General features: G+C 36.6%; 10 protein-coding genes and 1 long non-coding RNA gene across 12 annotated transcripts; 4 read left to right on the top strand and 7 right to left on the bottom strand.

Annotated features, from left to right (window-relative positions):
- Positions 1-53,194: 53,194 nt before the first annotated feature.
- LOC140154427 (MORC family CW-type zinc finger protein 3-like) lies at positions 53,195-86,334 on the bottom strand. Its single transcript, XM_072176996.1, has 17 exons — positions 85,979-86,334; positions 85,829-85,901; positions 78,528-78,660; positions 76,043-76,266; positions 74,594-74,783; positions 70,522-70,669; positions 69,719-69,850; positions 67,414-67,539; positions 66,499-66,596; positions 66,239-66,349; positions 65,514-65,648; positions 63,907-63,984; positions 63,041-63,104; positions 61,302-61,415; positions 60,267-60,539; positions 56,662-56,741; positions 53,195-53,727 (listed from the first exon to the last, which is right to left on the bottom strand). The coding sequence occupies exons 1-17, from the start codon at positions 86,015-86,017 to the stop codon at positions 53,295-53,297; spliced, it is 2,451 nt and encodes an 816-aa protein (XP_072033097.1). The 5' UTR covers positions 86,018-86,334; the 3' UTR covers positions 53,195-53,294.
- Positions 86,335-125,853: 39,519 nt separating this feature from the next.
- On the bottom strand, positions 125,854-129,148 carry LOC140154420 (beta-2 adrenergic receptor-like). Its single transcript, XM_072176989.1, has one exon. The coding sequence runs from the start codon at positions 128,866-128,868 to the stop codon at positions 127,759-127,761; it is 1,110 nt and encodes a 369-aa protein (XP_072033090.1). The 5' UTR covers positions 128,869-129,148; the 3' UTR covers positions 125,854-127,758.
- A 22,286-nt stretch (positions 129,149-151,434) lies between these two features.
- Positions 151,435-157,819, bottom strand: LOC140154413 (uncharacterized). The gene is made up of 2 exons (XR_011859311.1): positions 155,253-157,819; positions 151,435-154,933 (listed from the first exon to the last, which is right to left on the bottom strand). It is a non-coding gene; the product is annotated as an uncharacterized lncRNA (long non-coding RNA).
- A 1,177-nt stretch (positions 157,820-158,996) lies between these two features.
- On the bottom strand, positions 158,997-215,442 carry LOC140154403 (transmembrane protein 132D-like). The gene is made up of 11 exons (XM_072176974.1): positions 215,225-215,442; positions 207,758-208,598; positions 194,896-195,042; positions 194,490-194,525; positions 181,400-181,574; positions 180,876-181,019; positions 175,085-175,290; positions 167,045-167,178; positions 165,739-165,905; positions 163,890-164,084; positions 158,997-163,056 (listed from the first exon to the last, which is right to left on the bottom strand). The coding sequence occupies exons 1-11, from the start codon at positions 215,280-215,282 to the stop codon at positions 161,620-161,622; spliced, it is 3,540 nt and encodes a 1,179-aa protein (XP_072033075.1). The 5' UTR covers positions 215,283-215,442; the 3' UTR covers positions 158,997-161,619.
- A 3,111-nt stretch (positions 215,443-218,553) lies between these two features.
- On the bottom strand, positions 218,554-248,405 carry LOC140154393 (acetoacetyl-CoA synthetase-like). Its single transcript, XM_072176963.1, has 18 exons — positions 248,242-248,405; positions 245,301-245,404; positions 244,024-244,141; positions 242,731-242,844; positions 242,053-242,150; positions 241,261-241,457; positions 240,150-240,303; positions 238,177-238,257; positions 237,007-237,131; positions 235,466-235,530; positions 234,885-235,007; positions 232,326-232,439; positions 231,274-231,399; positions 230,647-230,716; positions 229,778-229,836; positions 229,091-229,293; positions 228,130-228,259; positions 218,554-223,231 (listed from the first exon to the last, which is right to left on the bottom strand). Exons 1-18 carry the CDS (start codon positions 248,357-248,359, stop codon positions 223,110-223,112), a joined length of 2,121 nt encoding a protein of 706 aa, XP_072033064.1. The 5' UTR covers positions 248,360-248,405; the 3' UTR covers positions 218,554-223,109.
- Positions 248,406-253,009: 4,604 nt separating this feature from the next.
- Positions 253,010-257,390, bottom strand: LOC140167213 (uncharacterized). Its single transcript, XM_072190565.1, has 3 exons — positions 257,155-257,390; positions 254,921-255,153; positions 253,010-253,684 (listed from the first exon to the last, which is right to left on the bottom strand). The coding sequence occupies exons 1-3, from the start codon at positions 257,237-257,239 to the stop codon at positions 253,187-253,189; spliced, it is 816 nt and encodes a 271-aa protein (XP_072046666.1). The 5' UTR covers positions 257,240-257,390; the 3' UTR covers positions 253,010-253,186.
- A 12,752-nt stretch (positions 257,391-270,142) lies between these two features.
- LOC140154383 (disintegrin and metalloproteinase domain-containing protein 10-like) lies at positions 270,143-306,454 on the top strand. The gene is given in 16 exon segments (XM_072176953.1): positions 270,143-270,404; positions 278,894-279,047; positions 283,867-283,985; positions 288,929-289,182; positions 290,218-290,330; positions 291,786-291,909; positions 294,613-294,796; positions 295,470-295,630; positions 296,367-296,547; positions 297,911-298,076; positions 298,583-298,684; positions 299,417-299,501; positions 301,589-301,688; positions 302,480-302,706; positions 303,452-303,580; positions 303,583-306,454. Coding segments are annotated over 16 exon segments (2,304 nt in total). The 5' UTR covers positions 270,143-270,334; the 3' UTR covers positions 303,718-306,454.
- A 14,992-nt stretch (positions 306,455-321,446) lies between these two features.
- Positions 321,447-367,605, bottom strand: LOC140154376 (disintegrin and metalloproteinase domain-containing protein 10-like). Its single transcript, XM_072176945.1, has 14 exons — positions 367,437-367,605; positions 359,612-359,756; positions 339,377-339,495; positions 337,550-337,800; positions 336,334-336,645; positions 334,895-335,075; positions 334,147-334,310; positions 332,952-333,126; positions 331,369-331,546; positions 328,056-328,163; positions 326,291-326,375; positions 325,148-325,265; positions 323,972-324,234; positions 321,447-322,780 (listed from the first exon to the last, which is right to left on the bottom strand). Exons 1-14 carry the CDS (start codon positions 367,483-367,485, stop codon positions 322,595-322,597), a joined length of 2,334 nt encoding a protein of 777 aa, XP_072033046.1. The 5' UTR covers positions 367,486-367,605; the 3' UTR covers positions 321,447-322,594.
- A 1,644-nt stretch (positions 367,606-369,249) lies between these two features.
- Positions 369,250-400,129, top strand: LOC140154360 (alkylglycerol monooxygenase-like). The gene is made up of 13 exons (XM_072176928.1): positions 369,250-369,386; positions 381,723-381,848; positions 385,283-385,416; positions 386,951-387,102; positions 387,281-387,384; positions 388,085-388,180; positions 388,923-388,989; positions 389,694-389,759; positions 390,239-390,321; positions 397,226-397,360; positions 398,306-398,422; positions 399,174-399,256; positions 399,890-400,129. The coding sequence occupies exons 2-13, from the start codon at positions 381,732-381,734 to the stop codon at positions 400,080-400,082; spliced, it is 1,347 nt and encodes a 448-aa protein (XP_072033029.1). The 5' UTR covers positions 369,250-369,386; positions 381,723-381,731; the 3' UTR covers positions 400,083-400,129.
- A 4,422-nt stretch (positions 400,130-404,551) lies between these two features.
- On the top strand, positions 404,552-424,028 carry LOC140167201 (ras-related protein Rab-8B-like). The gene is made up of 7 exons (XM_072190557.1): positions 404,552-404,599; positions 411,297-411,357; positions 416,489-416,549; positions 417,481-417,558; positions 419,026-419,115; positions 421,647-421,760; positions 423,854-424,028. The coding sequence occupies exons 2-7, from the start codon at positions 411,350-411,352 to the stop codon at positions 423,947-423,949; spliced, it is 447 nt and encodes a 148-aa protein (XP_072046658.1). The 5' UTR covers positions 404,552-404,599; positions 411,297-411,349; the 3' UTR covers positions 423,950-424,028.
- Positions 424,029-442,352: 18,324 nt separating this feature from the next.
- Positions 442,353-465,534, top strand: LOC140167181 (uncharacterized). 2 transcript variants are annotated; one of them, XM_072190550.1, is made up of 5 exons: positions 442,353-442,455; positions 445,292-446,289; positions 460,225-460,473; positions 463,620-463,748; positions 465,389-465,534. In XM_072190550.1, exons 2-5 carry the CDS (start codon positions 445,519-445,521, stop codon positions 465,530-465,532), a joined length of 1,293 nt encoding a protein of 430 aa, XP_072046651.1. In that variant the 5' UTR covers positions 442,353-442,455; positions 445,292-445,518; the 3' UTR covers positions 465,533-465,534. The 2 variants fall into 2 exon arrangements, with proteins under 2 accessions (XP_072046651.1, XP_072046647.1); XM_072190546.1 differs by having other exon boundaries at positions 463,617-463,748.
- The last annotated feature ends 109,308 nt before the right edge of the window (positions 465,535-574,842 follow it).

Raw genomic sequence — 574,842 nt, 5'->3', positions numbered from 1 at the left:
GTTTAAATTGGAACCCTGATTTGATACAGTAACATATTCGATACACTTTTGATATAAATTATGTATGAAATGTGTATGAAATGAAAGGATAAAAATTTCAATGCTAATTTGATACAGTTTAAATTGGAACCCTGATTTGATACAGTAACATATTCGATACACTTTTGATATAAATTATGTATGAAATGTGTATGAAATGAAAGGATAAAAATTTCAATGCTAATTTGATACAGTTTAAATTGGAACCCTCATTTGATACAGTAACATATTCGATACACTTTTGATATAAATTATGTATGAAATGTGTATGAAATGAAAGGATAAAAATTTCAATGCTAATTTGATACAGTTTAAATTGGAACCCTCATTTGATACAGTAACATATTCGATACACTTTTGATATAAATTATGTATGAAATGTGTATGAAATGAAAGGATAAAAATTTCAATGCTAATTTGATACAGTTTAAATTGGAACCCTCATTTGATACAGTAACATATTCGATACACTTTTGATATAAATTATGTATGAAATGTGTATGAAATGAAAGGATAAAAATTTCAATGCTAATTTGATACAGTTTAAATTGGAACCCTGATTTGATACAGTAACATATTCGATACACTTTTGATATAAATTATGTATGAAATGTGTATGAAATGAAAGGATAAAAATTTGAATGCTAATTTGATACAGTTTAAATTGGAACCCTGATTTGATACAGTTACTTATTTGATACACTTTTGATATAATTATGTATCAAATATGTATGAAATGAAAGGATACATTTCATTTGATACTTTTTTGATACATTATCTTGGCATTTGATACACTTTTGATATGTATAAAATGTGTATGCAATGTTAATTTGATACAGTTTTGATACATAAAAGTGTATGATATGAGGGTTCCAATTCAAAGCCTTTTATTTCATACATTTTTCATACATTATCAAAAGTGGTGTATCAAAAGTGTATCAAATTTCAGCCGGGGCAATTTCTACAATTTTTATAACAATATGCATGGATTCTATTTTTGTGAAATTGGGATATTTTTTTTTAATCTAGAGAAGTGGGCCATTGTTATACTAGAGGTTTGAAATTGAGACCCATTATACTTGTGGCCTATATTTGAGTCACCCATACAACCAAAAAAACAAGGAAAAGGGGGTGTTTTTTTAGGCAAGGCAAGTTACGCGAGTGACGCATTTAGGGTCTACAAAACACTGATTTTCAAGAATAAGGGTAGTTTTCTGAAGCTGAACAACTTGTTTAGGGTACCTTTTCACATTATTGGTAAATTACGAGTCCAAAAAGGGTCAATTTTTTCATTTTTACTGGCCAAAAAACTCATTTGGGGGTAAATTTTGTATTAAATTACCTTATTAAGGGCCTAAATTTGCTGGTAGGGTAAAACTCGTTTAGGGGTGTTTAAAGAAAATTTGGTCACGCATGTCGTACACTTTTTATACTTGAGTGGCCCCGGGATTAAGGCCATCATGTCTTCCATTGCCAGTGTGTATGGCTTTCAACTGGAATAGCACATTTAAACTTGCGGAAGGAAGGGCAGATATATTAAAAAACGAGAATGCATCTGTGATACGAGTTCTCTGTAAACAGTAACTAAGCTTTTATGTCTATATACATGGGTTATTGATTTAGCCGATTTTGAAACTTTCATAAACCAAAGTTTGCAAAGCAGTCTATCTGCCTGTAAAAGGAATTTGCCAAAGCTCACATAGTAAATATGTTGTTATTACACTCTCATGCATAGGGATCAAAGTTACTTCTATAATGTATTTGGTATGCACTCTCATGCATAGGGATCAAAGTTACTATATCTTGTTTGAAAGTTCTACAATGTATTTGATATGCACTCTCATGCATAAGGATCAAAGTTCACTATTTTGCGTATTTGTCATATGTATATGCCATTGCTCACTCTACTTCTAAAGGTATGAGAATATCAAGTAATAAATCTTGCATATATAGTGCCTAACATCTTGATTCTATTTTAACAATCTTTTTGGCCAAGATTTACATACATCTATAATATTACTGTGTATCATATATTGTCTAAGCTCAATTCTATATTTAAATATCAGCTAAATTCAAAGCTTCATAACAGTAACTTTCTAACATTTGTTTCAAGAATAATCTTAATCCACATTATGAAATTTATCTACAATACCAGCTATTTTGAACCTTTATTGTGTTTAAACAGCAGACAATCAGGACAATGTCACATTATTCCTTGGTCTTATACAAAACAAATTACAATAAAACATGTATTATTGCGGAAATACATAATATTATGTATGCATATTATTGGCAAAAGAGTAACATGAATTGATGTTACATAATTCAAGTTTTTCTTTTATCTTTTTACTTGGGGGAGGGGGTACAGAGAATTTCAGAGGTGCTACAGAGAATTTCAGAGGTGCTAAATCTGAAACAAAATGCCTACAATTTGGCAATTTCAAATTTGTTTTGTTGTGGTGGGGTGCTTTTGGGGGCAGCTGGGAAGGCAAAGTGTTTAGGTCACCTACCACTTCCCCCTGGGGCCATTAAGGCTCAGATACCATTTCTTAACACGACAAGTGGCAAAACCCATCAGCTTCCAGAGGACGTTGCCCTGGACCCCCACCAGGTGCCCTAAGGCGGGCCCTGGACCCACCCGTTCGCAGTGCAAAGTTGGTCGATACAATTTTTAGTGTCCCTTCATTCTGACTTTCTGGGATTGGTATAGATCTGTGACACACACTGGCCACATGTGTGACTCACATGAAGAAGAATGGATATGACTTTACTTTTGTACTTCTGTAGGCCAATATAATATGGTTATAGTTTGGCTGTAAATTAATCATCACAATAGCCAATTACTAGATCTACTTGTAAATTAACACATTGTGGATTAACGAAAACACTCAATTGTGCTTGTGGGCCGTAAGCGCCATGAGCTGCCATGCGTAGACATTTAAATTCAGGATAGAACCGTTATGCAATTGCGCTCGCCGAAATCTGTTTACCGTACTTCTGGTTTACAGGAAGAAAATGCAGTGCTTTGTGCGAGACACAGCTTTCTGGTCTCAGTAGAAACAAGCTGGGTAATCGGTGGTCAGATTATGATCGGTATTTTGTACTCAGAAAATAACGGGTCAAAAGGCCGTATGCTCTAGTATAAACACAATTGCAACATGCTTCTTTAGTTTGCACTTTTGCAATGGCCTATAGAAAAAGCTGGGCCAGTAAATTTATTGCAAGGCCAGTAGAAAACTGAAAACTAATTCTGACCCTGTTTGTGACTCTATTATTTCAAACATTTGTGTTTATGTGCCCATATTATATTCCTTGCAAAGTTACTGTATTTTTGTGTGAATATGGAATATTGAATGCCTTTCCTATAGTTATATATAAAATATATAGCTATTAGGAGTTGTAGAGAGATATTTGGCAGCTTTTAAAACTGCAACCCAAACCCAAACGTACAGTTTAATAATAGCGTGTTAAAGTTGAATGGCCCTCCAACTGTGAACCTCTCTCTCTCTCTCTGGGTCAGAAGGCACAGGATTGCGCTGATGTGGTCTTCACAAGAGTATAGTACGCCATCTACTTTTATCAAAAGCCAAACGTGTTGCACCATACATTCCGTGTGATGAAACATTCTTCACATCATTTGTCCAAGATGTTGATGGACATCCCCTTCCACGGCTCCCTGAAGAATCTGCTTCTCAACTCCACCATCCTTTCTTACAATGTGGCCAAAGTAGAGCAATTTCCTCTCAATGATGGACTTTCTGATCTGTGCCAATCTTATTCAGGATCAAGGTGTTTGTCTTCTTTCAAGATTGCCTTTCAACAAGGCTTTGCCTGGAGCACCATAGTGGGAGCGCCATCTAAGTTATTCTACTCCAAATAACTCTACCCCACTTCAAAGTACAAACATCCACAAGACGTCAACATAACCTGGGCCTCAAGGATGAACAGATGATTAATTGTGTTTTCAACTGATTGAGTGCATGTCCCAAGAAGAAATAAAACAAAAACACTCAAACAACACCCAATAACACTTTTCACCTGGGTCACTAAATGGTCCAACAGTATATAAGGCTGTCAGCTATTATTCACTTGTGATTTCAATATTTTTCAGAGCTTGGATATCAAGAATCAACTCTAAAAGGCCTTGGGGATATCAGTTTGCAGACTTTTTCTCAAGTTCAATCTGCTGTGATTGACCAGAATGGAGGAAACATAGAGGTTTATGGTGCTGCCATTAAAATTCCAAAAGGTGCAATTTCTGTGGGAGAATCAGTTGACATATCAGTGTCAGTTCACTGGGATAAGGAATACCTCCCTCCACTTTCAGCCAATGACTTTGTCATTGGTCCTGCAATTTGTTGCAAGCCAGATGGTCTCCAATTCAAGAAACCAGTACAAATCACTTTTCCACATTCAGGACAGAACATTTCTGCTAAACACTTGTCAATCTGGACAAGACCAACTCATGGTAAGAATCACCGTGTTCATATTATATACCACAGAATTAAAACCAGAGAACCCGGACCCCCTTTCCCGTCAGGTACAATAGCAATGTCAGCTAGTATGGGGAGAAAATTGGGGGTATTCGGCCCCTTGCCGACGGTGGGTGGAAATGAACGAAAACAATTCTGCATCTTATCCGAAGCATTTTTGTTAAAAGTATCGCGTGCAGGTCACATCAAATGTGTCTCAAATGCATCTAATGTGCAATGTTGCACTCACATGACAAGGATTGCCTTGAGTGCATTCCGAGCAAAATTTGGTACCCCCAATTGTTGTGTGTATCAAGATGGCGGTTTAGTCCTGGTTCTCTGGTTTCAATTCTGTGAATTATACTTATGTGAGGTGCCATTTTCAAACAGTCTGGTAAATGTGACATTATCATGGCCATGCTTCATTTCAGTAGCTGTACATGCAATGCTGTGAATGGAAAGTTGACCATGCAAAACATGAGTGGTCACTGTATTCTGTGGTACAAGCAGCTATATAGGCAAGGCCTAGGTGACATCACATTGGACTTATAGATTTTTAACCCATTAGTGGCCATGTTTAATTTAAACACTTATGTACATGCCAATTTGTAACATATTTGTAACACAAGTTTATGACGAGAACAAAAAAATAGTTCCTATACATTTCAACCCCAAAAGTAAGTGAATTTGTTGATGGAAAGGTTGTGAGGGCATAATTTACATAATGTAGCATTGCTAGGAACATATATGAAGGGGTTAGGCAGGGGCTATTTTAATGTGCCTCTTGCCACATTAGTGCATAGATATTAAAGATTTGTGCAGTTAGAATTAAAAATCTGTGCTTAAAATATTTCTGTTTCGACTGTCAAATGACCAGGAAATGCAGTTTTTCCGCTAAGTAAGTTCGAGTCGCAAATCCTATGTAAAAATGATATTTAGTAGTTTTCCTCTCATAAACAATACTTTTTTTTATTCAACCAAAAATGGCCTTACATGGCCTTACAAGGCCTTACAAGGCATACCAAAGGGGGGGGGGCAGGGGTACAAGTTGTCCTCGGCTCTAAACTAAAATACCGGGCAAAATTGACAAACGGTTGTTATGTGCATCATGGGCGGGGGGAAGGGCATGTGTCCCCCTAAAATTCCTTTTAGTTACCATTTTGGAAAAGGACAGCAGGAATGACACAAGAAAATCCATGAAGCGATCCACATTAGGAGAGACCCACAGCCCAAAATCAACACCTCGCAGGGGTACAAACTTTTTCCAGTGTACAAGTATACTGAAATCAGCGAAACAAACTGGCAACTCTAGTAGAAGACCTTCTAGAAACACTGATCTCAGCAACATCTCACACACCATTACCCACTGAGGAAGGAACCAGTTGGTTCCGAAATATTTGGGAAAATAACCTAGTAGTAAGTGCAGTTGAATGTTTGAATTTTTCTACTTCATATTTTGTTCTGATGTTACTAGGACTTTAGCGCAGCAATTTCAGATTATTGTAGCCCCAGATCAACATGAATTATTTGAATGCGTGTTATTGGGGTTAAATGCATAGGGCAATTTTGGGGCCCTGGACCCGGGCCCCCATCTGGCCCAATGGTAAATTCGGCCCTGCTCTCCATTATCAGCCCTTATTTAATTTTCGCTTTTGTGCTTGGGCCCTTGTGCCCTGAACCCCGGGCTCATGGATTTCGTCCATTCTGTCCCCCCCGCTTCCTACATCCCTGACAAAAACATCAACTATAATTTGTTACTCTCATTGCATATACATGTAGGCAGCAAGTGGACAATGACCTGGCCAAAACAATCAGATTCTGAAAGTGATGAGAATACTAGCCTAATTGTGGACGGAAAGAAGGTGAAGTTACGAGTGTTTCACTTCAGTGTATATGCACTGATACATAGAGCCATGTTCGGAAACAGTTCTCCAAGTCCAGCTGTGAAACTGGTAATGCTGCCATTCATGCATCCTCCAGACTTGAAGCAGCATGAAACCGTCTTCATTAAGGTCTATGCTGTTCGAGAAGATGAAGTGGAGGTAAGTCTCTGGGAATGATAAAAAAAAAAAAAAAAGCGCAGTGATTTATAGTGTGCTACGCACAGGCACAACGCCTAGACGTTGATCCACAAGCCTCAGCACACTTTACAGGTTGTCGCTGACCACTACAGCCCCACATCATTCCATAAACTATTAACAACAATTCAGGGACTTTGCTGCTTCAAGAGCGCACACCCTAGACATTCCACAAATAACCTTCGCAACCAGGATCAGCTCCCGAGTTTAAGATGCGGGTTACAACGAGACAAATTAGCAGTAAGTTCCTTGTCCAGGGGAATTTCAAGGTAACTCAATTTTTCCACGAGAGCGTACTAGGCACCGCCAGGGGAGTAAATGTATTTCTATCATTGACTTTGTAGTTATAGTTGTAATTGTAGTCACAATTTTATAATCATTTATAATTGTAGTTGGATTATAGTTGCATTTATAGTTGTAGTTAGAATTATAGCTGGATTTAGAGTTATAATTATAGAGTTATAGTTGAGTTTAGAGGTATAGTTGAGTTTATAGTTGTAGTTATAATACTTGGTAGTTAAAGGGGGGTAACCCTATTGGTTTTGGATATGGATTGTCTTTAAAATTACATAATAATATCAAATATCGCCTCCTTTATGCTGCTTTGTGAAAAACGAGAGCATTTTCAGCGTAAATGTGAATAAATAGCCAAATTTGCAATCCAATACCTTGGTATACGTGAATTGCATTCTGGGCAGGCAATGACGAATGCTGACATGCTGTACAATGCCCGGCCCGTATTGAACGGAAAATGTTTTTTTTTTCGTACCGTTTCAGAAAAAAGGAAACAAAATATATTTCCCTTGCAATATGTACATTTCAAATGAATGTAAAAAAGTTTGGGTAAAATGGAGAGGAAAAAAACCCTTCCGAGACCGGGTTTTGAACCGGTACCTCTCGGGTAAAAACAAACGCGCTAGTCAATTGAGCTATTTAGCACACCACGCTTACCGTTGCCGTTTTCATAACTATATACGGCGCACCGTCTTGCGGTGACTGATATTTTGTTCATAATTCCCTCCCAGAATTCCAAAGTATTTACCATTGTTTACAAACTGGTATACCTGTAAAACCGCTGTGATTCATGATTTCTCGGAAATACATCGACTTGGAGCGTCAAATTTCAGGATAGTAATGAGAAAAATAGTATCTATTATGTGATACCAAAACCTCATCAACAATGAAAAAAATCGGGGGATGATGCTGTCGATCGGGTTACGGACCTTTAAGAGTTAATAGCTAGAGTTTAGATTTAGGGTTGAATATCCTACTTACACTACATGTGATCACCGAAGTAAGACATCTTCCATCAGATATAAACCTAGCAATTTCAAAACCTATAGGCCTAGATTCAAATCTTCCTGGGACCCTGCCCTTGACTAGGCCTACTACAGAGAGTTCATTTACTCCACATTAATGCTATTCCAACATCATCTACTCTTCTTTTCTGGGAGACCTGTTTAAATTACTGGAGGGTATAATGAAGAAGGGTATTCGTTTTATCATAGATTTTAAATAGGGCATTATTTGTTGTCACTGTGGGAGACTATTAGCATAATTAATAGCTGTGACTGGAGGCTCTGGTCACCTTATGCCTACTGCCAAGTTTCACAATAAAAAATAGTAAACTTTGAAATTGGTAGACTTTCACCATTTTAGAATTAAATGTTGCAGACAAGATTGAATAAGAGATTGAATCACTAGTTTATCTCTCGCTATAGCAACATTGTTATTTGATTGTTGGGAGTCATTTTTCTTTTGCTTTTTAGCTATGAAGGCCGGACCAGCATATGCCAGGGATCATCACATCCCTGCATATACATGTGCGCTGCTGATGCCTGTCTGTCTTCTGTCTTTTAGGTCTATAATTCTTGGAACTGATGAGGGTATTCCCTCAAACTTTGTGGGTATGGGTGTCTTGGTCCGAGCTAAGGCAAGTTTGTGTTTGTTAATAGTGGATGACTATGGAATTTGCAGGTGCATCACATGCCATCAAAGTTGGAGGCCCGATTGGTGGGTGTGGGGTGGGTGTAACAACATGGTTCTTGAAAACAATGGTGACATTTAGCGCCATTTAGGCCCGGGGTGCACTCCCTAAAAATATGTGACGGGGATGTGCGGCCACATTGACCCCCCATTTTAAAACCGCCTGTCACTGAATGACCCCCTTTTAATTTTGCTCATTTTGCTCTCACGTAATGACCCTCATGTTTAAAATGCTTTCTCACTGATTGACCCCCATTTTTAGAAATAAACGCTCTCACTGAATGACAACCAGGTTCACAAATAAATGCCCGGGTTAAATGCTTGAGCACTAAATAAACCCCATTTTCAGGACAAAATGCTCTCACTGAATGACCCCATTTTCAAAAATATATGCTCTCACTGAAAGACCCTATTTTTAAGAATAAATGCTCTCACTAAATGCCCAAATTTTTAAAAATGAATGCTCTCACTGAATGACCCCCTATTCCCGCCCTATTTTATCATCCTCACCAAATGAGCCCCAATTTTTTTTGTGCTCTCACTGAAAGACCCCCTTTTTCTTTATTTAGTCTGTCACCGAGAGACCCCTACTTTTGGAGTTGTGTCCGCACATCCCCGTCGCTTCCATATTCGAGTGCCCTCCTCGTGCGTTTAGGGTAACATAAAAGGCGAATTACGCTTACGCCAGGGGGAATGGAGAATTTGAGAGGGGAACACACACACAAAAAAAAATCTCTAAAGACAGAGGAAACATGAATTTTTATTTTTGTCATACACCCCTTGATAAATTTGTGACTAGTTTTGCATTTTTCTCAAAAAATAGTAACACACTGGTAACAAAAGTTATGTATATTATATATTATAGGGCAAGGAATCCAGTTACTACACTGGAATTTCAGTGACTCAAGACAAGCTATACGTTATTTATGATTTAGAAAAGAGGTACCGCTAGAATGCACCTCATTTCTTAACATAATGATCTACTTGTCTTGAATCACTGAAATGATTGGATTCCTTGCCCCTATACATAATATATAGGCCTACAAAAACTTTTGTTACCAGTGAGTGTGTAGTTATTTTTTTGAGAAAAATGCAAAAGTAGTCACAAAATTTATCAGGGGTGTAGTACCGCCTTAACTGAAGGAGGGAACATGAATGTTCTTTTTCACCAAAGACCCCTGTTCCTGATTTTTAACATAAAATTTCCAAATTTTCTTGCGCTTTGATTGAGGTTATTACAAATTATTAAAATTGTTTGGGTATTTTACAGGGTGGTCCAAAACCAACTTTACCCAATTTCAAAGGTTAATATCTCAAAGTTGAAAAGTCTGTTCCAAATCGTTGTTACACATTCTTAATGACCAATTTCTTAATGAGTATATGGTGAAAATATGAATGAAAAGGAATTTAAATTCAGTTTTAAGTCAAATGGTTAAAATCAAGTTTGTCCACACGTAAACTCATTGCTGCTGCATCACATCATTTGCATTAGAATGTGTTTGTCCCACAGACGTTGATGGTGCGCAGGTACATTGGAATTCTTGCATGGAATTCAGCAACGGGATGCGTGGAAATGTACGTTAGAAGCCTGGGGTCACTCCCATCTGTCCATTGTAGCCTAGTGTACACCATCCACGATAATAAAAAATGTGGAAAAAGGGTAGTTTTTCGTGGGCAGGCACTACGCGTATCGTGTTTAGGGTGTCAAAAACATGAAAAATTGGAAAAAAGGTAGCAAAATTGCACAGTGCTAATATGTGGAAAGGGTATGTAAATTGGACAGATGGAGAAATAAATATGAAAGGGGAAATGATCTTCAAAAAGCATGTGGTTTTACAAAAATATCCTTCTTTAGGGTATGAAATTTGATGCAAGGAATAAAATTCCTGGGGTTAGAAGTGCTGTAAATAACTAGAGCTAGAGAGAAATGCATAATGCATTATATAATTCTAAATTAAAAATTGCAGAAGAGAAAGAAATTGTTACATTATGGGATGTTCCAATACAGGGTACAGCAATGCATTATGGGAAGTCATTCCACTACAGAGTACTGGTGTTTACCATGACTCCATGACCATGACTATAGCATAAATTAAAAAATGCATTATGGGAAGCTACGGTATAGCATAGTTTCAACAATGCATTTTGGAAAGTCATTCCTATAAAAGGTCTTGCGCCATGAGTTGGGACCCCTTTCGGTAATCACATGGAAATTTTGAAAATTACAATGGCTTTCATCTTGCAGCTAAGTAACATCTTACTTGATGAGGCTTGTTTTCCTGAGCATTTTGACACCATTTTAATGAAAATCGACCAAGAAATGAGCTGATGCTGGCCAAAATACCATTTTCAGGAAGGGGGGGGGGTCTCGAAAAATAAATATTTGTAATAAAATGATGTTAATTTCTTATTTTAAAGCTTTTTATTTCATTTTGGTGTCTCTTTATATATATTTGGGATCTGTTAATCCAGAAATTGTGTTTTTATGACACATGGACCTTCCCGTTTCTTTAAAACTAACTTTTTAAAAGTGTGAAAATGGCTCCCTAGCCACCGGCTCCCAAGCCGCCACCGCAATCACCAATTCATTAATTAATCCTAATTAAAACTGAAACAATATGAACCAGTTTTATTTATTGCTATGGAAAGAGTTTAGATTACTCTTTAAAATGACACCAAATATATTATTGTATGACAAGTTTTATGGAAAATATGACATCATAAACATCATTTAAAGTGGAAAAGTGTTACTCCACCGCCAAATTAGGTATCCCCACTCATGACGCAGGACCAAAAGGAACCGACAGCAATGCATTACAGAGTACAGCTATATCATAGTTTCAACAATGTATCATGGAAAGTTATGACATAATTTCATTAAAATACATTATTGGAATCAGGGTACAGCCAATGCAATATGGGAAGTCATTCCACTACAGAATAGAGGTACTTACTATTACTATAACCTAGTTTCAACAATGCATTGTGGGAAGCTATAGCATAATTTCAACAATGCATGACTGAGGAACAGAGAATGTCTGCAGTTTTATCTAATTCCTACCCCAACTCTAAATCAAGTAACTCTAACTCTACTCTAACTCTAACTCCAAAACCAACTATAATTATAATAATTTCAAATACTAGTGCACCTGCAGCTGTAATGACCCTGCAGCTATTAGGGTACCACCTGCATGATAGAGATACTGCTTGACCCCTGATGACCCTTTTTGACTTTATGACATGTTCCTGACATATCAATGATTCTTTTTACCATTGGGCATACTCTAACTTTGACCCCATACGACCTTTGACCTTGAGTGACCTCGGTTTGATTTTGTTCATGCTCCTGTGATATGGAGAATACTTTTAGCCAAATTGAGCGAAGTTTGAAATTTTGACCCCAGATGACCTTTGACCTCAGATGACCTCGATGTAATTTTTTTCATGCTCCCCTCATACAAAGGATTCCACCCACCAAGTTCAAGCCTAATAGGGCAAAGTTTAAATTTAGCCCCTAGATGACCTTTGACCTCGGTTGACCTCAATTTTGTTTTGCACATATATTCCCCTCATATCAAGGATTCCACCCACCAAGTTTGGGCCCGATCGGACAAAGTTTGAAATTTTGAACTTTGACCTCGGATGACCTTTAAACCCACCCGGTGATCCATATCTGAAATATCGCATCAATGCGGCGAAGCACGGCGGAACGCATAGCCGGACACAGACACCGCTTATTATTTTATTAGTACTAGTGCACCTGCAGCTGTAATGGCCCTGTAGCTATTAGGGCACCATCTGCATGATAGACACACTATTTGACCCCAGATGACCTTTGAACTCAGATGACCTCGATGTAATTTTTCATGCTCCCTCATAACAAGTTTAAGCACAATAGGGCAAAGTTTAAATTTAGCCCCGAGATGACCTTTGACCTCGGTTGACCTCAATTTTGTTTCGCACATATATTCCCCCATATCAAGGATTCCACCCACCAAGTTTGAGCCTGATAGGACAAAGTTTGAAATCCATGACCTTTGACCTTTGAACTCAGATGACCTCCATATAATGTTTTTCATGCTTCTCTCATACGAAGGATTCCACCCACCAAGTTTGAGCCCGATAGGACAAAGTTTGAAATCCATGACCTTTGACCTTTGAACTCGGATGACCTCCATATGTTTTTCATGCTTCTCTCATACGAAGGATTCCATCCACCAAGTTTGAGCCCGATCGGACAAAGTTTGCAATTTGACCCCTCCGTAATGACCTTTGACCTCGGTTGACCTCGATTTTATTTTGGGCATATATTCCCCTTGTATAAAGGATCCCACCCACCAAGTTTGAGCCCGATCGTACAAAGTTTGAAATTTTGACCTTTGACCTCCAATGACCTTTAAACCCACCCGGTCAACATGCTTTTCCAGTTACCGATCTATATCCGAAATATCGCATCGATGCGTCGAAGCACGGCGAAACGCATAGCCGGACAGACACACAGACAACGGCTATTATTTTAGTAGTACCGGTACTAGTTCACCCGTAGCTGTGAGAGTATACAAATATCGACAAATATTAATTGTCTATGAGTGTAATGGTCGAAATATAATCACGAGGTGAAAGATGGATTGTTCCATTCCACGAGCCGGAACGGCGAGTGGGATGGAACAATACATCTTTCACCAGTGATTATATTCGACCATTACACCTAATTTAAGACAGTTAATATTTGTTTTATATCACTCATGCATAAATTATATTACTAAAATACTATTTAAGGTAGGAAATACATTTGTTCATCAACATAACACCATGATTTGCGGTGATATACTTCACATTTTGGGGTCCACCCCATAACTAAATCGGCGAGTCCAAGAGTCAGCGAACGGCTTGGCGCAGGCGCACTCTGGCAAAGCACATGATGGTAAAGACTATCACACGGAGTGGGTGATGGTAAAAATGGCAAATGGTAGCAAATGGTAATCAACCAATGAACTGTCTAGAATTTATGTATGAGTGATATAATAACTGATGGCGATGCTGTTTGACCCCTGATAACCTTTTTGACATGTTCCTGTCCTATTGAGGATTCTTTTTACCACTTTTAAGCCCCATTGGGCATATTCTAACATTTGGCCCCCATATGACCTTTGACCTTGAGTGACCTCGGTTTGATTTTGTTTATGCTCCCTTGATATGGAGAATTACTTTCACCAAGTTTAAGCCAAGTCTGGCAAAGTTTAAAATTTAGACCCTGGATGACCTTTGACCTCAGATGACCTTGACTAATTTATTTTTGTGCTCCCCTCATATGAAGGATTCCAGCCACCAAGTTTAAGCCCAATGGAGCGAAGTTTAAATTTAGCCCATCAATGACCTTTGACCTCGGTTGACCTCAATTTTGTTTTGCGCGTATATTCCCCTCGTATCAAGGACTCCACCCACCAAGTTTAAGCCTGATCGGACAAAGTTTGAAATTCAAAAAGAATTTGCAGCAATGAATTCTGGGTAGACATTGCGGTGTTCACTGATCACAGGTGTTGTGAAATTTTCTGACAGCTTGGACAGGTGGACTTCTTTTTATGCATTTAACTTATGCACTTGACTGCTTCATGCTATCCATTTGAGGGAATCATTTACATTTCCCCCTAGATGACCTTTGACCATCTTGGGGGGTCCTTCGAAAACCACCCGGTCAACAGGCTTTTCCCGATACCTATCCATATCCGAAATATCGCATCGATGCGTCGCAGTGCGGGGAAACGCATAGCCGGACAGACAGATACACAGACAGACAGACTTCGCTCATTATTTTAGTATAGTAGATAGATAGATAACTACAAACCCAATTATAATTACATAACTATAAACTCAACTATAACTCAACTACAACTATAACTAAATTATAAACTCAACTATAATTACAACTACAATTACAACTACAATTATAAACTCAACTATAATTCCAACTATAACTACAACTATAATTACAACTATAAACTAGGCTATAAACTATAAAAAGTTTAAACTCCCACCAGGGTTCAAACCCGCAACCTCTCGCACCATAGTCGAACGCCTTATCGATTGAGCTAACCTGACTGCTAATGATAATGTGTAATGCTTTGTTTAGTCTTACAAAATAGTCCTCTCCAAATTCTGGCTAGCTTAAAGGCCCATGCTGAAAGTTACTAATTCCCATCATGGAAATAGAATGGCATGTAACAACTGTAACAGTGTAACGATTTGGCATGTAACAATTAACAAAAGAATGTGCATGTGTATCTTTAATTTGTACAATATGAGGCTAATAATGTGTTATTTCCATTTTCACACAACTTGTGTTCATCTTAATTTACCAAGTTACAGTCACTTGTAATAAATAAACCAGTGTTTTACAGGCTTTTTTTAGTTATCAGGAAAAAATGCAGCCCAAAGAGGAAAAAGTAGGCTAGTAGGCTAAAAACACCCGCACAAAAAAAAGACACTCAGCATTTCACAAAGCTTATCTTAAAAAAAGCATATAGCACATAGCTATTTCGCAAAATATTTGAGAGACCAACCTTTTTTTGCAAAATGTTTGAACAAACTTGTTTTTTTTGGTTTTTTTGCCTTGCAGTCGCTAAACATACTGTCAAAATATATACTTTGTTCGGCTTATAATTGGCAGCAAAAAATGAGACGCATAACGAGGATTTATTGATATAGAATGGCCTGCACATAGTTTTGAGAGTAAAATGAAACTTTAGTGATGGGCGCAGTAACGAAAACCAAACAATTCTTGCCAATTATTAACTGAACAAAGTTTAGCATGTTTACAAGCATATTTGATACCCCAACCATAACCTTTTAATCCTAATCCCAATACCAACTCCAATCCAAACCAAAAGCATGATCCTTGCCTTAAAACCAAGTCCTACTCTTAATCTGTCACCCATTTTATAATGTTACAGAATATACTTGAAGAAGAAAAACAACACCATTGTCAACAATGTGGCACAAAGTTTCCATTCAATATCAGCTTAGTTGAGAATAGTTCAGATGACAGAGACTTGCACTTCACAGCAGAGCTGCTAGAGCCTTCATCCACTGAATGGAAGCAAAAAACTTCAGACACGGTCAGTGGATAAAGCATACAATTTTCTTGTCATACCTACCCAGTGATAGAAATAAGCAAAATTAATTTTTTGTGGGCTTGAATAAGTTTTTTTCTAAATGGTTAACATATAATTGTGTATGCACGTGTTTTGGGAGGCCGGGCATGAGACAGGATCTATTAACCATGTATATTGCAGTCAGTTTTATTAAAAAGTTGTCACATTTGCAGGGATTTTGAAGTGGATGTGAAGATTACAATTACATGTCGGTGGTGGCCGACTGGCCGCCCAATATTGATAGATATCATAGAATACATCTCGCTGACTTGTTTGTCAGACATGGTTGCGTAGTGGGCAGGCATTTTGGGATCACCGGTGAGTCCGATCATGGTTAATATGTTTATGGAATGGTTTGAAAATCAGCTAGGCCATTCACACAGCCCCTTAGATTGTAGACCACGCACATATCGATATGTTGATGACATTCTCGAAATAGTGAAGGAGTGCATGACGGACAGTCTTACCGAGCATCTAAACAAAGTAGATGCTACAGCGAGCATAAAGTTTACTTATGAAACCAAGAAGGATGGAAAAATTCCATTCATTGACACCTTAATCATCAGATTCAGAAAACCAGACAATACTGTGAAATTGCTCGTCTATAGGAAACAAACGCACACAGATCAATATCTGTCTTCTCTCTTCTCATCACCCCCTACACCACAAATTAGGTGTCATATACACATTGCTAGACAGAGGTGAAAAGATCATCACCGAGGATGAGGACAAAATTGCAGAAGAGAATCAAATCAAGAACGTGTCATACGTTAGAAAGGTGCGGTTACCCTAGTGGAGAATGGAAAAAGTTAGAGCCAACAAAGTAAAAAATAAACCAAACAAAAGTGACAATCCAAACGTGAAAAAGAACAAAGGATGCGTAGTGATCCCATACATAGCCGGCGTCTCGGAAAAGATATGCTGTGTTATGAAAAAACACAACATCTCGACGGACATGAAACCCCATACTACCATCAAAAAGATGCTTGTTCATCCCAAGGACAAACAAGAAAAAGAAAGCAAATGCCAATTTTGTTTATGAAATCCCTTGCAAAAGTTGCCCCCAAACATACATCAGTGAGACAATTTGGCATCAACGGGAGGCAGAGAAAGCTGGCCAGCTTAAATACACATGCTCCAAAAGAACAGAATCTCTTACAGAAATAAATAAATCCGCAATTACTGATCATGTGTCAAGAGAAAACCATATCATAGACTGGGACAGTTCATCAATCATTGACAGAGAAGAAAAACGCAGGGCAAGATGGATAAAGGAAGCGATCTGGATTATGGGGGATAAGACCATGAATTGAGACCAGGGCACGTTCTTCCTCAGTCACATTTTTATCCACTGCTCAAGACCACCGCTGGAGACAGGAATACCACTTCCGGGAAAATCAAAACATCCGGTCATGCAAGGTTCCCGCTCCAAGCAGATGGATCAATAAACATCATCAATCTTTGAGAAAGCCTGAAGGTTTCTGGTGAAACTGTCAGCAGAAAAACATAACATCCTGAGTGGCTGAGATTTTGGATAATTTTACAAAAACACATGGGGTGAGGTGGGGGCATCCAAGGCCATTCCTGGATGTACTTACCACTGCAGATGATGATGGTGACTGATCGACATTAGTTTTTGATAATTGATTGTTAAAGTGTTATTCTTTTCATATTTAATGTCATTTTATGAATTTCAGATGATAGCATTTTCAAAACTACAGACTGGAACCCCGGCATCTCGATGTACTATGATTTTTCAGAAACAGAAGCAGACAAATACCATCATGGGAATACTCAAAGCTGAATACAATGGACAAGAAATCTGTTCTGATCCATTTGCTAGCACTATGTGTCCAACAAGCGGAAGGTCTGGAGTTAAAGTCCCCACACATGCAGGTATGTCTGGAGGGTTTCCTCTGGTTTATCTGCCTATGCATGTTATGTTTTCTATGCATGTTATCCCCGGGATGTTATCCATTGTAATTTCATGTTATTAATTTGCTTGTGTGCGATGCATGGTTCTTATTTCCCCTGTACATTGATATATTAAGAATTACCATTAAGCATCATTAATTTGATCGTGCGCTAGTTGGTAATGTTTGAAAGTTTCTATGTTCCAGTGTACGATGCGTAAGCTACTTCCCTTTCACTATGTGTCCTTCATGTTCACAAATTCCAGGTATGTTGAAATCTTAATGCATAAAAGTATAATTTGGGCAAAAAGTGAGGACCTCCAGTTGGTAACTATACCCAGAGAAAATGCACCAGTAAAACTGATTAAAGAGGCGTGGTCCAATTTTTCATGTTCTGTTTTTCTATCTTGTTGAATTGATGTCTACCATTAAAACATTTTTAAATTTTGAGTTGCATTGCTGCAGCGGTTTTGATATGAGAAGCAGAAACACGTCTAACAATGCCCCATGGATAGTACATACACTACCGGTGTACTGTGATAACCACAAATCACTACATGTTTTTGTTCACACCATTTAAAGAAAACATATCTAGGGCATTAAATTTCACTGGGGTAATGAGAAAAATATGAGCTTTCTTTTGATAAAGTCCATTCCCTCTAAGAGTGAAGGTTATGACTGGATGTGTTTACTAGGTTAATAATTTACCTCATGATTTCTCTAACACAAGTTCCAAAGCATTGCAAAGTGATACTCAAGAAGTCATAACAATGATAAGAGACTGTATACATTTTTACTATTTTAATCTAAAATATATTATGTCAATTTATCAGTTGTTGATAGCAAACCTCTCAAGTGTGCAGTAGAGTGTGGTTTGGTTTATGGGCTATTTCACTTTAAGTGTGCACTTTTCAAAATGGTGCTTCAGCATTTCTGGTTACCTGAATTTGGAACATTATATAATGTGGGTGATTTCATTAGATGGGTGTTATGGAGGAGAAGCTACAGGAGCATTTTCATTAAATACTGACAACATTTTATATCAGATTTTTGCATTTACATGCATTTTTAACACATTTCTGGAGTCCCACTTCATATTTTGAATGTCTTGTGAATAATTTCTTAGGAATATAAATTAGCCTCCTTTGTAGCTATTGCTTTGGTAACAAAGTATGAAGCATACACAATACAATGCAAGTTATTTGGCATAAATTGGTCCAGTATTGCAAAAATTATGACCATTTTTATAATTAGGTAGATTCTATGTTTAAAAAAAAGCGATGTCCTCTCCAAAACAAGTACTATCAAAATTGAAACTAAATTGGTAGTTCCTGCCAAAACTTGCATCTGTAGAATCTTCAGGGTGTTCCTCAATCATAAAACAGGACAATTAGTTCTGAGGATATTTGTATAATATATCACAACCTGCCAGTTTTGGCATCTTAATTTCGTGTTAAAACTGTGTCCTCTCCAGAAAAGGGGTAAATCGGCAATTGACACAAAACCAAGGGTAAATGTTTCACTTTATTTTACCAAAATTAACCTTCTCCTTCCCTCTAACAAGACAAAGCATTAGTTTTTAATCACAATACTCAAAGTAGCCAATATCTGATGATATCATGTTGTTAAACAGAATGTCCTCTCCAGAACAACCCAAATCTGTGGTCCGTAAAAGCATGTACTTTTATTTCAAGTGAATATTTTATCTAGATATTGACAACACATCTAAAATGAACATTTAGTGTAGTCAGAAACATCTATTTTCAAGATATGTTTTCATGGTGAAAGTGTGGATTTCATGCCTCGCCAAATAGCTGTGACATGTGTCTGGATTTACAGGAGCCTTCATTAAAAGTAAAATACAATAGAAGGTATGCTTTTTTAGCAGTATTTATGTGTAATAAAATCTGTAGGAAACTTTTAGACTGATGGAGATAAGTGTGCTGCTTGAATATCAGTGAAAAAAAGTGAAAAACTGATTGTTAAACAAAATGCCCTCTCCAGACACCCATATGTTAGAAAGCTCAGAAAACACAAGTTCTACTGCAAAATATGGGCATTTGACAATATTTAACTAAAACACATCAGAACTTATATTTATGATAAGAAAAATGATACACAAGTGGATATACTGTTATAAAGTAAGAGTTTATTGTTTTTTCAACAATCATTTAACTTGCTTCTGGATTTACAGAAGTCTGCACTGTAATTTTTAAACAAAAAATGTCATGTAGAATGATTAAAAAATGTGTATTATCAACTGATGAACAATGTAAACAATAATCATTTTGACCCATACATTATTGAACTACATAGCACTGAAGTGGGATTATGTTATTTTGTTAAACAAAATGTCCTCTCTAGAAGCTTCTAGACGCCATGCATTTTCCCATTGAAGCTTTAGTGATGAATTTAACAATGTTATTGATGATCCCACGCTCTGATATTTTGGAATTGAATTTTGTACATCATGAAGTTCTAAAAATCATAGAATTTTTATGAATTTAAGGACTTCTAATTTTGAACCTCTGTGGGACTGTAAGTGTACACTTAAGGCCCCGTATCCATAGGCTGCGGTTCCCTTGCGGTGTGTGCCCTTGTTCCGTGTTCACTTGTTCCCATGTGACCTGTCACACAGACAACCTATGGATACGGCCACTAAGCAAAACAAAGGTTCGTTTTCTGTGTGGCAGGTCACATGAGAACAAGTGAACACAGAACAAGGGCACACACCACAAGGAACAGCCTATGGATACGGGGCCTAACATGAAATAGCCCTTATATCAATATTGGGAATTGTCAACTCTCAAATACCTTCACAGTTAGAGCAAATGAAGTATACCAAAATCTCAGTTTTAATGAAGAAAGCCTGTCGATTGGGTCACGGGTCTTTAAGCAGTGGGGTATATCGATAATTGCCTAACCTCACTTTCAAACAAATTGAGCTTTTCACCTAAATCATGTCTCTATTAGAATGTGCACTTGTTGTAATAATACCATTGACATTGACCAATCATAAAGGCGATTTTGGGGTGATTTGTTGACAGGTAACAAATGGCATTAGGTTCCAAAGTGAGTTGCAAATTTTAGTTCCAGTATTTGATTTAATTTACAAATAAGGCATTAGGTTCCGTTGCCTGAAAAGAATTGATCAGAACTTGAGTTCCCTCCTGAGGTTAGTATTTTCAATGAGTTGACCAGATCACCAGGCTGACATTATAGCTTGAGGCATTATATGACACAGCTGGGTCAATTAGTTACTCATGACCTTGTGTGGTGTTTACAGTTCCCAGGTAGTGAGTTTTCCATGAGACAATCTGTGGGTAAATGTTGGTAGCTTACTACAAGAGTTATTACCATCGATTTGGTTGAAAAAGGAGGTGACACATGATCAATTCTATTCAGGCAGTGACACCTAATGATGAGAATTTATGCCTAAATCAGCTATATGTCTGAAGATTTTGCAAGTCACAGGCCAAAGTCACTGAAAGTCACATGTATCAGTTTTGTAATCATCCTAATCGTTTCTGATCATTCCTTTTAATTCGTCATCATTTGTTCTTGTTGAAAGGTTGGTGAATAAAATATGTTTATATGGATGCTTGAGCCATGTTTTGTACTTTTTCTCAAAACTTCAAAAAATGAGTTGGGCAATTATCGTAGCAGTCTGTTACTGGTGTGCTGGTGGAGGGGCTGTGAAGTCACTTATATACATACACAACAGTTTACATCCAAATGGACTACGGGATCACTCTGAGTGATTTGCCAAGCAGCCGGTATTTTACAAGTTGGAATTCAAATGACCTTTGACCTTGGTATGTGACCTTTAACACCACCAATACATGCAGGATCTCATAGTTCAACTATGGCCCAAGTTTGATTGTACTATAGGATTTGAACCATTCATATGAGACAAAATTGTAACCAAAATTCTTATAATAATGAAAATTGAGTCATTCATGAAAATGTATTTCTTTATCGGTCCAGGTTCGAGTGGCAATACTCTCTCTGATGGTGATTTCTATAGCGTAAGCTCTCATCTTGACCCTGATGATTTAACCAGACTTTACACAGAACTGGGTTTAAATGAAGCAGACATTAAACATGCAAGCACCAGTAAGGATTCAAAAACCAATGCAAAGGCAGTATTAAGACTCTGGCGACAAAGAGAAGGCCAAAGAGCAACAAGAACGGCCATACTTGGAGCACTTGAAGAATGTGAGAATAGAAACGCGAGAGAAGAGCTTGAGGAATTGTGGGACATGAGGTTATAATCATACATCGCATTATCATATTGTAATCGGATGTGTATGTGTAGTACCACTCACTGTGTGTAATCAAGTTTTAGTTTTTTGTTTGTTTTTGTAATTTTTATATATCATTTACAAAAGCTTGTGATATATATTTTACTGAGAGACAGGTTGAATCTGTTATGCAAGAAATATACATAGTACAAACGCATATCTAATTATAAAGGTAAAGATTCTGTTTTGAGTTGAATTTTAGGTTTGGAACTTTGGATAGTGTTTGGAAGTTATCTCTGCTTGAAGGTTGTTTTTCTGTTGTGTAAAAATAACAGAATTACCAATTCAATTAAAGAAACGATGTCGTAAATGATTTGAAATAAGTCAGAAAAATTTGGTGATCAATGAAATACAAAGCCCAGATTAAAGATACAAACAAATATGCTGCTGGGAGATGTCTCTTCATTTTTCTGACTTAGGAACAGTAATTTAATTTTTTATCAATTTATCAATCAGTTTTATTTCACCAATAAACAACTTCTACAAATGTAAAGCAAAATCATGGTGGGAGGCCAAACAGAGCAGAGCTAGTTTTGGCCACCCTTTAATAAAATATTTGGGATGATTGCAATCAAAAGGCGTATTAGGACAATTATGTACAGACATAATATTTGCCCTTTGCACGGATCCACCATTTTGCTACCAAAATAAAGTTCTTTCTGCTAATCATGCTAATGCATCTTGCGCAAAATGTGCATTTTTGTTTCTCATGCTTTTCTAGCAAAGCACCAGAAGGCTTTTGCAAAGCGTACGCGGTGATTAGAGCATGTGTTTGACAGGCATATACACAGTCACACAGCACACACTTTGCGGGTATAACCTCGTTTTAAGATGAATATGCGATTTGCGAATAGCTTGTTTATATTACTTTAAGGGAAGGGGTATGAACGTTTGGACAGTATTTATTGTGGGACATTAGAGTATTGAAGATATGGATTTTTTTTCCCAAAACACCAAAAAAAAATCCCTATCTTCAATATAAAAGGTCAAAATTTTCAATTGATCGTCGGCTTTTCCTCCCAGCTACATACACTTTAAGAATATATCATTAGATTTATAAAATTTATTTCGAGGACTGTTATATATCAAAAATTTGAAAAATATCAATTTGTATTATATCGTGAATTTCAAAAAATGAAAATTATTTGATATCAGAAAGACATGCTTCGTATTCAGAATGCAATTCGATACGTCTGAGGTGCTCTCATGTCCCACAAAAAAATACTGTCTAAACGCCATAAATGCTCATTCTAGATCCCTTTAGGTTTATATTCTTTTAAGTATCCTCTTTGTAATGAATATGTTGCATGTAATGAATATGTTGTGCATAGTAGACACTCAGGAGATTGTATGCACACAGCGTGTCTTGAATGGAATAGTGCCTTCATCATGTTCACAAATTCTGTTAAGACTTCATGTATGCCAATCATGTATGTATTGGGCTATTCCACAAATTAACAGTACGTACCCTAAAGAAGACATGAGAAACTCAATGCAGTAAAAAATGTTGCTCTTCATGCTATATTTCTCTGCGCATATTGTGGCCAAACTTTTTCATATGGACTGATCATGAACTCCTTATGCAGGATACTCTTTGCATTGCTGCACCAAAGTGGAATACAAATGTGACATGTCATGTCAAAAGGAGACACTTTTGGGCAGGTTATCAATTTTAAGGTGTTTATATAATTAAATAAAGAGATATTTTGCTCCACAACGCCGCTTACCCCAATGAAATAGGACATTCCTAAGCGAAGATATTGAGTTCGTAAGTTATGGTATTATAAAATTGGAAACTGAGATATCGACATTTAAAAATATTATTGACAATGTTGAGAGTAGGAATTACCTTGAAAAATGTCTCAAAAAATAAAAGATGCCAGTTATATTCCAGTCTGAAACTATCAGACAATATTTTAAACATTAGTAACATCACAAATTCGCCACAAACCCAAATTGTGAAAAAATTACCCCGGGCAGATTTTTGGCTATTTCTCCATTTACGATCATGCCCAAAAGTGTCTCCTTTTGACATGACACATCACAAATATGTTATTCTATTTGTATTCCATCTGTATTCCTGGCCTAATTTTGCTGGATTGAGGGTGTAGGAATGTATTCCTTCATGAGGAATACACTAATTGGAAACTGCAATCCTTGAAAAATGTCTTGAATATATGCAAGGCAGGAAACTAATTGACCCATTACATAAAGAAATTTCATCTGATCAAGACCAGTCAAAACGTATGTTTTTCTGGACGTTTCATCAACCATTAGTTGACTTCATCAGTAGTGTTGCTGTTTTGAAGGATCTGTACGATCGTGTGTTGCATAAGAACTTTGACACAGGGGTTGATGAATTTATTCAAGGACTAATTGACCCATTACTCAGAATAGCAATTTTGCAAAAATATCAAGGTATCATTTACAAAAATATCGATATCGATCCATATCTTGAAAAGTATTGATGATAATATTGGTATCATTTTACAGCTTATTGTTTAGTGCTTACATATGTATTAAAATCGCAAAATGTCAAAAATGGGACTTGTTCCTGGTTTTGTCAGAGCAGGTCACATTTTGTATTCCTCATGGGACAGCTTTAATTGACAAAAGGTGCATGATGGGAATATATTTCTAACAGCCATTTTCAATTTGGCATGACTGCAGAGAAGATGTGCACTCCTTGTTTTTGGGGTATTTCACCATTTTCCAGCTGTATTACAGGCCTTGTTTTTCACTATTATTGGGATGTTACTTATGTAAACCATAAAACTAATTTAAATTCTTGTGTGAAAGTTTTACATTTGAAATACAAGGGTAACATGATAATGTAAGGTAAACTTAAAAATATGATTGCATGATGCAAATGAAGGTATTTTAAGGTTATTATGTATAGGCATGTACATATGTAGGGGATGGTCTAGCACAAGGGGAGGAAAGAGTACATTGATGATTGGCATTACATCATATGCAGCGACAATGTATATAATGTCTTATTTTGTGTATATTTTTATACTGCAGTTAACAATTTGATGCAGTATAGAAGCTACTAAAAGTGCCTTGTCATGCTCATTGCTGGTATATGATTTGTATCCCTGGAATGGAATGTATTCCTGACCTGGTGTGTATTTATATCATTTAAATATTTAGGCTCTGATCAGGATTTGTATTTTTGTGTATTCTCGTTTAAATAACTAGGCTCTCAGGAATGCATTCGGAATACAGAATTGTATTCCTTGGTTGTATTCATGCCTATACATTTCGTCGGGTGCATTACATAGTGACGGATCTGCACTTTACGGTAAAATCCATAGTGACAGATGTTGAGCTCTCAAAATAGTTGCGCAAGACATAGTGACGGATAACTTTGGCAATCTATTACATATGTGAGATGTAGAACTTTCCTACATTTTAACATTTTAAATATCTTTCAAGGGTCGACTATAAATAGACACATGAATTGCTGAAGTAATGTTAAGTTTATAATCTATATCCAATACAATTTACCTACTCAACGTTTTCCCGATGCCCATTTTTTGACAAATCCGTCACTATGTAATACACCCTTGTTAAGAACTATGCTGTATTCCTCTATTTTGTGTATTCCTCATTTGTATTCCTGCATGTCCAGGAATATATGGATATGTTTTTTTTTCTTGTTTTTTTTTCTTATTATTTTATTTGTCTTTATGATTTACGAGGTCAGAAGTGTCATATCTGTCTTTAGGGGAGGGCCAAAAATTTCTGGAAGCGCCCATTGAGTGTTGTAAATCGTATTGTTATTATTATTATATTGTAAATAGCAATTGTCTAGCAAAGCAAACAAAACCTTTTACAGAAAACGTTTAAATGTTGGATAATATAAAGGTTATATAAACTATTTTAATAACATTTCAAAAACATTTTTGAAACATTGATGCGTAACATTCAAAACAGAATGAAATTTTTTGCAAAAATGTTTGGTCAAAAATTTTTACAATGTTTCAAAATCGTTTTTATGACCTTTACACAACCTGCCAACATTTAAATGTTATTAAAATGTTTTAAATAAATGTTTTAAAGAACATTTTGTGTTTGTTGGGTGAGCTGAAATATTCAATGTATGCTTTCAATTTTGATTTTTTTTTTATCAGGTACTTGCCTTGAGCGGCTTCTTCACTAATATGGTACAGATAATAAACTTACTAAATTGTGATATTATGCACACTCAATACAATGATTCCTATAACAAAATTACTTTAAACCACATGCCTTTCTCTATGAACATTGGCGCTACAGCATCATTGGTGCTCTTGTGATTTCTTTGAAGTTAAGGGAGTGTTCATAAATACTCTGGTGGGGGGGCTGGAAAATATGTAGGGGGGTCAAAAATTTTTAGGAGTTCTGAATAGGGGGAGTTAAAAAAGTTTTGGGTGTATGAACAGGGGGGGTTACAAAAGTTTTTCGGCACATGGGGGGGGGGGGATAAAAAATTTTTGCGCCCTGCGCGCGCAAATGTTCCCACATTGAACCAGAACAAAAGTACATATGATCCAGTGTTAAAAATTGTCATATATAACTTAATTTTGAGGTTTGTGTCAGTTCTTTCTGGTCAGCTCTTTAAATCACTAAAAGCTGCAATATCTTTGCTCTTCTTTAGTGTTGACAATTGTTACAATAATGTTTCATGTAGTACAGATTATTCATCTATTATCACTAATATATACAACTAAATCATGTTGCATTACAATTATAGGTGGAGGAGGCTTGGAGAACCGGGGGACACGTCTTCCCCTCTATTTTTTTTCCATGGGGGGACATCCCCTAAAAATCCTTAAAGAAGAAAAAATAAAGCAATAATTGCCATGTGCAACTTTTTTTAGCACATCGAAAAGCACCATGTTTTGGGCCCAAATAGGGTAAAATTGCACAATTTTGCGCTATGCTGAACAGGCCCATCAATTTAAAACAAAACACACCATTTGGCAGTAGTCTAGACAGGGGCGGAAGGGCCCTGACAAAAATGAAAGAGAAAAGTGCCCTCTGACAAAAAAATGAAAGAGAAAATCTGGAGGGCAAAGAAAAGGAGAAAGGAGATGGACCCTTTTGCATATAAATTCAACCCGATCATGGGCCAAAATAGTGTAAAATACAAAATGTTTACATGCTGTGTGCCCACATTGTCACAATAAAGGCATTTTCATCCCATCATGGGCGAAATACACAATTTTTGCATGCGTTTTGTCCCAATAAAGCCTTTTTTTGAAGCTCAAATACATGTACAGTCTCTCTAAAAAACAAAACCGGTATATGTATTTGCAACTGCAATTTTTTTTCTCGTCTGTGTCCCCGAAATTTTATTCACCCCCCGACCAAGAAAACTCGTAATACATAGGCATAGTAAACATAGGCGTAGATCCCGGGGGGATGGCACATTCAACCATCTCCCCAATGTTGACGCTTGTATGTGTGTTTCTGACCAAATTAAGCTCATATTTGGCCATTTTAGCCCCCTAAGCACAAATTTTTGCGCGCTTCGCGCGTATGTTATCCACTTTTACATCAAATTTTATTCGTTTAGCTTCCAAATGGCAAAAGTTTAGTGTGCTACTAAAACATTTCCACAATTCCACATCAATGACATGCGTACAATTTCATGCACTTGAATACAAATTTTAGTACCATTAATGCCATTTGAATGTTAGTAGAATTGAATTAGTAGAATGGTATATTATGATGGTGGGGGGGGGTCAAAATAGTTTTGAACCTATATATGAGGGGGGGTCAAAAAAGTTTTAGGTCCATTAAGAGGGGGGTCAAAAAAATATTTTCCAGCCCCCCCCCCCACCAAAGTATTTATGAACACTCCCTAATGAAAAAATAATGAGAATATATAAGCAGATGTATTGGGCTATTCCAGTTGAAATCCATACACCCCCTATGGAAGACATGACCATAATCTCCCACACAGGGAGTGTGAATTTCAAATGGGGTTACCTGAATGGGTGAATCCATTTGAAATCTGCACCCCCTGTATGGGAGATTAAGGTCATCTGGTTGTGTCTTCCATAGAGGATTTCAATTTCAACTGGAATAACCCAATTCTTTTCGTAACTCCAGTTATGTAGCAAATACATGTATCTTGTATATCGTAAAATTTATGTTCAATCATAAAAATGCAAACTGTTGTGGAGGATTGTAAACACACATATCTCAAAAAGTAAAAACCGACTTCCCTCTAATTCATGCCCTCAGGATTTTGCATTTTCGAAAATTGAGGGGGTATTAGAGGGTTTTTTTACAACCAGACGATGGTGGACTACATTATTCAATGTGGCAACAGCCAAAAGCGTAAACAAAACAGACAATATGACGGCAACACTGCCTGCACAATGGACGCCATAATTATTTTTTCCCGGAGCCAAGATCCGTTTTTTAGCTCTATTATTGGCGGGTGGCCCCATTACAGAAAAAAAATGCACAAAATATATTTCCCAGTGCAATATATACATTTTCACATGAAAATAAATAATTTTAAATTCAAAGAAAAAGAAGAAGAAAATTTTTTATCCATCGCCGGGGATGGGAATCGATCTCGGGACCCTTCGCGTGGGTGGCGAGATCCTTAACCACTACACCACGTAAACTCATTGACACACCGTAGGGGAAATTTTCAGTATAGGCCTATATCGTAACATATCGTATGCGTTATTCATACAAAAAAATCAAAAAAACAGTACTTACAATGAGGTTCACTGGCGAACCTCAACGGATTTAGACTGATAAAATAGTGCTTAATAACATACGTACAGTTTTTGTGTTTACGTGTAAAACCAATGACGACGTCAAAATTGAGCCAATCTTGGCCGGCCCCCCCTGTTTACAACAATCATTTTCATTAAAAACATTCCTAATACCATTCGGCATCAGTGCTGCGGTGCTCCACAAACAACATGGAATTTTTACAAATTTTGTAACCACTGTCGATAACAATGGCCGCCACCATTTTAACTATTTCAAACGTTATAAACATATTGTGAAATTGGCAATCGATTTTCGAAGGTACAGGTACTGTTTGGTATTTTAATAGCATTTATGGAACAGTTTGGTTGAAGGGGGGCTTTAATTAGAGAGAATATGGTACCACAAAACTTTTTCAAATATTATAAACATGTTTTGGTTTTGGTCAAAACAGTTTAAAAATATCATTTAAATGTCAGGTTGCATAAATGTAAATGTTGTGAACACATTTTATGAAAAAACACTTCAACAACATTAAAAATGTTGCCAAAATATTTTTGTAAACTAGATTTTTGACAAAAGTTTGGACATTTTTTTGTCAATGCTTAAATGACATTGTCAGAATGTTTTGCAGCAGGTTTTCAAAAATGGTTTTAAATGTTATTAAAAAAAAGATTTAAATGTGACCAGATCTGCTCCAATCAGGCTAAAGTCAGCAATAATGAAACTGAGATATAGGCAAAAAGTGAGGAGAAAAACATAGGAAAATCAATAAGGTTCATAACTTTGCAACCAAGTATTCAAGAGACCCGGGGATTCACCATCAGTAAGTGTAGGTACTGAGCAAGTTAGTAATGGTAGTAACTAAATTTTCAACATTTCTGACTTTGGCCTGAGTAGATCTGAGATATGGGTCATATATATCCTTATATGGTTTGTCTTTAGGATCAAATGTTCAAACTTATGCCCAGTTTCATAATACCTGTCAATATGTTGTACATGGAGAGCTGGTCTCTACTTTTTTTGTCCTAGAAAAGGAAAAGTGTTTTTGTCTTTTCAAAACATCGGGCTTTTAACTTTGTGTATACCTTTTGTGTTATTCTCCCATTAGATGATGTGTCACACTGTGCGGCAGTTACCATGTTTTTATCCTTTGCTAGTGTGACACTGTTGTATCATCTTGGATCCATCCACGATCCATCGGAGACAATGCCTTCTGTTCGGCTGGCCCACGCCACTGGAACGCACTTCTTGGCCAACTTCGAGACTCACCTTCTGTCAACGTGTTTAAGAAGCACCTAAAAACGTACCTCTTCCCAACTAAATAGGGATTTGCTTCTTAAACATGTTGACAGAAGGGGTTTGCCTCATTTTCCCAGGTTTCATAATTATTTGTTTTTCTTGCCATACTCATTAGTTCTATGGTTTTACATAAATTTTAATGTATATTTTTCATGTGATTTTTTTAATATGTATATCATGTATTTTTCTTAATAATTATGTACTTTTTAAGATATATTTTGATGTATATTCTTGTATTTGCATTTTAATGTTTTTTATTGTAAAAAAAAACCTTTTCAGGATGTCAAAAATGTTGAAAGAAAAAAACACCTTTTTTCTGGAATTTCCAAAATTAAGGTTGGTATTCATTTGTACAGTAAAACAAAAAAAAACCTTTTTTTCCAGATTAGGGTCGGTCGGTGGAGGACAAGCAAACAATCTTTTTTCTTTTTTTTGGCCTTATTATGGTCATCTTAATTTTTGAAATCGACTCACACTTTGGCTAGTATCACTATAAGGATAATAAGGTCATGATAAATTTATGAACTGCTACCTACTAGGCCTGTGTGTATGTGAAAAATGCACTTTCAGGAAGTTTCCAAGAGGTTCAAATACTGTAAAGTTCAACTTGAATTTGTGTTCCAATCGGCTACTGTCAAAATATTACTTTGTGTATAAAAGGAAAGATGATTAGAATCTCAAATTTGAAGACAAGGAAAACAGTTCAAAATTTTGTCAAAGCTTGAAAAATTAATCGCACAAAACATCCACATTTTGCAACTCACTTTTAAAGCAATAATGTGTGATTTGCATAAAGAATAGATTCTTATTTAAATGTTTGTTTCCACTGATCACATTATCCCTTTAAATTTCGAGCCAAACAAATGAAGTATGGTATAACGAAGAAAATTGCGATTCATTCCAACGCCTATAATGTGTGTACTACGCTCGCCGATCATATTACATGTAACTGCATGGAGCATCACGCTCGACGTGTGTACATACAAGCTGACATCCACGGTACATGTTTAGCAAGTACTCGATCGTTGAACTCTGAATCCGGGTCAAGTCAAATTTTACTGTTATTAAAGCACTTCAGGCTTAGTCTTTTATGTGGTATTTTAGTATACCACTTGGCATTATAATTATGCAAAAAGTAGAAATCCGAGTAAAATTGAGGGCGTCGCTGTGAAGCAAATCACACATTATGGCTTTAATGTGGATGAACAGCGGCAAATTAAAATTTGCCGCTGTTCATCCACATTTACCAACACCTATTTATAAGATCTACTTACAGTTCTTTGATAGCTCTTTGCACTCTTGCGACATTTAATTGCATTTTTGCGACATTCATCTGTATGAATAATCTTTACAGAAGAAAATATTTTGGTGTCAGTGTTTGGAAATAAGGTTGATCCCAAGGGCCAGAAGCCTTTGAATATGACTGTGGATCCGCTGATACACTATGCTGCACAGCACTGATGTTCTACAATTAAACTCAAAATTTGCCATTTCTTAAGAAAAACAAAGTTACATTTAACAACTTACATTTAATGTTAGTTGTTATGATGAAGTTAGAAATGTGCTGTATTTTTCATTTTCATTCAATTTTTGGGTGAAATTATTAATAAAATTTACTAAAATACAACCAATTTAAGTTATGTTGTTTTGCCTTTGTTATTCTACAAAAATGTTATTGTGCCTCAAAGGCAAATTAACATGTATCTCTTAACTTTCCTCGTATTGTTTCCGAGAGATGTGTTCATTTGCCAAAACATATGCTAAGTGCACCACAAAAGTAACTTGAGATACATTGTTTTGCTGTTTAAATATTATTGGTAAGCTGCAAAAGAAGGCCAAGATACATCAAGCTACCTTTGAAACGGTACACTTTTGTAAGCTTAGTCCTTCAGAAATGAAGAGTGTCCCCAATTGTCCCAAAAATGACCCGTAACTAAAAAAGTCAAAATTTTGGTTATGTTGCTGCCATATCAGGGCCATTGCAGGCCTGTGAAATATTGAATACTGACTTCAAAATTAATCCTATAACTGCTATATGCCATGCATAGAGTTTTAGCCTTCCAAAGTGTCACTTATGCTTATATGTGTAACATTAACATCTTTAACTCTCTCCACGGGTGTCGACTGCAGACGACAAGTTTCAAAACATTTTTAAAATAAAAAAATGTCAGAATTTCAAGTTGATTTGTTATTCTGTGTTTTTGCACAGAGGACCCCTTGTGTAAAGCAGTGCCTTGTTCACTGAGCTATACAGTACACTCTTTAAATAATGTCTGAAATGAATCATTGTATTTTTGATAAAAATGTGTGATACTGGCTGATTTGTTTGTATATTTGTACAGAGTGCCCTTGTTTAAAGCAGTGCCTAGTTCACTGATCTTGGCTACCTTCTTAAAAATACATCTGAAATAAATAAATTTACCTGTATATTGTATTTGTGATAATTTTAGTGTGGTACCAGCTGATTTGTATTCTGTATTTGTAGTACAGAGTGCCCTTGTGTAGAGCAGTGCCTAGTTCACTGATCTTGGCTACCCTCTTTAAATATATCTGAAATAAATAAATTTAACTATATTGTATTTGTGATATATTTAGTGTGATACCAGCTGACTTGTATTCTGTATTTGTAGTACAGAGGACCCTTGTGTAGAGCAGTGCCTAGTTCACTCAGTGATCTTGGCTACCCTCTTAAAATACATCTGAAATAAATAAATTTAACTGTATATTGTATTTGTGATAATTTTAGTGTGGTACCAGCTGATTTGTATTCTGTATTTGTAGTACAGAGGACCCTTGTGTAGAGCAGTGCCTAGTTCACTGATCTTGGCTACCCTCTTTAAATATATCTGAAATAAATAAATTTAACTGTATATTGTATTTGTGATATATTTAGTGTGATACCAGCTGACTTGTATTCTGTATTTGTAGTACAGAGGACCCTTGTGTAGAGCAGTGCCTAGTTCACTCAGTGATCTTGGCTACCCTCTTTAAATATATCTGAAATAAATGATTTTAACTGTATATTGTATTTTGATAATTTTAGTATGATACTAGCTGTATTTTGTTATTCTGTATTTGTACAGAGGGTCAGTGCCTAGTTCACTCAGTGGTCTTGGCTACCCACTTTAAATATATCTGAAATAAATGATTTTAACTGTATTTTTGATAATTTTGTACAGAGGACCCTCATGTAAACCAGTGCCTTTTCACTGAGCTATACACTCTTTTAATGTCTGAAATAAATAAATATTTCTTTGCACATAATAAGTCTTGCCACATTTGTATGCTCTTTAAAGTGATAATATTTCAGTGTCATTGTTAGCAATAAGAAGCGTTCTGCATAAAACTTCTGGTGTGCCTACTGATCAGTCCTGTACAATGATTTTATAAAGTCGATAATATATTATCGACTTACATCACATGGGCGCAGCCATAGTAGCAGTTGGCGCCAGGATGTCTGGCTTGAGGCTCCGCGGGCGGTCTTGTAGTTTTCAATGGGAAGATGTGACCGTCATTCTGCTTACAAATTGTATTTTTTGCTAATTTAAAACAATTTTACAGAAAATCCTCTCGATAACTTTTAAAATCTCTCAACAAAGTTTTACCAAATATTGTTTTGTGCATTGTATGTGAAACTTCGAATCACCCAATGGCCCAATGCTCAGAATTTTTGCAGTAAGCCGTTAATCAAAATGTCATGATTCATTTTCAAAATTCTCCTATTCATTTGTGTGTGTAGCTGAAAATCATCCAGACATCTGACAATGGGTGTCCATGAGATGTACTCGATAATATTGAAATGCCCTGAGCCTACGGGTGTCTCCCTATCTTTTTCAGGCTTTACCTTTTTCTTGTGTATGAAACTTTCATCAAATATAATGACTTTGGCGATGTAATTTTGCGTCGCGCCGACTGACAAAACGGACATTGACCCAGGAGAGTTTGTTGACTTGTTTACTTGCTGTATTTGCACAAAGGCGCACATTCCTGATTGTTTTGCGTATTTTCGGACTTTCATAAATGAAACCCAAATTATTCCTTTTGTTAATTAATTGGCGCTAATTGCATATTAATTGTCCCATTACTTCTCTTCCTCGTCATTGTGGATGCGTCTGCATTTGTGGTATGCATTATGCAGCGGAAGGTAGACGCATTTCTGCAATGGGGACGGAAAGATGCGGCGACTATGTCGGCGCACTTTTGTCGTCGCCCTTTTTACGCCGCCGTTCCCTGATTGGTTGGTGCTGTTGCTGGGTCGACTGGCATGTGAGAGGAGCGTGCCATGAGCGTGCTTGGCGTGGGCCAGTCATCCGATGCACCTTCACTTATGATTTGGAGCTTGTTGAGTTAACACGTGCATTTGTTTCTGTGCAAAGACGGCTTGACCATTTGTTTAGAGACATGACTTTCAATATAAGCAGCAGTCTCTGTATGGTTAGGATTCGTGTTTTATTAATAAATCGTGTTATTTTGTGATTGTACTTCCATTGTCGTTTGGCTCCATGTTTTCCGTTCTCTGAGTTATTTATCAGGAAATCACGCATCATCCATATACCACACCCTGAGTAAATCATTACATTGGTGAGCAGCGGTGCGATTTCGATATGACTTCTGAAATCGTTAGTGAACCCACTGGTATAACCAGAGGGCAAGGTAAGGATGAATTAAATATGCGTGATTTTCTGGAACAGACCAAAGTCCGGCTGCAAGAAATAAAAAGCCGTAACAGTGTCTCGTATACGAGCGACTACGCTTGTGGTAGTAGGCCTACTAGACCTACAAGGACACCTTATTTTGATTTTGACTTTGAGTCTGAAAGTGAACCGGCGAAACTGCCGTCCCTCTCTGATTCAGAATATCAGTGGCCCACAGTGATTTTTACAGGGCTTTAGCCTTGGACTTGCAGCATAGGGTATCAGACAAGAGAAGAGATCGATTCAGACCGTTCAGATACTCCATCTTTGAGGTCCTGAACGAGAGGGTAAACATGGGTCTTGTATCAGACTATCAGTATCTCACCGTGATTTTTACAGGGCTTTTAGCCCTAGACCTGCAGCATAGTGTATTAGTGGGATTAGTGGCCCACCGTAATTTTTATGGGGCTATTTTTACAGGGCTTTTAGGCCTAAACCGGCAGTATAGGGTATCAGCAGGCCTGTACAATGATTTTATAAAGTCGATAATATATTGTAATGATTTACTCAGGGTGTGGTATATGGATGATGCGTGATTTCCTGATAAATAACTCAGAGAACGGAAAACATGGAGCAAAACGACAATGGAAGTACAATCACAAAATAACACGATTTATTAATAAAACACGAATCCTAACCATACAGAGACTGCCGCTTATATTGAAAGTCATGTCTCTAAACAAATGGTCAAGCCGTCTTTGCACAGAAACAAATGCACGTGTTAACTCAACAAGCTCCAAATCATATGATAAGTGAAGGTGCATCGGATGACTGGCCCACGCGCACGCTCATGGCACGCTCCTCTCACATGCCAGTCGACCCAGCAACAGCACCAACCAATCAGGAACGGCGACGTAAAGGGCGACGCAAAAGTGCGTCGACATAGTCGCCGCATCTTTCCGTCCCCATTGCAGAAATGCGTCTACCTTCCGCTGCATAATGCATACCACAAATGCAGACGCATCCACAATGACGAGGAAGAGAAGTAATGGGACAATTAATATGCAATTAGCGTCAATTAATTAACAAAAGGAATAATTTGGGTTTCATTTATGAAAGTCCGAAAATACGCAAACAATCAGGAATGTGCGCCTTGTGCAAATACAGCAAGTAAACAAGTCAACAAACTCTCCTGGGTCAATGTCCGTTCGTCAGTCGAAGGCGACGCAAAATTACATCGCCAAAGTCATTATATTTGATGAAAGTTTCATACACAAGAAAAAGGTAAAGCCTGAAAAAGATAGGGAGACACCCGTAGGCTCAGGGCATTTCACTCTCCCCACCTATAAAAAAAGATTTGTACTCAAATCTTGTACAATAAATCGAATTTCAAAGATGCATTTAAAAATTAATTTTTCCACAGAAACAAGTATTTACATTAAAAGCAATAATTTTGGTAGCTCACACAGTGGCCAAAATGTAATTCAATATTTCATTTTTTAATCAAAAATACAGCGGCGGCAAAGCCCCGCAAATTTGCGTCTACTGATACTAAATTTGTTACTGTCATTCATTCAGCATGTTCAAAGAAAGTGCATATAAAAACAACATAGTGCCGAAAACATTGCAACTTGAGGAAAACCGTAACGGGCCTAAATTTGGGTGCCTACAAATTTGGAATTTTCAATTAAAAATCTTATCAACTACGCCCTAAACTCAACCTAAAGGCCTAACGTTGAGTTGTGTCAAGTCAGCGGTGCCTAAAGATTTGGATAGGTGTAACTCGCTAGCTGTTGTTCACGGGTATTTAAAAAAACCAGATGAGACTTTGGATACAATTTCACGAACATGACAAAATTTGAAAAGGGGTATAATCCTTCTTGTCTTCCATGAGCAACCGCGTCACATCGGGTATAATCTTCCTTCCAGGAGCAACCACTGTGCATGATTGACGGGTTATTCCATTGCTCGTAATAGGGTAGTGTATTTTAGCGGGACAATGCTGGATGGTGCACGCGCGCGTGCACGATGTGCAAGGTAGACTTTCGCCCAGACTTGGCATGTGGTTGTTGTGTAGGGGGTGTGGGGGTGTGTGTATTGGGGGGGGGGGCGTGTTGTCCGAGATGTTAGGAATTATTTAATAATAGTTATTAATATTGGAAGAACGTTTTAAACTTTAATTTAAGGCATCATATACGATTTTATACTATTTTAGATTTTCAATTAATAACAAAATAATAAAATAGCATTTAAAAATTATATTAATAGGCCTATTTATTATCGCACGCCATGGTAACAAAAAAAAAAAATGGCACACTTTCCGATAAAAATTTGGGAAACAAATTGATTTAAAAAAATAAAATAAAAACAATCTTTCTTGAACCAAATTGAAATTGAGGGCCATCAATAAACCAAAATGCACCCCAAATCTGTCGCACATCCCCGTAGTAGGCCTACCCTCCTTTCCACCCCGTTGCCCTAAACCGCCACGAGTATTTTTTTTTTACCTGTAGGCAAGCTCACCCCTACAGTCGCAATAGTCCTAGTCCAGATAGCTATCAACACACGCCTACTAATAACGTACTTTCATCAAGTGATGGCGCTATAAGGTTTACCGCGGAAGCTGTTTGGTTTACCGTGGAAGAAGATTATAGGCCTACCCTATATGCAAAATTTTACGTGGACGCATAAATGCGTCTACTCGGGGAATGAAAACAACAACAGCCGGGCCTAAGGGGGAAAATACAACAATAATTAATTCAAAAAGGGGAGCGAGTTACACTTACCCTACATACAACTTACACTACACGTCATAAATTAATTTCAATCTGGTAAAATCCAGTCCGAAGAGTTCAAAAACATATAATAATCGGCGATCGTTGTCGTTGAACGTGGCATGGCGATGCTAGCCTAGGGCTTCGACAGTCATGACAGTCAATGTTCGTTGCATGCATCGTGCATGCACATGTGCAGGCAAATTCACAACTTCAAGTTCATCGGTAGAAATACAAATCATTGTCCAAAGGCGGTGAAAGGTACTCAGCTTCAGGATATTATGTAAAAATTCCACGGCAAGCTACAAACAAGCTCACGCCAGTAAGCTTGTATAAAAGTTCCCAGTCATGCAAGTTCAATGGCAATTTTGCGTCTCCATTCATGTCCATGATGTAAATGAATAGCAAATGTTCAAAATCCAATTCAAGTCGCAGAAACCATCATCACAGCAGCGTCAGCATTTACCATAGTCATTCGGGGTCTTGTAGCCTCGGTGTCCGCACTTTTGCGTCGACATTTGCGTCAAATTCTTCATCACAAGTTGTTGTTTTCCACGGCGACATGCAGCTGTTGTCATCAATGTTGCAAACTTGCTCTGTATCGCCAAATTTCGCGGTACATGAGCTGTTCGCTTCCGGGTTGACATTACTGAAAATGCGTAATTTCGCATGTAGACAGCTTTTGGTGCCTTTTTCTATAAATTTCATAGAAAACTTCAAAACTTCTTGTGCGTTTTGTTTATGCATGTAGGTTATTAAAACATCTTGATTTGGCTTCAACTTTTCAATTTCAAATTCACATCTCCTCGCTTGAATATACAACCAAACTTGCATTATCAATCAATTAGATTTCTTTTAAGTTCTCTTATAAAACTCGACCAGCAAGTTCAGAACTTTTTTTTAAATCAAATTGTACTGCATGATGCATGATGAGCATAAACTGCATGACATAAAGAACATTTTTGGCCATTCGTCCTAGATGTCAATTTCAGCAAGTACCTGCGCAGGCTTTCTAAGTTCATCATAACAATCATATAGGCCACAACCCATATCAATACAAGTTTGGTGTCATCTTCAATCGTTTTCATTCAATCAAGCAACTTTATGCGTTAAAGCCAACATCAATTTTCATATATAATTATACATGCATAGGCCTACAGGCCTACAAATTATATTCCGACTTGTTTTCACGGAATAATCAAACATCCACGCACATGAAGGGTCTTCAAAGACTTCAATTCAACCCCACAAAATGGGTAGGCCCTAATGGAGAAATTTTTATCTCCATTCTTCATGTTCTACAGCTGTCTTTCTTTATTTCTCACGGGTGGCCTATTTTTAGGCCTTTTTTGTCAAACCCGGTTTCTTGTAATTTTCATGAGATCGACTTTTTGGCGATCAATTTGTGCCATTATTTTAAACTTATTAAGATAATCTTTTTATATAGGCCTACTTTTGTAACGTGCAGGCTACTGTATAATGACACGATTTTTGCTATATTAATTTATATGCGACAACTTCCTCTTCCTGTTCTGGAAGGGCATGGTCCACTGAAGGATCCATTTTTGATTCATTGTCACAATCAGGCAAAAGTGGCATAATGGCATCAATTATAAATTGACGTTCAAGCGGTAGTTCATCATTGTGATATCTACTTGTGGGTTTTCTGGCATTTAACTCGCACTTTTTACTGATGCGTTTCACATCTGCAAGCCATTTCACCCACCAATACCGCTTGCCAATAATTTTCATTATTTTCTGGGTACCTTCAGAGTGTTCTTGGTGTTTATTTGTATCTTCAAACACCTTCATACGCAAATGATGTGGAACTACAAGTTTCATTGAAACTTTGTCTCCACAGTCTGCATGGTCTGAGTCGCGGCGTTTGTAAAGAACACCATTGGCAATTTCCAATTGGTCCCAAAATGACCAATATGTTTTCAGAGTTAGATTTTCTTGTGAAATGTCTTCCCATTTCGGGCGATCACAATCTAACTCTTTCCAAGACATAATTTGGTTCAGGACTTGGTCTGCCATCTGTTCCTTCCTCAGGTCTTTATCAGACCATTGATATAATTTTTTACTGGTATCTTTGTCCTGGTCTTGACAATTTTGACTGTTGCACATGAATTCATCATGTTTCACATGATTTACATAAATGGATTTTTCAGTGTCATCCATTTCTTTTGGTTCCTCTGCACTTGTCAGTTCATCAAGGCCATTGCAACTGAACTGCCAAAAATCTATAAGATTTTCAGGATCATTTTCACTCAGTTCTACTGGTTGCTTAGTCCCGTGAACATCGTGCATCAAGTTGTCATCATGACTGTATTGTAAGCCTACAGTCTTCATTTCTTCCACGTCCGTGTTTTCCTTGACCACGTTATTAGGCATCACCATTTTCACGTTTGACACTCGTTTTGAGTTGTCATCATGATCATGTTCATCGGACGTGTTTGACAAAGTTGGAGATGTCGTCGAGTTTATAGGCCTACTCACTTTGCAGTGTCTTTGGAAGTGACCAACTTCTCCACATTTAAAACAGATCAGATCTTTTCTGTGTCTTTTGTTGTCATAGTTACCATGGTTACGGCGTTGGTTTTCGTAACTTTGGTCTTTATTTTGCACAGACTCGATCTTCTGGAGAATTACCCTGAGAATTTCCAGCAGGGACTGTAAGACTATTTGGTCCTTCGACATGAGCGAGTCAACTTGTTCAGATGACTCCAATTTGTCCGACTGTAGGTCTAGGCCTACTTCAAGATTGCTCACAGATCTGACGTATTGACATGACCTCTGATTTTCGGCCAATTTGAAGGCCTCGCACTCGATAGCAACATCAAGTGCTTCATCCAGGGTCTTAGGCCTGGTTTGAAATATACTCCATCTCATATCAGAGTCTAATGCGTCTAAGAATTGATCTTTAGCCAGAATGTCTTGCATACTCCTGGGTGCATTTGGGTATGCATATTTGGTTAATCTACGCAAATTTTGTGCCAGCTCTGGAAGTGACTCGCCCTTTTCACGGGTTCTGTTCTTTAATAGCATCTTATTCAACTCTGCTTTATTTTCAGAGTTGAAACGCCTGTCCAGTGCGTTTATCAACGCTGGATAGTGATACCTGGAATGTTCTTCCAAATCACTAAGAACCGCAAGAGCAGCCCCTCTAAGGCTGGTAGCCAAAAATGCTGCTTTGACATCATCAGGCCAAGCATTTAATTCACACACAATTTCAAAGTGTGCCAAATAATCCTGTAGCGGTGTTGAGCCGTCATATTCTGATGGCTTCATCAATGGTTTTGTCATTGATGTGCACCTCGTCTCATCAGGACTTACAGGCAACATCGTACATGTTTTGTACGGGTACGGCCTCCTCGTTTTACACAAGGGACTTTGTTGTGTGCTCCCTTAATGATACCCTATGCTGCAGGTCAATGAAATATTGAATGCTGACTATTATTACTATTTGTCATACCTGCCTGGTGTAGCTGGTTTGGTTTCATACTGCCGTGTGCACTTTTCTGCAAGCGGAGCGACACGCTGTGCAGACTCAGCGGCATGACCGTGAAAGCTAATGTTGCTGCTCAGCATTGACAAATATTGTATCATGTTCTCATACGTCAGAGCGGCACCACATCCAAGTTGACTTGAATTGAACTCCTAGCGATGCTGCCACTTGGACAAAGCAGCGGAGTGATTCATATATTGGCTTACTGCTGATCACCGCTAGCATTTCTGGTGCGGCTGCTCAGTGAAGTAAAAACGTCGGCAAAGTGGCAGGAAAGTATGAAACCAGCATAAGCGCAGCCCCAGCCTTATAAAAGTGTCACGTAGATGTGGACCGGTGTAACATTAAAATCTTTAAAACTGATGTAGGCCTATAATTTCGGGAGCCAACTCCCATATCTGGACAGCGTGTGACATGTTGAGTAATAAAAGGTTGGCCTATATCTAGGTGTTTAATATGGGTCATGGGCAATAGGTCTCTAAATCAATCTTGGGTCCCAGCATGGGGTCAAAGGTTATACGGGGTCAAATTTTAACTACATTTACGTTTAAATGCAAAAATGACCCTTGGCCACTTGTCTGGGCTCAAGATGAACTACGAGGGCGTACAAATTCAGCCATCTTAACTAATTTTGGGATTTTACACTAAGCTTGGTGAATTTTGGTTTAAAACCCCCAAAATAATGGTCTTAGGAACTGTCATGGGTGCCATATAGGGCTAGATTCTATCCAGTGACACCAAAATAAGTACAAGCATTCCCCACATGCTATCGCTATGGCGTAATAATGTGAGTGTGCCCTAGTGAATTGGGAAATCCGAGGAAAATTAAACGCAAAATATAGGCCAATATCTGCTTTAAAATCCTGTAATTTTTGTCTTGTTGTCAAGACCGGTGATCAGCCAATCAGCGTGATTGTTTCAAACTTCTGCGTTTACGCTCGTATATGCTTGGCGCACAGCACAGAACTAATAAAAAATTAACTTAAGTCGTAGTGTCAGTGCTGCAGGTAGCTAGAAATTGAGGTTTGCCCAGTCATATAAACTCCTCAAAAAAAGTTTGGAAACTTACCAAAACGGCTTTATATCAGAAAAATTTGAAATCTATTTCCATATTATTTTATATCAATACAAGCATTGTTCTTTCCTGTCAAAAATGACACCAAATTTGTGACCATAACTTATTTCATTGTTGAGTAACTGTCTTTGAAAGACAAGGCGGTCTCAAACAAAATGTGCCAAATCTGTCATTGTCTGCGCCATTTGCAGCAGTAAACATGAATAAGGAATACCACACTGTTTCATTAAAAACGGTTTCAAAGTACTGCCAGTCTCACGTACCGGTCTTCTGCAGTCTTCTTGGATGGCCACTTCTGGGTCTGTCTTTGACATCTCCGTCTGTGAAACTTGACTTTTAGCTTGGAGATCATACTGCAGGAAATCCAATAGTTGCCGCAACGTGATTCTGAGGTATGCCAGCCTCAAGCTGACCAATAGCACGAGCCTTATCCAGGTCTGGTAATCGAACCATGTTTGATTAGAACTTTCTTGCAAATGACCACTATGAAGAAATGACCAGCAAGATAGGTTGACTTGCGTTGATCTGTTTGAATCCACATGTAGTAGAACTGCTAATCCCATACTAGCACTTTTCATTCAACATGATGTACCGGTACTGCAAACAACGTTTCGTTTCATTCATTCTTTTATTCATGCATTAAACCACTCGTTCATTCATTCAGAGCAATAAGATGAGCGCAGATAATGGTCAGTTTCGCACATTTTCTTTGCGACCTCTCTGTCTTTCAAAGAGAGTTACTCAGCCGTGGAATAAGCTATCGTCACAAATGACTGAGGTGTCATTGTTGAAAGGAAAGAACAATGTTTTCGCTGGTATGAAACAATATGGAGATAGATTTTAAAATTTTCTGATATACAACCGTTTTTGAAAGTTTCCAAACTAAATGCGACATTAGCGAAAGTTCTATAGACTATCAAAGTCTGCTAATACAAAAACTATTTATGGCACAGGAATTCTCAAGTTTTTCAAGTGTAATACTTTATTGTCAAAGTACACTAGCCACACACACAAATTAAATGTGTCATTCATTAATTTGTTATTACAAGTTGAATTGTTTATACTACATCATATTTTAACACACTTAAAAAGGCAAAGGGATTCTAAACATATGAATACATAAGAATCAAAATAGATCCAGAATGCTCACAAGCTCAGCTACACCAATTTGCAAAGCCTTTCGCACTGCACAATTTGACACTGCACTGGTTATGGTGTAAACATGATTCGGTCGGGTTCTGATTAGCTAATTGAATCACGTCATATCAGCACCTCATTCCCCGAACAACATTCTGCGTAGCATTGTATGACGCAGATGTAACCCAGATCGGTCGGCTAGTGCAAAAGGTCTTTGCAAAATAGTGTATAATAATTTGCATAACATGGTACCTGAATACACTGTTTCCTCAGTTCCGAAGGCAAACATTGCAAGAAATTATGCAGTTTTAGAAATAAACCAAAATTTGCAACAGCCCTCGGGCCCTTGGCTTTGATATCTATGGGCCTACATCAATTTTACGGGCCTAAACATTATTGTAAAATTAACAAATACACATGTTTATCAGTTAAAATACTGTATAGTGGCACATTTTTGCTGGATTAATTTTTCATGATTTTATCCATTCTGGACAGTTACATGTAGTGGGTGTTTAACTCGCATTCCAAATATATTCACATTACGTACTGTGTGTAATAAATATTTTTGCAGGGTTAAAAATTCACGGCTGCCTTTTCGGCCATGAAAATTAAACCCCTGCAAAAATTTCCCACTATACAGTATGTTAATGTCAAACTGGTCCACATTATGTGACACTTTTATTAAACTGGGGATAAGACTACAGATTCATAACTCAACATAAAATAATATGCATGGCAAATTAGACTGGGGATAAGACTACAGATTCATAACTCAACATGAATATGTATGGTAATTAGACTGAGGATAAGACTACAGATTCATAATGACTCAACATGAATATGCATGTAAAATTAGACTGGGGATAAGACTACAGATTCATAACTCAACATGAATATGCATGGTAATTAGACTGGGGATAAGACTACAGATTTATAACTCAACAACAGGTAAATTAGTCCAATAGAATCCCGTAACCATCATGCAAATCATGTTAAATTTGCAGTATTTGGCAGAGATATTGCACTTATAGCACTGATTATTATAGACCTTATTCTCAGATGTCACCAATCAATCGATATTGGGTCCAGCATTTGAGTCATCCGCACCCAAACGCAAATATCGCGCTGGCGCATGCGTTAAACTTTGCGTGACGCTAGGCGTTTTGCGCAAGATTGCCAGATCGCAGTACGCATTTAGTTCATCACGCCATAAAAAGTAAACAAAATTGTGAAACAAAACAAAGATTGATTTTATATAGCATCACGATTTTTCTGTATCTTTTGTATTTTGTAGCATGTAAACAAGCTGAAACAAAGGTAGCAAGTAATCAGTTCCTGTTTTAACAATTATTTTATGGAAGCTGAAGTGAAAGATGACAAAACCGAGGAGAAAATAGTATTTGGTGTTTTGACATTGCGTGGGGAACGCACATCTTGTTTGTTTACATCTGAGACCCCAATATCAATTAAGTGACGTCATCAGAAAAAGGTCTATAGGCTATGGAGGCATTTCAACTTCGCCCTTATTTGGTGGTTAAAGGTCGTTGAGCTTTTACCCAGGGGTCAAGTTCAAAATTGCTTGGACTAGGTTAAAAACAATTATATTTATGTGTTCTCTAGTTGTAAGGATTTAGAAAAAGTACAAGTTTCATCTATCTACAATGTACAGTTATGTAGATATGCGTAAAGAGGTAACATTGTGATGTTACATGTCTAATTTGGCTCCACAGGGAGTGAAAATGAAAATTGCTCTGATTCTGTTGAAAATGGTGTCAACTGTCAAATTATTTGTCTTTCTATGATATATCAAAAAAAGAATAGTTTGCGTTATAGGATGGTTAGTTACATTGGAAACACATCAAAATAGGACAATACCCTTTTAAGTTCTACTGAGTCCCTTGACAATTGTGGAGTTATCTGGTTACCACAGCACCCTAGGTAGTTAAAACTATTCTTTTTTAAATTTTTTTCAACAAGACAAATACTTTGAGATTATTTTCATCAAAATCAGAGCAAATTTTGTTTTCACCCCCTTTGGTGGAAACATTTAGACTTATGGCGTCATGTTATTCTTTTGCCCATAACTTCATAACCGGACATTTTTTATTTAATTTATTTATTTATTTGATCATTTCAATCTTTATTGCAATCATTAAAAAACATACAAACTTTAAGCACAATGATTGAAAAGAAAACACATAAACCAGACTAGAGAATGGAGAAGACAAAATGCCATCCCCATATCTCCACAGGTGCCTAAATACCAATACATACAAAACATTCAACACTGTACAATAAAATATACCTTCAGTAAAATTCATTTTTTTAAAAAGGAATAAAAGACATTTTAAAAGGGGGGATCCAGAAAGTCAAAAAGCCAAAGCATTATTCGACAGACCAATCGTGGTCGTATTTTGAATAAAAAATTGTATAGATATGTCAAAGTATACCGGTACTTTTTCTGAATCCTCATTACCGATGATGTGGGTTTTGAACAATTCTGAACTTGACCTCTGTACTAAGTTCAATGACCTTTTCCCACTAAATGGGGGAGCTGATGAAAGGCTTAGATTACCTCAAAGACTTTTAGAATTAGCAGACAAAATTGAATTGGATCAAACAATATTCACTGTCGAAGTGATGTAATAATTGGATTAGCTAACATAGCAATAGGTTCAAACAATTTTTGAATAGATCGCGCTGCACTACAAGCAGGTTGCACTCATCACCTGTGTATGCTTGCAATCATAGATTGAATACAATACAGCTCTTTTTAAAGATACTAATCTTACAGGTGCGAGTGATCAGCATGATATGAATATTCTATTGAATTATGATCCAGGTCTTTGTCCCTGCTCTTGGACATCTATGGTTCAATGCAGAGGTACCGCATGAACGTACTAGTGCAGGGCAATATATTCCAAAATTGTTTTAACCTATTGCTATGGTTGATGGTAGTTAATCTGATTATTACCATCACTTCGACAGCAAATAGATTCAAGATTCAAGATTTATTTATTTGATATTCATCTTACAATAAGATATAATCAAACAACGGATACAAAAAAGTTATAGTAAACAATAGTTTAACTACAACAAGATGATTAAATATCATGTACAGTGCGTTTATCAAAAGATGAGTTTACAAACTGAATAACCTGCTGAATGGTATCATTGTCCTGTACACTCATAACAAGAATAAAGATATCTCTAATATCAGATAGACTGTCAAAGTCATAGATGCTTCTAAAATTATCAAGCAATCTTATCCGCAAGTCATTGTAAAAAGAACACTTCATAACAAAGTGAAACTCATCTTTTTAAAACATCTTTTCTATCGCATAACTTACAAATCCTGTCTTCAGGCTTAATATTTAAAATATATATTAATATTTACAAAATGAGACACGAGAGGAGCGGTTCACCATCATGACATAATTTTCTTACGAAAAAGGTTTTTTTAAAAGACAAAAAGTCCTAAGTTTAGCCTGGAAACACTGAAGTGATTTGTTTTACCCATAAATCACTATAAACATCTTTAATGCACAATATCATCAAAATTCGAATATTAATTCATAAACTATATATATATTTGAAATGTACATAATTTTACATTAAACAGGTTGCCATGGCAACAATTTTATGGATATTGATACAAATAAGATATTATTATATAAAATTGAACAAATCTGTTCCAACTGACCAGCAGGGAAAAAGGAATGGATCCAAGATGATACAACAGTGTCACACTAGCAACGGATGAAATTAAGTAGAAACAAGGTAACTGTGACACACACACTATGGACCACAATGGCCTCATACCAATGGCATAAACAATCATAGTGCAAAATTTGACCTCAAGTTGCAGAATATGAGTTTTAGTGCCCAAATTCTCAAAGGTCATTCAATGAATGTACAAATGTATTGGGGTTAAGGAACTGTGCCTTGATAGATTAGCATGTTGTGGATCCTAGTGACAATGGGGAATAATACGAAAGGTATAAACAAAGTTAAAAACCACACGTTTCAAAAAGATAAAGCTTTTCTTTTCCAGTGATAAAAAGAAGAGACCTGCTCTCAGTGTACAACAGACTGGCAGGTAGGCCTATTATTAAAAACTGGACACACACATCATTTTATTTAAGTGTGAACATTTGATGAACTACCCGGTATTGGTAAACTCAAAACATTTAAAAATGAGTTTACCAATGGAATGTCAGGCTATACCGATTGCAGGGTAAAAATGTTTTAATAACATTGAGCTATTCTATATTTTAAATCCACACTACCCCTGTGGAAGATTAAGTTTATGGACGAAGGCAAACAATTCAAATTAAAGACCCATTCAGTGATCCCAGCGAAAGTGTAAAAAAAATTAAAAATTGTTTATAAATTGCTTAAAAGTGAAGGATAAGTCATTCAAATTGTCATTTGGTATTTTTTAAATGAAAACTTTGGCAAAAAACGAAGAAAACAACAGTATTGACGAAGTTGAAGCCCCATTCAAATACATGTAGCTAATTTAGATACTGTCAGTATCTAAATTACAGATCCATATAAATTCCTTATTTTTGTCTTAAATACACAGCTTTCGGCTGAACCACTAACAGGCTATGTTAACACATTTATGACAATGACAAAAGTACCAAAATCTGAATTTTGATGATTTTTACAATCGTCCGGATCACCAAATCACTGAATGGGCCTTTAATTGTGTTATTGGCATCATTGCATATTGCAGGTGAATAATATCACAATTTTCTGAGTTAATTATTAGTACTGTATCCAACATTAATGTTCAGTGGACTAGGCACTTATCAAAGGCAAGTACCTGATGAAATGAAAAAATTACAAATATCAATATTGAAAGCATACATTTAATATTTAAATTTTTACAATAATTTACAATAAAAATAATAACAGATTTCTAAAACACATCAAATAACCTCTGTACAAAAAACAGTTTAGATGCAATACATTCATCACAAAGTGCACATGCTAAAAAGAATCAGCTTTAATTAACAAACAACCGATCTATACAATAAATAATTATATTACTATTCCTTAATCATATTTTGTCAATTTGAAAGAGGGCAGTGAAATCTTCCACAGGGGTGTGTGGATTTAACTGGATTAGCCCATTATATAATACATGGGCTATTCTGGTTGCAATCCATCACCCCTATGGAAGACAGACATGGAATACCTTCCACACAGGGAGTGTGAATTTAAGATGGGGTTAAAAAAGTCAACTTTCCACATCATAAAAGCGTACATTTCAGACTTCTGAGAAAACTAAAAAATCCAAAATTGACTAAAATCGGAAATCTCACAGGTGTGGTAGATTTTGGACACCATTTGTTACAACCAATATGGCAGACTACCAGAGCATTATGCACCTAGCTATTAAGAGTCAGTTCACTTTGGGTCTAATCTTAATCTTTGCCAAACCCTGAAATTCCTGGCACCAGACCAGACTGAAATCATGTTTTGTTAGGATATTATACACACCTAAGGAAATAACAGATCTGACCTATGGACTGGGTCCATTTCCTATTTGGGTCTGGAACAAATCTCCAAAACAATGGTTCTAAGCTTAAACCATTTCATATGTATTTCATTCACTAAAATGAACACCATAGTATATGTGCCAACATTTTGCTTGTATTTGTTTGCTAATAATATCGATCAGAAAATTGCTAGCATGCTCCAGCGTCAAATCGCATCCAGTTGACTTCAAGAGAAAACTCTGGTGATATCGCTAGCCGTGACTGAAACGCTGGTACAAACAATCCCAACTGGAATTTTTCTGTCATTTGCTGTGACTGTTAATTAGTATGGTCATTATACAAACTTTTGCAGACTATCTCTGTAAGTCATGTTTCACTCTTAATAATGGAATGCTACCATGGTTCCTCTAAAATCAAACTCACTCTTAAAGCTCTGCGTGCTAGCCATAGGCTTCAACATAAAAAGTCGCATGTTGTGAGATTTTTTATCTAAATATCAAGAGCTATCTAAAGAACCACTGATCCAATACTAGGTTTGTTTGTGCTCATTTTAATGCATTTTTCATGCTGATGAAAAATTACAATTCTGAAATTTTTGAAATTTTGATTTTTTTTAAAAATTTGTCGTCTGCAGTCGACACCCGCATGGAGAGAGTTAACTGTTATCATCCAGAACTCTCTGAACAAGATTATCTACTTGGGCGCTTCTTGGATCGTTAATATCAAGGTTATCCAAGGTTTCCTCATCGATCAGAGTTCTGAGTAAATTTAACACATTGACACGCAGACTCTCCAACACATTTTGACCGTTTCCTTGATTTTGATGTCGGAGTGATTGCAGTGCTTGATTTAGATCCTTGGCCTTCTTTTCTGACTCTTCCTTCTTCTTCTGTGCATCACTGGCTGCCTGTTGAGCAACAGCAAGTTTTCTGGACAAACGTTGCTGATTTTCTTCATGTTGTTCCTGCGCATTGCTGGCCTCCTGTTGAGCTGCAACAAGTTTTCTGGTGTTCTCTTGCTCCTTTTGTTCGTATTGTTGTTTGATATCTTTTTCCGTCACCTGATGGAAAATATTAAAAACATTAGTAATTATGGTGTTCACATCTTCAAATCACACTTCATCAGCACACTCCAAACATTCGTTTAATTCCCTATTTGATAAGGCAAAAAAAAAAAGGTTTGTCTCAAAGCTCACGAGTGGTTTGAAAACAAATGCAAAATGCATTTTTTTCCTGACTTTTTTATGCCAAAACCCGGAAGAAGACTGTTCATATTACGTTTTTCGATTTGGCTGATGCCTTCGGCAGTGTAAGCCATGATCTCATTACTCACTCCATGGAACGCTGTCAGCTCCCCGACAATGTCCAGTCCTATGTTACTAATCTCTATTCCAACCTTAACGGCCACGCCCAAGGCCCCAACTGGAATTCTTTACCATTTAAATTCAAGAGGGGACATTCCAAAGGCGATCCTTTGTCCCCGTTATTTTTCTCATGTGTTTCAACCCATTGCTCGAATACCTGGAAACCATGCGTGAGAAGACCGGCTTTTGTTTGGACACAACCAAAATCATCACTACCCCATATGCCGACGATTTCAATCTCATCACCAATAACAAAATTCAACACCAAAAATAATGAACGAACTTCATACGAAGGCTACCAGCATGGGTCTCACATTAAAACCATCCAAATGTCGTTCACTCTCTTTATGTGGTGGCAAACCAACTCTGATTGATTTCCATATCGGTGAAAATGTCGTGAAAACCGTTAATGAGGACCCACAAAAATTCCTCGGTCGCTGATAACGTTTCATGGAAAGTAACAAGAAATTTATGATTATGTCTATGCACAGCTCTATAGTAAATTAAATAATATTGACTCCACTTTAATTCGCAATGAGTACAAACTGGCAATATATATCCGTTACTGCCTCCCCTCCATGAGATTCTGTCTTACGGTGCATGACCTGACTCATTCTAATCTTGTGCTTTTAGACCGTATGTCCGGGCAGTATGTTAAGAAATGGCTTGGGATTCCAAAACATGGTGCAAATACTGCCCTGGTCCATATGTCCCGAGGGCTTAACATCCAGCGCATTTCTGATGTTTATCGCCAGGCTCATTCCGCATCATATAGTAGATCTAGGTGCAAAGCTGATGAAGTTACTAACCTGGCTCTTGACCTCAAGCTCAACAGAGAATCTACGTGGTCTCGTAAAATTTCCATAACCAACCAGTGTGAAAACGTTCATGCACTTGCTATTGGAGCCCGGGTCAACCCCCTTGGAATAAGGTCCAACCTGATGTTAAAAAGATCCTGAAGGAAGAGACGGATAACCACTGGAAATCTGTAGTTGAGCCCCTCTTGAGCCAGGGGAGTTTCGAAACTGCTTGAAACATGTAATTCCGATCTGTCTTGGAAATCCATTATGTTTTCATTACCAAAGGGTGTGCTTAAATTTGCAATCAATGCCTCCATAGATTCCTTGCCATCATTCACCAATTTGAAAAGATGGGGAAAAAGGCTTACGGACAGCTGTCCCCTTTGTCAGGGGAAAGGTACTCTCCTGCACATTTTAAATAATTGCCAAAATATGCTGGACAGGTATCTATGGAGACACAACAACCTCATCCGTATTTTTCTTTCCACATTTCAACAGTCGGAGGCATTTCGTAATTCTCATATTAAAATCTATGCCGATCTGGAAAATTATACCATAGGAGGGGGACCATACCACCCAATATCATTTCCACGTCTCAAAAACCGGACATTGTGTTATACTGGCCTTCTGACAAGCGAGTCATTCTCTTTGAGTTGTCGGTACCATTTGAACCAAACATCAGTAAAGCTCATTACACCAAACTTGATCGCTATTCTTCCCTGGTTGCCGACATCACTAACGCCGGGTACTGTTGCTAACTTGTTGCTGTTGAAGTAGGCTCAAGAGGCTTCATTGACGCCGACAACAAGAATAGTCTGACTCGTCTGTCAAAAGATCTCAATCTTCCCACAAAGTATTCTGATCTCAAGACCCAGTTGATTAAATCGGCGCTAATGTCATCTTATTCCATTTTCATCGCCAGATATGAAACATCTTGGAATGTAAATGAAATTATTTAACTTTTTCTTCCCGCCATGAGTATTTCCAACTTTGTTTATTTATTTAAATGTTTGTATTTTTGTCCTGCCTTGCCTGCAACCGGAATGGGTTGCAGTAGATCTGGGCTTTATATGTGTTTTTCTTTATGTTGAATAAAGATGATTTATATATATTCCCAAAATGCATGCATTTTCCCAAAAAACTTCAAATTTGTATATTAAAGGGGCATTTCGTGATCCACAGCCTCATCCCCCAGTTTTCCAAAAAAAGTTGAGATTTTTACACCACTGGATACCTCTGGCTACATAATGTTTATGTACCAAATATTTCTTGCAGATTAATTCGTTTAGCAAAAATATCGCCAAATCTGACTTTCGTTCTGGTGCACCAGAACGAAATTACAACACATTGTCTATGGAGCAGTGTAATACACATAATCATGCAAAATCGGAATCAACTGAAATTTTGGAAATGAGCTTTTTTCGTGGATATCTACTGAAAAATGTCATAAAAAGAGGATGCTAGGATCACGAAATACTCCTTTAAGTATTAAATTACACGGCGCAGAGATTAATTTCTTAATAAGTCTTACAGTCTATTTTCTATACTTTTTCTGCATGGATTGTATAGCAGATCGCCATGGATTCTTTTAATTTTAGTGAAACCTTGTGTTTTTTGGAAAAAGAACACTTTAAAAATGGATATCTTGGAAAAATCTTAAAATTTGCGGCCGAACCTAAAATTCGTGAATTTCTGCGTTTTTTGCACATCACAAATTCTCCCGGTACTTACTTATTGGGTCAGTCCATGTCAAATCAACGGGGGTCCCCAGGTGACCCTCTCAGATTTTGATGAAATTCCATCAGAATAATCTTTTGTGGCCACAATGAACCCATACAAAAAATTGGCCAAAATCTGAGAGGGTCACCTGGGAACTTTTCAGAAAATTGGTTGATTTGACATGGACTGACCCTATAGTAGTGATGCAACAGGATTAATAAATCAGTGAACGAAATGGTATGCTGAGGATGACGGCATGGTCGCATTAATTTTCTTGCCTGTATGTTCTTGCTCTGTTGGAACGGTGCGAGTTTCTATTAGCATTCGCCGATAAATGGTCCCAATAGAAACATGCTAAAAGACTCCGTAACTAAAGGTCGCAGACAGGGCAAACAAAACCTTTTTGGATTCCTTGACCAGGCGAGTAATTTGGTACATGTATATACTTTTTAAAATTGGGATAATAAACAATTTTGACCCCTGGGACCGGGACCAAAAATGCCTGACACTTTGACAACCCAAACCAAATTTCAGTACGGTTCAGGCATGCCATAAACACTTTCAAACTGTTGTTCCAAAGATTTAGTCATGGAAAATTAGCATTCTTCTCTTAATAGTATATAATATACTTCAATAAGCTTGCCAAATTTTGCTCCAGTAACTCACCTGTAATTGTGTCAGTTGACTCTTATGTTGTTGTTTCACCTCTGCCAACACCTTCGTAGCTTTCAATTCATTCTCTTTCACCTCCTTCTCCAATACTTCTTGTTTCTTCACCAACTCCTGGTATTTCCTTTCAACCTGTGCTAAATCTTCCTCAGACTTCTTGGCTTTCTCGACCTCTTTTGCATGTAGCGTGACCTCCGCAAGTTTAGCTTTCCACATATTTTCTTTTCTTCAAAAACTTTAGTGCTGACACTCATGCTCGTCTGTAGACTGTTCAGCTTGCCCTTCAGATTATTTACATCTGATGTCTCTTTATCCAATTGGCTCTGCAAATCTTCAATTTTCTCCCAACAATCTTCTAATTTTACAGTCAACTCATTCACGGATGGTCCTTCGTTTTGTTCAGCTTGCTCCTGTGGTGGCTGTGATGGAGACTGGGGATTTACCAATGGTGTGGGAGGGGATGAAGTAGGCATAGAGGGGCGATTACAAGCAGATGGTGTGATCCGTGGTTGCTTTGCTGGTGTTACCCGGGGTGTTACCGGTTGAGGCATCTGTCTCTTAGCTCGACTACTATTGTAATGAATATAAAATCACAAAATATGAAAATGTAAATACATAGCAAGTTACTTTCAGTGAAGGAAATTTTGTTCACACAGAAAAATTTCAGATTTTCAACAACAAAAAGGACCACGAATTGATGATAATTAAAAACATGAAGAGCAATAAAAGTTTTCAACAAGTAGATTACTCTGCCAAATTTAATGATCAGAAAAGGCAAGTTTGTGAAAAATGAACTTGTAAAGGTCCAGATACTTGTATACGAATCAATTGCAGTTGCTGCACTTCCAATGTTTGGTTTTTAACCCTAACTCTTGAAGTGCTCTTTGGCAATTAGAAAGGAAAGAAGGAATGAGAAAGAAAATGAACAAAGAAGTTGTTTGTTTGGGGTGGAATTCAAACCCAAGACCCCTCCCATGCCAAGCACTAGGTCGCCCACCAGTCTTAGCTAGAAATTGAGGGTTGCCCGTCATTTGAATAAAATTGCCTGTCCTAATTTGACCTTTAAAACATTTATCAGACATCTATAGCCCATTGGGGGGTTCAAATAGTTCAAATATGTGCTGATATGGCCTTCTCCTACAAATTTGGTCTACTTAAAAGGTCAATTAGCTTCTCAAAATATACAATTTATAATATATACCATCTGTCAAAGGCATTAATTTTGCCCGTCCCAGGAGCAAGCTCCCCGTTTGAAATGACGGCCAGGCGGGTGGCTAGCTAAGACCCTGCCACCAGTAGCTATTGGTGTTTTGCTGGCCCGGCCAATGAATTTGTGAGTATATATATGACTTAGGATGATTGCATCATCACATCTTGTCGGATGCATTGTCGAATGCTATTCAGTTGTAACATTTTGTAGTATGTGGTGTAGTTAGGGTTAATGAAGCTTCCAATCATATTGGCCAGTGATCCCGGCGCGAGTATTAGTGTTTACTTCTGAGCGGAACGTGGAGAATTGAAGAAAAGCCTTCATTTATATATTTATGACGCTTTTATCAAAACAAATATTCAAACAATGATAATGTGTAATATAATAAACGTGAAATTTTAGTATTTTAAGAGTTTTTGTATATTTTAGATGTTCTATGACTTTTGTTTGCTGTGTAGAGGCTGAATTGCACATGCGTACTCTGACCATTGAGGCCAGTGACCCTAGACTAATTCCAATCAGCCGTCTACACTTCGCATGTACTGTGTATGCTTCGTAGTGACGACTGATTATCTTACAGCCAATATCATGACGGATCGTAGTTTTACACACCATTGATGACATCATATGTTTTGACCTGTAATAAATTACAGGTCAAAGGTTATCTTTGCCAGTTGAAAGATCGTTCCAGTTGTTATATTGTTATATTGTATATAGGTTATATCAAGGTTCTGTCAGTGAGGAGATTGGTGAAGAATAAGGCATTATCAATTAAAAATGTTTGTTTGCATTTTACATTGTTTAATTGTGTGTAAATCAATGGTGTGGATTTAACGTAGGTTTACAAAAACTTCTGAAAACTATTCAATGCGACTTTGATTGTGCGCTGTAGCGCGACTGACTAGCGGCGCCCGTGTACCGCGTCGCTGTACCGCGCCACTGTGACAAGATCGCGCTCTGAACTTCTAAAAACAACAAACTCGGTCAAAAGGTCAATTTGGACACACTGCGCATGCTCTATGCCACAGGAATCCTGTTGCAAAATCCGTCACTTTTTTTCCACATAGTTTTCTCAGTCGTCAATCCAGACGGATGACGACTGAGGGCAGCAGTCTACAGTCACCCGTCAGTGATAGTCATGGGCAAATTGATATTGACATTTTTCTTACTGCTGATTGGTTATACACATTTTGGACTCTTCGATTAATTTAGGTAATAAGGGTGTTTGAGGTTAATACGGTGTAACATTAGGGACATGCACACTTAAACATTAACCAATGATCCTAGAGAGCCATGTGTAGTATGAGATATAGTCACTTTTTTCTACTTTGTGCATTTTACCCTCTATCTTGTTAACCAAATATACCACAGAGTCGCATGCGATATGTCAAACTTTTCCTCTGGTCATAAGGAACAAAAAAGTCAGTGGTCGATATCTGTAGGATCATTGGTTAATGAGATATAGTCACTTTTTTTCTACTTTGTGCATTTAACCCTCTATCTTGTTAACCAAATACACCACAGAGTCGTGCAATATGTCAAACTATTCATCTGGTCATAAGGAACAAAAAAGTCAGTGGTCGCGCATCTGTACGATCATTGGTAAAAATAGTGCAATGTTATTTCTTTATCAATATAAACAAATACCATTGAATAAAATATTTAGAACAACAGATGAGCAACTGTTTTCAAACTTTATCTACTTTTACCATATTTTAAAATCCGATATATTGTGTACATTCTTGAACGATATGCCCGTTCAAGTATTTTGTCTGTAATAAACTCATCTTTTAGTTGCTCCATCCAAAATGTGAAGGTGGATTGCAAATTGTAGAGCTTAGTCGCTGAGGATGATAATACAAAATATCGGAACCCTCAGGCAGGTATGACCTGCCACTGTAAACATGCAGGAAATTGCATTCTACTATGTTTCTTTTATAGCATCAGTTTTTCAGATGAAAAGTTCCATGACATTTTTGAAAAAATGATATAAAAACACTTTTTTCAACAAAATGAAAAAAAAAAAAAAAAAAACTATGGTTGGGACTGTCAAGATGGTCGTTTGGACGAGGACAAGCAAACAACTTTTTGTGGCCTTACAAATTTTTACTACTTTGGTGGGGGATTAGCAAAAATGAGGGGATCACACAAAAGGTGCAGGTTTTCGAGTCCGCTCAATTTAAATGTCCTCATTTGGGAGCCTATATACATTATGCAGTCACACACATACAAACTAAATATCATTCTACCTCCCTTCCCCCTTCCTCCTTTAGCCTGAGTAAAACAAAACTTACTTGACTTTGGTAATCTTGTTTGGTATTGGTCCCGGTGCAGTAGGCTGTGCATCATCATCATCTTCGCCATCGCTATAGGTCTATAGGAGGAAGGAAAGGACATGAGGAATCTGTAATAATCTATTGCACTAGACTAAGGACAAGGAAAATGCGTGATGCGCAAAAATGCTGAAATGTTTGCTTTTTGGGTATAATTGCACATTTTAGGTCCGACCACAAATTTTAATATTTTCCCAAAATAACCATTTTTAAGTACTCATTCTGAAGTTTTCACTAATAATCAAAGAATCCATAATGTTCTGCAACACAATCCATGTTGAAAAAAAGTATAGAGAATAGGCTGTTGCAAAAAATTGCAAGAAAATATAGAAGAAAAAAAAAAGTAATATTTTTTTAATAGTGCATAATTTGAACTTTTGAGGGAGAAAATCACGCATTTTGGTAAAAAAATGTGCAAATTGCGCAAATCACGAATTATCAAAAACAAGCGCACACATTTTACTCTAGACAGTTTATAATACCAAATTGATAAATTTGTATTAAACAATCACTGATCTCAGCACTGGTGGCATCCATTACTGTTTGTAGACGGGAAGTTGGGAAAAGTCACCTCCATGCTGTGCGTGGTCTTCCTGTACTTTTGAAGGGACAACGGTATAAGCAAGGCCAATTTTTAGAGCAGTTTTTTTCTCTTCCAAGTTTGCGAGTACATAACAAGATTTTCCCATGGATTGATATTTATTTCCATTGCTAAATATTTTTAAATTACGTTTTTCATAGGGGGGGGGTCACTCACATTGTGGCCTGTACACCATCCACGATAATCAACTTTTGAAAAGCACCCTAAACAAGGATTTAACCCTTGGCTAAAACGATACCCTAAACAGGTAACATGTGTCTGTTTTCACACCCTAAACAGGAATTTTATTCCTTGCATCAAACTTCATACCATAAAGAAGAATATTTTTGTAAAATCACATGCTTTTTGAAGATCATTTTCCCCTTTCATATGATCTTCATCTGTCCAATTTACATACCCTTTCCGCAAATAGCACATTGCAATTTTGCTACCCTTTTTTCCGATTTTCATGTTTTTGACACCCCAAACACAATACGCGCGTATCATGCCTACCCACGAAAAACTACCCTATTTACACGGATGGTGTACAGGCCACAATGGAGTGACCCCCCTGGGGTTGTATAATAAATTAGCTAGGAAAGTAACTCTCATGATAAAAGAATAGGCATTATTTTTAGAATTATGTGTGTTTGGTCCATCACCTGTCACTTGGTAGTCTTGTAACAGGTCTAATAGCAGTACCCATGACAACGTGATCAAATGCTCACTCTTATGGAACCAGATCAAGTGAATACAATTTCATTGTTCCTAGGGCAAAAGGTATTGCTTCAAACACATTCTACTACAAAGCCCACACCACTCCACACCATACATAAATTCTCCCAGTCACATTTCCCCAATATGAAATTTAAAAAAGTTAAATTTTAATTTTACTTCTTTTAAAGTTTGGCAGAGGCGGGGTTCGAACTCACGGCGCACCACGCCGCTTTGGATATGCTCTATGAGCCTAGCGCCTTAGACCACTCGGCCACTTGTCTTGATGGAATCCATTTGAAACTTATTTGAAGATATAATCGCAACTTCAATATAGGCCTACCATGTGACAAGCAAAAGCAGAAAACGTACCATATTTTGGAATTTTATTTGCCTAAAAACATTAATGTGTATTAATAGCGCTCAATTGTTGTTAATCCGACAATAAACATTATAAATGCGTGTCTATATGGACAATACATTATATCGATTTTGACATGTGCTCGCACGGCGTCAGTACATTTCCATGGTCAGTAAAATACTATAGAGGAACCTACCATTTTTCTTGTATACACGTTCGATGTTTTTATCAATTACATAAAAAATCCATTTTAGACCCCAAATGTTTTTTCAGAAAATAAAAGATTAGATTACCATAAAAACAAAACAGTAATCTTTTGCCGGGTCTAATGTTATTTATACATAGAATTTTCAACGTTTTTTTCTATCCTTATTCTTGCTCAATTAAAAAAATATTTTGGCGTATATAAAATTGAAATAAAATTCTCTGCCTCATAAACGACATCAAATGTGCCACAATTGGGTATCACGAATCGTTATATATGATGTGCAGTTAATATTCATATTTTCTTTTATACAGAGGATGCTTCAGTTTTGACAGGAAAAATATTTTCTTGAAAACCCTCTCACTCGGTTATTTCAAAACGGTAACCACGCTTCCCTAGAATGTGCAATAATTTAGCATTAAAATTTTTCTTATTCTAACAGCAAGCGTTTCTAGAATGCATTATGGCGAAATGTGGTGTATACAAAGCCATTTTGGACTGGAATGAACTCCCATCAAACAACAAGGGATTGCATATCAAGTCTGCTTTGAACAAAGTGTCAAACAACATCTGGCCAGCAACTCTCTCAGCCAAGAGATGTCTGATTTCACTTTGTAGGCATTTTTTTGTTTCCCTTTTGTTCTCTCATCTTTTCTTGGGACCCCATCAGAAATAAGCTTTACTTTTCTACGGGCTTAATGGGTTATCCCGGCTTGTTATTTTTTCGTCTGTGTGTCCTGATGATCTTAAATGGCTTTGTGGCCGATTTAATTCAGCTTTAATTAATTTGTCCCATTGATGTGTTTTGTAATGATTTTTCTGTTTCTATAATTTGTTTTTGTATTCTAATGATCTTGCCAAATAAAAAACAAACACACATGTTATTTTGTTTGGCTTAATGTTCCTGATGATAGAAATGTTCGTGATGATAGAAAAACATAGCATTCAAAGAAAATATTCAGGTTTTAGTGGAGAAACATATCGTTCCTTTCAATGTATATAACCACATTGTTGTAACAGGATGATGTCCTAAAATATCAAACTTTCGATCAGTGGTGTAGCGTGAGTCATCCTATAGGGGGGCACCGATCATGATGGGGGGCACCGGGCCTGATTGGAAGGGCATAAGTCATTTTTCAGCAATTTTCCTATAAGATTTTCTACATTTTCAAATCGATTGGGGGGTAGGGTGCTCAGATTACACATATGTGACACGATCTGGTCCATGGTGGTCAAAGTAGGCATTTTTGAAAATTGAATTACTGTAATTATTACATCATACATACGATAGCTAGGCTATCATTTACTGAAAACACCAAATGTCTAGCATACTTGGTTCTAAAGTTTTTTGATGTCTATTTTCTTATTGTTTTTACTCCATATTTTTACCTTTATCTCAGTTTCAAATTGGCTGCCTTTGGCCCCCAGCCAGCGTTCGAAATAGGGTCGGTCAGCCGCCATTGGCCTGTAACTTTTGGCCTGGCGGTAACTTTTCTGACTGGCATCACTTTGCCCGGCCCGGCTGGCGGTAACTTTGTAAGGTCAGCCCGGCTGGCCTGTAACTTTTTGAGGCATATTTCGAACACTGCCCCCAGCTTGTTCCACTTTATTTTCCTGTGATCTTCTTTGTTTATACACAGATTTCTCAGGAGGGATGCCTTTGTTTGCCACTGTTGATAAAAACACATACACTCCTATATACTTACGGGGTCAGCTTGGGTGGAAGGTCCTGGAATACCTTGCTGTATTTGCAGCTCCTGTTCTGGGTCAGCTTGAGTGGAAGACCCTGGAATACCTTGCTGTATTTGCAGCTCCTGTTCTGGGTCAGCTTGAGTGGAAGGTCCTGGAATACCTTGCTGTATTTGCAGCTCCTGTTCTGGGTCAGCTTGAGTGGAAGGTCCTGGAATACCTTGCTGTATTTGCAGCTCCTGTTCTCTGAGCTGCTTTTCTTGCAATGCTAACTGCTGACGCAATTTCTCCTAAGAAATCAATTTGGGACACAAAATATATATTATAGAATAAAACTAGTACCTTTCGTCAAATAAATGCCCCGGGGGCGTTACATTTTCCCAAAGGGGGCGTTTATTCAAGGTCAATTTTAAAAACGATAATTCCCGTTAAAATTATTAGTTAAACTTAAAACTCACGCTAAAATGACGAACTATTAACTAGAAACACTGACTTCTGGTTCATTTCCGGGTTTCCAATCCAGATTTTCACCAATTATTGACGCTATTATCGACCATGTGGACAACTTGGTAAGCTTACTACACAAGATAGCATGGAAATATTGGCATGTTTGAAACATCTTGGCGACTATTTGACGAAATACGGTATGTATTAATTTGCAAATCCCACTCAGTGCCACAAATAGAGCCCAGATCACAAATGTCACATGCTTTTGCGTTCTCTATTTTGGGTGTTGTGCCATGTTAGTTTATTATGTTGGACAAAATAAAATTAGATCCACAAACAACTACACCAAATGACCCCTACAATCAAGGAAATTAATGTTGGCACACTCTGGCATACTAAATGTAAATCCAAATCGCCTCTCCCCCAGTTCTAAAGCACTTTTCCCATTCGGCTCTCCAGTCTCCCCAACATTGGTTGAGGGGGAATGGGGGAGAGAAGGGAAAAGGGGAAGGTCTTTACACTTGAAAAAATAATCACAATTTCAAAACTGAGCCAATCCAGGATATTTTTTATCAAAAAAAAAGATACAAGGGATATGGACCTACCATTTCTTTGGCTTGTTTAGCCTGTTGCTCTTGTGTTGCTACCTGCTGCTCCACCACAACAAGCTGAACTTTTTCTTGCTGGAGACGTTTTTTCTCCTCATTTATTTTGGCCCTCTATAACACAAAACAAGTGACGGTGAGAAGGTGGGTACTTTTAAGGATACAAGCAGGATTGTTTTGGCGGAAATTTGAAAACTTTATATGTTCACTTTTAAAGTAACAAAAACAAGTAAATGAAAGTTTACATTTTTGGAAAAGAAAAGATGAAAGGAAAGGAACTGATTCATGATGGGCCGGAAATTTTGGGTGGAAAATCATGTTTTTGGACCTTTTTCAAAAATGGGTAATTATGTCCAAATTTCGAAGATAAAATGGAATTTCTTTCACTTTCCTTTCCATAAATGTACACTCTCATATGTGTGTTTTTGTTAATTTAAAAGATATAGTTGATAAATTTCAAAAATTTCAAACACGATCCTGTGTGCATCCTTAAGCATTTTTACTCCCCATTTCATTTCATTTAAGGGGGTACTACACCCCTCGATAAACTTGTGTCTATTTTTGCATTTTTCTCAAAAACTAATAACACGGTGGTAACAAAAGTTACGTATATTATTGGGGCAAGGAATCCAATTACTACACTGGAATTTCAGGGACCCAAGACAAGCGGTTTGTTATTTATGATAAAAAATAAGGTACCGCTAGGATGTACCTCATTTCCTATCATATATACTGAAATTTCAATGTGGTAATCAGATTCCTTGCCCCAATAATATACATAACTTTTGTTACCAGGGTGTAATTATTTTTGAGAAAAATGCAAAAATAGTCACAATTGACCACAGGGTGTAGTACCCCTTAACTAATTGGTATAAATGTTGTTGCAGATCTGTCGTCTGCATCACAAAAATAAAATGCTGCCTTGTTGGACTTTCTTCAGGGCTTTTTAAAGACTTTTTTTTCATCTAATTGTGATGAAATACACTGTAAAATTATTTTTACATAATTCATTTTGAGTTATTATCACAATATTACAATCTCATGTCCATTTATAAAGGAAAGATGCATGCTGAATTTTTCACTGATTTAAATTTTATATATAAGAAAAATAATAATCAAGCACCAATATGTTTTTTAAAAAACAAGCTCATATCGACCGTAAAAACACCTGTTTGCCAACATATGATATTCAAATTTCCCGGGAGCCGAAATTGTCTATGACATCATGCAATGACGTCCCAGTAAACAATGAAGGCTGGTGACAATTGAGCACAAATAACCATGACATTATTGCACCAGACAGTCGCGCTCGGGAACTTTGAATATACAGCGTGTTGAGAAATGGCTGTTTTTATTTGTTTTGTTATGGTCAATGTTTTTCTAACATATAAGCAGGGCTGTCAACTCTCACGCATTGGCCGTGAGTCTCACTTTCTCACGCCAAGGTAGTAAATCTCACGCAAAAAGCTGGGAAATGAGTAAAATCTCACGCATCGTCATGAATAATTTGTTGCTCCTACCTCCCCCCCGCTTTACACATTCTCGAGCGCCGTGGCTCAAAAAATCATGGTACAAAATGAACGCCTCTGTCTCACGCCAAGCAATTCCATAAAGTTGACAGCCCTGTATAAGGCATAATGTTGTTATTGCTGGAGACTTCCTTTAAAGAGAAACCTTCATAGTAATGCACTCATCTATATAGTACTTTCATGAATAAACCACTTTACAGCTCTGAGTACCTCTTGTCTTTTGCGGGCATCTTCATCTTTTTTGCGTTGGTAATCAGCCACTTGAGCCGCTTGCCTGGGGAGAAAAAAATGTAAAATATGAAATTCATTTTACACACAGAATTATACAAGCTGTATCAAAATGATTGATACCTTTAGTGCATACATCAGTTTTTATTGATAATGGATGAGTCTGACACATCCAAATTCAACATGAGATCCAAATAATTTGTAGATAAATTGCCATAAAAAGTCAAAAACTAAACATTCTGGACAAACAACTTTAGAACCAAGTATGCTACACCTTGGGTGTTTTCAATATATGATGTTTAATAGCCTAATGTTTGTATAAGGTAATAATAATTATAGTAACTCGATTAAAAATGTTTGCATTTGGTAATAATAATTATAGTAACTCAATTTAAAAAAATGCCCCCTTTGGCCCCCATGAAACAGATCGTGTCACATATATACCGTATTTCGTCAAATAGTCGCCCCCCCTCAAATAAACGCCCCCATCACTTTTTTCAACCAAGATGTTTCAAAAATTCCGATATTTCCATGCTATCTTGTGTAGTAAGCTTACTATGTTGCTCACATGGTTGATAATAGCAGCAATAAATGGCGAAAATCTGCATCGGCAACCTGGAAGTGAACCAAAAGTCAGTGTCAAAAGTTCATAGTTCGTCATTTTAGCGTGACTTTTAAGCTTACCTAATGATTTTAATGGGAATTGTCGTGCTAAAAATGACCTCTAATAAACGCCCCCTTGGGAAAATGTAACGCCCCCGGGGGCGTTTATTTGTCGAAATACGGTAAGGTGGAAATGGCATGGGATGACAAAGGACATCATCCTGCTTTTATCTAAACTGACTTACTGTCTTTTCTTGAACGTCTTTTTGTATGAAGATCTTGCATCATCTACGTCTTCTGGTTCTTCTGCTATGTCACAACGGCTGAAAGTTTATACAAGTTATTTTCATGTCAATAGGCAATTCAATTTTCACGATAAGTCATTATGTGAATCGGCAAGATATGGCACTTTGACAAGCATGTGTTAATGTGCTTTTAACACAAACACTGTTATGTATGTGAAACAGTCAATTTGAAATGTAATTTGAATGCTAATCAGTCCGGTCCGACTGCCTGATCAGGAAGTACTGCCGAATCAGGCAGTATGTTGCCGAGTCAGGCAGTATGGTATCCCACAATGCAATGCTCTATTTCAAATAGAGCATCTTTTAATATACCGTTATTTCTTGGTTTAGAGTAAAGAAGTAGGTGAAATATATAAAATTATCAATGAATGTACAATTAGTAGTAATTTTTCATCAATTTTAGTTAAAATAAAGTTAATTTGCATATTTAAATCAAATTTTTTAAAAACCGTTAGAAATTGTTTTGTTATTTAAATTATTTTTCTCCTGGTGGAATTTTTTTTCGCCCGGTGAAAAATTGTCAACTTTCATGTAGCTCATGTGTGTCAGTAAAATTTCCCCCGATCTTTTATAAAATCACCATGAACAATTTAGTCCTTAGTCTGTCGAATTCGGAAGGGTTACCAAAGCCTGTGTTGCCTAACTCGGCAACATGCTGCCTGATTCGGCAGTACCGGACTGCTAATTATCTCACTAACCCTAACAGTCATAGATACCACAAAATATGATGATGAAAACCACTGCCCATGCGTGAATCACAGGGTATGCGATGACGCAATCACCTTAAGTGTTATATGCTCACGTAATCGCTGCCCGGGTAGTGTAACCCGTGTAGCTACCATGCCGTGATCGTGTGATTGGCATGCGGGGGGTCTAAGGTTTGAATGCTGGGGGTGCCAAGTGACTTCTTTCTTCAACTTCTGATAGCAAAAAGCAGGAATGGGTGTTAGGGCTAATGAACCAATATCCACAGCCAGGATTTAAGTTTGAAGAATGTTGTCTACCTTCTTACTCATCTGCGGTTATGTGAAATGGACAATGACATACACTCACACAAGGAAAATGCTAGCAACTTTTAATTTGGACACTGTAGTTGGGTTCTGGTTATAACATGTATCACATTCAATCTACTTACCTATGGTGTGAATCTGGGTTCATCTCACAGAACCACTCTACATCCTCCTGTTCTGGTTCAGGTTCTGGTTATTATATCTATCACATTCATTCAATCTACTTACCTATGGTGTGAATCTGGGTTCATCTCACAGAACCACTCTACATCCTCCTGTTCTGGTTCAGGTTCTGGTTATTATGTCTATCACATTCATTTCATCTACTTACCTATGGTGTGAATCTGGATTCATCTCACAGAACCACTCTACATCCTCCTGTTCTGGTTCAGGTTCTGGTTATTATGTCTATCACATTCATTTCATCTACTTACCTATGGTGTGAATCTGGGTTCATCTCACAGAACCACTCTACATCCTCTTGTTCTGGTTCAGGTTTTGGTTATTATATCTATCACATTCATTTCATCTACTTACCTATGGTGTGAATCTGGGTTCATCTCACAGAACCACTCTACATCCTCTTGTTCCACGACTTCTAAGTTTGCGTTTGGTGGCAGCTTACGCCATTTGTCGCAACGATCACATTGTACCCAATTATCGTCTGGATGACTGTTTGACAGATACATAATTAAAAAGAAAGAAATTGAAGTAAAAACTTATATATATATCACAAATACGGTATACCCCCATGTTCAGAACTTTTTCAAAAGCGTACACATGGGAATGTGTATACCGTTTAAGGGCTATGTACATCAATTATCTTTCTATATTTGCTAAAAAACTAAGCATCTAGCTGAGTGATGCCCCTTGCACATATGCATTAAAATTAGCCAGTGTATAATGGCGTGACCACAGATTTAAGGTTTTACTACAATGAAAAGTTAAGGTAAATTGACACTGTTCTCATGAACACCAAGCATTTTATACACCTGTGCTGACACCCATCACTTAAAACCCGATCAGAGGCAGCCCACTCCCAACTAAGATTCCCATCACCCCACAGAAAGGTATACAATTTTTGTTTTATTTTGGATGTACAATATATCTTAACATGATATTACAGTTGATCTGTTTTAATGCTTCAACATAAAAATAATAGTACCTCTCATGTTCTACAAGGCGAGTGATAGATACATGGCTGTCTCAAAACAATGTTTATTCTCACGTAACTCAAGAATCCTTATTATAAGATTACTTACATGTCCTCTTCTGGGTTTGGACTAACCAAACCCACTATTTCGCCTACTGGATTGCCCATTTTCTCATTCCAATAATCATTCAATTTTTCACCCAATGCCTTTATTAAACAACTGCAATGATATTAAAGAAAATAGAGACAAAAGGTGTTAACTATTTGATGCGAGGAGGAGATGCCAACAGTAATTAGACCTGGTACCTCAGATTTTTCAGAAAGTAGAAATTTGACATGCAATTATCTTATAGCTGCAGAATGACTCACCTATAAACTTTGGAACTCAGGAAGTCTTGTTTATTGTGTGTTGGCTCTATAAAGTTACACTCCACTACACCAAGGACCCCAACACCACGCTGATCAGGCTGGAAAGAAGAAAAGATGAAGCAGGGATCAGAATTACTGCATGTACTAAAACCATCATAGACTGTGAGAGCTGATAATAGCGGTGCAAGTCGTGTTCTGTGCACGAATCATTTTTTACAGACCATTTTATTTAGGTATTAAAGTCATTAATACAATGATCTTACTTAACACACATGTATTTAGGTATGAAAACCTAGATGGTTAAACATGCACTAGGGCTCACCCTTAAAATTGTATCAACTTGCCCTGGCCATATTACCTGGAAAAGGACTGCACTATCACCAGGGTCAAACTATCACTGTCCCTTGTTTTAACCTGCCAGCCCTACCCCTGATAATGCAACTTGAATGTGTGCACCGCCACCGCATCCCACAAATTATGTGACTACCATGCGTAATCACATTATTTGGTGTATCCTTCATATAAGAGAATACCAAACAAATCCCAACTCTAATCCTAACCCTACCTTAACCCTAACCCTTACCCTAACCCTAACTCTAATCCTATTAGTATTTTGTGCTCTCTTACACTAAGGATAACCCCGGGGGATAACCCCATTATTTCGCATTTTAGGATTAAAACTGAAATGTTTATAGGTTTAAACATTGTTCTGTGGAAGCTCGGTTCAAAGAGACAAAACTGAGGTAAAAATATAGCTGAGTGCACCCTGGAAAAACATGTGTTCTTTATATTATTCTGGACCCCAAGTTCATTGATTAAGTGAAGTCACAGACAAAATGTCTATAAGACAGCTATTACAGATAGGGCCTTTTTGCACTTACCCCCAGCACTTACCCCACAATTCTGTTCACTAACCTTCAACTGGTATCCAACTTTTTCGTACGGCTTGATAAGCCTGTTTTTATAATACATCAACATGCCATACTGGTTCTTTTTGGGATTGAAACCAAATGTTATCTTGATTGGTTTGTCTGGAACAAGCTATAAACACAAAATGAAATCATCCCGAGGAAATCATCAGTGTTACAAAGAGAAATATTCTTAATGAATCTCAACCGATGCTTTTATTTATCTTACAGGTCTTTTACGTCATTAAGGTTAGCAACTATCTTAAACTGTTACGATTTGGTAGTTCACAGTATCTTGCAAATGGTAGTGAGCATTGGCAAAAATTGCATTAATCATTTCAAAGCGAGTGTACAGAAGAATTCAACACAGATATACTTTTGTAGGTCCTAGCTGTGGCGCTTGAGTTATGTTGCAAAGAGGGCTGAAACAACAACACTTTTGTAAAACGTACATAACTCAAAAACAACTACAAATCAAGCAAGTTTTCAAATTATATGATTTGTAGAATGAACTTTTGCAAAACATCAAGGTGTTATTTGTTAATATTACATTGATTTAGATAATGAAATTGATTTTTTTTTGCTTTGACCAACAATACATAGTTTACCCTTAAGTTCTCAGCCCTTCAGAGCCAACTCCTATAAGAGCTCCAGGCTGTCTGGTAACATGAAGGTTATAATCCTGGCCCCAACTCCACATAATTGCACCCAATTTTCATGCATAATGCATACATCCCAGGGCTTCTCAGTAGAGAAGGGCTGCTTTTTCAAAATTGTTTTAACAAATCTGCAACTAAAATCATAATTGTTAATAATAGTTGCAATTGGCTTTGAACCATTTATGAGACCAATTTTCAACCAAAAGTTTTACATAATGATATTTTTGCAAGTTGACTCCAAATGACCATTGGACTCAGTATATAGTTCTGGTAAGTTCTGGTAATTTTCACATACGAAATCTGTGGCGTATTCGCCGTTTCATATCACAGGAAGCTTGTCACAATGCTGTCAGAGGGTTGGTACTGTCTCGTCTACACTCTAAATTACAAGGATTTAAAAATAAATCCTTAAGACTGTAGTTAGGGACCAATCAATTTTAGATTTAAAATAAATCTTATAGATTTGAATTTTAAATCTAAAAGATTTAATTTTAAATCTTAAAGATTTAATTTTAAATCTAACACTTGATTGGTCCCTAATCACAGTCCCTTGGGATTTATTTTAAATCCTTGAAATTGAGAGTGTAGATTACGCCTGCCTTTGGGTTCCTCGCTCTTTTAGTAAAACCTGGGGATGCTTCATTTGCCATAGGTGCTCCCAAAATATGGAATGAGCTCCATACTGAGATCAGAGAGGTGGAGTCGGTGTCTGGGTTCAAGCACATGCTCAAAACCCATCTTTATCCAGATTAGTTTTGCTGCTTGTTTTTGTATGTTATTGCTTCAATTGTTGGAATTGCTTTGTATAATTATTTGCTTGAATTGATTTTGTATATGTTTTTTTTGTAAGGTGCTCTGTGCTTTGTGGAGCGCCATATAAATGTTTTACAATAATAATAATAATAATAATAATACTAATGTGACCATCACTTTATAACCAATTTAGATCTTTTTCCCCAAATGTTACCAAAATGGAGGTTTAACACCCACCCCCCCTGGGGGCTTGCATACCTGGACATTTTTTGGTTTGTATGTATCTCTCTCTGTCCGGCTAAGACTCTTCTCAACAAACAAGGTCTGGACCTATTCATACCCTCCCCACCCCTGGGGGCTTGCATACCTGGACATTCTTTGGTTTGTATGTATCTCTCTCTGTGCGGCTAAGACTCCTCTCAACAAACAAGGTCTGGACCTATTCATACCCTCCCCACTCCTGGGGGCTTGCATACCTGGACATTCTTTGGTTTGTCTCTGTGCGGCTAAAACTCTTCTCAACAAACAAGGTCTGGACCTATTCATACCCTCCCCACCCCTGGGGGCTTGCATACCTGGACATTCTTTGGTTTGTATGTATCTCTCTCCGTCCGGCTAAGACTCTTCTCAACAAACAAGGTCTGGACCTTTTCAGACCCTCCCCACCCCTGGGGGCTTGCATACCTGGACATTCTTTGGTTTGTATGTATCTCTCTCCATCCTTCTAAGACTCTTCTCAACAAACAAGGTCTGGACCTTTTCAGACCCTCCCCACCCCTGGGGGCTTGCATACCTGGACATTCTTTGGTTTGTATATCTCTCTCTGTGCGGCTAAGACTCTTCTCAACAAACAAGGTCTGGACCTATTCATACCCTCCCCACCCCTGGGGGCTTGCATACCTGGACATTCTTTGGTTTGTATGTATCTCTCTCAGTTTTACTAAGACTCTTCTCAACAAACAAAGTCTGGACCTTTTTCCCCCGAAGGTAGATATGAAGCTTCGGTTTCATATACAAAATGGAGCAGTAAGCCTGGGAAGAGTAATAAAAATGTGCAAGATTATTTACACTGTTAATAAAGAAATTGATGAAATATTACACAAGGATTTTTTATTTATTCAACCTAATTATTTCCGATCTACATCCGTGAGTATAATGCAAAGTCCCAAATATCATGCAGCAATGTGTGCTGATTTGATCACTAGGACATCCTCAATTTTGTTTAATTTCTACATTTTTCTGTGCTTGCAATGTAATACCCTACAGTGTATACCCTGTGAAAAACTAAGCCAGAAGGGCTTTAATTACAGTCACATTTAATGAGTCCCCAGTTTTATCTACCAATTTCTCCAGAGCTCCACTGTTAAGCGGCTAAGTGGTTTTCTTTCATTTTACCTCATCATTGGCTTAAAATGATCAGAAAACCTCCTTAACAGTCGGTGGCTTGTCCAGGGGAGCGGCTTTGAGGGCTGAAGCCCCACACACTTTGTTAAAAATCATGTAAAATCAGCCGTTTTGGGCGATTTTAGCCATTAAACCTCCCGCATAACTCTAAAAGCCCCTCTGAGCCCTCCGCAGGAACAGATCCTGGACACGCCGGTGACAGTTGTTACTAATATTACGTAATAATTTTTGGCAAAGAATAAAAGTAAAATTTGACTGAAATCATACATTATGTCTTTAACAGATGGACTATAACTTACCCTCAATGAATATGTGTGCTTTGGTATGTCACTCTCATCATCTGGTTCATCCATACTGACCGCTGGGTGCGTCAAGTCATACTCCTCGGCAATGATGATATCATTCACTTCCTTCATGAAGTCAAATTCTAGACGGTTGCTTGCATCCCTGACATAAAATACAAGAAAATAACTTACTTAAATTTGTCACACATCATTCAACACTTATAGTCAATTGTAACGAAATGTACCAAATGGCTTCCATTGGGGATTTAATATTGAAACAATTTCCAACTTCTCAAGGAGGTAGAAGTTAGTTGGGAAGCCTGGATGATCTTACCCCCGGATCTTACCGAACAAGTTCTGCAGAAGCTCCGAATAAGCACGCACTAACGGTCACCCTACATCCACATATGCCATGGAACTTGGATGCTCTTCAAAAGGCAAAACGAGATGTGAGAAGAGAATGGCTAAAATCTGGACTTGAAATTGAACACCAAATCTCTGACCTGTGATGTTACCGACAGACCCAGTATTTCCGGTGAGTTGTTTTGCATACGCATACTGTGCGCCAGGCATACACCTACGATGCTCGACCAGCATGTTCCACGACGGCGTGACCGCACCTGGAACCAACCCCAGCCCCTGCGCTCCATGGGTAGGCATACTTGTCAAAACATTCACAATAAAGTGGGTAAGCCTAACTTTGAGCTACTGTTCGCATTGCAACAACATGAGGGTATTGTCGAAGAGCACGAAAATTCATGAAATTGCTAAAAAAAGGTGTATTTTTGCCTGAAAAATTCATGAAATGAGATGCAAAGGGGTGTTTTCAAAGTTTGCCAGCGAACCCGGGGGGGTCACTCCCATTGTGGCCTGTACACCATCCGCGATAATCAACTTTTGAAAAGCACCCTAAACAAGGATTTAACCCTTGGCTAAAACAATACCCTAAACAGGGATTTTATTCCTTGCATCAAATTTCATACCCTATATTTCATTTCCGCGTATTAGCAATTGCAATTTTGCTACCCTTTTTCCCAATATTTCATGTTTTTGACACCCTAAACGCGTTACGCGCGATCGTGCCTACCCACGAAAAATTACCCTTTTTACGCGTTTTCATTATCGCGGATGGTGTATAGGCCACAATGGGAGTGACCCGGCCAGCGAACCACAGCTACATGGAGTGCAGGGCTGGGAAACAACACCAACAAAGAATTGCCAGTCGATCACTGCCTCGCACTCAACAGAGCTGCAAGCATAGGGTATCAGATAGGACCCTGTGCTCATCATTGGGCAAGCGGTTTATGTCACATGTTCACATATTTATTTATTTATTTATTTATTCTTTCTTTAGGCAGGGTAGCCCTTCAATGCTAAAACACTGATTTCCAAGGAGGCCCTGCATCAAAAAGTACAACATTCTTAAGTTAAAACAAATTTAAAATTACATATAAATACTGTACATACATGTAAATAATATAAATTATTTTACGATACAACTTAAAAATTACATATGAGCACACAAATAGATTATGATGCAGATGGAATAAACAAAATTATGAAGAATGAATCCTATGCTTAAATTGAGAGAGGCTCATGGATTCATAATTGCATTTACTATCAGCAGAAAGACTGTTCCAAATTTTAGCAGCACGTGAATTAAAAGTCCTTTTCCCTGCATTAATATTCCATGACACTTTGTGGAGATTAAAGTTGGTTTGACTCCTTGTGCCTTTAGAATGCATGCTATACATGAAATTAAATTGAGATGATATGTAACTTGGAGCCATATTTGAATATTAGAACCAACATTTGGTTAGACCATCTATCATTTAGTTTGTTCCATTGTATTGATACTCATCATATCATTAACAGGTGTTCTAATATCAGCAGATAGGATAATGCGAGCTAATCTATGTACAAAAACCTATAATCCTGTCTAAATGTATTACACTTCACAGCAGCTGAAAACCGTATCCCATCATGCTTAGCAGTACCATAACTATAATATGACTGCCTATGCCATAGAAAGTACCGTAACCACCCGGGTATAAGCCCACCTTCAGGTATAAGCCCACCCCCTATTTTTCAAAACATTCTGGAAACAAGGGTGCACTCGGCTGTAAGCCCAGTACTAAATTTTGGTCAAGTTCTTTAATCAAATAAATGCTTTTCTCTCACATTTAAGAACAAATATAAAAAAACATCAGTTGATGATTAACATTCCACACTTAGAATTTTTAAGAAATTGACGTACATGTAGATGATAGAAATTACTGGTACATTGGCAGGGCGGATCCAGGAATTTTCAATAGAGGGGGCGCCGAGCCACCGCCACCGCCGCCGCGGCTCGGCGCCCACACAAAGTCAGGCGCCACTCTGCAAAAATACACAGAGTCAGGCGCCGATCTGCACAAAATAGAGGGGGCGCGCGCCGCGTGCGCCCCCCTCTAAATCCGCCACTGATTGGGCATATCCAAATGGGGATTCATTCATTCATTCATTCATATTTATTTGGCAAAAAGCGACATAAAATTGTACAATGAAACATACAAAAAATTAACACACTGAAAAGCTGCACACCAAAAAGACACCAAAATGTCGAATTGCCAGGATGACCCATAAAGTCTAGCTTCCTGTGTAGACTTAATTCCAATGGGGTCCCACAAAAAGAACAAAAAGATGCCTGGGAGCGTGTGAAACATAAGATAAAACAAAGGCGGGGACCTAAAGGAGTAAGCTACACAAATTCAGCAGACTCATGGGTCATAGCAACTCTAGCCAGGTATTTTTTCATAGCATGTTTATAAGTACATTTGTCCAGAATGGATTTGATATGCGAAGGTAGGTTATTCCAATCAAGAGTTGCATGGTAGAAAAAAGATTTTTTGGTATTTTTTGGTACTCTTGGGACATGGAAATTCCAAGAGCTTGACCTATTGGCATGAGAATGAATATCAGAAATTTTGGTAAAAAACTGGGTAAGATAAGAAGGGCCCTGTGAATGGAAAATATTGTACATGTGGTTGAGTCTCAGCTGCCTAGCCCTGTTTTGGGTATCTAGAAGTTTAACTAAGTCAAATTCAACCTGACCAACATGATCTCTGGGAGCTAGGTTCAAAATAAAACGATGACTTTCTAAATGCAGGTACTAGCCCCTCCCCGGTTTTAAGCCCACCCCTATTTTTGAAGTGAAATCTGCCATCTAGGGGTGGGCTTATACCCGAGTGGTTACGGTACATGCAAAATCTTTCACTTCAACTTTCAATTACTTACTTAAATCATTTCTGTTTGAAAAAAAAAGCAAGTATATTGTGAAACTATCCATAGCTCTCACTATTAAAAGGGCATTTCGTGATCCACAGCCTCATCCCCCCCACTTTTCTAAAAAAAATTTGAGATTTTTATATCACTGGAAACCTCAGGCTACATAATGTTTATGTGCAAAAAATTTCTTGCAGATTAATTCGTTTAGCAAAGATATCATGAAATTTGAATTTCGTTCCGGTGCACCAGAACGAAATTACAACACATTGTCTATGGAGCAGTGTAATACACATAATCATGCATAACTTGCAAACGCAAAATCAGAATCAACTGAAATTTTGGGAATAAGCTTTTTTCATGGATATCTGCCTACTGAAAAATGACATAAAAAGAGGATGCTAGGATCACGAAATACCCCTTTAAAGCAGCTCTTACTTGTTTTTTGTTTACATTTGCTATAGAGTAAGTAGATACACTGCAATGCATGATGGGATACTTCGTCGGCAGAGTGCAACACTATCGTAAGTGCAGTAGAATGCAATAGCTGCCATTTGTAACATTTCAATAAATGTACTTACTTTTAAACAAATAACACTAGAAAAACACCCAACTGCATGTGAAGGTGATATCTTGGGGTTAGCTTAGTGGCCTATCAGGAAAGTATACAGAACATCAACATTTTACAATGAGCATAGGGGATTGTGCTGCAAACAATAGGTGTTTTACAAAAGGCAGCTATTACATTCTATAGCACTTTAATATGATAGTGTTGCACTTTATCACTTGATTCAGCAGCTGTGACTACACTTGGAATTCTCACTTCTTCAGATTATAGATGATTATCCTTGTACCTTTGACCCTTTCACTGTTCATCCTTGTTCTCTTGTGCAGGGTCATCTGTTCACTAATCTTTTCAAACTGTTCAAACAGTTCTTTGGTGGTTGTAAAGATAGAATGTTCTAAGATGGCACGCAAACTAGGTTCTGCATCCGCACTGGGAATTATCTGATGTGAGAAACTCACATTAAGGGCAAATAACTTAGAAACTTATATGTGACATGATCAAGGAAGGGGAATGAGTTGCATGTCAAAAATGAGTTTTACATATGATTCTAAAGAGGACATTTAGAGCTTTCAGAAACTGAAAACCCCACTTTTCTTTACCAAGTTATGTCAATTTATCAATCGCTGAAAACAATATAAAACAAAAGCATTTTAACACTTTCTTTGCCAATATCTGTAAATTAATATTAGCGACATCCGACTCATTTTCCTTGATCTTGTCACATATTTACAGGGTGAGTCAAAAAGTGGAATAAGACATAGAAGCCAAATTTATTTCAAAAACGACTTGAATTTTTCAGTTGTTAAAACTTTCTATAAATGCTATGCCCAATAGTCACCTTGTGTGAAAAAGGAAGTGAATCAGCTCATAGTCACAACATTATGCCTTATATGTTAGAATAATTATCAAGCAAGATAGTAACTCCAACTCTAACTGTAACTCTAAATCAAACTCTAAAATGTATAACTCTAACTCCAACTCTAACTCTAACTCATAAAATGCATTTACTCATCAAGCAGCTCTCAACACACGATATTTAATATTCCCACATTGAAATTGTCTAAGTGCAATGACATAATGGTTATTTGTGCTCAATTGTTGCCAGCCTTCATTGTATTACTGGGACGTCATTGCACTCGACAATTATTGTGCCTGGGAATTTTGAATATCACATGTTGAGAGATGCATTTTTTATTCATTTTTATGGTTACTATGAGTTTGTTTTAAATAAAACCATGTGATTCGTGCTTGATAATTATTTTTCTAACATATATGGCATAATGTTGTGATTGCCGTTGACTCCCTTTAAGGCTATATTGATCAACATAGATGAAACATAGCCCAAGTGCCCGGGGGGGCACTCAACTTGAATTTTGGTAGGGGTGTGCGGCGCGGAGCGCCAAACTTTGGGAACTGAGAACTGATTTTCGGGCAAAATAGGGGCTTGAAGAACTGAAATTTGGGCCAAATTATAGGCTGTTGAGCTAAAAATTTCCAATTTTTTTCCAAATTTGAGCTGAAAGAGCTACAATTGTCAGAGTTTGAGGCTCAAAGAACTGGATTAGATTCAAATGTGGGGCTTAAGGAACTGCCGGAGAGCCTGAAAAAGGGACCCTTGACCGCCGCACATACCCGTACCATCTTAACATGTGAGTGCCCCCCCCCCCGGCCAAGTGCATTGTATCGAAAAACAAAAAAGGATATTAGCCAGATTCCATGATACTATAGGAACCACTACAGTGGCAGCTTCTGTGTTTTCCAGGAATGTCTGTGACATGAACCCAATGGTCTTTGTATTGTTCTTGATACTGAAGACAATAGCATCCTGCCTGCCTAGTCTCATGGAGCCAGACTTGAAGCCGTTGCCGTATTGCCCCACGGCAAGATGTTTGGGCACATCAATGTCCTTCTTGTGGCTATAACCAAGACTGCGAAAAAGAGTTAAGTACAGAAATCAATATTTGACATAATTATATTGGACACAATTTTAAATAAAATGTGCTGTAATGTCTGCTTTCATAAAAAAATATCAATAACCAGGATTTTGAAGTTATAAGGTTGGTCTGAACCCTGGAATTATGAAAACTTTCGGGCCTCATTTTCCTGCTAAATTATTAGTCTAAAGAATATAAAAGTATACATTTTTAGAATGGAAATGACTTGATGAATTCATCTGTGAGGTCCAATTTGGGCCAAAATGCTCATTTTGGAGAAAGTCCCAAAAACGGGGTTTTTGGCCCAAATTTTTTCGTGCAACGTAACAAAAAAAATGCAAAATTTTCAAAAAAATCATAAAAAAGCCTGATTATTGCCCAAATTTCAAATATTTTTGGTGAAGTTGGTCAAAATTTAGACTAATAATTTAGCAGTTATGAAGCCCGAAAGTTTCCATAATTCCAGGGTTAAGACCACCCTTAATGGCTTCTTAAAAGGGCATTTTGTGATCCACAGCCTCATCCCCCATTTTTGGCTATCGAACTTTACCTACTTCTAATGCCTACATTTGCTATTTTGTTCCCCCCTCCCCCCGTCAGGGTCTTAGCTATCCACTCGTCTGGCCGTCATTTTAGACGGCCAGTTTGCTCCTGGGACGGGCAAAATTAATGCCTTTGACAGATGCTATATTATAAATTGTATGTTTTGAGAAGCTAATTGCCCTTCTTAGTAGACCCAATTTGTAGGACAAGGCCATATCAGTACATATTTGAACTCTTTGAACCCCCAATGGGCTATAGATGTCTAGTCTGGTAAATGTTTTAAAGGTCAAATTAGGACAGGCAATTTTATTCAAATGACAGGCAACCCTCAATTTCTAGAGTAGCTAAGACCCCCCCCCCGTACCATCTAGTCTGTATTTTACTTATTTTCCCACGTCAAGTTGCAGTTGGTGTACCTTGCTCTTTTTCATTCCAGTTGTTCATATTCAAGGTATCCTCTTATATCATTTATTGCTTGATGTGTTTTGTGTCCTCATCCCATTACCAGCTTTTTTTTAAATAGTTTATTGCACATCCCAGGCCCCTTGCAAAAAAAATACGAAAGGTCCAAAAAGAACTACACACTGGTAACAAAAGTTAAAGCCTTAATGTACGATTTTTTTAATTTTTAGATTTTTCTTTTTTCCTTCTAAAATGATAATATACAATCATTATGAAAGTTCCCAATACATTTGGGATGAAAAACATTGGGAATTTGCAAAGAAACAACATCATAAACTTCACCTCTATCACTCGTAACATCTCGCACTATTTGGATTAGGACAGCGAGTGCGACCTCAGAGTTAGTCTCCTACGCGGACAGTTTGGTTATACGCTCCCTCCACATGTGGAGGGAGCGTAACCAAGCTAGTTTTGTAGGAGACTACGGTTTTGATCGTGGCCGACATAAAGTCATAATCTAAAAAATTATGACTTTATGTCGGACCAACAGAAAATCGTCCCGTTTTACTACAAATAGGGCTTAATTTGACAGTTTGCTCATAGATTTAAGTTAGAACATGTGTAAGTATTACAAATATGCCAAAAAATCGGTTTTGAAAAAAATAAAGGTAAATTCTGAAAAAAGATCGTACATTATGACTTTAAGTATATTATAGGGGCAAGAAATCCAATTACTTCACTGAAATTTCAGTGATTTAAGACAAGTGGTTCATTATAAATGTTAAGAAATGAGGTACATCCTAGCGGTATCTCTTTTCTTATCATAAATAACGTACTGCTTGTCTTGTAAGGTAAAGGTAAAGGTAAAGGAGACGATCCTGTATAAACAGTGATCGGAGTGCCCATCTCTCTTTCATTGGCGATTGGGCCAGACTCCTCCATGTAATGTTGCTATAGGGGATCGCTACACCTCCTCTACAGCGAGTCTGTTACCTTCCCAGCATTTAAGAATGCCGGTACCCATTTAAACACCTGGGTGGAGAGGAGTAATCGAGATAAAGTGCCTTACTCAAGGGCACAACACGATGGCGTCGCCGGGGCTCGAACCCGCAACCTTCCGATTATGAGACAGTGCCTGTTCGGCTAGGCCACCGTGCTCACTTAACACTGAAATTCCAGTGTAGTAACTGGATTCCTTGCCCCTATAATACATAACTTTTGTTACCAGTGTGTTATTATTTTTGAGAAAAATGCAAAAATAGTCACAAATTTATCAAGGGGAGTAGTACCACCTTAATCTACCTAATTACCAAAACATTTTATGCATTCCTTCTGCATCCAGTCCATTGCCGTCATCAGTAAATGTCAGACACGGACCACTACAAAACGATTCGTAATTAATATCCAGGTTTGAGGCACGTGCATCTGGATCATAAGCATTATCTGGAAAAAAAGAGGACATTTTTAATTACAATTTAACAGCGAGTGGTGCTCAAGCAGCGTTTGTAATAAGCACAGTGGTTAATACAACTCGCTTATGAACGGTATTTTAATTGATTGGTTCTACAGTCCCAAAACGGTTCAGGTGAATATTTTTGATAACATAGTCGCTACTTTGTTTGAAAATGGCAAAATTACCAAGTATTCTTACAATATTTTGAAAGCAAAGTACAGCCCTGTAAACACTGAACTATTTTGGATTGATGCCTTGAATCTTGATGATGATATTGAGTGGAGTAAAATTCATGTTAACAACTTTACTTGCAGTATTGAAACTCAGATGAGAGCTTTTTACTTTAAGGTTTTTCATAGAGCTGTTTGTACTAATAAATTTCTTCATAAGATTGGTAGAACCGATTCTCCATTTTGTTGTTTTTGTAAAAAAAATGATGAGACCCTGGTGCATTTGTTTTGTGAATGTGAAAAAATTATTTGTTTGTGGGATAGCTTGAGTGCCTGGATCGAAAGTAAAACCGGTGAGTGTTTTGGATTCTCAAATTTTCAGAAAATGTTTGGTTTGGATGTTGAAGATTCTGCGCACAAAAATGCCATCAACTTTCTTGTTTTATGTTTGAAATATTATATTCATAGATGCAAATTTCAGGATGTCAACCCTAATTTTCAAGCTTACAAGAACATGGTGAAAGTTAAATTTGGCACAGAATATAAAATTGCAGAAAGCAAGGGAAAACTAGGTAATCATTTTAAGAAATTTTCCTTTGATCTTGGTTTTTAATGGGATGTAATTTTCAAAGATCATTGTGTGTTTTTTTTATTTGCACTGTGATATGGGAAAGTTATCTGTGTTTTGTTTTGTCACTTGTCCTGCATGTAGGTGTGTTTGGGGGATGGGTGGGTGGGTGTGTTGACTGTTAAGGGGGTGTTTGGGTGGGATTTTTGTTTTGTGTAGAAAATCCCTGGTCTAGTTTATTGATGTATTTGTAACTAACATAATTTCTTTGTCCATATTATACAAGTACATGTTGTATAGTGCTGATTCTGCCCACCCATAGCAGGGGGACCCAACAGTTACCTTTGTGTTATAACAGAGGTATTGGTTGGGTCCTGTTGTCGTGGAGGGGCAGTATTATTTAAATCTCATACATATTCTGATCTTTGTATCTATCTTGGTTACAGTAATTAAGATGGGGTCTGGTGGACCATGTCTGTATGTTCTTTTTTCCTTTCCACCAGGCCCCAGTACAGGTGAATAAAAATGGAAAAAAAAAAAAAAAAAAAAAAAAATAAGCACAGTGGTTAAAAGTAGTTAAAGAGGAAGTCCCGTCAGAGCAGTTCTTATGGGGTGAACTAAACCAGCCTGGTTATCAAATTAATCAGTGACAAGATATAATTTCCTAATTTGACAGACCTGTGCTAAGTGATGTTTTAATGTTATTGCATCAATTAGGGGTGGTGCAATAATTATGTGTACCCGGGGGTGAATTATAGGGGGGGGCAAAGATTTTTGGCAGGCCAAAGGGGGGCAAGCATTTTTGGCAGGTCGAAAGGGGGGGGCAAGCAAGTTTTGGCACAGTTATTTTGGGCACCGTTTCTATATTACGCCCTAAAAGGCGTAGGAAAACGCTATTCTTAACACGCTCAAATATGCAAAATTTCCTGCTCGCGGCGCTCGCATTATATGTTAAGACAATTTAAGGTTTTAAATTCGGGTTCCCAAAAATCTTGCATGTGTAAGGGGGGGCAAGGGGGGGGGGGGCACAGATTTTTTGGCACGTCGAAAGGGGGGGCAAAGGTTTTTTGGCACGGCCAAAGGGGGGGCAAGCAATTTTTGGCAGACCATTTTGAGAATTCACCCCCCCGGGGTACACATAATTATTGCACCACCCCTTAGCACCTGCCAAATTCAGAGATAACCTTGTAATTGATTAATTTGATAACCAGGCAGGTTTGGTTCACCCCAGAACAACTGCTTTGCTGGGCTTCCTCTTTAAAACATCTGTCTAAGTTGATCTTGATCTTAATAGTATAATTTTCAAATGTTTGTTTGTACTACAAAGGCTTTGTCAACACATCATAAAAATGGGGAAGCCCCTATTGATAGCAATAATATTTTTTCTTATTTCCACAAAGCCCTACTCCTAGCTTGAAGAAAGTGTTCACAATGTGTTTATAAATGATAATGATAACCACAAACTTATTTACATGTTTTTTCATTATAACAATTTTAGAAACAAAGTAAGGGCACAAGCAAATAAGAAAAACAACAAAAATATTTGAAAATCTCCAAAATCGGCGAGGATGGGGAAGATGTACATGTTATTTATTTTACTTGGCCTAATACTCAGAATTTCACCCCCCCCCCCCCAATACTTTTTCACTTCAACTTGCTGCTATTTTCAAACACCAAGTCCGTCCGGTTGTTAGATCCATGGTTAGATTGCATTTTTGAAATGTCATTTCATGCTGATTATTTTGTTTTGTGATTATTTTCAATTTTCTGGCGAATTTTATTTTAAAAGTGGTGACATCATGTTCTTGTACACACTAACACACCCCGGGTAACACACAAGCACAAATTTACTCAATTTTTCAGCCAAAAATGGCTCAATTAAACCACATATTACTGCCAATGTTATAGATTGTTATTTTATTGTGTTTTGACTATGAGCTCATAAAAGAACTGTGTGGATTGCTGGTATAGTTTTCTTGCAAATACCCAAAAATACTCAAAAAATAAATCCCTTCAAAAGTTCGGTGACTTCATCCAATGGATTGTTTACTAGTGGATTTCATCATGAAAACTCCTTCTAAATTCATCTATTGATGCAAAACGTTTGATCATTCTAGTGATAATCAGGTTATATTAGGGCTGTTTAGAATACACAATTTAATTAGCCAAAAAAAGCACCCTGATTTTCCAAAAAACGCAAAAATCAAAGACCCCAAATATTATTATTTTTTTGCGATCTAAAAGTATTGGTTTTGTACACATTCTATAGGCCTATCTTTTAGATTTTGAAGTGACATCTTCACAAGTTACAAATCTGCCCCATTTAAAAAATAAAAAGCCCCCTCTTCCTCCTTTTTTTCAAAAACCCGGACATGAAACATGTTTTTTATTTTACTTGGCCTAACCAGGATATATTTTTGGGGGGGGCTGATTTTGAAAAAGTGGACTTTTTTTTCAAAATTTTGACCTTTATCATTTATGGACTGGGGGGGCAGATTAGCAATGAAATTAGCATTAATTTTTATGCATCAGCCCCCCCCCCTAACAAGTGTTTGTGAACTTTCCCTTACAGTAGAACTATAGGAACCAGCTGAGGATCCTTGAAATTTTAACTGGTTTCAAGTTCTGTTTTATAACCTGGTAGGCAGTACAGAACCCCCGGGGGGGCCACTCAAATATAATGATGTAAGCATGCGTGACCAAAAAAACGCGTGAAAAGGGGTGTTTTTCTTGGTTACACGTTCTGCAGCGTGACGCGTTAAGGGGTAAAAACGCTGATTTTCATGAAAAGGGTAGTTTTAAAATCGTTTGTAACGCATTTAGGGTACCATTTTATTCCGCTTTTCAAATCTGCTGCCACTCCGATCCCGGAAAGTTTATTCACACGCCAAGATTCCCCGTTCGTAGCAATGTTTACAGTATACTCCAAATCTAAAGTGTCACGGTGTTATGCAAATATTTCATGACGTGTTAGATGTGATTTAATCATGGCCTCGTACTTCCATGTAAAATACCGTTTAGAATAAAAAACATGCATATTCATTTATGACGTCATATAAAATTTGATGGGTAGGGCCTATATAGTTCAGTGGACAGACGGATCGACGAAAATATCGTGTGTTGGCCTACTCGCCGACATCATCCGAATTTCAAAAAGATTTTCAGGACTTTATAGATTCCTCATGCATTATTTATTACTACTGTAGTAGATTTTGAGCTTTCTCAACTGAAAAATGTAAACCTTCTCTGGATTACTTAATGAAAATTTGCGGTAGAAAGCACGGAAAGGGCACATGATACCGGGACACGATAATCAACTTTATGTGCCGGAATCAAATACAACGTGAATACTGAGTATTTAAACGTTGCTTCTGTATAAATTACGCTGTATACTGGTATTTTATATTCTCACAAAACTACTTTATACAAGAATCCAGCAGATTCACGAAACAAGCTACTGAATCTGAAGGCCTCATATACACTCTGAATTCATCGTGTCATTATTTAGGCTATGTATTAAAGCTTATTAAAGTGGTATGGTATGGGCCATATCCAAGAGGGGCCTGTTCAATGAAATGTTAAGTCCAAAAATTGTTCTAAAGTTGTCAAAATCCATCAAAGCTTGTAAAGTGGGTCAAATTTATAGGCCTACTCAAACTTGTTCAGGGGGTCAAAATTAGACAAAAACTTGTTTAGGGGGTCAAAATTAGACAAAAACTTGTTTAGGGGGTCAAATTTTGGGGGAAAGCGCGCTAAAAAACTTGCTTAGGGGGTCATTTTGCTCACAGAGGAAAACTTGTTTAGGGGGTGTTCAAAAAAAATTTGGTCACGCATGCGTACACTGTCATATTTGAGTGGCCCCCCCGGGACAGAACCAGAAGGCAATGCTCATCGATTTATTGATGCACTTGTAATGATAGGATAATCAGCTCTTTTTTACCATTCGCCTTAGCTAGGTATAATACAAAAAAAATTGAACTTTTTTTGATTCTCATCAAAGTAATCTCATATTAAAGAGGTAAATGAAAGAAAACTGATGAGGCATAAATGAATGTCATACGACATGTGGTTGCGGAGATATGCTAATTTGAATGTCTCAATTTTTCAGCCAATTTCCTGTACAAACTTTTTGTGCATGCACATATTAAAATGCTTATAGGCCTATAGGCCTACTGTGCATTGTGAGTACACATTTTTAAGAAACAAGCACTTGCTATTTACCGGTACTGAACTGTAAATGTAATCCTAGATTGATTGAATTTGAATTGATGTGAACATAAGGGCCTATCATTTTCTTTGTAAGGGGAGGGTCCCAAATATACAGGGGGGTCAACATTTTTGGAAAGAAAAATAGGGGGTCATAAAATTTTGATGACCAAAATGTAGGAGTCGCAAGATGACCACAGATAGTGTGTTTATCTTATTCAAAAAGACTGAATACAATTTTAGCCTCTTCAGGGGGAACATGACTTGTAAGGTGTATCGGTGGGAGGTGGGGGAGGGGTCATAAAAGTTTGTTGCCGAAATAGGGGGGTCGCAATTTTATTGATACTGACTTTTTGGAAATTTGGGAGCCCTGCAGAAAATGATAGCCAAATGAACATGTATGAGTAACATTTTGTTTTATTTCTGTTTTCTGATGCAGATTCCAGCTTTGACAGAGGATGGAAACCAGGGACTGTCTTTTGGAATTTGCAGGAGAGCATTACATAGCTCTTCTAGAGCCTTCAAGAGCTGTTTAGAACATTTACAATAAAATGTAATGAGAGAATGGTCAACTAAGGAAAGCTAAAAATCACTCTCCGATTTAAGGAGAGCAGAAGAGAGCGATTGCTCTCGCTCTCCTCAAAAGGCAGTCCCTGGGAAACCACAGTGAGGGCCAACAGCATATTATATATGCAAAAATAAAGAAAAACTTATTCAAAAAAATGAAATTTGTGTTGAAGTGTCTTATTATTTTTTTGTCATTGAAAAACTCACAGTTTTGATACTACCCACCCGAGTACACCTTTTCACTGATACAAGGGGGGGGGGTAATTTGTTTGAGGGGGCACCCTTTAAAATGTTAATTATTAATTATTATAAGCACTAGTTGATGCATTCACCCCCTCCCCAGGAAAATGTTTTTGAGCAGGCACCCTTTGGAGCACTGGCTGGCTCCCTATTCCGAAGATCATTGCGGAAACTCGAGGGCCAGTTCACTTGATCATCAGAATGGGGTCACTCCTGCTCAAGTATGAAACCCCTTCCCCCAGCTTAAGTTTTGTCTTTGAGCAGGCACCCTTTGGAGCACTGGCTGGCGCATGCTCCCTATTCAAGATCATTGCGGAAACTCGAGGGCCAGTTCACTTGATCAACAGAATGGGGTCACTCCTGCTCAAGTATGAACCCCCCCCACCCCTTCCCCAGCTTAAGTTTTGTGTTTGAGCAGGCACCCTTTGGAGCATTGGCTGGCGCATGCTCCCTATTCCAAAGATCATTGCGGAAACTCGAGGGCCAGTTCACTTGATCATTAGAATGGGGTCACTCCTGCTCAAGTTCCCCCCCCCCCCATGACGTAGCGTCATAGGACTACGCCCCCCCCATCAATTTGAAAATTTAGAAAATCAAATAGGAAAATGGCCAAAAACGGCCTGTATCCCATAATAATCCCCCGGCCATCATACCCGATGTGCCCAGTCATTCATGCGTCTATCATAGCAAAAATCTGATAGCGCTATGCATGATGGGATAGGAATAGAAAAGGTCCAAATTTGCTTCTTCCCCCAACTCATAGTCGGCACAGAATGAGAATCTATCCCAGCATCCACAGCATGAGCCCATTCAATTAGTATACGCAAACCATGCCGGGTTAAACATGTTCACTCACTGGCAAAAGTCGCCGAATTCGTACTACACAAAGTCCCCAGTTCACTCACTTTTAGCGCAAGGCATCCATCCAATCTCATAAAACCAAACATTTTTATGTACAAAAAACTACCTTTATTCACCGCGTGCTCCATTTAACTTACCGCTCAACTCCGTTATTTAGATATTTGGAGAGTAATTTCCGAAAAAAATAGATCGAAATCGTCACTTTCAAACCCACTAGAAAGTCGCCAAAATTTGCCGCGACCACGTGCGAATCATCTGACCTCTTCCGGGTTATGATCAAGTTCAACCTTTTGACTTGACCTTGTAAGCTTTCGAACTGTTTTTAACTCGATCTAATTCCCCCCAAAATTTTTTTCAAAAACATCGCCGTAAAATTTACTACCGGTAATGAATTTCCAAAATGGCGCCGGATGCGCGATTTCCCTATGCTGAGAGAGGCTGAATATTGCGCATGCTCAGGTAAGGAATGCTCACATACCTACCTTAGCTTAGAATTTATTGACCAAATACAATAAGGCCCATATGGCATCACAGATTAAAGCTTACCTATCAACTCTGCCACCGCACTGAACGGCCATTTATGACTGGTACTATTCGATTGCAGGTAATTCGGATGTGTCTGAAAATGAATAGTACAATGTGAACCAATCATTCAAAATGATCATGTCATGATGTTGGTGTAGCTATCGAAATTACCTGAATCTGCCGAATGCCCTTTAGGCCTTGGCCCTCCATTTTGTTTCCTATTCTCTCGTTTTTCTGCACCCGCAATTCATGAATTCTCGAAAATGTCAGATTCTAACCGGTCACTGATTCTGTTGGTAGCTGTTGCCTAGTACAACAAGGAACTTATACGACGGTCCTCATTCACAAACTGATACTATCTGTCCATCTGTTAATGGCGAGCGGTCCGAATTTTGAGCCATACAAGTTTTACGTGGTGAACCAGCTGTTGCCCGAGCTGTTGGTCATCAGTTCATGCATGATGCATGAAGTCACTTTATTATTGTTTACACAGTTACCAGTATCAGACCTCAGCACAGACTCCATCCGCAAACACAGTGACTGATTGTAAACTCCCCTTAAGGGCGCAGTCACAAGTGTTTCATAGCATAGGTCCTACAGCGATAATCTTTCTGGGTTTGGAATGTCTCCCTCTATATATAATATCCCAGGAACAACCCATGGCGCTGAGTTTATACTTACTGGTCGCTTAAAGGGGGGTAACCCTATCGGTTTAGGATATGGATTCTCTTCAAACTTACATACAATGTCAAATATTGTCCCCTTTATCAATCTATGTGAGAAAACGGAAACAATTTCAGCATAAATGTGAATAATTAGCATATTAGCAAGCCAATACACTGGTACGCGTGAATTGCATTCTGGTCAGGCATCCGAAACAACGGCCGAGCGCATGTCCCGGTGGAAACAGGAAGTGTTCGCCTTGGCACTGAAAAACCGGCTCGCCCTGTACACTTTTATACCCTCTAGGCCTATTCATACTGATTAATCTTAAAAACATTACATATCACTGCGCTCATTATCATTCTTGACAAGATAGCCCATGCTGTATTTACTTCGCTTAATTATTTCTTTATTTTTAGCTATATGATGCACATTTTCACATATTTATGATTTTTCTTTGTTTTATTTTTTAACTAATTTTTTAATGGGGGGGGAGGTGCTCTCGTAATTTTTTTCATATTTCTCTTATCATGCTTGACAATATAGGTCATGTTTCCTTATTTATTTCGCCTCTTATGTATTTCTTTATTTTTGTTTTTTGTTTTATATCATTATAGCGCCATCTATAGTTTGACATTAGGGGCCACAGTTGTGTTTGACCAAACACGAATATCTATGCCCGTGACCACACCTAACCCCCCTGCCCCTAATCCTAAAACGAAAACCTATACCCCTTGGTATAAGCTTTAAATGATATAAGTATCATTATCATAGCACCTAAAATTTAAAAAAACCGCCCAATTGGGCGCCAAATGCAAAAGTTAGTGACCATCATGTGAAAGCCCTTGTTATAAACTTTAATTGATATACGTATCATCCTCATAGCACCTAAAATAAAAAAGCGCCCAATTGGGCGCCAAATCCAAAAGTTGGTGACCACCATGTGGAAGCCATTGTTATAAACTTGAATTGATGTAAGTATTATCCTCAAAGCACCTTAAATAAAAAAGCGCCCAATTGGGCGCCAAATCCAAAAGTTGGTGACCATTATGTGGAAGCCCTTTCATCCTCATAGCACTTAAAATAAAAAAGCGCCCAATTGGGCGCCAAATCTATAAAAAAACTGGTGACCACCCCCTTGGTCACCCCCCTTACAAACCGTGTCAACCCTTAACCCTCCTAACACCTATTAACAAACCACACGCCATGTCCCACATTGACAGCCTTTTGAGGTGGTCCAAGGCACCAATATCAAAATGCCTACACATTCCCTTTTAAGGGAATTTTTGTCAAGTGATCAATTTCCTTGACGTACAATTCGGGCCGTTATCATTGCTAACACATGTAGCTAACAAAACGCTACCTATTGCGCTACACTGTGTTAATAGGTTGTACTTAGTTTGCTTTTTAAAGCCTTTGAACTTTGACCTCTGGGGTTGCGGCTACCACATAATACATCTAGGGTCATGGGCCATCATTGTACCAAGTATGAACCCTGAGAGCGCTGTAGTTCTTGAGCTAGAGCTGTTTGAAATTTTACACATATTGCTCCCTGTAGCCCATGACCTTTGACCCCTGGGGTTGATGTTAATGCAGGAAGTATCTAAGGGTCATGGGCCATCATTGTACCAAGCATGAACCCTGAGGGCGCTATAGTTCTTGAGCTAAAGCGGTTTTAAAAATTTACACATATTGCTCCCTGTAGCCTGTGACCTTTGACCTCTGGGGTCGAGGCTACCATAAGTTACTTTTAGGGATCATGGGCCATCATTATAGTAAGTATGAACCCTGAGGGCGCTATAGTTTTTGAGCTAGAACTGTTTGAAATTTTACACATATTGCCCCCTGTAGCCCATGACCTTTGACCTTTGGGGTCGGGGGTACCCTAGGATGTATCTAGGGGTCATGGGCCATCATTGTACCAAGTATGGGCCCCGAGGCTACTTTGGTTCTTGAGCTAGAGGAGTGCAAAGAAGTGGTCTTGAGGAGGAGGAGGAGGAAAAGGAGAAGACTAAACACAACAAATACAATATCTATGCCCCGTTGCACGGGCATAGATAAAGAAGAACTAGAAACCACAGTTGTGTTTGACCAAACACGAATATCTATGCCCGTGACCCACCCCCCTTCCCTTAAAACGAAAACTTATACCCCTTGGTATAAGCTTTGACAGCCTTTTGAGGTGGTCCAAGGCACCAATATTAAAATGCCTACACATTCCCTTTTAAGGGAATTTTTGTCAAGTGATCAATTTCCTTGACGTACGATTCGGGCCGTTATCATTGCAAACACAGGTAGCTAACAAAACGCTACCTATTGCGCTACACTGTGTTAATAGGTTGTACCTAGTTTGCTTTTTAAAGCCTTTGAACTTTGACCTCTGGGGTTGCGGCTACCACAGAATACATCTAGGGTCATGGACCATCATTGTACCAAGGATGAACCCTGAGGGCGCTGTAGTTCTTGAGCTAGAGCTGTTTGAAATTTTACACATATTGCTCCCTGTAGCCCATGACCTTTGACCTCTGGGGTCGATGTTAATGTAGGAAGTATCTAAGGGTCATGGGCCATCATTGTGCCAAGCATGAACCCTGAGGGCGCTATAGTTCCTGAGCTAAAGCGGTTTTAAAAATTTACACATATTGCTCCCTGTAGCCTGTGACCTTTGACCTCTGGGGTCGCGGCTACCATAAGTTACTTTTAGGGGTCATGGGCCATCATTATACTAAGTATGAACCCTGAGGGCGCTGTAGTTCTTGAGCTAGAGCTGTTTGAAATTTTACACATATTGCCCCCTGTATCCCATGACCTTTGACCTCTGGGGTCGGGGGTACCCTAGGATGTTTCTAGGGGTCATGGGCCATCATTGTACCAAGTATGGGCCCAGGGGCTACTTTAGTTCCTGAGCTAGAGGTGTGCAAAGAAGTGGTCTTGAGGAGGAGGAGGAGGAGGAGGAGAAGGAAAAGGAGAAGACTAAACACAACAAATACAATATCTATGCCCCGTTGCACGGGCATAGATAAGAAGAAGTCGAAGACTAAACACAACAAATACAATATCTATGCCACCGTTCCACGGGCATAGATAAAAAGGAGAAGACTAAACAGAACAAATACAATATCTATGCCACCGTTCCACGGGCATAGATAACCACAGTTGTGTTTGACCAAACACGAATATCTATGCCCGTGACCCCACCCCTTAACCAAGCACCCCCTTGTCCCATCATGAAAACCTTTTGAAGTGGTCCAAGGAACCAAAATCAAAATGCCTACGCATTCCCTTTTAAGGGAATTTTTGTCAAGTGATCAATTTGTTTGACGTACGATTCGGGCAGTTATTATTGCAAACACAGGTTGCTAACAAAATGCTACCTATTGGGCTACACTGTGTTAATAGCTTGTACCTAGTTTGCTTTTTAAAGCCTTTGAACTTTGACCTCTGGGGTTGCGGCTACCACAGAATACATCTAGGGTCATGGGCCATCATTGTACCAAGTATGAACCCTGAGGGCGCTGTAGTTCTTAAGCTAGAGCTGTTTGAAATTTACACATATTGCTCCCTGTAGCCCATGACCTTTGACCTCTAGGGTCGATGTTAATGCAGGAAATATCTAAGGGTCATGGGCCATCATTGTACCAAGCATGAACCCTGAGGGCGCTATAGTTCTTGAGCTAAAGCAGTTTTAAAAATTTACACATATTGCCCTCTGTAGCCTGTGACCTTTGACCTCTGGGGTCGAGGCTACAATAAGTTACTTCTAATGGTCATGGGCCATCATTATACCAAGTATGAACCCTGAGGGCGCTATAGTTCTAGAGCTAGAGCTGTTTGGAATTTTACACATATTACCCCCTGTATCCCATGACCTTTGACCTCTGGGGTCGAGGGTACCCTAGGATGTTTCTAGGGGTCATGGGCCATCATTGTACCAAGTATGGGCTCCAAGACTACTTTAGTTCTTGAGCTAGAGTAGTGCAAAGAACTGGTCTTGAGAAGGAGAAGGAGGAGGAGAAGAACTAGATGGCACAGTTGTGTTTGACCAAACACGAATATCTATGCCCGTGTTTTCCACCCTAACCCCCTTTACCCACCATGACACTCTTAATCGACCTTGACACCCCGTAATATGTTTAATTCTAAAAGGGCTATCAGTATACCGACTAAAAGAATTAAAATTAATTAAGTTATTAAAAATCAAGGAATACCCCTTTAATAACATTTGCTGTTAAAACGCTTGAGGGCGCTCCTCCTTAAAGAATGCAATAAATATGTTCCATGCAAAAAAAATGTTTAAAAGTAAATATCTGATTACCCCTTTAAGCCCAACACGGAGTGTCCCTTTAAGCGGTTAACACCCCCTTAACCCACCATAGCACCCTTAATCCATCACGACACACACAATATGTTTAATGCCAAAGGGGCTATCATTATACTGACTAAAATGTTTAAAAAATATATATTAAAAATCAAGGAATACCCCTTTAATTGCATTTGCTGTGTAAACGCTTGAGGGCGCTCCTCCTTAAATAAATTAATAAACATGTTCCATGCAAAAAAAAATCAAAAAAAAAAAATTAAAAAATCTGAATACCCCTTTAATCCTAAAACGGAGTGTCCCTTTAATGGCTGTTCCATTGAATTTACATACTCCATCTGGAATAGCTTTATAACAATACCTATATACATAAGAATCAATTCTAAAAGGGCTATCAGTATACTGACTAAAATATTAACTTGAAAATCAAGGAATGCACCTTTAATTGCATTTGCTGTGTAAACGCTTGAGGGCGCTCCTCCTTAAATCAATTAATAAACATGTTCCATGCAAAAAAAAAAAAAAAAATTAAAAAAATCTGAATACCCCTTTAATCCTAAAACGGAGTGTCCCTTTAATGGCTGTTCCATTGAATTTACCAACTCCATCTGGAATAGCTTCACAACAATACCTATATACATAAGAATCAATACTTAAAGGGCTATCAGTATACTGACTAAAATATTAACTTGAAAACCAAGGACTGCACCTTTAATTGCATTTGCTGTGTAAACGCTTGAGGGCGCTCCTCCTTAAATAAATTAATAAACATGTTCCATGCAAAAAAAAAAATCAAAAAAAAAAATTTAAAAAATCTGAATACCTCTTTAATCCTAAAACGGAGTGTCCCTTTAATGGCTGTTCCATTGAATTTACATACTCCATCTGGAATAGCTTTATAACAATACCTATATAATTATATAAGAATCAATTCTAAAAGGGCTATCAGTATACTGACTAAAATATTAACTTGAAAATCAAGGAATGCACCTTTAATTGCATTTGCTGTGTAAACGCTTGAGGGCGCTCCTCCTTAAATAAATTAATAAACATGTTCCATGCAAAAAAAAAAAAAAAAAAAAAATTAAAAAAATCTGAATACCCCTTTAATCCTAAAACGGAGTGTCCCTTTAATGGCTGTTCCATTGAATTTACATACTCCATCTGGAATAGCTTTATAACAATACCTATATACATAAGAATCAATTGGACACATGCTAATAAGCTATTGTCACATCCTGATTTAAGTATCCTTGGCAATAGCGCGTGAGCACAAGGCTAACATCCTATATACCTTCAAGGTTGACATCCTATATACCTCTTACGTAGAGATGGTGACATTCCTAAATATACACATATTGCTCCCTGTAGCCTATGACCTTTGACCTCTGGGGTCACTGCTACCATATAATACTTTTAGGGGTCATGGGTCATAATTATACTAAGTATGAACTCTGAGGGCGCTATAGTTCTTGAGCTAGAGAGGTTTCAAATTTTACACATATTGCCCCCTGTTGCCCATGACCTTTGACCTCTGGGGTCGGGGGTACCAAAGGATGTTTCTAGGGGTCATGGGCCATCATTATACCAAGTATGGGCCCCGAAGCTACTTTAGTTCTTGAGCTAGAGGGGTGCAAAGGAAGCGTCTTGAGAAGGAGAAGAAGAAGAAAGAGGAGGAGAAGAACTAGATGGCACAGTTGTGTTTGACCAAACACGAATATCTATGCCCGTGTTTTCCACCCTAACCCCCTTTACCCACCATGACACTCTTAATCGACCTTGACACCCCGTAATATGTTTAATTCTAAAAGGGCTATCAGTATACCGACTAAAAGAATTAAAATTAATTAATTAAAAATCAAGGAATACCCTTTAATAACATTTGCTGTGTAAACGCTTGAGGGCGCTCCTCCTTAAATAATGCAATAAACATGTTCCATGCAAAAAAAAAATGTTTAAAAAAATCTGATTACCCCTTTAATCCCAAAACAGAGTGTCCCTTTAAGAGGTTAACCTCTTAACCCCATTGTACGTCTTGACGTATATTTGAAGCCTTTATCACTGCAAATACAGGTATCTACCAAAAAGCTACCGATGGCACTACACTGTGTTAATTAATAGGTCGTACCTATTTTGTTTTTTAAAGCAGATGAACTTCGACCTCTGGGGTTGCGGCTACCATAAGGTTCATCTGAGGGTCATGGGCCATCATTGTACCAAGTATGACCCATGAGGGCGCTATAGTTCTTGAGCTAGAGCTATTTGAAATTTTGCACATTTTGCCCCCTGCAGCCCATGACCTTTGACCTCTGGGGTCAAGACTACCCCAGGAATTTTCTAGGGTCATGGGCCATCATTATACCAAGTATGGGCCCCGAGGCTACTTTAGTTCTTGAGCTAGAGGAGTGCAAAGGAAGCATCTTGAGAAGGAGAAGAAGAAGGAGAAGGAGAAGAAAAAGGAGAAGAATCAAGAGCATAAGCAGAATATCTATGCCCCGTTAGCACGGGCATAGATAATAAAGAGCACTAGATGGCACAGTTGTGTTTGACCAAACACGAATATCTATGCCCGTGTTTCCCACCCTAACCCACCATGACACTCTTAATCCATCATGACACCCCGTATTCTAAAAGGGCTATCAGTATACCAACGAAAAAATTAAAATTAATTAATTAAAAATCAAATAATACCCCTTTAATTGCATTTGCTGTGTAAACGCTTGAGGGCGCTCCTCCTTAAATAATGCAACAAACATGTTCCAAACAAAAATCCAAAAAAAAAAAAAAAAATCCAAAACAATCTAAATACCCTTTAATTCCAAAACGGATTGTCCCTTTAATGTCGGTTCAATCCCCCCCTCGGCCCTTAACTTACCATGACACCTTTAATCCACCCTGATACTCTGTAATATTTTTGATTCTAAAAGGGCTATCAGTATACTGACTAAAATATTAAAATATCAACTTGAAAATCAAGGAATGCACCTTTAATTGCATTTGCTGTGTAAACGCTTGAGGGCGCTCCTCCTTAAATAAATCATTAAACATGTTCCATGCAAAAAAAAAATCAAAAAAAAAAATCAAAAATCTGAATACCCTTTAATCCTAAAACGGAGTGTCCCTTTAATGGCTGTTCCATTGAATTTACATACTCCATCTGGAAAAGCTTTATAACAATACCTATATACATAAGAATCAATTGGACACATGCTAATAAGCTATTGTCACATCCTGATTTAAGTATCCTTGGCAATAGCGCGATGAGCACAAGGCTAACATCCTATATACCTTCAAGGTTGACATCCTATATACCTCTTACGTAGAGATGGTGACATTCCTAAATATACACATATTGCTCCCTGTAGCCTATGACCTTTGACCTCTGGGGTCACTGCTAACATATAATTACTTTTAGGGATCATGGGCCATCATTAGATTAAGTATGAACCATGAGGGCGCTATAGTTCTTGAGCTAGAGATGTTTCAAATTTTACACATATTGCCCCCTGTAGCCCATGACCTTTGACCTTTGGGGTCGGGGGGTACCCTAGGATGTATCTAGGGTCATGGGCCATCATTATACCAAGTATGGGCCCCGAAGCTACTTTAGTTCTTGAGCTAGAGGAGTGCAAAGGAAGCGTCTTGAGAAGGAGAAGAAGAAGAAGAAGAAAGACTAGATGGCACAGTTGTGTTTGACCAAACACGAATATCTATGCCCGTGTTTCCCACCCTAACCCACCATGACACTCTTAATCCATCATGACACCCCGTATTCTAAAAGGGCTATCAGTATACCAACGAAAAAAATTAAAATTAATTAATTAAAAATCAAATAATACCCCTTTAATTGCATTTGGTGTGTAAATGCTTGAGGGCGCTCCTCCTTAAATAATGCAACAAACATGTTCCAAACAAAAAATCCAAAAAAAAAAAAAAAAATCCAAAAAATCTAAATACCCCTTTAATTCCAAAACGGATTGTCCCTTTAATGGCTGTTCCATCACCCCGTCGGCCCTTAACTTACCATGACACCTTTAATCCACCCTGATACTCTGTAATATTTTTGATTCTAAAAGGGCTATCAGTATACTGACTAAAATATTAAAATATTAACTTGAAAATCAAGGAATGCACCTTTAATTGCATTTGCTGTGTAAACGCTTGAGGGCGCTCCTCCTTAAATAAATCAATAAACATGTTCCATGCAAAAAAAAAATCAAAAAAAAAAATCAAAAAATCTGAATACCCCTTTAATCCTAAAACGGAGTGTCCCTTTAATGGCTGTTCCATTGAATTTACATACTCCATCTGGAATAGCTTTATAACAATACCTATATACATCAGAATCAATTGGACACATGCTAATAAGCTATTGTCACATCCTGATTTAAGTATCCTTGGCAATAGCACGATGAGCACAAGGCTAACATCCTATATACCTTCAAGGTTGACATCCTATATACCTCTTACGTAGAGATGGTGACATTCCTAAATATACACATATTGCTCCCTGTAGCCTATGACCTTTGACCTCTGGGGTCACTGCTAACATATAATACTTTTAGGGGTCATGGGTCATAATTATACTAAGTATAAACCCTGAGGGCGCTATAGTTCTTGAGCTAGAGATGTTTCAAATTTTACACATATTGCCCCCTGTAGCCCATGACCTTTGACCTTTGGGGTCGGGGGTACCCTAGGATGTATCTAGGGGTCATGGGCCATCATTATACCAAGTATGGGCCCTGAAGCTACTTTAGTTCTTGAGCTAGAGGAGTGCAAAGGAAGCGTCTTGAGAAGGAGAAGAAGAAGAAAGAGGAGGAGAAGAATAAAGAGCATAAGCAGAATATCTATGCCCCGTTAACACGGGCATAGATAAGGAGGAGAAGAATAAAGAGCATAAGCAGAATATCTATGCCCCGTTATCACGGGCATAGATAAGAAGAAGTCGAAGACTAGAAACCACAGTTGTGTTTGACCAAACACGAATATCTATGCCCGTGATGACCACACCTAACCAACTTCCCCTATTCACAAACAAAAACTTGGTGAGCACCATGTGAAACCCCTTGTTTTAAACTTTCATTTTGATATACATGTAATGCTCATAACACTAGACTGGCCCATACTCTCTCTAATACCCTACCAAGCCTTCACTCTCGATCTCATTTATACCCCACCAGACCCTCACTCTCTAAAACACCACCAGACTGGACCACACTCTCTGATACCCCACCAGACCCTCACTCTCTCTTATACTCCACCAGAAACTCACTCGCTCTAAAACACCACCAGGCTGACCCATACTCTCTCTAATACCCCACCAAGCCTTCACTCTCTCTTATACTCCACTATACACTCACTCTCTCTAAAACACCACCAGACTGGCACATACTCTCTCTTATACCCTACCAAGCCTTCACTCTCTCTTATATCCCATCATTCCATCAAAACACCACCAGACTGGCGCACACTCTCTCTAATACCTCACCAGAACCTCACTCTCTTATAATCCACCAGACACTCACTCGCTCTAAAACACCCCCAGGCTGGCCCAAACTCTCTCTAATACCCCACCAAGCCACCACTCTCTCTTATACTCCACCAGAAACTCACTCGCTCTAAAACACCACCAGGCTGACCCATACTCTCTCTAATACCCCACCAAGCCTTCACTCTCTTATACTCCACTATACACTCACTCTCTCTAAAACACCACCAGACTGGCACATACTCTCTCTTATACCCTACCAAGCCTTCACTCTCTCTTATATCCCATCAGACCATCAATCTCTCTAAAACACCACCAGACTGGCCCACACTCTCTCTAATACCCCATCAGACCCTTACTCTCTCTTAAACTCCACCAGACCATCACTCTCTAAAACGCCACCAGACTGGACTTCACTCTCTCTAATACCCCACCAGACCCTCACTCTCTCTTATACTCCACCAGACACTCACTCGCTCTAAAACACCACCAGGCTGATCCAAACTCTCTCTAATACCCCACCAGACCCTCACTCTCTCTTATACTCCACCAGACACTCACTCGCTCTAAAACACCAACAGGCTGACCCATACTCTCTCTAATACCCCAGCCCACTCTCTTATACTCCACCAGACACTCACTCGCTCTAAAACACCAACAGGCTGACCCATACTCTCTCTAATACTCCACCAAGCCTTCACTCTCTCTTATACTCCACCAGACACTCACTCGCTCTAAAACACCAACAGGCTGACCCATACTCTCTCTAATACCCCACCCAGCCATCACTCTCTCTTATAATCCACCAGACACTCACTCGCTCTAAAACACCAACAGGCTGACCCATACTCTCTCTAATACCCCACCAGACCCTCACTCTCTCTTATACTCCACCAGACACTCACTAGCTCTAAAACACCACCAGACTGGCGCACACTCTCTCTAATACCTCACCAGAACCTCACTCTCTCTTATAATCCACCAGACACTCACTCGCTCTAAAACACCCCCAGGCTGGCCCAAACTCTCTCTAATACCCCACCAAGCCACCACTCTCTCTTATACTCCATCAGACCCTCACTCTCTCTGAAACACCACCAGACTGGAGAATACCCCTTTCATCCCAAAACATTGTGTCCCTTTAAGTGGTTAACCTCTTAACCCCATTGTACGTCTTGACGTATATTTGAAGCCTTCATCATTGCAAATACAGGTAGCTACCAAAATGCTACATATTGCGATACACTGTGTTAACCGGTCGTACCTATTTTGCTTTTTAAAGCATATGAACTTTGACCTCTGGGGTTGCGGCTAGCATAGCATACTTCTAGGATCATAGGCCATCATTGTTCCAAGTATGAACCCTGAGGGCGCTATAGTAGTTGAGCTAGAGCTGTTTGAAATTTTACACATATTGCCCCCTGTAGCCCATGACCTTTGACCTTTGGGGTCGGGGGGTACCCTAGGATGTATCTAGGGGTCATGGGCCATCATTGTACCAAGTATGGGCCCAGGGGCTACTTTAGTTCCTGAGCTAGAGGGGTGCAAAGGACTGATCTTGAGAAGAAGGAGAAGGAGAACTAGAAACCACAGTTGTGTTTGACCAAACACGAATATCTATGCCCGTGACCACACCCAACGCCCCCTTCCCTATTCACAAAACGAAAACTTATACCCTTGGTATAAGCTTTAAATGATATAAGTATCATTATCATAGCACCTAAAATTAAAAAAACGCCCAATTGGGCGCCAAATGCAAAAATTAGTGACCATCATGTGAAAGCCCTTGTTATAAACTTTATTTGATATAAGTATCATCCTCATAGCACCTAAAATAAAAAAGCGCCCAATTGGGCGCCAAATCCAAAAGTTGGTGACCATTATGTGGAAGCCCTTTTTATAAGCTTTAATTGATATAAGTATCATCCTCATAGCACCTTAAATAAAAAAGCGCCCAATTGGGCGCCAAATCTAAAAAACTGGTGACCACCCCCTTGGTCACCCCTTACAAACCGTGACAACCCTTAACCCTCCTCACACCCATTAACCAACCATACGCCATGTCCCACAATGACAGCCTTTTGAGGTGGTCCAAGGCACCAATATCAAAATGCTTACACATTCCCTTTTAAGGGAATTTTTGTCAAGTGATCAATTTCCATGACGTACGATTCGGGCCGTTACCATTGCAAACACATGTAGCTAACAAAACGCTACCTATTGCGCTACACTGTGTTAATATTTTGTACCTAGTTTGCTTTTAAAGCCTTTGAACTTTGAAATCTGGGGTTGCGGCTACCACAGAATACATCTGGGGTCATGGGCCATCATTGTACCAAGTATGAACCCTGAGGGCGCTGTAGTTCTTGAACTAGAGCTATTTGAAATTTTACACATATTGCTCCATGTAGCCCATGACCTTTGACCTCTGGGGTCGATGTTAATTCAGGAAATATCTAAGGGTCATGGGCCATCATTGTACCAAGCATGAAACCTGAGGGCGCTATAGTTCTTTAGCTAAAGCGGTTTTTAAAAATTTACATATATTGCCCCCTGTAGCCTGTGACCTTTGACCTCTGGGGTCGAGGCTACCATAAGTTACTTCTAGGATCATGGGCCATCATTAAACTAAGTATGAACCCTGAGGGCGCTATAATTCTTGAGCTAGAGCTGTTTGAAATTTTACACATATTGCCCCCTGTAGCCCATGACCTTTGACCTCTGGGGTCGGGAGTACCCTAGGATGATGCTAGGGGTCATGGGTCATCACTATACCAAGTTTGGGCCCCGAGGCTACTGTGGTTCTTGAGCTAGAGGAGTGCAAAAAGTGGTCTTAAGAAGAAGAAGGAGAAGGAGGAGAAGGAAAAGGAGAAGACTAAACAGAACAAATACAATATCTATGCCACCGTTCCACGGGCATAGATAACTAGATGGCACAGTAACTGTGTTTGACCAAACACGAATATCTATGCCCGTGACCACACCTAACTCCCTTCCCCTATTCACAAACGAAAACTTGGTGAGCACCATGTGAAAGCCCTTGTTTAAAGCTTTCATTTGATATACATGTAATGCTCATAACACCGGACTGGCCCACACTCTCTCTAATACCCTACCAAGCCTTCACTCTCTTTTATACCCCCATCAGACCACCACTCTCTCTAAAACACCACCAGACTGAACCACACTCTCTCTTATACCCCATCAGACCCTCACACTCTCTTATACTCCACCAGACCATCACTCTCTCTCAAACACCACCAGACTGGATCATACTCTCTCTAATACCCCACCAAGCCTTCACTCTCTCTTATACCCCACCAGACCATCATTTGCTCTAAACACCACCAGACTGGACCACACTCTCTCTAATACCCCACCAGACCCTCACTCTCTCTTATACTCCACCAGACACTCACTCGCTCTAAAACCCCACAGGCTGACCCATACTCTCTCTAATGCCCCACCAGACCCTCACTCTCTCTTATACACCACCAGACACTCACACGCTCTAAAACATCAACAGGCTGACCCATACTCTCTCTAATACCCCACCAAGCCTTCACTCTCTCTTATACTCCACTATACACTCACTCTCTCTAAAACACCACCAGGCTGACCCATACTCTCTCTAATACCCTACCAAGCCTTCACACTCTCTTATACCTCATCAGACCATCAATCTCTAAAACACCACCAGACTGGACCACACTCTCTCTAATACCCCACCAGACACTCACTCTCTCTTATACTCCACCAGACACTCACTCGCTCTAAAACACCACCAGGCTGACCCAAACTCTCTCTAATACCCCACCCAGCCATCACTCTCTCTTATACTCCACCAGCCACTCACTAGCTCTAAAACACCACCAGACTGACCCACACTCTCTCTAATACCCCACCAGACCCTCACTCTCTCTTATACTCCACCAGACACCCACTCGCTCTAAAACACCAACACGCTGACCCAAACTCTCTCTAATACCCCACCAAGCCTTCACTCTCTCTTATACTCCACCAGACACTCACTCGCTCTAAAACACCACCAGGCTGACCCAAACTCTCTCTAATACCCCACCCAGCCATCACTCTCTCTTATACTCCACCAGACACTCACTAGCTCTAAAACACCACCAGACTGGACCACACTCTCTCTAATACCTCACCAGACCCTCACTCTCTCTTATAATCCACCAGACACTCACTCGCTCTAAAACACCACCATGCAGGCTGACCCATACTCTCTCTAATACCCCACCAAGCCTTAACTCTCTCTTATACTCCACTATACACGCACTCTCTCTAAAACACCACCAGACTGGCCCACACTCTCTCTTATACCCTACCAAGCCTTCACTCTCTCTTATACCCCATTAGACCATCAATCTCTCTAAAACACCACCAGACTGGCCCACACTCTCTCTAATACACTACTAAGCCTTCACTCTCTCTTATACCCCATCAGACCCTCACTCTCTCTTAAACACCACCAGACTTGACCACACTCTCTCTTATACCCCACCCCTTAACCAACCACATTCCTTGTCCCATCATGACAACCTATTGAGGTGGTCCAAGGAACCAAAATCAAAATGCCTACACATTCCCTTTTAAGGGAGTTTTTGTCAAGTGATCAGTTTCCTTGACGTATGATTCAGGCCGTTATCATTGCAAATACAGGTAGCTAACAAAATGCGGCCTATTGCGCTACACTGTGTTAATAGTTCGTACCTAATTTGCAGTCTAAAGCCTTTGAACTTTGACCTCTGGGGTTGCGGCTACCACATAATACATCTACGGTTATGGGCCATCATTGTACCAAGTATGAACCCTGAGGGCGCTGTAGTTCTTGAGCTGGAGATGTTTGAAATTTTACACATATTGCTCCCTGTAGCCCATGACTTTTGACCTCTGGGGTCGATGTTACTGCAAAAAATATCTAAGGGTCATGGGTCATCATTGTACTGGCTAGCATAGCATACTTCTAGGGTCATAGGCCATCATTGTACCAAGTATGAACGCTGAGGGCGCTATAGGTTTTGAGCTAGAGCTGTTTGAAATTTTACACATATTGCCCCCTGTAGCCCATGACCTTTGACCTTTGGGGTCGTGGTACCCTAGGATGTATCTAGGGGTCATGGGCCATCATTGTACCAAGTATGGGCCCCGAGGCTTCTTTGGTTCTTGAGCTAGAGGAGTGCAAAGAAGTGATCTTAAGAAGGAGGAGGAGAAGGAGGAGAAGCCGAAGACTAAACACAACAAATACAATATCTATGCCACCGTTCCACGGGCATAGATAACTAGATGGCACAGTTGTGTTTGACCAAACACGAATATCTATGCCCGTGTTTCCCACCCTAACACTCTTAATCCATCATGACACCCCGTATTCTAAAAGGGCTATCAGTATACCAACAACAAAAAATTAAAATTAATTAATTAAAAATCAAATAATACCCCTTTAATTGCATTTGCTGTGTAAACGCTTGAGGGCGCTCCTCCTTAAATAATGCAACAAACATGTTCCAAACAAAAAATCAAAAAATAAAAAAATTAAAAAAAATCTAAATACTCCTTTAATTCCAAAACGGATTGTCCCTTTAATGGCTGTTCCATCACCCCCTCGGCCCTTAACTTACCATGACACCTTTAATCCACCCTGACACTCTGTAATATTTTTGATTCTAAAAGGGCTATCAGTATACTGACTAAAATATTAAAATATTAACTTGAAAAACAAGGAATGCACCTTTAATTGCATTTGCTGTGTAAACGCTTGAGGGCGCTCCTCCTTAAATAAATCAATAAACATATTCCATGCAAAAAAAAAATCAAAAAAAAATCAAAAATCTGAATACCCCTTTAATCCTAAAACCGAGTGTCCCTTTAATGGCTGTTCCATTGAATTTACATACTCCATCTGGAATAGCTTTATAACAATACCTATTTACATAAGAATCAATTGGACACATGCTAATAAGCTATTGTCACATCCTGATTTAAGTATCCTTGGCAATAGCGCGATGAGCACAAGGCTAACATCCTATATACCTTCAAGGTTGACATCCTATATACCTCTTACGTAGAGATGGTGACATTCCTAAATATACACATATTGCTCCCTGTAGCCTATGACCTTTGACCTCTGGGGTCACTGCTAACATATAATACTTTTAGGGGTCATGGGTCATAATTATACTAAGTATGAACCCTGAGGGCGCTATAGTTCTTGAGCTAGAGATGTTTCAAATTTTACACATATTGCCCCCTGTAGCCCATGACCTTTGACCTTTGGGGTCGGGGGGGGTACCCTAGGATGCATCTAGGGTCATGGGCCATCATTATACAAAGTATGGGCCCTGAGGCTACTTTAGTTCTTGAGCTAGAGGAGTGCAAAGGAAGCGTCTTGAGAAGGAGAAGAAGAAGAAGAAGAAAGAGGAGGAGAAGAATAAAGAGCATAAGCAGAATATCTATGCCCCGTTAGCACGGGCATAGATAACTAGATGGCACAGTTGTGTTTGACCAAACACGAATATCTATGCCCGTGTTTCCCACCCTAACACTCTTAATCCATCATGACACCCCGTATTCTAAAAGGGCTATCAGTATACCAACAACAAAAAATTAAAATTAATTAATTAAAAATCAAATAATACCCCTTTAATTGCATTTGCTGTGTAAACGCTTGAGGGCGCTCCTCCTTAAATAATGCAACAAACATGTTCCAAACAAAAAATCAAAAAAAAAAATCAAAAAAATCTAAATACCCTTTAATTCCAAAACGGATTGTCCCTTTAATGGCTGTTCCATCACCCCCTCAGCCCTTAACTTACCATGACACCTTTAATCCACCCTGACACTCTGTAATATTTTTGATTCTAAAAGGGCTATCAGTATACTGACTAAAATATTAAAATATTAACTTGAAAAACAAGGAATGCACCTTTAATTGCATTTGCTGTGTAAACGCTTGAGGGCGCTCCTCCTTAAATAAATCAATAAACATATTCCATGCAAAAAAAAAATCAAAAAAAAAAAATCAAAAAATCTGAATACCCCTTTAATCCTAAAACGGAGTGTCCTTTAATGGCTGTTCCATTGAATTTACATACTCCATCTGGAATAGCTTTATAACAATACCTATTTACATAAGAATCAATTGGACACATGCTAATAAGCTATTGTCACATCCTGATTTAAGTATCCTTGGCAATAGCGCGATGAGCACAAGGCTAACATCCTATATACCTTCAAGGTTGACATCCTATATACCTCTTACGTAGAGATGGTGACATTCCTAAATATACACATATTGCTCCCTGTAGCCTATGACCTTTGACCTCTGGGGTCACTGCTAACATATAATACTTTTAGGGGTCATGGGTCATAATTATACTAAGTATGAACCCTGAGGGCGCTATAGTTCTTGAGCTAGAGATGTTTCAAATTTTACACATATTGCCCCCTGTAGCCCATGACCTTTGACCTTTGGGGTCTGGGGTACCCTAGGATGCATCTAGGGGTCATGGGCCATCATTATACAAAGTATGGGCCCCGAGGCTACTTTAGTTCTTGAGCTAGAGGAGTGCAAAGGAAGCGTCTTGAGAAGGAGAAGAAGAAGAAGAAGAAAGAGGAGGAGAAGAATAAAGAGCATAAGCAGAATATCTATGCCCCGTTAGCACGGGCATAGATAAGGAGAAGCCGAAGACTAAACACAACAAATACAATATCTATGCCCCGTTACACGGGCATAGATAACTAGAAACCACAGTTGTGTTTGAACAAACACGAATATCTATGCCTGTGGCCCACACTCTCTCTCTAACACCCCACCAGACCATCACTCTCTTATACTCCACCAGACACTCACTCGCTCTAAAACACCACCAGACTGGACCACACTCTCTCTAATACCCCACCAGACCCTCACTCTCTCTTATACTCCACCAGACACTCACTCGCTCTAAAACACCATCAGGCTGACCCATACTCTCTCTAATGCCCCACCAGACCCCCACTCTCTCTTATACTCCACCAGACACTCACACGCTCTAAAACACCAACAGGCTGGACCCACTCTCTCTAATACCCCACCAAGCCTTCACTCTCTGTTATACTCCACTATACACTCACTCTCTCTAAAACACCACCAGGCTGACCCATACTCTCTCTAATACCCTACCAAGCCTTCACTCTCTCTTATACCTCATCAGACCATCAATCTCTCTAAAACACCCCCAGACTGGACCACATTCTCTCTAATACCCCACCAGACCCCCACTCTCTTATACTCCACCAGACACTCACTCGCTCTAAAACACCACCAGGCTGACCCAAACTCTCTCTAATAGCCCACCAAGCCATCACTCTCTCTTATACTCCACCAGACACTCACTAGCTCTAAAACACCACCAGACTGGCACACACTCTTTCTAATACCCCACCAGACCCTCACTCTCTCTTATACGCCACCAGACACTCACTCGCTCTAAAACACCACCAGGCTGACCCAAATTCTCTCTAATACCCCACCCAGCCATCACTCTCTTATACTCCACCAGACACTCACTCGCTCTAAAACACCAACAGGCTGACCCATACTCTCTCTAATACCCCACCAAGCCTTCACTCTCTCTTATACTCCACCAGACACTCACTCGCTCTAAAACACCAACAGGCTAACCCATACTCTCTCTAATACCCACCAAGCCTTCACTCTCTCTTATACTCCACCAGACACTCACTCGCTCTAAAACACCACCAGGCTGACCCCAACTCTCTCTAATACCCCACCCAGCCATCACTCTCTCTTATACTCCACCAGACACTCACTAGCTCTAAAACACCCCCAGATTGGCGCACACTCTCTCTAATACCTCACCAGACCCTCACTCTCTCTTATAATCCACCAGACACTCACTCGCTCTAAAACACCACCAGGCTGGCCCAAACTCTCTCTAATACCCCACCAAGCCATCACTCTCTTATACTCCATCAGACCCTCACTCTCTGAAACACCACCAGACTGGAGAATACCCCTTTAATCCCAAAACATTGTGTCCCTTTAAGCGGTTAACCTCTTAACCCCATTGTACGTCTTGACGTATATTTGAAGCCTTCATCATTGCAAATACAGGTAGCTACCAAAATGCTACCTATTGCGATACACTGTGTTAACCAGTCGTACCTATTTTGCTTTTTAAAGAGAGCGCACCACCAATGATTGCGCCATTGGATTACACAGGGAAATACGCACGTTTGGATGGCGTTTTGTCACTGCAAAAACGTAATATAGATTAAAAGTTTGGTATCAAATTAAAGCTTATCACGTGTAGAATATTATTCTATTAACAGAATATATTGGTGACCATCTACTTTTTTTGCTATTTGGCCGCAAAGAAAAAACGTGCAAATTTAACCCTAAAAAATCACTCAATTTTTGAAACCGGACATTGTCCAAATTCGCGCCAAAACTCCATCTCTGAAATAAAACATTGGGACTTGTTCTCATATTTTGTCATGTAGACACTTGTCGGAAGCAAATGAGCTGAAAATGGGCAAATTTTGACTATACGTTTTGAAAATAAAGCCGCAACAAGCTCAAATAAGCGGTGGACTATTTTAACCGAATTTCACTGGTACATAAATCGTGGAGTGATTTGGTGGTGCGCCCTCTTATAAACGTCATTAGTTATCAAAATCCAATTTTTTACATTTTTAAGTAAACTAGAGACAGTTTCTAGTCATTTCCCAAGATTTCATCACTCTACGACTTTCCGTTCGGAAGAAATGGTGCTCTAAATATCAGTTCCGAATCACCAAAAGACCCAAATTTCAACGTGTTTATCAACATGCAGAAGTTTGAAGAGGTTGGACATAAAATTGAATGTTTTATGCAAAAACATACTCTTTAATTTTAATTTTTTTAATTGTGAAAAGTACTTTATGTGTGTACAAATATTTTTAATACCTTAAATATAGGCCTATTTACATAATTGAGTCAAATTACCCCCCCCCCCCTCTCGTTCTCTGTCTTCAAACTAGTGATTTTGGCATTTTAAGCAAAAATACAAGTTTTATACGTTATTCTGATTTGGTATAAATCTATAGCAAAAGCGCTCATATAAGTAGATTTTTGATGCTTTTCTTAACGTCAGAGACCTGTATTTTTGGATAAATAAAAAAAACATTTTTGCTAAAACTAATCACAAATGTTATTTCAAGCATTTGCGAATGAAATAAAATGATTTATTAAGACTTCTGCCCTTATTCTATGTTTTTTTGTAAAAATGCGCGTACATAGCAAACACACTTTAAAAGCCGCTTATAAGAGAGCGCACCACCAATGATTGCGCCATTGGATTACACAGGAAATACGCACGTTTGGATGGCGTTTTGTCACTGCAAAAACGTAATATAGATTAAAAGTTTGGTATCAAATTAAAGCTTATCACGTGTAGAATATTATTCTATTAACAGAATATATTGGTGACCATCTACTTTTTTTGCTATTTGGCCGCAAAGAAAAAACGTGCAAATTTAACCCTAAAAAATCACTCAATTTTTGAAACCGGACATTGTCCAAATTCGCGCCAAAACTCCATCTCTGAAATAAAACATTGGGACTTTTTCTCATATTTTGTCATGTAGACACTTGTCGGAAGCAAATGAGCTGAAAATGGGCAAATTTTGACTATACGTTTTGAAAATAAAGCCGCAACAAGCTCAAATAAGCGGTGGACTATTTTAACCGAATTTCACTGGTACATAAATCGTGGAGTGATTTGGTGGTGCGCCCTCTTAAAGCATATGAACTTTGACCTCTGGGGTTGCGGCTAGCATAGCATACTTCTAGGGTCATAGGCCATCATTGTTCCAAGTATGAACCCTGAGGGCGCTATAGTAGTTGAGCTAGAGCTGTTTGAAATTTTACACATATTGCCCCCTGTAGCCCATGACCTTTGACCTTTGGGGTCGAGGGTACCCTAGGATGTATCTAGGGGTCATGGGCCATCATTGTACCAAGTATGGGCCCAGGGGCTACTTTAGTTCCTGAGCTAGAGGGGTGCAAAGGACTGATCTTGAGAAGGAGGAGAAGAAGGCGAAGGAGAAGGAGAAGCCGAAGACTAAACACAACAAATACAATATCTATGCCCCGTTACACGGGCATAGATAACTAGATGGCACAGCTGTGTTTGACCAAACACGAATATCTATGCCCGTGATGACTTTCACCCCAACACTCCCTCAGCCCTTAACCTACCATGACACCTTTAATCCACCTGACTCCCTGTAATATGTTTGATTCTAAAAGGGCTATCAGTATACTGACTAAAATATTAAATTGAAAATCAAGGAATGCCCCTTTAATTGCATTTGCTGTGTAAACGCTTGAGGGCGCTCCTCCTTAAATAAATCAACAAACATGTTCCATACAAAAAATAATTTAAAAAAAAATCTAAACACCCTTTAATCTCAAAACGGAGTGTCCCTTTAATGGCTATTCCATCACCCTAACACCCCTCGGCCCTTAACTTATCATGACACCTTTAATCCACCTGATATCCCGTAATATGTTTGATTCTAAAAGGGCTATCAGTATACTGACTAAAATATTAAATTGAAAATCAAGAAATGCCCGTTAACCGCATTTGCTGTGTAAACGCTTGAGGGCGCTCTTCCTTAAATAAATCAACAAACATGTTCCATACAAAAAAATTTAAAAAAATAAAAAATAAAAAAATCTGAATACCCCTTTAATCCCAAAACGGAGTGTCCCTTTAATGGCTATTCCATCACCCTAACACTCCCTCGGCCCTTAACCTATCATGACACCTTTAATCCACCTGACACCCCGTAATATGTTTGATTCTAAAAGGGCTATCAGTATACTGACTAAAATATTAAATTGAAAATCAAGAAATGCCCCTTTAATTGCATTTGCTGTGTAAACGCTTGAGGGCGCTCCTCCTTAAATAAATCAGCAAACATGTTCCCTTCCAAAAAAAAAATCAAAAAATCAAAAAATCAAAAAATCTGAATACCCTTTTAATCTCAAAACGGAGTGTCCCTTTAATGGCTATTCCATCACCCTAACACCCCCTCGGCCCTTAACTTATCATGACACCTTTAATCCACCTGATATCCCGTAATATGTTTGATTCTAAAAGGGCTATCAGTATACTGACTAAAATATTAAATTGAAAATCAAGAAATGCCCCTTTAATTGCATTTGCTGTGTAAACGCTTGAGGGCGCTCTTCCTTAAATAAATCAACAAACATGTTCCATACAAAAAATTTAAAAAATAAAAAATAAAAAATCTGAATACCCCTTTAATCCCAAAACGGAGTGTCCCTTTAATGGCTATTCCATCACATTGAGGGCGCTCCTCCTTAAATAAATCAATAAACATGTTCCATGCAAAAAAAAATCAAAAAAAAAAAAATCTGAATACCCCTTTAATCTCAAAACGGAGTGTCCCTTTAATGGCTGTTCCATTTAATTTGCATACTCCATCTGGAATAGCTCTATAACAATACATATATATACATAAGAATCAATTGGACACATGCTAATAAGCTATTGTCACATCCTGATTTAATTATCCTTGGCAATAGCGTGATGAGCACAAGGCTAACATCCTATATACCTTCAAGGTTGACATCCTATGTACCTAAATTCCTAAATATACACATATTGCTCCCTGTAGCCTATGAACTTTGACCTCTGGGGTCATTGCTAGCATATAATACATTTAGGGGTCATGGGTCATAATTATACTAAGTATGAACCCTGAGGGCGCTATAGTTCTTGAGCTAGAGATGTTTCAAATTTTACACATATTGCCCCCTGTAGCCCATGACCTTTGACCTCTGGGGTCAGGTGTACCAAAGGATGTTTCTAGGGGTCATGGGCCATCATTATACCAAGTATGGGCCCCGAGGCTACTTTAGTTCTTGAGCTAGAGGAGTGCAAAGGACTGATCTTGAGGAGGAGAAGAAGAAGAAGAAAGACTAGATGGCACAGTTGTGTTTGACCAAACACGAATATCTATGCCCGTGCTTCCCACCCTTACCCACCATGACACTCTTAATCCATCATGACACCCCGTATTCTAAAAGGGCTTATTAAATTGAAAATCAAGAAATGCCCCTTTAATTGCATTTGCTGTGTAAACGCTTGAGGGCGCTCCTCCTTAAATAAATCAACAAACATGTTCCATACAAAAAAAATAAAAAAATAAAAAAATCTGAATATCCCTTTAATCCCAAAACGGAGTGTCCCTTTAATGTCTATTCCATCATCCTAACACTCCCACGGCCCTTAACCTACCATGACACCTTTAATCCACCCTGACATCCCGTAATATGTTTGATTCTAAAAGGGCTATCAGTATACTGACTAAAATATTAAATTGAAAATCAAGAAATGCCCCTTTAATTGCATTTGCTGTGTAAACGCTTGAGGGCGCTCACCCTTAAATAAATCAACAAACATGTTCCATACAAAAAAATCAAAAAATCTGAATACCCCTTTAATCCCAAAACGGAGTGTCCCTTTAATGGCTATTCCATCACCCTAACACCCCCTCGGCCCTTAACTTATCATGACACCTTTAATCCACCTGACACCCCGTAATATGTTTGATTCTAAAAGGGCTATCAGTATACTGACTAAAATATTAAATTGAAAATCAAGAAATGCCCTTTAATTGCATTTGCTGTGTAAACGCTTGAGGGCCCTCCTCCTTAAATAAATCAACAAACATGTTCCATACAAAAAAATTTAAAAAAATAAAAAATAAAAAAATCTGAATACCCCTTTAATCCCAAAACGGAGTGTCCCTTTAATGGCTATTCCATCACCCTAACACCCCCTCTGCCCTTAACTTATCATGACACCTTTAATCCACCTGACACCCCGTAATATGTTTGATTCTAAAAGGGCTATCAGTATACTGACTAAAATATTAAATTGAAAATCAAGAAATGCCCCTTTAATTGCATTTGCTGTGTAAACGCTTGAGGGCGCTCCTCCTTAAATAAATCAACAAACATGTTCCATACAAAAAAAATAAAACAATAAAAAAAATTAAAAAATCTTAATACCCCTTTAATCCCAAAACGGAGTGTCCCTTTAATGGCTGTTCCATTTAATTTACATACTCCCTCTGGAATAGCGTTATAACAATACCTATATACATAAGAATTAATTGGACACATGCTAATGAGCTATTGTCACCTCCTGATTTTATTATCCTTGGCAATAGCGCGATGAGCACAAGGCTAACATCCTATATACCTTCAAAGTTGACATCCTATGTACCTCTTACGTAGAGATGGTGACATTCCCCCCGTATTCTAAAAGGGCTTATTAAATTGAAAATCAAGAAATGCCCCTTTAATTGCATTTGCTGTGTAAACGCTTGAGGGCGCTCCTCCTTAAATAAATCAACAAACATGTTCCATACAAAAAAAATAAAAAAATAAAAAAATCTGAATATCCCTTTAATCCCAAAACGGAGTGTCCCTTTAATGTCTATTCCATCATCCTAACACTCCCACGGCCCTTAACCTACCATGACACCTTTAATCCACCCTGACATCCCGTAATATGTTTGATTCTAAAAGGGCTATCAGTATACTGACTAAAATATTAAATTGAAAATCAAGAAATGCCCTTTAATTGCATTTGCTGTGTAAACGCTTGAGGGCGCTCACCCTTAAATAAATCAACAAACATGTTCCATACAAAAAAAATAAAAAAATAAAAAAATCTGAATACCCCTTTAATCCCAAAACGGAGTGTCCCTTTAATGGCTATTCCATCACCCTAACACCCCCTCGGCCCTTAACTTATCATGACACCTTTAATCCACCTGACACCCCGTAATATGTTTGATTCTAAAAGGGCTATCAGTATACTGACTAAAATATTAAATTGAAAATCAAGAAATGCCCCTTTAATTGCATTTGCTGTGTAAACGCTTGAGGGCGCTCCTCCTTAAATAAATCAACAAACATGTTCCATACAAAAAAATTAAAAATAAAAAAATAAAAAATCTGAATACCCCTTTAATCCCAAAACGGAGTGTCCCTTTAATGGCTATTCCATCACCCTAACACCCCTCTGCCCTTAACTTATCATGACACCTTTAATCCACCTGACACCCCGTAATATGTTTGATTCTAAAAGGGCTATCAGTATACTGACTAAAATATTAAATTGAAAATCAAGAAATGCCCCTTTAATTGCATTTGCTGTGTAAACGCTTGAGGGCGCTCCTCCTTAAATAAATCAACAAACATGTTCCATACAAAAAAAATAAAACAATAAAAAAAATTAAAAAATCTTAATACCCCTTTAATCCCAAAACGGAGTGTCCCTTTAATGGCTGTTCCATTTAATTTACATACTCCCTCTGGAATAGCGTTATAACAATACCTATATACATAAGAATTAATTGGACACATGCTAATGAGCTATTGTCACCTCCTGATTTTATTATCCTTGGCAATAGCGCGATGAGCACAAGGCTAACATCCTATATACCTTCAAAGTTGACATCCTATGTACCTCTTACGTAGAGATGGTGACATTCCTAAATATACACATATTGCTCCATGTAGCCTATGACCTTTGACCTCTGGGGTCATTGCTAATATATAATACCTTTAGGGTCATGGGTCATAATTATACTAAGTATGAACCCTGAGGGCGCTATAGTTCTTGAGCTAGAGATGTTTCAAATTTTACACATATTGCCCCCTGTAGCCCATGACCTTTGACCTCTGGGGTCAGGTGTACCAAAGGATGTTTCTAGGGGTCATGGGCCATCATTATACCAAGTATGGGCCCCGAGGCTACTTTAGTTCTTGAGCTAGAGGAGTGCAAAGGACTGATCTTGAGGAAGAGAAGAAGAAGAAGAAAGAGGAGGAGAAGAATAAAGAGCATAAGCAGAATATCTATGCCCCGTTAACACGGGCATAGATAACTAGAAACCACGGTTGTGTTTGACCAAACACGAATATCTATGCCCGTGATGACCACACCTAACCCCCTTCCCCTATTTACAAACGAAAACTTGGTGAGCACCATGTGAAACCCCTTGTTTTAAACTTTCATTTGATATACATGTAATGCTCATAACCCTAGACTGGCCCACACTCTCTCTAATACCCTACCAAGCCTTCACTCTCATTTATACCCCACCAGACACTCACTCGCTCTAAAACACCACCAGGCTGACCCAAACTCTCTCTAATACCCGCCCAGCCATCACTCTCTCTTATACTCCACCAGACACTCACTCGCTCTAAAACACCACCAGGCTGACCCAAACTCTCTCTAATACCCCACCCAGCCATCACTCTCTCTTATACTCCACCAGACACTCACTAGCTGTAAAACACCCCCAGATTGGCGCACACTCTCTCTAATACCTCACCAGACCCTCACTCTCTCTTATAATCCACCAGACACTCACTTGCTCTAAAACACCAACAGGCTGACCCATACTCTTTCTAATACCCCACCAAGCCTTCACTCTCGCTTATACTCCACCAGACACTCACTCGCTCTAAAACACCACCAGGCTGACCCAAACTCTCTCTAATACCCCACCCAGCCATCACTCTCTCTTATACTCCACCAGACACTCACTCGCTCTAAAACACCAACAGGCTGACCCATACTCTCTCTAAAACCCCACCAAGCCTTCACTCTCTCTTATACTCCACCAGACACTCACTCGCTCTAAAACACCATCAGGCTGACCCAAACTCTCTCTAATACCCCACCCAGCCATCACTCTCTCTTACACTCCACCAGACACTCACTAGCTCTAAAACACCCCAGATTGGCGCACACTCTCTCTAATACCTCACCAGACCCTCTCTCTCTTATAATCCACCAGACACTCACTCGCTCTAAAATACCAACAGGCTGACCCATACTCTCTTTAATACCCACCAAGCCTTCACTCTCTCTTATACTCCACCAGACACTCACTCGCTCTAAAACACCACCAGGCTGGCCCAAACTCTCTCTAATACCCCACCAAGCCATCACTCTCTTATACTCCATCAGACCCTCACTCTCTGAAACACCACCAGACTGGAGAATACCCTTTAATCCCAAACTATTGTGTCCCTTTAAGCGGATAACCTCTTAACCCCATTGTACGTCTTGACGTATATTTGAAGCCTTCATCATTGCAAATACAGGTAGCTACCAAAATGCTACCTATTGCGATACACTGTGTTAACCGGTCGTACCTATTTTGCTTTTTAAAGCATATGAACTTTGACCTCTGGGGTTGTGGCTAGCATAGCATACTTCTAGGGTCATAGGCCATCATTGTACCAAGTATGAACCCTGAGGGCGCTAGAGTTTTTGAGCTAGAGCTGTTTGAAATTTTACACATATTGCCCCCTGTAGCCCATGACCTTTGACCTTTGGGGTCGGGGGGTACCCTAGGATGTATCTTGGGGTCATGGGCCATCATTGTACCAAGTATGGGCCCCGAGGCTTCTTTGGTTCTTGAGCTAGAGGAGTGCAAAGAAGTGGTCTTAAGAAGAAGGAGGAGGAGGAGGAGGAGAAGGAGGAGGAGAAGACTAAACACAACAAATACAATATCTATGCCACCGTTCCACGGGCATAGATAAGGAGGAGAAGAATAAAGAGCATAAGCAGAATATCTATGCCCCGTTAACACGGGCATAGATAACTAAACACAACAAATACAATATCTATGCCACCGTTCCACGGGCATAGATAAGGAGGAGGAGGAGGAGAAGCAGAAGACTAAACGCAACAAATACAATATCTATGCCCCGTTAACACGGGCATAGATAACATTCAAGGCCTTAACATAACATTGAACTAACTCATACAACCAAAGAGCAGTAACTCCATGGAATAATCTCCCGGTCCCCATATGACAGGCAAATCAGTCGACGTATTTATAAATGGTGTAGAATCTCAATCACAAATGATCTTGGCATTGACCTGCACTGGATACCCATTAAGCAACGTATTGCTTTCAAAATCGTGGTCCTCGTTTACAAATCTTGTCACCAACAAACTCCTGATTACATTTCTGATATGCTTCATGAACAAACTGGTCGCAGACGTCTTCGCTCCACAACATCATCAACAACACTATTCATTGAACAAAGAAATCAACATTCAACCGGTCTTTTTTCCTGCTATGGACCCCGCATCTGGAACAACCTGCCTAAACACATCAGAAATGCAGAATCCATTGACTTAACGGTACGGGCAATTTTAAATCGATTTGCCAAAAGTTTTTTTGATACGTTCATTGATTTCTCAAAAAGTAAAAATCGCAGTTTAACAAATAACGGTTCAAATGAAAGCCAATATTGGGGGCTAATTGTTGTATCACTATGAAAGGCCTGACACCAATACAAACATTTGTTTAGGTGACCCAAGTTCATGGTCATTTCCGCCCACGCACTACAGATGGCCTGGAATTTCATATTTCGGTTTCAGCGATTGCCCGAATAAAAATCCCTTTAAAAGGGAGAGCTTGGCCTTGGAATACCCAAACTTAATAAAATATATCAAAAAATAAATACCAAGAACATACTACACTACAGGAACTCACATTGCAGTAGGCCTATACTCGGTTATATGAAAGGATCTGATTCAATCTGTCCAAGCATAGGCCTGGTCCAAGTCAGCACTGCACTGGCCCTTTACACACCTGCTCCAACAGCAACTACCATCTAGGCGTACCTGACCTATGCAATGTTTACCTTCCCATCTATAGGCCATATATACCTACCTATAAACATAGACACGTCTGTGCTATTAAAAAAAAACCTTAAACCTATACCTATACAATCTACTACCAACCTACAGCCTAAATACCCAAAAATACCACTACCTATAAAACAGTAGCTAAGCTATCCATTCTACCAAACGCCAAACTGACAAACACCACATTATTAAATCAAGAATTTTGCAGTACCACAGACCATGAAAGTAAAACACATGAATAGACTGTAGTATTGCACTCTCTTATAGTGTGATGTGAAAGTTCATTAACCACCAAAATTATTCTTGGTCAATTGTTCCATGTCCAAGGACATGATAATTATTGGAATTTGGTTAAATTTATCTTGGAAACCAAGCAGTTCAAGATGTTATATTGTACACCTGTCAACAGTCATTAAAACTCATCATCCCCAGGTCAACATGGTCAATAACAATCACTATACTGAGCACTGCTTTATGAGGGAAACGAGGTTACCTGGGAGGTTGCTGTTTCATCCCTGGGTCAACATGGTCAAATCAAAGAGTGCACTGCTGAATATATAGCTAAATGAATTTTGTCATGGGGGAGTGAGGCTACTCTTTAGCCTCCTGTAAACCTACCACTTAAATTTTAAGCATTATCCTACAACATTGTTTTACTGAGGATGAAGCAAATGCATGTTAACAAGACTAGTTTCCTACTTCAGGTCAAAGGTCGAGGTCGCAAACGAATGATAATATTGCTTGGCTTGTAGCCAAGCAAAAAAAAGGTGATGTTTCCGCTTGGAATGTAGATAGTTATTGTTACTATTACTCTTCGCGATTTTAATTTATGCACTCCTTAGCCGGCAATTTTCAATGCATTTTACATATTAGAAAGGTGGCTTGCATAAATACCGATATTTTTAACAGTATCGTTTTTGTTAACCAAAATACCACCCACATTAGTTCCCAAGACTTTGATGAAAACATAGATACCAAATCGGACTGCAGGTGATGAACAGATTTTAAACTAGAATCAAACGAACCAGCGTAGGCCCTCTCAGAATGTACTTTTTTAATATATCGCGTTGTGATAAAAATGACTGCTTTTTCCTTGTTTTTTATAATAAGGAAAAGCTTTACTTACCCCAAAATTCACACGTAGTGTTATCTCAATGTCCGTTGCTGGTTGGTATTATTCCGATTATGCGATTTTCATGATTTAGGGCTACTTAGCCTACATTTGACCATTGATTGATTATTATTGATTGATTGATTGATTGATTGATTGATTGATTGATTGATTGATTGGTTGATTGATTGATTGATTGATAGAATCAGTACTCTCCAAGTAGTATAACAAGTACACATGGGATTGGACCCGACTTTGCTTTACGGACAAGTATAAACATTTTTTGGAGCAGTGTTGAATTCCATAAATGTCTTTAGTATGCTATTCAGTATTCAAGTTCATGTATTTATATTCATATTAGAACACATGCCTGTAAATATGAGACTTATGTTTAAAATGTGATTCATTTAATACTTGAAAACAGTGTTAAAGAACAGCAAAGAGATTCATTTGGTAGGATTGTTGAGATCATAAACTGGTTTATTATGTTAGCCAAATTCAATAAATATTACTCACGGAACTGAGCTTTCGCCATCTTGGCTGATGGCTTGATCACAGATGAACTGGTCCACTGCTTTTCCCGCGAAACTTGGTTGCTATATATTACGCATGTTTTTACAACAGCCATGAAGCCAACAAACACTCTAAAAAGTGTTTTTGTCCACCCGAAAGACAAAAAAGACATCGATCAGACCAGTGAAGTTGTATATGACATCCCGTGCAAAGGGTGTAATAAATCATACATAGGTGAGACTGGTAGACCATTTGGGGTAAGGAAGAAGGAGCATCAGAAAGACACTGAAAAGATCGCCACCAAAAATTTCACCAGAGCCAGCAGAACGCTCTCTACCACCGAACAGCACAAGACCGCAATAACCGACCACGTAGCACAAGAAAATCACGTCATCGACTGGGAGGGGGCCAAATTACTGGATAGAGACTCAAACGCCTTCTCAACAAGAGTCAGGGAGGCCATCCAAATCAGAAAAAAGGGGAAGAACTCACTCAACCGCGACGAGGGTGCGTACTTTCTAGATCATGTATATGACCCACTGGCACTGCTTAAATCAACATCACTTCCGGGTAACGAGGATGCGCAGGCGGCATAGGACACGCAACACGGACGTACGAGGCTGGCGAAGATACAGGGCTGACAGCCCCATTCACAATACACGGTTAGCGATTATAAATGGACAATTAACATACTTGCAGTGGGGTACTTTGCAGAACCCCAACGGTTTTAGAGTAAGATAATTTTGCTTTGACACCACATAACAAATTTAGAATTGTTTGTGAAGATTTCATGATTATGTGTTAATCCAATGGCGACGTCAAAATAGCGATATCGCATCCACCATCATCTGAGGATGCGTCTATAGCAACCAAGTTTCGCGGGAAAAGCAGTGGACCAGTTCACCTGTGATCAGCAATCAGCCAAGATAGGCTAGGAATATTGTGTTTTAAGGTTAAACAAATTGCAATAAAAACTTTTTCACTGCAATGCATTTTAGAAAGGTCCCCAAAATGACATACTAAAAGTCCAAAGAAATCCATGTAGTGGAAGTATGTCTAATTTACATAAATCCAAAATGGCCGCCAATTCTAGGGTTTTCGCACAGATTTGGTCAAAATTTTCAGCATACATACCTTTTATCATACTTTTAGTGTACTTTGAATGTCTATAATGTTATTTCAAAGAATATGTTTGTTTGCACAATGTTTCATATGCCTTAGCTTAAGTGTCTTAATTTCCTTAAATCCAAAATGGCTGCCAAATTAAACATTTTTGTAGAGAACTGATTATAAATAATAATAATGATCAGAATAATTGCGACAACACTTATAGACCTTTCTTATGATAAACTATGTACCTAGATCAACGCTGGAAACGACCTAGAACTAATCAGGTCTAGCTTAGTTCTGCCTCAGTTTCAGTACAGATCGCTGTTTGCGATGTGAATACGCAATTATTAGAATGGTCTATTCATATTGAAAAATTATTTTTGAATTTCAAATGTATCACAATATAGGTTCTTTAATTTGCATAAACACATACATTTTCAAAAAAGTGGGTTAATTTGCATTTTGATTTTGATTCTCACCTTAAGGTTGGTCTGAACCCTGGAATTATGGAAACTTTCGGGCCTCATAACTTCTAAATTGTTGGTCTAAAGTATATAAAAGTATACATATTTAGAATGGCAAAGACTTGATAAGTTCATCTGTGAGGTCAAATTTGGGCCAAAATGGCACTTTTATTTAAAATCTAAAAATAACAGTTTTGGCCCACTTCTTTTTATGCACCGTAACAAAAAAATGCTTGGGCCAAAATTTTTTTAAATTAATTTTTAAAAACTAGATCAAAATATCTAGGACCCGTTTTTTCATTTTTTTGAATTTCGACTAACTTTGAGAAATTTGCGCCAAAAATGGTCAAAAAATGCTAATTTTTCAAAAAAATCATAAAAAAGCCTGATTTTGGCACAAATTTCAAATATTTTTGGTGAAATTGGTCAAAATTCAAAAAAATGAAAAAACGGGTCCCAGATATTTTGATCTAGTTTTTAAAAATTAATTTTTAAAAAAATTTGGCCCAAGAATTTTTTTGTTACGGTGCATAAAAAAGAAGTGGGCCAAAAACCGTTATTTTTGGGATTTTGGGCCAAAAGTGCCATTTTGGCCCAAAATGACCTCACAGATGAACTTATCAAGTCTTTGCCATTCTAAATATGTATACTTTTATATACTTTAGACCAATAATTTAGAAGTTATGAGGCCCGAAAGTTTCCATAATTCCAGGGTTCAGACCAACCTTAATACAGTGCATATGTCTATATTGGTTTACAGTCCCAGTTCAGTTGTTATTACAGGATGCAGATCATGAGGCTAACAATGTGGTATACATATTTTAAGTTGATGAAGAATTGGTAGTGTCCAACAAAGCTAACCAGAACATTAATGTGGCAGTTTGATCAGTAGTAGCATCAAGTTCTTGGTCTGGTGGTGGTGAGTTGGTGCAACTAGTGCCACGACAACCAGTGCAGGCTGTTGAACATTGGAGGCCATACTTCCGGCATGTACATTTCTTGGTTGCACAGTCTTTCTTGCATCCGCATCTGATGACTTTAAGGAATGATGCGGGTGCTGGTAGTTTATCAGTTTGTATTGGAAGATATTTCCCATCCATGACCTTCCAACCCAGTCTCCCGGTGTCAGGTCGCCTGCCATTCCTTTCCATTCTAATATCTGATAGTACACACGCAGACTGTGGAACTTTGCTGCTGCTGAAATTGGTGGCAAAGCCTTTGCTTCTAAGGCAGATGTGATTGATGGTACCTTTACGCAATAGCTTCTGTACCTCAAAGAGTCCAGATCGTCTGTTGAGTCACCACCATACAGGCATACAATTGCCTTCTCTCCAGCTGTAATAATGGTGTCCTTCAGATCTGATGCTGGCTTACTAAATACCATAGGCGTAGATCCGGGGGGATGGGGGGATTTATCCCCCCCCCCCATATTTTGCCAGGGGGGGATGCTCCATACAATCATCCCCCCCAATGTTGACGCCTGAATACCGGTATAGGTTTCTGACCAAATTAACCTCATATTTGCCCATTATAGCCCCAAAAGTGCAAATTTTCGCGCGCTTCGCGCGCATTTATTCCACTTTTGCACCATATTTCATCAGTTTAGCTTCAAAATAGTAAAATTTTTCGCACGCTTCGCGCGCATTTGTAACATCAACTTATTCTGTCGCCAAAAGGGGCTGCATTCACTATTCTTCAAGAATTTTTTTCAACACCATCCCCCCAATGTCAAAAAGAAATCTACGCCACTGCTAAATACCTTGGCAAGCTCACAGAAGTAGTCATTCTTCATGGTTTTCTTCAGTGATACACCTTTCCCTAGTCCAAATATGCGAGAGGTTGTATCGCAGCCCAGAAGCGCATGGGCAAAGAGAATGTCGCCACACACACTACTTCCTAGGGTTTCCTTCAGCTGCTTGATATTCCATGTCTTTGGAGTTTGTCTTGGGCTCAGGTGCAAAAAAGATTCCTTTGTATTCAGATCAGCGTAGAAAATCAGCATGATGAGAAAGTCTGTGTCATCACCGACAAGAACTGTGTCTTTAAACTTAGCTGCTTCTACTGCTGTGGTTACAATTAACAGATCTGCATCTCCTCTTTAATGAAATACAGTGCAACCATGCATTTCGAGCTTGGAACTGAGAAGGTTTATGCGACGTTTAATATCCTCTTCTACTGAGGGCACACTACTACCCAGAAAGACGAAGTTATTTACTAAAATGGCATCTGGTTCAGCATCATATCTCTTGGATCGTCAGATATGATCTTGCATTTTGTTGGGTTAATTTTCATTCCCCAGCTGCTGCATGCTTTCTCCAATTCATTAGCGGAGATTTGCAGGTTCTCAAAGTCCATATCCATGATTGTGGTGTCATCTGCATATCGGATGTCACCCATTTGCACACCTGAGCCTAGATTTTGGACGTCCTTCATGACAAACTCCAGATTTAGATTGAAGAGGCATGATGAGAGATGACATTCCTGTCTAACACCAACGAGGACTTCAAAGCAATCGGTGATCTTTCCATTTACCACGACTGAGCATTTGGATTGCTCATACATTTTTGCAATGAGGTATACTGATCTCAGACATTTCCAAAGGGCTTCCCTCCATCTGTCCATATGGTGTCAAATGCTGCTTGGAAGTCTATAAAATTCCAGTGTATTGGAATGCATCTTTTTTAGCCTTTTCAAAGATTTGGCGTACTGTAAACTGTATCTGAGCTGCCTCTGGAACTCCTGAACCCACACTTTTCCTCTCTCAGATGGTTATCTACAGTCTGTTGTATTCGGTTAAGAAACATCCTACAGAATACTTTTACCGGGATTGACAGGAGGGTAATAGTTCTGTAGTTGGCTGGGTCCAGTCTGTCGCCCTTTTTGTATACAGGGGTTAATAGACTTTTACTCCAGTCTTCGGGGATTTTTCCTTCAACCCAGGCGGTGTTGATGCCCTTCAACAAGATGCCCTTTGTATATAGAAATGATCAGTGAGAGGATGCGTATGGCTGGAATTCATGTCATCCAGGCAGATGCCGATACATTGATTGTGTGCACAGCCCTTACAGTAGCAGAGACAGAATGCAGATGTGGTGGCGGGTACAGACACTGACCTACTTGTGATGTTGGTGTCCAGGGCAAGTTCAACAACAGATACCTTCATGAAATGCTGTAGTAATCCTGAGATAGTGTTCCGAGTAAGTGATATCCAGCAAGCATTTGGAGATACCAGAAACTAGTTGTTGGCAGTTGGCACTTCATGCCATCACAGGATGTGACACAGTCTCAGCCATCTATCGCCGGGGAAAGCGTAACCCTTTCAACATGATACACAAGAAAGGCAAAGATGACTTCCTAGGGACTTTTGCGAACAGTACGAGTACGCATGATGAGGTATAGAAATAAGGTGAAGGCTTCATCCTTCAGCTTTATGAGGCCAGCAAATATGATTCACTTAATGAGTATACGACCACATGGTGTTTTGTGGATGTAATCCTGATGGATGCAACACTAAGACATGTATAGTTGCAAGAAACTAGGTCTTCACTGTACAACAATGTGCAGAAAATGCAGTGGCCATACTTGTTGCAACACAGCACCAATCATCAAAGAGTATAATGAAAATGAAACAACTTTAGAATTAAGGTATTTCATAACTGGAGCAACGTACCTCTTCAACCACAAATTTTCAATCTGTTGCCATTTTTAGCCAATTGAGTTTGGTGGAGGCTTCATCCAAATCGTATGGCTCCAGATGCCCTAGTTTGGTCTCAATCAAATTGACTTCGTGCTTTTTAAATTACAGATCCGGGCTTTGGAAAAGCAGCAACTTTGGGGCGCCATTTTGGATTTCGGATACTTGCAAGGGTTGAATCATCTTAATATGGATTTATAAAAATTCCACATACCTCAAAACATATGTTTAGATACCTTACTTGTGTTTCTAGCTAGTATGGTTTGGAAATTATGAGATAAACATGAAAATGGTGACCATTTTGGACGCCATCTTGGATTTTGGACACTTGCAAGGGTTGAATCATCTTAATGTGGATTTATAAATATTTTTCATACCTCAAAACATATGTTTGGATACCTTATTTGTGTTTCCAGCTAGTATAGTTGGGAATTATGAAAAAATATGAAAATGGCGGCCATTTTGGACGCCATCTTGGATTTTGAAAAACGACTACAGGGGATTTGCGGGGACTTTTTATCAGTGATTCTACACATATTTTTGAACATATTCCAGAAAAAATCAGCTTGTTACAAACAATTTCCAGGTTAAAACTAATACTATTGGCCTAAAATCTGTGTGTTAATCTTAATATCGGCGGCCATTTTGGATTTATGAATACTACGATGCACAATTAAACAAGATATGTCTCTTAATATGATATATAATGCATAGTTCACCCATATAAATGTGAACTTTGTGCTTTTAAGTGCCACAACATCGACCTACGATAAGAAATCTCGGCGAAAATTGTCGAAATAGCGGCCATATTGGATTTATGCAAATTAGGCACACTTCCACTACGTAGATATTTTTGGACTTTTAGGTAGCCATTTAGGGGACCTCACTGAAATGCACTGCAGTGAAAAAAATTTTATTGCAATTTGTTTAACCTTCACCTAAAAAAAGTGATATCTATCCTCGAAAGCTCAGTTCCGTGAGTAATATTTATTGGATTTGGCTAACATAATCAACCAGTTTATAGTGTTAAAGAACGATGCATACACTGATATTGTGATACTCATTTATATTATGATGAAGGGGCAATTACGGGCTGGGGTATGAACGTTTGGACAGTATTTTTGTGGGACATAAGAGCACAAACTTTGTCAATCTAATGATATGCACTTTTGTATGGTGTTTTGGGAAAAAAAATTTGTTTCGAGGACTGTTAAATATCAAAAATTAAAATAAAATATCTAATTTTAATAATTTGTCATAAAATTTGTATTATATCGCAAATTTCATAAAATCCGAAGGACATTCCTCGTATTCAGAATTTAATTCGATATGTCTAATGTGCTCTCATGTCCGACAAAAAATACTGTCGAAACGTTCATACCATACCAGAGCCCTTATCATGCATACATGGTCGCATGTCATAAGTTGGGTACAATTTCCATTACATGGTCAAAAATGACAAAAAATTTTATTTTTTGATATGTTGTATATATTGACAACCTCTAATAATTAACACAATTTTTAACCTTAACACATACTTAATTTTTGAGATAATGCTTAATTACTAATTAATTAATACACAGGTGTCTATGTAAATCTCAATTTTCAAATGCATTTTTCTCAAATCGGACCTCAATTATAAAAATGACTCTAAAATTTTTATTTTATACAAGAATGTCATCAGATTTGGAGGATATGTTCTCAATACATCAATGCTTCAAATGAACTATTTGAAATAATTGTACGTATGTTAATTACATTGTGAAGGTCAATGACCTTTTTACGAGTAAATAGCGAGACGGTTATTCTATTATTGAGGAAATGAATATCAAGAAGAGAAACGTACATTATCATGTTGGTAAAATACTGAAATTCAACTAGGATTTCAATTAAAAATGGAAAAAAAAAATGGAACATAATACCCTTTAAGGTGGTACTACACCCCTTGATAAATTTGTGTCTATTTTTGCATTTTTCTCAAAAAATAACAACACACTGGTAACAAAAGTTATGTATATTATAGGGGCAAGGAATCCAGTTACTGCACTGGAATTTCAGTGACTCAATACAAGCAGTACGTTATTTATGATAAAAAAAGAGGTACCGGTAGAATGTACCTCATTTCTTAACATATTTAGATGAATCACTTGTCTTGAATCACTGAAATTTCAGTGAGGTAATTGGATTCCTGGCCCCTATAATATACATAACTTTTTTTTACCAGTTTATAGTTATTTTTTGAGAAAAATGCAAAATTAGTCTTAAACTATATCATGGGGTGTAGTGCCACCTTAAGTAGTCGGTAATTGTTTTAGTTGTATAAATTCAACATTCAAAGCTGTCAATACATCATTCCCTCACTAGAAAAAAAAAAAGTAACCAGTAGTTTTGACATGCTGACATGTGAATTTTCACATAGGCCCTATGCACACACTCCCGCATCCGCCTGCTCCACATCCGCCTGCTCCTCCACCCCTGGCATTTTTCATTTCAACTGATGTGATTTTTTTACTGAATGATGTATAATTATATGCTTCAGTAGACTGAAAGAGTATGAAATTAGGCTTAAAATGAGGTATCAACCACTGCTGTAGGATATGGGGTTATGACATGCGACCACATGTATATTACTGACATTTAGATACTAATGTTTTACAACTTTGTAATCTAGTGTTATGATACTTAATTTATAAATAGTTGTTAAAGAACGATGCATACAACAATGAGTTTGTGAAAGTCATTGACAATAATTGATTGAAATAATAGTAGAATGAAAATACTGTTAATTTTTGTAAATTCAAGTTCATGTATTTATATTCATATTAGAAAAACTGCCTGTAAATATGAGAATCGTGTTGAAAATGTAACATTGTAATGTACGTACGGAAGGTGAAAGGTAAAACCACTTAAATGTGACCATCACTGGAGTCAATATTGTACAAATGGTCTAATTGTCTAAATATACATTGCTTAAAAACAGTTGGAAGCACTGTTAAAGAACGATGTATGCACTATGATATTGTGATAATTAATAGTTGAAAATACTTAACTTTTCTAAATACGCTGTTTAAAAACAGCTGAAAGCACTGTTGAGGAACGATGCATACACTAAGATATTGTGATAGTCATTGATAATAGTTGATTCAAATAATAATAGTTGAAAATACTTACATTTTCTAAATTCATTGCTTAAAAACAGTTGAAAACACTGTTAAAGAACGACCCCGGAGAACGACGCATACACTCAGGGCCGTTCCGACCATTAGGCCAGGTAAGGCGGTCGTCTAGGGCGGCAAACGTATAGGGCACAAAAAAGGGAGCGCCAAATTGACCAATTCAATATCGATTCTGCGCCCCTCTAAGCGATAAAAGTCAAAATTTTCGCGAATTCCACAAATTCATTTGCAATATCAATTTAAGACCGATATTCAATATCATTATAACGAAAATTAATTAGCGGTAAGTCCTATTTTGTGCACATTTTTGCTCGCTCCGCGCGCAATTGTTTCAAGAATTAGGGGGGGAGGTCATTATGTATCCTTAGCCCAGGGCGCCACAAATCCTAGCTCCGCCACTGGAAAACAACTGATTAGTTTTAAAGGAGGTAACCCCCTTAACACTTTTTTGGTATGCTCTGGTGGGGCGGCAAGGAGAGGCTTTGCCTAGGGCGGCAAAATCCCTAGGAACGGCCCTGCATACACTAAAATATTGTGATAGTCATTGATAATAGTTGATTGAAATAATAGTTGAAAACACTTACATTTTCTAAATATTCATTGTTTAAAAACAGTTCAAGGCATTGTTAAAGAATGATGCATACACTATGATATTGTGATAGGCATTGATAATAGTTGATTGAAATAATAGTTGAAAATCCAGTCAGAAGCTATCTTCGATGGGTAAACACATTTTTCATCGCCAGATGACTGTGATTATTTACAAGGACTGCCCAGTGCGTAAATAACACTCACTGTTGACCGTCATGTTCATATAGTAGTGATGTTTCAACATCTGTTATAGAGTCTGGTCTTTATCTCATGCCTAGAAATCGTGATTCAGGTTAGCAATGATTTGTGGTGTGTGACAATGTGCTTAGACCATCACGTTGAAGCGAATAACAAGTCTCTACGCTCAATGCCAAAGCAGTAACTATCGATTACTGCGATTGGTTGATTTGTCATGAGTTAATGAAATTATTTCTTCTTTAAACATAAATTTTCCATTAAAAGTTATATAAGTTATTATGTATTTTGAATTACTATGCATAGTTCTCTGATCTCAGGACTGAACACACTCATACCAATGAGCCTCTCTACTAACAAGAATGGTTTCTTCAAGATGAATAATATATATCTAAATGTGTCGGCTTTCATCATTGCCTGAGTATTATATTATATGGACCCATGCACGTTGATAGGGAACCCCACCCTTCAACACTATTCAGTATTCAAGTTCATGTAGGCCCTATTTATATTCATATTAGAAAGAAATGCCCGTAAATATGAGAACGTGTTTAAAATGTGATAGTTCATTAAATAATACTCGAAAACACTAGTCCGACGAGTAGGACCTGTTTTTTTCTCTTAGTTACCAACTATACTCTGATCGCTCAAGAAAGATTAACCCATGGGATTAACCACAAAAATCCACTAATCGCCCCTCCCGAAAGGCGGCGCGGTCACTGGACTTTCGCGATTCGTCTTTCTTGCACCATGTGAGATAGTGATCATAGTGCGATGCACAGTGTCATCGCCCCGATATCTTCATGGCAGGTTGAATCCACCGCCACGCATAGCCATTTTATATCGACCTGTTTAATAGTTTTGTGTCGCATAAGAGCCGAAGGACATCTGACTAAGGCTACTGACAATAGCCCTGATTAGCCCGGTTACTGTCCTCGCTGTGTGTTAGTCAAGCATGGTACACCATAGGTCATATGGTTTTAGACTACCTTCACGATTGGCCTATAATACACTGCGCTATATAATTCGGCGCATATAAATCAAAATTATTGTAAGTTTTTGACTCAAGACGCAAGCTAGTATCTCAAAGCGCAAGCCAACGACTATCATATCTGTTAAAAATATATATTCAAGTGCAAGGAACCACATCTGGTTTCTTTATATTAAATCATTTACGGGAGATATTCATCATTTTCAAACCCGGTATCCAAATCGTCTGAATATCAATCGTGCATAGCACATCCACGTGTATCGATCCCGTGTATTCATTTCAGTGTCTTTTGCTGTATAGTGTAATTATTAACCGGACGATGTCGGTGTGTGATGTGTATAGTCGTTAGCTTGAGTATTGAGAAAGAAGCGTGCGTCTTGAGCTCAAAAACTGACCAAAATTCTGATTTTATATGTGCCGAACTATAGCGCAGTGCTGTACTCACTCATGGAGACAGTCTAAAAGCAGATGACCCCATGGCGTATACATGCTCACTCACACACAGAGAGGCCAATTACCAGGCTGTCAGTGGCCTTAAAGTAGTCGGATGTCCCTTGGCTCTTTTCAAAACTATTAAACAGGTCGGAACAAAATCCATGCGTGGCCGTGGATTCAACCTACAATGGCGATTTCTGCCATGAAGATATCGGGGCGATGACACTGTGTGGAGTTTAGCGGAGACACATGAAAGACAAATATCCCCGAGCAAGAGTCTCGGACATCTCGTACATCTCAAAATGAAACTCTATAGTCAGGACGACCTTTCCAATACATGTTGTTCTATACTTTTGAAGACTTCTCGTTAAATTGATCTTGACTCAACTTGAGAATTTGCTGTCAGAATCATACATGTACATCTGCGTTTGTTGACAATCTTGACAATTGACGCACGTCGATCACAGCAGGCGGATAACCAGTAGCATCGTTCCGTGTTGTTTCGATTAGTTTCAATGTTTTTTTCTTAGAAATCCCAAAGAGTTTCCGAGCATACATACGAAACTGTTCACTACGCAAGCTATACACAATTGGGTTGGCTGCACTATTTATAAAAGGAAAATATCTGACGATATTTCGTACATCTTGTCTTACTTCATGTGAAGGGTTGTAAATATCTGTAAGTATCACACTGCAAATGGGTACCCAACCAAAGATACACAGACCCAATAGAATGACCAGTGTTTTGATGGATCTACGTTCTCGCTTGAACCAGATATGTCGCAAATTACCAAGATTGTTGCGCCCCTCTCTGGGCTGCTGTTGAGGTACGATCCTTCTTTCCTTTCGTATCTTTTGAATCACCACGCGAAAGATTTGTCCATATATTATGCAGATTAAACACAGCGGAAACAAAATATTGCCAAAGATAAGAAATTGTAGGTAGACTGGATTGAAAACTGCAGCAAATCTTGGACAGATTAAATCTTCGTGAATTTGATTTGCAATACTAAGTGGCAATCCATATGTCGTTAGTGCTGCATATATGTATATAGACACCACGATCATCATTGCTACTCTTTTAGACATCAAGTCATGATAACGCAGTGGCATTACAATTTTTAGATAACGATCCAGGCTGACAGACAGTAAAGTCAAGCAACTTATGACAGAAGGAAATATAACAGTACACCGAAGCAAGAGACATCCAATTGCTGATATTGGCAACTGAGAATATAAATTGATAGTAATAATGTTTGATATGAGGGTGATCCCGATGGTGAAATCGGCACTTGCCATTCCTATGATAAAATAATTTGTAGCAGTTCTTAGGCGACGGAATTTGATAATAAGTACGAGTACCAGTCCGTTTCCTCCCAAGATAGTCATAATCAAAGCCAAACTAGCAATAAAGATGATGGTCGCTTTCGCATTAGGTTCGGTAACGTCATCTGGGCTGTCTCCAAACACAAGTGAGTCATTAGAATTGTTGTCATGAAGCGACGATGGTAATGCCATGGCGTTTTGATAGCTTTTGATGAAATACCATACCACAAATAGTGAAGTTTAGAGGAATTCAGAGGGAAGCGTGATGACTCTGTGTCCTTACAACTTCACAAAATGGACATTTTGGTGAACACATAAGCACCCAGCTGAGCAGTCCGGTCCAGCACAAACCACTACAAACAGTACAATGCATATCAAACTTATTCAGTACTTGACCATGTCTGACGTTAGTATACATTGTTCGCTATTATTATAAAAAGATGATCGATACACTTGACCAGTTACATAAACATGAGCAGAAATTATTGATAGGTTTAGACTACTTAGTATTAGGGACCGTATTACACCACATTTCGCCATAATTCATTCTAGAAACGCTTGCTGTTAGAATAAGAAAAATTTTAATGCTAAATTATTGCACATTCTAGGGAAGCGTGGTTACTGTTTTGAAATAACCGAGTGAGAGGGTTTTCAAGAAAATATTTTTCCTGTCAAAACTGAAGCATCCTCTGTATAAAAGAAAATATGAATATTAACTGCACATCATATATAACTATTCGTGATACCCAATTGTGGCATATTTGAGGTCGTTTATGAGGCAGAGAATTTTATTTCAATTTTATATACGCCAAAATATTTTTTAATTGAGCAAGAATAAGGATAGAAAAAACGTTAAAAATTCTATGTATAAATAACATTAGACCCGGCAAAAGATTACTGTTTCGTTTTCATGGTATTCTAATCTTTTATTTCCCGAAGAAACATTTGGGGTCTAAAATGGATTTTTTATGTAATTGATAAAAACATCGAACGTGTATACAAGAAAAATGGTAGGTTCCTCTATAGTAGTATTTTACTGACCATGATAATGTACTGACACCGTGCGAGCACATGTCAAAATCGATATAATGTATTGTCCATATAGACGCGCATTTATCATTTATTATTGTCGGATTAACAACAATTGAGCGCTATTAATACACATTAATGTTTTTAGGCAAATAAAATTCCAAAATATGGGACGTTTTCTGCTTTTGCTTGTCACGTGGTAGGCCTATATATATCTTCAAATAAGATTATATCTTCAAATAAGTTTCAAATGGATTCCATCAAGACAAGTGGCCGAGTGGTCTAAGGCGCTAGGCTCATAGAGCATATCCAAAGCGGCGTGGTCCGCCGTGAGTTCGAACCCCGCCTCTGCCAAACTTTAATAGAAGTAATATTAAAATTTAACTTTTTTTAAATTTCATATTGGGGAAATGTGACTGGGAGAATTTATGTATGGCGTGGAGTGGTGTGGGACCGTATATGGCTCAATAGACCTTAAGCTTTTGTATCAAGAACCGTTTAAGGTTAGCAACTATTTAAAACTGTTGCGATTTGATAGTTCGCAGTATTTTGAGAATGGTAGTGAGCTTTGGCAAAAATTACATTGATCATTTCTTAGCGATCGTGTCACAGAATTCAAATATCACAGATATACATTTGTAGGTCCTGTGGTTCTTGTAAAGAGGGTTGAAACAACAACACTTTTGTAAAACGTACATACCGGGTAACTCATTAACAACAATAAATCAAGCAAATTTTCAAAGTATATGATTTGAAGAATGAACTTTTGCAAAACATTCAAGTGCTATTTTCAATAATATATTAATTTAGATAATCCAAAAAGATTTGTTTGGCTGCTTCGACCAACATTAGATCGTGTAGCCTGAAAGTATATTTTGATGTTTCATGTTTGTGTTATGACGAGCATTAATGAGCAAGACTATAATTAGCCTAAAGCGTGTTTATAAAGTATTTTGCTATTTTTATTTCTCGCTATCTACTGAAGATATAAAAAATTCTTATAGCGTTATTTCAATCTCAGGCTTCATCTCTTTCTAACACGTAAGTCACCTTTTACATTTTATTCAACGGTTTAGAAATAATGGCCATTATTTTAAGGGGCAATTACTTTTTGGTAGATGTTTATATAACATTATATTGAAACTATGATTCGGTACAAAAAATGTTTGGTTTCTAATGGTGGGCTAGATTATATAAATTTCCCAAAAGTATCATTTTTTTTCGTCCTCCTCATATGTGAGGAACTTGAATGGGTCTATAACTTTCGAAATAAGATGCTTTCTCACACGTACATTTGTCAGCTTTAACTGTCAACTTTCAGACTTCAACTGCATATAACAAATATTTTAAAATTGCATATTTAAGCTAAAATCAATTCGTAACTCTAATTTTACACGATTTATGATTGCCATTGGCCAACTCCTTACACGTCCGGTACAGAATGCCTACACGGTTAACCGCTTCTGCAAGAACAAATGTTTAGGGCCTATCGATCCCTATAGGCTATAGTGTACGTCGTACGGTACCTATTAGGCTATAAATAATACATGCCCATCTTTTCTGATGACAGGCCTAATCAATACTTGCTATTCGTGTTTATGTAACTTTGTAACCGGTCTTTGTATAAAGGATAGGGTCAAGTGAATTGATCATTCTTGTGTAAATAGTGTAAACTGCATTGGAGTCATGACTTATGAACTAGTACTACTACTAGTACTATCACTGAGTATTGATGCAACTTTGTAATGGTTTGCGCTGGGTCTGGGTCAGGGGCTATTTTAACGTGCCTCCTGGCACGTTCGTGCAGTGAGATTAAAAATCCGGGCAGTGAGAATTCAAAATCCGTGCTTAAAATATATATGCGCCATTAAGATTCAAAACTGCGTTTTTGGCCAAAATAAAGTAAACTTGCTAAATTTTACACGCTTGGCGCACACTGCTGGTCCATCAAATACCAGTCGTCACCTTCATTTTGAGCTAAAATAGTCTGAAATTGAACATTTTTCGCGCGCTTCGCCCAAAAATGTCCCAGTAGAATCGGCATGAATTAAATTATGCTCGTCCTTCCCTCTCCATGTTAATGCTTCAGCATCTTATTATGTTCCGGTTTGAGGCCAGAATCATGACAATTGTCCAAATTTTTAAACCCATTTTAAAGAGCACACCTCTAACTCAACGCGCCATTCGTATAACCCTTGTAAAAATACAAAAACTGTTTTGAGGTATTTTGGGCTGCTCTTTGGACTAATTAACCAGTGAGAGTGGCGTGTTATTGCTTAAATAAAAGTGTAAAGCCCGTGCATGAATTTGAATCGCCATTGCCAAAGTCGCATTTGTACAATTATCGAGAAAATCGGTCCGCGAATTAAAAAGTGGGCACAAACAGGTTTCCAGCCTTGAGTTCAAGCCAAAAACAGTGAGGGTTTTGTTTACGGACTCGTACCGGGAAAACGAGATGAAAGACTACCCATGCACTTTGCAACATAATGTTAAACTTTCATCGATTTGTAATCGACTGGTCATTATCAAATATTGGAGATATTGCCCAAAAGGCTTCAAAACGAGCAAAAATTGGCCTTTTTACGTGTATTTCAATGGGGGCGATTATTTAGTATAGTGCTCCCTTTAGTGTCAAAATTTACCATTTGCGCGTGGTTTGTGGGCATTTGTCCCGGTAAAGTACAGACTTGACATTTAATATGGAATACCTTTTCGCAAAATTCCAAGACTGGTCCGGTAGAGGTCTGCATGAACGGCACGGGCTAAATATTAATTGGGGTGTGTCGGGAGATGTTGTAAACTAATTGTTTGACAGGAATGTGCTTTCCATTATTTTATATTATGGTGCTCATAATGTAGTAAATTAGCCTAAAATGGCGGATTTAAGGAGACTGAATTTGAATTTTGTGGGGGTAAATTTTCTGAATTTGAGTAACATTATTTTGATATTATCAAATTTATTGAGGTTTGAGGCAATTTTATTGAACCTAAATACCAATTAGTGTTCGTCTGAACTGAAATGTACCGGTGACCTACGAGTTTTGAAAGTGGGAGGAGCTTTGAAAAATATGGCTCTATAAATTGGTATGCACTCAGATAATTTGAATGGTCCCCTGAGGTCAAATGTTATAAACTTACTGTACACAAAGAAACAGTGTGAGTTCATTGGACAACCAGGAATCCGCACAGTTGTTTTTGTACCGTAAGTTTATAACATTTGACCTCAGGGGGCCATTCAAACTTTCTGAGTACGTACAGCTTTTAAGATCCCTATTTTAAGCCCCTCCCTGCTCAAAAACTTGGTACATTGTAAGTGTATTTTAGCTGTGATGAATGCCAGTCGCTGACGAACACTAAGAAATATCACTTCAAACCGCTATAAATTTGATAATAACAGAACCATATTGCATAAAGTTCGAAATTGTGTCCCCCACAAAGCTCAAATTCAGCCTCCCTAAATCCGCCATTTTAGGTAAATTCGTTACATTATGAGCACCACAATGTAAACATGTTGAAAGCACATTTTCTATCAAACAATTATTTCACACCATCTCCCGACACACCCCAATTAATATTTAGTCCGTGCGGTCTATGCAGACTCCGTCCAGACCAGTCTTGGAACTTTGCGAAAAATATTCCATATTAAATGTCAAGTCTTTAATTTTAGTCCATGAAGCAGGTCATTGGGTCGACTTGGAAATATTATTGTGCTCCCCTTGGCTCGATGGCCCGACGAAAGTCAAAAAGTGAAGACGCAGCCTGGAATGAGGCAAATTGATAACACCTCCGGCTCAATATCGGGACAAAATCGATAAAACATACAGTACAGTGGATCTGGACCTCTTCTTTTGGGCCCATTTATGACAAACATTCACCATAATTATGGAAAACTTAGTGTGAAAATTTGCCCTCATTATTGCCATATTAAAATTTAATATTATAATGTGGGGACTTTCGAGCGCTAATCGCGTCATGAATTGTAGGGTATGAGTCTTCACCACATTGTAAATGGATTGTAGACATCCCCTGGGCTCCAAATACCAGGACAAAATTAACCAAACCTGTAATGTGCATCTTTCTTTGGTCAGGTTTTAGGCCACAATAATTATCCACATTTGGCTCATTTTAACATTAAAATTGCAAATTTTCTCGCGCTTCGCGCGTATTTGTCTCGATAAACTAATGTTAGTGACGGGTCAATTAGCGGGTCAATTTGAAAACTTGCCGCCTCAACCTGACTGGTCCGACTAAAACTAGAAGTCTACGCGAGATCACATAGGTATGTGGCTGGACTGCCTAAAAGAAGTACGTGATGTTACAAATACACAGTCATCAAAATGATGCGCGTATTTGTCTCGATAAACTAATGATAAACTAATGTTAGTGACGGGTCAATTTGAAAACTTGCCGCCCCAACCTGACTGGTCCGACTAAAACTAGAAGTCTACGCGAGATCACATAGGTATGTGGCTGGACTGCCTAAAAGAAGTACGCGATGTTACAAATACACAGTCATCAAAATGAGAGACTTTATAACGCGTGATTTTTAAAAATCTCGAGCATAGGCAGCGGAAGCGGGGGGAGGGGGACTTCCCCCTAAACATCCTAATAAAAGAAAAATTAAAGCAATATTTGCCCTGTGAATCTTCCCTTTTAGTCCAAAAAATACTGTGTTTTGGTCCAAAATAGGGTAAAATTGTACAATGTTGCGCGTTTCGCACCCATTGGCCCAAAATACCGAATTTCACACCTTCAATGGGGGTTAAAATCAAACCGGCACAAAACATGTTTGCACCTCTAAATTTTAATGCTTCCGCAACCAATGCTTGCCAACGTGCAGTGACTTTTTTCGCCTAAAATAGCCCCTGGTCTGGGTGTACGACAAAATTTTCATCTTTTGTGAATTGTGATCAGCATGACAACAAGATATCATTTTTGCATTCCTCCAAACTTCACTATTTGTGGTATTTCAGCAGAACACCATGCCATTACAATTTCCGTCGCTTCTTGGCAATACAACCAACTTGGTTACATTAGGTAGATAGCAGAATTCAGACAGAGTAGTTCTGTGTATTAGTTACAGTGGCGTAACTACCGAGGGGCAGAGGGGGCAACATGCCCCGGGCGCTACCCTTGGGGGGCACCAAATTGACTAATTCAGCATCGATTCCGCGCAGGCTCCAAGCGATGAAAGTCAAAATTTTCACGCGCTTTGCGCGCATTTCAGCACAAACTCAACTGAGAGAACATTTTAAGACCAATATTCAACATCCAGTAACCAAAATTAATTAGAGGTACGCCTTATTTGTCCAAAATTTCTCGCGCTCCGCGGGCAATTGTTTCAACAAAGGGGGGGGGCATATCCTTAGCCCTGGGCGCCACAACCCCTAGCTACGCCACTGTCCGGGTCTAAGATATTCTCGGGTGGGGGAGGGATCAATTTTGTTTCTTGCCCCGGGCGCTACCAACCCTAGTTACGCCACTGATTAGTTATGAGATTGCAGAATCCAGTCAGTGTTGATTCTGTGTGTTATCTTAGGTAGATAGCAGAATCCAGTCAGTGTTGATTCTGTGTGTTATCTTAGGTAGATAGCAGAATTCAGTCAGTGTTGATTCTGTGTGTTATCTTAGGTAGATAGCAGAATCCAGTCAGTGTTGATTCTGTGTGTTATCTTAGGTAGATAGCAGAATCCAGTCAGTGTTGATTCTGTGTGTTATCTTAGGTAGATAGCAGAATTCAGTCAGTGTTGATTCTGTGTGTTATCTTAGGTAGATAGCATAATTCAGTCAGTGTTGATTCGTGTGTTATCTTAGGTAGATAGCAGAATCAAGTCAGTGTTGATTCTGTGTGTTATCTTAGGTAGATAGCAGAATCCAGTCAGTGTTGATTCTGTGTGTTATCTTAGGTAGATTGCAGAATCCAGTCAGTGTTGATTCTGTGTGTTATCTTAGGTAGATAGCAGAATCCAGTCAGTGTTGATTCTGTGTGTTATCTTAGGTAGATAGCAGAATTCAGTCAGTGTTGATTCTGTGTGTTATCTTAGGTAGATAGCAGAATCCAGTCAGTGTTGATTCTGTGTGTTATCTTAGGTAGATAGCAGAATCCAGTCAGTGTTGATTCTGTGTGTTATCTTAGGTAGATAGCAGAATTCAGTCAGTGTTGATTCTGTGTGTTATCTTTAGGTAGATAGCATAATTCAGTCAGTGTTGATTCGTGTGTTATCTTAGGTAGATAGCAGAATCAAGTCAGTGTTGATTCTGTGTGTTATCTTAGGTAGATAGCAGAATCCAGTCAGTGTTGATTCTGTGTGTTATCTTAGGTAGATAGCAGAATTCAGTCAGTGTTGATTCTGTGTGTTATCTTAGGTAGATAGCAGAATCCAGTCAGTGTTGATTCTGTGTGTTATCTTAGGTAGATAGCATAATTCAGTCAGTGTTGATTCTGTGTGTTATCTTAGGTAGATAGCAGATTCAGTCAGTGTTGATTCTGTGTGTTATCTTAGGTAGATAGCGGAATTCAGTCAGTGTTGATTCTGTGTGTTATCTTAGGTAGATAGCAGAATCCAGTCAGTGTTGATTCTGTGTGTTATCTTAGGTAGATAGCAGAATTCAGTCAGTGTTGATTCTGTGTGTTATCTTAGATAGATAGCAGAATTCAGTCAGTGTTGATTCTGTGTGTTATCTTAGGTAGATAGCAGATTCAGTCAGTGTTGATTCTGTGTGTTATCTTAGGTAGATAGCGGAATTCAGTCAGTGTTGATTCTGTGTGTTATCTTAGGTAGATAGCAGAATCCAGTCAGTGTTGATTCTGTGTGTTATCTTAGGTAGATAGCAGAATTCAGTCAGTGTTGATTCTGTGTGTTATCTTAGGTAGATAGCAGAATTCAGTCAGTGTTGATTCTGTGTGTTATCTTAGGTAGATAGCGGAATTCAGTCAGTGTTGATTCTGTGTGTTATCTTAGGTAGATAGCAGAATTCAGTAAGTGTTGATACTGTGTGTTATCTTAGGTAGAAAGCAGATTCAGTCAGTGTTGATTCTGTGTGTTATCTTAGGTAGATAGCGGAATTCAGTCAGTGTTGATTCTGTGTGTTATCTTAGGTAGATAGCAGAATTCAGTCAGTGTTGATTCTGTGTGTTATCTCAGGTAGATAGCAGAATTCAGTAAGTGTTGATTCTGTGTGTTATCTTAGGTAGATAGCAGAATCCAGTCAGTGTTGATTCTGTGTGTTATCTTAGATAGATAGCTGAATCCAGTCAGTGTTGATTCTGTGTGTTATCTTAGGTAGATAGCGGAATTCAGTCAGTGTTGATTCTGTGTGTTATCTTAGGTAGAAAGCAGATTCAGTAAGTGTTGATACTGTGTGTTATCTTAGGTAGATAGCAGAATTCAGTCAGTGTTGATTCTGTGTGTTATCTTAGGTAGATAGCGGAATTCAGTCAGTGTTGATTCTGTGTGTTATCTTAGGTAGAAAGCAGATTCAGTCAGTGTTGATTCTGTGTGTTATCTTAGGTAGATAGCAGAATTCAGTCAGTGTTGATTCTGTGTGTTATCTTAGGTAGATAGCAGAATCCAGTCAGTGTTGATTCTGTGTGTTATCTTAGGTAGATGGCAGAATTCAGTCAGTGTTGATTCTGTGTGTTATCTTAGGTAGATAGCAGAATTCAGTCAGTGTTGATTCTGTGTGTTATCTTAGGTAGATAGCAGATTCAGTCAGTGTTGATTCTGTGTGTTATCTTAGGTAGATAGCAGAATCCAGTCAGTGTTGATTCTGTGTGTTATCTTAGGTAGATAGCAGATTCAGTCAGTGTTGATTCTGTGTGTTATCTTAGGTAGATAGCAGAATTCAGTCAGTGTTGATTTTGTGTGTTATCTTAGGTAGATAGCAGATTCAGTCAGTGTTGATTCTGTGTGTTATCTTAGGTAGATAGCAGAATTCAGTCAGTGTTGATTCTGTGTGTTATCTTAGGTAGATAGCAGAATCCAGTCAGTGTTGATTCTGTGTGTTATCTTAGGTAGATAGCAGAATCCAGTCAGTGTTGATTCTGTGTGTTATCTTAGGTAGATAGCAGAATCCAGTCAGTGTTGATTCTGTGTGTTATCTTAGGTAGATAGCAGATTCAGTCAGTGTTGATTCTGTGTGTTATCTTAGGTAGATAGCAGAATCCAGTCAGTGTTGATTCTGTGTGTTATCTTAGGTAGATAGCAGAACCCAGTCAGTGTTGATTCTGTGTGTTATCTTAGGTAGATAGCAGAATTCAGTCAGTGTTGATTCTGTGTGTTATCTTAGGTAGATAGCAGAATTCAGTCAGTGTTGATTCTGTGTGTTATCTTAGGTAGATAGCAGAATCCAGTCAGTGTTGATTCTGTGTGTTATCTTAGGTAGATAGCAGAATCCAGTCAGTGTTGATTCTGTGTGTTATCTTAGGTAGATAGCAGAATTCAGTCAGTGTTGATTCTGTGTGTTATCTTAGGTAGATAGCAGAATCCAGTCAGTGTTGATTCTGTGTGTTATCTTAGGTAGATAGCAGAATCCAGTCAGTGTTGATTCTGTGTGTTATCTTAGGTAGATAGCAGAATTCAGTCAGTGTTGATTCTGTGTGTTATCTTAGGTAGATAGCATAATTCAGTCAGTGTTGATTCTGTGTGTTATCTTAGGTAGATAGCAGAATCAAGTCAGTGTTGATTCTGTGTGTTATCTTAGGTAGATAGCAGAATCCAGTCAGTGTTGATTCTGTGTGTTATCTTAGGTAGATAGCAGAATTCAGTCAGTGTTGATTCTGTGTGTTATCTTAGGTAGATAGCAGAATCCAGTCAGTGTTGATTCTGTGTGTTATCTTAGGTAGATAGCATAATTCAGTCAGTGTTGATTCTGTGTGTTATCTTGGGTAGATAGCAGAATTCAGTCAGTGTTGATTCTGTGTGTTATCTTAGGTAGATAGCAGAATTCAGTCAGTGTTGATTCTGTGTGTTATCTTAGGTAGATTGTAGAATTCAGTCAGTGTTGGTTCTGTGTGTTATCTCAGGTAGATTGTAGAATTCAGTCAGTGTTGATTCTGTGTGTTATCTTAGGTAGATAGCAGAATTCAGTCAGTGTTGATTTTGTGTGTTATCTTAGGTAGATAGCAGATTCAGTCAGTGTTGATTCTGTGTGTTATCTTAGGTAGATAGCAGAATTCAGTCAGTGTTGATTCTGTGTGTTATCTTAGGTAGATAGCAGAATCCAGTCAGTGTTGATTCTGTGTGTTATCTTAGGTAGATAGCAGAATTCAGTCAGTGTTGATTCTGTGTGTTATCTTAGGTAGATAGCAGATTCAGTCAGTGTTGATTCTGTGTGTTATATTAGGTAGATAGCAGAATTCAGTCAGTGTTGATTCTGTGTGTTATCTTAGGTAGATAGCAGAATTCAGTCAGTGTTGATTCTGTGTGTTATCTTAGGTAGATAGCAGAATCCAGTCAGTGTTGATTCTGTGTGTTATCTTAGGTAGATAGCATAATTCAGTCAGTGTTGATGCTGTGTGTTATCTTAGGTAGATAGCAGAATTCAGTCAGTGTTGATTCTGTGTGTTATCTTAGGTAGATAGCATAATTAAGTCAGTGTTGATTCTGTGTGTTATCTTAGGTAGATAGCAGAATTCAGTCAGTGTTGATTCTGTGTGTTATCTTAGGTAGATAGCGGAATTCAGTCAGTGTTGATTCTGTGTGTTATCTTAGGTAGATAGCGGAATCCAGTCAGTGTTGATTCTGTGTGTTATCTTAGGTAGATAGCAGAATCCAGTCAGTGTTGATTCTGTGTGTTATCTTAGGTAGATAGCAGAATTCAGTCAGTGTTGATTCTGTGTGTTATCTTAGGTAGATAGCGGAATTCAGTCAGTGTTGATTCTGTGTGTTATCTTAGGTAGATAGCGGAATCCAGTCAGTGTTGATTCTGTGTGTTATCTTAGGTAGATAGCAGAATCCAGTCAGTGTTGATTCTGTGTGTTATCTTAGGTAGATAGCAGAATCCAGTCAGTGTTGATTCTGTGTGTTATCTTAGGTAGATAGCAGAATTCAGTCAGTGTTGATTCTGTGTGTTATCTTAGGTAGATAGCATAATTCAGTCAGTGTTGATTCTGTGTGTTATCTTAGGTAGATAGCAGAATCAAGTCAGTGTTGATTCTGTGTGTCATCTTAGGTAGATAGCAGAATCCAGTCAGTGTTGATTCTGTGTGTTATCTTAGGTAGATAGCAGAATTCAGTCAGTGTTGATTCTGTGTGTTATCTTAGGTAGATAGCAGAATCCAGTCAGTGTTGATTCTGTGTGTTATCTTAGGTAGATAGCATAATTCAGTCAGTGTTGATTCTGTGTGTTATCTTAGGTAGATAGCAGAATCCAGTCAGTGTTGATTCTGTGTGTTATCTTAGGTAGATAGCAGAATTCAGTCAGTGTTGATTCTGTGTGTTATCTTAGATAGATAGCAGAATTCAGTCAGTGTTGATTCTGTGTGTTATCTTAGGTAGATAGCAGAATCCAGTCAGTGTTGATTCTGTGTGTTATCTTAGGTAGATAGCAGAATTCAGTCAGTGTTGATTCTGTGTGTTATCTTAGATAGATAGCAGAATTCAGTCAGTGTTGATTCTGTGTGTTATCTTAGGTAGATAGCAGATTCAGTCAGTGTTGATTCTGTGTGTTATCTTACGAAGATAGCGGAATTCAGTCAGTGTTGATTCTGTGTGTTATCTTAGGTAGATAGCAGAATCCAGTCAGTGTTGATTCTGTGTGTTATCTTAGGTAGATAGCAGAATTCAGTCAGTGTTGATTCTGTGTGTTATCTTAGGTAGATAGCAGAATTCAGTCAGTGTTGATTCTGTGTGTTATCTTAGGTAGATAGCGGAATTCAGTCAGTGTTGATTCTGTGTGTTATCTTAGGTAGATAGCAGAATTCAGTAAGTGTTGATACTGTGTGTTATCTTAGGTAGAAAGCAGATTCAGTCAGTGTTGATTCTGTGTGTTATCTTAGGTAGATAGCATAATTCAGTCAGTGTTGATTCTGTGTGTTATCTTAGGTAGATAGCAGAATTCAGTCAGTGTTGATTCTGTGTGTTATCTTAGGTAGATAGCAGAATCCAGTCAGTGTTGATTCTGTGTGTTATCTTAGGTAGATGGCAGAATTCAGTCAGTGTTGATTCTGTGTGTTATCTTAGGTAGATAGCAGAATTCAGTCAGTGTTGATTCTGTGTGTTATCTTAGGTAGATAGCAGATTCAGTCAGTGTTGATTCTGTGTGTTATCTTAGGTAGATAGCAGAATCCAGTCAGTGTTGATTCTGTGTGTTATCTTAGGTAGATAGCAGATTCAGTCAGTGTTGATTCTGTGTGTTATCTTAGGTAGATAGCAGAATTCAGTCAGTGTTGATTTTGTGTGTTATCTTAGGTAGATAGCAGATTCAGTCAGTGTTGATTCTGTGTGTTATCTTAGGTAGATAGCAGAATTCAGTCAGTGTTGATTCTGTGTGTTATCTTAGGTAGATAGCAGAATCCAGTCAGTGTTGATTCTGTGTGTTATCTTAGGTAGATAGCAGAATCCAGTCAGTGTTGATTCTGTGTGTTATCTTAGGTAGATAGCAGAATCCAGTCAGTGTTGATTCTGTGTGTTATCTTAGGTAGATAGCAGATTCAGTCAGTGTTGATTCTGTGTGTTATCTTAGGTAGATAGCAGAATCCAGTCAGTGTTGATTCTGTGTGTTATCTTAGGTAGATAGCAGAACCCAGTCAGTGTTGATTCTGTGTGTTATCTTAGGTAGATAGCAGAATTCAGTCAGTGTTGATTCTGTGTGTTATCTTAGGTAGATAGCAGATTCAGTCAGTGTTGATTCTGTGTGTTATCTTAGGTAGATAGCAGAATCCAGTCAGTGTTGATTCTGTGTGTTATCTTAGGTAGATAGCGGAATTCAGTCAGTGTTGATTCTGTGTGTTATCTTAGGTAGATAGCGGAATCCAGTCAGTGTTGATTCTGTGTGTTATCTTAGGTAGATAGCAGAATCCAGTCAGTGTTGATTCTGTGTGTTATCTTAGGTAGATAGCAGAATCCAGTCAGTGTTGATTCTGTGTGTTATCTTAGGTAGATAGCAGAATTCAGTCAGTGTTGATTCTGTGTGTTATCTTAGGTAGATAGCATAATTCAGTCAGTGTTGATTCTGTGTGTTATCTTAGGTAGATAGCAGAATCCAGTCAGTGTTGATTCTGTGTGTTATCTTAGGTAGATAGCAGAATCCAGTCAGTGTTGATTCTGTGTGTTATCTTAGGTAGATAGCAGAATTCAGTCAGTGTTGATTCTGTGTGTTATCTTAGGTAGATAGCATAATTCAGTCAGTGTTGATTCTGTGTGTTATCTTAGGTAGATAGCAGAATCAAGTCAGTGTTGATTCTGTGTGTCATCTTGGGTAGATAGCAGAATCCAGTCAGTGTTGATTCTGTGTGTTATCTTAGGTAGATAGCAGAATTCAGTCAGTGTTGATTCTGTGTGTTATCTTAGGTAGATAGCAGAATCCAGTCAGTGTTGATTCTGTGTGTTATCTTAGGTAGATAGCATAATTCAGTCAGTGTTGATTCTGTGTGTTATCTTAGGTAGATAGCAGAATCCAGTCAGTGTTGATTCTGTGTGTTATCTTAGGTAGATAGCAGAATTCAGTCAGTGTTGATTCTGTGTGTTATCTTAGATAGATAGCAGAATTCAGTCAGTGTTGATTCTGTGTGTTATCTTAGGTAGATAGCAGAATCCAGTCAGTGTTGATTCTGTGTGTTATCTTAGGTAGATAGCAGAATTCAGTCAGTGTTGATTCTGTGTGTTATCTTAGATAGATAGCAGAATTCAGTCAGTGTTGATTCTGTGTGTTATCTTAGGTAGATAGCAGATTCAGTCAGTGTTGATTCTGTGTGTTATCTTAGGTAGATAGCGGAATTCAGTCAGTGTTGATTCTGTGTGTTATCTTAGGTAGATAGCAGAATCCAGTCAGTGTTGATTCTGTGTGTTATCTTAGGTAGATAGCAGAATTCAGTCAGTGTTGATTCTGTGTGTTATCTTAGGTAGATAGCAGAATTCAGTCAGTGTTGATTCTGTGTGTTATCTTAGGTAGATAGCGGAATTCAGTCAGTGTTGATTCTGTGTGTTATCTTAGGTAGATAGCAGAATTCAGTAAGTGTTGATACTGTGTGTTATCTTAGGTAGAAAGCAGATTCAGTCAGTGTTGATTCTGTGTGTTATCTTAGGTAGATAGCATAATTCAGTCAGTGTTGATTCTGTGTGTTATCTTAGGTAGATAGCAGAATTCAGTCAGTGTTGATTATGTGTGTTATCTTAGGTAGATAGCAGAATCCAGTCAGTGTTGATTCTGTGTGTTATCTTAGGTAGATGGCAGAATTCAGTCAGTGTTGATTCTGTGTGTTATCTTAGGTAGATAGCAGAATTCAGTCAGTGTTGATTCTGTGTGTTATCTTAGGTAGATAGCAGATTCAGTCAGTGTTGATTCTGTGTGTTATCTTAGGTAGATAGCAGAATCCAGTCAGTGTTGATTCTGTGTGTTATCTTAGGTAGATAGCAGATTCAGTCAGTGTTGATTCTGTGTGTTATCTTAGGTAGATAGCAGAATTCAGTCAGTGTTGATTTTGTGTGTTATCTTAGGTAGATAGCAGATTCAGTCAGTGTTGATTCTGTGTGTTATCTTAGGTAGATAGCAGAATTCAGTCAGTGTTGATTCTGTGTGTTATCTTAGGTAGATAGCAGAATCCAGTCAGTGTTGATTCTGTGTGTTATCTTAGGTAGATAGCAGAATCCAGTCAGTGTTGATTCTGTGTGTTATCTTAGGTAGATAGCAGAATCCAGTCAGTGTTGATTCTGTGTGTTATCTTAGGTAGATAGCAGATTCAGTCAGTGTTGATTCTGTGTGTTATCTTAGGTAGATAGCAGAATCCAGTCAGTGTTGATTCTGTGTGTTATCTTAGGTAGATAGCAGAACCCAGTCAGTGTTGATTCTGTGTGTTATCTTAGGTAGATAGCAGAATTCAGTCAGTGTTGATTCTGTGTGTTATCTTAGGTAGATAGCAGATTCAGTCAGTGTTGATTCTGTGTGTTATCTTAGGTAGATAGCAGAATCCAGTCAGTGTTGATTCTGTGTGTTATCTTAGGTAGATAGCAGATTCAGTCAGTGTTGATTCTGTGTGTTATCTTAGGTAGATAGCAGATTCAGTCAGTGTTGATTCTGTGTGTTATCTTAGGTAGATAGCAGAATTCAGTCAGTGTTGATTCTGTGTGTTATCTTAGGTAGATAGCAGAATCCAGTCAGTGTTGATTCTGTGTGTTATCTTAGGTAGATAGCAGAATCCAGTCAGTGTTGATTCTGTGTGTTATCTTAGGTAGATAGCAGAATCCAGTCAGTGTTGATTCTGTGTGTTATCTTAGGTAGATAGCAGATTCAGTCAGTGTTGATTCTGTGTGTTATCTTAGGTAGATAGCAGAATCCAGTCAGTGTTGATTCTGTGTGTTATCTTAGGTAGATAGCAGAACCCAGTCAGTGTTGATTCTGTGTGTTATCTTAGGTAGATAGCAGAATTCAGTCAGTGTTGATTCTGTGTGTTATCTTAGGTAGATAGCAGATTCAGTCAGTGTTGATTCTGTGTGTTATCTTAGGTAGATAGCAGAATCCAGTCAGTGTTGATTCTGTGTGTTATCTTAGGTAGATAGCAGATTCAGTCAGTGTTGATTCTGTGTGTTATCTTAGGTAGATAGCAGAATTCAGTCAGTGTTGATTCTGTGTGTTATCTTAGGTAGATAGCAGAATTCAGTCAGTGTTGATTCTGTGTGTTATCTTAGGTAGATAGCAGAATCCAGTCAGTGTTGATTCTGTGTGTTATCTTAGGTAGATAGCAGAATTCAGTCAGTGTTGATTCTGTGTGTTATCTTAGGTAGATTGTAGAATTCAGTCAGTGTTGGTTCTGTGTGTTATCTCAGGTAGATTGTAGAATTCAGTCAGTGTTGATTCTGTGTGTTATCTTAGGTAGATAGCAGAATTCAGTCAGTGTTGATTCTGTGTGTTATCTTAGGTAGATAGCAGAATTCAGTCAGTGTTGATTCTGTGTGTTATCTTAGGTAGATAGCAGATTTAGTCAGTGTTGATTCTGTGTGTTATCTTAGGTAGATAGCAGAATCCAGTCAGTGTTGATTCTGTGTGTTATCTTAGGTAGATAGCAGAATTCAGTCAGTGTTGATTCTGTGTGTTATCTTAGGTAGATAGCAGATTCAGTCAGTGTTGATTCTGTGTGTTATCTTAGGTAGATAGCATAATTCAGTCAGTGTTGATTCTGTGTGTTATCTTAGGTAGATAGCAGAATCAAGTCAGTGTTGATTCTGTGTGTTATCTTAGGTAGATAGCAGAATCCAGTCAGTGTTGATTCTGTGTGTTATCTTAGATAGATAGCAGAATTCAGTCAGTGTTGATTCTGTGTGTTATCTTAGGTAGATAGCAGATTCAGTCAGTGTTGATTCTGTGTGTTATCTTAGGTAGATAGCGGAATTCAGTCAGTGTTGATTCTGTGTGTTATCTTAGGTAGATAGCAGAATCCAGTCAGTGTTGATTCTGTGTGTTATCTTAGGTAGATAGCAGAATCCAGTCAGTGTTGATTCTGTGTGTTATCTTAGGTAGATAGCAGAATCCAGTCAGTGTTGATTCTGTGTGTTATCTTAGGTAGATAGCAGAATTCAGTCAGTGTTGATTCTGTGTGTTATCTTAGGTAGATAGCATAATTCAGTCAGTGTTGATTCTGTGTGTTATCTTAGGTAGATAGCAGAATCAAGTCAGTGTTGATTCTGTGTGTCATCTTAGGTAGATAGCAGAATCCAGTCAGTGTTGATTCTGTGTGTTATCTTAGGTAGATAGCAGAATTCAGTCAGTGTTGATTCTGTGTGTTATCTTAGGTAGATAGCAGAATCCAGTCAGTGTTGATTCTGTGTGTTATCTTAGGTAGATAGCATAATTCAGTCAGTGTTGATTCTGTGTGTTATCTTAGGTAGATAGCAGAATCCAGTCAGTGTTGATTCTGTGTGTTATCTTAGGTAGATAGCAGAATTCAGTCAGTGTTGATTCTGTGTGTTATCTTAGATAGATAGCAGAATTCAGTCAGTGTTGATTCTGTGTGTTATCTTAGGTAGATAGCAGATTCAGTCAGTGTTGATTCTGTGTGTTATCTTAGGTAGATAGCAGAATCCAGTCAGTGTTGATTCTGTGTGTTATCTTAGGTAGATGGCAGAATTCAGTCAGTGTTGATTCTGTGTGTTATCTTAGGTAGATAGCAGAATTCAGTCAGTGTTGATTCTGTGTGTTATCTTAGGTAGATAGCAGAATCCAGTCAGTGTTGATTCTGTGTGTTATCTTAGGTAGATAGCAGAATTCAGTCAGTGTTGATTCTGTGTGTTATCTTAGGTAGATTGTAGAATTCAGTCAGTGTTGGTTCTGTGTGTTATCTCAGGTAGATTGTAGAATTCAGTCAGTGTTGATTCTGTGTGTTATCTTAGGTAGATAGCAGAATTCAGTCAGTGTTGATTTTGTGTGTTATCTTAGGTAGATAGCAGATTCAGTCAGTGTTGATTCTGTGTGTTATCTTAGGTAGATAGCAGAATTCAGTCAGTGTTGATTCTGTGTGTTATCTTAGGTAGATAGCAGAATCCAGTCAGTGTTGATTCTGTGTGTTATCTTAGGTAGATAGCAGAATTCAGTCAGTGTTGATTCTGTGTGTTATCTTAGGTAGATAGCAGATTCAGTCAGTGTTGATTCTGTGTGTTATCTTAGGTAGATAGCAGAATCCAGTCAGTGTTGATTCTGTGTGTTATCTTAGGTAGATAGCAGAATTCAGTCAGTGTTGATTCTGTGTGTTATCTTAGATAGATAGCAGAATTCAGTCAGTGTTGATTCTGTGTGTTATCTTAGGTAGATAGCAGATTCAGTCAGTGTTGATTCTGTGTGTTATCTTAGGTAGATAGCAGAATCCAGTCAGTGTTGATTCTGTGTGTTATCTTAGGTAGATGGCAGAATTCAGTCAGTGTTGATTCTGTGTGTTATCTTAGGTAGATAGCAGAATTCAGTCAGTGTTGATTCTGTGTGTTATCTTAGGTAGATAGCAGAATCCAGTCAGTGTTGATTCTGTGTGTTATCTTAGGTAGATAGCAGAATTCAGTCAGTGTTGATTCTGTGTGTTATCTTAGGTAGATTGTAGAATTCAGTCAGTGTTGGTTCTGTGTGTTATCTCAGGTAGATTGTAGAATTCAGTCAGTGTTGATTCTGTGTGTTATCTTAGGTAGATAGCAGAATTCAGTCAGTGTTGATTTTGTGTGTTATCTTAGGTAGATAGCAGATTCAGTCAGTGTTGATTCTGTGTGTTATCTTAGGTAGATAGCAGAATTCAGTCAGTGTTGATTCTGTGTGTTATCTTAGGTAGATAGCAGAATCCAGTCAGTGTTGATTCTGTGTGTTATCTTAGGTAGATAGCAGAATTCAGTCAGTGTTGATTCTGTGTGTTATCTTAGGTAGATAGCAGATTCAGTCAGTGTTGATTCTGTGTGTTATATTAGGTAGATAGCAGAATTCAGTCAGTGTTGATTCTGTGTGTTATCTTAGGTAGATAGCAGAATTCAGTCAGTGTTGATTCTGTGTGTTATCTTAGGTAGATAGCAGAATCCAGTCAGTGTTGATTCTGTGTGTTATCTTAGGTAGATAGCATAATTCAGTCAGTGTTGATGCTGTGTGTTATCTTAGGTAGATAGCAGAATTCAGTCAGTGTTGATTCTGTGTGTTATCTTAGGTAGATAGCAGAATTCAGTCAGTGTTGATTCTGTGTGTTATCTTGGGTAGATAGCAGGATTCAGTCAGTGTTGATTCTGTGTGTTATCTTAGGTAGATAGCGGAATTCAGTCAGTGTTGATTCTGTGTGTTATCTTAGGTAGATAGCGGAATCCAGTCAGTGTTGATTCTGTGTGTTATCTTAGGTAGATAGCAGAATCCAGTCAGTGTTGATTCTGTGTGTTATCTTAGGTAGATAGCAGAATCCAGTCAGTGTTGATTATGTGTGTTATCTTAGGTAGATAGCGGAATTCAGTCAGTGTTGATTCTGTGTGTTATCTTAGGTAGATAGCAGAATTCAGTCAGTGTTGATTCTGTGTGTTATCTTAGGTAGATAGCGGAATTCAGTCAGTGTTGATTCTGTGTGTTATCTTAGGTAGATAGCAGAATCCAGTCAGTGTTGATTCTGTGTGTTATCTTAGGTAGATAGCAGAATTCAGTCAGTGTTGATTCTGTGTCTTATCTTAGGTAGATAGCAGAATTCAGTCAGTGTTGATTCTGTGTGTTATCTTAGGTAGATAGCGGAATTCAGTCAGTGTTGATTCTGTGTGTTATCTTAGGTAGATAGCAGAATTCAGTCAGTGTTGATTCTGTGGTGTTATCTTAGATAGATAGCTGAATCCAGTCAGTGTTGGTTCTGTTTGTTATCTTAGGTAGATAGCAGAATTCAGTAAGTGTTGATACTGTGTGTTATCTTAGGTAGATAGCAGAATTCAGTCAGTGTTGATTCTGTGTGTTATCTTAGGTAGATAGCAGAATTCAGTAAGTGTTGATTCTGTGTGTTATCTCAGGTAGATAGCAGATTCAGTCAGTGTTGGTTCTGTTTGTTATCTCAGGTAGATAGCAGAATTCAGTCAGTGTTGATTCTGTGTGTTATCTTAGGTAGATAGCAGAATTCAGTCAGTGTTGATTCTGTGTGTTATCTTAGGTAGATAGCGGAATTCAGTCAGTGTTGATTCTGTGTGTTATCTTAGGTAGATAGCGGAATCCAGTCAGTGTTGATTCTGTGTGTTATCTTAGGTAGATAGCAGAATCCAGTCAGTGTTGATTATGTGTGTTATCTTAGGTAGATAGCAGAATCCAGTCAGTGTTGATTCTGTGTGTTATCTTAGGTAGATAGCAGAATTCAGTCAGTGTTGATTCTGTGTGTTATCTTAGGTAGATAGCGGAATTCAGTCAGTGTTGATTCTGTGTGTTATCTTAGGTAGATAGCGGAATCCAGTCAGTGTTGATTCTGTGTGTTATCTTAGGTAGATAGCAGAATCCAGTCAGTGTTGATTCTGTGTGTTATCTTAGGTAGATAGCAGAATCCAGTCAGTGTTGATTCTGTGTGTTATCTTAGGTAGATAGCGGAATTCAGTCAGTGTTGATTCTGTGTGTTATCTTAGGTAGATAGCAGAATCCAGTCAGTGTTGATTCTGTGTGTTATCTTAGGTAGATAGCGGAATTCAGTCAGTGTTGATTCTGTGTGTTATCTTAGGTAGATAGCAGAATCCAGTCAGTGTTGATTCTGTGTGTTATCTTAGGTAGATAGCAGAATTCAGTCAGTGTTGATTCTGTGTCTTATCTTAGGTAGATAGCAGAATTCAGTCAGTGTTGATTCTGTGTGTTATCTTAGGTAGATAGCGGAATTCAGTCAGTGTTGATTCTGTGTGTTATCTTAGGTAGATAGCAGAATTCAGTCAGTGTTGATTCTGTGGTGTTATCTTAGATAGATAGCTGAATCCAGTCAGTGTTGGTTCTGTTTGTTATCTTAGGTAGATAGCAGAATTCAGTAAGTGTTGATACTGTGTGTTATCTTAGGTAGATAGCAGAATTCAGTCAGTGTTGATTCTGTGTGTTATCTTAGGTAAATAGCAGAATTCAGTAAGTGTTGATTCTGTGTGTTATCTCAGGTAGATAGCAGATTCAGTCAGTGTTGGTTCTGTTTGTTATCTCAGGTAGATAGCAGAATTCAGTCAGTGTTGATTCTGTGTGTTATCTTAGATAGATAGCAGAATTCAGTCAGTGTTGTGTCTGTGTGTTATCTTAGGTAGATAGCAGAATTCAGTCAGTGTTGATGTGTGTCTTATCTTAGGTAGATAGCAGAATTCAGTCAGTGTTGATTCTGTGTGTTATCTTAGGTAGATAGCGGAATTCAGTCAGTGTTGATTCTGTGTGTTATCTTAGGTAGATAGCAGAATTCAGTCAGTGTTGATTCTGTGGTGTTATCTTAGATAGATAGCTGAATCCAGTCAGTGTTGGTTCTGTTTGTTATCTTAGGTAGATAGCAGAATTCAGTAAGTGTTGATACTGTGTGTTATCTTAGGTAGATAGCAGAATTCAGTCAGTGTTGATTCTGTGTGTTATCTTAGGTAAATAGCAGAATTCAGTAAGTGTTGATTCTGTGTGTTATCTCAGGTAGATAGCAGATTCAGTCAGTGTTGGTTCTGTTTGTTATCTCAGGTAGATAGCAGAATTCAGTCAGTGTTGATTCTGTGTGTTATCTTAGATAGATAGCAGAATTCAGTCAGTGTTGAGTCTGTGTGTTATCTTAGGTAGATAGCAGAATTCAGTCAGTGTTGATGTGTGTTATCTTAGGTAGATAGCAGAATTCAGTCAGTGTTGGTTCTGTTTGTTATCTCAGGTAGATAGCAGAATTCAGTCAGTGTTAGTTCTGTGCGTTATCTTAGGTAGATAGCAGAATTCAGTCAGTGATGATTCTGCATGTTATCGTAGATAGATAGCAGAGTTCAGCCAGCACACAGAGGATGATTTAAGGAAGCCCCATCATGCACTGTAAAAGTGTTATCACTAGAGTTTCAACTGCCACTTAACTTTTCAAATCCCATTGAATTCTGTACAAAAGATGTTGTTTTAGAATTGTGTGTCTGTCATTATTACTTGGTCGATTTCAGATCTAAAGTGATGTATGCATTAAGGATAATTCACACCTTCTGTAGATAACATAAAATGTGAAATCGACCAGCTTTTTGAAGGTGATTTTATTGTAAATATATCTGTCCAAATTCAAATTTAACCATGCACGTCTATGCAGTGGGCGGGCAGTGGTTCACTTACACAGCTGTGCTAACCGCAAGACTTGCTGGGTAGTGCTTAAATCATCCTCTGGCCAGCACAAAACCAACACTAAATTCTATAAAAAAATATATGATACCCCACACCCATCCCTTCCACTTACCCCACTCTACTCCTTACTACACTGTTAACCACACCGTCCCATGTAGGAAGATACACAACTTCTCAACTAACGGATATGCAATAATTAGGCCTATCTGTAATGAGTTCTCTCTGCTGAGTTTTAACCCCTTCCTCCATCCCACAAAGTTGTTTGATATCAAGATCTTCCACAATGTCAACTTCTAATTGGTTTAACTCTATAGCCATCTACATCTGGGAGTAACTGGGGTGGGGTGGGTGGGGCACTTAACACAAATGACCATATAGGTATGTTTCCCTGAAAAGACTACCCTTTTGTGAATTCTCAGCTCCAAAAGACCCCATAAATTTGATCAAAATAGAGCTCCAAAGACGCTTGATTTTGATAATTTCAGCTGTAAAAGACCACTGAATTACTCATTCCTCACAATTCTGTTTTTCTTTTTCAGGCAAAATGTAACCAGAACGCCAAGAAAGACCATTGATTTTGACTGTTCGCAGCTCCAAAAGACCACCTTTTACTTGATCGCAGGCAACTCCAAAAGACCACCTTCTACCGGTACAACATCAGCCCCCAAAGATCTACCACCTCAAATTTCCGGGGGAACATACCCACCAAAAATGTATGTGCCCCCACCCCTGGGTAAACCTGCTTGCAAATGAACCCTTGTTTCACACTCCTTATAAAGACACTTCACAATACTATTTGTTTGTAACATGTTATACATGTACATTTTATTTTTGTTATCATTCTTCTTCTTGATGATGATGCTACAACATTGATATAATAATAAATATGAATTGGATTGACACTTATTACTGTTTCTGATGAGAAGTATTTATGTTAACCCCCTGAGCACTATCTGTAGATCTAACATTGCCTCTGATTGGTCAATTACATGATATCTTTACTCTAATCACCAATCAGAATGGAGCTTTGCAAATACTTCACCCCAATTTTTTTGCGTGGTGAAATAATTCTAACAATGTTGCTGATTGGTCTAATTGATAATGAAAACTTCTTTTGGCCAATCGGCAGGTAGTTCTTATGGGGTTAAAGGAAACGGTAGACTAGTTTTTATTTCCAAGGTTATAGATATAGGAGATTCTACCTGGTGCACATCAATCTGGATTGGACCTCTCTATAAACCTCCATGCATAATGCATCTAGAAATACTGAAAATTTTAGACATGCCTCGAAATGTTTGATCCCAATTTTATCTTCATCATGACACTGGCAAAGTTAAAGTTGTGACATAAAAAGTTAAGGTACATCTAACTTTTTATACACAATTGAAGTCCATAATGTATAACAAGCTGTTCTATACTTTTGTTTCACGGTAGTGGTAACATTGTTGCCGAGTTCATGGTATTGAATGACACATACAATTGGCTAAACACCTAATTTTACCAAAACTTGTCCCAAAAATAGTGATGTTACTGAATGTTTGGAGAGAAAATAAGTCAAGTAAATGACATAATGGGCTATTCCAGTTGAAATCCATATACCTGGAAGACATGATCTTAATCTCCCACACAGGGGATGTTGTTTTCAAATGGAGTCACCCATTCAGGTAATCCCATTTGAAACTCATACTCCCTGTGTGGGGATTAAGGTCATGTCTTCCATAGGGGTATATGGATTTCAACTGGAATAGCCCAATGCATTATGCCTGTCCAATAAATACAACAGATGAATACACATTCTGTCATGTTGGTATGTCTTTGTCTACCATGAAAGGGAAAGTATACCCTTGGATCACTTTATAAACACAGCTTTTTTTTTAGTACAACACATATTTGGTTTAAGCTTCATAAAATCATGTGGTTTTTTTTGTGTGTGTGTGTTACCTTCTGTCCTGTATATGCAAACCCTTACAATACCACTTGTAAGATATAAATTACTGAATATCATAATTTTAGCATATTTGTTGAAAAATGCCAAATGAACACCATTTAGGTCTCCATGTGACAATCCAATAGTATGCATTTCCCATAGCTTCGTGCATAGAGTGGCATGTACTTATTCATTTGAATTATTTGACATCAAGATCTGGATGACATCATATATCTCACAATATAAAGCACCAAATAGAAACCCCTGCAATTCATTCCGAAAGAATCAACACAATTCTGTGTATGTACTGGCGAAAACTTCTCAGAGAATACATCTGAATGGAATCAATCCCTATAATAGCTATAGACTTTCATATTAATGACCAACAGGAGTAGAACCTTTCAACAGTAAGGCTCACCAGCATTTTGGTCAGAAATGTTGCCTACACAGACACAGAAGTCATGATAGAGATTAATTTGGGATATTTAGAATTAAGTATACATTATGAATAGCAAACCTAGCACAAGGGAAGACATGATGGTAAATCTTAGTCTACAGAGACTCAAAAATAGAACTATATACCTAAAATTATACTCAACAAATCCTGGTTTACTCATAACATGGTAATTGTCTGAATTGTGAATTTGTGAGTAAATCTGGATGTGTCTTCAATAATTGGAGTAGGGACTTGACTAGGGTTTGTAAGTTAACTGTCAAGTCTAAAATTGTCCATTATTTCAGACCTATAAATTATATTAGATGCATTCTGAACCTAGGAAGTAGAGAATTGCCAAGAAATACATTTTTATCTGATACTCATTATATTAATTGAATGGACAACCTGAAGGACAACAGAGTGTACATCAGTGGCATATCGTGGCCGCTCCTACGTGGCGCGGGGGCTAAAGAAAATGTTGCCACCCCTTGCAGCAACAGTCCGAAAAGGTTGACCCAATTTTTTTCAGCCAGGATGGCTCTCCCCCCCCCCCCCCCGGATTACCAGCACCGCCTTAGGCTGTAGCCCTGTTGGTAGTCTAAAAGGTATATTACTTTAGTTTTCCATAATTTTCCGCCCTTTTCCATTCATAATTCTTCTTGCTGCCCCTTTTGTCCTACCCTTTTTTCTTTAATAATTCTTCTTGTGCATGTACATCTGGTGTAAATACAAGATTTATGCCATTAAATTATGCATGTTGTGTCCATCTTCAATTTGTCCATTCAATTCACTGTATGAACAGTTGCACACATTACAAACCATGAGCATAATACATATACATGTCTGTCACTGTCACAGATGTGAAATGCAAGATTTATGCCATTATATTATGTATGTTGTGTCTTTCCGAAGATTGTCCATTCAATTCACTGTATGAACAGTGGCCGCACATTACAAACCATGACATGTATACATGTCTGTGACTGTCACATTAAAATTAAACCAAACAGGAGGTTTTGGTGTAGCTCAATTTTGGTTTCCTTTTTATAACCCAAACATTTTTCTTTTAATTGGAATGTGTATTTTCTTGTTCCATATTTGCCAACTGCTAAAAACAAAGAATAATTATTGTTTTAACTTGGGAACTACTAATATAGAACTGCAACTTAACAAGTTACTCGGAACATGTTCAAATACACATGAAACTTCACCAAAATGTTTCAATATTTTGAAGACAAAAACCCAGATGCAAACAACAAAGACTTTCTGAACACATTTTGTGGGACACGGTTGAAATCTACTTCATTGCATCACAGCTAGGTTTGATAGACGCTCAATTACATCGGGGTCTACATAATTATTGGCCATGTACATGTATCACTGATATATTGTGGTATGTGTCGTATCATTCATTTTCTAAATATCAACATTTCTTACAGGTTTACTGTGTTAATTTGATAATGATATTAGAATTACAAATATTTAGAAGACTATGAAAGATAGTTTGGCAGTTACGTAGCTTAGTTTTGATACAATTCATAAGGGATGGGGGAGAGATGAAGGCATAATATACATGAAGTTGGATATCAATGGTGATTACAATAGAGCTCAGACAGGCTTTCAACTCTCATTTCATTTTGGACTCATTCCATTGCATGGCAGGGAATGTTTGAGCATGTAACTGCAATGGGGTGACAAAATACTATACCATATTTCGCCCTGATGTGGCAGTGACGTCAGTGCGCATTTCATTAGACGCAGCTTTAAATAGCCAAAGGATGATCAAATCACTGGCGTGCACAGGCTTAAAGACGCTGCATAGATGCTGTTGCTCACGTGAAACAGCTGCCTCAACACGTCACTGCCACATCAGGGTGAAAAATATTACAGCTTATCAAAGATTGATTTGAGCACCTTCCACATCAATATGCCTGCAGATAGACTAATTCCAATCAGCCGTCTACACTTCGCATGTACTGTGTATGCTTCGTAGTGACAACTGATTATCTTACAGTCCATATCATGACAGACTTCTGAAAACTATTCCATGCGACTTTGGTTGTGCGCCGTAGCGACGTGACAAGATCGCGTTCTGAACTTCTAAAAACAACAAACTCGGTCAAAAGATCAATTTGGACACAACTGCGCACGCTCTATGCCACAGGAATCCTGTTGCAAAATCCATCACTTTTTTTCCACGTAGTTTTCTCAGTCGTCAATCCAGATGGTTGACGACTGCGGGCAGCTAACCTGCAGCTAGGTCCCCATAAATAGGAAGAGGTGAAGACCAAGCTATAATGGATCATGGTTCAGGTATTCATTCCACAAAATGTTGCAAAGCATTGTAAATTGTACCCCATCAGTTACAGAGCTCTACTACTGATGCATCATATGCAATAGATATTTATAAAAAGAGCTGATTGCAAAGTACGAACATAATCATAACTTTAGTAGTTCCATAGATATGATGGTTTATTATAAGCTTTGTGGAATCAATCCCGGGTGATGACATACACTTAACCTCTTCTTTGACCGTTTCCAAAATATTCTACTTAGACATTGAAATCTATTGGTTATCAAAAACATTATACAGAGAATATTCCTATAACAAATAGATTCTTAGTTTGATACCAAGGGCATTTGATTCAGGGTTTTTAAATTGTGTTTTAGTGGCAGTAGCGTAGCAAGGAATTTGTTGAGAGGGGGTAAAGCCAAATTTTCGTCCCCATTTGTCAATTTTTTTGTTCCATTTTTAATCATTTTTAAGGACACTTTACTCTTTGCTGTCCCCAGTGGGGCTATATTGTTATACTACGGTTTTAAACCCAAGTTATTATTTTGTAAAAAGTCTACCCTATCAAAAATTATGTGACCAAAAGTGTGAAATATCATGAAACAAGTTCTCGACTCAAGATGGCTGTGATGTCATTTTAAGGCTTTACCAATTAATTGCATTTTCAAATGTCCAATAAAGAATGCCCTTTGATAATATCTGTTATAATCCTGTTTTACAACAAAAACTCTTTAACCTCCTGAGCACTACCTGTCGATCTAACATTGCCTCTGATCGGTCAATTACATCTTAATCACCAATCAGAATGGAGTTGTGCAAATAATTCATCACAATGTTTTTGTGTGGTGAAATTATTGTAACAATATTGTTGATTGGTCCAATTCATTATGAAAACTTCTTTTTGACCAATAGGCAGGAAGTTCTCATGGGGTTAACATGCTTTTTCTTGTTACATATAGTATTGTATTCATTTAGGTGAATGCTGAAATATTTAGTAATGCTGAATGCTGGAATACAAGGCAAGAGTAGAGTTACTTACATCTTAGAGAGAGTATGTGAAGAATTAAATCTAAAAATATTATCAGATTGAATCAAAAATACACTAATGTTTAGTTCAATTAAAACCATATTGTAACATTTGCTGAGGACGCCCTCAATATTGTTCAAAATTCTGTTTTTTACATGATTGTAATGTACTTTAGTGAACTAACATACCCTGCAAAAATCAAAACTTTAGGTGCTGTAGTTTTGTCAAAATCTGAGATTTTGAATAAACCATTTGAACAAGATGGTTTATTATTACAATGGAAATATTAGTCAAACATGTACGCGATGTTCATAACACAGTACGTACATGGTGTGTAGGATGGTCATACACACATCAAAGGACTGTGCCATACCACGACCGATAGTGTGATACCCATAGATGACATCGGCGATGGTAATAAATTCTAATTTTCTTTGCTATACCTCACATATTTGGCTCAAAATTAAAATGCGACATATCTGACAGTAAAAGCTAACATTTTATGGAAAAGAAATATTAATCTATTTTTATGGATATGTTACAATATGGCTTTAAGACTAGGTGCAAGGTTTCTTCACTTTCAGGGAGGTAGTATATAATCCAAATTGCTACATCTTAATAATTGAATGATTATATCTGAAATTCTAGACAAATCTGTAATAATTTATTGAATACAATTAAAAATTCTAAAAGATGCACCATTAGTGAACATCTTCAAGACGGTACTGTTCACATTACATAGATTTTATGATAATCAAGATAAATAACTGTAAATTGAGTAGAATTTAAAATCGCTGGCAAGTTAATTGACAATTGCTATTAATTACAAACTGGTTGAATCACTGGTTGCCATGCATACAAATTCAGGGTTAATAATCAGATAAATGGACTTCTAGGAATATCTGATGTACTAGATGTAATAATGCCTTTGTAGTTAGGACTAGCTGTACACAGGGTGCAGGTTTGCTACAAACACTCATAGTGGGCTATTCCAGTTGAAATCCACACACACCCTATCTGCCACACAGGGGGTGTATATTTCAAATGGAGTTACCCATTCAGGTGAGCCTATTTGAAATTCACAATCTCTGAGATTAAAAAGATGTCTTCCATAGGGGATGTATGGATTTCAACTGGAATAGCACATTAAATGTAGGAAGAGGGTGTACTTTCTGTAATCACACTTATGCAATCTTAGATAATTTAAGTTACACCACCAAGTCCTTCCATGACCCTGGATTTGAGATACCAGTGCCTCACTCAATCAGATGCACAAGAAGCTTCATATCCAGGCCAATTAGCCTTTTCAAAGTATGGTGCACACAATAGGAGGGCAGTATTCAATCTGGGTAAAACCTGGCAAATTCAAAAGCTTTTACCCAATCTGTGCAGCGCCATCCTATTGTGTGCGCCATATCTTGAAAAGGCTTATGGGGCAATCTGTATGTTGCCCAACTTCATTGCAGACGATACCAATTTTCAGTAGTAGTAGTAATAGCCCGGTACCCCAGGTCAACATAAAAAGTGGTAACCATGTGTGTTCTAAATTTCGCGGAAAAGGGGTATTTTGTTGACTGAAATCGCGGACCGCTTGAAATCGCGAAAAAGGGGGTATTCTGAGCATTGTCTCCGCGAAATTTTAAAAAAAAGGGTATTTCACAGGTTCGATTCGATCGATGTCTTCAGCCCGAGTCTTCAGCCTCCATCCTCTGGCAATTCATTGATTCCGCCTCAATCGTCACAGCGAGAGCGTCAGAAGGCAGCTTTTTACTATTGGCACGGCGGTTTCCCGATATAGTTGTCTAGTGGGTGTTGTTACGTATGCTCCCGCAGACGTTTTGAAGAGAGCTGAATGAGCGACGCGAACATCGATGGTGTCAGATGTAACCGTTTTGGCTGCCGTATACACTTTTCCATGTGGTGAATTGAAAACATTGCGGAAACATTGGCAGTGATTGGAGCGAATTCTACGACCGACCGAAAGTGATATTTTTCCTTGGTTTTAATTCTGTTGAATTCTGATGCATGTAAGTTTTATTTTGTATCGTTGTTTCTCTTCCCTGTTGCACTTGAAGTTTGGCGTGCGCGGTTCGCTCGTGAAGTAAATAAATCAAAGTAAGCTTACGGGGCATTTGACATGTGTCAAACTAACAAAGCTGCCGAATTTGGAACCTATCATGCAATCTGTGAGTTTTTTTCGAAAATTTCAAGCTCAGTTTTAAAGAAACACTCCACCCACGACACCCATAGTGTTGTGCAGCCTGAGGTCTTGTGTCAAAACTTGGGTACCACAATACTTTAAAGGAACCTCTGTACACAAAACTTCGAGGGATTGTTCCTCTTTGGTTCATTTTCAATTAAAATCAGTATACAGGCATTGTAATTACCCCAGTTAATAACACAGGATCATCTGGGAGTACAACAGACACAAAGTAATGTTCATACTTGCACATTTTGTACTTAATATATTAAAATATTTGGAGTCATTGAAAAGGGGTGTCTGGAAATCTTCTCATTGAAAACCTTGAAAAAGGGGTATTTTTTACCCTGATTTTGTCAGTGATTTGGCAAAAAAAGGGGGTAAAATCAATGAAAAATCAGTGAAAAGGGGGGTTTTGAAAAAAGGAAGAACACACATGGTTACCACTTTTTATGTTGACCTGGGGTACCGGGAGTAATAGCAATTAAATCTAGTCTTGAAACCACTGTGCAATCAAGATACAAAATAAAAATAAATCATCAATTGTCTAATTTGTGAATTTCTCCTATTAATTTCAGCACCAGGTCGGTAATCCACCAATAACCATATTATATAAATCTTTCTTTTTTAACTTTGCATTTACTCGCCTAACAATGTCCATTTCTGCATACAGCCTATTTTAGCTGATTATAAATATTTTCAATATAAAAAAACATTATGTCTTTGCAGAAATCTTGATAACATGTGTACTATACCTAATGCTTTTGTCGGGATCTGTGCATTTCTTGAGTGTATCACTTTCATTTGTGTAAACTGTAATTAGTCCAGCCTAAAATAAAATCACAAAACAGCTGATGTTGATGTGTCTGATAACACATCTAAAACCAAGAAATTGATTTCTGGTCTTGTTTCAAACTGCTATATTATTCAATGCACTGTAATGACACCATATCATCCATCCATTTCAAAATACAAAATATAGGATTTTCAGTTCATGTAAACATAAAAAATAAGTATGATAACAAGTTAAATACAGTGAAAAAGTGTAGTTATTTCTACTGATAAAATTTGGTTAATTAATAACACTGGATGATTAAAACAAATCAATCATTATATCTGTGGAATTTGCCTGAAATTCTAATCGATTTCATGTAAGCAGCATGTGAATCTCGGATTAGTTGAAGATGGAAAATGCAATCAAAAATATCAAATTCAAACTGACTTTGGAAGTAATAACTACACTTTTTCAACTTCTCATTTGCAGCCCCAGATGTAGGGATTTAAATAAAAACTATAATAATTCAAAATCAGAAGATGAGAAAAGTCCAGTAAGTATATATCTCTCATCATAATCCATTGAGTTTCTGATGAGTGCGGTCCTATTCACCCTTCACACCGATTCACCATCTTGGTACCAAAACAAGGTTCTCCCTGCAAACGCATGCGTAAAATGTGTGTTTTTGTTTCTCACGCTTTTCTAGCAATGTACCAGAAGGCTTTTGCAATGCATACACAGTAATTAAAGCATCGTTTGACAAGTGTACGTGCACACAGCACACACTTTGCGGGCAGAAACTCCTTTTGAGGCCACCGTGCGATCAGCGAATGAGCCTTACAAAACAGTACTGTCAGAAAACATGTAGCATCAACCAAATTTTTTAAATTTTGTTGTATCTTACCTCTCATCATATCTATAAAACATCAAATTCAATTAAAAGAAATATAAAGCTTTCCATCTTTTGACAAAAGGCCTCAAATCAACTCTCAAACCATGTGATTTTGGAAATGTACGGCCTATATATATTTCCTCTACATCTGAGCTGCAAACAATTAACACACACATGTATTTAGGAGCAGGTTTTCACTTTGCATGGAAAAAAAAGGTTTTATTAATTGCAAGGAAGAACTTTTTTTTTCATCCTTGACCAGGATTTGAACCTGGGACCCCTGGATATCTAGCCAGTGCTCTTACCAACTGAGCTATCAAGGAAGCAAAAAACAATTAAATCATAAGAAGCTTAAAGTTCCAACATCCAATAACAAATATGGGAATCTACCTTGAAATTTGACAAACAACTTAATTTTGTAACAATGACTGCCGGTGGGTATTTCTAAGAATTCCTTCCCATTCCATTTCATGTGATATAAACATGAGAGGACATATAAAAAATTATCGGAATCAAATCAAACACATTCTTTTCCATTCAAAGTGAAAACATCCATTCTAGAAGACTTGTAATGACGACACATCTCGGATGTGGTAATCTATATACATACATACAATAAACTTTCATTTTTTTCTGCTTCTGTCCATTTTTTTACATTTATACAACGGTAGTACAGACTGACTGACATAATGGGAGTCAATCATTGTCAGGGGAAAATGAGATGCATTTTTTTTAACATAATAATAGCATATTGCACAATCACAGTTTATTATATTTCCCATAATTAATGTAGCTATAATCGTAATATTAATATTCTATTGAAAAGCATTTATAAATACTACTATACAGATAGTACCGAAGTTAGCCTTTTATTTGAAATAAATAAATAAAAGGTTCTATGCTAGTATCAGCTATTGTCAACAAGAATGCAAATAAGTTGAGCAAGTCAAACCCAGCAAACAGTATTTTTGGTTTCAAACCTTCAGTGTAAAAAATACTGAATCAAAATTTTGGTATTTTGGTTGTTGGCCAAAATAATGTTTATTTCAAAATTATGTTGGCTTTTATCATCAACATTCTGTCATAAACAATGTAATTTGACAAGAGAGTTTGTATATGATGTGCTTTTATGATGGTCCAATTATCAACCTCATCTTTGCGATGTTCACGTGGAGATAAAGATTTCTATGGTAGTAGACATAGATGGTAGCTAAGGTTATTAAGAGCACAAAATGAGGTTAAATAATGGACCAAAGTGACTAATACAACTTATTTGCACCCCTGATATTTTAGGATTTTTAAATAATTCTGACAAATGATGCATCCAAATATTACCTGTCTGCACAATAGGCTCTATTCATTTAAATACAATATACACACCCACAAAAATGAGGGGATTAATACTTATATATAATATTTGAGACAATAGGCTAAGCACAAGTTTCCTGTAATTCACTTAAATAATCTAATAATTCACTAAACCCAATTTCATCTTGTGGCGTTGCTAAGGAACAGTCCTCCTCATCGCCCGCTGTTGGATTCAGCGTAATCCTTAGCTCTGAACTAGGATCTTCTAAATCTTCCGTTGCTTCTGTTGAAGTACTCGGTTCCTCCGGTGCAATGTCTACTGAAGCTGCATCGAGATCACTTTCGATAAAGTCATTTGATAAATCATTTGTATGTACATCTACCTGTTCATCATTGTCTGTATTGCAACAATCAGCCGCTGGCGTATTTTGTAATTGCATGTTTTCGCGCGACTCAGAGCTGCAGATACTAACGCTCCCTCTGTCATCCTCCTCCTCTACCTCCACCTCGTCTTCTGATTTCACATCATGTAATTCTGTGTCCATCTCACACTCACACACACCTTGACAACAGTCACACATGTCATCAGGGTATATTCTAGTATTACAAGGTACCGTCCCATCGCTACTTTGTCCGTGACTACTATGCATTCCGCATTCTCCATTACTATGTCTTTCTACACTTATTTCACTTTCAGTACATTGGCAATCCTCTGGAATGGCTCCATTCTCCATAGGACAAGCCTGAAGAGGAACCATCTCCTCTGCTGATGCCACTGGTGCTGGCATATGATCCTCGGGACTAAAAAGAACCCAATTTTGTGGGTACGTTGATGTCTCGACGCCAGGCACCCTTTTTGATTTGCGATATCTTGCCATGAATAGTATACAGTTGATCATGAATGCTAGAATAGCAATACAGAATACCGCTAACAGTACGTACATGCCAATTTCAAGCGGCGTAAGCTTTTCTTCCGTTTTATTTAAGAAGTTAAAATCTAGTTTATTTTCCTGATCATAATCTATTTGATCACCCATGTCAGCATCATCTTTTTGATTTGTATACCTAGGGTACAAATCGCTGATATCGATATCAATTGGTATCGATGAGATCACATCTTTCTTGCCATTACGATCTTTGCCCCCACCACCACCCTGTTGATCATCCAAACTATACTCAGGCAGTGTAACCCCAAAGTCCACAGGCCCTACACCAGCTGTTAAACTAAGCCTTCCATTATGTTTCGGTTTTGAACTACTATCTGGAGGCAAGTGATTTACTCCCGAAAAAGAGACGTTAATTTGCATCAGCTCAAACGTCACTACATTGTTATTTTTCCATTTTTGGCATGTGTCCGGTATCTGCACCTCTAACATGACCGACGTGATTCCTTCTCCAGTGGCAATAAGGGTAGGGTGACGGGATGTGCTGTGAGGACTTTCAGATAATATCTCTGGGTCAAGTGTAGTGATGACAGATGTGAAATCTCTATGGCGTACATCTTGCAGATTGGTGTAGGATCCATCACTGAACGTCAGGTAACCATCCAATAGAATTTCCTGTATATCAAATCATACAATATATTTAATGAATGATTAATGATGGATTACTGAACATGTTCATCAGGTCTGTTATTGAAACATAATAGTAGATTATTCTTATTTCTAGTCCCAAAACAGTACTCACTGTGGATGTTTGAGTCTTACAGACGCTCTTTTTACACTATTGTTGTTGTGACAATCTTCTGTTTACCACTGATGCTGGTTGCTCAGCAATGTGGTTGCCAGTTCTTTTTCCAAGAAGATCGTCAAACACATGACTGAGAATGTATTGCCCCTTGTCTTGACACCCACCCACACTACAAACCCACCCACCCCCATACATTCTTTGCCAGTCTTTTGCCCCATTTAAATTTTCCTCTATTTAACAGTATATGTTGTGAGAATTTTCAACCTTTCATTTATTTTCCTGCCAAACTTGGATCCACATCCCCTATCTTCCCCTTTTTTAACATTGGTTTCAATTATTAAGGGAAAATCCCTTGCAAAACTTTTTTCACAAGAATTATAACTTGAGAATGAAGAGCAAGATTAAGTCAAGTTTTTACATACCCATCCATCATGTGCAACATCTTGTTTAATTGATTTTAAAAAGAGTATGTCTCTGTACGAACCCCTGTTGATTTCATAGGGGTATGTCACATACACTACAAGATTCCTATTGTGGTCGCCTGCACAGGTACACCGTCACCAAGGTACCTGACTGGTACACACAGAGTACCTACATATTACCAATGCTGCTACTGCACAGGACCCACCTTAGGAACATCGTACCTGTGCAAATGGCCCCAATGGGAATCATGTACTACATTTACATTAGAAGCTCTACCCACCTGATTTTGCATCAGTATTTCATCACGACTTTTGACCTTTGCTACAAATATGTTTGACCTTTCTGATGGGACAGGATGCATCTTCATTGACATCCCTGTTACCATGGCAACATGCAGATCCTCAACTGAGACTTTATCAGTTCCCACTGTAACAGATGCTTGTCCTAAGTTGTCTATTCCATATGGGGCAGCAACCTGAAATAGTAAAGGAAAATGATAAATCAATTGCCATAGTATATGAGTGGATATCCATACATAGTGGTAGAAATGATTAAAGAGTTAAACCTTCAACACTACACTATTTTTCACTAAACTGGAACGTTTTTGCTAGGTTGACTAGCATCTTCAGCAGATGGTGATGCTGTGATATCTTGTCTACAATCAGGATAGTCCTTTCTGATGACATCATAACATCCTGTGAAGTCATACAACATCGTAACATCCTATGACGTCATACTGTCAATTGCATGACGTCATCAAAAAGGACTATCCCGATTGCAGACAAAATATCCTCACAGCAACACCATCTGCTGAAGACTCTAGTTGACCGTTCCAGGTGAGCGAAAAATAGTGTAGTGTTTAAGGAGGGACAGGTGGAATTGGCACTTTTTCTAGTGGAAACATACTAGGAAACCCTTACTAAGTATATGAAACAAGTATATGCTGAAATACACATTTCATACTTAATTACATATTTTACGCATATTAATTAGCTAATTTGCATAATTAATTAACGTAAATTGGCCAATTTTCAAAAAAATGTGGAGCCACTATGCAATGTCCTATGAAGTTCATTGAGGTGTCAAATTAAAGAGCTCTTTGAAAGATATAGAGCATGGACCTACTTCTGGTTACATACAGGGTTAGGTAGGGTTACCCCATTGGATTTTCCAATTTGAGGTGAATGCAATTTTGAAAATGTACCAAAATCACAATTTCAGGTATTTTGAATTTACTTTAATTTAGGTCCATGCCCTAGATAATTAAATAAGCTTTATTTTGATACCTCAATGGGCCTCATAGGACATTCTATAGCGGCTCCACATTTTTTTAAATTTGATATTTGCTGAAAAAATGAAATGCGTAAAAAATGTCATGCAACGGGTTCGTAAACAAAGAAAATAATAAGATTCTTGTTGTAATTAGCACGCTTTTTATACAATTTGGGGTTTTTTTCCAGATTTTTTTTTATGTTATGAAAACTACATACATTAATGTGTCTAAAAATGACAAAAACTAATTTTTGATGAAATGATGATTTTGGCCTATCTAATTACACCTGTCCCACCTTTTAAGTTAAACTCAAAACTGTTCCCCTCTTGATTTACCTATGCATTGTTTATTTCAAACTACTCTTATCCTTCATTGTCATTATCCCCATCATCATCATCGGCATTGTCATATATATGTTATCATCATTGCTGTCATCATATTCATTGCTATTGCCACCATTGTCATCATCATCAATCATCGCTGTCATTCATCATCAATCATCATCATACACTTTTAGGTGTAAAAGAGCACATAATTTGGTGTATAGTTTACAATGAGAGTTTATAAGTTTTATTTTGTGACCTGTTAATCGTCTCACATTAAGGACACACCCAGATTTAACTTATTCTCATCCTAGTCACCATCCATAGTCGCCAACCTAGTCACCACCACCATAGTCGCCAACCTAGTCACCACCACCATAGTCACCAACCTAGTCACCACCACCATAGTCACCAACCTAGTCACCACCACCATAGTCACCAACCTAGTCACCACCACCATAGTCATCATCCTAGTCTCTCTCACCTATTCACTATTCTTATCCTAGTCACCACCTTGCCATCAATCATCTTACCTTTACAGTTGTTACTCCAGCATTTTTGCCATCGGTATAAACTTGTCCATTTCTCACTACGGCAATACTAGAATCTTCTGTAACTATCTGGTCCAACACAAGGTCTGTAATACGATGCTTCACCTCCTCACCAAATAAATACACTTTTCTACCTGTCTGACCTGGAACTACAAAAAATATCAAATATAGAATGTTTTAATACCTACAGACTTACATTTCAAATTCTCAAGGGTGGAATTTTATAAAAGGTATGTTGTGAACATTTCAGCGTCATTTGTCTTTATACGTTAATTGCTCTAAATCAAAAAGCTTTTGGCTGGTTTCTTAAAATGATGCTTACAACTTCTATTGAGTATTTTTTGCAAGTTGAAATAATTGCTGCACTGCATGAAATCAGTAGAGAGGTGACCACATTTGCCGGAACGGGTTTGGGTTAGGGTTAGGGCTTCCCGCAAATATGGTCATCGTCACTCTCAAATAGGTTAAATTCTGATACAAGTAACACCCAAAAGATACATTGTATTGTAAGCATTAAAAACAAAAGAATTGAACTGGTGTCCCATGATACTACACCACAGTATATTAAATAGAATGTTATTATTAAATAGAACATTGAATCCATCTTATTGACTTTGGTGACAAAATTTTACATGAAAGCATATCACCTCACCGGGCCCAATTTTCCCTGGGTGTTTGGCCCGAGGGCCCACCCTATTTCAAACACCGGTCACCTAATGTTTAAGCTAAATTTAAGTGAAAAATAAATGCATCAAAATAATAGCATAATCTACTTTCTCCTTCACATTCAACTCTCAATGCAAATAAAAATTTGATCATTAAAAACGTTACTTTTTACTTGTCTGAAATTCGGTTTTGTCAATAATTGCAACTAAAAATTGATTTCCAATGGAAATGTAATAATCGATGGCAGGGTAGAAAGAAAACAAAATCTGTTTGATATAATAATGGCACCAGTGATCGGTTAAATGAACCAGACTGATTGTCTATTAATAACATGTGGAAAACTGTCACACCAACCATATTAACATATTTCCACAACACATTTTGATCAATATGAATACAATAGGACTACTGAAGCTGGCACCAAAAGTGAATTTCTGGCAAAGTGAATTTCAGGGTGGGGGAATCAACATATTTTGCGTAAAATTTGCCGCAAATGGTTGAAATTTTTGTAATTTTGGATGTTTAAGGCTGATAAGGCTTTCAAAGTGGGGGGGGGGGGCAAGAAAATATTGGGGGAGGGGATAAAATGCTTCCCCCAATCACTGGGAACCCACCCACTCACCTGTGTTAGCATGTGGAGCATAGAAGCGTGTGTAAACCTCCACACCACTTTGCTGATATCGCAGACGACACTTTCCCTTGCTGTTCTTCCCCTCTTCCTCATTTAAGCCAAGTCGATCTGCTCCACGGGTTACCCTGTGCAACAAATAAACATATACAAGTTTTAATTTTCAATTTGTAACATCTTGGGTATAACCAAAAATAATTTGCTATGCTTTGTAGGAATGATTTAATCCAAAACAATACTATTTTCACATTTTAGCTTTGTGGATTAGATCTTTTTCAGTGATGATACACAAACACAACATCTTTGCCTATGAGTAAAACAAATTCGTTTCAGCAAATTAGACCTCAATTCTAAAGAGGTAGACAGACAAACTTGAAATATAAAACTGGATTTATCATCATTTCACAACCAAAACTTCAATATCCAAAACTAAGATGCCATTAAAATTAGAGCTAATATTACTATTAGTAGCAAGTCTCACTTAGGCCAAAAAAAAAAAAGGTTTGTCTCACGAACCCGCAAGCATAAGTATGTGAAAGCGATACAGCGTGTTTGTCTACTGGCGCTGACCGCCTTTTTAAAGGTTTTTTTTTTCCCCGATTTTTCCGGTTCCCGATAGTTCGACCAACGGAGTAAAAATGAATTCCTCAATGTCAGAAAACCATCGAAAATGTCAGGCAGCAGCGTATGCCATTAGTGTTGCAGATAGCCCGTAACCCACACCGTAGCCTCAGTCTCGCTAGTTTCACGCCATCCTTGCAACGGCACGGAGTGTAAAGCCGACGAAGCAAAGTGGATGCAATATAAAAGGACTTAGCCTACGGATAACTCTGCGATCGAGTGAAGCCATGTTGTTTTCATAAATTTTTGTATTTTTTGTAGCTGTTTTTTAACGAATTTTTTACCGTTTATTTCAACATGATTGTTCGTATTCGTATAGTTAAAACAGGGGGGAGAAGGTGAAAACTGAAGAAACCTCTCGATAGAGTACCGAAAGCTCACTCAGCCCTCTAAATATTCACCTCTATGGAAACATCAAATCTCGCTCATACCAACATTTGTATCGTAACTTTGTATTTTGCACTGATTTTTAATAGTGATCAGCTCTAGGAAGGCAAATAAAACTAGTGGCAAATGGTGGTCATAGACCACAAACCTAGCTGGGGCATGTTGGTGTTTTGGAGGTATCTGACCCCTGCAAAATGTTCCAAAAATGTTCCCCTGGTCATGAGGTTTGTTGTCACCGAGTTTGAGTCCCATACTCCTTACAGATGGCTAGAAAATTAAATTAATAAGATTTGACCCAGATAACCTTTGACCTGACCCCTGCACAGCGCTCCAAAGTGTTCCCCTGGTCAGTAAGTTTGTTGTCACAGAGTTTGAACCATACCCCTTACAGATGTACAGAAAATGCATTTAGAAAATTTGACCTCTGCATGACCTTTGACCTGAGATCTGAAAAGCGTCCGCCAGGGCAAGAGTGTAGATCTCACTGAGCGCCGTACCATTAAACCAAACAGATGTCCAGAAAATGAAATTATAAGATTTGACCCTAGATAACCTTTGACCTGACCCCTGCAAAATGTTCCCATGGTCATTAAGTTTGTTGTCAGTGAGTTTGAACCCCGTACCCCTTACAGATGTCCCGAAAATGCATTTCTAAAATTTGACCTCTGCATGACCTTTGACCTGACTGCAAAATGTTCCATTGGTCATGATATTTGTTGTCACTGAGTTGGAGCCCCATACCCCTTACAAATGTCCAGATAATACAATTGTAAGATTTTACCCCCTTAATGACCTTTGACCCCAATTCTGAGTGTAAGGTATGGGCACTGGGTAAAGCCGATGCACATGTGTAAGTGGCGTCATTGTGCTATGTAATATGTGGCAGAAGAAGCATTTTGAAGATATTTGGTTATATACCGAAAATGCCCCTTTAATGACCTTTGATCCCAATTCTGTTTGCACCATATGGGCACTGGATATAGGCGATACATATGTGCAAGTTACGTAATTGTAGGATGTAACATGTAGGAGGAGAAGCATTTTGAAGTTTGTTGCCAGAAGAAGAAGAAGAAGAAGAAGAAAGAACTAGTGGCAAATGGTGGTCATAGACCACAAACCTAGCTGGGGCGTGTTGGTGTTGTGGAGGTATCTGACCCCTGCAAAATTCACCTGGTCATCAAGTTTGTTGTTACTGAGTTTGAGCCCCGTACCCCTTACAAATATCCAGAAAATACATTTCTAAGATTTGACCTCTGCATGACCTTTGATCTGACCCCTGCAAAATGTTCCCCTGGTCATTAGATTTGTTGTCACTGAGTTTGAGCCCCATATCCCTTACAGATAAACAGAAAATTAAATTGACCCCGATAACCTTTGACCTGACCCCAGCAAAGTGTTCCAAAATGTTCCCCAGATCATTAAGTTTGTTTTCACCAAGTTTGAGCCCAGTACCCCTTACAGATGTCCAGGAAATGCATTGCAAAAATTTGACCTCTGCATGACCTTTGACCTGACCCCTGCAAAATGTTCCTTAGGTCATGAGATTTGTTGTCACCGAGTTTGAGCCCCATACCCCTTACAGATGTCCAGATAATGCAATTGTAAGATATTACCCCCTTAATGACCTTTGACCCCAATTCTGTGTGCAAGGTATGGGCACTGGGTAAAGCCGATGCACATGTGTAAGTAACGTCATTGTGCTATGTAATATGTGGCAGAAGAAGCATTTTGAAGGTATTTGGTTATATACCGGTAATGCCCCCTTAATGACCTTTGGCCCCAATTCTGTTTGCACCATATGGGCACTGGATATAGCGGATACATATGTGCAAGTTACGTAATTGTAGGGTGTAACATGTAGGAGGAGAAGCAATTTGAAGTTATTGCCAGAAGAAGCAGAAAGATCCGATAGCAAAACAGTACCTAGCTCAGGGGGTTGAAAACCCCCCAGCTAGGTAAAGAAGAATCGGATAGCAAAACAGTACCTAGCTCGGGGGGTTGAAAACCCCCCAGCTAGGTAATACAGTTACAGAATATTAACATTGTAAATTTGTTGCTTCTCTTTCATTGTAAGACCACTTGTAGTTTTCCAATACCTGTCTTGTGATTTTCATTTGTCTCAGGCTAAAAAAAAAAAAAAAAAAAAAAACATTAAAATCTAAAAAAAAAAAAAAAAAAAAAAGCATAGCACTTAGCTTTTTTGGCAAATGTTCGTGAGACAAACCTTTTTTTTTTTTTTTTTTTGGCCTTATGCTAAAATATACTCAAGACATGTATGTTGCTGGGACAGTCACATTTTCATCAATACTCGCCACTCAACTCATTTAGTGCATAGGTGCTTTTATCTCTGCAGCCACTTGAAAAATAATCTTGACCGCTCATTGGAGAGGTTGTTGGGCCACTGATAAGGTGTTTTTCGGATGAAATCTCACATATGGTTAAAGTATACTTAAAATTCTTTAAAAAATTAATTGAATATTTTTGCATAACACCATTGGTACATATTAAATGGGAGGATTGGAAACAGCCAATGAAAGCTGATTACTGGAAAACAATACATGATTTAACATATTAGTTTGAATATCTTTTTTTTTTCATTTCTTCTTTGAATTGTCAAATGCAGATGTTAAAATGCCTTTTATTGACAACTACCACTTCCATGGATTTATAAAAATGAAAATTTAACTACATACCTTTAAATTTAAAATGCCAACTACTTTTGATTTATATTAATAAACTTCAATATAAAGGAATGTAAAATCATCTAAGTGATGTGGAACTGTATCACTAAATATGTGTTTGTATATATCTGTATGTATTTTATTTCCAATTGGGGACAGGATGTAGAGCATGACTTAGCCTTGTTCAAGAGTTTATTTCCAACCATTAACTCTGACATTTACAAGTGTAGACAAGGAAACCAGAGAAATTGAATTGAGAGATTCTAGGGAACAAAAATATATAGAGGCAAATAGTAGATCTGTGTAAGTAAATAAATGCCATTGATTTAACAAGCATGTCTATACAGGATTAGAGAGTGAATTTCAAGCATTATTTTAACAGTTATAAGAGAGTAGGCGGATTTCGATCAGATCAGTTCTAAATCGAGATCTGGGAAAGTCCCTTCATTTGCCGATCCGCTGATTTAGAAAACAGACTGATCAGTGATGGGCCAATTCAGATAAAGGGTGGACCCCCAGGGTGGATAGGTGCATTCATACTAGTAATATGTAGAGGTGTGGTTTATTCAACGCCATATTTCATGACATTTGCTGTTGCATGTATGATACTTTTAATTTAAGCTTATGATTTAAGGAAGATGAATTTGGTTTAAAAAATGCAGCGGAGGCTAACAATTTTACCCAGAGAAAGGAGAGAAACATCTTTCCGTGCTGGCCGAGCCATATACTATCTGTACGCATCAGCAGCATCACTGCACACTATATGGAGCATGGTATATAATGAGATATGTAAACACTATTGGATGATACTTAGTCTAGACGCAGGCTAAATGCACTTCACCAATGATTATATCAATACTCTCAAAGGCACATAGATTTATTCCTCATCTGACATTCAACGACGTCATTCTATAGCCCCATCCTACATGACTTGCTACTTAAGACTATGATGCATTTGTTTTACTGGAAGCTAACATAGAGTGTTGGTATATAAACATAGCTGTTAAGAACACATATTTCTGTTTAACTTTATCCCTATAACTATGCAAAAATCAATCCTATATATTATAAATGAAGTCTACATCGCCATTTCAAACCGAAATTAGTTTCAAACCAAAATGTTTTACCGATATGCAATGGAAAAGAATTTGTATCCATTGCAAATCAAATTTAACACTGTGTCAGACTACTAATCATAATCACCATGGGAGGGGTTACTTTGGTTTGGTTTGGGGAGGGGTGTGCCACTGAGAATTTGAAAGTGGATCCATCAATATACCAAGTTTTCAAGAAATTTGGACCCATCGATATACCAAATTTAATGTTTTTTTTAAATTGAGTAATTGTGAAAAAAAGGACCTATCTTTTCAAAATCTCTAACCTCTTTGCAGAGAATTAAGCAAAAATGGGTTCCATGCACATTCACATACAGTAGTTCAAATAATGTGCTTTTTATGCAACTGCTCCAAACATCCAAATATTACACCACTCCACTGCATTTTATCTTCAGTCTTCCCAAATTAGATCTTTGAGCCCCCAAAACAAATTATACTAAAGACGACACTGACAGCACCTTGCACTAACACCCCATCATTTTATACAACGCAAATCCTGTGTTCTAAATACATTGGATAATTAGACACGATGCACACACAGAATATCAAAAGAAGCTGACATTTTACTATACAGTATATCTGTTAACAAACAGGTTGTTTTATCCAAGTACACCAATCAATCCGTCAGCATGAAGACATTCAGTGTGTCTATGTAGATCTACAAGAAAACCAAGGAGGTGCCAAAGCCAGCCTATGGCTCTAGGCTTTCATTAGTAGACTAGCGACAAGGAGCACCTCGCTGCGTTCTGATGCTAAATGAATCTAACATTAAAGTTTATATCTGTATGTTGTCGTCTGCTCAATTAAAATTAACTTTGCTAGAAAAAACATCACACACTTGAGTTAAAAGCTTAAGAGGAAAATAAACTATGAATATAAAATCTAGACTTAACAGTAGGATGTTCCAACCTAATGATAGCCTGTTGTGCTCCATTACATAATAAGTGAAAATGATAATCAAGTTTGTCGGTCGTTGGTTTTAACAGCTATGAAAGTAGTACTTATCGACTTTTTAGAATAAATGTGATGGTTTCTAGTATCTTTTAAAAATTTTAAAAAGATCTCATTACAAGCATCTGAAAACCTTAAACTTACAATCATTGATAATCAAAAGAACATCTTATCTTTTTGAACTAGTTCCGAGATAAATAGTAATGAAGTATGGTTTACATTTAAATTGCCCCATGGCTCTTTATTTGTCTCAATATTTCATACAAAGGTGGCACAATGCAAAAGATATTATTGATGGCAGTTACGCCGCCACTGCCTCTTAATAATTGGATTTACTTCAAGACATAGCTATCATTATAAATGCACCTGTCATGTACGATTGGGAATTGAAAACTAATGGCCTCCATTTCCTCAGACATACAATTGGCAAAAAATAATCCACAGTGGTGCGGGCCTTCCAATCCTACCAACAGTCAGTTTGTTTTAGATTTTATGTGACATATTGCGATCTGTTTCAGCCCACAGTGATGCCGAGTTTTCCCTCGTTTTCTCTATAACACCTCAAGTGTAACTCTACCTTGACAAGGCATCACTTGACATTTCTATAACCTTACACGATCAATTTTTGCTAGATTCATTATGTGATAATTAGCATAAGTCAAAATTATTGTTCAATTTGAAATGATGATTGACCCACTTAATGTTTCAATATTTTACCACACATTCCATGTAATCATGGTAATAATCATTAGGCCACAAATTTACAGTAATTAACAGCTTACGATGTGCTCATAAAATGTTGAACTGATTATTTTAAAATATCAAACACACAGTTGTAAACTTACAAAGTTCTCGTAAAATTTTGGAACCTAACATTTTAAAACAAAAATTTAATGCCATTATTTAGAAATTCTCTCAGAAATTTAGGAATTTGATTCAGTGTATTTCGAAACATAAAGGTACTGAACAATGATTTCCAAATATAAAATGATAACATGCCAAGAAAGATATCAATTTTTAGTATCTTTGCAAAAATTGAGAAAATTCAGCACCAGATACACCGATTAATCCCTCAAACACACACTTGCACCCCACATACACCTATGTAAACACTGGCAACGGAAGACACCAATCCCACCCCATTGAGTTATTACTCCAACTAGGGACACATATGTTTGAGTTACTTTCGCCTTACTGTGGACATGGTTAAGTTTCTACTATTCCAGTGCAGTGCAATATACGGACAATGGTTATAACACATTCTTATGCTAGAAACACATCTAGGGACTGTGCACCCACTGATTTCTCATGTAATGTCCTCATTTACTTGTGTTTACAAACTCACCCCTCCCCACATTCCCCGGCATACACAAAGCAATTGATACTCCCACATACATATGCACACACTCCTACATTCTTCAAATAAAATGTAAGAACCATTTCTGTTCTTCATCTTTTCACAACATGCATTAAGAATCTAATAATGCACAAATGTTAATTCAAAGTTATAGCTCTTCTATTTCAGAGGGTCAAGCAGTTCTTGAATTTAGTAATTGCTATGGTCTCAATAAAAATAACACTTTATAGAATCAATGTGTAAGGGTGTGTAATTTCCTACAAATGCATTTGTAATCATACAGATTATTTCATTATAAACATTTCTTTCTCAAAATGCTTCATCTATTAGGTACACCTTTAACCAAGAAACATTGTGCCCCATTGATCAGTCAGTGTGCACTGATGATACATAGCACATAGAAGGCATACACACACAAGAAGGCAGTGTATTGTGTCATACCACCATTGTATCTCAACTATATGCATGCATCTATGCCGACTAGGGATGTATGTGACTGCAAAGTGGGTTCAACAAAATCCCTTCAACAACGTCGCCAACGTGTTCATTTTGTTGATCAATATTTACGACAGGGAAGAAATGAGAGAGATTTTATGGGAACATCTTTTTTTTCACCTTTTGATGTAAAACAAACAAAAAATTATGAAGAGAAGGAATACTCTTGAATTCTGAAACAGGGACAATGCTATATTTTGGAGAACATGAGGGGCATTTTTTTGAGGTCCCAATCCCACATATAAATATTAACCTGCCCCTTAAAGTCTGATTAAAGCATGAAATAAAATAATAATCAGCCACTTCACAAGGGAAATACCTTGTTTTCCACTGAGATATCTGACTCAAGTACCCGTACTATAAATACTTTTCCCTGACATTTCAGACAACAAATAGGGGTGATAAGAATTAGAGCACACAATCTTACCTATGAGTGGATTTGGACGGGACCTTCCACTTTTTAATCATACTCAGTTCATCATCATCTAATACCACATCTACAGGGACTTCAGGCATCCATACACTTAGGAACTCATAGGTTATTTTGCTCTCATAGGATACTTGGATTTGCACCGATAGTGATCCGCTTGTCTCCGTACCATCGACGTATACCTGTCTGCAGTCTTTGTCAACCTAAGTGATAAAAAAGTAATGAATATCTTGTTAGGTGTGTGATCAGAAATCAATGATAGCATTCAATCACAGTATAGGGTTACATAATGCAATGTTCACTTTAAGATATGCAAGGTTCAAAGAGAAATGTTGGCTTACACATGCACAGATATAACATCTATGCCATTTTTCACTCTGATGTGGCAGTGATGTCAATGCGTTGAGGTAGCTGTTTGGCGCGTGTCTATGCGGCAACTTGAATTGCCAGTGCTTTGTGCAAACGCTAGCGATTTGAAGCTGTACCCAATGAAATGTGCACCGACATTACTGCCATATTAGGGTGAAAAATGGTATAGTCAAAAAATGCAATAAACCGTTTAGCTGGGTTAATATCCATGACATTTGATAACTATTCTATTCAAATGTACTGCCAAACGAGCAAATTAGTCAAGATTACAAGCAGATAAGATGCACAATTACACTTTTACTTTTTACACCTTGAAAAACTACCTTTAACTATAAAATGCAGTCTCTCATCATCATCATCATCATTTTTTACCTTCCTCCTCACCCTACCAAATTATCAGTCAGACTATATTAGCTCGGGGTAAATACCATTACTTACACCTCATTGCATTACAAAACTGATTCCATCACAAAATTAATGAGTCTATTATAATTGAGGAGATATGATAAACAATGTCATTGTTGGTTTAAGTACCATCATTGCACATTGCAGATGAAGCCATGTGTTTACTTTCATAACATTGTGCAAGCAAAACATCACAGGGATATCACTAGTACGTGAAAGCACGTAGATGCCGTGCAACATATCAACTGCTCAGTGCCAGAAGTGGGTAAGTGCAATAGCTGCCATGTGTAGCTGCCATGTTTAGACAAGTACAATATACTGTGTGTAAATTGCCAAATGTTCACAGGGCAGCTATTGCACTTACCCACTTCTGGCACTAAGCAGTCAATATGTGCTAAGGGTGCTCAACATTGTGATGACTAGTTTAATGACAACTTCTGCTTCTGAAATTATCTTTACACAGGTGGTGGGTGCCTGCATTTCTTTACATCTTTCCTTCTCATGAGACAAAGGGGGTGGGGTGGGGGGGGCTGATAAAATATGTAAAAAATAATACTTTCAAGTTCCCTATATTTTCATATTTCTGTGTATGTTTAGGTGTGAGTGTATGTATGGCGGTATGCGTGGGAAGAGGGTAAAATTGGTCTTCAAAATTATACCTACAATCCTGAAAAAAATTGGCTCAGGTTCATTTAGAATTGGGTAAATAAATCATGAAAGTACTCAGTCCTTCGGAAGGGATGTTAAGCCGTTGGTCCAGGGTACAGAGAGCCATACCTGTACATGTATCTCACAGCCAGTTTCGAAAAGAGTAGGTGTTAAACCCCTGACTGTTCTCAATAAGTCCCAGTGTTCAAATGGACCCCAATGGAAATTAGATTCAATAGAGGCTTTCTTGGGTTATCCAGGGTTGTCAAAAACCCGAACAAATCAAATAAAATATAAAAAAGTGACCAAATAGTTACATAAGGATGCCTTTTGAACTGTAAATCATTGCACTTGTTTACTATTTGGTGACAGCATTTTCACTTTTTTGAAATATTGGACAGGTAAATTCTATTCCAAATAAGTTCTTTACAATATGATGGATTGCATGTCCATATTGCCGATTAGGAAAGTAGTAAAAATAAATGAATAGGTTAAAAAAATCTTTTGTTTTCTATTGTTCAGTGAAAAGTTCAATGGACCATAACTCAGAAATAGTGCTGCTGACATTATGGCCATTTTGGATGGTCACATATCATTTTCAATTGATAGGTCAAGTTGTGTACATGTACCTATCGTAAATGTGTGCACATACTGGTAATGATGTTACATAGGTTTGCAACCTTTTGAGATTTTTCGATATGTGATGTTCATTGAACTAACAAAAATTCCTACTGGCTGAATGAATCAAGTCATAGAATGTCAGTATCTAAATAGATGATACATGTAGGGCAAAGTCGCCTCAAGGTGTCTCTGGGCACTCTTTTTAAACAACAATCACTGCGTTCCTGGCCAAGTGTGACACGTTTACCAAGGGGATTTAAGAGAATCGTCTTGGATAGATCAGTTCAAATTTAAATCAAAATTTGGTTGAAAAAGAAAAGTTCTATAAATGTATTCAAAACCTAAAATTTTATCTACAGATATTTTTAATATGTGTGTCTTCAACCTAAGAAAGCACAAATTCCTAGACAATTCTGATACATATCTGTATGTTGAATACTAATACTATTCGATATTATTTCCTAAACTGAAGATGCCTCTACTTGTTTTAATACAAAATCATTGTGGACAGGCAATCGGTTAAGCATTCCTCTTACTCCAAGTCCTATCTGACACGTTGAATAGATAAAATGTCAACTTCCTTTTAATACCAGGCTACGACTGTCACCGAAACCGATATATAATACCTGTCCTAACGAATAATATCAGTTCAAGAACACCAGAACCCCCATGGGCCATAATGTGCACCACCATATTGATATTGCAGTACCATTACCTACTTCGCTGCTAGGGACTGTTCACAAACACTTGTAAAGGGGGGCCTGCTGCAAAATGAAAAATTCACATATTCTTTTCAGGCCCCCCCTTTTGGCCGTGATCAACCCCTTAAAAAATACTGTAAACTCATATTCTACAAGACAAATTATGATGATTTTTTAAAGGCCCCTTTTGAGGGATAAAAATTTGCACGGCCCCCTTGTTGCATCAGCCCCTGCCCCCGCTACAAGTGTTTGTGAACGGTCCCTTAAAGGATCACTTCTAGATCGTATTCATCCTATTGTTCAGAAATGTTGAATTTTTATACTATTTGCACCCAAAATGAAGTGCCGTATGTTTTCATAACCTTTCTTGCAATTGATATAATGCCAGAGGAAATATCAAATTTGTGGCTGTGATTTTTGATTGGGTGATAAAATTACTGAGATTTATAGAGGCTAGGAAAGTCAGCCTGGTGTAATTCATGCATAAGAATGCAAGACATGGTAAAATGAAATTTTGTATACAATTGTATACGATAAAATAAATCTAGAATGTATTGGCAAATGCGGTGTAAAGATGACAAGATAATCCTCCAGAAATCGTGAAAATCATGATGCTTCGGTGAGCAGAATAAAAATGATTATATTTTCCCATCCAGAAGTCAACAGATTATTACTTTTCTCATTTCAGACATGAAAATATCTACTAGTATCTCTGAAACCACTGAAATTGTAAATCCACATACAGTGGGCTATTCCATTTAAAATCCATACTACCCCTGTGGAAGAATTTCGAAATGTCTTCCACAATGGGAGTATGAATTTCAAATGGAATTATAACATTAGGCAGCTCTCTTTTGAAACTCATTCTCCCTCTGTAGAAGATTCGGTTTGAATCTTTTGCAGAGGGTGTATGAAATCCAAATGGAACTGCCTAATGTGTTCATTCCATTTGAAATTCATACTCCCCCTGTGGAAGATATTTCCAAATTCTTCCACAGGGGTAGTGTGGATTTTAAATGGAATAGCCCACTGATTTTAAATACAATGGCGATTTTTTTCCCTGAAAATCAGACTTGTTGACCTCATTTTAGCGGAGCAAAGAAAAAGCCATTTTCTGCAAAACCTTTAGCTATCAAAACACTTGTATTTGTGTTTTACGCAATGCTAGGCACAATGCGTGGGTTGCTTGTTACTGATGATAAGAACTTGGAATATCTAGCACTTTACAAATCTGGGTTTACTAAAGGGTGAAATTGTATTATAGAACTCATCTCTTTGCTTAAATCACTGGAGTCTTGGGAGATGTTATTACTTGGTTGGACAACATACAGAACAAGGGTGACTTATTTTACGCCAAAAAAAAAAGAAAGCTATAAAAATAAACTGTGGAAATGGGATTTAATGCATCTCCACATAAGAGAACCCACATAAAACATGCATTCATATACATGTAACTGCAAATATATCTACAGCACACATTCCCTCATTGTGCTCTGCTTCGTGTGCTCAATTTAGAGTCATACTATTATGGGGCTGATCAAAGCATTATGACATGTTGCATGGCTTGTTCCATCTAATACTGTTGTCTGCATAGGATATGTTTAATCTTGGTCTGTGTACAGACATATTATGGGAGGGAGGGATTAGCTTTCCAAGAGGAGTATCAATGGTAGTGCTGTACACTTCACCTTCCTAAACTACTGACACACAATCATGTGCTATACCTCCACCTGTAGCCAGTGGCACAAAGACATATACCGTAAAAACTTGATAGCTAGCATATGTGCTTACTATCAAGCGCTTTTTAAAACATCATATGAAATTGTACCGAAGTCTGGCGCTTTACCCACTGAGCTAATGGGGTTGAGACACAAGTTTGCAGGTTAACTTGTTTGTGTATCAATGATTTGCTCAAAACCCATTACACTTTTGTGGATGGGGCACTTCATATTTGCATATTTTAAAAGCGCTCAATAGTAAGCACATATGCTAACTATCAAGTTTTTACAGTAATCAATCTGACGTTTGATTACCATATGCACAACCCAGTGGAGGCACCGGGGGTTCAAGACAAGTTTAGGGGGGAACCCAAAAAGTACCTAAAATTTGGCATTTTTTGCCTAAACAGTTGGAATGTTGCCAGTTTCTTGTTTTGACTGGAGGAAAGTGGAAGGGGAGGACAATAAGGGGCAAAGGCAAATTTTAGGAAAATTCTCCTATTCCCCCTCCCTTGGTGCCGCCACTGGTAAAACCCTGTTATTTCAATCATAATATTAATCTTAGTGAAATGGGACATCAAAACTCAGTCCAGACACATGATTTTGGGATTCAGTACACAACTTCTCAATAAGAGCACCAATGCTGCTGCAGCTCACAGCACTCATCTGAATCACTGTGGTACAATAATGTACCGTGATATGTCGCCTGGGCTGTTACGTATACATGGGCAATTCTAAGCGCATCAGTCCGCAACACGAAGTTTGCATATGCAATTGGGTTTCTAATTTCTTAATCATTCACATACCAAAATAGTTTACCATTATGCTATGATTCACCTACATGTTTGGCTGCTGCATTAAAAAGAAATTCATGTGCAAACTTCGCATTGCGGAATGATGCGCTTGGAATTGCCCACTTTATGTAAGATAACAGCTTGGAAGTATATCCTTGCATTCTGGAGTCATTCTACAACATTTACATTTTGAGCAACTTTCGGTTACTCCTTCATGTAATTATACACAAAATTTAGGAGGGTTAGGATAAGGATTAGAGTTAGGATTAGGGTTTGGGTTAGGATTAGCTTAGGCTTTCTTACACAATATATTACATGAAGGATCACCCCAACTTTCCTACAAGAGCACCAATGATTACGTACATTACTGAGTTCTACTGTGGTACCTGTACCATTGAACACTGGCCTGTTACATATATAAACGAATTGCCATGCACAGGATACCCCTCAACTAGGCAGAGTCAATACCACAGATTCTGTGACAACTTTCCAACAAGAGCACCAATGATGCTGTAGCTCAGCATATACTCACCTGTATTACCGTGGTATCGGTACTTTGACATGCCGCCCGGCCTGTTACATCGGATACTTGACCAGCATAGGATGCCGCTAGTACTCTCATTACTTTATTTACTCTCACACCATTCAATACAGCTGTGTTGACAATGTTTCCCTCCTGAAAAACAAAATGAAATTTAAAACATGTTCAAAATAAGTTATTAGTTTTAGTTTCAGTTGAGAATATATATCCACACAATTAAACACATTCACAGATGCAAGTGATGAAATGGATCCCAAATAACTTTCCATTTTGGAAATCAGGAAACATTGAATTCGTGATTTTCCCATCATCCAATTTTTGGCTCTCGCTGAAAAATGCAGGAGGTACACTATTTGCCCTCCATGAGCGATAAACCAAAATGGCAGATTTACAATGGTGTTACACACAGGGGCAATTCTGAGTTGGTACTCTTTGGGTATAATCTTCTTTGTCTGCAACTCAGGTTCTAACCTCAGGTTCCTGAGGTAAATAGTAACTCCCTTCATACAACTTACCTCAGTTATGGATAACAACGAGTGCGTACTATGAGGGCGCACTTCAAGTGTTGTACGCACTTCCATGGTATGCATCACCTCCTCATAATCAATACGCCAGTTGATTGGTCGAAACCCATCAGTGCCATTGAGTACCTCAAATTCCACTGTAAATGCTACTGAGAGACCATTATATCTGTACATAGAAAACAAAAACAAACGTTGGTTCAGTTTATTAGTGCATATAAGTTATGAAGTACGTGTTACATTGCAAGATATTACCTTTAGCATGCATGCATTTCAGAACCAAATCGGCTCTTGGCTTGACTATACTATTCTGGTTTTCTAAAGCTTTATGTATAACCCAAAACACTTGACGATCATATCCATATACTGAGCAGGTCAGTGGTTAAGGTTTCAACTAAAAATCCTAAGATAGCTTCATAATTGACCGCTCTCTTTTGCTGAGATATTGCGCAATAGAGTCAAATGCTTCATTTGGTTGTCTACTCATGTGTTAAGGGAATTCATGATCCAATTTCTCCACACACTTGCATAAATCATTGGGGACCGTAATCACAAAATGGTTCTTTCACTCAGTTTGACTAAGGATTGAAAATTCCTCAGAGACCAGAGCTTGAAGCTAGAACCTCTGTGGACCTGGCTGAAAAAGAACATTTAACTCATACTGGTTGTACTGAGCAATGAGGCTAAAGCACATTTCAAATCATCAGTATTTTGCTCTATTTATAAATTTGAATCTCCAACTTACTCAAATCATCAGTATTTGCTCTATTTATAAATTTGAATATCCAACTTATTCATTTGTTTTATTTCAATGTTCCTTTAAAATCATTTACAAAGAATTGAAACTGTCACATGATCTTATCTTCAAGAAAATACCTGATAATACCTGTTGAAAAGCAAATGCATAACAAATATGACCAGCATTCTAGAGAGACTGAACATAACCAAGATAGAAGATGAATGCATGATAAAATCAATCAATCAATCAATCAAACAATCGATCGATCAATCAAGCAAACAATCAACAAACTTCTTGTAGCAATTTCATGAAAATTTGTCCCACAAAAATTAGCCTGTCTCAGCAAACAGAAACAGCCCATGCAAATATTTCCACAACTTAAAGTCTATTGAAATAGGTTTTCATTACAACTAAATGATAGCGATCAAAATATTTTAATGATCCTGCCCAATTCATGCATTATTTACTTGAATGTGACACACACACACACAGAACCTATTTGACAAACTTAATCCAACAAAGGCTACGCTCATTTGAACTTGGTCCAAGCTACAAAAGAGAACTATACTAGAAACCACATCATTATTTACACAAAACATTTAAAGCAAATAAAAAACATTTTGTTTCTCAAATGATTTCAAGCCCTGTGGCTATTGATGGTTGATTGCTCTCCTAAGTCGTGTTCAGATGGTCACAGAATCCTTGAAGATCAGCGTGCGCGTGCTTGAGAATTGCATTTCATAAGTCAATCCCTGACTGTCAGTGGCGGTGCTACAGGGGAGGGGGGAAAGGGGGAGCATTATCCCCCAAATATTTTTCTTGCCCCCCTCCAGTTTAAGGCAAAAGCCCAAAAGCACACAAATTTCCACTTTTTGCAGCAATTTTGTGCAAAATTGGTTGATTTTACACCCCCCCCCCAAAAAAATTCACTTTTCCCAAAAAAACAATTCTGGTGCCACTACTGGCTACTGCTGACTGTGTGCCATATGACTCCATTGAAGACAGGAATCCTTGAGTTTTGCAATGCTAGACAACAGCTTCGGAATTACAACCCGAATTTTTAATGGCAATCTAATGGAGCACCAAATTGAGCTTCATTTAATATCATAATTAAACCAAGGTTAAGCTCAGCACTGAAATGTACACACGGTGGTAGCACTACCCTAAATTATTGGGATAAATTTGGGGGCAAACTTTGGGATTGTAATCCTCAAGACAATTCACACGGCCAATTCCCTTAAGTTTTTGCTCGAGAACCCGCCATGTGGACGTGCCTAATAGCAACTAAAATCTCCAACGATTCAGCGCCTAGAAAGAGAACTCAATTAGTCAACCATTCCACAATTGCTAGGGAGAGACGCACGTACCGAATAAACCAAGTCACAAAAGAAGCAAAGATTTACTGATAAGATCTACATTTTGTACTGTGGTAAGGAGCGACCCAAATCGGTATCTAGTTTTGTCAGGCCCGCTGTCTCTTATTGCTATCAATAAAATCAATGCTAATGTCCTATATAGGTTGTAATGGATTGCTTTATAGATGCATACTGATGAAATATGGATGAAATTATGCATAAAAAGCTCAAAACATTTACAATCTGTTAAATCCCAAACTGATCCTTTTGGCTTATCATCACAAAAGATACAATAAACTGAAACAAATTTGATGTCATGGAAAAAATTGCACATTCGTAACACCTGGATTTGTTGCCAACGCAACATGGTGCTCATAATGCCTGTCCAATGTCTGGTTTTTACCCCATTATTTAGTACATCAATGTTGCTTTGTCATTATGTTTTTCGTTATCATGGCTATAGCATCTGAAATTCATAAAGAGCAAATTTTTTGCTGCATTCATAGACCCTATAAGGTTTATGCTGCATTTGAATATCTTTTAACTTGACAAAATTTCTAGTTTTAAGTAAATGTGAATGCTGGGGTGACACTAGGTTTCATTATTTATTGAGGTATAGGACTTTTTAGTATTTGGAAAAGAGCAGACAAGATACTATTTGATATCTCTACATGTTAGTACTGATTTCAGGAAAATTACATTTTAAAGAAATTAACCATTGAAGTACTATTAAATGAGGTGGCGACGCCAGGGAATTTTTTTCGGGGGGTTGGGGGGATGGCATGGGGGGAAAGGTAATTTCAGATTTTTGAAGGTTGTTTTTTGGTTTTTTAAGGTTGACAAGGCCTTAAAACTGGAGAAAAAAAAAAAAAAAATCCCCCATAGTGCTGCCACTGTCTAAATGTCATTTATAGCACCCTCAATGGGCATACTCTCCATAGAACTACAAGCAAACACCAATTATAAAAAAACGGAAATGCCTGCTTCCTATTTTGTACCAAAATTTGTGAAAATGATGTAGATTTAACATCAGGAATGTAATGCAAATCAAATGATGCTGTTACTGCTCTTCTAAATTCAATTACAAAATGTCCGCCCGCCCTAGACCAAGGTGCATGGTGACTGTACATGGACCCCAAAATATGATGGAGCATTGAGCAAGTATACATGTACATATAAAAAACAAGTCAACGATATTGCTCCCACTTTATTTTTGATTAACCTCAATGGTTGCACCAGCCATGAAAATAGTTCCTGTAAAACTTTGCATAGTATCTATTTTCATGAAGGGAGGTTCAGAAACACCAACTAGAATAAACTGACTCACATAAACATCATTAATTTTTCCTTTAATGCACAATTGTCCAGCCACTAGCACTTATTATAATACGCGGCTTTTCTCTTTCAATCTAGTAGCACTTTAAATATGGCGGCAGCTATGGAGAAAAATTTGTTATGTCGGCTCACTTAGAAGGTTTATGATGGCGAACCTCATAAGAGGAAAAAGGCCTATACAATTACATGCCTTCGGTTCTAGCGAAGCGTGTTGACTCTGACAAATAATATTATATAATTCAATATTTTGACATTGAAGATTAAACCTAATATTCTCTTGGGTGACACGTCTTAGGATAATGCTACAATTAACGTCACATTCACCATGTTTCACTTGTTTCTAAGCAATAGTCAAGTTCTTCACTGAGCATTTTGTCACAAATCTATTTAAAGTCTGTGTACGATTACTAAAATTAATAAATCCCTCCCAGGTTCTGTCGATTAAAGTGTGCATCGATCACACTCGCTATTATATGAAATATTCTTTAACACCGTCATGGTTATGATACTATTATTAATATTATACATTGGGTTATAAAAATGTGAATCTCCCAGAAATATTGCTCATAATTTTCTTTCAAGAAGACTTTGAAGATTTCCTTTGAATAAGATTTGTCTTTCTTTTATTTTCAAACCCAAAATCTCCCTCCAACACCAAATTTCCCGGAATGAGGCTCTCAAAGTCTGACTCAAATTTTCAAAGCCTGACTATACAAAGTGGATAACAAGAATATGATTTCATGATTAACCCTAATGCTCCAGGTGCTTTTTGGTGAAGGGAAAGGAAAGAAGGAACGAACGAACAAACAAAGGAAGACAGAAAGAAGAAGAAGAGAAAACTTTTTTTCTTGGGTGCAGTTTTGAACCAGGGACCCCTCGAGTGCCAGACAGTCAGACACGTGCACTTGCCATGGGGTCTACCTTAGCCAGCCAAGCTTTTTGTGCCCATGTGACTGTTCGCATGATGATGCAATTGTATCACATGGGATACCCACGCTTGCAGATGATTTGTGAATTCAGCTTTTTGTTGGACCATGAAATGGGAGCAGCCTATATTTTGTTTTGAGGTTCGGTTAGGGTTAATAAGTCTATCATAAACAAACAGGTTCTACCAAAGCTGCCCCCACTGTCGCAGATATTATCATCATCATTGTCATCATCCATCTTTGTAGTCATTATCATCATCATTGCAGTCATCATCAGCAGCAGCAACAGCAACCACAAGCGGCATCATTTTTTGTCTGTTTTCATTCAGTGAATATACCATAAAAATTCGATAATAAGAATATGCGCCTATTAACGAGTTGCTATGACAAGAATGAATGTTTAGAGTAGTTTGCTAAACTTTTTCATTTATTTTTCTTTTAATTTACAAATATCTGTGTTGCAGATATTTGTAAATAAGAAAAAAAACAAAAAAGTGTAACAAACTACTCCAAACCTTTGTCAGAGCAACTCGTTAATAGGCACATATGCTTATTATAGAATTTTTACGTTAGGCCTATTATCCAAACCAGTATTTCTTTTTCAAAAAACATCTTATACTTTTACAGACTGGATAAGATTGTAGGGGAAATTGGTTAATTTGATGAAGTACAGTAACCGGGACAGTTAAACCTGTAGGCATACAGTAGTAACAGTACATACATGCATGCTTGCTACAAAAGTAGGCCTACACTTTGATCTTAACAAATAGTCACTATGTACCATAATGGCCTCATCCCAATGGCATCGTTCAATAACCTAAATTAAACAATCATAGTGCAAAAAGTTGCAGCGTATGAGTTTTTGCACCCAAATTTTCAAAGGTCATTCAATGAATGTACAAATGTATTGAGGTTAAAGAACTGTGCCCTGATAGATGAACATGTTGTGGATCCTAGCGAGTAAGCATCTGACCTATTTTTTACATCAAATTTATTTTGTTTCCACGTTCTTAATAGAATTCTAGCATGGAATTAATCTAGTGATATCATTACTTCTACAGGGCTATGCAATTCATAAATAAGGCCAGTGGGAGCAAAGTACTCAAAGCTGATCCTGAAAACATGATATGCTTGGTGCTCTATGCCGCCATTGTAACCAGCCTGGTGCTGAATACATTGCCAACCTAATTGCATACACTATGCAACATTGCCTCACGTAATCGGTATGATAGACTTGAAGAGAGGAGAATCCCCCTTTGTATTTCACCACCGTTAATATGATACCAAGGGGGAAGTAATGATTGAGATGCACACACAAGCTGTATATAAATAATTTAGATTCCCAACTTCATGTATTTATCTAAATATTCGGTTACCTCATCTCCAAACTATGGAGAATAATAATTGCAATTCAAAACAGACTTTGTTACCCCAGACAAAGCTTAATTAAATTTAACAACAAATGTAGATGATGATGTAGGAAGTTTCATTTCAAAAAGGAATTGAAGGTGCGCCAAGAAATTGTCACTTTATGCAGTTTGCTATAGAGCTCATTATAGTTTATACAAAATTAGGGACCCGTTCAATATTTACGCCAAGGGGGAGGGTGGGAGTTTTGACCAAAAATGTCACATTTCCTCCAGCAAAATTTTCAGCTTCACCCCTTGATTTTCCCTTTCTCCATTTAGAACTTGACATATCCTTCTCATGGTTCAAGTAAAAAATTCAGATTCCACCTCAAGACTCAAAAAAAAAAAAAAAAAATTGGATTCCAATTACCCCCTCCCCACCAGCTTGAATGGTCCCTAACAAAATTGCTTATGAAAATTAGATATTTGGTATGGTTTTCTCCCTGTATGCTATGGATACTGTACATACACATACATGTCTGCAACACATACTACATGATCATGTAGGCCTATCCTTCAACAAAATGGGTTAAATTTGCTTTATTCACCTATTGCATGGTTCCGCTATATGCGAGGAGAGCCTCGATCTGGCAGCATGCACGAATGGGAAAACGTAATACTTCCTTTCATGTCTATTACTATTACCATAGAACCGTGCAATAGGCGAATAGAATTTCAAAATTTGATGATTGAAAAACTATGTTTTCAGGATAAATTCTATGGATTTATTCATCCACAGCCTCATCCCACACTTTTCTCAAAAAAAAAGTTGCAATTTTTATACCACTGGAAACCTCTGGCTACATAATGTTTATGTACAAAAAACTTCTTGCAGATTAATTTGTTTAGCAAAAATATCGTCAAATTTGAATTACATTCCGGTGTACATGTACCAGAATGAATTACACACAGTGGCCTATAAAGCAGTGTAATACACATTATCATGGATAACTTCACAAATGCAGAATCAACTGACATTTTGGGAATAAGCTTTTTTCGTGGATATCTTCTGAAAAATGTCACAAAAAGGATACTACGATCACAAAACGCTCCTTTAGAATAAGACTCATGAGCTTCAGTGGCCTTCAGCATGTTCAGTATGAATCTATTTCTTCAGGTTGACTAACTACTGAATACTACAAATGGGCTAATTAAATGAAGCCGTATTAACTACCACAATTACAGTCAGTCAGCAATAAAAAATAAAATTAAACTGCTGCATACCAAACAAGAAGGATTAAAGGACCTTGCCAATAATTGCCTCTCTCTCAATTTGATTGGCCATGTTTTGTTCCCATTATTTTGTTATTCACAGAATAATTTGAAAGGGAAAAAAGCATTATGATGAAAACCAAAAATATGTCATAAAACTTTTGATTAGGTAATAAACCTGTTTTGATCAGATGGTAGTGATCTGCATAAACCAATATAAGGTGTGTTTAGACGGTAGCCTACATTTGAATGTTACTTACAAGCGAGCCAGCAATTAAATTATGCTACAAGTGAGTGTGTGTCCACACGGGACTTACATGTAAGCCAACTCACTTGTAAGAGTGACCTTCACTGGTAAATTATACCATGATTATGCACAATCAGAATAGGATTGGGTCATCAAGGTCATGCTTACAAGCGAGCTAACATGCAAGTCTTGTTCACACTGGCCTTACTTTTGAATGTTATTCACTACATGTAAGATATCTTACATGTAAAATCGTCACTTGTAACTTGCATGTAGCTACATGCGAGTGCGTTTAGACGGGCACTACATACAAGTTTACATTTGAAAGTAGTTACAAGCGACTTTACAAGCGATCGTCTGAACAAGCCTATTGTTCACATTTTCATTGTTGTGGTCACAATGCAGACCAACACAATGGCTTTTCAGAACATTTTTAAACATGAAGGGGGGGGGGGCTTACAAAACCATATTTTATTGATGACTCATTCTGGGGTGCCCGAGTTAGAGGTTCCCATCCTAGAAGCAAAAAAATTTGGCAAAATGCAAAAAATAAGTCAAAAACTGCCATATTTCTGGTATCTGATTACAGTGTTTTTACTTCACCTGGAATTAGAAGGGGAGGGGGCAGGGGGGTATAGGGTATTCAAGCACCCACAGTCCCATACAGTGCCGAAGCGTGGGTCATCATATTGGGGGCCACCGACCATGATTGGGGGAACCAGGTCTAATGGGGGGGCACAAGCCATTTTTCAACAATTTTCCTGTGGGATTTTCTAAACTTTGCATCGATTGGGGGTGCCCCTATGACGCTATGTCACTGCACCCACACACAAATTATTGGGGCTGATTCCTTGCTAGCCACCCGCCTGTTCCGAAGTCTATGCTACCATGTTTACACATCCCTGATGGTATGGTAGTATCTATGATGGTACAGACCACAGATATTGGTGGCAGACTGATATGCTGGATGGTATTCCATCTGAACATGGATGATCTAAAATACAGATTTCATGTACAGAGCAGGTGTTATTACTATTGCTAAATGTGGGGTAAAAATTGTAATTTCCGTTTTCATGCCAATGATGGCTAGCAAAACCATGACACAACAAAAATAGATTCAATCAATAACCAATTCGGTGAACACAGGTCACATCATATATGTTGTAGACCCCATCAAGAAGCTCCCACTTGAGTCAAAAATAGCATCAATTCTGGTGACAAAGTTCAATAAACCTACAGTAATCAATCATACAATTTGACTTCATGTTTTGAGTTCATTGCCCAATCCCTACATGGTCATACATCATTACTGTAGTGTATATATTAGATATGAAAATATGAACTTCACCTTGGATGAGGGGGATATGCAGGATAACTGGCACAGTCTAGTCTTGGGGACTCCAAGCTAGTCATCAGTTTCCCACTTGACACTCGGCCAGTTGCAGGAAAATGATCAGTCATCACTCTGCTAACATTACCAAGCAGAATAAGTGCTAGTACCTAGGCTAGGATACATCTAAACCTGGTAATGAACTTGCCAAGGGGCCAACCAACCCATGTATAGGTGAGCAGGCACAAACCTATTAAGCTAAGGAGGAAATATGAAGGGGCTCCAGACAGAATCTTTCACCTTGTCCCCCACGGACATTCACAAATTATATTTTGAATACAATTGGTGTTCCATGAAAGATTGCAATGAAGGCAAACAAGGTTTTTTTTCATCTGGGGAAGTGGTTTCCTGATGGAGCATCCCCTTATAGAATCATCAGGTTGCAACTGCAATTGTTTTCCATGATTACATCTACTGAGGTGTAATAATTTATTTGTACCCTCAGGGTGGTGATGAATTATAGGGGTGGGCACAATTTTTTAACCATTCAAAAGGGGGGAAGCAAATTTTGGTTGAGATAGTTTGGCCGCAATCGATATTACGCATTAAAAAGGTGTACAAACATTAAAATGAGCACAATTTCCTGCTCAATGCACTCACATTTGGAACCCTAAAATTTAAATTAAAGGTTTATAATTTTGGGTTCCCAAAAATCTGCCAAGGGGGCAAAGATTTGTTGGCATGTTGAAAGGGGGAGGGGCAACAGAATTTGGCATGGTCAAAGCCAGTCATCAAAGGAGGGGGGGAAGCAATTTTTGGCCGAGCATTGAGAATTCACCACTGACCCATGGGGACTGGGGTACACATAATTATTGCACAGCCCCTGAGAGTATGAGTCGGGGAAAAGAATGTTTTGAACATGAAAAAAACCTTAGGGCCTACATAAAATCTACTTAAATTTCCAAAAATTACGTAAATACTAAAACCAAACAACACTGATCTCAGGTGATTGATCATGTCGATGAGGTGAGGGATCATAAAGAAACCAGATTATGTGGAAAAATGAAAAAGAAAAATCCTACCTGGCAGACATGACCCTGTTATGAACTTCCCATCTAGTAACCATTTAATTGTATCAAAAATAAATCATTTATAAATACATTACTTATAATGTATTCAACATATGCGGGATACACATGCATTGTTATGTTGAAAGCCTAAATAGTATGTTTCATGCCTCTCTAGTGTTGAATTCAACCCCATCCGATCCCCTTAAGCAACACTTAACCTTCCCTAAACCCTCAACATTACTCAGCTATACTACACACCATTTGAAAAGCTATGTTTTACATCAATATCTGCAAAATTTCTTAACAGTGACCAAGAAATGAAGCAAATATGTCATAAAAGTTATAACTTTTGTTGATAACTATGTTAGATTTCAAAATCATGTGACAGTTTAATGCTCTGGTTAAATAATAACACAGATTGTTTGCAAACAAAAGAACAACTTGAATGTTTAGAGCTAACTAGTCGTGACAAGAGTTACATGACCTGATGATGACCCCAGATGTCGCTGGGACAATAATAGCTGTAAATAATATACTGTAACAAGCCGAAATGTGATTCCTCCTGATTAGTAGGTATTCCTTTCAGTGTTCAAGAGCTTTCAAGTACACATTTAAACAGTAATGGCCTTGTTTTGCTTATTACAAATGTTGAGGAATTCACTGCTTCAGTACAGGTTCACATGTTTAGCATTCACAAACAATAGTGTTGCTAATTTGATCCACAGACAAATGAAGAAAAATGTAACATTGAATTAGTCATTGGATTGTTTTGATGAGTACTTGAATGTTTACATTTCATTTATAAGTAGCCTATTGAGCATTATATTAAAATAAGTTAATTTTGATGTGTTTTAATTAGAAATATTACAGACTAAAGTGAAGATGAAAGGTTTACAATCCTACTAAATTTGCTTATGAAAAATAAATAATGAGTTTATCCTTGCCCTGGTCAGTAAACCTTCTTGAATAATTAGTATAATAAGCATGCATTTAACTATCTAATCATCCACAAAGTGATTCTTTCATTTCTGTGAACTTTGTTCAGAACCCCAATAATATATGGCCACCCATAAAGCCTTCCTCTTTAATTTAATTTTGTGGCTAAATTTATGACAAACTTTGGTGAGGTCAAATTCTAAAGATGAACAAAAACATGCCATCCCTGGACAATGACCATCACTGAATGAAAACAACAAAGACTTGCCCTTTCCCCCTCCAGTACTATTTCCCCCTCCAGTACTAGCACCCTCCCCTAATAAGCATGCCATATGAAAATGTTAAGTGACAATGGTAAGTAATTCACTTTACACATTAAGAACATCATAATTATTTAAAATGCCATATTGTAACATTAATCATAAAAAATAGATTTATAGTGTTTCTTTTCAATAAAATGTCGTTTTTATTGTTAGATATGTCCCGTTTTAATTTTGAGGCCAACAACCGAGGTAAAGCAAAGAAAGTTGGAATTTACTACCAGCGCCGATGACGCCAATGCGTGTCACTGTCGGTCATGCTACGGCATGGTCCTCTGATAACCGATGTGTGTATGACCATCCCGCACACCATGTATACATACTGTGTTATGAACATCGGGTACGCGTTCAACTATTTCATCACAGTTTATTTAAAATCTCAGATTTTGACACAAAACTACAGCACCTAGAAAGTCTTGATTTTCGCAGAGTATGTTAGATTACTATAAAAGTACATTACAATCATGTAAAAAAAAAGAATTTTGAAAAATATTGCGGTCGTTCTCTGCAGCAAATGTTACAATATAGCTAATAATGCATGACCCAACAGTCAGTGCCACCTTTAATCAGATACATTTCAGATAAACACAAACTGGCCAAGTGAAATGATGGCTTCAACTGTTATCTGTAATTCCAGAAGATAAAAGTTTTTTTAAGCAGTACTCTCATGTAATCCATTCCAGTTTGTAACCTAAATATCTAGTGCTATAAAAACATATCATAGACTGAATATATAGGGCACAAATGTTAGAAGTGACTGAAGGTTCATTTTCTATCATAGCAGGTCTATACATTTAATTTAAATTCAGGTAGCATTTTGAATTTCAAAGTAAACTAGATTGTCTTTTGCAAAGAAAGAAATTTCAGTAAGAGGACCTCTGATAACAATTATATCACACAAATTACTAACTTTCTTAAAAAGTTGAATTATGTGCAGGAAATATTTAAAATTTTGAGGCATTTGTATAAAATTCTGAGTTTTGAGACAAATCATAATTTATAAACTTGTAATATAAAACAATAACCACCACCGTAGTAAGCTCAAAGTAGCACAGAATGGGGACTGCTTTGATCAGACTTCCATGATGAGAATAAATTGATCTTCCTGTAAAAGTGGTGACCTTATGAGGTCATGGGTAGTGATATGCTGAATTCCATTTCAAATGGGTTTGACCTTGTACTTGCATGTCTACTATCAAACAGTCACTGGGGGACATGTGGTGTATCCATATCACCAACAATAATTTGTTTTGCCTTCTCTGGTAATTTATGACCTCAATTTGAGGTTCTCAAAGGGCATCTACATGATTGTTTCTACATGGTACATGCAAATGCTGGGCCTGTCAAATTTTAATAGCATAATCATGGTATAAAGTCCCATATAAAATGTTATCACAGACCCTGGTTTTATCCATACCATTTAAATGGTCTATGTTTTATCAGACCATGGTTTTATGGGGGGGCACTCCCATATATTGACATATGTCATTTGTCCATGAAATGACCCCGTTATTTTGGGCAAATCCTACACCCAATTACCCCGTTTTTTTCAGTAGCCTACACTGAATGACCCCCTTTTTTGAACAATTGGTCCTCAAAATTGAAATTTCGGAGCGTGATTTTGTACTGTAAAAAGCTATTTTTGATTGTTAATGATGTGAAATTTTGGGCTCTCCCATACAAAATCACCCCATTTTTGACATTTCTACACTGATAGACCCCTAGTTTTGTACGCTGGTGGGCACAGGTTTGACCCCCCCCCCCCAGGTTTTATCAATTTGAAGACTATACATGTAGGCCTATTTATATTAATCCTAAACAAGTTGGTTTAAAAACCAGAGCTTCCACTTGGTATGTTCAATACATGTTGTAGATCCAAATCTATAAAAATGTATTCCCTGAATATCCAGCTGAAACTTCATCTTTCTACAGAAAAGAGCAAATGTGCATAGTAAACCCCAAAATGCTTCTAAGAACGACTTCTGGATATATTGGGTACAAAAACTTATGTTCCCTAACTTGAGGTCAAAATGTGAGCTTCACTTGTTTAATAGGGGTCATTGAGCTATGCCATTGGGAATGAGCATTTTGGCTCTACCCCATTTCAACAACACTTTCTGATAGTACAACCTGGATTTGGATCATGGATTGCTATTATTGAGAGAGCTTGCAAATATATGTAGTCTGTTTCTGAAAATGACTTACCCCACTGTCCCTGCATTGTCAACAGCAGAAGCATACCTGTAAAAATCAAGTTGGGAACATTACTTTTACTGACATTGATGAACATTTATGTAGATCTGAAACACAATGAGTTTGAAGCTAGAAAATTGGTTTTGAGAGAGATCAAGACAAGTAAGCCAATACCTTAATTAGTTTTCTTGTAACAACATTGATAATTTGAAATAAAGAAATGGAATTCTGCGTAACTATGAAACAGTACGCAGTATACAATTTACATTGCACAAGAGACAGAAAGGAAAATTTAAAATTATAACTAAACAAGAAACAGGAAAAAATATTAAGAGAAAGATTAAATAAAACAAAAATGTGATAAAAAAAAAGAACTGAGATATGGCAAATAGGAAACAAAGAGAAACTCGTAACGTACCCATCATAAGAGGCGGTAGCTTCTTCTCTGCGTAACATTGTAACCATGGCGAGGGAGCCTTTTGGGTTCACTCTTGATGATATACTCCAGGCTCTCGTGTCTACAGCATGAACCGCTATTACCTGCAGGCCTTGCCTAGCTTTGGCTCTGTATTATACAAACAAACAAAAACCAAACAATTAGAAAACAATTTCAAAACAATAACATTTTGTAATAATATCATTCGTAATGAACTATGATAATTAATATTCATATGCTTGGATTCCTTTCAATTTACTTTTTCGGTAAATCCCATAACCCTTTGTGAGTACAACTGAGACCTCGTCATTTGATGTCACGCTGATCTGCGCCGATGCGCACATCGTTTATCGAACATCGTTACTGCGCATTGCAAGTCGGCGTGACGTCAAATGACAAATTCTCAGGTGTACTCGCAAAGGCTTATGGGATTTACCGAAATTAAAAGGTGAATTACGGAGATATCTTGAGGAATAGGTATAGCCTACATATTTAAGAAATAGCCTAGGTCTACTTGTTGAGAATTTTGTCCATGTAGAAAAGAGCTGAAAAGGACACAGGATCACAAAAAGTCTGCTGATTTAACATGAATTTTGCATTGGCCTGATTTTACCTATTACCCAAAATATTTTTTAGAGAGAGACAGTCTACCCCATCTGCTGCTAGTCCATCACCACCCTGATTTTTTTTTTTACTGTTAAAGCTGTAAATTGTCTTTGATAAAAGGCCTTGGAACTTTTGTCTCCTTTTTTCGCCAGCCCATTCGGGCTGGTACCTGTTTCAGGTTTGGGGTCAGTTTACTCAAGAGATTATATTTTAGTGGTATTGGAATGATTTTTTTTTTTACTTTTTGTGGTTAAATTTTTTTAAAATATTTTAATTGATTTGTTAGGAAAAGTAAGTATGTTTTGCCGTTTCAACAAACGTAAAAACAGTGAGTATTACCAAAGTTATGTTTGAACTAATTAATTATGACTTTAAAAGTTTAAAGGCCTAAATGTAACAATAATAGTTAATACATATAGCATCATATGGTCAGCAGAAGAAAATCTGACATCACCTATGATGTCCTATCAGTGTCCTTGACCGGGGGGCCTTACTACTTGACCACTGAACAGCGTGATATCATGTTGATAACAGATCTATAGAATCAAAATCTTCATCATATCCCGGATCATATCACAGATTCTCAACAATCTGTGATCATATGGACCATATTGATGTGAAAGTAGTTATCTATCATATCCTGTGTCGTTTTATGGATAAAAATGACTCAAAATGTTATTGATGAAATGGTTGCTATCATAAACATCAGTTTTGTCTTTTCAACGGGAAAAATCCGATGCAAAATAAAGTTTTTAGGGCCTAGCTATAATCATATAATATTATATGATAATATGGGCATAATTTATGCATATAGTATTGAACAATGTACCCCATTTGACATGCACTTATAGATAAATAAATTGTCTTACTTTATTAATTTAATAACTTCTTTATTATAAATAAAATGACACATAACTATTTGATTCATAAAATTACATTCAACAAAATGATTGAAGAGAAAACACACAAGGCACTAGGCAGACTGTTATAGAATGGAGTATGTAAGATGCCATGTCCATAGCTTCAGAGGAGTTTCCGACTAGCAATCAACATGATCAGCACATTCAGAAAAACACAGTTTAAGAGTGAAGATTGTAGTGAGTAACCAGTCCTTTATAAATGTGCTGGCCACTATCTATTATAATATAGTAGGCTTAAACTATACATTGCGAATTAATTAAGTTATTTTAAACAAAAATGTACATGTAAGTTAACTCAAACCGCAGTGTATATATCGAAAGCAGTGAAATCGGACATTCCTAAGCGAAGATATTGAGTTCGTAAGTTCTGGTATTACAAAATTTGAAATTGAGATATCGTGGGTAAAAAGCTGAAAAGACAAAAAAAACCAACGACAACAACAACAACAACAACAACAACAACAACAAAACAAACAGACCAGAACAATTTGGAGTACATGTAATGAATTAAAAGAGTTGACATGAGATTAGGAATTAATGTTTTCTGCTGTTTCAGTGTGCATGTTCTCATCGTTGATGGTTTGGTGGACTGTCATGTAGATGTAAGCGTGATCCTAAAAATGCCTTTCACATTGACCAAAACTAATTACAAGACCTCTTCTACATTGAGGCTGGCTTTCCCTTTTAAAGGGAATTTTTATTAAAATTTAATTTAATTTTTTTTTGCAAAAATAAGTCAGGGTCGGGCCTAATTTTAGGGTCCGTCAGGTTACACCAATCAAACAATTCTTTTTTAGGCTTTATCTATGGTCACCTGCAAGTAAACATTTACATGAACATCATTTATGGAAAGAAAAATTTTTTTCTTATATCCACAGGTATTTCCACCCACAAACTAGTATAATGATGTAAACCACAAAATTGCAAGCTCAGGGACTACACCTTATTATGAAACCTTCCCTAAGGTATGTATTAGAGAAAAATCAGTAATCCAATTAAAGCGAACAAGTGTAGCAATGTTTGAAACTCTTGAAAGTATATGACATCACCGATTATTATCAATATTGGAACTTTTTGAAAAGCCTTTTCTTAGTAATTGTACCCTTTGACCATAATTGATTAAGCAATAAAATTCAATTTAATTCAGTACACAGTGAGTCATAAACATAGCCACACTGAATGTTTGAAATTTCTCAAATGGCTGTGAACAACAAATATTTCCCAAATGAATGGATCCTACCAACATGATTTTACATCGTTGTCACTCACTACTTTTACAATTTTTGAAAGCACTGAAACAACTGCAACATTTTTTTTTTTTTTTTTCAAATCTGAGAAAATTTCTTATTATAGAACATTCTACCACTATGTTCAGTCAATGGGGCTTTTTGGAACAGCACAAACTATAGGCCTCCATCATACCATGACTACCACTTGTATCTCGGGTTGGTTGTTGAAACACTACACAGTCTAATTAAAGACTGAGAGCTTAAAAGTTGTGCATTAACCAATTATTCTGCAATGACCAATACAATATCAGGATCATTTCACTTCGGTAAAGTTAGTAACTATGGCTAGGGCCCCAAACTCCTTCAACCATAATGTTATCCTATACAGCTCCCCTTTACTCAAGGGTGTAGTGAGGCCATAGAAAACATCTTGACATTTTGAATGATGATGCAAACCACGATTTGGCTCTGCCTCAAGTTTGTTATGTTTTCATCTCATTGGTCATTAAATATGGTTCATTATCTAAAACTGAAAGATGAATCCAAGCCTGTAGCCAGGATTCATTTAGGAGGGGCAGGGATCTAAAATTGCACCTTAAAACCATATTGTAACATTTCCATAAAAATAGATTAGTATTTCTTTTCCATAAAATGTTAACTTTTACTGTCAGATAAATGTATGTCCCCTTTTAATTTTGAGCCGAACAAGTGAGGTAAAGCAAAGAAAATTGGAATTTACTACCATCCCAGTGCCAATGTCACCAATGCATGTCACTCCGTCGGTCGTGCTACAGCATGGCACTTTGAAGTGTGAATGATCGTCCCGCATGCCATAGATGTACGTACAGTATTATGAACATCGCGTATGTGTTCCACTAATGTTTCCATCGTAATAATAAAACTACGGACCTGCGCTTTATTTAAAATGTGTTTGCAGGGTATATTAGTTTAATGAAGTACATTACAATCATGTAAAAAAAATTCCAGAAAAAAGCTAACATTTTTCCTGAAAAAAGCAGACCTTCAGTGATTTTTTTCTTCAAAATATGCCTAATTTATAATTTATTTTTTTTACAGAAAAGTGGACTTTTTTGTTATTGGCGGCATGGGGGTATGTTGCACCTCCTCCTGGCTATAGATTTGGAGGAACCATTGGTTCATATGGGTTTAAAGTAGGGCAAACATAAAACATTTATTAATTTAACAGCAGCTCCCATCTCCCAAGCTGGAGCATCATCTTTAAATGATACATAGTACTTCATATCGCAAACATGAATTTGTTTATGTTGTTACTAATAAGCACATGCAGGTATTCCGTCTATTTCAGTCACGCACGACAGCAGCTGCTGAAAAGTGATCCCCAAGTGTGCACATCATTTCATAAGCGTTTCTTTACTTCCTTGATTTTATACAAAACTTGCAAGCATTAATTTGCATTAATTGACACAATTTGTGTTGTATTTTGCATGGTATGGTGCAGTACAACTAGAAGGTAGACATCTTTCTGAAATATACGGGGTTCCCAAATTGGTAACAGTTTTTTGATAATACATTGTATATGATTACACATGCACTAAAAGAGTGCCTGATGGATCAAGGTCTGGAAGGAGGAAGGGGGAATTGGAGGATGGATGGCAATATATGGAAAGGACAATACACTACAGTATGTTTATTTCTGAATAGTAGCCCTATAGTGCACCAAATGACTGATCCTGATTCATTGATTTCAGATTTTCTGACAAAATGTGTAAGCAACTCCTTCATTCCAGATTTGCTAGGAATTTAAAGCTTCAAACTGATGATGGACTTCCCAAATCTGCACCCCCACCCCTAAAAAATCCTAAGTACGGGCCTGATGTGGATACATTGGGAAGCAGAGTGTAAGCAGCCATTCAAGGAAAGATCAATACAATTGTTGCCGATTCCATATTAGAGAATGTTTTAGACTGCAATCTATGGCCAACCTCCAGCATGTCATAAACCATCACTACCAATGTGAAAACTGACAGCCTCCAATTCACATGCCCAGCCTCGCTAATAGATAAATTTGAAAATAGTTTTGAATAACAAATACGCTGAACAAGTCCCATTATCCTGGCTGTTGTGTCTGATTACATTTGCGGCACAATTACGGTTGCACTCCACTCGATAAACCTCCCATTGAAAGATGTGTAACGTAACGTGATGATATTTTCTATTTTCTTGAAACTGAGCAAACTTTACTTCTTCTTCCAAAAGGAAATGACAGAACCAACCTAGGAGAGACCCACTTCTGTACACAAAAAATTGTTGCAGAGAAAGAAAGCCATTTAGCATAATTTTGTTATTTAATTTGATGAAATTTAATTCCAAACAGTCTGCTCTTTTTGTTCTTAGCATAATCAAATCAACACTGGAGCAAAGTGGCAAAAACTTGAAAAGTAACAGCAAGGCATTTCCTAGTTGGCAATTTAGGGCCATTGTTCTCCTCCTCTTTCCCTCAAATTTCCACAAAATGAAGTGTACAGGGGTCCTACATGTTCAGTTCAATTGAGGTCCTGATTTTAACCCCTCAGACTCTGACCTCTCGCCCTATGCATCCACCCCCTCATAATGAAACTTTTAGTGTCATACCACCAGAATACCATTGTTTTTAAAAGTTGCACACTAGCTCACATCATTGCAGCAAACATGGAGAGGGATATGGTGTTGTGTGCCCTTATAATACGTCCGTCCATTACGAATAAGAAAATGTTACTGTATCACAATTCACAAACAAGACTATAGGGTGGGATAATTTGCACGAGACCACACAGAATTGTGTTATTGCTTTACATTGTATGAATGTGGTAAAGCACACTGCGATGATTTAATTTGTATCAGTCAAAGAAAATTATACACTGTTGCACATCTGCTGAAACAGGACACTCCACAAACAGACATCACATGAAATAAGTATTGTTTGTGTACATTGGTCTGCTGAAGTCGGAAAATTTCCTACCTATAGATGCAAAGTTTCTGCCATATACTAGGGCTGCTAGGAAATTAAGAATACATGTTTTGGAAACCAAAAATGCACTTGATTTAAAAAAAAACCCACGAAGACCTACGGAAGGCTTCTGGAGTCGCATAGATCGATATCACAAGATAGATCATGTGACTCCAGTACCGCTAACGTCTACCAGCAGTCACAACAGCTGAAGAAGTGAACTCGGATGAGTCACAAAAATTTCTGAGTGAGTTTTCATTTTGCTTGTGTGAATTAGTTTAAAAGTTTCAAATAATCATGAAAATCTGTATTTCCCGCCAAAAACACAAAATTAACAAACAAATTTTTGCAGTAATTCGCTGTATGTCAAATTGGACCAAAGTCAACTTTAGGCTCTGTGTAAATGGGGTCCTAGTTGACAGACCAAGTGGAGAAAGGAGTATTGTATCAGTTTCGTCACACTAGTAAGATAAATTTGCGAAAATTACTCAATTGAAAATGAAGGTCTGTGCTTCTATGCTTTCAACACCCCCTTGCCATGATTGTACATGCATGTATGCCATTGCCCAAATCAATGACCAATATATACTATTTCATACCCAATTATGAATTTATAGCAGAATGCTGCATAAATATGTTAATTTATATCGTCTCTGATTTTACTAGTGTTTTAAATTTAAACACGTTCTTGCGTTATCAGGTAAAATCCTTACACATAATTAATGCAATTATCTTATTTCTAAGCATGATGATATTCAATGTATGAATTCACTGAATTGATATAAAGTCGAGTTAATATCACCCAGGCCTCTAAATAATTGAAATTCAACTTGTGATGTAAAACTGTTCGCTACAATGAAGTTGAGGTGCAATGTCCTTCTGAGATGGAATATACATTGTATGATAAAGAGCCTAAGAGGCAACAAATTCACATTCACCCAGTACCATGCATAAAGTGCCATACATGTACAGCTAGCTAAATTCAAGTTCTGGCATCACAATCAGGAAATTAAAAAATTTTCTATTATTAAAAATTTGAAAGCAATTTTGTCTCTGTCATTTTGACAAGTGTGTGGGTTTTACTCTTGAATATGACTATAACATTCTTCCAGACACACCATCGAGAGTTTACTTTAGTGTCAACTTTATACTGTGGATTTGAACAAATGAAGATATGGGTACATTTTGTATACACATTTTTCCAATTGTAACATCCAAGACTGGTGAAAATATGATGATATTCAAAGTTCATATAATTTACAACTCGAAATGCACTTTCACAGAAACAAAAAGTAAATAAATAAATAAAAGCAACCAAATGTTATTTTTTACTGGCCGCGACAGGATAAATATTGCTACTCTGAACTTTGTGTAATTTGGGCTCGCTGCTGGAGATAAGCAGCATGGTCCCATCACCTTATGGAGTAGCCAAACGCTTGTATACATGCCCGTTTACAAGCCCGTATGGATGTGTGTGTCCTGTCAAGACACCAGGTGGCACAACGGTAAATGACATTCCGAGCCATCCCCGTACAAACACTTCCAAAGTTGCGGTGTGTGGGTTTGTCTCTTTCTTATGAAAAACAAACTTTTAATTTCCTACTTTCGGGGGTTTCTGTAAAGCACACTTCTTAGCTGTTTCTAATCACTTTTTGGCACTTGAATCATCAAATTAGCTAACAAGTAGGTTAAAAGGGAAAGCTTATATTTCCTGTTCAAGTTTACAGCAAGTCGTTAAAATATCTAGGAAATGTATAACTTTTATGTTACTTGTTGTGCTTTAATGGTTATGCTTTAGAAATATAATGGAATCCCCCTTAATGTAGTCTACAGTGTATCTATACATTGTTGGATGAAGGTGCATTTGAATGCAGAGGTCCATGGAACTTGCAGCTTTTTAAAATGTATTAGATCTTTTTTCCCCTGAAAAGTCTTGTGACCCCAAGTTTTGCTTGTGACTAATCCTGGACTAATTCAATCACACAGCCTGTGCTGACACAAACAGGCACACCCCACACACCCAAAGTTGGACACAAAAACATTGGAAATTATATGGTCCTTCCAAAAGTTACAACTATATTATGTATGCCAATAGGCACTACAAGCTTTCAAAAACACATAGAATGCCAACCCTGTAGCACTGAATTAAAGGAACATTAATTCTAGCATTTGCAATTGATTAATTTTAAATATTTATTTCAAAAAAACAATACACACACAAGGTGTTGCTTTTAAATGTTTTTGTTAATTGTTTAAGCCAGGGTCACTAAAGAAATACACTTACATATGGATGAAATAATAACAACAACAGCTAAATAACTTACAAGTTTAAAATTTAACAAAAATGATCAAAGAAAAAAGATATTTTATCATGCTTAACTTGTTTAGAAGTTGTACATATTTGGCATTTTTTACCCCGATTTTACACTGCTTTCAGCTTTTTAATTTAAGTAATTTTCCTCTTTTTTTGTTTAGTCTGTTTTTTACCACACCCCTTAAAAAAAAGGGTTTCAGCCTACCAGCAAAAAAATCTCTGAACAAGAAAATTTTACCAATTTTACCCCCAAAGCACAGCTGAAAATAAAAGAAAACATCTAAATTTTGGTAACAAAAAAGAGAAACTCTCACATGACTGCACACATCAAAATTAAGCCCCCCCCCCAGTTTACAATGTAGAGCAATGTTTTTATTTGTTTGTTTTTCATCATTACATACAATATAATCTAGTTGGAACTTATTTTGGAATGGAACACTATACTTGGCATCCACGAACACATCTAGCAGACTTCAAACCCAGATATTTTTGACACATATTGTGCAAGCAATAGAACACAATATGCACGAATTGAACAGCAAGCCGCCAAATACCTTTGGGTGTTTTGTCGGCGCTTACACGACACCATTTTCTTTTCCGTCAGGAAGTGGCCACTGCTAGCCACTGGATGAATATTAATGTCAAAGAAAATGGGGAAATCTTGACCTTTTAGCTGATGGCAGCGGTACGTGATTGTATGGAAAAATATAAGATCCGATGTCCATGAGCAAAGATTTTATGTCCACGAGCACCCCTGTTTGCAATTTTATACAAGGCCGCTGATGAGAACTTGAATAGACTTGGAAATATAAAATAATAAGGTACACAAAGAACACTGAATGACTTGATATGACAAATCCTGAACTTACATTACAACAAATTAATCAATATTTGTTTGATAATTGTTTGTTAATAATTACTTTTTTTCTCTCTAAAGGGTTACTTATTACAAAATTTATTGGAAAGTGTGAAGTATTTTGTTCAATATTTGAGAATCTATGTTATTTTCACAATGTTGACGGTTTCCAACCCCTCCTCACACCAGGGAGTTCTTTCCCAAGAGGGGGAACTCACATACAAAGGTGGTATGGGTATGCGACAGTCAAGGGCCCCCTTTTTAGGCTCTCCTGCAGTTCCCTGAGATCCACAATTGGAGATCATGGTCAGTTCTTTAGCCTCAAACCCAGGCAATTGTAGCCCGAGTCAAATTTGGAAAAAAATTTGAATTTGTTAGCTCCACAGCCTATAATTTGGCCCAATTTTTGTTCACTAATCAACTCCTTCCCCCCCCCCAAAAAAAATTAAAATGTTGAAATTTCAGTTCAGCAAGGTCCTATCAGTTCTTAGTTTCCAAAAATTAGTGCTCTGCTGTGCCACACATCCCTACCAAATTTTCAGTTGAGGTCCCCCCTGTGTTTTCACCACTCCCTGCTTTATTATACAGAAACAGGAAGCTCGCATTATCTACCACAAAAACGCTACATGTATCACCAAATGTAATACAAAATTCATGTGCTGTTGATAATGTTGATCAACATACTCCACACAATTTAGTACAAACATTCCCATCCCATTCAAACAGCTTGTATGTAATTATATATCAACATCGGCTTTGTGTTTCCCCATCAAATCGCAGCAATTGAGGCTTATGTACACACCTCTACACAGTGGGTTCCTGCTTGATTATGTTGATCAAGTTGACTTAATCCTTTAGTCAAGGAACTATCCATGGGCTAAATCAACCAACATTGCATAATCAGGTAGATAAGGTGTCCGCTCTTTGTGAGTAATACTATAATGTAAACTATGGTATGTTTTCATTCCCAAAATAAAATATTCTGGATTTAGGATGGGTACATTCTGATTCTCTACAGACATACATGTATGGGGCATAGCTTGTGAATGCTTGATGAACAATAGAAATACATACGATTATCCTCAACTGCCTCCACTAATGATATGTTTTAATAGTTACATATTTAAACTGAGTTTCGATTACTCCTCTCCACCCAGATGTATAAATGGGTACCGGCAATCTTAAATGCTGGGAAGGTAACAGACTCGCTGTGGAGGAGGTGTAGCAACCCCCCGTAGCAACATTACATGGAGGAGTCTGGCCCAATCACCACTGAAAGAGAGATGGGTACTCTGATCACTGTGTATACAGGATCGTCTCCTTTACCTCCTTTGAGTCGACATTAGACATTGTAAAGTTATACTGAACGTTTTACTACAGAAAATATACAAATATGACGAAAAGAAATTTTACATGTAGTGTTTTCAATTCCTTTCCACAAGCATCCAAAAGTTTGTAGACCAATACTGGGACAGTGAATTGCAATATGCCTATATACATTATTTTAGGCGACAAGGCATAAGGGGGCCTAATGAAATGTTACCATAATTATTGCACAACCCTTTTTAATGTAACAAGGCGGTCTCAACTCAAATCACAAGTGTTGCCTTATTTCTTGATTTAACAGCAGTTAGTGATTCAGGGTACAAAATAAATTTTAGTGTTTTTTTTAAATTATTACGAAAACTTTGCAGTACAGTTTTTTCAACAAAACCATAAATCAAGCCTTTTCTGTTTCAGTATTGAAGGATATCAATTATATTCAGAATTAGGTCAAGTTAAAAAAAAAAATTAAAAATTAAAAAAAATGACCTTTATTCAATAGTCATCGATCTCATTTACAATGAACATGTATCTCCCTTTCTCCTAACCTAGATTAATAACAAATCAAAGCAAATAATAAGTTACGAAACACTATGCATCAAAAACTTCCAATTCCATTCATCCCAAACAAATCATCGGCAAATACTAAGCTAACGAACAAAAACTTGTTTCAGTATCAAGTTGAACAGTATGTTTTTACTTCATGGCAATCAATAACGTTGACTTTTCAGTCTGCCCAATTGACCGTACTAAAACCTACTCGGATTCAATGGGATAATATGTGGAAAGGTCACCTAAAGCTACCACCCAGCCAACAAAACGATACAGAAATCGCACCAATGACTCTACCATTTACAGGATAACAATGGGTGCTTCAACCGATGTGTACAGGCGTTTCAAGTTTCAACTATACATTGGTGGTGAACAACGAAGTAAAAATCACTATTCCAGTAATTAAAAGGGTAATTTTCATGTAGGGAATTTTTCACATGTTGATTTCAGACTTTATTCGTTTGCTACTACATTGATTTTAGTTTTCCAAAACCAAAACAGCCCAAAATACATACCATGATACCCACTTTTGTACCGTTTTGTTTACTGTTTACTCTTTATTGGTGTAAAGAGAATTACTTAATTTTCAAAAACCAAATCTGAGTTTAACAAAATAATATTCTAATCAGCGTCAAAATCTTTACTGAAGAATGAAACCATGACTTGTATTTTTCTGTTTTAAATCAAATCCACCATTTTGTCCGTTTGGCTATAGTATAAATCTGTGGAAACTTCACATCCCTGGAATATTGATTAAATTTGGAAGCAAATCTACTTTCTATTAAAATTAAACTGCATACTGCACAGAACAGAAGTTTAGTTCATAAATTTATGAAACAGACCCTTCAAAACAATATTGATAATCAAAAATTCCAACTCAAAAAACATGTTTCTTTTGTTTCTAATTTATGTAGCCTATTGACTAAAATAAGGTTTAACAGGGGTCAGGTACATTTAATGTAATATACCAAACAGATTTTCTAATAACCGGTGGCTGGTTTGCTAATCAGCTAGTAAAACATTGTTCTCATATCACTACGGACCACAATGGCCTCATCCCAATGGCATCGTTCAATAACCTCAATTAAACATTAAGTAGTGCAAAATTTGACCTCAAGTTGCAGAGTATGAGTTTTTGTACCCAAATTTTCAAAGGTCATTCAATGAATGTACAAATGTATTGGGGTTAAAGAAATGTGCCATGATAGATGAGCATGTCGTGAACTGTGGACTGTATTGCCATGAAATTGAAAATATTTGGTAAACTACTCATTGGCTTTATATTGTGTGGGCTGATATATCAATGCAATTGCTGGTGGATTAGCCCTCAGGCAATGGTTTGGTAATGAGCTTGACATAGAGGCCGATGGATCGGGTTGGATTCAGAATCAAACTTGCTATAACATGCAAGTTTAAGATTTTGTTGTTGTTGATGTTGCCATTGTCATCATGATCATTATCACAGGCTTCACAGCAATTAACTTTTGTCAAATTACGATGTTGGCCTCTGAATGGGCCTGCACCATCAATACATACAGTATAACTTCTAGCACCTGCAGGAATGAATAGACAAAAAACCACCAACTCTGTCAGTTCATCCTACTTCATTTTAAAATCACACAAGCATACACAAAAACACACCCCACACATGATGTATGCACATGCACCTGCAACGTCCATTGAAGACAGAATGTATTAAGCACTCTGAAATAGCCATAGTGGGCCGGAATGTGTGATGGCTGTGAGTGCTTGTGATCCAGGGCATCTCGATAAACTATTTAGCAACAATCAGTGATTTTCCGCTAACAAATCCACATCCTATACATACCATAATGAACCATCACAGCCAGGATCAACTCCCAGAGTTCTTGTACAGGTCACAAAGCTAGACAATTAACTATTAGTTCTGTGCGCAAGAGCACAAACAGGGACTACAGTGCACCCAGGTTCGAACTTGCAACACCACACACCAATGCACCAGTCTAAAGCCTTACCGATTGAGCTAACTTACTTGACTCCTATATGCCTATTGCCTACTATTAGCTACTTTGCACTTTTGTAGTACAATGTACCTACCTTATGACACACCCTGTAGCTGTGAAATTATTTAGGATAGAAACTGGAACCTGGACTTTGGCATTGGATCCAAACTGAGCAACAGGAGAATGTATCCAGACATAACTGTCTTCCTTATTGATGCTAAACCCATCATCCAACACACCCAGTTTAACCTCCCCAATAAAATGCTCTGGAGAGGCTGTAGCTGGTTCTTCATCCCTCGGAGGAATCGCATTGTGATTATCCGGTAAACATGGTGCATTCTCCGCTACTTGGAATACAGAATAATACGTTTTTATGGAATCCGTTTCTCCCATTGTTCTCCACCATTCTGCTGGTATGGGTAGTTTAGCAACACACGCTAACACTCCCCCTTGCATTCGACAAGCAGATGATAGTTCTTGCCCATCGTAACTTACAACTAGTTTTGCACAGGGCAAGGGTTCCTGTCCTGTAGTTCCATCAGCTGCTCCATTGCTATAATCCACTTTTTTCTCCCACCTAAACAACACTCTAACGGTGGGATCGTGAATTGGTAAAATAGTTGTTAAAAGCTCCGTTTTAACACTGAACTTATTTATTTCATTTAAATTAGAATCATTAATTGGCGGTGTGATATTCTCAGCTACAATAAAAGGCCCGTATGTAGCCTGTAATGTTGTTGGGTAACTACTTAAGATACCTATAGTTTGGTCTGTATGTAATCCTTTTGTAGAGTTTCTGAATTTGGCATCTTTGTGATGTCCATGATGTGCTAATAAGAATGCAGACTGATCTGTGGGAGTTGTAAATTGAGCTGGGAACCAGGGCATAGAATCAGGCGTCTGTCTTGGATGATGATCTCGACAAGAGGCAATACCTGCATGGAAAAATATAAAAAAGTGTGAAATAATTTTATGTAACAAATTCTCTTTATCAATCAGTCAATAATCGAAGTTAACAGTAGGTCATTATTGAGCCAAGATGAGCACAATATACACAGTGCTGTGAAACACAAATTACACATTTGTAATTGACCTTTGACATTCTTCAATCATATTACGATCTTCAGTGAAATGGAAGCAGAGTAAATCTTTAGCCATCAACCAGCGCATGAATTAGTTGTATCAAGCAACCAGAGCATGAATAAGCTTGCAGGTTACAACTGGTACATGTACAATGTACTTTCGCTTCAAAAATTTGTTCATTCTAGCCCCACCTATTCCACCCCACCCCCAAAAATTATGGAATATGATGTGCTTTTCTTTGATTTTTTTCAATATTGTGAGTAATTTTTGTTTGCATTTCCATATTATTGTGTGTTATTTTTGGCCTGACAGCTAGTCCATCCCTTTAGACAAAAGAGTAAAAGTAAAAATCCGACCAGCCGACCGAGTGATGTTTAATTAAGGGTCCGTTACAGAAACATTTTTACCAGGCATTTTTACACACTTATGTAATTTTGTATTTAGTGCTTAGTTTTGATCAAATTCACAGCTTTACTTCCAGGGCTTGAAATAAGGATTTCAGATCCAGGAGCAATTTTGGGTGTTTTTGTGTAAATATTGCCCCTCGTCTATACAAATACACACAGTTCTGTTTCAGAACCAGGGGCATTTTGCCTTTTAGCAGGAGTAAATTTGCCCTTGCTCCTGCTTATTTCAAGCCCTGTTTACTTCTATTTACCTAATGCTTCAAGTTCAACACACAGTGCTCTAGCTGGAGCCTGTTTTAAAATGCAAGTGTGGACAAGCTTGGTATCAAGACTGGGCCAGTTTACAGCTCCAAGCTTTTACCTTGTTCAGTTTTTATACTAAAAGCTTCAGTCAACTGTTTATGCTAATAAGTTTATCGAATTCTTTTTGCAAGATTGGAGCACATAAACATACCATATACATTAACATTAAACTAAAAGCAAAAGTCAGTCTGAATGTGTTTTCAAGCGCCAAGTGTTAAAATTGTCAACAGAGCATGTTATTTTTAATTGAATTCAATCCATGTATGTTTCTCAAAATGAATTGAACCGAGCTGAATTGACTTGAGGAGTAGCGACACATAGATTATGATGCCTACAGTTCATTATCGAATGTGCATAGTATGTATAGCATCGTAAGGAAGTTGCCACAATATAATGCAGTCACGCTAGCTATAGAGAAACCATGGGCATTGGGCAGACTACTATATATATAGTCGTGTTCACATTTTGAATTACACCCGGCGTAAGCTTACGCCAACATTGATCAAAATTCTACAAATATTTTCTCTACTCCTACAGCTTGTCCACAACCAAGCCTACTCCTAGCACTACACCGACCAGTTCCACCAAGCATTCACTTCTGGTTGGAGTAAACATCGGCTACCACTTCCAGTGTTTCTGTGACCTTTTTCAACCACATGATATGTAATTTCTTAGTTCCGACCAAAAAAAGGTCAAACTTACACCGGGTGCCAGGCATAGCAGCATTCACATTGCAACTTACACCTGGCGGAGATTTTGTCAGGAGTAAATCGTCGGACGTACGCCTGACAGAACTTACACTGACCATCGTTCACACTGCCACTACTCCTGGCAGCGCCTATCACGCACCGCTACTCTTAACAACTTGCACCGACCAAATTCCGCCAGGCCTAAATCCGACAATGTGAACACAGCTTATATAACATCCTTCTCATCCAACCATCTATCACCCTGAGATATAAACCCCCATGGGTAATGCAAGATAGATGCTCGGATGAATCTCCACGCACCAATAACTTGCTTCATCAATGATTTATAATTATTTAAAGAACACGTTTGACCAATGTTCATTTTCCAAAGGGCAATCTCGAGTTCTGCCGGTCTGGGACAAAATGTTGATTTTACTGGCTTAAAGGGATGTAGGTCCTACATGACTGGTGTCTTTACTAAGTGGCGGGACATTGTGATGCGAATGCCACCACCACTCAACCCCCAGTTGGAGTGAACGGCATAGGACTGCATCTGTACTAGACAATAACTCTTTAAATAGCAATTTACAATTACTTCCAAATAAATAATTTAGAAAAAAATATCTATACAACTGATTCATTTTAGGTTAATGACTTAACCAGGGGCTGGGCGGACCCCACATCCCCCCCATGCCAAAATGCCCAAAAAGTCCAATTTGCGAGCGTAGCAAAAAAAAAAAAAATTGGTGTTTCTTATGCTTTTTTGGTCAAAAAAGTCCACTTTTTCAAAATCTGCCTCTCCCTAGTCCAAAAAGGTCCAAATTATGAAAAAAAAAGTCCACTTTTTCAAAATCAGCCCCCCCCCCAATAAATCCTGGTTACAGGCCTGGCTACAGTATGTATCTAGATCAATTAAATAAGGTGAAACCTACGAAACCTTTATTGGGGAACCTTTCCTGGTGGAGGAAATCCTCCTCAAATCCATTACAGCTCAAACAGGTAGGGCCTACACAGATTGCATGTGCAAGTGAATTATTTTTCCAAATTTCGCAGAATCGGAGAGATTACTTCATACTGCCTTAATTTTAATGCAACCAAAGAGCAGGTCTTATTCTAATCTTCCCTGATACAACAGATACTGTCTACACCAGGGCTATTAGGCCCTGTATCCATAGGCTGGTCCCTTGTGGCGTGTGCCCTTGTTCCGTATTCACTTGTTCCCATGTGACCTGCCACACAGACAACGAACCTTTGTTTTGCTTAGGTTTGTTGTCTGTGTGGCAGGTCACATGGGAACAAGTGAACACGGAACAAGGGCACACGCCACAAGGGAACAGCCTATGGATACAGGGCCTTAAATGGTAAGATTTAGAAAAAAATAAATCATGTTTTGTATGAGAAAGTAAAAATGTGCAAATGCAAATCATATTGAGCTTTATACAATCAGATTCGGCTGCAACAAAGTATCCGACTTTTTCACAAAACCAACATAAAATAAATTAATCATTGACATTATTTTCATTCATGTCTTGTTTGTCCTTGAGGGATAACACACCAATTGAATCACCATTGAAAAGACACATTCAACAAAGCATAATGAAAAAGGATCAGTTATACACCAATGAGTGCATTACAAAAGGCTAACAATAACATACATTGATGTGTACTGCAAGTGGGATGCTGTAAACAGGGTTTGAGTAGGTGCTTTAACTCATCATCCAGGATTGTCTAATATTGTATGCCTGATGGTCACTTTATGCATTTGTTTTTAAAATTGGGCCTAGTTTGGCTCAGAATATCTAGATATAAACTGACAATTGTAATACAGAATTATTGCAAATTCTTGTGCGCAATACTGCATCTGAGTTAACACAGTTCCCCCATGATATGATATGATATTGACCTGAACCAGGAGCCAGAACCATAACATTAACCAGCAGTGCAGCTTTAAAGGAGCATCTCCACTGTAATAAAATAAGAAAGTGCCCTATTTTTGAGTTTACTCATCAGCTGCCCCTTGTTTTTGGTCAAATTTATAATGGCTATAAATGGGGAACCCCAACTCCTTAAAGTATCTACATTGTATGAGTAACTTCTAAACACACACACAAAAATGCAATTCATCATAAGGGAACAATCCAAAATATCAATGAAGTCCTAAGAACGAAATAAGTTCAGAGGAGGGGTTAAAAATGTTGACTTGAAGTCTTGATATAATACGGTCTTATAAAACATTGATGATATTTTGAATCCATTTCCGTTGTACATATGGGGAGGGAGGTGGCGAGCTATGGAATGAAACTATACTAGTAACCTCTTCTAGTAACCCAAGGGTCAAAACACAAAATTAAGTGTATCCTTAAACTATCCTACACAAAATGAAATGAAAACAATGTCAGCATGTGTTGGTCTGATCATCAAGGGCAATGCACAGCACACACAGGGTGCGCATTAGTGCTAGGTTTCATCAGGCGCTTGAACATACATGTCATGTATGCATACACCTTTAATGATTTAAAAAAAATTAAATTTAAAAAGAAAACAAACACACAAACAACTGTACATGTACATTTTTGTACACATGCCAGTATACATGTACATGGTATACACCTTTATTTATGTTCAAAAATTGTTTTAAATCTTTAACAGTACTTAAAATTCAAACTCCATCTTATCATAGATCTTTTTTCACTTCAATTGATAGTTGACGTCATTTTAAAGAGGATTGTCTTGACTCCTGGTCAATATAGGATATCCGGACCTGGGTCATACAAACGAACATCAGAGAAGCGTAGTGAATACCTGATGAGAATGCATGTTGATTTTTAAAATGATAGAAGTACCAGCAAATTCTCAAATCATAAGCTATGTTTTCCCATCCATGCATGAGAATATGGGAGAGTAGAATTATGTAATTTATACAATGTACTTCCATTCGTTTTGGATGGAAAAAGACTGTTCCATGATGACAAGAACACATTCTTACTGCACTCATAAACATCAAAACATGCATTATTTTATATTCCGGTACAGAATTAACCCTATCTTGACCTACTCAGCTCAGTACTGTATCAATATCAGCGTGATTATTAGGAGTGCAACATAGCTGTGTTGTTTTCGCTATTGATGATTTAAAGCTAGGCCACTTTGGATATAAACCTGCCCTAGGGCTACAACCGAACCAAGCTAGCTTAGCTACGTCCAACCAGGCTAGCATGGTAAACAACCACATCCATGTAATATATACTGGTATCTGTCAGCATGCCAGAATTCCGAGTCAAGCTTACTTGCATTTATGTATCATAACTTCACATGAACCATAAATAATTATGTTTCATTCATTATCTGTCTAGTCTACCTTTAAAAATCAAATTCCACATAACTTATCTTAGTATGTTACAATACAAGTATGAAACTGACAACACATGAAGTCACATTTTAATAAAAATAATACATCACAGATACATGTATGTATATACGTACATGTCATGTATGTGAATACAATAGGCCTACTATAGCATCCTTTTAAAAATTCAGATTAATTTTAGGGGTCAGTTGGGGTAAGATAGGCCTACTGGATAGATTGTTGCAATTTGATGGGAACAAAATCCAAACCAGGAATTCTTCTGTTTTATGAACCATGAAAGCCGGGTATATTCGCCTCTAGAGTTCAATCATTATTCAAAAGACACAATTTTAAACTATGAATTTTTAATGAATATATACATGCATGTATCAGTTGACTGATTATTTGTGAAATTATTTTGCAGTGAACTATTTATTTTATTCAGTTACACTTGCTGGCTAGCTTTAGAGCAGTATTGTTAAATCTCGATCACTACCGGTGTACTATTTTCTTTTCATTACAATCGCAAATTTCCAATTTTTTTAAACTTGATTTCCAATACGGTAGTCCGGTACTCCGCTTTGCATAAAGATTAACTAAAAGCCAAGACTGAAATGCACTTTAAGGGGGTACTACACCCCTGCCCAATTTTGTGCCTATTTTGCATTTTTCTCAAAAATTATAGCGCATTGGTGACAAGTAAGATATGTATATTATAGGGGCAAGGACTACAACTACTGCACTGGAAATTTTATTTCAACAAAGACAACAGTTGTGGAGTTACAGTCAAAAATTAGGGAAAACCAATATTTGATCAATAAATCACTACTTGCTGTGAGTTGTTGAATTTTCAGCGCAGTAGTTGACCAGGGGTGTAGTACCCCCTTAATGAATTAACATGTATATAATCCAGCACAAATCGAGGCTTTAAATCTGTTTGTGACAAAATCTGAGATTTTTTAAATGACTTTCTACAGTCATTTAATTCATAGGACGTTCATAACACATCAAGCCAATCGACCGCTGTCACAACAGATCATAGACTGCACTGATACGTACACACAAAGGTGCTTAAATTTAGTGATTTTCTTTGTTTCACCTCATTTTTGTCAATTTTGTTGCATGCACTAAGTGCCCGGGACCATATAAGTGCCTAACTAGCTCATTTACACGCCCAAGAATGCAACTTAGTGCTGAGCTGAGCCTGAATGGAGTGGGCAAAATATTAAGTCTTGACATTCATCCCGGGCATTCATCTCATGATTGTGCATGTATAGAGATGATGTTATATCTTCTCCGATACTACCAGGAGACAGAGAAGAGAGGTGACAATCATGCGGTCTAGACTCACAGCCTACACAGGTGAACAGGATAATAAAATAAATAAAAAATAAATAACTTATAGCTAAGCTTAGTTCAAGTTACATTTTATTTTAGAGGTAATAATTTAAGTAGCACTTGGTAATTGGTATTACAACTAAAAAGTAGCACTTTAATTTAGTAGTACGCATGGAGGCCTAGTATTTGTAAAAACTATGCCCTAACTGTTGGCTAACTTAATGAAAAATACATTGTCTCATCTAATTTATATGTGCCACGGGCGACTATCTCAGATCATGCACCAGCCGGAGACAGGTCACCGAGCACTGCAGTGCGGTCCCCGTGTGCCGTGCCCTGTCTGAGTATCAGTATGTGAAAAGATCGGGACAACAAACACATCAAAATCAACTCACCTAACACGCCAAAGACAACAACAAGTAGCGCAAAAGATCGCCTTTTTCTTTCCATCATGATATTTTCAGTTAAATTTCCAATGAATAGCAAATCGCGGTGTCAATATAATCTTGATTTCATGGCTTTATTTTCATCAATAATGTGTTTCGTTCATTCACAACATCGCTGGTACAACAGCATCCATATGCACCTGTTCTGATGTGCAGCAGCTACGGACGAGTGCCGATCGCCGTACTAATGGGCGACGCGCGGTCGTTACCGAATCATGCTCAAATTATTTTTACTGGGCTTTAAATTTCACGACACAAAGTTTTTGTCATTTTTAGTGCTATCTTGCTTGCTAGCTTAATTTTATCACTTCATTAGTGGACATTAAAATATTGATTTGACCATTAAAATAATCTGAATTCCTCTGCATAATTATTTATTAAATAAACAACGAATAAATAAATAAATAAAAATATTAATATTAACTTTATTTAATTTGTTTTATCTGCGGCTTTATCTGTTTAGGGACTGTGCAATTATTATGAACCCCTGTGTATGAACCCTGAGGAGGCAAAAATTGGGGGGGGGGGGCAAGATTTTTTTGGCCACCAAAAAAGGGGAACCAAGCAATTTTTGGCAAGTCGAGAGGGTGAGCGGAGCAATTTTTTCACAAACTTGTGAATGTAACAACAGAAATATTTTTTGCCAACTGAAATTGTGAATTGTTGACCCCCGGTACACAGTGTCATCGCCCCGATATCTTCATGGCAGAAATCGCCATGGTAGACTGAATCCACCGCCACGCATGGCCATTATACATATCGACCTGTTTAATAGTTCAGTCGCATAATAGGCTGAAGGACATCTGACTAAGGCTACTGACAATAGCCCGATTAGCTCGGTGACTAACCTCGCTGTGTGTCAGTCAAGCATGGTATGCCATAGGTCATATTCTTTTAGACAACCTTCATGATTGGCCTATACACTGCGCTATATAATTCGGCACATATAAATCAGAATTATTGCGGAATTATTGTCAGTTTTTGACTCAAGACGCAAGCTACTGTCTCAAAGCGCACGCCAACGACTATCATATCTGTTCAAAATATATATTCATGTGCAAGGAACCACATCTGGTTTCTTTATACAAAATCATTTACGGGAGATATTCATCACACCGGTATCCAAAGATTTTCTCATATCAAACTTGTGCATAGCAAATTCACGTGTATCGATCCCGGGTATTTAGTTTAGTATCCCTGCTGTACCAAGTAATTATTAGCCAGGCGATGTCGGTGTGCGGTATTGACCTTTTTTTTTTTTGGCCCAGGGTGTTCAAAAATCAACCCACATTAACACTAATAATTAGTACTTCAATGTGGCACATTTGCAAAAGGGAAGTAGCAACATTGCAGATTTTGCCAATATCAGTATTCAGTATGGTCCCCCCAGACAACCAATTTCACAAAATTGTGAATTGCTGACCCCAATTTTTTTTTTACCAGAGAACCCTTGGGTTTAAACAACTTGTACTTGTGATCGGGGTGCCTGAAGTAAACTTCATCTGATGGGGGATGGGGCTAGTATGTGTACAATGTTTACTGTTTACATTCTTGGAGTGCCCCCTCCCCAGCAAACATCAAAATTTAATGTTTTAGGCTAAAAAAAATAATGCTACGTCTCAAAGCCCATGGCAGTTTCAAAAATGCTGAATGTTTTTTTAAAGATTTTTTAAAAACTTTATTTTGAATTTTAGATGTCATTTTCGAGTGTTGAAAAGTACACTGCAGCATAAAATTGTGGTTAATTTACACCCTGTAGGCGCACTAGACTGGAAGTGTGGCAGTTCGAAACTAGGGGTCTTTCCAAGAGACTGGGAAAAATCTTACCAAAAAAGGGGGTCTTTCCATGAGACTGGGTAAAATTTTTGGTCAATTATAAAAGTTGATACAAAATTTTCAAAAAGGGATCAAATTTTATATTGTTTGAAAAATATGAGGAAAAATAATGAAAAAGTGGGTCATTTGGTAAGATTATCAGAAATTTGTCCAAAATTCTTGAAAAAAGGGGGTCTTTTGGTGACAGAAAAACAAAAAAGCGGTTCATTGTGTGAGAGTGAGTTCAGTCAAACAAAAGAAGGGGTCATTGGGTGAGACGTAAGTTGTAAAATAGGGGTCAATGTGGCTGCAGATCCCTGTCACCCATTTTTTGTGAGTGCCCTCCCCGGGATTTACACATTTAAAGAACAAATATCAATTGTTTTATACCTAAACAATGCGAGTATCGTTATCAAACATGTCTCAGTATTATTTTCATGATTTTGCGGCAAAAAAATATTTTAAAAAAAAGAATCAAAAAATGAATTTGTTGTTTCAGCTGATGATATGGAAATGCTAAGAAAAACAAACACGCAAAATATTTTTGAAAACTTGTTGCAAAATAATTATGTTAAAATGTTGACAAAATATTTTGCAAAAATGTTGGCAAAATATTTTAAATAACATTTTTTAAATGTTATGTTTTTTTCACATAGAACTTTCATTTATAACACATTTTAAAACATTTATATCACCTTTGATAACTTTTTGACCAAAACAAAGACAAGTTTAAAAGCATTTATGCCTTTGCTGAGATGTGTGCCAGGTGTGCTATTATTACAAGTATCCAATAGAGGGCAGTCTCCAACATTATATGCCAGCCCCTGTGGTGAGATCCAGCCTGATGAGATGCACTTCATGCAGGTCAAATAATATGTGACGTGTCAAAAACAAACACTTTTGGACAGGTTTTTTTTAATCAATTCTGAGGTTTTTACATATCTTAAATATAGAAATATCTTGCTCCACAACATAAGTTATGGAATTATAAAATTGGAAATTGAGATATCGGCCTTTAAAAATATTATTGACTAAAATGACAATGTTGAGAGTAGGAATTACCCTGAAAAATGTCTCAAAAAATACAAGAATCCTGACCAAAAGTGTCTGCTTTCGATATACCACATCACATATGAGGGAATTCCAAATTTAAAATCAGTTTCCCACACAAAATCAACATTTTCACTTTCTCATACTTTTATAGTATAACAGCTGAGTATACTTTTAATGTTTTCAGTATTTTTCGGTAATTTGTAGGAAATACTGGAAACAATTTCCAGTTGGCACCTTTGTATACGGTGTGCTATTAAAGGTAAAAAAAAGAAACACACTTGTTTCTACTGGCCCGTATGCACTGTGCTCAAAAATCATTAAAATCAGAAAAGAAACAAGCTAGAAACAGCCAGCTAGCAATAATTACATGATTAGAATGACAATGAAAATGTTTATAATCACGGGTTAACTAACATGGCAGAGACAAACAAACAAATTGTGAAGTGGTTCCTGTTGCGCAACTGCAGTTTTTTATATTTAAATAAAAATTTAAAACCGTATTGCACACTGCTCTTTTTAGACTTGCTACTAGCCGGGGCTACTAGGAACAAACTTTTTTTTTTTGGCCTAATACCCCAAAGCAAAATTAAAACATAAAATAACACATTCACATTATGGTTAAGATACAATCATTTATTTCCTTGTTCATTTATGAAAATACATTCATATTTCCCCCAAAGTTGTAACTAATCAAATTAACAGTCTTCCTGAGCAACCCATCTGTTAATTATGTGGATAATTGTTTAATTGTTAATTTCTTTACACTCATGCAAGTCGTTTGAATCAACAGATCATTCTTTTTAAAACAGTAACTTCTATTTCTTTATTCTTTGATGCACCTCTAGCTCAGTAGTGACATTAATGCCTTTTGCAATTGTGCTGCAAGCGTGCCGATAAACCGCCCTTATAAGCTCTGCTTGATTTGCATAATGAGCATGATTCGATACTGCGACCCCCTGCGACCACCGAACTATACATCTACGCCACTACCAAACTTGAGGCGAACCAATGTATAGCAACCTTTTTGTGCCTGCTGTAAACTTTTCCTGCCTTGGTACATGTTTGAGCATGAAACTGGTGATGGTGACATAAATAAAATCACAGGAAAATAATTTGGGTGTTGACTGTTGAGCTACATTGGCTGTTGTGCAGTTCCCTTTTTATTACAGGCATGCACCCCTAATATAAGTTTTCAGCCTAAGATGATCCTTGACAACCTGGGCTTATTTTGATAATTGCATTTGGTGTGTATAGCTTTCAAGTCAACAATCAGCTGCATTCATTTGGTACGCATTCTGTAACACTCCCCTCTCTTATCTCACACACTCTCTATATCCCTCCCTCCCTCTTGCTCTCCCGTCCCCCTCTCTCTCTATAGTATACCCAATACATTAACATATCATATACACAATTATTGCTATTATTATGTTTTCATTTTGATAACAAACATTTGAATACAATTTTCCAAATTACCATTCGAGTCCAAGTAATATTTACATAATACGAAAACATATTTTTGCAAACCATAAACCATATACAATGTAATAGTTGTTGCCAAGTTACATAATCCTGGCATATTTCAGGCATCTGACTGAACCCTGAAAAAAGATAACACATTGCAGAAAACATGGGACATTGCAGAAAACATGGGCAAAATTATCACTAATACATAAACCTTATGCAAAGTACCATATTGTTTGTAATAAACAACCCAGGGGTGTTGCATTTTTCCAAAAGGGGGCGTTTATTGATGGTGAATTGTCAGTGAAAAAGATCGGGTTAACTTTCCCGATGGTGCTCCTGTATAAAGGAGGAATTTATGACTGTACTAATACTACTACAATGGCGGCGCTCACGGAAAATGATATTTTCGTGGTAAATACAAAAAAATTACACCTGTAGGTGCATCATCAAGCAAGAATCTGGTGAAATTCTACCATAATAAGGCAATGAAATGAAGTTTGAGTCATAATAGGTTTTGTCCATGCAATTTAGCAATCCTCACTGACAAGACTGATGCAAGCTTTAAAGATGTAGCATGGAAATGTTTGCATTTTTGTCAATTTTTCACAGAAAACTTGGAGGGGGCGTTTATTAGAGGGGGAGCGTATATTACAGACAATATGGTATAGTTTTTGCAACCATTAGAATGACACTTAGACTATCCAATGCGACATGATATGATTCAGTTTCACTTACAGCTTGTTGGTCAGACTGATGACCTCAGCCATTGATTTTGATACCAAGCACACAATGTTAATTGTTAGAAACACATCATTACATCATCACCAGTTAAAAGAGTATTTTGTGAGCCTAGCATCCTCTTTTTATTACATGTTTCGGTAGATATCCATGAAAAAGCTTATTCCCAAAATTTCAGTTAATTCTGATTTTGCGTTTGCGATTTATGCATAATGATGCATAATTTATAACACTGCTCCATAGGTCACTGTGTTGTAATTTCATTCAGAACAAAATACAATTTTGACGATATATTTGCTAAACGATAATTTATCCGCAATAATTGTTTTGTACATAAACATTATATAGCCAGAGGTTTCCCGTGTGGTATAAAAATCTCAACTTTTTTGTGAGAAGTGGGGGATGAGGCTGTGAATTACAAACTGTCCCTTTAACTACAATTACAGTTAAAATGCAATGAGATTTTGAAAGAGAAATGGTCCGGCAAGGTCCGCAGAGCTGGCATAGTATTTGTTCGCGGGCAACTCAACCCAAACCTCCACATGGTGTCGGATGGGTAACGCAAACTTGAATTATTCATGTATTGGTCTATTCCAGTTAAAATCCATATACCCACTATGGAAGACATGACCTTAATCTTCCACACAGGGGGTGTAGATTTTAAATGGAGTCACCCATTCAGGTAAGCCCATTTAAGGGTTTCAACTGGAATACCCCATTGCAACCACTATGTATGGTGCAGTTGATACCTCCAGCAAATAAGACCTTCAAATTATCTAAGACTAGTAAACCACCTAGCCTCAGTTACAAAATTGCACGACTTCTCATAGATAGGTATGCCCACATTGCTTATTACAGAGGGCCTCATTCAACTCCTACTTGTGACCACAGAAATGGCTTAACTGTGTAATCCCCATAGGAAAATACAAAAATGTGAAATTTAGACGCCAGAAACCTTACGTAGAAAGATAAAAAGTGTCAACTGGTATACTTTGATACAGAAGTTATCATACAGTGATAGTAATTTTTTTTCAAATAAAATAGCTTTTCTGTAAAATGGATCGCCATACTGAAAAATGTTGCATGTACTTGCTTGTTTGTACAGTAATTCATTGTAAGGTACCGTCAATGATGGTCACAGAACTTGGAAAATTACATTTGCCCATAACTTCGCTAATTTTTGTCCTACAGACATGGTTGACCCCTCATTTTTTAAGTTAAATAATCACCTTTCTAAATAAATCAATTTCAATGTGAAATATCATACTTGAAAATTTGATGATCATACCTATCATAGAACTGTCAGTTTTTCAGTTTTGTAGCTTGCTTCAGTAAGGAGAACTTAACCCCAAACTAACTAAAAATAACATTTATAAATTTGGCAATATTACTCATTTATCAGGCATGAGAATACATTTCAATGAAAAAAAAAGGGAAAAGCGCATAAAATATGGCAAAAATGCTCACAACAGGCTAAAAAGAAATAAAAACAAAGAAATTTGGGGGGAAAAAGAATTCCTTTTAAAAAAGGAACACTCTCATGCCCGATTTATACAAAGAAACCAAGATTATAAAATGTTTGAGTATGGAAACTAGAAAATGTTTAATGTATTAATTTACTTTACAAAATTCATTATACAAATAAATGAAGCTTTTCAATTTGAGACATAATTCTTCAGTTGAAGGGAAGGTTGTATTAAATTGAAATCTTTTGTGAAATGGGCTCTGTAGCGCAGTTTAAGTTCACATTTTGAGCTGTATCATATATCTAGGTCTTTAACAGATTGTACCAAAACAATTGGTACCTATCATTTTCTTTCTTCACCCAATGAACCATAGTTCCGATTTAATACATGTCACAAGAATCAAATAGCTTAAAAAGTTCAACTCCTTGGGGCTGTGCAATAATTGTGTTTCCTGCAGGAGGCAAAATGCAACATTTTCATATTACTTGCATTGCTTATCTGGATCATTCCGGTTTGAAACAAAACAATTTGACTTGCGAAAATGTGGAGGGCAAAGATTTTTGGCACATCGTGGGAAATCATTTTGTCATGCTGTTTTGAGCAATCACCTTCCCATATGGCAGAAAACTATTGCACAGTCCCCAATTTCAACTACTTTTGAGGTATCTTGGGTCCTGCCCAAGATCTTCAGTAATTTCTAATCCACCATTAGTGTGTAAGCATTATATACATGTTTCATCATCCAATCCTAATCCTAATGGGTTATTACTGTTGAAATCCATACACCCCCTATGGAAGACAAGTCCTTAATCTTCCACACAAGGAGTGTAAATTTCAAATGGGGTTACCTGAATGGGTGACTCCATTTGAAATTCACACTCCCTGTGTTGGAGATTAGGTCATGTCTTCCAAAGGGGATGTATGGATTTCAACAGTAATAGCCATCATGACCTGATACAATCAACTAATCAAGACCTTAGTTTTTATACTTCATAAACTATTTCTCATTTTGGTGAATCAGGGACATCTTGCATCAGTGTACATTTCATTAGGCCCAGCTTCAAATCACAAGCGTTTGCAAAGTGATGTCTCACACACACCCACCCATCAGTGATGCCAATGCCACGCCTTAGGCGCCTACTTGGCACTGAAAGGTTTTGGCAACACTGACACACACATGCAACACAGCTGCCTCAGCACATTGATGTACCATCTCACAAAGATGAAAAATAGTATAACACTGTCATAGATGAAATCAGTATAACTTTACTGAAAGACTTTGCCATCTGGTAGCAATATCAATTCTTCTGCCCATCATCAGAAGCTGTATTTGATGCACCGGAGTCTAGTTTCTGCTTCTTGAATGGTTGTACAGTTACAGCTGCTGGACTTCCGGGTGCTTTACCACTTTTCCAGTGACCTGAACAGAAGGAGGAACAGAATGAGAGTGAGAGATATGATTAGAACACCTCTTGAAGTAGCAAGACCTGACACTCAATTTGTAGTAACATGAGAGAAATAATTGATAAGATAAGATTTCTGTTGACATACACTGCACCATGATATCAATTCTATATTATGATCAGCTTGTAATAGGTGGGACATAACATCATGGATTGATAAATGGCATGATACATAGAGCTGGGCACAGCACCTACAGTATGAAAACTGTCCTTTGCGTATTGCGGACTTTATTGATGCATGCAGTTACAAAAACCAAATAATTCTCGCTTATTATGAGCTGACCATTGTATATTCAAAGCATATTCAAATTTATTGTGCTACAAAGTTGTGGAAGACATCTGAGATAGAAACTAACTGGTAGATTTACTGAATACAAGATGAATAGAGTCAGAAAATACAGAAAGCCGCTTTAGTTTTATAGTGTAAATATAGTGCATCATATTTTTCTTCTTATTTTACAAGGTGAGGTGGTATTTTTATGAGTAAATAAATTGTAGCCTGAAAAACTAGTTACAGATAGATATGAGACATGACTGGCAACCATGATGAAACGAATGAAAGTGTACACAAAGGAGGTGGTGATAAACATATCACAAGATACTTGAGAGTGATATGAGATGACGTGATATTATGTAAGGGCTGTATCTCAACATTTTGGGCACTAGCCAGTTGTTACCTGCATCATGATTCTTGATATTACACAGTCTGACAACAAAGTAAGGCCAACAAATGAAATTGTTTGATTGTCCAATGAATACATCCCCTCCAAGGGGCAGGGTCGGTCGGTCACCTGGAATTCTATTTTTAATAATATTTTTTAAAGGTCATAGGAACAAAACATGTATAGGCCTAATTAGCATAATACATAGTCCAAAAAGGTGTGAATTGGGAGATTTCTCAACAGTTGCCATGATGCACTCTTGAAATATTACAAACTGCAGTGCTGCCTTGCCTTTTTAGTGAAAGTCCAACTTGCCCTAAAAAAGTTGCTGTGCCCTTCAGATCCGTAATTCGAGGGCTGCACTTCATTCATTTTATAAACAATTTAGTAGCGTGAAGAAACTGTTTAAATAAACTTTCTGGGTGTCTAAATTTAAAAAAAAAAAACATTTTTCTGGAGTTCTTTTGTACAGTATAACAAAACAAAATAACAACTTTTTCAAGATTTTCCAGATTAGGGTCAGTCAAATGAGCACAATCAAACAATTTCTTTTTGTTGGCCTAATCGGGCATGGCCTAATCTGGCATGGCCTAATCTGGCATGCCAAAACAGATGTATGTTAAGGTACAACATGGAACAGGTGGCAAAGAGAAAAATTAGGAAGAGGAGAAGAAATACATATTTAAACAAATTTTGTATGGTAAATTATAAATATGTAATGTAGTGTTACAAAAGATGCAGTACAGACAATGTATATTTATGAAAATGTTTTAATGTTTTGTTGTTATTTGTCCGTACCTGTACTCACCATATTAATTATCTCAGTGCCATTAGCAAAGGCGTGCATGCAACGAGTATAATATGCAAACAAAATATATAATAATGAAATTAAATTGTGTTAATCAGAATTATTGGAAAGTTGATTTAGATACGTAACTTGACTTATAGTCAATAGTAATAAATTCAATAAAAATATTATCATCAGCCTCTTAGCATAGTTTTATAGTTACATTACTGCAACAGTTACATTCAAAGACAACTTTTATTAGACAAGAATATTATATTTGACCCAAAATATACAAACAAAATATTATTATAAATACAACCACACTTCTGTCCACCTTCAAATATTAATTCATGTAATTATCATCACATTTCAAAAAGATTACACTTTACCCAAAATACACACACAAAATAATGCTAGAAAAAATTAACGTAATTGTAAAATCAAAATCATTGTAATTTTGTCATCTATCATGTCTTATAAACCATTACCATGTTTTGGTTGTAGTTATAGGATACAATATAATGGGCTATTCCAGTTGAAATCCACACTACCCCAGTGGAAGATTTTGGAAATATATTCCACAGGGGGAGTATGTTTTTCAAATTAAATTGTTCAGAGTTAATCATTTTAACAAACTCCCCCTGTATTATGGCTTAACTTATATCTTCCACAACTGGAGTGAGTATTTCAAATGGAAGTTACCCAATTGCCTATTCTATTCAAAATGTATACTCCCTCTGTGGAAGACTATAGCTGAATCTTCCACAGGGGTAGTGTGGATTTTAAATGGAATAGCCCGATTTTGTGTCAGAATTAATAATTGCAAATTATAAGTATTCAGCATGCAGTAAATATATTAATCAACTTTTTAATTGTTTTGAAGTTCCTAACCTTAAATAAGTCAGTAAGACATAAGTTGCATGTATATGTGACTGGACACGGCGAATCAGCCGTAAAGTCGGCCCCGGTCAATTTTGTTTTATTTCATGTTTAGAAAATATATACCATAAGCTTTAAAATGGTATATTATTTGACTTCAAACGATATCCAAAAGCGGGGTTATGATTTGTTGAACTCTGTTCCTTCGACAAAATTGTATTTTTTATCGGTTCTACATGTGTCTCTTTTTCTACATTTCTGGTAATAAATATCCAACAGTCATAATTGGCGGTCATTTCAAATCATCCCCAAGTCAACGAGGTTCAGAAATATCCTCTCATTGTTCATTGTTGATTATACATACCTAGACAAAATACAATGCTTTGTTATCTACCACTTGAACAGGATTTATCCAAAGCAAACAAAGACAAGAACTATTCTATAGAAATAGGTAGAAGCTTATTATCCTCTTCAGCAGTAGTAGTATTGATTGATTTAAACAGCGTTTGATAAGATACTTATGCATAGCAATTGATACACCTATGAATCGACCTTCACATACATTTTACACTTTAAAGCAGTATTCAGACTTTTTATTATGCGTACAATATTGTATGCAACATATCTCGTTGTTTAATCTATTGCCATTCTATTTCCAGTAATGTTTAAGTTCTAACGAATGTTTGATGACCTAAAATCGATAATATATTTCTACTAGATATTACATGTAACATATTATCGATTTTTTTCATCAAACATTCGTTAGAACTTAAACATTACTGGAAATAGAATGGCAATAGATTAAATAACGTAGATATGTTGCATACAATATTGTACGTACAATACTCGGAGTCTGTGGAGCGCTTTACTCAGAATACAATTTGCCGAGTTTACGGCTGATTCGCCGCGTCCACTCACATATGTTAATATATGTTACATTTTTGACACATAAAGGGGTTAAAATCAAAATTATATCAGATTGACCATATTTTACTGCTAACCTCACTCATAACAACCAAATATGCATTCACTATTATAGTGGAGGGAAAGAATTATTATGATAAAACGATTCAAAAGCAGCTGCTACTAATTAGCACACAACATAAAAATAAGTTTTTAAAGATACTTTAAAAATTTAACTCTACTAAGGGTTTACCAATCAGGAGTATAAACTCCTGGCTCTGTCCTGCCTTAAAGCAGTGTCAAGAATTCCAGTAAGGACCATAAACAATGTTCCAAGTTCACATAATATAAAGAAAACAATATCACAAAAGTTGAAAAAAAAAATAATATCAACAATATCTTGTGGGAGTATTTTGCTTTGGTTTCCAGCTGAAAGATCTGTGTCTTACTAATTATATAATAGTTCAAGTTCAAGTTCAAGTTATTTTATTGACATCACCAAATAAATAGGTACAGTCAAGTTATACAAAAGATACACATATAGAAAATATAAAAGAGAATAAGTAATATATTTCCACAAAATGAAGTTTTTAGTATACAATAAATATATAAAATGTGATGAAAAAAATGATATTTCCAAATAAAATAAGGAACCAATCAAGAATCTATACCCTACACAATAAGCAAAATAAAATTGGACTCTCCAACATTTTTTCTATATTTGGTCAAATTATCACATAATCTTATGATTATACCAAACACTGGTTTTACTTCTGAAAGACTTGTCAAAGGAATGAAAAACTATTATCTACTAGCATTGTCTCACGAATTGTTAAAATCATTAAGTGATTAAAATAGAGGTATGTCAGGTGTGCACCTATACCCACTCACACACAAGTTTAAAATATCTTGAGTGATTTCAAAATCAGAATAAACATCTCATGACCTTTCAATCAATCAACTGATGGCAGGATCATTTTTTCCAGGTTCAATGAACCAAATTTTTGGCTAAATTTCCGGAATTCTGGTAATTTCCGGAAGATTTACATTTTTGAGGTTTGATCAGAATTTGCCATGTGTGCATATCGCTCATGGAGGGGGAAATGGACTATGTGTTCCCAATTGGGTTCACCATGCACCCGCCAAACTTTGATCTTCAATGCATGCATGGTTGTAGTGTGTGTGTATTAATGTGTTGTGTCGATTACGCACACTAAGGTTATCAAATTTGCTTTGTTATTCTCATCCTTCAAGATAAAAATTACAAGTGTACAATGAAAAATGCTGCATGTGCATTATCTTGGCCCCCCATGTGTAACAAACCGATACTGTGGTTGTCCCAAAGTGTTAAGCAGAGGGTTATATGGACTGATTCTCCTATAGTATTTGGCAAGGTCCTTTAGCACTGCCAATTTCTCACTGTTTACAGCTTAAACACAGAAATAGGGTTCTGATTAGCTAATTGAATCACGCTACATAGCTTCGTGTGACCCAGGCATGACCAAATTCTTTTACCCGGCAAAGCAGTCGGGGAGTGCTGAAGGACCTTGCTGAATAGTATATCCTCTTTGTTCTCGTCTAATTTGAATTTCTTAATCATTAAAAAGATATCATTACTAATAACCTTGTAATTCTGGAATGTCCTTGTAGAGATCTAATGATTCTGGATTTGCAAATGCTCCTCGGTGGGTCACTTCTTGACCAGCAATCACATTCCTTACTGCTACTTCCACTTTCTTGCCATTGATTGTATACTGGAAAAAAAAAAAAAAAATCATTTTAATATTTACAAAATTGCAATAAATTGAACCAGGGTTCAAAATACTTTTTGATTTATACAACAGCCATTTTGAACATAATCTACAAAAAGTGGTCATTGTGTACTTTTAGCCATTGGCAAATATTTTTCATGGGGTCATTGTATGACATTTGGGGCAAATCACACTTAGCCCTGTGTATTTTGAGCCCTGATTCAAACAAAAGGGCAGCAAACATTTAAGCAGGGCGAGTCGACAGGCCTTAGGCCAAAAAAAAAAAAAATTGTTGTGTTGCCCTCAACCGCCCGACCCTAAATCCTGAAAAATCAGGGTCGGCATTTTTTTTTTTGAATGATGATTTTTACAGATTTGTTCAAAAAATCAATGTTTTTCACTTAAAATTAATATTTTATTGAAAGACTAGTCTTTAAATGATATCTAACAGGTATCCAGAAGTCAAAATTGACAAATGTCCCTAATTGAAGAAGCATTATTTAATATTTGAGGGATTTTTAAAACTGAAGGTTTAAAAAAAAATCCGACCGTCCGACCCAACTTTCCCATTTTCCCACTTGAGGGCAACACAACAATATTTTTTTTTTGCCTTATCATGTTTCATTTAAGTTGAATATGTGAATCCACAGATTTTAAATCATGCATGATAACATCACATAATCTACCATTACATCATCCTTTGACATCAAAAAAAGGATAGTTTTCATCTGACAACCCTGCTGAACAGTTTCAAGAGTTTTTACACTCTTAAAAGAGTGTAATTTGCTTTAAATGTCTGTTGTCTATCAGATTTGTCTTTCATTATGCACTCACTGGAATGTCTTTAGTCTCCAGCATGACCTCTGGTACATGTCTAGCAGACAGCTCTCTCCTGATGGCTTGTCTCACTCTCTGTACTACTTCCTTGCTGAATTCTACATCGGGAACCATCTTGAGAAATAAAATCACTCGTTCTTCACTGTGGACGTTACGCTGGGGCACGCACAAGCTATCCTGAATCTCTTTGAAGTCTTCAACTGTAAAAATATAGCAAACAGACTATGAAGTAGAGTCAATATTACTTAGTAAATCTATGTTATGATTTGTGATGGAACCACTAATATGCTACTTCTTATTTTACAATCAAATGGGAAAACATTTTGTTTCACCAGCATGCAGGGACTATCTTTTGAAAATGAAGTTAAGAGCTGTAGAATGCGCTTATGTTTTCTTCAAGAAGAGCGTAACAAATCATCAAAAGGAGCTTTAAATCGCTCTTGCAGCTGTTAGTAGAGGAGCAATTCTCTTGCTCCTCTCAAAAGCCAACCCCGAGCATGTAGACACAGTTGTAAGTTACCAGCAAATCCAAATGAGTATTTATAATTTGTAACGGTTACTTTCATTATAGACTGAGAATATTTTACATCAAGCGAAGTTCTTGACACCTTTAAATTTCAGGTTTAAAAAAAAAATATAATTATCACCTTTTTTACATGTTTTCTACTCATCATGCTGACTTACCAACATTATAAATATCTGCACTACCAAACCTCACACCACTAGGGTTCAATGTACCATCACTGGCGGAATGAAAAATACATGCACATCAGGTATTCATAATTAAAAATTAACAATATTAAATGTATCAACATGTGCAAATGGATTGCTAATGAGGGCAGACCCTATATCAGAAGAAAATTGGTCTTGTTTTAGTATAGTGTATTATAATAGAGTATTAGGTAAAAAGTTGGTGAATTTAGAAATTAATTGTTCATCATATAAGTTGTGAGGTAAATCCAAGTAAATCCTTAAGAACACAACAATTACACTGGTTCTGATCCTATAAGCACTGGCAAACATTATTTATGTCTAGACCCGGGGGGGGCACATCAAACATTTTTGGTGGGTATGCTCCCCCGGAATTTTGAGGTGGTGGGTCTATGGGAGCTGCCGGCGTACCGGTAAAAGGGGGTCTTTCGGAGCTGCGAACAGGGCTGTGAACAAGTAAAATGGGGTCTTTTGGAGCTGCGAAAAGTCAAAATCAAGGGTCTTTCTTGGATTTTTGGTTGAAAATCGCCTGAAAAAACAAGAAATATGAGGAATGAGCAATTTTGGGGTCTTTTAGAGCTGAAATTATCAAAATCAAGGGTCTTTTGGAGCGTTATTTTGGTCAAATATAGGGGTCTTTCGAGCTGCGAAACCCAAAAAGGGGGTCTTTCCGGGGAGCATACCCGTATGGTCATTTGTGTTGAGTGCCCCCGGTCTAGACAAGGTCAAAATATTGAAAAGCACTCACTTTTACCATCAAAAGGTCTCAAGTTGAAGTGTGAATTAGTAGTGGAAAGCAACATGACAAACATGTTGCACTAGAAAGAGAACTATTGACATACCTTCTTCCTTGCATAAGAATGCCTCCAGTTTTAGAGTTTATGGTACAGAAATCCCCATGTGCCCAAACACCTACAACAAGTAAAGTAAGAAAGGCATACCGGCATCATATTTTGCTGTATCATACATTTGTGGTACACATTACATTTATATTTATTTTGTCATTTTTTATTACTTCATTATCTTTATCTTTGATGTGTATAATTGTTTTGTAGTTCTTGTTGCAGTTCGAAATTCAGCAGCATTCTATGTGATGATCGCCATTGGGGCATAAAACCCATGAGTAATAAAACCATGTTGTAAGAACAATAAACATTTTTTCTGTGTACTGTATATCTTTACTTCTGTAAAAATTTGGAAGGCCCTCATCCAACCCCGGGGATCCAACATGGCAATTATATCAGTTGAATGCAATAATTGACCAGGTCCCTATGTAACAATCCATGAAATACCACGAAGTACACCACATTTGTAGTTAGCAAGGCTGTTTTGAATGAGGCACATGAAGTGCAACCTAATTATTGTGTCTTCCCATCTTTACTTTGATGCTTACATTGCAACATTGTGAAGCACTGCAGATTAATTCAAAGTCGACTACATTATGTATGATAATAAAGGACATTACCTACCATTGTACTTTGAGAAGTATGCTTTCTTGTATTTCACTCCATCCTTATCATTCCAGAAATGCGTAGGCATACATGGGAATGGTTTGGTACACACTAGCTCTCCACTTTCTCCATAAACATGTTTGCCTGGATACAGAAACATACATTGTATTCAATTGTCCACTAAGTATAGGCAATGTCATGAAAAAATTCTTAAATGCTGCATGTTTTGATGTCTTTACTAAATGGTTGTTTTTTTTTCAATTCTTCTTGAATTATGATCCTCTGGTTATAGTTCAAAAGTTATCAAAACAAATCCAACTGAATGACCAGCTTTGCCGCTTCTTGTTGACTGCTTCTTGTTGGATGCTGATGTAGATGGCGTTTTGCAATACTCTAAATAGGAGCTACTTCCTTCCGTATATAACCAGTTGCTGAAAATGCCATCTGTATACGTCACCGCACATCAGGTAGTAGCCAATGATCCGAGAAGCAGCATTATTATGTTTTGATGAATCCAAGTGTGTGAAAATATCGGATCCAACACATAATAATGATAAAATTGGATGCTTTACGCCCAATATTTATTGGTCTCGCTATGAGTTTAAAAATATTGGACTCGACTACGTCTCGTGCAATATTTTAAAACTCATAGCTCGACCAATAAATATGGGCTCAATCGATCCAATTTTATATCAAAGCTGGTCATTCAATTTGTGAAAGTGCTATGATGCAGCACAAAACTTTGTTCTTTCTATCTGATCCAATTATGCACTTACTTGTGAACGTTTCAGCAAACACTGTTGCCTTTGTCAACACTTACTCTACCGATCCTGATGAATTTATTCAATCATGCCATTGAGGTATGTAACATCACCTTTAATTGGATTTGTTTGAGAACTTTTGTACTATAATTTGACGGACAATCCTGATGACATGAACCTCTGGTTTGACTCAATGTATCCTATCATGATATTTTCTGAGTATGCTCCCCAAACAAATCCATTTAACTGGCTTATACATTTGGTGCTGTTGATCTTATTACTACTGAACTATTTCATTTTCTTTCCTACCTTCATCATTCCAACTCTCTATTGCCATACCCAGATTCCTGCCTTGTATTTCTCCTCTGTATACAGGTAAATTCCAATTCTGTCCCATGAAACAAGACACAATATCTGTCCCTCCTAATAAAGAGAGAATTAACATAAATGTCTTTTTACTTTATTATACTGGTAGCCACAGAGAACATCATTTGGGTCAAGTTAATTAGATCAACAGATTGATACATTTATGTAAATAATGCTTATAAAATCATTAATAACTGTTGATATTTTACACTGCATAGGGGTAACAAGATATAGGATGGTGGTCCTTGAATGCAAGAGTTTCCTGAGTCAGTTCAGTTGGCAACATCTATACATGGTGGCTCTAAACACACACCCTCTTGATGACCCCCCCCCTCCAAATGTGTATGACTTTTCAACTGTGGATTGTTATACACCCACATTCTAACCGTGGAGTTTTATACACACGGATCCGTACATAATCGACTTTGTATTACAAAATGCCGGTGTTATGCCTCCCTCTATGGTTCAAAGACACTGTTTTTCCAACAATAGAGCTTGTATGTATATTATATGCACACCTCCAGTTTCAATGCGAATACAAACTCAAAAGATATATTCACCTTACCACCAACTCTAAGAGTTTTATTGGCTGATTGTGAACATAACCTACATTGTAACTGCAGACATTGTTTATAACACTATTTATGCTACATAACACTGTCCTTTAAGCATGGATAACCACAGTTTGTATGTGTCACAGTTACACCTTGTCTCATGTGATAGTGTCTATAAAAGCACACACACCATCACCTCCCCTCCCCCACCCATCAAGTAAGAGCTTCTTCTTTACTTTGGTGTAGACATGAGTTTGGTGTAAGAGGTGATCCTGTTGACAAGATGCACCCTCACACATCCCCCACACACACCCAGTACGTACCTGATATTGAGCCAAGTAAGAGGTTCTCGTTTACTTTGGTATAATAGGAGCTTGGTGTAAGAGGTGATCCTGTTGACAAGATGTACCCACACACATCCCCCCACACACACACCCAGTGCGTACCTGATATTGAGCCAAGTAAGAGGTTCTCTTTTACTTTGGTATAATAAGAGCTTGGTGTAAGAGGTGATCCTGTTGACAAGATGCACCCCTCACACATCCCCCACACACACACCCAGTACGTACCTGATATTGAGCCAAGTAAGGGGTTCTCGTTTAGTTTGGTATAATAGGAGCTTGGTGTAAGAGGTGATCCTGTTGACAAGATGCACCCCTCACACATTCCCCACACACACACCCAGTACGTACCTGATATTGAGCCAAGTAAGGGGTTCTCGTTTAGTTTGGTATAATAGGAGCTTGGTGTAAGAGGTGATCCTGTTGACAAGATGTACCCCCACACATTCCCCCCACACACACACCCAGTACGTACCTGATATTGAGCCAAGTAAGAGGTTCTCCTTTACTTTGTTGTAGACATAATCATAAGAGCTTGGTTTCAGATGTGATCCTGTTGACAAGATGTACCCCCACACATCCCCCCACACACACACCCAGTACGTACCTGATATTGAGCCAAGTAAGGGGTTCTCGTTTAGTTTGGTATAATAGGAGCTTGGTGTAAGAGGTGATCCTGTTGACAAGATGTACCCCACACATCCCCCACACACACACCCAGTACGTACCTGATATTGAGCCAAGTAAGAGGTTCTCTTTTACTTTGGTATAATAGGAGCTTGGTGTAAGAGGTGATCCTGTTGACAAGATGCACCCCACACACATCCCCCCACACACACACCCAGTACGTACCTGATATTGAGCCAAGTAAGAGGTTCTCCTTTACTTTGGTATAATAGGAGCTTGGTGTCAGAGGTGATCCTGTTGACAAGATGTACCCCCACACACATCCCCCCACACACACACCCAGTACGTACCTGATATTGAGCCAAGTAAGGGGTTCTCGTTTAGTTTGGTATAATAGGAGCTTGGTGTAAGAGGTGATCCTGTTGACAAGATGTACCCCCACACACATCCCCCCCCACACACACCCAGTACGTACCTGATATTGAGCCAAGTAAGAGGTTCTCTTTTACTTTGGTATAATAGGAGCTTGGTGTAAGAGGTGATCCTGTTGACAAGATGTACCCCACACACATCCCCCACACACACACCCAGTGCATGCACCTGATATTGAGCCAAGTAAGGGGTTCTCGTTTAGTTTGGTATAATAGGAGCTTGGTGTAAGAGGTGATCCTGTTGACAAGATGTACCCCCACACACATCCCCCCACACACACACCCAGTACGTACCTGATATTGAGCCAAGTAAGAGGTTCTCTTTTACTTTGGTATAATAGGAGCTTGGTGTAAGAGGTGATCCTGTTGACAAGATGTACCCCCACACACATCCCCCCCACACACACACCCAGTACGTACCTGATATTGAGCCAAGTAAGAGGTTCTCTTTTACTTTGGTATAATAGGAGCTTGGTGTTAGAGGTGATCCTGTTGACAAGATGCACCCCACACACATCCCCCCCCCACACACACACACCCAGTACATACCTGATATTGAGCCAAGTAAGAGGTTCTCCTTTACTTTGGTATAGACATAATCATAAGAGCTTGGTGTCAGAGGTGATCCTGTTGACAAGATACACTGAAGAGAGTCTAACTTGTGAGTTTCCTCTGAAACAAAATATATTTATTACAATTGTGAATAATATCATATGGATAAACTTTATTTATACAAATGTGCCCATATGAAATAGCTAAAACTAATTAATTTAATTCATGTGTGTGCAAAAGAAATGTCATTTTCTGCACAAGGTATTTGTTTCGACACGGTACATAGGAACATTACAACATTATTTCATAGCCATAAACTGAAATGGGCAGCTGAAGTTTTAACAAATTTAATCATATTAGAATTATGATCTGTATTTGGTTGGGTCATATCAGGATTCCTAGTTATGACAGATATTGTCAGATTGGTCTGGGTTGGGGAATGGTATTCTTGTCAGGATATGAGGGGTTGCAAGAGCAACAGCATCAACAACATTATCGGACTAGACAGAAAACTCAAATGACAGGAAATTATGGAAATAAATAATTGTAGGCATGCAATTATGATAAGGAATACTTACTTGGGTAAACTTTCTTGTCATTTAAGACTTGTAGCCACTTAGCCCCAGTACCTAATATAGTAATTCTGTATGAATATTGAATAAAGAAGACAAATATTAGAATATTTGTGATGTGTTTGAAATGTTGCATCCCTTCATATAAGAAAACTGCATTCGGTTATGAGTTGTTGTCAGTAAACAATAATGGTATATTTTTGAGCATGTCTTCATTGGCTCAATGTAATTAATCCATAGGGAAGGATGACAGATTAATAACAGGAGTTCCACCATAACATTAGGGATGGCTCCAACACCCAACAGACAATCACTGGTGCCATGACAGAACCAGCAGTTTAACCACTTTCTATCATACATTCTAATTAAGTGGGTGTGGTTTGTAAAGAATTCACATAATTTGATTGGTTTTGGGGTGTAGAATATGACACAATAGCTCAATTCTACTTGAGTAGCTATGCTGTTTGACAATGGGCATGCAAGTGACTTCTGGTGGATATTTCAGCAATTCACTCTCCCAGATAGATCGGCTGGATGAAGATGCAAGAAAAATGCTTAGTATAGTGCTACACTATCGTAAGTGACATTTTTGGCCAAAATGAGATTTTGACGAATTATGGAAGGCCATATAAAAACGCACATTTTAAACCAGGTTTTAAGTTTCAAAAATGCTTAATTATTTTTTAATTAATAAAATAAAATACCGTAAGTGCAATGCAATTTTAATTAATGCATGCAAGACTATCGTATGTGCCACTTACGATAGTCTTGCACGCTAATTTTGTTTTTCATTTGCTGCAAGACCATCGTATGTGCCACATACGCTACTTTATTGGGCCTAAACAACAAAATCACGGAATGCTACACCATCGTAAGTGCAAAACAGTCTCTAACACATCACTGGCTGTGACGCTGACGGCTGTATGCGTTGTCGCCATGCTGACTAAGTTCATAGCTCCCATGACTGGTTATAGAGACGATAAATCCAGGGTTTTTAGTTTTAGATTCAGTAATTAATCTTGAGAGATAACATTACGGCAAAAGGTGTCTTGCTATTGTAAATATTATGTGCCAAAATAAATTAACACTTGTTAACAAACATAAAATGACAAAATATTGGATATTTGAGCCGATATTATGCATATCTTAATTTAGCAATGCCTGGTACACTCTCGTATGTGGCACATACGATAGTGTTGCACTCTACACTTATTTATATTTGAGTGCAACACTATCAGTATGTGGCACATACTGATAGTGTTGCACTCTCACACTCATTTCTATTTGAGTGTAACACTATCGTATGTGGCACTTCGACATCTAAATCAGTAAATAATTCATCGATTTATTAACTTTAACACCATTTATATAGTTTATATTATTAAAATCAAATTGCTTTACATTCCCATGTAATTTTATGGCTACTTGAAACAAACGGCTACGCTAAACACAAAAATGCTCCTCCTGTAAAACTGTCCAAACTGCACTTACGATAGTGTAGCACTCTGCCGACGTAATGATATCAAATAACATTTTTGTGTACATACCCCAGTTTATCCACCAAATCCCAGAGTACATTTGGTGATGGTACTAGTGGTGAGCCATCATATAACACTATTGCAGCACCCACAGCTAATGCTGTAGCTAACCAGTTCCACATCATCCAACCTGTCTGTAGAAAAAAAACCAATTCCAATGTTCATCAGTAATTCTCTTCACCATCTATTTTTGCACATTTTGGTTGCTATCATGTGCTTAAGGTGGTACTGCACCCCTTTTTCTCAAAAAATAACACACTGGTAACAAAAGTTATGTATATTATAAGGGCAAGGAATCCAGTTACTACACAGGAATTTCAGTGACTCAAGACAAGCAGTATGTTATTTATGAGGTATAGCTAGAATGTACCTCATTTCTTAACATATATGTGACATGATCAAGGGGAATGAGTCGCATGTCGGCAATTTTCAATTAGAAGTTTTTTGCATCATTTTCTGGCAGTTTACAAATGCTACATTTTGGTGCAAACCGCATCAAAATCGGACATCTGGTTACTAAGTTATGAGCAATTTATCATGGCTGAAAACAATATAAGACATAAGAATTTAAACACTGTTTTTGCCAATATCTCAAAAACAATATTAGTGACATCCGACTCATTCCCCTTGATCATGTCACATATAATGAAACACTTGTCTTGAATCACTGAAATTTCAGTGAAGTAATTGGATTCCTTGCCCCTATAATATATATAACTTTTGTTACCAGTGTGAAGTCATTTTTTGAGAAAACTGCAAAATGAGTCACACAATTTATCAAGGAGTGTAGTACCACCTTACCAATATGGCAGTTCTTGAACAGGAGCGAATGTCTCACTGCTTTTATGATTTCATGTGCAAGACATCTTTATTGACAAATCCAATAAGGATGTGGAGAAAAACAAAGTAATCACTGTCAAAATATAGAATTTTGAGGTAGAAAATGCATTTATTTAGATTTAAGAATTTTGTCATACCATCGCAGCAACAGGTTTTGGACACACAGACAGAATGACACACTGACAAACAGATACAATGACACTCAGATGGACAGCCAGAGGATTGGTTACAAACATACGCATGAAAAAGAGTCCAAGAAATGGTTTCCCGCCACAGCTCCTGCGGCAAAGCATTACTAAAGCCTTTATAAATTGGCTTTAAAACAATATGTAAACTTACTGTGGTGTAGTATATAATGACATCATCTCTAGTCATATTTCCATGTAGAATGTGCTCTTTTAGATGCTGCATCAATGTTCCCTGTCCAATGATTAAAAACAAATATACCACAAGATTATTTGTGATCCCTTGGTTAGTATGCACTGTTTAGGATATTTCCTGGTTGTGCCTTGTTATGAACCTTTCTTTTACTTTATATCTTTATGGTTATCAGAATATATATGCACTGTACGTTTCCTGGTTGTGCATTTGCTTCAAATATTTTTGCAGCTCATTCAGCAGTGCATTTTGGGGCCAGGTTATCACTCTTTTGAGTATCCTCTATTACTTAGGTAATCAAAGCGATGCCACATTGCCCGCCATCTTGTAGGTACATGCCTTTTTTGGGTGCCTTAAACATTCAATCCTTCATGCATAAACGCAAAATACCACGCCAATGTACAACAACAGCTGCGTGATCCGCTACACTCTGCTCGTAGTATCCAATGCATGTACACGCTTATTCTTGAACAAATTCATCAGGACTGTTCCATAAAACTGTATATTTGTTCATATACTAGTCCAAGTTAAACACACTTACGTGCAGACGTTTCGATAGCTACCAGCTATCTTTCTCAATGCTACTGTTGATGTGATGATCGCTGTACAGCTGTTGTTGATTGCTGCTGGCAACTGTTGCCAGACGATTTTTCCATCAACAGGTCGTCATAGATGTGACTTAGGTTGTACTGGCCCTCGTCTCGGTTCATTGTTGCTCCTTGCTTTCTGATGGTGATGGCCTCCTTTATCCATCTTGTGTATTTATCACTCTCTTTTCCGACAATCCTTGCCTCCTCCCAATTGATGATATGATTATTGTCCACAACATGGTCAGTTATCGCAGATTTATGGATGGTAGATTGCGAAGCTTTCCTGTTGGCTCTAGTGCGGATATTGGTAGCGACTTTATCTGCCTCACTTCTATGTTCATCTAAGCGCTTCCCGAATTTTCTACCGGTTTCACCTATGTATGTGAGATCACAGTTTTTGCATGGAATAGAATAAATGACATCCGTAGAATTTTGCGGCTCGCGTTTATCTTTCGGATGGATGAGAAGGTTGCGTAAAGAGGTGTGGGGTTTCATGGCGGCATGGATGTTATAAGACTTCATGACTCTAGCGACACGCTCAGACACCCCTTCAACATACGGTAATGTCACAAATCATCAATTGGGAGGAGGCAAGGATTGTCGGAAAAGAGAGTGATAAATACACAAGATGGATAAAGGAGGCCATCACCATCAGAAAGCAAGGAGCAACAATGAACCGAGACGAGGGCCAGTACAACCTAAGTCACATCTATGACGACCTGTTGATGGAGAAATCGTCTGGAAACTCTGTTGCCAAGCAGCGATCAACAACAGCTGTACAGCGATCATCACATCAACAGTAGTATTGAGAAAGATAGCTGGTAGCTATCAAACATCTGCACGTAAGTGTGTTTAACTTGGACTAGTATATGAACAAATATACAGTACACGCTTATTAATTTGTACCCACAAGATGGTGAAAGGAGGAATAACCACTATTGCCTTCTATTCTAATGCATGAGGTCCTGGGTTCATTCCTTGGCAAGGCAACTTGATGAGATGAAAGGAAACAATTCTAAATTTAGTTGGTACATTAAATTTAATTTAATTGGCTAAATCAAATTCAGATTCCCATTGTACATAATAGAACTACCCATGGTACATAATAGAACTGGACAAAATGGAACACAAGTCACACTTGGGCATTCTGCTTAGTTGTTGAAAGAGTACATTAGATGATATTACTTGTCTGAATCTATTCACTAAAAGTTACGCAATCTTTGCATATCTTAGCCTTACTTACTATTTGACCTGGTTTACACACCAAAAATGAATACCTGTTTTATTCACATAATTACAAACTTGTGGAACTAGGAATGTTGGTACCTATTACATGTAACTTACCCCTGCTGAGTGTACCATACATTTAGGTACACCTGTTGTACCAGATGAATACATGATATAAAGTGGATGATTGAAAGGCAGTTGTTCATATGTGAGTGGTGGAACAGAGCCATCTGATTGCTTGCCGGATGCCAGAAAATCACCCAGGAATGTGCTATGGAACAACAAGGAATTATTAAGGCACATAATTAGGTTATGTTGCAAGTCAAATATTATTAGCAATTAAAAGGAATTGGTTCTCTGGGTTGAGAAGACAAATTTTAATTACCCAGAGCTGCAAGCGCAGATAAACGTTGAAAAATAAAACCAGAGCATCTGGCCGGATTCAAACCGGCAACCTTTGTAATACTAGCACAATGCTCTAACCATCTGAACCACAGATGCACACTACAAAAGATCAGAGGATTAATATCTATAGGTATTACTTGAACTTAATATCTATAGATTTCAATCCTCCACTCTTCTCCCTTCTCTTCTTTTCTCTGTGGCTCAGTTGGTTAGAATGTCGTGCTAGTATTACGAAGGTTGCCAGTTCGAATCCGCCAAGATGCACTGTTTGGTGTGCTTTTTTTCAACATATATGTGCACTGGCATTAATAGTAGCTTATAAACATCTCTGATATGTTAATTGTAGAAGTATACTACATGATGACTTTGTTTAAAATTAGGTGGTATTCACAGAATTTTACAAAAATTGCACAGATAAGGTTTATGTATTTTTGCATAAGAGGTTTTGCATTTGACCTTTGGAATTACATATAAGGTATTTCCTGCCCAGCAACAAATTGTAATGATAGGTATTGCTGTAACCCAACTCTTGGCCTAACTCCCATGATACAGTTGGGAATAAAACAGTTTGGAAAACTGTCTTTTATTTCCGATTTCAATTATATAGTATCACTTTTTCAAATCTCTTAAGTTGAGAGTAACGACCATGTTTGAATTCGAAGTCGCAGATTCTAATCGCGCCCGCTAACCTAATCCTGTGTGACATATACACATGCTAGAAGGGCAATATGTTGGTACAGTTGTGATGCAACCACATCCAACGTGGCGTTACTCTCAATTTCAGACAAGACACACTATAGAACCTTCAGAGTAGCAGACATACCTATTTTTGATATCAGCCACATCTATATCACCCTTATTTTTCACATATGGTATAACCACAACCTTCTCCAGTTCTGGTAGACCCAGTACCACCTGTCTTAGTTTAGCTAAGTGATCATGTGTCTTGCCATTATATACCACTGCATCAACTGAGAAGATTAGCTTGGGTTGAATCTGTTTGAAGCGGTCCAGTACACCCTGCAACAAGGCACCAAAAAAGCAATTAAGAATTTGACATTTGTTATGTAATAGAAAATAACGTACAATCTCACAAATATGTACTGAAAGGAACCCAAACATTGTAGTCTGTTCAGGAATTGAATGGAAACAGTTGCGTTTTTCATCTGAGTGAATCAGTTGTGACACATTTGTGAGCTCATCTATGCGGCATCTTTAAATGTGTACACCAGCGCATTGAGTGAATGTTCGCAATTTGGAATGAAATACGCACTGACGTCATTGACTCACTAAGGTGTAAAATAGCATATATAATTCTCTGTGTGTAATGAATATGTTTCAGGGGCGGATCCAGGAATTTTCAATAGGGGAGGCGCCCAATTTGAGGAAAACTTGATGTAACAAATGACTGCGAAGCGGCCATGGCGTCGCGGTAGCGTGCCGCAAGTGGGCGTCTGAGGGGGGATGTGCTGTCCTCAGCAATTTCTGAACACAACGCCACTTCAGCGCCCACACAAAGCCAGGCGCCGCTCTGCAAAAATTAGGGGGTACCCACCCCCCTAAATCCGCCCCCTGTGTTTTATTAATTTTTAAGCCATAAGAATGTGTAACTTACAGTAACACCAAAATCTGGTGATGTACTACTCCACACAGCTCCTATACTTGCTACAGCTAACATGGCTGTTATGGCTACCTCGCAGTTTGGAATGTAACCTAGTGATTCAAATGAAATTCATTTGTAGGAATTATATCAAGACAGTTCCATTTCCATATGCATTTTTTTTCTATTAATGATCTTTTTTCTTTCTTTTCAAATTTTCACCATTGGTTGTAAATATAAAGTAAATGATTTATTTGTTTTGTGAAAAAGGAATATTCAAAAAATTCAAACACTAAAATTGCTTGTCTTGCAGAAAATAACATCACTTGTTTGCCTTTATTTGCCCTTTCACAGATCCGCCATCTTGCTACCAAACAAGGTTCTCCCTGCAAATGCATGCGCAAAAAGTGCATTTTTTATTTCTCACGCTTTTTAGCAATGTGCAAGACAGCTTTTTCAAATCGTTAACGGTAATTAAAGCGCACAATTGACAGGCACACGGAAACACAACAAACACTTTGCAGGTAGAACCTTGTTTTGAGATGACCCTGCAAAGGGTGAATAGCACAGCACTGTGTAAACACAAAAGTGGGACTCTGATTGGCTGATTGAGTCATGTACACAAAATGAAAAGCTATGAAACATTGAACAGATTATTGCAAACAGAACATAACATTTGATGGAATGACTTACCCACTACTCTATCACCACTCTTAATCCCCATTTCTTTCATGGCAGCAGCATACTGGGCAACCTTTTGCTTCAGTTCATGGAATGTCACTCTTTCAACATTGTCTTTACCTTCAGCTGTAACGATAAAACCACAATATCAATACTGGAGAGTCACATGGAAACTACACAGTCGCCTGCTTGCAGGATGGTATCGATAGATCACAATAAGCATGAAAATATATTATAAACAACAGGGTTTGTCCACGGTTTTAAATAAGAGTCTGAAGTTTGTGTGTATGCTGCAAGGTAAACTGTGTATTTTGTTCAAGTTTGCGATGTTTACAGTTATGTATGGGGGTGGGTGTCTGTGTGGAGGTGTGCCTGTCTGTCCCTCTACCTGACTGTCTTCTGCTTGCCTACCTTCCGTCTTCTTTTAAAACAATTGTAGCAAATGTTTCTACTAAATAAATATGCATCACCATTACACTTTCTAAAATCAATTGTATCCAGGTTTAAGTCATGCAAATCAATAACAGTAAATTGATACCAGCTGTTACTCGCATCTATTTCATACAAAATGTATATTGTATTGTATTGTGAGCATTAAGGGATAGAACTGACAGATATGTAATTGGTTTTGTCACACATATGTGTGTAATTAGGATCACCTTAAGTGTAGAATTTGTAAATATTAACATTTTTCCAACAATTTTTTTTTTTTTAATTCTATTTACGTTTACCGATACATATGAATATGCATCATTATACTGTAGAGTGTAGTTAATGATTTTATGTTTGTGTGATACTACAGTAAGTTGGTGATACTGACAATTATTCTTTTTTTTTAAATCACAAAAATGGTAAAAATCAGGCTTTCATTTTTGAAAATTGCAGGAGCTCGGTTAATCGCTCTCCTGTGTTTACTAAGGTGCTCAACAAGGAGCTCAATCTTTTCATATCTGTATTTAAACATATGGATTCAAGTAGTGAGGTGCTCAGTAATAATCCTGATCCTGAAATGTTGTTAAGGAGAGCTGTAGGAGCTCTGGTGCAATTGAGCTCATCAAAAACGAAGGTCTGAAAAATAGTGTTGTGTATATTCAAAATAGGGGGGCATTGAGTACTTTTTTCCATTAAACACTAAACTGAGTTCATTTTCATTTTTGACATTTTTGAAAGACTATTATATGCACCTCCCCATATATCAACCTTGTCAACGACCTAGAGTTATGTAAAATAATATGATGTCTACAGTCTAATTTTAACCAATTTATTTGAAAGTTGGGTTGTTTCATCATCTGTACAATAGCTTACCTGCTGCAAATATTGCTACTCTGTCATCATCATATCTCAACATATTCTCTGCATAGTTGAGTCGACTTCCATGGAACCATTCAGGAATAGCATCTATCCCTTTACTGGTGTCTACAACCTGAGGAATGAGTCACAACCACATAAAATTATCTTAAATGTGAATGAAGATCAAATGATACCTTTAACTGGAGAAGCATCCTATATATTATGAGAAATTCCATTCACATTTACTATGTGAAGCCGAACTAAGCCAAGGGTATTTCCTACACTGTACCACTACCAATACAAAATGCAGTAACACATTGGAGGGAGATTTGATACCCTGTTTTTAGTGGTGCCATTGGTGTTTAAATCAAATTGACACAATAACCCTAGCCTAATTGGGTTTTGACAAAGAGAAAGGAAGGAAGAAAGAAAAAGTTGTTTTCTCCTCCGAGGTTTTGAACGAGTGACCCCTCAGGTGTGGAACAACCGACCAGGCGGACCAGCGATAGCAAACCATGCATGCATGTGATCATTGCTGGGCCAACATGACTTCGAATGATTACGCAATTGCAAAACAGAAGGGGGAAAAAAGAAGAAAAAGATGACATGGGATGCTTAGTGTTGCAGGTGCTTGGTAGAGAAGTATTAGGTACTGATCAGTGTTTGAAATAAGCAATTATCTTCTTGTACTAAATCACAGAGGACAACCATGATGAGCCATGCACTTGACAACCATATATTTTTACCTCCAAAATCACGATTTATAATAAATTAAAAAAATTGACATGTTTCAATGTCATTTGTGTATGCTGGGAAATAAGAAGCACCGGACCAAGGGCTACTTTGTTTAAAAAATAGCCCCTGGTTCACAGGGAACCAGGGGCTATTTTCAATGAACCAGGGGCTAAATGGCACCTGGCCCCCACTTATTTTCCAGCCTGTGTACATTGTAATGTTCACCTGTTCAGCATGTTTCGTTCCCTGGGGTTCGAATTCATAGGTATGGTATAAAAAGCATCAAACAAATTTGATTTTTTGCACCAACAAATTATCACTCAGTTAAAAATATTTTGAAGACAAGCAGAATTGATGCTTAGGTTGTCCACAGGACAAGCTCCTTTATTTCCTTATTTCAGACACTGGTTAAGGTATGAAACTATTTACGGTACCTTTATACATATCCTACTCCTACATCTTACCTACATGTATATAACCACATTTGAATGTAACTCGGGTTACATTAGTCCTCTTTGCATACATCAATCTATGAAGTGTAAAATATTAACACTTACTTGTTCATATGGTTGAGAGTGGATAATATCAAAGAATTTCCAACAGGCTTCCCAAAAGTCACTGTATTTATCCACAGACCACTGCCATAGATCATGGTAAGATTCTGAAACATTCAGGAATTAAATAAAGGTTTAGACCCTGGCAGAAACTGCCACTAATATGATAATAATATCCACACCAGTTATCCAGACTTGTATGTACACAAAATGACTTGGCTCCTTGGGCCAAAAAAAAAAAGTCTGTCTCAAACACATATACCGTATGGTAACCTAAAAAGCTAAGTGCTATGGGGTTTTTTTACAGTCAATGCACAATGTTTATGTACAGCTTGATATTAAAAAACAGAAACATAGTAATATAAATACACAATGAATAGTTTTGTTAGTCTCTGGGCGCCAGTCTTTTACAATCATGGTGAAATGTGTACAGAAAAACAACAACCAAACTGCCAAAAAAGACAAAATTGGATCACGACACGATACTGATTTTTTTTTTTTTTTAATGAATGTGCTGACAAAATTAAGTTGGACGTGGACAATTATGATAGCGCACCATTCATACCTGATTGCTCAGTCAGTATCGAACTAGTAGGGAATTGGGTTGTGGATATTTCCTTTAATAGCTTGATGATCATACTATATTATGAACCTCGACCTGCAGTCATGCCCGTATAGCATGGAGCTGCATTAGTCCTGCCAGCAAGACTTCAGTCTTTATCATAAACATAGTCATAATGACATCTATGGACCTGAGTTACAGTTAAGCCAAGAAAAAAAATTGTTTGCTTGCCCTCAAATGAATTTTAACAATTGGGTCGGTCGGTCGGGATTTCTTTACTTTACCGTACTAGCAAACTCTACTGTTTGTATTAATTAAGGCTTAAAATATGAAAAATCAGACAATTTTGGTGTCAAAATGAATCAACTAACATAAAAAACAACCAAAATGTTGAACACAAGCTCTAAAATACATTTTTTTTACATCTTCAGTTTATGTAAAAAAATGAAAAGGAAAAAAAAATCTTTTTCAGGAATTTCCAAAAATAGGGTCGGTATCCTTTTGTGCAGTAAATAGAAAAAATTTTTTTTTCTGATTTCCAAAATTAGGGTCGGTCGGCTGAGGGTAAGCAAACATCTTCTTTTTATGGCCTTACTGGAACTATAACTTGGAGCTGTGTGTGTGCATTTATTGCATGTATCTGGTGTAAAAGTACATGTAGTCCGCAACGCAAATTTTAAAAAATGGGCAAAACAGACACATCATTTATCGGTTCACATTTTCGTATTGGTGCTGCCCATTGTGCGGAGCTACTACGGTATGGGCCCGGGGTATGGGTTTCTTGCACTCTACACCCATCGAATGTGTGTCATCAGCCCTCAGACACACACATACAGACATAGAGTTGTGCAGTAGCAAGTTTTGTTGAAATTTTTTTTAATTTTTTAATGTTTACATCAATGACAGAAGTACTCCCATAATTGACAACTCAAATACAAAGGATATCAGTTGGCAATCTTAATATTATGCAATCAAGTTTACAACACATCAGGTTTACAATGAGCAGAAAGTCACTGAGTCACACCATTCAAGTACCAATATTGATTACTTCAAGTGGCCTACTGGAGTGACCAGATATAACTCTGTGTGATTTCCATGTTATTTTGCAATAACAAAACCATGTTTTCCTTGATTTTGGTATGAAATTGAGCAAATAGAATGCATATTGTCATGTAGTACAAGGAACTTATACGATGTCCTCATTCACAAACTGATACTATCTGTCCATCGTATAAGACTTTTACCGTACGGCAATGTGGTGAAGGAATATTACACAGTCAAGAATAGGCTCCATCATTTTTTTATTATGATCCCTCCCAGTCTCCCGAAACATCAAAACATCAAAAGCGTTGCACTTATACTTACTTAAGACCAGTGATCGAATTTAGGAAAAATAAATGGTTGTCCCACGGACAACCAGATTACAATTTCTGGTTGTCCGTCTAAGTTTTTGGTTGTCCGTAGGCCTACAAATGTGACTTTTGGCTAGATCAGTATTTTTGGTTGTCCGGCGACTTTTTTAGTTGTCCCGGGCAACCGGACAACCAAAATTTCGAACGCTGCTAAGTTAAGACTGTCCTTTTTCACATAACACAGACAAAGTAGGGCCAACTTGCCTAGAAATGGTCAAATTTTGGCAAGAAATATCTCTGTGTAATCCTATGTAAGTCCCATATCACATTGTTATCGGCGATCAAGGTTTTTTTTCTTCTGAAGTTTGGTTGGTACCCACCAGCGTCATGCATGTGACGTGACACAGCTAAAATAATCGACCGGGAATCGGGGATTGTTAAAACGTCAACAAATTTCAAAACACAGAAAGCAGTAAACTTAATGGCGAGCGGTCCGAATTTTGAGCCATACAAGTTTACGTGGTGAACTAATTGTCATGTCAATTTGGAGTTATGGGCAACTAAAACTGATATGAGCCAGAGGTTAGTTTTATCCGTTTGGAATCTGTATTGACTATTCTGAAGGAATTACTGCAAAGTAAACAAACCAACTCATTGCCCATGGACATTGTGTACTGGTTTTCAGTACCCTGTTTTCCATGGGTGACTGTAGGAACCCATGGATTCGATCCATGTACTACAACTACAAGTACTAGCAGGGGCTATTTTAACGTGCCTCACTGTCACGTACGTGACGAGATAAAATATTCGTGCAGTGACAATTAACCATCCGTGTAGATATGCTTTAATAGTAGACAATGGTAGAGCCTTTCTTACGGTCACATTCAGGTAAAAATGTCAATTTTGTTTATTTTTGAAACGCACTCTACTTCATCAACACTTTTATCTCATTGCACGAACGTGACGGCGAGACACGTTAAAATAGCCCCTGAGTACTAGTGAAGTGTATTAAAGTAAGTTGTAAGCTTACCGATTTGAATTTTGTGGGTTTCATTCACACTCCTTCGAAATGCGTCCTGCCTTGTTGTCATCTTCGGATCAGGCCGCCACATCACTTTAGGACATACATTATCTTGAGCACATTCCATATTTTCTTTACTATGAGTGAAACTAAAATTTCTGATGCAATTTGATATGCATTCACCCAAAGAATTCTGCAGTGCCACGGCACGGTTTTGGTGCGTATCAGTGTTGCCAGAATTTATGCAAAAGTGCAGTGTCGGCGCCCAATTGTTCAATTTTTACCTCTAGACTGTTTTTTATCCACTTTTCCAAAACCATGAAAACGTCTTTATTATTGTTTACTGTCTGGCGATAATAAAGAGTCATTTTACCTAACCATGTAAAGAGTTTCTTTCTAAATTCTCCAGATCAGAGTGCGTACAAAAAGTGTTAAAATATACCTAAATTGAGGAATAATAAACGAATTTGGCAACATCCGATGTCAATTAATGGGCGTGACGTGGGTGTGTCCCATATACAGCGATATGATTGGTAAATTGACAGTGGTGTGAGTTACGGAAAGCGGAAGGCGCCGCGCCGCTCTACGCCGCAATTATTATCGATGTAAGATCGATTTCCACCTACACCCTGGACCGGGACCCTGGATTTCCATCAAATTTGGTTTTTCTTTAATGCTGAAAAATACTTATAATAATAACTACAGTAACTAAGAAAGGTTTCTGTCTATTTTAACCAAAATTAAAAAGGTTAAGTCAAGTGAAAGAATCCCTTGCTGTTTTGGTTGTTTAACATGGAATTCGGGCGTTTAAATTTACTCTGTACTGTTGTCTGACAAACAACACATTTGAAGTTGGGACATGTCACATATGTCACTGTAAACATTACAAATATGCCAAAATATTAGGTTTAAAAAAGATTGCACCGGGGGATTGTACATGGTTGGTGGTGGGGCTTTCAGCATTGCTGGTCCCAAACTTTGGAACAACTTGCCATCATCCATACGGTCATGTCCCACTGTCAGCAGTTTCAAGAGCCATCTAAAGACTCATTTGTTCACCTCATAAGATTTTTTGTTGTTGTTTTCCTCTTTTCTTTTTGTGTTAAGTGCTATGTTCATATTCCTTGAATTTGTAATATCGCTATATAGGCCTAAGTGCTGGTATTATTATAGCAATATTCATGTCAAATTTATATGGCAATATGGGTTAAAATAAGCTTTTAACAAGCTTTTAACCTTAAGCTTGCAAATTGATTAAAACCATAATCAGATAATTAACCATTTCCGTCAAATTTGTTATTATTATCATTGCTCAAAATACTGCAACCAGGAATATTTTAGGGAAGGGAACAAAATATTATTTTGTATTGGCCTTTCCATATGGAGGGCGCACCACAGTGTCGTACACTAACCCTGCACTAACCACAATATGTACTGTAATGCAGTATAGGAAAAGCTAGCCAATGGTACGTTGGAGAGTTTGTTCAGGATACACTACCCAAATTTTCCATTAAGATGTCGGCTGGGCGCCGTGGCGTGCGTCTGTAATCCAGCTACTTGGAGGCCAGGGTTGGTGGATCGTTTGAGCTCGGGAGCCCTGTTGGTAGTTGCTCTATGGCGATCGGGCGTCCGCACTAAGCTCGGCATCGATATGGTTGGCTCGGCGGAGGCTAGGACAACCAGGTTGTCTAAGGAGGGACGAATCGGCCCAGGGCGGAAACGCAGCAGGCAAAAGTCCCCATGTGGAGCAGTAGTGGGATTGCGCTCGTGAATAGGTAGCTGCTAGCAGCCCGGACAATATAGCGGGACCCAATCCTTTTTTTACTCTTCCACCCCCAGATTTTTTTTTTTCTTCCCTTTCTGAATATTTTTTTTATCCTTTGCAAGTAAGAATGCTCTCTAGTTTTCAATTTGAATTACTTTTGTTCACTTTTTTTTCTTAAAATAAATAAATAAATTTTGGATTTTTAAAGCGCCTTTCTCCAGATCTTAGAGGACTCAAAGCACTGTACTTTCCCCTATTAATAACTCCATTTATTAAAATTTCTCTCCAGTTTTAATTTTTAATTGTTTTTGTTCACTTTTTTCCCCTCCACATTATGTCCACATTTTGTTCACTTTTCCCTCAACAGTTCATTCAGCCTACCCTAATTACCCCCTCCCATGTCAAAGAGAAATTAATAAATTTAACTTTTTTTGACAAAGTTTAACAAAATCATCAAAATAATGCATTCCCCAAAAAAAAAAGGCATCAAGATAATTATAAAGAGGCAACGTTTTTTTGTTAACGAATATTGAATATACATGTGACGTGTATTCTCCACATCATGAAGTTAAGTTCCTGGTTTATTTTACTTTCAAAGTTATAGCTGCTTTTATATTGACATTTTTTGAAAAACAATTTTAAAAAAAAAAAATGCATTTTTCAACTTATATATCTCATGCAGCTGGCTCCTGTCACTTTTCAAAAATGACAGCCGGATAAAATGAACAGATCAGAGTGTGTGTGAATGTACTTTTTAACACCAGAAGCTTTATCCAAAAATATTGCAGGAAATCTTAAATAGAGCAGATCAGAGATAGGCCGATGTGGGCCTCTCTAGCTCTACCATGTCTAATTAAAAGGGCATTTCGTGATCCACAGCCTCCCCCCCCACTTTTCTCAAAACTCCCTCTCACCGTAATGTCTCACTGAATGACCATGTTTTTTCATTATTGTTCCTCAAATGTTTTAAAATTTATCAACTTTTATATTTTGACCCAACTTTTTTCCCACTCTCAATGAATGACCCCCTTTTTTGGAATGATTTTCCCCACTCACGGAAAGACCCCCTTTTGGGGGGGCCTTCTCATTGAAAGACCCCACCTTTTCGGTGTCTATGATATAGGCTCTCACCGAAAGACTACTGAGTTTCGAACTGCTGTCTGCACATCTTCGTTACTTCCAAAGTCGAGTGCCCCCCGGCTCGATCTTTATTAGGGGGAAGGTGTCAAAACACTGTTGGTCAGCAGGTCATTCAGCATCTCCAAATAAACTAAAATGAAATCGTTGCTAATTTTTTCATGTTTAGACCAGTCAGCCGTATATTACCGTTCTTCTTGACCACTCTTACAAAAGGCTCTGAAAATAATCAAACAATAGGCCTATATATGGAATTTATACGTTTTATTTATGTACATATTTTACAGTATTTACAAGTACATGTACAAAAAATAGCTACAAATGCTCTTGGTATATATACAATCAAACACGCCAGCATTTCTTAGATTTCTTGGCTGGTTTTGGTTCAACCTTTTATCATTTAACATATCAATTAGGTCAATATGTCATGTCATGAAAACATTTGAAAAGTGTTTTGTATATTTAAAAAAAACACAAAAACGCTTTTAAAATGCTACCGTAAAATGGGGTAACTTTGGGCACTTTTCAGAGTTTTTAAACTACTGCTTTCAAACAAAACCCATTACATTTCTAATTATCTCTTTTTTATGACATTAGGGTTCCCTTCTATACTTTGAAGTTGAAAAAGATTCTTAAATAATTTTGTAAGGGTGCCCTAGGGGTTAAAAATAGCCTGACCAAAGTTACCCCGCATTTGGGGCAACTTTGGTCAGAGTATTACATTCCACGAAGAAAAAAAAATCTAAAAAATTGATCTTTGATGTATATGGGCAAGTTGTTATTTTTTGTGACATTTGACCCCTTGCAAAATTAATCAAGCACACATCCTGGCTCACAAATATCAATTTTTATTTTTTCTGAAAAAAATGTAAAAAAATGCTCATTTTTGGTCAAAAATCCCGGTTTTTTCGTAAATTTCGAGAAAATTGGACATGAGCGACTTTTGTTTCTTCCAAATATATTTCTTAACAAATTGATACCAAATATGACTAAAACGATATTGCTGTACGAAAATATGACCATTTAAAAAAATATATTTGACCGACCAAAGTTGCCCCGCTGACCGAAGTTACCCCATTTTACGGTACCAAATTATTTTGTTAAACTCACACAAAGTATTACTGAAAAGGTTTAAATGTCGGGGTTTATAAAGCTAAAATAACACCGTTTTAACAACATTTTTGAAAACGTGATGTAAAACATTCCAACATAATGCTATTTAACTGCTGACAAATTATTTTGCAAAAATGTGTGCCCAAAATATTTTACAATAACGTTTTAAAAACATATTCATATAGGCCTATCCCGACATTTACATAAATGTTATTAAAACGTTTTGCATAAACGTTCCAAGAACATTTTTGTGTTTATATGAACACCTGAATAACATGTACTTACATTGTTCTGCAGCAACTTTTTAACTATTTTGAAAATGAGGCTTCAAAAAAGCGTTTGTATAACGCGAACGTTTTCTGCATGACAACCTTTATCTGACGTTTTACGAAATCACTTATGTTTGCTGGGTAATTGTACATACGTTATTTAAGATTGATAATGAATACCGTTGGAAGTAAGCTGCATGTAGTAAGAACGGGCAAATAACACAACTATTTTGTATTAAAAACATTTACACTATCTGTCCCAAACCGGGTCCCAAACACCTGTAAAGACAAACCTACATGTATGTAACCAAGCTTTACTTTAAATTGATCGTTAAACTTTTCTTTACATAAAGTACTTCTGATGATTATGGTCTTCTCTTTTGTAAAGGAAATGTGTTAAAATAATGCTGTTTTGTGTTTTAATCATACAAATTACTTACACAACCGTTTAGCATTATACAGATGCCAATAAATAAACAGGGTCATATTTGCAGTTTGTTCATTGGCCAAGGTTTAGATCACACGCTAGTTTAACTAAGTCAATGCCAAATGTCCACTTCATTGGCATGATCATGATGATTGGTAACTGGTTACACTCTGGCTACGGGAGGAATATTGTGGCACACTGCAGATGGGACCTCCTGGGAAAGCAGAACTGGTTACACTCTGGCTACGGGAGGATATTGTGGCACACTGCAGATGGGACCTCCTGAAGCAGAACTGGTTCCACTCTGGCTACGGGAGGATATTGTGGCACACTGCAGATGGCACCTCCTGGGAAAGAAGAAGGCACAGTAGTGTAGCCACTTGGACGATAGTAGTAGGCATACTGATGAGGGTAATATGCATATGTGAAAGCTCCGCCATAGTACTGTTGAGGCAATCCATAGCTTGACAAGTTCACGAGGGAAGAACATGATGCAGAAGTACTGATGATAGGTGGTGATGAACAGCAACTTTGTGTACAATACTGTGACTGAGATGCACTGTTGACTAATGTCTCAGGAGAGGTAGGAGACACGGGGGACTCATGATGGTCAAATGATGGCGAATAATCCATCTGATGAGGCTCTGATGCAAGTGATGATGACGAGATATCGCTTGCTGATGACGAAGAAGCTCTACGTTTGGCTTGGTACTGGACACGACGACGATTCTGGAACCAAGCCTGGTGTAATTTAAAAAGACAAATGCAAAGACCAACAAAAAAGAAAAAAAGATTATTACCATGATTGTATAACATACATGTATAAATAATGTATCAGAATGAGAAATTAAATATACTCAAACAATTTTATTTCATAATGATAAGTTTTACAGAATAATTTTGAATAAAAATCTGAACACATAATTATTAATCGAAATTGACTAAAGATTGATAAAAACTTGAAAAGATTCTATTGAAATAATGCCAACACATATTAATTTGATTGGCGAGTCACAGTCGGAACAGAACTCCATAACGATCAGACCTTGTCTTTTGATAATCATTCGCCACTTGCACGGTTCCGCCATTATGCACTATATGCGGGGAGAGCCTCGAACTGGCAGCATACATGAAAGGAAGAATTACGTAACCTTACACAGAATGTTATATGACTGGTTCAATTCCCATTCATGTATGCTGCCAGTTCGAGGCTCTCCCGCACATAGTGCATAATGGCGGAACCGTGCAAGTGGCGAATGGGGTACACCCGGGATGGTAAAGTTTACTCTCATAAAATCTATAATTTCTTGGAAAGTATTGATGGGTCCTCTAATGAATATTCATGCTACGTACATGCAATGGCTCTATTTCACCCCCCCCCCTCCACCACCAACACCACCACCGTCAACACTAAAGTGTTAAAACTAAAACATGAAAGTTGCATGCTGGAAAGTTATGGAAAACAAAATTCATCATAAAAAGATGAACTTTATGAAAATGATATCTTGATTTATACGAGTGGATATTCATACGCAGTGGTTGATAAAATTAATTAAAGTTTTAACTTCAACACTACACTATTTTTCGCTCACCTGGAACGTTTTCACTAGTCCGACTAGCGCCTTCAGCAGATGGTGATGCTGTCATTGCTGTGTTGATATCTTATGACGTCATCAGTGAGAGATGTCCCGATTGTAGACAAGATATCAACACAGCATCACCATCTGCTGAAGACGCTAGTCGGACTATAGTGAAAACGTTCCAGGTGAGCGAAAAATAGTGTAGTGTTGAAGTTAAAACTTTAATTCATGATATCTTGATTGCTTCGATTTCGTTATATGGGGGTATCTCATATCTCCATATCTAAGACTTTTCTCTAAGTTCGAATATTCAAATATTAATGACAATTCAATCAACCTTTTAAACGCCCGCAGCTTTATGTACGAAGACAAAATACAGTAAATGATTTATCCATACCTGAACCCTTGCCTCGGTCATGTCCAGAGCGTCAGCCAAAACCTCTCTTGAATTGCTGCCAATATATTGGTTTGCAGCAAATACATATTCTAAAGCCTTAATCTGCTCTTTGGTGAGTTTGGGGTAGGCAGTACGAGTACCACGAGTACGACGACGACCACGAGGTACTTGCTGAGATTTGGCGGGAATTTCAACTTGTGCAACAGGAGATATGGTCAGTGATGATGAAGTATCTGCAGAGGAAGAAATGATGGTGCAAATATGCACACACAAAAAATAATGCAGTTTTAAATATGCTCAATATCTGAACTTGGTTGAAAGAAGGTAGCACGCTCCAAAGGCGTAGATCGGGGGGGGGGTAAATACCCCAATATTTTGCCCGGGGGATGGTCCATACAATCATCCCTCCTCCCTCCCCCCAATGTAGACTGTCCCACAGTCTCGGTTCGGTCCGGCCTGGATAATGGAACGATAGGCCTACATAATAACATAATAGCCTATCAAAATATGCCATAGTCCTTCACCCCCCCCGATTCTAAATACACAGCGCCCAAAACCAATTCACAGCGCCAAAAAACCAATTCCTCTTTCTACACAAATTGATGCCACTACACTAATCACACCTCCTATATTGAACGCTAAATTTCAGTGACCGCTCCCCACGGTTGATTTTTAATGCTATGTAATCTACATTACCAGTCGTTCTCCACGGACCCGAGGGAGGGTCTACCCCCAATGTTGACGCCTGTATGCGAGTTTCTGACCATATTTCGGGTTCCTGACCATATTGCGGGTTCGAGCCCCGGCGACACCATCGTGCTGTGTCCTTGAGTAAGGCACTTTATCTCGATTACTCCTCTCCACCCAGGTGTGAAATGGGGAGCTGTTATGAATACTGTCCATTGAGCGCCGCCCAAAGGTATGACCATGCCTTGGGCATTGTATGGCAGCTGACATATTCTAATGACGGCGGAATAAATGTAAAGCGCTTTGGTACATGTGAAAGGCGCTGTATAAATACTAACATTTATTTATTTATTTCATATTTGGCCATTTTAGCCCTCAAAGTGCAATTTTTTTCGAGCTTCGAGTTAATTTATTCCGTTTATGTACCATATTTCAACAATTTAGCTTCAAAATGGCTAAATTTTTCGCGCGCTTCGCGCGCAATTGTACCATAAACTTATTATGTCGCCAAAAGGTGCTCTAAATTCACTATACTTCAAGATTTTTTTCTTATCCCCACCCCCCCCCCATGTCAAAAAGAAATACACTACTGTTTCACACAAAATTATATTCTTAATATGTTTTTCCCTCCTTGATTTGGAATCTCATAGTTCGAACAATTTCCTTGCTGGTGACATTTGGGAGACGTCATTTTGCTTGGGCTAATGCTCTGAGTGTTTGATCATGTCTCCAGTTATATTTTCCAATAAACTGACATAGGCGGCGGATGCGAGGGAGAGGCACATCCGCCCCTAAATCTTTGCAAGATAAGTGGTCCCTCCTAAAAATCATAACAGAAGAAAAAACAATAATTACTTACATTTGCCTCTTTAGTACCAAAACACCGTGTTGGGCTTATGGGGTAAAATTGTAAATTGTTGTTCGATTCTTGTGCGCTAGCCTACAAAATATCAAAACACACCTCATTTGGGGCTAAAAATGTGACATGTCATGTCAAAAACAGACACTTTTGGGCAGGTTATCAATTTCGAATGTTTTATATAGGCCTAGGCCTATCTTAAATATAGAGATATTTTGCTCCACAACGCAGTTTTCCCCCAATGAAATCGGACATTCCCAAGCGAAGATATTGAGTTCGTAAGTTATGGTATTATAAAATTGGAAATTGAGATATCGGCCTTTGAAAATATTATTGACAATGTTGAGAGTAGGAATTACCTTGAAAAATATCTCAAAAAACAACAACAAGATGCCAGTTATATTCCGGTCTGAAAACTATCAGACAATATTTTAAACATTAATAACATCACAAATTCGCAACACTCCCAAATTGTGAAAAAATCACCACCGGCCAGATTTTTGGCTAGTTTTCCATTTACGATCCTGCCCAAAAGTGTCTGCTTTCGATATACCACTTCACAAAATAATGGTCTGAAATTTGAAATTGAAAATCCAGTTGGCGTGATATTTTTACCCTGCCGACTTTACCGTAGAGATAGAAAAGTAGGATAATTAACCTCTTCTTTTTTTGAATGCCAAATATTTACCTTGATTTGATCTCAGAATTCCGATGACGATCGACGATGTCTTTTTACATGGGCTGGTAGCCTCCGAAGAGCTCTTTTGGTCCATGATGATTGCAACGTCAAAGTCCAACGGCAAAACCACAATATTTGATGTGAAGCGATTAAAATTTCAGGACAAAAAAAATTATACAATATAATACATAAAACTTGTTCTTCGCAGTACATTTAGGCAGTGCTCTCTCTCTGACTGAACTCGGAAAATTATTTATATTCATAAACTTTCCCACGAAGCGGCCGATCGCCGATCCTTTAAGTTGTAGAAGCAGAGCAGTAAGTTTAATCCCATCGTTCTGATTGGATAAAACTTTCATTCACGTCACCGCTGTCATTGAGGGTCAAAGGGCGCACCGCAGTAACTTTCGCTTTGATTGGGTAGGCATGAATAGCGGGGAAGGATTAAAACTTGACGTGCTTAACTTCAGAAGTGGATCGGCAAAGAATCGTCAAAGAGATAGAGTGCAGAATCATAAATAAATTGAAGGTGATTAACATTTACAATCTACTAATATTGGCCTATTATTCTTTTCGTGCATAAGTCCCGTGTGAACATGATTGTAAAATAATAAACTACTGATATTGTTTTTATTATACAACGGAATTGTGAAATTGAAATTGTGGGATAGGCTTGTGGGATTTAGCGGGTTCTAAACTTGTCCGACGGCGAACCCGTTAAAAACCCACTAAATTGATTGTAATTAAAACGCGATTGCGTTAGAAGATGAGAAGAAAACACAAAGTAGGTAAATTAAAACAAATATTGAACCGATTAAACATAATGATAACTAGAGCGGTTCTCGGCTTTCACGGTTCTCGGGTTTGGCGGTTATTAGCTGAAGTTCAGTGGTGTTAGATGGAGAGTGGTATTGTTTGGAAAACGTGTGTGGTTGTAGCTGGTTGTATATTGTTTCTGTTCAGAACCTTGTGTGTTTGGACGAGTCGATGGGTGGGGCATTTGGTAATATTGGGAAATTAGACTGTTTGGTTTTGAATATGGAGAGATGACATAGTTGGAAATTGCTATGAAAGTGTTTACAAAAACATTTAAAGAAGAGTTAAATATTAAAATGGATACAACAATAACATAATATAATTGTAGATTGTTTTTCGAGTTTCGGCAATTGATATTGACTTATGCTATGGTTTTATTACAAGGTGTAAAAACAGAAGTGATACAGTAGACCTAGGAAGAAAAACATCATTTTAAGGTCTTTTACGCTTTTCGGATTATGTTGATAACTGAACAGGCCTTTCAGGAAGTAATACAACATATGAGCATGGACTGTTAACATGGTTAAAGAATATATGAAAATAAGTGTTAACTTTTTTAATTACCCCAATGCAGTGTATGTCTCAAAAATTCTATTACTATTTTAAATTGTCATATAGGTTTTTTACACTTTTAAATCATGAAAAAATAAAAATATGAATGGAATTTTGACAACTTGGCTAGTCTTCAGTTGGGCATGTTAGGAGAAATAATATAGAAATATTTCATCTTACATTAAAACAAGAGCATGGTGTATGTTTTTTAATGGTTCTTCAAAATCATCATGGACGATAGTGTAATATTTGAGTTAAAGTTTATCTGTACCGTAATGATTGCCTGTGTTAATATTGTTGGTGACAATGATGAATTGAACATTTGACAATACAAAAATGTCAGTAATTGCCGTCATATATAATTATGTGTTCCTCAGTCCTTTGTTTAAAGAAATATGAGGAGCTCAATTATTTGTTCTCCTGGAATTATTCAGGAGCTCAACTTTTGAGCACCTAAAATTGCACCCCAGGGTCAAATTTCAAACTTGCTCAAATTGTGTTCAATACCATTCCAATGTATTCCTCTAGACTCCCTGAAGCATTCAGAAATTGTATAGTTTGACCTATCTAGGACGTACCATTCTTGAGTCATAACCAAAAAGGTCAAATGTCACGTTTTTGTCTCTATGGGGATCCAAAAAAAAAATCAAAGTGCTCCGATTATGTCTAAATAGATAAGTTTGTGATGCACCAATTGAGCCAATTATGAGGGGGGGGGGGTAAAATTTCCGAACGGCTGGCCAAAAATCGCTTGCCCCCACTCTCGGCCCGCCAAAAATCTTTGCCCCCCTTGAACATGCCAAATTTTTGGGATTCTAATTTACTAACTGTAAATGGTCTATATGTGTGTTGCGAGCCAGGGCCTGAGATTCTCCTGAAGATATTTTGCGAGAATCAATTGATTCTCATATAGAATCGAATATGTGCGTGAAGCTTTTCGGATTATGTTGATAACTGAACAGGCCTTTCAGGAAGTAATACAACATATGAGCATGGACTGTTAACATGGTTAAAGAATATATGAAAATAAGTGTTAACTTTTTTAATTACCCCAATGCAGTGTATGTCTCAAAAATTCTATACTATTTTAAATTGTCATAGGTTTTTACACTTTTAAATCATGAAAAAATAAAAATATGAATGGAATTTTGACAACTTGGCTAGTCTTCAGTTGGGCATGTTAGGAGAAATAATATAGAAATATTTCATCTTACATTAAAACAAGAGCATGGTGTATGTTTTTTAATGGTTCTTCAAAATCATCATGGACGATAGTGTAATATTTGAGTTAAAGTTTATCTGTACCGTAATGATTGCCTGTGTTAATACAGGGTGTCCCAGAATGATTTGTACCGTGTTTGCAAAAATAACTAAAAATAGAAGACGGGCAGTGTATCTATTTTTGATACCAGCATTATAATGTTGGACATGTCTCCTACTTATTCTGTTAATTTCAGCACGCTACCTTTATTTGTTTTGGCGTGGCATGCAATAGTGTAAAATCGATGAAAAACGGCTCGCATACCTTTGAAAAATGGCACGATACGATTAAATGAAGAACGTGTGATGCTTGGCACAGCATTTCGACGACAACTACTGTTGGGGCTGCGCCTTAAAGCTTGCCGGACAGCTGCAATGTTCGCTCTAGTTCTTACAGTCTTAACATGCTTACGAGAACCTGAAGCTGCACTCTGCCGATTACTGACAGTTCCGTGCTCGTCAAACTTCTTTACGTTATACACTATCGTCTAATGAATCTTCTTTGCGTCTCAACATAGCTGCCGGTTTGCCAGTAAGTTTTTGAAAGAAATCCACGCTGCTGTACAGTAAATTGAGGAGCCGTCTTTTCTGTACCACAGCCAGTTCGATCTCTGCAAGCATTTCAAATGACATGGACCTCACACCACAATAACTATATTTAAATCTACCGCCAAATAGAGAATGGGATTAGGCCACAAATCTTTAATTCCATATAATGATTGCTTCGTTACGTCATAAATAATAGATAGATATCGGCTATTTATTGGCAAAATGAACAGGGCACAGCTAAAATACCTGCATAACTTTTCCAAATAACTTTGTGCTGAACGGTTAGTAATGTTACAGATTTTCAAAATAGGTTGTGTTGTCAAAACTTAGAATTCACCATTTTTACGCAATCTTCTATAACTTCTACAAGAAACGTCAAATTTTTAAAATCTAAAAAATCTGAGAAAGCTAAATATATGTAGAACTTAAAATGCAAAACAATATGACCATTCAACATGCCCTTCATACCTAAAAAATTCCATCTTTCCCGGTACAGATCATTCTGGGACACCCTGTATTGTTGGTGACAATGATGAATTGAACATTTGACAATACAAAAATGTCAGTAATTGCCGTCATATATAATTATGTGTTCCTCAGTCCTTTGTTTAAAGAAATATGAGGAGCTCAATTATTTGTTCTCCTGGAATTATTCAGGAGCTCAACTTTTGAGCACCTAAAATTGCACCCCAGGGTCAAATTTCAAACTTGTTCAAATTGTGTTCAATACCATTCCAATGTATTCCTCTAGACTCCCTCAAGCATTCAGAAATTGTATAGTTTGACCTATCTAGGACGTACCATTCTTGAGTCATAACCAAAAAGGTCAAATGTCACGTTTTTGTCTCTATGGGGATCCAAAAAAAAAAAAATCAAAGTGCTCCGATTATGTGATGCACCAATTGAGCCAATTAGGAGGGGGGGGGGGGTAAAATTTCCGAACGGCTCGCCAAAAATCGCTTGCCCCCACTCTCGGCCCGCCAAAAATCTTTGCCCCCCCTTGAACATGCCAAATTTTGGGATTCTAATTTACTAACTGTAAATGGTCTATATGTGTGTTGCGAGCCAGGGCCTGAGATTCTCCTGAAGATATTTTGCGAGAATCAATTGATTCTCATATAGAATCGAATATGTGCGTGAAGCGCACATCACGAGCGCATAGCGCGAAGTCCTTACGGCCGGGGTCCAGCTCTGGGGTTCTAGATGCTCTCTGGTGCAATCTGAGACCTTATTTGGAGCCTCCGTTTCACCAAATTTATGACCAATATTTGAAGAAATATATCCAGAAATGTTCAAAATCTTCATTGTGAAAATGTGTCTCAGTAAATTTTTGTTTCAAAATGGCAATATGACTATCTGAGACGAAAATTGCCAAATGGGTATTGAGTTTTTATTTTTGCCAATACTTGTTGCAAACATTACAGGTAGCTTTAGTTTGACTGCCTTAATCCCGTCAGAGTCGTATTGCCAACTGTACGTATCGATCAACTCTTGTTCCCATTTCAAAAGAGTTGCCTTTGAAACAGACCTAGACGACGCATCTGGAGCCGAATCCATAAATCGGTTCCAGACACAGAATGTTTTTTTCCCTGCAAGTTCAGTGCAAGCAATCCAGAATTTCCCTCCATTTACCCCTCCAGTATGACATATTTCCCATATTTCTTTATTTTTTTGGTCAAAAACCAAACATTTCCCTGCAATGAGCTTCCCGTATTGCCCACTTTTTCCTGCCATGACAGAATCAGTGAATATGACATGATAAAACTACAGGCTTTTACAATATCAAATCATGAAAATTAATAAATTCAAGCTTAACAACTCATGAACCAAGTATACGTTTATTACAGTTATTCATAAATGACGACACTGCATCATCATGACAGGCAACAAGTACTGGCAAAAGCTTACAAACTAATCGTGCTATATCCCCTGTTTGAGTCCTGCAGCCATTAATTCCCCCGTATGAGTTCTTTTTGGTGCGGATAAATCTCCCGATATTCATGTATTGCTCCCAAATAAACACACACGCTGTCAATGGCAAAATGTCAAAATTGTTATACCGACGTGCTCCATAACCCGTTTTGTGATTGGTTGCACAGACGATTTTTCTAAATTGTAAGCCAATCAATGAATGCGACGGCCTGGTTTGGCAGCACATAATTGTTGGCAGTGAAGCGAAGTACGAATTTTCTGATTGGTCGAATAAACTACTAAAACAATGGCTAAGCCAATCAGCATGCTCGATACATAACAAACAACCAAGTTGGGTTTAAATGGCCTGGCCTGCGATCGAGCAGGCGGCGATGGAAGCGATATCGCCAATACGCGAATCAACTTCAAATTTGAGTCTATAAATGTTTTATATTTTTACTAGTAATGGTTCTCGCCCGGGGTTCTCTTAATTTATTTACTATTTTGTTTAGGCCTACTTCTAATTAACATATGAATGAAAAGTTAGTTAACTTACGGGGGTGATCCAGAGATGAAACAAAAATTCGTTTGCTAATACTTGTTAAAAAAATTTAATTATTACGTTTCTGTACTGATTTTGAAATCTGGATGAGCTTCATAGGAAAAAAAAGAAAGAAAAAGAAGATTACAATTTAGCGATTTTATTGTAAACATATAACTAAAATTTGCCGACAAGTCACAATAAATCAGAGATGAAAAGGCCTATTGTTAGACAATTATGAACATTTATTAAGATAAAACGTGAAATTTGCACAGCGAAAATTTTCATACCTTTACTTGAAAGACTTAAAATATATCCTTGTTTCCAAGTTTTCGTCTCAGTGATGGGCAATCCTAGTTAATACTCTTTACCAAACTTGAATAATGTCCTAATAACATAATTCAAAACATTGCAAGCAGAGAACGAACCCTGGAACGAAAAATTTTACCATCACAAAATCAGATACATGTTCGAGACATGAGAGGGTGTCACTATGCTAATAGGCTGTAATGTAAACTTACGTCATGTTGCTTGTGAAGGTGGACACGCCGCTAATTGGTCAAACTTTCGCTATGCAACAGGCTATTGACTGGTCAGAATTGTGCCGTCAGATGTGTTTATCAATTATCAAGTCTGTCGGCGGCGTGGAGATATGCACAATAAATTAGTATAAAACCCAGGCGACTCTAGAGCGAGCAAATGAAATCCAGCGACACTTTTATACTTTGGAATTGATCAAAATTGATTGGTTCAATGCTAGTCTGACCTCCGTATAATCTAGTGACCTAGTCTCAGTGTTACCGGGTATGTAGACAAAATGACAGATCTAGCCAGATTTATCTTGGCTCTAGCGCCCATATCAGAGCTCAAAACATCATGAGTACGGCAAACATACACCCATATGTTAAATACCCACCCACTGCAACGCCTTTTAGTGTAGGATAGGTCGGGATAAAAGAGTTGCCGATGTACATAATTAGCAACCAGTATTGGGTGACCGGAAAGCTGTTCAATGCCGTTGCTGCACTTTTGGGTGTTTTGGTTTTTAATTAATTTCCCTGTTTCTACATCTCTGGTACGATTCAAATACAATAGGTGTCATCATTAGCACACACTTTACATATCCTGAAAGTGTCACTGACCAAAAATACTTCGTTTGTCTGCTTTTTTGTATACAAGAAACACATGAGACATCTGTTGGTGTGTTGTTGTCGTTCCTCCACCCAAACACACAATGACTTGCCAACAGTATTCAGTACGTCCATGTACATTGAACTTGCACCCCAATGGAAATAAGTTTCCTTGGGTTATCCAGGGTTGTCAAAAACGGGTCGATCCTTCATGTAATTATTTCGTGTAAGCTAATCCTATCCCTAATCCTAATCCTAACCCTAACCCTAACGGCCCTAACCCTAATCCTAACCCTAACCCTAACCCTAACCCTAACCCTAAACTAACCCTAACTCTAACCCTAATTTCGTGTATAATCCCTTCAGTGCTTCCGTATTAAGGAGTAACGAAATAAATCAAATCAAATCTTTATGCAAGAAAATATATATAATACAAAATGATAAATGAATGAATTAATGAATGAATGAATGAATGAATGAATAAATAAATAAATAAATAAATAAATAAATAAATAAATAAATAAATAAATAAATAAATAAATAAATAAATAAATAAATAAATAAATAAAAAATAAATAAATAAATAAATAAATAAATAAAAAAAAAAAAAATAAAAAATAAAAAAAAAAAAAAAAAAAAAAATAAATAAAAATAAATAAAAAAATAAAAAATAAAAAAATATAAATAAATAAATAATTAAATAAATAAATAAATAAATAAATAAATAAATAAATAAATAAATAAATAAATAAATAAATAATTTGTTAATTAATTAATATGTTTCGTTACCATGGTAACAAGGTGACAAAAGTCAATGTCCATTGAATCCTATAGACTTGACATTTTTTGTGATGGTCAGTGATGATTATGTGTGTTATCTAGCAGAGTACAGTCAGTGTTGCTTGTTATCTTAGGTAGATAGCAGAATTCAGTGTTGGTTCTGTGTGCAGGGGCGTAGCAAGCGGGGGGACCGGGTGGACGAAGTCCATGGGCCCCGAGGATTCAGGGGCACCGAAAATTAAATAAGGGCTGATAATGGAGAGCAGGGTCGAATTTACCATTGGGCCAGGGCCCCCGAATTGCCCTATGCATCTTTCTTTTAACCCCAATAACAGCATGTTTTTGGCCAAACAAAATTGTAAAATTTTCCGCGCTTCGCGCGAATTCAAATAGGAAAATTCATGTTGATCTGCCGCTAAAATAGTCTGAAATTGATTTTTTCGCGTTTTTTGGGGCGCAAATGTCCTAATAACATACGAACAAAATATGTTACTCCCCCTCTATATTATACGAAAACTTGGCCACTGACTTGAGTACACATGCCTTCCTCGGCACGTGAGTTCGGGGACTCCAAATTTTAGCCTGGCCCAGGGCCCCCATAAGGTAAATCCCGCCCTGGTTAAAAGGGCCCGTACTACTCCTTATCCATGGGCCCCTAAGGCTCTTGCTACACCCCTGTCTGTGTGTTATCTTAGGTAGATAGCAGAATTCAGTCAGTGATGATTCTGTGTGTTATCTTAGGTAAATAGCGAAATACAGTCAGTGTTATTTCTGTGTGTTATCTTAGGTAGATAGCAGAATTCAGAATAGCAGTGTTCTTCCTGTATGTTATCTTAGGTAGATAACAGAATTCAATCAGTGTTAGTTCTCATAAGTTCTGTGTCAGTCAGTATTGGTTCTGTGTGTTATATCTTAGGTAGATAGTAGAATACAGTCAGTGTTGGTTCTGTGTGTTATCTTAGTTCTGTGTGTTATCTTAGGTAGATAGCAGAATTAAGACAGTGTTAGTTATGTGTGTTATCTTAGGTAGATAGCAGAATTCAGTCAGTGTTTGCTCTGTGTGTTATCTTAGGTAGATAGCAGAATTCTGTCCGAGTGTTGGTTCTGTGTGTTATCTTAGGTAGATAGCAGATTTACAGTCTAGCTCTCATGTGTTATCTTAGGTAGATAGCAGAATTTGGTCAGTAGTGCTGTGTGTTATCTTAGGTAGATAGCAGAATTCAGTCAGTGATGATTCTGTGTGTTATCTTAGGTAGATAGCAGAATTTGGTCAGTATATTAGTGCTGTGTGTTATCTTTGGTAGCAGAATACAGTCAGTGTTGGTTCTGTGTGTTATCTTAGGTGGATAGCAGAATTCAGTCAGTGTTAGTTCTGTGTGTTATCTTAGGTAGATAGCAGAATTCAGTTAGTGTTTGTTCTGTGTGTTATCTTAGGTAGATAGCAGAATTCTGTCAGTGTTGGTTCTGTGTGTTATCTTAGGTAGATAGCAGAATACAGTCAGTGTTGGTTCTGTGTGTTATCTTAGGTGGATAGCAGAATTCAGTCAGTGTTAGTTCTCTGTGATATCTTAGGTAGATAGCAGAATTCAGTCAGTGTTGGTTCTGTGTGTTATCTTAGGTAGATAGCAGAATACAGTCAGTGTTGGTTCTGTATGTTATCTTAGGTGGATAGCAGAATTCAGTCAGTGTTAGTTCTGTGTGTTATCTTAGGTAGATAGCAGAATTCAGTTAGTGTTTGTTCTGTGTGTTATCTTAGGTAGATAGCATAATTCTGTCAGTGTTGGTTCTGTGTGTTATCTTAGGTAGATAGCAGAATACAGTCAGTGTTAGCTCTGTTTGTTATCTTAGGTAGATAGCAGATCAGAATTTTGTCAGTATTAGTGCTGTGTGTTATCTTAGGTAGATAGCAGAATTCAGTCAGTGATGATTCTGTGTGTTATCTTAGGTAAATAGCAGGATACAGTCAGTGTTATTCATACTGCAGTTACTGTCCGTTTTCCTATACACAATACACAGTGCTCTCACCATTGACGCGTGACCTCTACAAACAGTGTATGTTATAGGTATATGGGCATTGCCTAGTTAACATCACTGTGTGAAAAATAACCGGCCAATATTTTAACTATTCTCCAAACTTCTAGCAAATATATTTCTCTAACATGACCTAAAATTACAGCTAGGTTAGATGTTCAGAAGGGGTCGCACTTTCGTAGAATATGAGTGAGGGCAAAGCATAGCTAGCTCATAGCTAGTCAACTCCCCGTGTTAATTGAATGGAGATTTGACCGAAAATATTGAGCTATATTGGTAACGGACCGCTCCGTTCTGAAGGATGCCACAAAAAAACGGTACAAGCTACATTTAAACTATTCTAAATAGGTTCTAGAAAATATAGTTTTGTAACATGTCCTAAATTTTTAGCTAATTTAGATGTTTGGAGAGGGTCGCACTTTTGTGTTTTAGGAAGGATATGTAAACGACAGATAACACCAAAAATATGAAGTAATTATTTCCAAACCGTGTTAAGTCAACAATCATTATGTTGCTCATTTTGAAGAATGCTGGTTAACAAAAAGCAGGTCATTGTCTCATTTCGTGAACAAAGGTACACATACAATTGTTTCCTTTCGTTTCCTTTATAATCGGTTACCCAACTGAAGCTATAATACCAGCTTCATTGCGATGTCGCACATGTAAAACAGACACTTGTGCACAACCAGAGAAGATCTGATTTAATCAGTTGAGCTGCTTCAATGAGTGTTATCTTGGTTTAATAGCTTTTAATGGGGTTAAGTCCTGCAAAGGTCGAGATGAATTCTACTGTAGACATGACTGCATCATGTTCTGTGTGTTATCTTAGGTAGATAGCAGAATTCAGAATCCCTGTATGTTATCTTAGGTAGATAACAGAATTCAGTCAGTGTTAGTTCTCATAAGTTCTGTGTCAGTCAGTATTGGTTCTGTGTGTTATATCTTAGGTAGATAGCAGAATACAGTCAGTGTTGATTCTGTGTGTTATCGTAGTTCTGTGTGTTATCTTAGGTAGATAGCAGAATTCAGACAGTGTTAGTTCTGTGTGTTATAACGTTATCTTAGGTAGATAGCAGAATTCTGTCCGAGTGTTGGTTCTGTGTGTTATCTTAGGTATAGCAGATTTACAGTCAGTGCTAGCTCTCATGTGTTATCTTAGGTAGATAGCAGAATTTGGTCAGTAGTGCTGTGTGTTATCTTAGGTAGATAGCAGAATTCAGTCAGTGATGATTCTGTGTGTTATCTTAGGTAGATAGCAGAAGTTGGTCAGTATATTAGTGCTGTGTGTTATCTTTGGTAGCAGAATTCAGACAGTGTTAGTTCTGTGTGTTATCTCAGTTAGGTAGATAGCAGAATACAGTCAGTGTTGGTTGTGTGTGTTATCTTAGGTGGATAGCAGAATTCAGTCAGTGTTGATTCTGTGTGTTATTTTAGGTAGATAGCAGAATTCAGTTAGTGTTTGTTCTGTGTGTTATCTTAGGTAGATAGCAGAATTCTGTCAGTGTTGGTTCTGTGTGTTATCGTAGGTAGATAGCAGAATACAGTCAGTGTTAGCTCTGTTTGTTATCTTAGGTAGATCAGTATTAGTGCTGTGTGTTATCTTAGGTAGATAGCAGAATTCAGTCAGTGATGATTCTGTGTGTTATCTTAGGTAGATAGCATAATATGGTCAGTATAAGTGCTGTGTGTTATCTTTGGTAGATAGCAGAATTCAGACAGTGTTAGTTCCGTGTGTTATCTTAGGTAGATAGCAGAATTCAGACAGTGTTAGTTCTGTGTGTTATCTTAGGTAGGGATAGCAGAATACAGTCATTTGGTTCTGTGTGTTATCTTAGGTAGATAGCAGAATTTGGTCAGTATTAGTGCTGTGTGTTATCTTAGGTAGATGACAGAATTCAGTCAGTGTTAGTGTGTTATCTCAGGTAGATAACACAATTCAGTCAGTACTTCTGTGTATTATCTTAGGTAGATATAGCAGAATTCAGTCAGTGTCGGTTCTGTGTTATCTTAGGTAGATAGCAGAATTTGGTCAGTATTAGTGTCGCGTGTTATCTTAGGTAGATAGCAGGATTCAGACAGTGTTAGTTCTGTGTGTTATCTTAGGTAGATAGCAGAAATCAGTGGCAGTAATGGCTGCGTATGTTATCTTAGGTAGGCCTAGATGGCAGAATTTCGGCAGTGCATGCTGATTCTGTATGTTATCGTAGGTAGGTGGCATTACCACATCCTTTTAATGCCTATACAGTCTGGAACATGGATATATTTCAGACCTGCCAACCTACCGAAGTCAGGAAGAGGGACATTGAGACCAAAACCTTGTACATGTCATTACGTAAGCCTACACAAACCAGGAACAGACAAATTCAAAGATATGAGGTGTGATATACTTTTAGTATTCAGAGAATATTCTGCGGTCTACAATTGACCAAAGAGAATGCTATAGCAACATTTTAAAGTGAAATTTACATCATTATTTTTGTGCGCGCACATTGCCCTGATAAAGCCTTTTTTGGAAGCTCGAAGATTTAACATAGAGTCGCTTTATATAAATACATGCTATGTTACCATTTTCATCTTCTGAAGTGCAGAATAAAGCTATTTTTTATGTCTGGTGATTGAGGAAATCTTGAGCCTGAAAACCTTTCTCCTGAGGAAGAAATCACAATTTGCACCCTGTCAAAAATACCCAATAACATTAATGCGGACTTTTCCTTCTAACACTTTTAAAGCCTTAATGTAGGGCTACAATCCTTTTTTTTTCAGAATATAGGCCTATTACCTTTATTTTTTTCAAACCCGATTTTGTGGCTTAATACATGTTCCAAATTAAATCTATGCGCAAACTGTCAAATTCGCCCTATTTGTAGCGAAATTTGGATAAAAGAGGTATTTGAGAAAATTTTATGTCAATATTTTTAATAGTGTCATTGATATAAAGGGGTGTTTGAAATTCTAATCATTAAAAAGGAGTGTTTGAAATTCTGGTCATTGAAAACCACAAAAAAGGGGTTGTTTTTTGGCCAAATTTTGTCCTCAATTTGCATGAAAAAGGGGGGTAAATTTGATGAAAAATCATTGCAAAGGGGGGCCTTTGAAAGATTTGGTAACTCTCATGGTTGTCAACTCTGTGTTAAGTTGGGGGCCGGGAAACAAACACTGCCCTGGCAAACAAAAAGATTTTTATAGCGCCCCCTTTTATGATTCATCGAGGGCGTTCCCAAAATGTGTTTCTAATTTGGAGAATATAATTACGTTAAATTTAAATGACAAATTAGAGACTAAATCTGCATTCAAAAGCTTACTATTTACAAAGCAAGACAATCAACCAAGCAAAACTTCACTTAACGTACGCAAATTTGGTAAAATTTTCAAGATAAATTAAGTTGTATGAACCTGTAGAGAAATCTCTCATTGTTTCTATGTCAATTTCCAACTTTCACTTAATTCGATGGTACCCGCCGGCTTTGCTGATGTGATGTTTTATAATTGTCATGCATATTGTAAGCTCTGCAACGCTGTGAACTAATAGAAATGTACACACAAACAACAACGAAAAACGATTGACTTTGAGTTTTGACAGCACAAATACAGTGATAAAGGGCGTCAGATCTATATAAACATGTATTGTTTTCAGATGTTGATACTTGTAGTCTTCTTGAATATTTTCCAGTGTGTTACTGTATATAGCGGTAAGTTTCTTAGAATAAATTATCTAGTCCGCAACAGGTGTATATAATAACTAATAAGCTTACCAAGAAGAATACTATTGTATTGGCAATAGTATACGGCAGTAGTTCCAGTAACTGTAACTCAGTAATCTTTATTTAACACTAAAATCAGACTAAGTAACTATTTAACAGTATTGTGAACTATCAACGAGTATTAAAGAATTGGTTTGTAATGTAAGTGAAAACTGTGTTTGGTGCGTACATGTATGTTCTGTCCCAGGTACATTCTGCAAGTCTAGTACTAGTAGTAGTATTCTGTCGGTCCGTGTCACGTCACTTCCGGTTGATGATGTTCGAGTGAAAACAAGTCCGTGATTCGATTTTTGTTGATGATTTTTGTCATTGGTGTAATGTAAATTTCGATCGCAAATAGTTAGGCACTGGAGTTTCGCGCGATCGCGCAAAAAGCGCAAAAAATCACGATTTTGGGGGTCCATCGCGATTTTGGGGGTCCATCGTGAATTTTGAGAATTTTGCCAAACACACTACTTTTCAATGTAAATTCACCAATAATAACCTTTTTACAACATACAGGCTTCCCGTTAGTGTGCGTCATTGCGTCCAGATAATAAAAGCCCCAAAATTTTGACCCACCTGCTGAGAATTGAAGTAAATTCTGCAATATTTGTAAATGCAACGTCAGGAAATTGTGCACTTTTTGCATGCTTTCCGAACGATCGCTGGCCTGATGGTGGGGAAGTCCCGATTGATTTGTTTACAACCAAGCACGTGCAGTTAATGTTTATTTAATTATTTATCACAACCTGACAATATTCAATTTTTAATATTTTAAGTTTATTTTCTCATAAATAATCTGGGTTTCCTTTATTAGTATTATTGTTACGATGAATAAAAGCAATTTTAAAGACAAAATCCAAATGATAACCACTTTTTCGTATTATTTGTGGTAGCGCGTGTTTTAGTTTTTGTAGCATCAACATAACGTTAATTTAAAAAAAAAGAAATGCGGAACCCGGAAGTGAAAGTACGAACGAAAATTGCTCAAGATTGACAGACTTTGCTCATGTTTTTGCACCTGTTTTTGACCACGTTTCGGACCAAAACTGACACAGAAATGAGAAAAATTATCATAGCGAACGGAGATGGAATATCACGGCGAAAATGCACTTTTATTTTTTTTTAACAATCAAAATTTGATGAGGTGTAGACCCGGGGTACGTGTGTATCGTCATAATCGTGAATTTAAATACTGGAAAACGATTTTGCGCTTTTTGACTTGAATTATCGCAAGCATTTTAGCGCTTTATAAAAAACCGGCCGCGCATTTTGCCGTTTTAAATCGCGCGAAACTCCGGTGCCTACAAATAGTCAGTGGAATCAAACAACCGTTTCTAAGTCTTCAGAGTGAAAGAAACTTACCTAGTTGGTGAAGTACAGCATGTCTGGCAATGCCGACTCAACCAGAACCAGAACCAGAACCAGAACCTAATTTACCGTTTATATACTGACAAACTTAAAATTAAATTCCATGGTTGAGTGTCGTTTTTTCCGAAATTGAATGCCACTCCAGCAACATCGCTATGTAGCCTCCTTCACAGCCGGTTTCTGTTGTTCGCAACAAACCGTGAGCCACATGCAGTTTGGGCCAGAGACTAGAGATAGCCCGGATGTTCGACCGACAGAATAGTGGGGATTTATGCACTTTCAGTTTCCCACACGTTTGAATGGGAATTATTTTGCCTACTCGCCACAAGTTTAGGGAGCACATTTCTCCAATATTTTGACAAGTTGACGTCGAATTTTCTATTCTATATTGTTTGGTAATAATGTCTTTTGCCAATATTAATGTTTAAAGTTGTAATTTTGTGTTTTTGATCGCAAAGATCGGATATTTTTATTCCCGATTCGAATTCTGAACCCTTCGCAAGGGTGCAGATTGCAGAATTTGGCAGAACTTTGACGATAATTTTGCCTTTTGGACACTAAAATGCATTCGATCCTTAATTTTGTTTCAACCGAGTCTTAAATTAGCAAGCACAATAAGGTTGGTACCACTTTTATATACATTGATGAAATTTTTAAGATTTTTTTTCAAGTTTCTAACTGGCTTAAATCGTTAAGTGTGTATTTCCATTGACATCCAAAATGGTCATGTAAGCCAGTCCTAAATATACATAGGTACGGCGTATATAGGACTGGCAAGCGAGTCTAGTTTAGTAGGGAACGATCTGTCTCAAATAGGCCAAGAATTCACTCGTCAGATCTATTTTGTGGCATCGTACTGCATATTTTTATACCTCACTTTGGCACCATTGGTAATCACATGTTTGCATTTCTGTCTGCAATACTTTTCTGCCAATATTTGACAGATTTTTACCCGGGGTACTCAAATTTATTTACATGTAGGGTAGGGTGTGAGATTATGAATTATGAAGTGCAAACCCTATACCAACTAGGGGTCTTTGGAACTGATTAACTGAGGGCACCTCAAGAACTCCTGAGGGAAGTCAAAGAGGGCGTCTTAGGAACTGACAAACTCATTAATTAATGTTTCAATTTGGAGTCTTCAGAACTGGAAATGTCAAAATGGGGGTCTTCAGAACTAATTAGCCTGTCTTCATAACAAATGCTTATTTTTTGTTCAATCACTGTTAGCTTAAAAGTCTTGTGCATCAACTTGATGAACTTCCTTAGTTTTGACACCTTGGTATCAAAGGACAATATTTCCAAAACACTTTGATTAATAACCCTAACACGTATAAATCTTACAAAATCTTACAAGGAAAACTACGGTACCCGCATGCATGCATCCCACGTGATGCCATTGTGCAATCACCCTATGTCATCTATGGGACCAAGTCGCTGGCTGGGCAAGCGACTCCCCCGTAGCATGAAGTCGGTGATCGTGTGCGTGGCACCTGAGGGGTCCCAGGGTCAATTCCCGGGGGTGCCAAGTGAAATCTTTCTTCATCTTTTTTCGTTCCTTCTCTGCCTTCTGATAGCAAAAAAGCATTTTCCTTGTTAGGGTTAATATTTTGGAGACAGAACATCATTTCATTAAATGGATAAGTCTAATGGCCGATAGTTGGAACATCATAAACTCATCGAAGACTGATGAAGCAGATGAAATTACTGCACTAATAAATCATAGAAATTTGACCCATCAGCTGAAAGTTCGAATTTTACAACTCTTTAGCCATTTTGCTTGTCTTTGAGAATCAAAATAATGTGGCTTCTGTAGTTGAGAGGAATGAGAGTCCATGATACATGTATTTGGGTATTTGTCTGTAAGCTTACTCAACATGTAATTATGATAAATGATTGAGCTCATACGACCCCCATGCATGCAAAATTGCGATGTACATTTTTTTTGTACGTCAGTAACGTCACAATGTTTAAATTTATCCATAACTTATTCCTAATTTATTCCTATTTATATGGTTTAAGTTGATATTATTGATCTTTGTTCTTCATACTACTACAGAATAAAATGAAACTATACTTACCTCTTGAATTCCGGGCTTGAATTACGATCCAATTTTTTTTTCTTCTTCTGGGTTCTTCTCAATCAGCCCCCGGGAATCAGGCACGCCTGCAGCTAGAGCTAGCTGTGCTGGTGGCTCTGATTGGCGATATCACGCCCAAATGATGCACTCTTGGGTGGATTATGATGGCTTTGAATTGTTACCCAATGCGGTACCGCGGGAGATTTGCGCCCAATTATGCAACAATTTTGGGCGAAATCGTGAACAAGTAGCTCATTAATATTCACTCTTGAAACTTTATTCTCACTGTTTCATTGGATGAATCTGTTAATTGTGGGTTGTTGTGGGCAGAGATGAACTGGGAGATGAAGTTGAGCCCGGGCATGTGACTGGGACTTGAGAGTGGAATGTCTGTACATTCTTGAGCTTTAAAAAGAACGAGCCTAAACCTGACCTAGCAGGAGAGCGACATGGAATGAATAGCAGAGCTTTTGAGCGACCCTTTGGCATTGAATGTATAACTATAAGCTCGAGAACGACTGAGGAGATGTGAAATGGGGGTCTTGGCCGCGGCACATAATGCCACCAAAGTGCTGAGTACTTCCCAATTTTTACCATAAAATTGCAGCAAGGACACAAATCATCTCACCAGTAGTTGATATAGTGCCATATATGGTACTTAAAATATAGCTTATGTGCCTTATTTAAGTTGATGTCAATGGATTTGAGTCTAAAGAATAAATTTGACGACAAATCAGAGCTGTACATGGGTGTTTATATAAATATGGAGGCCAGTAGTAAAACATGGGCCTTGTTTTGCATTTCTCAAGATTGTAGAAAAAAATGTAAAAGCCTGCTAATTTTTTTTCATTGCATTTAACTAATATGTAATTTATACAATAAATCAAGACTTTTATACTTCTGCTGACATAGTAGAATTTTACGGGCGAAAAGTAATGGAGTCATCATGTTTTTTGTGAAAACAGTGTGACATGAAAAGAGACATTTTAAATTCCACATTTCCCCCATATAATAATTAAAACCTTACCTTGTTTGCTATGAAAACATGAACAGAGGTCCATTTTTTATGATTGTCAACAAGATTTTATCAAATGTTGCCGAAGTTTGTGTTTTTTGTTTTTGCCGATTTTCACACCACTCCGTAACATTTCGTGTCAGCAATGTTACGGGTGTGTAAAGAGTTTTTCAATCGGTCACCAGTTTAAAACGTAAGCTTTCTGTATTGTGAAAGTTGAGTTTTGAAACAAATATGACAGTACCTTAACTTAAAAAACATATGGAATGTGCCTGTAATCCAAATCAAATAAATATTCAATGATAAATTGAGATTTTAATAACTTTGGTGTCACTCACTTTTCGTTACGGAGTGAGATTTTATTGCGATGTAGAAGCGTAAACATTGTTTCTTTATGAATGAAAGTCACATGATACACAGGCCGGATGATGACCTCTTACGACCGTGTGCAAAAATACCCACGTGGAGACACCTTTTTTTTTTTTCACGCGCTTATTGCCTTCGTGGTTTAAAGCGTTACGGGTGTGTTTGTGTTACGGGGGTGTACAACATTTAACGTGTGTTTATTGTTTTGTGACGTTTCTAGTGATAAATTTGAATTTAATTAGTTCCAAGACTTTAAACAAAACGTTGTAGTGCATTGGAAGTAAGAATTACTCGAGAAAAATCGCAGAAAGACGTCACATTCCAACACACGGACTTGGTGTCAGTGTTACGGTGTGGCCATTCTGAATTTTTCTCAGGCTATCCCTTGACAAAAATCTTGGAAATTTCCCTCCATAATTGTTTTTATAATGATCGAATAACTCATGAGATTCGACTCGCAGAATATTTCTGTGAAACACCATTTTAGTACGAAAGATCATCGCCGAATACGGACTAGTTGGTAACAGAAAACTTCATCCGTAACTGAAATTGGCATAACACAAATCTCATAGTTACGGCGTGTTCAATATGAGATATTTCACAGTGGTTTTTGTAGATAAATATTTGTATTTGTGTATCAGTGCTTTCTCGTTCTATTTTTATTAATATTGAATGAAATGGGTAATGTATTTTTGTCTTACTGTTAGCCAAATGCCCAAGTTTCAACAAATACCGAGTTTATTTATCACGCCATAACCTTGACCCCATATCGATTTTGGACTCGACCATTTGATAGCAGAGGGGTGTGTTTGTTGTCAAAACATGGCGATAGGGTGGGTAAATTGTTTTGCGTGCATAGAAACTGCACTTTTTTTACAAATCATTGATAATTATTGATATTATTTATTAATTATATTTATTACTTATCATGTTTATGTTCAAATAAGAATATTTGCTTTTCTTTTTAAATCCAATTTGAACTTCTAACATTTTGTCCCCCCCCCCCTTTAGCTTCATGACAATTCAACTTTCCAAATCCATTAGTTTTCTTTGCATACCTGTTCAGTGTTCACCATGGTGGAAGTTGCACTTTTGTAGTAAACAACTGCACAATATTGTGCTACATGGATAGCTATTTAATTAATTAGACAAATATGATATATAATGCGACGAAAAAAACCACCCTGTTTTACTTTTATGGGCGGGTGGACCTTTCAACTTCAAGTAGGGTCGGTTGGGCAAAATTTGGGGTTTTTTTTCCTGGAAGCCAAAATTACAATATCTGCAGAAGGTTTAAACTATATAGTAGTTTTATGTGGATTTTATCTTTCCATGTTAATGATTATTTTGAAATAAGTGTTGAAATATTTCATACAAGTTATTATAGATAACCCAAATGTGGTGTTTTATTAGTATTATAAAGCAAACTGTTTTTTTTTTAAAACTGTTTCTACATCAACATTACAATGTTTAACAAGATATGTCACTTGCAGAAAACAGCAAAATTAAGTTTATTAACCACCTGAATGATTCAGTTCTACTTTGAATAATATCTTGAGTAACATGATGCTGTAACATTTTAACTTCTCTAAATGTCTTTCAACTTTGACGCATCAAGCCAACCCTTGAGGCTTGGTGTCAGTGTTACATGCGAAATGATAAGTAACCATACAATAGTTAAAATTATGTATAATGTTGCTCAGTCAGAAAATAGTCTTGTGAAAATAATTCGCCCTGATGTGGTTACGCATTTCCTTGCATTCTGTGGTACTACATTGTACTTTAATGTCAGCGGTACTACTTTAGTGTCAGCGTTACAGGTGTGATTAAAGATAACACAAGATGTAATAGCTTGGCTTGTTGAGAGGAACCATAGTCAAACTGAGCAAAATAACTACATTTATCAATGAGGAAAATAAATCTTTGAAGTATTCAACTATTCTGAAATTTAATCAAAGTTAAATAGTGCAACGTACATCGATCTGTAGAATAAATATTTGGAAACTAGAATAAATATTTGGAAACTTATATCATCCCCAGGTAGAAGTTAATTCTGGCCACTTGTATTTTACATTATTGAGCATGTTAACTAATATATAATATTGTTTAGTTACACATTTCTCACATAATATTACTTAGTTTTGGACTTGCTATTATAATAGGTAGTGTAGATAGATAGCTTATGTAGTTCATGATGTCACTCTGTAACAGTGACACCAGTGTCAGCGTTACAGGTGTTAATGTTTTTAACATTGAGCATTGGATATATTTATGACATTGTAGTAGTATTTTGAATCTTGCCAATCACTAATGAATGCATCCTTGATTATTAAACTTCTTTTCAAAGCAAGGATAATACTTTGGTATACATTACAGTAATTTTGAAACATAATTGCCCGAATTGGTCGTAATTTGACAAAATATTGGGACATTAAGTTCTCATTTTTCACAAGTATTGCCAGAGGATTAAGGATCTTTTTTTTTTTCCAAAGTAAAGATGTCGATAACATTTGTTAAAAACCAGCAAATCATTATCATACCTCAACTATACATTTGTTACAGCTCCAAGACAAATAAACAATTTGGTGTCATTGTTACAGGTGTTAATTTGTGTCTTATGTCTCACTTTATTGTGTTGCCGTCCAAATAGGGATTATGTTTCATTAAAGCGGATTATTTTTGTGTGAAATATGGGTTTCAGGGTGTAAAATAATGAAAACAAAATTCTCATTAACCCATTTTGAAAATTTGGTCCCAATGTCACACTCTGGCCTCCATATTTATATAAACACCCACATGTATGTCAAAAAACTTCTATTAATTTGAAAAGGTCTATTATGACATGATCAAGCAAAATCAGTCTGAAGTTGAGCATATCCAATTTTCAGTTTTTTACATGGTTGTATAAAGCATTTTGCAAAGTTACATTTTGCAGAAAACTCCATTGAAATTGAACATTTAGTTCCAAAGATATGAACAGTTGAAGTGTTTCCAAAACAATATGCAACAAAAGAAATTATTGTATTTGTTTGGCTCTTCATGTATCTGAAAATCAATGGATTTTGCTTGATCATATCACTATTGTGTCCAACATGGTCAACACCGGCAACAAGTAATCGCATAAGTGATCGATATTTCCAGGAAATCCGTAGATGCGTTTAATATTCGCAATTCTTAATTAAGTGTACATGTGGTACTTTTTAATCAGTTACCAATTTATACAGAAATTTATCATGGTTTCTTCATTTTACTTCATTTCAGTATGTTTTACAACATATTTTAGGCATATTTTATTGTATCATTTTATTTCAGGATAATTTAAACACAACAATAACCATTATGAATGATTGTTATTACCCTGCTGTCTCTGATTCAAGTATAGTCCCACCCCTTTTTATTATCAAAATGGGGGGGGGGGGGGCTATACTTGAATTTGAACACAAATTATAACTTTGCATATTGAAGACACAGAAAACTTCATGTTTCCCATCTGACATTTATACTCAAAATCGTGAATGTTGATGATTTTTAAGACTGTTTTGGTAACTTGAATCATGCTGTTATTGTTAATGTCCCTCCCTCGGTCCCTCCTTATCTTGCAGGATCTTTCACAGGAAGCCAGTTAACACAACATATAAAGTACTATGAAGCAATAAACTACAACATAGAAGACATAGCACAACAGCATCATAGGGCAACAAGATCAATTGGAAATCAAGAAAAGAATGTAGAAATTAAGTTTTATTCTCATGATAGGTAAGTTTAGATAATAATGATTGACCACATGCTTCTGCAAATTTATGTGAGCATTGAGGGTCTCATTGAGGTCATACTTTCACCTCCAATTTTGCCACCCTCTTATCAAGGTGCTCTTTATACTGAAGCCACATATAGAGGTTATCCATGTTCTATAAGCTGCATATCCTATCAACGACTGTATACCTTGTTTAGGACATTCTAAAGAAGTACCTGCATGTGCAACCATGACTGTTTCAAAATAGCCCGCCAAAGTCATGCAGGTAACTCCGAGGTTGTGCATTGAATTAGTTTGAATGAGGAATACTACGGGAACCAGTGCCTTTTGTTAGAAGTCACACATGAGTGAAGTGGATAACCTCTATTACTACCCAGAGCATTGTGAGCAAATTGCGAGCAAAATGTGTTGTGACTGCTAAACCCCTCACAGCTCTGAGTTCCTACATGTGTAGATGCTATGGTGCAATCTGAACTGTATTTGGCATTTAAAGAAACCAAGCTAATTTTAATCTTCAATATGTGATGCGATCAAGCAAAATCAGTCGGAACTGGGAAATATTAAATTTTCCGTTTCTTATAGGATAGTAAAAAGCATTTACAAATCTGGATTTTGCAGAAAACACCATTGAAATTGAACAACCAGTTTCAAAGATATGAGCAATTAAAGAGTTTCCAAAACAACAGGAAACAAAAGGAAATATTTCCTTTGTATAGCTATATCTCAAAATCAGTATTTCCGAGTTCCGACTGGTTTTGCTTGATCGCATCACATAATATGCCTAACCCTTTTTATTTTACTCCCACTCGTTTTATCAGTCCATCCTTTGTTTACAACTTTTAAACCTCACACATTTTAAAATAATTTTCAGACTGTCAGACCAGCAGCCTTTCTAGAGGGTAGACTGCCCACTACGACAGCAAACACAAAATGTTTTACAGAAAACATTTAAATGTCTATATAAAGGGCATAAATGTTAAAATAATATGTGGAAACTACTTTTGAAAACTTGATGTTAACTATTTTAACATAATGTTATTAAGTGTTGACAAAATCTACCAAAAAAACGTTGACAACGTAAAGAAAGCAGCAAGTTTAAAAAGCCCCCACCTCGGCTCACTTTTTGAAACTTGGTCCCATTTTGAATATCAACAGCAATAGCATCATTGCCATTAACATGCCTACTTGTTATTCGTTTAATTCAATCATTGATCATGAACTTAATAATTATTATAAAACAAAACATATATAGGATATTGGCCAAGAACAACCTTTCTGATCGTTCCAGAATGCTGACAACTTAATATCGCATCGGCAAATTAAAGATACATAACACTTCTGCAAATATTTTAAGTTGATAATTATGACAAAGTTTAAATCAGTATCTTTTACAAATGGGACCAAGTTTCAAAAAGTGAGCCGAGGTGGGGGCTTTTTAAACTTGTTGCTTTCTTTTACGTTGTCAACGCTTTTTTTTGGTAGATTTGCTTTCTTTTTATGAATGAAGCCGAGTAGCTCCAAGCTTGAAAAGTCATCCGTTACTAAGTACTCCATAAGACGAATAAAGCGAAAAATAGAAGTTTGAATAATATTATCCTTGATTTATGATAATAAAAAATACGAGTATATGTAGCTATACCTATAACTAAAATGTAAGTGGTTCTTTGTAGCCCTGGGGCAATCTAGTTGGATATCCAAATGTCGCCGTTTGTGGTTCTTTGTAGCCCTGCAGGCAATCTAGTTGGATATCTCTATTGAGTGGCGGTTGTTGGCGGTCTTTCGCGGTTCGTGGTATTCCTTTATTCTTCAAACCCTGTCCTCTATCGTGGCTGATTTATTGTTTAAGCTTGTTGGATATCCATATTTCGCGGTGTGTGGTTCTTTTGTAGCCCTCTTGGGCAATCTAGTTGGATTTCCAAATTTCGCCGTTTGTGGTTCTTTGTAGCCCTGCAGGCAATCTAGTTGAATATCTCTATCGAGGTGGTTGTTGGAGGTCTTTCGCGGTTCGTGGTTATAATGTTCCTTATCCTTCAAGCCTTGCCCTTTATCGAGGGCTAATTTATAGTTAAAACTTGTTGGACATCCATATTTCGCGGTGTGGGGTTCTTTATAGCCCTGCGGGGCAATCTAGTTGGATATTTCTATTGAGCGGCAGTTGTTGGCGGTTTTTCGCGGTTTGTGGTTTTAATTGGTAGGATATCCATATTTCAAGATTTGTGGTTCCTGATTCCTGCGAGGCAATCTAGCTGGATATCCAAATTTCGCGGTTTGTGGTTCTTTGTAGCCCTGCTGGACAATCTAGTTGGATATCCCTATTGAGCGGTGGTTGTCGGCGGTCTTTTGAGATTTAATTTTCCCTTTAATTTCGGGCCGCCCCTCCTCTACATCCCGAGGATGCTTTAAAAAATTGTAATTATACGGTGTCAAAAATTACTATTACTTGGTATGGTAATTTATCTTACTATGTTGACTTATATTGTTTGTTAAGGCAACTTTCGCGGTTTGTGGTTATAATTTCCCTAATCCTTCAAGCTTTGCCCTCTATCGAGGGCTAATTTATAGTTAAAACTTGTTGGACATCATATTTCGCGGTTTATGGTTCTTTATAGCCCTCAAGGGCAATCTAGTTGGATATCCAAATTTCCCGGTTTGTGGTTCTTTGTAGCCCTGCGGGGCAATATAGTTGAATATTTCTATTAAGCGGCAGTTGTTGGCGGTTTTTCGCGGTTTGTGGTTTTAATTTGTAGGATATCCATATTTCAAGATTTGTGGTTCCTGAGTCCTGCGGGGCAATCTAGCTGGATATCCAAATTTCGCGGTTTGTGGTTCTTTGTAGCCCTGCGGGGCAATCTAGTTGGATATCCCTATTGAGCGGCGGTTGTCGGCGGTCTTTTGTGATTTAATTTTCCCTTTAATTTCGGGTCGCCCCTCCTCTACATCCCGAGGATGCTTTTCAATAATTTAAATTCTACGGTGACAAAAATTACTATTCCTTGGTATGATAATTTAATCTTACCATGTTGACTTATATTGTTTGTTAAGTCAACTGGACGTGACAAAATATCCTGCTATGTAGACATTAATTTGTTGCTAAATTGACTTTGCATAATAATTTATTTGTGAAGACGATATCCATTTTTGGTATGTCGACTTAGCATGACAATTTATCTTGCCATGTTGATTTGTTTGTTCAGTTGTCTTGGCGAGATATTTTATATCGTCATGTTGACATAATGCTGATAATAAGTCGACATGGCAAGATAATTATCAGGTCAAGTTGTGTCACATAGACGCTTCCGTACTATATATACTTGATAAATGTTATTTGGATATTTTTTTCCTGCTGGCCTTCCATACTAGCGGAACAATTTTCCACACCTACAGAGTGTTTGTAATCAACCTACCGGGGACGGTATGACAATTGTCATGTTCTACGATAGCTGAAGATGACAGAGAGTCAGGTCTCTGAATCGATTCAACAACCATTCATACATATCACAATCATGTTTTATTGTCCTATTATCATGCGAATTTGCCCGTGGTAGGACAAAATATATTTAAATTAGAATAACAATGAGTAACGTCGTATTGCATACCCTATAATACCTGATCTAGTTTCTTGGTTATTCAGATTTCTTTTGATCCTTGATGGTGTTGTATCTCATTATGCTGTGTTTTTAAATAGGCCTTTAACACAATAAACAATTTCCATGAGAATCAAACAACTTGCTTTAATAAAAAAATAATATCACAATAGCACTGGATGTTTAAAATTATGTTATCCTTGATTAATGACAATAAATTGTTTAATAAAACATTGAAGAAAAAAATCAGTTGGTCACCAGGCTTCGAACTCGGGATAGCGTATCTGGAGTCAAGCGCCCTAACCATTAGACCACGGGCCTCTGCTATAAATTACTGTGTCGAAATACAGAATTTATTATATAAATGGATGCGTCGTCCGATATGAACAAAAGAATGGTGAAAAACTTGATTTTTTGGTGAATGTGGCTCAGAATTTGTATGTAGGGTATCCAGGAATCTGCTAGGGTATATTTGGAAGTGAAGCTGAAAAAGTAGTTTGAAGGTGATAACCAGGTAGACCTGTAGCAGTGTCCAAAACTCCTGGATCAGTATGATTTGCAACTAATTTTCGCTATGAAATACCGCGTGAAATGGAAGCAAAAATATTTGTTTATTACGAACAATGATTGACTGTAGGATTGGTGGCCCTTTTGGAATTAATGAGTTGTCACGATATTACACCTGGGACTGTAAATAACATTTAGCATGGTTTTAGATACATTTTGTACCCAGCGAAAAATAACATCGAACAATAGAAGTCAAGTGTTTTAATGTTAGGTGTAAATATAGTCTCAAGGAGCATCTGTTATTAGTCTTCTTTATCAGTCTTTTTTAAAAAAAAACTTGCTGGTCACGGCTACCGCGTGACTCTAATACTTCTATAAAATTTTTGCCAATAAATATTTTGCAGTAAAAATTTTGACAGCATTTTAAAAATGTTGTGGGGTGTTTTCATGCAAAACTTTTTAAAAATGTTTTTATGACCTTTAAATAACGCAACTTTTAAATATTATTAAAATGTTTTGACCAAAACCAAAACATGTTTATAACTTGTTTAATTTATAATATTGAAAAAAACATTTTTGTGTTTGTTTGGTACATGTTTTTGTGAAGGGGTGTGTTTGTGTGTGTGTGAGGGTGCATGGAGTTGTTGAAAAGTGACATGGTCATTTGTTTTCTAAAGGTCAGAGTAGAATGGACTACTAGTATTTAGATTGTTTAATTCTTTCTTTCCAGACATTTTCATATACGATTACGTCGAGATACATCAATATTAATGCAAGATTTCGCCTTGGTAACATCACAAGGAGAGCTCCCATATTTTGTCAACAATCTGTATGCAGGTGAAGTTGTGGGTAAGTAAATACACTGAAGAAATATACCAATCCAGATTAAATCAGAGTATTGTGAAAAGGACCTGGACCATTGGCACAAATAGGAATAAAATTAATTAATAACAAAAGTATTAGTGATCACTCCAAACTCCAAATAATGCAAAACTACTGCTCAATGTGGAGTTAATGAGCCCCACAATTGGATAGGTATCCTTTACAAAAATTAGTTTATTCCAAATGAATGTGGAATGTATTATCAGTTTAACTATATTATTATCATTATTATTATTGTTTATGTTGTTGTCATTGTTGTTAGTTGTTGTTTTTGTTGTTATTGTTGTTGTTGTTGTCGTCATCATTGTTAACAATCAATGTTGTTGTTGTGGTTGTTAACAATCAATGATTGTTCTTCTTGAATTTTATTAGGTCAAACACACATTAAAGCCATATTATAACATTTGCTGAGAAGAACGCCCTCAAAAAAACGTTATATTCAGGTTTGTACACGATTGTAATGTACTTTAGTAAACAAAGATTCTCTGCAAAAATCAAGACTTTAGTTGTCAAAATCTGTGATTTTGAAAAAAACGCCGGAACCATCGTTTTATTATTACGATAGAAATATTTGTTGAACGCGTATGTGTTGTTCATAACACAGTACTACGTACACAGTGTGCGGGACAAACACACACGCCAGAGGATCGTACTGTATTACAACCTCCGGAGTAACATGCATTGGCGCTAGTAGTAAATTCCAATTTTTTTGCTTTACCTCACTTGTTCGGCTCAAAATTAAAAGGGACATATCTGACAGTAAAAGCTAACATTTTATGGAAAATAAATACTAATCTATTTTTAAAGAAATGTTATTATATGGCTTTAATAAAAAATAGTATGAAACAAGTATAACAGCCAAAATAGATAATGTGAAAGTAGGTGATTTAAATCCCTATAATGATTTTTAAATCTCTATATGAATGGGTGGTCCTTAATCTGGGCCACCCATTTATTTATTAGGCAAAAAAAAAAAATTGTTGTGTTGCCCTCCCAAGCCTAAAATCTGGTAGTACACCCGGCCGGATTTTTTTTTTTTTTTTTTTTTTTTAGCAACTGAACCATTTGATACCTACTATTTCACAGTAACATGAGTGAAGAGAGGCATATGCTTAATATTGGCTGTATTTTCTACCCAATGTTGAATATTTTATTGAAGTAAATATTAATATTAAGGCCCTTCACAATTAATTCTTAGTTTACTATTTAAAGATTTTAAAATAGGCATGAGGTAACTTAATTATTAGTTATTTATTACTTATTATTTTCTTCATTTTGAAACAAGTGGTCACAGCCCAATATCAACATGAACATCCTGCATGGTACATTTTGGCACTGCAGATCATATTGCAATTATGGTTGATTTTATACATTGATAATTAATAATATGTGTTATTTGTTTGTTCAGGATTCATGATTTAAGTAAGAAAGTAGCAAATTAATGTAACAAAAATGTCATTTAACAGAGAAAATGACAGAGAGAAAAATCAAATAATTAAATATTTTGCAATTTTCAATTTTTGATGCGGGTGGGAAATAGGAAACTCAAAATCAATTGGGAAGGGCCTAAACATCCATGTTGTTGGGATTCAATGAGTCAGTCCTACTATCCAATTAAAGTGCTGGCTTGGGGCACAATCTTTTTAGTGAACGTTATGGATCTGGGAATAGGCTTGGGGGTACATGTATGATAAAAAAAAATCATTTGTTAAAAAAAAATTAAAAAAATAAAAAAATATAAAAAAACCCGGTCCCAGATTTTCGTGATTTTGTACCGGCCGCGGAGGGCAACACAACATTTTTTTTTTGGCCTTATTAGACCTACAGTACATAATGTAGCTTCTTTGGCATTAGAAATGAACCAAAAATGTTTTATAACAACTCCACAATAAGATTTTAAATAGTAAATATTTCCACAAAATACACTTGATTATTGAAATATCAAAACATCCAATAATGCAATCCTTAAATTTGTGTGATATTATGACATTATTTTATCAAAGAAGGATATTGAATATGAGTCATAATGCACATAAATACTAAAATAGTCATAATTGCTACATTGTGGGATCTTTAACAAAGGAATCAGTGAACTCTGTTTTCATGGCATTGTTTTCGTTGTAAAGGTGACTGCATATGTGAGCAATGAACTGTAATGGATCATCCCATGTTTATTTTCTTGTTCAGTGGGTATGGCATAATTTATTATTAGGCCTATCTATTTGTCATTGCAACTAGAACTGTACTCATGATACTGGAAAGAGAATTAATATATGAATATATATGTCTGATTAAGGGGGCACACAGGATCACTCAAAGTCGGAAATTTTAAACATTATTTTGTGTTGTATTTTTAAAAGTAATGATGATAAGTACATAAAAGTATACATTTTCAGAAAGGAAATGACACAAGGAATCCAACTAGCATGGCAGATTTCTGCAAAAATGAGCAGTTTTTGAGAAAGCGTCAAAATTTATTTTCCATGCCAATTTTTTTCGGTCCGCCATAACAACTTACTCAAAATATCAAAATGGATGAAAATTGCATATTTGTGTTCTAAAGACACGCATCTAGAAAGTGTGGAGTGCACCATATACACAATCAATGCATGTTTCGTACTTGTCTAACAGCTTTTCTGATTGACTGCTTTGATATAGGAGTGTATGAATAAATATCAATGAAGTAATGCAATTTTATGCTGAATAAATTTCTACCAAAAAAAAAGAAGAAAAATGTTGACATTTTCCCAGAACTACTATAGTTTATATTATCATCTGCCACACCATAATTACCTACATTGTATACTACAATGTATATAGGCCTGTATAACTGTCCAATCCAATTTGTTACGCCCACCTTTCAGATTATGCACTGTTATGTCAACGTGAAGTGGTCAAATTTGACTTCAGAAATTTTCACTTGTAAAAACTATGTTGGAAAGGTCAGTTGTTGATTTCAGAGTATTGTTGTTGTTGTTGTTGTTGTTGTTGTTGGGTACTTTGTTAGCTTGTATTGATTTGCCATAGCAAACAGCAAATCACTGCAAGCCAAATTAAAATATATGCTGTAACAAGCAGGTGTCCGAGTAGTATTTCGGAGTTCAATTATTTACATCGTATATATATCATTCATTACAAGTTAATTAATTACTTTGTGATTGCCATACCTGCTGTTGGGGTATTGAAGCATGTATATAGGCTATAGAATAGTAATGGCTCATTACTGATTTGAGTACGGTTGGGTCATTGAGGCAGCAAAGAAATAATATCACTATTTACAGCTGGTTTTATCCACCCATATTTTTATTTGTAATACGTTGAATGTGGCTGTATCATACAAGGGTATAGCTTACGCATTTATGTAGGCTTCCTTTCATAGGCGTAGATCCCGGGTGGATGGGGGTGGATAAATCCCCCAATATTTTGCCAGGGGGGATGGTCCATACAATCAGCCCCCCCATGTTGAGGTCTGTATGTGGGTTTCTGACCAAATTAACCTCATATTTGGCCATTTCAGCCCCCATTTGTACGCATTTGTACCATAGACTTATTCTGTTGCCAAAAGGTTCTTGATTAACTATACTTCCAACCCCATCCCCCAATGTCAAAAAGAAATCTACGCCACTGCTTCTTTTTATAATTCATTTGCAAAAAACTGAGAAAAGGGGCGAGAGAAAGCACCACTTGAATTATAATAATAACAATGATAAATGAAGATGACTGATAATCCAAAATTATACTATTGATCGGAACATGTAGTCGTAATCAATATAACATTGTTCCACCAGTTTATTGATTTCATGTCAAGGATAGGGCACTGTCAAATCTTTCACATTAACTGTCATGACATATTCTTTTATTTACTGTTTATGTTCACACCTAGGTATATACATTCACAATACATGCACAGACACAAAACAAACAGCCCCAAAGTTTTGTTAATGAGTGAATATAAATCATGCAATATAATTTGTTGCCATGAATACCATGGCCATTTACACTTAATGAAAACAGGTTGATTGATTAGAGCTGTATACCTGATCTGATTCATCTGTGCTTTAATTGGGGATAATTATGTACTCTACAGCATAAATTCGAATTGTATTCTAAACAGTGCAGTATACTATAACACAGTGACATATTCATTAAATAATTAACCAACGAAGCTACATTTGTACACTGTGTTGATCATACTGATAATGATGTTATAATATTAATAACAATAATATGTGTTTATGATGTTTACTCCAAAGCAACAAGTTTGGTGTTATTTGGGACTATTATTTTGAATGAAATCAGATCACAACAGTTTTCCTCATGTAGTCATACATAACATTGTGAACCATATGATATAGCCAGAGGAACCAATATTTTTACATGGTGTTGGCGGGGAAAGTGCGCACATCTGTGATAAATTACTTTGATCTTGCCCTAATGATAATAAAATGAATTGATATTGTAGAAAATTATTCTGCCATAGTTTTGACCAGTTTAGGTACATTTTATGTATTTGTATATTTGCTTGTTTGTTTGTTTGTTTGTTTGTGTGTTTATTTGTTTGTTTGTTTGTTTGTTTTATTTTAATCATGTATACAAATTGTCCAAACAATTACCAGTACATGCACACATTATGCCCTATCAGGAACACAGTCACCTTAATACAAGCAGCAAAAGCAAACTTTGTTATTTATAATATGTATGTAGATTAGGAAAATAATCATATGATAGCAGATTTAACCCATCGTGGGACCAAACAAATTCAGGCTACCGGGCAGTCATGTATATCACGCTATGCATGACTGGCAGATGATTGACCGGCTGCCTGGATTTGTTGGGAAAACGTCCCATGATGGGTTGAATCTGCTTTAATTACTAATTAGATGCTTTCAATCTCTGTTACTATGTTACAGATGAGCCAGGGAGTTACTGTCATGGCACCATCACAAATGGAACCCTCAATGGTCGCATATACTCCAAGGGCGATGCTTATACATTGGAACCAGCCAAGCTATATTTTGACAGTGCAGACTTCCATTCGGTCATGTACTCTGACAAACATGTGGACAAGAGTTCCTTGATGGGTAGTGGATGTGGTGTCATGGGGGACATACTGAAACGAATGCAGGAAAAGGTGAAGAAAGAACCAGATCAAGACAAAGAAAGTGTAAGTTTGATTCATGCTATGCCATGAAGTTGACGTCCATTTATAAGCTCCAGTTACGGGAAAACAGAACATTGTCCAAAACCAATTGGTTGGATGAGCTTTGATTCAAAGTACTTTAGTCCAACACCCACAGTTAGTTGTCAAGAAGAATGGCAAGTCCATTATGATACATAAAATTAATGGTATTTTAAGAATATTGAAGAGATAGAAAAATGACAAATTCATTTTAAGATAAGAAGGGTTAACTTTCGGATACTATCCCTTTCGCTTTCAGATACAAGATATGTGCATCTTTCATAATATGATAGACTAGTGAAAGGATATTTCAATAGGCCAATTCCAATTAAAAGTGTATCAAAATCCTGTTCATTCTGTACTCATACAATGCCATTGTACAATTCCATTGTTATCACATAACTTTTTGTTGTACATGTATTTCGAGTTACTTGATCCTATTTTGTTTGTAATATGGACATTTTGTGTAAATGTTAGAATATATTATATAATATGTGACTAGATCAGGTCCAATAATGAAACTGAGATAAAGGCAAAAAGTGAGAAGAAAAAAAGCAATAAAAAACACAAGAAAATATACATATAAAAGGTTCATAACTTTATTTTAGAGACCTGGTGATATTCAACATCAGTAATTGTATATACTGAGCAAGTTAGTAATGGTAGTAACTCAATTTTCAAAATATCTGACTTTGGCCTGAGTGGATGAGATTGGGTTTGTATTTTGTATAAGGGCCTGTTTGGAAAGCAGTGCTTGTTACTGAAGCTGTTGTACATTCAATAAAGAAAGATAACTATCAACTATATATTTTTCTATATAACACCAATGTTATACCAACCAAAACCTGTGACCTTTAACTTAGTGCATATTTCATGATTGATTAGAGTGATGATAGAATTCATGTAAGTTATGTATTCTGGCTGACAAGTGTAGGTGATCAAGGAGCTCATATCTAAAATAAGAATCAAAGAAAGCTGTTTTAAAATTCAGTTAATGTTCTTTGTTATATGAATATACAGGAGCAAGAATCTAACCAAGGTAATAGCCGGCAACGTCGTCAAAGTAATAATCAGAAAATAGATAAGCAGACATGTCCTCTTTACATTCAGACAGACCATGTGTTCTATAAACGGTAAGATGCTATGTCACTTTGGTATTCAAATAATCGATCTCTAGTATATGTAAGAGCCACAGCCTCTGCCCTACCTACAAACAAGCTGTGTGCCTATTTATTAAGGTTTCTTTTACTGCACTCATCAATATAGTCCCAACTTATGCCCAAGTCAATTCACAAATTGCGCGACAGTATACGCAGTGCACAGTTTAGATAGGTGCTGCGCCCAGCTGTACTGTGTGTATGCCATCTATCTCAATCCACTATGTTATGATTCCTGCCTATTACGAGCTGATCATACAGTTTGTTCGGCTTATATAAGGCGGAAATTATTTGGCTTTTGTTACTGCGTGCATCACTAAAATTCTCATAAGCGTGCGCCACAGTCACGCATTACGCAACGCACAACTAGCGTAAAGCATTGCGCCCTTCTGCATGCATGCCATTCTATATCAATACACAGAGTTATGAGTCTAATTTTTTGCACCTTATATAAACCATGGAAGAAAGAGATAAGAAGGAACCACAACGAACGCATTCACTTTGTCCACTCCCTTTACCGACATTTAGTTGACATTGTTATTCATGAGGATTTACTTTGATCAATACCACGCGTTAAATAGGTGATTGGTATTGTATTCCATGTATTTGCATGTCTTCTGGAGCGTGTGTGAAGGATGATTTGAACTAATGACCTTCCGTGCAAGCACCCTATAGGATTTTCTCTGGTGACGTGATCATCGGTCATTGATGGCCTACATCTTTTTCTTCCATTTTGCCCAATTTTTCCGAACTTTGATGACTTTTTTCTCAGAGTTGGCAGTCTTTGGCACTGAAACGAGTTAGCTAGTTACGATTATACACATATAAACTATTTAATTAAACAGGTTTTATGTACCGGACTCAATCGGAACAATTTTTATCATTTAAGAACATTTTACATCTATTTTTTATCGAAAAAGACACCAAAATCTTACCTTATTTGCTAAAGATGAAACTCAAAAAAAAACGGCCGATTTTGATTACCTTTTCGATGTTTTATAGGACATTTTCTACACAACACGATCAAGAAAACAGTTTGACTGTAGATCCCAAAACAAAGCTACTATACATGTTCAGAGCATCAGTGAAATTCCATAATCTTACTTCTGGGTAGCGTTTGTTTGTTCGTGGATGGGTTTGTTATAAATTTTTCCAGTAATGATTTTGCCAAGCATCGATCGCGGTAAATGGATCATACATGAAAGTAAGTACCATTGATAGCTTTTCTTTTCATGCGTCAATAGATAAGCGGATTAAAACTTGGCCGATCGAAGTCGTTGTGGTTCCTTCTCATCTCTTTCTTCCATGTATAAACCGAACAAACTTTAGTATGATATTGGAGCTTTATTCTGTGTTTTGTTGTTGAGCTTATTGCACTTATAAATGATATACCAGACTTATTTGAACATCTTGTGATTGTTCTTATCACAGATTCGGTAGTCGTGATGCTGTGGTGTCCTACGTACTAAATCATGTGAAGGCAGCAGACTATATATACAAGTCCACTACTTTTGATAGATTTAGGAATATCAACTTTGCCATCTCCAGATTAAGGGTGAGTTTATGTACAAAGAACTAAGGTCTGTATGCACAGAACAAGTTAGACCGGGTCTAATGTGTGTTTTGTGCATACGGACATAAAGGTTTAATATGCGCCTGTAAGGTCCATATGCACACAAGAGTTTTTAGGAATTTAGTTCCATCAGAAATGGTCCTTTACTCTTATTTCTTTCTTAGAGTAGCTAGCAAATTCTAAAGATTTAAATGCAAAGTTCAAAAATAATACAAAATAACTTAAGCAAATGTAAAGGAAAATGTCCTTTCTCCTGGGACAAAATTCCACTTAGACTAGGTCTAACTTTAGACCAAAAAGCAGAAGATTAAGGAGTCATTTCTTGCATTTATCACATTTGGCATGATCAAGCAAAATGAGTTACTTGTTCCATACATCGGTTATCATTCTGCATGTTTCTACTGGGGAACGGTTGGTGGGTAATGCGGTTTAGTTTAGAGTGTTACCGGTTAATGTGCCCAGTGGAAACAGATCGGTTCAGAGTGATGCGGCGTGGACACCCGGCAACCATGATCCACCTCATGAGGTAGACCATGTGGTGTGACACCCAGTGCCGGTGGAAACACAACGGTTAGCGGTTGCTGGTTGTTGAACTTCTTTTATGTACATTTAATGTATCACATAACCTTAAAAGCAGCTTGGGAGTCGGGAAAATATTTTCAGTACTTCCGGTACATACCACAACCCTTATTTTAAGTATCTGTAGAAATGTGGTTGTTGTTGCCTGAATCGGATTGTGGGTTACCAGGTAATACAGAGTAAAAATACAGAGTGCTCAGTGTAAACACGCAGATTGTCTTCATTTAATATATGGACTGGATAAAAACACATTTTTTTGGATAAAGTCTTACATTTAATTTACTGTTACTGCTATTAAACAGCCAGGACATATTGAACTAGTATGCATTGCTAACTGTTCAATAGAAGCAAAAGTAATTGAAACATACTGTTCAATAGAAGCAAAAGTAATTAAAACATACTGTTCAATAGAAGCAAAAGTAATTAAAACATACTGTTCAATAGAAGCAAAAGTAATTAAAACATACAACTTTACCCAGCTTTTAAAAAAACCTATTACTGGGATATAAGAAAGAAAGATCAGTTTACAAACCCAAAGTGTTACAAGTAAAGAAGACAACAAATAAACACAATGGGGAATGATTGCTCAATTGTTCAGTCATTGTGTTTATTTGTTCTTGTGCAGGATGCATATCCCTATTACCTACTTTAGGGCTCATATTGAAATTCCCTTACACAGGAAGGTGTGCGCCATCCTGCAGCTTTCCTGTGCTAGCCTTCTTTTGTTAAAATCCTGGGCAGGGTGTATCACTGATGCAAATAATCCATCCGTTTTATGACCAAGCTTTCCTGAGGCACGCGCTTAGCGAGGGAATCCTGCCTTCTTTCTGTGTGAAAACGTGGTAGGGTATTTCAATATGAGCCCTTACTGGGATATGATTATTAGGACATTTCAAAAAACAAAAAAATACAGAAGAAATTGACCAACACTTTAGCCCAAAGTGAAAATCAAGTTTAGCAACAACAACAACCCATTTTGCTTGGTCACATCACATACGTAACCTGCTCCCACAAAATGAACGCAAAGTTGCAAGTTGGTAGTTTCAAGGCCTAGCTGTTGAGTTGATGTTCTTTGTTTGACGGCACTTGTACAAGCCAGTAGTATGTTCTTTGAAAATACCCAACTGTGCATGTTGTGCTCCATTGACAAAGGACATACCACTGGTTTGCAGAATGCCCCATTCATAAAGACATACTGTACTTTCTTGTAAGGTGAATGTCAAAATAAAGAACACCGACTCAGATACCAACTTGCGACTTTAAGCTCATTTTGTGGGAGCAGGTCACATATTGCATTGAATACTTTCTAGTGCAGGTTGTATAAAAATGATGTAAACGCATCCCAAAAAGAAAGTATCCAGTTTGATTTTGGTCCATAAGTCAAAGATGTGGTCTTGAATCAAGACCTACCAAAAGTATGTTACAGATCAAGTTATTCCGCAGAGTTTGATACCCCATTGGTCTAAATTGATGCAGAATTGATGACACAACGACCTTTTGAATGCAATCACCTCAATTTCAAAGGTTGCAGTAAATGCCTATTGATTTGGTACTGCTACTCAATATGGACAGCGATGGATCAAGGCCAGGGCGCATCAGGAGTCTCGCTGAGAGCATGGGCCGCAGATGTCTGGCAATCATTGATGCAGCAGGAGGACATACCAGATATGGACTGTGAAGAGTGAACGGGAAAACATTGAGGAAGGAGTAAAAGAGTATTTGTATTGAATAAAACACATGAAGTGGAGTCAAACAGTACCTTTGTGAAGAATCTTGAGAAGCAGGAAAACAACATCAATAGGAATTACTGCAACTTTAAAAATTGAAGTGACTACATTTAAAAGATCACTGTGTCATTAATTCTGCATCGATTTGGACAAATGAGGTACCAAACTGTGCGGAATAAATTCATCTGTAACATACTTTTAGTAGGTCTTGATTTAAGACCACATCTTTGACTTATGGACCAAAATAAAACTGGATACTTTCTTTTTGGGATGCGTTTAGATATGTCAGCCAGTTTGTCATCTCCATGCATTTTCAGTTCCATTAATTTAGTGTGTTTGATTGTTAATTTGATTGGTTGTTTTTGTTAAACTTTTAAAGGTTTGGTCCCCAGATGATAAGAGGGATCCTAACTATAAATTTGCCAGTGACTATATTGGTGTAGAGAAGTATTTAGATCTGGCTTCAGAAGGTGATTGGACGGACTACTGCGCTTCATATACATTCACCAACCGTGACTTCTCCAATGGTGTGCTGGGTCTAGCCTGGATTGCATCAAGTGCAAGTAAGTTTAATTCAATGTGCTATGAAATATCTGTTTTGTGTTATATTATTTTCTGTTTTGTATAGATATCCCAAAAGTAAGTCATTGCAAATGACAAAGGTAACATGATGTAATGAAACTAAAATGGGATATTTTCACTGAAATTAGGTTATTTATAGGCAAAATATTTAATTCTTGATCATGAGAGCCAACTTGGGTATGCACAGATGTGTGCATCGGCCATCGAGCGTACTATGCAAAGACCACACATTTACAGAGCAACACATCTTTTGAGAATTGACCAATCATGGCTGTGCGATTGTGTTATTCCATGAAAAGTATGCTGATGCAACAGTACGCAGAAGGTATGTACTCCCATGATTGAGAATGAGATATTTTGCCTATAGTGTCATCCAAGGTGGTTGAAGTATACGAGCTCCATTCAGTAGGATAGCCCAGTGGGATCATGAAAGAACCTGAAGTATTGCATTTTCCTATCATTGTGGTAAAAAATTTCTTGCCAATGCCAAATAATATTTTATTCTGTTGGCTCAGTCTACTCTTTAAATTACCAATATCATTTTCGTATAGTGCAGAAATTTAACAATTCTTTATTGAAAGCACATACAAGCTATTTCTTGTAAATTCAATTCATCCCGTGGTATCCTTTCTCTTGTATAATTGTGTATTACAGCCAACAGTGATGGAGGTGTTTGTTCAGCCTATGACAGATCAGTGTCAGGGTCTACTCTGAATACAGGCATAGTGACACTCAACAACTATGGTTCATATGTACCACCTGCTGTCTCACATCTTACATTTGCACATGAACTTGGACACACCTTTGGCTCATTTGTAAGTTAAGATATTATGTCATTTTATGAAGCTTAATTTTTTGAAAATACATTGGTACAGTTTTCTAAAGAATAATACAATGTTCTGAATTGTCTGAAGTTGTGAGTATATTTCATGTATGTCCAATGGACATTGTCCAAATATTCTACAAATTGAGTTCAATAGTAAGAATATTTTCATGAGGTGAAATATGGACTGTTCCATTTGTTTTATATAACTCGTAATAAATTCCTTTTCTTCCCCTTAATTTTATAAATCACCAGGAAAACAAAATCAATTGAAAAATAGATAAGCTATATTGATTTTTTCAAAGTGGCACCCACACCTATAATTGGCGAGTTGGGGTGATCACCGTGCTTGCTATACGCACACATATATCAGGGTTGCCAAGGTAGCTGCGCGTGAGTGCAATGGAAAACGGACTATTGCACTTGCGTGGAGTGCAATAGTCTTTTTCTAAATACAGCAAAAATAATCAATAGTAATTGAACAATCAAATGACAAGAATCTTTGTATTAGTTATATAAAGTAAAATGTACCAAATTTTCATTTTAATGATCCTTATAGAAATGTGTTTAAAAGTTTGTAAATTTGTGATGATAATTGCAGCATGATCCTGACACAACAGAATCTTTGTATTAGTTATATAAAGTAAAATGTACCAAATTTTCTTCAGTTTTAATGATCCTTGTAGAAATGTGTTTAAAAGTTTGTAAATTTGTGATAATAATTGCAGCATGATCCTGACACAACAGAGTGCACACCAGGAGGAGACCAAGGTAACTACCTGATGTTTGCTCATGCATCAGCAGCTGATAAACCAAACAATGGCGTTGTATCAGTATGCAGTAATAGTGACATAACGGAAGTATTGAACTCCTTGTTCAATGATAGGAGTAAGCCATGGTGTCTTGTAGGTAAGTATCCTAACTGATATGTTTGTACATTTATCAGACAATATTATACCGTATTGTTTGTACTAAACATTCCCCGTCTAATAAATGCCCCTCTCCAATTTTTCGTTGGAAAAATGACAAAAACGCCCATGCCATGCCGTGTGGTGTATTTAACGTGGTATGGCCGTAGACATCTGAAGATGGGATTTGATATTGATGGGTTCACAATTTTCTTGCATAATGGCATTGTTGGTTTTGGGGATGTTTGGGAGGTATCCATATACTGTTTTATGTTTTCATCAATTTTAAGGGGTTTGTTTGTTGTAGTTTTTCAATACATGCTTGTATATAAAATGTTAAAAGGTTTCTTTTGTTGTAGTACAATTAGTCAATTTTTAAGCAATTTGTCATTTATAGATAATTGTTCTTATAGTTGGTACCTTCTTAGTGTTGATGGGGTAAATATGTGAGGGCACGGTGGCTCAGTGGTTACGGCCTTGGACTCATAATCTGAGAGTTTGCTCGACATGCGTGGGTTCGATTCCCCGTCCCACCACCGTGTTGCGCCCTTGGGCAAGGCGCTTTGCCTCGCTTGCCTCACCCCACCCAGGTGCAATGGGAAGCTGTTAGGGGTAGTCACAGTCGTTATACTGATGAACCGTGCGCCACTTGTAGGCTGCAAACATGGTTCCGGCATATTCTAATGACGGCGGAATAAATGTAAAGCGCTTTGAGGCTGTTTACGGCATAAAGCGCTATATAAATGTCTACATTTATTTTTATTTTTTTTAATGGATATCACATCGATACCACAAAATATAATTTTATAATACAAGAAAGTGAGGTCAAGAATGGTCATCATGTGGTTATAAATAACAAAATCATCATATGACACTATTCTTGACCTCGCTTTCATAGTTTTATAGTATGTGATATCAATATGATATCCATGTTCACCTCATCAGCATTAGGGACTTGTTATAAAGGCCCATTCAGTGATTTTCTCATCAGGATGATCGTAAAAATTATCAAAATTCAGATTTTGGTACCTTTGTCATTGTCATAGCCTGCTAGTGGTTCAGCCAAAAGCCATGTATTCAAGACAAAATAAGGCATTTGATTAGCTCCATTTGAATGGAGCTTGAACTTTGTCAATACTGTTGTTTTCTTCATTTTTTGCCAAATGTTTCATTCCAAAAGTACCAAATGACAATTTGAATGACTTATCCTTCACTTTTAAGCAAATTATTAACAATTTTATTTTTTTACACTTGCCCTAGGATCACTGAATGGGACTTTAATTATAAGAACGGTGTTACAGCACACTAACCCTATACTAGCATTGTTAATTTATATTTGTTTAACACAATTATTATTGTTACAGAGAAGTCCAGCATAACAGTATGTGGTAATGGCATTGTGGAGGAAGATGAGGAGTGTGACTGTGGGTTTGAGGATATATGTGATGATAAATGTTGTCATGCTCAGAACGACAACTCGGACAATACTCTTGCTTGCAAACTCAAAGGGAATACTCCTAATTATTGCAGGTACAGTACAACATGCCAAAAGGTGTTTCTTGTTTGTTTATCTTATTTTTGTCTCACCTGAACTATGCAATCACTATTTCTGTCAGGGTGTGTATGTATGAATATGTATGTGCTAATTTGGTTCAAGTTGTGGAAATTTTCCAGCCAATATTGCACAAGCCTATTACTGTGTCTAAGAGACAGTGCACACACAATTCACTAGGAAGCAGTCTCTTCCCTGCACATGCATGACACACAATGTATGGCAAAGATGCAAAGGGTCATATAACGCATTGCACCGTATAAGCGTCGTTGGGATGATAAAAACTAAAAAGCGTTGATAGTAAATTTATTGAACAGTAATCTACCAATAAAGCTGACTTTATGTAGGAATGATGGAATATAATTTGGCCACCATTCATCAAGTGTAAGTAAAAAAAAGGTTAGTACTCTTCTTAATATTTTGTTTTCAAATATGATACAATTCTGTTTAATTTGCAATAATTTTATTCCTTTTACTTTGACAGCCCATCGCAAGGTGCCTGCTGTAATCCTGACACTTGTTTACCTCATAATAACACAGTGGAGTGTTTTAAAGAAGAAGATTGCCAAGCACAGTCACTCTGTACATATCCTTTGTTGTTATTACCAAACACTTATGTCACTCCTTGTATGTGAAATTAAATTTGAAATATGCTGTAGTACTATGATTCATATTTTTGCACTGTCACTAAGGCCTTTGAAAACAAATTGTTTGATTGGCGTAACTCGGCCAACCTAGGCCCGACTCTAGACTTTTTGTCAAGAAAAAAAAAAAAAAAAAAAATTGAATTAAAAAAAAAGTTCCAAGGCCTTTATGAAACGCAATTTACTGCTTTAAAAATGTGTGTAAAATAATCCCTACCTACCTACCATAATTCATTTTTATGTTACGCCAATCAAGCATTTTTTATTTAGGCTTACAATGTAAGAATTCCACAGAAGTCACCCTAAAAACCTGAGATTTTATGAATACTACACTAAATTGTCAAATATGTATTAAAGTGGCTTGATCCTAAAATGTGATGGTAGCATTAAATGAACAATCTATCTATGAAGACCTAACTTTTGAGACAGTTTGTGTATTCGAAGGTACAAAATTAACCATAAGGCACCCTGTTTTACCGTCGTGTTCAGTAACTCATCATCACGACACTTGTAAACAAACAATGCCCAAATTTGATTGACAGATGATGTCAGACGAAAACTAGTTTTTTTTTAAATTTTGTCTTTGATTATAGAGACTCACTAGTCGCTATGGTTAAAACATGCTGATTTATAACACACTTCATTAAGTACTGTTTTCCTTAACCAAAGCTTACTGGAAACAGTGTTGATTGCCCGACTCCTGCAATTATAAATGAAGGGGAAACGTGTAATGATGGCAGGCTGCGATGTGAAAATGGGGTAAGTTATATGTGCACTACTAGTAGTTACCCTCTGCTTGTTCATGAAATATGTGGAAATATCTGTGGTCTGGTGCTGTACTCCATGAAGCTGAAGGCTTTTATTTTATCATTCAGTGAACATGAAAATCTACTATCTTCTGACTTGTTGGCAAATTTTGGTGAAGGAATTTAGTTTGATAATCTTACTGAAAAGTAGGCTAATTTCTTTCTTGCTTTTTAATCTGTGCAGCCATACTGCATGTGAAGTATGCGTCCGTATTATAGCCAAAATATTAAAGGAAATCTGTACCATAAACTAATCAATGGCTATATAGTTGCAGTAATAATAAAACGACAAACAGTAAAAGTCCCACGCTTATATACGTCCAAATAAAGGAGAAATTCTTAATTCCTTACGACAATCGGCCGTCAGTTTGCAATCCATGGTGGCTGCCATATTGATACCCGATGTATTTTTATTACGCTGTAACGGTACCCGATTTTGAAACCAGCGAAATCCTGCGCATAAGCCTCGTCCCTCGTGAACTTTGGTGACACGGGCGAATACTACCAAAGTTCAGATTCAACATTCGTTCAAAAGAAAATGCGACCATTTTTACCCATAAAACTACAGAAGAACATAAAAAAATGTATTTTAAGTAATATTTATGATCAACAATGTCTTTTGAGAACGAAAAGTGTAAAACAGCACAAAAAACAAAATTCGCTGTGGGGGTCGCGAATGCCATAAAGCAACACACGCTCGACGAAGGTAGCCGAGGGTCTGTGTGAAAGGTTACACTACCGCTTGTGGCAGAAAGGATTCGCAAGCAGCTATCATGGCGGCTTCCATGAATCGCAGAAACGAAGGATTAAAAGGGTATATAACTATATTAGCCATTGATTAGTTTATGGTACAGATTTCCTTTAAATTCTCGATCATGAGAGCCAACTTGGGTACGGACAGTTATTTGCGCCAAGCGTACTAAGCAAATACCGGCGCTTACGGCGCAAACACAGCTTTTTGAGAATTGACCAACCACACGGTCGTTGCTAGGCAAGGTCAAGGTTCGGTCATGCAGGTCGCGCGATCATGTTATGCTATGAAAAGTATGCTGACGCAGAAGGTACATCCTCTCATGATCGAGAAATTTTTATTTTGGCTATAGGATATCGCATGCATCATGTTATGCATACGCATGGGTGTTAACTTAGGAATACGCAGGTAATGAGGTAAATATTGCCTGTCTGTGTTATGTAATAAATATTAATGAGGAGTAGGCAGGTAATTTTTATCCAATTGGTGTTTGACCAATGAGATTACAGAATTCATGTCAACTAAATGATACAGGGTGTATCTTAAAAATTTAAATAATTTTTGTTAACTAGTAAAGAAGGGATGTCAAAAATGTTTTATTACAGCATGATGTGTGCGAAGTCTGGATTTTCTATCCATTGAGCCATAGACAATTCCGTAGGTATTGATCACACCATAATGAATAAACATATGGATATTTCCCTGACCTACATTGGAGGTTGAACAAAGGTTGCTGGCATAATGAATAAAAAATCATTCAGACCTTGATATAACACTATATTCAATGTAACATTTTGGCTGTATTATCAATTTCAAATTTGATTAAAGCCATTAAATGTATAATCATATAATATGAAATTGGTTATTTTGTTCAATCCTGATTTTTTTGGTATATTTGTAATGTTTACACATGTATATTTGTAATGTTTACACATGTCCTTACACCTAGATGGAATCAGCCAAATCTGTTGTTTGTCAGGGCAGAAGAGCAATCTTGACATAATGTTGTATCAGACTTCATAGAACTACATGTTGAGTGGTCAAAATTCCAAGTGGGGTTTCTTTCACTTTACCTTGTTATTTTGACTTACAATGGAGAGAAACCACTCACTTCCTGCCAGTTGTTACTAATATTATTTCAGCATTTTGAGTAAAAAATAACAAAATTAAAATATGGTGGAAATCATACATTATGGCTTTTAAATAAAAAAATAATTCTGGTTGAAATTGAAATGTTAAGTTACTTGGAAATTATTGCTATTTTTCAAATTTTTTTTCTGTGATTACAGAACTGCAGTCTCAGCATATGTTCATATGGAAACAACTTGGAACCATGTCAGTGCAGTGGTGAGAAAGCTGCCCTATGTCAAGTCTGTTGTCAGCCCCCAAGTAAGTACACACATCAGTGTGTTTGATGATTATGGTAATATGTGGCTAACCATCACAAATGAGCTGTTGAGTCGGCATGATTAACTTTTGAGATATTGGACAAGCAAACTCTCTTCAGAATAAGCTTTACAATATAGGCCTATGTGACACAATCTGCTCCATGGGGACCAAAGGAGGCATTCTTGAAAATTGAGTTACTGTATTGTGACCTGTTCCCACAAAATGACCGTAAAGTCGAAAGTTGGTGGTTTCAAGACCTTCCAATTGTTGAGTCGCTGTTCTTTGTTTAAAGACACCTGTATAGTCAGTGGTATGTCCTTTGTGAATAAGGACTCTATGCTTTACTCTGTCTGCAATTATGTCCCCATTCACAAAGGACATACACTTTCAATAGAGGTGTCTTCAAACAAAGAACAGCAACTCAACTGTTGGAATGTCTCAAAACTCCCAACTTGCTACTTCACACTCATTTCGTGGGGGCAGGTCACAATTATTAGCTTATACCTTAGACTATCATACACTGAAAACACCAAAGGTCTAGCATACTTGATTCTAAAGTTATGAAGATTTTTGATGTATTTTATTGTTTCTTACTCCCATATTTTGATGTCAGTTTGGTTTGAAAATCCCATGTCACGCTGTAAGTTTTCAAAAGAAATGTAATGTTCCCCTTGTGTAAAATGAAGGTCTCATGAACATTAATGAGGGAAGCTTAAGAGCAGTGTTCTGGACAAGTAATTAGATAGGCATCTATTCATCTTGTAAACATATATTCTGGTTTTTTTAAACAGATCAACCACAGTCTTGTGTACCTTCATATCGCCTCAACATACCACCAGGTGAAAATGACCCAACATTTATAGCCACTGGGTCTCCTTGTAACAACTATATGGGTTACTGTGATGTCTTCAATGAATGTAGGCTGGCCAATGAGGATGGTCCTCTTACAAGCATCATCCGTAGAATCTTCTTCAGTGATGAGCCAGAGATCCTTGATGCACTCAGAAGCTGGCTTACGGTAGGTTTATTAAGTTATTTGAATGCAAGCAACCACTTAGGCCTCAAAAATTATTCCTAACTTGGAAAAAAAGTTTGTGCCATACAAATGGATACTAATTCTTGAATCAGATTTACAAAAGAGAATTCATAGAACTTACCATAATTGTGAAACAGCTTGCAAATGAATACAACTCTTATTTCAGACTTACAACTCATTCTTCCTCCAGGAAATTTTACACCTCCCCCACCCACCCCCACCCCCATAAAATGTCTCCATCATATCAGGCCAATGAATTTTTCTAACATGAAAAATCAAAGCCCATGAAAAATCAAAACCCATGAAAAATGTAACATCAGTTAACAAGTTTGATCAGCACCTAATCGGTGGCCGTATGACATTGCGGATTAATATCAACATATTTTATTTTGAGAATTGTTTTGTGACATCTCGCCTGAAGCATCATGAATTATAAATTTCTATTTCAAGTTCTATACCTTGTCTACTTTCATTATCATTATCATATTTCATTATCATTATCATGCACATTATAGACCAGACAGGTCTATCACTCTTAACACTTAACTCTTAACACTATCAACTATATCACTCTTAACATGGGTCTACTTTTTGGCGTAGGGGTAACTAAAAGCCTAACAATTCCCACCGATTACGAGCTGATCAAACTATAGTCCCAGGATAATATGTTTTGCACAATTTATTAACTTTAATTTTTTACCGAACCTTTTTCCACACACACTTTCAGGACAATTGGTGGGTTGTTCTGATAGCCGCCATTATTCTCATCATTGTAATGGTTGCCATTGTCTTGATATGTGATCGACTCATACCAACCAGCAATCCTTTCAGGATGGAGAAGGAGAAGTTTAAAAATGGAGAAGATCAAGTACGTACGTCAAATTCCGAGGTCGCCAAGATCGAAACACACAGTACGGTAGACGAAATCAACCACCCCCAAATATGGATGACCACCCAGATTCAAGAACAGAATCAAGAGCCACTTCTTTTTAAGGTAGCACTTGGTGATAATAGATAGCTAATTTTATAAGACTATTTATATTTTTTTCATTGTCACATTTTATAATAAATGTAATATGTACTTAGAAGAATATCATGGATTAAAAATTTAAGCAGTGATATGTAAAGTTTGATGTAGGAAAGAATTGCAATTTGCACTGAGTTGATGATAATTTGGTAATACTTTGTTTATAACAATTGAGTAAGATATAATTTTATAAACATAACACTCCTGGTTGGGATTTGTTTTCTAAATGGTTCAGGTGGACAAGGCCTCAATTTTAGACAAGATAAGGAAAGGAGTTCCCACTGGGAGCACATATATTTCTGTAAAAGATCCTGTTAAAGATACAAGAGAAATGAAATTGAAGTGCACCTCATGTTTCACTATGGACCAAATGGCATCATCCCAATAGTATAGTTCAATAACCAATCTTAGTGCAAAATTTGACTTCAAGTTGCATAGTATGTAATTTTGTACCTAAATTTTCAAAGGTCATTTAATGAATATACAAATGTATTGGGGTTAAAGAGCTGTGCCCTGATAGATGAGCATGTTGTGAATCCTAGTGTTTCATCCAGTCGTGTACATGGTGAGGGATAAAGATAAGTATAGCCAGGTTAGTCTTGTAATAAGCGTGGCGCAGGAAGATTCTAAGGTCAGGCCAGGCACAGCGCAAAAAGTTGGGTAACTGCAGTGCCAGGCTTGTCAAGATAAAATCTTCCCAGCAGGACTCTCACAAATTGTTTTAGGAAAAGTGTGTGCTATTTTACCAAAATCTCTCAAAACAAAAGTTTATCTGATTGACTCAGTGCAAATATGCATATAGCTTGTGTATTGTCAATTCTATCTGTTTGAAAATAACTTTTACAATTTCCACCATAGACTAGTGCATTCACTAGTTGAATCAAGCCTTTTGAATGATACTATGGTACATAAAAAGGTGAATACATGCCTTGTGAGCCAGTCATGGAGATAAATCAAAGTATTGACAATTTACAGAGCAGATATTTATTAAATGTTTTAGACAAGTATCAGAAAATAAAGATATATCGTTGTCTGCATCAAATATTGTCATATCTCAAAAGGCTGCCTTGTGTGATTTTGATCATCATTGTTGTATTTCATATTGTTATTTTATATTTCAGCATGCTTCTTTCTTTTATGAATGGACATGAGATTGTAATATTGTAATAATACCTTAAAATTAACATATAATTTTACAGTGTATCTCATCACAATTAATATATATGACAACAATAAAAAAAAATCACACAAGGCAGCCTTTTGAGATACAACAGTATGTAATGCAGACAATGATATATCATATAAATACTGTACCTTCCAACCAAACAAGTGCCCAGTTATATATATGTATAATAATAACCATTGTGACCTTCTATCAGATTAATGTTTGATACATATATGTTCAAAAATCATCAAGCAATATATAATTTACAAAAAAAGATAGATACTAGATGCTGTATTTTATATATCAATCTGAATAACTGTTTTATATTTCCAACTTTCTTTGAGAGATTTAGCAGTTTATCAGTAGCCAAAGTTACACTCCCAGTTTTGGAGTCATAGTAAAATACTTGTATTCAACTGGTTTTTTTATGTATAATGCTTAGGCATGTTCAACTTGAAGTCTTTCATATTTATAGTGATAAAGAGTCCATGGCTGAAGCACTGTATGATGCTACAGCATCAGACCAGTATTATTTATAGTATATTTATAGTGTTTTTGTATCAATCATTAGGCCAAAAAAAGTGTTTGTTTGCCCAGACATGGGGTAGAAAGGAGTGGGTCGGTAGGTCGATTTCTTTTCTTTTTTTTGTCTTAGATCTGTACACATGTTGCAGCAAGTGGGATAAGAGAAAATATACAACATTCAGCCTTACATTTTGTACTTGTGTCAAACTTTAATGTGTTTCAACATTACCATATATACAGATATAAAGTTTAATCTCTTTGGCAACAAAATCTTGATAAAGATTCAGTATAAATTCAGTATAAATGCATGCTTGTTGCAAGGGTAAAATCCCAGACCATACTTGTTGTCATGCTTGGTTCAATATCTATAATGATGTGGATTGATGGTAAAATATTGTTGGAGAGGGCTAAATGGGAAAAATCAAAGATGTGATTGCCAGGAATATTAACTTTCAAGTGTCATTTGGCATTTTTATAGGAAAAAAACATAATTTTCTTTATTTTCATATCATTGTTAAAAACATTTTTTGTTAAGTTTCTGATGTTTTTTAATTTTTTGGGTCGGTCGTGTCTGGGCAAACAAAAGACTTTTTTTTTGCCTTACTTTCATGGTTTTACTCACATGAAACTTCCAAATAGCCCATTTTATAAGTAATCTCCTTCACAGATCACCTGGAGCCTGTCCATGTCACTCAGGATAACTCCCTTCTGGATTAGAAACTATTGCATTTTATACATACCTTATTAGGCTAGCTCGTGGTTGTCAAACCCCATGATTTTGTATCTCAATTGGACAACTTCTCAAGATAACCCTGTGACTTTTGACAACATCCAATGGTTAAGAAGTCAGTGGTTTAAAAAAAATGGATAACTTTTCAACATTTGCAACTGTGACTTTCCGTAGTTTTATGTCCCGTAGAAACCAGTTGTTAAGAGAAAATTTGGGCATCTTTGATGATTTGACGCAAGATTTGGGCTGAATATTTTTGGCAACCCTGAGCTAGCATCCACCAAATAGTATACAAATATATACTGCCATGAGAGGTTCTGGTTAAAACTATGGGCCCGAGGTGAGATCAATAGTACTATTTTCCTGAGGGCGCAGCCCGAAGGAAAATAGTATTAATTGATCTCAACGAGGACCATAGTTTTAACCAGAACTTCAATAAAGGCAGTATATATTTATTTATATACTTCATTAATATGTTCTTTGTTCATTGATTTGTTAAAAGAAAATTATTTGACGTTTTGACTCTCCCGCTTCTATCCTGAGTGAACAGCACGGCTAATTTAAGCACAACCTACCCTTCAAAAAATCGAATAGCCTAAAATCGGGCTAACCAATTACAGCAGCGAAATGACGCTATGGCAGTTTAGCGTGCGTGAACTGTTCCGTCGCAAGATCGAATGCGCTTGCTGCGGAAGGCATGGTCAAAAGTACTATTTACGGCTTGGAGGTACTATTTACGGCTCATCCGGGACATTGAAAATACTATTTACGGCTTAGAGGTACTATTTACGGATAGGAGTACTGATGGTAAAACTATTTTTGGTCATGTGATCCACTTTTAACCAATCAATGAACAAGAATATATTAATGAAGTATATAATGTTTGATATATGTCCTCTTTGGAATTGAAATTAGAATGGGAGATCTAAGACTCCATATTGCGCATGTGAAATGCAGTGGAAAATCTACCATATGGGATTGCTACTATGGAAGACAAAATAGTGTACCTCAGCAGTCCAAAAAATGGTAATTGACATCTTCTAGTATGAATGTTACAAAGGATATGTAGTGATGAGCGTACATGATTGGTACAATACATTATAGCAGATTGCAAGCAAGCCGCAATCATTTGCAATCAACAGATTTGCTGGTGAAACAATCTTGCAATAAACTATTTTGCCTTCCATGAATGACACTCAAAAATGGCAGATATGTGAGTTCTCTTAGTATAAGTCTATGGTAGTAAGTCAATTGTACTATTTTTATTATTATACCAGTACTATCAACATTCAGACATTTGTTCATAACATGTAATGCCTTATAAATCATGATTATACAGCCTCACCTCAATATATTAAATAAAATATGTATTGCCTTCTAAACCAAACATACTTCCTTCATGTAAAGTACTATCTTTCATATAGTTGATTTTTATATCCTAGGTTATTTAAAGAATTCAGTAGAACATACATGTAGGGCCTTACTTTGTTCCTAAATAAAGGTGCTTCTTTCTACCTTTTTGGATGCACAGTGTGTTTACATTACAGGGTTTTTGTAGTATGATAATTTAAGTCTACGCAAGGGTTTGAATTAATTGAGAATCAATGAATGAACGATATTTTGTATTTTTTTCTTGCATATATTTTAGGGGGAAATAAGCTAGGAGATTTGACAATTATGAATCTAATATTGATTAACATACAAGGATTGGAAATAAATGATATAAACCCAAGAAATGACAATTTAAATGACTTTATAAAGTTCGAGCAAACTGACATAATATATATTAAGGGAACGAAAAAAATAGAGGACTCAGTAGAGATTGCACCAGCAGGGATCATTTCTGATTCATGCATATACAGAGGTTCAACACCCTGAGTGTAAATTGTTGCTCGCTCAATTTATAATGTCAGTTTTCTGAGCTTCATAAAGTAATTTATATAAAAGAAATACCACTTGCATACTGGTTACTTAGTTCAGTCACCCTCCTATATAGTTTCTCAAAGTAAAAAGTAGATGTATCAGTGACAGCTATAGACCACTTGACATCATTGTTTATCAACAAAGGTGAGGGACTGGTCTATCGATATGCTTAAACGAACTGATACACTGTTCAATGACTTTCTTGTACAATATGAAATGTGGTGGGCGATTTAAAATGCATGTGCCCTGAGCAAACTACGATGCGTAGGCACACTGCAAAAAACAATGGAAATTGCCATAATTCGTGCGCATACTGCCGGGCAATGACGTCACATGTCAAGTGGTCTATACAGTGCTCAATACCAATATTTTACTTTTCTCAATATTCCTTGTAGTGTGATTACCCTATCAGAAAGGGTTGCCGAGTTAGTTTGTCCAGGTTTTCTATTTAATGTATAAGGCTGAATATCCTGATTTCATGTCTTAAATACCTCATTTATACATTTGTCAAAACTTTATACAGTTGGGCAAAAAATTCCAATTTTTTTCTATGCTACTAAGCAATATATCATACAATGCTTTTCTTTTGGTAAAGGAATGGCAGTATTTAAAATGTGGTTCTTTCTTTCTAAAATTGCATTAAAATGCTTGTGTTTGTTTCAACTGTGAAATGTGTGAACATTAATTAAATCATTTTTGTACATATACTTAATAATAAACCTTTGATTGTATTTATACTAGTACTAGTACTACAGAATAGCTTTAATATAAATAATTTGTACTTGGATTTGTTCATGGCAACAGCAGCTTGCAGTGAGTTATCAAAATGATAATTGGCAATTATATATAAATGTTCTCAAATTGAATGTTGTTTTATGTAACAAAACATGTTCCTGTTAGATGCAATTATGACTATGTTGGTGTGCAGTTGTGTATATAAAATTGCTATAGTAATCTCAGAGAGCATAGTATGTCTTAAGATGTACATTTTGTAGATGTTGTATTTAAAAAGTTGTTTTTGTATTAAAAAATATTGTTGCTTGTGTGTATCAGTTTTCTGTTTCTTAACCTTTGTGTGATTAGGGTTCAATATCATTTTTATTTTGTTTTAGTTCTCTGCATTTTGTTTCCTTCTGGTTTATTATATTGCATACTAATTGCAAGCATTGTTTGATAATGAAAACTTATTAATATTGGGAAACAGACAACGTAAAATGCCAAATTTACATTAAGCATGCTAGTATGCATACGACGTCAAGCGTGTACCATTTGACCTCGTTCTAAATACTACGCACTGCATGCTTAGTATTTGGCATTTTATTTGAGATAATTATTATGAAGCTGACCAGTGCATTCATGGGTGGTCCAACAAATATTGCGTGTTCAAACCATGAAGTAAATATACAAATATGTGGTGTGGTCAAGCAAAATCAGTCTCAAGTTGGACATATTAAATTTTCAGTTTTTTTTAGGATTTGTAAACAACATTTGCAAAGCTACATTTTGCAGAAAACCCCATTGAATTTGGACAACCAGTTCAAACAAAAGATATGAGCAGTAAAGAGTTTCCAAAACAATGGAAAAAAAAAAGGAAATACTTCCTTTGTTTGGCTCTTATCTCAAAATCAATATTTCTATCTTTGGACTGATTTTGCTTGATCACATCACATATATGCATAAAAAGCATTCCCTATACTATCTGACAAAGAGTTTGTAGGGTGTGATGTTACATGCAGAATGTGTAAGTCCTGAAAACAGAAAGTATATGTAGATCATCCTTGGGTGTACAATGTTTACTACTTTGATCATGACCAACCCTGTTAAAAACAGGGTTTAGACTTGTCCTGTGAATTCCATCTTCTTCTTCTTCTTCCTTATAAGTGCCTCCCTCATATGTATGAGTATTGTCGCACTGCGTACAGACAAGCTGTACTTATTTTTTACTCTGGAACCTAGAGTAGATGAGTGTATTTTGAAGTACAGTCAACATGACCGGGATGATCCCCTGCTCTTTTCGAATAGCCCCAGCGTTCTTTAACGTGCACACTACATTAATGTGAGAAAATATGCATGTACACGGGACCGACAGCTTAAAGTGCACTCGGAAGCACTAAGCAAGTAGAGTGAAGTGTCTTGCTCAAGGACACAAAGAGCCGGACCTGGGATTCGAACCCTTGACCCTTGGGTTCACAGTCCTATGCCTTAACCGCTAGGCCACGCTCTCCTCTGTTAAAGATGCAATAAACAGTACACAGTGAAAGCATTGCTAGATCAATGCGATGTGAATTAACTGAAGCTTATTAGATTTATCTTAAAGGCCCATTCAGAGATTTTCTGAACAGAATATTTTGTCTAACTGCATCACCAAGCGATCAACAATGATATCTATTGCATAAAGTGTCAAATACTATCCTTGGTGCATGCTTCTTTGGAAAATGTACAAATCAGATTTTTTTGTAATTTATTTAGCAAATCATATAAATATTCAAAGAATTCATTGAGTAGCAGCCCCAGTAAGTAATGATCAATAGAATTGTAAGAAGAACATTTATGGACAATTGTGAAATTACATTTCATGTACTTAAGTTAAAATCAGTGTTTTTAAAGTTGCTAGAAATTTAAAAATGGTATAAAAGACACGGAATGAAATGGTATAAGACAGCAGTAAATGTTTGTCCAGCACATTTGTTAAAAAAAGTAGATATTTGTTTTTAAATTAAATTATTCACATAAAAGAAAGAAAATGTCTGTGATATTTGTGTGTGTTGCATTCATTTCAACTAAAGCTGTAGATAAATGTACTTAGTTACATAGCCATGATAACACAGTTACACCCACCGATGTTTCTGTTTATTTGCTGTCATAGTGAATATGTCGTACCTTAGTTACTGGTTCACGCTTGATTTGCACACCTGTTAGCAACCCATGACTGTTGTGATCAAGGAGTTTATATAGGAAGGAGAAGAAATAGATTATGTAACGCTTATTGTTCCTTCGTGCCAATTGGAGTTCCCGACACGCTATTCATCGAGAGGTACCTTTTGTTCGAGACAAAGGGCTTCCGCCATTAAATCGGTAACTGACCTGACCAGCGATTAACGCTATAATAGGCAGGCTACTGTCAATAAGTGATGAAACGAAAGTCACGTAAAAGCGCCTATACGAATGAGAGGTACCTTTTGTACTAGTCCATCCCAAGGGTGTGTGTGAGTTGTCGCATGCACACAAAACAGAGGTTCACCTACAATACAAACCTATTGCAGCGCCTAAATTGGTTTGGGCGCTCATTTGATTATACTCAGTGAACACGCTTTGCTCTACCATTTCGCTACGGACAGTTCAGCAGCATAGGCAATGTGTGCGCTCTGTGTGGCGGATATAAGAATCTACACAAGTAAGTTGTCTACATTGTTTGCCAATAGGTCTACATATAAGGATTTGAAGTAATTATGATATCACTCCTACTGTAGTATTTTTAAGGACATTAGCCGCGGTCCACTTCGTGTTTTATTATGTATAGGCCTACCATAGTATTTTACATGAGCATCGCGTATATAGGAGTCTACCCTGGACCTCAAATGTGATATATTTCCTGATAACTCGAGAAGCATATAGCCATACTATTTCTGAATCAATCAATAAAGCAAAGCAAATCATACTTGTAGGCCTATAATACTATATTAAATGTAATTGCGGACCAACCGATACAGCTCGATACGCCCAATGTATGAATAAAAGCACCTAACAACAAAGTCGCCCAATTGAACAGTTGTAGGTGTCGATCGCACGACTTCATTAATATTGATTGGCAACATTTTCCAATATGTCAGCGCTCAAATCAGACACAATAGAACAATAGACTCTTCAGTGCGTTGGTTGTGATCATTTTGATTGTGGTTTTGAACACAGATGGCATGAACCAGTGGACCTAACAATGGTCACTTTTGATGTCACACTACAACGGACTATGCAAGTGCAAACACAAATTTATCTGTGGTGTATGGTCATTTTGAGGATGTTTTTCTGCTAATGACTACTCTACATGGAACCAACCAATGGATAACATACCAAATTTGAAGTGCTAGTCCATTGCAAGCAAAGAGAGAACATGGATGAGGCATGGTTTCATGTGATATCACTGATGGTAATTACTCATCCACACACACAAGACTCATTGCAAATTATCCACCACCTTTGCTTCCTCTAGGTCACATAGACACTTTTGGGCAGGATCGTAAATGGAGAAATAGCCAAAAATCTGCCCGAGGGTGATTTTTTCACAATTTGGGTTGCAAATTTGTGATGTTATAATGTTAAAAATATTGTCTGATAGTTTCAGACCAGAATATAACTGGCATCTTGTATTTTTTGAGACATTTTTCAAGGTACCGTAACCACTCGGGTATAAGCCCACCCCCCTAGATGACATATTTCACTTCAAAAATGGGGTGGGCTTATAACCGGGGAAGGGCTAGTGCTTGAATTTTAAAATATGAACAATCACCCCCCATTTGTATATGCCAACTGTACCAGTAATTTCTATCTTCTATGTCAATTTCTTAAAATTATAAGTGTGGAATGTTAATTATCAACGGATATTTTTTTATTTGTTCTTAAATATGAGAGCAAAGCATTGATTTGATTTAAGAACTTGGCCAAAATTTAGTGCTGGGCTTATACCTGAGTGCGCCCTTGTTCCCAGAGGTGGGCTTATACCCGGGTGGTTACGGTAATTCCTACTCATCATTGTCAATAAAATATTAAAGGCCGATATCTCAATTTCCAATTTTATATTACCATAACTTACGAACTCATTATCTTCGCTTAGGAATGTCTGATTTCATTGGGGAAAATGGCGTTATGGAGCAAAATATCTCTATATTTAAGATATGTAAAAACCTCAAAATTTATAACCTGCCCAAAAGTGTCTGATTTTGACATGACACGTCACAAATCATTATTCTCATTCACCCAATATACATTTGCAACAAAGTAATCACACTAACACATATTTTGTATGAAATCAAAATGTTTATTTATACAATCAAGAAATTTACAGCATACAAAGTGGGTGTGAAATTACATTTCACCAAAAGATCAGGACATGACTGGGGATCCATATTCAATAAGACTATTTAATATCAGTATTGATTTACAAATTACAAGAATGTACATATAACATACATACATAGAAATAAAAAACAGAAGAACAAAATGCTATGTATGGTGGTAACAAATCCTATGAACTTGTTACACCCCAGGTGGGAAACCTTTGTAAGCTCTCTTGGTGCACTTTTACCTTCACTAATTTCCCACTTCTGCACCAGTGAATCGGTGGTTGTACACTGTCAATCCATTCTGTAACACTTGAAGTACAAACCCTCCCCAATGCTCAATACCTGGTTTGCTGTCTATTTTCTATTTCACCCTGAATTTATTTTCAAACCATTTTCATTACCATGCTGAGTGCAATTTGTTCCACTTCTGCCACTGAGCCAAGTAATATATATATAACAAGTCACTTCATTTACGTTTCTATCCAAGTATTTGCAGTAGTTGCTTACAAATAGGTCCAGCCTACTTCAGTTTATTCACAACATGCCCTCCTCCCTCAATCTGAACATACTTTCCATGCTCCTGTTATAATTTGTTCAACTCGTAATAGGTGAAAGTTGTTAATTTTGATTACCATGAGGATCAATAAAGTGCAAGTTAAACTTGCATTGAGAAAAGCAGTATGCAAAATGCAATACGCGAAATGCGAAGTGCACTTTGCGTAGGTGCTGCACCCACACTGCATGTATGCCATTTTATATTGTATATTCATAACCTTTAGGTATAACCCCAATCAAATTGCTTGTTAGAGGACATACACAATTACGCAAACAGGCACAAAGGTTATTGATATCCATCAATGACTTCTGAATTTGATGTAGAAACAGATTGCGTGACACAATGACCAGTTCACACCTGTGCAACAACTGTATTTGCACATAGCCTGATTTTCCGCTGCTGTAATTGGTCATCCGTTTTAGCCTGTTTGATGTTTCTAAGGGCAAAATGTAAGTTGTGATTAAAAAATTACCAATTTTAGAGAATAAAATCTTGTTATCTTGTAAAGTGAGGAGTTAAAAGCGATGGTTAATATGAATTCAGTTAATAACTTTGCATCATTTATGCCTCAAACAGTGAAAAATCTAAACATTTTGCTTTTGACCTCTGAATATCCCTTGGGGCTACCTCCCCCAGAATATTCCTCGGTTCCAAAGGCAAAATGTTTCACAATGCCCTCCATACAACTGATGCGCAGCTATTAACCTCAAATCAATCCAATATGTTAAGAGTCTCACCTTTTACGATCCAAACAAAGGTATAATTGGTTAGCACTGTATTTATGTGAATACCAATCAACACAATTATAGTGATACAAAACATTACTAAAATCGCTCACAAATAAACAAACAAACAAAATTCCATCCATCGAGTACAGAGTTGTAGAAAGTCAGTAAAAAAGTTCTATAAACTTGCACATTAATTTTCCTTTTGTTACATTTACAAATAGACCAGTCAATTTGTCTTGGTTGGTTAACATTTTGACTTTGGTGCTTCATTATTCTGATTTACTTAGTCAAGGAATCAATGCTGGCTGCTACGGTTCAACTTTGGCTGATAAGGGTACACACCTGAAGATACGGTTTCCCTGAATTATTTATAGTGGCTTATGGGGTGTTATGGGCCACTCTGACCAGCAAAGTATCTAAGACATAGGCCTATTATGCAATTGGGGTACACCAATCTTTGAATTTTCAAATATATTCCTGTTGGCATATAAGCCAATTGATTCACAAAACATGATTTTTGGAGTTTCAAAATCTCCATCCATTATAAAACATGGGATTTTATATATGATTTTCAACATTTATGACAATTTCTTTTAGGTATCAACCATACCTAATCTGTGATACAAGTTTTATTCATAATACAAATATATAGCACACAAAACTGTAATACTTTTGTATTCATATCTGATGATTTTCAACAGTCAATTCGGATTGGACCAAGAAATTTGACAAGATTTTGCCAGGACGCATGACATTAGACACTAACATTACACCAAAATAAATCTAGTCAGTGACTCACAATACCAATCAAGTCAATCCAACTGTGTACCTCAATCCCCCACACAGGGGGTGTAGATTTCAAATAGAATCGCCGCCTATTAGGTAATCTCATTTGAAATTCATACTCCCTGTGTGGGGGACAAGGTTATGTCTTCCATAGGCAATTATGGACTTCAAGTGGAACAGCCCAATCGCAGTTGACATGGTCAGTACCTTACTGAATTTAAAATTGTACAGGACAGGCATTGGTTGAATAATTGAACTATTACTGTGACAAAATAATCAATGTTACAAGGTGCGATGATGTCTTCTTATAAATCAAATAAATATAAACAATAACAACCTATTTAAAACAATTGGTAATGACATGTTGATTGTTGATGCTGTATTGAGAACTACATAATATTAACATGTTCTCAGCAAATGCAGCTGTTAAAACTTGTCACTTGTAAGCAAAATGTTGAAGTTTCATGATACTATACAATTGACCTAAATAATGAGCACATACAATTTTTGTCAGAGAAGAACGGCAGTTGTTTACATTTTGAGAGCATGTAGAGCATTAACACAGAAGTGGGGTTCTGATTGGCTGAATCAATCGTCTGACAATCATAGCAATATCATAGCAATCTGTTTGGCCGATTATGTGTCCAAACGTAAATCAACGCAGATCGGCGTCCTTGAAGGACATGCAAATCCCCGCGTATAGGGCGCTCGCGTCAATCTGAGCACGTTCTTCTCTGAAACCTAGTGTAGGGCATGACATGACCTAGGACCTGACCTGGGTTCATAACCCGAGTTCATAATCAGATCATCATTTAGTCAGTAATCTGTTGTTTGCTCTACACCTTTGCCTGCACATGCAATCAATCCCATATCATCATTTTCTTAATTAAATTGCTAGAATAGCTTTAAAGTCTTCTCGAGGAAGCAAAATAAGAGTAAAAAAACAAATGTTGATATCCAATGACAACTTATCCACGATCTGAGTAACATGATAATAATAACATTCGCAGTGCAATAATGGAATGTGCATTTGAATCAAATGAAACAAAGACAATACCAACCTACAAGTAGATAATTGTACACTGAGATGTATAAATGTTGGTCAATTGGTGGCAAACTTGGCACTTCCACAAGGCAGTAGGGTGCTAACATTTATAATCACTAAGTAAACACAAGTGCGCGCCGCATTTGCATATGCAGTACTCTTGTCTCATGGTGCACATGTTTATTTTCCTAACAGACTTGTGATGTATGACCAAAAAGTCAAACTGGTTGTTAAAAGTTATTAATCAACAAAATATAATAATAGCTTAACTAAAGAATATCTATGAAATGCTATAAAAAGGTTAATAGTTAAATTACCATCCACATTTCTCTTTTTTGTTAATTTAGGAAAGCCACAATTATATGTTTAAATACCAGTGACTATATAAGTTTAAACTTATCTTGACACTATAGGATACAAATATATTGGGCTAGTCCAGTTGAAATCCATATGCCCCTCTTATGTTAGACATGACCTTAATCTCCCACACAGGGGGTGTAGATTTTAAATGGGAGTCATACATTCAGGTAGCCCCATTTGAAAATCACACTCCCTGTGGGAGCGTAAGGTCATGTATTCCATAGAGGGTATGGATTTCAGCTGGAATATCCCATTTTCAAGGTTAGGATCTATTTGACTGCTTATTATTTCAAATCTTGAAAAGCGACAATATTGTTCTTTTTCTTAATGATGAAAGATATTTTATCGATTGAATTGCAATTTGGAATGTGATGAAATAACTGGCAATATCACTAAGTAGCTATATGGAAGAAATTAAATAAATTGTGACACGCTCCCACAAAATGAGCATTAAGTCGCAAATTGGTAGTTTTGAGTGAGACCTCCTGGCTGCTGAGTTGCTGGTTTTTATTTGATGCACATATGTACAAGCCAGTAGTATGTCCTTTGGGAATGCTCCATTGTGCATGATGTGCCCCATCTACAAAGGACATTCTACTGGCATACAGATTATTTTTGTTGCTTTATCATCTTTCAACAAACGCCGCATGCCTGCTGTCAAACTTCACATTGGTAATATTGTGATTGAGCCTACTGAGACCATGCGCAACCTTGGTGTCGTTTTCGATAGCCAAATGTCCATGTCCACCCAAGTTACTTCTCTCTCACGCAGCATAACCTACCATTTCCGTAACATCTCTCGCATTCGTCATTTTCTAGACTTTGATACTTGTAACAATGTTATTCGCTCACTCGTTCTATCCAGATTGGATTATGGTAACATCTTACTTTTGGGTTCGAATGTCACTGAAATTGCTCGTCTTCAAAGACTAGAGAATTGGGCAGCCAAGGTAATTTTTCTTGCAGCCAAGAAAGACCATGCTACCCCATTGCTCCACGAATTGCACTGGCTGCCCGTGAGGGAGAGAGTCTACTACAAAGCCATGTTGTATGTTTACAAGTGCCTTGCTGGCTTGGGGCGGATTATTTGGCATCCTCCTTGTCATTATATATCCCTGGAAGACGAGGACTTCGATCGGCCACCGATGCCACTCACCTGCATGTGCCCAAACTCCACTACCGTTCATTTAAGTCAGCCGCTGATAAGGCTTTTGCTTTCACAGCTCCTAAGTTGTGGAACCAGCTACCTGTTTCTGTCCGCTCCTCCAACTCTTTGCCAGTGTTCAAAAAAGGGCTGAAAACATTCCTGTTTTCAGAAATATAATTGCTTTTATTGCATTTGCTTATATTCTGTCATGGTTTTGCTATATTTTTCTTGCTATGTTGTATTGAGCGCTGTGATCATTTGAAATGGCGCTATATAAAAGCCTATTGTATGTATGTATGTATGTATTACTCTATTCACAAAGACATTCTACTGGCATGTACATGTGTGCATAAAACAAAGAACATCACTTCAGCAGCAAAGAGTCTCAAAATTACCAACTTGGGAGCAGGTCACAATTAAAAAACAGATCAGACCTAAATAGGATATACTGGGGAAGATCATTAAACTAAAGAACACATTTTGCAGCATAGGTGTTCCCAGATTTGTTAAAAATATATAAACTTTAATATATTATTTTTAGTGAATGTAATAAATATGTTCTTCTGTATTTATGGATTTCTTTGAGTAATACTTTATATTTGGAAAACCACAAAACAGTTGTTTCTTTATCCATTCAAAAGAGGTAACTGCTGCAATTATCATCATTGGGCAGCATTTATTATTTGACAAATAATATGTATTTTATGGAAAATATAAGGTTGGAATCAGATGAATACTTTTTTCAGAGAGCAGAAACAAATTAAAACTGAATAATGAAACTTCAACAGGCTTATTTGAAATGTTGTCAACATCCTGTGCTCCATGAGCCTTATTACATTCTAATCTAAATTTGTATCACAAGTAATGTTCATTGGGGTATTTCAGTTGAAATATATACACCTCCTATAGATGAGATGACACTACTCTCCCACACCTGTGTGCAAGAGTAAGATCATGTCTTATATAGGGGGTGTATGGATTCAACTGGATAATCCCATTATATACATTCATTAGGAACAGTGGACCAGCTAAGGATATTAACAATATTTCAAATTAGCACTTCAACACATACTATTATTAAAGGCTCTATCAGTGATCCATGAACAGCAATAAAAATAGTCTATTTTTTTAAAAAGAATGTCTTTAAAGTGAAGAATAAGTCAATACAATTATCATTAGGTGTTGGCAAAAAGGAAACAAATTGGCAAAAAGAATGAAAATGGCAGTGTTGATAAATAGGAAGCTCTATTCAATTGCATGTAGCTGAAAGTGTCTACCGGACAGACTCGTCCAACTAACTAAAATGTAACCTTTTACCCTTATCAAGTCATGTTCGATCTAATCACTTGGAGGGTATGTTAGCACACCTATATTCTTTACAAAAATCTGATTTTAAGCTTTTCTGATTTAACCAATCACTGATAGTGCCTTTAAGTAGCTTCCCTTTTAAGGGAATTTCTTGTCAGTTACAACTATCTGGCCTCTTCAGCTACCATTGATGTAATAGTGTACTGAAGTCGCATACATCTCCAAATGTGTTGCATCTACCAAATGTTACCTTAGCAAATTCAGTAGCTCACAGTTGATTTTAGATGGTATTACCAATTTGACATTAGCAACTAATGTATGTGTTGTTGAAGTTTCATCCATTTTCTAAGTTGAATCTCTCACATTTTTTACGAACCAAATCCCTTCTTAGAAACATCTCTATTTGTCATGTGCTGCTTACTTTTCAAAAAAATACAATACCCTATACCAACATAGTTTCATATTGGGAAATGATATCTTTAACTGTATATATTAACATAATATACAAATGAATAGCGGTTTGTTAAATTATTACTCAATGAGTGATTTGTCATCTCTTCTTTTACATAATATTTACAAATATCAAAAAAAGACAATTTCTTATAAACATGTTATTAGCAATGCACATTGTATCATATCTACATCACATTATTTTGTTTTATAAAAAGCAGAATCATAACACATGTGCTGACAAAATATTCCCATTCCTCCAATCCTGTATGAACTATTTGTTACCATGGTGATATCAAAAAGACATTTGTTGCCATGGTGAATTATACCTAATGGCTCATATTTTATGTAAATACAAAAATTATGTAAATACATGTTCATATCTATATCATTTCACACAATAGGTAAAGAATAGGTATTTTGAATAAAAATGGGAATATTTTGTCCATGTGTATAGATTCTAGAAACATTTTACCACATTTCCCTATACAAGACTAATAAACAAGACATAAGCAATCTTTGCATTTATTTATGCATTATGGTTCAACTTCAAACCAAAAACCAGTTATTCAACAGTTTTTGTTTTGATATTTTTACAGCTATGTATAAACGTAGCACAAGGCACATTTCTATCATTGTGATGAACATTTGTTAAAATCTATGCTTTTGTTTTTTCAAAGTGGGAATTCTCACTTATAATATCATTTATCAATAACTTTTTTGTACATATTTTTGTTCTGGTAACTTTGCAATATTGTTTCAATTTTTTAATAAATTTGTTTTGCTACAGTAATGCAAAGTCAAAGTTGGCTGATACAATCATTATGCAGCCAATTGCAGTCATACTAAATACTCCAAATATCATGTAATTATGAAAAGCCTATTCAGCTGCAATATTTAATTGCAGAAGCATTTGGCATACCACAACACCAGGAACCAATTCCAGTTCTGTAACATAACTTATTTTGACACTAGTTATTTGGGCAACTCGACTTCAACTCTAATTACCAGCATAACATTTGAATCACTCATATTGACCTTGAATTGCTATCCGCCACAAAAGTGGATACCTAACAGCTAACAGGAAAGTTGATGTGTGCGTGTTTGTTAAGGTCCAATTCAATATATTTCACAATTGTTAACTTTTTAAAGTGGAAGTAAAAATGATAGTATAATGAGAACTTTCACTTTGTTAGCTACAAAGAGGGAAACATTGAAAACATGCGCAATACCATCAGAAATAATAATAAATAACATTGACATTTGTCCAAAACACAATAATCACCCTAGCTAGATTTCCAAACTGCTCTTCTACAAAAAGCCAAACAACAAGTCCATATACACTCGTCAATAACACTGACTGAGAAGAAGCACAAAATTTGCACTACAATTTAGCATCTTCCCTCTTGCAGATATTTTTTATTTTTTATTATTATTATTTTTTTTATGAAAGACATGTTGGTAGTCAACATTAAATCCGAGCAATATTACCATCAATTTGCATAGCTGCTTATCTCACCACCAAAGCACCTGACATAGTGTGCCATAAAAAGACAACAAGCATTAGAAACCTTAACACTCAATAAAAATGACTAAATGGGCTGTTACAATTAAAATCCACAATACCCCTGTGGAAGATTTTGGAAATATCTTCCACAGGGGGAGTATGATTTTCAAATGAAATGAACACATAGACAGCTCCATTTGAAACTCAGCCTCCCTCTGTGGAAGATTCAGGTTAAATCTTTCTCAGAGGGTGCATGAAATTCAGATGGAACTGCCCAATGTGTTCATTTCATTTGAAAATCATACTCCCCTGTAGGTAAGTTCCAAAATCTTCCACAGGGGTAGTGTGGATTTTAAATGTATCAGCCCAATGCTATATTCCTTTGGCATTCTCGAAACTCAACTCATCGTGACCGTCACAAGAAATAAAATACAGATATGGAATTAAATGAAAGACAAATAAATGATTCCAGTAATGGCATGCTTTGTTTCCCTCTTAAGAGCTACATATCTGGGTACATGTATAATATTTCACAGTGAGACTCCATCTGTATATATGGGTAGCACCGTAAATGGGCTATTCCATTTAAAATCCACACTACCCCTGTGGAAGATTTTGGAAATATCTGCCACAGGGGAGTATGAATTTCAAATGGAATGAGCACTCAGGCAGCTCCATTTGAGTTTCATACACCCTCTGAGAAAGATTCAACCTAAATATTTCACAAAGGGAGGATTGAGTTTCAAATGGAGCTTCTAATGTGTTAATTCCATTTTAAATCACAGGCATCATGGAAGAAAATTATGCCACAGTAATTCAGTGGTACACCTTGACTGCATTAAGGGCACATCATAGGTACCGTGCAATCTGTGCATGTAAAACATGGCTATATTCACACAACCTTTACAGATAGAGTATGACTGTGATTCTTCCAACATATTCTTACAACTCCTACCAATGGCAATTATGGCATATAAAGACATGCAGTCTTGTTGGTCAGAATTCATTTGTATATACTATGTATTGCCACTCTCACACTTTGTAGTCATAAGTCATGTTGCACATTTTTCTAACTTCACATTACTTGATGATCAGTGTTTTCAAACTCAAAAACATGTTTCAGTGGTTACTACCACATAACATACACTTCATTTCGTTTAGTTATTTTGTTCTATTTAAATACTGAAATGATTTGTCCCCGCCTGGAATTTCCCAGAAAGTGAGCTCATTTCCTTCAATTGCTCACATATATTACTCTATCTGGAGAAGCAATAAATTCTCTCCAAATGTGCCCATTCTCCATTTTGTCCAGGCATATTTCTCACCAATATAATATCTCAATACCTTGATCCTTCGAAAAATCAATTTGATATTGAAATCAAAACATACTTTTGGTTAAAAAAAAAAAGAACCAAAAAGTGTATTTTGACTTCAATTTATTATTTAAGTCAAACCATACTTTTGATTTTTAAACCCTGACATCAAGTAATCATACATTTTAGCATAGAAAATAAGAAACCCATAGAAAAAATTTAATGATTAAATTGGTTCAATCATCACGCCATCTCAAGGTTGTTAGTGCGATTCCTATTACGTGCACCATGTGACCTGGGTAGAGTCAGCTGCCTGTGTTTGGGTAGATTAGGGTTACTACTTGGTGTATGTACACTACAGATTTGAATAAATATTGCCAAGATAATTATAACACCTAATGCTATAAGTAGGGCTGCCCACCAATTAGTCTGTAGAAATAGAAAAAAAACAAAGAGAATATTGGTTACTATTATTACACATCATCATAGATCAGACATTCAATATCATATCACATTGAAAGCATTATACTTATAGTCCATCAACTACAAGTACAATGTAAATCTGTGGCATCGGGGCTTGATGCTTTGCTTCACACGCACTGCATGTTTAAAAAACGTGACGCATAAAGAGCGTGGTGCCGTTGGCAAGTACAAAACGTGCAGCAATTGGCATTGGCAATGCAGCATTTACACATGCATTGCACTGAAATAATTCTTCTCATAACTCCAGTTTCCAAAGTCTATTTACTTTGTACTTCTAAGTTGACGGACTATAGTTCTCTGGGTGGATAGACGAACTTTACCCCCAGCAGCCAGCACACATACATGTTGAAAAAAAATACCAGTGCATCTGGCTGGATTTGAACTAGCAACCTTCATATGCAGTTCTGATGCCTTCCGCTAAGAATGTGACGAACATCACTTGAACCTATTACCTTTAGATTTCAATCTTTCGCTCTTCTCCAGCATGCCTGTTGCTCAGTTGGTTAGAGCGTCGTGCTAATATTACGAAGGTCGCCGGTTCGAATCTTGACAGATGCACTGGGTTTTTTTTTCCATATCACATTGCTCGATCTAAAACGTGACTAGTTGCAATCTCTATCTGATTCAAATCAAGTTCTCGCGCTTAACATTGATTCCAATTCTTGCTATACACACACACACATCTCTGTCCAACTTTGCTATATTCAAATATGTCTATACAACACTACAACTACATATCTGATGCTGTACTCATTTATGTTTCCATTCAGTGACAGCTGATGGGCGATTCCACTTGAAATCCATACACCCCCTATGGAAGACATGACCTTAATCTCCCACACAGGGGGTGTAGAATCCAAATGGAGTCACCCATTCAGGTAACCCCATTTGAAACTCACACTCCCTATTGTGTAGATTAAGGTCATGTCTTCCATAGGGGGTGTATGGATTTCAACAGGAATAGCTCAATTCCATATCGTCATTGGGCAGGAAAAACCTCCTGTGTCATTGGCCCCTGAACATGATTAAAGCAAAACCTCATTATGTAACCTGATGGTAGTTTTGTTTTAAACATGTTCAGGGGCCACAAGCACATAGGAGGTTTTTCCTGCCTAATTCCATAATCTATTATCTTACCCTTATCCAATCTGCTATATTTTCATATAATTCTGGATTCAAGATTGCCTGAGTAAGCCTAGACAAGGGCCCATTAGAATCAACATCCCTACATTTGTAGAAGACATCGCAGTAACCCTGGTACTCATTGCATGGTGCACCTGGCTGCTGCCATAGTACTAAAGTTGTAGCATCCTTATCATATGGTGACTTCTCTCCATACTTTGCAGTGTGATTGGCAAACGCTGGGATGATAAGTGTACTCATACAAGTGTCAGGTTGATCTGTTGAGTGAAAAGTAATATTATGAAGATAATGGATGAATCACTTTATAGAGGTGATACAGACTGTATCTAAATGATTGGTACCCATCAATATCCAGTGATTATGACATCACTGCTACATCAAAATGCCACATAGGATCCACATAATATGTTGATACAATCATATAACAACAAATTATGGTCATTTCATTGATGCATTTGGAAGCAGGCTTTTCAATATCCATCACAACTAGTGGGTACCAATCATTTTGATACAGTTTGTATAATAGATATTTAGTTACTTCTTGGCAACAAATTTGACATCGATAATTATTCATCCCCGTTCAAAAGAGTATGGTTTCTAAAGCTATCACTGCACCATATAAGCATTGTAGCTTTTTTGGTTCTTGTTTGTTTGTTTGTTGTTTTTAACTTTTCTGTTAAATGGGATGGCTACCTCTGGCCTTACTGGCCTTTCGGCCATCTCCTCCATGATTCTTTGATGGTATTTTGATGTAGTGATATTTTAGTGCGTATTTTGTATTTTTATGTGAATTGTGAACAATAAATAAATGAATGAATGAATGAATAAGTGCATGTGATTCAGTATCACAAAGAAAAAGCATTACCTTTATAAAAACACCATGTGAATGCGCTATTCCAGTTGAAATTCATGCATGGATTTCAACTGTAATAGCCCAATTTGATATATAAAGAGTACTGAAATCATTTGCAGTCCTATATTCCACAGGATGTAAGAGCTTGCTCATGGCGTAATCTTTTTAGCGAATGCTAAATCGGGAATGCTTGCTTACATTGAAAATAACAGGAAATCCTAATGAATCGGGAAAACTTTCATCCCATGATGGCACCAAGATGCGCCTACACTGATGTACATCCCATAGACAATACCCTTCCACTGTGGTCTACTTACCTATGTCTTGACAGCATAAATGACAAGAGTGATCTTCTTTGTCATTCTCTTTGTCGTTTGGTGGGTCACAATAACATTCTTCCATTCCAAATTTCAAACATATAGAGCCGCTACATTCCTAAAGAAATTAAATCAAAATGCTCCATGAATGTAAATAAATTTAGTCATGTTAACCAATCAATGAAAGTACCAAAACCATAAAAACTTTTTCAAAGTGCAATCTTTCAACACCATTCTAGTCTTCATCAATATTATCATCATCATCGTTGTCACCATCATCATCTCATCCTTTTATTCACCATCTTTGTCCATGGTCTAATAATTTAGCAATTTTCTAGTGAGAATAATAAAAAACCTGCAGTGATTTATAGTGTGCTACGCACAGGCACACTATTGATCCACAAGCCTCAGCACACTTTACAGGTTGTCGCTGGCCACTACGGCCCCATATCATTCCATAAACCATTCAACTACATCTCAGGGAATTTGCTGCTTAGGAGTGCACACCCAAGACATGCCACAATTGACTTTCCCAACCACAATCAGCTCCCTGAGTTTCGTACGGGTTAATACATGCAAGTTCCTTGTCCAGAGTAATTTCAAGCTAACTCAAATTTTTCACAAGAACGTACTAAACCACTGCCAAGATTCGAACCCGAAACCTCTCACACCACAGTCGAACACCATATGTGACATGATCAAGAGGAATGAGTCACATGTTGACCCTGGTCAAAAATTAGTTTTACACATGTTTCTAAAGTCAAGAGGACATTTAGAGATAATTAGAGCTTTCAGAAACTGAAATTTAGGACATTTAGAGCTTTCAGAAACTGAAAACGTGATGTTGATATGACTTTTCTTTGTGAAGTTGCGTCAATTTATCAATCGGTGAAAACAATATAAAACAAAAGAATTTTAACACTTTCCTTGCCAATATCTCAAAATCAATATTAGCGAAATCCGACTCATTTCCCTTGATTGTGTCACATATCGATTGAGCCAGCTTGACTGCTAATGAAATGTTGCATCAGATAATGTGGATTTGTCATAGCAATATTTATTTATTTATAGCACACTATAAATCACTACATGTTTTGTTGGCTTTTTTAAAAATCATGATTATTAACATATTTCTATACATACCCCATTAATACAAATTTGTTTATTATCACTACACTCTGTCTGGTTGGCTACAGGCATTGAATCTGGACACGCTGCTGACCACCCAGTATGAAGGAGTCAAGGAAATATACAAGTTGATTTTTTTTTACTTTCCTGATTAGCAGTCTAGTTGCCAGTTGGAGTACGGCTGGCCGGTAACATTTTAAAGCTCAAAGTATTAGTCTACTGGTAAATATTAAACACATGATTCATGAATGCATCATCAATCTATCATTATTAATCACTTAATCAAGTACGGCATAAAATTAATTTAATTTCAATCTGAAAAAATTCCTGACCTTACATTTTAACGGTTCAACAGCAGCTTTGACCAGCCTAAGTTCTATTCAGTATATTGTATTTAGTACTACGTATTTAGCATACTTGATTTGAATAGTAATAAGATAGATTCCAGTTCTATAACCTGTTATTAACATAACAAACAAAATTATCTTTTTATCAATATACAATGTATTATTGTAATTAATTTCATCTTAAATATGCATAACAAATAGTTCCTTCATTTAAAACGTCACTATTGCGAACTTGTTGTAACTTCAAACTTGTAATTGACGGAAATATGTGTCCCAGCTTAATTTCCCTGTTTAAACGCTTGGACCGCTAACTTTTTGAGTGCAATGTGGGTTAACATGAGTATTATCTTAGGAACTAAGCTGTATTCATAACCTCATTAATAAACGCGATGCGTGCGATCCAATCATATTTTATTATTTGTGAAAAGCGACATAAATCGAGGTCATTAATATCTCACAATTGACCGCAAAATGCGTAATTGTTCCAATGTCGCACACAATTGACTTCTGCGCGCCGTATTGTGTGTCCAACGAACTGGCTTGTGGCGCTGGCTGCGTATTTGGATTGCGGCGCTACCATATTGGCACAGATTCTAATACGCACTTTTGTTATTGGTCGTTTTGTTTTAGCCTGATCGATTTTGGGAAAGGGAAGATGTAAAAATTGTTTATTTTTACAAACTTTTGAGGAAAATTTTGTGTTATTTTGTAAAGTTAAGAGCTCAAAGTGGCGGTTATGAATGAGGTTAATAACTTTGCATCGGTTATATATCGGGCATTGTGAAAAATCTAAACATTTTGCTTTGGACCTTGGAATATCCCTCGGTTCCAAAGGCAAAATGTTTAGATTTTTCTCAATGCCCTCCAAATCTCGATGCGCAGTTATTAACCTCTAAATAAATTAATGCTCAGACAAAGTAGCTTAACAAAGGGTTTTCCAATGTGAGGTTTCAACAAATTTTGCTCCTGGGTTTCTTCATTCCCTAAGGATTTTTAATGCTTGACTATGATATCATTAAAATATGATTTGAATATAAATGCTAATATGCTGGTCTTAAGATAGTGAAATGAAATCTTTGTTTAGCTCATGGTAAAATCTCAAAACGAAGCAGTTTCAGCCACAAAAACAAACAAGGACAACAAAAACAACACTCAACCTAGCGTGATGTCGCAAATTGGTAGTTTCAAGACCTTCTGACCGCTGAGTTGATGTTCTTTGTTTGACCCACACATGTACAAGCCAGTAGTATGTCCTTACATACTACTGGCTTGTACAGGTGTGCATCACACACAGAACATCAGCCAAGCAGCCAGAAAGTCTTGAAACTATCAATTTGCGACTTTATGCTCATTATGTTGGAGCAGGCCACATAATTATTTGATGTCAAGCAGGTATTAAAGCCTGTGAACATTGGTTATTCTGAAAAGGATATTTGCAAAATGAATTGCCACTGCATTCCGACATTGCTCTACACTCATGGTTCCTTGCTAATGCGATGAATTCACATTGTTCTGAGTCACAGCAAGGTCCTTGAGATGGGCTGTCAAAAGAAAAAAGAAAACAACACATTTTTATTGGACCATAAAGAAAACAAAAACAATTTAATGATAACTACAACAAATCCATTTAAATACAATTAATACAATCACAACTTTTTCCTCATTGTTGCATGTCGGCATGAATTTGTTAAATAAAATCCTCTAAAAAAATCTTCATTTAAAGAATCCATTAATGGGCATCACACATACAATGTAATGAAAGTATTTGCATTACCAAGATCAAGATGGTATTATCTATCTATCTATACTAATAAAATAATGAGCGGTCTCTCTCTATCTGTCTGTCTATCTGTCTATCTATCTGTCTGTCCGGCTATGCGTTTAGCGTTGCTTGACGCATCGCGCTGAAATTTCGCATATAGGTAGGTATTGGGAAAAGCATGTCGGCCATGTGGTTTTGAAGGTCATCGGAGGTCAAGGTCAAAGGTCAAAATTTCAAACTTTGTCCGATCGGGCCCAAACTTGGTGGGTGGAATCCTTGATAGGAGGGGACGATAATGCGCGAAATAAAATCGGGGTCAACCGAGGTCAAAGGTCATTACGGAGGGGTCAAATTTCAAACTTTGTCCGACCGGGCTCAAACTTGGTGGGTCGAAACCTTCGTATGAGGGGAGCATGAAAAACATTATATGGAGGTCATCCGAGGTCAAAGGTCAAAGGTCATGGATTTCAAACTTTGTCCTATAGGGTTCAAACTTGGTGGGTGCAATCCTTGATCTGAGGGAATATATCATAAAACAAAATTGAGGTCAACCGAGGTCAAAGGTCATGTAGGGACTAAATTTAAACTTTGCCCTATTGGGCTTAAACTTGATAGGTGGAATCCTTTGTATCACTGAGGGGAGCATGAAAAATTGCACCAAGGTCATCCGAGTTCAAAGGTCATCTGGGGTCAAACAGTATCGCTATCATGCCAGTGCTCTCACAGCATCTGGGCTCTCACAGCCGCAGGTGCACTAGTACTATAATAATCATAAGCTCTGTCTGTCCGTCTGTGTGTCTGTCCGGCTATGCGTTTACGCGGCGCCGACGCATCGTTCGATATTGCAGACATAGATGGGTACCGGGCGGGCGCTGTTTACCGGGTAGTTTCGAAGGTCATCGGAGGTCAAGGTCAAAGGTCAAAATTTCAAACTTTGTCCGATCGGGCCCACACTTGATGGGTGGGATCCTTGATATGAGGGGAATATATGCCCAAAATAAAATCGAGGTCGACTGAGGTCAAAGGTCATTACGGAGGGGTCAAATTTCAAACTTGGTCAGATCGGGCTCAAACTTGGTGGGTGAAACCCGTATGAGGGGAGCATGAAAAACATTATATGGAGGTCATCCGAGGTCAAAGGTCAAAGGTCATGGATTTCAAACTTTGTCCTATCGGGCTCAAACTTGGTGGGTGGAATCCTTGATACGATGGGAATATATGCGCAAAACAAAATTGAGGTCAAAGGTCATGTAGGGGCTAAATTTAAACTTTGCCCTATTGGGCTTAAACTTGATAGGTGGAATCCTTCGTATGAGGGGAGCATGAAAAAAATTACACCGAGGTCTTAGGTCATCAAACAGTATCGCTATCATGCCAGTGCTCTCACAGCATCAGGGCTCTCACAGCTGCAGGTGCACTAGTACTAATAAAATCGTAAGCTCTGTCTGTCCGTCTGTCCGGCAATGCGTTTACGCCGGCTTGACGCATCACTCCGATATTTCGGATATAGATAGGTATCGGGCATTCCACGTTTATGGGGTAGTTTGAAAGGTCATCGGAGGTCAAGGTCAAAGGTCAAAATTTCAACTTTGTCCGATCGGGCCCAAACTTGGTAGGTGGGATCCTTGATACGAGGTGAATATATGCCCGAAATAAAATTGAGGTCAACCGAGGTCAAAGGTCATTACGGAGGGGTTAAATGTCAAACTTTGGCCGATCGGGCTCAAACTTGGTGGGTGGAATCCTTGATACGAGGGGAATATATGCCCGAAATAAAATTGAGGTCAACCGAGGTCAAAGGTCATTACGGAGGGGTCATATTTCAAACTTTGTCCGATCGGGCTCAAACTTGGTGGGTGGAATCCTTGATGCGAGGGGAATATATGCCCGAAATGAAATTGAGGTCAACCGAGGTCAAAGGTCATTATGGAGGGGTTAAATTTCAATACTACTAAAATAATAGCCGTTATCTGTGTGTCTGTCCGGCTATGCGTTCTGCCGCGCTTCGACGCATCGATGCGATATTACGGATATGGATCCGTAACGGGAAAAGCATGTTGACCGGGTGGGTTGAAAGGTCATCGGAAGTCAAAGGTCAAAATTTCAAACTTTGTCCGATCGGGCCCAAACTTGGCAGGTGGGGTCCTTGATGCGAGGGGAATATATGGGCAAAATAAAATCGAGGTCAACCAAGGTCAAAGGTCATTACGGAGGGGTCAAATTTCAAACTTTGTCCGATCGGGCTCAAACTTGGTGGGTGGGATCCTTGATACAAGGGGAATATATGCCCAAAATAAAATCGAGGTCAACCGAGGTCAAAGGTCATTACGGAGGGGTCACATTGCAAACTTTGTCCGATCTGGCTCAAACTTGGTGGGTGGAATCCTTCGTATGAGAGAAGCATGAAAAACATATGGAGGTCAACCGAAGTCGAAGGTCAAAGGTCATGGATTTCAAACTTTGTCCTATCGGGCTCAAACTTGGTGGGTGGAATCCTTGATATGAGGGGAATATATGTACGAAACAAAATTGAGGTCAACCGAGGTCAAAGGTCATCTAGGGGCTAAATTTAAACTGCCCTATTGTGCTTAAAATTGATATGAGGGAGCATGAAAAATTACATCGAGGTCATCCGAGTTCAAAGGTCATCTGGGGTCAAAAAGTATGTCTATCATGCAGATGGTGCCCTAATAGCTACAGGGCCATTACAGCTGCAGGTGCACTAGTACTCTAAATATCTTCTGGAAATTCATACCAAATTTGTCTAAAATCCCTATTCTTAGATTCATACAGTACATGTTAACAGAGCGGTTACTAGTTCATGTTGTTTATGTGTACTGCACACTATATAAAGAAAATAATGAACTTTCATCTGATCGCAAAGTTTGCATTTTGATGAGGTAAAGCGGGGGATGATGCTGTAAATTGGGCCACACACCCTTAAAAGTGGGGAGATATGCTCCAATTTAGCATTAAGCACATACCTGCATTCAACTTTTCCGCGCTGCCCTTGTTTTAATTTACATGCCATTGGGTCGTTATCAATAGGCTCATTTGCTGTGCGTGGTGTACAACATTTGTCAGTACACTGGTCTTCGTATCCACAGTCACATTCCTCACCAGGGTCTACGATACGATTACCGCACACAGCACGGTCCGATTCTGTACAGGAAACCAAACATACAAACTGTCAGAAACACAAGGCAGGAGTTTGAAGCAAATGATATGGTTAATTACAATTCATCTACATGTATGTGCAATCTTTCAAGTATACTTTTAAGATCCCACCTGAAATACAGTGGTTTACAAAAGCTGGAAACTGCCTATGCAATAACATCCCCAGTGTGTAGAGTTTATGTCTTCTTGTTCGTGCAACTTACTATAGTATTCACATTTCAAAAGTGTGTTACAGCATTATGGCAAGCCTCTGGAACTGATGAAACAAATAAATAAATTCACAGCTTTATAGTGCCTAATGTCAACCCACAGGCCTCTCAGCACACTTTACAGATTTTCGCTGAACACTGTGGCCCAAGACACACCTTATAACCATTATACACCATGCAGGGAAGCAGCTCAATAAAGGCACAATCTCCTAGTCTACAACACATAACCCTTGCAACCAGAATCAGCTCCCCAGGTAATGTTTTGGTAAACTGTGACAATTAGGCAGCTAGTTTCTTGTGCAAGGGAATTTCAAGCTAGCATTATCATTTTCAAGAGAACATTTTCTTACCTCACTGGGGCTTGAACTTGGGACCTCTCACACATAATTTGATGCCTTGTCAACTGTACTAACTTTACTGCCAATTAAATTGATTAATCACTTGTTTCTTAAATTTCTTAGGGCACCTTCAGCATGCTGGTTAAATAGATATTTGCATTGAAGGACAAAATCAATATACTAAATATCCTAATTCTGCTACAGTATTCCTTAAATAGGACCAAGTCATTTTAAGTTGATTTGCTGCATTCCAATTCATTATTTTTGACATTACATTTTGTTACATATTTCCTTTATGAATGAGTGAATGTTCTTAGTCATCCAACAGTTGTCAACAGAATTTTGGAAATAAATCTAAAACTGGAACTTACTTTTTGCAACTTTTCTATGTTGCATCTGGAACCACAAAACTTCATCAGGCAACTGACTCGCTGGATTGGTCACGTTAAGTCAGGTCAACATAGCAAAGTTGCAAAAACTAAGTTCCTAGATGTATTTCCAAAACTTTTATGGTTGAGCAACTTATGATATAATAACCAATCACATACGTGCACTGCTACTACGAAATGAGCGTAAAGTCGCAAGTTGGTAGTTTCAAGACATCCTGGCTGACTGAGTTGATGTTTTTTGTTTGCCGCGCACATGTACAAGCCAATAGTATGTCTTTCGAAAATGGCCCATTGTGCCGCCATTCACAAAGGACAAACAGACATACTAGTGGCTTGAACAAGTGCATAAGGATCAAAGAACACCAACACAGTAGCAAGGGCATCTCGAAACTACAAACTTGTGACCTTATGCTAATTTTGTGGTAGCAGGTCACATATCAAATAGTATACGTACTGACAAAGCATCCTCCCTTAGATTCAATAACCCTAGTCATGTTATCCCTGCTGCATTCTGAGAATCTATTGTTGTTGGCTTTATCACCGGACGTAGCACTGGCGTACATGATGTAATTACCGCTGCCACGTTTGCTTGGATCATCTCCAGGTCGGCAGGGCATTGGGAAGTCATGCTGCAAGTGAAAATAACAATAATATGTGGTCAATTATTAGAGCTCTGTATCCGTGCTAAATCAACTCAAGGAAATCATTTACTATTGCTTCTGGTTGAAATGACAAAGTGGTACAGAATGGGCCATTCCATTTGAAATCCACACTACCCCTGTGGAAGATTTAGCTAAAGTATTCCACAGAGGGAGTATGAATTTTGAAAAGAATTGACAATTGAGTAACTTCCATTTTTTTAAAATACTCATTCCAGTTGTGTAAGATATAGGTAAATCCATAACACAGGGGGAGTATGGGTTTCAAAATGATTAACCATGGCCAATTACATTTGAAAAACATACTCTCTCTGTGGAAGATATTTCCAAAATCTTCCACAGGGGTAGTGTGAATTTCAACTGGAATAGCCCAATATTATCATTTGGGGCATTTAAAATGAATGGTTTTAACCTATTTAAAAATAGGAACATCCACTTTTTTAACAAATTTTGTTTTCAGTACATTGAAATCTATACATTCACACTGGCTGAGAAATCAAGGGATGATAGCTTGACGCATCCAAACCAGAGAAGATATCTTACCCTTCCCAGAGTCCTTTGCAACATAATACATCCCCTCATGTCATCAAATGACACTCTCATTACTTTGTACAGGTTCCCTTTGTTTTCATGTTGAAAATAGACTAGCTAAACATTGGTCGATAGTTGAGAAATAAACATATTTTGCAAGATCTGGATGTGCTCTGTTCACTTAGATATATTTCATAGCATATCGGTACAGAAAATTGAAATGGAAGAAATGCATTATGGGAAGTGTAAGATATCTTCTCTGCACTCAAACCAGATCACATGATCACGGCTGTAGGACGACAATGACAAAGGCAGCAACAGAGATAATGCCAATACAATGATGACAACAATCAAGATAACAATGAAAACAATGATGGCAATAAGGTGTCAGAAACCAAAACTTCCCAACCAATATTTTTGACAATTTATAACCACAAGTGTAACATTGCAACCACTTACTGGGGATCCAAAGTTGTGTCCCACTTCATGAGCGAATGTGATGTGTGATACTTTGCTGGGTACATGTGATCCATAGTTTTGTATTGTGACAATTCCTGTGTTCAGACTCTGACTGATTCCACCTGAGAACTTCTTGTAAACCTCACAAATACCACCAGATGTACCTGAAAAATTAACCGTACATGGTTTAAGAACTACGTATAGAAGCTATTTACAGCAAAATGTACGCACTGGGTAATCATGTTAATTACCATTCTGTTTGGAACATGTGCTGCTTTCTACTCAAAATTGTCTGTTTTGAAGGGCTGGTAGCAAAATCATCAGTAACTTAATTACTTGATGAATGGCAAAATTGGATTGAACCAGTGCTATTTTGCCAGCAAATAACCTGTATATAATTTGTGTCTATTTTGAGTCATGTGCAAACTTCTACCAGTCCTAACTCCTCCTAAACATGATTTCACCATAAGGTGACGAAAAAAAACACCACTTGTTTTACAGAGAACAGACTTAAGTAGGGTCCATCAGTTGGGTTTTTAGTTTTGTTTGTTACTTTGTTTTTTCTGAAGGCTAAAATGATCTGAAAGCTTGAAAAATCTGGCAAAAATTTGATGATTTTTTTGCATACATATCGAAAATGTTCCTAATTTTTTCAAAAATATTTAGTAAAAATCAATTGCTAATTTTACATAATTTTAGCAAAATTTAAAAAAAATATATTTGGTTGTCATTTTGTTTCTGCACTTACTTCCCGTTGATCCAACCCAAGCTAAACCAAGCACGCCATCATTGAAATCTCTATCAGCAAAGATATAAGCTAGGCAGTAGTCGTTATGATTTTGTAGCGAGTTTAACTCCAAGAATTTCTCCACACCAATGTTCTCATTACGGAAAGGATTGGTATCAACTAGATCGTCTGTTGAATTAATCTGAGGAAATCAAGATTTAAACTTTGAATAACTACAACAACAAAAAACTTCACCTACTAATAGGTAGGCTTAGAGAAAAAACACAATTTTTTGACCAAAAATGCGAGATGGCAACTTCAAAATGCGAGAAAAGGCAAGATTTATGCTCCAAAATTGGCAGGAAAAAAATATATATTTTCTTCCCCCTCTAAACAAATTGAGGGCAGTATTTCTTTCTTTTTTTGACTCCATAACCAAAACAAATAGCCGACCAGACTATCATCAAAAATACACAAATAATGTCCTCATAAATCAGCTTCAAAGGTCAATATACTGGAAAGGTTTGAGTAGTAAATAAAGAATATTACATGTACTTGTGTTGTTGCTTGGATGTGCCAGAAAATGGACCGTTTTTGTAAATTTAGGCTGGAAAATCAGGTCAAACTTAAGCTTTTTTAGTTGCAATGGCTATTGAATGCGCCACAGAAATAGATTTTTGTGGCAGAAATGTATCTTTTACAAGCAAGAAAAGCACTAAAAAGCGAGATTCACGGTGAGAAAAGCGAGATTGTGTTTTCCCTCTAAGCCTAATAATAGGTGTAAGCTTAAGCCAAACAAATTTTAATGTTACACATTCTACACAGCTGTGCTAAAGTACACTCATACCATGTGTGCATGATTACAACAAAGCTAGCCCAAAAATGCAAATGAAACTCTTTATTTGCATATGTAACTGTTTTAACAGTTGGTGAAAATGAAGATAGTTCTCATTTGAACAATTGCAAAATTGTACTTTTTAATGGGGGTTACACCTAATTTAATACATAATCTGCAATGTTATTTATTTCAACCTTCATAATTAAAACATCACACTTTCTGTATTCTGCTATGCAGACAGCAAAAGAATTAAGGTACCAGTTATGTTCACCCCTGTATATCCTAAACAAAGACATATATATTAAAATTAGAACCAGCAGCCAATAGCAGCATCTTTTAGCTCGGATATAAGACCTCATTTGTTGAAATCTATCAAGAAATAAAGACACAGTGATCCAAAATCCTAAGGAAGATGCAAATTCAAAAACTTTACAAGACCTTATATTGTTTAATTGTACATGTATACTACATCCTCATATGCATTCTAATCCATATAATTTGATCTATTTTAATGTTAGTGTCAGGCTTTTGAAGTTCCTTTCTTTGGTTGTCTATAAGATCCATCACTTAGCACTTATAAGTTGTTTGGTCCCTATAACTCAAACTAAGTAATAATACTAACCCTGATTCTATCCACAGAAAATCCTACGTTGATACAGCCACTACCAAAATCCACTGGATTATAAATGGCGTTTATTGCAGACACATGATCATTGAGAGCAGCAATCACAGCATTTTCGATAATCATAATGTCGTTAGAATCAGCTCGTCCAGCGTAATGTCTTGTGAAGGTGTGATCAGATTGGAGGAACAAATTGCACGAGGTTTTATCATCAGCACACTGCTGACCAATACTACGTCGCTGTCTGTTCAGTGCACTTGCATATTTGTTCTCACTGGGATGGTGGGATTTGTGGTTCCAATTCATATTGCTCTGCAAAACAAAAAGTTTTTGATAGTTATTGTGAGCAACAAATAAGACAACATCGTTGGGCAGGACAAACCTATGTGCTTGTGGCCCCTGAACATGTTTAAAACAAAACTGCCAACAGGTTACATAGACCAAGGACACATAAGAGGTTTTGATGATAAGTACACAGGATAAGTTTGTCATTATATATTCTACCAAATTTATGATACTAGCGTTCACCTGTCTTTTGTGATTCATAAACGACAGAGATGTTTGTAGCAGTTTGTAAATGGTCGATCTTCTTATACGTTACCCCCTCGCCTCCTATAGTTACACCTCCCTCTTTACCTCTCACTGTTTCCTCTGTTCCCCCTTTAGTTGCCCAATGCTTCAGGCTTTATCACTGCTTACCAACCGCCAAGTTTGAAAAAAAAAATCAGGCGAATATGCAGCGTAACTCTGTGCATGATTAACATTGCAAGAATGCAATTTGCAAAAGCATCGCCACCCTTCGAGTTTTTATTACGAAAAGTTTTCCAACTCCGTAATTTATTATAGATAATAAAACATGGTGGTTCATTGTACACTTCATTTGAAGATACCACCTTATTAAAACGATTACTCAACTGCCATGATGCAATAAAGATACATCAAAGTCATTTTGCTTCTCAAAGGCACTATATTACCCTGCACCTCTGGGTTGCATCCTCCCACTACTTAGCCCCATGATTGTTTCCTACCAGCTACCCAATAAACACAGGTGAAGTGAGGCAAACTATCTTGTCCAAAGGAACAACATTGCCATGTCAACAACACAATCATGGAGTACCGGCTTTTACTACTGCATTAATTAGCCATGCCATCACAACTATTCAGTTTTGATTTTCTACTAAACTAATTCAAACAAACTCTAATTCATATGTCATACCTGAGTGTCCTCTTCTCCTGTCTCTGCAAATGCTTGCATTTTTTCAGAATATCCTTTTTTTGCTCCACAAGACCCCAAGTCTCCATGGGGGTCATTGACGTCTGAGCCTTTGTATATGACGGAATGGAAATCTTGGGGTTGTTCAAAGTGCAATGCCTCTGGTTCAACAAAATAAGCCTCTCCTTTATCATAGATGGTACCTCTGAACACACCCTGGATGATGGCACCATGACTGTAACTTCTCTCCTCATCTGTGTATCATAAGCAAAGTGAAATTAAGGAATTGCAATTAAACTGGGTATCTTCTCACATACAAGGGGAGAAAGAACCACACATCCCATACTAGTACATATTAAACATTAAATTACAATGTAAACATAACATGCATTGGTTTACTTCAAATTCGGTAGTAATTTTTTTTCGCGGTTGCCAAGCAAGTGTACCAACAAACCACCCTTGTACGCATGCGTATAGCTCTGCATAATTAGAAACTGCGACCAGCAAAATGGGTACGTATGTGACATACGGTACATGAGATGAACCAAAGAATAGGTAAATAAGCCCAGAAAAAAAAGCTCGAGAAATGTGCGGGGACTTGAACCACAGACCCTCGGAAGACAAGTCTTGATGTTCTACCACCTGAGCTACAAAGGTTGTATTTGAGATACAAGGTTCAAGCCTAGTGTTCTGATTGAGCGGTCAGGGTAAACAACATGCCAGCGCACAAGATCAAGAACATGATACTTTGCCGTTAGCCTAGGACATGTCAGGAATTAATGCATGAGCCTCTTACCCATAAACAAACAAGTATGTAGACCATCGACTGCCCATCTTTAACCATAACGTTAGGTGAAACCACATATCCATGGTGATTTTGACCAGATTACAGGAGTTACTATGCGTGGAGAAATAGAAGCCCTCAACGCTTACATGTCTAAAAAGAAAGATGCGCTTGTATGTGCCCAAAATTGTTGCTATGCAGTGTCGACTTCACTATGCGCACCAAAGTCAGTGGTCTCTAGATACTTGTTGGTCTGGCTTCTTACCTACATTTAACTTCTTACAACTGATTTGGGAACAAGCTCTACTTCCATGCATGGACAATGTGCAGCTTTACTAATTGTATATTGAAGCAAAGGAAGAGTTTCTATTAACTTTTTGAACTTGCTTTAGGTAACAATAACTGAGGGCAAATATATGCATGACTTTCGGGCATTCTGTAAATGAATAAAATTAAATGTAATACAATTTGGGGTCGACAGTATCGTAATGTACAAAATAAATTAGCTAATGGCATTTGATTGCTTGATTAGGTCCAAACAATCAACTCTTATTTCATAATTAGATACAAAATCATTAGATATTGATCTATTAGCTCTAAGTTCATTTTGGCAAGGACTGTAATAGAAGGCATACCTCAGAAAAAGTTGATTTGGTTTATGTAATAGTGGATGGGCTAGGTTTATTTAAATAATTCTTTATTACCAATTCATTATTTTCTGTCTTTCATGTCTTTACGCCTATTTTCTTTGTATTTGTAATTTCACTTTAATTTTGATGCATGTTGGAATTTTGTCAAAAAACCAAATCATTCACGATTAGAAATATTACTCATTTATCTACATACATTTTAATGATAAAGTAAGCTCAAATCATGATGGAATATATTCATGTAATTCATTACAATTCTTGACACATTTTTAAATGTCGTTGGGCAGGAAAAACCCACAGATATGTACTTGTAGCCCATGTTTAAAACAAAGAGGTTACATGTTCAGGGGCCAATAACACAAAGGAAGTTTTTCCTGCCCAATGACAAATACATACCTTCTAATTTTCCTGTATACAGATAGTCTGGTTTGTGATGTCTTGTTCCTAAGCTACTTTCTACTACCAGATCTGGAGATAAATGAGGCGCATTCCTTTTTAATCTCAACTTGAAATGTCTGCAAGAGAACAAACAAACAAATACACAGTTAATACTCAAGGCAAAAAGTCTAAACTTACATTATAAAATGCTTTCAAAAAAGCCAATTATATGTACATTGTATCATTGACTTTGATTTTCAATGAAAAATCCAGTAGATGAGTAGGTACAATTATATTAATTTATCATTCTCTGTAATTAACGCCCCAGGACATTACATTTTCCAAACGGGGGCATTAATTAGAGGTCTTTTTACAACAATAATCCCCATTAAAAAACATCATTAATGCCATCTGGCAGTACTGCGGTGCACCACAACTACTACTATACTAGAATTCTATAAATACTGTAATCACGCTTGATAACAATAGCCGCCGCACATGGATATCATTCAATCAGCATCGATTTTCGAAAATATGGATGTATACTGTATAAAATATATAGAACAATATGGTTGACAAAAATGGTAGGGGCATTTATTAGAAGGGGGCTTTAATTAGAGAGAATATGTTACATTCTTTTGGTCCCCAGTCTTAATAATCCAATATGGTAAATTTGCCACCTTCCCTATTCAAATTCATACATAATGTACTACATGTATATAGCATTAAGGGACATTTTTTTAAATTTCCATTGCACTTATTTATTTCTGTATTGAATATCTTTGAAAAATGTTTCTATGAAGATGAATTATGAAATTTACAACAAGTTTGTTCTACTGCAACTTAAATGTAACCTACATTGCAGCTACATGTATAATAGCAATGGCAATCTCAGTTGGTGGCAAAAATGGTTTAAACATTTATAAACACAATCCACAAAATCTATCTATGAAATTATTATAATCTGATCTACTGGACTTACGTTTTTGTGAGTGGCAATATTTCACATCCTATCTCGGATGCATCATCAGGCCAACTGATGTAAAGAAGATCCCTCAGAAGTTTGCTCATCTTTGACCTGTGAAGAGGATGTTACGTCACAGGTCGAAGATAAGCCAAACCTCTCAAGCATCTTCTTTATCGCTGAACAATAGGCCAATGAACAATGAGCGACACAACTTGGCAGGGGCCTATTGTTCAGCGATAAAGAAGATCCCTCAGAGGTTTGGCTCATCTTCGACCTGTGACGTAACATCCTCTTCACAGGTCAACGAACTTTTGCCACTTTAACGAGATAGGATGTGAAATATTGCCACTCACAAAAAACGTAAGTCCAGTAGATCAGATTATAATAATTTCATAGTTATTTATACCTGGATGAATGATAATCTTCATAATCGAATCCACAAAATCAATATTCTACACGTCTGCACATTCATTATACTGAACATTATTCCCACCTGACAGTGTTACTAATCACTTTGTTGATTTGTTTGTTGGCAAGCTGTGCTTGCTCATGTCAGGTTCAGGTTCAAACCAAAAACAGAATTCAGTAACTATGCTTATTATTTTGAATGATGCACTAATTATCACCAACAAAGTTTTGGCATGTATTAACCCAATTAAAAAGTAAACAACAAGCATCCTGGTTCACAGCATCATCTCCATGACAACAATCTATGCCATGATAAGTTGAATTGTTTATTCTTATTTTTCCTGTCAGTCATATTTGAAATTGCATCAGCCACTAAAAATCAAAGAGTATGTACACTTGTATATCATCCAAACAAATGCACCAAGAGACATATTAATGGTGACATGAATCTATTTGTCTAAATGAGCTACTGTAGGCATGTTTTACTTTGATTAATTGCCCTCTCACAAATAATTCAACACATAACTACCATACATATATATGTAGGTATGACATAACCACACCCACTATCTGATCAAAGTTCACATTCCACATTCTAGTGACATGCATCTTGGTGAATTGTATTAGTTTTCCACAAAATGTTAGTTTTCACAGTCAGATATGTCCCCCTTTTAACTTTGACCAGAAGAGATGAGAAAAACCAAGAAAATCACTATTTACTACCAGCACATATGTCGGCACAGCATGTCATTTTGTCCGTAAATCGTCAGTCATTTTCATGCGTTATGACCTTCCTGCATATGTACAGTGCTATGAACATCGCATAGGCATTCAACTGATTCTGTCATTTTATTTAAAATCTTGGATTTTGTCATAACTACAGCACCTACAGCCTTGATTTTTGCAGAGTATGTTTATATTTTGTTAACTACTACAATTATGTAAAAATAAGTACTAGCTCCATGCTCTCTACTACGCTATTACATATTCCAACTACATCAGTAGCATGGTCGACGGTTGTATGTGCTCGCGCCCCTAGCAGTCTCCAGTAGCTGCTAGTCATGCGTGTGGAGGGCAACCGTGGATGACCATGGAGTGTTACTAGATCGGAAACAGCATAGCAACACATCATAAACAATGAACCATACACTGAAGTGTAGGATCAGTATCTGTACATGGTAGTAAAAAAAACTTAACGAGTTCACAGTACAGCAAATAAAACGTAAATGTGCATGTCCGCAGCTAGATGGGGGTGCATGTAAAGTAATGCGCAAACAAAGTGTTGTGTCGCACCTCTCAGTAAAAAGGATCTAGACATCTTTTTAAGTAATGGTTGGCTTCCTATTTGCAAGCTAGTTTAAAAACCAGAGCTTTGTCCAATTCATTTGTACTTGTACATACTATCCATTTATGATTTTGCAGCTGGCGTAATTTACGTCATGTTGTGCTTTGCTATTGATCTCTTTATAAAATACCAGCACATGAGTAGGTACGAAATTGTGGTAAACACTGATATGAATATGAAATGGGCTATTCCATTTAAAATCCACACTACCCTTGTGGAAGATTTTGGAAATATCTTCCACAGGGGGTGTATGAATTTCAAATGGAATGAGCACATTAGGCAGCTCCATTTGAATTCCATACACCTCCTGAGAAAGATTCAACCTGAATCTTCCCCTAAGGGAGAATGAGTTTCAAATGGTGCTGCTAATGTGATAATTCAATTTGAAATTCATACTCCCCTGTGGCAGATATTTCCAAAATCTTCCTCAGAAAATAGTGAAGATTTTAAATGGAATATTAATACAGTGCAATTGAAATACAGCATCCCAATGACCTTGAAGAACATCCATACCTGCTCCACAAAAAACAACATAAATCATGTCATAACTTGTTTCATCTACTGAGTAGAAATCAAATTACTTAGCTCTTGATAAATAAACACACTCAAAATACAACATGTACTGTATTTTATGTCCATTCTAAAGTTGAGCACATTTTTTTTCACAATGTATTTTGTGATGATATGTGGTACCAAGTCACTTCTTTTGTGCCACATTGATTCTAACAATTCCTTCATATCGATGTACTACTGTATAAGTGGTAATTTTCGCGTACAGTTATTTTCGTGACTTGTAGTGAGAGACACATTTTCGCGAATGTTATTTTCGCGATTGCCCAGTCCTCCTCTATACTTGTAATACATTATTGCATACATTCGGGAGGTGTTATTTTCGCGGTTGGAGCTCTAATCGCGAAAATAAAACCCTCGCGAAAATTTCCACTTATACAGTAATACATGTCTCACTGAAAAGGTACTATCGTTTGAGACATGGAAACTTCAATTTATAAGAACCAGACTACAAATTTATTTCTAAAATAGTAAGCATTCTACCTTGTAATCACATTTAAATGCATTATTGTAGCACAGTCCAATCCGGTCTATTCAAGTGTCCAGGCAGTCCAGCCTGATTTTGTATCTGACAACTCCTAACATGTAACTCTGAACTCCCCACTTTAAGACTCTTGTGTTGTGTGACTTCACATATTGATACATTTTAATGTTGTCATGGTAGCATTTACAAGCTTTAAATGATGTACATTACAGGAATATTCTTAGATATAAACCAATCTATATATGGGGGTTAATACTGGGTTATAGCCATTACAGTGAGTTATAAGTGAATACATGACTTGAAGCATAAATACTGTACAATACATGTACAGTACCTATATGTTTAAATCCATCTTTTAGGTCCTTAGTAATAATTCTTTACACTCTAAACACCAAATGTAATAACTTGGCAAAAAAAAACGGTTCTATCGGCAAACATATCTTGACTCTCTTGGCCGGCAGACATATCCGTTTTTGAAAACCCAATTAATAGCACATTTCTTTAAAATACAGTTTTCTAAAATTTCCCAAATTTGGTGAGTTGGTATTCATTTGTACAGAAAATTGTGCTTGGCAATTTAAAAAAAAAATTGGGTCAGTACTCAGACCTGCAGGACCTCGGTTGTCTACTTTTGTTGCCTTATCAGCTCACTTTTTACTAAAATCTGATCTTTTTTGGCCTGTTTACTTCCTGCTCCATTTTTTTTACTTTGCTTATAAATTGCTTTGTCCAGTGTTCATGCACAAGAGTGATCAATGTTTGAAAAAAGGAGTTCCCTTTTGTCTTGTTTCCCCTCAGGGGCCAAAAAAGTATTTGTTCAACTTTGATTCCACTGCGCTTAATTATTAATGAATCTAAAATAAAAGGGTTTTTTTTAATAGTTGCAATGCTTTATTTTGCTTTTAACTTCCACTTTCTTAATTGGAACCCTGTCCATTGGCTTTTCCACTCTGGGTTTCCACCTCACTGATTACGAAAAGCCAATAGTCTCTTTTCGATCATACAAAATTGAAAAGCTGTTGTTGTAGGTTAGGTTGACATTTACTTAAGAGACTGATTACAGATGAGTGAACTTAACATGTACAATTCAATTTATGGACAACACTACGTATTTATATACACCTTTATATTCAATGCTCTACTAAGCAATCTTGTGTATGACGAGGATGCTACATGAACTTGCTAGTACTGCGCCTTTGTATATGAATACATACACGTTCTTGCATTTTGTACAGTAAATGCTTTGAAACAGTATCAGGTAATACAAAAAGAAAGCAGACTACATGTAATATGTATCACCTAACTTGCAACACCCAAGTGCAACTCTTAAATTCCTTTACATGTATAAGATAGAGTGTTGGTGTTGTGTTTTTTTCTCTCTCTCTCTTTGTTAGAAAATCAAATTTACATGCAATTTATTTTATAATACTTTAATAGAGGAGGAACTAATTTTGAAAATTCTAAAATTCCATACATAGTTTCAACTTTTCTGTAATTCATATAAGAACACAGTATATACTATATGTAACTGTGCTGATATTGGACTGATTGGTAGTGGTGATATATCTGTGATATATGATATCAGGTGTCCTCTTCATTGCACAATAACCCCAGTCCAAATCTTATGTTACATGACCAGTACCAGTCATGACAACGGACAAGGGGCCACATTTGAAGGCAGTGTGGTTAAGCAAAATTACACATTTGCTGTATAATTGATTTTGAGTTATGGCAAAATGAATGATCAAACTCACTGCTTCAGGAATGGTTCAACCTAATTAGAACCTCTTCCCGCTGGCCAACTGTTCTCTTTTATATCTTTTCTATGCCGATATTCCACAAGAAACCCTACACTGCTTTCAGTACATACTTGGAGGACTTGAATAGCTTTGGGCATTCATGTACATGTACCTAGTGTCCGAAGAAAAAGTTACATATGTAGAAAATGAGCTGCATTTTATGATGGAAACAGCAAAACAACATTGTTAATTTTTCAGATATCTTTTCTTCATTCTTCTTGTAAGTGTTTCTGAAAACAAGCAGACTACACATGTAAAGACAGTGGCTACCAGTACCATGCCTTGGCTGGGGCGATTCAAATGCCCCGCCAAATATACAATTGTGTTGTGTTGCATTATGTCACATAAACAGCTTGCTCATGAATGCATGGAATGTGGGCTTAGTATGCAAGTTATGAACTTGACATTCAAAGGTGTACAAGTAAAGGGCACATATAGATCATATCATGAAAAGGAAATTATAAATATTAACTTAGATTATTTTCAGAAATCTACATGCAACCTTTTTTGGGACACCCTGTATGACATTGTTAATGCTGCATTCCTCCACTACAAACAAGCCTTGCCCTACCTGAATCAAAACAATTATGACAAAAGCCCAACATAATGATGCATAGAACCGCCCACCACATACACACATCAACAGCAAATCTCATCAATAATACCAGATACATTGGCACCGGAACCCAGGCGACAATCAAAGGGCAATTTATGCACAAAATAATGCAAGGTACACTCATAAATGCCTACTAAGTGTTTCCCCACTACCTGTCTATGTGATCTTATGCAAATGGATGTTGAAGCCGATTCATTTACTATATGTTTTGTGTCTCGTTATCAATACAAGATGCTTAGTCTGTAGTTATTTCCATCACATTTGGAGGAATGTATAGATAGTTTACCTTGACATTTAAGCATTATAACATTGCCCAAATGATGTAAGAAAATAACGAATCAAAGAACATGTTCTCTAAATATTTTGGGCCAAAAAAGTTATACCAAAAATAATTATTTGAGGTTCATGAAAAGATGTACTAAATTCCTACAAATTCTGTTGCCATCCTAAATTGTCAGCCTTACGGTATGATAAGTTGGACCTTATTTCTAGAGCACCCACTACATATTTCAACATTGAATAAAAGGTGTCACTGAAATTCTGAGCTCTTCTTGCACCCTAGCATTTATTTAGTTAGTCATGCATTACAGGTGTACAAGTGAGAAAAGTGAAAAACCGGGGCCTACCTTGTGCGATATAATGTGCTCCACACTGCCCCTTGGGTGTGTTATCATTAAAAATGCACTACTCATGATTGAGCTTGAGTAACATCATTCCCCTCCCATCTGCTACAGTATGAACTAGGAAACCCTCAATGCCAAGAGCCTAAAACATTAGCACTGGGAGAGAATTGTACAAACATATTTTCCAACAGATATGGTAGATGCAATTTTACCGTTGGCACATAAGTGACATGGTCTTCATATCGTGCACAATGCTGTGTTCACAAATTGAACACAAAATGTGTACATTAAACAACACATTTCATTTTTAAATGATCATTTCCTAAACATAAGCTTGATTACATGTTATGGAAACTTGCATACTATGAGTACCAGATATCATTCACTGGCATCGTATTTTGGGATAAGCAATTAAGATATGGATGGGTAATAAAAGGTACATAAGTTTTCATCAAATGTGCAAAAATACCAATTGTGAACAAGAAAATTGATGAATGAGCAACGTCATGTTTAATTGTTTGTGACCTGCTCCCACAAAATGAGCGCAAGTCGCAAGTTGTGAGTTTGAGACGTTACATTTTTTGTTTTTTCTATTTTTTGGGTTGGATATCTCTTCTCTGACATCTTCATCAACGGTCTAGACTTTACCGCCGGTTTCCTTGGATTGATGAGCCTTGAGTACCTCAACAGCTTCCTCAACCTTTGCGTTGAGCGAGTCGCAGGATTCCAACATGTGAAGCAACTCGGCGTTGTCAATCTCGAGCAACATGCCGGTGATCTTGCCGGACAGGTCTCTGTGCATCTGGTGGATGATGGGGTAGAGTTGAGTTGCTGTTCTTTGGTTATAAACACCTGTAATGGCAGTGGTATGTCCTTTCTAAATGGGGACAGAACAGAAATGCAGTGTCCCCATTCACAAAAGACATGCCACTGACAATACAGGTGTCTTCAAACAAAGAACAGCAACTCAACAGTTGGAATGTCTTGACACTCCCAACTTTTGACTTTTTGTACAAATATGCTCACTGATTTTAAATGAAAACTTAATTTGATTGTATCACAAATGTAGTGCACTGCAAGAGTTCAAATTAATTTTTAATAATATCATTGCAATACATTTTACAACCAAAAACCTTCAATGTATTGTTTCCAACCAGGACCATTCAGCAGCTGATGAGCCTTGCACAGCCTGTTTGCCATTTTATTTGTCTTTGTTGCAAGTACCGGTAACTGATTACCATATCAATTGAGTCAATTATTGGACAATTGTAAAAAAATATGAAATTTGACTTTCACTCATAGTTATTGATACAATGTTACTGAATATTTATAAATAGCCATCTATTTGCATAATGTCTGTAGTTGAAGAAACATTCCACACTCCAATCCATGGTCTATAAATAAGATGCTCTTTGGTGCTCCCCCTTCCCCATGTGTCCTCTGTTCTCATTTATAAAAAGAAATTTAAATAGACTGCTATAAAAATTCACCAATGTAGATAAATCCTGGCTGTGGTGGTTAATCTACATTAAGCTGATTAGGGTATTGCTATTTCAGTGATGGTCATAACCATACCAACATTTTTTCTATGACACCAATTCTGAAGTTAACTAACTACCAATAACAGTGTATCTATTCAAGTATTGCAGTGCAAGTGACATTTCCACTTAACTGACCCAAGTGGCTGTAATGATTTAATAATCCACAGTAGGTCACATCCACATCAATTTAAATGGTTATCTATCTTCCTTACTGTGTCATAATCAGCCATACCTTTAAAATTAACATTGGATGAATTGTATCAATGGGAAAATTTGTGACAGAATATAAAGAGTGTATTATTTTTATAAGCTATGCAGCTATGCTAGTTTATAAAGAAAGGAAAGGTGTGAAAAGCTCAGCTTTCAACTTTCTTTGAAGTGTACTATAATAGTCGTCCTGTAAGAACAAGAATTTTATGACCACATTTACATAATTATGTGTAAGGCTTATTCACAATCAGATGTACATGGATGTATGTATGACAATGGATGAGCAAGCAAATTGCACATTTCAAAGAACCAAATAAACTTGGGGTTCACTGATATCATCTTACATTTATGTACAATGAACAAACAAATAGTCATCATCTCTATGAGGCCCAAGTGCTTGCTCTTTATCATGGTTTATGTTGCTATGAATCACACAGAACTGAAATTTGTTGCATCCAAATAAGCCAGAATGGAACCTTCCCTGATCAACCATACTTTCATTGCCCGTAGTTTCCCTCAGTTCAAACACTACTCATCACTAAGACTTGATTGAATTCTCAAACATATTGCTGGTTGACCAGTGCATAGGTCACACGAGGCCATGTTGGCCAGTCATGTCCCACATAGAAATGAACAACATTAACTGAATCCACAATGCAATGCAAGAAAACCAATTACTAATGTCATGTCCTTGTGGAAACACGTTTGAGTCTTCACCTGTCTTTTAGCCCAAGTACATATTAACCCTTTATATGACATTTCCAAAATGACACAATTCAATGAAAACAAATAAATTAATTGGCCATCAAGGATTTGAACTCAAGACCAACATGTAGGCTTTCATTTAATGCTATCTACTGTAGATAACATCCACACAGAAAAATCATGATCAAACAAATCATGGCATTTAAAGAGGCACTGGTAACAGCCTGTATAAATATGAACATTTGATGGTTAATGTTTACATAAGTACTAACATTAGCAATTCAATGAAATCAATCAACACAGATGTACAATATACATGAAATGCACATACAATGTATCCACCACAGGATTGGCATAATTCCACAGGCCAATTAACAAATATAACCTTCACATCACTCTTACAAAAGAGGCTACATGTTATAATTTTCAGAGCCAGCAGGCAAGCAGGTCTTCAGCAATGCCACACATCTACAACATCAATGACACAACTTTCTGTAATTGTAATCATCTTTGACAACAAGATGTCCCTTCAGCGATAATGACCTGCTTGGCTTAATTAATGTTTTAAAGGGCTACTTGTGGTCACTTGCTTCAGATAGATGAGCAATAGAGCAGAATTTACACTTTTTATTCTGAGACTAGACATTTTTTTCTGACCAATGAAGTTGAGTGTTCTTTCTAAACACGTAGATGTAAGAACAATAAACAATCCATCTCATTGGTCAGATTTCAGTCCCTCATTCAGCTTGTTTATACTGAGCACCGCGCTTTCACCTTCACCCGCATTTTAATCCTCCCACCTTCATCGGGTCGTTTCTACTGCAAATGCAGGGTAACAATTCAGCCATGTATTTAGTGGGGAGAGAAGTCCAGAAAATAGTTTTTATGACCTTCAAGGTCAGAATTTGAATGCTAATACTGTATTGTAGTAAGCTAACTTCCGGTGTCACCCGCAAAATCGTCACCCAAACTGTTTCTATTGCGAACGTAACCACATATTCACCACCTCAATAGGTGGTTAACGGATTCACTGGCATTACCGCGCATTCCGGGCATGCATTCCCCTTCACCCGTATTCACCTTCATGCGTATTCCTCACATCACTCGAATTCACTCATATTCACACGCAACCGTTTGCTCAGTAGAAACACGCTGATCACTAGTGACTACAAGTACATGCAATATAACTTGGTCCATTTTTACAGATGGAGGGAAGCCATGATCACATCATTTCCGGAATTACCATTTGCCAGTGGCTTGAGCCTTAGAGCCGTAACTACTCCATTTGCCAGGAATTAGTGTAAGTTGCAAGGCATAAGATGCATCTCTCAAAATTATTTCCTGCGAGGCTATAGCCAATGTAGCCATCCTACAACCGGGCCTACAACTTACAAGAAAACAACACTTTTATCATTCAGTATTTAGCCTACAAATGTAAAACTCTTCTGTACACTAAATTTCTATCCACCAAGTACCTTTAATGGTAAGGATGCTTCCAATGCTAGCCATGTAGGTCTTTTTTATTCCACAAACTCAGCCCGAGGTGTTTTCAGGATGTATTGTTTGTCTAGATTAGCACCTTTGGGCGATATATTTCTAAACAATGTTAACAGAGTAAGAAAACGATATTGCCGCTACTGCTGCTACTGTAGGAATATGACGTGGTTTGATGTCACCATCAACATGATCAATAGGGAAGAAGTAGGTGACAGTGAGGTGATGGTGTAGTGCAAATTTATTGTCATCAAATAGATGGAATTTATTGTCAAGAACAATGGGTTGACCTATTTTCGGTCTTCCAATTTAACAGCTGGCCCACTTGCAGTTTAGTAAATGCATGGCATGTATAGATTAATGAATGAATGAAAGAGCAAATTAAATAAATAAATATTTTCTTTGTCCTCTACAATCTGTCATTTATTCCACCTTTGAACCTTGACCCCTCCCCCATCCAATTGGACCAATTCATTCAATGACTTCTGACCACATGTAATTACAAAGTAACTTGTTTGATAAAATTTTTTCCAAAATGACCAAATTTGTTATGTATCGTTCATTTCCACATTTACGGGAGAACAATCTTGTCCTACATATTCAACTGAGCCTAATTGAGCTCATAAATTCCATTATTTATTTCCATATCCATGGGAAGCACATATCTCCATGGTGACATGAAAGCAACCTAGAAAATGGCATGCATTTTGTAAATGTATTTTGTTCACCTTTAATACATGATCATGATGACACTCTGTCAGAGGTTTTCACTAGAATTCATAACATGTTCATCTATCAGGGCACAGTTCTTAAACCCTAATACATTTGTACATTCATTGAATGACCTTAGAAAATATGGGTACAAAAACTCATACTATGCAACTTCAGGTCAAATTTTGTACTATGAGTGTTTAATAAAGGTTATTGAACTATGTAATTGGGATGAGGCCAATGTGGTCCATAGTGTTTTATGAACAGATGATGCGTCATGGCATGGGAAGGATATCTTTATGGGCTGATAAGTTTGAGATCAAATCATGACTTTGCACAGTACATGTAGTGCAATGTGATGTGCGTACACAACTTACAGATAAATTGAAACAAAAGATTTTGTATAATCAACTTTGAGGGAAACTTTCAAGACCGTCTAATTATAAATGAAGTTGAGTGTTGAGTATTTAAATGATTATTTCCCAGGGATCACTTGAAGATGCTCATTAGTTCAATATTCAATATTTTTCTTAACACCATTGCCGATTGGCCAAAAAGAAGTTATCATTATCAATTGGACCAATCAGCAACATTGTTAGAATAATTTCACCACACAAAAATATTGGGGTGAATTATTTGCAAAGCTCCATTCTGATTGGTGATTAAAGTGAAGATATCATGTAATTGACCAATCAGTAGCAATGTTAGATCGGCAGGTAGTGCTCAAGGGGTTAAAGTTGAAATTAAGCACAGAGTAACAGGTGTGATTGGTCAATATTGTCTTAGCAACTAGATCGGATCTATTAAAAAAAAGGATGACATCAAAAGCTTTGCAATCGTAAAGCCTACCATTAATTTTGGACTACACACAGCTGGTATAGCAATATAAAACAAGGTTCACATCCAGGTATCTGCCCGGCCCATCCGAAGTCTCTTCAATATATCTGATTATCTTTTATCCATAATTAATACTGTGCTTCTAATGAAGATATATGTAGTGAACGTTGTTACGCCTTTCGGTCAGTGCAATTTAAATAGATTATTCCCAAAATAATTGGTGATTGGTCATTTCTGAGGTACCCAAACTTACACTGTCACAAACAACTACTGGTCAGTGTGCTCACTCATATTTTGGTCATAAATTTAGATATTATTTTATCCGTCCTATGTAGTTACTATTCAGAATGGTTTTTACGGGTATGAGCAATAATAAATAAAGACTGGTAAGTGTTTGAAATATATGCGTTTGAAAATTAATATATAAAACCAAGTTCAGTGTTCGAAATAAGGAAAATATGGAGGTTGTCCCGAGGACAACTAAAGCATAAATTTTGCTTGTCCTCAAAACATTTTGGTTGTCCCAAAATGTGTCATACTTTGGAGGTAAAATATAGTGGTTGTCCAGGGGATAAGTACATAGCTCAATTTGGTTGTCCCCAGTGATTTTTGGACAAGAGGACAAGAGGATAAGTGCTTAACCAAGCAATTAGTCAGTCAATCAATCAATAAATGACAATTTAAGATACAATAATTTGTTGTCTTTATGTGTCTTCATTTGGCAACATTTACTGCATTTTGTAGGTAATTTTTAAGAGTAGGTATAATGTTCAATTTGAATCATGCTACATGTAGATATAAATTTGCTATTAGGCGACGAAAAAAGAAAACCCTGTTCTATGGGCCCGGCCGACCCAGATTTTGAACAAATTGGGAAACAATTTTCCTGTACAAATTTAAACAATTTCAGGAACAACATTTTTTTTGTACAGATTTTGCTGATTTTCTGAGTCATTTTAAAAAAAAAGACCGACCTACCAGCCCAAACATTATTGTTGAATATAGCATATAAACCAATCCATGTCATGAATACTAAATCACACTAGTACTGGAGAAGAAAGAAGTGCAGATTTGTTAGGCCCAGGGTTCACGTTAACCTGCTTTGTTTCATTATATCGTCTTTGGGGCATTTTAGACAATCAAATTATAGCTACTTTTTAATCCACACATGTAGATTGTTTCTTTCATAATTCACTTACTTCAAGTGAGGAACATATTGCAACAAATTAGTCAGTGTAAACTGATATTCAATGATGTGGTGACGACAAAAAAAAACCTAGCATTTATCAATCTCCTAGAACAAGCTCGACAGGGCCTTTGATAGTTTATTATATTCAAGTTTGACAATTTTTGTTATTGTCATGATCATTGTGTAATAAAGACAAATTTATTTAAAGACGGCTATAAGTAAAAAGCTTTTCGCAAACTTTTAATTGATCTTTGTCGAACTATTCCTTCACAACATGAGGAAAACTCTTGAGCTTTCATGAATCACACTTTTCACTCCTCTTTTCCTTCTTTACTAATCGTTGCCCAACCAACGTTATTGGTGGTGTGCACCCTTATACCGACTCCCGACAGACAGGCGTGTCGAGTCGCGTCACGTGTCACGCCGACCTAGGCAATGCCGTAAACATCCGCAGTTCAGAGTATATACTTGAAAATCGTATTGAAGCCCAGCGACAATCTTTGCGTATTAGCCAATGACAAACTGTGATTGTATGCATCTGTATACAATGCGCATGCCCCATGCCGCTCAGCGAACGCTCAGCATGAAAGTATAAAGCAACAAATGTTACGAACGAACTGAAGGACAGGGTTAATGCATGAGGTCTTATTCGCACCTTTAAAAACATTGAATTGGTTACTGATTTACTTACAAACATGAGCACACACTTGCAGGTTTACCACGTTCCTTCCTACAATAGATCTTGACTGTTTCTCCTGCATTCAAATAATTTTACCTCTATATATTGTCCAGCAAACAGGTTGATAATGTCCCCCCCTAGCAGCCCTCTGTAGATTTGAAACCTTCTTATTGGTAATACAGTTGTATATCTATAGATGCATTTTCCTAAATTAAAAACAAAATCCACACATTGGTTTTCTCAATAATTGCAAAACCTTGCGTCTTATTTCAAGAGATGCGCTTGTAGATTTGCTTCTGAAGATGATGGTGATGAATATTTAAAGAGAAGGTCATACAAAGGACACCATTCATCTGTGACTATAATTACAGGTACAGGACTATTATTAGTCGCATTACTTCCTCTTACTGTGTGTAAACTAGTGTTGAATAAAGGTAATTTACTGAAATCCTTTACATTTTACCCTCATATCATTTTAGAGTAACATCAGTGGCAGCACCAGGAAAAAAATTTCGGGGTGGGGGGGGGCATTGGGAGGGCAAAGTGAATTTCAGGGGGGGGCAAAATCAACCAATTTTGTGCAAAATTGCTGCAAAAATGGGTGTTTTTGTTTGGGCAACGGGGGATAGAGTTTGACTGAGGGGGCATTTCCCCCATGTTACAGAATTTATTTTGTAAAGAGAGAGGGTGGCCTATCTTCTTCAGAATTTATTTTGCTTACTTTTGTTTTATTATTCTAATTTACAAAGAATGATAAACAAAATGTGTGTTAAAGTGAGTAACTTCGAAGGCACCCATGCTTCTGAATACAGGTATTCTGTACAATTTGCACAGTACAATTTGGAATACTTGGCTGTCAAATTGAATTTTCTTTTAAACCTTAAGACTCGGTAACTGATAAAAGGCAAATGGGCTTTTACATTTTTTGCTTTTGAAAACCAAATATGTAGCTTATAATCTTGACAATCTGGTTATATAGGCCTATAACCTTAGGTGGGATTGGTATACATCTGTGCAAGAAACTTCTGTGATATTTTAATTGTTCATGACCAAGAAACCAGTTAAAAAGCCGTACACCTTTAACCCATAGGAGCTCATAGGGCTTAGTGTTCAGCTTTTGAAGACCTGTGAGCGAAACAAAATCACTTCCTGCTAAAATATCCCAGTATATATTGTAAAAGCTTGCATCTCATTTTCTCATCTGTCTGTATGTCTGTTTCTGCTCTGACTGCCTACCATCCCATGTCGTCCGCCAATAAACCTCCGGTGCTGAATGATTACCCTGGTATTTAGCAATCAACTTGTCTAACCCAACTGTGATCATCTCCAACTAAACAGGATTCACTTGGCGACTGTGTCAGCCTGCTATCACACTTTAACATGGAACATTAATAAGATGTGCATGTGTACATCTAGGGTAAAGCAGGGCATTAGGGACCACCATTTTTAGTTTTCATCATACCTGACTTTTATTTAATCATGTTTCTGTTTTTAATGGTTTCACTTGTTAGAGCTGTTATTCAGCTATGTACCACAGGAAAAAAATCTGCAAAAAATGTGTTCATTTTCAAACACCATGCATTTATTAACAGTGATGTCAAGTGGTCCTTATTGCCCCAATGGTGGGGCATTAGGTACCACCAACTAGTAGTAGTACCATGTTTGTTGACCATTTTGAGACCTTGAATCATTCTTTAAAAGAGTTTCTTTTTAGAAGTCTTATATCAGTATGGTGTTTATTTTATGTGAGGAACAACTGACACATGCAGTCTTTGTCTTTCCAGTCCTCTTCCGAGCCCACAACTTCTCCATATGCAAAATTTCAGAAAGGTTTACAAAACATGCACTGGAGTCAACCTCAACCAATGTGACCAATGTCCTCCAGTCCACAATCATGAGCTTTAAATACAAAGTGCACTGTACATAATTATGTTTCTCTTACAATGTACATAACCACCTGTTTGGGGCTTTTAATTTTGCACCTTCTTCTCAATATAGTAATCAATTTCAAAAATTTTGCTACAGTAAATCCATAATTGCGATAATGTGGATTCAATCAAGATGAAAAACTATAATACCGATACATTTGTTTTCACTAAATGACAGAATGCCATCCTGTTTTACATATTTTTGATTGCCGTAATAATATTCGGAACAGTTGTGGAGAATCTGTATTATATATTTCAGAGATATGATACTAATAGACTTCACCTGTTGTATATTTCAATGATTTGTAAATGATAACAATAGTTTCCAACGAAATATGAGACAAACCATTAGCATCGGTTACTAAAAGATAAACATCAATGCATATCTTGGTATTATAGATTCTGAGCATAACGTGCATGAAGGCGCTACGATAACATTTTGCTCTTGGGAATCAAGATCAGCTTACACAGCATTGTATTAAAATCTCCATCACAAACTTAACACATTTGCAGATGGGCACCCAGATAATAAATTTGCATACAAAGCCCTAACAGCCAATGAGAATTTGATAACTGACACTGCTTGATTTAATCAGCCAATCAGGACCCATCTTTGATTTTTGCAATTGGCAATATAGAGTCAATACTAACATGAACTCAGAACTGTGTAAATTAAACAAAACTGATGATATTAAAATCAATCAATATTGCCCAAGATGTGAAATAGAATTTCTGAACCACTTATCAACATTTGAAAATATCCAAAAATAATTTTACACATGCATCAACTTCCAATGCATTCACAAGAGTGAAATAAATGACATAATTTATAAATTCAACAGCACATCAAATGTCATCAAAAGTATCAAAGGTAACAGAAAATATACACCAAAGATACCAAAATTGAAAGGGGTGGGGAAAGTTCGGGGGGTTGTCTGTCTCTTTTCATACTTCTGGACCCACATCTTTGTGAGTTGACCAACTCCCCTACACTTGACAAATTGATATATTTTGTTGTACATTTTGCTGTACATGACTGAACAATTACTCCTTCAACTTGAGTCCAGAATTATAATGAGATTTTTATTTTAATAAAATACTGTCTGGTGGATCAACTTCTTCGAAGGATGACGAATATGTTACTCACAGAATAACAAATCATCAAGAAATACTCACTAGGATCCACAACATTTGAATGTATCTTAGCACAGTTCTATATCCCAATACATTTGTACATTCATTGAATGACCTTTGAAAATATAGGTACAAAAACTCGTACTCTGCAACTTGAGGTCACTATGAGTGTTTAATTAAGGTTGAACTATGCCATTAGGATGAGGCTATTATGGTGCATAGTGACTTAAGTTCTGAAATCTCATGACCTAGATATGAATCTCAGTAAATTCAAGTTTTACATCATGTTGCCAAATGTTTGGTTTCTGTACAGAACATGTTTTCGTTTCATTCTCGAGCTCCAGACTGATATTGCACCATAGTTCCTGTCTGAATCACAATCATGAGACTATTTCATAATCGTCATGACAACTATCTTCAAACATGTTGATAGCTAAGAGGAGGGGGGAAATGACCAACCTGGTTATGTTCTAGTTCACTGCGTAATCTTGCGTTAAAAGCTGCGATGACACATACTCCAGGCAATATTTTAGAAACGAGTTTAGCAAGTTTCTAAGGGGCTTACAAAATGTACTTCATAACTTACACTTGTTTCAACCAAGCATTTATAAAATTGTGATCGTTTTTATTGGCTCATATACATGTAGATAGTTAAACAGCCCTGTATGATGACCTTGTTTGATATGTAATTTCTATAAATTTAATATACATGTAAAAAATTTATCTAATTTTCATTTATTTTATGCAATATTTTACACATTATGTTCTGAAAATGTTCCAAGTGACATCTTGTGAATCATATTATGAATACACACATCTAATCTGCAAATTAACAACCAATTAATGCAAATGAGATGGCAGGAGCCATATTTTGCCAGTTTCAGCCATTTAAAAAACTGCCGTACTCTGAAATATTTTATAGAATACACTGATCTTATAGAAAATAAGCCAATAATGGAATTTACATTTACATACATTGTAGGACTTGCAGTTCTTGAGTTCAGGGCAACAATCAAAACAAAAGTTTGTGGGTTTTTCACCATTCCTGAAAAAAAAAATCATGCACATGGGGCAGAAATGACACCCCTTATATCAAGATTTGGTGATATCCATTTGTCTCAATATGTGCATCCAAACACTGCTAGTCAGTCATGCTCCCCTCCGACGTACCCTTAAAAATGCCTTTGTATTCTAATTGCTATTTTGACTCATCAAATGTTTCAGTCATAGGTCTTCGAATAGAACAAATCAAACAGAGAAAATTTATGTGTTTCTTACTACACCTGAAATGATAATTATGAACATCCTGATTTCCAAGTGAACATTCAATTAACCACTTAGTCTTAAGATTAAATGTAACCACCTTATCTTAAACATCTTATTTCCCCTTTAAATGTCACTACCACATAACAGTGTAATGTGTGCTGTGGGCAAGTCATTACAAAGGTGTTTAATGTAATGTAGTACAATGTATAGAAGTACATTGAAATATTTGAGTAAATGGTACTTTCCATGGAACAATAATGTAATTCAGGATATGCATGCTAGTTTACATAAATGGAAGATTAATATCATCTTACTTTTCCAATACAGTACCATACTGTGCTGTGCTTGTCGTGGCATTCAAAATCTTGTTATTTTCCTGGTTTGGTTTGTACAAATGTACAAGTTTCAGAAGTCATGAAATAATGTACCTTTATTTTGTGCTGGGTGTGATATTAATCATTATACCAACAATACAAATGTAGACAGTGAGACAGTTCAAATATTTGGTAATTTTGCCTCATTTTAAAATAATAGTTTTTTCATAATTTATTAAATTTTTCACAAAATGGCTATAAAAGTATCAGCTTCAAGCAAATCTCAGTCCATACCATAATAGAGAAAGTCAATTAAATTATTGTTGTAATACAGTTGGTACATTGTATATATTCTGTTTTTTCACAAAATTGCAATGTTTCATGCATCCTAGCACTTCTATGATCCCAGTCTATAGTCTCTGTCTCGTCTTACAATGTACGTTAAGAGTTATGTAGGCCTGGCATTTTCGGGTAATTTTGTACCGGGTACCAGCGCATTTTTGGGCGGGTAGCGGGTACCAAATGCAGGGACACTACAAAACCAAAACAAAAAAAAACTTAAAAAACAAAAACAAAATTTTTTTTTTAATTTCGGGTACCCGGGGAGGGTATTTCCTACCCGGGTAATGTAATCTCGGGCGGGTACCCGCTAGCCCGCCCGAAAATGCCAGCCTGAGAGTTATGTTATGTCCGACTTGCAGTGGCAGATTTGAATCACAAGGAACAATTTATCCATATGCTGGCAACGCAACCGCGTAAATGCGCTGATTCAAATCTGCCAATGCAAAAATCCAACATGGCGTTACTTTCAACTTGAGATGAGACCGACTGGAGCAAGTCTGGTACCTGCCTAATAAAATAGGAATGACAAAATCTGTTACAAAAACTTTCGTTCTGCAACACAAAAGATTTAAACCAAGCAGTGTATAAAAATTGGAGATCACTATAAATATAATAGACATAATGATCAATTGGCAAAAACCATTCATGATCAATTGGCAACGATGAAATTCACTGGTGCTCCTGACAGCAGAGGAAATTCCATAATATAGTATGATGTGAATTTATGTCATCAGGGCATGCTTTGATCACTTGGATTTTTGATTTTGTAAAAAATTCTGTGTAACTTACTAACTTCACCATAATTTTGGACATTACACCCGTGTTTGTGGAATTAGTACAAAAAACAAAAATAGACCTCACCCTGCAGGGGGGATGAGGGAACCAAACCCTTGTCCATATCATAGAAAAGGAAAAATCTTTAAAACAAGAAAAAAACCCAGTTTGACCGGAACAGGTAAAAACACATGCAGGATGTGGTCTGCAGTATGTAGTTCAGTAGAAAGCATGGCATATGACTATTTACTGTTGAGTGTTGACAGCATAATAGCAAGATAAATTCTTAAACTTGAAGAAAAGTTTGAAATAATTACCTTCCATGTGCATGAAAATCTAATTTGACTTCACTCTCCTCATTATTGACAGATCTCCTGGCTCTTTCATGTTTGGCATGAAGCTCTGTTGGGTCATAGGTCAAGGCTTCATAATAATTGATGAACTTGTTTAATTTGACAGCAACTGTAAGAAAAACAATAAAATTATAAACTTGAGAATCACACTATTTAAAAACTAAAATGTTAAGAATCCACCATTACTTTATTTTAAACATTATGTCACCAACTGTTGTACAACAGTACAATACAATGTATAATGGCCCAAGCATCAGAATGATTTCCAATGCTACTATGTAAGTGCTTCATTTTACATATATGTGTAGTCACTTGCTTGATATTTTCCTACAGATTTGCAGGTAAGCAACTGAATTAGTGCTGTCCAGGGGGGTTGACACAGGGGCTGTCTCAGGGGGTGCTGTCCCAGGGAGGGGGGAGGGTGACAGTGTATGAAATATGCCTCAGAGAGCTACTGGCCAGCCGAGCCTGTATAAACTCTAAAAAAATTACCATGGTGTGCAACTGCAAATGTGCGACTCTCTTACCACCCAGGTGTGGTCAAGGGAGATTGCACTGGAAGAGCTTGTCACTTGCAACGTACAGCACGTATTATGTAAAAGGTATTTTGCATGAATTTTTGGGGAAAGCACTCTGTCTGTGATGATTGATGTGGCAAAAACTTTTCCAGCCAGCTTGGCCTGCTAACTGGACTGCTAGTCAGGAAAGTTACCGGCCTAACCAAAAAGTTACAGGAAAATGGCCGGTGGATATTTCGAACTCTACAGGGGGCTACACTAGACTGCTGCCCTCAGTCGTCAACCATCTGGATTGACGACTGAGAAAACTACATGGAAAAAAAGTGACGGATTTTGCAACAGGATTCCTGTGGCATAGAGCGTCTTGCAGTTGTGTCCAAATTGACCTTTTGACCGAGTTTGTTGTTTTTAGAAGTTCAGAGCGCGATCTTGTCACAGCGGGCGCGGTACCGGCGCCGCTAGTCAGTCGCGCTACAGCGCATAACCAAAGTCGCATTGAATAGTTTTCAGAAGTCCGTCATGATTTGGGCTGTAAGATAATCAGTCGTCACTACGAAGCATGACAGTACATGCGAAGTGTAGACGGCTGATTGGAATTAGTCTAGGGCTACACCCCTTTGTCCCTTGGCTATGCCACTATTAGATAGTGCATATATTAAGTACAATATTTCTTTGTACAAGTACATTGTATAACATTATTATGTACTTTACCCACACAGCATTATCCTTATTTACAGCTTAAGAATTATTTACCCGAGAAACTCATTTGAAACAGTATGTTTGTTTTTTGGAACATTTCAAATACTTTTAGTGGGATTTTAGCGGGTTCAAATACTGTACTTCAAAATGTTCTAATCAGAGCATGTCGCTCGCAACTGTGGCAAAAAGGTATTTTGCATGAATTTTTGGGAAAAGTGCTCTGTGATGATTGATGTGGCAAAAACTTTTCCAGCCATCTTGGCCTGCTAACTGGACTGCTAGTCAGGAAAGTTACCGGCCTAACCAAAAGTTACAGGAAAATGGCGGTGGATATTTCTTGAACTCTACAGGGGCTCCACCCCTTGTCCCTTAGCTATGCCACTATTAGATAGTGCATATATTTATGTACAATATTTAAGTACATTGTATAACATTATAATTACAGTATATGTACATGTACTTTACCCACATTATACAGCATTATCCTTATTTACAGCTTAAGAATTATTTACCCAGCAATCTTATTTGAAACGGTATGCTTGTTTTTTTGGAACATTTCAAATACTGTACTTCAAAATGTTCTAATTAGCATTACCAATACCAAGGGTTATGGATTAACCTTTACACCCATGTCCAAGCCAAAATAATGGATGAGGTGCAGCCGAACCCATTGTTTTTAGTTTTTAGTCTGCGAAGGACACATTTTAAATCTTCTTCTTAGCGTGTCCAAGCGCGAGGGTCAAATCGCCCGAGCCAATAGCTGAGTGTGAGCAGAATCGTTGAATTCAGCTAGGTCCTCATGTGTGCAATGTTGCCCCATCTGTGGACAGACCAACAGGTGTTCCATAGTCTGTGGAACCGTTCCACACTCACAGGTAGTGTTTTGTCCTTCTGGTAGGTATCCCCATTTCTGCAAAGCGACCTTGCACCTTCCGACCCCTGATCTTAGTCTGTTGAGACGTGGTAGCTGCTCACTGGGTTGCAGTCCCATAGCTGGTGAATTGGGAGATCTCTCTTTCCACAGGGTGAGTCTTTCCGCTTCCTTGGAGACTGTCCCGAGAGGATGAACTTTGCTTAGGAAGCTTCCGCTGGATCTAAGGCGTTTGGGTGCAGCAGTCTGGTTGAACATGGGGTGCTTTATATCAGTGGTCTGACGCTCACGCTCTTGCATGCTGGTCACTTGTCGGTGTATATCTGGAGGGGCTATAGCAGCTAAGGTGTAGAGACTCTCCGTTGGTGTTGATCGGAGGCATCCAGTGATAAGTCGACAGCATGAGTTGAGTGCTGGGTCCACCTTCTTGGCATGAGTTGATCTTCCCCACACTGGGCAGGCATATTCAGCACTAGAGTAGCATAAGGCCAAGGCTGTTGATCTGAGAGTGTCTGGTCGGGCTCCCCATCTGGATCCAGTGAGCTTGTTCAAAATGTTGTTTTGTGAACAAACTTTGCTCCTTGTCTTCTCAATGTGGCTCTTGTATGAGAGTGTACGATCTAGAGTGACTCCAAGATATACGGGTGTTTCACAGTGCTCTAGTGTGGTTCCAGACCAGGTCACCTTCAGTTGACGTTTAGCTTCACGGTTGCAGAGGTGGAAAGCACACACCTGTGTCTTGGATGGGTTGGCACGGAGGTAGATAATAATGTATTTGGGTGACAGAAAATGGTACACCATATTTCTTTTCTTTTACCACAAGAGAATATAATTGTTTTGCCCTAATATTGTATGTTGTTTACTTCTTGATGACCTAAATGTGAAAGTGTGCATTGCAGACATTGTATGTGTCTGTGATGAGAAGTGATCAAAAAAGTGATTTTACACTTTTCATCCAAATTTCATATTTTTATATCGTATCAGTTAGTGGAGTGCGCCCTTAAGTAGGTTTCTAAACAAAGCGGCGCAATCGCTTTGCGCACATGCAGAAGCGCTATCTGTGGAAATTGAGTTTCTAAAAACAATATTATTTCAGTTGAATTTGGGTTTCGCCAGGAAGCGGCTGAAGTCAAATTTCACTCCGGTCTTTGGACCGTATTTGGTGATTCTTCATATGATCAAACTGGAGGTGATTTGTGTGATTGTTTGACGTGTTTGCTGAGAAACTTTTTCTAATACCGCTCGTAGAAAAAGGGAAATTCCCTCGCCAGGTTCCCGCATCTTCACAGTGTCCAAGAGTACTGCTTTGCCTTCAGTTGCGCCTGCAGGGTAAAATTGCGTATGTACTATAATCGTGTGTTACCACGTGACGCTTAATATCAAACTGCATCGATTGTGCTTCGCTATACTGGAAGACAGAGATAAAAAAAAACCTAGTTTGCGTCTGATGTCATCTCATCTGTCAATCAAACTCGAGCACGGTTTGTTTACAAGTGTCGTGATGATATGAGTTGCTGAACGCAGCGGTAAAACCGGGCGCATACAAACCGTCTCAAAAGTTAGGTCTTTATAGTAGGAAACTTTCTTTCGCGACGAAGGCACCATGTCAACAATGCCTAGAAAAGTTGCTTTTTGCCTTGTAAAAGTACATAATTTTTCACCATGTTCTGCTATTCCTTTTCTCCGATCGGCACCAGATAAATCGACCTTCCTTATACGCGCTATTTAAAACCAATCAAAGATCGTAGGGAATTTGATTGACAGTGACATCAGACGTAGACTTCTCCGTAGTCCACTTGCCAATTGTGCATACTCTGGCTATTACATTTAAGCTTAAAACTCTGATTTAATTAATGTGTACACAATTGATAGATTTTCACAACTGATCTTTTCAGTCACCGTACGCCCTCTGTTTGTTAGCTTCCCAAGTGGACTACTGACTTTGGATTGCAGTTAACATTTTTAACACAGGACTCTATGGAGAGTTAGGCCAATTTCTGGCCTAACTAAAATTGGTCATGATGTAATGCATCTTTAAATGAATCTGGCTTGTGATTGGTCGCCCAGATCTCGTTATTGTTTAAATCCTCCTGACACGTACTGGTACCATTAACTATACATGGAACACAACTATCTAGGGAATGCGGCGCTTTTGGGCTGGCGGATGAACGTACGCATCTAGCGCGTATTGTACCACCATGCTTAGTCTTGTGGTTAGATTTTATTGATAAACAAGTATGATTGACAGTGTTTTAGAGAACAAAGTCCCGGGGTAAACAGGGGGTAAAGTTCTGCTTAAAAGTGAAAGTCCATAGTCGGTTTTTCGGATAATAAACTGGCAGATTCTAAAATTAGAATTGTTCAGTATTGAAGTGTCATTATAATTATGCCATTATGATATGTTGCATTCAATAATATAAGCCTACGTAAGGCCTATACTTTACTTTTACTGTCACAAATATAATTATATAAACTTTTTCATAACCATTTTATACTAGTATTTTGATGTAATAAATATCAGTATAATTTCGAGTTCAACTGAATGCGTTCATCATGATTAATAACATTTTTATTTATCAAAAATCGACTATGGCATAGTCTACATCAGACGCAGTCTTTTTATCTCTGTCTTCAATTATATGGGTTGTTGTGTGAGAAGAACATAAAAAGTGCATTGCCCTGGCACTTTTATGTAATTGTAGGTCTTTCACATGATGCGTTTCAACGAATCATTCATAACCTCCGCGTATCACGCTATGTGCGTCCCAATCAAATTGGTCGTTAGATGATTTACGCACACCGCGGTATACCGGCGCGGAGGTTAATATTGATATCCATTCATAACCTCATTAATAAACGCGATGCGTGCGATCCAATCATATTTTATTATTTGTGAAAGCGAACGCAAATCGAGGTCATTAATATCTCACAATTGACCGCAAAATGCGTAATTGTTCCAATGTCGCACACAATTGACTTCTGCGTTAGGGTGCATCTCTTGCCCCTTATGTTACCCAAATTTCTTGTCCCTAGTCTCAAAATGTACCATTGGTCAAAATATTACCCCATACCAAATTTAAAATTATTCGAAGTCGTTTAGGGGGCCTCCGTGGCGTTGAAATTGTTGGTCAATGGCCATACCATATGCATAAGGCAGCTATTTTGTTTTGCATGGTTAACATTAGAAATGACTGCTGCCTTATGTATTTTGTTCATGTAGTTAGGACTATTAATGAATCAAGATGTTAAAATAGTCTAACTCAAAAATAAAACATAAGGGAGCTATCTACAGAGGTGAAGTTTATGTAAACATAAATGGCTGCCCTTTGCTGTCTTTACTGTGTAATTGTGAATTTGCTGAGATATACATATCTTTCCTGTTTTTGTGCCAACTTTGACCTGTTTAGGCTGATACTACTACAGAAGAGTGATCGCACACTTGCACATAGACCTTGCTCAATTTGATGAGACAGCATCATGTTATATGTTAAAAAGAATGGAAGGCAGAGGTTCTTCAAATCTTCAGATCGGAGTTCTCAGCAGAGATGGTTTCAGCGAAGTTGTGAATTGCATTATTGTAGGTAGTGGTGAGCAAACGCAGAAGTTAAGTTAAAGATTCCAGAGCATTGTAGATGCTAGGCCAGATGAATGGCAAAACTTTTGTTCCCCATAAAGATCTGCTTACTTGAATTGAGGTTCCAATCCAAGAACTACACATGTACCTCATGGAAATATTCATAGGCCTACAAAAGTTACTTAAGTACTAGTATGTGAATCATATAATTTCAAAAAGTGCCAGTTAAATCATAGCTACATCAAAGAAAGTTGCAATGTAAAACCAAACAAAATGGTACACTTGCAGTTGCACTCGATCTGCAGTGACAATTGACAAAGTACCAACACAGGAGAAGCACTGGCTTAAACGGCAATGTATAAAGCCGAATGAGGTAAATGATCGTGCCAGTACCCGTCGGAGATATCCAATCTCAAGATTTGAAGAACCTCAGTCCTGTGTGTGTTGTCTCATCAAATTCAGCAAGGTCTAGATGCAAGATCACTGTAGTCTGTAGTAGTAACTATCAGCCTAACGTTTCAAAGTTGGCATGGAAACAGGAAAGTTATGAATATTTAAGTAATTTCACAATTACACAGTGAAGATAGCAAAGGGCAGCCATTTATGTTTACATAAACTTGGTCCTTGTAGATAGCTCCCTTGTGTTTAATTTTGGGACATAGGCTTTTTTAACATCTTGATTCATAATAGGCATGAACAAAATACATAAGGCAGCAGTAATTTCTAATGTTAACCATGTATAACAAAATAGCTGCCTTATGCATATGGTATGGCAATTGACCAACAATTTCAACGTCACGGAGGCCCCCTAAACGACTTCGGAATAATTTTAAATTTGGTATGGGGTAATATTTTGACCAATGGAACGCTTTTGAGACTAGGGACAAGAAATTTGTGTAACATTAGGGGCAAGAGATGCACCCTATTCTGCGTCGCCGTGTCAGACAGCGTCCAACGAATCTTGCTGCGCTGGCTGCCGTATTTGGATTTGCGCGCTACCATATTTGCACAGATTCTGATCACGCACTTTTGTTATTGGTCGTTTTGTTTTAGCCTGATCGATTTTGGGAAGGGAAGATGTAAAAATTGTTTATTTTTACAAACTTTTGAGGAAAATTTGGTGTTATTTTGTAAAGTTAAAAGATCAAAGTGACGGTTATGAATGAGGTTAATAACTTTGCATCGGTTATATGTCGGGCATTGTGAAAAATCTAAACATTTTGCTTTGGACCTCGGAATATCCCGGGCTGCGCCCTCGGGATATTCCTCGGTTCAAAGGCAAAATGTTTAGATTTTTCACAATGCCTCCAAATAACCGGCGCGCAGTTATTAACCTCTAATCAATGACCTCAGCGTATGCTTACGCGGTACAATGATTTCCGCGTATGCGCATCTGCTGCACCGAACACTTCATGCGCACTTAACTACCATATTTGCACATGGCGTGATTGCGCAGTGCTGTAATTGGTAAGTCCGTTTTAGCCTATTCGTTTTTGGAGGGCGAAATATATGTTTTGATAAAAATTGTTTATTTCAACAAATTTCGGAGAATAAAATCTGGAGATTTGGTTGAGTGATGAGTTAAAATGACGGTTATGAATTCGGTTAATAACTTTGCATCAGTTATATATGGGCATTGTGAAAAATCTAAACATTTTGCTTTGGACCTCGGAATATCCCTCGGGCTCGCCCTCGGGATATTCCTCGGTTCCAAAGGCAAAATGTTTAGATTTTTCACAATGCCCTCTAAATAACTGATGCGCAGTTATTAACCTATAATTCACAATGCACGTTTTTGAATAAATAACGGGCATGACGGGCCGGTCGCGACGTCACGGATTGTGGAGTTACGAATGTCATAATTAAAATTATGTTTACATGAACTATTGCTGAGATAAATAGACTCACTGTGGCATGATGATCCTACAAAATAACAAATTTATACTACAACAGAAGTCGATTTTCATGCTTTCTTAATTTAATGATCAAAAACACAATAACATGATATCAGAATCGCCCACACACACAGCTGACATTGACATTCAACAGCTCAATACATTGTCATTGCCATTGATTGACCGATTTTCCCATCACTTTATCATCAATGAAAAACACTCAAATACTCACAAATCGCCACTGGTGCGAGAGCAAACAGCAAGATGAACCTTAGAAGCATCTTTCAGACCCGTATTTTGAATCTAATTCTGTACAATGTGTTAAACTAAAGCTTTTTCATCCGCAAGAATTTTACATTAGAACAAGGCGTCAACAGAATGAGTCAGTTTTTGCCCAAGGTGACCCCCTGACGTCAAGGGGTGTCTGGGGTGCTCGCCCAATGAATTTTTGGGAAATGTTTATTTATATACATGTTTAGATATCATTATTTTTAGTGCAATACCTGACAATTGAAAGACAGAAAATGCACTTTTACAAACTTGAAAAGAATAAATTTTATTTCATATTATTATTGAGTCCGAATTTTGTCTAAAATCTGTAATGATGGTTCCCCGACTATTTCTCGGGAAGGCATACAAGTTTCCCCGGTTGAAATACTTCCGGGTAGTCTCTTACACACACCATAACCACCAGCTGATGTAACTGGTGGCGCTAAACCACAAAATTTACAATCCTGTTTACATGGTTTACAATGATTTTATTCAACTTTTCAATTACTAAGTATTTTCAATTAACAAAAAAATAGGCCTAAAACATGATGAATGGCAAGAGACAGAAAATAACAGAAAACCACAGCTAAGCTATATTGGCTAAACACTCATAGTCTCACTCCTCATCGTCAGCAAATAGCCACTCTAGCAAACTCAATCAATCAAAAAAGAAGAATGTTCAGGCCCGGAAAGCAGGATAATAATTATATTTTCAATCCAACAAATTTTCTGGACTAGGCCTAAATATCTTTGAATGAACTAAATTTCCATTTTTTGTTTCAAAAGTGAAGTTTAAGCTTTAGACCTATTTTTCTTTTCAGCAATTTTAATTTCAACTTTAAGACAAGAAGCAAAGGCATTGAAAAATTGAACCATTTGCTGAAATTTACTCTGCAATATTCAGATTTATTTATTAAAACATTCTTCTTTTTTGACTGGGGAGAATCTTACCAAAAAAGGAAGGGGATCTGGGAAAAAATTTGGGTCAAAGTATAAAAGTTGATAAAATTTTTTCAAAAAGTCATCAAAAGTTGAAAATGTTTGGAAAATTCATGGGTGAGACTATGGAAAATCTTACCAAAAAAGGAAGGGGATCTGATGGGGAAAAAAATTGGGTCAAAGTATAAAATTTGATACGGTACAAAATTTCCAAAAAGTCATCAAAATTTAAAAATGTTTGGAAAATTTTGAAGAAAAATAATAGGCCTAATAAAAAAAAGGGGTCATTAAGTGAGTGAGAGATTATCAGAAATTTGTCCAAAATTCTTGAAGAAATGGGGGTATTTTGCCGGGTGACTAGACTAAACAAAAAAGTGGGTCACGGTGAGAGGGAGTTCATATAACAAAAATGGGGGTCATACGGGTGAAAGGGAGTTGAAAAATGGGGGCGGGTCAATGTGGCAGCACATCCCGTCACTTCTAAAAAGCTTTTACAAATAACAATGATTGTGCTATACAAAATATTTCTTTTGTACTGTACTGTAAGCCAATGCAGGGAAACATAGGCCTAGAATCATGAATTTAAACAATTTAAAATTTATATAACATTTTGATTTTCAATTGTCCATTTATAATTGCTATTGTGAACTAGGTTTTAATAAATTTTCTTCAATTTTTCTCTCTGTGTTTAAATTAGACGTACATCATGTTTGCTGATTCAGAATTTTAAGTTCTGCTCGATGAGAATTTTAAGTTCTGCTCGGTTGTCCGACTCCGGTCACCGTAGAAAAACCGACTGGCAACTTATTTACCTCCACGGTCTTATGTCATTTTGATCTGTCAGCTGGGCAGTAAAATGTGATTGCTGTTTCAGCGTTGCAAAACGTCATCGTGCACACGATAGTTTTAAAGTTGATTTTTGTGCACAATTTTACACTTCCACCCAATCTAGGCATCGATCCCAACAGTCGAGGTGAGTAAAGTGCATTACGGAAATTTACGGTAGAACCGTTTGTGTTTTACTGGGAATTTAAAAAAATGTAGAAGTTGCAGAATTCGGCACCTTCCATCTGCATCCTGCAGTCAGTTGTCAGTTGTAGCCTAAATTTCGAATGTTTGAGGACTTGTTCTCAAGTTATAGCAGGTTCCATAGGGTGTCTTCAGTGTTAATTGTTTTCATTATAAATGTTGCAAAATATTAAATTTGACAATAATAACAACTTGTTTGACCTAGACTCGCTTGCCAGTCCTATATACGCCGTACCTATGTATATTGAGGATACCCTGTGTAAAGATAGTCACTTGTGCTGAGCATGAAATTGGTCACTTATCGCTCACTGTTCAAAATGTGACATCTACACCAATTACAGTCCCCGAAACTGTCTACTTTTTAGCCGACCTCATTACGAAACATTTAGTGATAGTTAAAAATGCGCTCCCCAACCCTTTGGTTACCTTTGGACGAATTTTTTGAAATCTCCGCATGAGTCTCCGTGTCTGAAATTCCCGGTACAAACATCGAAAATGTCGCAATTCTCAGTTCTCGGTGATGATACTATATCCGCATCGCTGTTTTCATACATGAATATGCATATCTCTGACCCCTGTAAGGTCAAAAGCGTGGCGTTGATTTCAACCAATCCGATCCCCGTTTAATAAGCAGCTTGATACTGACGTCATATCTGAGGTGACCAGGAGGCAGGAGCTACCATTTTGGTAAACTGAACTCGACTCGCATGCGTTCTTTTGGTTCACATAAATCGAACAAAATTTTCAATAACGGGTAATAGTATGATTTCAATTTTTATTAATGAAGTTACTTGTAGTTTTGAGGAATGACAAAGTTGTTTTTGGAAACTTAGATGTTTGTTTCAACTGATGATGTAGGATCGCAAGGTGAGTGAATTCGTGAAGAGATTTGCTTGTTTGAGTGACAGTAGGATACGGGATGTAGGCTAGTCCTCTGTGTTTGACCGGCTCCGACGTCTCAATTGACAACGTCTCAATTCGTACCTGCTTACCAGACAGCAATACTGCGTATTGCTGTATGGAACCAGATATATATTGAGGACTGGCTTACGCCATTTTGGATGTCAATGGGAAATACACACTTAACGATTTGCGCCGGTTAGAAACTTGAAAAAAAATCTTTAAAATTTCATCAATGTATATAAAAGTGGTACCAACCGTATTGTGCTTGCTAATTTAAAGGGGCATTTCGTGATCCACAGCCTCATCCCCCCCACTTTTCCCCAAAAAAGTTGAGATTTTTACACCACTGGATACCTCTGGCTATATAATGTTTATGTACCAAATATTTCTTGCAGATTAATTAGTTTAGCAAAAATATCGCCAAATTTGAATTTCGTTCTGGTGCACCAGAACGAAATTACAACACATTGTCTATGGAGCAGTGTAATACACATAATCATGCATAACTCGCAAACGCAAAATCGGAATCAACTGAAATTTTGGAAATAAGCTTTTTTCGTGGATATCTACTGAAAAATGTCATAAAAAGAGGATGCTAGGATCACGAAATCCTCCTTTAAGACTCGGTTGAAACAAAATTAAGGATCGAAAGCATTTTAGTGTCCAAAAGGCAAAATTATCGTCAAAGTTCTGCGAAATCGGCACCCTTGCGAAGGGTTCAGAATTGAATCGAAGCGAAAATATCCGATCTTTGCGATCAAAAACACAAAATTACAACTTTAAACATACTATTGGCAAAAGACATTATTACCAAACAATACAGAATAGAAAATTTGACATCATTTTCTCAAAATATTGAAAAAAATTTGCTCACTAGACATCGAAAAAGTACGCAATCCAATTCCCGTTCAAACGTGTGGGAAACTGAAAGTGCGATAATCGTGACTAGTTTGACCTCTATTCGTAGTCATATTGCATTGGGGGCTAGTTCACCACGTAAACTTTCAAAATTCGGACCGCTCGCCATTAAGTTTACTGCTTTCTGTGTTTTTAAATTTGTTGACGTTTTAACGATTCCCGGTCGATTATTTTAGCTGTGTCACGTCACATGCATGACGCTGGTGGGTACCAACCAAACTTCAGAAAGAAAAAAACCCCGATCGCCGATAACGATGTGATATGGGACTTACATAAGCTTACATAGGATTACACAGAGATATTTCTTGCCAAAATTTGACCATTTCTAGGCAAGTTGGCCCTACTTTGTCTGCGTTAGGCCAAATAAAAAAATAAACATGTTTCACGTCCCCTCCGCTTCCTTTTTGAGGTTTCCTCAAATATATTTTATTTTTTGAAATGTAGCTATAACTTTTCAAAAAATATGTCTAGGAAGTTGGGATGCTTTCTATAGCTTTGTTAAGATACAAGAAACATTTTAGGAAGGTTTTGTGATCATTAGAGGGGGTGTAACTCCCAGAACAACAAATAAAAAAGGGCCTCCTCCTTTTTCTAGGCATTATTGTATACGCTAAAACAGCTCTAAGTATATGTATTTACACCAATTTTGCGATAAAAATAGAAAATAAAAAGCCCCTCTTCCTCCTTTTTTTGAAAACCGGACGTGAAACATGTTTTATTTTTTACTTGGCCTTATGTGAAAAAGGACAGTCTTAAGTAAGTATAAGTGCAACGCTTTTGATGTTTTGATGTTTCGGGAGACTGTGAGGGATCATAATAAAAAAATGATGGAGCCTATTCTTGACTGTGTAATATTCCTTCACCACATTGCCGTAGGGTAACAGTCTTATACGATGGACAGATAGTATCAGTTTGTGAATAAGGAAATCGTATAAGTTCCTTGTACTAATAGGGGGCATTGCTCACCTGTGTTTTCATATCATGTGGTGAAAAATGATTGCAAATGTGTAATTTGCAAACATTTTTGGAGCAACAATTTCTTCGTACCGACTGCTAAGTGTGTATGTGAATGCACATTAAACACATACACAGCACCAATTATTGGAACTGTCCTGCAGTCCACTTTTAGTCGTGCTCGAGAAGTCTAGCCAAGAATTTGCTAACCGATAGCTTCACATTCTAGGCTACATATGGAAACGTTTTGGGCCAAAAGTCTCTTTAAATGTTGAACAGTTTGCTCTGTGCATACTCTGTGTGTGTGCTTGTTATTTTCACAGGTCAGTGATCAACAAACATGGGCAATGCATTATGCATCACTCAGTGCACAGCACACGTAGCAACACAACATCCGGCCACTTTAGAATTTGCATATTACGCTCAGGTCACGACTAGCGTGATTGGACGGGGCTTCACGTTGAGCCTACCATCCGACAACATTTTTTAACCAATCAGAAAAACTTTTTCATAATATTTTTGGGGAATAAATTACGAAGAGAATATATAGAAAACCCCGCCATCATCGGCCAATACGTTCAGGAATACGGCCTTCAGGAATATCACTCAGCCGGCGAAAGACATGAAATCTCTGTGTACGGACGCTGAAAATCAGGCATTTTTGAGACTAGAAAGGTGGGCTTTTAATTTCCGTCCGCCGTGCGACAATAATCTGCATTTATGACTTTTACAGTTTAAATTAGGGAAAACTATAACATATAGAATGCTGAACGGCCCTGGTTGGTATCTTTTTTGGATTTTTTTAAGATGTCAAAATATGACAAGGGATATGCCTTCCGACTGAAATCGACATAGGGATTTTCCTGTAGTACGAGTCAGTGAACACTCTTGAGAGCAAAAGAGACTACATTTCCATATGAGACCATTGCATTCAGAATCTAGTCAGATTCGCTGAAGCATGACACCATGTAAACCAATGAAGTTCAGAAGTCACACAGCCGATCACAACAGGCGATTGCATCAAAAATTTTGCTAAAATTACACTTCAGCAAAATTTTAGACTGTCCAAAATAGGCAATTCTTTGCTAAACCCTTACTATGACTATCCATACATCACACAACATACACACAACAAATATAGCATTTTGGTGTCGGTTTATTGCTGCCAAACGAGAAGCACACACTGTGCCATGCTATACAGAACTAGGATATCATGCCTACGCTAATACAATAGGGCAGCCTACCACAGGAATCAACGTGATAACTAGGGGGCTGCGCAACCTCAAAAAAACTTGAACACAATTTTTTATTTCTTATTTTTTATTTTTGTTTTTTTTCAAAATCTGAGGGCATAGTACTTTGCTCCTTCCTAGTCTATCCCATGCCAACGTGGTGTTGTTTCCTTCCTTCCCGCTATAAACAGTCTTAATCACCAAAATCCCACCCGAGACTAAAACTGGCTTTAATAAAAATATTTACTAATGATTCTAAACAATCATGCTTCTGAGAAGAAGCAACTTGACACACACTACTTAAATTCAACTGCGCAACAGAATAGAACGTGTTGCCGTGATAGAAACCGAACCTGAAGTGAGGTTACTCACGACTCTCCCACACAGGAATAGTCATACTATTACGTAAGCATAAATTAAAGAACATCAATATATTCTTATTCGGGGCTCTCAACCGAATATATTTTCATTCTTTGCTAAACCCTTACTATGACTATCCATACATCACACAACATACACACAACAAATATAGCATTTTGGTGTCGGTTTATTGCTGCCAAACGAGAAGCACACACTGTGCCATGCTATGAAGTCCAAAGTCAGGGCTGCTGGCAAAAAATACCATAATCGTGGAAGCCAAATCCACTGTGCATTCCAACAGTTGGAACCACATCAGAGTCGTCACTCTTTACTAAACTTTACATATGAGCCAAAAATGCCAATCTGGTTAGTCTCTTTGATTAATACTTAGATTAACCCAAATCAAATTTGTGAAAATGGAATGGGCCTATTATTAAATTAAGAAATGTCCATATTGCAATCCTCGAATCGCCATGCTTCAAAAAAATACACAAATCTGTGAGAAACTTAATAATGTCGTAAATGCAAATTTTGCGACTTTGAGTCTACAATCCTTACCATGCAGAAAAACACAACCCAACTCATGAATTATTGGGATGAGAACTCCTAATCCCTCCGAGTGATGAAGATAATAAAATCAAATTTCAAAATCTTCAGATCGGAATTGTCATGACTGAAATTATTGTCAGAAATAAGAAATTCATCTCGATCAATCATACTACCTGATATGACACTATGACCAATATTATCTTGACAAACTATATGACACTGCGCCTTATTAATTGTCTATATGACACTTTGCCATAATACCACATATACTGAATGAAGACCAGTCTTCTGCCTTATGTGGACCATATGCCATGCTAAGAGCTCAGAACTGACAAACCAAAAGTTTGCATAAGGGAACTTCTATTAAATATAGAAGATTCTTAAAAAGAAATAATAAAACGACATATTAGCAATGTACACTATTAACGAACAGTTGTAGCTCTAATTGCAAAGTATGACAACTTCTAGGATATCAATTAATGACAATCCTGGATAATGACCCGATCTTAACATTTTTGACGAACCATATACCAACCTGCTTGCAATTTTGAAATGAATATCAATCTTTGCAAGTCCTTTCTCTGACGCTATTATGCGCAAAACGTAACTCCCTTAGGCACTAAAACATTGACATAGACTACTGTATGACAACCAATCATATTACACGACTTATATAGCATTGATCCATTATATCATCTTGAATGAATTTATATGACAAGTGGGTCCCAATACCTGCCTTATAAAGCAAATTGTCATAATAACCCGTCATATTGTATGACTACCGGCCTCCTGCCTTATCTCGGACTAGATGCCACTAACATGAGTACATGACAGGATCTATGTCTCTAACTTACCTTGCCATCTGAATGACGATTAGCCATATAGAGCTCGTCTTGATTGTGAACACACCATTATTGATATCAATATCTTAGCATAATAGAATTGAAGTCATAACCTTAATATTATCTGGACTACGACACTAATCTCAGACAAGAATACCAAATGATCGAGACTCCATCTGCCTTACATGGCACTAGGCCTAAGCCACAACCATTAGTAGATGGCAGCCATTCATATGAAGATATTACCCGTCTTTTCTGCCACTACAATATCTTGCTATATCGAATAACGACCAGCCAAAGAACCAATCCTGTTTACCGTTAGGGCCTACCATTATTATGATCAATATCTTACCATAGTAACTGAGAAGTCATGGCCAGGATATCTGCACTGGGCCACTAATATCTTACCAGATGACCGCAATCTGCTTTAAATGAAAGTATAAGCCACTAGCATCTTATGATACTAAATAACAACCATTCATACCTGTCTAGTATTATAGCATTTAGCCACTAAAATAATGCCATATTAAAATCTATCTTTTCTGTCAGTTTAAACCATTATTAACTATCTTACCAAAAAAAAAGAAAAGAGCCAAAATATCGGACTTAATTGCACTATCCAAGGACAACCAGTCACAATATTGTTGCATAGGACTATATCACAATATCATTCAAAAATGTGTAAATCTATTTTACAAAATGACAACCAGTCCTAAATGACACTGTGCTACTAATATAATGGCTTAATAGTCTGCACCACTATATAAACTCATATCAAGTGACCACCGGTCATAGAGCCCAACTGTTAATTTATTTTACAAGAATTTTGGTTACAGTAAAATTGCACTGTGTGTCTTCTTTGACAATTATGCTGAAAACCAACCCAAAAACGAGGATCAGTCATACAATCAGTATAAACCGCTTATACTTCACATAGGCCTACCTGTTATTTCTGTTTTCTGATAACGACCTGTTGTCTGAGAGCATAGATATAATATGATTACTAAAAACTCATCAACTGATTGAGCTTATCTCAGTATCCAATAGTGATTGGATAACAACATCGGCTGTCTGACATGTCTGACAGCAATAATTTTGCCGAAAACCATGACAAAACAATGATCCAAACTGTTTGGAAAAATCTGCCGTCCGACATCATTACTATTGCCATTAGACCATGACAAAACACCCCGGCAAAACACTCATCCAAACTGTGTGGATAAACCTGCTGCCTAAGAACATTACTTTTGCCATTAGGCCATTACCAAACACCCTACCAAACTGGCTGGAAGGAAAACTTGCTGTCTGACAGCATTACTATTGCCATTATGCCATGACAAAATACTCGTCCAAACTGTTTGGGTAAACCTGCTGCTCGAGAGCATTTACACTTCCGCCTTTATACAATGACCAAACACCCTTCCAAACTGTTTTGAAAAACTTGCTTTCTGACAGCATAGTAAAAAACAACAACTTTACAGATCTACTCACCAGAAACAAGACAGCAATATTTATCATTAAATTCGTGTCAATACATTATGTAGATTGTATGCCAGCTAATGTGGCTTACCTGTTAACACCGGCTGTTAACTAATCCGAGGAATACACCTCTGCCTATTTCTTTGTTTTACAAATTTAGCATTGACCCTTCTACGAGGCTGAAACATAATTTCCAATGAAATATTGCATTTCCTGAATTACCAGGATTCCTGTAACTCAAGTATAATCACCGGGACATATTTAAGTCCATTTGGTACCGAATACCACAAGGGGCAAATCAAAGTCCCTGAACAACCAATTTTTATCGGATGGACTATCACCGTAGGAATTAAGCTTATTGGTGATGCTAACAATTTTTACTTTATTTGAATATGATGACCATCATGATCAAAAGAGAACACATCTATACCGTCTAAATCTAGAATCCAACTTAAAGGACCCAAGCGTGTCTCCACACAGATCGACCGTTTAAACAAACAAACAAACAAACAAAACTTGGAATTTTATTATAAAGACTAGGAACATGGTCTAAGGTATGCGATCCTTATTGAAAAAATGTTTGACTCATCAAAACACTAATTAGATTCTGAAACTCATCGCATTCTAGCACAAAATAATAAAAACAATATCTAACAGATCGGGTATGAAAAACTACCGCCTACACTTCTAAAATCTACTACTGTGATATTTTTCCAAGTCCTAAAACAATCATTTCTTTGGTTAACTCACCTCTTAATATTGGATTCCACTTAGAATTTGATCAATCCAGATTAAAACGTATTTAATAAATTATTGATCTCTACAAGAGTGACTAAAATGATTGATGCAAAAACACATCAGTGATTATGTAAATTATAATCATTCACTTAACTTGTTTCAGTCCCGGAACATTGTTCCGTCTTTGCTTCGTAATCAATACTCGGTGATAAAGATCACGCTGTTAATTCCACCATCTCATTCTTCCTTGTGTACAAAAAGCTATCTGTCGTCTTGTATACTGTATGGAAGATAAAAACCAACAATCATGAATGAAAATCAGAACTCTTAAATGCATTATTGATGCTGATGTGAGACCTACCTGGCATCTCAGTGGTGAATGCGAATAGTACATGCAATTTTTCCCGAACAGCGCCGGGCAAACCTATATTATTACGGAATATTACCGACTTCTTATTCCTTCTCGCCTTATCTTGACTTTCTTGTTACTACAAATCGCCTGTTATGTCGATTAACGTACAGATCATCTTGCATCGTGTTTGTTAGCTTTTGTTAACCTATTTCTTGAGATTTTTGTAACTAATGATATATACCTACTCCTTGAAATCTGATCGAAAATAAACCTAAATTAACCATAGGAATGCAAGTAGTTGCTCCATAACAACTGATCTCCAACTACTGTCGAGCCATAATAGCTCATAATAACGGTTTAAATAATACAGATACACCAGTAATTACTGCTATTAAAATAATTACGATACTATGATCCCAATTTAAAATACAGGGATATCGAACTACTTAACTTAATCACGTGAAATTGGAGCGTCTTCTTCCAGCCGCTTCTGAGTAGGCCTACAATGATGAACCAAGAAACTCATCGCAATGTTCAGGAAAACACTATAAATATAGCGCTAGCTCTGTGGATGTACACCTTGCATTACTTGCAAAATACAGAAATGCTGCACATTTAATGAAATATACAGATGATATCGCCATAAAAACAGTCAACTATGGAAAACCTTTGTAGTGTAAATCAGCGGGAAAAACAACTGCGCAACAGAATAGAACGTGTTGCCGTGATAGAAACCGAACCTGAAGTGAGGTTACTCACGCACTCTCCCACACAGGAATAGTCATACTATTACGTAACGCAAAGAACATCAATATATTCTTATTCGGGGGCTCTCAACTGAATATATTTTCATATCTTGCTAAAAAGATACAGTTGACTCATCAAAACAACTTTCATCCAAATTTCAACATTAACAGAATAAATAAACCTCTGGTGTAAAAAATTGCACCGCTGTCCGACCGAAAAACGATAGCAACACACTCTAGCATTGAATGCGTAACTATCGTATGCAAATTCGAAGCTAGAGGTCTCGAGTAATTTTAGTCCTGCCAGTCCTTCAGTATTTATCATGAACATAATAACATCTACGGTTCTACCAAAACAGTATCCAATAACGTCCAAATGATAAATGAAGATACTGATCGAGTTACATTTACTGGAACTAGCATTCCACTCCTATGGCAAAAGGGTACGATGTATATACACTTTTGTCAAAATTGAGTTATGACTACAGGTGGTTCCAGGAATATGATTATGATATCTTCACATCTAAAATACCCCAATTTTAATTCCCAAACCAAAAATTTAACCCTTCCGAAATTGGTTTACCCGGCATATAACGATACATAACAGTCCATGACCATGGCATATGAAGTTGGGTTCATGTGCATAAAAAGGGTTTCTAACGCAAAACAAGTTTTGCCTAAAATATTTTGAACTAGATGGCCGAGTGGTTAAGGCGTTGTGCTGCCGGCTGGGAGAATACGATCGGCCAGGGTTTGAGCCTTGGACTTGCCTTAGTTGAGAATTCTTTTCCTCTTCCAAAATGTTCCTATAAGGTTGGAAATCCTACAATTGTGTGTTCAGTTACTTTCCTTCTCACCCCCATACACTGCTTAGCCGTGCAGGTATAGGTAGTGTGTGCACGTTAAGTGTCAGACCTATTTAAAAAGAGAAGGGGGACCATTATCGACTATCCCCGGTTCTGATATCTGCAATCAATCTTGGGTTCCAGGATCGTGCATCTAGGTGAAACTGCACGTTAAGCCAGTGCAACAATAGTCAAATTGAGGTATACACATATAGGAAGAAGAAGAAGAAGGTGGTATGGATTCCTCAGGATCGAAGAATAACATGTTTTGTGTCAAAATTAATTATTAGGTATAAAAAGTGAATTCAAATTTGTCATCAAACCACATCATTTTATATATCAAATTAGAGCCCTTGGGTAAAGAGAGCCAAAACTGAAAACGGCGTTTTGTCATAGTGCTTTCCGTAGCAAAGCTACATCTTGTCAAAAATATTCAGCCAACATTTAATGCATCAATTAATAAACAAAACAGCGTAGTCTCATGATAGAGCAGCTTTTCTATTTGGAATCAAAATCGGGTTCATGGATAATTGGATATGGAAAATAAAAGCAACTCATTTGGCACTTCCTGCTACTGTATTATGAACATCAAGAGAGTAGACAGAGTACCATCTACAATCTGACAGAGACAGCACCACTTGTTGAAAAAGCCAGGACTCGTCAACTGAAATTTGCAGGGCATATACTCTGCTTGCCTGATGATGAGCCAGTAAAAGAGTATGCATTGTATGTCCCAACTCATGGCAAGAGGAAACCCGGACGGCAACGAACCTTGTTCTGGAAATACATCCAGTGTCTTTTTGGGGATATGGACAGCATGCTGAGTTAAGGTCAAATATCAGCAATGGCTCAAGACCGATGTAACTGGAAGAAACTTGTAGTCGCCTGCTCCACAACCGAAGGATGATGATGATGGGCCCCAGTTTGAGTCAATTTGGCTGACACACAAAAGTGTTAACTAAGGTTTGCCTGTGTACGTATAATTATAATTGGAGGCAAAACATCTCAGAAATGTTGGAAAATCTTGAATGGGAGTCACCAGCAGATGAAAGGGAATTACCAGATAGTTCGAGCAAATGATTGACTAAGAAATTGTAATTTCACAAACACTTGTCAAACAGTAACCCCGCAGAGGGGGAGAATCACTCATTCAAATGCCATAGACAAACCAATTACCAAAACCATTGTCTACAAATACGCCTCTCTTCACACCACAGATGATAGTTATTTTTATGAGTCAACTGTATCTTTTGAGCAAATGTTGCCTAGTTTGAACAGTCTAATATTTAGTTAATCCAATTTTGATAACATTTTTGATGCGATCACCTATCGTTTTTTGAGTAACTAGTGTATATGCTTTTTTTAAATTCAATTATGAACATTCACACCCAATAAGAAGTCCTAAATGATGAAATTATGTAGGTGCTTGAACATTATCAAATCAATCAATCAAACAAAGAATCTGTTTCTTATTAGTTTTAGCTCCTCTGATTTAGATGGCTTCCATATCCCTAACCGTACCGTATACTACAAAATACTACTTGATATGCGCTGTTCGTGCATGCATCCCACGTGGTGTGATGACGCAATCGCCCTAAGTGATATATAGGCACGGTTTCGCTGGCCAGCGAAGCCCAAGACCCGTGGCAAGGTGTCGCCCACCGTGTGCTTGGCATGCGAGGGGTCTCGGGTTCGAATCCCACCCAGGGCAAACAACTTCTTTCCTTCTTTTCTCTCTTTATTCCTTCCTTCCTTTCCCTTCCCGTCACCGAAAAGCCCCTAGGCGGTTAGGGTTAGGTTACCACTATCGAAACTCAATATATGCTTCCTTAACCCTAACAATACCGTATACAACAAAATACTACTTGATATATGCGCTGTTCGTGCATGCATCCCACGTGGTGTGATGACGCAATCGCCCTAAGTGATATATAGGCACGGTTTCGCTGGCCAGTGAAGCCCAAGACCCGTGGCAAGGTGTCGCCGACCGTGTGCTTGGCATGCGAGGGGTCTCGGGTTCGAATCCCATCCAGGGCAAACAACTTCTTTCCTTCTTTTCTCTCTTTATTCCTTCGTTCTTTCCCTTCCCGTCGCCGAAAAGCCCCTAGGCATGTAAGTGTTTTGTCTGTTTCCTCATCAATGATGTTAGCCTCCACCCACTCAGTTATGTGATTAATTGATGCTATGTGACTGTTCTGCCATAGACCCTAGAAATAATATTTGTAGCGTCTATGGTCCTGCAATGGCTAATTACTAAACTTTCTTGGGTGTGGCAGTGGCACTCAAACTAAACTGAAACTGTAGTTTACATGGAATGAAACTCATCAGCAAGTTTCCTTTCTTTTTTCTTCCTTCCCTTCAGGTCATCAAGATGTCTATGCTGCAGAACACAGATCCCCTGACTGGGACCAGACGTCTTTTTTATGCTGTGACACCAAATGAAACATCATTTGCCACGGTAGATGAAGTACCAGATTACATCATTGAAGTAAGGCTACATACTATTTATGATTCACACCAAATTGAACATGTCTTGTGTGCTATCATTAACTCTCTTCACGCGGGTGTCGCCTGCAGACGACATGTTTCAAAAAAAATTTAAAAATTCAAAAATTTCAGAAATGTAAATTTTCATGACCATATTTGGAATCAGCATGAAAAATTCATTAAAATGAGTACAAAGAAGCCTAGTATTGGTTCAGTAGTTCTTAAGATAGCTCTTGATATTTTGAGAAAATATTTCAAAACTTGAACATTTTCCCTTGAAGCGAATTGCTAGCACGCAGAGCATTAAGCTTGCAACTGTCCAAAACTCACACATTTAACATTGTTGAACAAAAATATATGATGTTATCAAGTAAAATGAGTCGGATGTTGGGAATATGGATTTTGAGATATAGCCAATAATAATAAACTTCTTTTGTATTTTATTGTTTTGAGCAACACTAAAATCTTTGAAACCAATATTGGGGTTTTCAGTAAAATAAAGCTAAATAGCTCATGTAATGAAATAGACTATGCCATAGTCGAATTTTGATAAAAAAAATATGTTATTATTAATAATGATGAACGCATTCCGTTGAACTCAAAATTATACTGACGTTTATTAGAATTAAAGTGTTCAATAGTAAAATGGTCATAAAGAGTTTATATAATTAGATGATTAGTGACAATAAAAGTTATATTGAATGCAACTTGCATAATTATAATTGCTCACTTAATATTGAGCAATTCTGATTTTGGAATCTACCAGTTTATTGATCGCGAAAGCCCGAGTAAAAAATCCGACTATGTACTTTGACTTTTAAGCAGAACTTTACCCTGGGACTTTGGTCTCTAAAACACACTGTCAATCATACTTGTTTATCAATCCAATTTAACCGCAAGTACCAAGCATGGTAGTAAGATGTGCTAAATGTTTGTCCATACACACCAGTGTGAGTTTAACTTTCGCGCCAGATCAAACGTGCCGCAAATTCCATAGATTGCTGTGTACGATGTAGTTAATGGCAATAGCACATGCCCGGAGGATTTAAACCATAGCGAGATCTGGGTGACCAATCACAAGCCAGATCCATTTAAAGATGCATTACATCATAGTCAATTTTAGTTAGGCCAGAACTTGGCCTAACTCTCCATAGAGTCATGTGTTAAAATTTTTAACCGCAAGTCAAAGTAAGTAGTCCACTTGGGAAGCTAACAAACAGAGGGAGTACGGTGACTGAAAATATCAGATGTGAAAATCTATCAATTGCACACAAATTAATACAAATCAGCGTTTTATGCTTAAATGTAATAGCCAGAGTAAAATGGGCAAGTGGACTACGGAGAAGTCTAGTAATGAAATTGAAAAAACAAATTTTGATTTTGATCGACATCAGACTCATTTAGCTTGATTGCATCACAATTGTTAAAGTGGAACAGGGGCTGGCGCCAACTGGCAGTCCGACATGGTAAAGTGCGATCATTGCACATTATTTGTGACATACATCTTATTCTGCGCTGCTCGGGGGAATCAGTTTGGTTAGCTTTTTTATTTAATATACTTTATATTGACTATTGAACACTATAAGAAGTGATCATGACCAGTAAAAATCATCATCAATGAACTGTAGTTTAATACCGTATTCATTCCATTAACCGCCCATGCCCCTACTGTTAATGGAACGAGTACAGTATAATGTAGTACAGTTGGATAGGCTCTTGGCTTGAACTAGTGACGTAGCAATTTCCACTGATTTTGATTTTTTAATTCACTCATTTTGTCATTGTATTTCCATTTCATTGTTATTTCCTGTTTTTGTGATATACTGCACAGTGGATATACTGTATTGTTTGGGTTTTGGTGCACTTTGTTTTCACACTAGGGCAAACAAACTTATTTCTTTTGCTGGAGTGCGGTGACATAACAACAAGTACAAAGAGTTTGTTTGAACTCTAACATATAGATATCCAGTGATCATATGATGTTAGATAAGGTAGATAAATAATAGACTAATCACAATGTTGTCAGTTTTTATGTTGTTTTGTTTTTAACAGAGGAAAATATTCAGGCAAAAGCAAACTGTGAATTTATTGTGTTAGCGCAAGAACATTGTATCTGCATTTTTGTCATTTTACAGTAGAAGCGTTTCAATTATTTTATTCAGTTAATTTTTGTTTTGTTGTTAATTGTTAAAGGAGTATTTTGTGATCCTAGCATACTCTTTTTATGACATTTTTCAGTAGATATCCACGAAAAAAGCTTATTGCCAAATTTCAGTTGATTCCAATTTATGCATGATTATGTGTATTAGACTGTTCCATTTTTTTTTAGACAATGTGTTGTAATTTTGTTCTGGAATGAAATTCAAATTTCACGATGTCTTTGCTAAACGAATTAATCTGCAAGAAATTTTGTGTACATAAACATTATGTAGCCAGATGTTTCCAGTGATATAAGAATCTCAACTTTTTTTGAGAAAAGTGGGGGGATTATGCTGTGGATCACAAAATGCCCTTTTAATTGTTTTTATAAAATTTTAAATTAAGATTTAATTGATTTGCCATGTGTATGTATAATATATTTGATTGTATCAATGATACACTTTAAGTCAAATTTGGCAACAAGAGATTCAAAGCTTCCTGTTTCCATTCTGGGCTACCTCCATTCCTTTTGGATGTTCAATCATCAAATAAACCTGTATGCATCTCCTCTACAAGTCCTTAAAAACTGGTTATTACCAGAACATTATTGAGGTTAATAAAGTGTTATGCTCAAGTGCAATAAATACTGACATCTGCAAGTGCAATGAACGTGACTGCATAACGATATTGCCGATATCAAAGCTGAGTATCAAAGACTCCTGATTACAAGGTTGGTGCTACACTAGCCTATTTTGTTGCATGTTTTATTTTTTCAGTTTTTCTATTAAAAAACACAAACCTTATTTGATTAGAACTGATTATTACAAAAAATAAATGAAGACATATTGCATATTTTTACCCAGCTTTTACCACTAACATCTTGAGCTAATGGTGCAGAAAACAAAATAAAATTAGACAAACAAGCAAACACATACACATTTTTCCCCCAAGAAGTTGCAGAAGAAATTGCATCATAATAGGTTTGGTCTTTTGGGTCTTATGACCCCCAGTCAGTGATGGCGCCAGGATTTTTTTAAAGAGGGAGGCAATTATAGGGTTGGCAATAATTGCCCAAATTTGCCTAAAATTAGACATTTTTGGCCTAAAAAGTTTACTGAGGGTATAAGGTAGGAGGGGGTACCAGCAGTGGAAGCCAAAGATTGGGGACAAATGCCCCTATGCCCCCTCCCCCTGGTTCCCCCACTATCCCTAGTATGCCAATGATCACCATTCTAATTGTGAATTTTGCAGACTAAGAATGGAATGGTTTTAATCAGTTTGCCTTTGTTCTTGTAGGCATTTCCATACTTCATGGGCGCCATGCTATTGGAGTTGATTGTGTCTGTTATTGAGGGCAAGCAAGATGAGCGTTACTCATTGGCAGATACTATTGGATCTATTACAGCAGGAGCATTTATGATTGCTGTTTCGTAAGCTTAACTTTCCTTTTTAATTCTCGAATTCCTATGTGTGTAGAATTAAGTTTGTCAGCTGCTGGAGTGGAAACTTATCATTGATCTAATATCTACCACAAATTGTATAAAGAAGGGGTTAAGGGATCTAAAATGAAGCGTTTATTGCGTTTGACAGTATTTTTTGAGACATGAGAGCACCTCAGACCTATCGAATTGCATTCTGAATACTGAAGCATGTCTTTCTGATATCAAATAATTTTCATTTTTGAAAATCACAATATAATACAAATTTTATGACAAATTATAAAAATTTGATATTTTTCAAATTTTGATATATAACAGTCCTCGAAGTAAATTATATAAATCTAATGACATATGCTTTAAAAAGTGTATGTAGCAGGGAGGAAAAGCCGATGGTCAATTGAAAATTTTGACCTTTCATATGGAAGATATGGATTTTTTTCCCAAAAAGACCTAATTTTTGTTTGGTGTTTTGGGAAAAAATCCATATCTTCAATACGAAAGGTCAAAATTTTCAATTGATCGTCGGCTTTTCATCCCACCTACATACACTTTAAGTATAAATCATCACATTTATAAAGTTTACTTCAAGTACTGTTAAATATCAAAAATATCAATTTTTAATGATTTGCCATAAAATTTGTATTAAATTGCTAATTTCAAAAATCAAAATTATTTGATATCAGAATGACATTCTTCGTATTCAGAATGCAATTCGATATGTCTGATGTGCTCTAATGTCCCACAATAAATACTGTCCAAACGTTCATACCCCAGCCCTTAAAAGTGTGAATTTTGCAGGTAAAACAACATTGTTACAGAATAGTATAGCTTACAAGTAGTGATTACACTCCAATTTAATTTTGATTGAGACCAATCTATTGGCACTAAAATGGGGATAATAAAATGCATATTAAAATGGGAGTGTGCAGGGGTAGGATGGTGCTAAATAAGTTGAACATATTACTTACTAATTAAGTGTTACAAGTGTTAAATTTTATATATATATTTCAAACATTTGATATGTGGATTCGGCAGTGACCAATTATGTAGTGTAAAATTACAAACAAATTTGTCAAGAATTCAACATTAACTTAAGTATCTTGATGCATATACCCTATCCTATATACAGAAAATGGCCTAATAATATTAATCCCTATACAGCCGTAGTGGTAAGTTGAAATAAAAAATGATAATGATCAGTGATGGTGCTGGCAAATTTGGTGAAGTTGATGTTCCGGTAGTCAGGGGTGTACTTTAAAACTGTATTTCAGTTGGCTAGGTAACCAGTAGAAGTTACAAAAACAATAGGAATTTTTACCTGCCAGACATACTGGATAAAATTATTGAACAGGCAATGATGCCAGCTGTCGACTGTCAAGCTGGTACTGCCCTGATAGTTATGACATGATGATGATGATGATGATGATGACGATGACGATGATGATGACAAGCATGACCATGATGACAACAATGAAGACAACAATAACAAAGGCAAAATCAAAATGTTGTTTATTATTTCTTTCAGGGCAATGGTAAGAGGCTTTGAGGTTGTTGCATATGCAGCCATTAACAAACACTACAGCTTTGTGACTTTACCATGGGATAGTCCATGGACCTGGATCCTAGCATTTCTGGGACTGGACTTCATGTATTACTGGTTTCATCGTTTGGCACATGGTAGGTATGATTTAGAATATGTCTCATTTTGTTTTGACCCAGGATGTTTATGTCATTTATACATGTCACCTTAAGATTTACATACATTATTATGAGAAGTGTCCGTGGCTGTGGTAATATGCTCAATTTTCTTCAACAACAATTTTGATTTTCTGACTATGATAATATTGTTTTACAGAGGTGAATATGTTATGGGCATTTCATCAAGTTCACCACAGTTCAGAGGAATATAATCTGTCTACTGCTTTGAGACAGTCTGTGTTTCAAAGATATACATCATGGGTGAGTAGGAAGATTGAGATTATTACAGTGATCTAGGTTTTATTAGATATGACATAAGCAATGTTTATTCTAAGAGGGCAAATTGCTCCAGCTAAATGAGGACTCGACTGTCTTATTATGTCAGACAACAAGCATGGAAACAACAGTGACCAAAATGAATATTTACATAAATGTTTATTCCTGAATTTTGTTTTGAACATTGAAAATCTTATTTGATTAAATATAACAAAACAAATGGCTGTTGTGAAGCAATGTTATATCAGGCCCGTACGCAGGGGGGTGCGCACATTTGAAAAAGTATATAAAAATTCCCAAAATTGCAGAATTTGCGAGCGAAGCAGTAGCAAAAAAAATCAGGGTTTTACGGTTTTTGGACAAAAAAAGGTCCAAATTTGTCAACTTTTCACAAAATCGCCCCCCTCCCCCTTGGAAAAAGGTCCACTTTTTTAAAATCAGCACCCCTCCCCAAATGAAATCCTGCGTACGGGCCTGTGTTATATGCATGAAAATTAACTAGCAACTATTTATGAAATATTTTGCACACATATTTTATTTCCCAAAAAGAAAATGTCATAGACAAGTAGATGTTTTCTGTACTAATTGCCAAAAGTTTTATGCTGAAAACATGTTGGAATGATATAGTATGATGACCTGCTTTATTAATGCTCATTTGTTTTTATTTTTTCCTTGATTTCTCCAGGTATTTTATACCGTATTAGCCTTAGCCCTTCCAGCTTCAGCTATATATGTGCATGTACAGTTCAACACCCTATACCAGTTTTGGATCCATACAAGGGTATGTATGTATGTCACTCTACCAACCATAATGGGCTGATACAATAATGATTGCACAGAATCTGGTTTGAGGCCATTGTGTGAAATTGCCGGGTTTTGTTCGGGATGAGGAATGCTCCTGAGGAGAATGCCACTGATGTGCTCTCAGAAAAATACCTAAGCCTAAACAAACTCCAACAATTTCACATAATGAATATAAAGCATTGTTATTATTCTCATAATTTCTGAAATTTGCTTTATAAAAATAAAATTAATTTTTAATTAAATTAAAGCACAATCATTGATTGAAAGTGTTTGTTAACTCTTCACAGTCATTTTATATTATATTAGTCCGTTATAAATATAAGAATATGCTATGCTTTTTTATGTGTGATTATGATTCAATTGAATTAAAATGAATTATGTACAATGTGTTATATAAAGGTACACAAGTGTATCATTGGGATGAAATGATAAAAGTCAATGAAAATTAAATGGCTGACTGTGACTTGCTTCCAGTTCAGCAATAAAGATGCAATTTACAGTTGGAAGGTATTTAATAAAACTAGATGAATGCAATGAAGATTCCTGCGTTTCTGCATACTGTTTTTCACCCCTGCCTTATAATTATTCCTGAACACAGATAATGTGAATTTGCTAAAATGAGTTTGCAACAAATGAATTTCAAACTAAAAGATTTTTATTAACTTGTTATACATAGATTGACTTTGACCACATTCATTCATCTATCTTTTTACTGCCAGATCATCAAGTCACTAGGCCCTCTAGAATATATTCTTAATACACCTAGTCATCATAGAGTACATCATGGTAAGATTATTACACAATTATAGTAATATTTGTAATTTGTATACAATATTAAATTCTTTGAGGTGATGTTCATTATTTTAATGTAAAGGTTTATAGGTTTGTTTAAGATCGAGGGAATATTAAGACTTTCCCCAACCTTTTTATTCACCTAATTTTGTTACGAGACATGGTCTTAAGTTTCAAAGATCACGAAGGTTTCTTTTGCTCAGAATGCAACAGGAAAACTCAGTGGTGTCCACAGGTTTTCAAAGGTTGGGGCCAGAGGGCTTGATTCCCCTGACTCGCTTCCCTCACCATAATTGATAACCCCCAAATTTTTTCCCTGACTGGGTGCATTTGTGCAACTGACTGACAACAGTGATTTGGCCCTGGACAACTGCCCCCCCCCCCTTGGGTATGCCACTTGCACTGGGGAACCTTCAGAGATACTACTCTGTCTGAATATTCCACTACAGGCTATACTCAAATAGTAAACTCAAGTAATTTAAGTTAAAATTCCAATAAAACTTAACAACTTCTGAACTTTAACGAGGGAGGAGAAGCAAGAGAACGAAGCTTAATATAACAAACAAAGATTTTGATACACAGTATATAACAAACCCTTTAGTATTGTATATTTTTCTTAATTTATGTTTTAAAACACAAATATTCGCTATGCAATTGAACAATGTTTATTTTTGTTGTAAATTTGTTTCCTTCTACAGGTCGTAACCGGTACTGTATTGACAAAAATTATGCTGGCACACTTATAATATGGGACAGATTATTTGGTAAGTCTAGCACAACTCACAATTGTGGGTTGACAGTGTGCAACGTTTCTTATAGAAGCTTGCTTACCAGAAAACTTTCATTCGGAAAACTCTTTTCAGTTCCAATCGGACATGAGGGTGATCCATGAATCCTGAATGCAGTCAATTTTTAATCACCCACAGTAACCCAACACCCATAAATACCACAGAATATCACAATGATAACCACCACACATGCATGAATCCCACGTGATGCGATGATGCAACCACCCTAAGTGCTATATGCTCAGGGAATCGCTGGCCGGGCCAGCGCAACCCCTGTGGCTGCCTGCTGGTGATCGTGTGCTTGACACCTGAGGGGTCAAAGGTTCGAATCTTGGAGGTACCAAGTGACTTCTTTGTTCATCATCTCTCCTTTTTCGTTCAGTGTTAGGGTTAATTTTATCATGTAATATATTTTTGCTTCATATTATTTGATTTTTTTTTTTTTTTTTACCCAGGTACCTTTGAAGCAGAGCAAGAAGAAGAAGTTGTGTATGGTCTAGTGCATCCTATACAGACGTTTGACCCCATTCAAACTCAGGTACAAAAAGAATTAATACTGAATGATTAACTTGAATGAAATGTCAATTAATACAATGAAAAACAATTGCTAAACATGATTAAAAATTACATACAGCAATTTATTTGAATGGAAAACAATGAGATCAAAAGCTAAAACACATTCTTAAAAAACAAAACGTGAGTCTTATGAAAAGTCACATAATTGCACAATCCAATCAGAAAAACATACATCTTTGCCATAAATTACACTAATCACAAGAATTGCAATAAAATAATTAGTTTATTATTTCTTTGGCAAGAGCATTCAGGTTGACACTTATTTTATTGCATGTCAGCTCAGTAAGCATTTCACATGACATCCATCAAAAAACTTGGGCACAACTGATTCACCTTTGTGATACCAACCATGTCCAAATATGTGACTCCAAATGTATGTCAGCTTCTGTTGTAGTCATCCAGGCTTGTGTTTGCAATGAGGTTCTCTGCACATAATATGAAAACGCAGCTTCTGATGGCTGAGGTTTGGCAACAGATGAATGTTGATTTTTGCCCGTTGGCAAGCAGAAGCCGTAAGTTGTTTAGATCCATCATGTCGGTAGCCTTCCTTTTCCCTGTTGAATACAACTTCAGAAATAGCTTTCTTGCAGCTGATATTGCTTCTTCTAATGATGAACCATGTCTTTCGCCTCCTTCCGATTCCTCTTTCATAACGGGCCGCTTTCCCGCTTTCTAATCCTATGAAGTGATGATACATTATCACACCCAGTGACAGCATGGATGGCTGGAAAAATCCGGTACATGAGATTACTTATGGCTTTGCAAATATCATAGACTGGTAAGTGGTTCCAATTTCAATCCATAACTCAAACGTGGAAGATAACATCATGTTCATCAGTATCTGGAGACTTGATAACAGCTTGACCAGTGACACCAATATGAGAACATCTCCTGTCAAAGTTGGCAAGATGAGGGAAGATACTACAGCTTTTCCTCCACCAGATTTTGATTCCTTGTATCAATAGACACTGCCTTCTATAATCAAGGACATATTATGTCCTTGAAACCTCCCATAACGCACATGTACTTAAGTCATCTTATATCTCCAGGTATGCAGACATGATCAACTACATAGTTAGAATCAGTGCCTGCGCTTGTGACATATGCCATTTAAAAACATCTTCCATTTGGGGATGATCTTCCTCCGATTACATCATATATTTGACCAAATCTTCCCCTGTCCCTCTTCTGTCTTGACAGAGTTTGGATTTTTATATCTATCAAACAAGATGTGGCATTTTCTCTGCCTTCAGATATAGCCAAAGCTTTGTGGAATATGTTTTCTGCTGATACGGTCATACTCATGTGATATCCCTTGATCTTGATCGGAGTCGTTTTGTTTATATCTGTGAACGTTTGCAAACCTCAAATGATTTCAGAATTAGATCCCAAAAGCTTTTGTCACTTTCTTCAAAAAATTGATCTGCAACAAAACAAAAGTTTTATTTGATCACTCACACATCTCAATCCTTCAGTTTGAATATTTCAATCTATTTTGGATTGGTACCAAGATAACAACTGAGAACAATAGAGTTATAATGGTAAAGATGATACCTCAATTGATTCGAAATGTAAAAAAAGTAAAAAATTGTTGAAAGACATCTTTGGCACGAACTGTGTTGTCTATACTAGATTGTGCACTAGGTGATTGACCCGGTGATCGATCATCTTGAATATGCGATGATGTAGACATGGTATCGTATCTACATCATCTAGCGGGCCGAAAGAGTTACTGTGCACACTACACAGGTATGTCCTCCACAGCTTTAGCCTGCGTAGTCGGGTTGGATGGGCTACTTGGATGCATATTTTTGCCGCCAATTTTACAACTTTCGGTCAAAATTTAAACACCAAAAATGTCTCCAAAATTGTCTCTATACGATTAAATGTCCATCAAAAGTATTATTAAACTTGGTGGCTCTCTTAATACAGCTAGAAGGTATGTCGTATCGATTGAAAATAGAATCCGTCGGACAACCCAATCTTTTGAATTTAGAGAGCATATTCTGAGTGATGTGTGCGCAGTAATTTGGGAGACATGTACTTCATCTTGCGTCATTCTTGCAGGTTGGGTTTGCTGATGGGTGGATTTCCTACTAGAACTTACATCAGACCAACAAGGTGGATGTAAGGTGAGACACATGTTCCGTGAAACACATTTTCTATCATATCTGTGGAATTGTCACAAATTGTGGTTCATTTTGCCAGTCAGTAAACTACCCCATAAGTGTTGATTACCTTTTGCTGTGTTCTCTTCTCTTTAGTTGTGTGCAGTGGATGTAGCAACAGTTCTGGTTGCAGCAAGGTTGTCACACATTATGGTTCATTTTGCCAGTCAGTAAACTACCCCATAAAGAGTGTTGATTACCTTTTGCTGTGTTCTCTTCTCTTTAGTTGTGTGCAGTGGATGTGGCAACAGTTCTGGTTGCAGCAAGGTTGACACACATTGTGGTTCATTTTGCCAGTCAGTAAACTACTCCATAAAGAGTGTTGATTACCTTTTGTTGTGTTTTCTTCTCTTTAGTTGTGTGCTGTGGATGTGGCAACAGTTCTGGTTGCAGCAAGGTTGTCACACATTGTGGTTCATTTTGCCAGTCAGTAAACTACCCCATAACAGTCTGTAATATCGAATTGATTAATTCGAATTAAACAATTCATTGATGTTTGCACTGGGTAGTAGCCATTACTGCCACAGACAGGAAGTCTAGAAAGTTGACCTCAACGCCGTGGGAGGTCTTTCTATGCTTTTGAATGGGACAGCAGTAACCTTGGCCAATTTTTAGACCAACATTTTGGATTTTTCAGATTTTTTTCTAAGTTTGTGAGAGCATAACAAGACTATCCGTCGATGGATTTTTATTTCCGTCGGTAAATATTTTTTAAATTAAGTTTTTCAGAACATATTAAAAGGACAGAGACCCCTGCTGTATAATAAATTAACTAGATAAGTTTTGAGTAACCTTGGTGAAAATTATCAAAAAAGTGCCTATTCTTTTGTGTGTGAACGGTCCATCACCTGTCACTTGGTAGTCTTGTAACATGTCTAATGGCGCTGCCCATGGCCACTCGATGAATTGTTTAATTCGAATTAATCAATTCGATATATAGACTGCATAAAGAGTGTTGATTACCTTTTGCTGTGTTCTCTTCTCTTTAGTTGTGTGCTGTGGATGTGACAACAGTTCTGGTTGCAGCAAGGTTGTCACACATTGTGGTTCATTTGCCAGTCAGCAAACTACCCCATAAAGAGTGTTGATTACCATTTGCTGTGTTCTCTTCTCTTTAGTTGTGTGCAGTGGATGTAGCAACAGTTCTGGTTGCAGCAAGGTTGTCACACATTGTGGTTCATTTTGCCAGTCAGTAAACTACCCCATAAAGAGTGTTTATTACCTTTTGCTGTGTTCTCTTCTCTTTAGTTGTGTGCTGTGGATGTGACAACAGTTCTGGTTGCAGCAAGGTTGTCACACATTGTGGTTCATTTTGCCAGTCAGTAAACTACCCCATAAAGAGTGTTGATTACCTTTTGCTGTGTTCTCTTCTCTTTAGTTGTGTGCTGTGGATGTGACAACAGTTCTGGTTGCAGCAAGGTTGTCACACATTGTGGTTCATTTTGCCAGTCAGCAAACTACCCCATAAAGAGTGTTGATTACCATTTGCTGTGTTCTCTTCTCTTTAGTTGTGTGCAGTGGATGTAGCAACAGTTCTGGTTGCAGCAAGGTTGTCACACATTGTGGTTCATTTTGCCAGTCAGTAAACTACCCCATAAAGAGTGTTTATTACCTTTTGCTGTGTTCTCTTCTCTTTAGTTGTGTGCTGTGGATGTGACAACAGTTCTGGTTGCAGCAAGGTTGTCACACATTGTGGTTCATTTTGCCAGTCAGCAAACTACCCCATATAAAGAGTGTTGATTACCTTTTGCTGTGTTCTCTTCTCTTTAGTTGTGTGCTGTGGATGTGACAACAGTTCTGGTTGCAGCAAGGTTGTCACACATTGTGGTTCATTTTGCCAGTCAGTAAACTACCCCATAAAGAGTGTTGATTACCTTTTGCTGTGTTCTCTTCTCTTTAGTTGTGTGCTGTGGATGTGGCAACAGTTCTGGTTGCAGCAAGGTTGTCACACATTGTGGTTCATTTTGCCAGTCAGCAAACTACCCCATAAAGAGTGTGGATTACCTTTTGCTGTGTTCTCTTCTCTTTAGTTGTGTGCTGTGGATGTGGCAACAGTTCTGGTTGCAGCAAGGTTGTCACACATTGTGGTTCATTTTGCCAGTCAGCAAACTACCCCATAAAGAGTGTGGATTACCTTTTGCTGTGTTCTCTTCTCTTTAGTTGTGTGCTGTGGATGTGGCAACAGTTCTGGTTGCAGCAAGGTTGTCACACATTGTGGTTCATTTTGCCAGTCAGCAAACTACCCCATAAAGAGTGTTGATTACCTTTTGCTGTGTTCTCTTCTCTTTAGTTGTGTGCTGTGGATGTGGCAACAGTTCTGGTTGCAGCAAGGTTGTCACACATTGTGGTTCATTTTGCCAGTCAGTAAACTACCCCATAAAGAGTGTTGATTACCTTTTGCTGTGTTCTCTTCTCTTTAGTTGTGTGCAGTGGATGTATCAACAGTTCTGGTTGCAGCAAGGTTGTCACACATTGTGGTTCATTTTGCCAGTCAGTAAACTACCCCATAAAGAGTGTTGATTACCTTTTGCTGTGTTCTCTTCTCTTTAGTTTTGTGCAATGAATGTAGCAACAGTTCTGGTTGCAGCAAGGTTGTCACACATTGTGGTTCATTTTGCCAGTCAGCAAACTACCCCATAAAGAGTGTTGATTACCTTTTGCTGTGTTCTCTTCTCTTTAGTTGTGTGCTGTGGATGTGACAACAGTTCTGGTTGCAGCAAGGTTGTCACACATTGTGGTTTATTTTGCCAGTCAGCAAACTACCCCATAAAGAGTGTTGATTACCTTTTGCTGCGTTCTCTTCTCTTTAGTTGTGTGCACCCAGCAAACACAAAAACGTTTTAAAAACGTTTTAAAGAAGTTATATTTTGGCTTTTGGTTTAGGTAAAAACGTTTTAATAACATTAAAATGTCGGGTTATATAAAGGTCATGATAACGTTTTTAAAACGTTTTTGTATGAAAACACACTACAACAATATTTTTTAATGTTTTCACAAAATGTTATTGTAAACTATTTTTGCAAACATTTTTGCCAAATATTGTGTCAATTCTTAAATAACATTATGTTAACATATTTGAACCCAGCAAATACAGAAATGTTCTTAAAATGTTTTGTTCAAAACCTTTTAATAACATTTAAATGTCGGGTTTATATAAAAGTAATGAAAACGTTTTTAAAATGTTATGGAAAATATTTCGGGCCCCAAAATAACATTCTGTTTAGAATGTTTTGTATCAAGTTTTCACAAATGTTTTTGGAATGTTATTAAAACGTTTTTATACCCTTTATATAACCCGACATTTAAACGTTTTCTGTAAAACATTTTTGTTTGCTGAGCAGTAGATTATCACAAAATATTTTTTAAGGTTATGAAAACGTTTTATACTCTTAATATAAGGTTTTGTTCAAAACCTTTTAATAACATTTAAATGTCGGGTTATATAAAAGTAATGAAAACGTTTTTAAAATGTTATGGAAAATATTTCGGGCAAACATTTTTCGCAACCCCAAAATAACATTCTGTTTAGAATGTTTTGTATCAAGTTTTCACAAATGTTTTTGGAATGTTATTAAAACGTTTTTATACCCTTTATATAACCCGACATTTAAACGTTTTCTGTAAAACATTTTTGTTTGCTGAGCAGTAGATTATCACAAAATATTTTTAAGGTTATGAAAACGTTTTATACTCTTAATATACCCTTTATATAACCCGACATTTAAACGTTTTCTGACAACCTTTTAAAACCTTTTGCGAATGATGTCGAAAACGTTTTGTGTTTGCTGGGCAGTGGATGTAGCAACAGTTCTGGTTGCAGCAAGGTTGTCACACATTATGGTTCATTTTGCCAGTCAGTAAACTACCCCATAAAGAGTGTTGATTACCTTTTGCTGCTGTGTTCTCTTCTCTTTACTTGTGTGCAGTGGATGTATCAACAGTTCTGGTTGCAGCAAGGTTGACACACATTGTGGTTCATTTAACCAGTCAGTAAACTACCCCATAAAGAGTGTTGATTACCTTTTGCTGTGTTCTCTTCTCTTTAGTTGTGTGCTGTGGATGTGACAACAGTTCTGGTTGCAGCAAGGTTGTCACACATTGTGGTTCATTTTGCCAGTCAGTAAACTACCCCATAAAGAGTGTTGATTACCTTTTGCTGTGTTCTCTTCTCTTTAGTTGTGTGCTGTGGATGTGGCAACAGTTCTGGTTGCAGCAAGGTTGTCACACACATTGTGGTTCATTTTGCCAGTCAGTAAACTACCCCATAAAGAGTGTTTATTACCTTTTGCTGTGTTCTCTTCTCTTTAGTTGTGTGCTGTGGATGTGACAACAGTTCTGGTTGCAGCAAGGTTGTCACACATTGTGGTTCATTTTGCCAGTCAGTAAACTACCCCATAAAGAGTGTTGATTACCTTTTGCTGTGTTCTCTTCTCTTTAGTTGTGTGCTGTGGATGTGACAACAGTTCTGGTTGCAGCAAGGTTGACACACATTGTGGTTCATTTTACCAGTCAGTAAACTACCCCATAAAGAGTGTTGATTACCTTTTGCTGTGTTCTCTTCTCTTTAGTTGTGTGCTGTGGATGTGACAACAGTTCTGGTTGCAGCAAGGTTGTCACACATTGTGGTTTATTTTGCCAGTCAGCAAACTACCCCATAAAGAGTGTTGATTACCTTTTGCTGTGTTCTCTTCTCTTTAGTTGTGTCATATGCAGTGGATGTGGCAACAGTTCTGGTTGCAGCAAGGCATCTTCAACAAGTTATGTGTCATCTTTAAAGGTCCTGGATGGGAACCCGGTAAACCTAGGCTTGGAAATATAGAAGATATACCAGATGTAAGTAGATAAATTGTCTAAACAGATAACATGTTATTTAAGGATGAAATCAAAACTCAACCGGCAGTTGACCGGCGGTTCCATTCAATTTCAATTGTTCTAAACAGTGAAAACCAGATGGAACCGGGCATGCAGAACCAGCGGTCCAATGCCAATAAATTCATTTGGAATTTGCGCTGGAGCAAAAGATAGATCTGGAGCAGTTTTTGAGCATTTATCAGTCATTATAGTGCATCTCATTTCAAGTTGAGACTACGCTATGGCAAATTCGCAGTGACAGATTCAAATCGTGTGTGCTAATCTAATCTCACTGGGTGTATATGCATGTGGAGAAAGACAATTAGTCCGTACGCTGTAGACACAACCACGTTAATGCACTGATTGAAAACTGCCACTCTAAAATCCAAAATGGTCTTGAAACAAGACACACTGTGAAGTGTGCAGAGTCCTTGTGGGGTTTAGGCCTCTGGGTAGAGCACTTTGTTAGTGACTAATGAAGACGGTGCTCCTTTCCATTTCAGTCATTCTGAAGTTCATTTGTAAGATATTTTTATTCCATCATGGGTTGTAAGTTCTTTAACTGGCAAGTCCAAACATAACTCTGACATAGAAATTCTAATGTAAGCATTGGACTAATGATGGGTTGAAAGTAACAATGCAATCTGAATGTTAGTAAAATCCACCCCTGGGGTTTTATCTTATGCATTTTTTTTTCAGAATTATTAACAAGAATTATTAGTTTTTTGAATAATGTTAATGGTAATACTTGACCAGTGGAGGCAAAAAAAATTTGGGGGGGGGGGGGTACAAATTGAATTTCATGGAGTTAAAAAAAAAGAAATTCTTGCAAAATTGCCGTATTCTCTGACTAGGGGAAATTGCACCACTGTACTTTGACTATGGTACTCTTCATATTATTTTTTTTTTTTCACTTGTTACTTACAGATTAAGTACCCAATGCCTAAGTATCGGACACAGATTGCAGGATGGTGTCAGGTGTATGTGACGATACACTTTGCCCTTAACATCATGGTCATGGATATGTATGGCAGTAAATATGATGTGAGTATGGAATTAACTTGATCCTAGGCTTTAATACCAAAATATCAAACATACCTTCTGATTGGTTGATTTGGGTTTTGCATGCCCATAGCACCCTCTTTGTCCCTTCTTTTGCTTAAAGCTCCCTGGGATTTTTTTTGTACAAAATTATAGCATTTTTTTATTACAAAATATTGCTTAAATGTTTTTACTAAAACATTTTTTTTAAACGTAAACTAACAAATCAATTATTCAAAATATTTTTAATAATAACATGATTACAATAATAAATGAATAATTACATGATAAATGAATAATTACATGGTAAATGAATAATTAAAGCAATCTTCCTGATGCTGGCAACAGTCAAAGTTCAAGCTGTACCAAAATCATCCCACAGTGCATTGTGTGCGCGTGAGATACTTTAATAAACCTCTATCAGAGGTCTAACTCAACTGTGACCTGTGACACAACAACATCTGCTTCATAGGTCAACGGACCTTTGCTGCCAGAAATTTAGTCGGCCTGATGATGCATACGGGATAGGATGTGAAATATAAAAAAGCAAGTCCAGTACATCAGATTGTAATCTCAAATTCGTACTTTCAATGTTTGAGCCTAACATGTGAGTTTATCTGGTGCAAGTTTTACTTCCTATTGCTACTGCTTTATGGTACACATAGACCTGGTGCCATGCTATTGCTCATAACACCATGAAAATTACTCCTTCAAAATTCTGCTATATTAATATTTTTCCATATTTATTTTTCAGATGCACACAGCTTTGGGAGCCATGATTGGGATAAGCTTTCTTATTTACAGTTTTACATGTGTTGGTGCATTATGTGATGTTAAGTAAGTTGAAGTAAACAATCCTTCAATATCAGTAATAGAGGACTAGGAACCCACCAGAGGGGGATGGGTGGTTAAAATAATGCCCAAAATAAGCAGATTTTCATGTTTTTTGCATTAAAACCTGGTGGCTTGGTTCTTTGGTTTATGGAAGAGAAGAAAACATAAGCATCTGCTGCTTATAACTTTTATATCATGATATATGATTTCACTTGATATAATTAATTTCACGGTACACAAGCAATCAGATATTGACCACAGCACAAGTTTTTCTGGGAGGACGGCACAAAGTAACTTTCAGCAAAAAACGAGAGAATACTTGCATTTGCATGAACCAAGTATTATATTGTATTTTGGGAAAGTAAAAATGGTAAAATTAGACCAGGGCACAATTTTGGAATATGGAATGCCACTCCTGTCATACACCCTCTGATTATTTTGAGAACAATGATCATCATGGAATGAAGTACAGCTCTTGGGCGTGTACTTATTCTAAAGTCTTGCCTAGACTAATAGCAATGTTCAGATTGCAATATTATTTACTGGATAAAAATAATATCCTACTTTGAAATATACATAACTGCACTTCAAACTTATAATTTTACAATTCCGTGACATTCCTTTCTCTTTGTGTAGATCCTATGCACCAGTATTGGAGCTTATCCGTTGTGTGATGGTCTTGTCAATGGATGCTTACATTACAAGGAGTATGCCAGACTATGCTGCTGTGTATTATTATCATCTCATCCTATTAAGAGTTGCATTTGGACTCTCGACTCTCATATGGATTCCACAGGTTCTCATCAATGGAAAGAAGAAAGTAGAGTAGTTACCCTAGCCATATTGCTAGATAGAACACAGGCGATACCAAGCAATTATTCCACATAAAAAAATGGTAGCTTGTGTTCTATCGGATGATAGATACATGACTGTTTTCAACCGCGGGTCTCAAAACAATGCTTTTATTGTCATTTTAGACAGATAGTGTACAATCATGTTTGGATGTAATTTATATCCACTTTTTATGACCATTTTTATAAAGTTCAATACAAGTCGCTCCTATGCACAGAATTAGTGAATCAAATTACAGAAAATGTACATTAATGTAAAATACCGCGCAATGCCAATGTGTAAAACCACTTAAACGTTTTGGTTTGATTTGTTCGGGGTTTGGCAACCCAGGATAACCCAAGAAAGCCTTGATTGAAGCTTCTTTCCATTGTGGTCCATTTGAACACCGGGACGAGTTGTAACACTAGCACTCAGGGGTTTACACCCTACTCTTTTTTAAACTGGCTGTGAGATGCATGTACAAATATTGCTCTCTTCACAAGGGACTGATGGCTTAACGTCCACTCCGAGTAAATTCATGATTCATGTACCCAATTCTAACTGAACCATGGGGAGAATGGAAGTCTGAATTTTAATTTAATCTACAGGGCTTGACAATTAATTTCAGACATTTTCCCCCAAATCAAGACCTCATGCATTAACCATTAGGCCATGTTCTCCCCAAGATGAGAGAATTTTGATATAAAAAGGTAGTGAATTCCAAAGATGTGGAGCAGTGTTTGAAAAAGCCCAGTAGGGTTTGGAGCTCAGTACTTCACAGAGTAAAAATGTATCACGTATTATTATTGCATCATGTAAATAAAAATTTAATTTTATATAACATAGATTTTGTATATATGATAAAGCAAATCAAAAATGTTTGTTCATCCAGACAGCTGAAAATATTCAATGCAATTATATTTATTGTTGATAATGGTATAACCAATAAAAACAATGTAATTTTTCCTTTTTCATGAAACTATTGTAAATATTATTGACAATGGTACTACTAATAAAAAACAATGCAATTTTTTCCTCTTTCATGAAACTATTGTAAATATTGTTGATAATGATATAGCTAACAAAAAACAATACGATTTTATGAAAACAGTATGTGTTACAAGATTTAATTTCTGAAGGAAATGCTGTAAATTGGAAGAGATTGTTATCCCCGCTGCATACTTTGTAGTTGATGTAGAATATTTGATGCAACATGTCTTTGTTAATTTATTCTCATTCTATTACCAGTAATGCTTAACTTCTAACAAATATTTTTTATGACGTAGAAGCGATGATATATTTCCGCCAAACATTTGACATTACATATAATTGATTTTAGAAGTTGACTTGAAATGGATTGAGTAGCGAATACTTCTTGAGTTGAACAAATTTTCTACATGGAATATAAATATCTGAAGTCTGTATGGGCCCTACAAGTTTGAATAAATGTATTGTGATAAATTATGTAAAACTTTGAAATTTTACTTAACAGGCTATTTTTGTGGATAACCAGTTCACAACAGCTCACTTTTTAATGTTAAAATTATGTAAATGAAATATTTCTTTTATTATGTTGGTAACATAGCCTAAGACCATTTGAAATTGTGTGTGTGATTTATGAAAAATGTGATTATTTATGCAATAATTGTTTTGATATAATCATAACTATAGATGTTTTTAGACTAATTTATTTTTAAATATGAAGAAATGGTGGCAGAGCCAATTTAAATGTCTTACAGTTTTCTTGTATTTGAAGTCATTTCTGTATTTACAGGCTGTATCAAAATGATTGGTAGGTACTCAAAGTACATACCAAAGAAGGACAAAACAAAGTATCAATTAAACATAATAAGAAAGAAAAACATGCTTTGCTGTCTTTTCAATTTGCAGTCTCTTGTCTATTGTGTTTTTACCATTACCAATTCTATCTGCTAGTAACAAAAATACCATAATCTGAGCTTGAAAACTTTGGGACATTTTGAGCCCAAGGGAATTTTTGGCCCATAGATTTGAAATTATGAGAGTGCTCATCATTTTTGTTACAAAATATATAAGCTAGGAATAAGGGTACTATGGGCATGGAGCAAGGGAGGACACTGTAAAGCACTTCGTGCAAAGCCTTAGATCATTTTAATAATTATTCCATTAGCCTTTTCGAAGTATGGCATACACAAAAAGTAGTCATCAATCTGGGTAAAACCCAGCAAATTCAAAAGAATTTACCCACTTTGTGCACCACCATCCCTTTATTCTCATTCTTAAACAATTCAATTCAAATGAAAATATTAATCATAAGTATACCAAATATTAATCAAATTGAAACCTACATTTTACAAGTAATTACCTAGGGCTTAAAATCAATCAATCCTGTTGTTGTTATGCACCTCCGCTTGGTTCAAACATGTGCGTACGAGTATCACGTCGACATGCGCACGCTGAGCTGTGTTATATTGTTGTGTCATATCACACGGCTAAGATGCAATAAGATTGCAGGAACTTTCTCAAGTGTTTAAGAATATACTTTGATGAACTAAGATTTTTAATGAAACAAATACAATAATGCATGTGCCCCAGGGAGTGTGTCAGTGAACCAGCTGGGGCAGGGGGTGACCACCACCCCTCAACAAAAATTTGGCAATTGGACCCACCCCTCCTTGCATATGTTAAATCTTGTTTCATGGTTCTTAAAGATCCACTTTTCCCTTGTCCACAATACCTGAAAGTTTTAACTCTTTATAAAGCAACAATTTGTAAAATGATTTAATAAGCTTTAATAATAATGGGCCTATAAGTTGTGGGTTTTGTTCATCTCCAGTGGCGTAGCTGCAGGGGAGTTGCCATTTGGGCCCCCGCCCCTTCTTCATGAGTTATAGGGTAGTATTTACTTTAGCGTAAATGGGTATGATTTTTTTTTGCTTCTTAGTTTTGAGGAGTAAGCTGGGCCCCTGCCCCTCAACAAAGCATCTGGGCTTGCACCCCCCAGAAAATCCCAGCTCAGAACATCTATGTTACTGTAGACTGGTATAATTAAGGGGCTCCAACTAAAGAGAGGCTTGATTAAAACCATAGGTCTATGTTAAAATGTGCACTTTTCATCATGAAGCGAGCAGACACTGATAATCACACCAATTACTTGAAACGTTTAATGAGATATTAATTATTTACTATTATGAAGCAAAATGTTGCACTTGTAAGTTGTATGCAGGGTAAGATGATTCAAAATGTGGGATAAGTTGATTAAAAACATTTATGCTAGAAAAAAACCCTAAGTAATATAACATGTAAGATTATACTAAGATAACTCTTTACCAAACATGTGATAGATCACTTATAATAAACAGAAAAAATGCTGATAAATAATTCAATTATTAATTACAGTCTTCTGAGTCATATTTATTTCATCATTCATAGAGCTGAAGAGGCTAAGAGTGTTTTAAGAGAAAAGAGATATAGTTTTTATTTTATACAAAAAAGGTCATGAAATCAGTCATTAATATCTGTACATACATGACATAATAATCTCTTGGTCAACAAATTACATAAAATTAAAGGGAACATGAGACGAAAATGATGGACAACGACATTATGTCCTTGACATACAAAACACAAGCACTCAGCAGCATGTCTCATAGATCATGTCATACATTAAGAATATGTTTCATACAAACCAACTTGTTTTTTGTGACCACATCGTGGATACTTTCCTTATCAAATAAAGGAAAACAGAAAACAGAAATAAAAATATTTTAAGCTGCTTGATTAATTGTCCATTTTATTAAAATGTTGTTTTTCTCAGCAATTTTGTATTTTAACAACTGTTCACTTTACACTTCATTTTATTTAGATTTTTTTAACTATTGAGTCATCTGCCTAACATTGGAGGATTTTTATCAGCTCAATCAGAGTGCACTGTGGAAATAGACTGGCAATACTGTAAACAGCTGATGACGTGCTGTTGGTGAGTCGGTAGATGATCGATTTGACGTACGGTTCACGGTTGTGATGTGTTATCTTCTGAAGACAGCATACAGAAAAAGCTTGTAAAAATGATGTTATTCACCGAGTATGCTTTAATAAACGATGAGAAGCTATTGATATAATGATCATCTTATTGCCAGGATATTTTTAGCTACAAAAGATGGTTGATTTAGGCAATTACAGCGGTACATGGAGTGATCCTGGACCCGGCACTGCATGTTATTCTTCAGGAATTGGCAGCTCGGATCATGATGATAAGCGAGAATTTGAGTTTAGCCTCCCGAGATGACCCCACACAAAACAGGTCACCGCACGGCTAGGACTCGGACTAGAGGTACTGCTTGTGATGAGAAGAAAGATGTAGAAGTTCCGCCCTACCCTTCCCCAAAAGATACTTTGAAGAATCCCAAGATCAAGAAATTGATTTGACTTTTAAGATACTTGTTCTTGGAGATAGCAGTGTGGGGAAAACATGCTTGATATGGCGTTTCTGTGAAGATGCATTTTTTGATGAAGGACATGCAACCACTACAGTTGGTAAGCTTTTTTTTCCAGTGTTTTCCAGATTTGTACTTAACATGCATGTCATGGGTGTCAGTTTAATTTTATTCCAAAAATATGTAGCACACATCGGCTATGTAACAACTAACATCTTATCTAGGTATACAGTCCGGCTAGTATGACTGGTAGTAGTAGTAGTTCTTTAAAACAAGAATATTGATATAAAATTGAATTGATTGAGCCCATATTTATTGGACGAGCTATGAGGACGAGACGTAGACAAGTCCAATATTTTAAAACTCACTAGCGAGAGCAATAAATATTGGGCATAAAGCATCCAATTTTATCATTGTGTTTTGAATCAAATATTTTCACACAATTGGATTCATCAAAATATCATAATGTTAGAAATTGTTGGAAGAATAAATGTAATTCATTCCAGAAAATTATAAAAATATTAGATTGTTTTGCCAAATGAATATCTATCCTAATCCTCTAGTTCAAGGGAATAAAAGTCAGATTTAAATATTTTGCAATTTGAGGGAAAATTGGTTATTTTGCATGTTTTTCTTGTAATTGTAGTCACAAAATTCTAAGACTTGGCACAAGTCAAAACATTCAGAATCTTGACTTGAGTATATTTAAGTATAAGGCTAAGAATTAGCTCATAACTTTAATATTTTATGTTATTTTTGATAATTAGGTATGAAAAAGATTAGAAAATGTGTTTTCCAAAAACTATATCTAAGGCGTACACTTGTAATTAATCTTTGTACATTTGGGCTTGATTATTTCCAAAAAATAACCAAACACTAAAATTTTACTTTCATTGCCAGAACTAAAGGTTTAGGATTTTAGATGTTAATATTTGGCAAAACAAGAAAATATTATTTTTTTAATTTTAATCTTTGTACATTTGGGCTTGATTATTTCCAAAAAATAACCAAACACTAAAATTGTACTTTCATTGCCAGAACTAAAGGTTTAGGATTTTAGATGTTTTATTTGGCAAAACAAGAAAATATTATTTTTTTAATTAAACAAAATTAGTGCTGTATTTTTCTGAAACAAGGAGTATTATGGTACTTAAAATTTATACAGTATTTGATATGTTTAGGTTGACAGTGCCCTCCATAGAATTTTGTGGGTTAAGTACAGGGACTTTAAGGGTTATTGATTTGTTTGAATGCACTTTTGGAAGCATGAAAGCTAGATACATGTAATGCAAGATCATTGTGCAGCCCGACCTGCACTCCATATAATCATGGCCCGGTACCCCAGGTCAACATAAAAAGTGGTAACCATGTGTGTTCTTCCTTTTTCAAAACCCCCCTTTTCACTGATTTTTCATTGATTTTACCCCCTTTTTTGCCAAATCACTGACAAAATCAGGGTAAAAAATACCCCTTTTTCAAGGTTTTCAATGAGAAGATTTCCAGACACCCCTTTTCAATGACTCCAAATATTTTAATATATTAAGTACAAAATGTGCAAGTATGAACATTACCGAGTATGACTGATCGCCCGACTGATCGAGTGTCGTGGGTGGAGTGTTTCTTTAAAACTGAGCTTGAAATTTTCAAAAAAAACTCACGGATTGCATGATAGGTTCCAAATTCGGCAGCTTTGTTAGTTTGACACCTGTGAAATACCCTTTTTTTTAAATTTCAGCGGAGACAATGCTCAGAATACCCCCTTTTTTCGTGATTTCGCGGTCCGCGATTTCAGTCAACAAAATACCCCTTTTCTGCGAAATTTAGAACACACATGGTTACCACTTTTTATGTTGACCTGGGGTACCGGGAATCATGGGTAGTAGGTATGCTCATCTGATATTTCACGAAATACATTCAAGGGATGTTTACAGCTGATGACATATGATTTGTGAAACCAAAAATGGGTCACTTTTCAAACCACCTGTTCTCAAAATTGAAAAAAATTATTGCAAAATTTTTTGTGTTAAATTCATTCAGACTTATTTATGTGATTTCCACATTTTTGATTGGTTGAGAGCCAGGCATATTTGAAACACCAGTCACCCTTTTTAATAATGTTACGGTACTTGTTATTTTTTGTTTTATTGATGTAGTAAAAATCACGCTCATGCATGCTGTAAGATAGCGAGTATGATCTGCAATAGTTTAAAAAGTCATGAAAATAAATGAATGAACCCCTAATTTACAAATTCCATGCATAAAAATGCCTGTGTGTTTACATTGTACGTAACCTACATATCGTCAGCCTGCTACGCTTTTTCCCAAGTCATTTTGTGTAATTTTGAGAAGGAAGTATGGTACAAAATATGGTTCAAGCATGCATTTACACATATTTATTCACCAATCTTTGCACAAGAACAAATGATAATGATACAAATGAAAAGGGAATAATCCTAAATAATTAGGGTGATTATGTAAATGATGCATGCTTGAACCACATTTTGTTCTTTGTTCTCAAAATTACAAAAAAATGACTTAGGCAATTAGCACAGCAGGCTGTCGATATTTCAGTTAGAAAGAGGTATAACATTAGAAATATCATTTGCAATTTAGCGAAAAGTGACATTGTTGAGGGCCAAAAAATTGTGAAATTGCTTATTTTAAATTATTTTTCTCCTGAAAACTTTGTGCATGTCTGCCTACAGATACAAAAAGTGTGAAGGACCAGATCGTAATTAATTGATATTTGGCACATGCACACAATATGCTATCATCTGGGGTCATTTCACGCTTCAGTACTGTTAGTTCTACCAAAATCATCAAAATGGCAGATAGCCTTACAATTTCTTTCCAAGAATTGTGATTCTTAAAAGGTACTTGAGACCTTGAAATCCATCTTAAATATGGGTGTAAGGTTAGATGACATGACATACATGTAATGTATGAAGACGCTTGACCTTTAAGCTTTAATGCATTTCAAAACAATAATTAACAATTGATTGCTCTCCACTTCCCTTGAACTTCATTAAAAAAAGTTGTATCAGAACTAATTTATAATAATCAGTATACTGTCCTTCTACCAAGGACAGCAGTTTCTTGCTATCAATAAGAAATTGACAAAAACAAATTTGGGTTTGGTGTTATTGTGGTGCAATAATATGTATAGGGAGAGTGCGGTAATCCCGGACACCTTTTCATTTAAGCCTATTAGTAATTAATACACATTAAAACAACGTAAGATAAAACAAATCATACCAATATTAAGAGTGGGCAATAATTTGATTATAAGCATGTTCTCATTAACTCAACCTTAATTAGTTAAAAGATATGATGAAACAAAGAAAATGGTGTTGTTCGGGATTACCCCACAATCTGTGGGTAATCCCGATCGGTACTGGGAAAGCTCATTGAAGAATCAATTTGAGGTGTTAATAAAATTCCTTTAAAAAAGGAATGTGGCGCCCAATGTGAGCTGGACGGGATATGGTGAATTCCATGGTGATTAGATTTGGTATTATAATGATTTTTTAGGGAAGAGTAGAATATGATCAAATACGAGAGAAATGCTTCATGGAATGAAGCTTTCGTGTCAATTTGCGATTATGTGGGGTGGGAGTTCTGTTTTGGGGGCCGTTGTAGTGAGGATATTGCTTTGGATATTGAATAGTGTTGAATTTAGTTATCAGGGCCTAGGGTATATGATGGATAACTAGAAGACACAAATAAGTAAGCTTCCCCCTAGTCATCTATACACACAAAGAATTGAAGTTTTGATTTTAACTTTTAATTTATTTCTAGAACCTCGGTGAAAGATTAGTTCACATCCAGCTCATGATACCAGTGGTGGCGCCACGGGTAGGGGGAACTCCCCCCAGTCAGAACTCTTGCCCCCACCAGTAAAAAACCCAAAATGACGAAAATTTCCACTTTTTGCAGTAATTTTGCGCACATTTTGTTGATTTTGCCCCCCCCCCCCCTTGAAAGTCACTTTGCTCCCTCAATGCCCCCCAAAAAAAACATTTCTGGCGCTGCCACTGCATGATACATAGCACTGTAATAGGTCAATCCAGATAAATCACACTCATGACGACCGTTCGTGATTACCCCGCACACGGTATTAAAGCCATTCAAGATTACCCCACCAATCATTACTTTTTTTACTTGTACTGATAAGCTAATGATGTCAACACATTATGGTCAGGTCGTATCTTTTTAAAACAATCGTCCTCATGTCTTATTAATTGTACAATCTACCCCTCTTCACCACTACAATATTTCCTACGCATCCGAAAACAGATGTGACAATAAAAAGTCAAAAGTGACTAATTTCGTTTTTAATATTTTGTGAGAAGAACCCCCAACCTCTTGACCCAAATATGCATTCTATGAATGTATCTTTGTATTAGGTTTTACTGCAGAGTAATATGATACCGTCACCGTTCTCAGGTTAGCTACAACAGCACCTTTCGGGATTACCCCGCGTTCAGGATTCTTCCTGTTCCCCTACCCCTCGGGTGGTGAATTTTGCCAAGATTTTGGCACATCAAAAGGGGGGTGCAAAGTTGTTTTGGCACATCAAAAGGGGGACAAAGATTTATTAGCATAGCCAAAGGGGCAACTAATTTTTGGCAGACCACTTTGCACTTTGAGAATTCACCACCTCAGGGGAACACATGATTATTGCCCCCCCCCCATGGTTTGAGTCCAGTGAATAGTGAAAAAGGCCCAACAAATTGTGTTAATCCATCAGTCAGCATCTCACAGGGTGGAGGAGGGGGAAATATGTTCCACAGGGGCAGCTACCCCCTTGTTTCCCTTGCCACCCCACTGGCAGACATACACATACTGCAGTTACTGTCCGTTTTCCTATACACAATACACAGTGCTCTCACCATTGACGCGTGACCTGTACAAATGATGTATGTTGGGAGAATGGACACTTGCCTAGTTAACATCGCTGTGTGAAAAATAACCAGCCAATATTTTATTTATTCTCCAAAACTTCTAGCAGATATATTTTTTTAACATGACCTAAAATTACAGCTAGGTTAGATGTTCAGAAATGGTCGCACTTTTGTAAAATATGAGTGAGGGCAAGGCATAGCTAGCCAACTCCCCGTGTTAATTGAATGGAGATTTGACCGAAAATATTGGTATCGGACCGCTCACTTCTGAAGGATGCCACAAAAAAACGGTAAAAGCTACATTTAAATTATTCTAAATAGGTTCTAGAAAATAAAGTTTTGTAACATGTCCTAAATTTTTAGCTAATTTAGATGTTTGGAGAGGGTCGCACTTTTGTGTTTTAGGAAGGATATGTAAACGACAGATAACACCAAAAATATGAAGAAATTATTTCCAAACCGTGTTAAGTCAACAATCATTATGTTGCTCATTTTGAAGAATGCTGGTTAACAAAAAGCAGGTCTTTGTCTCATTTCGTGAACAAAAGTACACATACCATTGTTTCCTTTCGTTTCCTTTATAATCGGTTACCCAACTGAAGCTATAATACGCAAACTTTATTGCGATATCGCACATGAAAGCAGTCACATGTGCACAGCCAGAGAAGATCCGATTTAATCAGTTGAGCTGTTTCAATGAGTGTTATCTTGGTTTAATAGCTTTTAATGGGGTTAAGTCATGCAAAGGTCGAGATGAATTCTACTGTAGACATGACTGCATCATGATGCACCTTTTGGATGGAACTTATTTGATCATGATTCAATGATTCAGCAGTTCTGACTGAGCAAATTCTGAGAATACTGGGTATGGTACTTCAAACATTGATATGGATTATAGGCATCATGCCTATAAAGTAATCATGATCATAAGTTTGCCATGAACCCTGTACATACAGTGGGATATAGGACATTAAATATTTGAGTATTCATCTGGTCTATATACATAAGTAAACTCGTAAAGTTAGGAATACCCAATACTAGACGTAACTTTACAAAGGGTTCCAGTAGTAAATTCCTATTACTTACGAAGAGTACCAGTGAGTTTAGTGAAATGAAACTTACAACTCGTCGTAAGTTACAAATGATATCGAGACTTACAAAGCTTCATAAAGTTTAGTGAAATGGACCTGTTGGGGTTGTATATCACCTGCATGCAAAAAACAAGTCAAATGTGTTTTTTTCACTGCTGGGTGCGATATACGTGACTATCTCGTTTAGGGCATCAAAAACAGCAAAAAGTACCTTAATTGCACAGATGTTTCGGTACCAAGATCATTAGATGCCGACAAAACTCCGTTAAAAAGAAGGTTAAATTCTGGGTAAAATTGTACTCAAAAATTCCTCAAAATGTGTGCTTTTTCATTGGTATTTCTTCAGGCCTGTTGTCTGATCGCTACCACCGGTTTTAGGTGCGTTCATTGCGACTAATTTGCAGGGTACATGTACTTTTTGAAAGTTCTTGTACACGAGTGATATACAACTCAAAATACAAGTGCCGCCCCTGGGTGGCTACGGTATCATGTCTCGAACTCTATATCATCCAAGATGCATCATTTACAAAATGTATATAGCTGAATGGTCTGGCAAGTTCAACTGTTGACCGGTGATAAAGTTGGGGCACAGGAAAGTTGTGGAAGAATTTTTTGGTGACTGCATCACAGGCCCAGGACAGGTGGTGTATACTTCCTCTTTAGTTGAGAGAAGATTAATATCGGTTGAGAGAGAGAGAGAGAGAGAAGGATATTGTTAGACATCTTATGGCCTCCTTGACCCTCATTGTTCTTCAATTATATTTTATTAATTTTTGAATTTTTATTGTCATTTTTTAATCAGGTCTGGATTTCAAACAAAGAATTGTTGAACTTGACGGCTGCCGTATTAAATTAATGGTTTGGTAAGTACTAAGTAGAAATGTAAAAAAAATCAAATCTACAGGTTTTAGCTTTCAGAAAATAAGTTAATTTTAAACAAAATAATTTTATTGGAAAGAGGAACTTTACAAAAGAAAAATGTTAAAACACCGAATTATTTCACCTACAGTATTACATAATTGTGCATGTGTGGAATCCTGGTTCCTGCAGTCCATGTATCCGTGGGTACTTTTGCTTGTCAGCGAACTTTGAAAACACCCCCTTTTGCATTTTATTTCAGTAGAAACACACCCTTTTTTTAGGGATTTTGTGAATTTTTTGCCCTTCAACAATGCCCTTTCTTAACACAATTAATATTTTAACGCATATTCATTCATCATTCATTCATTCATCATTTATTTCCAAATAGGCCTGCAAAACGTCTTCCCCTATAGGGGTAAAAACAAAAACAAGCAAAAAATATTTTTTTTAAAAACATATGACAAGTCACAAGTCCCTAAAGTGACTAAGGATTGCACATTTTTGTTTCCCAAAATAAGAATTTCTAGCAATATTAAAGGCATGTTGAATAATTGAATACATGCACATTTAATTTATAAGTGAAGAACACCCTTTTTTACAATAAAAATGACCCTTTTTATGTGTGCTTCGGGAATTGCTGTTCTTCAGTAGAAATCACCCCATATTTTGCCAAATTTCAGACATGCTGAGTACCCACAGTTACACAGAGTGTGGGCCAGGTTTGGAATTGGGTAAGAAATAGCCTATGGCAGGAAATCATGTTGGCATTATATTGCAGTGGATATATGATGGCTGCAACATTTATTACAAGTTTCTACTTCTATTTTTAAATGAATTGTAGCTTTGTTCTACATCCAACTTCACCAAAAATATTTTAAATTTGGGTGAAAATCAGGCTTTTTCATGAATTTTTTGATATTGAGCATTTTTTGACCACTGTTGGTGCAAATTTCTCAAAGTTGGTCAAAATTCAAAAAAAAATTAAAAAATGTTTCCTAGATATTTTTATCAATATTTTTGTTACGTTGACCAAAAAAATTGAGCCAAAAAATTGTCTCCAAAAATGAGCATTTTGGTCCAAATTTGACCCCAAAGATGAACTCATCAAGTCTTTGCCATTCTAAAAATGTATACTTTTATATTAAGACCAACAATTTAGCAGGTCTGAGGCCCACAAGTTTCCATAATTCCAGGGTTAATAAGACCACCCTTAAGTGTCTGAGGTGATCAGGCAATGTTACTTGGATGAATGTGGTATTGTTAAAACAGGTCATAATAAGGTGACAGTAAATTAACCAATATATCAATAAATTCAATTTATTACTGACAATGCATAATTGTAATTTCTCTAATAACAAAATTCATTGATTATTTTGGATTGGATAACTGTTAAGCGCTCCACAGACTCTGAGTATTGTACGTACAATATTGTATGTACAATGTACGTTATTTAATCTATTGCCATTCCATTTCAGTAATGTTTAAGTTCTAACGAATGTTTGATGACTAAAAAATCGATAATATGTTACATGTAATATCTAGTAGAAATATATTATCGATTTTACGCCATCAAACATTCGTTAGAACTTAAACATTACTGGAAATAGAATGGCAATAGATTAAACAACGAGATATGTTGCATACAATATTGTACGCATAATAAAAAGTCTGAATACTGCTTTAACCGTTATTCCAAGTGCCCTACAATATATCTTGGCAAGGTATAACTATAAGATCAGTGTTGGATAGTACTTGCGAAAAGTGAATTATGTTAGTTAAAAATAGATGTGGCTAGATATCTTGTGTACTTCTGGGGACGTACAGTATGGCTTAAGGCCGAGTAAAAACAAACAAACATGTTGATCGTCCCTTCCTGCTTCCTTTTTTGAAGATTCTTAAATTTTCTTTTATTTTCTAAAATTTCAGTTATAACTTTTTAATGAAGATGTTTGATTAAGTTCTATAGCACTTCAGGAAAGTTTTGTGATCAGTATAGGGGCCTAAACCTACCAGAAAAACAAACAAAACAAAATAAAACATTCCTCCTCCTTTTTTTCCAGGTATCGTTGTGTATGCAAAAGTGAACCAAATAGGGTTTCCACCAAAAAAAAAGCCCCGGCCTCCTTTCTTATTTTTCAAAAGCCTGGACGCTAAACATGCATTTTTTTTTTAATTTGGCCTAATGACTTATATGTGACATGACAAATTGGCTGAAATTCAAGATTTTAGCACCACAGTTTATTAAAGAGATATTATCAGTGACTGATTTTCAACCTGAATTTAAGTTTTAATCAAATATTTCGTTCAAGTAATATTGTATGTATGTATGAATATACATTTTCAACTTAATATCGAGGTAATCAAAATAATTCTTGCTGTATTATTTCGTGCATCACTCTATCATTTAGAATCCTCAGATGTTTGATTGCAATTGCAAATATAAACATACAATTTTTGATTAAGATTAAGATTTGTAACTAAACAATGAGCCAGTCATCACAAAATGTATTTATATAGTGTAAACTAATAAAACGCTTAAAAAGATGATATAACTTAATAAGCACTGGCAAAAGAAAAGAAAAAGCAAGAAAATTATTCAGAGTTAAAAACCATACATGTTCAGAGTCAGAAAAGCTGTTTACAAAACAGTGCAACAATTGACAAGTAACTATGAAACGAATGATCACTTGTAACGAGCAGCACTAAGGAAATTGAAAAACAATGCACAAGAAGACACACATGTGCAGCATATACAACATTTACAACCATCCTAACAGTGAAGCATAACAATAAGGATAGAGATATGCAACATGAATCAAATAATTATGGTGCAATGTAAATGATGATTTATAAAGTCTGTAAGATCACATCTTTTGAATGAGTCCAAAGATTCATGGAGTCTGATGTCTTAGAGAGAGACTTTCCAAAATGAAGTAAAGCAAAGCGATATATATATGTGAAAGTCCGGTTATGAGCAGATATGAGTGTTTTAGTAGGAGTGCATTCAGATAGCCGGGTGATGTCAGAAGCTGAACGAAGACTAACTCGTAGCGGCTGGTACAGAGTCAGGCAAGATGCTACATAGTCGGGCGCAGCTCCATGGAGGCACTTATAGACGAGAACAATGATCTTAAATGTTATACGGTCTTTGACAGGTAGCCAGTGCAGTTGTTGTAAGCACGGCGTGGCATGGTCAAATTTCAGCGCACCACAAATTAACTTTGTATAAAGTATCAAAATATGCAGAACAAAATTCTCTATCTATTGACTTATTTGTGATAGTGTCATTAAGAAATGGCCTTTGTTTTAAGTGTTCGGATACTTATTGGTGCAGTATTATGATAATGTAGTATGGTATGATTCATTTTTTAATTTAATTTCAACAGGATATTAAATTTTGTAAGACTTAAGTTTTCCAAGGGAAAGTATGTGTCTGGTTTATGCTTACTTAATTATTAGTTTGAATAATCTAGTAAGGTTGTCCATAAAACTATATTGTGATCCATTTGTGGCCTCATCAGCGAAAATTTCCTTATGTATCTAGCAAAGCAGGCTAGCAATTACACAAAGTGGCATTATCTGCAACCTTGGCGAAAAATGTTCCCACACCTGAGCGTTAATTGGCCAACATCCTTCCCCGCTCCCCTATTGCAATGTTGATTTGGACAAAATCGTCATCATTTCTACATTACAGTCTCCCAACATTGGAAAATGGGGGGTGGGGAAGGGGCAAGTGTAATCTGAATGTGCATTTGTAACTATTATACAAAATAATACGGAACTATCACACATATTTAGCTTCGATTGCGTGCTTTTAACACCAGAACGTGCTGGTGTGGCAACGAATTTCCGCCAGAGTTGTGGGTCAATGCATCATTGATCTTTGTATTCTGAAGGTAGATACAAGTCAATATGACTTATTCTTAAATGTTATTTATGTAAACTATAAGTCAATAAAACAAATGGAAAACATTTGTTGGATCAAAACAATTCAATTATTAGATCATGGTATAATAACAACCACAACATCTTATATTCTGAGGGCAGATACAAGTCAATATAACTTCTTCTTAAATATTATTTAGATAATATATTTACCTATAAGTCAATAAAAACAAGGGGATAAATTTTGTTGGATGAAAGCAATTCAATAATTATTATTACATATGCTTAGGACTAGAATACCTTTCAGGACCCCCCCCCCCATAATCATAGGTGAAGTTAAAAAATTGTGATAAAATAGAGGGGAAATGGGTGTTTGTGATCTATATTTTGTTAACTTTTCTGACTCCAGGGTGGCCAACTGAAAAATGTGTCAATTTTTAGCCCCCCCCCCCCATGTTGAAAATCTTCCCAAGCCAATGTATTATTGACAACCGCAAAATCTTACATAAGTATGCATGGTACCGTCCTATCAGTATGCAACCCTTGTGTATCCACATTTATCCTGACGTCATCTCACACCTCAGAAGGCTGTGATGCATAGAGATATTTAATGCCAGATGATTTCATGTAGTAGTCTGGTATATGAAGCTACCTCAGTGTGATCTAGAGAACAGAATTGCTTGTCTTGGAATGTCACATGCTTACAAATCTCATGGGATATTTATAAAAAGATATGAAGATTTGCACCACAATTACATCCCACCAAATGATGTAGGGGGGAAATACATATCAAGAGAGACCGTTCAATATTAGCTAATATTTATGCCAAGGGGAGTTGAGTTTTGACATAAAAAATTTCATGTTTCCCCTCATGTCCACTCAAAATTTTTGGATTCCCTCCATATTTTCCCACTTTTCTCCATTTAAAACTTAACATTGCCCCTCATGATTGAAATAAACAAATCTAGACCCCCCCCCCATAGGGTTCCCCTTAGAACTCCCACTAACCATGTTGTAAATATTGAATGCAAGGATTTAATAAATGCTACAAAAGTTACTACAATGTTTTTTGTATTTTTTTTTTTAAAGGCGTTATGAGGAATTTGATAATTGAAATGTTTGAAATTGTATGTATCAAATCTGCCTCCTTCCCCATTTGTTTTCTTCTTGAAAGGAAGACATATTGCACAAGGAATTTTAATTGTATTTTATTTCAAAATATTATGTTTACTGATTATTTTCCTGCAGGGACACAGCTGGCCAGGAAAGGTTTAGAACATTGACAACTGCTTACTACAGAGGTGCTATGGTAAGTGTGACTGTGGGGGTACCTCATAAATGTATTGACCAAATATTTTCATAAAATTACCGTCAGATACATAGGCATTGTAATGTTTGCCAAAATTCCTTCATTGTAACTTTCATTTTATAGTTTCAATAAGAGCCCATCCCCCAAAGTGACTGATTTAAACTCCTGGGATGCTAATTAGTTCAAATAGGGTATCCCTTTCTTAATCATTGTTAATGAGTTGTCTCACCAGAAGTACAGAAAAAATGTTTATATAGAACAAATATTGAATGTTTTTATTCATTCAATGGAAAGAATATTTTCATTCGGTGAAATATGAACTGTTACATTCAACTCGACAAAGCCTTGTGAAATGGAATAGTTCATATTTCACCTCATGAAAATATTCTTACCATTGTACTCATAAACATTCAATATTTGTATACCATAGCATTTCACACAGAGCAAATTGAGTCGGTACTCATTGGTTCTAACCTCTTTGGTCAGAGAGAACAGGACATGATACAATGTTCTAGTACCTGTGCAGTGCTCTGTTGATATGTGGCTCTGATTACTTTATCTGTTGAACCATTCATTGATTTATAAATAGTAAGAAATATATTACCTTCCTGCTCCAAATGATTGACATTATAAATCCATGAATACAGTTTTACTAGGGTTTATTCTGAAAATGATAATTAGTCATAATTTTTTTTAATTACCAAGCTGTCAGATCTATGTCGTTTGAATATATTGCTTGTTCTTTTACAGTGTTATTCAAGCTTGCATAATGATACTTAAATATTAATATATTTTAATTTAGCAGTAACATCTGATGTTTTTACCCAACTTGAGAACACAAAACAAGGGAGAATTTTAACATGTTCAACAACAGTTGGAGCATAATATTATTGATATAAAAATAATGACAAGTATCTTTATTTGATTGCAGGGTATATTATTATTATATGATGTGACCAATGAAACAACATTTAGCCATATCACATCATGGCTGGAAAATATATCACATGTAAGTATGGTTATTGTTTAGCCTAATAAAAAAGTTCTATTGCCGTTTAGGCTCCAAATTGTTCATGGTTGATAGATCAGTTAAAGATTTTTACAAAAATTTGGGTTGTATTCTTTTAGTAAAAACTGTTTTTGGAAATTTTAAACATTCGGGTCAGTCGGGAAAGGGTAATAGAAACATTTTTAGGCTTATATCAATCAAATTCAATAAAATATATGTACAAAGGAAGCAAAAGCAAGCATCGGTTCGGGGTGATGTTTAAACATATAAATGTCTTGGTTACTGCGGGACTTTTGGGCTGCATAATAATTATATCAACTTAAAAAAAGCAGGAACTTGATCATGTTGATGGGGAAGAAACACATATCACAATCTCATACAATCTGATCATGGATCTTTGGAGATCCATGTTGCATGATGTCAAGTATTTGTTGGATTTTGACAAAGAAGAATATCATGTCAATGCATTCAATAATGTTTGGGTTAATGAGCCCCGGGAATAAAGTCAGGTGATTTGATTTCAAAACAGTCTCAGTAGAACTTGAGCTTTTGTGCATGCTTTGCACGCGTGTGCATCATATCCACAGCCTCAATATTTTTAATTTGTGTCTCAAAGAAATGGAACAAAGAACTATAAAAATGTTTCAATAGGTCTTCCATTGATTCCCAACTCAGCTCAGAACTGCTGCATCATGATGCACACCTGACATTTCACTTTTTGAATTCTAGTGTATTTATTGTTGTTTGGATAGAAATGAAGCTAATGAAGCATGTACAAAATGCGCCAGAATAATTTCTGCAATTCTGTTAAACATCCTTTAAAGGGAAATTCACAGATTTTGAGGTTTTTTTAAATTTTTAAATTTTATTATTTAAATGTTTGCACAAATTTTGTTTATTGTGATTTGGTGCCCCTAAATGGGCACTTCTAAAGCTAAATTTGAGGAAAAATGGTTACATATGACGGAAAATAAGTTGCATGTCACATGGATCGTGTTGACTTTTAACTGTAATTATACCTTTTATTGATTTATTATTGGGATTGTAGCTTTACCATCAGAATGAACTGACAACAACACACGAATTCACACAGAATATCACAAAACCTCTCCACCAACATATCTATAATTTTTGATGAAAAGTTATCAGATCATTTTCACAAATTGTTCTGTTTTGTCAAAATAAAAATGTCAGTTGACCATTTCCATCATATCAATGAATTCCCTTGCTGATGATAAAAAAAAAAAGAATGATGATAGGAGCACTGAAGAACCACAGATATACAACAGTACAAACTACTTGTGCAGTGTTGTATATAATAAGACCCTCTATTTCAGCATCTCTCACTCAGAAACTCCATTCGATTGATGTTGACCTAATGACCCATTGTACCCAGTTGTACATAATTAATTGGTTTGAAATTTGTGTTTGAGCTAATATGCCATCTTGTTTTGTTTTACTCTTCAGCATGCACCACCAGATGTTGCCAAGATTCTTGTTGGGAATAAATGTGACATGGATGGTGTCAGAGCTGTACCAACTATGAGAGCTGTAAATGTAAGAGCCAACAGAATGTTTGTACCTGATGATCTCATTACTAGTCCTCCTTTGTCCTCAGGATCACTTCATTGCCTGCATTGAACTTTCATATTTACAAATTAATGTGATTTCAGATTTTCAATCACTACTATATGAGTGGATATTCATACTATACTGTAAATTGTTTGATACTAGCTGCAAATCACTGTTACAGCTAGGTCCATAGCCAGGGGTGTGATGTGATGCACCTGCATAAATCAGGCTTTGCTGTTTGAAATTGGCAGGGGAGCTTTTAATCGCTCTCCTTGAGTGCTATAGGGGAGCACTTAGAGCATTTTTACTGTGCTGTATATAATGATGTGGTTATTATTGTTACAACAAAGGTAGACGAGCAATAAAAAGCTCTCCTCAGCTTTATTTGAGGGGAGTGATGAGGAGCAATCGCTCTAGCTCTCCTCAAACGGCAAAGCCTGATAAATCGGCAGAAGGTCTGCTTTGTCTGTAAACAATAGCAAAATTACGCCAAAAATGTCAAGATTTTAGATAAATATACCCCAAATCATGAACTTTCTGTTAAATTTTAGTAACATAGTCTTCAAAATCAATTGAAGAGATGGTAAAGATCTGCTTTTGTCTGCCAGAATAAAGAGGTCTTTATTTGGACAATCCACCCCCACACACATACACACAAACCTATTTACTGGCCTGCTTACAGCTTGAAACTTTTGCTACTATATGTGATGCGATCAAGCAAAATTAGTCGGATGTCGTGAGTATTGATTTTGAGATATAGGCAACAATAGTATTCAACTTCCTGTGTATTTTACTGTTCTGAGCAACACTAAAATGACCATATCTCTGGAACCATAAATCTAATTATGATGGGGATTTTAGCAAAATAAAGCTCTGAGAATGGCTCATATAATGAAATTGAAAACTGAATTATGATTTTCATCGACATCAGACTCATTTAGCTTGATCGCATCACATATGTGATGCGATCAAGCTAAATCAGTCGGAACTCGGAAATATTGATTTTGAGATATAGCCAAACAAAGTAAGTATTTCCTTTTGTTTCCTCTTGTTTTGGAAACTCTTTAATTGCTCATATCTTTGGAACTGGTTGTTCGATTTCAATGCGGTTTTCTGTAAAATCCATATATCCTATAAGAAACTGAAAATTTATTATTGCCGAGTTCCGACTGATTTTGCTTGATCGCATCACATATTACCTATATTTGCATGAACCCATGTTTAGTGCAAACCAAATAAGTAGGTGAAACATTATGACAAAGAAATCAGCTGACATAAACAGAATAATGCCCTAGCGATGAAAATATGTTTACATTTAAAGTTAAACTTAGCAACATATAAACTACATTTGTGTAAAGTTTTCAACAAAGGTTTCAAACTTCCTGGTGATGAATGTTCAAGTCCTTTGTGTGGAAACAAAGTCAACACCTAAAATGTGCTCCCATGTGTTTCAAAAGAGCTCTTTTTTTAAACAATTTCTATTAGCAATAGTCTGGTTAACAATCTTTGTGCTGGCTATATGCAAAGGTATTGCACATTTTAGGTAGATAGACCTATTTGGTGTCTTGCTATTGGTTTGATAACTTTTATTACATATAAGGTGTTCAACTACACTATATTAGAGACTTGATTTCATTTGCCAAATCATCAGCTTGCTGCACTTTTCGCCTAAGTCATTTTTTGTAATTTTGAGAACAAAATGCAAAATATGGTTCAAGCATGCATTTAAACATATTTATTCAACAATCTTTGCACAAGAACAGATGATACAGATACAAATGAAAGGGAATAATCTGAAATGATTAGGGTGATTATGTAACTGATGCATGCTTGTACCCCGGGGCTTGTACCACATTTTGTTCTTTGTTCTCAAAATTACAAAAAATGACCTAGGCAATTATCGTAGCAGGCTGACAAAATATCAATCTCTGGCTTTTGAATGCTATAGATATATTCCTGGGCAGTGTTTGACCATGGCCTTAGCTATTTTGGTTGTGTGTCTCTTTGTCTCAGATCTGTCCTTGTATATTCCAAAGAAAAAAGAACAAACAAAAGCTTGATTTATTTGAAAAGTTTCAAACAAAAACTGGATTTATTTGAAAAGTTTCAAGGTGTGCCGTTCACCTTCATAATTATTCACCCTTAGTGATTTTGTCTTGTTTTGAATGTTATGGCCCAGTAATTCAGAATACAGATACGCAGGTGTATTACCTATATAGTACATGTATAATTACAGGAAATTGGCTCAAATAATGTTTAAGGCTGCTTTGTACATTGTAATAGTAGTATTTTATAATAATTATTGTTAACATAAAAAGAGCACTTAAGACCAGTCAATTGATCCAACCATGGACGTACTGATCCAACAGACTCCAGAAGGCTGACATAATTATCATTCAATACACCACTGTACCTTTTCAAACAGTTCAATTTCCTTGATCACATAAATGCAATTACTAGAAGAGCGGTAACACTAATCACTTCTTGTCTTATTTTTGTTTGTTTGTGAACTGCAGATGGCCAGTGCCTTTGACTTGCCTTTCTATGAGACCAGTGCAAAAGTTGCTGTTAATGTTGAGCCAGCTTTTATGGCCCTTGTGAAAAAGATGCTGGATCGATACAGACACAGGGTATGATAGCATGATTAGAGCTGTCTTGTTTTCTTCTTTTTTTCTTTTATTATTACATAGTTGTCCAGCATTGAATGGTATAACAGCTCTAATGCTGTTTTGTGATCTTGTTTTGTTATAATGTATGCAGCATTTTGCTTTTAGGGGCTGTGACTTCCACCAAACAAATAATATTACATGTTTGTGCTGCTGTGCAATATTGCATGTACATCATGAGGCTTCAGATTGGACAGTGTATGCTTAATGAAAGAACCATTGTTACCAAGAAACTTTGTTTTAATCAAATATTGCCACAAACCAATTATTCTGATACCAAACCTGGCTATTTGCATAATATTTTATAATATATTTGAATTAGAATTGGACGGACATTGTATGGCTTTAATTAATGTAGAAACATGTTGTGGTTGGATATTGCTACTTCAGGAAACTTACTGAATAAGACATCTGAACCTCAAAGTTTGTGCAATAATTTATATCTAGTGCAGTGAATGTTGGCCTGGTAAACATGACAAAGTAGTACAGAGTTGAAGTATATGTTTACTTAAGTATTGTCTGAATGTCTGCGAATGTAGGCGTGGAAGTCATATCCAACGTGTCTGTATGGCCAGATGATGAAATTCACTCACAGCTGTTGACAGTAAAGCCATCATGCATACAGTAAAGCCATACATACATTATTCATAGATTTTTTTCTATACCAAGCATTTTGCTAGGCCATGTCTAGCGTTCTTTCAATATTTCGCTCTTTGCAAGGCCAACATTCATCTCCATTGGTCACGTTAGGGTAGTATGTTTGTTGTTTACACAGCACAAGAAAAGGCTAGCAAATATGTCCTACAGCAGTCAAACATTTTCTTTTAATTAATCATGAACATGATGAATTCATGATAGAACTCGGTGTACACAGTTTCAGTGATTTCTCTCTAATTTTTTTTATTTGACAGCTTTAATGGCCTACAAATATTTGCATTCGTATTTCACATCATTTCATCATTAATTTTCCTTCAAGTTGAAATAAATTTTGAATACCATACTATGGTTAAAAATGCATACAACTTACAAAGTTGGCTTAGTTTTGTATGACTTTAAATTTGAATGGCAAATTTTGAAAACATGATCAAGATCACACTGGTAATATTTGAAATAACAATATTTTTGGTGAACGTACATGTTAAAACCAATGATGTTGGTAATGGGAAGATTATGAAGTATGCATGGGTTGACATAGAAAATAAACTGTCCTTACTGCAAACTTAATCATTGGGACAATAATGCGTAAAACAACCAAATTATGACCTATTCATGCTATAAGGGGACTTAGTTTTATTTTTGATACAGGGTACATATAAAATTGGTATTAAAATCATGCCAGATTTGCCTTATTGTAAAGAAAATAATCCAGTAAAATATAAGAATGCCATTTACAATAGCATGTATCATCACTCAGATGATCAGAAATTATTGCTTTGATCTGCACTGGTGCTCTAGTAAATAGAAAATGAGAAATACCATTTGCAATACAACTGTATGGCTTCACTCTAAACATCTGAACATAGATTTCATCATATTTGTCTAGAATATACTACTGTTTGTCTATAGTATTTATATTAATGCTACCTTATCATGTGCTAGATGTGCTGCTGCTAGTCCATGCTATACTAGGGGCTATCATTTCTTTGGAAGTGGGGGGCCCCAAATATATGGGGGGCATACATTTGTGGAAAGAAAAATAGGGGGTCATAAAATTTTTGATGACCAAAATGTAGGGAGTCACAAGATGACCTCAGATAGTGTGTTTTCAAAAAGACTGGTTTCAATACAATTTTAGCCTGTTTATGGGGTAAGGGGTATCGGTGATGGGGGTCATAAATTTATGTTGCCAAAATAGGGGGGTCGCAATTTTATTGACGCCCCTTCCGAAGAAAATGATAGACCCCCCCCTATATTTAAAACAGCAAGATAATAAGAAACTCTTGTTTAGGGATAGTTTTAGAATTTGCAAGTATAATATAGTGCTGTAAAGTCAACAAATCAGTAAAATAATCAAATTGTTCTTTTTTTGCTTTTCTTTCTTTCTTTTTTGTGTGCAGCTAGCAAGGTTTAAAAGTGTGGATGGAGGTTTTCCAAACAACAACATAGAACTACAACAAAAACAGAAAGAGAAAAGGCAGTGGTGTTCTTGCTGATTTGAATGTGCAATATTTTAAAAACTACAGTAAGATGAAAATGAAGAAGTACAGATGTCTGTCTGTCTGTGTGCTACAGTGAGATATTGTGAGTGGTGTTATTATGGGCTATTCCAGTTAAAATCCGTACACCCCCTATGAAAGATGTGATGTTAATCTTCCACACAGGGGGTGTAGATTTCAAATGGAGTCAGCCATTCAGGTAATACAACTGTACAAAGTTGTCTACCCATAAAATCCTATAGAATGTAGAACCCCATTCTGTGTGGGAGATTAAGGTCATATCTTCCATAGGGGGTATAAATTTCAACTGGAATAGCCCAATGGTGTTTTTAACTTGTACCAAAGATAATTGGTAAGTGGTATAGGCAAAGTATATAATTCTTGATCATGAGAGCCAACTTTGGTATACACAGGTATTTGCGTCGAGCGTAGGCCTACTACGCAAAGACCGGCGCAAACTTCACAGCATTTGAGAATTGGTCAATCTCACGGTCGTTGCTAGGCAACGTCAAGGTTTGGTCATGTAGGTCACGCGATCGCGTTATTCTACACAAAGTACACTGACACAGAAGGTACATCCTCTCATGATCGAGAATTAGTTATTTTGCCTATAGCATGATGAGGGAGCAAAGCCTATGTAGGCTATATAAATGTGCAATGTATGATTAAGAATGGTTTAGGACCAGGTGTTTAAATTAGGCCTGATAGTATTTAAATGTATACATGTTGCTTTGTTAAACTGCAGCAAATTCAGTCTTGCTGATGTACATACCATTTTGAACAGTGGCGTAGTGTCATAAGGGCACGGGGAAATTTTAAAAAAATCCCACAGGAAAATTGCCGGAAAACGGCTTGTCATGGTCGGTGCCCCCAATGTGATAGCCCCCATGTCACTAGGGAAAATGCGGTAAAATGAGCGAAATCGCTCAAAAAAGCTAAAATCGCCAAAATTTTGTGATGACCCACGCTACGCCACTGATTTTGAATCTGTTTGGAATGAAAGTTACATGTGTGATTTTATTTTTGCATACAGGAATTTTTAAATTCCTCACAAATAATAGTTATTACATTAGACATTATGTGTCTCTATGACCCGCTGAAATGTGGAGAGAATGTACATTGGGTCATCTGGACTTGTTGCAATGATAACTATTATTAAGGTTGGTCTTAACCCTGGAATTATCGAAACTTTCGGGCCTCATAACTGCTAAATTGTTGGTCTAAAGTAAATAAAGTATAAATCTACATAATTTAGAATGGGAAAGACTTGATGAATTCATCTGTGAGGTCAAATTTGGGCCAAAATGCTCATTTTTGGCCCAAAATCCCCCCAAAACATGTATTTTTTATTAATTTTTAAAAACTAGATAAAAAATTTAGGGGCTGTTTTTTAATTTTTTTAAATTTTGACCAACTCTACTAACAATATTTGAAATTTGGGCAAAAATCAGGCTTTTTATGATTTTTTGAAAATTAAGCAATTTTTGGTGCAAATTTCTCAAATTCCAGGGTTAAGACCAACCTTAAGGCAACCAGGGTAGATACAATGTACATCTAAAGGATATTCAAAATACCTGTACAGGCTGTATCAAAATGATGATTGTTACCTATTCTTATTCAGTGGGTGTGGCTTGTAAAGAATTCATATAATTTGATTAGTTTTCGGGTGTAGAATATCACGCAATAGTGGATAGTCATATTATAAGACAGGGTGTGCGCCATCATGCAACGGCGGCATAATACATGTGCGCGAATTAAGAATGCGGTTCAGTGGTTTAGATGTTTGTGAAGGTTTCATTCATTTTAAACAACAGGATTGTCCTTACAAAGTAACTTTTTCTGGAATAAAGCAGTTTTTCTTACAAATATTATAATAAGTTAAACTGAATAAGAATGAGAATGGTTCGCCGGCATCCACTGCTCAAAATATTGGCCAGCCCATCCATTTATATGACACAATATTAGATTGCCAAAAGACAAAATCCTATCTTTTATTCTCTAATTAGTTGGAAATTTGAAAGATAAGATAAGATAAAGATAAACTTTATTTCACACCTGTGCATTGTTCACTGACCTGGGCTACTCACTATAATGATATGCTACAAATAGAATAGAAATAAAAGATGTGATATTGAAAAGCCTGCTTCTTCCAAATGCAACATTGGATCTTGTTGAAATAACCAGCATAGACCACTTGACATCATTGTTTATCAACAAAGGCGAGGGACTGGTCCATCGATATGCTTGGACGAACCGCTACACTGTTCAATGGCTTTCTTGTACTATATGAAATGTTGTGGGCAATTTAAAATGCATGTGCCCTGAGCAACCTACGATGCATACGCACACTGCAGGGCAAAGAACAATGAAAACTGCCATAATTTGTGCGCATACTGCCAGGCAACAACGTCAAGTGGTCTATAGCTTTGATCTACACATTAGGTGTATCTTTTATTGCATGTTAATGAGGTAGTCTTGTACAAAGTCACTGGACACTGTTGGTAACAGTAATTTTGATACAGCCTGTAGTGCACATAAATAAGGTTTTGTACCAATGATTTGGTTAGCAGGTAGGGGAGAGCGGGGAGTGTTCGCCCTAGGGGTAGGTTCGCCCACCCCTTGTTTCTCAGCACTACGGCTATCGGGGAATTTGGTGATGGCAAAATTAGGTGACAAAGGTCATTATAAACTTCTCATATTAGCTATGTGACATATAGGGATGTGTTCATCGAACTGCAGCCAAAACAAAAAATTTACACCAAAACGTAACTTTTTCTTGCATTAATAATGTTGTATTATCATTGATACATAAATACAGATGGTTTTAATGGAAATCTGTATTGGGAACATAATGGATTTGTCAAAGATTAAATGCAGTTTTAAACTCCTTATTCGATTTGTATTTTTCATACCCTTAAGAAAATACAAAAATGTGCACAAGGGGCACGTTCGCCCTTTGGAGGATGGGGCATGTTCGCCTATATCTTCCCGGGCGGACTTACCTCTAAACTGGAGGGCGGACCTGCCCCATCCCAAGCGTATTATGCAAAATATTGATAATTATACCATTAAACAAGGTAAAACAATTGAAAAGCATGTTTTTTAAGTTATGTGGTATCAGTATTGCTCATACCACCGTTTATTTCCTAATCCATAATCTCCCCGAAGTTGTAAACATGGTACGTTTAAACTCACTTTGGACTCCTACATTTTACCCTGACCCGACCCCTGCAACAAATTTAGTGACTCCCAGAAGAGAATGAATGCCCTGTATACCCTTGCTAAATGTTTGCATTGAATATGTTATTGTTATGCAATGTTTAAACCTTTTTGGGGATTAGGGTGAACTTACCTCACCATATAAATGAACCTGCCCCAATATGGGGCAAGTTCGCCACTTTGCAAAACTTTTTGTTTGCTCTATCCTGTTGCTATTGTAAGCCCTATAGTTCTGGGATTGTGGCCGTATATAGCTAAGACATAGGGCTTTCATATGGGCTAATCAGGTCATCCCTAACCTTAAAATTGACATCGCTAGGCTGGTCAGAAAAAAATAGGGCGAACACTCCCCGCTCTCCCCTACTGCCTAATGATGGACAGTGATCCCGATGAGTCCATTAGAAACAGGTTCTTGCTGTTTATATCAGATAGTGACTAAATGTATAAATTCAGCTCAAGATTATGGATTCATTTAGTGTCAGTCCAGATGAACAAATGAATTGTTGCAATATTGATTTTATCTTACCGTTTACTTCTATATTTGGGATATTTTAGTGTGTTATAACACTTTTTGTATAAACAGCTATCTTTTGTTTTAAACAATTAAATTGTTACATTTTTTTTAAAAGAAAAGCATGCAAAGATTTTGTTATCTAGGTATATGCATTGGTATGTGCATTTATACACATAACTTACCAGTGAGCTGATACATGGTTTGGATTTTACAGGGTTCTAATAAGGTGTTCATATAAGGCAAACATGCCTCAAAGTTGGAAGCACAGAAGAAGCTTTTTTAACATTTGGGGAAAAACAAACAAAGGCAAACAACCTAAAACTTCTGTTGTCACAAACTGTATTTTTTATTATTTTATTCAACTTCCTATTATTCAAACAGGGTTACTTGTTCAAAATATGTAGTACTAAAAAAAAATAATGCATGATAAGTTATTGTCATGCTTTTGATGCAAACCCCTCAATACTGTTTAAAAATGTAGGTAAGAAAGTACTTACTACTCATGTATTGCAGCTTAAAAGTTTGGACTTGAACAGTTGTGGCACATTCAGACCAAATCAGAACTGTTTTAGGTAAATCTGCAAAGGTAATTTCTTCAGTGTGTTGTTGGGCCAATTTGACCAGTATTGAGATTTTTGACCACATTTTTTTGGTCAAATTTGACTAAAAACCTCATTTTCCTTTTTGGAAAGATTTATCGCAAGCATGGCAAGTCCTGCACCAATTGTGTGATTCTTATCTGTGTCAGATTATGTAATAGGCAGTATGTGATTACATTGTTTACCTGTCTACTCAGTTTTTCGACACACACAATAGCAGAAACATGCTACCCTTGCTAACTTCTAAGAAGATGGCAAGGCCCACAACAACAGATGGGCAAGGCCGGTTACAATAATGAGAACTAGGTGATCCACTTTGAATGTAGACTTGCTATATATAATGTTGATAGTGGTGCAGATAGTTCTGTATGTATAGTACTTATCTTGTCTTTGGTCTAAATTAGGATGAGCCTAGATTTGAGTCAGGTTTGATCTGAGCAACCCCTCCCCTCCCCCCCTCCCGCTCTTTACCTCCCCTCCCAGTCAGGACAAAAAAATCACAGAAAATCCTGTCAGTTGTACCTGAAAACAATTGTGCAATAACATTCTGACCCTGCTAAGATTTTGTTCCCAACAAAGGCTTATGCGGCGGAATATGTGACCAGTTTCAACAAAACCCGGAACAAGTCGCCAGACATGTTTTTGAGTTATAGGCATTTTAAAAATGAAAATTTAAAAAAAAAAATGAAATTTTGGAATTCTTAATTTCGAGTATTTGACTGTGCGGCTAAGTGGACTTTCAAATTTTTGAAAGTACTTATTAAAAAGAAGTTTATTTAATCAATAAATAACAGTTGAACTATGATAATCCTTATTCAATCCTGTGTAAAGCAGGAAACTAATCGGCCCATTACTCAGAATAGCAAATTGGCAAAAATATCAAAAGGTCATTTACAAAATTATCCATATCTTGAAAAGTATTGATGCTGTTTATAAAATTCTGGTATCATTTTAAAGCTTATTGTCTAGTGCTTATATTTTTATTCATGCCGGTTTGTTACTGATTTCGGCAGAGCGCATCAATGCCTAAGGGACTCAGTCAATAATTATGCCAGGGGGGAATGGGAATAGTACTAGTTATACAAATTTAGAGACAATGAATGGTAATGATACCATTGTCGACTACTTTTCCCTTGATTATAATTTGTAAGTGTATATCTGGAAACCACTAGGCAGTGGTGGTACCAGTAATTCTTTTTCCGAAGGGAAATGGGGGGGGGGGGCAAGGAAAGGGAAATTCGAGGGGGTTGAAAAATGTTCCTAAAAGTAGGTGATTGTGGACCAAAATCAAGTTGATATTGACCCAAAATAGTTTCAGTTTTAACAATGACCATACATGTCAACAATGCCCACACTGTGACTATACAAGGGACCTGCTCTCAGATATGTATAAACTTTGTAAGTACTTCTTATATATCTTAAAGTCTCACATGATTGCACTGTCACCTATGCAAATACTCATGAGAAAATGGTAAACAAACGATAACATACAAGTAACCTTCTTTGTCAAGATAATGCATGGTGAAGATTAAGGATGTAGAAATGGGCACATTATTCAGGCATGAGAATTTTCAGGCTTTTGCCTGAATTCAGGTAGTTTTGTTGTCCAAATTTACGGATTTTTTTTTCATCCTGTTTTAGACCTTTTAAAGCCAAATTCACACACTTTTTCAGGCAGTTTTCAAAAAAGCCATTATCATGCCTGATTATTGGACTGTACATTCATCATTGATGGTCATGGTATTATTAACATGGGACAATGATTTCAGAATTATTGTGAACTTTTTACTTACTTGAGCATGTTAACTCAAACATGTAGTGACTGGAAAGCATTCTGTATCCCACGGTCATCTCTCTGCCTCCCTATTCAACTCTGCTTTCATGAATATCAACCGTGTGATTATTTCAGAATAGACTTGTACTTGTAAACTTTTGGATTGGTTTTTTCTGGGGGTTTACTCTTAATACATTTCTCTTTTTGTTGAAGGTGAATTGAAAACAAAGACCAAGTGTATTATTTAAACAAAGGAAGTTTAACACAATGTAATGGAATACATTAATGTTTCACTTATTCTCCAATATTAGTATTTGTTTCAAGAAGTTCATGGTTTTGAAGCTGTGTACACAAATCTTTAAAAAGTTTCAATTCGCTGGCGTAGTGCACTTTAGAATATGACAGTTGCTAGGTCAACTGGCTCACGCTTTCTTTGTTATGAACCACTGATCGAAATGATCATAACACAAAGCCTCCAGACATATCATAATTCGGAATAGGTGTATGAGCCTGAGATTGAACCAGTAACCAATGGATACTAACATGCACTACGTCAGCGAATATTGGTCTATTCTTGTTTGAATGAAAGTGCAATGTAAAGGCCCCCTAGTAATAGGAAGTGTAAAGAGGCTATTATAATTACAGGACTGCATTACACTAATAAGATGTTAGCACCTGTATATCTTTACAGCAAGAATAGTCTTGTCTCAAGTTGAGTAACACCATATTGGATGTCGCAGTAGCAGTGCATTTACATAGTTGCTTCGGCAGTGTATGAACAAATCAAATTTCTACTTGTGTGTATATGCCACACGGGATTAGGTTAACAGGCTTTTTATTCCAAAAACTGCCACTACAACACCCAACTTGGTGTTACTATAAACTTGAGACGAGAAACAGTATAGTACTCTTTCCAATCATTCAACATGATCTAAGCCTGCTTCTCCAGCAGATAGTTAAATACTAGTAGTGATGTACAATATCATAGTATATATTGCTCAAAGAGTTCTGGGTGTTATCATGGTTATATTAAGCCATTCCAAATTTGCATTCATGAAGGTTGTTTTGAAACTGAGTCGTGACCATGATATATAGCTCATGTTAATGGTGAAATATTTTATGACTTATAAATTTCAAATGAATGATACCCAAGTCATTATTGATTTTTTTTTAAATTACAAACAATTACAACTATTAACATTGACAACAGATATTAAATCTATAAATGTCTGGCAGGCATTCCCAACATTTGAGCAGGTTATTGTTGACTTACCTTCAGATTCTATTATTATAGATGTTATTTTTAATTTGTCTCTTTCTATTTCAGTGTGTGTTTAAAATGTGAAACTGTATAAAGAAAAAAACAATTATGCTGTGTATATACATAGTATAGCTTTATAGAGCATCTCTATAGTGATAGTATATCATAGTTCTCTATCAAACTTGTGTGTGGATAATGTTTTCTCTTCAGTACACTTTACATCAGGGTACAAATCTGCTGTTCTTGTTCAGTTTCTTAGGAATATACTCTATCTATCTGGTGGATCCCACAGTATTCAGCTATATTGGTGTACACATGTGCTTCCTTCAAAATATGAAAGAGGGTGTTTTTGTTTTTGTTTTTTTGTGAAAGAAGGTAGAATGCATGTTACAAGTTTAGGGTCTTTAATTTTCAAGAAAAAGGGCCAGGTGTTCACCTTTAAGAGGGCAAAGCGAGCAAAGATAATTTGAACACTATCTTTCAAAAACCTGGATGCGCATCAGGCAAAGGAAGTTGATATGTGTGGCTCCTTGCTGTGAGCTAATGATAGGGTTTATCAGCCTTGGAATTGATTATCCAATATAAATGTTGTATTCTATTTGCTTATGTTTTGTTCTATTTGCTCATGTACAGATAAAATAGGTGGTTAAGAGCAGGAATGGTATAATCCTTGACAAGGGCAATATCATAAACCAAACAGCAAATGAAAGCTTGTGTAGATTAATAAAAGATTATGTGATAGCGGTTTAAATTCTATGTTAAAATATCGTAAATAATATTTATTTAATATATTTGAAAATTGTTTTAAATGTTGGCGATTCATTTTCTCTCAGGAAAACTTGTATGACAATCCTTAAATTTTAAGTAATGGTAAATGAAGTAGGTAGTTTTTGTTTAATTGCTTTTAATGTTAGTGTTTAAGTTTCTCAGGATGAAAAGGTATAATTATTGTTAATTGTTAAAAGCCCATTCAGTGATTTGCTCATCCGGTCAATCGTAAAAATCATCAAAATTCAGATTTTGGTACCTTTGTCATTGTCATAAATATGTAAACATAGCCTGCTAGTGGTTTAGCCAAAAGCTGTGTATTTAAGACAACTTATACTGACAGTATCTAAATTAGCTACATGTATTCGAATTTTAATACTGCTGTTTTCTTTGTTTTTTGTCAAATTTTTCATTTCAAAAATACCAAATTACAATTTGAATGACTTATTCTTTACTTTTAAGCAATTTATAACCAATTTTATCTTTTTACACTTTCGCTGGGATCACTGAATGGGTTTTTAAGTGTTTCTCATTTTTTTAAACAGCATGTTTAATATTGTATGGTTAATATTTGTGCAATGTGAAGGTGAAACAGAATGGTAATAGGCTTAGAGTACGCTGGTTTATTGGTCTGTTGCATTTCAATTTTCAATTCAACAACCCAAACTGACCTATTTCCCTTTGCAAAGGGAGGGGGCAAAACAACTTTTAAGGGGGAAAATTTTGATGAAAATGGTCCAAAATGGGGTTCTGCTTGTGTAAATATGTTTATGCACGGGGAGGCATTTTAGCATATCTTTATGACATTTTGGGACACTTTTAAATTTTACAGTCAAACCCACATCATTTTGTGGGCTATCTGCCTGCATCTGCATGTACCTAGTGGTTTTTGGTCAGTTTTGGGTTGCTTGGCAGGACACCAGTGTATGTTTATAAGATCATCAAGGCTGGAATAAAGTAGATATGTGAGGTATTTGGGTTTTAGAATTTTAGTGTTATTGTACTTGCATTTGAAACATTGGCGATAAATTGAAGACCATTACATTTGGAAGAAAGGTTGTTAATGAAACTAAATATGAATAGACAAAACAAAAATATGTAGATGTCAATGCTCATTCTTGTAAGTAATCATGTCAACTTGCCCGGATTGGACCAGTTACTGTGTTACACAAATTACTGCACTCTCACGGCTTCGTTACCAGCAATGTACTTGCCTGGCTACATTATTGATATTGTTTTGTTTTGTTTGTAGATGAAATTTCATTTTCAATAATAAAATTTCCATCTGAGTACCCAGACAAATACTAGCTCTGTTACAGCTTGCCCTAGCAACTTGCCAAAATGCTTTAAGGGCAAGCGACAAATCTGGTTGAAGGTCAGTGGTAGAATTGTGTCGCAACAGAATTCACAAAATGTCTTGATTTTATGTGTGGGGAAGCAAACTGCCTCCAAATAATAGAGTATTTATTTCTCTTAGCTATGCCTATCTATGCATATAGGCAAGTCAGTCATCTGTTATTATGGTCATATCATGCATTATGTGCAAAATAAAATGAGTCTTTCAGACATAAACTGTAATCAGATCTTGCCTTTTATCATTTATATGTGTTTCCTGTTGTTTTAAGAACTTTACAATATTCATGATCTTTGAATTTTTTCAAAAACTTCACACATTCTAGAAATTGCACTATGAATAGGCGTACATATTGTTTTTCCCAAGGCAGGATAAAGTGCAGCAACGATATAAATTAAAACCAAAACTTATATACAAACACACACATATGCACGCTATGGTTGCTCAGTCAGTCCCAAATGCTGCTTTTCTAGCCTACAAGCCATGAGCAATTCCTCTGAATAGCCACCGCATTAAATGCAACACATACCATGTTCACGCATCATGTACACAATGCCGCATTGGCAAGCAAGAGAGGATCAATTTATTTCTCAACTAGGCCCTATGTCACATGATCGATAACGAAACATTTTAATAAAACCTACGAAAAGACAAGATCGAAGAATATTGTAAAAAAACACACAAATTCACAATATTCTCTAAAATAATGGAAAATATCAGTAGATATTCTAAGGTAACACTGAATTTCAGGAGATATTCTAAAATAATTTGTTTTTTAAGGATACTTTGCGTTATTGATCAAGTGACACAGGGCCTCTTGCTTGAGATACGCGAGTGAATTCCTACGTAAAATCACCTGGCAGGCAGGGTGGGAGTTATTCGCTGTGTACCTGCTACATACACATATTGACGGACCAACCACACGCACTTAAGGAACTCGCGTCGATTTGAATTTTTATCCTTTTTTTAATCAATCAAGTGACATAGGGCCTTCAACTTTCCTCCAAAGGGTTATATTACTGTTGTACATGTTACTCTAATCAGTTGGAACAACAAGATGACACTTGTAACTAATTTACAACAATTATCTTTCCTGGAAAGTATTGTTATTTATTTTTCCTCAGCAAAAATTTTGGGAAAATAGTCTTGTGGATAATCTTGTTAATATTGCTATCTACTGAAGATAGCAATTAGAAATATTGCTATATCTACTGAAGACTCCAATTAAAAAAATGATGCTATCTGCTGTAGATATCGATTAAAATATTGCTATCTACTGCACTGAAGATAGCAAATAACAATTTTGCTATCTAAAGAAGATATTGTCAGCTGCTGAAGATAAAACTAAAAATAATGTTATCTACTGAAGACATCAATTAACAAAATTGTTACCTACAGCTACAGAAGATAGCAATTAAAAATATTGCCCCCTACTGAAGATAGGCAATGTGAAAATATTGCCAAACTGTATGGAATATAGCAATTAACAATATTGCTATCCAATGAAGATAGCAATTGAAAAATATTGCTATCTCCTGAAGATAGCAGTATTTTTCTACATGTATTGGAGATAATAACTAGAAATAGTGTTATCTACTAAAGACGGCAATTACAAATATTTTTATCTACTGAACATAGCTATTAAAAATACTGCTATCGCCTGAATTTACCAATAAAAATACTGCTATCTACCGAAGATAGCAATTAAATAATGTTATATACTAAAGACAGCAATTCAAAATATTGTTATCTGCTGAAGATAGTAATTAAATAAGGTTATTTACTGAAACTAACACAGAAAATCTATCAAATTGAAGACAATAGTGGCAATTGAAATATGAATATACAAAAGACAGCACCAAGTGAAGACAGTATAGGCCCTACAACAACAAAATAAGCTGCTGAAGTAATGCTATATCTCACGACCTGTTTAAAATGGCAAACTCATGTATTTTACTCAGGATAACTGGTGTCTTTTTGAAGATATGTAACTAACTACAATAAATCAAATAGTCCAATCTACTAAAGCCATCAACATAAAAATATAGAACTTTCCAGTATGAAAACATCAAATATAATATTGAACCCCACAAAATCTTTTATTACAAAATTCCAACATTTTTTCACCACTGTAAACATGGTAAATTCTAAACATCACACTGCAAGAGCTAAATCACTACACTGCTTTCACACTTTTTTTTCTGTCCATGGATGGTAAAATCAATTTATATAAGGCCATCTTAATTTAAAAGTTCGTCTTAAAACTCCCGCGTGCATTAGGAAAATCGCCCGCTTTTTGGGCGTTATTCAGTTTTTTCCGCTTGTTTTTTGTTGGTTTTTTCCAAATCCACCACACACAAATCTCACGTCTGACATCGCCAGACGTCAAAATAGCCTAAATCGTAAATCTTAATAGAATTCTTCATCTTGACCATTGTGAAACCTCCTTGAGAGATGAAAAGGCGGTCTATCCCCCGGGTCTATCCTTGTCAAAAAGCCCGTCCCACAGATCCTAGCACTCATCCAAGACAGTGCAGACCTGAGCTAGCCTTGTAAATGGTTGCTCTGCCTCTGACATCAAGTTTATTTGCAACTCTCCTCAGGGTACCTAGCTTCTGTCTATCCTGCTCTGGATGAGATGTGCTTTGTCCGGGTCAACTTGCTGTGACTCTCATGATCTCCAGCTCCTCCTTCTCAACCAGTTTGGTGATACCAACGAGAAAATCTAGCTTGGTTGGATTCAACTTTCTTGATATGATATTGACATTGCCTTACATTTCGATGGCTCGAAGGTCACCTTCCATCTGTCTGCCCAGATCCTCATTTTCTCCAGGTCTCTATTCAGGTTAACAGTAACAGCTTCATGGTTGTCTCCTCTAGATGTAATCTCACTTTGATGAAACAATCTGTCAGGTAGCTCCTAATCCAGGTGAGCAGCTTGCCTGCCAGATACACTTTTTGCCATGATTTTCGAGAAAAGGCCACTATGTCAGACCTTGTCAAATCCTCCTGTGGTAGTATCCAGGGCAATCAGACGACTTCGTTGCTTCTGTGCAGGGAGTTGGACCACTTGGGTCAGAATGGTGAGGATCATAGGCGTAGATCCCGGGGGGATAATTTACCATGGGTGGTCCATACATTCACACCCCCCCCCCCCGCCCCCATGTTGACGCCTGTATGTGGGTTTCTGACCAAATTTACATTATATTTGGCAATTTTATCCCCCAAAGTGCCAATTTTTGCACGCTACGCGCGAAATTATTCCACTTTTGCACCATATTTAATCAGTTTAGCTTCAATATGGCAACATTTTTCGCCCGGTTCGTGCGCATTGGTACAATAAACTTATTCTGTCGCCAAAATGTGTTGGATTTACGCTGAGACTAGTATACCTATATAGGTATACTAGTCTCAGGATTTTCCAACCCCACCCCCCCCCCCCCCCCAATGTCAAAAAGAAATCTACACCACTGGTGAGGATGTCAGCTGTGCTGTGGTGTGGCCTACATCCAAACTGTCTATCTGATATACGTTGGTTTCCAAGGAGGTACTTCTGAAGTTGGTTCTGTACAACAGCCTCCGTGACCTTTCTGATGATGCAGAGCAGAGAGATAGGGCGGTATATCATTTTGATATAGATGGATTAGACTTCGAATCTCTCTTTTGAATAGGGATGACAGAAGCAGTTTTCCATTTGCTTGGGGAAACTCCCTTGGAGAAGCAATCAAAGCTCAAACAGCCAGGCTGGGTGGTCTTGTAAGTTCTGCGCTGCACTCCTTCAGGACTCTTGTATGGATTTTATCAGGACCAGTAGCTAAGCTTTATCTGGTTGCAGGTTCCTTAGAATCTTCGTAACATCTTTGACCTTGAAGGCTATGAGCACATTGCTGAATACTGAACTTCAGGGGAAGTTCTTCGGCGCTGGCAAGCTGACATTTAATAGCGGCAAGGTCTGGCAAAATTTTTCAGCTTTGTCTTTTGAGTCTTTTGATGTGCATGGTGTAGACTTGGGCCCATCCTTCAGCACTGGTATATCAACTCTGATGGACTTGCCAGATATATAGGGTGATGACGTGACGCCATTTCTTGCTGCTGAGACTGCCACCTGAGAATTCTTTAGCTCCTTCTGGCTACCTAATCTGCATGATTGTACTCCTTTCTAGCTTTTGTAGACATATCCCTGTTTGCCTTGGTGTTGTTCTATTTAGCTTCCAGCTTCTTGGTTGCTGCTCGTTTGCAGTGGTCATCAAACCATACCGTGATTCTACGCCCGTTGAAAGTTAACATTTTCTCGCACTTCACGCATGTCAGCAACAAAATCATTTGAAAGCTATATTTAAAACCGATATTCAACTTCATTATAACCAAAAAATTAATTAGTGGTATAAGCCCTATTTGTGCAAATTGTCGCACGCTCCACGCGTAATTGTTTCAAACATTGGGGAGGGAGGGGCGCCATTATGTATCCTTAGCCCTGGGCGCCACACAACCCTAGCCTGAGTCCCTGGCCTCTCACTCGCAAAATGGCGGACAAACAGTGTAGCGGCCGTGCGTATATTCGAGACTGGAGGATTTAGTCTACACACAACCCCTAGCTACGCCACTGACTATTATTAATACTATTATAGTGCTGCTTCAATTCATCGATTGGTGCACATCGGACCAAATTATGAGACTAAATAAAGGGGGGGGCATCTACCCTCAGACACCCTCCTGCGCAGTGAATAAACAAGTGCCCATTTTTATTTCTACTTTCGACATTTGCCAATGTATGTTTAGCTCATAGGCCTACAATATTAGGGAAAACTTGTCCACGAAAGGCTTCATGGATCGTCATTTCATAAATGTTCGGCTTTTTGTGGCGCCCTCTACGGAGGCGCCACAATATAGGCATGGACTTTGTGAAAAGCTTCTAATTTCAGTCTTGCTAGATTGACTTCGCAATTGTTTTGCTAAAATTATGCCCAGCTCAGAAATAAAACCACAATTTGCTTGGATTTTATTTTATTATTGTTTTCTGATATGCACGGGATAAAACGGTATGCGTATATTCTTTGTTTAAAATACAAAATTAATGGATTTATAAAAACACCAAATAAATCGAGACCTTTGACCTTTGTATGGCTTAACCAGTTTACCGCCTCTTAGAACCCGATAGACGGTGACCAACACTATGAACTACAATAGCCTAATCTCAATGGCATAGTCCAATAACCTCAAATAAACAATCATAGTGCAAAATTTGACCTAACTTGCAGAGTATGAGTTTTTGTACCCAAAGTTTCAAAGTCATTCAATGAATGTAATGTATGAATGTTGTAATGTATAGCTGTCCTTGTTTAATACGTTGCAGCATGGTAGGCATCTTATCAAGATCAAGATAGTGATAGTGACTTAACAATTAACATGCTTATCTTACCAAGGTCTTATCTATCTGCATGTAATTGAAAATATGTGTATTTGTTTTAAGGATGAAAGAACTTGCATGGAAATTAGAACAAATTACTATACAAGCTGTATCAAAAGTTTGGTACCCAGCAGTTTTGATATTTTGTCAACACTTAAATAACATTATGTTAAAATATTTGCACCTAGCAAACACAGAAATATTCTTACAATGTTTTTTACAAAACGTTTTAATAACATTTAAATGTCGGATTATATAAAGGTCGTGAAAACATTATAAAACGTTATTTAAAATATTTTGGGCAAACATTTTTTGCAAAAAAATTTTCAACCCCAAAATAACATTCTGTTTAGAATGATTTGTACCAAGTTTTCACAAATGTTTTTGGAATGTTATTAAAACGTTTTTATACCCTTTATATAACCCGACATTTAAATGTTTTCTGTAAAACATTTGTGTTTGCTGTGCAGTAAATTACCAACAAATGTTATTTAATGTTATGAAAACGTTTTATACTCTTAATGTACCCTTTATATAACCGACATTTAAACGTTTTCTGACAACCTTTTATAAACTTTTGCGAATGATGTCGAAAACGTTTTGTTTGCTGGGTAGCTACTTTTATGAAGAATGAATGTTCTGACACCAACATTGTCTGATGTTTCATATTTTGAACCTTAATTAATACAAACATTAGAGTTTGCTAGTAATGGAAAAAAAAAATCCCACGGCCGACCGACCCAATTTTGACAATTCATTTGAGAGCAAGCAAATATTTGTTTTTATTGGCCTAATATCAAACAAGGCAGTGACTATGTAAACATGAACATGGCCATGTTTTTGTGGCGCCCTCTACGGAGGGGCCACATATAGGCATGTACTTTGTGAAATCTTCTAATTTCAGTCTTGCTAGATTTACTCCTTAATTGTTTTGCTAAAATTATGCCCAGCTCAGAAATAAAACCACAATATGCTAGGATTTTATTTTATTATTGTTTTCTGATATGCACGGAATAAAATGATGTGTGTATATTCTTTGTTTAAAATACAAAATTAATGGACTTATAAAAACACCAAATAACCCGTGACCTTTGTATGGTTTAAACCAGTTTACCGCCTCTTAGAACCCGATAGACGGTGACATTTGACCATTCTAATTATGTATGTTTTGAACATGTTTGCACATGAACTAGTTGTTTACAGTGTGAAGAATCTACAACATGCTTATCTATCAGGGCACAGTTCTTTAACCCCAATACATTTGTGCATTCATTGAATGACCTTTGAAAATGTGAGTACAAAAACTCATACTTTGCAAATTAAGGTCAAATTTTGCACTATGATTGTTTAATTGAGGTTATTGATAATATAGTGATTGCACACAGTGCACCTAATCCTTAAACAAACACCAATTAATTATAGTTGACCAACACAACCACTGACCAAACATGAAATCACTAATGGTTTATGTGCTTGAATACAGCTCAGTATCTTTGTGGTGACTATCTCTGATAAAAAACAAAACATTAATTAACGAAAATCAACCCTGGTCAGCAGAGAAAGGAATAAATTTGGAAGACATGACTGTGTTGAAGGTCAGAAGTTTATTTGCAAAAATAATATTTATTGTAATATGCCTAACTGCTGGGATGGGTTCCTAGCAAGGTAAAGTGAAAGAAACCCCAATGGCTATTTTGTCTGTTTAAAATAGAGTTCTATGGCCGACTTAAAGTCATAATTATGACGTAATTTTGTTATTTATTAATTAATTTGTAGCAGAATTAATAACATAAAAATGGGCTGTGCCCGTTTCATGAAGAATAACGATCGATCTTACCCTTGATTTAACAGGCCTGTCAATTTCTTGGTATTGTTTGATATGAAAGGAGGGTATGATTGTTTTGTATATTAGTTTAAGTATTTCCTAGCCTCTCTTAGCCACATGGTTGGCTACAAAAGACACAGAGTAGCCTATACCTTATAAACTGGCATGAGTGCGCCGACCCCAAGTTTTCAACATTTCAGGATTGTTTCTGGACGGAGGTCGGGTGAAAAACGAAATTACGTTTACATGACTTTGTCGAAATTCGTCGTGTGACAAGAATGAGTGTATAGATGACTAGCGGGAAGCTTACTTATTTGTGTCTTCTAGTTATCCATCATATACCCTAGGCCCTGATAACGAAATTCAACAATATTCAATATCCAAAGCAATCATCCTCACTACAACGGCCCCAAAAACAGAACTCCCACCCACATAATCGCAAATTGACACGAAAGCTTCATTCCATGAAGCATTTCTCTCGTATTTGATCATCTTCTACTCTTCCCTAAAAAAATCATTATAATACCAAATCTAATCACCATGGAATTCACCATATCCCGTCCAGCTCACATTGGGCGCCACATTCCTTTTTAAAGGAATTTTTATTCAAACTAAAATTCTACACACTAAAAATAAAAAGTGCCAAAAATGGTCCACCAAATCACGTCAATTAAGTCTTCTGAGGGAGGACATCCCCCTAAAACAACCACCTGCTGCGTAATGAATTAACAAGTGCCCATGTTTGGGGGGCCATGTTTGTTTCTACTTTTTTTTTATTCGACATTTGCCAATGTAGGCCTATGTTTAACGCAATTTATAGGTCTACACTGTCCACGAAAGGCTTCACAAAATAATGCATAACTTTTACAAACTAAGATTTTACACACTAATAGGCCTAGTGCCAAAATGGCCCACTAAATTGCTTCAGTATTAATTTTGCAAAAGAAATTCCACCCCTTGCCCATGCACTGAACAGTCAGGCTAGGTCTTGCAGGCCTCTTGCAGCAAAATCCTGGAAAATCTAGGGACCGTTCACAAACACTTGTTAGGGGGCTGATAAAAAAGGGGCCCCTGAAAATGTTGACCCTCCTAAGGGGGGGGGGCCTGAAAAAATGACCACAAATTTTCCTGGAAAAATTAAGTTGATGCTTTTCTATGGGGTTGACCCATAATTTTCATGTCAAAAAGGGGGGCCCTGAAATTTTGGAGGTCTGTAAAGGGGGGCCGAAAATTTTTCGCGATGAAATTTTGTTGCATCAGCCCCCCTCCCTTACAAGTGTTTGTGAACGGTCCCCTAGTGAAAAGCAGAAATCCTAACACAACAGGGCAAAAATACCCTGGGCAGAAACAGGTACATAACAGCCCTGGGACACAGAACAAAGCGGAAAGGAAAGAGCCCTCTATATTTATATTGTTGAAGTTTTAGGAAAATAAAAAAGAGGGCGTTTACAACTTGACTAATTGACTTGTTTTTATTTTCAGAAAAAAGTATTTAAAATAATACAATCTATTGTACACGAAAATAAATGTGTAACATTTTAACGACAAAAAACATAGCAATAAACCATTGTATAATATAAACAATAGTTTCATGCTTCTATTTAATTGATTATTCAAATTTAATAATGAAAGAAAGTTATCACAACATAACGATCTAGAAACATTTCCGTGAATGGTTGTAAATTTTGTAAACACAAGCGTAATGTGTATTTAGTGTGTAATAAGTAACTAGATTCTCATCGAAATTATTGGAAAGTGATTGATTAAAGCAGTATTTTGAAGGTAAGACAATGATCTTTTGTTTATTCAAAAGGTCACTGGGGGTTATTAGATGACACAGAGTGTTCAGAACTCACAAACAACGACCAACCAAGACAAGTATACCATTATTTGGTGAAAGTTCAGTATATCGGAAGCACACGTTTACGTTACACGTTTAGAATAACAGGTAGGCATTTATTTATTGAAACAGAACTACCTACCACTACCAGTTGAGTACCACGTACCACTAGTATTCAGTACGGTATCGTACGTAGGATGGTAGTGTACCGCTTACTTCATTCCTCGTACCAGTCCTTGAATATCGAGTTACTACATCAGAAACAAAATTGGGTCGATTGCATGACAGTTGTCAGTTGAGTTGTAGTAACTACAAATTTCGAACGTGTGAGGACTTGTGATAGCCACATACACGTCATACAGTCTGGTTTGAAACTAATTTTATACACATGCGCGATGGAGTTCTTATGCCCCTGTCATACTTGCATGTTGCTCGAGAACTCTAGCCAAGAATTTGCTCACCGATAGCTTCACATTCTAGGCTAGAGACCTTTGCATTCAAAATCTAGTCGGATCCGCTGAAGCATGACACCGTGTAAAGCAATGGAAGGTCAGAAGTAAACACAGCCGATCACGATAGGCGATTGCATCAAAAATGTTGCTAAAATTACACTTCAGCAAAATTTTTGACTGTCCAAAATACTCAAATCTTGCTCAAAAGATACAGTTGACTCATCGAAATAACTTTCATTCAAATTTCAACATTAACAGAATAAATAACCACCGGTGTTAAAAATTGCACCGCTGACCGACCGAAAAACCATAGTAAAGTACTCTAGCATCGAATGCGTAACTATCGTGTGCAAATTCGAAGCTAGAGTTCTCGAGCAATTGCATGCGGCAAGTGTAGGTACCGTATGCCAGAACACAATACGGTACATATTTACATAGAAATTTAAAAGAACAGGTAGGTCAAGGAAACCTACATAAATATGTTGTCTATACTTCACTTGACCCAAATATATGATTTTTTATGGTGATGAGACACTCGCACATGGAATTTTAGAGGGATTTTGATTGCAGTTCCACATAGAAAAGCTGCTATCATCATGAGACTAAGATCTAGAAACACCACCGAAATGCAAAATTGTTAGCTGAAATCTTTTTGATGAAAGTCAATCTTTGACAAGATGTAACTTTGCTACAGAAAGTGATATGACAAAAAGGTTTTCAGTTTTGGCTTTCTTTACTCGAGGGCTTTAATTAGATATAAAATGATGCAGTTTGATGGCAAATTTGAATTTACCTGGCATACCTAGCAAGTGGTATTTAACATATGATCAGCCAATCGTAAGCCTTGTTATAAATAGCTGGACTGTTCATGTGTCATGCACAGAGGAGGAAGAAACAGAGCGCGTACAACCAGTCAAAGTCCCTGTGTATTGTATGGTGTAAGTTCTCGCATATTCATGAGGGCCGATTGTTTGATTGTGCCGTGTCTAACTATCACGCCAGCGCTTTTGCAATTACGCGATAGACCGTGTAAATACGCGGTAATTGCATAGCAATCTCGCCTGTCGCATTTCATGGAACAATCGGCCCTCATTATCGGGTGATGCTGAGACTTTGACTGGTTGTACGGGCTCTGTTTCTTTCTCCTCTGTGGTGTCATGCCAATCAGCGGCAAGCGGCATGAAAGTATCAAACCATAAACAAGTTAAAACAACTTTTCCAGAAAATAGGGTTTGAAGAAATGCCAATTTGAAATCATGTTGTGTAAATCAGACATTCATCATGTTTTGTAAATGAAATTTCTGTAGGAAACTAAATAGATTTTATTTTTATATACCGTATAAAGAAATAAATACATATATATACTTAATATTGCGGGCAAACTGAAAACAATAAGTACAAAACTATACGTCACTATGGAAAACAGACACGCAATACAGTTGTCTACTCTGAAGTACAAAGTGACAACGCATGCGTATACAGCCCGTAAACAGTGCGCAGTTATGCGTCTCTGCTGCAGGTATGCGTGCCTTCAAAGTCGGCACAATATGTGCGTCCGCGTCGCTACTTTGTACTTCAGAGTAGACTGACTGTATGGCGTTACTTTTTGTCGGCTTCATTCCATAGTGGCGTATAGATCCGATACATGACATAGTAGCGAGGTATACGCCACTATGAAATGCAATGTGTTTCATTTTTGCTGATATTTCTTAATTACAAAATGTGTATAAAAAGTGGCGTATGGCCGATTTGCCACTATGGAAAACACAAAATTTCACTTTGTAACTATATGCCACATTTAATTAATTAATTACTAATTAATTAGCTAATTTTGCCTGATGAAATTTAGAAAATGAAAGAGAACATTAAAAAAATGTGTGCCAATTTAAAAAAAAAATGACCAAAAATCACTATATACGCCACTATGGAATGCAGCCAATGAAGTGTGCAAAATTCAGTAAAAGTTTGATATTAAATTTGCATTTTTGGACTGTAAATAGCATTTTGATCCTTTATTTTGTTTCAATCAAATCTTTAATTACGCCCAAAAAAAAAAAGAGAAAGTCTGTCTCAGACACCTGCGGGCATTGCTGTGTGAACTCCAATTTAGCGCTTAGAGCTACGTGTTGGCCGTAATATTCTTTTTTTTCTTTCCTTTTTTTTGTTGCCATGTTTAATTTTTTTAGATATTTTCAGTATCGTATCGCGATCCAATTTTGTCTTTATTTTGCAGCTTGGTGGTTGTTTTTTTTGTACACAATTTTGCCATGATTGTAAAAGAGATAAAAAAAACCCTTACCATATTGTCTCATTTTCTCTTTCACAGAATCGGATTCTTGACCAAGGTGCTTCATTCATAATCCAAGGAAATATCTATTTATAATGTTGATTTTGAACCATCCCTTCTGTGTAATTCTGTGTCACAATGTCAAAAATTAAGAAAATGGCAGAGAGATAAAAAACCTGTTTCTGGTTTATTAAGCTGCCACAGAGTGGATTAAAAAAAATATAATGTACTAATGTTATAATGAGTGAATAAACTTCATCACAACAATGTCTTCCAGTGACAGAGCAGTAAAACCCAAGACTAGCATAGGCTCCACGGGTGCTTCCAGCAGAGGAGGAGCTAGAGCCAGCACGAGTCGATCCGGTAGCACACCTAGTCGATCAGGTGCTACAAATCGCCCAGATGTGTCACCTGGAACTAAAAAAGTCATCCAGTCGGCAACGCTGAAAAAACAGATGGAACGATTAAAACGAAATATTGAGAAGGAAAAGATAAGAAAAGGTGGCACAAGTATACCAAAAAGTACTGAGAGAGATAGGCCATTAGCCAAACAAGTAAATAATTCCAAATCGAAATCTTCTACTGTAGATAATAAATCTACTCCAAAAAGTTATTCAGGGAAATCTATATCAAGGATCAACTCAAAGTCAGATGTGAAACAAAATAATAGTCCTGCTCTTAGAGGCGTGCCAACACGAAGAGCAAGGATAGTTAACTCAACACCAAATGGATCATCTGGAAAAAATACTCCAAGTAAACTATTGGGTCAAAGTTCATCAGAGTATTTGTTGTCTCCAATTGCAAGAACAGAGTCACAAACTCATAGTGATAATGAACATCAAGGAGTTGCTATGGAAACTAATAGTCAAACCAAATTAACCAAACAAGATAGAGTGAATTCTGATGATCAGATGGGACGTTCAAGGAATAGTTCTGATTTAGATACAGATGGGGATAACATCTTGGCAGCAGCATTGGCACGTCTGGGGGAAAGAACTAGAGAGACAGAAGAGGAACAACAGCTTCACAAAAATAAGGTAAGTTATTTCCATGGTTATTTGAGGAATGTAAGTTTATTGCCACTCGATTTTACCAAGAAAATGAGTGATTTCTCTGTTGATATCAGCAATAAGACTAGAGAAAAAACGGCAATGTATATCCGTTACCTCCAATTACAAAATATTGAATTCAACATTTACGTGTGTATATGCACATATGTTCTCAAAATCAAGAGAAACTTACAACGCATTGTAAAATCCATTTCATGCAAATGACTTGCGGTCGGTACCGTTCATAAGTAATACGGATTTCTTACAGGGACTCTTCATAAAGTCTAGTAAAAGGGTATTCATCATGTTCATGAACTGTTACTTGAGTTACAAAGGGTTAATTAAAAGTAATTCCTGCTTATTAGGTACTTTTAAGTACAATATTGTTGACAACTTTTGCTTGTGAATTATGAAAATGAAAACATTTAATTAATTGATTGCATTGTTAAAGGTGTGTGACCCAATTGACGGCCTCATCTCCCTGTTTGACCCCATCAAAATTATTATGGTATCTGAAGAAAGCTCACATTTTTCTCATATTTAATTTATTACCATTCTGTAGGGCTAGGCCATTGTGATACAACAGAACATGTTGCTAAGTTTCTAATACATGTACTCTTCTAACTGCTGGGTAATTGGACTCAAAGCTTGGAATCAGAAAAAAATCACCATATTATAACAAAAAATGTTCCACCCATCTTTATTTATTTATTGTTGACATTGACTGATGATTATTCTAGTTCTTTTCAATTACACATAGGATTATATTTTATGTGACGAGATATATTGTACTTCTGTACAGAAATCCACTCAAATATCAGACCTCTGTTGCAACTAAATACAGCTCATTTCAATGTTTGAAATAAGCTGGTATGTGTACTAAATTTAGCAAGGCTGCTGTACATTTGTTGTTTGCCTATAAAATAATTCATATTTGATCAAGGGCATGGTGCAGTGATGCAGTAAAACATGTTATAGCATAAACATTGCAACATAGACCCTGTTCACATTAGGAAATTGTCTTCTTTCGACGAACCTCGAACGAAGATTAAAAATTGTTTTTTCCTAATGTGTACGCACTTTTCTTCATTCGACGAAGATTAAAATTGCTTCGTTCAACAAAGCTAAAAAGGTTATTTCGATGAAGGAATACTTCGTTCGACGAAGCTAATTTTGTAATGTGTACGCTCGCTTCGTTCAACGAAGGCAAGTGATCATGTGACAAGTGGCCTTCGCCGGCTTTAATAATAGCCGGGCGTTAATAGCTTCGTTCGAGCTTTGTTAATTTTCATGAAATGTGTACAGTACAATGTCTTCGTTCGGTCTTCATTCAGCGTAATGTGTACGTATGCTTAATTAATTAATCAAAATTAACTTATCTTCGTCGAATGAAGAAATTTTCTAATGTGAACAGGGTCATAGGTCTGAGTTCAAAATGTAATAAAAGTTCTAGTTTTTGCTATTAAAAGCGCAAAATGTAATAAAAGTTCTAGTTTTTGCTATAAAACTAAGTGCATTTGTTTTTAATTGCATACTAGTGTACTTGACTATGCTGTGGTCGCAACAGATGGTCCTTGAAAAGCATGCTTGTTTGTCATTGTGGTCTGTTAGACTAAATTAGTCTCAGTCCCAGCCGGTTTGTGCTCCTTCGTCACTAAACAAACCATCTGGCCACAAGCTCTTAAGTACGTCTTTTTTGATTGGCCCAAACTGAACCCAAAATTTATTTGGGTTGATGCGGCTGTCAAGGAAGGGTTGATTGGCAACTATGTGGTAATGTATAAATCAACACAATGCATGCGAGTGTACGTGCTGTCGCACCTCAGGCATGAAAGGGGACATCAGACGATTGGCGCCTCATTGGCCGCTGCCCTACATGTATATAATCAATTGCAGTAAACCTTTGACGAGCACATATTTTAAGCATACATCACGCATTTACTGTTTTGGACGCACTTGTCTCTGATTTGCTGCTGAGGTGATCTGCTGTTGCTGAATGGAAATTTATGAATTGACTGTGCGCCATACAGCATTATACGTGTTGTTAGCTCTGAATTTAATTTGCAACATCACGGAAGTCGCGCTCATCAAAGGTTTACTGCAAAATAGTATAGTCTGGTCCTATTGTAACTTGCAGTTTTCAAGTTTAGCTCCGAAACTAGGCGGTACATGTATGTTATGAGAGTAACCTTTACACAAATGTATGACAAGTCACATCCTAATTTCACAGTCACATGGTTCCATACACAATTGACCTTTTTGGTAAATCCCATAAGCCTTTGCGAGTACACCTGAGATGTCATCACGCTGATACGCACATACATAGTTACTGCGCATTGCAAAGCACACAGATATTGAACAAAGTGGAGTGAGCGTTCATTTGCCAGTCTGTAATGAGGCTGTAACAAGGGCAGCAGAAATCACCTTGAAGGAGGAAATATCTAAATTTGTCACATTTTTGAAACTCTTGTTTTCATTCAAATTCATACAGCTTGGTGGAATAGTCACATAAAGTCAAAAAGTAGCAGTTTCTCTGGTTTCCAACCTTGAATAACAAGTAATTTAGAGCCTACATTTGTATAACTTCTTTTTTTTCCAAATTTTGTAAAAAAAAGTGTGTTTTTCGGGTACATTGAGCGGTGAATTTTGACCCAGGTAGGCCAAAGACGGGCGGGAACTCGGGTACCCGGGAATTGGTGAGAGCCTTGCCCTTAATAAAATGAAAAAATAATTATTCAAACTCAAATTTGATTCAAAGGCAAATATGAAGTGCTAACGATGTGACAGGCTGTGTATATTTCAAGTGTAGAATACAAATTATATTTCATGGAATTGCTTTATCCTAGCAGCACGTAATTATTGCAATTTGTAAAGTAAATAAATAAATCAAAATATTCTTCTTTTTGGTATATACAGATTTCCCAAAGCCCTAAAGCATTTACCTAGCTTGCTGTTGTTATGGTGATTGAGATGAACCTATATATGACCTGGAGATAGTTTGATGTTATCATGGCAACTATCATGAACTCATGTGACCTTTTGTATCAGGGTCCAAATAATATTTTGGTAGTTTGGTAGAACTATGGTATGTGTCAATGTGTACATTATGTGTATACATAGTGGTCTAACTTAGGCTTATGGTGATGTTTTGTGGGACTGACATCCCCAAGTACAATATGAACAGGTTTAAGATGGCATAAATCTAGCATGATAAATTGATATTCTTTTTTATATTCAGATATTTAAATTCATTCATTCATTTTGTTCTGACTGACTGACTGACTGACTCACTGACTCACTGACTCACTGACTGACTCACTCACTCACTAACTCACTCTCCTTTTTTCAAAGTCTCAATTACAGTAAGCCAAAAAATTAAGGTACCAGTTGTGTTCACCCCTGTATATCCTATATAAAGAGAAATGTGTCAAAATTAAAACAAACAGCCAATACCTGTACTCTTTAGCTCTGATTTAAGACCTCATTTGTTGAAATTGGTTGAAAATTAAAGAAACGGTGGTCTAAAACCTAATAAAGAAACGAAATCAAAAGTTGCACTTGCGTGTTCTAATCAATGAAAGCACAACGCTAATTTTAATGTGTTTAAAATCAATGGAAGCACGGCGCTGGTTCTCTTGTTCGTGAACGCATTGTGTGCAAATCAATAGGGCACGCAATGTAGCAAACTGCAACTTTTACATTGGCATCTTCCTTGGGTTTTTGGATCGTCATATCTTTATTTCTTGAACAATTTCAACAAACGAGGTCTTAAATTCGAGCTAAAAGATGCAGCTATTGACTGCTGGTTCCAATTATGACATATCTGTCTTTGTTTGGGATATATGCAAGGGGTGAACATAACTGGTACCTTAATTTTTTGGCTTACTGTATTTAGATTTCATTTTCAAATTATATTGAAAAGCACAGGAATTTACAGGAAACTCAAGCAGTGCTTGTAACAGGCTTTGATATTTTTCAAACAATGAATTGCAAATAAATAACATAATAACTACATGTAGGAACAGATGATGAAATATGAAATAAATAGATCTATAGATAATAAAATAAATAAATTTGTGAAATTATATATTTGATCTGATAGTAAGGTTATTTATGAATCTATTTTTAATATAAATGTTAATTTAGTAAAATTGTGTACATTCAAATTTAGTTGATCAGAAATACATTTGTTGGAATAACAAATTTTGATAATAATTTGGTTCCCATTTTCCCACTGTTGATAACAAGATCCAATTTATTTCATTTTGAAAAATTAATAAAGTAGCACTACATTGTACGTATTTTATGTACACAAATCACACATTTATTGCTACTGCAGGTGTGGGTGTACACTCAGGCAGCATATTGTCATCTATAGGGTGGGTCAAGGTGGGTGTGTCTCGATGACATTGTATTCAATTTAGTATACATGACAAGTGATATGGGGATTGAGTCAGACTTTGGCTTTTACACAGATTTTGTACAATTTGGCCAAATTTGGCAAGAGAATTCTGATTTCATTTTGGCAAAATTAAAATTCTGTAATCAAGCACATGTGACTGTCACATACTGACAATTGGTGATTATTATCTTTGCTAAAAAAGGGTCAAAATTGTCAACATTGTCCAATTTCCGCATGGTCTATATGAAGCAAGGGAAGAGTACAAAATGAATGTAATATTGTAATTATTAAATACAATTTCTAACAAATATCTATATTTTGTTCTCAAAGTATTAGTATTTTATTGATACATTCCAAGTTTCATTTGGAGCCAAACTGAGGAGGTAAAAAGAAAAAGGGTATTTCATTATAGCACGAAATCATGAATGCATGTACTCATTGTTCTGTGATTGTAATTGGCTGATTCAGTCTTTTAATCACAAGATTTATGCTTGAGATATATTTTAAAATCTCAAATTTTTGTCACAAATACAACACCTTTAGTAGTTTAGTTTTATAATAGGCCTGTTTTTTCAGGGTATTTACTAGATCATCTACATGACATATATTCCAACCGTGTAAAGATCAGAAAGATTACAATTTTGAGGCAAAAAATTCCACCTGTCATGAAAGGCTTTTAGTTTTATTATATTATTTGGTTGCTCTACACTGAAACATGCTTGAGTCCTGTTGGGACAGACATACAATGCTTTTAAAAGCAATGCTTTAAATAACAAATCTGTTTATCTACAAACATGATGAATCTATTCAATGAATCATTAATTTTGTACGATAGGAGAGGGGATTGAGGAACAGAATCAAACGTTTCTCTTTTCTAGCCTCTTACCTTTAGATATATATAATAGTATTGGGTTATATAATTTCAATATTATTTTGTTAAACTTCAAAATAGGTTTTGGTGTACATATATGTGCCTTTTCGTGCAATTTCTTACTCCTAACTGAACCTCATGATCTAGATTATAGATAGCAACCTATTTGATGCCCAGAATCTATACAGTAGTGAAATGAAATGAATATAACATGCTCAGAGGGTGTGCGCGTCAGCTGTAGAAACAGATGGCACCATCACCACAGTCAAGATGACATACAGCGCAATCCCTCAGGATCCACAGGGTAATGAACTGTAAAAGGACTTCATCATCACTATGTGTATTTTAGGTACTGCAATTAACTCCCATAAAATGTAAAATGTCGATGACAGAGAGTACTTTAGGACGTAGATGTAGATTTCAGTACTTAAGTTAAAAGGGCATTTCGTGATCCACAGCATCATCTCCCCACTTTTCTCAACAAAAAAAAGTTCAGATTTATATACCACTGGGAACCTCTGGCTACATATTGTTTATGTACAAAAAAAAAATTTCTTGCAGATTTATTCGTTTAGCAAAAATATTGTGAAATTTGAATTACGTTCTGTTACACCAGAATGAAATTACAACACATTGTCTATGGAGCAGTGTAATACACATAATCATGCATAACTCGGAAATGCATAATCAGAATCAACTGATATTTTGGGAATAAGCTTTTTTGTGGATATTTACTGAAAAATGTCACAAAAAGAGGATGCAATGATCACAAAATACTCCTACATTACATTTTGACACCAATTATATCAACTAGTTGTAAGGATGCTCCTATACTACCATATGACATTATAAAATGACACATGATAATAAGACACACTGACTGACCTTATTATCATGATTATGACCAGGTTAATTGGGCAAGTCCAAAATGTCAAGATTGCCGCTTAGATGAGACAGCCCTGTAGGATGTGATTAACTCAACCCAATATCTTATCAGTTTTCATTTACCATCAAAGGTGTAAATATTAACTACTGCTGGTTTAATTTGTAGCATGGACGCCCCCAATCTACTACGGTCCACATTTTGTCTCTTTTTTTTTCACGGCAGTGAAATGATGCCACTTGCCCCCACATCTCATATGCACAGTTTATCCCTTACATATCCTGTGTCATGAATAGGTATTGTAGCCCACCAACCCTGTGGTTAAGAGGCTAGACAGGCCTGATAGGGACAGGTACCTAAATGGGTAGGGTATTTGCATTGCATCTATCCCCTAAAAATCAGTCAATGCAATCATTAATTCATGCATATCGAAACAAGGATTGAAAAAATAGTTTTGTAAAAATAGTATAAAAACATTGCAAGTGTGCTCTAAATATGGTCTCATTTCCAATAATAATTTCCAATAGCAAGCTGAAGTTTACCTACCACCATTCAACCAAAATAACTCAAAAGTTCAGTTTTGGACTTGGAGTAGGACTTTTTGTAACCAACAGATACAAAGGTCATTCTATTAGTGTACAAGTTTAAAATAGGCATACCCAGTCGTCCACATGGAGGGCGTTTTGCTAAGCAACGTAGTTCTCGAGCAAAAATCTTGAGGAAATACACCGTGTGAACTGTCTCACGGATTCAAATCCCCAAGTTTACTCTCAAATTTATCCCCAAGCAATTTAGTGGATTTCATTATTCCCCCTCCCCCCCGACTCGAGTGGTCACGAATGCTACCGCTGTGTGAACGATACATTTTGGATTTCTTGCGTGTTGAGCTTAACCTATGACCTTGGTGTAAGTATATTTGGTGTGCCACTAGATGGATCACAGGAAGATTCTGGTTGTAATTCCAGAGCTGATGTCATCAGGCATTGCAAAACTAGAGGATTCCAGGCTTCAATTGAGTCGTGGGGACACTTGGGGATTTACTTAGGAGTGACGAGTCGCATTTCTTGAGCACGCTGATCCTCGAGAATTCTATGTCCATCTGAACACAACTTTTATGTAATTGGTGGTCAAAGGAAGTATAATTGGAGAAGTCCTTAAATATTTGAGGGAGAATATCACTGTAAAAAATAGAAGGAAACAACACTAACAAAAAAGAAAGAGAATGAAAAAATAAAAATAAATGTGCACTAAAAATCCAATGCAAGTTTATCTGATCACTAGTGATCAGTGGATGTGAAAAAGATCCATTGAAATCAATGGATCATTGTAGCATTCAGTCAATTATCTGCTCACACATGATATATTATGTCTCATATTTAGTGCATCTTCCTGTCTATCTATACAATGTGATGTGGTATGTTGATTTATTGATGGTCAATAGACAAAATAGACTAATTCGCTTGGATCATTCATATTGATTTATGTGCCTATTATTAGTCTAAATTTACACCAGCCATTTTTACAGGTGTATCGATATAGAAACAGATACACACTTGCAACAATTTTGAACTTTCTTACAGAGGGGAGACTTTTGCACAAAATTTTCATGAATTTCAAATGTATGCTAGAGTTAAAATATTCACAGCGATGTTTGTTTATGAGTTCAAAAGTTTGTCCAGAACAGTGGTGGTACAAAGCTGCAGAGTTTTGCTGCCCAGTTGTCCATCTTCTGTCCCCTCATAGGCTTAGAAGGGCCAAGGTTTTCCAAACCATTTCTACCCTAGGCAACCTGTGAGTTTCCTAGCCATAGTATCTGCCCTGATCCAGAAAACTGTATACCTGAAAAGTTGCATTTGATGATTACAAGGAAATTGATTCCAGTCATAGATCTGTAGTGTCATCACATTTGTATGGAGTGTCATGTTATGATATTGGAATTGCCTGTAACATAAATTGCTGTGTATATAATGCTGTTATGGGTTGTTGCCTACGGCTAGATGGCTAAATCCCATGTGTGTCTCTAGCTCTTAGTAAATAATGTGGACTTGCAAACCTCAGATGTGAGATACTGGATGGAGTCAATTTGTGGACAGGGGTATGCTTGATTTTTGGTTTCAAGAAGTATGTTTTATACTTGCACCACTTTAAAAAAGGAAAGTGCTTGAAGGACTGAAATATTTTGAATGTGAGTTCTTGGGAATTACAGCTCAACTCCAGCACTATTAATGTTAAATTTGCATACAGACGAATAATTTGTTTTTTCATGTTACACTTTCAAGTTTTTCAATGTTTTTGAAAGCATCGGAATGTCACTGTCAATTTACTTGTCATGCTGCCCTCTATAAGAACAATTAAATAATTATCAGCTATGCTATCCTGTTGTATTTGTCTTTAAGATCAACAAAGAGATAATTTCATTCATCAAAAACTAGCACAGAATTATAAATTGTGCATATGTTTATTTGTGTTGTAGGTTTACACAAAAACTGACATTTTAAAAACAAACAAAAATATTACTTAACTGTTGCTGTCATTGTTGCAGGGCAAGAAACTTGAAAAAAAAAACACCCTTTACCCTGCTGCTATCTTCTGAAGATAACCCATGTTAAAGGTGCAGATAACTTTCCTTTTTGAGGACTTTCAAAATGGAATTTCTTGAAATTAGTAAACCTTGCAAGTTACATACAAACAAACACCAGCTACAGTATGTATGTACAAATTAGACTCTAGCCTTTTTACTTTTCTGCTATCTTCTGAAGACAGGAACTTCAGATACACAGTATATTACATACATACACTTACTGAGGTTATGTTAATTCTTTGCATAAAAATGATTGTTGAACTTAGACATTTAAATGTACAGTGTTCTTTGTTATCTTCTGAAGACAGCAAGTGAAAGATGCAGGTTCACATATATACACCAATTGTATGTTGAGTGCACATTACATGATAGTTTTCATTTTTTTTTTTTGAAATTTAAATTTAATTGCAAGCAGTGTTGATGACCTTAGCAGCAAAGTAATGTTGATAAAATTTGAATTTTAATCATTTTGTTTACTATCTTTGGAAGAATATTCTCTTTTTGACTTTGATCATAATCAGAGAAAAGGAGGCTCTGTGATTCCATCCATATAATCATGACATAGTTCACTGCTACTTACACTACAGCTCAGTGTATCTTATAAACGCAGAATGATGACTGGGATCAGCCATGGTTATTGGCAAGTGATATGATATTGACATCCATATCATAGTGTCATAGTAGGATGTGTTGATTGTATTTATGTGTAAGATTAAGATGTGGTGTTATGACAGCAGAATGCATAGATCTCGCACTGATGTGATGGAGTTGCGGACTATGCATGAAATTGCAATGCTATTTTCAAAGGAAAATTGTAACATGGTTGTTTAATCCTCAAACAGTCAAAATATGATGATAGTGGTGATGTTGATAATGATGACAATGATGATGACATGATGATAATGACAGACAAAAAATGATGTGGACAATGATGAGAGTGATGTTGAAGATGATGATGATGATGATGATGACAACAATGATGAAGATGATGTTTAATTATGATTAGAATTTTGATGTACATGTAGATATGTTTAATGATAACTTGTAATGATTGTAGGAATAATGACAACTGTATTCCAAATAAAACATTTGTTGTTAATTGCTAATTAGTTTTCACATTTTACTTAACATAAATAGCTAATTGCTAATTATTTTTCACATTTTCTTTACATAACATAAATAGCAATTCATGAATTGCTGATTATTTTTCATATTTTCTTTACATGACATTAATAGCTACACAATATGACACACTCTGTTGTTTGCAAGTGACATAATTAGTCCAAAAATGTTTAATGATAATATGTTATGATTTCAGGAATTATGCCAACTGAAAAAAAAAAAAAAAATCATTTGCTAATTGCTGATTATTTTTCATATTTTCTTTACATAACATTAATAGCTACACAATATGACACACTCTGTTGTTTGCAAGTGACATAATTAGTGCAGTACAAATATTTGTGATAAGCGTTTCTTATCTGATAATGAGTGATTAAAACCCCCTCAATTTACCATGCTAGAAATATTGCCATCATATTTTCAATAACAAAGAACTAGTAAGAAAATTTCATATCGGCAATGATTGATCTCTCGTACACACACACGTGGTAATAAAATTATTTGTCCTAGGGCTTTCAGCATTATAGCAGTTCAAATAAGACTTGCCTGTCAGAACCTACGAAGCTCCATATTGAGGCTTCCGGTTAAAGTCTGTATGACTCTACTCAAGGCTGTTAAACCTACATGCACAGACATAACTCCACACTTCATTTTAAAATGATGATGCTTGGCTGAATTTAGGAGTCGATACCCATCATGTTTGCAGGATTTTTGGATAAAGTGGAAGGCGTCATTGGGAGAAGTTCATCAGATGGATCCGAACATCAGGCAAGTGGTTGCCATAGCAACCAAGTGTTTACGAGCTAGAAATTGTTGGTGTCTACTGATGAACAGGAGTAGTTGTAGACATAGCGATGATAGCGTACAATCTTGACTATGGCAGTTTTCGTAAATTTTGATATAAATGTGTATTACATATTATAGGCCCTGAGACGAATATAACTAATTCGTCTCGGATAGGCCTACATTGTATGCATTGAGCATTTGTGACATGAATGATTTCATCATTTTACAGAGAAGTCACCATAGTGGTCAATATTTAAAGGAAGCAGCAATCAGCTGATGACTTTCATATCTTTCATAATGATGCACCCTTATAGTCATACATGAAGGCTTTTACATGTGCAATGCCTAAGTATGTGTAAAGGTGTAGAAAGGTGAGAATGATTGAGAGTTATGCCAATAAATATGAATAGCAACAATAGGATGATGGCCTACAAATTCATATTTGCACCTGCTTAATAGTCTCCCAAAGACAGGAGGGAAATGGTTAATGATGTTGGGTTGTTTAGAACTCTGAGTATATTGCATCGAGATAAAGTCCATAATTTGTGAAATGTTTTTGATTTGAAGAATAAGACTTGCTGTATGAAAAATGTACAATGTAGCACCAACCAGTGGTGGTGCAGAAGCATTAAAATCTATATGTTGTGCTGGTTCTATTGGGGCATTTGCACGAAGTACGCAAAAAATGTCATTTTCAGACTATTTTTGCTCTAAATGAAGGTACATGTAAATAGTCAATTTACTGTGCATGTATAAAGCCAGTGCGTAATAGTACTCGGTCATTTGAGGTGCATATACAGTGTGCAATCATGTATATAGAGGAATCCAATTTTACACATTCCTACACTTCAATGGCAGCCATTGGTGGGTCCCCGTCTGGTCCATCCCACCTGAAATGTGAAATGATGTGGCCTTGGTGGGGATTTTAAACTGCATTCTATCACCTGTGTTATTCACACAGACAAAAGAATGATGAAAGGACCCAGTAATGGCCGAATTGAATCCTGACCATTGACTTGGCTCATAGGATTCAAAGGAAGAAGACATGTTTTCATACCCTTTCTTACTCTTTCATCACATGAATAATCCTGTGTGGATTAATTTTGTTGATTTCACACCGTAATCATCTTCATGGTGTTTTATTTTGGTTCAGTAATGATAGTAATATAAAATAATAATTGTCTAAATGTATGTCATCATCAAGCCATCTGTGGTCATGCTATTTTGGTTGAGTTTTGTTGCCATGTTACAATTAATGGTTCACTACCATGTTCTGATAAATAATACTATAGGTTTGAGTATAGGCCTTCAAAAACAGTCCAAACTAAAAATAGGCTCTTTAGATATATTGTATATAAATTCAAATGCTGAAAATGCCCTGACGACTTACTTTTTAAAGCCACTAATTAAGAAGTAAATAATAATAATAATAATAATAATAATAACAAGGGTGAAAGTGCCAATAAAATAACTTCTGAAAGCTGTTCGCATTATTTGGACACATACAGTATACATATTATTTGAACTTCAATTGAAGACTCAAATACCCCAAGCGCATAAATTGAAATAATATCTGCATTGAAAAATAAGTACATTTGCTTGAAATTGTGTATGATTGTTATGGCAGCAATTATCACACATATATGTAACACAGACCCTGAGAAAGAAAATGAAAGAACTAAACAAAACTCCTGATTTATACATATGTAAGTCTAAATTTAGCTTTATTTATTAAAGTAAATTACATTTAATGTTTGCTATACCAACATAGAATTGATCATATTACATACGGAAAGAGAGTTGGATTGTTCAGTGTGTATAATTGCTTCATGTTGTATGCAATTATAAAACCCTGAATACCAACCAGCTATTGTCTCCTACTATGTCTGCTATTTACACAATGCCAGTCACAGCTGCTGTCATATGGAATGGTTCATAATTCTATCTCTGATAGAGGTCATAATCATACATAGCCTCAACATGGAGTATATTCTGTGGCATGTCTGAAATTGAAATAGTTTTAATTGATGATACAAGTTATTAACTAGATGATGAATCATTAATTAAAGATAAGTGGATTGCGAGCAGTTGTGTAGTTGTACTGTGTTCACAGTACTCAATAACATTCCTAAGATGCTACTTGATGTGTTAGACGTATGATGAGTTCAAGAAGACATAGGCGGTGGAAGCAGGGGGACGCAGGGTCAGGGCCCCCTTAAATGTTTAGGTGGTTGTCTGAACTCTCCCTAAAATCATAATAGAAGAAAAATTAAAGCAATAATTGCCCTCTGCATAAGCCCATGAAGTACCAAAATACACCTATTTGGGGCTTAAATAGTCTGAAATTGACATTTTTCTGGACTGTGCTTCACGCACGCAAAAGATAAGCCCCAGTCAAACTGGAACAGAACATGCTTGTTGTTTGTAAGTCTATAGGCTCTAACATTTTATTAGGCAATCACAAAAATATTTGCCATTGCCTAATAAAGTTCAAATAAAGTTCAAGTAAAGTTTAATAAGGTTTTCTTAAGGGCTCATATTGAAATTCCCTTACACAGGAAGGTGTGCGCCATCCTGCAACTTTCCTGTGCTAGCCTTCTTTTGTTAAAATCCTGGGCAGGGTGTATCACTGATGCATATAATCCATTGGTTTTATGACCGAGCTTTCCTGAGGTGCGCTTAGCGAGGGGAATCCTGCCTTCTTTCTGTGTGAAAACATGGTAGGGTATTTCAATATGAGCCCTAAAAGAATTTACTTACTCCCTGCTATTCAGTTTTGATGAATAAAATAACAAAGCATTTTCTACAAAACATTAGCAAAACATGTAAACTTTAACTGATTTCGCCATATAAATCATGTTTTTAGTAAGCATAATTTATTTGTTTTTATACAATTTTATTTGTAAAGTGCCTACTGTAGGAAGTAGTTGATCTAATTTGTAATCTTAAGCCTGCCAGGGTTTCTTTGAGAATCATCTATTGAAAATATTATACTCAGTTTTCTTCATGACTACAAATACAGCAACATTTACCTGTATGAATTAAAAATATACCCTTCTCTAGATCTGGACCTCTTCATATAAACCTTTCTCATCTTTGCAGTATTCCTCTATGTATTGAAGGTGCAATAAGTAAACTCCCACCGGTGCCTAGAGCATTGAATGAGCCATTGGAAATCCTAATCCAACACAACACGTAAAAGTCTTTTCTGAAATATGTTGCCAAGTTGCAAAAAAACCCAAAAAACTTTTCATATTTCCTTTTTCTTTTCCTTTCAGACGACTCAACCAACTACTGCAAAGAATAATGACAATGCAACTAATGACTCCGATATTAATGGTGCTAATTTACATATTCATGAGAATGGAGATGATATTGAAGATGTGAATAAACATGAGGCTGAAGTTGAAGGTGCTGAAGAGAAAGAGAGCCAAAGATCATTGACAAATGAAAAAGAGCAATTAAAGAAACAGATTGAAGACCAACAAGAGAAGATAGAAACATTAGAGGGAGAAAATGAAATATTGGTAAGTAGTGTTTGAGACAAAATATTCATAGTTTAGCACAGTAATAACATTTAACCAGTCCGCTTCGGACCAGGCAGTACCCAGGCAACATAAGCCTCTGTAGTTTTTCCGAATTTGGCAGACTAAGCCCTAAATTGTGGCTGGACGCGGCGAATGAGCCGTAAACTCGGCAAACTTCATTTCGAGCTACAGGTGAAGATATATGTAAATCTCGTATTTTGGCGAAGTTGAGATTTTTGCAGATTTGAAATGTTTAAGCTTTCTTCTAAACACATACAAAGTTTTATTTTAAAGAAATAAGTGGAAATATGAAATAATCTACATTTTCTGAGGCCCATCTGATGAATGGTGATTTTGCTTCCCTAACTTTGAACGCGCTTTTTCTTGGTTTTGCGTTTTGATTCATGGCAACCTATAACAAGCCATAACTTCGCTTCTGATTGTCATATGAAGTTCATTGAGGTGTCATTTTAAAATCCCTGAAACATGCTCTTTGCAAATATGTTAAAAAGTACAAATGACCAGAGGGGGACTTTACGGCTTATTCGAGGTGTCCAGGCACAATTGTTCATGGTGACTTAATTACAGATCAGGGGAAATTTTTACACACGAGATATATCTAATTTGACAATTTTTCACCGGGCGAAAAAAATTTCACCTGGAAGAAAATAATGTAAATAACAAAACAATAAGGTTTTTTTAATTTGGTTTCAATATGCAAATTATCTTTATTTTAATTAAAATTGATGAAAAAATACCACTGATTGTATATCCATTGATAGTATTATATACTTCTTTACTCTAAACCAAGAAATAATGGTCTAAAAAGGATACTCTAAAGAAATAGAATGTTGCATTGTGCAGGCAACATGCTGACTGGGTATGAAGTGTTTCCTGGCCAGGCAGTCGGACCAGACTGATAACCATGAAATACCAGGTATCTCGATAACTTGTAAAATCCTGTAACAGTGATGTAAATATTTAGTCACAACTAATCGTGTGTTTATGATTCAACCATGTTTTATTAGGTAATAATTGCAGGCAAGAGAATGAATCTTATATCGCAATGCATTTTATATAGTGTTGATTGACAAGTTGAAATTTATATTGGGTCATCAATTTTGTCACATTATTAATATTTCCATGACATTCACAATACTTGGATAGACATGTAGTCCATCCCTCGAGGCAGTGATTTAGACTTTTTTTATTGTATCATGATAAGGATATAAAACTTAGGGCTCATATTGAAATTCCCTTACACAGGAAGGTGTGCGCCATCCTGCAGCTTTCCTGTGCTAGCCTTCTTTGTTAAAATCCTGGGCAGGGTGTATCACTGATGCATATAATCCATCCGTTTATGACCGAGCTTTCCTGAGGCGCGCGCTTAGCGAGGGGAATCCTGCCTTCTTTCTGTGTAAAAACGTGGTAGGGTATTTCAATATGAGCCCTTAAACAGATGGGAAATGATGCAAGAAATGCAACCAGCACAACAGTTTCCTCCAAAAATGAGCAATTTTTGAGAAAATCACAAAATCTGATTTCGATTTACTGCCTCGAGGAAGGCATACGGAATAAGGTATTTCAATATCAATTCAAACAAATCCAGTCATTTAGAAGTTGCCTTTACACAAAATTTATATCACATGGTTGCATCTAAGCACAAAAATTAAACTGATTCAAAGAAATGAAAAACAAATTCAAAGAAATTATTTAGAAACAAAATCTAACACTAACAAATGCATGTATCATGAAGAAGATGCTCCAAGAAACTTGATGATAAACTCAAGCTTCAGAAGGTTCAGTGATTCTTGATATAAAGACCAAGTTTTCAAGCTGAACTGGGAAGTTTATCTCAGGTTACTCTCAACATGGTCATGAACCAAAGAAGATTTACCTTTCCCAGAATCATTTGCAATATGATACATCACCTCATTTCATCAAATGATACTCCCATTACTTCGCACCAGCTTCCCTTTAATTTTTAGACTGGCTAAACATTGACCGATAGTCAAGAAATAAACTTATTTTGCAAGATACAGATGTACTCTGTTCATTGAGGTACATTTTCGACTCATTGTTGCACTAGATAGTGAATCACTACAGGAAATTAAAATGGAAGAAATGCATTATGGGAAGTGTAAGATATCTTCCCTGGTCATGAACTTTTACTTTCAAAAGTCAGATATGGTATTAACAGGTCACAACATAGTCCCTAGAAATGTCATGCTGTTCCTCAGACATGATTTAAGAAATAATAATAATTTGATTCTATAAAACCAAATCAGTAAATGCCCTCAGTTAGCTAGTGTACTGTGTTATCAGCATCATCATCAATTTGCTGTCTTCAGTAGATAGCATCAGGGACATTGAACTCAAAGTTCAATATTGAGTTCAATAGTACACTACAAAGTTTGTAGTTAGAGCAGGAGGGTGCATAAACAAATGAGCTTCAAAATTTAGTGGCAAGTAATGCCAGCCAAGTAGGGAACATCTTTTCTAGGTAGTTTGAAATTTTCACACCTGTCACTGTCACCATATAACATGCTTCACTTCATTTGTATATTTTATAATATATAAAATAATAATAATATATTCAACTTTAAATGCCTTTGTTAGTTTAGGCCAGCAAAATTAGCCCATTGCCCATGATACCTTTAGTTAGTACACATGTATGTACATATCATTAGCTACATGTAGCTGATAATTTTAAAATAATCAAGTCAATCAAATTGATTTGTTTGCAATTGACAAATAAAAATGAACAATTAAAAGATAAAATGTTATTATTTGCAAACACAAAAGGAGGTACAACCAAAAGCCGAGTCTGTGGATGTTGCTCTCCTTTATGAGTAAGTTAGACAATTAAAACAAAATATGGACAATACAGAGAACTGCATCCTGCAGCCAATAAATTTTAAACAAAATATGGAAGAGGAAACCACATACATGTAGTTATAATGATTATGCATTGGTCACAATTATATTTTAAGTATGTATATGCATGGTGATTTTTATAAATAGGTGCTTCTTATGTTAAATATGCTAATTTGAAAGATCAATCATTTCATTTCATTTAAGTTGCAAAATGCTACCCACTTTGTTTTATTTTGTCATACTGCCCTCACTTTATTTTCACACAGCAGCAACCAAATGCATCATCAGCAACTGACGAGCAGTCATCATCAGATGTTGTCATGGCAACATCATCCACAATACCTGTTGCTACCGCCACCTTGCATGACACCAAAGCACGGACACCCAGTCCTTCCAGGGTATTTGTTTTGTTTATGTTTTATTTTATTTTATAATATAAGTTTTGATTTTTGTATTTTTGATTTTTGTATTTTTGATTTAATTTGCATTGTATTTTGCTCAATTGGATTTTTCTGTTACTCGCCCTTTTCTTTTTGTTTATTTTTTATGACCTTTTGTGTATAAGACAATAAGAGCAATAGCCTGTTTCACATACACATCATGTAGTTCCCCAGCATAGTTTCAAACAGTCAAGGCCTGCCCAATCTGGGGGGGTACTCACATGCATAAGGTATACGGGGATGTGCCGCTCTAGAAGGTTGCTTTTTTTACATGAAAACCCTAAGCATGGGTCCCAATTTGAGAAAAAAATAGCTAAACATGGATCCCGATTTTAGAAAAAAAATAGCTAAACATGGGTCCCGATTTGAACAAAAAATTGTCAAAAACTGTAAAATCAGCCCAAACATGGGTAGGTGTTTCAGAGTTCCAGTGGCACACCTCTGTCAAAATGTAATTTGAGTACCCCCCGGCCCAATCTTAGTGTATCAAATCGAAGTAACACAGCAATATGACCCTGCCCTAAATAGGGCTCTGCTGTTATGTTGCATACAGCTATGATGCACCATACCATATTATTTTCCTACCACATTCTTTCACTATATACAACAAACATAACAGAAAACATAGCATTTTAGCTTTGGTATAAAACTGCCTTATTTTGATCTGTTCCATCAGAAGCATTTCGTGTATACATGTACATTTTACTATGTACACTTTGTTTCACCACAAGTATGGCAGTGAGCACAGAATTAAAACCAGAGAACCAGGACTCGACCGCCATCTTGATACAGGCATGGAGCAAAAATTGGGGGTATTCGGTTTCCCTCGGAACGCGCTTGTGGCATTCATTGTCATGCACGCACGACATGGCACTTGATGCGACATGCACGCGAGTACCAAGACGCTTCAGATGAGACACAGAATTGTTTTCGTTCGTCTCCGCGCGCCGTCGGCAAGGACCCGAATACCCCAAATTTTCTCCCCATAGCTGACGGCGCGATTGTATGTGCCGGTATAGGGAGTCCCGGTTCTCCTTCTCTAATTCTGTGCTAGTGACATATAAGTGCTTTTATACTCTTTTGTACCGCAAACATGCTGACAAACTGTCCTTGTCTGTGCGTGTATACTCTATGCGGTTCTAGGTTAGCGTGCACAATTTGATACTGTGTCCAGTGTACACACACGTACCTACATCAAAACTAATTGAGGTGAAACAAAGTACTGGAAGATCCATTTTGGAAGAGCCAGTGAATGGGCTGATAAATGAGATTGCGGTTGTTTCATGGGACATTAGATCAGGAGTTCTCAATTGCTCGCAAGCCAAACTCATATCAAAGACCTGTGTTCGATGGCCTTTCTTTGCTATGTTTACTCATCTTCTCTGGTTTACTGTACATCCCAGAGTTCAAAGGCCAACTGCAATTGGTTAGCGGGCTGAATCTGGCCTACGGGCTACCAATTGAGAACCCCTGCATTAGACTAACTAGTCTAATATGATCTATAATAGTACTTGTCTAATGGTAATTGTTCTTTTTCTAAAGACTGGGTATACGATGTTCAAACGCTCAAAGTTTAAGATGTTTTAATTCCCCAACAGCGTGTTAGGAATGAAGAGTTGGTCACTGAGGCTAAATCAAGAGAAGAACGTATGCAGCAACGCAACGCTGAACTGTCAGCAATGGCAAGGAGACTGGAAGAGAAGTCTAAGCTACTACAGAAACAACATAATAACAAGGTATGATAACTGCCCTCTATAGGTAGACTAGTTAGTAGATCTGCTGTTGGGAACTTTAAACACTCAATTGGCTACTGAAAAGCAAGAAAAGATTGGATGTATAAAATATTATGGCTAGCAAGGATTGACCAATTTTTTGATTCATGTGAATATCTGATTTATTATAGGACTATATAACAAATTAAAATTATTTTATTTATGACAATTTGATGCAGTAAAAAAGATAATTGTTTTTACTGTACTGTATCTTAATTTTTGTGGGAGTTTTTTTCTTAGTGCATATGGCCTTCCAAGCTAGTTATATCAAAGTTTTCACGATTTAAGTGAACTGTGAAAGCTAAAAAGGGAAAGAAACTAAAATAATAATAAAGTACTTGAAAAGGTAATTAACCCAAAGATTTTTTACAGTATCAGGGAGAGTCAAGTACCTATCATTCAGCATGTCACATTGCCATAACAGAGTGGGTTAAATTGAATGTAACTGTTAACAGTTGGTTTCACCCATTGAATACCCAAGTGCTACAATCAATTGCTTGGTGATCAATGTCATGTAACATTAATCATTGCCCATTGTCATATGACAAACCTTAAATAGTCTCCTCCTGAATCAATCAAATAATGTTTGAGGATCCATCAATAGCCAATCCATCCAAAGAGATGTAGAAGGTTAAGGTATACCGCACCAGTGTCAACCATTATCATCATTGGGGAAATATTTGGCTGCATTAATACTTAACAGGAAAGTTCAAGCTTTATTTAAGCACAGGATTTTATTTTAGAGGTGCTGATGTTCTCATTCAAAACTATAGCAGTAAGCTAAATTTTTTGAAACAATGCAAAACTAAGAAAAGTTATGATTCAGTGATGGTTATGTATGAAACACTGGTAGAGGGAAATTTAAGTTTCTCCTGCAAAATATTCAGTAACTTCTGGTTGCCATCAACTGTTGGTTTTTGCATGATAAGAAAGAAAGAACAGTTTACCAACCCAAAGTGTTACAGTTAAACAAGACAACATATAAACACAAATCCTGACCGGCACACAACCCAACTTGAAAAAAAAGCAAGGGAATGTGCCGGCATGGGAATCGATAGTTATTGTTGTCATTTTATTTTTGTGTGTTATTCATGAGTTAGGTAAGAAAGAGATGAAAAAGAAGAAGTGAAAAAATGAAATGGATGAAAGAAAGAAAGAAACAGTAATACAGGGTGAGTCAAAAAAAGTGCAATAGAGAAAAGAATCCGTTTTTATTAAAGAACCGAGTTGAATCTTTTAGGTTTGAAAACATTTTATATATGATATATTCATCAGCAACCTTGTGTGAAGAAATGAAGGAATTAGCATTTACCGTTTTGTTTTTATGACACATTTTATAGCGATACCCAATTTTAATGTTGGTCCAAGAGACATCTAAAATTTGAATGTCAGCGCACTCTGTGTAAGGTAGATTTGGAGCAACTGCCATTTTCTTAACCTCATTGGCATTGAAATTCAATATAGCACCCAAAGTTTTATTGCCCTTGGTCTTTTTTAAGGAAAAGAAACATTATTTGTTGTTATTTTCATTTTACCTTTACTTAAAAGATGTATATTCTCAATCAAAAACATACAAATTTGTAGGCGGGTTTTTTCAAATGTCAAAATAAAATGGGCGCAAATTGAAGTGGAGTGAATTACAAAATATCCAGTAAGTTGGACATATTTGGATTAAAAAACTGGAGTTGGAGTCGAGTGAGGTATGAAGGACTTAAAATAATGTTAGAAAGTTTGTTTGAACAGAAAAAAGAAATTAGAATAACGCAAAAATCAACCTTTTTTTAAGTTGATGTCAGTTTCAGAGCTAATGCCTTTACCGTGCATTGTGTGCTCTCATTCAAAATACATGGTATCGCGTGGACAAATAATGAAATTGGGTATCGCAGCAAAAGGACTTATAAAAATTAAACGGTAGTCGCGATTCACTTCATATTTTCACAGAAAATTTGAGTGTGCCATTTATAAAAATTTTCAATAATGGGAAAGTTTGACTTGGTTCTTGCATAAATATTGATTCTTTGCTCTATTGCACTTTTTTGACTCACCCTGTACCTATATGATAAGTATGTTGTATGTCAGCATGTTTACTGGAAACTTTTTCAGTTATAATGGTAATATTTGATAATTTTCAAACTTTCATATTATTGTTGACATATTTGCAGTGAGCCGTTTGATCTATATAAATAAATAAATGAATTTCTTTATTGTTTGACCATGCATCCAATAAAACATCAGTGACTTGCTTGCATCATTATAGATTTTTACAAGGAGGATCCCTCTTTTGGAATCATGATCAATAACATTTATTCTTATGATAATCATAATAGATCTGTGGGATGCAATTGTATATGTACATAGGCTAGTTCTCATCCACCTGTAGATGTTAATACATTTGAATTGCCGGTTGGTTGTCCAACATCAATTTACCAAAATTCTCACGTTAGCAAATTTGGTGATCTTCTTAAATGGAATGAGGCTGAATATTGATTAATCTGGAAATACAGGAATTACCAGGAAATTTTGGGAATGAAAAGGAATCTGATTTGTTGTACAAGTTTGGATTGGATACATCGACAACACAGTTACAAGTTAGGTGTGAACTGTGTGTATAAGATGAAGCATGGAGAGTAACTACAAGTGACAGACAAGGATTCGGAGTAGAATCTAGTTTATTGGTGGCTCAATGACAGTGTCTATTGACATTGCCAGAGAAAGGATATTACTTGTGTGATTTATTTGTGGCAAGTTTAATTTGGCATTTTGGTTTGCATTGTGGACGAGAAGAGTAGACTTAAGGATAGCTTAGCAACCAGCAAGTGAGGATGCATAATCAGCTGAGAGCCAATTCGAAATAAATTCTACAAATTTCTTGTGGATGGTCCCTGAGTTGGATGACATCAAAGTGGCATGGCTTGGTATAGAAAGGATCGAGTGTAATAACATGAAAATTTGATGTGATTTGAGTTTGAAAACTTCATTCAATATTCTTGGACTGTTTCCAACTATCGCTAATTGTCATCTTCAAATTACTGACCCACTGGGCTGGTTACGTCATGACCTAATAACGGAGTGACTTTTATGACGTTGATAATGATGATGTTTTGATTTTTGTTGAAATTTCATGCTGATTAAAATTGCGGAGGACTACCATTATCATATAAATTAGATGCAAATGCGCAAATTGGTGTGCGGAAAGGAATTAATGACCTTGTGTTTTATTAAATTGTGCCGGAAACAAAAAAATCTACATTCATCATCAAGATTGTTTGAGAAAATATATGTATAGTAATTAGAAATCCTACATGTTGCACTTTTGTAATACGGACAAGACCATTACACGGACGGGTGGAACAGTATGAAGCCAGTCAACACAAGCGTAAGATTGATGATATATGCTGGTGTGTTATTCATCACTTAACCATGTGCTGAATCTATCAAGTGCATAATGAAAATGAGGAGCTGGGGTGTAATTTGAGAAGGACCATTTACTAAGGAAAACATCATCGCAACAAAACTTAATATTTCATGAGATGGGTTGTTTAGAAAAACGATTTGAAACAAACATAATAATGTGGCGACATGTTGGAACTCGGTGATGCCAATGGTAATGCTTGGATATTGTCTGTCGTTAAATACCAACTTAATTCCGTCTGATGTTTTGATAGCGCATTTTTTAAAATGACTGGAATACTTCATTAGACAGTCTTCTATAAGTATTTTTGTTTATCAGTGTTCATTTTGCGGATCAACATGGCAGACACAGTAGGCAGTGTGACACAGTTTTTGTGGAATACTCTCTTTGAGGAATCCACAAACAACAATGATAGGAAACAGCAAACCACAACATCTTCACCTAGGCAGCAGGCAAGTACACCAAACACAAGTCCACAAAGAAAACTTGGTCAGATGGGGAAGAAGACTTCACCACAGGCAGCATTTCCACAGCTTGTGATTAATCATAATGCGCAGCCGCGACAGATGACGCAAAATACAGCGCCACCTGGAAGACCACATCCATTGATTGAGCAAAAGACTTTGTCTAGTGATAGCAGTAAGTCGTTTGCAAAGAATGGCACAATTCATGGTGAAGATAAAAAGTCAAGTGAAGCACAGAAAGTGGTTTCAAATGGTGACATGTTTGGTTCAAGCAACCAATTTAAGTTTGAACGTTGTAATGTGCGCCCCACATCAAAACAGGATGATACGTTGCAGCAGCAGAGTAACACGGTCGGTGAAAGGTCAAAGGTGACTGATATGACAAACAATCAACATGTGGGGTCACTTAACTCTCAACAAAAAGGGTCAGACATTGTTCAAGTGCACCATGATGCCTTGCATAAACAGGGACAGCCTCAAAGAGGTCAGCTTTCCCGTCATATAAGTAGCACACAGGGTGGATCACAAGGAAATATCAATATACAGAATGGATCTGCTCCTCAAAAGAGCCCTCTAAAACAGCTTGTGGGTGCTATACCTTTGCCTGGATTACATCAGAAAAATGAGCCTCCAAAGGAGAGCACTAAACAGCATCCATTAGTGAATGGTACAATACCAAATAGTGATGTACAGCATGAGAAACCAATAGTGTCAAGTAAGCCTCAAATAAGTCGGCAACATAATCTAGTATTTGGTAGTACTAAATCTAGTGCCAGTGTGTCTCAAGGTGATGTTGGTAAACAACAACATGGTATATTAAAATCAGTGAATGGAGAGCAGAATGGTGTAAAAGCAGATGTACAAGTGGGATCACATTCTCAGAAGAATTCATACGGTCATCACGCTGGAGCAGTGCCTATGCCTGGTATGACAAGGAATCAATCATTAGATAACGGGAGTCAGATGAAGATTAGCAAGCAACATAATTTAGTTTTTGCTCAGAAACCTAAAGCTGCAGAGTCACAGACAGTGAAGCAAAGTCAGAGCTCTCAACAGAACCCATTGGGCAATGGAAATGAAGTGAAAATAAGCAAGCAACATAATTTAGTTTTTGCTCAGAAACCTAAAGCTGCAGAGTCACAGACAGTGAAGCAAAGTCAGAGCTCTCAACAGCATCCATTGGGCAATGGAAATGAAGTGAAAATAAGCAAGCAACATAATTTAGTTTTTGCTCAGAAACCTAAACTTGAAGAGTCACTGACAAATGGAAGTAATGATACACATGTTGTAAAGGGGAAAGCAAATATGCAAGTTGGATCTCATTGTCAAACACACTCTTTGTCAATTTCTGATCAGCAAGTGCCTCGTCCACACCCATTGTTGAATGGAACCATACAACAAACTACCAGTCGAACACAAAGTCAACAGCGAGATGGCCAAGTGCAGAAAAGTGTCCAGTTTCAGTTAGAAACAAAGTCACAAATGGATTCGCAAGCCCATCAGCAATATGGAGTGCAACAACAAAATGAGCGAAGAAGCAGTTTTCAACATTCAGTTGGATTACAACACAATAAGGATGGTAGAAGCAGCTTGCAGTCATCACTTGGGATTCAAAAGAATAGTGATCATCGAAATAGTGCGCAGATTGAAAGAAATACTGGTGGTCAGTCTACAAGGAATTCATCATCTCTATTTGATGAGTTTAATGCAGTATCAAATGTGGATAATTCTCGGTCAAATCCACTGAATGCTTCTAAAGATATCACTGGAAAGCAGTTGGTTTATAGTCAGCAACTTGCCACTGATCCCAAACAGAATCAAACAGGTAACATGGCCAACCAAAAACCAGCAAGTGCTACTCCTCATGTTACACCAGTTTCAAAGACAGAATCTGTACCTACCAAAGCTACAATCCAATCACAGTCAGCTTCCAAACCTGTGACATCTATTAATCAGCAAAGTGGGTCCACCCAACAGCCAACTAATGTGTCTTCAGAGTCTCCTCCAACATTTGAATTTGGTGACAGCACTTTCAGTATTCCAGGACCTATAAGCTCTTTACTAAGCATCAGTATGCCATTCAAATTGTCACTTTTCCAAACTAGTGACCCGCATCAGGCAACACCAATGCCACCACCACCTAATCGTAATAATGATACAGCGCCCTCTACCCATCGACGAAGAGCAAGTCTTTCTGAAACAGAAGGTAGCAAATTATTTCATGAACCTGATTCTAATCCAGAAAGATTCAAAGCGGCGTATAGTCTCAATCAAACTCCGAAAAAACCCAGGAAGCTTGAGAGACGGGCAACCGTATCAAGCATCAAATTGGATACGGCAGAAAGGAAGAAAGTGGATATAGATGCGATATTGCAGTCCTTTCGTAATGAACAGGTAGGGTCTGATGTAGTGAAATGAGAACCTTTTCAGTGATTGTTTGTCTACATTCTTAGTTTTAAGATATATTGTTTAAACATTTTATTGGACTCAAATGGTGTGATTTGTGGTTTGTCAAATTTAATTGTCAAGGATATTTTCCATTTTCCATTGATATTAAGGGAAAAAAAGTTGAATTGATCTTTACTTTACTGACTGACCCCTCCTCATCACAAAACAACAACAAACAAGCAAACTTAGATTGGAAAAGCACTTGCCAACAAAATATTTTTCTTCCTTTTTAGTTTTTGAAGAACAGTGTTGAATATTCCTCAACAAAATATGCTATGTTGAATGTTCTATTTGTTACATAAAGTAAAACGGCACTTTGTGAAATATGACCTTCACAGTTTTATAGGGTAAGCTGCAAACTGGGAAATGAGCCTATGCAAAAGTACAGTCACTTATCACATGGGTTTGCAGTCTGGTTAGACTCATTAGGTTTATTGGTATTTGAGTGACATTTCTGAGATTTATCTGTGGTAGATAACAATTTAGCTAGATTCCTCCAAATGGTTTACTTGAGGGAGATGATAAATTCAAAGTTAAAGTCACACATAGGGTATCACTTAGGTGCATTATTGGTGTACCTTTGGGGTACTTTTGGGCTAGATTGGTGTGACAAAGTTTGATCACAAAAATTGGTGGCAGTATAATAAGTTGCTTATCTGCTACAAAACGTGCTATTCATTAATTTAAATGTGTGTTCTATTGAATTTGGAATTATTGGTGAAATGCAATGGTCCCAATGATTTGTGTCTTATATCATGCTAAATGACATTGATGCAAAATTGTCAGACAAGATTTTTATGTGGAAGGGGAGCAAAATGCAATAGAAATAAGTATGATATGTACCAGATACTACCCAATTGATTGTTAGCTTCTAACTTGTTATCAGTTTTTGTGGCTTCAAATTTCTTACCCCATTTGGTTATGACCTTGACCATCCATCTCTGCACTTTATGGAGGAAACATGGGCAAGGATTTCAAAACATCATCACAATGAGTAATATTTGTTAACTCACTTGCTTTACACAATTGATTTCATGCAGAGAAATTACAACTTAAAATGATAATGAAAGTGATTTCTTTTCAATGTTTATCTTATTTATTCTTGTGTCTATATCATTACAGAAATCAGATAAGCAGAATTTAGCAGCAGGACTTAACCCCGGGGATGCATCGCAGATGAAGAGGGCGTATGCTAAGCAACGTGCAAGGGATTTCGCGGACCATGCAAGCAAACTGGTTATCAAGGAACAGGAGATACAAGCACTGAAGAAGGAGCTATTGAGGCAGCAATCTGGGGACTCATCACAAAGGGTTGGTATTAAAGATGATGATTGACATTATGTGTAACAAAGTAAGCTCATTTAGCTCATGACTCAATTGGCAGATGAAATCACAAGAAATTTTCTCCTAGGTATTCTAATTGGTCTTATTAGAAATAAGAAATGAAACCCCCCAAAAATACCCAATTAGTGATTTGTGCTGAAGGTCATTTGCACTTAAATTCAATCAACTGAGATCTTCAGACTGTCGTTGAATCAAAAGTCATTTTATTGTAGAAGTTGGTGTTGTCAGGATTTCTCCATAGTATTCAGCAAAATCCTTTAGCGATGTCCGACTGCTCTTCCTGATTACCCTGTAAAAAGAACTTGCTCATGCGTTGCTACATGGCTTGATCAGCGAATGAGGTGCTGATGTGAAGATGATGTGATTCAATTGGCCAATCAGATCCCCAATTCTGTGTTTACACAATAAACAGCACCAAATCCACTGAAGAACCTTGGTATGGGTACACTTGTATACACTTCCTGCCATACATGACTCCATGACTCCTCATCTGCTTGCAGTTGACCTGCTGTGACATAGAGGGGAAATAACACTAGGATCCAGAGTGGATCTGAAATCCGATACAACATTGTAAGGGACAACAGAACTGCCTCAGCAGCATGCTAAGACATTCATCCAGCATTGAAAAAAGATAGCTTTTGTCATCATTGCCAGTGTGGTTGGAAATCTATGTTTACTTGAATCAATGGGCTATTCCATTTAAAATCCACACCCCTGTGGAAGATTTTGGAAATATCTTCCACAGGTTGGAATGAACACATTAGGCAGCTCCATTTGAAACTTACCCTCTTACTCTGTGGAAGATTCAGGTTAAATCTTTTTAAGGTGTATGAAATGGAGCAGTGTAATGTGTACATTTCATTTGAAATTCATACTAAATTCATACTCCCCCTGTGGAAGATATTCCAAAATCTTCCACAGGGGTAGTGTGGATTTTAAATAGAATAGCCCAATCTGGGTATTAATAAATTATAGTGTGATGAAGTTAGCCCCAATAATGGATGAGGACTTGTTTGTGGTGTTAATAATACCAATACCAGAAGGTGTCGGGGACAATGCAATCTGAAAAAAGCTACACTTGGTCATTCAGTGTAACATGGCAGTTGAATACTGTAGGTTATTTGAGGTGAAGTTGTCCTTTTACATACTTATACAGGCTGTATCAAAATGATTGGTACCCATCGATTTCCAGTGCTTATGGACATGACTGCCACATCAAAATGTAACTTCAGATCCGCATAACTTGTTGATTAATGCCAAAGACACTCATATAACAATAAACTATGGTCATTTCAAGAAGATCCAATGTTGCATTTGGAAGAAGTAGGCTTTTCAATAATCATCAAACCTGATGGGTACCAATATTTTGATACAGCTTGTATACCACTGGCCTTCAGTGGGATAACTGTAACTGTAACAATGCCAAGAATACTGCCTGTAGCTTATAGAAATCCATGGTAGAAATTATCAATTGGATCATAGGCTAGGCAATGCCAGGCAGGGTCAGTCAAGATACAGAGAGTGACAGGTGGCAGTAAAGAAAGCGAAATACTAAGATTGCTCTGCCCAAAGCATAGTGCCTCTTTATCTACTGCTGGTGTTCTGCAGTATTATGTGTATCCAAATATACCGTCCGTGATATTGAAACCAATCCCACAAGTTGTCATTAGCAATAGGAGTTGGACAAAGCCAGACAGGGTCAGTCAGGAGATACCTACAGCAGGTGTAATGTGGCATCAAAGTATACTAAATGGGAGTAATGACATCTGGGTGATGTCTGCTACCCGCTGGCAGCTGTAAGTTGAGTTGTTTGGGATTAGAAATAGTCACTTGAGGATTAAAACTAAAGTAATGTAGAAGATAGTGGTGCAAGGCATCTTATGTAACAATGCTTCTTATATTGGGTGGATTGCTGGTTTGAAAGAGTATCCAATTTGTTGGGGCTAGTATGTTAACTTTTGTAGCAAAGCTTACTTTTGTAGCAAAGCTTACGTTGAATGATTTACAAGTTTTAAAGAACATCCAATTTGTTGGGGCTAGTACGGTAACTTTTGTAGCAAAGCTGACGTTGAATGATTTATCAGTTTTAAAGAGCATCCAATTTTGTAAGAAAGGGTAGCGGGGTAGCCCTTTCTTACAAAAAATGTTATGAATATTTTTGAAATTATGCAATGTCTTGTGATGTGGACAGCCAAATTAATTCAAGCATATTGGTAGTTGTCAGTGATCAATAATAAACCAACATGGAAGGCAGTGTAATTATTGGACAATGCTGATCATGTGATGAATAAAGTTGAGCTTTAGTCTATATATGTACCTCCAGTCACCGGCACTTGCTTTGAAGGTCAGCGTGTTCTACGTTAGCTTAGCGTTACTTGGCACGTGTACTTACTTTTACGCATGTGATCAACATCCCGCATATGTACACGCAAGAAACCACGCTAAGCCAATGCAGCATGCTGAACTTCAAAGCTGGTTGGTGCCTGTGGCTTGAGGTAGATATATAGACTGTAGGAATATTAGCACTCATCTCCCAATAAGCACACCCCTACAGTGGCGTAGCCAGTTGGGGGTGGGGCAGGGGGGCCGGAGCCCCCCGCTCGTCATGGCCGTCGGTTCATGTAAGGCAGTCGGTAGACTGAAGGCTTTGGTAGGAAAAAAAATTGGGTTAACAATAGATTATATTTTACCCAGGGTGACAGAAAATGGGGAGAATTGTAAAAAAATGATGAAAAATTGTGAATTATACATAAAAATTTTGTGTTTTTATGGTGTTACCGGGCTATTATCCTTTTATTTTATTTTTTATTTTTTTGCTCGTCACTTTTTCAAACCATGCAAAAAAATTTCGGGTCAACAAATCACAACTTCCGTTGGCAAAAAATATTTCCGTTGGTACATTTACAAGTTGTGCCCCTCCGGTTCCAAAATCCTGGCTACGCCACTGCACCCCTATGAAATCATTCTAGTGACAACATGGAACACTCCATTTTCAATGTACCTTAACAATTGAATTTCATCAAATGTCTAATCTTTGATCAGCTCGTAATCGGCGGGCCTTATAACATCGCGGATTAATATCAAAATATTTTATCTTAAGAATTTTGTTTTTGACATCTCGGCAGAAGCATCACAAATTATTAATTCAAATTCAAGTCCTATACTTTGTCTACTTTCTATAACACACAAAGTATTATAATAGACCAGACATGTCAATTAAATAGCACTCTTAACGTTGGTCTACTTTTCGGCGTAGTGGTAAAAGCCTAACATTTCCCACCTATTACGAGCTGATTAAACTATAAATTAAATTACCATCTAAACCTTACAGCTGAGAATTATGAGGATTTTGAAATCAAATACCATGTGTTTTTAATGTTTATTTGTGTAAATTCCCCATTTTTACATTCATGTCATATAATAAATACCTTCAGTTAGTACACTGTATCCTAATTAGGTGAAATACTTTGTAAAGGCAATGGGGTCGATTTATCTCCTGAATATATGGTTTGTAGTTCATTTGCAACCGACTTATTTTGCAGCAAGGCTCTAAAGTGTTTATTCAGCTCAAGTGATTGCAATTTTTTAAAAATGAAAAAGAAGACAATGTTCGTCACATTCTGGTCCATAGGGGTCAAAGGAGGCATTTTTGAAAATTGAGTTAATATAATTATTACCTTGAAGTAACATTAGGCTCTCATATACTGAAAACACCAAAGGTCTAGCATACTTGGTTCTAGAGTTATGAGGTTTTGTGATGTATATTTTTTAATGTATTTTATTGTTTTTTACTCCATATTTTTGCCTTTATCTCAGTTTCAAATTTGCCGTCTTTGGCCCCCATGGACCAGATCTTGTCACAAATGATATTTTTCACCACCAGCAGTTGGATTTACGAGTAAAATGTATATCTGCGAGAGCAGTGTGCCTACTGTTTAGAAATGGAAGAAATACCCTCTGCGAAGATTTCCTCGTAAATGTGATTCCTGAAGCCTGAAATTATCAAGAGTCACTTGGGTGTAGGCTGCACAGAAGTTATCAACACAACATTAATGTTTTACACACATCAAAATCATTTGACCTACTTTCAGATCATTATAAGTAATGGCTGAAACCTTTGAGCTCGTTTACTGACTAAAATCCCATTTTCAAAGTCTCGGTGAGCCTCCTCAGAGGATTCTGAGAATTGGTGTTGGCTTCTCATATGGAGTGTACACTGAAATTGAGTATAAGTGAGAATTCTATTGTGTAATTACTTTGTGATGATGTATATTTGGTTGAAAGAAATACCGGTCATAAATCATACCAAGGTTTTTGTACTTCATTTTCTTGTAGAGCGAGCGCAGGGAAGTGGAACTGGAGGAAATTATCAAGAAAACAATGAGAGAGAAGATGTTACTGGATCAACAAACAGCTGCTCAAATCAGTGCTATGGTAAGTCAATCTTAAGTTGATAAAAGAATTCGCTGTAGAAGTGATGATGTAGCAGGATTAACTAACTACCATAGCAATAGGTTAAAACAATTGTTGAATATATCGCCCTGCACTGCAAGCAGGTTGCACTCATCACCTGTGTATGTCTGCAATCATAGATTGAATACAATACTGCTCTTTTCAAATATACTTATCTTACAGGTGTGAGTGATCAGCATGATATTAATATTCTATAGAATTACGCAATACTATCTGCAATCATAGATTGAATACAATGCCGCTCTTTCCAAAGACACTAATCTTGCAGGTGCGAGTGATCAGCATGATTATATGAATATTCTATAGAATTACAATCCAGGTCATTATCCCTGTTTTTTTGACATCTATGGTTTAATGCATATGTACCTCGTGAACGTAGTAGTGCAGTGCGATATATTCAAAATTGTTTTAACCTATTGCTATGGTAGTTAATCCTGTTACATCATCACTTCTACAGCGAATAGGTTAAGATTAATTTAGCCATGGAGAATGTCAAAGGAATAGTAGATCTGTTATTATGATGTTGAAACATTTTTGTCCTTAGAGCTTATAACAAGTATTATACACAGCAAAAGGGCCAACGGTCATAGCGTGGGCAAGAACCTTGCATGTTATAACAATGTTACAATAATTGATTGAGGTCTGATGCAATCAATTCTTCTCATTAGTATCATGATGTCTAATGAATCCAATTAAATCAATTTCATTACATACGGATGGCATCTAGCAGTCATATAGATCATTAAGATAATGATATAATTGCACTGTCATGTGAGTTATACATTTCAAGTATTCAAGTGTATTTATTTAACATTAAAACATATTGTGACCCGATGGTGAAATTACATGTTAATTTACAGAGTAAAAGCATACTTTAAAATTGATTTAAAAAACATTATATAATGTAAAAGATGAAATGTGCATGCATGCAGGAAAATCCCGGATAAAGGGCAGGCTATTTGTTTGATAAATCAAAAAAATAGGGATGGGAATCTTTGAAGCTGGATGTTCTGTAATGCAGCCTGTTGTGCCTATTGCAGAGATTGCGAGCACGACTTGCCTGGTGGGGGGTGGGGGGGGAAGAAGATCATTGGTACATGATGACCAGGGACTCAAGCTGGCAAGTCTGCAAGCAGAGTTTGAAAAAATTTTAATTTCCTGTGAAGCAAGCTACACAAATTATAGCATGTTTTTATATACAAAAAAGCACATTTTCCATCCAAATACCAGAATTTCCCTCCAAATACCAACATTTCCTGGGAAGGAGCTCCCTAAATTCCCCACTTTTTCGAGCCAAGTAGACTGCAAGGCCTCAGCATTGGAGGTGAAATGATGGCTCAAGTGTAATTCTGCATGCACGACATCATTCCAAGACACTACTGTGACCAGCAGAGAGTGACGAGTTCCAGACTACATCAGTATATTCTAAAAGTGGACAAATGTAGCCTTTTTCCTAGACGGTTCATTTCGTATTATGAATATACACTTGTAGTGGTTTAATGCATGATAGATATACCCCTCTTGCATATAAATAGGTTACATCATTTAAAGGAAGGTGACCTGATATTTGGACAATTAAAACTTGCATATAACATAAAATGTCATCCCTTTCAAGCACTTATGGAAAAAGAACACGACTAAAAGTTTTTTGTAAATATGACTAATTGAACTATTGACATTTATACATCATGATATTGGTAGTCTACTGTGTATTTATCAATGATGATTAACATGATCATATAATATATTGATTTCAAGTGAAAAACCCTACTTTTTCTCAGTACCATATTGAAATTAGAAGTTCCAACGCGGTGTATTTCTAAAGATATCATCAAAAAACTGTCTAATTAGTCTCAAACTTGGTCTACCACAGTTAAGACTAATTCCACAGTTTTTTGATGATTTCTTCGGAAATGTGCCAATTTGGAACGCCTAATTTCAATATGTAAATGAGAAAAATATGAGCTTTCACTTGATACCAAAATCTGCATTTTGATGGGGCAAAGTGGGGGATGAAGCCAAAGAGCTTTTAAATAGAAATAGAGTCGCAATAGATTATATAATCTTTTGTTCGCTTGATGCCGATTAGAAGTTGCGACAGGCTATTCATAAAAGTGGTACCATTGTTTGAATAAAGGGGTTCCGCCATTAAATTGGTCACTGATCCGGCATCATATTAACGCTCTACACAACAGGCGAGTATCAATAAGTGACCACACTACAGTCATGTGTAAGGGCAGTCATGTGTTAAGTGGTACCATTGTACTCACGTATCCCAAATGTGTGCTTGTGTGGGTCTGAATTCTATAAGGAGGCTTTAGCTGTCGATGCAATCATCTTTACCACCCACCTGACGTTAGGCGTTTCATTTAAATAAATTGAATGCTCTTGCTGATCGATTACACATTAGAATGTATAAAGGCTGCCATGTCCAGTCCATATATCTATATTACACTATAATGGTAATCGCTATACGTATACATGTATATAAGTATAAGTATAGGCCTATAAAGGTTGTTTTTAAGAAATTTCTATTTAGTTTTATTTAAGGAGGAGATTGGTATAGAAATAGTGGCGTGCCCAAAGAGGGGAGGGGGTTGGGGAGGGGCAGGAGGGGATATGGAGAATGAGAGAGGGCTGGAGGAAGGGAGAAATAAAAGATATAATAAAGACAAGTAGATAAATAGAAATATAAGGAAAATGATGGGAATGAGGGAGTGATAAAGTGTAGGCCTAGGAAAGAATAAGTACAGAGAAGGGAAAAGAAAGGAATGATGAATACATTTAATAATTATTATTAGGCCTATATAATAACTAAACACATAACAGCACTGGGCAGCCATTCGACGATGTCAATGCCTTTATTCGTTACGTAATTAAAACGCCCAGTCAGATGTATTTCACACCTACCAAACACAACTCGCCCAATTTCGCAAACTGGACGTTGAATGTACACTCTCATGAATATTGATTGGCAACATTTTCCAATATGTCAACGCTCTAATCGGAAACAATAGAACAATAGACCCTGCAGAGCGTTGGATGAGGCTGTCAATCAGGTTACCCACCTTTAACAAATATGGGTCAAATCACAATACTACAGACATTGAATTGGATGTATTTGACTGCAGCATCAATGCAAAGCTTATCTGTGAGTAAATGCTATTTATCAGCATTTTGAATACAATTTCCAGTACCATTTATTGCTCATCATTTCCCATTTAATCCCAAATGGGTCAATATCACTAGTAAAATTTCAAGTTAAGTGATGAAAAAGCATTTCATATGTATTATTTGTTGAAAGGTTACTCTGTTATTGGAACTTTGCCATTGTCAAGAGATGTTTTGAGGCATCTTTGTGTTACAGTCCCATATGTAGGATCAGGAGGCTTGCTTGCTTTATATTAAACACCCACACTTTGGCTTTGCCACAAAATATATTGAAATGCACTTTTATTTGAGACATGTAGTCTAACTAGAGGGCACATATTATTTAAATTACATGGATGGAAGCATGTAGGACTTCACAACTAACATGCCTGTGGCATGAACAGCAAAAGGGTGGCAGGGAGGGCAAATACAGTATCCTGAGGCAATGTCTTAACTAATGAGGGTCATCAGCATCAGGGGTGGCAAGATTGGGCATATATGCCATGCCTCCTGTTTTTGCAATTAAGTAAGGAATTGTTAGAGAGGTTTTTAAGTTGTGAAAAAGAACCCATATATTTGGACTATTGCTCAGACTCAGATAAGTTTTTCTCAAAAAAGACACTGCAAACCCAATTATCAATTATAATGCATTTTGTCTCAAGTTGAGAGTAATGCCATGTGTGCGTTTTGTAGTAGCAGGTTCCAATTCCAAGTACTAACCTAACCTAATCTCATAGGGTGAATACACACATAGCAGGGCAGTTTGTCTGCATGCTGGGGAAGCAATCAGGCGATATCCAGCATTGTCAGTCCTGGGGGGTCAGTATCATCCCTATTTTTACTCTCCCTCTCCTCCCTTTCCTTTTTCCTTTTCCCTCCCCTTCTTCCTCTCTCCCTTCTCCTTCCCCTTTCCCTTCACTTTCTCACTCTCCTACCCCTTTCTCTTCTCTTTCTCCCTCTCCTTCCCTTCTTTCTCTCTTTTCTCCCCTTCTTCTCGTCCCCATTTTTCCGCTTCTTCGTCCCCATTTTAGGTGTCCGGGAGGGGGGTCCAGGGGGCAGTCTTCACCCTGCTCCCCCCCCACTGTCTACACTATTGGAAGCAATGACATAAACTTGAGACTAGACACAGCATAGATGCATTCATCATGTTTATGAAGGAAATGTGAAATTGAAATAGGTGCAAGTGAATTTAATCAAACACACAATGGTCGCTAACCTTGGATTGGAAATACGGAAACAGATGGTCGTTATGCAATATGTTAATACTTCATGTGCTATAAACATTATGATATTGTAAAAGATGTGGAAACTCCTTTAACTTGTATATTATAACTTGGAATGCTTGATTGACTTGAAAATATGCTTTTATCAGTAATCATTTCAGCAGGAATTGAATTTTGTAATGTTTTATTTTTATTGTGGTCTGTATTTTGTGTATTAATTACAAAATTTAAAAATAACAAGTTATTTGTGTACAAATTGATAAGTTCCCATAAATAATATGAGAACTAGTCCAATGTGTTTATCACAGCGGACCCGTTTGGATGTATGCATTGAAAAACACATCATCATCATGTTCAAAATGTGTAATCCGTCTGGAAGGAAACATTCTCGGTACTACAGAGAAATAACATTGATTCATGTCCTAATAGCTTGTAACAGAAAGTGCTATATTGATAATCCAACTATTGATAAAATTGTCAGGGCTAAACCATTTATGTCAATCAACATCCATGCTAAGCACTGTCACGTTGTAGTTCCTTTGCCAAAATATATCAGATTGACTAAGTGAAACTTGCACTCAGTTCACTCTGGATTACAGCTAGTAGCAGGGTATTTGTGTTGGTGTGAAAAAAGCCAATAAAGTTGGAGTTATTTCGGAATAAAAAGTGTTTGTTACGCTATTTGAGGTTGAGTTACTTGGAGTCATTACATACCGTGGTATACTGGAGTTATTTTACATGTCGCATAGTTTCAATTGTGTTTCAGAGTTTGACAATTGATTGGTTTCCTCCAGCTATACTTGCATCTGACAACACTATGCCAAAGTGACTGTGTGTTATCTTAAATCTTTGAAACTGGTTGAGGATAACATAATTTGAGTCAATTTATTTTTATTGAACATCTTCTTTCAACACTTTTCTGGTTTTGGTATATGAAGCTGAAAACTTGAAGAGCAAAGATTTTGTGGACTAACATGGTCTAAAGTGAGAGACAGGAGCAAAGTTTATGATATGGCACAACTAAATGGAATGGTGGTTTAGAAACGGTTACTACGATCTGAGATGATTTGGATTGATACAGGATTTATTTAACTTGAAGAGCAGTACCAGCAATATGATGAAATCATTTCTGAATCTGATCTACGAGCAGGCAACCACAAGCAACTCAGAGCAAAACATGCCTGATAACAGGTACATCAACTCAAACAATGTTGCCAGGAATACAACACAAACTAAGTTGGAGGTGGATGATGGAGAGACAAAGGACACAACTACTAGCTATAATAGTGATTATGGGTTGGAATCAAACAAAGCTGGCTCAGAAAGTCGCACATATGATATAAATAATGACACTCATCAAAGAGTTACTGATGGAAGTTTGGCAGTGCATGTCAGAGGTGATATAGAATGTCATGCCAGAAATGTTGCTTGTTGTGATGTCAATGGTCATGATGGTAGAAAAGGTTCTGTTGTATCAAGCACCAGTGATGCAGAAAGTGTCATGTTTGATTCTATGAGTGAGAGAAGTGTCTCTACTTCAGCAGTTGATGAATCTGACACTTGCTTGATAACTGGAAACAATGTTAAGACTAAGAATTGTAACCAGGTGGCGTGTAGATCTGAGAGTAATGAGACTAATGGTGTCCAAGACAAAGGCCAAGGCAAAGTCACTACAGACATATGTTGCCGTATTAAGTCTGGTAGCTGCGATAAGAATGAGAGCCTAACTTCTCAGAATTCCAAAAACATGAGTAAGGGAGATCAAGATGCACGGAATAGCAAGAATATGATGAATACGGAGAGCTATTGTTACAATAATGGCAAACAGGCAGCTGGAATTGATAATAATGCAAATTGTGATCAAATGAAGGGAAGTAACACAAGGTCTTCGAACAGCATAGAGAGGTTAGAAGTCTCAAATGATGCTGTAGATCTCTCCAATGGATCAAATGAGATAGGTAACAGCATTAAGGAAACAAAGTCAACTGATGAGATACATTTACAATGGGATAAAGTTCACAAGGGCTTCGTCATTGCTGCCAGGAAGAAAAATGAAAATGAAAAAGGACAAAAATCAAATGGCCGTTGTTCGCATTCTTATGAATCTATTGAATTCACAGCTGACATTAACTCAGAAAATGAAGGGGTGCAACAGCATGCTTCCATTCATGATGGTTGTTTGCTGATGGAGAAAGAAAGTGTGTCACTCAAAGAAGAATGTCTTGATGATACAGAAACTTCCTGCGAGACTCCTGTGTATCAGAGTAAATTTTGTGAAGCAATTGAGGAATGTGAGGAAAATGAGCCAAAGCAAAAGGGAATAGGCCAAGTTGGGGACTGCTCTATGATGGACCAAAACAACATGCTGTATTCTGAGACAGATCATGGAGGCTATGTTCAGTGCAGTGAGTTTGATTTGAGGAACAGTGAAGAATGCCTCTCACACATGGATGTAGCTGGTATCAATGGGGTAGATTGGGAATGTAGCAAAGATGTCTGTGATGAGGATATTGAGCAGGATCACTCCCAAATAGATGAGGTTTATGTTATTTTATGTGATGCAGCTTCTCAAGTTGAAGTAGAATATTTTGATGACGGCTCCAGTCTAGATAGCTCTAGCCTTTCTGATAATGTTATCTTATGTGATGCGGCTTCTCAAGTTGAAGTAGAATATTTTGATGATGGTTCCAGTCTAGATAGCTCTAGCCTTTCTGAGAAAAATGAGGAGCCAAAGCAAGTTGAAAACAGTAGCCAAGATGAGATGTGTTATGAGGAGACGGTACATGGAGCAGTACATCTAGAGGTAAAATATGTTATTAAATTGGTTTTGTAATATTGTTTGACTGTTTCCTTGTATTTCATCATGGTATGTTTTTCCCACTAGTGAAATAAAGAAAAGTGTGAAAAAATAATGTAGAATTCCATCCACAAGCATATATGGCTCTTAATTAGTGTCCTTGTTTTTGATGACAGAAGCAAAAGGCAGACACCATCCACAAAACAATACAATAGATTGGTCTGACAATAATACATGTTTGTACAGCCACCTGTATCAGTAATATAGTTGGCAGTTGCACAAACTCCACATAATGTTTCATGGAGGGTGTCTACCTTTTATCTCTTTTGTCAAAATTGACTAATTTAGAAGCAAATATGCTTGTAGTTGGAATACTATGGTACACAAATTGCTTACTGACATGGAACTAAAACATCCAAAAGCAGAATTGAAATGTCTTTGGGATTTTATGACATATGACCTTGAAATTCATAGACATAGTTGTAAAGAGATAATACTTGCTTGTTACTGATGGAATTACATGTAAGAATAAAGGAATCGGTCACTGCAATGAATGAAATAATGAATGAATGAATGAATGAATAAATGAATGAACGAATAGATGAATTGACCAATTGATTGACCAGCTGGCTAACCAACTGACCAAACAAATGATGGAAGTTTCAATTATTTTTGTTCAAAGTGTTTCATCTCATTATATCAACCTGTAAAACCCCTTAAACAGTTTAATATAATTTGGGTCAATAAAAAATGGAATACAATTACAGAATTCATAGTGAATTCATAGTCAAAATTTAAGAAAAATTGTTTTTGCAAATGGCAATGTGAAATCTTGATTAACAGCACCAACAGAGAGCTATACAGTAATGAACCTTGGTCATTGAGTTATCAGTAAATGGCAGGGTTGAGTAATCATTGCTTTTTATTAAATTTGCTGAAAGTCATTACAGATTGAATTCATGTTACAAATCAATGTTTGCATTCAGCATCGTAGCCTCTGGGATGAAAACTCAACTGTGAGTGGTTTTCTTAATCAATAAATCTGACTGGACAATGTCGACAACCTGCCCGGCGAAGAGAGACTATTTGCAGGAGAACAGGGTTGTGACACAAGGGCCAAATTCACAAAGACATGCAAAATATCACAAGTGGAAAAACCAAATCATTTTAATCTGAGTTTGAAGACTTTGATGTGCTGCACACTTTAAGAAAATCTTGGCCCAGTCAAGTGTACAATGTGTCAGCATAAAGTTTGTACCATTACTACTGAATGATTGCTTGAAATGTTTTGCTTTTATTTGAAAAGTTCTTTTTATGTGTAATCCCCTTGTAGTACTGGTGCAACGTCATGTGCATTGAACCTTGTGCAACATAGCAGTACACTTAATTTGTAAATGAAATTAGGCAAAACATTTGAGTCTTTCAGCTACAACCGAATAATCATGATTTCACTCCAATATTCAAAGATTTGAAGAAGTTGATTCCAGGCTCAAATTTGTGGCTAAGCTGCATAATATTAATTGTTGTTTCTGGTTTGGAGGATTTTCACAAATTGATGAGGGTAGGAGGTATTTTTTTGTTTGTTTTACGATGCAAAATTGGCATCGGTAGCAAATTTCAAATGGCTAACATAAGTTTTCAAGTGACTGAAAATAATAACCTAAGTTCATGACTTTAAATGCTAGCATATTGGCAATGTCCTTTTAGTATTAGGAGTCATGTGGCATTAAAATAACATTCCCTGCTATCAGATATGTTTCACAGCACATTCACTACAAAAGTTGAAAGTCTTATCACGCTAACTGTAAATGCTACTTGAAAACATTGTTGGCGTGCAATTCAGACATATTGACAGGCATGTTTATTCATAAAATTTTGCTTGCTACGGATTCGTAGATTTCTTTCAAAAGTACCGAGGGACTATTTTGAGAATTATTGTCGTGGGCAACTCAAGAACCATTGGATTTAAACTTGGTATGTTGGTACTCTTATTAATGCATTGTATTCACCAATTACAAACGTGTCATAAGTGATGCAAGAAATTTTGATGTAAATTTTGCTTCTATCATGGGCACCTGACATTGCCTAGGTGAGGCTTATGCATGCCTCTGCCCAGGTTTAAGGTCATTGGTACAGATCAGCAGTGTATAGCATTTATATTCATAGATGTATTCAACAAGGGGCTCATACTATTCATTTTTATCAACACTTGGTGATTTTAAAGTCAAGGCCTCACTTGAGATGCTTTTTAGCTCAATTTACGTTAATTAAAGGCATGCTTTCTGTCTTCTGTTTTAATACTGTTTAAGACTAGGATAGAAGTTGATTAAGAGTCACTGGGGGACTTGGAGCATGCAAGTCACAAGGAAGGTTTTGATCTTATAATGCAGCATATGAAATAATACCAACAACATTGCTTCTTATAAGTGGGGGGGTTAAATTGCTTTGACATTTCTATTGCCCTTGAAATGTATACTTACCGTAATTATTCTAGAATTACATTGGACTATAATTAGTAAACACTTTAAATGAAATAGTTAATGTCCCATGATTCAATGTTTATTAACTTGATAATATTTATGGTATGCATGAAGATATAACATAAATAAAAATATTGAAGCTTAGAACCTCATTTGCAGCCAGTGCTTCATCTGACAGAAAGTTTGTGAGTTATGATAACCAAGGGTCTTTCATGCAATCTTGATTTCATGCGCTTGAAATGTTAAATCACTATGCTGTATAAGGATATAATAATGATGAAGTTGAAATTTAGAGTCATGTGTAATCTTAAGACTGGCAGTTCAAATTCACTCGTATGTAAAAAGAAATTGACCTTTTCCGTGATATATTTACTGCAGAAATGCCAGTACAATAACTTGCAGTGACTTGATGTCAGTCGTTGTTTATTGGGGTAGAAAGCATACGCTCTAGGTTCCAAGTGATAGAATGTCACATGCCTACTCCGCAGCATGCAACAGGTGTGCCTTTAATGTGTGTGAGACATTCAACTGAAGTTTATGTACATGATAAAGATTTTCTTTTTGCATGCAACTAAAGACTCATGAAATGTCAGCCAATTCAGACATCTTTGAGGTTCTCCACATTGCTTGGGCTCCCTCTGAGGACAATCAATGTTATGATTGAGAGGCCAGATTTGTTTGATGGCTTATATTGTGGATTTGGAAAATTGTCAATTATATACTTTTAACGAATGTCATGCAATTATAATGCCTTTTGAAACTTGTAGATATAGCCATTCATTCTAGCAACTTGTTTCTGTGTTTATATTGGGTAACATAAAATAATGAAAGGAAGAAAGTGTTTGTGAAGATTATCATTCATCCAGGTAGTAAACAATAATGATATTTGAACTATAATCTAGTCAACTGGACTTACTATTTTTGAGTGGGAAATTTTCACGTCCAATACTGAACGCATCATCAGTCCTACTGATCATCTGGCGGTAAAAGTTCATTGACCTGTGAAACGGATGTTGTAGTATGTATCACAGGTCACCACCTTTGAGTTCAACCTGAGAGGTATCTTCCTGATCGCTGAACTGTAGGCCCCTACCAAGTTGTGTTGTAGGCCGCCTCCCCTATTGAGAGAAGGCTCCTCCGTTTCACATAAATAAAAGAAGAAAGGAATGAAAAAAGCTTGTAAAGAAAGGAATAATGGAGGAAAGAAGTAATGAAGAAAGGAAATACAAGGGATAGAAGAACAATTAAAACATGAAAGAAAGAAATACAAAGAAAAAAATTGAAAAATGTTGACAAGAAATGTAAAAAATAAGAAAATGAATGAAAGGAAGGAGAACAACAAATGGAAGTAAAATTTATATAAAAATTAAAATAATTCCTTACTTAACACAGCCGTTTAGCTAATCTGGATATTTTCAGTTTTATATTCCACTACCTGTAAAAGTGAGGTGCCGACACATCAATGCTGCGTCGTTGTAAAAACAAAACAAAAACAAAACAAAAAAGTTAGTGAGTACCGTCTAATGTTGCGGACTTAGTTTATGTAAAAGAAGGGGCAAAGCATACTATTACATAGAGAGAATGCCTCGTAGCTCAATTCCACAGATTTTCTACTTAACTTTCTGAGAGGGAGGGAGGTAAGTTGGCTGATATGATCCCCGACTAGCAATGTGTCATTAGGGATTTGAAAGCCATTTGGTGATTTTATGTCTCGGTTGATGTCGGTGATTGTACTGAAAGGATGCTGGCATTATCTTGTGGTGATGGTAGTAGGCTTGGTGAGGAAACCCGGACTGGGGTAGGTATCATTAAGGCTTGATTAAGTAGGCTACAATAAGATAATGATTCTACCTGTAGAGCAAGATTTTAGCTTTTAACCAGCTTGAGTTATCAGGGGAAAACTTTTGGGCTATCTACACAAGCGTTCCAATCTGTTGCAATGTAAAAAGGCTTTTGTGTAGCCCACTTTGTTTGATGAAATATATTTTGGAAGGAACTGTAACATGTATGTGGGTTACTGGATTGGTAATGTGTTGTCAGCGTGTAAATGAGCTGTGGCATTTTGTTCTAGGTTGAGCAGAAGAAGGCATGTAAAAGTAAATTGTTGTAATTCATGTAACCACATCCCATTGTTGTGTATTTCTGTATATGTATGCAAGTAAACATGCATGATTCAAAACACTCTCTGTATTGAGAAATAAGAAACGCTACAGATTGACGGTGATGTCGATTGGTCTTGGATTTTTTTTTCTTGAAGCAGGGAAATGGCAATGGAGCAGAACAGGGATTTGTAAATCTTATTTTTAAAATTATAAACTGATATTATTTAATAAGTCATTATGATGTTTTACTATTTCTTTGATTTGCAATAACTCCAAAGTGCATTAATAAACATGCACTTCACCATACGTACCAACACATTTATTCCACTGCCACTAACGTACATCATAATCATTTAGCTTCAACCATGGCACAATCGTAGCACAGCTCTTCTCAGCATTTCATGGATTATAATTATCCCCTCACAGCTTCCCTTTACTCTTGGGTGGGGTGAGACAAATTTTTAAGGTAAAGTACCTTGCCCAAGTCCACAACACGACGCTTCAGGGAATCAAACCGGCACCCATGAGCAACCGTTTTCAGATTATTACCTATTTCAAGTTGATATGAAGTTCTCAAATTCTTGGAATCAAAACTGCGCCAGAGAGCAACAGTTTTACCTATTTCAAGTCCACATGATTGTAATGTACTTGAGTAAACTAACATACCCTGCAAATATCATGACTTTAGGTTGTAGTTTTGTCAAAATCCAAGATTTTGAATAAACTGTAGGAACAAGACGGTTTACTATTAAGCTGGAAATATTAGTTGAACACATAATCAGTGTTTATAACATGGTGCGTACATGGTGTGCGGGTCGTTCATACACGCATCACAGGACCGTACCGTAGCACGACTGATGGAGTGGCAGGCATTGACTTCATCAGCACTGGTAGTAAATTCCAATTTTTTTTATTCCCTGTACTTGGGACTGGTGGGGAATACATTCCAATTTTCTTTTCTTTACCTCAGTTGTTCGGCTCAAAACTAAAACGGGACATATCTGACAGTAAAAGCTAACATTTTATGGAAAAGAAATATTAATCTATTTTTATGGATATGTTACAATATGGCTTTAACAGAAAAACATTAAAAACAAAAATACACTTAACAGGAAGAATCTTGTTTTGGTAGTAAGATGCGGGATGGCAGAGACGTGTAAAGGGTGAATGGGACAAGGTGCAAGATTGTGTCATAATTGATGTGAATCAAACCAAAACCAATGTTAACAGTATGGATAATGTATTGGAGGACTAAAATGTTGATACTGTATTGATGTCATCTTCAGAGCCAAGTTGTACAGCTTTGTAGAGTGATTTGAGTCTAGCTCTTAATCATGATTGAGAGTACATAATATATCAAGTAGTTTTACATTGGAAATGTAAATTACAATTACTGGCCTCCAGATACTGTTGATTTTCCTTCAAGGTCATGTTACATCTTGAACCGAAATGCAGAAGTATGCAAGTGAAAAAGAACTCCAGAATGTTCATATGTTAATGCAATGCATCAATTCTTCATTTTAAATCGTGTAAATTTTATAAGGCATGTTAAAGAATGTAGTACAGGAGATAGCTATGTTAGCTTTGATACGCTTATCACAAGCATAGTATATATGATAGACAAACTTGTACACCAGAATGAAGCTAAAGGGAAGCAATGCACACGGGGTTATGAAGGGAGCCCTCATGCATTGTCAAATGATAGAGTATACTGGAGAGTTGTTCTCATCAAGGAGATCATGAATTTGTCTTTAGTGACTAAAGCAGGTCATGTGATAAAGTCCCACCGTGCATCCTGTACCTCTCTTTACACAATTAATGACAGTATGCATTCCAGCAAATGGGTTATTCCAGTTGAAATCCATACACCCCCTATCGAAGACATTACCTTAATCGTCCACAACAGGGAGTATGAATGGGGTTACTTGATTGAATGATTCCATTTGAAATCTACACCCCCTTTGTTGGATATTAAGGTCATGTCTTCCATAGGGGGTGTATGGATTTCAGCTGGAAATACCCACCGGTGTAATACCTCAGATATTTGTTCAGGATTTACAAGTGCACCTTTAAGTAGTGCTCACATAAATATTATTTGTTCATGTTAGACACATATTATATTTCCTACTTCATCTGAGCCCAGATCAGTTGACATGTGTGGATTATGTCTGCTATGGTTTACCTCTCAACTATATTAGCTTACATCACGGTGAAAACTGGCAAATAATGAAAGTTGTACCAGAATAAAAAAATTCTGGAGTGTGCAACTGGAGACATACAGTATATAGGCAAATTGACATTTCTATGTGGCAGTAAGATTGTGTTTTAGGTTTGAAGGCATTCTCATAGTCATCCTTGCCTCTATCTTTCCCATATTGAGAAACCCTAGTGTATATCAAGTGAAATAATTTGATCAAGGAATTGAAGACAGACTGCATGGGTTTAATTTCTGTATTTGTTAATATTGTGGGTACTCTGTTCAGTACAATATCAAGGGAAACTTTTTGAATTGTTTACATTAACATTGATTGACATAAGTAAACAAGCAGTGTAGGCATCTGAGAATGAATGAAAGCGCAGATGTTGGTGGCTATACAAAATACATAGAATTATTAACACATGAAATCACATACATCATTATGACAATTTGTAGCATGTGGAATAGTTTTTTGAAAATGGGTGTCTGTCATGACAGCTATTCTTTTGCTCAGGAGGGACGCATGCATCCTCACAACCCAAGTGAGCATAGGCGTAGATCCCGGGGGATGTGGGGGATAAATCCCCCCAATATTTTGGCAGGGGGGATGGTCCATACAATCATCCCCCCAATGTTGACTCCTGATAATGGGTTTCTGATCAAATTAACCTCATATTTGTTCATTTTAGCCCCAAAATACAAATTTTCATGCGCTTATGCGTGCATTTATTCTACTTTTACACCATATTTAATCAGTTTAGTCAGCAAGCATTTGTAACATAAACTTATTATGTTGCTAAAAGGTGCTGGATTGACTATACTTCGAGAATTTTTTTCAAACTCCATCCCCCCCCAATGTCAAAAAGAAATCTACGCCACTGCAAGTGAGCACACCTCTCCATACCTATACCCATGCCCATACCTCTCTATACTCCATATTATATAAACATGCACAAATACACCCCACTACACTGCAAAGTGATGTTTGTTTGATTGGCTACTTTCTGTTGCCATGGTAATTGTATAATACTTAATTTGACAAGAATTGGACCATGTCACACAAGCAGGTGGGTAAAGTGTCCAGTCCCATTAGCTGACACCTTTTCACTTCTGTATAAGTGCCTTTTCCTGTGTTTATTTTGTGATGCTATAAAAGCCAGTGCTCTTCTTGTTATGTGTGGTATCAAATTATATTTTGATAATTTTCATATTTCAGAAGGCAATTCTTGCTTAGATTACTCAATTTACATCTGTATTGGGTTCACAACTAATTACACAGAAAGATGATAATTGTTTCATGCAACCGATATTGAAGGTGTGTGACCAGATTGACAGCCTCAACTTTCATCAAACTTAGTATCTAATACAGACTGGGAAATTTGATTACTACCTGTGAGCTACCAACATGTGTAGGAGTACATGTATAGCATGGTAAAAATTGAGCTGGTTTCCCAGCTCTAACATGACCAGTGGCGTACCGTGGCCGCTCCTAACCCGGGGAGCTGAAGAAAATTCAATTTTGCCGCCCGCTTCCTCAACAACCCGAAAAGGTTGACCCAATTTTTTTTCCGGTGGTTTGAAAAAGTGAAGAGCAAAAAAAAAAAAAAGAAAAGAATTATAAGCGCTAGCGCCCTAAAAGCAACACATTTTCATGTATAGTACAATTTTTTCAAAATTTTTTATACTTTTCAAATTTTTTCCGACTTTTTTTTTTTCTTTACTAATTCTTCTTCCGCTGCCCCTTCGTTTGCCGCCCCTCTACTTCCGCTGCCCCTTCGTTTTGGCCGCCCCCTGCTTATAGCCCGGGGGCTGGCGCCCCCAAAGCCCCCCCAAAAATACGCGCATGATGACTAAGTTACAATACAGAAACAGGGCACATTGGCAAAGACATAGCTTGGGCTTCGCCCTCAATTTTGCACCGAACCTCCCGAGCGCTCTGTCGGCTTAGACCCCTCCCGAGTGACAAAGACTAATCAAACTGGGATTTCGGTATCAGAAGAAAGGCCATATTTTTCTCATTATCCCAGTTTAAGTGAATGCCCTAGATATGTTTTGTTTTGATGAGAAGGATGTACTTTCCTATGGGGCATTGTTATACACATTTTTTGTTTCTCATTAAAACCATACTGGAACAATACAACTCAAATATTTGGAAATTTAAAACAATAGATAACAAGGAGTGTTTTTGCCAAATATTGCTATCAGCAGTAGATAGCAACTACATAAGTGTAGGGTTTTAAAGAATGTATGCTTTTATGAAATGTTACTATCAGCAGTAGATAGCAAAAGTAATGCTGATGATTTATTTATTTATTTATTTATTTATTTGTTTGTTTGTTTGTTTGTTTGTTTGTTTGTTTGTTTATTTGTTTATTTGTTTATTTTTTGTTTGTTTGTTTATTTATTTATTTATTTATTTATAGAGCGACATAGTTATCTTAAATGTGTTATCAGCAGTAGATAGCATTATTAATGATGCAGATTATTTTGTTCTTGTTTTTAGTGAGACATAGTTATCTTAAATTAGAGTAAAAAATTTACCGTTTTCTAAAATCCATTTTCCGTGTTGTAATCTGTGTTGTAAAATTTGTAAATCCATGTTTTATGAATAAAGTTTAAAATGTATAAACATTGATTATGAATGCTATTAATGTCACAATAAATAGTTCAATATCGCGATGAATATGCTCTGATTGGAATATTCTCACGATAATAAGCCGACTCTTACGATGTTTGGATGAATAGGGGGTTCAAGCCTTGATAATATACCTTTATTTCTGTATTATTAAACAGTATTTTTTATCATAAAAATTGACACACACAACTCAAGATTGTTTTTAACATTTATTTCTCTTATCTTTTAACAATTTTTGTCACGTCATACAAAAATGTCATTTTCCGTGTTGTACCTCCGATTCCATGAATTTTTCGGAAAACGGAAAACTTCGGATTCTATCTTAAATGTAAAAATAGCCAGCCTTTTATTGCTCATCTATGTCACCTTGGTCAGTAATGACAATCTAATTGTTGTTAATGAGCATCATCTTCTACCAAATGTTGTCAATAGCTACAGTAACCATAGTAATGACTAGCACCATGCATGCTCACTGCTCATACCAATCAACCTAATAATCCTAGATGTGTCTAGTCCATTTTCATTTTATTTTAAAAGGATTTTTATTTTGGCACTTCTCACAACAAAATATTCAATGTGAATATTTAACATGTGAAAATATATATGCTCATAAAGAAGTGTTTTTTGATCAGAGGAACTTGTGAAATTAATTAGTAACTGAGAATTATAGAATTAAAAATAAAATTCTACAAAAATATCTTGCTATGAAATATCTTCACTGCAAACCCACACTTGCACACATAATTGACACCAAATATCACTAATAATTTAAAATCGTCCTAGCGATTAAGTGCATTCTTGCTACGATTATCAATGCCACACACAGTATAGTGCACGAGCCCCGTAGACGGAGTGGTACGTTCCAATATTATATTGATGGATCTTTCTCCTATCTTGACCTGATGGGTCATATCTTATCTTATGCTGCCACCACTGCTGGCTCACTGTGTCTCTCTTGCTATGTATATGCATGTATGTGTACAAGTAAGCAGTATATGGCAACAAGACGGCGGTCGTCCGTCACACTGCGTGTTAAGGAGTTAGCCGTGCTGCTTCTACTGCAGCGTATAAACATCTCAGTCACCGTGTTCTTATTACTCGGATCATATTGTGTACCTACCTACATGCTGGGGTTATATATCGTGAACTAAGGATTTGTATTGGATTTGGATATTTAATGCAGCGTATCATCGGTGGTTTATTTTGAGGCAGGAGGGTTGGCAATCTGCCTTAGTGTTATCATTGTGAGCATTAACTCACTTACTGGAAGCAGGTGGAATATACTGAGTCGAGACATCCGACTCTCATCAACTTCACAAGGTAACACATACACACCCCCACATATATACATAAATATGTCTATGTCAATTCAAATCATAATGCAATATTTGCTTTGGTGATATGCTTCAAGAACTGTATCCCTGACATACGTTAATCAAGGCTTTGATCATGAACGTGATTTAAGAGCGAGTGAGCGCAAGCAGAGGCAGCGAGTCACCTAGTAGAGTGATGCTAACTGCACATTGCTACCCTATGTAGACAGGTCATGGAATCCCCCAAGGGCCCATATATACTGCGCCTCGTACAAATGGAGGCAGTAAACTAGACTCTAAGCTCAGTCAGCAGACATTTTACTGCTGCAAAAACATATCTTGCCTCTAGTTTTGCTCTGATACCAACTATTACCAACTGTTCAGTACCAAGACATTTTGTATTCTGAAACTGTTTTTAATTGCTGGCTAAAATCAATCTGTTATACAGTGTACATATACAATGATGATACCAGACCTTATTAATGAAACAGCCGAGTGATTGTCCTTTTTGTCATGTTACAAAACTTTATTGCTGACCCATTGATTTTCGCTTTCTGATGCATTGTGGGGTCCCAAAATGATTTTTTTTTTTTCATTCAATTTGCTTTGGAACACTGCAATGCGCCGGAAAGACGTGATCGATGGATCAGCAACAAAGTTCATTGATCATTTTTTATTTTATTCTTGGTTCATATTGTTGTTCTTTTGTTCAGATTTGTTTGTTTCCTTGTATATTAATATAAGAACGCACCGTCGGGTAGATGTGTGCCGCTGTTATAAAAGCGTTGTTCTTATAAAATTATTATTATTAGGTATATCACCCCAAAAATAAGCGCAGCAGAAACATGTTATTTGATGCTTTTAATTGAATCATCGTTATGAATGCTTCAAAAAACAAAAAACAGAATTGAAATCGGATAATGCAAAGTGATGTAACGTCAACTTGAAGATACCCGAAATCGGGTGAAAACCTGCCACAAATTGCTATAAATGGCAAAATGGTAATTTTTGGGATTTGTAATGCTTATTCGGACACTTACTTGAAAAGGTAGCATTGATTTAAGTATCACAGATTAATTGCATATCTTTCCGGACTTCGTTAAAGATAACAAGATTAAAAAATCTCTCCTCGAATAAATGTAATAAATCCACCAAATATACAATTTTAGCCATTTTGACCAATCTGCAGACAAATAAAAGCTTAAAAATGACTAAGTCCAGCTAATTAATATGCAAAAATAATGCCAACAGAGAACCGTACATGATATGAGGATGCGGTTTTTTTGCACACATAAGTACCCAAAGTTCTTTCATTTGGTAACAAAAAATACACAAAAAGTCATTAATTATGCAAATTAGCTAATTACATCTAATTATATATTTATGCCATTCTTATGTTAATTAGGCATATGTAATTTTTACTTTTTTCAATGTTTTATTTATGTTTTATTCATACAGCATGATTTTGTCAAATATGAACCTGCTGTGATGTTGAATAAAGAAACTGCAGTTAATTGCCTAAGTGCACCGAGTTTTCAATTGGTAAAGGGAAGTGTTTCACTCATTGTCCAAGGAAAAAAAATACATGATAACAAACACTGGTATTTCAGACCGGTGGTACTAGGTCCTCTATTTCGAGAGACCTATATTTATTGATTTATGGACGATCTAAAAAATCCATAAAACAGGTCTTAACTCTTAAACTAGGCAGTGTTTAATTTGGCGGAGTTGATAGTGATTTAGGAAATGTTTCACCTACCATATATTAAAAAGACAAATTATTGTGATCAATGAAACATAACGAGGAAATCGTTTTTTGACATGTATGTTTTCAAAAATTGGCCAACTTTGATCCATGGCGCTTTTTGATTCACTGTTATGTATGCGTGCACAGTATGACAGAATTATTGTGCAGCCACTGTGACATACCTATTATTATTATTATTATTATTATTATTATATGATCTTATTTAGCTCCTTTTTTAACTGCCTTCATTTTAATAAATTTAATAAATATAAAAATGCTCACAATTCAGTAAATATTTGGTCTTTAATTTTCACTGTGTACAGAAGCTTTTTAATAGGTTTTAGCCGTTCAATTTCATGATCATGACATTCAATTGAAGCTTACTCACATTATATGGTATGGAATATGTCAAAATTTTAGTAACATTTTCATTAAAAAATATAAGGGTGCATTATTTAGAGGGGCAGTGACTATTACAAACAAAAGCGGTATTAAAGGGGCATTTCGTGATCCACAGCCTCATCCCCCACTTTTCTCAAAAAAAGTTGAGATTTTTATATCACTGGAAACCTCTGGCTACATAATGTTTATGTACAAAATATTTCTTGCAGATTAATTCGTTTTGCAAAGATATCGTGAAATTTGAATTTCGTTCTGGTGCACCAGAACGAAATTACAACGCATTGTCTATGGAGCAGTATAATACACATAATCATGCATAACTCGCAAACGCAAAATCGGAATCAACTGAAATTTTGGGAATAGGCTTTTTTTGTGGATATGTACTGAAAAATATCATAAAAAGAGGATGCTAGGATCACGAAACACTCCTTTAAAGGAGTATTTTGTGATTCTAGCATCCTATTTTTGGTATGTTTCAGTAGATATCCATAAAAAAGCTTATTCTCAAAATGTCAGTTGATTTTGATTTTGCATTATTACGAGTTATCAGTGTTTGATTATACATAATAGGCTCCTTAGGCTTCTGTGGTGCAATTTTTTTCTGTCATTCCCCAGTACATAAATACAAATTTGACTATATTTTTGCCAGGGGAATGAATATGCAAAAAATAGTTTGCACACATTATGTAGCCAGAGGTTTCGATGGTATAAAAATCTTAACTTTTTTTAATAGAAAGTAGAGTAAAAGCTGTGGATCACAAAATGCCCCTTTATTTAAAAGGGGCCAGTAAACACTTTTGTCATAATATAGCTCAATCTAAATAATTCTAAATTGCCCTATTTTCTTTGTCCATGCAAACAACTTTTCCTGGCACACATATTTAATAATACACAATTACCCTTTGAATTCTTTTAATATTTCCTAAATAAATTTGTAATTTGTTCCACAGAGCTTGACTAAGCACCAGTGTTCGGAATATGTAAAAGATACTTTTGTTTTGGTAGCAATAAATTGATTGTAACGCTCATGATGTTTGGTTATACTAGACACACCTCATTAGCACATAGAAACAATAACCAAGAATGGTTGATATAGTAAATGGACACTACTGTACTTCTAACTAGGTTAGTTTATTGTTCAACATAACAGGTGACTTCATACAAAAAGCAAGATCAGCATCAATGCGCATTCTTGGGATGTGCATCAATGTGAACTTCACTTGTGCGCGCAGACGGCATAGCGACATGGCACGCTACACACATGCAACATTGCATAATGAGCGTCCTACATGCACACTCATCCAAACGGACTTACAAGTAACACTCTCACTCTGCGATCATTTCTCTAATACGGATCCACGTGCCATGTAGACAGTTGCTATCATTGGTGCGGATCAGTGGAGTGCACATTGATGCACATTGTGGAGTCGCCCAATGTATGCCAGCACTTAATCAATATTGCAATATTGATATTATCAACATGCATTTTTTTGCCATCAAAAGTCAAGCAATCTTGGCAAATTTATTATTTATTATTAAGTCTTTTAAAAGGTTCCCAAATGTTATTGCTAATATGGGAATGCTGAACTGGTAAAATGGTTGCCAAGGTGATGAGTTGTGTAACAAAATTGTTAAAAAAAATGTTTCAGCTTAATTGGTGTTCCTCTTGTCAATATTGTAAAATGAGCAACGATACAAGGAAAACAAGGCCTTTTCATATCAAATATCAGCGTCTTTTTATGATTTTAAAAGAAAATATCACATCCTTGTGTGGGTGTTTGAAGTTTGAGATTGTGAAGATGTTTTTGCATGTCCCTCTGGACACAGACTGCAATGTTTGTTAAGAGTCTGACTTGTTTTGCATTGTTCACTGCCAAGTCTTTATTTGTTTGACTCTAATTGCATTTTCTTAGCATCTGAGTGTAATTGCGTTATACATTGCTTCTAATTTGTTATTGTTTTCACCATATAATACAATTCTAACTCTTCAGGGAACCACTGTTTAAGTAGTAATGTATATGTGACACGATCTGGTCCGTGGGGGCCAAAGGCGGCAAATTTGAAACTGAGATAAAGGTAAAAATATGGAGTAGAAAAACAATAAAATACATAAGAAAATAGACATCAAAAAACTTCATAACTTTAAAGCCAAGTATGCTAGACCTTTGGTGTTTTCAGTAAATGATAGCCTATTGTATGTGTAATGTAATAATTACAGTAACTCAATTTTCAAGAATGCCTCCTTTGGCCCCCATGGACCAGATCGTGTCACATATGATACAAATGCCATAGTAGAACCAAAATTCAACAATGTTTTTGTGCAAATTTTTTAAATTGAATTATAGTAAAAATAATGGAATACATTTATAATGCAAAATAAATTATTGTACAGAAGTTAAGAATCACAGGAGCATGAGGGAAAGTACCACAATAATTAATACATTAAAAAAAAGTTACAATGATAAGTGATAGATTAAGGTGAGTGGTACGGCAGGTGCCATATTTTTCCAGTTATAGCTTTTATTCGCCCTTTGCACGGATCTGCCATCTTGCTACCAAAACTAGGTTCTCCCTACAAACGCATGCACAAAATGTGCATTTTTTATTTCTTGTGCTTTCCTAGCAACGCACCAGAAGGCTTTTTCAATGTGTATGCTGTAATTAAAGCATGCGTTTGACAGGTGTACACACACACACAGTGTATACTTTGCGGGTAGAACCTTGTTTTGAGATGCGATCGGTGAATAGAACCCATACCATTCCTCTTGTTGTCAGCTTTATTTGTCTCAATATTTGAGTGCAAACACTGCTACACTAGCTTTCAGAGAAGTATGGCAGTCTTTTGCTCTGATTGACGCGAGCGTCCTGTTAATGAGCGACATACACAGAGCTTTTTGTTCCCTTTAAAAGCGCTGCTCTCTGCTGACCAACCAGTGGCATAACTAGGGGCAGGGGTGCACCACCCTTAGGGGGGTGCCAAATTGACCAATTCAGCATCGATTCTGTGCCCCTTCAAACGATGAAAGTAAAAAGTTTCGCACAAAATCAATTGAAAGAACATTTTAAGACCGATATTCAACTTCTAGTAACCAAAATTAATTAGTGGTAGGCTTTATTTGTCCAAATTTCCGCGCAAGAATGGGAGGGGGCATTATGTTTCCTTAGCCCTGGGCGCCACAACCCCTAGCTATGCCACTGCCCGCGTCCAAGATATTCTCGGGTGGGGGGTATAGGGGCGCCAATTTTGTTACTTGCCCTGGGCGCTACCAACCCTAGTTATGCCACTGCGTCCAATTGAAGCAGAAGCCAACCAGAAGCTCTCTTCTGTGTTTACGCTGTGCACACTCTCAAAATGTAAACATGTGCTGTTCTTCTTTGCCAGAGACTGTAGGTCATGCTTCCCTCTGACTTGCCTTAAATATTCAAAGAGGATTCTATAAATGACATTAAAATAATAACATTTGTCATGTTGCATCTATTTGCTCGTTTATTTTTTGGTGCTTTGGTATGTATGAGTGTCACTCTATACCATATTTGCAAAACATGTAAAAGCCCATCTAACTGTAGTCTGTAGTGAAGTCATTGTTCTTGGCAATATTATCTAGTGCAAGATATAAATAATTGACTAAGGAAATGACCATAACTCTAGATATTATTGATCTGAATCAGAAGCCAACTGTTCTATACATAGGGAGTCTAACCCAGTGTATACAATAGGACATTGGGACTGTAATATAGATGCATTGTGGTCATGTTATATAAATAGTAATAAAGGAAGCGTGTGAAGCCGTGTTTTTAGTGGATATTTTAAGATGCTTGTATGGATTCAGTCAGTACTATTTATAACTGTTATTATAAAACAATGTCACCTGTGCAGAATGTGTGTCTGAAATGTTCATCTAGTGTCACAAGTAAGTGATTTTGATACAATGGTGTTAGGCCATTGAATTATTATTTCACAAGTAAGTGATTTTGATATAGTGGTGTTAGGCCATTGAATTATTATTTCAGTCAAATGTGAAGATTATATTAATTTAAGAATATTCAGCAGTAGCAATGTTTTTTGTTATAAGTTGCCAGTTATAATGTAATTTGCACATAAATTAGGTGTTTGAACTTTTTAAACACCCTTAATTAATTGATTTATGACTATCTCTTGTAAAATAGAGCCATTTCATCTTTTTGTTGCAGGTTGCTGCAAAAATGAATATAGGCCTACACAAGTCGTGTTTAAATGGTCATAGAATTCTTGAGAATTGGCATGCTTAAGTATTACGATTCCTAAGTCAATCCCTGAGTGTGTGTCAACACGACTCAATTGAAAACTGGAATCCTCAAGTTTTGCAATGCCTGATGGTGTTACCTCTGGAATTACAACCTGAAGCTAACTGTGGCATGCTGGATTGAGCCATATTATATATAATTGAAACCAAGGTCACAGATTAAGCTCAGCTCTCGAGAATCGCAAAATGTAACATTCACACAGAGATAGCACTCGAGGACCACTCGAGAACCACTCGGGAAAATTTTGAAATCCCCTTAATTTCTTTGGGATAAATTTGGGGGCAAATGTAGGGATTGGAATCCTTGAGACAATTCACGCGGCGGATTTCCCCAAGTTTTTGCTCGAGAACCATGTTGTCCTTTGTGTGAACATGCCTACTGTTGCATACTTGCAATATAAAGGTAAAGTTGATGCTTCTAAATCACTAATGCAACTCTTTTACCTTTAAGTAAGAACATTTTTCTGGAAAGGAAATAATCAACAGACAATTTGAAGACATAATGTTCTGTGCTAGCTGCATTTATCAAGGAGAGGAAACCAACTGCCATTATTAAGCAGCTTCAAGCAGTCTTACTATAAGCATTCATTGTGATAAAATGTATTTCTGGTAAATTTGCATTTGATGAATTATGAATTGGAACTCCTTTAAAAAAAAAAGCTCTTAAAACAGTTTCTATATTGGTGTTGGTGCTCAGCAGGTGTGCGCTAGAATATTTACATAATTGCAATTTTATTACAATGGCATTTTATGTCATAGCATTCTTTTATGGCACATGGGTTGATATTGCTTTGTTTTTAATTGATGAGGATTCTTGACATGGTTGAGAAGTATTTAGGCAGTATGGAGACAATAAACACATTGTTATGAACATGACATAGTGCCAAATATCAGTTGACTAAGAACGGGCCCTGTCAAACATGTGACATACTTCAGACAATTCGCTAAGTGCAAGAAGTGATCAAGCTTTTGTATATAGAGCGACATTACTGATTTTTTAGTTAATATTTGGATTCTATTCATCAATATGTCGTGAACACAATGGCATGAATCAGATGTGAAATTCATAATCCAATTTATTACTTAAAGGAGTATTTCATGATCCTATCATCCTCTTTTTATAACATTTTTCAGTAGATATCCACAAAAAAAGCTTATTCCAAAAATTTCAGTTGATTCCGATTTTGCGTTTGCGAGTTATGCATGATTTATATGTGTATTACACTGCTACATAGCCCACTGTGTTGTAATTTTGTTCTGGTGTACCAGAACGAAATTCAAATTTGACAATATTTTTGCTAAACAAATTAATCTGCAAGAAATTTTTTACACCTGAACATTATGAAGCCAGAGGTTTCCAGTGGTATAAAAATCACAACTTTTTTTGAGAAGAGTCAGGGATGAGGTTGTGGATCACAAAATGCCCCTTTAACTGATAATATTTTTGGTAGCCATATTACATTTATGTGATGTAGTAAAAAAGGAAAATGGTAAAGTAGTCTTCTCACAGAGAATTCACACATATAGGGGGCCTATTGGTTCATTCAGGACGAAAAACAAAATTCTTAAAAGCAAAACTGCATGCTGATGGAGTTATCCAATTTTGACCTGTTTTGATGTACTGGTGGCAAAGGTTGCAGAATTCGGAGACCATTGCATGTTCGTGAGTATGTTGGGGTGGGGGGGGGTGTGCGTTTGTAAATGCCCTCTAACGAGGACCTACATATGGATACACACCGTAAAACGAGGACACACCTCCAAACGAGGACGTCCTCGTTTTGAAACTATGCCCAGGATGACGTAAATGATGCAAATATGCATATAAGATAGCATATAAGATAGGTCCCCCATAGCGGGTATAGGACGGGTCTCAGTTGGATAGTAAGTTGCCTGGTGTGTTTGCGTGAGGTCCACGGTGTGTCGATTAAAAACGGGTGTGTAAGTCCTCGGTTAGATCCTTCTAAAGTCGAGGTCCTCATTTGAACGTATTTACAAACAGGGGTGTGGGGGTGTGTGTGCATGAATGGGTAAATTGAATATGTTCTCAGTACACATTTATTAAAAACTGACCTTTCGCAAAGAAATGTTTATAAATAAAAAAAAATTTGATTAATATTATTGCAAGATACAAGATCTGAAAATAGCTTCACTGTATACATTACTAAACAATTGCATTTTCTGTTAGTGTTCAAAACAGAAGGGAAAAATCAATGTAGATACAATTACAGGTTTTCTTTATTAGTCAGCAATCAAGGGTGGCTAGGTCATTACCATTCCACGATAATAACCAATATTGACTTCAATGGAAATATCAATAATTTTGGTTAAATACTAAGATTCAAAATATGGCATGGAATTGACCATGCTATATGTATATAATTATCTTAATAGAACCGGTGAAGGGAAATTTGCAGCACCACCATATTTTTTTACTGCTCGCCTGTTCTTGGGCTGGGTTGGGTTAAAATTACTCTAGGACTGGGTTTTGTTTTGTTTTCTAATTATCATTTATTCCTTTTAAATCCCAAAATTCTAGATTTTTTTCCATCATAAATTTATACTATTAGCTCATCTAATCAAGACAAAACCTTGGAAATACAATATTGCAGACAGCACTTGTTTATTGTAGCAATGGCTGCCAATGTGCCTCAAAATATAAGATGCATGATTATCATATACATGGTAGCTATTCTTGTGTGGCATTATAGATGATACAATTAAACTATTTTTATCGATTTTAACAGGATTAATATCATAATAAGGTAGAATTCTCACAATATCTGAAGGCTATGAGTTCATATAGACAGAGAATAGAGTAATTAGAAGTAAATGATAAAATATTTTTGATTATTTGATGCGATTCATATTTTATGAAAGCTTTGACAAAAAATGAAAATAAGCATGACACAAAAATGTATCTTATGGAGTATTGTGTGTGTGCGGTATGGTTGTTGCATTATTAATGATGCTTTGCGGCAGGCTAATTGGTCTTGTTGTAGCCCTGATCCGACATGACACTGGTGTGTCAAGAATACATCTTGAGATCATAATTTGTTACTAAAACCAAATTTGTAATTCATTTTGGGTGAAAATGTGAAAATATCAAGATAATTGTCATTTGCATCATAAAAACAAAACAAAACAAACAAAAACAGCAACAAATAAACAAACAAAAACACAAAAACAAAAACAAAACACCCCCTCCCCCAAATGCTCACAGATATCTTGTTGAAAAAAGTGAACACTCAGCCACTGCAAGTGCAAACTAGCAACTTTGTTAGCCAGCAAAGTCCTTAATGACAGAAGGTGCCAAGAAATTTTCTTTGGTAACAAGATTTGCACAACAATAACAGCAACAATGATAATGCTAATAATAGATATAGATATAATTATAATGACAATAATTAATGACAATGATATGTCTATTTTATTCAAGAAATTATATTTTTTAAATTTGCTATCTACTGAAGATAGCAGCAGTTCAAACTATGTTTCTACTGACGATTGCAATAGATGATTATAATAACAGATATGGAGATGATTATAAAGACACTAATAATGATAATTCTCAAAAAAAGTTGAGATTTTTTATAACACTGTAAACCTCTGGCTACATAATGTTTATGAAAATCAGAATCAGAATCAACTGAAATCATGGGAATCAGCTTTTTTCATGGATAGCTACTAAAAATGTCATAAAAAGAGGATGCTAAGATCACAAAATACTGCTTTAACATGTTCAATAGTGGAACTCTTTATACATCATTAGCTTAGGCAAATTGCTATGAGCATTTATACAGTGCCAATTCAAAAACGGTTTTGAACATGACATCTTGCACAAGGAGATTATAATTTCACACATGCTTAACCTTTACACACATGGGTGTCAACTGCAGACGACGAGTTCCAAAGTTGCTTTAAATATTGAAAAATTTCAGAATTGTACATTTTCATAACCATATTTGGAATCAGCATGAAAAATGCATTAAAATGAGTACAAACAAGCCTTGTATTAGGTCAGTGGTTCTTAAGATAGCTCTTGATATTTTGAGAATATATCTCAAAAGTTGGAACTTTTTATGTTGAAGCCTAATGCCAGCATGCAAAGCATTAAATAAAAAGGGAAATATGTATTGATTCAGTGACAATTTAAAAAGAAACCATTTTGATTCATCACCATGGTTTGAATATTTAAAAATGGTAATTAAATTTTGCATGCCCGTGTCTTAGCTTGCAGGATTTATTGACTATATCTCGACTAATCCTCCCAAACTGTAATTATAAACTATTTAAGTAGCTCATAATTGCCAAGATAGGTGTTATAATGATGACGTAAGCCAACGTCATATCATAATTCTAGGTGATTTTATTTCAGATTCAAGTAATTCCCTATAAAGCAGCAGGAAAGCCAAAAATCTCTATGAAGGTGGAACTAACATAAGGGTCTATTTTTTTTGTGTACAGTAACAATGCATTGCATTTGAATTTTGAAAGAAAAAACTATTAGCAAAGTAGTTAATGTTTTATGCAATTGTGGTACAGAACCCCAGGATATTACACAATAATTGATGAGAAAAGTAGAGCATAAAGTGAGCTAAAATATTGTGAAATATGTATGGTGTATTTTATTCAATTTATCATAATTAATGTTCCTCTGAATAATTGTTAAGATATTATATCCTGGATAATATTTTTTCAGTGACATTTCTTTTAGTAATATGTGACATGGCATATCGAAAGGAGACACTTTTGGGCAGGATTGTAAATGGAGAAATAGCAAAAAATCTGCCCGGGGGTGATTTTTTCACAATTTGGGTTTGTTGCAAATTTGTGATGTTAATAATGTTTAAAATCTTGTCTGGTAAAATTTGGTGCAATCTATATAACCCTTTATACATTATATAATAATGCATTTCATTTCATGCTCTGCCTGTAATTTATATACCTTTAAAATCATTTATTTATACTACATTTAATGTTTTATGTTGTTTATAGCTGTTTATGTTATATTTTCTTCGAAAAATTGCAGTAAATTTTAAGCTTTTAATGTATGTTTTCTCTCCCACCACTAGCTCCAAGTACAGGGAATAAAATATATAGGAAATGGTGCAAATTAAAAATTGCAAACTGTGAGCTGTCAGAACTTGAAATGAAAACGGCCACCAATAAGCTTGTATCCAAGCTGTAAATGGTGCAGAAACAAGTGAATTTGACAGGTTAAGTAATTTGATTGTATATTTGTGTGCGTTAGTGCAAGGTATCTTGAATTAGTGTCAGCAGAATAGGATTACCAACACTAGTTTAGACTGGATACAAATAAGTGACACATACAATATACAATTTTTAATTGTTCTGTTTAGTGATATTTGTATAAACCTATGTAATTTCATACATGATACAAAATGAGCTGGATGTCAAGCAAAGATATCTTATAATGTCAGAAAATTATATTTTGTTAAAATAGCTCAGACAGGTGAAACATAAGTTTAACTGTATAAAAATATTGCTGTAGGATTACACCATTGGTTATGGTTAAGTGTCATAAACCTTCTCTACCTAAAGGAGTGTTATTTGTAATGATGCTTGACACCCTCAGTAATACACAGCTCATAAAACCCATGTAGCAATAAATGTAAAAATTATTGAGATCTCTCATTAGTTTCTGATATGTATATAGCACAAAGACACTTCATGTTACATATGAATGCATATATTCATTAGATGAGTACAATTAAGTTGATATGAATAGGAGCAATTATCTTAGATGATTTCATGGATAAAGAGGGATATTGCTCTTGGGGCTCTCATGCCTGTTGACATTTAAGCAGATGGAGCCAAGATAGTTTTCGCTCATATTTTGGAGGCTAAAGTTTGACAAACACATAAGAATTACTACTTATGACATTTAACTCTCTCCATGCGGGTGTCAACTGCAGACAAGTATTAAAAAAATTCAAAATTCAGAAATTTCAGAATTGTAAATTTTCATGACCATATTTGGAATCAGCATGAAAAATGCATTAAAATGAGTACAAACAAGCCTAGTATTGGTTCAGTGGTTCTTGAGATAGCTCTTGATATTTTGAGAAAATATCTCAAAACTTTATGTTGAAGCCTATTTATGGCCAGGATGCAGAGCATTAAAGATACACTACATTCAATACGAGCCTAGTGTGTGTTATATGATCAACCTGAAAGTTAGATTTCTGAGATAAAAATGAACAAATGTTGGAGTAGGTTGTTGTATAGATACTTATTCAAACTTCAGAATATGTAAGTAAATATGATACATAAGAATTTATGCAGTTTTTAGACGGTATCCACTTGCATGTCCTCAAGATTTCTGTGAGGGTGAAATTATGTGCAAAAATCACTACATAATGTTCCATAAATAACCAGACTTGCTTTGAGAGTAAGCATAGTGCAAAAGGTATCAATTGTGTGAAAGAACAAAGATGTTTTGTATGTAACACTAATAAAATCAACATGATACTGTATCTTTGTACCTCGGAAATTGAAAAAACCACTCAATACTGATATACAAGAAGTGACTAACTTTGGGGATACAGATGTGGTTTTTTTGATGTAGTACAAGTAGATATTTCAAGGTCTGCCCCTACTGAGTCAAGACTATATTTGAACTGATTTAAAAGTATAGTTTCCATCATTTCTAATATTCAAGTACAGTCATATCCTACTTTTATCTAATATATTGCACCTGATTTTCATGGTTGCAATCAAAAGTTCAAGCTGCAGCAGTGAGAGGGGTTATTACTAGTTGAATTGATTGCATTGTATTTCTAGGCATTATAAGAAGCAGAGTTACATTACCAATGTACTCATTTGATATTTAGTACAGGGCACTATGTCCTAGTTCCCAATAAAGTATGTTCACTGTAAGATGTATAGAGCTGCCCTTATGTTGTGTTGTAAATGGAGAAGAGGGAAAACATGAAACTGTAAACCCTTGTGTATACATGACTTGTAGGGCTGCTTTATTATGTGACTGTTCCTATCACAGGCAAGATAGTACATAGAAAGAGAGTTGGAGAGATTAAAGAAAAGATTGAGCAGCAGAGAGAGAGGTAAGGAAAGGAGAGTGAATATAAAAGATGACAGGGAAGAGGGGAGAGAAAAGGGAGGGAAAGAGATGATAAGTTAGTGAAAGACAGTAAAGCTGAATTTATACTCAATCGCTTTGCAGAAATGCGATCCTCACACATGCTCAGTGTTTATTTCTGTTTCCAGAGCGTCAAGCAGATGAATCGATACAAATCGCTGAGGCAAAAATGATGTCGCTTTTGCTAGTTGAAGAAAACTCAACTTTGGAGCGATATCGCTTGACACATGAATGCATCAACCAATCCTATTAACTGGAGCTATTTTTTTTTCTAATTAATTTACCTTTCTCGATTGTTAACTTTCGGTGATGAATTAATAACAATAATTATTGACAGCAATGGATGTTCTAAAAATGCATTTTGTGGCATTTAGAATATTTTAATTGTCGTCTGCAATCGCTATCGCCGTGATAAGTATATATGCAAAAGTGACTAACGATGTATCGCAAAATTGTGCAATTGCCCATCGCTTTTCAAAACCGGTGCATCACAATCGCTCGGATATTGAGTATAAATTCAGCATAAGAGTGTTTGTGAGAGAGAATGTGCAAAAGGATTGAAGGAAAGAGAGAAAGCGAGGAGTTAATGTATATAGTGAGAGAGTAGGCGAGGGAGTGAGAGAAGGTGAGTAATGATAGGCCAAAGGGAGGGAGATGGGTAAGAGAGTGGAGGAGGGTTGAGTAGATAGAGGGATAAAGGTAAGAAAATAAGAATGAAAAGCAGCTGAAACGTGTAAATATGTGATTATGCAATCTTTTGAAAGGAATTTTAAAAGTACCACGAAGCACGGAGGTTGTAAAATAGGTGATCACATCTTGAGCAAGCTTGACTATGTAAATACACCGATGTTTGCAAAGATACACATGCGGAGTTCACCTCCATTTTGGTTGTTCAATCTGCAGATTTTGTAGGTAGGGATGTAATAGTATTTACACTATAGGTTTCAACAGGGAAGATACACTTTTAGAAGCACTTATAATTTTGTTAGTTGTTCAATGTCAATTTGCTGTAGAGGGATGTGATTTTGGCAGTAATGTATTATCAAATATGCATTGTAGGTAGGTTTAGTGGTGGATCATTTGAGTGCAGTTAATAGTAAATATTGCCAGTGAGTTTAAATGAGGTACATCTGGTCGTCAATGTAGGGCTAAAAAAGAAAGTGTGTGAGTTGTTAAAATCAACGTTGAATGCGAAACTCTTCATTTGCGGTGAAAACAAGGTCAAATGGCTTGATGTATTCAAATATATTATCACAACCAACTTTAAATTTTGCTGCACATTTTGGTTATCCACATAGTTCTTTCTGGTGAAGGGGCAATAACTTGCTTCGAATACTGACTTGATATGTTTTGTCAGTTTTTCCATTGTTTTAATAGCTTTTTAAAAGTTGATTTCAAATAGTTCCAGCTGTGTTTAAGTGCACACACAATCTGTATTAAATTGAAGTTTTTAGAGAGTGGGCGAACATAGTGAACCTCCATCTCCCAGGGTCTGTCCATCTATAGTGGTCAGTTTTCAGTCTAGTGGTCAAGTGTTCCATATATACATGGGATTCTGTGCTTAAATTACACACTTAACAAAGAGGTGATAACATAAACAGCTTTACATCGGAAGAGGTTTACAAGAGGTTTGTGATGCCGAGTTTACTGTCCCAGTTTTATGTATTTGTCTTGCCTAGCACGTCTGGACAGTGACATTGTTATGTGAAGCTATAGCAATGATTGAGCATTTAAACATAAGGACATTGCTTTGCACTGTCATCGTCCGTAGATATCATTGTTATAATACTGTCATCAACTTAAGATAGTGTGTCTACAAATGATATTGCTATGCACTGCAGTTTTTTTTCTACAAATGACATTGTTTTGCTGTCTCTAAATATACGTCCGCAAATGACCTTTCCATGGCCTGCTATCTACTGAAGATAGCATGACATATCATTACTTTTAGAGGCAGTATTATGTGCTACTGCCTGTTTTAGAAAGCATGTCTGCAAATGACACTGCTGTTACTTGCTATTTATACTCATGTTTGCAAATGACCTTTTTGTGACCTGCTATCTACTGAAGATAGCATGACATAGCATGACTTGTAGACGCAACGTTGTACTGTCTGTTTTATATAGCATGCATGCAAATGGCATTGCTGTTACTTGCTATCTACTATAAGATGTTATGTCTACAAGAGACAATATTACATGTTATTCTATGCTATCTGTTGAGCATTGTTTGTTATCTTCTGTAGATAGCATATCTACAAATAATATTGCTATGCTGGTATCTATGGTTAATATCATTCCTACAAAATGACATTATTTTGCCACACTGTCTCCTGTAGAAAGCATGTCTACAGATGATAATATTTTGATGTGCTATCTACTGTAGATAGCACATCAGCAAGTTACGTTGTTATAATTTTGCTATCTTAGCTATGGGAACTTACATTATGCTCATTTGCTTATACTGATACTTACCTTAATGTCAGCATTGAATAATAACAATACTATTAATTTTATGTAAATGTTGAGGATAAAGCTAACCATGTGGGTCATAATAAATGGGTTTATAAAACTGTTTATTATTATACTATGGATATGTGTGCACTGGATGTAGCCAATACCATGGTAACTATGGCATACATAAGCTGTCAATTTTCAGTGCTCTATTTTTGTCAATGCACAAAACCACAAAGACACATAGTTAAAATGCCAGGCGGCGGATGACATGATCGAGCCGGCAACTTGTGAAACCGCCCGGCCGTATGGCATTTTCCAATATACTCGGTTAGTTTTGTGGGGTTCATTATCGACGGTTTTAGCTTGTATTTATATTATTTATCAACATAGGCCTATTTGTTTGTGATAATTCAAGCGTTTTAAAATTTCAAAATAATCCCATTCAATTACACGGTTGACGATGAAAATTTACTGAATTTAGGGAATGCCATGCGGCCACCACCTGAAAAATGCCATATACCAATTTAATAGCAGGTGACACAATTTCTAAATGATGGAAGCCACAAATTATACAGGTTTAACAATGTTTCATGAATGCTTTAAAAGTGCATGTAGGCTTTTAAAAAAAAAATTGCCTATTGATTGGTTGAAAGAATATTTAATTGATGAATGATGATGCTTTGTGTAATGTAAAGTGCAGTTTTGGTGCCATATATATATATAGGTTGTTTAAAAACAAGATGTAAAGTGCAGTTTTAGTGCCATATATATAGGTTGTTTAAAAACCAAGAGTGCATTTGATACAAAACATTATTCTTTATATAGTAGCATAAGGCCAAAGTCTCAAAGCTCGCACGCACATTTGTAAAATCGTGCGTTTGAAAAAAGAGAAATGCAGAATTTTTTTTATTTTTTATTTTTATTTTTTTTTCATTTTTCCAGAAAAATTCGAGAAAATAAATATACCTAGTCTGGAATAATAAAAAAAAATTGCATTTCGCATTTGTTTTCAGACGACTTGTGAGCTTTGAGACAAACCTTTTTTTTTTATATTGCCTAATATGATATGAATTGGATTTATTTCTTGTGATCCTGCAAATTTGTAATAAAGGTTCTATTGCATTTTGTGGGCTATTTCTTTCAAGTATATACATAGATTTAATTCACTAAACCTTGTCCTTGCTGACCAACATGTCTTGTCTTGCTTTGATAGGAAAGCCATTAGTGATCAACACAGGTGTCTTCCTACACTGTGTCCGGTCCATCCCTATTTCTTCCTCCCTGTGTATTGTATACACCTAGCATCTTAGAGATGGCTGTACAAATGGACCACTAAATCACACATTTGTGTTGAAGGCACAAACATGTGATGTTTGATTCATCTGCATAGGTATATTCTATTTTCAATATTTATATTTTCATGTGTGCTGATTATTATCCCTGACCTGACAGCCATTGCACTCTGAGCTGAGTTGAATCCCTACCATACCCTGGTGCACCAGCTTCTTGCATTCTTTGCTAAAGAATTAAAGGAGCTGATGGGTGTTTGAATGTTTAATGCAGCAATTTTAAGCTACTAAGATTAGGTACAATATTTCAAATATTCCAAGGCCATTAGCATGATTAGATAAATTCTATGAAGTATTAGCCATCAATGTTTTTGTCTTTAATTGTGAAACAAATATGGGAGATGAAGCAGAAAGATATGTGATACACTAAAATTCAATAGCATATGATAGTAACCCTATCCCAAGGGAATTTGCAAATTAGCTGCAATCTTGTCCTACAGACCCTAGAAAATAGTCTCACATTGCACAACACCCATATATGCTAACACCCATCATATAATAACACTTGATGGGGCTAGTAGACAAGACTAGATATCAGTAGTATAGATGCAATTTCATCTTGACACCTCACCAACAGAGTCACCTTGCACCGTGCAGAAGTATATGGCTTGTCAGCCTTGCCAAAATTATATGCATTCAAATCGTGATGAACATTTATACATTATGTTGCTGTGAAATTTGTGTAAGTGGACAATCTCAGAAGATTATGAGAAAAGCTTATCTTACTTAGTATAAATCAAGACAGTTTGAGAGATTTTGAGCTTTGGTCATCCCATTGAAAAATTATGCATGCTTCTAGTAGTATCTAAAACAAGTGATAAAGCTGCAAATGTGGCAACACTTTTACTAGTCAGACCTCTTGGTTGTAAAAGACTTAAGGCACAGTAAAAGCTTTTAAATCTTTATGAATGCATCAAATAGCCCAAACCAGGTGATAAAAGTGCAACCTCAGCAATACTGACTGGTGTGCAAAGGCTTGAAGCACGATTAAATACTTCATATCTTTGGGGATATATATCAAGTAGCCCAAATCAGGTGATAAAAATGCAGCATCTTGGTCATACCTTTTGTGTTCAAAAGGCTTTAGGCATGATGAAAGATTTCCTCTCTCAAGGGATGGTTCAATATCCTCTTTAAGCAGGAAGGTTACAAATTCTTGTTGAAGTATCACCTTAGAGTGCCCACACTGTATGACCTGGCTGGTTTTATAAACATGACAGTGATATATAGGTGGATTCAAAAATATTCCATCAAGGCCCTAGATGAGGTGATAACATATCATACAAACAATATTCATCAGTGCATTTTTTCATGGTTTTATCAAGTGATACCTGCTTATTGTGAAGATATGGTGCTTTCTCATTGTCTAAAGAAATTTGTGAAGGTAATGATATCGACATAATTAAATGTGTTTATTTAGAATTTCATAGTGATAGAATAACAATCTTTGAAATGAAGGATTTACCATTAAGCTAGAGAATTAGCACCTTTTTTAAGTATGGCAAGTCAGACATCATTTTTAATTCATGTGACAGTGTTTAGCTGACAATTCTTGGATCTGTACATGAAGGCAGTACCTCATGGAGGTATTATCTTCATGATCTGCACAAGGTGAAGGTAGATATGTAATGCTTACATTTGCCACATGCATTAAGCTTCCGAACAGGCCTCATAATTTTCTGTTTCATGAGTCATATTAATAGGCTGTAAAGTGCATCAGCAACTTGTTTATTATTATTTCTTCAGAATTTCCTGTTTGTAGTTTAGAGTAAGCTTCAAAATTGATTGAAACATGGAGAAAAGATTACTTGACATTCATTTTGATATGGTTTTGATTGTGACTTGAAGTAAAAATTAGTTTAACTTTTCCCAGTTCTAATCAAATTTTTAGAAAAATGCACCAGCCAGCTTTAATGGAAATAATTTAAGCTGTACCAAAACGGAAATAATGGAAATAATTTAAGACAGCCAGCTTTCATGGAAATAATTTAAGTTGTAGTTGTACCAAAATAAAGAGAAAAACAATTTGGCCAGCTTATTGTAATTTCATCTACAGACATTAAGCCCACTAAATACACAGAAGCTTCAATTACACAAACTAGATTTAGAATGCTGAGTGTTGTAGGGCAGTGACATTTAAAAGTACAACAAAGGTACTTGTAGTAGGCTTCTTGCAAGTGATTGTATTATATAGTACATTGTAGTGACATACCCATCTGCGATTGTACTAGTCAGTGCCATCAAACATTCACATAGAAATGAGATTGATTTTGGGCCTCCCAGGTTTGTTTTACAAAGGAAATTATTTTGGCAGGTAGATGCTTTTCATATCATAATAAGAACATTTATGTGGCAGTGACTGCAAGAAGTAGGAGCAGATAAGGGTTTTGTACGTTGCTTTATTGAAGATAAATAGAACAATAGTGTAAACGTCCTATATATGTATCAGAAGATAGCAGCACACATCAATCATAATCAGATTGCCATCTTCAGCAGATAGTAGCAACATCAATGTTATTGCAGGCATGCTGTCTTCAGTAGATAGCAGTAGAAATATTCTATCATCAGTAGATAGCAGCAAAATCAATTTTATTTGCAGACATGGTATCTTAAGTAGATAGCAGCAAAAATATGCTATCTTCAGTAGATAGCAGCAACATCAATGTTATTGCAGGCATGCTATCTTCAGTAAATAGCAAAAATATGCTATCTTCAGTAGATAGCAGCAACATCAATGTTATTGCAAGCATGCTATCTTCATTAGATAACAGCAAATTATGCTATCTTCATTAGATAGCAGCAACATCAATGTTATTGCAGGCATGCTATCTTCAGTAGATACCAGCAAAAATATGTTATCATCAGTAGATAGCAGCAAAATCAATGTTATAAGCAGACATGCTATCTTCAGTAGATAGCAGCAAAAACAATATCTCTTGCAGATATGCTATCTTTAGTAGATAGCACTACAAACCAATCACATGTACAGGTACATATGCTGGAGACAGTGTACATTACATGGTAATGTCATTTACATGTCTTCTACGGTTGATAGTTACAAAAGCAATACCACTTATAGATAGATTATCTTCAGTAGGTAGCAGCAAAAACAATGAGCATTAATGGTGAACAACAAAAGTGTTAGTTTTAGTAAATTGGGATTATCTGTTGACAACAATTACCTTCTGCTACATGCTATAGAAGGTAATGGTCATCAACAGATATCCCAATTTACTAAAATTAATATTTTTGTACAGTAAGTAAATAATATATGAAATCTGCATCTTTCATAATTTCTTATGAATGTGTATAAGTTGAATTTCCAGATATTTGAAAATCCTGGTTTAGTTCAAGACTAATATATGAACACCAGCAATGTCTATATTGTATGTAACACAATGTTATTATGACAGCCTTCAAAACTGATAAAAAGAGAGCTTAAGACATGCCCAAAACTACACTTGCGCCAATCTAATTGTATTTGCAGCTGTGGTAAATGTCTTGGTTAAGCACAGGAAGCTTAAAACATCCATGTTATCATTATTTATATATTTGCCCAAGTTGGTAACATGTTTTGCACGTACACTGTCACATGTTTTACAGCTTGCTTTACTCAATTGAAATTGGATTCTAAATAAATGTTATTGATTACAATACGAAAGTAATCTTATTGTAATAGAGCCAATGTCGATGCTAGGTATCATGGCTGACTGTACAACAAATTTGGTTCCAATTTTAACTTTCGCAAACATAAACAGCTTCTCACAGTATGCATAGTGACAGTTCAATTGTATAATTTGTATTGAGCTAGTTTTTAATGTTTTGGAAATAAACTACGATTTAAGGGCTATGTAAATTCTCCAAATATTCAATGTAGAATATTTGTTCAACAAGTATTCATTATTCAATTTATCTTGTAACAAATGTTTGTTGATAAAAAATCAATTATATTGGATGTCGAATGTAAGGTGGAAATGTATTGTCGATTTTACGTCATCAAACATTCATAGCAAGTTAAACATTACTGGAAATAGTACGAGAATAGATTCTATATTAAAGACATGTTACATAAATATTCTATGTAGAATAAAAGTATACAGCGGCCCTTACAATGATGACAGTTTCATTTTTAATCTACCAATTTGGAAATTTATATAAACATATTCCATATCTGCATATTGTCACTTCATAATATTATAGTTTTTGATATTTTAGGAAAATTTGGGCCATTCAAGTTGAATCTGTATACCCTCTATGGAAGACATGACCTTAATCTTCCACACAGGGAATGTGAATTTCAAATGGGGTTACCAAAATGGGTGGCTTCATTTGAAATTCCTCTGTGTGGAAGGTTAAGGTCATGTCTTCCACAGGGGGTGTATGGATTTCAACTGGTATAGCCCAATAAGCCGACCATATCCTTATCTAGTTGGTCAGCCACATAGCTGCACATAACACATTGCCTTACTGTGCAGGGTAACAGGTGCATATGCTACTTCCATTATGCGCATGGTAGAATATCCTCACCTCACCACGCTTACATTCACACCGTATCTTGTCATGCAATTATACCATGCAAGAATGCTAGTCACAGTACATCATGTAGTTACTAAGCTAAGCTCTCCCAACCTTTAAATTGTCTGTGAGGAACTAGTATTAGATTGCTCACAGGTCATGAGATTCATATCGGCTTAAGTAAAATTATATTTATTATGGGATAAATTCTCTTTTATGAGTTTGCAGTAGATTTGAAAAGATTGTTCATGTTTCTTTGCACTAAATAGATGGTCAATTACTTGAAATGTATTCATATTTGACCATTTATACCATAGCAGAAACCACATGAAACTGAATTTACATACAATTGAAACCATTTGTAAATGCTTTTGAGTATTTTTTGTCACAGTATTCTTCGTAACTCAGTGAAATATTTTTATTTCATTCCAACAGCCTAATGATACTTTAAGGCAATTGATTTCATGATTTTGTGCGGAAATAATTGAATTTAGAACTACTGAACAAATACTCCAGGTGTTTATGCTCATTGGAATTAATTTTCATATTGATAACTGATGAACAAAACTAAGAAAGATTCTGGAATTATCAATAATATTCTGAAAATAATGAGTTGAGAGATGTACTGTGAAGGTGCTAAAGTATCATCATGCTTGAGATGATACAAAAGTGTAGTGGCCTTGCCCTGACCGGTGAACGTCTAATTATTGCTTTTAAAATGTGATTTCAGTAGCACTGCTCTGTTTTGGTGTATTGATTCAATTGATGGCTGTGTACATGTATCACAGATTTGCTCTATACATTACATGGTTCACTGCCCAAAAGATCTTGATGACATTTTAATGAATTTTATAACAGCGATGATAGGTAATCACTGTAAGACATACACTTTGATGTACATTTTTTAAACAAGTTTTAAAAAGCCCTTTATTTTAGGACATTTTTTGCTTGGATTTAAGCCAATTAAGATTTGAAATAAATATACATTACTACTTCCTACTACTTCTGACATAGTCCAATTTTTAGCAACAGATTTGGTTGCAAACTAAGTCCATGAACTGATGTTCCTGAAGATAAATAAAATAAATTAAACTAACAACTTGTGAAATTAAATATGAGAATATAAAATATCAGCTTCTACCAAGCCTCTTTTTTTACGAAGTTATGAAAGTGTAAGCTTACCATGTAGAGTTAGGAATAGTTCCGCAATACATTGAGAACATACATGCATAATGCATTTGCAGATCTGAAGTGGGTTTCAATTTTATGGTGCACTTGAAGAATTTGTGAAGCATAAATTATGAATGATAAATATTCCTTGCAATTTTTTTATCTTGTGTAATAGGCATGAAATCTGGAAAGAATTTTTCAGTTACAATTGTAGAATAATTGATGTGCATTATATATAACGATTAATTAATACTTTTCTAATATGTCAGGCAGTTCAAATTATGTGGAGCTATTTTTCTTTTACCAAATGTTATGATCATCAATTGATTCAAATATTTAAACCAGTGACTCAATAATTATACGCTTTTACTTTTTAAGTATTTGCATCAGAAATAAACCAGTTTTAGGAGGTGGTGCATGTATATTATCTACCAACTTCATTTATCTCATTTGAAAATGAACCCACTAGTTATGCATGCCTTCACTTCAAATTCTGAACAGTTTTGGTCATGGTACTGATTTTGGAATGTGTCAAATAAATTTCTGTTCAGTTTCTTAATATAAACCAACTGTACCAAATGATACATTGATTTCATACAACCAGAGAAGTTCAAAATTACAAGTACTAAATTTGACAATCATCCTTGCTCATCTTGTCGGCAAGGTCTGGCCACTTTTCTTAAATTAGCACCACCTTTAACGTTCAAAAAATCTAGCTAGAAGTGTGATTTACCAGATAAGCTTTCCATTGGGTGAAGGTTGTAGTAAAATCCCTTCAGGGTACTAATAGATCTGGCACAGTTTAATTAAGTGTAAAAGCCAAAATACAAAACTGAACTACAGTGTGATTCCTTCCAATATGGCTGCCATGTTATAAGCTAATTTTACATTTTCTTTATTGTTTGTGATCATGTTTCTTATAGATTCACTTCATAACAGCAAATTCATAATTCATAATATTAATAAGCATTTTATTTTCTGTATTGTTTAGGCATATATTATGTAGTAAAAAAGATCATTTCCTGTATCCTGAAGTGTGTTGGCTCTGGTGGGCATTCCCATAAGCTTACTTGTACAGTGCCTGCATGTTTTCCCATAATTTTGATATTACATCAAACTCAGCATTTTGCAGAGTTTCATGATTTCATTTTAACTGATTAGATGGAAGAATGAATTTTGTGATTATGTTAATGGGGCAAGACACTTAGTACAGCATTTGTAGAAATTCCTTATTGTGTTTGGAGCACCGCAGCACTGCCAGACGGTATTAGCAATGCTTTTAATGGGAATTGCCATTGTAAAAAAAGACCTAATTAAGGCTCCCCTTTTTGAAAATCTAACCCCCTCCCAACAAGTCCCGGGGCTTAACTAGAGAGAACTAAAACATTCAGCGTGTTAATACTGAACACCTCAAATTACCTCACATTTACCTTCAAGTCACCCGCATTTTTAATCCCCCCACCAGGCCGTTTCTACTGCATTGTATAAAATGCAGGGTAACAATTCACTACTCACAATACATATTTAGTGGGGAAGGCAGAAGTCCAGAAAATACGCTTTGTGATCTTCAATGTCAGATTTTGAATGTTCGTGTTGTATTGTATAAATTACTTATAGTGTCATCCGCAAAATTGTCACCCAAACTGTTTCTACTGTGAACGTTAGTGCATAGTCACCACTATCAACCACCTTGAAAGGTGGTTGACAGTTGATGGCGAGGTTCACTCGCATCACCCAGCATTCACCTTCACCCGATCTGTTTCTACTGGGCCCGCTACCGCGTATTCCTTGCATCACCCCGAATTCACTCAAATTCACCGGGAACCATTCGCCCAGTAGAAATATGCTAATAATCTGTATAAAATAACTAGTTTCTGAGTGGTTTGATGGCTATTGTGTATCTTCTTTCATATTGATTCAAATTGTTGCAATGATGGGTCAAGGTCTCTGTGTTGATGTTTTAAGTGAGATAAGAAGGATTCTATAGTTTTTCTGGGATAAATCATTCTTGATTATTATCAAATATATATATATATAACCTCTATCGTGTGATATGGAAAATTCACCTATCTGCTGTTTGTTAATGTGTTAATAAATTGTGACACTGGTAATAAAATTTTCCAAGTAATTTTCAAGCATGTATGAGATAACAATAAAGCAAACCATTTGTGAACCACATTTATCAACAGAGGTTTACACTACACCATACAAAAATAATTTCACATAGATTCCCTTCTCTATAAAAGAGTTACTTCATGCAGGAAGCAATGTCAAGTTTAATAACTGTCACACATGAAAGTATCATATTTGAAAATAATTTTTTTCCAATAGTTTACAAAAATCTACAAAATTTGAACTAGTTGTAGGTTGACGGTGATGAAATGTCAATCGTCTATGCCCAGACACTACCTGTCAAGATGGTGATTCATATCACATGCTGATATTGTACTAGACATGACATACAGGTAGATGAATTTGATCATAGATGGTATTTGTAAACACATGAAAATATCATATTTTGAACATTTTTTCCAATAGTTTACAAAAATGTACAAAATTTGATCTAGTTGTAGGGTGACGGTGATGAAATGTCAATCGTCTATGCCCAGACACTACCTGTCAAGATGGTGATTCATATCGCATGCTGATATTGTACTAGACATGACATACAGGTAGATGAATTTGATCATAGATGGTATTTGTAAACACGTATGTTATGGATTGGTGTCTTCCTGTCTACATGTTAGGTATGAATACAGATGTAGGGGTACTGGTAAAATGTGTACTTTTACCTTTGTACTGCAATGTGCTTAATTTTTATTAGAAAAATGAAGGGGATAATATCGCAGGCCCGGATCGCAGGTAACAAACTGTACAGCATTAAAGCCATAATGTATGAATTTTTGTAAAACCTGATTTGTTTACACATGTCCCAACTTGCACCCAAATTTGTTTGTAGGTCAATGTCCTCCTATAGAACTACATGTTAAACGGCTAAAATAACCAGTAGGTCAAAATGCATGTCAAAATGAGAAACCCTTCCCAATAGTTATTACTAGTATTATTTCAGCATTTTGAGTACAGAACAACATATTTAAAATTTAAAGGGTTTTAACAATTTATGTTTTCTTTTTAATTAGTTTCATGACATCTGATTAGTCCTGGTTATTTGTAGTTTTGTGTACATGGCTTTTCTTTTCTTGTTGTTTTCTATATCTCAAGGATAAATCATACTATATCAAATTATATGAGTTGACTCTATATGTGATGTGATCAAGCTAAATGAGTCGTTTGTCGCTAATGTTGATTTCGAGATCTAGCCAATTGGGCTATTCCATTTAAAATCCACACTACCCCTGTGGAAGATTTAGCTAAAGTCTTCAACAGAGGGAGTATGATTTTTGAATACAACAGACAATTGGGTATCTTCCATTTGAAATACTCACTCCAGCTGTGGAAGATACAGGTAAAGCCATAATACAGAGTTTCAAAATGATTACCCTGACCAATTACATTTGAAAAACATGCTCCCCCTTTGGATGATATTTCCAAAATCTTCCACAGGGGTAGTGTGGATTTTAAATGGAATAGCCCAATAGTGTTCAAATTCTTTTATTGTTCTGAGCAGGATTGAAATGACCTTATCTCTGGAGCCTGAAATCCTTTGTGATGGAATTTTCAGCAAAGTGAAGTTCTGAATATGGCACATATAATAAACTTGAAACCAAATTTTAATTTTGCTCTACAAATTACTCATTTTTCTTGATCGTATCACATATTTCATTTCGTATATTTAGTGTTTACTCTTTTTTTATATTGTTCCTTGCCGTTTAAAACAAAATCACATTATGGAATCGGCCTCACAGCACAAAATTGATTGACTAAATCTGTGTTTGAGCAGAAGTCATGATGGTGTCTTTTCATTATTTTCTGATCTAATTATTTGGTCTGGTCTTTTAATGTAAGTTAAATTGATAGGACCCTGGAATTGATAAGGGAGTAGATTGGATGACGTAATTGATTAAGGATTCCAATAAGGTGGTAGTATGGCTATCATCAACACTAACACTGGCTCAATGTTATCATGTACCGTGGGAGATTGCTTGGTACAGAGTATTTTTCAACTAATTTGATCATAAATGTGAATTGTTTGAAGCATATTTTAACCATAGAGCCTTCAAACGAAATGATGATCAGGGAAAACCAGAAAAACATACATTATGCATCTTGGTTTCTATTCCATACAGCACACATGACATTTCTTTTGAAATACTGTGGTTTTCTGTTCTCCAGAGATCATCAACCTTTAGGCAGCATTAAATGGGCTATTCCATTTAAAATCCCCACAACCCCTGTACAGAGGGAGTGTGAGTTTTGAATAGAATAGACAATTGGGAAACTTCCATTTTAAATACTCACTCCAGTTGTGAAAGAAAAAGGTAAACCATAATACAGAGGGAGTATGGGTTTCAAAATGATTAACCCTGACCAATTACATTTGAAAAAATACTGCCCTGTAGAAGATATTTCCAAAATCTTCCACAGGGCAATGTGGATTTCAACTCTAATAGCCCAATAACATCAACATTAACTAAATTCTACCTGAAATTTTAACATTTTAACATATAGGCCTATGTAATAATAAGAAAGGTGATAACCATGATGATCTGCTATCTAATAATGTTGTAATTGACAAACAGTAGCAGACTGAACCCATCTGCATTTTTTATTACTCTACGTAGAGTTGTGACACAAAAGTTTAATTTATAATGTTACAGACGGAAATGACACCTCAGCTTGATTAGTACCCCGGTAGTGAGAAAGTGTGAAATGAAGCCTCAATGTAACATAGTTTGCTGTCATATGAAGTTACATCAAAGAATAAGTTATCATGGGGTATGTTACTAGATAGGTTTTGCTTGCACATACTGTATTGCTCCGGGTTGGTGAGGAAGGATAGGAAAAGGTATGAAGGAAATTGCAAGGAGTATTTCTATGGCTGTTCAGATGAAAGTAATATTTGTGATGAGGGAATGAGGAAGAAAATATTGTAGAAAGTATCATTTCATTGTGTTTGATGCTGTCAGCAGTAGATAGCAACAATAATATGAATTATGAAACATTGCTTTCAGTAGTAGATAGCAGCAATGAAATGAATTATACGATATGAAAATGAAATAAAAAAGAACTAGTGTTGCATACAACATGAACAAGCCGGCCGGCTTAATGACCTTTGACCCCAATCTGTGAACATACTATAGACACTGGCTAATGTCAATTCATGTGTCCAAGTAGCGTCACTCAGCTATGTTGTTTGTGGCAGAAGATGCAATTTGAAGGTATTTTGTCTCGTGACCCCTTAATGACCTTTGACTCAAAATTTAAATAATACCACATATACGCAGGGTAACAACAATTCATGTGTCAACATATCGGCTCTCTGCTATTTTTTTCCTGGCTAATAAAAATTGTTGACGGCATTTGGTTTTAAACTGGAAGTAATCCCTTAATGACCCCTGACCCCAAATAAAAAATGTCTCATTTACACTTTGTAATAACAATTCATGTGTGAACATACTGGCTCTCTGCTATGTTTTTCCAGGCTAATAAAAATTATCGAAGGTATTTAATTTTAGACCGGAAGTGACTCCTTAATGACCTTTGACCCACAAATCTGTGAACATCCTATAGACACTGGCTAATGTCAATGCATGTGTGCAAGTGGCATCACTCTGCTTTGTTGTTTGTGGCAGAAGAAGCATTTTGAAGATTTTGTTGTCTTGGACCTGAAGAGACCCCTTAATGACCTTTGATCCCAAGCACCTTGACTAATAACAATACTTATGTGCAAGTGTCATCACTGTACAATGTAACTTTAGACAGAATTTAATTTTTGAATTTTAAAAATTTCAGACCGGAAATGACCCCTTAATGACCTTTGACCCCAAACCTGTGAACACCCCATAGACATTGACTAATGTCAATGCATGTGTGCAAGTAGCGTCAATGTGCTATGTTATTTGTAGAAGAAGAAGCATTTTTAGCGTCAAAAATCATGTTTTTGGCCGTAAACCGGAAGTAGTGTCCCCTTAATGACCTTTGACCCCAAATCTGTGAACACCCCAAAGGCACAGTGTAATAACAATGCATATGTGCAAGTGGCATCACTATGCGATGTTGCTTGTGGGAGAAGAAGCATGTTGACAAAAAGAAAGAAAGAAAGAAGAAATCGTTGAAATACAATACAAGCCGGCCTATTGGCACGGCTTGTAAAAAGAAAAAAGGGTGGGACACTTTGAATACACACATAAAACAATATTAGTTTCAGCACAATCACTATAGTGTATTTTGATAGATCTTCCGATCTTTAGCATAATTGAATGGATTAAAATGGAGTTATTGGTTTTGATGATGAGTATATTTTGATAGCCTTTGCCAATCTTCTTGTGTCATCTTGACTATATCTTAATAAATTACTAGTCATTTTATGCTGCTTAGTTTATTTTGTTAGTGTTGCCATTAGGGACACTGTGTCTCATCATCACCCAAATGTCAGCATGTTACATACCACATTGAACAATTCTACATTAGATAGGACGCTATTGAAGTCAAAAGCCAGTTTCATTGAAAACAATATTTAAATTGAAGGTGTACGTTTTCCCGGCTACATTTGAATTAATCCCCTGGACACTTCTGGTCATCTAACAGTGTTTCTGATTGGTTGATAACTTGAAATGCTTATTTCAATTGCCAATTATATCTAGGCTTTAAACTATTTATGGTCGAACTTGCATTTACAGATGATCTTATTAATACCCTCCTTGATTGGTTCAAAATTGGACACAATATTCATTTTGACCAATCGGCAGGTAGTCCTCATGGGGTTAAAGTTACTATGGATAACAGAAATGAGAGGAAAGCGCACACATATTTTGGCCAAAATTTTTCTTGCCAATGACACTCTTTTACCACAGTGTGATTTTAGTCGCTAGTTTAATTAAATAATGGCTGGGAGCAAACAATGCTTATATAACATTTATCACTTTAAAAGGATTTAAATTTGCAGCAAGTTTCACACACAATTTTGAAAAACTACCATGGGGCATAATAATGATTGAAGATGTGTGATATTTAGTATTATTATTAGCAACACCTTATGCAGTGAGAGCATTTTCAGAAAATTCCATCTAAATTTGTAAATAATTGTTCTGATATTGTTTTTTCAGTATGAATTTGGAATTAGTGGTGGAATTTTTCAAGATAAAATGTACAACAATTTTCATTCACCTGATTTAACCCCATGAGAATTACCTGACAGTTGGCCAAAAAGAAGTTTTCATTATCAATTGGCCCAATCAGCAACATTGTTAGAATAATTTCACCATGCAAAAAAAATTGGAATGAATTATTTTCAAAGCGCCATTCTGATTGGTGATTAAAGTGAAAATATCATGTAATTGACCAATCAGAGGCAATGTTGGATCGTTGGTTGTGCTCAGAGGGTTAAAGGAAAGTGTCTTAGTCCGGGTCCCTATGTATAGCATTTTATTTTTAACTACCCTGGTTGAAAATTTGTTTGCTTTACTGGAGATGACTGAACATGGTTTTTAATATTTGCTTTTGCTATCCTCCAACATCCATTAAGTGGCCAATTTCAACCAACACACATCTTTACGCTCTGTAGACCTAGCTATATTTGCATTAGGACCCCATTATAGGCTTTGCAATAATGTACAGTAGGGAATTAGACCATATCTGATGGCAGTTAAAAGACAGAAATGGAGCTTTTAAAGCCAAGAACCATGAAGGTTTTAAGTCAAAATTGTTGGTTTAATGAAGTATTTAAAATACTGTAACTTTTATGATATTTACAATGCCAAATATATTCTGATACCTCATAGCATGTGTCAATTTTATTGGTTCTATAGGTTTTGCTAAATTTTGCTATCAGCAGTAGATAGCAATGTTGGTCTCGGAGTTCTTTTTTTTAAAATGAATATTGCTATCAGCAGTAGATAGCAATATTTTAGTGTTTTGTGCAATATTTCTATCAGCCGTATATTATAACTATGATGATGTAGATTTTATGGGCTATTGCTATCAGTAGTACTAGTAGATATGAAAGGATTTTGATAATGTGATTTTGTAAAATAGTGCATTCAGCAGTAGAAATTAAAATTCATTTTGTGGAATACTGCTATCGGTAGTAAATGGTTTAAAAAAATGGATTAATACTATCATCATTAGATTAGGAATTATGGAATTTTGCTTTCAGCAGTAGATAGCAAATCGTGCTATATATGTGTGTGAAAATAATTGACACAATGCTTGTCAGCACCAAATAGATATGCAACTATTTTTAATCTTAAATTTGGTTGGTCTATATAGACAAGTACTTACCAACATCATTACAGTTGCACAAAATAATTGAAGCAGATGATGAAATATGAAAATCTTGTGTCTTATCCTGGTACATGCTCAGTACTGTATTACTGTTATATTTTCACATTCTATTTTTACAATATTTTATACAAAGAAGTTGCAGCAAACAAAAGTGTTATCACTTTTATCCTGGATATACGTGCCATTTCTTCCGCAAATATCATACAGTTAATTTGAATAAATTCAAGTTATAGAAATGCAATAACAGACATACTCCCATCACTTTGAAATCCTTTAAAAATAAAGTCATACACAAAATTATGGTATTAAAAATCTTGCAATACAATATTTTCTTACTGTCTGTATATAGATATAAAAATAACACGTTTGGCAGATGCTGGTGTATCATAACTCCCTGTTACAGTGAGGTACAGGAAGTCAAAGCCAAGTATACTATGGATTGGCTTACCGTGCACCACAGTAACATTTGTCATATTAAAGCAAATAATATTTGTGTAGAGAAGTGAGTGAGGACTACTCTTGAAATCTGCATTTCATGAGATTGCTTTGATTCCAGCTATGAAAACATTTGATGATGGAGGAGAGGTTTTTACTCATCTTAATCCTGGTGTGCAGATACTGAGTGCTGACAATTAAATTACACATAAATATTACTTTGACTTAATTTGCAAAGTGAAATAGAATCGTGTGAGTAACAAAATGGTTAAAATTGGTTCTTCGGGTAAAGTTTGTGAATTTTATCAGATTGTTGGATTTCATTGATTTTGGAATTTTTTCATGGTGGCATTCAAAGAAGTGATGGGCAAAACTAGGTCAATGAAAACAGACAACTTTGACTTTGTTTGTTTTTGTGTTCGAGTGGTGGATTGAGTGGGCTGAAGTGTGTAAGCATTTAGTTCTTTAGTGCTAGGCAAATGTTAATAATAATAAGGAAGTTGGAAGTTATATTTTGTTATTCAATATTTGCTATTTTTATTGGTGTATAATCAAGTGAGTTATAAACTATGTTTGGTTCAAATGTGAATATTTATAGCTCAAATGTAAATTTTGCAGATGCAATTAAACTGGTATAGGTATGATAAGGACTTTCAGTAATAAGCTGTAGTCTGACTGGCCATAACAATGGAGATACAAAATTGTGTTTTTATATATGAAACATTGCTCTCAGCAGAAGTTACCAATGGTGATGCTATAGTACTATATGGTGTCTGGAAATATTCCTTTCAGCAATAGATAGCAGCTATTAATATGTTGCTATATGTGATATAAAGCAACTAGGTTATGATATGAAATTATACAAACATTGCTATCAGCAGTAGATAGCAACAATGGTATAAATTATGAAATATTACTGTCAGCAATAGATAGCAGCAATAATATGAACTATATGAAACATTGCTATCAGCAGTAGATAGCAACAATAATATGAATTATGAAACATTGCTATCAGCAGTAGATAGCAACAATAATATAAATTATATGAAACATCGCTATCAGCAGTAGATAGCAACAATAATATGAATTATATGAAACATTGCTATCAGCATTAGATAGCAACAACAATATAAATCATATGAAACATTGCTATCAGCAGTAGATAGCAACAATAATATGAATTATATGAAACATTGCTATCAGCAGTAGATAGCAGCAATAATATAAATTATATCAAATATTGCTATCAGCAGTAGATAGCAGCAATGGTATGAATTAAATGAAACATTGCTATCAGCAGTAGATAGCAATAATATAAATTATGTGAAACATTGCTATCAGCAGTAGAGGGCAACAATAATATAAATATGTAACATTGCTATCAGCAGTAGATAGCAGCAATAATATAAATTATATGAAACATTGCTATCAGCAGTAGATAGCAACTATAATATAAATTATATGAAACATTGCTATCAGCAGTAGATGACAACAATAATATAAATTATATGAAACATTGCTCTCAGCAGTAGATAGTAACAATAATATAAATGATATAAATCATTGCTATCAGCAGTAAATAGCAACATTAATATAAATCTAAATTTCAACATTGCTAGCAGCAGTAGATAGCAATGTTTCATATGATTTATATTATTGTGCTATCAGCAGAAAATAACAATAATCATATAAATTATATGAATCATTGCTATCAGCAGTAGATAGCAACAGTAATATAAATCTAAATTTCAACATTGCTATCAGCAGTAGATAGCAATAGTAATAGTAAATAGCAACAACAATATAAATTATATGAAACAATGTTATCATTATGTACCATCTACAGCCTGCATGTAGAATGTTCTCCCTGCGCAAATCCCTGCAATCAGATCTTAGCCCAGCTTCAACAAGGAGGTTAATATAGCAATCTGGGCACAAACCTGTCAACTCTATTTACAAGATGATAGCTTTTTGCTGTGATTTGATCATTTTGAAATTTCAGATTAATTTGTTACTAACTTATTTTTTTCTTTTGTTTTCTTTTTTCTTTCTCCACATTTTCTGTCTGATGCTCATAAAACTATTGACTTCTGGCATTCTGTAAACAGGTAAGTCTAATGTAAGATCAGCTACTAAAGAGCTGATATATTCCCTATATTATGGGACAAACATGCGGTAAGGATCATAAAATCAGCTCATGAAAGTATGTTCATATGCATAACAGATGTTTTGTTTATGTTATGACTGTTGTTTATGTATACACTCTTAATGTGTAATGCAGTAATACTTGCATTTGGGATATCTGAAATCACCATAACAAGCTCTCAGCAATTAATGCTAACCTACATGTCATTGTAAAGAATTTACATATTTGGCATAAATGTCCACATTTTCATTCATTATACCAAATAATCTTAGACCAAATATATTTCTGATACTGTCAAGGAGGAAAGTATGGTAATTTTACTTGTAAAATTTTGATCGTGTATGCTCCTGACTACTGGCAAGAAAACATTTGGGACTTCATCCATTTGCAATTATAATCATCCATAAAAGAGTTTATGTATTCTACAAATTGAAAGCTGTCCTAAATGTTAGATTATTTCATCTCTCATCTGGAATAGTGCACAAAGTAATTTACCAGATGTGCTGAAAAGTTGTTCAATACTGAATCGGCAAAGATCTGCGTCGCATTTGTGCACTTATTGCCCATAAAAACATTGGTAGCGGAATTACATACGTATGAGTTATTAAGAGGCCTGTGTTACCATGGTGTATGATTGGTTTAATACAATATATACCACTTGCTATCATCAGTAGATGTAGCACATGCATTATGGTGTAGCCAACATTATGACGAATGCACACAGCATTATGCATGATCATATTTTGGAAACATAAGCATACACTGTACTCTTGTGTATCTTTTGGAATCAATCATGTGGAATTTGTTCTTGGCATAGTGCATCAAACTATATGACTTGCTCTACATGAGCGCACTGTCACATGCATAATGCGATAACTATGTGATCTGATTAGAAAATAAATGAAGAAAATGTCAGTGACATTGTTTCTAGGTCATAAACTTAATCCAAAAACACTTGATTGGCACAGAATAGACTTTACTTTATATCTTATAAATAACATTGTTGGGTCTTTTTTTTAAGGCGAGAGGGATGGCAGGAGCCAAATGTTTCCAGTTTTAGCCACATAACAAAAAAAATTAAAAAATAAAAAAATAATATTAATACATTGTTCTTATAGGAAATGAGTCATATTTATATTTACATAGGTCTTGTAGTTCTTGAGTTAAGGCCAATAATATATCAGAATGGAAGTTTTGGGCATTTTCCCGCTCCCAAAACAATCAAGCACATGGGGTGGAAATGACGCCCCTTATTAAATATCAAACCTTGGGATCTTTTATAGAACTCATATCATTCCTCTTGTGTTTCAGCTTTATTTGTCAAAATATTTGAGTGCAAACACCACTAGGTTACGCTCCCCTCAGGCCCACCTTAATTAATATTATGATGTTTACCCCTCTATGGTCAAGAATAAAATGTTAGGTCGTCATGGGGTTTGGGGTGTTCAGTCCATTAACGCTTGTCTTGTAGTTAATAGTCACTAACTTGTCAAGAGGAATCATAACAACCAGCAGAAGAGGTCAAATGGGAATATACTGGACACGGCTCAATTTATGTTGTACATTATTTTTTGCACACATTTTGTAGGAAAGATAGCTAAGTGCAAGGATGGTTTGCTGTCTTTATAAACATTGTGGACAAAAGTTGGTCAAAATCATGTATATAAAAGATTTTGTCAGTCTATAACCATGAATTACCAGTATTGAAGCTGGAATTTGTGTGTAATTTATACAAGCATTTGAATGATTTATATCATAAGTCATAGAAATGCTTTTAAAGGTGTGTGACCAGATTGACATTCTCACTCCCCCCTTTACCGCAGATAGCCACATTCAGAGCAGAAGTATGTACTATTCTATGGGGCATTATTATACACTTTTTTTATTCTCATACCGTAAAAACTCGATAGTTAGCATATATGTGCTTTCTATCAAGCACTTTTAAAACATGCAAACATGAAGAGCCCCATCCACAAAAATGTAAAGGGTTTTGAGCAAATCATTGATACACATAGTTATATATACGAACAAGTAAACCTGCAAAGTGTGTCTCAACTCTATTAGCTCAGTTGGTAAAGCGTCTGACTTTGGTACAATTTGATGTTTTCAAAAGTGCTCGATAGTAAGCACATATGCTAATTATCAAGTTTTTACGGTATTAAAACTGCTTAAATTTAGAAACATATTGTTTTAATGGTTGGCCTCAATGTCAGAGAGAATATATAATACGCAAAAAATCACTTGACCACCTACTTTTAATGCCCCAAGTTATAACACCAAACGAAAACCAAAGAAAACAACTTCGAACCACTACTCGGTGCCCCTTTGTGCAAACAAAAATCGTTTTCCTCTTCTAGTTTCTGTATGTTGGATTAGGAAATCTGAGGACACGTTTTCATGGTCTAATTGTTGTGTGATCATCATAAGAAAATTATTCCTAAGATGTATCCATAATATTTAGATATCCTCTTACTGATGGCACAAGACGCCATATCAACCCTAATACCCAATCTTCTAACCATTAATACGGATTGGGACTTAATTATAGGAACACAGTCATTTGTATTCCGTTAATAACAGAGGTGGTGTTATTCTAGTAGCTACTTAATAATTGACCAACGTCAAATCCTCTATAATGAATTGCTTCAGGGTGAAGTCATGACATTCTAGAGAATATCAATATATTCATATTCTTTATTGCTGACCTACTATATGTATTATTTTAACATTTGTGTGTTCAAACACACATAATTTAATATATATGTGATCTGCACTGACGAAACCCGCCATAAGTTGCACTCGGCCATTTCAAGATACGGCGAGTCAAAGTTGGGAAAGGGGTGAAAAACCTTGCTTTTCAGTTTTTATTGTTTTTTGATTCCTTAATATGTTTACTTTAACCTATCATTGAAAACAAAATATTCTTTTATGTCTAAAACACCCAAATCTAGCATTTTCTGAGCCAAATCAAGTACTTAACATGTCATTTTATAACTTTAAGGCCATTTTTCTTGCATTTGCCTTTTCTTTATGTGTCGCTTCCCTCCTTCCCATTGAAAGACCGTAGAAATGAGGACCACATGTCCCAGAAACATAATTTGGTATCAAATGAAAGATGAAGACCTATACTAAATGATGACATCAAAAACTCAATTTTCAAAATTAGAGACTTGTGTCTGGTTTTGTGGGAGCAGGTCACATATTTGATAATTGAGACATATTGTAGAATTTTATCTACAAGCATGCCTCGAAATGAGTTTTTTTTATGAAATAGACAAAAGGCAGACACTCCACAAAAAAGTTACTTGGAATTTAAGCAACTATATTACTGAAACATGTGTCTAGCATTACAACAAAACCTGTTTTCTACAATCTATTGTAATGTTTTGTGAAAGGTGTCTGCCTTTCATCTCTTTCATGAAAAAGCCCCTTATTTAGTGGCTTATGTTTAAAGATGGAATTCTACGGTATTAGACATGCCCATTAAAGGAAGTACAAGCCATAGTTGTTGACAAAAAACAAACAGAATAAATAAGAAGGATACACATTTGAAAAAGAAAAAGCAGGTTTCACAAAACTCCTGATCTGATATTTTGTTGAAAACAAATGCATCATCTCTGAATACCATCTTCTTAGAATACGGTTGCTATTTTAAAATTTGCATTAAAATTATTTTTATTTGGTTTGAATAAAATAACTTAAAAGACATTAAAATAGCTTAAGGTAGTTTGAGAATACATATCTTTGTTTGATCGCATCACATATGTGTATATACTTGGTTAGAGTATTGAATATTCTAGTTCATGTCAGCATATCAATCATTGAGGGTATTGAAGGTAGCATATTGGTGGCACAGGTGGTAAAAGTGACAAGAGAAACAGGTCTCCTTTGTCACAAGTCGGGCGATATCAAACTAAACATATTGTGATATGTGTGTTAAATACTTGTCAGTCAGATAGGTGTGTATTTGAATGTAACTTATACATGCCATCAGGTATGTCATTCTTACTTTGTAGGTAAAGTAAAATGTTCATGTCAAGTGCGATAGCTGCCATGTGTAGCTGCCATATGTAGATAAGTACAATATATTGTGTGTAAATTGCCAAATGTTCACAGGGCAGCTATTGTACTTACCCACTTCTTGCACTGAGCAGTGGATGTGTTCCATATGGCTTTGAATTTATGCTGACAGCTTGGATTGTTTCTTCTTGAAGGAATAGCACTACTTTTTTTCTGCAAAAATTGTACAATTTTGTTCTTGTGTGATTCTTTTTGATTGCATTACATTGTATTCAATATCATCACCATCTTTCAAATACATATAATCTCAGATGAAAGAGGTGAAAAAGCTTGAAAAGATAACCAAATTTGAATACATGTATTTGTTTTGTTACTTTTGAGACACTTCGTAATCAGAAGTCATGTACCATGTTCTCTAACACAATACCAACAGTACATAATAAGTTGAACTGTGAGTGTCTAGCATTCGCAATAAAGTAAGCAATTTATACGATGACCTTTATTATATAACTAGCTTATATTGAAGTCTGTGCCCGTTAGTTATCTATACCAGTCATTGTGGGGTTAATGAAATTACTGGCCAGGTAATAAAATAAACACAAACAGCCATGTAAAACACTATTCCGGGGGTTTTACACCACACTTTCAAATCTGCATTAATTTGTATCCATGATGATTTGAAATATCCATAAAACTGAACTGATCTGAGCCTAATTAAGCCTCAGAATTTGTGCTTGTTACACTTTCAGGACAACTAAACATTTGTAAATATGTTACATGAACAAGGGGAATGAGTCGGATGTCACTAATATTGTTTTTGAGATATTGGCATAAACAGTGTTCAAATTCTTTTGTTTTATATTGTTTTCAGCCATTGATAAATGTCTCATAACTCGGTAACCAGATATCCGATTTTGATGGGGTTTGCATCAAAATGTAGCATACATAAGCTGACAGAAAATGTTGTAAAAAACTTCTATCTGAAAATTGCCGACATGCGACTCAATCCCCTTGATCATGTCACATATGTCTCATACTTGGGCTTACTTAATGCAAATCAATTCAGATTGAAACAGGTTCAGAAAAGATATATAGATAAAGAACTGTAATTCTGTACTTTTACCTCTAGTCTCATATTGATAAGAAAGTTCAATTTAAGTAAACAAGCTTTTTCAAGTAAACCATGCAAACAAATTTCTGACTTTTTTTTGTCATACGTTCAGTCAGGAATTCATTTGTCATAAGTATTTTGAAGTTCTAATTATCCAATTTGTATGCTGATTTCTAGACGGGCTAATCTAATAAAAGCTTTTTGTCTGTCTGGAATAAGAATAGGAAGGAATGCTGCGATAACAATGTTTTTTTCACAAGTCTTTTAATTTTACAGGTGTCAAAATTTGGCAGTTATTAAATTTTGAATTATATTGCACCACATTTGTTTAATAACACTTGTTAAATCGTCAAAACAACAAAATGTAAGTGTGTAGAATGTGGAGTTGTTTCTGATTTAGGAAAGAAATTATTGCTGAAATAATTTGTTCACAGTCTGAGAGTTGTCTATTTCTTTGGGGCCTACCGGCCTAGGTTATATTGGGACTAAATGTTCCATGTAAGGTATGGTGTATGCAGTCTTTATTGCGTATAGGAGGGCTATAGTTGAAGAAGTTATGGTTTGTCTTTAAAATGTGAGTCATTTGAATTCATGATGTGTTCTAGAATTTAACATGTAATGAGTGTTATTTTATATACGAAAAAAGAGGTCCAGAGATTTTTTTTCTTAAACTGTTCTAGGAATTAACATACAAGATTATGTCACAATTTGACCACAAAAGGCATACAAACCCCTTAATAATAAAACAGGTGAAATGTTGTACCCCTTTCTACTAATGTGCCTATTCGTCATAAAATGAGAAAGAGGGAAAGCAAGACTTGGGTGGGAGAGGAGAGGAGCGGAAGGGAAAAGAAGGGGATGGGGTTCAATTACCTGGATTCCATTGAATAAATTTAATGCTTTATGGAGATAGCCAACGTACAGTAGGGGAAGGCCTTAATGTTGTGGGTGTGTGTGTGCGTTTTATAGGGGAAGGACGGGGAGATTGGCCTCCTGCAAGCTACACCACCAATTTTTTTTGGACTATATCTATAGAATCCATAAGCCTCATTGAAATTTAACCACAAGAACGTGCAGTTTCTTGTGTATCTCAGTCCTGTTATGAGACTGTGAAGCATTCATTCAATCATATTGATGAAATTGTGAGCTGGTGTATATAGGCCTATAGAGTAAAGTACTGGAACAGCCTTTTCACCACTCATCATATGGTCAAACTAACAAGCTGGTATCGTTGAATGTTGATCAGGATGTTGCTTATATTTTCCTCACCAGTGCCTCTGTGAAATTGAAGCAGAAACGTTAGAGTTTGTAGAATACATAGTATGCTGTAGTGTTAGAGCCTAGTTGACAGACAGGCTAGATAATTGAATGAGACATAGTCGTCCTTAGTACACTTTACCTACGTGTAGACTGTGAGTGTATAATATCTTGTTCCAGGGATAGGGGTAATCACAAACTATAGCATTAGAGGGAGGCTGGCTCTGTGTGATGGAATGCATCACGATTAAAGCACATTAAAGTGACTAGAGGTGGTGAAGAAATACATAGATTTAGTCCATTTACTTTGCAGGGTGGTATAAATGCTGCTAATTTTCATGATTTGGAATGACCTTAAGCTTTCTTTAGGGAAAGATACAGTTCAAACTTACATGTCTTTTAAATGAACAAATTTACTGACATGTTGAATTTCACAGGTGGAACCAGCCATTCTTTATGTGAAAACAATATAAACTGGGCTCAAAAAGAAACTTATACTTTTTCACAAGGTGATATCTTAAAATCTTGTCTATAAAAATGAACCTGCCAATCTGCGAGAATGCATACAAGATCCTTACACAGGTGATAATTTCCAAAGAGTAATTGGAATAGTGAGGAATGGGCTGCTTCTGCTTTTCACTTTCTTCAAGAAACAGGCCTTGTTCCACACTATTCCACTTACTCACAGATTTCTTGTGTTGGGTGCCAATTATTGGGCTGTGAATGTAGTCCAGGAAGCTGTTCCATGTCATTACATTTTGCTGCCATGTCAGTTGGACAACTGCTTGGTTACTGACATGTATTTAGAGTAGAGTATTGAAGCAGTCCTGTGTGTAATTTTGGTCAATTTTGATGGACAGGAATTTAAGATATGACCTTGTGAAAATTATAAGGTTTTTTTGGGCTTTAAGATAACCATGTGTAACTATGGATGTAGAATGTATTTGGATCCAGAAAGATGTTGCAATGGCAAGAAAACTTTCAAGGTCATCTGTCATGCAGCCTTTTTTTTGACCGCAGGAAAATTGATTCAAATTTCTAGTTTGTATGCTTGGCTTGTATGTGGGACTTAACTTTGACATCAGTTAGATATACTACTTGGCATACATAAAGTATCAAGTACAAGTGCAAATATCTTATCCTTCCTTTTACTCTGAATTAAGCCAAAAATAGATGATTCAAAGAACTTCTCAAAACGGATGACATCTTTACTGCATCACCTTAAAACAAATGTTTTTTTCCAGTTATTTTGTTATTGCCTATAGCAGATCGAAGCTTTTGAGTAAAATTTTCTCTTATGAGTTAATTTGGCTGAGAAATCAATATGCCCTACCAAACTTTGAACATAAATCAAAGAATTGTGACATTTACAGTGTAATCCATGACAGCACTGAAATCGTTAAATCGTGTCCATATTTTGCGCTGCTCATCCAAGCATTTAAGGCATGGCTAGCAAGAGCTATCATCCGATTCTCACCAACTTGCTTCCTCGCAAACTCGTTGTTTAGCTTGTCATTGTAACGCTTATTTACCGAGCCTTCAGGGGTAGTTATATCAACAAGACCTCAAGCAATATTTTCCAGTTACTTCACTCAACATTATTAATTTTATGAGCAAAAATGTCGAGGTAATTTTGATGCTGATCTGTGATTTCTTGTGGGTGTGTCGCGAGCAATCCCTGATGCAGAATCGAGATTGCGTAGGTTTGTCTGCAGGTTCGGCAAGTTATACAAATACTTAATTCTTGTAAATTGGACTTTTGGGATATTGCAGAAGTGAGGTATATTTTATAGTTATATATTAGCATGATGGATAATAAATACTACAAAATTTGTTGCAAGATAAGATTTTGGCAAATAAATACTCATTTAGTTTGCTACTTTTAGACAATTCTAATAATAACCTTCATTATTAACATCGTAATTCTAGTTATATCACTGGAGGTATTATGTGTTTCTAAGTGATATATGCTTTATCCTGACAAGGATGTTAACTTTTCTTAATGTGTCAGTTTTTCAAGAATATGTACCCAGTGTTACTTAATTTTGCAATAAAGGGTTACTTTTCACGTTGCTTCCTCTTGTGTTCAATGTTTGTTACAGAAAAAAAAGCTTCACGCTAGTTGTGTGTGCGTAATGTGTGACTGGCGCACGCTTACGTGAATTGAGTTGGGACTTCATTAATGCGCGCTATATCAAAAGCCAAATCATTTCTGCCTTATATAAGCCGAACAAACTTTAAATCCTAACCCTTATCACACAGCTTTTGGGATACCATCCCTTATTATAAACCTTTTGTTACCAAAGTGCAGGTATAATTTGATATCAGATAGCACAGTCACAAAATCTTGTATCTTGGGATTTTGTTCTCCATAGCAACCCAGGATATTAGGTAAAATTTGGTGGTTTTGATGTTCAATTTGGCACTACTGCTTACACCTCCTGGGTTTCCTGTCTGAGGGCTAGCTCTCACTCTAATGAATTAGTACGAGTGCAGTTCTTGCTAGCCTTTTTTTGAAGACGGAAGTTACAGGTGCACTCAGTCATTTTTTGTGTATGGTGTAACTTGATCTTTTTGTGTATAATTCAATAGAATTCCAGTAAAAAGCTGATATTCAATGTTTTACTGAATTTTGGTATATACAAAGGAACAGATGCAGAGAGTGGTATCGTATTGCTTGAAATTTTATGTAACGTATCGCCAGCGTCAATTAAAGAGGGACAGGATTTGTAATAAGGGTCTGTTATGTGCAAATATAAATACCAATGCATGATTTCAATTATTTTAATTTCTTTCCCATTTTGATGTTTCCTTTATAAAATTAATTTAATGGAAAATATTGTTTAATTTCCAAAATTGTTTGCAAGAATGCTGCCAACCTCTTACATTACCATAATTTTTGTATTTATATAAACAAGGTTTGGTATATTTCTTTATTACAAGCGTTTGCTAAGTTTAAATAGTTTTTTAGCGTACACCAATGTTGATTACCGACCCAATGCAATAGGCAGCAGGTAAACTTTGCCTTACATCTCAAATCTTATGATTTCCAGACATAACACTGTCACTCTAAAAGTGACCTTACAATGTGCAATATAGAATTCTGTGCTGTGGGATACACTCTTAAGATAGTTGATGCTCACTAGCTGCTTCACATGCACTCTTTGAATGTGTCTTCCACAAACTGAGCATGTTCTAGTTCTGAGCTCTTTTGATAACTTTGCATTGCAATAGGTCTAATTTATGTTGCAAAAGCTCTGTTTAGATATATTTCTGCTTTGAGTACTTACAGCTTCATTTCAATTTTATTTGTACACATGAAAGGCTCAGATTGGCCCTTGAGCTAGTCTTTCCCCAAGGCATTGTTAAATGTACATCACAAACAGTTTTGACACAGAATGATATATATATAAAGTTAACTCTAGGATCCACAATAAGCTCATCCATCAGTGCGCAGTTCTTTAACCCCAATTCATTTGCACATTCATTGAATGACCTTTGAAAATTTGGGTACAAAAACTCTTACTCTGCAACTTGAGGTCAAATTTTGCACATTGATTGTTTAATTGAGGTCATGAACAATGCCATTGGGATGAGGCCATCGAGGTCTAAGAGATATCTTGCTGGGACATCAGGAAAAAAAACTGTCTAAATTATTTTCAGTCTAATACCAAAAAGCAACATTTTAATTACATTACATGACATGTCATGTTAACAAACATGTCACCGTCAATTTAATTTCAACACATCACAAACTCCGTATTAAGACTTTTGAGTTGGAAGCAAGACATAATTAGGCCATATTAGATTTTGTAACAACATATTATTTGATGCTGGTGCCCCAGATCCAGCTCGCTACTTATTCTCTCACAAGAGGCCCCTCAAGGGGATGCGGCCTTATCAAATTTTAATCGTTGACAATATCATGAAGCATGGAAGAGTGCAAGAATGGTATGTTTGCAGAGTAGTTGAAGCGATGCGTAATTCAGCGCACCTGGGTACTCATTCGGCAGTAGCGGATGTGACGGGTGGTGTGAACTCTGCTATTAAACGTTGAATTTTGTCGGCATGTTAATTTCATGAACCTTGTTAATTTGGTGGTTTACCATGTTATGGCTAATAACCGCTTGTAATATTTTTTCATATAGGTTAGCTGCTTGAGGGGTATATGAATATGTTGAGGTCATGCCAAATTTTTTACGCTATTTCTAGACGAGTTTTTGCTAAGTTATATACCTCAATATTTAGTGCATCTTATTTACATCACGTCCCTGTACTTCTACTGGCATTGTGCTATTCCAGTTGAACTCCTTACACCCACATGGAAGACATGGCCTTAATTTTCCATACAGGGAGTGTGAATTTGAAATGGGGTTACCTAAATGGGATTTAAAATCTATACCCCCAGAGTGGGAAATTAAGGTCATGTCTTCCATATCGGTTGTATGGATTTCAATTGGAATAGCTCATTTTTTTACAACCTGTTAAGCAAATGCAATTTGATATTATGATAGATCAGGTCAACACTCTTTAATTTACAGTTTTATTTTACCATTAACTTGTGGTCAGTTGTAAGCAAGCAATAAAGTATAATACTATTTATATCCAATCTATTTATTTGTTTGATAGGTCATCTATATGGATCAGAACTGAGTGGACATGGGATAATTGTCAAAGTGACTTGTATTTATTTTGTGCTCAAGTGCACTCATTTATCATTAAAAAGTAATAAATTCTGTTAAGACTAATGAAATCATCAAATAAATATGAGATGTATGGAATCTCATGTCATGTCGGGCAACAATTGTTACTTGTTTTCAAAAATATTACTGCCCGCTGTACTACACAATGCTGAAAAAATATCAAAATTGGGTTGATAGAGGTTGTCAGCTTTCAGGTGTACATGGAGTGTTCAAGTGACAGGTGCAGAGTTACCTTTAATAACTTGAGTGAGTAAATAAGCAAGCAAGTAATATGTATAGTATGCTCCCCATATGAGGAGCATTTAAAAAATCTTAACCTCCTTATACCATGGAAAAATTGTTGCAATTTTAAAGATTTTCTAATGTTTTCTGAGTATGACTGCCTTGAATCTCAATGACAATGTCAGCTTTCACAATTCCAATTCCCACAATTTGAGATCGTATGACTCCCTTACCCTCATTCCCAACAAATTAAAAACTGCTAAGCTAAGCTAAGCTAAGCTAAGCTAAGCTAAGCTAAGCTAAGCTAAGCTAAGCTAAGCTAAGCTAAGCTAAACTAAACTAAATTAAACATTACATACCATAAAGATGACCATCATGTGATGTGACATTGAAGACCCCTACTTGTTCAGCTCTTGAGATATATTAAAATTTGTGTTGAAAATAATAAGATGCTAAAGAAGTTGGACATGTTTATGCAATATCGCAAGATCCATTTGACTGACATACTCATGTTTATATTGCTGAATATGAAATCACACATGTGATCATGGAAACTGTCCATCTTTTCATGTTTACTCTATTTTTTTTCACACTCTTCCTGTCTCTCTCTTCCTCCCTATTATAAATACCTCCCACCTTCCTCCTTCAGAATTGTTTTCCTAGTCCTTCACTCAATCCGGTTTCATAACTAGTTTCAAACAATCTTGCATCCAATCAATTCCCATCTGGTCACGTTTCACAGAATGGGCCCATCAAGTCATGTTATTTCGGCAAATATTTGTCATTGTAGGTTGTTGGCCAGGTGACCTGATGGATACCTCAAGAGCTGACTTTATAGCATTTGTGTGACGATTTTACGAGTTATTTGCCGGTCACAGTGGGGGTGTTGTTATCACTAGAATTTCACTGAAAATAGACCCGATACAATATGCTGAAATAACATTGCGATCTTACACAAAGATTGTGTGGTTTCTGTTTAACTGCAAAAATAAATGTTTTATCTGGATTCATCGTAGACATCAATCATTGGCTTGTGTTTTTCATTCGAGCAGGTCATCCGGATTGAAATGGTTTCAAAAGTGTGCTATGGCTTACCCTGCTAACCTTACATTAAAATAAAAACTAGCCAGTCACCCAGATTGAAATGGTTTCAAAAGTGTGCTACGGCTAGCCCTGCTTACCTTACTATCAATGTAAATAAAATTTAGTAGGTAAACAGGTCAAGACACTGGTCAATTTGAAATACTAGTCAACCGTACTCAGGTAAATATTGATTTCTGTGTCTTCACAATCCTCAATGAATCTTTCTCCTAATTCAAATTATTATTCAAATTTTAAAACCAATCATATGAATTTAAATAAGGAAAATTTTGAAATTTTATGATACATTTTTTCTGTATACTTTCAAACCTCCATGTGATTTGTCTTTTTAAAGTTCAAATGAGTTATACATTGACCTGCTCTATCTTAAAAATGATTTTGTAATAAAACATGAAAAAATGGCTTTTTGAGTTGAAATTTTGTTTTGTCAAAATCAACAAAAAGGAGAGGTTCACAATATTCTCTAGAAGCAAATTTTGGAAATCACAGAAAGACAAATTATAGACATGTTCAATATTTACACCGTGGCCTGTGCTCAAGGTCTCAGCTCCATATTGTTGGATGCTACACATGTAAGCTTTTCATTATTCATAATTATTTCGTATTTGATCTTAAAGGGGGTTACATCAATGTTTAATGCAAAAAGGGTATATATTTTCCTGATCAGAATTCCCCAAAGGACACTTTTGAAATCTACTTTAGTGTGGATATTGTGGGATTACAATATTGCACTTATGAGAAAGGATTTTAACACAAGTCTCCACATACTTTAATGCTAGCCAGTGAAAAAATGCTAGCCAGTATTTTTAACTGGGACCTTCAGATCACCAGACTGATGCTCTACTAACTAAGCTAATGAATCAGATGGAGAAGAGCAGTGATGTTATTTATCTATAGGCCTTCAGTTCAATATGGCACTTAGTTTTCACCTCATATGCACATAATTGATAGACTGACCAACAAAAACAAAAACACAGGAATTGTGAGAGCCTTGAATGTCTGAGTGAAATTGTTAATGCAAACATAAAAACATGTTTATGCAAAGGAGAAACTTGAGCAAATAAACAGGTTTGGCCTGACTTTCTTGAATGTTGTTCCAGATAAACAAGTACATTGCATGTTTTAGCTTCAAAATATTCAATGTAAACTTCATTCAGATTACTGATGCCTTTTTGATAAGATTTGAATGTTTATTTTAGGTAATAGATTCTATTCATATGATGTAGCTCTTCAATGTTGATGACACCCATGCATTAATTAACAATATACATGATTTCACAAAATTTGTTTTGTTTTACTTATTTCTCTGTTAAAATGAGCTTTTAGTGATTCTAGCATTCTCTTTTTTTAGGTTATAGTTGAATAGATATCTACGAAGATTGCTTATTTCCAATATTTCAGGTGATTCGGACAGTGATGATATGTATAATTGCATGTTTTACAACGCTCCATAGGCCACCATGTTGTAATTTCTGTCTGCCAACAGATACAAATTGGACGATATCATTGTCAAGCGACCGGATCTGCGAGAAAGTTTATGCACAGAGATGTAGTCCTATGATGGAGTAAGTGTGATGATGAGGCTGTCGATCAAAGTGCACCTTTAAGTGATAAGCATACTAAATCATTGTTCTCAGCATTTGAGTCAGAATCCATAAAGAAAGATCAGCATATGGCAAGGGAATCTGTGTGTTACATTCATATTTGCAATTCAAATCTCGGAATTCAATTTCAGCGGTAACTAGGATGATAGATGTGAAGTCGTGAGTGACAATACATCCAATGCTATTATTACTGAAATCAAACTGTGAGCGACTCCTTTAGACTTCTTATAAATTGTATCCTGGAGGAGATTATATAATAGCATAGCAGCATGAATAATATTTATGTATTCCAGTCTCTTAGTTTGTATGATAGTGTCTATGGAATTGTGCCATGTATGAACTTAATTGTGGCCAATTTTTTCCCTCCTTCCCTGAGGAAAGAATTTGTAGGTGAATGAGCTTATCTAAATTACAACTTTTCAAAGCTTGACAAAATTTGCAATATATATATTTTTGTTACTTTTATAACAAACAAGCAAAGTTATCTGTTATTAAAATTGTTGCAAAGTCTTTCTGTAAAACAAGTTCAGCCATATGGCTGCAAAGAAGCGAATTTGATGCGTTTAATTTGTTGCAAATTGATGTCCATTTCGATCTTCTGATAGTTGTGAAATTAGAGACGTTTTAGAGTATTTGAAATCATTACTTTGAAAGGTTAAACAAATGGACCTAGATACAACACAAAGCTCTTGATTGTTGAATGCAAATGTATTAGTATAAATCAAAGCAATAGCTGCCTTAAATGGACCTAGATACAACAGAACCATCTTGATTGTCGAATGCAAATGTAATAGTAAATCAAACAATAGCTGCTTTATACAAATGGACTTAGATACAACACAATTGTCTAATGCAGATGTATTAGTAATTCAAAGCAATAGCTGCCTTATTAGATTCTATTTAAACGAAACTGCATGTAGCTCAACGTATAAAAACTACCTAAACGCTGCTATATGATTGTGGTATGCTGCACCAAAGGGTATTATGCCTCTTGCCTTTTTGTGTGAAGGACAAAATAAGCAAGGTTCCTTACAAACATGGTATGGTGGTACAGGCTTTTCAGGCTTCAAAAGTGATATTCAAACATGGAAGAGTTTGGTTTCTCCATTTAAACTCAATGACTTTGGCAAATCTTATGATGGGTCATTTCTTACTAAACATAACATAAGTAATACAAGCTAAGTTACATTTGATTTGAGGCAGCCATGGATGAAAAAGATAACAGACCACGTACAAGCAGTCAAAGTCTCAGCACACGGCACAATCAAACAATCGGCCCTCATGAATATGCGAGAATTCACAGCATACAATGCATAGGGACTGTTGATACATGGTCTGTAGTATTCTGTGGAGGCAGCTATAAATCTCATACACAGATAGCTCTTTCTTGTACACTCCTGATGACATTTACCATCCATTGCATTGAAGGAAAAAGGTTTCTGATTAAACCTGTCTGCAGATAAGGTGCAACTACTACTTCTTCTCTCATCCCACACATACATAGGCGAAAATGGGTTAGCAATGGGTTAACTGCTTTAGGGTTAAACGGAATTATTTGATTTCACTTTATATATCAATTCAAATGTTCACAAGGAAAAAGGATGTATGCATGAAGTATTTACAAGAAGATACCTTCATTTGGCTACTGTATTCCATTTACAATACACACTACTTCTGTGGAAGATTTTAGAAATATGTTCAACAGGGGGAGCATGAACATCAAATAGAATGAACATGTTAGGCAGCTCAATTTGAATTTCAAATACCCTCTGAGAAAGATTCAACCTGAATCTGCCACAGAGGGAGGGAGAGTTCAGTGGCGTAGCTAAAGGGTTGTGGTGCCCAGGGCTAAGGCGCCCCTCCCAATTCTTGAAACAAGTGCGCGTTGAGCGTGTGAAAATTTGCACAGATAGGACCTATCACTCATTAATTTTGGTTATAATGGAGTTCAATATCAGTCTTAAATTGACCTTTCAAATGTTTTTTGCTGAAATGCGTGTGAAGCACACACAAATTTTTGACTTTCATTGCTAGGAGGGGACGCAGAATCGATGCTGAATTGGTCAATTCGGCACCCCCCCCAAGGGTGGTGCCCAGAGCATGTATTATAGAGGAAGGGTGCATATTTCTGGTCGTGTATTGTACCACATTTAGTGGTGCTGTGCTTTGAAATGGATTTGAGTTCTTGAACTCATTGTATGTACCAATATATCTTTTGTATAATCATAATGGCTCGCATAGACATGTTTTACTATATTGCTAATTTCCTTTTGAGTTTCATCGTTTCTCGACTACAGAATAAAAGTGGCACCAATTATTATGAAAGATTCTGATATTTGAAAATGAGCATTGGATTGTCATTTTGAGACTTGAGAGGTTTGGCAATTTCCTGCCAGTCAAGAGTAAGTTCTCCCTGATCATAGGCTGTGTCACTCCTGATATAGGGTTTATATGGCAATCTTGAACTGTCCTAGTTGTCCCATCTACATTGGTCAGTATGCAATGTTGCTATGCCAGATTTGATCAATATATTAATTGTAGATGTAAGGTAATCCACCTGCTATTAAGACATTTGAGGGAAAAACAATAAGTATGCATGCATTGGATTGTCGAGTGCACATCTATAGACAAATCCAACGAGCCAAGTCATGGTCAGGATTTGGTCGGCCATTACTGGGTCCCCGGTGCACCAAGCTGGTGTTGTGACTGCCCAATTAGGTGGATTAAAGCCGCTTAAAAAAATCTATGTTATATTGTATTGTGTTGTAAACTTTCATCATTCTTTTGTCTACGTGTAGCATGGGTGATGGAATGCAGTTTAAAATTCCTGCCAAGGACACATCATTTCACATTTCAGGTGAGATATACTCAGCGCGGACCCAGCCATGGCTGCCACTGAGGTGTAGGAATGTGTGAAATTGGATTCGTCTATAGCGTTGCAATTGAGCTGTGTCTTACAAGTTTAGATGAGTTCTATGACTCCTTTGCGAGCATGTTGTTCAGTAATATGTTTTATTGTTGTTGTGTCCAAACTCTCCTAAAAACCACTGAAACAATATGGGGAGTTCTGTAATAACATTTTGATATTCATAAAAATGCGAAATAAGTAGTGTGTAATTTGTTGAGGTACTATTTGCCCGAAATTCAAGTCTCTAAGCATGTACATTTTGATATGCTTCCTACAAGAATACATTATCTATGGATGAGGTATGTCAGTGATGAATTATTGATGATATATGGATATCAAGATGCTTGCAGTTGGAGTTGCTAGTTAAAGAAAAGATACTTTGCATGAACAAAATTTGTGATATCGGATTTCCCCATCTTGGGACAGGTTTGTCTGTGAGAGCTAAATGTTTTTGTCAAAATTATTATTATGAGGATATTTTACTGCTTGAACATTAAATATAATTTCATCATAGTATTTTAAAAAAGGATTTTTAAGTGTTTTGTGTAATTAATTGAATCACCTGGTAACCATGGCGTGCATATTTCGGTTGCTATCAGGATAATGCTAAAACTCGGTCAATCAAGCATCATCAATCAGGGGTCATTCATCATATACACAGAATGGAGTACACGTACATGGTGGAAAGAAAATCTATAATAAAATCCTCATGAAACAACTCACAAAAATACCTAAAATTGAATTATTGTTCAAAATTAAGACATATGATAGAGTGACCCACTTAAAAATGAACCCCATAGAGGGTAGAAATTGAAGTAATGAAAATGTCAGGTTCCGTTAATGATGTTAACATTGATTATGAAATATATTGACACCTAACCCATCTTGTCTTTGTTGTGTTCCTGTAATGAAAATGGTATCACTAGGTGTCAAGTAGAAGCGTAATGAAACTGAAGCTTTAATTTGAAATTAAAATAGTTGCTAACTTAAGCTGTTTGTTAGTATTCACAGAGGTGAAGTGCCTCTCACCTACACTACATTAAGGCCAGAAGTAGGTTATCTATTGTGTGCGTTGATCGGTGAAGTAATTAAACAAAGTAAACCGAATTGCAGGTAGTTAACTAAGATTCTCATACATTGCATTTGGCAGGTGGATGGTTACTGACTAAAAACTTGCAAGTTTTGTATTTCATGCTCAGTCATACAGGTGTTCCATTTCAGTCCCCTTTTCAACCCTTGCTACACCTATTTGCAAAGACTTTTCGCATTGCCCGATTTCGTGCAGTTTATAGTGTAACATGATGTCGGATTCTGATTGGCTAATTGAATCTTCATCATCACATCAGCACTTTATTTACCGAACAATCTGCGTAGCTTCACATGACATAGGCGTGACCTACAATCTTGGAAAAAAGTCTTGGAACACTTTTGTGTCAAGAATGGAAAACTGACACCCCCTCTCCCCGTGCAATGCTGGGAAATGCCAATGTCTTTAGCAGTTTTCCAAAGTGTTCCAACATTGATTGATGGGGAGAGGGGAAGAGTAAATCATTGTTGTAGGTGTCATGTTAGTTCCTAAACAAAATACATGTCATTTCCATGATTATTTCAAATTCTGCATGGAATTACAATGTGTACCAAGTGTTCCAAGTACTTTCTTCGCGATTCGAGGATTGTATATTCTTTTTGCACCATCGGTCAGCCAGATCTTTGCAAATATTGTAGCACATAGGCCTTTATCATGATTGTCACATAACAACAGGCGGGTCATGCTACCTTGTTTGTTCGGCCAATGTGATGCTGATATTACAAAACATGATTCGTTCAATTAGCCAATCAAGAACCCTTTTCTGTGTTGGCGCACTCACAAAGAACAAAATGTGAAAGAACTATGACAAGACCTTTTGAATGCCTTCGGTGGTGTCTCATATTGCTGCTGCCATCATTTGAGAAGAAAACAGATTATTATTTTATCTTGTTTTCACAATAAACCACCCCATAGTTGTGCACTATGTATTTTTGCCTATAGGTAGCAATTAATAGTCAAGACATGGATGGGTTGGCAAAACAATCATCATAGGGGGGAAATAGAGCAGTTGTGAACTTAAGATGATCTCTTGATTAGGTTTTTGTTTTCATTAGTATGTGCTATTGGGTATTGTGTGATGCATCAGTAATAAACATTGCAGCTGATTGACTTATAGTGTTGGCTGTAGAAGTAGGCATATCACCTCAAAAATAATCGCAGCAGAAACACGTTATTTAATGTTCCTACATTATTGAGCTTTATTAGAGCATCAAAAATCAAAAAACAGAATTGAAATCGGTCAATGCATTGTGATGTAGTGTCAATTTAAAGATGCTCGTAGATGGAATGAAATCCTGCCACAAATGGCTGTAATAACAAAATTGGCACATTTCGAGATTTTGAAGGTATATTTGGACGCTTGCTTGAAAAAGCAGCGTTAATTTAAATATCACATGTTAAATGCCTATCTTTCCTGACTTCGTTACAGAAAACAAAATTAAAAAATCTATCATTGAATAATCATAATAAATTAACCAAATATACTATTTTAGCCATTTCGGCCAATCTGCAGACAAATTAAATCTCAAAAATATGACTAAGTTCAGCTAATTAATATGCAAAATTGATGCCAATAGAAAACCGTACATGATATAAAGGTGCGGTTTTTTTTGCACACATATGTATACACAGTTCTTACAATTGATGAACAAAAATACACAAAAAGTAATTAATTATGCAAATTAGGTAATTACAGCTAATTATGTATTTATGATATTATTATGCAAATTAGGCATGAGTAATTTTAGTTTTTTTTCAATATTTAATGAACATCTGTTCTTTCATCATAATTTTTTTAAGTATGATCCTGTTATGAGGTTGAATAAATGAACTGCAGTTAATTATTTAAAAACAATACAAAAAAAATAATGACATTTTGACTGTGTCTAGAATATAATTTTCATTTTTACTGTAAACATGGTATGTGTCACCATTACTCAAAGCCAAGTCCGAAAAGTAAAAATTAAAATTCAGTTGCAATGAGACTTTAAATTAACATTTTGTCATCTGGGTTAACATGGGAGGACAATCGGTAAAGTGAACAGCAATTTTACTGTACCGCGTGATACAAAAATAGTATGGTTTTGGACACACACAATGGCTTAGAGCTATTGTGGTTTGGAAAATTACTCCCTAAAAAAAACATTGATTAATATTTTGCTTCAACTGGTTTTAGGGAAGTGTTTCATTTGTTGTCGACGGAATTAATTTACATGCTAAGAAAGATTAGTATTTCAGCTAAATGGTGGTAGTTCCTGTACTTCAATAGGCCTATATTTACTGATTTATGAGCGATTTTCAAAAATCCTTAAAAACAGGCAGTAGCTCTTAAACAAAACAATTTTTAATTTTTGAGGACCCGATGTTAGCCTCGGAAAGGCTTCACACATCATATATTAAAAATTTAAACAATTTGGATAAATGAAGCATATGAAGAAATTCATTTATCGACATGGATGTTTTCTAAAATTTGCCAAATTTGAAGCGCGCCCTTTTCAATTCACTGTTATGCTTGCATGCACAGTGTAGCAGAATTATTGTGCAGCCACTGTGACATACCTAGTAGAAGTGACATAAGGCTACCATAGCAATAGATGAATACAATTTTTGACTATATCGCCCTCCACTACAATGTTCATGCGGTACCTATGCATTGAACCATATCATGCTGATCACTCGCACCTGTACGATTAGTATCTTTGAAATGAGCGGTGTTGTATTCAATCTATGATTGTATACATACACAGGTGATTAAGTGCAACCTGCTTGTAATGCAGGCGATATAGTCAAAAATTGTATTCATCTATTGCTATGGTAGTTAATCCAATTATGACGTTACTTCTACAGCGAATAGACGGGAATTTTATTTGGTGACATCACTGACATGACAACAACATGTCCAGTATCTGGGAATGTTATGCCCTGACATGAAAAAAAGTGGCTTTTTTTGACGGGAATTTAAGCAAACTATGATGCAATTTTATCAGTTTCGCTGTCGGGTCACTTTTGCTAATTCCTCCTTTAATCATTGCTTGACGGTGAAACTGATAAAATTGCATCATGTTATGCTCTTTTTACCTTTAAACTTATTTTAATCTTAATCCTGAGCTAAATCCTTTATGTCCGAATAAGTGGACTCCTTGAGTTATTTTTATATTGCAATTGAGGATCTTGATCTTGACAATTATTCTCAATGCTCCCTCCAGGAGGAAATTAAGAAGGGTGTGAGGGGTGCTATATGATGGATGCTTGAGTCTTGAGTGCTTATGCTGGCGATGTGGTATGCAACAGCGTCTTAATCTTCACTTCAGAAGTCAATGTCTGTGAACGCACATTTAGTTAATAGGCATGTTGAACTAAATAGCATAGAGAAGACTGACAAATTATAATAAACTCCTGCATTCATGTTTGATTACTTCCATTAGATATTACCCACATTTTTATTGCAATGCAAATCTCGAATTTCCACACTGCTACATAAGAATACTGACAAATCAATTACTACGATGTGATTTTTAGTTGCCAAGGTTAAAATCATGTCCCATATATGTGTCTAAATGCAGGCTTCAATTGAGTGGCATTTAATAAAGTAAATGTTTGCTACTTATACTCCTCTATGCCGTCATTTATGAAGGCACATGCATGCATACTCAAACCAATTGCGCATTGTTACCTCATCTTCCTTGCTTGAATGTCAGAGGGCTACTCTTTTGTTGTCAGGTTAGTTTGCATTCAGGCAAAATGAGTTTTAGGGGTATATTTATAAATTTTGACATTCAAGCATTGAGAGTGACTTATTCTCTGTCCAACCTCGAGGATGAAGTTAACGTCCACATTAACCCTTTGTCTGCTTCATTAAAGGGCAAGACAACTATTTTTTTTAGCATTAGCAACCTTATGCGTGTTTCAAAAATGCACAAATCTGAAATTTGATGAATTTTAGGATCTTCCCGTTTGGAAAATTGCTGCTAAACCCTAAAGAGCACAGACCAATTGAAATAAGTATAGGAATCTGTGAGACTCTGAAGCAAAGACTTTGATAAGCATAAACAAGTGTTTTACATCATAAAAACACTAGGTTTGAATAGTATAGAATTTCAAACACTACAGACTTATACACCACCTCAAAACTCTTTTCATGGTGACATGCCATGTAGACATTTCATTTGTAGGTGCAGTAATTTTTCAGATGTTTGTTATATTCTTTCTCACTGCTAATATATGCATATTTAAATCAGGAGTTGGGACCCAGCATCGGCATGCACTTGAGCCAATTAAGGATCACAAATATCATCTGTTGATCTTGCAACATTTCAGACATTCTGTTCCTGTGACAAACACATTAGCACATACATGTACATACATTGAGAATGCCTAAGTATAATAAAAAAAGGGAAAAATAAGACTTCCAAAGTGAAAATCTGGCTGTGTAAAAATTCTGGTAGCACTTCCATCTTCCTTAGCACGAAATGCCAATGTTATTTTATTGGCAGTTGCCAGTCAATCCCACAGGGACTTGGAAGCACAGCAAATAGACAATTGCTAAATCATAATGAAATAAAGTGTGATAATGCTTTACAGAAGACCTGCATCTAAAATATAGGGTGCTTGTTGGATTTGACAATCAAACCCAGAAAATATGGAGACTTGAATGAATCCTAACTCAATTGTATGTTCAAAATGGTTTTCAAATTGAAAAATCAAATTGATTGATCTTTGAAGAAATGGTGACAGAAATAGTTTTTGGGTTAGTAGCATGACAGTTATGTTTCTAAAAATGTTATATTTTAATGTGTAAATGTGACAGAAAAACTCATTATTTTAACATTTTTTTGGTTTATTATTTTTCATTAAATTCATACCCGGGACTCAGGTTCTGCACCTTTTGTCATAAATAGAGTGAAAAATTACAAATAAGTAAACAAACAAGAAGCAAAATGCAAAGCAAAAGAATTAGCAATAAGAAAGAAGGAAAGTCCTATTTGGGTTTATCTCTAAGAAAGAAGGAAAGTGCATCATCCTATTTGGTTTTATCTCTAAGAAAGAAGGAAAGTGCATCCTCCTATTTGGGTTTGTCTCGAAGAAAGAAGGAAAGTGCATCCTCCTATTTGGGTTTGTCTCGAAGAAAGAAGGAAAGTGCATCCTCCTATTTGGTTTTATCTCTAAGAAAGAAGGAAAGTGCATCCTCCTATTTGGTTTTATCTCTAAGAAAGAAGGAAAGTGCATCCTCCTATTTGGGTTTGTCTCGAAGAAAGAAGGAAAGTGCATCCTCCTATTTGGTTTTATCTCTAAGAAAGAAGGAAAGTGCATCCTCCTATTTGGGTTTGTCTCGAAGAAAGAAGGAAAGTGCATCCTCCTATTTGGTTTTATCTCTAAGAAAGAAGGAAAGTGCATCCTCCTATTTGGGTTTGTCTCGAAGAAAGAAGGAAAGTGCATCCTCCTATTTGGGTTTGTCTCGAAGAAAGAAGGAAAGTGCATCCTCCTATTTGGTTTTATCTCTAAGAAAGAAGGAAAGTGCATCCTCCTATTTGGTTTTATCTCTAAGAAAGAAGGAAAGTGCATCATCCTATTTGGTTTTGTCTCTAAGAAAGAAGGAAAGTGCATCCTCCTATTTGGGTTTGTCTCGAAGAAAGAAGGAAAGTGCATCCTCCTATTTGGGTTTGTCTCGAAGAAAGAAGGAAAGTGCATCCTCCTATTTGGTTCTGTCTCTAAGAAAGAAGGAAAGTGCATCCTCCTATTTGGTTTTATCTCTAAGAAACAAGGAATGTGCATCCTCCTATTTGGTTTTATCTCTAAGAAAGAAGGAAAGTGCATCATCCTATTTGGTTTTGTCTCTAAGAAAGAAGGAAAGTGCATCCTCCTATTTGGGTTTGTCTCAAAGAAAGAAGGAAAGTGCATCCTCCTATTGTGTTTTGTCTCTAACAAAGAAGGAAAGTGCATCCTCCTATTTGGGTTTGTCTCGAAGAATGAAGGAAAGTGCATTCTCCTATTTAGTTTTGTCTCTGAGAAAGAAGGAAAGTGCATCCTCCTATTTGGTTTTTTCTAATAGAAAAAGGAAAGTGCATCCTCCTATTTGGTTTTGTCTCTGAGAAAGAAGGAAAGTGCATCCTATTTTTTTTTATCTCTAAGAAAGAAGAAAAGTGCATCCTCCTATTTTTTTTGTCTCTGAGAAAGAAGGAAAGTGCATCCTCCTATTTCTTACATCAAGTCAAGTCAAATAACTGGACTAAAATAGATTTCTGCTTCTGAAAACAATTCCTTACAAATGAACACATGACAGCATATACCTAATAACATAATGTTTGGATCAATTTCCACAAAGCGTTATTTATAAAACATTGATCATGTTTTCAAGTGACTGTAAGTGTAATGGTTTCTTTGTATAGAAATACATACACTTTTTAGATGTCAAATGATGGTTAAAATTACATGTAAAAGATTGATTATGGTCAGGGAAGCTTTTAGCTTAATGCCAAAACCAATACTTTCCATTCATCATGATCTGTAAGTTAAATGTCTGACATTAATGGTGGATTGTGTATGTTTATGTTGTTATAACTTATATAAAGTTAAGATATATTTTAGAACAATTTAATAATGCCAGCAGACTGAAAACAAAACCTACTAAAGATATCCATGGAGAGTCCACCTGGTTAATAAATTGTGGTATCTACTGAATATTGCTATGGCATAGCTATCTACCGAAGATAGCACAGCTATCTACCGAAGATAGCACAGCTATCTATCTACCGAAGATAGCACAGCTATCTACCGAAGATAGCACAGCTATCTACCGAAGATAGCACAGATAGCACAGCTATCTATTGAGGATAACACAGCTATCTATTGAGGATAACACAGCTATCTACTGAAGATTGCATCTACCAAAGATAGCTATCTACTGAACATAATTGTCTACTGAAGTTAGCTAACTACTGAAGATAGCGATCTACTGAAGATAGCAATCTACTGAAGATAGCAATCTACTGAAGATAGCTATCTACTGAAGATAGCAATGTAAATGATGTGTGTAGTTAAGACTGCCTTGATAGTTGCTTATATTTTAATTAGGCATAAGGCATCTTCTTGTGACAAGTAAGTTGTCAAACATAACATGTTACTCATAGCAGTGTCAGCATCAAATGTTTACAGATTGCTTGATAACAATTACAATAATAGGGACATGATCATTTTATCAAACATGTCATAGATATGAAACAGTTTAATACTGATAATATTGACATTTTCATGACAAATATAGTACTATATTGATGTCTATTACTCGCCATGCACAGCTTAAAGTTTTGGTTAATGCATGTGACATATAAATATGCTTGTGTATTTTGATTACGGTGGGAGGGGACAGTGGATCAAATGTGTTAACTGTGTCATATTCTTATCTGAGAAAATTACAACTCGAACAAGTTCAGCAACATGGTCATATTTGTTAATTATGAATTTTGCACAACTTTGTATATGAGTTTATCATATTTTCAAATCTTTAGAAACAAATTCTTCATGTAGCATTTTGCTAATACAGAACACTTGACCTACCAAGTACTGATGTCCTGTGACACATAAAACACCTTGGTTATCAGCATAAGAACAAAAAATGAAAGAAGTAAAAATCAAGATTGTCAGATTGTGATCCTTTAAATTTGTTTGAGTAGTGTATTATGCACCCTGCATATGGCTACGCTTACTTCCCATGGGCCCAAATTTGCAAACTGTAAACTTAAAAGAGTAATTTACCAGATTGACCCTGTGACATTTGAGTTGGAGTTTTGGGCATAATCATTAACCTTTTACACAGATATTCATGGCAGATTGCATATTCTATAGCCTTTTTGTTTGTGTAAATGTTTAATTAAAACTTTCATATTTTATGATGACTTATCTAATTACATGAAAACAAAACTGCAAAATCCTTGTTAGTTTCAGACTTGATTCTTGACAGTCTGTTTGACATATTTGAGAAAGAATTACAAGAACTTGCTGCCAATATGGAAACCAGAATGTAAAGCTGGATGAAGTATAAAGCACTATATCTTCAGTTTAATCATTTAGGATTTGATTCCCTGGAAATGAGAAAGCAGCATCAGCACCATCCGATGCCGGGCCGTATGTGAATATTAATCTTGGTCTAATGAATACCTAGGTTGGGTAACAGTAATAATGTCATTACAGTTAGGCTAAGTACATGACTAAGATTATGATACCGATCTCAATAAATAATGACATTTTTGACCAAATAAAGCATTTTTGTCTCACAGCAGGCACTTGCAGAACCCAATTATTTGGTCACATAGATTTCACAGTGAAAAGGGAATGAATGAACAGTTTGTCCATATTTTGGCCATGCTGTGTTCCTCACAGAGCCAGGGTTTTGTGTCACCCAAGGCAAGGATTTAGAATGGTACCCTTTTTTTACCCCTCTAAGGAGTCAGAAATTTGGGTAAATAAGAGGATATAACAAAGCGACTGCTTCTTAGTAAATCTTTGCAAGTTTTTTACACAAAATTGTGCACTATTTGCACAAATATTACTAATTTGGTCATAATCAAGGTGAATTTCGGCCTAAATTTTTTTAATGGTCTCTCATAATGACTATTTTTGTTGAATGCACGCTATCTTGAATATTTATATATGGCCATACTCTTTGTATGTGGCTATAAATAAAACGATTGATCAAAAATGGGTCAATTCGGTGCTCCTCTTTGACATGGCCTCCGATCACATGCCTCCCCTTCCCTCCACTAGATATATGTCATGCACAGAGCATATTGCTGCTGCAGTCATTGTTAAGAACCGTGGTGGTAAGACTTCAAGATGATTTTGTTTCCCATCACAGCAAATATTCATTGGCAATTATGGATGCGATTGCTGTCATGCTTGTCGAATTTTTATTTTAGACTTCAATAAGTATTTAAGTAAGATTCTGCTGATTTTGGGTATTTTATCATAATGTGTATTTTCTCATGGAATTGTAGATAAGGACACAGAGTAAGGGTTGATGCATTAATGAGCACATTGTTTCTTTGATGGGGCAAGGTTGGCGCATTAATGAGCAAGAGTTTTTATAGAGTTTGGCACTGAAAAGTTGCTGCTGCATTAATGAGCAAGTTTGATTTTTGACTGACTCATTTAAAGAAGCAAGTCAATGGGTTGTATTCATTGATTGATTGGCCAAATTAGTGTGTGTACCTGTGTGCAGGGGTGAGTAAGAGCGAGTGAAGGAACAAACATTGCAAATAAAGGAACAAATGAATAGTGATGGTGATCATTGATGGAGTGATTGATGGAGTTTGCATATATGCAGGTGTGTGCGTGCATATGCATGCATGTAAGTGAATGGCAGTGAGTTATGAAAGGAGCAAATGAATGAACAGATATTGAATGGATAATGATTGTGTATGCGTTGGGGTGTGTGCGTGTAGTGGGTGCACTAATCGACTTCAAACCGGGATACACACACACACACTTAATTTGAACGTGCAAAAGTGGACACATTTTAAACATGGACAGTCAATGTCGTCTTTTATGTGCTATGGACTTATTGGACTAGAAACATTCTAAAATGTGCTTGATGTAAGTTTCCTGTCATCTAAAAGTGTAGAACATACAAACATTTGTGGCAATAAGAAGTGAATAGTCACATTTACATAGTATTTATAGCTCCTCAAAGATATGGATTACATGTATTTGTATACAGGTGTAGGTTATTTGTATCATTTCATACTCGCCCTCATACCATCATTCCAATTAAACTCATGATACTATATACTTCAAGTTCACATCCCCAGCTATACCAGTTCCGGTTGCATGATCTTCACTATGCACTGCAACATTGAACTGATATGATTACAAGTAGAATACATAGGAGATTCCACTTGATATTTGCATCCATCGGAATAAATATCTTTGGGCTATTTGTGTAATCAAATGGAAGATGATATAGGTGGGGAAAAATATTAAATGTCATAGTTTTGATGATGAATAAAGAGGCAATTTATATAATGAGAAATGACATGCAATATGTTGGTAGTGTTTAGTTGTGTCCATGTCATGAAAACATGTGAGGCAAAGGACATAAGTATTTTATGTGTTCCAATTTCACTACACATATACATTTTGGTTAGATAACTTTGATATGTAACGTTTTGACTTGATACTTGGATAATCAAAATCTGTCAAAAATGTTAGGTTTCCCTTTCAAGTCTGCACTACTAGCAAAAATAATAACATTTTTGACAGATTTTGATTATCAAAGTATGTGGTCAAAATGTCTAACCACAATGTGTGTATGTGTATAGTGAAATTGCCACACATAACATACCTATGTCGGTTGTGTCACACATTTTCACATGGACACAACTAAACACTACCAACATATTGTATGTCATTTCTCATTATATAAATTGCTTCTTCATTCATTGTCAAAACTATAATGACATTTAATAGAGATGTATGTATGTAAAACTCGACAAGCAACTTTTTAGTAGCTGATATTTTTATTGGATATGTAAACTTAACAAGATAATGTACCTGTGTATATGGAACACACACCTTTATTGTGTCATGTGATTGGAAATATACAGAATAAAACATGTACCCTTAGTGTTATATTGCATGATTTGTATCATGCTAGACATAAAATACTTATATATTTTGTAATCTAGGTGTTTAAAATGACCATCATGCAGTAATTCCAGATTTTATAAGGTCAGAGTCCAGCATCTAAGTAGCCTAACTCTGTTACATGTAATTACTTTGCAATTTAAGAACTCAATTTCCTTCTACCGATCTCATTTGCATAAACCTGATTAAATTTGGCCATGTTAATCAGTTACAGGAGTCTTTGCATACATACTATGTACTTTGGTTGTGTTTTATTAAATTACATTCATTTGTGATGTTATATACTAAATGTTAATACAAGAGGTGATTTCCTTGTATTCATTTAAATCTTGAAGCCATTTGTTAGAAGTCAACCTAGAATATGTGGTTCCTCATTGTGGTATCTGCTGAATATTGCTATCTACTTAAGATAGTATCTACAATTATGTAGCCTTTATATGTCCTTTATAACTTGCCATTTACGTGTTTTCTTTAAAACACTTAGTGTTTGCTGAGATAACCATTTACTAAAGATAGCTATTTTCTGAAGATATGTCTTTAATAAAGATTACTATCTACCATAAACATGTTTTGGTTGTGGTCAAAATGTATGAATAACAAATTAAATATTGGGTTATATAAAGGTCATCAAAACATTTTTAAAGCATTTTATATGAAGCTTCAATCACATTATGCTAGAATGTTAAAGTTTCCAAAATTGTTATTAAAACATTTTATAGCCTTTATATATATACCCTTTATATAACTTGCCATTTACATGTTTTCTGTAAAACATTTTGTGTTTTGCTGGGATAACTATCTACTGAAGATAGCGCTGTACTGAAGATTGCCATCTACTGAAGATAGTTATCTTCTGATAATAGCTAATCTACTGAAGATAACTATCTACAGAAGATAATTATATACAGAAGATCTATTTAGAATGCTAAAAATATATTGAAGACAGCCATTTTTCACCATGTATTTGTTGTGCTATCTACTGAAGATAGCCATTACAGTGGTGATCATTGAAGGCCACATCCAGGTGGTGGCCGCATTGCATTCTCTAAATTCAGTAAATTTTCATCGTCAACCGTGTAGTTGAATGGGATTATTTTGAAATTTTAAAACGCTTGAAATATCACAAACAAATGGGCCTATGTTAATAAGTAATATAAAATACAAGCTAAAACCGTTGGGGTTCGATAATGAACCCCACAAAACTAACCAAGTATATTGAAAATGCCATACGGCCGGGCGGTTTCACAAGTTGCCGGCTCGATCATGTCATCCACCACCTGGTCACATCACATCCATCAAGACTATTTGCATATGATGCTGTCACAAATAATTATACAATGTATTAATATCTTATTAGATCACACCTGTATTTTATGGCAAATTTGGCAAAAATTAATAATGAAATGTGTTAATGTATAGTCACACCGATGACAACTTATGTACATCTGTGTTAAATTTGTATAGCAAATGATGGCAATGTTTTTGTGCATGTATATGTTGGAATGTACCTGCTGTAAAGAAAGCCATATCACTCTGAGTATAATTGATTTAATGAAGTAAATGTGTTGTCATTTACAAAAGATATATTGACAGTGCGCAGCTAAATTAATTTGTGATATTAAATTAAAGATATGTGTAATTTGAGTAGCAATTATTACAATGGTAGCACTTTGGTTAATTGATAAATGACTTGTGTTAGTGCTTCCTACAGAAGACTGTGTACTTTCGTATCTACAATAAATGTATGCCTCCAGTTTCGATTATTTTGATCTCCAAATGCTCTTATAAAACAACCAAGCATCCTGGCTTTGTTTACCCTACATATCACATTTGATACAAACACGATTATATATTCAATGTTTCCAAGACATCAGGAAGTTAACCATTGATCTTGTAAATTCATCAGGAAATTTCAATTTTAAAATCAATTTCCAGGGTCCACGCTGATGTTGTTTTACCAATACCTCGCTACATCTTACGTGGCATATTGCAAGTGTGGTTGTTAGTGTTTGACCTTCATGTTCAATTTAAGTCAAAATGAAGACCGATACCATCTCATTGGAATTCATCTATTCTAGTCAAGCAGCGCTGTAGTACATGTAGAAAGTTTGTTATTTACAGAGTCAGTAGTGTGTTTGCAAATGCAATCAATCAAGAGATAACAGATTTTGTGCGTGTCACATTTCAAGCGTCTTTTTAATGGGATGCTAGGCCGGCTTCAAAATTGATAGTTTGGAGTAGCTTGTGGTTTGGTGTCAGGCAAATATGGTTTGGCTTCAAGGAGAGATTACTGGCAACATGAGATCGGCTTGTGATGTTTTTGACGAACTATCACTTGGGTGCTCAATGGGCTATTCTATTTAAAATCCACACCACCCCTGTGGAAGATTTTGGAAATATCTTCCACAGAAGGAGTATGAGTTTCAAGTAGAATAGGCAGGTGGTATTGAGGTATTCACTCCAGTTGTTCAAGATACAGGTAAATCTATAATACAGGGGGAGTATGGGTTTCAAAATGGTTAACACTGACTAATTGCATTTGAAAAACATACTCCCCCCATAGAAGATATTTCCAAAATCATCCACAGGGGGGTGTATTATAAATGGAATAAGCCAATGTGGTTCAGGATGTGTCTTTCAACCTACATCTTAAAACCTTAACCAAGATACTTTAGTAGTTATAGGATAAACAAGTAATCAGTGTATTATCAGGTCAGGTCAACAACTTGTATTCTGCCATATTGGTACAGTACATGTTCTAGCTATGACTGAACCCAGTACTATCTGCTGTACATGTGGAGTGGAGCGCTGGTCACCCCACCATGGTTAGATGCACATACTTCGGGGCTCATTGCAGATACATACACGTAGCGATCTCTGGCAGAATTTTTGTCCGTACATTTCTGCAACCCAGTACAACTGCACTTTGGTGTATGATGTACATATGCAACAGGAAGAAGTGTATTTTAGGGTGTACACTTGTATGTTGTACATGAAGAATTCAGCATCAAAGTGGTTTTGTAATTCTCTTGGTTACCGGATCGCGCTATTTTGGTATGCCTTCGAGTGCAATACACTTTGTGTGGTGATTGTTTGGATCGTGGTTCATTACTCAAGCACGTGATCCCATTGACATAGTAACATTAAGTAACTTTGATACTGAATTGTATTGGAGGCTGTAGACTTGATGTGCCTTGCATTTGACATGTGATGTCAACTCTCAATCTCCTTTTTATATTTATCTGATTGGAGTGGTTACTAAGGTTTTATGCACTATTTCTTGGATGTATGATATTCAATCCAAGGACATCTGCCAAGGACACCTGTCACATTGGTTTGCTCTTAATAATTTGAAGAAGCGGCATAAAAATAAATATTGCAAGCCTTCAAAGCAAAGCCAAAGTTAATCATTAGTAATTGAAAAAAACAAGTGAACATGTAGTACTCTTACCCCTTCTTTACTGCTTATAGATAGCATTGCCTTTAATACCGGGCTTCAATATCAAGACAGAAGCAGGGATTAAAGTAAAATGTTGTAATTAAAGGTCTGTGACCCAATCAACAGTGTCATCCCCCATTTTTATTCATCAAAACTGAGATTTTTGTATCAAAAAAAGCTCATGTTTTTATTATTACCCCAGTGAAACGTAACACCCAAGATATGTTTCGCTAAAATTGTGTGAGCCAAAACGTAGTGATTTGTGGTTACCACACTGGAAGTATATCTACTATCCTATAGGGCATTGTTGTACATGTTTCTACTTTTCATATCAAAACCGCTGCAGCAATTATGCAACTAAAAATTTGGAAGCAAATTGTTTCAATGGTATAACTTTAGCATCAATCTAGGATAGAAATCTGAACATGAAAAAGCAGACCATGCCTCTTTAAGTTGTAATATGTGGTCAATGGCATATCAAGTAGGAGGCTGGATTACAAACTTGCTAAAAAAACCACTATGATTAGTTTACTAGGAGCTTCAAGCACCTGCAGAAATATCATGTTTTCTATATTCTATAAAAAATCTAGACATTTTGATGAAAGGCGTGGGTTTCATACAAGTGGATTGACTTTCAGCTTTATGAAGATATTTTGAAGTGCTTTAAATTAAACCAACTTATGATATCAACTTCAGAAGTACTTAACAGTGGAACAATAGGTCATTTTGCATGCCATTTATAGGCTTAATTTGACTTGATATTTAATTAAGTGGTCTTGGATAGAGTTGGAGTATCATACAGGAATTGTGTAATGGGGCGTTTCACATTTATAACACTTTTGTCCAAGCAACACTTCAAAATCAAGGATTTTATAAGTACCATAGAATTTTGTTTTTTTATGTAGGTGTTTGTGTGTGATTAATTTTAATTAAGGAAATGGGAGGATTTAATTATTATTGATTATATATATTCTTAAATATTACCTTACAATCATATTCTTGTAAACAATAAATTAAGATTAATCCCTGTTGGATTATCATAACCTTAAATAATAATTTAAAGATTAATTAAAAATAGTACATTTTCGTCAACTCCCTTTAATCAATTTGATAAAAGTCCAAATTTGAATATATTTAGTCATAATTTCATGTAATCAAAAATATCTGTCAGAGTTCATATTCATATTGAAAAAAAAGAGGAAATTAACTTTGAGATGAGTCCACCTTGAAGAAGATGAAGCACTTGTAATAGTGTTGTCTTAACCCCCATGTAACCCGCAATGCAAATACACTCTGCGATGTGTACAGAATATTTATCATTGTAGCTCTCACAGAAATCTCTTTCTTGTTTTTTGTTGATTTAAATTTTCAAATTACAAATTTATATCCGTTTGTAAGTTATTAAAAATGTTCATGATATTGTGTACAGATTATGGAATAAATTGTGTTTTGTGCAATAAATTATGTGTTGTTTGTTTGTAATAAGAGAATGGATGATTGTATTGATTGTATTTTGCTATAAAAATTTGACAGGGTTAAAAATTGATGTTGTTGTGATGATCACGAGTCATCTTTTGTTGTTGGAGCTCAGGTGAACTCACAACTTTCTTTTAGCACCTTCCTGATCCACAGGAGACTTTATTTGAAAATATCTAAAAAGAGTTTTACTGTCATAGCTGCCATGTTGTAATTGATAGATACAATAAGTAAGCCCCTGGATGTGATATTGCTTTTTAGAAGCAATGTCCACAGTGCTGAGTGATAGTCACACAGAGAGCAAAAGACAGTGTATTTATCATGCCTATTTCTCATAAATAATGAATGAGTAACTGACCCTCTTGGATTTATTCTCACTATCTGTTGATCCTTAGGTGTCCACCTCACAAGTAATCTTCTTGCAAGGTATTTTGTGAAGGTGATCTGCTATACATTGGTTTGCGTCAAGTTCAGTAGTGATGTTGATGCTTTTTTTGCGTTTGCGCCATGAGCATGCTGACAATTCTGCCTTTGTGCGCGTACATCAAGTGGGAGCATGATGGCCAAGCGGAACAGGCTCTGACTCATAATCGAAAGTTTGCGGGTTCAAGCCCCAGCAACGCCATTGTATTGTCACTATTGTGCTCTTGAGTATGGCAAAAATCTTGATTACTCTTCTCCACCCAGGTGTATAAATGGGTACTGACATTCTTAAATGCTGGGAAGGTAACAGACTTATGTAGGGGGATCGCCACACCTCCTCCACAGCAACATTTCATGGTGGAGTCTGCCCTAATCGCTAACGAAAGAGAGATGGGCACTCCGTATCGTAAAATACATGTTCAACTCCTTCACTTACCTTTACCTTATGCATACATCTATGCTCCGCACAAATAACGCACAATTCAATACTGCAGCCAGAGAAATACACATGTGTCACTATCTTTGGTGAACCAAATTAATGGAAATGTATTTTTATATGATACATAACATTCTGTCAAGCAGCAGCTATGGTACTGCACATAATTGCGACTACCATACACACTATATTGGTCAAATTCTGCAGGCTAGTTTGTATGCAATTTCTGAAGTCATTGAGGTAGCAATAAAATTGTTAATTTATAGCATGTGTTGTTGTAGATGTACCATTGTGAATGTTAATCCCATGTGTATGTGCGTACGATAGGAATGTCAACATGTTTAGGTATTCTGGTCTATGCTTGTACAAATATTTCATTACGATTCTGCCATCTAGGTGCTTAATGCTTTCTTTTGAAGCCATTGCTATCTACTGAAGATAGCGGATGGCTCTATGATGCCATTACTATCTACTGAAGATAGCTGATGGCTATTTTAAATCAGTGCTATCTACTGAAGATAGCTGATGGCTATGTAAAGTCAGTGCTATCTACTGAAGATAGCTGATGGCTGTATTTCATTACGATTCTGCCATCTAGATGCTTAATGCTTTCTTTTTAAGAAAAAATAGAAGCTATATAACATTTTAAACTGTAGACTTGTGTGACATATGAAATCATTTTTCTCTTCTTTGAAATGGATATTATTTTAGCATAACAAATTTGCAGTCACATGTGCTGAAGAAAAGTGTTATTTTTTCACTTTCCTGAATATTTTTTACTCATATGATATCCTAGCTTTATCATAAATAAGGTGTGTTTTTTTATTTAATTTCATGATGTGTGTTACTCTAATGATATCGTAGCTTTATAATAAATGAACCTTCATTTGTCACTACAAATTTACAAAGTATGCAAACTATATCATTTAGAGGAAAAATCCTAGATGCTGAAGGGAAGTATAAACGATTCCATAAAAACGTGAGGAAAGTATGGTAGCCTGTGGGCATTGGTTGAGGTGTCATCTTCAGTTATACGTAGGCATGTCAGATACAACAGTTGTAAGAATTGGATGAATTTGTAGAATTTCATGCTTCTACATTCAAATTATTAGTGACATATTATTTCTATAATTAGTTTTTGTTACATTGATTTCTAGACATGTAGGTAATCATTTTGATTTTTGTGATCACTTATTATTTATACATACAAACACAAAGGATGTCTGTCCAATTGATGCATTTCAAGCTTGCAACCTCAAATGCTTCAATGTGCATATTTATGAAGCATAATCCAATTTTGTAAGGAGTTTCAGCAAAATGCAGCATGCACAATATGAATATGGGTTGACTCTTGAATCATTTTATTCAGTCACATAACATATTTATTCACTAAAATTGGCAAATTTTTGTTGACAAAACTAAATTGTGGCTTAATGTGGCTTGGTGAATAAAAAAAACAGACATCCTTTGTGGTTGTATGGATAAAATAAGTGGTCACAAAATCAAATAGGTTTCCTGTATGTGGCTTGTTCAATATTTATGGTGGCAAAAATTGTCGCTAGGGGAATTTGAACAAATCAATTGTGATTAAAGGAAGTGTTTTGCAGTTCCTCACAGAAGTTTTATGTATTAAACCGATGAACTTAAAAAGAAATAGGGTTGTCGTATATATTTATAAAAGTCAATTAGTCATGTATTTATTCCTTGAAATTGAAAAGATATGCATCTACATCTGATCTGAGGTTGAAAATTAAACAAGGAATTTACTTATTAAAAAGGTGGTGCATCTACAATGTGCAAATGTGTTGCATTCATTTTGGTAAAGTGAAAAGAAAGCACATCCGATTTTAAAAGGTTTACATATCTTTATGTATTTCATACCTGCCAAAGATTTAAATGTCTAAAGTAGTAACTTAAAATAAAAAATGTGTAAAATAGTCACATACAATTGATTGACCATGTTTTCTCTATTTTAAAACATGCCTTACACTATTTTGACAAAATTAAGCAACAATCACTCCACTGTGTCTTCACAGATTAACCTCCACAAATTTGCAGCGACCGGCCACACTCAGTTGTATTGCAGATGCACTACAACAAAGACCTTGGGGAACTTAATTTAAAAGACGAGTACATTACACAAATCGATTCAAGATCGTAACCTTGTGAATGCGTGCGAGTGAAGATGTTTTTCTTAGTGTTTTTTGTGTAGCTTTGTGTAGATGGAGTGTAAAATGAAGCAAATGCAAGAGGGAATTTGGTATAACAAAAGGGAACAAACTGCTGTTTAATGTGATATGACCATTTTCAGGCAGGAATTGTTGTGCTTTAGTATATTTTTAGTTTAATATTATATCTTTTACAAATATAATTTATTCAAACACATTAACTTTTGAGGTCTGGTATGGTATAACATTAATGTTATTGCATCATGATCGTCTTTATTTGGATAAGGTTTTAGATGTAGTAAAAAGGTAAGAACACTGAAATGTAGACCTTGGTATTAAAACAGGTTTTAATGAAATGAGATGTCTTAATTGTCAAGATAGTTTGAATTTTCTGGAGATAGACAATTTCATGGCTAAGGCTTGCCAGATAAGGACAATGGTGAAATGTCAGATAAAATGAGGAAGGTCATTAAACTAAGAATAAAAAAAGTATGAGAAAACAGGAAGTGGTAAGATGTTAAGACGCTAAGGGATGAAATCAAAACTAAGGGATGAAATCAAAACTCGACCGTGGTTGACCACAGGTTCCGTCCGGTTCTGTCCGGTTTCCATTGTTTAGAACAAAAGCATGAAAAGAAACCGGACGGAACTGGACAGAACTGGCAGTCAAATACTGGTCGAGTTTTGCATATTTTTCAAGCATATATTGCTTGATATTTTTGGAAGAATGTTTCTAACCCTGCCCTCTTGAGATGGAGGTTCAGATATACTGCGTCCAACAGAAGTGGTATTTTTGGCCAACAATTCAAATGTATTTAATCATTAAGGAAATTGATTTCTTGTATGTGCATATGAGAGTTTCATGAGGATTATGCCTATTAACTTCTTCTCTTTCTCACATAAGAAAACAGGTGTTTTCCTACATTCCTAGAGTCTTTGAAAATGACAAACACTACTGCTTGGTATGAAATTTGGAATTAAATGGTTGCATTTAACAAAGAATTGCTCCTGTAGTGTTAAAAATGTGCGCTGTCACCGCAAAGTGTGCAAATGGATTTACCTGTGTAGTCAAATGTTTGTGTTAATCTAGGGGGTTTCTTCAGTGCTATCTCTATATTCCCCATTACTAACCTACACATAAAAAGAAGCATTGATCCAGGCCCAGGCACTTAGCTCCAGCTTCCATTTGCAGCCTACAGCTTATGCGATGGTTCTCCATCTTCCGAATACTGTTTATCTTTGTGCGCTAATTTCTGTATCAAATTTAGCTAGTCTTGTTTGCATAGCATCACATACCCAGTTCAACTTAAAATGGCACACAGATTTTCATATGCATGGGATGAAGAATGCATTGGATGCATCACATTATGACTTCGTATGTGGGAGGTATTCCTGAAATTTAGATTTGATAAAGAAGATCATATTCTGTAAGGTATTATAAAAAGAATAATAGAATTTAAGTGTGGTGATTTCATTTTAAAAACAATCTGGGGTAGAAAGCAACATACACTGTACGTACCATCAGGGGTAGAAAGCAACATACAATATACCATGCATACTGTGCTATCAGGGGTAGATAGCAACGCACACTGTACCATGCTTATTGTGCTATCAGAGGTAGCAACACATACTGTACCATGATACATACTGTGCAATAAGGGGTAGGTAGCAACACACACTGTACCATACATCACATGCTCTCAGGGATATATAGCAACCCACACTATACCATATATACTGTGCTATCAGGGGTAGAAAGCAACACACAATGTACCATTCATACTGTGCTACCAGTGGTTGATAACAACACACACACACTGTACTCTACATACTGTGCTAGCGGGGATAGATAGCAACACACACTTTACGATACATACTGTGCTAACAGTGGTAGATATCAACACACAGTGTACAATGCATACTGTGCTATCAGGGGTAGATAGCAACTCACAATGTACAATGCATACTGTGCTATCAGGGGTAGATAGCAACTCACAATGTACAATGCATACTGTGCTATCAGGGGTAGATAGCAACTCACAATGTACAATGCTTATTGTGCTATCAGGGGTAGATAGCAACACAATTTGTATTGGTCGTGCATAATGTGCTTTCATTGAAGATAGTAAAATCGGGTACAATGCTATCAGTGTGGAATAGATGTTTCACATATGTTTATTTACACTTTTTGAAAATGTTACACTATTGAAATTTATCTATCTAAAAAGGATGAAACTCAGTGCATAGCAACCTTTAACTAAGTGACTTAGCTACTTTATACTGAGACCTAGCTGAGTATGTGAAGTCAAATTATTTATGAATAATAACATAATGGATATGTCCTTTGTGTAGGTTTCCGCAAACAATTCATAGACTCATGGTAACTTTGGGAATAGACATTCATGACATTTGAGCACAGCCGTCGTGGTTGCTTAATTTTGCACCAAGATTATATTCACATTTACATATAATTGTTTATTTATTTTTTTGTAATTATATTTGGTATAAGTGAAAATATAGATAATAATATTTGAAAATAACTTAGTATATATAGTTTGTACTTCGTCATAGTGCATTAAACAGTCCATGAGTTAAAATTTTGCCCACAAAATTGACAACATTTCCTCCATAATACACCCACTATTTTCCCCCTTCTCTTAATTTACCTAGTGAAAGTAATTGTTCAAAAGAGAAATTAACACACAGAAATGATTTTGAACATTAGTCTAAATACAGAAATGTCAACCACACTTAGTGTGCTACTGCTTATGCGGGTTGTTGAGACTTAGCCAGTGGGTAACAGAGCTGTGAACAATATGAGACTCACTTTTTAAATTGAAAAATTATATTAGTATATTTCTTGCTTTAAACAAGGATTGACTGTTATGCAGGAATAATGATATATGTAATTAGGCATTATTCTATTTCAAATTTTAAAGGACATTGTTTGATTTGTTGTCATACTTACTCCCAAATTTTTAAATTTTTCTGGCAAGTGTATACAGAGTATCTCAAAATGAATAAAACTCATTTGTGTGACAATTTTTAGGCTAATGTTGTTCGCCACCCTTATCACTGCCTATTACAACATGGGTAACAGCATCATATTACGTTAACATGGTTAAGGCAAAAAGATAAACATTGGCTATCGACATAGGTAAATATTGTAGACTTGAGTGATTGGTTCATGTAAACATGCCTTGCTTAGCAGATTGAAAATGTTATACCACAAATGCAGTGATCTGAGTGTGAGTGTGTATACAGCACATTAAAGATGTCAACATGGCGTATGATTTCATGTTTTATATCATTACTTGGGACATCAGAGAGCCAGACAGATTGATGATGGTTGTGTAAGCAGAGCATATAATTACATCTTTTAATAAATTGTGATGGTTGCTGTAGAGCAGGTTGGAAAGGCAAATCAACCTTCCCTTGGCTTGGTTTATTAAAAGCTCTTCACAGAGAGCAGAGTACATTGATCAATAGCACACAGTATTTGTTTGCAAATGAAGATTTTACTATTTTTAGTGACATTCTCCAGAGATTTTGTAAATTTTCAATTGTCTTCATTCATTCATTCAAATGTGAATGACTGTAATTACTAAAGTCACTTGACAATATTTCAAAATATAATTTTTTAAATTCTTATTGAGCAGAATGTCAAATTAAATTGCAGTATGAACTTTGCACGGCTGGTTAATTGGTGGTGACTTTAGACTCAGATCAACAACTACTTTGCAATAGGGTGGGGTGACATTTGCTGACCAGTTATACTTTGTTCAACTTAGAAATGGCAAGTCTCATAACAGTTTGGATTGATATAGAATGGCGACACCATTGGGTGCATACGTTATTTGCGCTTTGCATAATGTGTGACTAATGTGCGCTTATGTGAATTTATGTGAGCGTATGTTGGGACTTTGATGTGTGCAGTAACAAAAAGCAAATAATTTTTGCCACAATTTCTTGCTGCCACAGAAATGCACTTTTTCAATATGTGTCTCATTTTGTGTAATTTTGAGAACAAAGTACAAAATATGGTTCAAGCTTGCATTTAAACATTTATTCACAATTCTTTGCACAAGAACAAATAATAATGAGTCAAATTAAAGAGAATAAGCAGGTATAATTAGGGTGATTATGTAACTGATGCATACTTGAACCATATTTTGTACTTTGTACTCAAAATTACAAAAATGACATATATTTATTGTAGCAGGGTAATGATATATAATATAATATTTACATGTATAGTAATTTTACTTTACTAACACTTTTATTGTGTTGAAATCTGAAAGCGTAGAATTTATAATATTTTCTATCACTTGGAATTGTGGAGCAAAGAGGCAATATATTTTTATCTGTAAATCAATGCATGTTCCTTTAAGTAAGTTCGTCACTGATGACCTTCGGCAATATTCACCATCATTTAGGGTCATCATCCTCCTAGTTACAGACCAAGGTTCTTGTCGCAATTTGCAGCAATGAAACGTGTGGGTTTGGTTGACAAAATTTAATTACTGTGCTCTTATCGTCCATCAGAGAGTAGAGAAGTTCATAATCCTCATTGCAACATGAATGTCATGTACTCTAACTAAGAAGTACTTCATTGGGATACAGATTGAATTTAAAATTGACTTTTGACCAACTAATATTTAAGGCAGATTTTGGTTTATCACTTTGAATTGTTTAGTAAGTATGTCATTTACTGATGGCACTCTATATACATTACTACTAATGTAGTTTGGTGGCATGTATTGGGAGGCACATTTACTGAACTCCTTCAGGCTCAACTTGGTAAAATAACCATGATGTTAGTGTTGTTGCCCTGTGTTAGAATGAATATATAGAACACATTTGTGACATTTAGGCACTGTATACATTACTAATGTAGCTTGGTGGCATGTATTTTGAGGCACATTTACTGAACTCCTTTAGGCTCAACTTGGCAAACTAACCATGGTGATAATTCAGTTGTTCCCCTGTGTATATATAGAACACATTTTTGGCATTTAGGCTAGCTATGTTTATCAGATTGACAGTGGCCATTTAAAACTTTTCCATATTTAGAAGTGTCTCATGTGTTATTTGGGGCGACTTAAAACCCAACCACCATGTTCCAAAATGTAGAAACCACCCCTAGCCCCTGGTTCTGTCAGGGTGTTGGTGGTCAACTGCCAGTTGGCTTTTGAAGTCATCCCTTAAATGCCGTTTTGAGTATTTGAGAAGACCGATAAAAACGTAAACACATAATTGAGTGTAGCCTATATTTGGTAATAGGAACAGGTTGTTGTAGTCCTGTTATACAACACTGTCCTATGATATTTACTACCCTAAGCTAAAGAGAATCTCACTCCCACGATTATTCGCTACTTGCAGTTCCGCCATTATGCACTATGTGCGGGGAGAGCCTCGAACTGGCAGCATACATGAAAGGAAGAATTATGTAACCTTACACAGAACGTTATGACTAGTTCAATTCCCATTCATGTATGCTGCCAGTTCGAGGCTCTCCTCCCGCACATAGTGCATAATGGCGGAACCTGCAAGTAGCTGAATAGTAGTCAATACAAATCTCATAATCTAGGGTGTGGGTGTTCTCAGTTTATTCCATTTTGTCTTGCTATTTCCCTGTTTTCATTTCTCTTTTTCTTAGCTTGGATGGCTCCTTAAAGGTGCTGTATAGATATACAATATAAAGTGATATATCACCTGATTGTGTGACATGGCAGCTTTACACTATACAATCCATTTATCGATATGCCCCTTTAACAAGGTGCATTTAGGGCTTGCCAACTAAAATGTCATCTCTTGAAATCAAATTCAATAAAATATGATTCCAGTATGGGGTTATTTTAGTTCATCCGTGTTTGCACGGTGAACAAGGCATAGAACATCTTATCTATTCTTGTTAGAGGGAAGTTGGAATGAGACTGAGGAGGCCCTGTTTTAAGGGGAATATTGGGCTATTTCAGTTGAAATCCATACACCCCTGTAGAAGACATGACCTTAATCTTCCACACAGGGAGTGTGAATTTCAAATGGAGTCACCCAATCAGTGTCGTCTGCTCCAAAATGGGTTGTTCCAATTCATACACCCCCTGTGGAAGACATGACCTTAATCTCCCACATAGGGGGTGTGAATTTCAAATGGGGTTACCTGAATGGGTGACTCCATTTGAAATCTGCACTCCATCTGTGGAAGATTAAGACCATGTCTTTCATAGGGGGTGTATGGATTTCAACTGGAATAGCCCATTTTGTCTGGAGGTATATCATCAACGCTTCAGCTAATTTTGAAAGATATGTTGAAAATGCTTGAAGGAAAGCCCTTGTGAAAGTTTTTTATTTCAAATTTAATGAAAATAAACAAATTCGGATTTGTCCTCGCTCTTCAGCAAAAACTACAGAAACATTCCTGACAAAGATACAGGACAAAACGGGTAGAAACAGGAAATATTGGGTTGTTAGTGTTGGACTAATTAGCCACAAGAGTTGCGTGTCTATTGTATTAATCGTATGACAGTTTTATTCTGCATATAATACTCCTGTCATCCAAGTAAAAAGGATATATCTGCAAGTAAGCAGCATTGCAGATACTGTCATTTTGCCATATGAAGACCATATTGTGGTTAATCAGTCTGCTCTGCTCACATGAGATATACCATGGCAGGTAATTCATCATCGTATATAGGCTAGAATGGGTTCAGGGGAAACCCCACCAATGGATTTTAATAATTGATCAGAGAGTTTGCATATCGCATTACCCCAAATCCAAGTGTTATGGTGTCAATATAGTGTTAAAGGAAATATTATTGGATGCTCTCTAATGATTTGGTTGAACATGTATTTTAGATTGAGTTGCTCTTAACAGGTGGATCTATGTAAACTAGTTCTATAATGGTATGGTATTAATTCATACAAATGATTGCATAGTAGTAGGGATGCCCACTCTCAATACAGTTTCCACTAGAACGATTTTTCATTTACTGTGTGCGTGCACTCACACACGTATTGTCTATGGAGAAACTGATCGATACAAGAAATCCCAGGCATGTTAAATGGCGTACATACTTGTTTTGATCCAAATGTAGGCCTATATCAGGGTGTTTCAAGAAATTCCTGATTCCACCAGAAAACATTCACCAAACTTTTTCCTGTTTGGTCAGTAAATAGAGAGGACCTTCCTGCATGAAGAGATCAACTTTTTTTAATGAAAAATTTAATGAGATGAGAACTACAACAGGTTGAAGTGACACCATTCCGTGCATCAGGTGTTCAAACGCAATTATCTCCGAATTTGGAGTGAATCAGACAAGCAAACTTACATACTCATAAAATTTAACTATTTATGAAGACAAAATGTGTAGGATGTTAAGAAATTTAAGAATGTTTAAGCCTACATGACCCATCTCAAATCATGCACTTCCCTGCACTTCTCACTACCATGTCCATTTCATAGGGAGTATAAAACCGGGGACCATCATGGCTTCCATGCACACAGTGTATTGCTCAATGTAGTAAAGATAACCTTTGAGTTGGAGCAAATTTCTCAAAATTGGTAGTGATTAATGTTACCAAACTTATGCCATGATGAAATATAATAATTTTTGAAGATAAAATGTGCTGACCTTAAAAGATTGAACAATGTTTAAGACTACCGCTTTTCATTTGAAATAATGCAATTATTGTTCATCTCCTCTATGGAGATATTTTCCATGGCGGCCATCTATGATCATGCTTGAGGTTTCAACAAACAAACCATGGGTTTTGAGGTCTTATAGTTTTTGTTGTATGTCAACAAAATCGATTAAATTTTCAGGATGATCTTATTTTCATGTTGTTATAAGCAAATATAATGTTCCAGATAAGATAGTTAATAAATACATTAAGAAAAAGTACCTTAAAGTTGCACTTTCTGTTAGTATTCCTTTTTGGACTTTAACTTTTTAACATGTTCTAGCAGCCCTATATAAAACCGTGACACTCGAAAGGCCATATCTCTGGAATGAAACGTCCGATTAAGATTATTTAAACGCCAAAATGTTTCTTTCATCAATTCCCATCCAATAAGTTAGGTCTGAATCAATTTAAAAGTACTTCAATTTTTAGTGGACATGCCTAATAGTAGTGTAATAATGAGATGGCAATTCAATTAATGTGTTCCTATTTTAATGCTTTGTGCTATTCCAGTTGAAATCCATACACCACCTATGGAAGACCTTAATTTTCCATATAGGGGTTGTAGATTTGGAAGGGAGTCACCCATTCAGGTAACCCCATTTTGATATTCACACCCCCTATGTGGAAGATTAAGGTTATGTCGTCCATAGGGGCTGTATGGATTTCAACTTGAACAGCCCAATTCATTATAAGCAGAGCATGAGAATATTGTAAGCTGGCATTTTGCATTATTTTAAAGTTTCTAGTGTTATGGAAAATGTGATTATACTTTAAAGGGCAATAGGCCTATAGAAGTCTGTGTTTAAGCATATATGCCTCTAAATGAGTTGTTTAAAAAAAAAGAATTATGAAAGAGATGAAAGACAGACACCCTCAACAGGAACATTACAAAAATTGGTCTTACAATAATACATGTTTGTACAGCTGCCTGTATCGG

The sequence above is a fragment of the Amphiura filiformis genome, chromosome 1 (genome assembly GCF_039555335.1).
Source record: "Amphiura filiformis chromosome 1, Afil_fr2py, whole genome shotgun sequence".
Lineage (NCBI taxonomy): Eukaryota > Metazoa > Echinodermata > Ophiuroidea > Amphilepidida > Amphiuridae > Amphiura > Amphiura filiformis.
This window is presented reverse-complemented; position numbering and strand designations above follow the sequence as displayed.

Bases quoted from the DNA above. Each gene is read 5' to 3' on its own strand.
- LOC140167181 (XM_072190546.1), top strand. From the start codon at position 445,519: ATGTCTTCCAGTGACAGAGCAGTAAAACCCAAGACTAGCATAGGCTCC. The intron at 446,290-460,224 runs GTAAGTTATTTC...TTTTCCTTTCAG, and splicing joins AACAGCTTCACAAAAATAAG to ACGACTCAACCAACTACTGC. The intron at 463,749-465,388 runs GTATTTGTTTTG...ATTCCCCAACAG, and splicing joins GGACACCCAGTCCTTCCAGG to CGTGTTAGGAATGAAGAGTT.
- LOC140167213 (XM_072190565.1), bottom strand. From the start codon at position 257,239: ATGGACCAAAAGAGCTCTTCGGAGGCTACCAGCCCATGTAAAAAGACA. The intron at 255,154-257,154 runs GTAAATATTTGG...CTTCCTCTGCAG, and splicing joins AATTCTGAGATCAAATCAAG to ATACTTCATCATCACTGACC. The intron at 253,685-254,920 runs GTATGGATAAAT...AAATTACACCAG, and splicing joins TGACCGAGGCAAGGGTTCAG to GCTTGGTTCCAGAATCGTCG.
- LOC140167201 (XM_072190557.1), top strand. The intron at 419,116-421,646 runs GTAAGAGCCAAC...TGTGAACTGCAG, and splicing joins CAACTATGAGAGCTGTAAAT to ATGGCCAGTGCCTTTGACTT. The intron at 421,761-423,853 runs GTATGATAGCAT...TTTTGTGTGCAG, and splicing joins TGGATCGATACAGACACAGG to CTAGCAAGGTTTAAAAGTGT.
- LOC140154393 (XM_072176963.1), bottom strand. From the start codon at position 248,359: ATGGAATGTGCTCAAGATAATGTATGTCCTAAAGTGATGTGGCGGCCT. The intron at 235,008-235,465 runs GTAAGTATTCCT...ATTTTGTTTCAG, and splicing joins TGACAAGAAAGTTTACCCAA to AGGAAACTCACAAGTTAGAC. The intron at 230,717-231,273 runs GTAGGTAATGTC...TACTTGTTGTAG, and splicing joins ATACTTCTCAAAGTACAATG to GTGTTTGGGCACATGGGGAT.
- LOC140154360 (XM_072176928.1), top strand. From the start codon at position 381,732: ATGTCTATGCTGCAGAACACAGATCCCCTGACTGGGACCAGACGTCTT. The intron at 381,849-385,282 runs GTAAGGCTACAT...TTGTTCTTGTAG, and splicing joins TACCAGATTACATCATTGAA to GCATTTCCATACTTCATGGG. The intron at 389,760-390,238 runs GTAAGTCTAGCA...TTTTTTACCCAG, and splicing joins AATATGGGACAGATTATTTG to GTACCTTTGAAGCAGAGCAA.
- LOC140154376 (XM_072176945.1), bottom strand. From the start codon at position 367,485: ATGCTTCTAAGGTTCATCTTGCTGTTTGCTCTCGCACCAGTGGCGATT. The intron at 334,311-334,894 runs GTAAGTGCAGAA...TTAATTTTTCAG, and splicing joins TTGGGTTGGATCAACGGGAA to GTACATCTGGTGGTATTTGT. The intron at 328,164-331,368 runs GTATGTGCTTAA...TTCTTTTGACAG, and splicing joins CGCGGAAAAGTTGAATGCAG to CCCATCTCAAGGACCTTGCT.
- LOC140154420 (XM_072176989.1), bottom strand. From the start codon at position 128,868: ATGGCATTACCATCGTCGCTTCATGACAACAATTCTAATGACTCACTT.
- LOC140154427 (XM_072176996.1), bottom strand. From the start codon at position 86,017: ATGGAGGGCCAAGGCCTAAAGGGCATTCGGCAGATTCAG. The intron at 70,670-74,593 runs GTGAGAATTCCA...ATTTTATGTCAG, and splicing joins ATCATCTATAATCTGAAGAA to GGATGCAAGCAACCGTCTAG. The intron at 61,416-63,040 runs GTACTCAGAGCT...TTTGTGTTATAG, and splicing joins ATGCCCGCAAAAGACAAGAG to AGGGCCAAAATAAATGAGGA.
- LOC140154403 (XM_072176974.1), bottom strand. From the start codon at position 215,282: ATGATGGAAAGAAAAAGGCGATCTTTTGCGCTACTTGTTGTTGTCTTT. The intron at 175,291-180,875 runs GTGAGTATATGC...TTTATCACTTAG, and splicing joins CCGATACCACGGTAATACAG to GTTGACAAAGACTGCAGACA. The intron at 165,906-167,044 runs GTGAGTGGGTGG...TATTTTTTGTAG, and splicing joins TGCTCCACATGCTAACACAG to TTCCAGGTCAGACAGGTAGA.